The 532,523-nt window shown below is 38.2% G+C and overlaps 2 protein-coding genes and 3 pseudogenes across 3 annotated transcripts; 2 read left to right on the top strand and 3 right to left on the bottom strand.

Moving 5' to 3' along the window:
* Positions 1-34,308: 34,308 nt before the first annotated feature.
* On the top strand, positions 34,309-127,764 carry SAV1 (salvador family WW domain containing protein 1). Its single transcript, XM_036736967.1, has 5 exons — positions 34,309-34,773; positions 43,779-44,222; positions 72,263-72,527; positions 76,739-76,882; positions 127,384-127,764. Exons 1-5 carry the CDS (start codon positions 34,680-34,682, stop codon positions 127,583-127,585), a joined length of 1,149 nt encoding a protein of 382 aa, XP_036592862.1. The 5' UTR covers positions 34,309-34,679; the 3' UTR covers positions 127,586-127,764.
* Positions 127,765-128,163: 399 nt separating this feature from the next.
* Positions 128,164-274,257, bottom strand: ATL1 (atlastin GTPase 1). Of its 2 annotated transcripts, XM_036735793.1 has the most exons (14): positions 273,880-274,125; positions 253,918-254,165; positions 233,078-233,212; positions 232,247-232,351; positions 230,550-230,600; positions 220,037-220,093; positions 203,916-204,008; positions 165,103-165,241; positions 160,502-160,629; positions 156,785-156,841; positions 155,897-155,968; positions 154,633-155,064; positions 147,140-147,154; positions 128,164-130,192 (listed from the first exon to the last, which is right to left on the bottom strand). In XM_036735793.1, the coding sequence occupies exons 1-14, from the start codon at positions 273,911-273,913 to the stop codon at positions 130,082-130,084; spliced, it is 1,677 nt and encodes a 558-aa protein (XP_036591688.1). In that variant the 5' UTR covers positions 273,914-274,125; the 3' UTR covers positions 128,164-130,081. The 2 variants fall into 2 exon arrangements, with proteins under 2 accessions (XP_036591688.1, XP_036591689.1); XM_036735794.1 differs by lacking the exon at positions 147,140-147,154 and having other exon boundaries at positions 273,880-274,257.
* On the bottom strand, positions 166,656-167,464 carry LOC118828381 (annotated as a pseudogene).
* On the top strand, positions 209,933-217,154 carry LOC118828382 (annotated as a pseudogene).
* A 60,507-nt stretch (positions 274,258-334,764) lies between the features above and the next one.
* Positions 334,765-403,017, bottom strand: LOC118829873 (annotated as a pseudogene).
* Positions 403,018-532,523: the final 129,506 nt, after the last annotated feature.

Raw genomic sequence — 532,523 nt, forward strand, 5'->3', positions numbered from 1 at the left:
ACCCAGCTTTCAGTCGGCAAAATTCCGAGATAAACCTAAGAATTTAAACTTAAGATATTTTAAACTTACTTCCTGAGTGACTGTATGTCCTCTTTATAATTTGAAATATATAAAACCTTATTATTGAAATATATAAAACCTTATTATTGAATATATAGACTCTACTAAGCATTTTGATTTCATATTTTTAGGTGATTTAATAATTCTGAAAAATCCTTTGGAATAAAAATCTCAACTTACCTTGAATTTTTAAAAAATAAGCCTCAAGTACAACACATTTGATGTTGAAAATCTATTATTGGAGATGACAGGAGCTACTAAATCTCTGAGATCATTATCAAAGTAGTAATATATAAGTAGGATGTGGGCAAAAAGGGTTAAATACATATATACACATATATAATACATATGTTTTATATATATTATATGCATATATTTTGTAATGGGGGTAAAAAGGTTAGTCTCAAGGCTAAAACTGTAGTACAATCTGCAGTAATATTAGTGCCTGCTATGTGCAGAGAGCTGGGAAGTTCTTTCAAGCCATCCAGGCATTTTAAAAGGTAGATGAAAAAGTATATTCCCACCCATTTCCCTAGATGTAACAGGAAAACCAAACTGCTTTGTGAAGGCACAAACCTAAAGAGTCTGAACTGTACAGATATGAATCCATAAAATAGGTAGGTTTTATATATGTATACATATGGAGAGAGAGGGAGACAGAGACAGAGAAAGACAGAAATAGAGAGAAAACTTAAGGATCATAAAAGAAATATTCAATGTGGAATCTTAAAGTTAGAAAAAGCTTTATAGGTATTTAGTCTACCCTTCAATCCAATGAAGAAATTCTTTCTCTATTACATATGTATCCATATTGTTTGAAAGCTTGAGGTGATAATAGTTCACTCTGTAAGGCAGCCCATTCCATTTATGGATAGATCTTTTTTATTAGAAAAATACTATTTGAGGCAACATCCACCTCTCTTTAATTTTTATCCATTGATGCTGTCTCTTAGAGTAACTCAAAGAAATCTAATCCTTCTTGAACATAACAGCCTTCTAACATTTGACAACATTTATCACATTCCTCAAGTCTTACCTAAACAAAATTTCCTTCTGACTGCTCTCATGATTTCCAGAACCTTCTATATTGGTTTTATTCTAGGATGTTATCACTTGAAAATATAGTTGACTCTGATGAAGGCTGGAAAAGAGATTGAATTTGTGTGGTGCTTACATGATGATTTTCAAGATCAGTCAAGGTCTTTACTATTGAACTAGACACCAAACATTGATTAAAACTAGCTGAACTAAAGGGTGATTACCACTATCTTCTCTTTCTTCTCTATCTTACACAAATAGGTAGCTTTTCTCCTTGCCAAGGCTAACAAATAATCTCATTCCATCCTGTCTTCTCAGCAGATTGCCCTATCACCCCAACAACTCTCCCTTATCTTCAATCTCTCCCAGTGTACTGGATGCTTTCCTATTGCCTACAAACATACCTATGTTTCCTCCATGCTCAAAAACATCATTAGATCCATCCACCACTACTAGGTACCATCCTATATATTTTTTCCCCCTTGGTCTCCTTCTACAGTAGAGTCTCTGCTTCCTTTCCTCTCACTCTCTTCTTAACTCTCTGAAGTCTGGCTTCCAACCTCACTATTCAACTGAAACTGCTCCTCTCCAAAGTTACCAATGATCTCTTAATAACCAAATTTAAAGGCTTTTCTCAATCCTCAATCCATGTTGATCTTTGACACTGTCAGTTGCGCTCTTCTGTCTAAGTTTTTGTGACACTGCTCTCTCCCGATTCTGACTACAACTTCTCAGTATCTTTACTAGACCTTCTTCTTAATCAGCTCCACTAAGCATGAGTGTTTCCCAAGGCTCTATTTTACCACCCTTTCTTCTTCATTTTCTTTTGCTTAGTAATATCAGTTTCCAGGGATTCTAATATCTCCATGCAGATGATTTTTCAGATCTATTTATCCTGCCCTAACCCCTAACTTCTCTACTGACTTCCAGTCTAACATCTCCAACTGTCTACTGGATGCCTTGAAGTGGAAGTCCTGTGGTCATCTTTAACTCAACACATCCAAAACCAAACTTATCTTTCCCCTCAAACCCGCCCCTCTTCATAACTTCCCTATTACTCTGTAGGGTACCACTATTCTTCCAATCACTCAGGGTCACCACATAGATATCACCTAGTCCTGTCATTTCAACCTTTGGGAGAATTCCTATATGTGCCCCCTTCTCTCCTCTGATACCCACAATCACTCTGGTGCAGGTGTCATCACCTCACTACTAGACTACTGTATGACTTACAGTTGGTCTCCCTGCCTCAAGTCTCCCCATTCTATTCCATCCTTCCCTCACATGTCAAATTGATCTTCCTAAAGCACAATTCTGACCATTGCACCACTCCCCCTTTTATTCAGTAATTTCCAGTCATTATTATCTCTAAAATCAAATATAAAATCCTATTTGACTTTTAAATCCCTTTATAACCTGGTCCCTTTGTACTTCCCTTCTTATACCTTATTCCTTCCACATTCTACAATACAGTGACAATGACCTCCTTGCTCTTCCTAACATCCTCAATCTCTCAGTTCTGGGCATTTTCATTGCTTGTTCCCCTTGTCTGGAATTCTATCCCTCCAGCTTCTGGCTTTCTTTAAGTCTCAGCTAAAATCCTGACATCTGCCTTTCCCAGTCTTCATTAATCTTAATGCCATCACTCTGAGGTTATCACCAACAAGCAGAAAACAAAAAGAAAAAATCGTGAAAAGTTATTATGGTGTCAGGGATGTTCAAGACACAAACCCAGAATAGAATGACTCCCAAAACATCTACAGCAAAGCCTCAAAGAGAGACACAGCATGGCACAAAATGAACTAGAGTTCCTAAAAGAAAACAAGAGTTTTATAAAATGTTAAATATTCTTATAAAAGAAGTGAGTGCTAGAAGAAAAAAAATGGAAAAATAAATGAGGGTTATGGATGAAAGTTGGAAAGGGCACAAGAGGTACAAAAATGCCCAAGGAACTCCCTGAAATTAAAATGGACCAAATAGAAGCCAATGAATCAATGAGACAACAAGAAATATTAAAACAAAATTTGAAAAAATAGTAGAAAGTATAAAGTATCTTGTAGAAAAATATTGGCTTGAAAAACAGCCCCAGGGCAAAAAAATATCTAAGAATCTTAAATAAATATTTAAATCCATGACCAAAAAAAGAGAGATTTTAAACATGAAATTTCAAAAACATCTTAAACTTGCCAGACTTTTTAGAACCACGGAGAAAAGGAAAACCAGAAAGAATCCACCAACCATCTCTTGAAAAAAAACCTAAAATAAAACTTCCAGGAACATTATAGACAAATTCCATAGTTTCCAGGCCAAAGAAAAAGTATTGCAAGCATTCAGAAAAAAGAATTCAATTACCAAGAAGTACTACTCAGTCCACACAATTTACCAGCAATGACTATGAAGGAAAATTTAGAATACAGTATTTCAGAAGGCAAAGGAAATGAGTTTACAGCCAAGAATAATTTACCCAACAAGACTGAGTATAATCCTACAATGAAGAAAGTAGATCATTAATGAAATAGAAGACATCAGGCATTTCTGATGAAAAGACCAGAGCTGAAGTTCAAATGTAGGTGCTAAGTGAAATGTTAATAGATAAATAAGAATGAATGATCCTCAATATTGAGCTCTTTTTTCTCTAGATATTTGCAGTAATATTTTCTTTGGCCTGGAAGATTTGTTCATTCTGTCAGTTTGTGGGTTCTGTAGCTCTAGAATTTGTTTAGTCATTTTTCCAGCTATTTGGAGGAGTTTAGGGGAGAGCTCAAGCAAGTTCCTACTTTTACTCTGCCATCTTGGCTCTGCCCCCTCAGACTCAAGCATTCTTTAAGTCAAGGTGGCAAAGATTATTGTTATGCTTTTCAATGGGCAAGAGTTCTTAAGGAACCTGCAACCTAATAGGAATGCTGCGAAAGCTTGTATAAGAAAGCAGGAGATTATGTGGCAGATATGCTAATTAGGTGATAACTTACAACCTTGTCACAGGTGTTATTCACTACTGGAAACCAGGGGAAGGGGTTTCTCAGGGGGTTTATTTTGGTCTGTTAGTCTGTAGCAAGATAGCTTTGAGAGCTGATGTCTATACATTGACCTCTGGATTGAATACAATAACTTTGGGAATCAATACATGATAATTCTTGTGGTTACGAGATAGTGCTGTTTTTACAAGAGAATTTCTTCAGAGCTCAGCTTGTTCTTGTGTTGGGGAAAAATAGTTTGTTTTACTGGACCCACTCATAAGTAATTTTGTGGGAAAGGTAGTTTGTCTTACTGGGGCCCACTCATGAGTTACTGCTAGACATAGCATCCTTGGGGTGGGGAGAAAACTGTTAGAGATAGTGTTTTGAGGCTAGGGAAAAAATGTGATCTTGGAATTGGGGCCCAAGCACAAGCACCCAAGCACACCATCAGAGAATTCCTTTACTCTGTATTGGTTGGTATATATACTCCTATGTATTTTCAGGTATTTTTTTTTTGGCATGTCTGCCTCTTGGTGAAAACGGTAATCTTTTCCCCTTAAACTTAAGTGAAATATGTTACTCCTAATTTGATGTTTAAGATAAGTCAGAATTTATTATGCTATTTGGCACTAAAGCAAATTAGGAAAATGCATAGATCTGAAAAGAGACACTTTGAGTTTCCCAGTATGGGAGAGAAGGGACAAGGCACCACTGGATCTTTTCCAGAGTCGCAGTCACCTTAGCTGGAGGATTCAAGGTTCTCACTTCAAAAAAAGTTTTTAAGGATGGTGAACACAGAAGTAACATTTGCTTGAGTAAAAATTAGAACCATTAAGATCTTTTCACCCTGTCGTCCTGTCCTCTGACTGAGCCAGGGCTGCAATAAAAAGCAACTTAAAAAATTCTTTAGCAGATTCTGTTAACCATAGATAATCTGGTGAAGCAAATAAAACCTTTCTCAAAATAATAATACACTTATGAATGTGAAGGAAAAACAGTTTAAATGACAAAAGATGTATATTTTTTCTATGTACCCCCTCCAATCTAACTATAGACTTCCTCGGGGGGTTAAGATTCTATCTCTCTTCACATTCCAAATTTGGACAGAATTGGAATGAAGGGAGAAAGAAAGCATTTCTTATTTCAACAACCTTAACAAGAAAAAGAAGAGTCACATAACACACTCTCTTCACACAGAAATACATAACACAAAACAGATACAGACAGAAAATGAAAGGATGCAAAAAAAAAAATCAGTCTATAGCCAGACTATATAACTTGCCTAGCCTCTTTGTCTTTTTGTGTTCATTACTCCACCCTGTACTAGCACCATCTGCTGGCGCAGTGGTTTCCAGACTTCTTAACCCACAAACACCAAAGACATGTAGAAGGTCATTGGGAAAACTCTGTTGGACCTGGATGAGAGACAAGTGTGGCCGGGCCCCAGCCCCAGGGTGGCAGAGGTGGTGGGAGCAGTAGCAGTAGCAGTGCAGCAGTGGCTGCATCCAAAGCTCCAGGCCCACAGATGGTGGGGGGATCGAGTGGCTGATCAGAGGGAATTGCAAAGATCTCTGCTGGTGCCGAGGCGAGATTCTCTTACTTTGCCCTGCCTGGATGTGGGTTGCAGTCTTATGTGGCTGTCCTGGGGTGAGGAGGAGAGCTGGTATGGCAGAGCTTGGCTGTGGAGAGGGAATCCTCTCCCAGTTCCAAGGCAGAAAAGAGGTGCTTGAGGTCACTCACAGACCAGAGTACAGGCAGGAGAGGAGTAAATACCTCTACTTAGATCATACCATCTTAGAAGAACTGAGAATTTACAGGTACCTAGAAGTAATCTCTGAAAACAGCTGCCTAAAACCTGAAGCTTGGACAGAGCACTCTCCATTCTGGAAGCAGAGTCCTATCTTGACAAAGAGCTCAAAAGTCAAATAATTGGCTGGGAAAATGAGCAAACAGTGTAAAAAAATTCAGACTATAGAATCTTACTTTAGTTTCACAGAAGATCAAATATACAACCAGAAGAAGACAACAAATCAAAGCTCCTATATTCAGAGCCTCCAAGAAAATATGAATTGGTAGCAGGCCATGGAAGAGCTCAAAAAGATTTTGAAAATCAAGTAAGAGAAGTAGAGGAAAAATTGGGAAGAGAAATGAGAGTGATATAAGAAAATCATGAAAAACAAGTCAACAGCTTGCTAAAGGAGACCCAAAACAATATGGAAGAAAATAACACCTTAAAAAATAGACTAACCCAAATGGCAAAAGAAGGTCCCAAAAGCCAATGAAGGGAAAGAATGCCTTAAAAAGCAGAATTGGCTAAATTGAAAGGAGGTTCAAAAGCTCACTGAAGAAAAATAATTCTTAAACATTAGAATGAAGGGCAGCTAGATGGTGAAGTGAGTAGAGCACTGTCCCTGGAGTCAGGAGGACCTGAGTTCAAATCCAACCTCAGACACTTGACACACTTACTAGCTGTGTGACCTTGGGCAAGTCACTTAACCCCAATTGCCTTGCCTTTCCCACTCCAAAAAAAAATGAGAATGGAGCAAGTGGAAGCTAATGACTTTATGAGAATCAAGAAATTATAAAACAGAACCAAAAGAATGAAAAAATAGAAGACAATGTGAAATATGTCCTTGGAGAAACCACTGACCTGGAAAATAGATCCATGAGAGATAATTTAAAAATTATTGGACTACCTGAAACTCATGATCAAAAAAAAGAGCCTAGATATCATCTTTCAAGAAATTATCAAAGAAAACTGCCCTGATATTCTAGAGCCAGAGGGTAAAAAAGAAATTGAAAGAATCCACCAACTGCCTCTTGAAAAATATCCGAAGAAGAAAACTCCTAGGAATATTACAGCCACATTCTAGAGTTCTCAAGCCAAGGAGAAAATATTGCAAGCAGCCAGAAAGAAACATTCAAGTATTGTGGAAACACAATCAGGATGACACAAGATCTAGCAGCTTCTACATTAGGGATTGAGGGGCTTGGAATATGGACATTCTGGAGTCAAAGGATTAAAACCAAGAATCACCTACCCAGCAAAACTGAGTATAATCCTTCAGGGAAAAAATGTATATTCAATGAAATAGAGGATTTTCAAGCATTCTTGATGAAAAGACCAGAGGTGAATAGAAAATTTGACTTTCAAATACAAGAATCAAAATAAGCAAGAAAGGGTAAAGAGCCAAGAGAAATCATAAAGGACTTATTAAAGTTGAACTGTTTACATTCCTACATGAAAAGATGATATTTGTAACTCATGAGACCTTTCTCAGTATTAGGGTAGCTGGAGGGAATTTCATACATACACACACACATGTACATACAGATACATACATACATATATAGATATATATATACGATATACACACACACACACACATATATATATGTATATATATATATAGAGAGAGAGAGACAGAGACAGAGACAGAGATGGAGAGAGAGAGGAGAGAGAGGAGGCGCACAGGGTAAGTTGAATATGGAGGGATGATATCTTAAAAAAATAAAATTAAGGGGTTGAAAGAGGAATATATTGGGAGAAGAGGAAAGGGAGAGATAGAATGGGTAAACTATCTCACATAAAAGAGGCAAGAAAAAGCTTTTACAGTGGAGGGGAAGAGGAGGGAGGTGAAAGGGAATGAGTGAAACTTACTGTCATCAGATGTGCCTTAAGGCAGGAATAATACATACTCAATTGGGTATCTTACCTTACAGGAAAGTAGGGGGGAAGAGAATAAGGGTGGTGGATAATAGATGGAGGCGGGGCAGATTGGGGGAAGGGTAGTCAGAAGCAAAACACTTGAAAAGGGACAGGGTCAAAGGACAGAATAGAATAAATGGGGGGTGAGATCAGTTGGAGAGAAATATAGTTAGTCTGTCACACACGACTATTATAGAAGTGTTTTTGCATAACTACACATGTACAACCTATATTGAATTGCTTGCCTTCTCAGGGAGGGTGGGTGGGGAGAGAAGAAGGGAGAAAATTTGGAACTCAAAGTTTTAAAAACATGTTAAAAATTGTTTTTACATGCCACTGGGAAATAAGATATTCAGGCAATAGGGTATAAAAATCAATCTTGCTCTCTAAGAAAGTAAGGGGGAAGGAAATGGGAGGAGTGATAGAAGGGAAGGCAGACTGGGGGAAGGGGTAATCAAAATGCCATGCCATCTTGGGGAAGAGGGGAGAGATGGGGAGAAAATTTGGAACTAAAAATTTTGTGGAAATGAAGATTGAAAACTAAAAATAAATTAATGAATTAAAGAATGCTTGAGTCAATGCATTCATTTCAGATGACCCTCTCCTATACTTCAGTCCTTCAGGAGTCCTGAAACCCCACCCTCTCCCCTAAGCTTCCCCTCTCTCCTTGCCCTGTAGTCGGATTTCTTCCCTCAAGCTCCTAGGAAGGCTTACAGGGTCCAGCCTGCAACAGGCTCTGGCAGAATTCCTTTCTAACATGGGATGCCTTGTATTGGGAACACATGCTGGTCATTTTCTCCCTCTCTGGGACATTGATTGAGGTGAGTGGCTTACAGGTGCTTATTGGTTGCCCTTTTTCTCTAAGGCTTACAGGCAAGAGATGGGCAAATCTCCCTCTACGCCCTGGGGATCTGTCCCTAGGTTATCTTAAGCTTGGTCTCCAAGACCTCAAAAAATCAACATCTTACACGGCCTCCATTATGATCTGGAGGGCCAAGCAAAAATGTCTGATTAATGAGGGGGATTTCTGACAAGACTCTCTGAGCTTTTGGATTCTCACTGTCATTGTCTGTATCACTGTCTGCATCTGTTCAGTGTCTGTGTCTCTGTGTGAAATGAATGAATGTCTATGAATGTCTGACACCCTGTAAAGTTTAAAATACAGCCAGCCAGCAAGAGCAGCTTGCAGCCCCTCCAAGGGCGGAAGCTGGATTTTCTTGGAATGCTATTTCTTTTTCTCCCCTTTCCCTCCCTGATTGCAGCAGCATCAGAGGAGTAGGTGGACAGGAGAGAGAAAGAGAGAGAAAAATACTTTACTGTTTAGGTTATATAATGGGTAAAGGCAAGTCAAAGAGGGTAAGAGAAGTATCAGGTCAGAATTAGAAGTAATAAGGTACGTGCAGTTTTAAAGGGGCTTTAATGAAAGTCCACCAGAAGTATGAGTAGATAGAAGGAAAGGCAAGAAAGTTTAAGCATGTAGGAAGAGAGTGCAGAAGAATGGTAGGTTATTTGAGTTACCCTCCCCCACCTGGCAAAACGAGGGGGGAGGCATACCAGCTCTATCAAGGGCCCCCGCTGGCAACAGCCCCTGGGAACCCTGAAGCCCACCCCTCTAGGCAGGCAGATGAACCTCTCCTCTCAAAATCCCCTAGTCCACAACCAGGCCTGCAACTGGGAGAGAGGAGAAAATGGGATGGGCCAGGGCAGTATGCGTTTAGAAGCCAATCACTCTCTGCACTTGGTAATCTCAACTTCTATCAATAATTTATATGTGATGATTTGAAAATGCAATTAATGTCACCTGAATTTACCGTTTGTAAATTGTAGTAAAATTCTCTTGTATTGTGAAAATTGAGTGACCATTGTGAGCCAGAAATGGTGTTAGACAAAGCAATTTTTAATCGGAATTTTGTGAAACTAAAAGATGATGGAAAAGGTGTGTAAAACCAGTTATGTTACTTTATCAGCTCTGCTAACCCTGTCTTATGTTTTAAAACTGCCATTTAGAAAACCAGGTATTTATACCTTTGCCTGTAGTTAGAGAGGTTACAGGTAAAACAATTTGTCTATCACTTATGAAAGTTGTAAGATTGTTAACCAAGTTATTTGGGGTTACGGTTTTAATGCTAAAACCTAAAATTATTGATTCCTATGTGTAGAAAGGAGGGGATTGAGTAAAACCCTTATCCGTATTGGTTTCGCACATTCAGTGCAGTATGGGGGTTGGCAGGCAGGGACACTAGTATTAGCCCCTCCCTGGGGTCCATGTCCATTCTCCTTATTTTGCAAACTTGCCAAGATCCCTGGAAACCATCTGTGTCATTAGACCTGGGAAAAGAATTTGTTGAGGTTGTGGAGTTCCTAAACAATGAACTTGGCTTGCTGAGAAGTTGCAAGTTATGTACTATAGATAAGAAGGATTTCTAACAATTGGCTTTTACATCAGGACAAGTTCAAATTTGAGAAGGAAGGATGTCAAATGGAATCCCTTATGTATGTGAGTCCTGGTAAATTTTTATTGCTTATTGCAACATGAGAATAAAAATAACTATTTCTGGCTCTAAGCTGTGATTAGTGTTTAGGTAAAAAGCTCTGGGACCATAACTAACTTTGTTTGAGTTTGAATTTGGGTATAGTTGTCTGCATTTAATCAATATCTGAGAGAAATGCTACAAGCTACTCAGAAGAAGTGTGATCATGGAATTGGAGTCCAAGTACCCCATCACTCCCATTAGGTACAAGATAACTCAGCTCAACCAAGAGGTAGAATCCTAGATCTCACCCAAGGGGAAACTCCCTGAAGTCTTTAGTTTAACAACCTGGGACAGAGACAGAGTATTAGCTCTCTTATGTCTTCTCAGAAGGAAGGAAGGAAAATACTCCAGCAATCTGAAGTGGGGTTGGCCTCTTTCAATTTGCTTCTAGATGGTGGAAGCCAGAAGCAGTTGAAACGACTTGATGCTTGAGTAGTCCTGAAGAAGATTCAAAGCTTGATGAGTTCTAAAAAGGGAAGCAAAGGCTTTGAAGAGTCCTAAAAGGGGGACTTCCAAGGCTGGAACTCTCTCAACCCTCACCAACTCCATCCCTCCCCCTAAGCAGGTCAAGGCAATCATCTGCACTAATAAGGAGAGTCCCATACCAATGGACTTTGGGAAAGGGGTTACAGGTATTTACACTCAGAATTTTTAAAAAGTTTGTTATACCCCTTTCCTTGGTGCTCTGTCTTTAACAAACCCTGTCTCTGAGTGAAAAAAGGTTTGGTTTGAATTCTTTTGAGGCAGTACCTGCGTTGTTTGCCCTTGAATTTGGGTATTCCCAGCACCAACTGTAACAACAATTGTTTCCCTGTCCCACTCACTACAGCAGATTTTCTTAATCTTTTCATTGCTCCTCAAACCACTCACAGTACCCTTTCCCTAACACTCTCTGGTGAGAACCATGCTTCATATTCACTGAAAAAAATTGAAGGTATTTGCAGAGATCTCCCTTTTCTCCCCTCATCTCACGTTACTCAAATGCCTTCTGCTATTATTTCTTCCTTCCCAGTTACATGCAGAGGTGCTACTTCTCCTTGCCAAGAGAAACACTTCTACCTGCACAAGCGATTGTATTTCACTCCCATCAGATAATGTTCTAGCTTCTATGAAAAGTCTCTCCCATTCCCCCTTAAGTAGCATTCCCTTTATTTATTATCCACAATTTATCCTGTATAAACCTGTTTTATGTAGTTTTCATGCTATTTCCCTGTGAAACTGTGAGCACCTTGAGAGCAAAGACTGTCTTTGAACTTTCTTTGTATCTCCAGTGCTTAGCACTGTGCCTGGCACATAGTAGGTACTTTTGGGGGTAATAATATTTTATTGTTTTCCCCAATTACATGTAAAAACAATTTTTAACATTCATTTAAAAAATTGTTTCCAAATTGCTCCCTCCTTTTTCTTCTCCCTCCCTTAGATAGTAAGCAATTGATATAGGTCATATATGTGTAATCAGGCAAAATACATTTCCACATTAGTAATGTTGTGAAATAAAACACAGATGAAAGAAAGAAAGAAAGAAAGAAAGAAAAGAAAGAAAAGAAAGAAGAAAGAAAGAAAGAAAGAAAAGAAAGAAAAGAAAGAAAGGAAATGGAAAAGATTCTAGGAAATGCTTGACCTATAGAGCAGAGGTTTAGCATGAGTGAAGTGCAAACACCTACAGGCCAACTCTGGAAGCAATGAACATTAAGCCCTGGGGAGCGAGGGTTGGGAGGTAGCCTCAGCCTTAGAAACTTTGTTCTCACACACAGTGTGGGAGGCTGAAGGCTGAGGAGAAAATTGAAGGACCTTCCACTGTTGAGAGACACCAAGCACAGCTGTGCTTATCAGACACATCCTGGGCTGTGATTGTGGGGACAAGGAGCTAGCACACACCTGGTGAGTGCAGTAGCAGAAGGGCAGGTATCCTGCTGGCTGTGGGTATTTTCAGGAGAGCAGAATCCCTGGTTTCACTTCCACTGATAACTGTAGTTTGTAGCCACTGGAGGGACCACAGGCAGTAAGATCATTTATGGGACAGCATGACCAGGGGCTCTAGCTGTGGCTTAGGAATGAAGAGGAGAACCCAAGGTTGAGCCCTAAGGACAGACCTTAGAAAATAACAGTAAGAAGGACCTGAGGCTTGGGGTATCATTCCCCATACCTCGGGACTCGATCTTGATCACACTGATAGATGTAAAAAATAAATAAAACAGCAAAAAAAAAAATAGCAAGTAAAGGAGAAATCCAACCATAGATAGATACTTTGGGGATAGAGAAGATATGGGTCCATATTGAGAGGAAAATAATGGAGCTAAAAAAAAAGCCACTCCATTTTCAATGAGAAACATCAAATGGTCCCAGGCACAAAAAGATTTCTTAGAAAAACTTAAAAAGGACTTTGGAAATCAAATAAGAGAGAGACTGAGGAAAAATTAGAAAAAATAAGAGCAATCCAAGAAATTCAAGAAAGTTATGGAAAGTCAACCAACTTGAAATAGAAATCCAAAAACTTAAGGAAGAAAATAATTCTCTGAAACTAGAATTGAGCAAAGGGAAGCTAATAACATTCTAAGACACACAGAAATAATAAAAACAATCAAAAGGATGAAAAAATAGAAGAGAATATGGAACACCTTATCAGAAAAACAACTGATCTGGAAAACAGATCGAGGAGAAACAATATAAGAATAGTTGAACTGCCTGAAAATTATGATAAAAAAAGAATCTTGATACAATATTACAAAAAATTATTAAGGAAAATTGCCCTGAAGTTCTAGAACAAGAAGTGGAAACAGAAAACCCACCAATGGTAATTGGAAGAGATCCCAGGAGCAAAATTTACAGGAATATCACAATCAAGTTTCAAAGCTCCCAGGTTAAGAACAAAATATTTCAAGCAACAAGAAAAATAAACAATTTAAATATCATGGAGTTACAAAAAGGATTACAGTTGCTATATTTCATAGAGCAAAGAGCTGGGGTTACAACCTGGGGTAACTTACCCAGCAAAGTTATGTATAGTTCTCAATAAAAAGGATACTTAACACATTGAAAGTTGTTCGGATATTTGTGACAAAAACAGCCGAACTTAAGGGAAATGGACATATAATATCCAGGAGAGATATAAAGTAAACATTAAGGACCAACATAAGGGACTTAATAAGATCAGATTGTTATGTCTTATATATGAAAAAAATCATCAGTTCTATTATGACTGCCATTTTACTTGGGTAGTTTGAAAGAAAGACTTTGGCTGAGCTGAGTATGATGGGATAATTCTAAAAAAATTGTGTAAGGGGAGCAATTATCTCATACAAATGAGGCAAAAAAGGAAAAATTGATACAGAAGAAGCTAGTAGGGGGAGGGTGGGTAGGCTGAAATCTTACTCTCATTGGGAATGGTTAAAGAGGAAACAACATATATACCTAGGAGGGCGTAAAGTCTTCTATATTCAGAAAGAAATAAGAGGGCAAGGGGATAGGATGGGGGGGGGGGGAGAGAGGATAAGGGAGGGGATTTTTGGAGGGTTACAGGAATATCACAGGTTAAGAATAGGAAGTCAAGATACCAGGTAGAAGTAAAGCAGAGGAGTGACAAGGGATAGGAATAGGGTGAGAAAGATAGTAAGGAAAATAAGAACGAGGAAAATATACAAGTAATTTTAACTTAGAATGTGAATGGGATTAATTTACCTATAAAAAGGGAATTGATAGCACATTAAAAATTTGAATTCAACAATATGTTGCTTTCAGGAAATGCTATAAAAATGAGAGGTACACACAAACATAAATAAAGGCCAGGAGTAGAATTTATTATATAAAAAAGTGGAGGTGGTAATCATGATTTCAGACAAAGGTAAAATAGATTTAATCAAAAGAGAAAAATAGAGAAACTACACTCTGTGTCAGCCATATTATTCAATATTGTGTTTAGACAATTTAAAGTAACTAGATGGTATAAAATACCTGAGGACTATACCTGCTAAAAGAGACACAGGAACCATACAAATATAAACTTTCTATACAAATAAGTTAGATCTAAATATTTGAAGTAATATTATTTAATATTAATTTTTCATGGGTAGGTAAAGCCAATATGATATAAAAATTATAATTTTACCTATCTATTATGTAATGCAATCCCAATTAAATTACTAAAAATTATTTTACTGAATTAGAAAATATAATAACAAAGTTCATTTGGAAGAAGAAAAAGTCAGGAACTTCAAACCGGGGTGGGGGAAATATGTAATGGAAGAAGATTCAGTAGTATCAGACTTTAAACCATATTATAAGGTGAGAACATTGTTGAAATGTGAAATGGATAATTTTGATTATTGTAAATCAAATGTTCTTGTAAAAATAAAACCTATGCAGCCAAGAATAGAAGAATGAAGAAATTGGAAAAAACACTTTCAGACACAATCTCTGAATAGAATAGGTTTGGGTTGGGATATTGCTGTGGTGTGGGAAATGATGAGCTGGTTGATTTAGAAAAACATGGAATGACTTGGACTTATGAAGAAGATGCTATCTATCTTCAGAGAAACAGATGACAAGTGGAAACAAGCATAGTATGGTCTTACACATATGTGTATGAGTGTATACATATATGTGTACGTTTATAGATATCTATGTATATGTATAATATATGCATATCTGCATACACATATAATACACATATGGGTATATATACATATACATATGCACACATATATCTATACCTACACTTAATTATAGCCTTCTTGGAATGGTGGGGGGACGAGAAGAAAAAAAATAAAAAAAGTATGGAGCAGAGAACATAAGAAAACTACCAAAAAAGCAAGAAAAGCTGTACTACTTTGAAAACAATATGTTATCATATGTTTTCTTGAAATGAAAATTTATTGCTTATATTGAACCCTCTCTCATGTTCTACTGTGTACATGGCATTTTTTTTCTATTTTGTACTTAAGTTTAAAATAAATTTTAAACTTTAAAAAAAAGAAAATAAAGAAAGTGAAAAATAAGCATGCTCCAGTTTGCATTCAGACTCCATCAGTTTGTTCTTTGGAAGTTGATAGCATTTTCTATCAGGAGTCTTTTGGAATTGTTTTGGATCATTGTGTTGCTGGAATAGCTAAGTCATTCACAGTTGATCATTTTACAATATTGCTATTACTATGTACAATGTTCTCCTGGTTCTGCTAATTTCATTTTGCACCAGTTTGTGTAAGTCTAGGTTTTTCTGAAACCATGCTGCTTGTCATTTCTCATAACACAACAGTATCCATTACAATCATATGCTACAACTTGTTTAGCCAGTGGAGCCAAGATGGCGACTGGAAATCAGGGACTGCTTAAGCTCTCCCTCAAATCCCTCCAAACACCTGTAAAAAAATGGCTCTGAACAAACTCTAGAGCTGCAGAACCCAAGAAATAGCAGAGGGAAGCAAGTCTCCACCCCAGGATGGCCTGGATGGTCTCTGGGAATGGTCTATCACACGGTGCTGGGAGTGGAGTGCAGCCCAGCGTGGGCCATGCCAGGACAGACCAGACCAGGAGTCATCCCGGAGTAGGCCTTAGGGCCATGACTCATTGAGCTGTGGCAGTTACCAGACTTCTCAACCCACAAATGCCAAACACCACAGAGCAGGTTAGTGGAAAAACTGCTAGATCAGGTTAGAAAGTGGTCTGGCCCCAAATTTGGGAGTGATGGAGGTGGTGCATGGTGGTAACAGCAGCAGCAGGAAGCTCCTGCAGCTGCTTCCAGGGATCCAGCATCAGCTGGTTCTAGAGGCCCTGGCTCACATGGTGGGAGGAATCAAGCAGCAGACCAGAGAGGGAGTGCAGGACTTGCTTTGCTCTGTTTGTATCTGGGTTGCAATACTGGTTGGTGGTTCCTGGGGGAGGAGGACCACTGCTGTGGCAGAGTTTCTGGTGACAGTGGAGTAGAAGTAGCTCTGTAAACAGCAGCACAGCCCCTAAAGCTTGGGACAAAGCACTCTCTACAAGCAGTCATACCCTGACAAAAAGCCCAAAGGTCAAGTAGTTGGCTGGGAACATGGCCAGGCAGCGAAAAAGGATGCAGACTCAGACTTGGACTCAGATTCTAGAATCTTTTTTTGGTGACAAACAAGATCAAAACATACAGCCAGAAGAAGTCAACAGAGTCAAAGAGCCTACATCAAAAGCCTCCAAGAAAAAATATGAATTGGTCTCAGGCCATCGAAGACCTCAAAAAGGATTTGGAAAAGCAAGTAAGAGAAGTAGAAGAAAAATTGGGAAGAGAAATGAGGAGAAATGCAAGAAAACCATGAAAGCAAGTCAATGACTTGCTAAAGGAGACCCAAAAAAAATACTGAAGAAAATAACACCTTAAAAAATAGACTAACCCACACAGGGGGGCAGAGCCAGGATGGCAGCTGGAAAGCAGGGACTTGCATGAACTCCCCACCAAGTCCCTCTAAAAAACCAATAAAAAATGGCTCTGAACAAATTCTAGAACTGCAGAACCCACAAAATAGCAGAGGGAAGCAGGGCTCCAGCTGAGGACAGCATGGATGGTCGTGGGGTGAGGTCTATCACAGAGCTGGGGGTAGAGGGGAGAGGAGCCCAGCGTGAGCCGCATGGACCAATCAGACCAGGAGCTGGGTGGAACAGGCCCTAGCGCCCGGAATCAGTGAGCTGTGGCAGTTACCAGACTTTTCAACCCACAAACACCAAAGACAACAGAGAAGAACTGCAGAACCCATGAAATAGCTGAGGAAGCAGGGCTCCAAGCCAGGACAGCCTGAATGGTCACTGGGTGAGGTGTATCGGTGCAGGGGAGCTGGGAGCACAGGGAGCTGAGCCCAGTGTGGGTGGGGGCAGGACAACCAGACCGGGAGCTGGGTGGAACAGGCCCTAGTTGCCTGAATCAGTGAGCTGTGGCAGTTACTAGACTTCTCAACCCACAAACACCAAAGACAACAGAGAAGGTTAGTGGGAAAGCTACGGGGACAGAGTGAAAGGGGTTCATGGTTCAGCCACCACCCTGGGGCCAGTGGAGGTGGTGTAGCTACAGAACTACAGATGCAGTTGTTCTGGCCCCAGGCACACCTGGTGGGAGGAATTAAGTAGTGGTCAGAGCAGGTAATGCACCAGCCTGCTTAAGATCTGAGTCAGGTCTGGGTTGGCGGTTTCTGGGGAAGGAGGAGTGCTGGTGTGACAGAGCTGGTTGTATAGAAATAGCTCTGAAAAAAAACAGTGCATCTCCTCAAGTTTGGAACAAAGTACTCTTTACTCTACAACCAGTCATACTCCGATGAAAAAACTCAAGGGTCAAGTAAGTTGACTGGGAACATGGCCAGGTAGCAAAAACTCACCCAGATTCAGTCTCAGACTTTGGAATCGTTTCTTTGGTGACAAAGAAGACCAAAATATGCAGCAAGAAGAAATCAACAAAGTCAAAAGGGCCTACATCAAAAGCCTCCAAGAAAAAAAAATGAACTGGTCTCAGGCCATGGAAGAGCTCAAAAAGGAGTTGGAAAAGCAAGTCAGAGAAGTAGAGGAAAATTGGGAAGAGAAATGAGAAGGATGCGAGAAAACCATGAAAAAAGTCAATGACTTCCTAAAGGAGAACCAAAAATATACTGAAAAAACACTGAAGAAAATAACACCTTAAAAAATAGACTAACTCAAATGGCAAAAGAGCTGCAAAAAGCCAATGAGGAGAAGAATGCCTTGAAAGGCAGAATTATCCAAATGGAAAAGAAGGTCCAAAAGGCGACTGAAGAAAACATCACCTTAAAAATTAGATTGGAGCAAGTGGAAGCTAGTGACTTTATGAGAAATCAAGAGATTATAAAAGAGAACCAAAGGAATGAAAAAGTGGAAGACAATGTGAAATATTTCATTGGAAAAACCACTGACCTGGAAAATAGATCCAGGAGAGATAATTTAAAAATTAATGGACTACCTGAAAGCCATGATCCAAAGAACCTAGATATCATCTTTCAAGAAATTATCAGGAGAACTGCCCTGATATTCTAGAACCAGAGGGTAAAATAGAAATTGAAAGAATCCACTGATCACCTCCTCAAAAAGATCCCAAAAAGAAAACTCCTAGGAATATTGTTGCCAAATCCAGAGCTCCCAGATCAAGGAGAAATACTGCAAGCAGCCAGAAAGAAACAATTGAGTATTATGGAAACCACAATCAGTATAATACAAGATCTAGCAGCTTCTACATTGAGGGATCGAAGGGCTTGGAATATGATATTCAGAGGTCAAAGGAGCTAGGATTAAAACCAAGAATCACCTACCCAGCAAAACTGAGTATCATGCTGCAAGGCAAATATGGATTTTCAATAAAATAGAGGACTTTCAAGCTTTCTCAGTGAAAGACCAGAGCTGAATAGCAAATTTGACTTTCAAACACAAGACTCAAGAGAAGCACGAAAATGTAAACAAGAAAAAGAAATCACAGGGACTTACTAAAGTTGAACTGTTTGGTTTACATTCCTACATGGAAAGATGATGTGTATGATTCATGAGACCTCAGTATTAGGGTAGCTGAAGGGAATATGCATATATATATATATGTATGCATATGTGTGTGTCTGTGTGTCTGTTTCCTCTGTGTCTCTGTCTGTGTCTGTGTCTCTGTATCTGTGTGCGGGTGCACGTATAGGCACGCGCGTGTGTATATATATACACACACACACACATACACACATAGGCACGTGCGTGTATATATAGGTGCGCGCGTATGTGTGTATGTATATATATAGGTGTGCGTGCATATATATATATACATACATATATATATATATATATATAGATAGATAGGTGCGCGCGAATGCATATATATATATAGATAGGTGGGCGCGTGTATGGTGTATATATATATGCGCGCGTGTGTATGTATATATATATAGGTGCACACGTGTGTGTGTAATATATGTGCGCCGCGCGTGTATATACATATACATGTGTGCGCGCGCGTGTGCATATATATAGGTGCACGTGTATATATAGGTGCGTATGTGTGTGTGTATATAGGTGCGCGTGCATATATATGTTCGTATATGTGTGTGTGTGCGCGCACATATATATACATATGTGTGTGTGTGCGTGCGCGTATAATACATATATATGTGTGTGTGCGCGTGTATATACATATATATGTGTGTGTGCGCGTATATATATGTGCAACGCGCGTGTATATATGTGTGCGCGCGTGTATATATATGCGCGTGTGTATGTGTGCGCGCATTGTATATATATATGTGCATGCGTGTGTGTGCGCGCGCGTATGTATATATGTGCGTGCGCGCGTGTGTGTATATATATGTGTGTGTGTGTATATATGTATAGACAGAGGGCACAGGGTGAGTTGAATATGAATATGAATTTAGATATTATCTAAAAAAATAAAATAAAATTAAGGGATGAGAGAGGAATATATGAGAGAGGGAGAAAGGAGAGATAGAATGGGGTAAATTATCTCGCATAAAGTGCAAGAAAAAGCAGTTCTGTAGGAAGGGAAGAGGGGGCAGGTGAGGGGGAATTAGGGAATCTTGCTCTCATTGTATTTGACCTGAGGAGGGAATATCATACACACTCAATGGGTATCTCATCCCACAGGATAGAAGGAGGAAGAAGATAAAAAGGAGGATGATAGAAGGGAGGAGAGCAGATAGGGGAGGAGGTAATCAGAAGCAAAACCTTTTGAAAAGGGACAGGGTCAAGGGAGAAAATTCAATAAAGCGGGATAGGTAGAAAGGAGCAAAATATAGTTAGTCTTTCACAACATGGAGTATGTTGGAAGGGTTTTACATAATGACACCACATGTGCCATATGTTGAATTGCTTGCCTTCTTAGGAGGGTGGGTGGGAAGGGAAGAGGGGAGAGAATTTGGAACTCCAAGTTTAAAAACAGATGTTCAAAAACAACAAAAAGTTTTACATGCAGCTAGGAAATAAGACACACAGGCAATGGGGCAAAGATATTTATCTTGTCCTATAAGAAAGGAAGGGAAAAGGGGATGGGAGGGGAGTGGGGTGACAGAAGGGAGGGCTGACTGGGGGAATGGGGCAACCAGAATATATGCCATCTTGGAGTGGGCAGAAGGGTAGAAATGGGGAGAAAATTTGTAATTCAAACTCTTGTGAAAATCAATGCTGAAAACTAAATATATTAAATAAAATAAATAAATAAATTTAAAAAAAAACAGACTAACCACATACCAAAAGAGCTGCAAAAAAGCCAATGAGGAGAAGAATGCCTTGAAGGGCACAATTAGCCAAATGGAAAAGGAGGTCCAAAAGTCCACTGAAGAAAATACCACCTTAAAAATTAGAATGGAGCAAGTGGAGCTAGTGACTTATGAGAAATAAAGAAATTATAAAACAGAACAAAAGATATGAAAAAGTGGAAGACAATATGAAATACCTCATTGGAACAACCATTGACCTGGAAGATCCAGGAGAGATAATTTAAAATTATTGGACTACCTGAAAGCCATGATCCAAAAAAGAGCCTAGATATCATCTTTCAAGAAATTATCAAGGAGAACTGCCCTGATATTCTAGAACCAGAGGGTAAAACAGAAATTGAAAGAATCCACCAATCGCCTCCTCAAATAGATCCCAAAAAGAAAACTACTAGGAACATTGTTGCCAAATTCCAGAGCTCCCAGATCAAGGAGAAAATACTTGCAAGCAGCCAGAAAGAAACAATTTGAGTATTGTAGAAACACAATCAGAATAATACAAGATCCAGCAGCTTCTACATTAAGGGATCGAAGGGCTTGGAATATGATATTCCAGAGGTCAAAGGAGCTAGGATTAAAACCAAGAATCACCTACCCAACAAAACTTAGTATAATGCTCCAAGGCAAAATATGGATTTTCAATAAAATAGAGGACTTTCTAGCTGTCTCAGTGAAAAGACCAGAGCTGAATAGAAAATTTGACTTTGAAACACAACAGTCAAGGGAAGCATGAAAAATAAATAAGAAAGTGAAATCATAAGATGCTTATGAAAGTGGAAAGAGTTGTTTTTTTTTTACATTCCTACATGGAAAGATTGTTTCAACAATCTGGGCAGCAGCTTCTGTGGGGGTATAAGATTCACCCACAGCCAGCACCCAGAAAGCTGCCAACAGCACAGGTTCTTTTGATCTGCTTAATTAAGGAAAGAAAGGTGAAGGGGTTGACAAGCTTACTTTTAATTCAGCATTCAAATATTATTCAGTTAGTTCAGGGGAAAAAAAACCAGCACCGTGAACTTCAAAACAAAATGCAAACAAATTACAAACATCAACAGACTTTGTCTGATTCAATCCCAACATATAGTTACCAGAGTTCAACAAAGTTTCAACATCCAGGTTTACAACATCCAGGTTCCTTAGCTACAGCTGCCCGGAGTCTCCTCATCAACACCATCTCCAGAACCCCGGCACAAATGGCTCTGTCCTCCCTTCTTATAGGGCTTCAGACATCAAACTTCATCTGAATCACCAGAGCTCAGGCTCTGGTGATGGTTCTTGAGTTGGCCCCTCCCCTTAGGACCCTGGGAGGTTCACATCCACATGGATTAGGTTAACATCTAATGGGGTTTGGGTTTAGCACCTAGTAAAGCTCACTGAGATAAATTGAGTCACTCAAAGAAAACAAAGGCCATTCTAGTTACAAAGATGATGTGTGTAATTCATGAGACCTTTCTCTGTATTAGGGTAGTTGAAGGGAATATACATATAGATAGACAGAGGCAAAAGGCGAGTTGAATATGAAGGAATGATATCTAAAAAGTAAAATCAAATTAATGGATGAGCGAGGAATATATTGAGAGAGGGAGAAAGGGAGAGATAGAATGGGGTAAATTATATCACATAAAAGTGGCAAGAAAAAGCAGTTCTGTGTGGAAGGGAAGTGACTTGAGGAGGGAATACCATACACACTCAGTTGGGTATCTTACCCCACAAGAAGGCAGGGGGATAAAAAAGGGGGTGGTGATAGAAGGGAGGGCAGATAGGGGGAGGAGGTAATCAAAAGCAAACACTTTTGAAAAGGCACAGGGTCAAAGGAGAAAACTGAAGAAAAGGGGACAGGATAGGATGGAGGGAAATATAGTTAGTCTCTCACAACATGAGGATTGTGGAAATGTTTTACATAATGATACATGTGTGGCCTGTGTTGAATTGCTTGCATTCTTACGGAGGGTGGGTGGAGAGGGAAGAGAGGAGAGAATCTGGAACTCAAAGTTTTAAAATCACAGGCTGAAAAGAAAAAGTTATTTTTGCATGAAACTGGTAAACAAGATATATAGGGAATGGGTATAGAAACCTATCCTGCCCTACAAGAAAGTAAGGGGAAAAGGATGGGGGGAGTGGGGTGACAGAAGGGAGGTCTGGGCTGTGGAATGGGGCAATCAGAATATATGCCATCTTGGAGTGGGGGGGAGGGTAGAAATGGGGAGAAAATTTGTTACTCAAAATCTTGTGAAAATCATTGTTGAAAATGGAAATTAGATAATAATAAATAATAAAATAAACAACTTGTTTAGCCATTACCCAATTTTGGGGCATCTCCTCCATTTTCCATTCTGTGCTGTCACAAAAAGAGCTACTAAAAATATTTTTGTGCAAATAGATCCTTTTCTCCTTTTATTCCCCCTAATCTCTTTGGGATATAGACCTAGCAGTGACTTTACTGGACCAAAGGGAATACGCAGTATAGTTGCAAATGGCCCTCCATAATAGCTGGATCAGTTCACAATTCCACCAACAATGCATTAGTGCCCCAATTTTTCACATCTGCTACACCATTTAGCCCTTCCCTTTTCTGTCATATTAGCAAATCGGATAGCCAGTAGTGATATAGAACATTTTTCATATAATTATAGATAGCTTTGATTTTTTCTTCTGAAAACTGCCTGTTCATATCCTTTAACCATTTATCTATTGGGGAATGACATGCATTCTTATTAATTTGACTCATTCTCTATATATTTGAGAAATTAAGCCTTTATCAGAGATACTTGATGTAAAAATGTTTTCCCAGCTTTCGCTTTTCTTCTAATCTTGTTTATGTTAATTTTGTTTGTGCAAAACCTTTTTAATTTAATATAATTCAAATTACCAATTTTATATCTCATAATGCTCTCTATTTTTTATTTGGTCCTAAATTCTTCCCTTATCCATAACCCTGACAGGTAAACTATTCCATGCTCTTCTAATTTCCTTAAGTTATTACTGTTTATGTCTAAATCATGTACTTATTTCGACCTTATCTTGGTATAATGTATTGTTCTATACCTAGTTTCTGCCATCTGTTTTCCAATTGTCTAGCAATTTTTGTCAAATAGTGAGTTCTTGTCCCAAAGGCTTGCATCTTTGAGTTTATCAAATACTAGATCACTATGGTCATTTACTACTGTGTATTGTGTATCTAATCTATTCCACTGATCCACCACTCTTTTGTTTTGATGATTAACATTTTGTAATACAGTTTGTAATCTGGAGTGGCTAGGCTACCTTCCTTTACATTTTCCCCCTCCCCATTAATTCCTTTCTTATTCTTGACTATTTGCTCTTCCAGATGACTTTTGTTATTATTTTTTCTAGCTCTACAAAATACATTTTTATAGTTTGATTGGTATGGCATGGAATAAGTAAATTAATTTATGTAGAATTGTCATTTTTATTATATTGGCTCAGTCTGCCCATTACCAATTGACATTTTTCCAGTTGTTTGGATCTGACTTTATTTGTGTGATTGTCTTTTAAATGGAATTTCTCTATCTCTTGCTGGTAATATAATAGTATTGGTAAATATTATTGGTAAAGTCATAATAATATTGGTAAATATTGGTAATATAATAATAATAATTAAAAACTACTGATGATTTATGTGGGTTTATTTTACATCCTGCAACTTTGCTGAAGTAGTTAACTTTTTCAATTAATTTTTTAGTTGATTCTGTAGGATTTTCTAGAATACCATTATGTCATCTGGAGAGTGATAGTTTTGTTTCCTCATTGCCTAGTCTAACTCCTTCAATTTCTTTTTCTTCTCTTATTGCCATAGCTAACATTTCTAGTAAAATATTGAATAAGAGTGGTGATAATGGGTATCTTTGCCCATTATCACCTGATCTTACTGGGAAGGCTTCTAGCTTGTCCTTAATAGAGGCAATGCTTGATGATAGATACTATTTATCATTTTATGGAAAGCTCCATTTCTTCCTGTGCTCCGTAGTTTTTTGTTTTGTTTTGTTTTGTTTTTCACAGGCAATCAAGATTAAATGACTTGCGCAGACCAGATTTGAACTCAGATAATCCTGACTCCAGAGTTGGTGCTCTATCTACTGTGCCACTTAGCTGCTTCGTCCCTAGTGTTTTTAATAGGAGTGAGTGTTGTATTTTGTCAAAAGCTTTTTCTGCATCTACTGAGATAGTCATATATTTTTGTTGGTTTTGTTATTGATATGGTCAATTATGCTGTTAATTTTTCTAATAATGAACCAGCTTTTCATTCCTGGTATAAATCCCACTGGCTCATAGTGAAACATCCTTCTGATATATTCTTAGTATTTTATTTAAAATTTTTGCATCAATGTTCATTAGGGAAATTGGTCTATAGTTTTCTTTCTCTGTTTTGGCTCTTCCAGGATCACCATATTTATGTTGCAAAAGGAATCTTTTAGGACTCTGCCTATTTTTCCAAATTGTTTATATTGTATTAGAATTAATTGTTCTTAAAATATTTCATAGAATACACTTGTGAATCCAACTGGTCCTGAGAATTTTTTTATTTAATATCTTTAGTTTTCAACATTGACTTCCACAAGATTTTGAGTTACAAATTTTCTCCCCATTTCTATCCTCCTCACTCCAAGATGGCATAAATTCTGACTGCCCCTTTCCCCAGTCTGCCCTCTCTTCTATCAATCCATTCTCTACTCTTATCCCCTTTCCCCTTACCTTCTTGTAGAGCAAGATAGATTTCTATACCCCATTGCCTGTATATCTTATTTCCCAGTAGCATGTAAAAACAACTTTGTTAAGCATTTGTTTTTAGAACTTTGAGTTCCAAATTCTCTCCCTTCTTCCCTCCCCAACCATCCTCCCTGAGAAGGCAAGCAATTCAACATAGGCCACACATGTATCATTATGCAAAACACTTCCACAGTACTCATGTCGTGAAAGACCAACTATATTTCCCTTCATCCTATCTTGTCCCCCTTTATTGAATTTTCTCCCTTGACCCTGTCCCTTTTTAAAAGTGTTTGCTTTTGATTGCCTCTTCTCCCAATATGCCCTCCCTTCCATCATCCTCCCTCTCTTATCCCCTTCTCCCCTGCTTTCCTGTAGGGTAAGACACCCAATTGAGTGTGTATGTTATTCCCTCCTTAAGTCAAATCTGATGAGAGCAAGATTCACTCATTCCCTTTCGCTGGCCCCCTCTTTCCTTCCATTAGAACTGCTTTTCTTGCCACTTTTATGGGAGGTAATTTACCCCGTTCTATCTCCCCCTTTCTCCATTCTCCTAATATATTCCTCTCTCACCCTTCAATTTTATTTTATATTTTTAGATATTATCCCTTCATATTCAACTCACCCTGTGCCCTCTGTCTATATACATATATATATATATATATCTGTATTGGCAAACAAATGGGCTGTTAGCACTTAATTCAACAAAGTGCCCTTGAAAAGTTTGGCCTTTATTTCCTCGAGTGGATTAGGAGTCCTTGACTCAAGGGAAAGCCTAGTTTACATGGGTTTGAGTGACATGTTTGTGACATCAGAGGCTTTTAGACCACATGGGTTTAAGTAGCATTTTTGTGACAATTTTAGGTCATGTGGGTGAGTCGCATGTGTGGACTCACCCTTGACCCTGAAAAAGATATAAAACCAGAGGCTGGCTTTCTCTTTTTCCAGAGCTCTGACCCACAGCAGTAGTGGTGCATGTTACTCTGGGCCTGCTGTTGTTATGAGCTCCCTGGTTGAACTCAGATGTTATTAACTATGAATTGTATTTGGTTGGTCTATCAATGTTTGTAGTTTGTTTGTATTTGCTCTGAACTTCAGGGTGCTGGCTTTTTCCCTTGAACTAAGTGAATGGTATTTGTATGCTGGATTAAAGTAAGATTGTTACCCCTTAACTTTGCTTTCCTTAGTAAAGCAAATCAAAAGAACCTGGGCTTGCAGCATTCTGTGAGCTGGTTGTTGTTGGTTTTTCATCCCCACAGCAGCTGCTAGCTAGCTGGATTGTTGAACCAACATCTACCCTAACATTAAGTAAGGTCTCATGAGTTACAAATATCATCCTTTCATGTAGGAAATGTAATTCAACTTTAGTAAGTTCCTTATCGTTTCTCTTTCCTGTTTCCCTTTTCTTGCTTTTCTTTATTCTTGTTTTTGAAAGTCAAATTTTCTATTCAGCTCTAGTCTTTTCACTGAGAAAGCTTGAAAGTCCTCTATTTTATTGAAAATCCATATTTTGCATTGGAGCATTATACTAAGTTTTGCTGGGTAGGTGATTCTTGGTTTTAATCCTAGCTCCTTTGACCTCTGGAATATCATATTCCAAGCCCTTCAATCCCTTAATGTAGAAGCTGCTAGATCTTGTGTTATCCTGATTGTGTTTCTACAATACTCAAATTCTTTCTGGCTGCTTGCAAGTATTTTCTCCTTGACCTGGGAACTCTAGAATTTGGCTACAATATTCCTGGGAGTTTTCTTTTTGGGATCTTTTTCAAGAGGTGATTGGTGGATTCTTTCAATTTCTATTTTACCCTCTGGTTTTAGAATATCAGGGCAGTTTTCCTTGATAATTTCTTGAAAGATGATGTTTAGGCTCTTTTTTTGATGATGGCTTTCAGGTAGTCCATTAATTTTTAAATTATCTCTCCTGGATCTATTTTCCAGGTCAGTGGTTTTTCCAATGAGATATTTCACATTGTCTTCCACTTTTTCATTCTTTTGGTTCTGTTTATAGTTTCTTGAATTCTCATAAAGTCACTAGCTTCCATTTGCTCCATTCTAATTTTTAAGGTGGTATTTTCTTCAGTGGTCTTTTGGACCTCCTTTTCCATTTGGCTAATTCTGCCTTTCAAGGCATTCTTCTCCTCATTGGCTTTTTGCAGCTCTTTTGCCATTTGGGTTAGTCTATTTTTTAAGTTGTTATTTTCTTCAGTATTTTTGGGGGGTCTCCTTTAGCAAGTCATTGACTTGTTCTTCATGATTTTCTTGTATCACTTCATTTCCCTTCCCAATTTTTCTTCTACTTCTCTTATTTGATTTTCCAAATCCTTTTTGAGCTCTTCCATGGCCTGAGACCAGTTCATGTTTTTCTTGGAGGCTTTTGATATAGGCTCTTTGACTTTCTTGATTTCTCTGGCTATATATTTTGATCTTGTTTATCACCAAAAAAGATTCTATAGTCTGAGTCTGCATCCTTTTTTGCTGCCTGCTTATGGTCCCAGCCAACTACTTGACCCTTGCGATTTTTGTCAGGGTATGACTTCTTTTAGAGTGGAGAGAGCTTTGTCCCAACCATCAGGACCCTTGTACTGCTGTTTCTAGAGCTGCTTCTACTCCACAGTCACCACAAGCTCTTCCACACCAGTGCTTCTCCTACCCCCAAGAACCACTAATCAGGACTGTGACCCAGATCCAAGCAGGGCAAAGAAAGAGAACCCTGCCTCTGTGCCAGCAAAGTGCTCCCTGCACTCCCGCTGTGATCCAACCTTTGATTCCTCCCACTGTGTGGGCTAGGAGCTCTGGAAGCAGCTGCAGGAGCTTCCTGCTGCTGCTGCCTGCCACCCCGGGGCTAAGGCCTGACCAGGAACTTCTCTCACCCAGATCCAGCAGTTTTCTCACTGACCTGCTCTGTTGTCTTTGGTGTCTGTGGGTTGAGAATTCTGGTAACTGCCACAGCTCAGTGATTCATGGCCCTGAGCCCTGTTCCACCTGATCTATTTTGGCCTGGTTTATCCTGGCTGGCCCAGGCTGAGCTGTGCTCCCTCTCCCAGCACGGTGTGATAGACTCCTCCCAGAGACCATCCAGGCTGTCCTGGACTGGGGACCTGCTTCCCTCTGTTATTTTGTGGGTTCTGTAACTCTAGAATTTGTTCAGAGCCATTTTTTACAGGTGTTGGGAGGGATTTGGGGGAGAGCTTAAGTGAGTCCCTGTTTTTCAGTCACTATCTTGTCTCCACCCCCACCTTGAGGATTTTTTCCTAGGGAGTTCATTGATGGCTTGTTTGATTTCTTTTTCTAAGGTGAGGCTATTCAAGTATTTTATTTCCTCTTCTGTTAATCTGGGAAATTTATATTTTTGTAAATCTTCATCCATTTCCTTGAGATTTTCAAATTTATTGGCATATACTTTGGCAAAATAGCATCTAATAATTGCTTTATTTTCCTCTTCATTGATGTAAATTTATCCTTATCATTTTTGACAGTGGTAATTTGGTTTTCTTCATTTTAAAAAAATCAAATTAACCAATGACTTATCTGTTTTATTGTTTTTCTCCCATAAAATAGCTCCTAGTTTTATTTATTAGTTCAATGGTTTTCTTACTTTCAATTTTATTAATTTCTCCTTTGAATTTCAGGATTTCCTATTTGGTGTTTAATTGAGAATTTTTAATTTGATCTTTTGCTAGCTTTTTTATTTGAGTGCCCAATTTATTGATTTGATGTGTCTATGTTTTATTGATTTAAGCATTTAGAGATATAAATTTTCTCTTAATACTGTTTTGGCTGCATCCCATAAATTTTGGTATGTTGTCTCATTATTATCATTTTTTCAATGATTTGTTTTTTGACCCACTCATTTTTTAGAGTTAGGTAATTTAGTTTCCAATTTTTAATCTTTCCATGGTCATGTTGTAAAGAAGAATTAGAACCACTGGGAGGAATCACAAGAAAGAAGAAACATACAAACAAAAAAAGAAAGCAAATAGTATGCTTTGATCTGCATTCAGACTCCATAATTCTTTCTCTGGATGTGGATAGCATTTTCCACCATGAGTCTTGAAGTTGTCTTAGATCCTTGCGTTGCTGAGAAGAGCTAAGTCTATCAAAGTCAGTCACTGAACAATGTTGCTGTTACTGTGTACGCTGTTCTCCTAGCTCTGCTTACTTCACTCAGCATCAGTTCATGTAAGTCTTTCCAGGTTTTTCCAAAGTCTGTCTGCTCATCATTTCTTATGGAACAATAGTATTTCATTACATTCATATACAACAACTTGTTCAGCCATTCCTCAATTGATGGGCATCCCCTTAATTTCCAATTCTTGGCCAGCACCAAAAGAGCTGCGGTAAATATTTTTGTACATGTAGGTCCTTTTCCCAGTTGTATGATCTCTTTGAGATACAGATCTAGAAGTTGTATTATTGACACAAAAGGTATGCACATTTTTATAGCCTTTTGAGCATAGTTCCAAATGGCTCTCCAGAATGGTTGGATCCATTCACAACTCCACCAACAATGCATTAGTGTTCCAATTTCTCACATATTCTTCAACATTTATCATTTTCCTGTTTTGTCATGTTAGCCAATCTGATAGGTGTGATGTGGTAGCTCAGAGTCATTTTGACTTGCATTTCTCTAATCAATAGTGATTTAGAGCATTTTTTCACATGACTATGAATAGCTTTAATTTTTTCATCTGAAAATGCCTGTTCATATCCTTTGACTATTTATCAATTGGGAAATGACCTTTATTCTTATAAATTTGACTCAGTTCTCTACATATTTTAGAAATGAGGCCTTTATCAGAGACACTGGTTTTAAAAATTGTTTCCCAACTTTCTGCTTCCCTTCTAATCTTGGTTGCATTGGCTTTGTTTGTGAAAAAACTTTTCAATTTAACATAATCAAAATTATCCATTTTGTGTTTCATAATGTTCTCTATCTCTTGTTTGGTCATAAATTCTTCCATTCTCCATAAAGCTGACATTCTACCCATCTTTTAGAGGGACTGAATGGTATTAGCCTTGCTGCTGAATTTCTCTCTCCAGTTTTGTTAGCACCCCTACGAACTGGTCATCAATTGCATTCTTACTATTCACATATCTTTTAGGAACCACATCCATAGACATAGGGTCTGACAGGGGGAGGGGAAGGGAGACTGTATAAATCCAATCAAACACATTTTCTTTAGGAACTTCACCCCGTCCTTTGTCATCTTTATGAGGCCTATTGCAAATAGCTCCCCATCTTAGCCACCTAAAAAGGAACAAAGAGCATTCCCTGTCTGGGGTTCTAATAAATTTAGTTGACTCAGTAAAACTAGGTTCTCAGAGAGGTCCCTCAGGCTTCATAGCAGGGAGCACAGAGGATTCCTTGCAGAGAGCATCGCTTACTTCTATGTCCTCAGGAGCATCCAAGGACTTCAGTTTTCCGCTTGAACTTTTCCTGCAACCATCTTGGCTCCTTGGTGGAAAGAAACCCCAATGGCCTGCTCCTTTAGGAGGGAGTTAGCATCTACTTCCCAGAAGCAGTAATTGGATAAGCCTGGAACTTTCTTTCCACTTGTGAGAGTTCTCCAATCTCTGCCCTATATCTGTTCTCATTCTCTAGAGGGTTAGAATAGAATAGCCTCTTGAGATTCAACTCCCTAGGCTAAGTGATAAAGGAGATAGAGGAGAAATCAATGTGTAGTTCAAAAGGGGGGAAGGGAAAGGTTGTTGCAGAAAAGTTGGAGAGAAATGGAGATCTTAATGGGATGGGAGTGGGTGGGAAGCTAGATATATACAAGCTACATACAAAGCAGACATGACGTAACCTTTGATGGGAAGCAACAACTTTCTGCAGGCTCTTGAGGTTTTTTCAGCTGAGTCTTGAAGGATATCAGGGATTCCAATAGATGATATCTTGAATTTTTGTGTATCTGTTCTTCTAAAAGGCCTGGGACATTTTGCATGCTGCTGAATATGTAAGGGGATTTGACTCAGGTTGGTGGAGGGAATGCTTGATGCTGAGGACCTGTACAAGAGATAGAGCTGGGGCCAGAGCCATTTTTGGGAAAATACTTGTGGTTCCAGACAATCCTTGGGCAAGATGCATAGAGGAACTGTAGACACATAGGGGAAACTGACTCACCAATGTGTCTTGATTTCAGGTATGCCTCCCTCCTGTTGTTGTTGTTCAGTCACAGCACTACAGGCCTTTCCATTCTCCTCTATCTCTCAAAGTCTGTCCAAGTTCATATTCAATCATTTCCATGACACTATCTATCCATCTCCTCCTTTGCAGTCTCCTCTTACTCCTTTTGCTTTCAATCTTTTCCATATATGTCCAAAGTATTTAAGCTTCAGCTTCAGCATTTGTCCTTCCAGTAAATAGTCTGAATTAATTTCCTTAGAAATTATTGGGATTGAAAGCAAAAGGAAAACGGGACAACAGTTAATTGATATGTTTTGAGCCATTTCATTACTAAATAGTTCATTCTTTGATATATTCCAATCTGTATAACTTCTTTGATTTTTTTGGTTGTTTGAAATGGTTTTACTTGCTAGTCTCCATTTGTGATGGTATTTTGTTTAACCAGTGTTTGGTGGAAAAGACTTATAAAAACATATTTAAAAACCTTCTTTTGATTTTCTCTAGAAATATTAAGAAACACATATTTTTCTAGTCTCAAAAACCCCTCTCCAGACTTGTACCTGTAGGAAGGTGGGTTAGGTCAATATTAAAAAGGCCTTTCTTCAGGAAACTGGATTAAAAGTGGAAAACAAATTTTGAACAATGGGTACCTCTTATCTTAAGATCATTACCAGAGTAGTGAGTGACTCAATGGAAAGAGAAATAATCTCTTTTCCATTAAGAGAGAAGTATCTTTTGTTATTTAGAAAGGATTATTATTTCAGAAAGGAGATCCTTTCTGATTTTGAGGACACTGGTCCAGAAGGAATTGAGTGGTTCTAGTTGAAGATTGAGTGACTGATGTTCGTGGCCATTGTTCTGGAATGTCATACTAAAATTACTTTAACAGATTATGATTGTTCTTATAGATTCTTATAAATATTACAGAAAATCATCTTGGGGCATAAAGTCCCGAGGCATAGGGAATGAGTCCAATTTGAACATTTCTCTCTCTAACCTGGAAATGCTTATATATAAATTATGTGAAATTGTTTCTGGCAGACTTGTGTCTAAAATACAGGTTATGGTATTAATTTTTTTTCTTTGACAGTGCTATGCTGTTTCAAATGAGGGTTATTCTCACCTTTAAGACTGATCAGGGACCTGGCTTTCCTTCTGAACTACACTTGTACACCTAGATTACTGATATTTGAGAAGGCAGATAGATGTGCTTATAACCTGGAACCAGGCAAGGGAAGAAGCAAGAATCCATTCATGGCCCTTCTCTGCTCTTGAGGTAGAACTCAGTCTCCCTTGGAGAGAGGTAGGCCAGATTTTAGAGAAATCTATCCATACCACCGATGAGTCATGTCCATACAACTATTACATTTTTATATGACAACTATACCACTTAAATTTACTGTGCATATTGATTTTAAGAAGACAGTATATTTTCAACAAAGCTTTGTAAAAAAAAATTTCACTGGTCAGACTGCAGTGTACCACCATCCTCCTAGTCACCCAGGCTCACAATTTAGTTGTTATTCTTGACTGCTTACTCTTTTTCAACCCTTATAAGCAATCAGTTGCTGAGACCTATCAATTCTACCCTTGCAACATATCATATATGTCCCCTTCTCTTCTCTGAGGCTGTCACCACCCTGGTGTAGTCACTTCAATACTGGACTGTTTCGATAATGTTCTGGTTGGTTTCCATGCCATAAGTCTCTCCCTACTAGTTTATTCTCCACTCAGATGTTATATTGATCTTCTATCATGTCATTGTCTACTCAATAAACTTCAGTGGTTTCTTCCTTCTTGCCCTCTACCAGGATCAGAAATATATGTGTGTGTGTGTGTGTATATATATATATATATATATATATATATATAGGCTTTCAAAGCTCTTCATGTGTGTGTGTGTGTGTGTGTGTATATACATATATATATATATATATATATGTTGGCTTTCAAAGCTCTTCATAACTTAAGCTCCTATTTTTCCGGTTTATTTATTCCTTGCTTATCCCAGCCCCTAAATACTCTGATCCAGTGACACTGCCCTTCTAGCTGTTCCTCAAGCAAGAAACTAGATAGCTTGACCATGCATTTTTACTGGCTATCTTCTCATTAGGCAGATAGATGGTACAGTAGATAGGGTGCTCGGCCTGAAATCAGAGAGGACCAGAGTTCATAATCCAGCCTCAGACACACTTTAACCTTGCTTGCCTCAGTTTCGTTATCTGTAAAATGCGCTGGAGAAGGAAATGGCAAACCACTCCAGTATCTTTGCCAAGAAAACTCCAAATGGGATCACCAAGAGTTGGACAAGTCTCAGCTAAAATTCCACTTTATGCAAGGAGCTCTTCCCATTTCTCTTAATGCTATTAACATGTTGTTTATACATAGTTTTTTTGTCCCCCTTTAGACTGTGAGCTCCTTGAAAGCAGGGACTTGCCTATTTTATATGTGTGGCAGTTTTCAAGTTTTTATTCACTATTTTGTTAATTATAATCCTGCGATATATGATTTTGTTCTTCCATATTTTCTTTAAGAATAAACGTTTTCTTTTTCTATTTTCTATTTCATTTGTACGCCAGGAAGGGAATTATTTTTACTTTCGCATATCTATACATATCCCGGGTATAGATTTTAAACTGATTCTCTCTTCTCCTCCCCTCTTTTTAGCCTTTGTTGGGCAGGGGGTGAATTTTTTTTTTCCCTGGGGGTCGAACTTAGAGATCTTGAGAATGTAATCTAATGGAGACTTTTCCCTTCTTCCTATATTCAAGTACCCTTCTTTCCTGCCTTCCTCCCGACTCAGTAAGAACAGCTGACCCTGATCATCCAAACCTATAAAAGCTTTCTCTGTGCTATTCTTTAGCTAGAGGTACTAGAGAACAAGCGGAAGAGGGCACAAGCTGCGTAAAATCCCCCAGAATCCCCTGCAGCCTCCGGGAAAGATTACAGGCTCTGGAGACTGCCGCGATTTCGGTTCCAGGGCACGGGCTGAGCCACAGTAGATCATGGCTCAGGCCTCGTTTGGTGGTAGTTCCCTGGGCAGCCCCGAGGAGCAGGCGAGCTTCCGTAAAGATTCGAACAAGAGTGTGCAGAGTGGCCGACACGCTTAGCACCCCCGTAAAATGCAACAATCTTTACGGAGGGGCCGGGGCGTTAGAGCGGCAGGCGACTGCAGCTCGCGAGAAGCTTTAAGGGCTGTCCGCTGCGGCGCTGAACCCCGGCGCGGCGGAGGCAGCGGCTCAGCGCTCTAGGAAAGTTCGATCGGCTCCTGGGAGGCTTCCGGCGGCCTCAGACTGTTCCGACGAGATGTTGTCGCGAAAGAAAACTAAGAGCGAAGTGTCCAAAGCGGCCGAAGTGCAGGGGAAATACGTAAAGAAGGAGACATCGCCGCTGCTGCGGAGTGAGTCCCTGGCGAGCTGGAGAGGGGGAAGGGGTGCGGTGGTGGCGCGGGGAAGGTCTGCGCCCCCCTCCGTGAAGGGAGGGCCGCGTTCGATTGTCTCTGCGGTCCCTTCTGGGCCTAAAGCCTGGGATTTTATTCTGCTCGCCCTGCGGGGGCAGAACTTGGGAGCTGGCGCTGCAGGGGAGGGTTGAGAACGAACGCTTAGAGCTGTATGCGAACGAAGACTGAGTTGGATTTGGGCGACTTTGCAGCCTGCGACTTAGGGCTGCCAGCGCAGGCGGGAAGGGAATGACCAGATGCAAGAGCTGGTCTCTATCATCACCCTTACCGTACTTTTGGCTAGAAACGAAAAGCCCCGTCATATAACTGAGAGTTACTTGGTCGCTTCCCTGTGCCTCCTTGACTACTTTACTTCTAAGAGCCACTGTTTTTAATCATGTTTATTTTTTGGGTTTCTTTTGCTAGTATTCTCTTTAGAAAAATTAACCAAAAACTTACTGCGTGTAAGAAGAGATAATTAAAATCTTTGCCCTGGGACAGAATATCACGTTACATGTCACCCTGTATCCATGTCTGGCATTGTTTTCACTTAGAATAAAAGACAATGTAATTACATTATAATAATGTAAATTATGATTCTTCAGGGAGTTAGCCATCTAAAAGTTTAAATTTTAAGTGTTTGGAAACCGGTTTCAGCTTTTAGACATCTAGTTAAACAGCAAGCATTTATTAAAGGCCAATTATGTGCTAGAGAAAAATGAAGTGGCACATGCTTTCAAGGAATTTAAGTTCTATAGGGAAAAATATACATAAACATAGATAAGAAAAATTTTTTAGGAAAGGCATCAGTGTATGGAAAGGCATGATAAAAGAGGTGGCACTTGAGCTGACTTTTGAAGGAAGTTAGGGATTCTAAGGCATAGAAGAGAGAGGGAATTCAAAGCATGCGAGGACAGTCAGTGCAAAAGCACAGAGACAAGAGAACGATAGCAAATAGGCCAGTTTGGCTGGATCATAGAATGTGTAAGTAAAAAAATGGAAAAGCATTTATTGAGGGCTCACATACTATGTGGCAGGTACTTTATTAGGTGCTGGGGAAAAAAACTATGAAAGTGAGACATTCAATAAATATTTATTAAGTGCCTGTTTTTGTTGTTATTCAGTTGTAGCAGACTCTTGCGAGCTTATTTGGGGTTTTCTTGGCAAAGGTAGTGAAGTGGTTTGTCATTTCCTTTTCCAGTTAATTTTATAGATGAGGAAATTCAGGCAAACAGGTTTAAGTGACTTGCCCAGGATCACACAATTATTAAATGTCTGATGCCAGATTTGATCTCGGGTTTTCCTGACTGCTGCTATATTCACTTCATCCAGCAGCCCCTATAAAGTGCCTTCAGTGTGCCAGGCATTGTGCTAAGCACTGGGGAATGACAATTTCTGTCCTGAAAGGAGCTCATGGGGGAGACAACATGCAAACAATTATGTACAAGCAAGCTATATGCAGGGGAAGGGAAGGCAAGGGAAAGGGAATAAAAATTTATATAGCATCTACTAAGGGCCAAGCACTGTGCTAAGTTCTTTATATATAAACATTAAGTTTATTTAATTGGGATTGGAAAAGGCTTTTTGCATAAGGTGAAATTTTAGTTGGGACTTGAGGAAGCCATAGAAGTGGTGAAGATGAAGATGAAGAGGAAGTGCATTCCATGCATCATGTATAGCCAGTGAAATGCTGAGAATGGAAAGAGTGTCTTGGTCACAGACAGCAAAGAGGCCGGTGTCACTGGATGAAAAAAAGTTGAGGGTGTAGGGATGGGGAGGTAGATTATAAAGGGCTTTGAACACTAGAGGATTTTATATTTGTTCCTGTAAGTGTTAGCGAGCCACTGGAGTTTGAGTATAGGGGCGATGTGATTGGACCCACGCTTTAGAAAAATCAGTTTGGCAGCTGATTTTCATTCCAGATGGTCTATAGTAGGGAGACTTGTGACAGGCAGACCAACTTGTCAAGGTGAAACTTGTAGGTCTTGGCAACAGATAGGTGGTGAGTTATAGTGAGGATGATACCTACCTGGAGCTTGGGGGACTTGGGAGGATGGTGGTGCCCTCTGCAGTAATAGGGAAGTTAGGAAGGGGGCTCGCGGAGGAAGGGGAGAGACTGAGTTCAATTTTGGACCTGTTGAGTTTAAGATGTCCCTGGGATATGTGTAGTAGGCATTTGGAGATGGAAGATGAACTCAGGTTAGTGTTGGATAAGGAGATTTGAGAATCATTAGCATAAAGATGATAATAGAATTCATAGGAGCTGATGAAATTATTAAGTGAAATAATAGAGAGGCAGAAGAGGTCCCAGATTAGAGCCTTGTGGGATACCTAAGGTTACGGGGCCTGACCTGGCTCAAGATCCATCTAAGAAGACTGAGAAGGAGCAGTCATATAGGTAGGAGGACAACCAGCAGAGAGAAGTATCTTAAATACTTACAAGAGAGTATTGAGGAAAGGAGCATGTCCAACTGTGTCAGAAAATTCAGAGAGGTCCAAAAGTCTGAGAATTGGGACAAGGCCATTGGATTTGACTGTTAGAACATCACTGTTAACTTTGATGAAAGCAATTTTGGTGGAGTAATGAGGTCAGAAGAAGCTGAATTGTCAAGAGTTAAGAAGATAGAGGAAAGGAAGCAGAAGCATCTATTATATATGGCCTTCTCAAGACGTTTGGCCACAAAAGACTAAAGAGATATGGAATGAGAATTAATGGAGATGGAAGGATCAAGTTAGAGTTTTTTGAGGATGAGGAGACATAACGATGTTTTTCCGGCAAGAGGGAAGTAGTTAATAGACAAGGAGAGATTGCATTTAAGTGAGAGAATTGGCACAATAGAGGGGGCATACTGCTGGAGGAGATAGGATGGAATGGGATCACTTATGCAGATATGGGGGTTTGCCTTAGCTAGGAGAAGGGCCACTTCATGTGAGAGGTGAAGGAAGAAATAGTAGCAGTTGGCATCAGAGTATTATAAGATGAGGAGGGGGAGAGAAGAGGCTTGCAACAGCATCTGTTGAGAGTGGGATAGTGAATTAATTAGGAAAGTATAGAGGGATTGCCTAGCAGAAATGAGGACACATGTTATGTAACAAATTTGTAGTGGACTCATTCAAAATAGTTGTGTAATTTTTCTCCTTTGTTCAGCAATTGTGTAATGATACACACTGGGAGTGTGGAGTGATACAAGACTGAAGGTTGGCAGGGCACAACTGGCCTTATGATAAGGGTACAAGACACTTAAGAGATGACATTATAGAATTGAATGGGGAGAGGAAGCTAGTGCAGAAGAGATGGCCTGAAAGTGAACTGAGTAGTTGGAGGCCACAGTGTGGACAGAAAACTGGGTTTGGTAATGGAAGGCAGAGAGAAGGGTAGAAAGCCAATAGAATATAATCAGATAAGGGAATTTCAGAGTTCATAAACTTGGAGGTGGTTCATTTGTGATTGATGGCAAGATAAAGAGTATGACCATTTTTGTGTGTGGCTTAGGTGGGATGGAGGAGTAGGACATGGGACATGAATAGATTGAGAAATTGCCTTGTTAACTATATTTGAGGGAAAGTCAATATATGTGATGAGGTCCCCTAGTATGAGGGCAAGAGTTGAAAGAAAAGCTTGTGAGCCAGGTACTAAACTCACTGAGGAAGGAAGGGGAATATCTTGGAGGACAACAGTTACCAGGATTTTGATTGGGTAGTAGATGTGGATTGCATGGACCTTAAAGGAAGAGAGTTTACTGACTGATAGTAGTAGGGGGAAGAACCTGGAAGTGACAGTGGGGAATAAGGAGTATTCCATTTCCTCTATGAATCTAGGGGAATGCATGAAAGTTTGGCTAGGTCTGGAAAGAGTGACCAGGGAGGGAGCCAGATCTCAATGAGATCCAGAAGATCGGAATGGGAAAGGAAAAGATTTAAGATAAAAGCAAGTTTGTTGCATTACGGAAGGCACAGCGGAATGGATGTTTGGTTGGGACTTTGGGGATGGGGATTGAGGAGAATGGGAATAAAGAATTGGGTTGTTGGGGAAGGGGATTGGGTTTTGTATGATGACCAACAGGAGTTCAGAGTCAATAGGACGTGTAGGATGTTGCCAGATATTTGTTAATCATTAAGTGTAAGATTTAGAGAGATTTTCAAAGTCAGTAGTATGGTGACTTAAGGTGGAGTTGTTTCAGATCTTTGGGCAGTTTCAGAGGAGGGAGCAAGTTCTTGGAGTAGTGATACACCCCTTCTCTAAGGCAGGAGAACAGTAGTAGGAGACAGTCCCAGCCTTCAAGGATCTTACTTTCTAATAAGTGAAAACAATATATATGACAGTACTGGACAGGAAAAGGAATTTTTGGTGTGGGGAATCATAGGAACAGCAAGTATTGACATATTGTTTTCAGAAGCAGAGATAACATTGATTTGATTGATAACTGTTCAAAGCATGAGGTGGAAAGGGGCAGGAGTTGGAGTTGGCTCTCTGGGCACATGGCAAGATATCTTGGTATCTTTGTTGTAGCATGGTATGCAGGCTGCTAGATATAGTGGATTAGTTGAATTTACCAAGCAGAAGAATTTGTATTTTATCCCAGAGGTAATAGGAAATCATTGGAACTTTTTGAAAGAAAAGGTCAGATCTGTCCTTTATGAACATACTTTTGTCATTTGTGTGGAGGATGAATTAGAGTGGGAAGAGACTTGAGTCAGAGACCAATTAGTAGGCTGTTTGATAGTGATGGGTGTTGAGGGCCAGAACTAAGGAGAGAGCCAAGTGAGTAGAGAAGGGATAGTAGGTTTGGGGAGTTAGAATTGATAAAATTTGGCAACTGATGGGAAATTAAAGTTGAAAAGTCGAATGCTTTGTGATAATAATACTATGACTCCTGTGCTGTAACTTATATGAACATTCCCTTAGCATGAATGTTTAATTCTTTTTTCTTTTTTTTTTTTTGAGGGGGGGAAGGTGGGGCAAATGGGGTTAAGTGACTTGCCCAAGGTCACACAGCTAGCAAATGTGTCAGATGTCTGAGGCTGGATTTGAACTCAGGTCCTCCTGACTCCAGGGCTGGTGCTCTACTCACTGCACCACCTAGCTGCCCCTGGATGTTAAATTCTTTTGCTAGATAGATAGATCACATCTAAGTTTATAAAGGCCCCACAGTAACCCTGTGAAGTAGATAGTACAATTATTAATATGATCTCTTATAAATGAGGAAAACCACGATTCAAAGAAGCTTAGTGATTTTTACCCAGCCAATAAATATCTGTGTTATCATTTGAACCCAAGTCTCTTAGCTTAAGATCCATTGCTTTTTCTAATATATTGTACCAGAGAGATTAAAGCCTTCCCCTTGGACATATACTATTGTTTCTAAACAGTTGCCCTCAACAGCAATAATATTCTTATCACAAAGCAGAGAAAAAATACAAAATCATTTTTTATTGGTACTTTACTGCTGAGATATTGATTGATGAAGTAATGACCATTGTAGAATTAAGAGAGTCAAAAAAGCCTACATGGTTTCCACCAGGTATTTGAACAATTCCTAGAAGGTTTTGGGAATTTTTAGTTATGTTTATTTTTTCCCCTACTTCCTTCACCTTATATCTCCTTTTAAATACAACTTATTCACTTAGCAAATTTGAATGAATTTTTGAATGTTAAAATATTTCCATAGAGTACGTTGACTAAAATAAAACAAACTTAACCAGTAGATATTTTTTATAATTGTCCAGATTTTCCATAAGTCTTATTTTATAGGGTCATTGCAGTAAGTGTATCTGATAAAAGGGGGTGTTAGGAGTTTGAGGATTAATGCTTTTGTTGGGATTTGCTTTTAAAACTATTTTGTAGCTTTTCATTTTGTAGCTTTCTTTCAGGCCCCTGGGTTCACGAACCAGTCTAATTTCAATAATAAATTATGGTTTGTTACATAGTAAATGTGCATATTATTTAAGAATATATGAAATAATGAACTGTATCATATAATTAACAAACTACTTATATTGTTATAGTTAGGTTTGATTTTTGATTTACTCCTCCACAGTGGGGAGAGTAGTAAAATTGGGGTCATTGGGAAGAAATTCCATTAGGGAAGATTTTTTAAAAAAAAAGCTTTCCAGTTATTAGAGTTGTCCAATAGTGAAATGGACAGCCACATTAGTAAGTTTCCTAACACTGAAGCCCTTCAAGCAGAGGCTGGCTGATTGCTTGAGAACGTCAGAATAGATACATTTCCTACTCTGTGTAGTTCCTTCTAGTATTTAGTTTCTCTAACTTTATTTTCTGTGATGTTCCCATCATACACAGGCCAGTTTTAAACCAATTATAGCCTATTAATCTGACATTAAACTCCATTATATAAGCTTAATAATTCTAACGAATTCTAAAAGTCACTTTTCCCAAAAGTGAGCATTTTCTTTAAAAATTTTGTTCAGTACAAATGACTTTATGAAAGTCATTATTCTCATTACATTTGTGTCCAACTGTAATTTTCTTTACTTCAGAGCAATGTTTCAGATTCTGTTTTGAACTAGTTTAATTAAAGCTTAATAAGTTTAATATAAGACTGATTTTTCATTTTATAAAGGTACTACAAAACTTTGTGAATCAAACCCACTTTGTATCACCTTTTGTACCACCTGTACTACCTCCGATACATTTGTATTTTTAAAAATCACCTTCATCCCAAGATGGAGGAGAAATAGGTTAGATTGCAGTTGGTATGAAAATGATCAGTGAGGGGTTTTAGTGCATTGTAAACTTGAGTCAGCAATGTAACGTGGTAATTTTTATTTCTATCCCAAGTGCCTAACATTGTTCCTGCCTGGCATGTTAGTTACTTAATAAATGCTTATTGATTGATGGTCATTTTTGTTATGCCCTTTCTAGTCCAAAGGTCATTTTTCATGACAGATGAAGAAACAGAATTAAAATAAAAACTGAGCAGCTTTGATTTTCTCTAAAAAGCTATACTTACTCCATTTACCTAGAGCAGCAATCTTATGTTTATTTTGATCTTCCTATTTTCCCTAATATCTTTTTTTTTTTTTACTGGGTTTCTCTATTTTTCTCAGGCTGGAAGGGAATTATGTACTCACAAGTTTGATCTCACTAGTGGTTGGCAAGGGAGCTTTGATCTACTCTGTTTGTTGTAAACTAAGTTGGTTTACATTGTCCATCCCAATCTTCCTTAGGCACCATGCTTTCCCAGGGCTCGCTATATTGGTACTGTATTTAGTGCAGACACCCTATCACCTTAGTCCACTATAGTTCAGAATTCCAGAGCTCAAGAGATCTACCAGCCTCAGCCTTCCTGTTAGCAGGGATTACAGATGTGTGCCGCCACATCTGCCCACAGTATAACTTTTTAAGAACTCTTTTTGTTATCCTTAACTTTCTTTACTAGCTGAAACTCATTTTTTATTTTAATATTCCTAGCACTGTTAATTTTTATATCGTGTTTTTTACTGATGTCATTTGTTTTTATATTACCCTCATTTATAAATCTATTCCTCTTCACTCTGGTATCTATCTTGTTAGCCTTTTTAATAAAGATTTAAAGTAAAGAGAGTTAAAAAAAAATTCATCAAAACCAACACATCAGCCATGTCTGTATCCTCTACAAATAGGGCAGTTTTAGAGGAGGGAGCACGTTCTTGGAGTATAAGTAGTAGTGATACACCCCTATATATTTTCTCACACTTTTCTAGGGAGAAGTTTGGTTATTTTAAGTATACAGTGTTCCTGATGATCTTTTATCAAATGAGGTAATATTTGAAAAGCTCTTAGTACAGTGCCTGGTACTATGTAAACATTGGCTATTATCATTATTAGCTATTATTTTAAGGTCCTTTTCAGTTATAAATATATAATCTTATAAATCTAATTGTAAACTCTTAGACTTGGGGAAACATAATTAGACAGAAGTTAGAAAACTATCTAGGCATTTTAGTAGGCTACACAGCCAATACGAGTCAGTAGTGTGATAGGAAAGCCTAAGACAGTTTTAGGTTGCATCGAAAGGCATAGTTTCTTGAAATAAGTAGGTGATGGTCTCACTATACTCTGCTCACTTGAGATCACATCTAGTGTATTATGTTAAGTTCTACATTTCTCAGTTTAGGAAGGTCACTATTAAGCTAGGCATTAAAAGTGTCCAGAGAATTGTAGCCAGAATTGTGTATTGGTCGTATTTGGCTTTAAGAACAAGAAAATTAATGAGGGAGGGACATATTACTTGTTTTCAGATATTTGAACATCTGTTATGTGTAAGAAAAATTAAGAGTTGTTCTGTTTGATCCTAGAATGCAGAAGTAGGAGCAATGGATAGAAGTTTAAAATGGGGACTTTTAGGTCTGTTGGTCAGGAAGAATTTCCTCACAGGGCTATTCAAAGGTATAATGGATTGTCTTGGTTCTCCCTCATTGGAGGTCTTCCCCTAAAGGTTGTGTAACCACTTAGTATGTTTTTGCATCTTTGTTTTTTAGTATTTGTTAGTGTGCTTTTTGCTTTTGTTAGGCCAAATTGCTTTTCATTTTTGAGATTCTGTGATTCTTGACCCCAGAGGATATAACTAGGACCAAGGGATGGGTAAGGAAAAATGTTAGTGGTAGGGCAGATTTTATATTGTTACATGGAAAAATTTTCTAACATTAGAATTCTCCAGAACTGGGAATGGGCTGCTTCTGGAGATACTCAGTTCTCAGTCACTGAAACTATTTCAGGCAAAGTTTGGGTGATTATTTGCTAGGAATATTGTAGAGGTATTTCATGCTGTCAGTAGGGAGTGGACTCTGAAGTCATTTCCATTTCTTAGGATTCTAAGATTATGGTTTGACAATATTTCCAAAGTAAAATTAAAAATGTTTTAATATGCTAAAATGATGCATTTACTTTCCTGAATGAATTCAAATAGTCCTTGTCAAAACCTAGTTTTTCATATTTTGAAGTAGTAATTTTGTTGTTATTTCAGATCTTATGCCTTCATTCATCCGTCATGGTCCAACGATTCCAAGACGAACTGATATCTGTCTTCCAGATTCAAGCACTCATGCCTTTTCAGCTACTGGGGATGGAGTAGCTTCCAGAAATCAGAGTTTTCTTAGAACTCCAATTCAGAGGCCACCTCATGAAATCATGAGGAGAGAAAGCAACAGACTATCTGCACCTTCCTACCTTGCAAGGAGTTTAGCGGATGTCCCTCGGGAATATGGTTTTTCTTCTCAGGGTTTTTTAATGGAAGCCAATGCTACTGTTGAAAATGGTGACACTAGTTCCTCTTATTATTATTTGGATAATTTTTTCAATGGTCAGAGGAGGCAGTTGCCTGGAGATCGTGTACATGAAGACTACAGATATGAATACAACAATGATCTCTTCCAAAGAATTCCACACAGTCAGGGGAAGCATGTGTCAGGTGATTCAAAGTACAAATACTGCATGTGTTTTTATTCTGATTTGCCTGACAGTTTTCAGTATGGTAGATACTCTGGTCTGGGCTCACTTGTTAGGAACTTTGGAAACTAATAAACACTCTTTTGGAGATCATCATATTTAATCCTTCATTATTGCTAACCAAGCTTGTAATTAGTCATTCTTCCTTATAAAGAAAAAAAATGAAAGAATCCCAGTTTCATTCATTTTACTGTGATAAAATTTGTGTCACTGCTTCCCAACTTTCTGTCTCATATATACAAATGAAATCCTGGGATCAAGTCTCTAGCTAGATGAGCTAAGTACAGCTTTACTCTATTTCCAGTAGTCAGAGCTTTAGTTTTTCACCCTTTATTCCTTTTCCTAACACTTCTCTGCTATAAATCCTATTGATACTTGATCACTTCTCTCCTTCAACCTTCCCATCCCTGCTCTTAAGACATTGTTTTGGTAATTCAAGGACATTTTATTTTGTTGATGTGGTTACTTCCTTTCCTGACACATATGATCCTAACTCCTCTCCCAGTTAGTAAATGGTTTTCAACAGTTGCTGAAAATTTCATTGCCCTGTGATTAGACTTAGAATAAGCTTTTGAATTCATCGAGGTTAGTCCAATTTTTAGTGCAGTGCCAGTATATAGTAGGTGCTTAATAAATGCTTGTTGACTGTACTTGGACTACAGGCATTTTTTTCCTCATTATTGAAACCTTCCATTTTGGTAGGACATAGCATCACTTTTCTCTGCTGACATGACTTTTAAGAACCCTAAGTCACTTCATGTCATGATGAGGTGTCAGTGTAATTTTAGTGGAACTGCATGTTAAACATAATAATCAATTATTTTCTCCCATGAAGTTTCTCAGTATAATCTTTGAAGCATGGAAATTTTAGTTTTCAGAGACACAAAGATCTAGTATTAGCAGCCTAATAGGAAGACTTGGAGATATTAATGCATTCTGGTCTAGACAATCATAATATTCTGTCATTTAATCTTTTCCTGTACATTTCTGCTTTTAAACTTATTCATCCTCATTTTGACCTCCAATCCTTCTACCCCTCTGTACTTTCCCATGCCATCATTCCTTCTCTAGTTATTTTCTACTCCCTTCCCAATCTTAACCCCTCAGTAAATCAATTGAACTCTATACTATCCTCTGCCCTTGACTCTCTGGCTCCTTTGTCCTGTTCCCGCTCATACCTTGTATAATCTCACTGTCCATTTATTTTACTCATATGCTTTGGAATAGACCTCGTCTTTCAGCTCTGCTCACTTCTCTAATATGAACTGAACCTTAACAGCATTTTTCTAGTTGGTTAGTTGATCTTGTGCTCACTAGAGCTATAGCCCAGAACTTCTGGTCATTTAGGTCCATTCACAACACAGCTATTTGCTAACTTATTCTTTTTGGCTGCAGCGTAGATTTTGTTTGTTTAGTTTTTTTGTTTATTAGAATTCCTATTAAAATTTTATAATACAATTAGAATAAAAAGTTTAATTTTCATTGTTAAGCATAAAAAACCTTTTCCTCAAAACTTAACAGAATTAGAAATTGACAGTTAAAAAATTAATTGCATTCATATTTTTATCAGAACTGAATTAACTCAAACAGACCAGGGAATATGTATTTGGACAACATTTCAGAGAAGGTTCTTGTTTCCCATGTAGATAAATCTATGTATTAGTTGATGAGACTGAATTCTTACTATAAAAAATTTTATCTTCTGAAACACAAATAATCTACAATAATTTTTCCATTTCAGCCTTTTACTTATCAATATTGGAGATACAGAGATTTGGGTGGATTATTATTTAATCTGAAGACTACTTGCTTTCCAACTTTGGAATTTAACTTAAATACCTAAAATCGTAACATGATTTTAAGAAAGTCTTAGAATCATTATAAGAAAATGTCTAACATAATATAAAATCTTTGTCAAGATTACGTAATAAATTTTTATTATAGCCACCCGCACAAACATATACACAACCCCAACATACACAGTTTTTAGAAATAAAATATACTGTGGTCACATTAGGAGAATCCCCTCAGAGATGAATATAGAGATAGTTGTTTAACAGAGTGAAAAATTAAGTTCATCAGGTAGTTAAATAGCTTCTTAAGAAAAATTAACCACTGTACAGTTTCTGCTCCAAGACAGAGTAATGAAATACCTCCCTTATTTTTGGGAAATCAGTTAAGACATAAGTGTTATGTCTATCACATAGGAAAGCAAAATAATTAAGTGGTTCAAGGGAATTTCTGTACTCTGTAATCTGTTATATTGTGAACTTAAGGTATCATCAAGAGTCTCAGAAAAAGGCTCTTATAATACTGAGTGTAAATATTCAAATATCTAATTCCCAACCTCACATTCTTAGTAAAGTACAGTTAGAGAAATTTCACACATAAACACAGTTTTGGTCCCAAATAACTTAATTTTCATGTTTTAATACCTGTTTTAAAGATTTTTTTTTTGAAAAACAATTTTTGTAGTAATAAATCTAATCCCTCATTTTCTGTGACTGACCAAACCATAGAAAAAGATGAAATCAAGAGTCAAAGTCCAAAAAAAATAAAGTCAGTACAGTAGTTCCTTTTTCTCACTTAAGGGGCATATGTCTATATCTGTATAGCTATGCACACACACATGTGTGTGTTTGTATGTATGTAAAGATATCAACTACGTGGTACAGTAGATGGAGTACCAGTCCTGGAATTGGGAAGATTCCTCTTTCCGAGTTTAAATGTGGCCCCAGGCTGTGTTGTACTGTGTGACCCTGGGCAACCCTGTTTGCCTCACTTTTCTCAACTATAAAATGAGTTAGGGAAGTGTAACAGCAACTTAGATTTGAAGCTCTTTCCCACCCATTAATAGGCCATGTGACCTGCTTATATCACAGGAAGGGTAAGTCACATGTGGTGGGAGGAGATTGCTGGGAGGAAAAGGAAATTGTGTCACAGGAAATGCTGAGAGAGCAGTTACGGCAGTTAGGACATTTAGAGCTGATAGAAAGAACAGATCTGTTTTAGCCGTGCTGTAAGTTTTGCTTGTTTTTGTGGGAAGGCCCGAGCGGGGGGCGGGGCGGGTGGATGTTTTTGGAATGGTGAGGCTCCATGCTGTGATATTGTGTATTGCATTCTTTGCTGCTGTGATGGATCGGGCAGATGGCTTATGGGATATGGTCCTCCGGTGTCTGAATTAATGGTTTATTTCTTCTGCCTTCTGTGTGGAGAGTCTTGTATATTTTGTGATGCAGAGCCACATAGACATTTTGACAGTTATCATCTACATTGTTATTATTGCCTTGCGGATACATTTTGCATCATGAACAGGATTGCAAGGTATAAGATCTCTGGAGGCAGAAGGACTTTAGAGGAAGAAATGGTTATCCCAGGATGGGAGGAGGTACCTTATTCCCCCTAGCAAGGGAATGGTCTAAAGGCACTGATTTGTGCGAGGACTGGAAACCAGCCACAGAGGGATGAGACCTTCTCCCCTTACCCCATTCATTCGAGGAGGGAATGATGCATTGCTTTATATGCTTATCTTGTGTTATCCCTGTTATATTGTTGTGTAAAGTTTTGTTGACACCAGTTATCTCAAAACTGCCATTGCGCTATGTAATGGATAAGAAAGATCCTGGGGCTGAATATAATAGCAATTTAGATTTGAAGATCTTTCCCACCCATTAATAAGCCATATGACCTGCTTATGTCACAGGAAGGGTAAGTCACAAGTGGTGGGAGAAGCTTGCTGAGAGGAAAAGGAAATTGTATCGCAGGAAATGCTGAGAGAGCAGTTATGGAGGTTACGACAGTTAGAGCTGATGGAAAGAATAGACCTGTGATAGCTGTGCTGTAAGTTTTGCTTGTTTTTATGGGAAGGCCCCAGCAGAGGGGCGGATGGTTTTGGGAAGGTGAGGCTCCATGCTGTGATATTATGTATTGAATTTTTTGCTGCTGTGATGGATTGGGCAGATGGCTTATGGGATATGGTCCTCTGGTGTCTGAATAAATGGTTTACTTCTTCAGCCTTCTCTGTAGAGAGTCTCGTATATTTTGTGATACGGAACCACGTAGGCATTTTGACAGTTACCATCTATACTGTTATTATTGCCTTGCTGATACAGGAAGGAAGTGGCAAACCACTCCAGTGTCTTTGCCAAGAAAACTCCAAATGGAATCATGACTGAAAAATGACTGAACAACTGTGTGTGTTGTACATGTGCATACACATATATGTACACATGGACTTTAAACATACGTGGCACACATATGCAGGGCATATATACGTGTATACATGTGTGCAGACCATACATATGTATATACATATATGCACACATACTCAAGGTAAACATGAACAAACATTTGCGTTTTTTTCTATAGAAATTACAGACTTTGATATAAATGTTATCTTACTTTTTTGGGGATACTTGCCCGGTACAATGTTATCTGCTGGGCTGTCTTATGTAGTAAGTTTCTGTTTTATTTAATCAAGTACTCAACATTTAACAGTTTGAACAATTGAATAGCAGCTAAGTTCATTTTCACACATGCTGGGAAATATATATGTATTTATTTTTTTCCTTTTGATTAGAGCTTAGATTTGTTTTTTTTTTCCCCAGATTCTGTTAAGAGATTGTTAACTCTTAACTGTGTTAATAGTGTGTTAACAGATCTGTTAAGAAAAATGTAACATTTCTACAGCTCTGCAGGGAGAGGGGGCTGGTCAGTTTTACTATAGGCTCAGATGAAAAGAAAATGGGAATCATTTTAGAAGTGTCTTTGGGCAGCATTAATAACAGGTTGGTTATAAATGGCTATTATTCAAACTAAGATACTAGAAAAAATTCATGTCTCCAAATTTTATTTCTTTTACTATACAGAATTTAACAAGGGGGCGTGTATGTTTGTGTGTGTGTGTGTGTGTGTGTATCTGTGTGTCTGTGTGTGTCTGTGTCTGTGTTCAGTGTGTCTGACTGCGACCCCATCCTCCCACTATTTCTCAAAGTCTGTCCAAGTTCTTGTTTGTTTCCATGACACTGTGTCCATCTCATCATCTGCTAACCCCTTTTCCTTTTGTCTTTGATCTTTCCCAGTATTAGGGGCTTTTCCAGTGATTCCTGTGACCAAAGTATTTAAGCTTCAGCTTCAGTATTTGACCTTCTGGCGAATAGCCTGAATTAATTTCTTTCAAGTATTGATTGATTTGATATCCTTGCTGATCAAGGGACTTTGAAAAGTCTTCCCCAGCATCAAAATTTGAAAGCGTCTGTTTTACTACACTTAGCTTTCCTTATAGTTCTTCTCTCACAGCCATACATTGTTACTGGAAAAAAGCTTTGACCATATGGACTTTTATTGTCAAGGTGATGTCTTTTTTGGTATGTTGTCTAGATTTGCCATAGCTTTCCTTCCAAGAAATAAGTGTGTTAGCAGTGTTTCTTAAGGTCCATTTGACTTCATTCTCTAGAATGTCTGGCTCTAGATCAGTAACAACAGTTAAGGATAAAATGAAACTATTGTGAAGGTAATAGAGTTATTCCATTCTATTTTAAAGCATTTAGTTCATCTTTAATTTATCTTAGGATTTTTAAAACTACATAATTTAGACTTCTGTCTTTTAGAAATTTCCTAAAGTCTGTATCAAGCCTAAGTTTTTTAGAGTCCTGGAACTTAAATACATATTTCAAAAGAGTAATTTTTAAAAGTCAGAAGTACCTTAAACTAGCCACTATTGAGAAAGATCATCCTGCTTGAGTGAGTTCCACTGTCATATACTGGAAAGCCTTTATATGATATTAATACATAAACTAGGCTGGAGTACTTTTTCCTGGGGCTAAATCTTAGAACTTTGTTTACCCATTTTATGTCAGTTAATATGGGCTTATGTAGGGGAAGTCAAAGAAAAGAGGGTAAAATGAGAAAGAAGTTCAGAGGGTTCAGTGCTGAGAAAGGAAAGTGAAAACACTCTCTTAGAGGGGAGTCTTTATAAAATTTTAAAAAATAGGGAAAATAACATTTCCTTCTCATCAGGCTGCAAGGTTCTACCATTTCCCCCTTGCCTTCTAGCAAATGATCATAGCAACTAGAGTCAGTATTAGTTTAAGGATTAGATCTGGTCAGGCTTGTCTTGCTAATAGAAGGGATATTATAGGTGTAACTTTAAAAAAAAGATGATGTTCATTCTCATACGAAGAAGAGTGAATCATTGACAGTCTGTAGTATATAATGTCACTTCTTATAAGGAAAACAATTTACACTTGGGTGTGAAAAAGACTGAAGAATTATGTTCCAAATTCCATTTATTTGTATGAGTGATAAGTAAGAAAATTAGGGAAGAAAGATTCCTCTTACTTTGCTGAGTGAAGAAAACTCAGTTCAGCTGGGGAAGGAACATTCACTGATTCCAGTTAATCTCAATATCAAATAGGTTCTCTTAACCTCTGATAATTAGGCCAATGAAATGCAGTGAAAAGTATTTATTCAAACCAGCCTCTTGGAAAAAACTCACCAAATTTTAATTACTACATGTATGTACAAGTGGATGAATAAGCATGACAGATTCAACAGAATATTGCATCCTAGTTTGTATATAATAAAATGCAAATGCAAAAAGGAACTTTTCGGTAGATGTATTCAAGAAAGCTGTACAGGTACTTGGTTGAATTGGCCAGGTAAATATAAAAAAAGACTGGGAGTGACCTTATTTAGTAGCATTTGACAACTTATTGATGCATTACAGGAAGAGTTGGTAAAAATGTTGTCACAGATAGATACCCAAAATAGATCATAGAATGAAATGTCATCCAACTAATTAATGTATTAAAAAAGTCAGCATCTGTTGTCTTCCTTGTTTTTAGCTCCCACTGCTACAGCTTTTTAGGGTCATGCTTTCCCTTAGTCTGGATGATTACTTTTTAGGGAAGTTGTAGAGGGGATTCCTTATGGCTATCGCTTGAGCTAGATGGCCTCTGAGGTACTTTCATACTAAAATTCTGCAAGAAAATGTCAAATATAGCCCCTATATTTTACAGATAAGGAAATCATTTTAGGAAAAGTGGCAATCTGTGGTTTAATAGGCATTGTGGAATAGTGCAAAGAGTGTTGAATTTGAAGTGAGAGGACCTGGTTTCACTTAATGCCTGTGTGATTTTGGGACAAACTACTTTAATTCCCTTTGGCCTTAGTTTCTTCATCTCTTAACATGAATGGGTTGGACCAGAAGCTAATATCCCTTTCAGCTCTAGATCTATGATCATATGATCTCTGATGTACCAGTTTAGTAATGCTTTCAAAACAGGAAATAAGGTTAGGAAGGTTAGATTGTAATGAAGTCACACTGGATCTTTATGATCATACTTTACTATTTCCTTAATGATCATTCTGAAGTTTTTCCATGGATGAAGTCAAGCCTACTGTCAGATAGCTTCTGCATTCTACTCTTTTTCTTTTTTAATCAAAATTTGGATAGCATTTTCCCTCTTCCAGTTAGTCCTCTGGCATTTCTCCCATCCAGAACCTTGCAGTTTTGGATCCTATATATATGGATATGTGTGTATATCTGTGTATATGTACATATACACGTATATACACATACATATATACATGTGTAATCTCTGTATAATAATAATTATGTACATATTACCTCTGAGAGATTATTAGTGTTAAAAAATTAGGGCATTTGTGTCAGAGCACAGTTTAGGATTATTGAAGGTGATACACAGTTTCCTAAATGCAATACTATCTAATCCTGTTCAATACTGAGCATGTCCTGATAGATTAATTCAGTGGGATGTCTGTCTAAACAAATAGCATTATCTGGGATAGAAGAAACATTCTTTATCAGCCCATATGAATTTAAGACCCCCAGCAGGGTGAATGTAAGGACCAAAAGGTACAGGCAAATGTCCAACTCAAATCAGCCGTCATCAGAGGAGCTGAGGGTAGTGTCTTACAGTACTATGAGAAGTTCTGCTAGTCTTTCCCTGACATTTTGATCATCTGGTCTACTGGTACCCTTTCATTCACTATGTCAATGCTACAGTGTTATGAACTTCATATTGTGATCAGGGTTAAAGCCTCTCTTTTTGAGTAGGAGTCGGCCTGAGACCAAAACATTATGTATCTCACCTTTGACCTCCAGGACGCAGCCTAAGGTTTGAGCCTTAGACATTAAATCCAGAGCATATCCAAAACCCAACCAGAATCTGTGCTATGCTGTGGTACTAAACTCTTCACTTCTAGGACTAAGAGCTCAAGGCACCAATTTTTCCTTTAAGGACCTAGCCCAGGACTGAGTACTCATTATATCATACCTCTTGGTACCAGTACCTTATCGAACAGGGAAGACCATTAACAGCTGGCTCAGGATCTCTCTTTTCCTTAAGCTCTCAGGAGAGAACTGATGTCACCCGTTGCCATTTACAATATTCTTGAGGGTTCAGGAGCTCCAGTTTAAAGATGCTATTTCCCTGTTCATTGGCTACCAGATCCCTACCTCTTATTCTTTGATTCCCAGTGATACAAATTTTTTGGCTTCCTTACGCAAAAACTACCCTTTTCTTTGCTATGACTAACAATTCTATCATCCCCTATCAACTTTGCCCTTCACAAAGTCCTAGTCTGCTTTTCTGTTCCTCTTTCATTGGCCTCTGGAGCTCCAGTTCTGTTGATAACAAATGTTTTTGCTTCTCTTTCCATTTTCTATGAAGATTTGGTTTCTCTGTGAAGGTCTTGCATTCCTTGCTGGTCTTTACAATACTGGATATACTCATTTTGGTAGCATTTTGGTAGGATTTAATGTCAGAAGATCCTGCCTCATGTGGGGTAGGTTAGTTTTTCCTTTAGGAGATATTGAAACTCTCTTTAAGACTTAATTGGCCTCAGAAATTAAGGCTTAAGCTCACTTCTTGGTGGACTAAGTACCAAAGCCAGCACATGAGTCAGAAGCTCTTAAACAGTGTACCTGCATGGCCAACAATTAGGGAAATTGTGCCCAATTGAATAAATGGTGTATCCTTGCAAAGTATCCTTTATCTGCTATGGCTAAATACAACTCCATTTATTAACTGTCAGATGGTATATAAATATGTCATTCCAGTTCTGTACCTGAAACATCAGACCAGCATGAGTCAGGTTTAGCCTTCAACTCGCCTCTTCTCTCATCGCTGGAGTCACTGTTCTAGGATGCTTCCCACTGTTCTTTTAAAAGCCTCCCTCTGTCACCATCATGCTTCTCTCACTTTATTTGAACATTTAACCAGATCCTAGTGGCAGTTATTCATTGGCAACTGATCCTCCTCCTGTTATCAAGGAGTTAAATGCTGTCTTGAAATCTTCCCCTCTACTCCATTCATTGTCATTATACTAAGTCTTTACTATATAGTCATTTCTACTTTAATGTGACATGTATTTCCCAAAGTACCATGCATATAAAAAGCACATGATGTGTTATAGCGGAACTGATGTTTTGTCAGATACTTTAGCCTCTCAGTTCCTATGACTTACCCCTTTATTCCACCTTAGACATGTACAGTACCACAGCCTCTACTGTTTCCTACAAATGTTTCACACACATGCTTTAGAATTGGGAAATTCTGCTATGTGACCATAAACTCTGTGTGCCTATTCTCTCTAAAGGTATTCTTCATCTTTACTGTGATCTCCAGTGTCTCTAACCCTCAGATTCTCCCGAACCATTCTATCTGCTCTGGCTTTACTCTGTCTTGTTAGACTATTTAAGGTCCCAAATCCCATGTGTAGCCCTTTCCTTCTCCTGATCACACTTTGCCAAATCCCAATGCTGGATTAGCCCTACTGTCTTTTTAACTTGTACTCACATATTGCTGAAATGGTGACCAAGAGATTTTAATTTCTTTATTCTTTTTTAGCAGTTTAACATTTTACTAAGTCAGTTCATTCAAATTCTAAATTGCAAATATAATTAAGGACAAGTTTATTCCTTTTTTTTCATTTCCAGTTCCATCATTAAGATAATAAGTAAACAGAAATTATATGTGATTTGTGTTTTTTCTTTTTTGTTGTTTTATGGGAAAAAATGAGAACAATGTGATTAGAGGTAAACGTCATGCAATGTAGGATTATTTCCCACAGTACAGTTACACAATAGGGCTTTCTGGTTTCTTCCATGTGTTAAAGACAATGTACTTCCCACTACTGCCTTCATCAGTTTGGTTTTCATTAAAATAAAACCATAAAATTTCCTAGATTACGCTAAATGCATACAGGCGCTGAAACAGTACATTAACAGCAGTAATGCCAACTTTCAGTGCTAACTTAAAAACAATTTAAGAGATCAAAAAATTATGTTATTTAATTTCATTTTTTTGATTAGCTAATTCTTTTTTTTTATTTAATATATTTAGTTTTCAGCATTGACTTTCACAAGAGTTTGAATTACAAATTTTCTCCCCATTTCTACCCTCCTCCCCACTCCAAGATGGCATATATTCTGGTTGCCCTGTTCCCCAGTCAGCTCTCCCTTCTGTCTCCACACTCCCCTCCCATCCCCTTTTCCCTTCCTTTCTTGTAGGGCAAGATAAATTTCTATGCCCATTGCCTGTGTATCTTATTTTCTAGTTGCATGCAAAAACTTTTTTTTTTTTGTTTTTGAACATCTATTTTTAAAATTTTGAGTTCCAAATTCTTTCTCCTCTTCCCTTCCCACCCACCCTCCCTAAGAAGTCAAGCAATTCAACATGGGCCACATGTGTATCATTATGTATAACCCTTCCACAATACTCATGTTGTGAAAGACTTAACTATATTTTGCTTCTTCCTACCCTATCCCCCTTTATTGAATTTTCTCCCTTGACCCTGTCCCTTTTCAAAAGTGTTTGTTTTTGATTACCTCCACCCCCATCTGCCCTCCCTTCTATCATCCCCCCCTTTTTTATCTTCTTCCTTCTTCGTTCCTGTGGGGTAAGATACCCAACTGAGTATGTATGGTATTCCCTTTTCAGGTCAAATCTGATGACAGCAAGATTCACTCATTCCCCCTCACCGGCCTTCTCTTCTCTTCCTACAGAACTGCTTTTTCTTGCCACTTTTATGCGAGATAATTTACCCCATTCTATCTCTCCCTATCTCCCTCTCTCAATATATTCCTCTCTCATCCCTTAATTTGATTTTATTTCTTTTAGATATCTTCCCTTCATATTCAGCTCACCCTGTGCCACGCTCTCTCTCTCTCTCTCTCTCTCTCTCTCTCTATAGAGACACATGCATACATACATACATACACACTCACATATATATCTATATCTATATATATCTATATATCTATATATGCATATTCCCTTCAGCTACCCTAATACTGAGGTCTCATGAATTATACACATCATCTTTCCATGTAGGAATGTGAACAGAACAGTTCAACTTTAGTAAGTCCCTTGCAATTTCTTTTTCTTGTTCTTTTTCTTGATTACCTTTTCATGCTTCTCTTGATTCTTGTGTTTGAAAGTCAGATTTTCTATTCAGCTCTAGTCTTTTCACTGAGAAACCTTGAAAGTCCTCTATTTTATTGAAAGTCCGTATTTTGCCTTGGAGCATAATACTCAGTTTTGCTGGGTAGGTGATTCTTGGTTTTAATCCTAAGCCTTGCCTAAACTAAGCCTTGACTGCCTCTCTAATCTTTCCTAGTTGATTCTCTACTGTGCTCTCCACAGAAGATGTTCCAAGCCTTCCTTTCTTTCTTTAAGCTTCTTACTCTGCTCTCTACTCTCCTCAACTGAACTTGGCAGCACTGGTGCTTCTGGGTTGCAGCCCCTGGCAGATTTTTGCTCCTGAAGAACTGTGGCCAAATGGGCTGTTGAGGCCTGATTAAATTTTCATAGCCTGAAGCTAGGGTCTAAAGCATTGGAAAAAGGGAAGGGGGAGCATTTCAGTGCAGGAGTGGGTTTTGAGTATGCCTGTATCATGCCCTTGGGTCTGCTAATTCAACCTTTCTGCATGAGAGGTCTGGGGGTACAGTGGGGGTGGAGTAAGGGGATACTGAGTGAACTCAGGGTCAATGAGTGTCAGTTCCTGGGTTTTGATTTTTCTTTTACTCTTCTTTTGAATTCTGGGTCTCCTATACCATGGAATGAGCTGAAGTTTGGCACATAATTTTTGTTTTGGATAGGTTTGAGAGATCACGGGGGTATGGGAGAAAATGTCTGGTCCTCCATCTTACATTGCTCATGTGACTTGGCCACACATTACTTAAAAAAAAAAAACTCTTAGGCTTGTTTGTGTTTCCATCTGAACGTCTGTTCTCTATTGTGTACTTAATATTTCAATGGGCTTCTCTTTTTAGCTTAACTGTTGCTAACTTTTCATCCCCTAACTCCCACTCTCCCTTTGTACCTTGTAACAAATAGCACAGTCAAGCAAAATGGTTCCACACAATGATCCTGGTCAAAAATGTATGTGTCTTTTTATACCTTGAATCCATTAGCAGGTTAATAGGTAAGTTTTATGTTTCATCATAGGTCTCCTGAAGATGTGGTTGATCATTGCTTTAATCAGATTTCTAGTCTTTCAGAGTTGTCTTTCTTTTCAGTGTTGTTTTCCTGGTGTAAATCATTTTCCTGATTCTCACTTCAGTCTTCATCAGTTCGTACTATCCCAAATTGTCTGAAATTTTGGTTTTTTTTAATCATTTCCTACAGTGAAATAATATTCCATCACTATCATATAATACAATTTGTTCATTCATTACTCAATAGATAGGCACTTCCTTAGATTCAATTTTTCCCCCCATGTGATCTCTGCTTTAGGATTAGGAAGTGTGCTTTCCTTGAAGCTGTTCTCTCTCTAGTGTTATCCACCCTCTGATTTCCTCCCCTGGGGGCCCTGCCTTCTTTCTTGGTGAGTTTGATGAACTTATACTATAAACTGTGTGTTCACCTCTCTTTGTCCTTTTCAGATGAATCAGTTTCAGCTGTTACCGGTTCCCTCCAACCACTTCTCCATGTTTGTAAATTATTCTCCTTTTCTACCTCTATGAAAAACAGCAAGTTCTACCCCATTCTTCCTTTCTATTCTAGTATATTGCTTTTAACTTCTCTTCTTTCCCTCATTTTGAAACAGAATCCGTACCCATATTCTCTGTTTTTCTTATTTAAGTTGCTCTCTCTACTGTTTGAAAACATTAAGGGGCACATTTTTTCCCTACTCTTAGTTTTCCCCGGTTGAGTGTCAGGCCTGCGTCATCATACAGATTCTTTCAATTGCTCAAATACATTTACCTTTCTAGGTTTCTCTTCTCTCTTGATATTATATTTCGAAGTTCCTTCTTGGTTCCAATCTTTTTATCAGAAATACTTGAAAGTTCTACATTCCATTAAAGATCCATTTCCCCAGGTTAAGTAAGTTATACTTGTTTGTAAGGCTGTATTGTGGCTTTTTGGAATTCTTATATTCAAAGATTTTCAGGTCTGTGTTGTTTTTTTTTTTTTTTGGAGGGGGGTGTAAGCTGTATGGTCTTCTGTGATTCTGACTGGCATCTCTGAATTTCTTTTCTGGAGACTTAACAGTATTTTTACTTCAACATTGAAGTTCTGGAATTTTGTTATGATGTTCCTGGGACTTTCCTTTTGGGGTTTCTTTTGGGAGGTGATTGATGGATTCTCTCTATCTTCACTTTGCCCTCTAATTTTAAAAAATCTGGGTAATTTTTGTTTATATTTTCTCAGATAAAGGATTTTTTTTTTTTTAGAAGCCATGTTTTTCAAATGGTCCAATCATTCTTAAATTATGTCTCCTTGACCCGTTTTCCAGGTCAATTGTTTGTGATATCAGATATTTTACATTTTCTCCAATTATTTCAATTTTTTGATTTTGTTCCAGTATTTCTTATTGTCTCATGGAGTCACTGATTTCTGTTTGGATTAATCTAGTTTCAGGGAGTCCCATACTTGGATGAAGTTTACTACTTTCCCTTTCAGGTTCCTTATATTTCTTTTAATTCTTTTCTCCTGAGTTTTAAATTTCATGTTATATTATTTCATTTCTTCTAAGTAATTTATTTAGGCCTTATGGAAAATTCATTTTCTTTTTTTTTTTTTTTTGTTTTTCAGTTGCTGTGGAGTTACTCTTTCCATCTGGGGTATATTTTTGGGCATCTCTTGATTTATAAAGTAATTTTATACTGTGCAGCGTCTTTTTTGTTTTATTCATCTGTCCCACTTTAGTTCCTGAATTGGGGCTCTCTTCTTCAGAGCATCCATCTGCCTTCAGGAAGAGCCTGCACGTAGATTTTTTTTTTAACCTTCAAATGTACAGTTGTTTTTTTACCTTCAAATGTACAGTTGTTTTTTCCTTCCTTTCTTCATTGGTGTTATTTTATTCTACTTTACAAAATCCAGAGGAGGCTCAAATTTCCCTTTTGCCACTTACAATTCTTTTTTTTTTCCCATTGAAACTCAATTTCTATTTTTCTAAAGAAACATTTTATTGTTCCTGGTAACCTGGAATTTAGATAGGCATTCCTCAAGTCATTAACTTTTTCTTCTAGAAGGAGAAACAGTTACTTGGCTGTAGCAGAAATGGAAACATCTCATACTGTTTGCAAATCATTGTAGTAATACTTTTTTTCTTAACACTGATAGGGGAGCTCAGCCTTTGTTGAACTACTTGTGAGTGTTTGTAATCTTATTTCTTAACTACATCCTTAAGACTTATAAAAGCTTCCTATCAGCTCTTAACTGTTACAGCCAGACTCTGCTGCCTTTCCTTTATTTCACTAACTCTTTATTTGTTTCATGACTTCTGAATTGAATAAATAATTAATTTTTAGAGATTAATTTTAGATTAAATAAATTTTTGAATTTACTTATATCCCTTTCTTGGTCCTAATAGTACCCATCTCCACTGCTCAGATAGCAGACCTCCTGCAAAGACCCTGTGTTCTGTGCTTCCCTAACCCTCTGTCCTTGAGCATTGGTCTGATGCTAGAACCTGTTCAGGTTCTAGTATAAAGTTGCCTGGGTGCTATACTAGCCATATGTCCTGTTGTGGCTTCCTTCCCTGTGCTCAGTGCTCTTGACTTCTGCCCCACTGGCTTGTTTCTGCTCAGTGTTAGCAGGCTTCCATCATTCTTCTTGTGCAGATCTGGATTATGTGAAGGAATTCATAGTTTTTTCTCTTTGATTTTTTAAAATTTTTTTTACTGTATTTTTTATTTAATATTTTAGTTTTCAACATTGATTTCCACAAGAATTTGAGTTACACATTTTCTGCCCATTTCTACCCTCCCCCCCATTCCAAGATGGCATATATTCTGACTGCCTTATTCCTCAGTCAGCCCTCTCCTCTTTCACCCCACTTCTCCACCCCCCATCCCATTTCCCCTTACTTTCTTGTAGGACAGGATAGATTGCTATGCCCCATTCCCTATATATCTTGTTTCCCAGCTTCATGCAAAAACCAACTTTTCAAAAATTTTTTAAGCTTCTGCTTTTAAAACTTTGAGTTCCAAATTCTCTCCCCTCTTCCCTTCCCACCCACCCTCCCTAAGAAGGCAAGCAATTCAACATAGATCACACATGTATCATTATGTAAACACTTCCACAATGCTTATGTTGTGAAGGCTAACTATATTTCCTTCCATCCTATCCTGGCTCCCTTTATTCAGTTTTCTCCCTTGACCCTGTCCCTTTTCATAGGCATTTGCTTTTGATTACCTCCTCCCCCATCTGCCCTCCCTTCTGTCATCCCCCCCTTTTTTTAATACCCTTCCCTTTACTTTCCTGTAGAATAAGATACCCAATTGACTGTGTATGTTCTTTCTTCCTCGAGTTGGATCCAAGGAGAGTATGATTCACTTATTCCCCCTCACCTGCCCCCTCTTCCCTTTCAACAGAACTGCTTTTTCTTGCCACTTTTATGTGAGATAATTTATCCCATTCTCTCTCTCCCTTTCTCCCTCTCTCAATATATTCCTCTATCACCCCTTAAATTTATTTCATTTTTTTAGATATCATCCCTTCATATTCAACTCATCCTGTGCCCTCTGTCCCTATTCCCTTCAACTCCCCTGATACTGAGAAAGGTCTCCTGAATTACACACATCATCTTTTCATGTAGGAATGTAAACATAACAGTTCCACTTTAGTAAGTCCCTTATGAATTCTCTTTCTTGTTTACCTTTTTATGCTTCTCTTGATTCTTGTATTTGAAAGTCAAATTTTCTATTCAGCTCTGGTCTTTTCATTGAGAAAGCTTGAAAGTCCTCTATTTTATTGAAAGTCCATATTTTGTCTTGGAGCATTATACTCAGTTTTGCTGGGTAGGTGATTCTTGGTTTTAATCCTAGCTCCATTGACCTCCAGAATATCATATTCCAAGCCCTTTGATCCCTTAATGTAGAAGCTGCTGGATCTTGTGTTGTGCTGATTGTGATTCCACAACACTCAAATTGTTTCTTTCTGGCTGCTTGCAAGTATTTTCTCCTTGATTTGGGAGCTCTGGAATTTGGCGACAATATTCCTAGGAGTTTTCTTTTTGGAATCTTTGTCAGGAGGCGATCAGTGGATTCTTTCCATTTCCTTTTTCCCCTCTGGTTCTAGAATATCAGGGTAGTTCTCCTTGGTAATTTCTTGAAAGATGATGTCTAGGCTCTTTTTTTGATCATGATTTTCAGGTAGTCCGGTAATTTTTAAATTATCTCTCCTGGATCTATTTTCCAGGTCAGTGGTTTTTCCAGTGAGATATTTGACATTGTCTTCCATTTTTTCATTCCTTTGGTTCTGTTTTATAATCTCTTGATTTCTCATAAAGTCACTAGGTTCCACTTGCTCCAATCTAATTTTTAAGGTGGTGTTTTCTTCAGTGGTGTTTTGGACCTCCTTTTCCATTTGGCTAATTCTGTCTAATGAAAGGAAGGCCTAATGGAAGAAAGGCTTGGGGATGTTGGTGCCCCCTGCATTAATAATGTTGTTTCAACAATCCGGCTAGCAGCTGCTGTGGGCGTGCAAGACTCACCAACAACCAGCACCCAGAAAGCTGCCAACACAGGTTCTTTGATCTGCTTTACTAAGGAAAGCAACATTAAGGAGTTTACAATCTTACTTTAATCCAGCATACAAATATCATTCACTTAGTTCAGTGGAAAAAGCCAGCACCCTGAACTTCAAGGCAAATACCAACAGAAATTACAAACATTAACAGACAGACCTTGTCTGATTCAAATCACAATACATAGTTACCAGTGCCAACTTCTAGGTTGCAAAGCTGAGGGGCAGTTTGCAGCTTGCCCAGAGTCTCAACACTCCTTCCGTGAGTGTGCCCCAAAAATCAAATGCCAAGCTCTCCTCAATTATATCCAGTTTGGAGCCCTGAGGGCTTTGACCTCACCCAGGCTGCGACTGGGAAAGTTCTCCATCCCCAGGATCACATCATATACAAATCAGTGACTCCCAGTTGTCTCAGTGCTGAGAAGTACTCCAAGACAAAAAGATCCCCTTTATTTGCCCCATTCAAACAAAGGCGAGAATCATTAAAGGCACTTAAGAGAAGAAAAGCAAAAAGTTCCACCTTAATTACTATTAAAAATGTGTATACATTTCTTTGTTGCTGTGATAGATTTTGCTTTCTGGTGTTTGAATAAATGTTTTAGTTTTGCCTTCAATTATGAGAGTCTGTTATATCTTGTGGTTCAAACCTGGCAATTTGCTTGCATATTCATATCAGTTGCTGTGGGTATTGCATTGGCAATATCCAATGTCCAGAAGATAGTGAGGAAAATTTGACACACGTGTGAAGACAGCTAGGTGGCACAGTGGATAGAGTGCCAGATCTGGAATCAGGAAGAAAGAAAACCCCAATGGGTTCATCAAGAATTGAACATGACTGAAAAACAACTGAACAACAAAATATGTGAAAACAGGATTCTCAGGATTCTGTCTTGAGGAGAAGAATACAGAAAATAAAAAAATGGCTCCTGTGTTCTTGACAGCCAGGTCCCATGAATCAGTAACATCCAACCATGTGGCCCTTAACTTCGATCCAAGAGGAGTAAAGGCAGCTGATGAGATGGTGGAGAACTATAGAAACCATATCTCATTGGCTTTCTATTTCAAAATCTGGTGTGATCTTCCAGTTTGAGCAAGGTGAAGAGCCTTGGATACCTGGATACGCAGAGAATTTAAGAGAAGTCCTAAGAAATACCTCTCTAGACTAGAAGAGTTGTTCTGAGATGAAGGAATCAACTTCAAAGTAGAAAATTTCTCAAGTAGCATTACCAGGAATATTAATAGAAAGACCCAGAATTGTCTTTCTGAAGAAAGAGAATAATATACTTGAAGAAAAGGGAGATGTTTTGTGCACTTGTCAATCAAACCTCCCTCAAAAAAATCTGGTAAGAAAAGAGACCCGGATAACAGAATAATAGTAAAGAGGCACTTTTCCGTAATGAATATGGAAAGTATGTTTTTTTGACCATTCAGTCCTGGCTCACTGTCAGAGAACACATTTCTCTTTCATTATAATGAATATGGGAAAACGTTTAGATATAACCTTCACCTTAGGATGTATCTAATTATTCACAAAGGAGAGTCCTTAATGTAGTGAGTGTTACAAAACTGCTTTTGACTTCTTACCCCTTGCACATTGGAAAATTCATAATACAAAGAAGCCAAATAGCTTATATCCAGAGAAAACATCTTAACATCAGAGAACACATATTAGAGAGAAGCCCTATGAACACAATATATGTAGGAAAACTTTTCATTATCAAGTCATTTGTCATTATGTGTCCTTGGCATTATCAAAGAGTAACTCTGGGAATATAATAAAGTTTGAGAAAAATTTACTCAAATTTGTCACTTAGTTAAATTCTCAAGAGCCAAAGTGGGGCAAGATAATCCCATAAAAATTAAATACTGATAACATTATTGTAAACAAATTTATTGCCATTATGAAAAAAGAAATTGATGTTGCACATTCTTAATTTTATTACAGAAAATGCCTGTCAGCTTAAAAATGGATTAAACATTGCTTTATTACTCAAGTTAATATAATTCTAAAATAATGCAGTATCTTTTTTTCTTTTATCAATAAATAATTATTGTGCATCCACAATGTTTAAAAATAAGTATTTTATTTTACACTATGTGGCACAGGTGGGTGTTGTGTTTAGTTTCCAGTTTACTGGACTTGTGATTTATCATTGCATTGGTCAGAATTCTAAAGTCTTCTAAGGCTGTTTTTCTCCATAATTTTGCCATGGAATAAATTGTTGTCTTAGTTCCATTCTATATCAGGTTAGAGGTCATCAGAGTTTTTCCTAAAATTGTCCATTTTGTCACATAAAAATATTTTTGTTGATATCTTGGTGGTTTCAGTTGTTTAAAAAACTGTTTGAAGTGGACACCTAGATGCAGCATTCAATTTTGATTGTTTTATAGTTCTTTTTGTTTATATCATTGTAGTTATTGTAATATAATGGTTTTTACTTAATTTTGTATCAGTTCATGTAAATATTTCTATGCTTCTCTGTATTAATCATATTTGTCATTTCTTACAGCACAGTAATATCCCATTACATTTATGTACCATGATTTGTTTAGGTTTGCATTTTTTTTTTGCTATCACAGAAAGTTTTGCTACAAATATTTTGATGTATATGGTGTCTTTTCTCTTTAATTTTTTTAAAAAATTATTTATTTATTTTAAGTTTTCAACATTCACTTCCATAAGATTTTGAGTTCCAAATCTTCTCCCCATCTCTCCTCTCTGCCATACCCCAAGACAGCATGTAATTTGATATAGGCTCTACATATACATTCATATTGAACCTATTTTCACATTAGTCATGTTGTAAAGAAGAATTGGAACCAATGGTAGAAACCATGAGAAAGAAGAAAAAAAATAGAAAAAGAAAAAAAAGATAACAAAAAGATAGCAAATTATATACTTCAATCTGCATTCAGACTCCATAGTTCTTTTTTTGGATATGGATAGCATTTTCCATCATGAGTCTTTTGAAGTTGTTTTGGATCCTTGCATTGCTAAGAAGAGATAAGTCTATCAAAGTTAGTCATCACACATTGTGGCTGATACTGTGTGTGCAGTGTTCTCCTGGTCCTGCTCACTTCACTTAGCATCAGTTCATGTAAGTCTTTCCAGGTTTTTCTGAAGTCCACCTGTTCATCATTTCTTATAGCACAGTAGTATTCCATTACATTCATATACCACAACTTGTTCAGCCATTCCACAACTGATGGACCTCAATTTCCAATTCTTGGCCACCACAAAAAGAGTTGCTATAAATATTTTTGTACATGTGGGTCCTTTTCCCATTTGTATGATCTCTTTGGGATACAGACCTAGAAGTGGTATTATTGGGTCAAAGGGTATTCACATTTTTATAGCCCTTTGGGCCTCATTCCAAATTGCTCTCCAGAATGGTTGGATCTATTCACAACTCCACCAACAATACATTAGTGTTCCAATTTTCCCACATCTTTTCCAGCATTTATCATTTTCTTGTTTTGTCATGTTAGCCAATCTGACAGGAGAGATGTGGTACCTAAGAGTTGTTTTGATTTGCATTTCTCTAATCAATAGTGATTTAGAACATTTTTTCATATGACTATTGATAGCTTTAACTGAAAACTGCCTGTTCGTATACTTTGACTATTTATCAATTGGGGAATGACTTGTATTCTTATAAATTTGACTAACTTCTCTATATATTTTAGAAATGAGGTCTTTATCAGAGACACTGGTTATAAATATTCCCAGTTTTCTGCTTCTCTCCTAATCTTGGTTGCATTGGCTTTGTTTGTGCAAAAACTTTTCAATTTAATATAATCAAAAATATCCATTTTACATTTCATAATGTTCTCTATCCCTTGTTTGGTAATAAATTCTTCCATTCTCCATAAATCTGACACTAAACTATTCCTTGCTCTTCCAGTTTGCTTATAGTATCAGCCTTTATATATAAATCATATGTCCATTTTGATTTTATTTTGGTATACGGTGTAAGATGTTGGTCTATGCCTAGTTTCTGCCATACTGTTTTCCTGTTGTCCCAGCAGTTTTTGTCAGATAGTGAGCTCTTATCCCAGAAGCTGGAGTCTTTGGGTTTATCAATCAATAGATTACTATAGTCATTGACTGCTGTGTCTTGTGTACCTAACCTGTTCCACTGATCTACTACTCTGTTTCTTAGTCAGTACCAAATAGATCTGGTATGACTAGGCCACTTTCCCTAGCATTTCTTTTCCTTGATATTCTTTTCCCTTGATATTCTGCACTTTTTATTCTTCCAGATGAATTTTATTGTTTTTTTCTAGCTCTATAAAATAATTTTTTGGTATATCGTGCCTTTTTCTTTACCTTATAAGTGTAATCTCTGCGGATTTTAGTCACTTTGTCTATGTAACTCCAAATTGCTTTCTGAAGTGACTGACAGCTCTATCAGCAATGTACCAGTTTAATTAATTTTCTTTCAAGTATTTCAATGCTGTGTTATTTGATATGTATATATTAAATATTGATGTTGCTTTATTATATACGGTACCTTTAAGCATAATGGAATTTCTGTGCTTATCTCTTTTTATTATATTTGTATTTACTGTAGCTTTGTCTAAAATCATTATTGCTCCCTTTGCCTTTTTGAATTTATTGGAAGCATAATAGATTTGGCTTTAGCCGCTCATTTTAAATCTTTGTAAATCTTAATAATAATAATATTTAGCATTTATGTAGCACTTATTAGCTGTCAGGCATGGTGCTAAATACTTACCAAGTGCTTAGCACAGTGCCTAGCACATAGTTACTGCTTAATACATGTTTGCTGATTAATTTGTATTATCTTATTTAATCCTTACAACAAGAATAGGTTCTGTTATCCCCATTTTACAGATGAGGTAGTTGAGATAAATAAAGGTTAAGCATGTGTCATTATAAATAAATAAAGCTAATGTATTTCATTTTATGGTTGAGTTAATCCCATTCACGTCATGGTTATTATTATTCATTATATTTTCCTTGATCCTGTCTTTTGCTTTTTCTTCTCTTCACAAATAAGAAGGTGGTAAGAGAGAGGGAGTTAGCCAAACTCCCTCTCTCTTACCACATTTTATTTATGATCTATAAATGTATAATCTATAATGTATAAATGTATAATCTATAAACCTGTTTCTGCTCTCTAGCTCATCTCTTCCCTTTTCCTGCAACCCAATCCCAGGATTTTACTCTTCCATTCCTTTTAATCCTCCTTTCACCTCTTCACATACATTTGAGTTTGTTTTCCTTCACCTGTCCTGCCCTCACTCTTAAACTCTCACTTTGTTCTAGTCCTTTCCTAATTTCCCTTTTGAGTTCAATGAAATAATGATAGTGATGATGACAATAAAAACTTAGCTTTTATATAGGGCTTATTATGGGCCAAGCATTGTATTAATTTGCAATCATTATGTCTTTTGATTCTCACAACAACCCTGGGAGGTTGATGGTGTTATTTCCTTATTATAGTTGAAGAAGCAGGCATACATGTTAATTGACTTACTCAGGGTCACACAGCTACTAGGAGGCCCTACTCCAGGCCCAGTACTTTATCCACTGCACCACCTTGTTGTCCTCATTGTATTTCATTTTTCTTTACAAATTCAATTTAATTTTCAAATCTAAATTATCTTCCTTATCATCCCCTTGCCCCATCCATAGTGCAAGCAAGAAAAATAGTCTGTTATATATAACAAATTCCCATATTAGACATGTCCAAAAAAAAAAATAAAGGAATGAAAAAAACCATATGTTTTGACCCGTATTTTGAATCTATCAGCTCTCTGGGGTTGATAACATGTTTCATTGTGAGTCTTGGAATTGGTCGTTGTGTTGATCAGAGTTCTTAAATCTTTCAGAATTAGATTTCCTTAGAAATTGCTTTCCAAAATGGCAGAACCAGTTCACAGCTCTGCCAATAAGCATTAAGAACCTTCACATTTTTTCATTGGTTCCCTTGATACTCTTGACCTGTTCCTCCATACAAATTTTGTTATTATTTTTTTCTAGCCTTATAAAGTAATATTTTGATAGTTTGATTGGTTTGGTACTGAATAACTAAATAATTTAAGTAGTATTGTCATTTTTATCATGTTGACTCAGCCTGCCTATGAGCAATTAATATTTTGCCAATTATTTAGATGTGTCTTTGTTTTGTAAAGAACGTTTTATAATTGTGTTAATAAAGCTGTTGTAATTGCCTCAGTAGGTAGACTCCCAAGTAGTTTACCCTGTCTGTAGTTATTATAAATGGAATTTTTTTCTCTTTCTTGCTGGATTTTGTTGATAATGTACAGAAATGCTAATGATTTGTATGAGTTTATTTTATATCCTGCAACTTTACTGAAGTTATTAATTGTTTCACTTAATTTTTTAGTTTATTCTCTAGGGTTCTCTTATGAAATCATCACATTATCAGCAAAAAGTGATGTTTTTATTCCTCTTAGCATCTGCTCATTTCTTCAACTCCTTTTTCTTGTTTTATTGCCAAACCTAGTGTTTTTGGTAAAATATCAAATAGGAACGGTGAGGATGGACATTCTTGCTTCACTCCTAATGTTTCTTGAAGTTTATAGTTTATAAGCCTAAGTCCATTATAGATAATGCTGATTCTTGGTTTCATATACATACTACTCATCTTAAGGAAACCTCCATTTTTCCTTTGTTTTCTTTTTTTTAACAGGAATGGGCATTGTATTTTTCAAAAGCTTTTTCTGCATATGCTGAAATAATCATATGATTTTTATTGTTTTTGTTATTAGTATTGCCATTTGTACTTGTAGTTTTCCTAATATTGAACCATTCCTGCATTCCTGATATAAATCAGTGCCTGTTATAGTGTGTGATCTTTGCGATACAATATAATCTCTTCATTGATATTTTATTAAAATTTTTTGTGTCAGTATTTATTGGTCTATAGTTTTTTTTTTTGTTTTGATTCTCCGTGGTTTGGGTATCATGATCAGATGTGTATCATTGAAATAATTTGGTAGGACGCCTTTATCTATTTTTTCAAACAATTTATGTAGTATTAGAATCAATTGTTCTTTAAATGTTTGATAGAATTCATTTGGAAATACATTTTGTCCTTTTTTTTTTTTTTCCTTTTGGGAGTTCATTTATGGCTTATTCACTTTCTTCTTTTAAGATAGGGTTATTTCCTGTCCTGTTAATCTGGGCAGTTTATATTTTTGTAAACATTCATCCATTTCATTTAGGTTATTATTTTTCCTGGCATTTAGTCTGGCAAAATGACTCCCAATTACTGTTTTTATTTTTCCTTCATGTTTGCAAATTCACCTGTTTCAATTTTGATACTGGTAATTTTCTTTCTTTTTAAAAATTCAAATTAGCTAGTGTCATCTATTTTATTGTTGTTTTTATAAAAATTAGTTTTATTTCTCAAGTGATTTTATTACTTTCACTTTTGTTAATCTCTCTTTTGATTTTTGCAATTTTTATTTTGATGTTATTTGGGGTTTTAAAACTTTTTTGATTTGTTTTATTTTAGTTGCATGCCCAATTCATTGATCAACTCCTCCCTTTTTTTTAATTGATGTAAACATTTAGAGATATAATATTTCACTTAAGTACTATTTTGGCTGCATCCCACAAATTTTGGTAGGTTATTTCATTATGGTTGTTATCTTTAATGAAATTGTTGTTCCTATCTTTGGTTTGTTAGGATTGCTATTTAGTTTCTAATTTGTTTTTAACATATGCTTTAAATATTGTTTTTTGGAAGTAATTTTAATGCATTTTAGCCAGAAAAGATGCATTTAATATTTATGCTTTTATGCATTTATTATTGAGATTTTTTTCCCTTAATACATAGTCAGTTTTTGTGAGTATACCATGAACAGATGTGAAATAAATATAATCTTTTCTAGTTCACCTAGCTGCCCTGACTTGGTTGTTTTGATCAATCAATCATACTGCTTAAACTATTAGAGATTTTCAAAATCAATACATGACATAAAATGTTGGTTTCTTATTGATTGACCATTAGTCATTGAAATGAATACATAATATATAATCAACATCTCAGAAGATTGTATGTACAATCGTCAGTGTTTTTATTTATTCATTTTGGTTTTACTATAAATATTTATTTCACCTCTTTGTTCAAATTCAAGAATAAGTCTAATAAGTTTGCCTGTAAGGTTTATGCCATTTTATTTAAAGTTGAGTTCAGCCACAGCATAAAGTTTGAGAAATGCTCCTAAACATTGTATATTTTTTAGGGAGAGTAACAAATCTTATATACTAACTTAAAAGAAGGATTTGGGGGCAAAGTTTCTAATTCTGGGGCAAACATTTATTTTCCTGTCAACTCACACTGAATTTTTTTTGTCCTTTAAAAATAAGATATAAAATTCTTGTGATCAATTGCCTTCATTTCTAGGACACAGGGTCAGAATTAGGAATGCAAATTTGGGCTGTTGAATAGATAAAAACCAATTAATTGAAAGTAGCACTTTGACCTTATTAGATGACATTATAATCTAACCTTTTAGGAAGTCAGCAAACATTTATTCAGTGCTTCGTATGTTCTAGGCACTGTGGTAAGTACTGGCATACACAGTAGGGGTAAAACAGTGTTTGTCCTCAAGTAGCTTATATTTAAATGGATATAACTGCAAATGGATGATAAACAGCTACAGTAATTTTATATTTATTAAAGTACCATTTAGAATCAGCCATTGGAATAATAGAATTGTAGATTCACGGTTGGATGTGGGACCTTAGAGATCATGGAATCCAGTCCAGTAATTTGTGGTTGTAGAAAGTGAGGTTTAAAAAGTTAAAAAGACTCCTCAAGTGCAGAAGTAAAATGAAAGCATCATAGAAATAAGATTTTAATAGAAATAAAATTGTAATTGTGACTCAGTATATTTAAATAAGACTAAGTTTAACATGTGTGTCTATGTATGAATATATATATATATACACAGACACACATGGACAGTGACTTCAGAATTTTTCTGAGGAAATTAATTGAAATTTAAGTTTAGGAATTAACTACAGCATTGGTTTTTAAAAGTATATGGGGATTCTTGGATGAAAATAATGCAGTTTGAAGTATTGAAGCCTATAATGGTTGCAGTTAGATCTATTTGCTAATATTATTTCATTTCTTCCTTCTTCCTGCTCTACCCTTTCCTTGGCTAAGGGCACAGCAGAGAGGCAGTGTGGGGTAATAGATAGGGAGCTAATTTCAAAGCCAGGGAGACCTGTGTCCAAGTTCTGCCTCTGACATGTGTTGACTGTGTGATCCTGGTAAGATATTTAACTTTTTTGTGTTCTACAGAGTTCTTTAGTATTATAAATTGTGTAACAAGTGCCCAACCTGCACTGGTAGAGGGAAATTCTTTACCTGGAAATTCCCTGTACCAGTGAAGTGAAAAATTCAGTCAGACATCCATTAAAAATTTGTTAAGAACCAACTACATTCCAGACACTTTATTAACTGCTGTGGATACAAAAAAGGGAAAAGACATCTACTCTCAAGGAACTTACTGTCTAATGGGAAAACAGCATGCAAACAGCTATGTACAAACAAGTATAATCAGGATAAATTAGAGATAATTAATGGATGGAACTAGATTTAAGGAGAATCAGGAATGGTTGCCTGTAGAAGGTGAGATTTTTACTTTGAAAAAAAAATTAGTTTGACTTGAAGGAAGCCAGGAAAGCAGAGGCAGAGATGAGGAGGGAGAGCATTTCGGGTATGAGATACAGCCAGTGAAAATGCCTGGGTTTGAGAGGAGATGTTTAAGGGACAGCAAAGAGACCAGTGTCAAAGAACCACAGAATATGTGAGAATGAATAAGCTAAGTAAAATATAAGAAGATAGGAAAAGTGCAGGGTGAGGGGGGATGGCATGCAGGTTATGAAGTTTTTTTGGATACCAAGCAGAGGATTTTATATTTTATCTTAATGATGATAGGAAGTGGCAGGACCTTATAGAATAGGTCAGAACTGTGTTTTAGGAAAATCATTTTGGCAGCTAAGTGGAGGATGGCCTCTGGTTGGAAGAGACTTTTGTAAGGCAGCTGACCAACAGGTTATTAGAGTGAACCAGGTATGATGGGATAAGGTCCTGCAGTAGAGTATCAGAGGAGAGAAGGTGCTATATGCAGGAAATATTATGAAGATAAAATTGATAGGACTCAGTCATAGATTGTATATGGGGCAGGGTGTGAGAAAATGAAGAGTAAAGGATGACACCTGGGTGAGTGGGTGGTGCCTTTGACAACTTTAAAGAAGTTAGGAACTGGAGAACATTTGGTGGGAAGATAAGGAGTTCAGTTTTGAACATGTTGAGATTACAATGCCTATAGGATATCCATTTCTAGATGTGTATAGGCAGTTGGAGATGTGAGACTGGAGGTCAGCAGAAAAGTTAGAGCTGGATAAATAGATCTGAGAATCATCAGCATAGATAAGATAATTGAATCTATAGGAGCTGACTTAGCAGTGTTTATGTTGTTTTGTCTGAGGACTAACCACTAAAATTTTAAATGGTAATATGGAAGCTTGGCCACCAGGTGGTCAACTACTACTGCATTTCATAGGCACAAAAGGCTTGTTATCTATGTTCTTGGAGGATATCTTGGTATCTTGGAGGATAAATCACAGAATTTTGAAGCAATCGAAGATCATATGTGGTATCATTAAATCATGAGTGTTGCAAGAATGATATAAATTTTAAAAAAGTAGACCAATCAATGAATTCTGTGGTAATTTACATCACCACAGAATTTTGTGAAAACCTTAATGGCAATCACTTAGTGATAGTGAACAATCAAGTATAAAATTTTGCATTAAATTTTTCCTTCTTCATACTTTTTATATGATAGAAAAATAGGTATTTTGCAAGGTTTGTGAAAAGTACTTTATACTGAGTGTAATTCTGGCATTTTTTCTCAGGGAAGATTTTTTTTTGTAGAGTACTTCTAAAACCGATGTCATTCTCTCTCTTTTTTTTTTTTTCAGCCATTGGGAAGGTTGTTGCTACATCTTTAGGGAATTTAAACCACAGTTCTGAAGGTGTACCCCTTCCTCCTGGCTGGTCTGTCGACTGGACAATCAGAGGAAGAAAATACTACATAGATCATAACACAAACACAACTCATTGGAGCCATCCTCTTGAGCGAGAGGGACTTCCTCCAGGATGGGAGCGAGTTGAGTCATCAGAATTTGGATATTATGTAGACCATATAAATAAGAGAGCACAGTATAGACATCCATGTGCTCCCAGGTAGAGTATTAGTAATACTCATTATTTTTTCTTTTGTTCAGTGTTTGTGTGTGTTCATTTCTTGTATAGAATAATTGTATGTTATAGTCTTATTTAAATCTGTGGTTTATTTATAAGGAAGTATTTTAAGCTGTCTTAAAACTTTTTGAAGTTTAGACAGTTTGAAATAAGAAGTAGGTAACATTTTAATTTTGACCTTAACTTTATTTATAAGGTAGTATTTAAAAATAAAATGAAGATTTTATTTGAAAAATTACTTGTTAGCTACTTTCAGTGGTCTCAAAACTTGGGATCTGAAATCTTCTGACTGAATCTTACTATGTTAGGCTCTTCTTTGTTAGAAGTGTCTAAAAAATTGACTTAAGGGGGCGGAGCCAAGATGGCGGCTGGTAAGCAGGGACTAGAGTGAGCTCCGTACCCGAGTCCCTCCAAAAACCTATAAAAAATGGCTCTGAACCAATTCTAGAATGGCAGAACCCACAGAACAGCAGAGGGAAGCAGGGCTCCAGCCCAGGACAGCCTGGATGGTCTCTGGGTGAGGTCTATTCCACACGGAGCTCGGAGCTGGGAGCTGGGAGCTGGGAACGGAGTGGAGCAGAGCCCAGCCTGAGCGGCGTGGACCATCCAGACCAGAAGCTGGGCGGAGGGGGCCCTAGCACCCTGATTCAGTGAGCTGCGGCAGTTACCAGACCCCTCGACCCACAAACACCAAAGACTGCGGAGAAGGTTAGTGGGAAAAGCTGCTGGAGTGGAAGGAGTTCGCGGTTCGGCTTCCAGCCCCGGGGGCAGCGGAGGTGGGGCAGCTACAGCTGTTGTTACTTCCGGTTCCAGGCCCACCTGGTGGGAGGAATTAAGTGGCGGATCAGAGCAGGACTGCAACAGCCTGTTGAAGATCTAAGCCCAGTCTGGACTGGGGGTTCTTGGGGAAGGAGTAGTGGGGGTCTGACACAGCTGGCACTTGCCCCCCAAACGTGGAACATAGAACTCGTTAGTCTACAAGCAGTCATACCCCACTGAAAAACTCAAGGGTCAAGTTAGTTGGTTGGGAATATGACCAGGCAGCGAAAACGCGCCCAGATTCAGTCTCAGACTTTGGATTCTTTCTTTGGTGACAAAGAAGACCAAAACATACAGCCTAAAGAAGACAACAAAGTCCAAGAGCCTACACCAAAAGCCTCCAAGAAAAACATGAACTGGCCCCAGGCCATAGAAGAGCTCAAAAAGGATTTGGAAAAGCAAGTTAGAGAAGTAGAGGAAAAATTGGGAAGAGAAATGAGAAGGATGCGAGAAAACCATGAAAAACAAGTCAATGACTTGTTAAGGAGACCCAAAAAAATACTGAAAAATACACTGAAGAAAACAACACCTTAAAAAACAGACTAACTCAAATGGCAAAAGAACTCCAAAAAGCCAATGAGGAGAAGAATGCCTTGAAAGGCAGAATTAGCCAAATGGAAAAGGAGGACCAAAATTTTTGACCACTGAAGAAAATACTACTTTAAAAATTAGATTGGAGCAAGTGGAAGCTAGTGACTTTATGAGAAATCAGGATATTATAAAACAGAACCAAAGGAATGAAAAAATGGAAGACAATGTGAAATATCTCCGTGGAAAAACCACTGACCTGGAAAATAGATCCAGGAGAGGTAATTTAAAAATTATTGGACTACCTGAAAGCCATGATCAAAAAAAGAGCCTAGATACCATCTTTCAAGAAATTATCAAGGAGAACTGTCCTGATATTCTAGAGCCACAGGGCAAAATAGAAATTGAAAGAATCCACAGATTGCTTCCTCAAAAAGAAATCTCCTAGGAATATTGTGGCCAAATTCCAGAGCTCCCAGATCAAGGAGAAAATACTGCAAGCAGCCAGAAAGAAACAATTTGAGTATTGTGGAAACATAATCAGAATAATCCAAGATCTGGCAGCTTCTACATTAAGAGATCGAAGTACTTGGAATATGATATTCTGGAGGTCAGTGGAGCTAGGATTAAAACCAAGAATCACCTACCCAGCAAAACTGAGTATCATGTTCCAAGGCAAAATATGGATTTTCAATAAAACAGAGGACTTTCAAGCTTTCTCAGTGAAAAGACCAGAACTGAATAGAAAATTTGACTTTCAAACACAAGAATCAAGAGAAGCATGAAAAGGTAATCAACAAACGGAAATTGCAAGGGACTTACTAAAGTTGAACTGTTTTGTTTACATTCCTACATGGAAAGATGATGTGTATGATTCATGAGACCTCAGTATTAGGGTAGTTGAAGGGAATATGCATATATGTATATATATGTTTATGTATATATATATATATAAGTGAATGTGTATGTATGTATATGTCTGTGTATATGTATGTATGTGTATGTATGTGTATATATATGTGTGTGTGTTTTTATATGTGTATATATGTATATATATATGTGTACATATATATGTGTGTGTGTACATATATATATATATATATATATATATATATATATATATACATATATATATATGTAAAAGAGAGAGAGCAGACACAGGGTGAGTTGAAGATGAAAGGAAGATATCTAAAAGAAATAAAATGAAATTAAGGGATGAGAGAGCAACATACTGAGAGAGGGAGATAGGGAGAGATAGAATGGGGTGGATTATCTCGCATAAAGGTGGCAAGAGGAAGCAGTTCTGTGGGAGGAGGGGAGAGGGCAGGTGAGGGGGGAATGAGTGAACCTTGGTCTCATCAGATTTGGCCTGAGGGGGAATACCATACATACTCAGTTGGGTATCTTACCCCACAGGAAAGAAGAGGGAGGAAGATATAAAAAAAAAATAAAAGGGGGGGGATGATGGAGGGGAGGGCAGATGGGGGTGGAGGTTATCAAAACAAACACTTTGGAAAGGGGACAGGGTCAAGGGAGAAAATTCAATAAAGCGGGATGGGTTGGGAAGGAGCAAAATGTAGTTAGCCTTTCACAACATGAGTATTGTGGAAGGGTTATATATAATGATACATGTGTGGCCTAGGTTGAATTGCTCGAGTTCTTAGGGAGTGTGGGTGGGAAGGGAAGAGGGAAGAGAATTTGGAACTCAAAGTTTTAAAATCAGATGTTCAAAAACAAAAAAAAGTTTTTGCATGCAACTAAAAAATAAGATACACAGGCAATGGGGCGTAGAAATGTATCTTGCCCTACAAGAAAGGAAGGGAAAAGGGGATGAGAGGGGAGGGGCGTGATAGAGGGGAGGGCTGACTGGGGAACAGGGCAACCAGAATATAAGCCATCTTGGAGTGGGGGGGAGGGTAGAAATGGGGAGAAAATTTGCAATTCAAACTGTTGTGAAAATCAATGCTGAAAACCAAATATGTTAATAAATAATTTAAATTAAAAAAAAATTGACTTAATTGATAACTGTTAACATTAGATTACTATGTGTTATGTAGAATATTATTCCTTGTACTATTAAAATAACTGTTTGAACCTAGATTTTAATAGTCTTACCTTTTTATTTACTTAATTGTAGATATTATGCTGGTTTTTTTTTTTTAAGAAATTGCATGGCGTATTTTTCACCCACTTGTAATATCTATTCATCTCTTTCTCCTATGTGTCTCTCTGTGGGGAAAAGTGGAGATTTTATAATGTTGTGAGGCAGCTCTGTATTTCAGTAGTCATTAATTCTTGCCTGTCTGAAGGGAGCAATTTTTTATTCTCCTAAAAGAAAAAAAAAATACCTGTCCCATGAGTGCTTCTAGTTAAATTCAAACAGGGTGTTAGCTAAATTTAAAATAGAATACTTTTAAAATTCTTTCCACCAAAGGCTTTCACCTTTACAGTTTGGCATTTTAATAAAGTTCTTCCATAAGGCATTTAAGAAAAGTTTTTATATATAAGAATATATGAGCCAAAGAATTTTAGTGCTGAAAGGGACTTTAGGATCATCTATTCCGTCCTTCTTTTATTACAGTTTGAAAAATCTACCAGACTAAATTATTTAAAAATTTTAAAAACACATTTAAGGCAGTTTTATTATGAATATTGGGATTCTGTGATCAATTTTAAGAAGAAATCCACTTTTTCAGTGAGGAAAGGTCAAGAAATTTACACTAGGAACTCACTGAATAGCTTTTTAAAGGCCTTGATAGATAGTTAAAATTGATGTAGTTATTCTTTACAACTTTAAAAATTGATTTAAGGCCCACATAAAGATAAATGTTAATTTCTTTTTATAGTGTACCCCGGTATGATCAGCCTCCTCCTGTAACATATCAACCTCAACAAGCTGAAAGAAGCCAGTCCCTTCTGGTACCTGCAAATCCATATCATTCGGCAGAAATCCCTGACTGGCTTCAGGTTTATGCCCGGGCTCCTATGAAGTAAGTACTTTTATATTTCAGAAAATAAAAACTTTGTCTTTTGATAAGATTAGATTAAATAGCATAGAATATTTGTAGTGATGCAAGTAATAATATTTAATAATATTTGTAATTAAAGGGAATCAGATCATGATGCATAGAGATTTAATCATTGGCACTTTCTCAGTTTAGTGTGGCCCAAGACAATAAACATTGATCTTGGTGATTAACTGAAGCGATACTTAGTTCTGTACTTATTGTTTATTTATTTATTAATTAATATTAAATTCAATTGTTGCCTTTGATTGTTTGAAATCAAACATTTATTGGTTTTATCTTTTTTTCGGAGGGGGGAAGGCAGGGCAATTGGGGTTAAGTGACTTGCCCAAGGTCACACAGCTAGCAAGTGTGTCAAGTGTCTGAAGCCAGATTTGAACTCAGGTCCTCCTGATTCCAGGGCCTGTGCTCTACTCACTGTGCTACCTAGCTGCCCCAAAATCAAACATTTATTAAGTAAATATTATGTGCTAGGCATTATGTTAGGTTCTAGAGATCACCGAAAGCAAAATATCCTCTGCCTTCAAAGAACTTAAAATTTAGTTGGAAAGATGTACTATGTATATACAAAATAGATATGAGATAATTTTGAAAAGATAGTATTGGCAATGAGAGAGATCAGGAAAAGTTTCATATAGGAGATGAAACTGGAGATTCTAAGAGGCAGAGGGAAGGAGAAAGTACATTCTAAGGATGGGAGACATCTATTGCAAAGACAGGAGGTGAAGAGATATGATTGAGACCAATTTAGCTGGAAGATAGAGGGCTTGAGAGAGAGAGTAACAATATGTCAGAAGACCAGAAGTATAGGTCAAAACCTATTTGTGAGGAGTTTTAAAAACCAAACAGAGGAGTTTATGTTTATTGACTAGGTGAATAACATGGTCCTTGAGAACATGAATTTTTTTGGGGGGGCCTTTATTTATATCTTTAGCACTTAGCACAATGTCTGGTACATAGTAGGCACTAATGCTACCTTAATATTACAAAAGATAATCACTGGAATAATCTGATACTGGCTAAGAAATAAGAGTGATGGATCAGTTGAATAGATTAGGTATGCAATACACAGTAAATGATCATAGTAATCTAGTGTTTGAGACAGGATTTTTAAATAATAGGAGAGACATCTTTAGGAGAAACAAAGTAAATTTATTTCACAAACCTTGCAAGATTTGGGCGCACCTCCATAATGGAGGAGGCGAGGTAAAAGGGAATCTGCCTTAATTTATACTCTTAATGAAAAAGATCCCCACCCACCTCTATCCCTTCTCACCATTGGCTGGGAGGTGGGCTTACAGTCTAGGCATGAAAACTACACAGAGGACCAAGGTTGATCCAGTCCATTCAGGTTTTTCCCTATCAGAACTCAACTGCCAGGGTGGCATCTGAAAGTCTAGGAGAAGAAATGGGGTTGGGGGGGGGTGCAGGAGAGACCTTCCTGGAGCAGAGAACAAATAGCTCACAGAAAATTCATTATCTTCTAACATCTGAGAGAGAGGAGGAAGGGCATGCCCATAGTTCTAGGCCCTGACCTTCCAAAATCACAAAGCCAAATCCTAAAACCTCTTCTACTCCATTAGACATACCCTGTGAAGTCTTTACAATTATCCATCCCATACGCTAGTATTTGATAAATCCAAAGATATCAACTTTTAGGGCAACAAATCACTATCTAACAAAAATTACTGGGAAAACTGGTAAGCAGCTTGACAGAAGTAGGCATAGACCAATATCTCATACCGTATTCTGAGATAAGGTCAAAATGGGTACAAGATACAAGTCATAAAGAGTGATACCATAAGCAGATTAGGGGAGCATGGAAAAATGTACCTGTCAGATCTATGGGTAAAGGAAGAGTTTATGACCAAATGAGAGAGAGAGAAAGAGAGAGGGGGAGAGAGAATCCTGGGAAGTATAATAGATAATTTTGATTACATGAAATGAAAAAATTGTTTGTATAAACAAAAGCAATGCAACCAAAATTAGAAGGAAAGTGGAAAATTTATAGCAAATTTCTCTGACAAGGGCCTTTTTATTTCTCAGATATATAGGGAACTGGGTCAAATTTATAAGACTCCCAAGTCATTCTCCAGTTGATAAATGGTCAAAGAATATTAACAGGAAGTTTTCAGGAGAAGAAAGAAAAGCTATCTATAGTCATGGAAAAGTGCTCTGAATCATTCTTTTTTTTTTCTTCATCTCTATTTTAAAAATTTATTTAATATATTTAGTTTTAAGCATTGATTTTCACAAAAGTTTGAGTTACAAATTTTTTCCCCGTTTCTACCCTCCCCCCACTCAAAGATGGCGTATATTCTGGTTGCCTTGTTCCCCAGTCAGCCCTCCCATCTGTCACCCCACTCCCCTCCCATCCCCCTTTCCCTTCTTCTCTTGTAGGGCACGATAAATTTCTATGCCCCATTGACTGTGTATCTTATTTCCTCGTTGCATGAAAAAAATTTTTTTTTTTGTTGTTGTTGTTTTTGAACATCTGTTTTTAAAACTTTGAGTTCCAAATTCTCTCCCCTCTTCCTTCCATACCCACACTCCCTAAGAAGGCAAGCAATTCAACATAGGCCACATGTGTATCATTATGTAAAACCCTTCCACAATACTCATGTTGTGAAAGATTAACTATGTTTTGCTCCTTCCTAATCTATCCCCCTTTATGGAATTTTCTCCCTTGACCCTGTCCTTTTTTCAAAATGTTGGTTTTTTATTACCTCCTCCCCCCATCTGCCCTCCCTTCTATCATCCCCCCTTTTATATCTTCTTCCTCCTTCTTTCCTGTGGGGTAAGATACCCAATTGAGTGTGTATGGTATTCCCTCCTCAGGTCAAATCTGATGGGAGCAAGATTTACTCATTCCCCCTCACCTGCCCCCTCTTCCCTTCCTACAGAACCACTTTTTCTTGCCACTTTTATGCGAGATAATTTACCCCATTCTATCTCTCCTTTTCTCCCTCTCTCAATATATTCCTCTCTTATCCCTTAAATTGATTTAATTTTTTTTTAGATATCATCCCTTCATATTCAACTCACCCTGTGCCCTTTGTGTGTGTGTGTGTGTGTGTGTGTGTGTGTGTGTATACCTACATATATACATACATAGACACACATATGTGTGTGTATATATATATATGTACATATACACACACACACACATATATATGCATATTCCTTTCAGCTACTACGATGTTGAGGTCTCATGAATCATACACATCATCTTTCTATGTAGGAATGTAAACAAAACAGTTCAACTTTAGTAAGTCCCTTATGATTTCTCTTTCTTGTTTACCTTTTCATGCTTCTCTTGATTCTTATGTTTGAAAGTCAAATTTTCTATTCATCTCTGGTCTTTGCACTGAGAAAGCTTGAAAGTCCTCTGTTTTATTGAAAGTCCATATTTTGCCTTGGAGCATGATACTCAGTTTTGCTGGGTAGGTGATTCTTGGTTTTAATCCTAGCTCCATTGACCTCCAGAATATCATATTCCAAGCCCTTTGGTCCCTTAATGTGGAAGCTGCCAGATCCTGTGTTATCCTGATTGCTTTTCCACGATATTCAAATTATTTCTTTCTGACTGCTTGCAGTATTTTCTCCTTGACCTCTGGAATTTGGCGACAATGTTCCTGGGAGTTTTCTTTATGGGATCTGAGGAGGTGATCTGCGGATTTTTTCAATTTCTATTTTACCCTCTGGCTCTAGAATATCAGGGCAGTTCTCCTTGATAATTTCTTGAAAGGTGATATCTAGGCTCTTTTTTGTATCATGGCTTTCAGGTAGTCCAATAATTTTTAAATTATCTCTCCTGGATCTATTTTCTAGGTCAGTGGTTTTTCCAATGAGATATTTGACATTGTCTTCCATTTTTTCATTCCTTTGGTTCTGTTTGATAATATCTTGATTTCTCATAAAGTCACTAGCTTCCACTTGCTCCAGTCTCATTTTTAAGGTAGTATTTTCTTCAGTGATCTTTTGGATCTCCTTTTCCATTTGGCTAATTCTGCCTTTCAAGGCATTTTTCTCCTCATTGGCTTTTTGGAGCTCTTTTGATATTTGAGTTAGCCTATTTTTTAAATTGTTGTTTTCTTCAATATTTTTTTCAGTATTTCTTTGGGTCTCCTTTAGCAAGTCATTGACTTGTTTTTCATGGTTTTCTCACATCATTCTCATTTCTCTTCCCAATTTTTCCTCTACTTCTCTAACTTGCTTTTCCAACTCCTTTTTGAGCTCTTCCATTGCCTGAGACCAGTTCATGTTTTTCTTGGAGGCTTTTGGTGTAGGCTCTTGGACTTTGTTGACTTCCTCAGGGCATATGTTTTGGTCTTCTTTGTCACCAAAGAAGGATTCCAAAGTCTGAGACTGAATCTGGGTGTGTTTTTGCTGCCTGGCCATGTTCCCAGCCAACTTACTTGACCCTTGAGTTTTTCAGCGTGGTATGGCTGCTTGTAGAGCAAAGAGTACTTTGTTCCAAGCTTGAGGGGATGCGCCATTGATTTTAGAGCTATTTCTATACAGCCAGCTCTGCCACCCAAGCACTCCTCCTTCCTCAAGAACCACCAACCCAGACCTGACGCAAATCTTCAGCAGACTCTGCACTCCTGCTCTGATCCGCCACTTAATTCTTCCCACCATGTGGGCCTGGGACCAGAAGTAACTGCAGCTGTGGTTTTGTAGCTGCATCTCCCCCGCTGCCACTGGGGCGGTGGCCGAACCGCGAACTCTGTCCCCCGCAGCTTTTCCCACTAACCTTCTCTGTTGTCTTTGGTGTTTGTGGGTTGAGAAGTCTGGTAACTGCCACAGCTCACTGATTCAGGGTGCTAGGGCCTGTCCTGCCTGGCTCCTGGTCTGGTTGGTCCTGCTGCCTCCCATGCTGAGCTCTGCTCCCCTCCACTCCATGCGCGATACACCTCATCCAGCGATTGTCCAGGCTGTCCTGGGCTGAATCCCTGCTTCCCTCTGCTATTTTGTGGATTCTGCAGTTCTAGAATTTGTTCAGAGCCATTTTTTATAGGTTTTTAGAGGGACGTGGTGGGGAGCTCACGCAAGTCCCTGCTTTCCAGCTGCCATCTTGGCTCCACCCCCCTCTTAATCACTCTTGATTAGAGAAATGCAGATTGACTAACATGACAGTGAAGCAACGGACAAGTTCTAGACAAAATGTGGAAAAATGAGTACACTAATGCACCATTGGTGCAGTTGTGAACTGGTCCAATCATTTTGGAGAACAATTTGCAACTGTGTCCAAAGGGCTACAAAACCATGCATTCCCTCTTACCCAGCAGTAGCAGTTGTAAGTCTATATCCCAAAGAGATAAAAAAAAGGAAAATAACCTATATGTGTAAAAATGTTTACAGCAGCTCTTTTTATGGTGGCAAAGTACTGGAAATTGAGGGGATGCCCATCAGTTGGAGAATGACTGGAAAAGTTGTGGTATATAATTGTTATGAATACTATTGTGCTATAAGTGATGACAAGAAGGATGGTTCAGTAAAACCTGGGAAGACCTATATGAATTTTTGTAAAGTGAAGTGAGCAGAATCAGGAGAACATTATACTTAGTAACAGCAATATTGTAATGATGATCAACTGTGGAAGACTTAGCTACTCTGATCAATACAATAATACAAGACAATTCCAAAGGAATGATGACTCATTCATGATGAAAAATGTTATCCATCTCCCAAGAGAGAGCCAATGTTCACTGCTTTTTTTTTGGGCGACATGGCTAGTATGGAAATTTATTTTGCATGATTTTACATGTAAAATTGATATCATATTGTTTGTCTTCTCAGTGAGTGGGGGTGAGGCTGGAAAGTGGGAGAGAATTTGGAATTGAAAACACTAAAAAATATTAAAAATAAAAAGTGATAAATTTAAAAAATAATTAGCTAGTTGACTGACTAGTAAGACCTAGGCTTTAGAAAAATAATTTTGTCACCTGTGTAGAAGGATGGATTAGAGAGGGGAGAGATCTGAAGCCAGGAAATCAATAAGAAGGTAATTGGAATATTTCAGGTGAGAGGTGATGAAAACCTAAACTAGGGTATTGGCCGTGTGAGTGGAGAAATTTGACAATTAAGTGAGGTGAGGCACAGAAGTTGTAAACCTGAGAGACTAGAAGGATGAAAATACTCTCCACAGAAATTTGTTGGTGTATAAGAGAAGGAATAGAGTGGGTGGCTTATTTCACGCCAGGGTCATTTTTTTTGTTCAGTGTTAGAATGAAATGTGACACTTGTAGCTCATTTCTTTTAAGAGAAAGAACTTAGCAGTAGCAATGAAAAGTTACTCAACTAGGTAGTGAAAGTACTTATTTCAGTAGATTGGACTACTACAATAGCTGGTGGAGAGGTGATGGGTCAAGTTAGGATTTTTTGAAGGATGGGAAAAATATGTGTATGTTTGTAGGTAGAAGGGAAACAGCCAGTAGGCAAAAAGAGATTAAAGATTAGTAGAGAGTGAGGATGATAGAGGAGGCAGTTGACTGGAGAAGATGGAATGTAATGGTGAGATCATGTGTGCCTGTAGAGAAGTTTGCTTTGTCAGGGAGAAGGGCCACATCTTGTATGATGAAGCTGAAGGAAAAGATAGTAGTGGAAAACATCTGAGTCATGGAGATGAAGTAGAAGGAGAGATGAGAGAGCTCACAAGAAAATAGTTTCAATTGTTTTCAGTGAAATGAGGCAAGATTCTTAGTTGAGAGAGTGATAGGAAGAGAAGCCATTTGGGTTTTGAGCCAGGATGTAAAGGTCAGTAAGAGCTGCTATGGTGAATGGGATATTGAATCTGTTAGAGATGTATAAACAGATTGCCTTGCAGTTGAGGTTCTGCAACAATAAATTTGTAATGGACCCAATTCAGCATGTTTTTTTGGTTTTCTCCATCTTCATTCAGTTGCATGTGAATAAAAGGGAAGGCAATGGATGGTCTAAGTAAATCCAAGGCTGAAAATCAGCAGGGCAAGATTAGTGATAGGCTAAGGGGGTAATGGATTCAAGAGAAGAAGAGAATGTAGAGTTGAAATGGTTCACTAGGAGGTCAAGATGTAGTCAGTGCAAGGGGAATGGCCTAGGAAAGAACTGGAGGGTGGGGAGACTGATGAAGAACAGGTTCCAGAGCAGACAGAAAAGCTGAATGACAAAAGATTATGATTGGATAATGGAATTTCATAGATTATGAACATGGAGGTGGTACATTTGTAGGTGATAGCAAGCTCAAGTGTATGACCATCTTTGTGTAGCAAAGATCTGAATGTAGGGAGTAAGTCTTAGGAAATTAGTAAACTGAGGAACAGAGAGATGAGTGTTTGAGTATCTATCTTATATATCTATGTCTACACATTGAAATCTGCTAGTATGAAGGTTAGGATTTGAGAAGAAGAGAAAGACTGTGAGGCAGGAACTGAACTCGATGAAGGAAGAAGTCCTTGAAGTCAGCAGCTATCGGAATTTTGATTGAGTGATAAATATGGATTGAATGAGCATCAAGGGAGGCGAGGTTATGGAATCATGGTGGTAAAAGGAGAATCTAGAATTTGCAGTGAAGATCATGAAATATTCTAACTCCTTCGCTAAGATGAATGAGTCAAGGAATATGAATGATAATGCAAGCAGTATTAGAAATAGTAGCCAGGCTTAACTGTAATCAGGAGAGAGCTGGGTCTCAATGAATGCATAAAGATGGAAGTAATGAAAAAAGGAAAAGCTTATGGTGACATCTTCATATGTTACCTATAGAGTATAAATTACAGAAAGCACAGTGGAAATGTTGGGTAACTTTAAAATGAGAAGTTAGAGGAATTGGGTTGAGGAAATGGGAATAAGCAAATGGGGGGTGGAGCCAAGATGGCAGCTGGAAAGCAGGGACTAGTGTGAGCTCCCCACCAAGTCCCTCCAAAAACCTATAAAAAATGGCTCTGAACCAATTCTAGAACTGCAGAACCCACAAAATAGCAGAGGGAAGCAGAGCTCCAGCCCAGGACAGCCTGGATAGTTGCTGGGTGAGGTACTTCGCGCATGGAGCTGGGAGCGGAGTGGAGCAGAACAGAGCCCAGCGAGCCCAGCGTGGGCCACGCGGACCAACCAGACCAGGAGCTGGGCGGAGTGGGCCCTAGCACCCTGAATCAGTGAGCTGTGGCAGTTGCCGAACTTTTCAACCTACAAACACCAAAGACAACAGAGAAGAACTGCAGAACCCACAAAATAGCAGAGGGAAGCAGCGCTCTAACCCAGGACAGCCTGCATGGTCTCTGGGTAAGGTCTATCCTGCATGGAGCTGTGAGCAGAGTGGAGCGTAGCAGAGCCCGGTGTGGGCCGCGCGGACCAACCAGACCAGGACCCGGGCGGAACAAGCCCTAGTTGCCTGAATCAGTGAGCTGCAGCAGTTACCAGACTTCTCAACCCACAAATACCAAAGACAACAGAGAAGGTTAGTGGGAAAAGCTACTGGGACAGGGTAATAGAGTTCGTGGTTCAGCTACCATCCTGGGGGCAGTAGAGGTGGGGCAGCTACAGAATTACAGCTGCAGTTGTTTCTGGCCCCAGGCCCACCTGGTGGGAGGAATTAAGTGGAGGATCAGAGCAGGAGTGCAGAACCTGCTGAAGATCTAAGTCCAGTCTGGGTTGGGGGTTCTTGGGGAAGGAGGAGTGCTGGTGTGGCAGAGCTGGCTGTAATAGCTGTGAAATCAACAGCACAACCCCCCAAGCTTGGAACATAGAACTCTTTACTCTACAAGTAGTCATACCCCACTGAAAAGCTCAAGGGTCAAATAAGTTGGCTGGGAATATGGCCAGGTAGCGAAAAGGCACCCAGATTCAGTCTCAGACTTTGGAATCTTTCTTTGGTGACAAAGAAGACCAAAACATACAGCCTGAAGAAGTTAACAAAGTCAAAGAGCCTACAACAAAAGCCTCCAAGAAAAACATGAACTGGTCTCAGACCATGGAAGAGCTCAAAAAGGATTTGGAAAAGCAAGTTAGAGAAGTAGAGGAAAAATTGGGAAGAGAAATGAGAAGGATGCAAGAAAACCATGAAAAACAAGTCAATGACTTGCTAAAGGAGAACCAACAATATACTGAAAAATATACTGAAGAAAAAACACCTTAAAAAATAGACTAACTCAAATGGCAAAAAAGCTCCAAAAAGCCAATGAGGAGAAGAATGCCTTGAAAGGCAGAATTAGCCAAATGGAAAAGGAGGTCCAAAAGACCACTGAATGAAATACTACTTTAAAAATTAGATTGGAGCAAGTGGAAGCTAGTGACTTTATGAGAAATCAGGATATTATAAAACAGAACCAAGGGATTGGTGGAAGACAATGTCAAATATCTTATTAGAAAAACCATTGACCTGGACAATAGATCCGGGAGAGATAATTTAAAAATTATTGGACTACCTGAAAGCCATGATCGAAAAAGAGCCTAGATATCATCTTTCAGGAAATTATCAAGGAGAACTGCCCTGACATTCTAGAGCCAGAAGGCAAAATAGAAATTGAAAGAATCCACAGATTGCTTCCTCAAAAAGAAAACTCCTAGGAATTTTGTCACCAAATTCCAGAGCTCCCAGATCAGGGAGAAAATACTGCAAGCAGCCAGAAAGAAACAATTTGAGTATTGTGGAAACATAATCAGAGAAACCCAAGATCTAGCAGCTTCTACATTAAGAGATTGAATGGCTTGGAATGCGATATTCCGGAGGTCAATGGAGCTAGGATTAAAACCAAGAATCACCTACCCAGCAAAACTGAGTATCATGCTCCAAGGCAAAATATGGATTTTCAATAAAATAGAGGACTTTCAAGCTTTCTCAGTGAAAAGACCAGAGCTGAGTAGAAAATTTGACTTTGAAACACAAGAATCAAGAGAAGCATGAAAAGGTAATCAAGAAAAAGAACAAGAAAAAGAAATTGCGAGGGACTTACTAAAGTTGAACTGTTTTGTTTACATTCCTCCACGGAAAGATGATGTGTATGATTCATGAGACCTCAATATTAGGGTAGCTGAAGGGAATATGCATATATATATATATATGTGTGTGTGTGTGTGTGTGCGTGTGTGTATGTATATATATATATATATGTATATATATGGGTGTATGTGTGTATATATGTATGTGTGCATATATATATATATGTGTGTGTATATATATATATATATATATATATAGAGAGAGAGAGAGAGAGAGAGAGAGAGGGCACAGGGTGAGTTGAAGATGAAGGGATGATATCTAAAAGAAATAAAATCAAATTAAGGGATGAGAGAGGAATATATTGAGAGAGGGAGAAAGGGAGAGATAGAATGGGGTGAATTATCTTGCATAAAAGTGGCAAGAAAAAGCAATTCTGTAGGAAGAGAAGAGAAGGCAGGTGAGGGGGAATGAGTGAATCTTGCTCTCATCAGATTTGAGCTGAGGAGGGAATACCATGCACACTCAATTGGGTATCTTACCCCACAGGAAAGGAGGAGGAAGAAGATAAAAAAGGGGGACAGTAGAAGGGTGGGCAGATGGGGGAGGAGGTAATGAAAAACAAACACTTTTGAAAAGGGACAGGGTCAAGGGAGAAAATTCTCTAAATGGGGATAGGTTAGGAAGGAGCAAAATATAGTTATTCTTTCACAACATGAGTATTATGTAAGGGTTATACATAATGATACGCATGTGGCCTATGTTGAATTGCTTGACTTTTTAGGGAGGGTGGGTGGGAAGGGAAGGAGGGTGGATTTGGAACTCAAAGTTTTAAAAACAGGTGTTCAAAAACAAAAAAAAAAAGTTTTTGCATGCAACTAGAAAATAAGATACACAGGCAATGGGGCATAGAAATTTATCTTGCCCGACAAGAAAGGAAGGGAAAAGGGGATGGGAGGGGAGTGGGGTGACAGAAGGGAGCGCTGCCTGGGGAACAGGGCAACCAGAATATATGCCATCTTGGAGTGGGGGGGAGGGTAGAAATGGGGAGAAAATTTGTAATTCAAACTCTTGTGAAAATCAATGCTGAAAACTAAATATATTAAAGAAATTCAAAAGAAAAGGAATAAGGGAATGGTCAGTAAGGAATGGAAAACAGTATGTGTAGTGGTAGCTGAGTGTTCAGAATGACTAAGATGGAGAGGACATTGGCAGAATGCTAGTATGTTAATGTATTTTATCATTGTCTCTAAGCAGCCACATGTGGAGCTTAGTCCAGGCTCATGGTGGAGACTAAGATATGAGGGTCATTTTTACTATCTACATTTTAAAGATATATTATTTGTATAGTCTCATGTATTAAAACAACCCTACATTTGTGGTGTAAATCCAAAATTGTCATAAGATGACAGGTTGTTTTTTAATAGTTTTTTAAAAATATATTGTAGCCTGTTTGCTAATATTTAACATCTTTTATCGAGGCTCATAAGAATGATTTTGGTCTTTATTTTTCTTTCTGTACTTCATCTTTACCTGGTTTAGGTATCAAGCCCATATCTGCATCATAGAGTGAGTTTTGGATGGCTGCCTTCTTTTCCTATTATTGCAAATAGTTCATACAGTATTGGCACTAATTTCTTTGAAACATTCTTTGAATGTTTTATAGAATTCACTTGTATATCCACCTGGTTGTGGAGTTTTTTTTCCTTTGGGAGTTCAGTTATGACACTGAATTTGTTTTTCTAATAGTAAGTTTTTAAGTAGTCTGTTTCTTTTGTTAATCTGAGTATTTTATATTTTCCTAAGTACTCACTTTTTGCTTCAGTTATTGGTTTTGTTAGCATTTATTTGGGCAAAAGAGTTTCTGATAACTTCCATTATTTCCTCTTCAATCGCTGTGTTTAAAATTAGGGTAGTTAGCTATTTACTTTCTTAGTTTTTTCAACTACCTTGGAATTTTATATATTCAATTTTCTTTACTTTCAGTTTTATTAATCTTTTAAAAAATTATCACAATTTCTACTTTCTTTGCTTTGTTGAGGGTTTTTGATATGTTCAAATTTTTAATTTTTTTTTTGGTTCATGCACAATTAATTAATTGGTTCTTTCTTACTTTTAGAGGTTCATGCACAATTAATTGATTGGTTCTTTCTTACTTTTAGAGATATAGATTTCCCTCTCAGAACTGCTTTAGCTGCATCTCATTAAATTTGGTATCTTTTCTCATTATTTTTATTTTCTTTGATGAAATTTTCTATTATTTCTGTAATGTTTCTTCATCCAGCAGGTCTTTAGAATATTATCAATATCTATGTTAAAGTCTTCTGGTATAAGTGCAAAAGTTGAGAAGAAAAGAGCCAGGCTTATTGAAGAAATGAGGAGCCTGTAGATGGTAGTTAAGAAAATTTTGATTGAGTAGTATCTTTGAAGTGAACGAATCTCAAAAGGAGGAAAGCTTACTTTGGTGATGATGGTAGGGGAGTGGGGAGCAAAGAGTAGTCCATCTCTCCCATCTCAACCAGTGAGTTGGAGGGAATAAGGGAAAGTATAGCTGTTGCTAGAAAGGGAAGTTAGGGAGGTTCTGTCATTAGGTAGAGCCAAAAGATGGAAGGATTGAGAAAGAAAAAGATTTACTATGAAAAGAGGTTTGTTGCCTATGGAGCAGGCATCTCAGACAGCAAAGTGTTAAAAGAAGCTTCAGTGTGAGACATTTGCAGGGTTTAGTTCAAGGCAAAGGGAATATGAACTTGGGCAGTGGTGGACGGAGAACACGATTTGAATGATGACAGTTTGAGGTTCAGAATCACTGTCATGAGGAGAATATGGCCAGTTTGTTAATCATTAAATTTGAGTGGGTTTTCATTGTCCATAAGGGTTTGGCCTTTGAGTAGAATTTTCTCAGGGTTTTAGGTAATTCAGGAAGAAGGAAGAAGTGGAATAAATTGAAGGAATGCTGTCACTCCCCTTCCCTCAAGGCAGGAGACTGGGTTGGAGACTTGATGGAATGACTTTTCTCCATTAATGAATGGTGATTTCTCTTCTCCTTGTGAGAGGCAGGAGACCAGGCTTGTTCTGATGGAATGGCATTTTATCCCCTTACCTCAAAGACTAGCGTACCTTTAAACATCTTGAAATTTTCCAGCTTATCTCTTTTTATCATGTCTGCAGTTATAGTTGTTTGTCGTTTGTTCTTGAAGAGGACCAATGACATCACAAGTGTCTTGACTTGCTCGTGAATTGGATTTATATGAGGCATAGCTGTGCAAAGTAATCAGGTGGCTTGCTTTCTTCTCTGGAGTCATTGGATTCCAGTGGCAAGATAAAAGTCAAGATGACTGGTATTGGCCCAGGATGCAGTGGGTAACCTTGACCTTTTTAAATTAGGGTCTTTCCCAGGTCTCAGTTTGTCTGAGGCAATGCCCATGCAATAATTGAGTTTCTGGCTGGAACTGAAAGTAATTGTTATTGCTATTGCACTAAACCATCGAAACCCAAACAGTGAGGGAGGCTAGGGCCGGGGCCTATTAATGTCCATTCAATGAAAGCCAAACTGATTTGGGTTTGTAGGCATAGTCAAGTAGCTCCATTTGAATCACAGTGTGCTTTTTTAAAAGCCTGTCCCCTACCACCTCCCAAGCTATATTTCAAGAAATCATAAATGAAAACTACATAGAACAAAAAGTAAATTGTCCCAGTTTTAAAAAACAAACAAATCTCTTACAAAATGTAAGCAACCAAAAATTATATTCCTTTGGACAGAGCACCAATATGTAATAAGGTTATGATGCCCCAAGAGGAGCGAGGGACCATATATGGTAACGGGGAAGAAGAAGGAGTAAGAGGATGAGGAAGAGGAGAAGGAAGGAAAGATGAAGACAGAGACCACATTTATAATAACTTTGTTGAGGTTTAGGGAACCATATGTTGAGGTTAGACAGGTCCTGTCAAATGAATTCAATCCACACTTTCTTTCAGCCAAAGAAAAACAAAATTTATTAAGGATTTGCCATATTGGGTAGACTCTTAAGGAGCCTTAGCATTTGTGATGCTTGTATTGACAACCGAGCAAGAATGAATTTGAGTACCTTCATGAAGGCTGTGGAGACCGGGGCTTGGGGATGGAGATAGGAAGTTCCACTTCTTGTGAGGGAGAGTGCTGGCTGAACTGGATTAGACTGCAAGGTCAGAGGATCTGTCTGGCAAGGGGAAAGATCAGCTGGCACCTGAGGAGGGGTAGGGGTCAGAGGGGAAAAGAGACTATTGTGGGGGTGGGCCTGAGGCCTAGACCTGAGTAGGGATTACCTGGGTGGGGGGAGGGGCCATGGGAGGAGATGCAAGGTAAGAGACCTGGAAGGTGAACAAGGCAGGAAACGAGGTGAGTTGGGCTAGAGGAATAGGGAAGGGAAACCAGGGAAAAGGGGGTGGCTAAGGATGAGGGTGCATGGGAAACAAGGGGGTTGGGGGAGATTGGGGAGCAGCAGGAGGAGCTAGGGCCAAAGCCCTAGGGGCCATAAGAAGGGGGTCGTCCAAAATGTCCTGTTGACCCCCATTGCCCCTTTGTGGGGCAGCTCTAGCTACGAGCATCTTACAATCTTTTCTGAGGATGGGGTTCGAAGGCCATCATGTGGAAACTTCTAACCACTTTCCTTCCTGGTGACAATATAATTCTAACCATAAGAGAGTTATGTTTTGAAGTCCCCCAAACGGGCCATGCTTCGTGGCCCTGTAGGTGATACTGAGGCCAAACAGTGTTGCAAAAGAACACCAGCTCTTTCTTTTTAAATCATTTATAGAAACTATTTTTTCCCATTTTTGTAAAAGACAACCCAAAGGGGAACTTTTGGGAATTGAAAAGGATTGACCCCTTATAGGCCTGGGGGCTGGAAGTCCCTTCCTCCATAAATGAGGATCTGGGAGTAATCCTCGAAGAACAAACAAAACAAAATAAGACCAAAAAAAAAACCCCACAAAACGGTATCTGAAGTTTTCCCAATTCCCTAGTGTGGAGAATTGAAAGAATTGGGCATACTCTTCTGGATGGGGCATCTGTCCTTGTTCAGAAGGTGTGCCCAGGTCCATGGCCTCCAACGGGAGTGGGGAGAGGATAAGGGAAGAATCCTTGGAGAGGGAGTAGGTTGAGTAATAGGAGAGTAGAAGTAAAGTAGTAAAGAAGTAATAGCAGGTAGAAGTAAAGTAGAGGAGTCAAGAGGGATAGGAAATAAGACATATGCACAAACATAAAATAAAGACCAGGAGTAGAATTTATTAACGAAAAAGGAGCAAGAGTGGTAATCATGATCTCAGACAGTTAAGGCTACAATAGATTCAATCAAAAGAGAAAAATAGGGAAACTACACTTTGTGTCAGTGATATTTATCAATGTTGTTTTGGACTATTTAAAACTACTAGACAGTATAAGGTGGGAATGCTCTGGTGTAGGAAATGACAGGTTGATGGACTTGGAAAAATATGGAAAGCCTTGGACTTATGAAGGAAGAGGTTATCCACCCTCAGAGAAAAAAGGGAAAAATAAATATAGTACTGTCTTATAGATGCATATGAATGTATATGTTTATATATGGCTATGATTATTGATATCTAAGTATATATATATGTGTAAGTGTATGTAGGTACAGGTGTATATGTTTGTGTGTATGTCTGTGTATGTCCATATGTATTTACATGTGCATGTGTGTATGTATGTTTATGTATTATACACACATATACATATATTAAAAATATATATCCATGCTTAATTGTAGCCTTCTGGGGGCATGGGTGAGGAAGGAGGAAAAAGAACAAAGTAAAACACGGTATTTATTATATTGGCTTTCTTGAAATGGAAATTTATTGCTGTATATTTTAAATCCTGTCTCACCTTCTGCTGTGCACATGGCAATGCTTTTTTTCCCCTTTCTTATTTTGTATTATTTTAGTTTTAGTATTTAATTTTGTTTTTTCTTTTCTTATTCTGTTTTTAAGTTTAAAATAAAAAAAATTTGCAATAAAAAAAAGAATTCATCATCATGTGGATAGACTACTGGTGAGGAGCCTCTTTATACTTAGTGAGGGCAGTCCTCAAGAAATCAGACTCGGTCTATTGCTCAGTCTGTTCTCATAGCCTTTTAGGTGTGGTAGAACATGTCATACTTTGCACTCTGCTGGCATAGCCTTAGAGAACTCAGTGCTATTTCCATGGGGGCAGCTGAAAATGTTTCCTTTATGAATTTTGATGTTAAGTTTTTTGGAGCTTTTAAGTTTATTATTCATATGGATTTACTGTTTCTGCTTTCTTTCAGCATGTGTAATTTCCTTGTTTATACTTCTTTTGAATATTTGTTTTTTCTTTGTCAGATAGCAAGATTTTAACTACTTTTAAAATTTATTTGATACATTGTAAACTTTTTTCCATCCCCCCCTCAGTTTTATTTTGTATATATTTTTCTTTTTTAGATGTGTTTCTTTTAAGGTCCATGTTTTGTTTTCTCATCCAGTCTGTTACTCTTTTTCATTTTATTAGATTGTTTAATTGATTCACATTTAAGGTTATGAATGCTAGGTTTTTATTTCCTCCATTTATCTCTAGTATTGACTTTTTTCCAAGTTCTAATTTTTTTCCTCTCTTCTGATGTAAACTATGTACCTTCAGTTACTTTATCATGATCTTTTTAAAAAAGTGTTTCTGTTCCTACTGGCTCTTCCTCTCCCCTCCTCATCCTTTGCCTCTTGTTTATAACCCTTTCCCTTTGCGGTTCTGCTTATTAGTCCTTTTTTCTTTCATGCTTTTATTTGTTCACTTATTATTTCCCTCTTTTTTCCTGTCACTTAAGTAGATTCCTCTATTCTCTTCCTAGAACTAGTTCTTAGTTTTTTAAATATCATTTATTGAATACCTTTGCAGAGACATTTCCTCTTCCTTACACTCTTTGCTATCCAATCTCCTGTGTCTACTCTAGATTCTTATTCTATGGTTCATGGTTCTTATACTTATTTAGTTGCTCTCTATTCTCTACATTCCTCATGGAATCAGAACATCCAGTGTGGCCATTCTGGGTTCTCACTTCTAAGCAGTTTCTGCCACTGCCTTATAGAGCTTATTGTCTAGATTCCCCTTTTCCATTGTGCCTCAATTGAAGAAAAATGTCAGTTCCTGCAGAAACAGAGAGGATACTGTTTCATGGTAGGACACCACCTCCCCACCCCCTTACACCTGTTATTATGCAGCCCACCATTGACCTTTGTATGTCCTCCCCCTATTAACCTTCTTCGCACTAACCTCAAAGCCTCCTCTTTGAATCCATGAGCTTCTCCTCCCTCAGGCTCCATGACTGCCAGTTCCCTACTTCCATGGCAGGATGGTCTTTTCACACACCAGATCTCTCACCAGTTCAAGGTCCCCATCTCTCTTCATAGAACATCCTTCTTCACCCATAGGAGCATTCATCAGTGGAACTGTATTCCACCACCAAAAGAAAGCCACCTTTTCTCTTCCTTTTAAATTCTTTCTCTCCACCTCTTGACCCACTCCTCTGCTGGCTCTTCTGAGAGACCCTTAGAGTTACCTTTCCCTCATTTCTAGTCCTCAGCCTCACCAGGGCATGTCACACCTGTCTTTTCACTCTTCCTCTCCATCCCATAAACATTGATTCACCTGTTGGTAGGGTGCCCCAAGGTTCTGTACCTAATGCCTTGGGCCCACCTCTCCATGATCGCCTCAATCTGACTTCCTCCTTCATCCTTCTCTCCTTGTGTACGTTTAGAAAGAAGTCCATTACTTGTCTCTTTGCTTTCACTTTGTTGCTGTTGCTATCCTTAGCTGCTGCACCACTTAAGCCTTCCTGAATTTCTGTTGTCAGAGGTCTTCCAGAAGCTAATAATCTCTCCAGGTTTGTTTTTTTCCCAAAAATCTTTCAAATACCTCTTTATTATTGAATATCCATCTTTTATCATTTATAGTTAAGCTCAGATTTGCAGGGTAGGTCACCCTTCATTCTGAGCTCTGTTACTCTCCCAAACATATTACATTATCTCTTGTGTTTTCTGTGTATCCTGAATAATCTTGTGGCATTCAATTTTTTTTTCCCGTGTATTTGAAGGTTGTTCCCCTGGTTGCTTGCAAAATTTGTTGTTTCTTAACGGAATTAAAAATTTTAACCATGATGTTAATTGGATTTTGCAGCCTTTCCCCTGGCTTCCTCCCCACCAAGGTGATCTTTCAGTTCCTTCAGTTGACATTTCATTTTCTGTGTTTAGAAGTTTTGGGTAGTTTCCTTGTATTATTCCCATTCTGCCAGTTATTTCTGCGGTGTAGGCCATAAATTCTACCCTCAGAATTCTCATTTCTCTTTTAAATCTCTCAAGAATAGCATATTGTGGTTCCCTGTTCTCAAAATTCACAGGGACCTTTGTCTCATTAACTGCTTTCCTTTGTTTTGCAACATTTATTCATAGATACCCAAACTTGTTTACTAGATATGGAAGCCTTATTTCCTTTTGCTGTTACTGTTTTCCCTATTGTTTTGTCGCTTATGCTTTAGGTCTTTGAGTTTTCTTCCTCCTTGAGATCTCTGATAATTTTTTTTCTTATTTTTTTTTTTTGGAGGGGGGAAGGCAAGGCAATTGGGATTAAGTGACTTGCTGATTTGCCCAAGGTCACACACCTAGTAAGTGTGTCACGTGTCTGAGGCTGGATTTGAACTCAGATCCTCCTGACTCCAGGGCCAGTGCTCTATTCACCATGCCACCTAGCTGCCCCAATTTTTTTTTCTTTCTTATTTTCCCCTTTTGCTCACTTTCTTACTATTTCTCCTTTGATGGACATTTCCCTGAGTGCTGGATCTCAAAGTGTCCCTCAGACTCCTCCCACACTGGGAAATCCATTTTCTGCCCCAAGTAACTTTTGGGGGCCAGAACTGAGCCCAGCTGAATTCTGGGCTTTTCCCCTAAATCTTAGTGGTCTGCCCCTCCCCCTGGTGTCCTGTTTTGTTTCATCTACTGTCATGATGGTGCTATTGCAGCCTGGGGCAGATTCCTGTCGTTTGGAATTTAGATCTCTTAGGCTCTGGGAAGAAGTGGGGTGGGGAAGGGAGCTCAAGGTATCAAACCCCTTTCCCTCTGTTCCTCCATTTTCCTTCAGAGATCTTTTGTAGCTTAAAATGTGATGCCACAGAATGTGGCAGTGTCAGATGAGGCCTCAGAAAATTTCTGCAATTTGAAACTTGATCCCCATGGGACTGGAAAGAGGAAGGGGGGAATTGGGATGCGGGGTTGCATTTTGTTGTAAGCTGGTGGGTCCAGTTGGCTACTGCATCCTTGCTGCTGGCAGCCTGATGGGTGGTGGAAGACAGAGGACTGAGTGAGTGAGAGAAGTGTTAGTTTATGGAGATTTTTTTAACCTTCCTTTGATTTCCTGGTGTCCTAGATGGTGAAAACAGCAGAAAGTGCTTATCTTTAGTGCATTGTTTCTCTTCTGGAGAGGATCAGAAAAAATATTTAAATCTCCATTTTGCTGGGTCATGTGACCCTGAAGTCTTCCTGCTCTAATATTTCTTATTGGCTTATCGACTTCTTACTTTCTGTTTTGTCTATTCTAGTTTTTAGGGAGTTCATTACCTGGGTAAAGTTTACCACTTTTTCTTCTAAGCTATTTTTTTCTACAAATTCTTTCCTCTAGAGCTTTAATTTCATTTTTTATCTCTTGCTTTATTTCTTGTAGTTATTCAGGTTTCAACAATCCGGCTAGCAGCTGCTGTGAGGGTGTAAGGCCAACAACAACCAGCTCACAGAACGCTGCAAGCCCAGGTACTTTTGATCTGCTTTACTTAAGGAAAGCAACATTAAGGGGTTAACAATCTTACTTTTAATCCAGCACACAAATAAAATCCACCCAGTTCAGGGGAAAAAGACAGCACCCTGAATTACAGACCAAATGCGATTTGTAGTTGTTAACTTCTGAGTCTTCAGCCCAGGATCTCATTACAATGTCTGGCCTAGAGTCAAGGGCCACTCTTGCTGTGGCTAAGAGCTCCGAGAGACAACGCTAACTTCTGTGCTTATATATCCTGTTCAGGGCCTCGACCTCACCCAGGCTGGGCACGGAGAAGTTCCCCACCCCCAATATCACGTCAGATACAAATCAATGACTCCCAATTGTCTCAGTGCTGAGAAATACAAAAATATCCCACTCTATCTGCCCCATTCAAACAAAGGCCAGAATCATTAAAGGTCAACAGCAAAAAGTCCCACCTTAATTACTATTACAAATCCTTGTGGAAAATATATTTTTAGCTCCAGTCTCTACTTGCTGTTATTTACTCCTTCTGTTGGAAGATCTCTAGACTTACAGTAAATTTTTTTTATGCTGGTTGATATTTTCTTTGATTTATTTACTCGTCTCCCTAGCTTTCATTCTTGATTTAGGATTTTGTACCCTGTTTGGTCTCCTTGGATGTCTCCCAGGATTAATACCCTCCCTCTTTTTCCTCACCCCAAACGTCAGAATTTTGAAGTTTAGAGCACTAGTTTTTCAGGGGACCATCTAGCATCTTAAAAGAGAATGCATATTAGGAAACTTAGAGCCCCTGGGTCTGAGTTGTCCTGGTCTGATGTGTGCCTCAGCTCCCTAGATTTTCCAAATCTGAGCCCTGCAGCTTTCTGACTTCTCCCTATCCTGGGGTTTTCTGACTTTCCTGGGACTTTCTTGGAGGACCCTCTGCTCTTCTTGCTTCATCAAACAAGAGAACTGTAGTCTCTAAGTGCCTTTGGCCCATCAATGATCACTCACAGGACTACTCTGATTTTTTGACAGCCCCCTTTCCTATTTCCCTTAGCTTCTTGCTAACTCTTGTGTAGTTCCAGTATGAAAGATGTACTTTCTCACTGGATTTTTTTTTGAGGGGGTCAGTGTTTGGCTTTGTGCCAGCTTCAGAGTTTTGGTGGAATAGATGGGATAGCTGAATGATCCATTTTCTGTTTAGGCAGACATCTTGACCAGATGTTCCTAATATCTACTCTTACTCTTGAGTTCACTTCTGCTACTGAGGTCTATTTTCATTAGTCATAGAAGTCACAATTCAGAGCATAAAATTCTTAATTTATAAATTTGATAGAATAAGCTAGTTTTGATCATTTAATTTAACATTTTGAATAAATATAAAATTTATCAGTCACTCTTCCCTTTTTTCCCTATAGGTATATAGGGGTGTGTGTGTGTGTGTGTGTGTGTGTGTGTGTGTGTGTTTGTGTGTGTCTGTACCCATGTATGGTATCCATATCATATATGTATCTAATATATATATAATATATACATATATATATGATACACACACATCTATGTCTATTTATATATACATATGCATATACACACAAGGAGTATATTAATGAGATCAACATTCTCCCTGGTTTACCTGGTGTAAATTGTTACTCTGAGCTAGTGGATATTTTAATATTTTAATCAGTTGATTATTTCATCAGTGTAGCTTCTCCCTACACCCTGGGAAATTTACAGTGCCTTATTTACATACAGTGGTAGCTAATCTTTTTGTGATAATCCTCTATGCACTTAGCCAAGCTGATCCATCCCAGAGCTCATACTCAAAGCCTTTCTAGCTTACTTAGAAGAGCCCTCAAGCACCTAGGGTCACCTTCACGCTGCAGTGAGGCATTGAAGTGGGATTTCACTGGAAGCAACTAGTGAGTATTTGACTAAAATCCCCATTTGCTTCTAGAATTAAGACAAGGAGATATAGATTTCTCTGCAGGGAGAAGAGTAATCACTTTCATTTACACATTTTTCTCTGCCACCAGAGTTTCATTTCCAATTATGAAGGATTCTGAAAAAGAAAGAGTGGAACATACAGTAACGTAGAATTTGTGGGGAGTAATACAAGGTAGGCATTGCTAAAGAACTGAAATCATAGTGGGGAGAGTCGAACACATGGATGTAGGGAAGTATTAATAGTATTGAATAGAGCCCAGAAATTTGGGATGAGATATTCTTCCAGCCCAAGATAACTTAGAAAGTTAGAGAGTTCTGTGACATGAGGATGGAGACTGGCCCAAAGGCCACATGGATGCAACATCAGTGGTGGGATTAGTTGTGGCAACAGAAGCACCAATAACTTCAGGAACTCTCAAGCCAGAGATGGTAAGGGGACATGTCAGATCGTCAGAAGGAGATGACAGGTGACCCCTGTGCTAGCACTAGATGTAGGACCCAATGCTGTTTCGTAGCCTATACCCACTTCTGCATTATAGTTTAAGGGCAGAGAGGAATACTTTCAGCACAAGGGAGTAAGAGCCCTGAGGAACAGTATTGATTGTAATCCCAAAGGATCAGGGTTCTTCCTGTAAGGACTAGAGTAAAAGAAAGTGTGACCACACTTCTCCCCACATCACACCCCCTTAGAAGTACTGAAAATTTCCAAACCCCAGCATATAGCTCTGAAAATAGCGATATGGAAAAAGCCTGAAGCTTTGGACAGTGCCCTACCCCATCCCACACTGGGAACAGAGCCCAACTTTGACATGAAGTTCAGAGTCAAGAAATAGATTGGAAAAATGGACAATCAGCAAGAAAAGAGCCTGACCATAAAAAGCTGCTAGGGTAACAGGGAATATCAAGACACAAACTCAGAAGACAATGATATCAAAAGAGCTACAAGCAAAAACTCAAAGACAAATGTGATTTTTATACAGACCCAACAAGAATTCCTAGAAGAGCTAAAAAATGGCTTCCAAAATTAGATTGAATTCCCCTGAATTGGGGAAAAGAGTAGAGAACTTCACTGATGAAAATAATTCCTTAAAAAGTAGAATTTGCCAAATGGAAAAGAGGTACAAAAATTCACTGAAGAAAATAATTCCTTAAAAATTAGAAATGAGCAACTGGAAGCTAATGATTACTCCATGAGACATCAAAAAACAAAATCAAAAGATGAAAAAATAGAAGAAAATGTGAAATATCTCATCAGAAAAACAACTTACCTGGAAAATAGACTGAGGAGAGATAATTTAAGAATCACAGCCATGATCTAAGAATGAGCCTAGATATCATATTTTAAGAACTTATAAAGGAAGACTGTTCTGATATCCCAGAACCAGAGGACAAAAGAGAAGTTCAAAGAATCCATCAATCACCACCAGAAAGAGATACCTAAATGAAAACTCCCAGGAATATTATAGCCAAGTTCCAGAGCTCCCAGGTCAAAGTCAAAATACTTCAAGCTATCAGAGAAAAACCATTCAAATATCATGGTGCCACAGTCAAGGTAACACAAAATTTAGCAGCTTCCATGTTAAAGGGGAAGAGGGCTTGGAATATGATATTTTGGAAGGCAAAAGGATTACAACCAGGTATAACCTACCCAGCAAAACGAAGTATAATACTTCAAGGGAAAAAGTGTATATTTAAATAGAGAACTTTAAAGCAATCCTGATGAAAAGACCAGAGCTGAATAGAAAATTTTATTTTCAAATATAAGACTCAAGAGAAGCATAAAAAGATAAAACATGAAAAAGAAATCCTAAGGGTTTCAGTAAGGTTAAACTCTTTACATTCCTGTATAGAAAGATGGTACACGTAACTCCTAAGAACTTTATCATTCTTAGGACAATTAGGATTCTACATAGAGGGCTTGGGACTGAGTTGATTATGTTGGGATGGTATAAAGAGAAAGGATAGATGAGAAAGAAGCAATGCCTGGGCAGAAGGGGGAAGGGAGAAGAAGAATGGGGAAAATTATCTCACATAAAAGAGGCATACAAGGAAGAAGTTTTACAGTGGAGAGGGAAACGGTGAAAAGGTGGGAAATGCTTGAACCTCACTCTCATCTAAATTGGTTCAAAGAGGGAATATACATGTATAGATATAGGTACATACACACACACACACACACACACACACTCAGTTGGATAAAGAAATTTGTCTTACCCAGCAAGGAAGTAAGAGGGGAGGGGGTTAAGAGAAAGGGGTGGTGTGATGCTAACTAAAAGAAGAGTAGATTTAAGGAAAGGAGTGGTCAGATGCAAAACAGACTTTAGAGGAGGGACTGGATAAAGAGAGGGATAAATAGAAGGAGATAGGATGAAGGGAAGTGCTTAGGTAGTAGTCAACTGTGAATTCACACATAAAAATAGAAGCAAATAGCAGAATGGATTAGAAATGAAAATCCAACAATATGTTATTTAAAAGAAACAAATTTGAAAAAGAAAGATACACAGTTAAAATAAGGATGCCGCAGAGAGTGGAAAGAGTACACGGGCCAGGTGGGAGAGTATGGCACAATTCTGTTTATTAAACTGAGGGAAAGGGCTTATATATATTTTTAGGCAAGCAGATAAACAAGTTGTCTTGTGAAACATTTTGTTACATTGCGTGACTTCCTTGTGCTTTGTTCCCTTTTGCCGCAAAAATATTGTGTTAGTAGCCCACAGAGGGTATTTAGCACATGTGTGCCAAGGGGCTTTGGAGAGCCCACATCCTGAGTTATCAGCCCACGGACAAGAACAGGCTTCAGTAAAAACCTGACCTGTATTTTATTCCAGAATGAACTTTCTCAGAGCTGGCCCTCTACATCTCCACCGCACAGCCCCCTGCCCCCTGCTTTTTTTTAGATGGAGCTTGAGCTAATGATGAGTCAAGTAATGACTCTTAGAGGACAGGACCCTAAGAGACACAATAGTGTTAGGAAGGCAAGCAAGGAAAGAAAGTGGAATAAAAAGGTCAACAATATTGCTTAACGGGTTGACTTGTTTTAGGAATTGCAATAACTCATTGGTGATGCCTTCAGGATCAATTCCTGGGGCTCTGTTCAGTTAAGTGGCTGATAAATTCTAAATCACTTACATCTTGTGTCGCATTATGATTATGCCATAAGTTTGTAGATGCAAAGAAATAGGGATATGGGAGACAAGCTTGTACATAGTAATCCCCCTCCCCGAATGATGTGTGTACCATATACTGTGATTCACAGTGATGGGACCCATGGTGGCAAGAGTTTTCCATAGATGTGGATAATGTCTGTGTTGATCAGCCACAAGATGACTATAATAGAACCTGTGGTGATTATGATACCCCGACTGTCTGTACCAGACATTAAGTTCAAGGCCACCTGGCCGCTTGGTTGTATTCTACCAGGTGGTGAGCCTAGGCCATGGTGGAAAAGGCTTATATGCCCAGTGAGTATCATTTCCTCCCCGAAATCATCAGTAGGGTGAAAAGAGTAGCGAGGCCTTTGCATCTGCTCCTCCTCCTTGGTCTTCTATTTCTTTTTCTTCTCTCCTTTCTAGACTTCTTTTGTATTTTGAGTGTCATTATTCTGTTGACCAGTGTAGTCACAAGGTCGGATGTTTTTCTCTGGGATCCAGATTGGCTTTTCTGCGTCATCTGGGGAAACACAAGCATACCCTTGCTCCCATGTTAGTAGCCTAGCTGGCCCTTCCCAACATCCTGTTTTTGGGTCTTTCCACATGATTGGTATGTTCTCATCATTCTGGAACCTTTGTTTTTGTCTATTAAAATGTTTTTGTGCTGGCGTTAGGTTTTGGTTATCAGGTGTTAGAAAATTTATAGTATATAGCACTTGATCCAACCTTCTTCTTATCCTTTTTTCCTACCTACCTCCCCCTTTCTTTTGTTTTTTCTAAGAGAATTTTAATGTCCTTGTTACGTCTTTCTACAATGGCCTGTCCTGTTGGGTTGTGTGGGATTCCTGTGATGTGTTTTATCTGGAACGTGGAACAGAAGTCTTTAAATGATTTGCTGGCGTAAGCCTGGCCATTATCTGTCTTTGGAGTTGTGTGGGCACCGGCCACCGCAAAGCAGGCTAAAAGATGATCTATCACATGCGTAGAGGCTTCCCCAGATTGTGCAGTGGCTATGGTATATGAAGAAAAGGTGTCTACTGTAACTTAGATGTATTGAAGCTTACCAAATGGTTGGTGATGAGTGACATCCATTTGCCAAAGTTGTAAAGGCTTAAGGCCTCTAGGGTTGTTTGCAGTATTGGGCGGGGGGGTGGGGAGCGGGAAGGTAGATATGGTGTACATTGTGGGCAAGATTTTACTATATTTCTAGCCTGTTCTCGTGTGATGTGAAATTGTGTAGCATTTTAGAGGATTGATGAAAGCGTGCATGGGATTGTTGGGCTTCTATCATTGAAAAGGAGTGTGTAGTTAGTAGATCTGCTATTGAATTCCCTTCATTCAATGGGCCTGGTGATGTGGTGTGCGAGTAAATGTGAGAACAAAAAATTGGCTGTCTTCTTGTTTGAATAGGATGTTGCAAGTCAAGGAAAAGCTGATTTATAGAGAGATTTTGAGTAAATTTTATTTGGGCAGTCTCAATGTGTTGGACTACATAGACAGCATGTTTGCCAACAGATAACAATGTTAAGTGGTTCAGAAAAGTCCCTTAATGCAGCTATTACAGCATTCAGCTCATTTTGCTGTGTAGAGAAAAATGGTGTAGTAATAATTTGCTTTACATTTGGTGGGGACAAATAGCATGCTCGGTGGTGCTGAGTTGCATCAGTGAATACTGTCCTAGCAAGGAATTTAGGGTAGGACTTAACAATTGTGGGAAATATCCACTGGTAAGGTGTTAAGAATTGGAATACGGGGTGTTTAATTATTGAATCAATGGGACCTTGATACATCATTAGAAAAACTTGCCAGTCAAGGTCATTAGCTAGTAGAAGCTCAACCTGTTCTTTAGTATATGACTGATGAACAGCATGTGGTCTATTCCCTGTCAGCAATGTGACTCTTTTTATACTTTTCTGAAGGAGTTGAGCAACCATTTGAGGGTAAGGAGAAGTGCTTCTTGAGGCTTGAAATGGCAAATAAATCTACTCTGTGATGTCATTTTGTTGGTGTAAAGCCCCAAAAGGAATTTTTGGTGTAGGGAGGATAGTAACTTCTAGCAGGCGCTTGGGATCAATCCTATACATTTGGCACTTTTGGAGAGCCTCCTCAACTTTTGTCAGTTGTTGTGAGGCTTGTGGGGTTAATTGTCGAGAACTGGGGTTTGGATCTCCCCTTAAGATCTTAAATAGTTCTCCCAACTCCTGGGTACTTATTTTTAGGTGAGGACGAACCCAACTTATATCCCCAAGCAACTTTTGAAAATCATTGAGTGTCTTAAACTCTTGTCTACGAATAGAGATTTTTGCAGGTGTTACTGATATGGGACTCAGTGTCTGCCCTAAATATGAATATGGAGGAGGAAGTTGTATTTTGTCTGGGGTGATGACAAGTCCGTAACTTTTTAATTGTGCCTCAGTTTCCTGTAAAATGAGGCTCAAAATCTCTGCCTGTGGATATGAGCACAATATGTCATCCATGTAATGAATGAGATAAGCTTAGGGATATTTCTCTTATAGGTTGTAAAGCTTGTGCAACATATTGTTGACACATGGCAGGACTATTTTTCATCCCTTGTGGCAGGACTTTCCATTGGAATCTCTTGTGAGGCCACTACCTCAGTGTGGTATGCCAGTGTGCCCACTTTTTGGCATCTTTGAATCATCTCAGAGATGGTCATAAGGTCCCCCACCTAGCAGGGCTCTCTTACATTACATTACAATTTTCAACTGCCAGCTTTTGTAACAATATATTGGCAGCTTCAGCGTTCCTTACACTCCTTTGGATGGCTTGTGTGAGTCTATTAAGAAAATCTGGGAATGTTTCTGTTGCCCCCGTAATATCTTAGTGAATGAAGAGTTCCGGTTTGTTTTGCCAGGTATCCTCTGCCAAGCTGCCTTGGCACAGTTCATTATCTGTTCATAGGTGTGTAATTAATATGTGATCTGATCCCTCAGATCAGTGAATCACCCTGTGCCCATAAGTTGTTCAAATGAAATGTTTACATTTGTTCGTTTCTTTCTTTTTGATTGTTCTAGGCACTTTTTGAAAAATTCTGATTTCCAGACTAAGTAATCTCCTCCGTCAAGTGTGGTTTTTACTAGTGTGTACCAGTCTTGGGGGGCACATGGCTTGTCTGGCTATATTTTCTATGATAGCTTGTACACAGGGAATATTGGCTCCATAGCTGAAGACTCCCTGCTTCAGTTCTTTAAGTATTTTTAAATCTATTGTTGTATGCGCCTGAATGACCTGTTGAGCATTTTGAGGATTAGGTCTTTCAGTGACTGGTAAAGCAAGTGTCATTTCTATGGGCACGTCTTCTCCCTGTTCTCGAGCAATCCTAATTGCTTTTTCTACTACAGATTCTTGGGATGTTAACTCTCCTGCCCAGATTTGTGATGTTGACTTATACAAGGGTGGGGGAGCAGATGGAGTGACTTGTTCCTGCTGTAAATAAAGTTTTTTGTGATTTTGCAGTGATGTTCTAGCATATTGGCTGACTGCTCTTCCTCAAATGTTCCTGTGGCTACATCTGCCTTTAAAATTTATGTGGCTAAAGGTAGAGTTCTGGTTTTTGTAGGCAAATTTTTAGTATGTTCCAAATAGAAAAGGCTGTTCCTAGAAAGGCTGCAGGCCCTACTTCTCTGAAATATTCACTCATTTGGTTTCCTACAACCTCCCATTCTTTAAGATCCATTGTTCCTTCTTTTGGGAACCAGAAGCAACACATTTCTACTGTTTTTAGAAATTCCTGTAATTGGGCAGTTGTTATTAAGAGACCTCTCTCTCTTACTAGCCTCTCTAAAGCTTTCATATAGTATTCTCGGTTTCTCTCTCCCAACTGCATCTGCCCCATCTCTCTAATCCCCGTGTAAGCCTGGTGACACCTTAGAATAGGAAAGTGAAAGTAAAGGAGAGGAAAGATTATTGCCCTTACCTTAGTTGACTCTGTTTGCCAACCGGAGCTCCGTTTCTGTCAGGGCCTCTCCATGGGGGACTCACTCTGTCAGAGTCTCTGTCCCCTGGTTTCGTCTGCTTCAGTTTCATCTGCTTTGAGTACGTCTGCCTCAGGTCCGTCTGCTTCAGGTCCCTGTTTGGGCACCACTTGGCACCAGTGGTTGTAGGGCCAAGATACCAAAGGGAAAAAGGATGCCGCAGAGAGTGGAAAGAGTACACGGGCCAGGTATAGCACAGTTCTATTTATTAAACTGAGGGAAAGGGCTTATGTATGTTTTAGGCAAGCAGATAAACAAGTTCTCTTGTGAAACATTTTTTTACATTACGTGACTTCCTCATGCTTTGTTCCCTTTTGCTGCAACAATATTGTGTTAATAGCTCACGCAGGGTATTTAGCACATGTGTGCCAAGGGGCTTTGGAGAGCCCACATCCTGAGTTATCAGCCCAAGGGCAAGAACAGGCTTCAGTAAAAACCTGGCCTGTATTTTATTCCAGAATGGACTTTTTCAGAGCTGGCCCACTACACAAAACTATGGTGTGTAGTGGGGGACCTCAACCTCCCTTTCTCTGAACTTGATAAATCTAACCTCAAAATAAACAAAGAAGTTAAGAAGGCAAATAGAATTTTAGATATGATAGACTTCTGGAGAAAACTGATTGGGGATAGAAAGGAAAATAACTTCTCAGTGGTACATGGCACATAAGCAAAAATTGACCATGCACTAAGGCATAAAAACCTCACAGTCCAGTGCAGAAAGGCTGAAATAGTCAATGCATCCTATTGAGATGATGATGCAATAAAAATTATTTGTAATAAAGGACTATGGAAAGATAAACTAAAAATTCATTGAAAACTAAATAATCTAATCCTAAAGAATGAGTGCGTCAAATAACAAATCATAGAAATAATTAATAACTTCATTGAAGAGAATGACAATAATGAGACAATATACCAAAACTTATGAGATGCAGCAAAAGCAGTTCTTAGGGGGAAGTTTTATATCTCTAAATGCTTACATGAATAAAGTAGAGAAAAAGGAGATCAATGGATTGGGCATGCAACTGAAGAACACATGGAAAATCCCCAATTAAATACTAGATTATAGATACTGAAAACCAAAGGAGAGGTTAATAAAACTGAAATAAAAAAAACTGTTTAATAAATAAAACAAAGAGCTGGTTTTATGAAAAAACCAATAAAATTGATAAACCTTTGGTCAATTTGATTAAAAAAAAAGAAAGAAGAAAACCAAATTACCAGTTTCAAAAATGAAAAGGGTAAATTCACCTCCGATGAAGAGGAAATTAAAACAATAATTAGGAATTATTTTGCCCAATTGTATGGCCCTAAATTTGACAATCTTAGAGAAATGAATGAACATTTACAAAAATATAAATTGCCCAGATTAACTGAGGAAGGAAAATACCTAAATAATCTCATCTCAGAAAAAGGAATTGAGCTAGCCATCAATGAACTCCTTACGAAAAAATCTCCAGTGCCAGATGGATTTACATGTGAATTCTATAAAATATTTAAAGGGCAATTAATTCCCATACTTTATAGACTATTTAGGAAAATAGGCAAAGGAGTCCTACCAAATTCTTTTTATGACACAAATATGGTACTATTACCTAAACCAGGAAGAATCAAAACAGAGAAAGAAAGTTATAGACCAATTTCCCTAATATGCCAAAATTTTAAATAAAATATTAGCAAAGAGATTATAGCAACTTATCATGAGAATAATATACTATGACCAGGTAAGATTTATTCCAGGAATGCAAAGCTGGTTCAATATTAGGAAAACTATCAGCATAATTGATCATATCAATGACAAAACTAGCAGAAACTATATGATTATCCCAATAGATGCAGAAAAAGCTTTTGATGAAATACAACACCTGTTCCTATTAAAAACACTAGAAAGCATAGGAATAAATTGAGTCTTCCTTAAAATCATAAGTTGCATCTACCTAAAACCATCAGCAAGTATTATATGTAATGGGGATAAGCTAGTCGCATTTGAGTAAGATTAGGGGTGAAAAAAAGATGTCCATTATCACCCCTATTATTCACTTTGGTACTAGAAATGTTAGCTTTAGCAATAAGAGAAGAAAAAGAAATTGAAGGAATTAGAATAGGCACAGAAGAAACTACCTTATCACTCTTTGCAGATGATGTGATGATTTACTTAGATAATTCTAGAGATTCAAGTAAAAAACTACTTGAAATAAATAAATTTGGCAAAGTTGCAGTATATAAAATAAACCCACACAGATCCTCAGCATTCCTATATATTACTAACAAAGCCCAACAGCAAGAGATAGAGAAATTCTATTTAAAATCACTGTAGACACTATAAAATATTTGGGAGTCTACCTGTCAAGACAAACCCAGGACCTATAGGAACACAATTACAAAACACTTTTCACACAAATAAAGTCAGATCTAAATAAATGGAAAAACATTAGTTGCCCTTGCTTAGGCCAAATGACAATTTTACCTAAATTAATTCACTTATTCAGTGCCATGCTGTTGCAACAATCTTCTAGCAGCTGCTGTAGGGGTGTAAGACCCCACCAACAACCAGCACACAGAAAGCTGCCAACACAGGTTCTTTTGATCTACTGTACTAAGGAAAGAAATGTTAAGGGGTTCACAATCTTATTTCAATCCAAATATCATTCACTTAGTTCAGCACCTTGAACTTTAGAGCAAATACAAACAAATTACAAACATCAACAAACAGACCTTGTCTGATTCAAATCTCAATGCATAGTTACCAGGGTTTAACAAAGTCCTGACATCTGGGTTTACAAGCTGGAGGGCTCTTAACTACAGTTGCCCAGAGTTTCCACATTAAGACCACTTCAAGAGTGAGAGCCCCAAGCAAATAGCTCTGTTCTCTTTCAAATGTCATCTGAGTGACCAGAACTCAGGCTGCCACTATTGGCTCTGATCTTCGCAACTCCCCTTAGGACACATAGGCTTAGCACCTGTGGGGTTTGGGCCTGGGGCTTTGCATCTAGTAAGGTTCAATCAAAGATAATTAATCTATTATTCTAAAACAGTAAAAAAAGTCCCAACTTAATTGATATTACCCTTGCAGGTTCCATGGCCTAACAAAAATCTAAATTAAATGGCCATGGATCCTGGAACAAATAGAAGCATTATACATTTTGATCCAATCAAGCAGGAAACTAAAACATATCATTCACAACAAAACAAATCCTGTCATTCAGTGTCATACTTGTTTATAATACAGACATGATCCACCCCTAGGTCCCAGCAAGTTAATCTCTCCAATCAATCATTCCCAAAATACTTGTTTACAATTCAAATGTCCACCCCTAGGTCAAAGCAAGGTAATTTTTTCAATCCCTTTAGTTAATACAGACTATCCAGGTAAAGTACTTCTTGAGGGTGGATCCTTTTCCCCACACTCCTGTTGTAACAATTTGGCTAGCAGCTGCTGTGGGGGTGAAAAACCAAAACGAGCTCAACAGCAGGAATCCTGCAAGCCTAGGTTCTTTTGATCTGCTTTGCTAAGGAAAGCAACGTTAAGGGGTTAACAGTCTTACTTTAATCCAGCATACAAATATCATTCACTTAGTTCAGGGGAAAAAGCCAGCACCCTGAACTTCAGAACAAATACAAACAAATTACAAACATCAACAGACAGACCTTGTCTGCTTCAAATCTCAATACATAGTTACCAGTGCCACCTTCCAGGTTGCAAAGCTGGGGGCAGTTTGCAGCTTGCCCAGAGTCTCAACACTCCTTCCATGAGTGTGCCCCAAAAGTCAAACTCCAAGCTGTCCTCAATTATATGCTGTTCAGAGCCAGGCTGGGTGTGGAATAGTTCCCCATCCCCAGTATCATATCCTGTACAAATCAATGACTCCCAATTGTCTCTGTGCTGAGAAATAACCAAGACAAAAAGATCCCACTTTATCTTCCCCATTCAAACAAAGGCCAGAATCATTAAAGGCACTTCAGAGAAGAAAAGCAAAAAGTCCCACCTTAATTACTGTTACAACTGCCCATTACAGGTTTCCTCTTGGAAGCCAAAGTCCCAGCTCAAAGAAAAAGTCCAAACAAATTTCTGTTGTGAGTCTGTTCTCCCCGTGCTGTTCCAGTCCCTGCTTCCAAGTTCTGAGGGGCAGCTGGGCAATAATGCTAACAGGGTGGGGTCCCTGGGGGTCCGAGGCACTTTCCCCACCCCACCATAAACAAATCCGCCCCTCCCTCCTGGGGCCCAAGCAGCCCAAGGGGGAGGCAGCAGAAAGGCACACTTAGCTCCTTGCTGCTGCAAAGTTTCCATCTTGCCCTAGGGCTGAATTCCAAGCTCATGGGTTCCTAGTTGTCTGGCTCCAGCCGGCCTCTCCTGGCTTCTGCTGGAATGGAGATTACGATGTAGGTGATTCTCCACCATTTTGCTCACCTCAAAGTTCTCTGCTCTGGCTTTCCAAACTTCTCATGCAGGCAGTTTTCCTTGCCATCATCTTCTGCTTCTCTCTCCTCACCAGCAATTCCTGCTCTTGTCGATTCTGCAGAACGGTCATTGTCCACTCCTGTTTCAAAAGTTGTCGTACAATATAATCTCAAGGCATTCACTCTTTCAGCACAGTCTTCCAGAGCCAGGCTTATCAGCTCAAGCCCTGGGAAGGAGGAATTATCTCCCAGGGCCCCTGCTCCGGGCCCTGAGGAAACCACTCCCAACACTTCCACCAGCCTGTTTTCCTTCAGGCATTTGTTGTTCCTGGGTCTCCATGGAACGATAGCCACCCCAAGTACAAAGAGCAATCCAAAAACTGGGAAACTTTCAACCACCCCAGTACCCCAAAATGCCATATTTTCCTTTTAATCTGTAGATCCTGCCACGACTATGCCATTTGTTGCAACAGTTCAGCTTGCAGCTGCTGTTTTGGTGAAAAACCACCAGAAGCCCAACAACAAGAGTGCTGCAAGCACAGGTTCTTTTGATCTGCTTTACTAAGGAAAGCAACATTAAGGGGTTAACAGTCTTATTTTCATTTCAACATACAAATATCATTCACTTAGTTCGGGGGAAAAAGCCAGCACCCTGAACTTCAGAGCAAATTCAAACAAATTACAAATGCCAACAGACAGACCTTGTCTGATTCAAATCTCAGTGCATAGTTACCAGGGTTTAACAAAGTCCCAACATCCGGGTTTACAAGCTGGAGGGCTCTTAACTACAGTTGCCCAGAGTTTCCACATCAAGACCCCTTCAAGAGTGAGAGCCCCAAGCAAATATCTCTGTTCTCTCTTTTTATGCACTCTTTAGCCGTCATCAAATGTCATCTGAGTGACCAGAACTCAGGCTCCTACTATTGGCTCTGGTCTTAGCAACTCCCCTTAGAACCCTGAAGGCTTCCCTCCCACATAGGCTTAGCACCTAGTAGATACGGGTTTGGGCCTGGGCTTTGCAAGTAGTAAGGCTCAATCAAAGACACTTAATTAATCTAACATTCTAAAACAGTAAGAAAGTCACAAGTTAATTGATATTACACATGCCTATCAAACAACCAAAAAATTATTTTATAGAGATAGAAAAAATAATATCTAAATTCATCGGGAAGAGTAAAAGGTCCAGAATATCAAGGGAATTAATGAAAACAAATGCTAGGGAAGGTAGCCTAGCTGTATCAGATATCAAACTGTACTATAAAGCAGCAGTCATCAAAACTACCTGGTACTGGCTAAGAAACAGAGTGGTAGGAATAGGTTAGGTACACAAGACATAGAAGTCAATGACTATAGTAATCTATTCTTTGATAAACCCACGGAATCCAGCTTTTGGCCTAAGAATTCACTATTTCACAAAAATTGCTGGGAAAATTGGGAAATGGTATGGCAGAAACTGGGAATAAACCAGTATCTTATACCATATACCAAAATAAAGTCAAAATGGGTTCATGATTTAGAAATAAAGGCTGATATTATAAGCAATTTGAGAGAGCAGGGAATAGTTTACCTATCAGATCTATGGGAAAGGGAAGAATTCATGACCCAGCAAGAGACAGAGAGCATTACAAAATGCAAAATGGATAATTCTGATTATGTTATGCTGAAAAGTGTTTGTATAAACAAAGCCGATGCAACAAAGATTAGGAGGGAAGCAGAAAATTGGGAGAAAATCTTAACAACCAATGACTCTGATAAAGGCCTCATATCTAAAATACACAGGGAACTGAGCCAAATTTATAGGAATAAAAGCCATTCCCCAATTGAGAAATGGTCAAAGGATATGAACAGGCAGTTTTCAGAGGAAGAAATTAAAGATATCTATAGTCATATGAAAAAATGCTCTAAATCACTATTGATTAGAGAAATGCAAATGAAAACAACTCTTAGGTACTACATCTCTCCTGTCAGATTGGCTAACATGACAAAATGGGAAAATGATAAATGCTGAAGAGGATGTGGGAAAATTGGAACAGTAATACATTGCTGGTGGAGTTATGAACAGATCGAGCCATTTTGGAGAGTAATTTGGAACTATGCCCAAAGGGCTGTGAAATTGTGCGTACCCTTTGACACAGCAATAACACTCCTGGGGTTAAATCCCAAAATGATGACACAAGTGGGAAAGGGACCTATATGTACAAAAATATTTATAGCAGCTCTTATTGTGGTGGCAATGAATTGGAAATCAAGGGAATGCCCATCAATTGGGGAAAGCCTGAACAAGTTGTGGTATATGAATGTAATGGAATATTATTGTGCTATAAGAAATGGGGAAGATGCAGACTTCATAATAACCTGGAAAGGACTACATGATATAATACTGAGTGAGAGGAGCAGAACCAGTAGAACATTGTACTCATGTTTCCTTCTGATTTTAGTCTTTTCCTTGTTTTATCTCTCTAGAAATTTATGATTGGGGTTTTATTCTAGATTTTTAGCTAAATTTCTTCCTTAGAGGTTTTAGGGTTCCCCCCCCCCCTTATATTCCTCTATTGCTTATTTTCTAACTCCTCCCCTTTGATATAGTAGATTTACCACTGGGGCTGTACCTCAAAGCTGTCATTTCACCTTGATGAGTTTTTTCTTTTAATTTTCCCTGTTCCCTTTCTTGGTTAGCTTTTGGTGGGATAGAATTGGCTCCAGTTAGGTTCCTGTCTTAATTTCCTTAAAAAATTATTTGCAAATTTATTTTTATAAACTTTTAATATCTTTCCCTTTTACTTCCACTTCCAATTTAACAAAAAGTAAGATAAACCCCTCATAACATACAGATAGGTGTATATACACATATATGTATATGTATGTATAATATGTATGCACACATTTTTGTTATTATTCAGTCATGTCAACTCTTTGTGACCTCAATGGTCCTTCTGTCCTCCATTATCTCCCAAAGTTTATGCTTTTGTTTTCAATCTTTCCCAACATCAGGGATCTTTTCCAGTGAGTCCCGTCTTTTCATTATATGGGTAATGTATTTAAATTTTAGCTTCAGTATTTGTCCTTCCAAAGAATAGTTTGAATTAATTTCTTTCCTTTGTTTCTATATTTGTTTACATTTCTGGTGTGTTATTTTGGTGTTTGCAAAGAAAATCATCTGCCTCATGGGTATCTTTTTCTTTCTAGTTTTTTTTCTTTTTTTATGGGTTTCATTTTCAAAAATTTATTCATTTCTTGGTTACTGTTAAGTTTTGACTGATTTGATCTCCTTGCTGTTCAAAGGATTCTCAAACGTCTTCTCCCGTACCACAATTCAAAAGTGCCAATTCTGTGGTGCTCAGCTTTCCTCATAGTCAACTCTCACAGCCATAGATTACTACTAGAAAAACCATAGCTTTAACTCTGTTTTTTAGTATGCTGTCCAATTTTGCCATAGCTTTCCTTCTAAGGAGCAAGCACCTTTTGATTTCATGGCCACAGTCACTGTCTACAGTATTTTTTGAGCCCAAGAACATAAAATCTGACACTGCTTCCATTTCTCCTCCTTCTGTTTGCCAGGAAGTGATGGGACCAGATGCCATGATCTTAGCTTTTTTTTTTTAATGTTACATTTCATGCCAGGTTTTTATACCCTCTTTTTTCACCCTCAGCATGATTCTTCTTAATTCTTCTTCGCTTTCTGCCATCAGAGTGGTATCATCTGCATATTTGAGATTGCTGATGTTTCTCTCAGCAACCTTAATTTCAGGTTTTGATTTCATTCAATCTGGCACTTTTCATGATGTGCTCTGTACATAAGTTGAATAAATAAGATGACAGCATACAGCCTTGTGCTATTCCTTTCCCAATCTTAAACTAATCAGTTATTCCATGTTCCGTTCTAACTGTTGCCTCTTGACTTGCATACAGATTCCTTCAGAGACAAGTAAGATATACTCTCATCTTTTTGAGGATTTATCACATTTTGTGGTAATCCACACAGTAAAAAGCTTTCATGTAGTTAGTGAAGCAGAAGTAGATGTTTTTTTTTGGAAATCCCATGCTTTCTCCACAATTCAGCAAAATTTTGGCAGCTTGGTCTGTAGTTTCTCTGCCTTTTCAATAGCCAGCCTTCACTTCTGGTAATTCTTGGTTTACGTATTGCTGAGCATAACCTTGCTGGCAAATGAGCATAGCTTTTTTGTAATTCAAACATTCATTGACATTGCCCTTCTTTAGGATGGGATGTAAATACACACACACGCACAAGCATGTGGCTGTGTATGTTTATCTATCTATCTTTAGTGTTATGTACTCAGCATATATAAATACTTATATATATGTATGCATACTGTATATGCATATGTATGCGTGTATGTATATACCAGCAAAATAAATCGGCATATTGGCCATATCAAAATATGTATGTACATATGTATATGTACACACACACACACACACATACATATATGACTTGTTTTGCATTGGAAATCCTACCTCTGGCAGGGGACCATCTCTGGTCATCCTGATCTATATCCTGCCACTGGACCCAGATGGCTCCAGAGGAGAAAGTGAAGCTGGTAACTTTGCATAGCCCTCCCTCACTTAAATCCAATTCGATGGCAAGCCATGGAATCGCTTTTCCCATGCCGTGGTCCTTTTCGAGAATGAAGGACAAACAACAGCAATCACCTCTGGCAAGAGGTAGGTTATGTGTTTTGTCTTTAGTACTTTGGTCTTGTGTCTCATGGCATTAATTAGATTTTGAAAGTGTTATATTTGAAAATTAAGGTAAACAAACTGAGCTTGATTGATTTATTAGTGAGGCAAGCACTGTCCAATAGATTGGGTCAGTGGTCTCTCTCAATGATCCTAAGGTAGAACTCACCCACTTAAATATAGTTTTGAGGAGTACAGAGTTGGGTAGGTGGGAAAGACCAATGGCATTGGATACAGGGTAGACAGTGTCTTGGAGGTGAGAATGATATGATTGGTTACATCAAGAACAGAGGATTAACACTCATGTGAAACTAATAACTACTCCTCTCTATAACAAAAGAATGCTTGATTGATTTATGGGACCGATCTGCATATTGCAGGCCTTGTTAGTGGACCTGAGTTAGCAGACTCCCTGGTGCCTGCAAAGGTTTGTTAGGGACATAAGACTTTCTTTGATGGTGCAAATGATGAGGTTAAAGAAAACTGATGATGGTAGGGAACCATAGGTTTCTAGGGGTGCTCGAGACCCCAAAACACCGACACACTGGGTCCTGCCAAAAGCTTTCTCAGCCAAGGAAAAAGACAAAGTTTGTTAAGGATTTGCCATATTGGGCAGTCTTGCCAGATTCAGTCTGAGCTAGATTGAATCTGAGAGCCTTTGTGGAGGCAAGATGAAACTTATATACACAAAGATTGTAGGAGGGATCTAGGGTGGTCCTGGGGAGGAAGGGTTTAGGGAGGGTCTTGAGGAGGAGTCTAAGGAGGTGCTTGATGGGACTGGGATGAGGTCAGGCTCCAGGAATGGAGAATGGGATTAAGGGTGGGAAGTAGCTGAAGGCATGAATATTGATAGTATCAAGGGTGGGAAGTAGCTGAAGGCATGAATATTGATAGTATCAAGGGTAGGAAGTAGCTGGACAATAAAGGGCAAGGCTAGGTAGAGATTTGGGCCTAATGATAATGTAAGGTTATAGCCTCAAGCCAAGGCTGGATCAAGTGGGAAGATTCAAGTGAATAAGTTTTAAATGGAGAAGTTTTGCCTCCATTTAGGGGCAATTAGCAGCCCAAATCAAAACGACCAGGAGTTGGGGTGAAGAAATAGTATTTATACAGAAAAAAAGCAGGATACAGTGGTTAATTATCTCTTGAAGTTTACATATGTTATTTTGCAGACTCGGCAAGCCTGTGTTATTTCACTTTTTATGACCATGATACAATAAGAGGAACCTCCTGAATAGATTGTAAATACAACATATCAGATAGCTGACAAAGTGTCAACTGAAATTACAACCCAGGATCTCTGTGTCCAACTTGCCATAACTTCCCACAACATGGTATATGCTCAAGATAAGGCAAAAGTCATATAATTCAAGATAATGTCTAGGGTTGAGGCTTTCATCCTTAATGGCCATAGACAGACCAAGAGATGCTCCAGCTTGGTCTGTTGACAAAAGATAGAGACATCTCTGAGCCCACTCAGTGAAACAAAGGAAGACTGTTAGCATCAGGCTTTTCCTCTGGTTAATTAGCTTACATTCCTTAAAACAGTCATGGGGCCCAGAGACACTTGCTGAAAGCCAAACGGCAGGAACTAAGTCTGTTTTTCTTATGCAAACTGGGTTTTTAGTTAGGGGCTGGGGGCAGGGTCTCCCTAGTAATAGCTCCGGTACCACACAAGGAGAGTTCAAGGGGGTTCGCAGAGATTGTATTCCAGATTCAAGGGGGTTCCCAGAGACTATACCCTCACCACAAAGACAGTTCAAGGTTAATGTATCTCTTAGAGCTAGCTTTACAACTTAAAAGATTACAGCAGATGTCTTGGTATTTTCCCGGAAGCTGAACATATGAGGGATAAAGAGTTTTCTTTTAATTAACTACAGCAACAGTCTTGCTAGCAGCTGCTGTAGGGGTGTAAAACCAATAATACCAGCATACAGAAAGGCTGCTAACACAGGTTCTTTGATCTGCTTTTCTAAGGAAAGCAACTTTAAGGTCTTAATAATCTCAGTTTAATCAAACATACATATATCATTCACTTAGTTCTGGGGGAAAAGATCACTCCCCTGAACTTTTAGGCAAATAGAAACAAATTACAAACATCAACAGACCTTGTCTGATTCAAATCACAATTCATAGTTACCAGAGAATCATCAACATCTATCTAGGTTACAAAGCCCGGGGGGCAGTTACGGCTTGCCCAGAGTCTCAACACTTGTTCCATGAGTATGCCCCAAAAGGCAAACACCAACCTTGGATCTTAATATAGCTGTCTCAGGGCCCTGGGGCACTTGATTACCTCAGTGCTGAGAAGACCACAAGCAAAGAACCCATTAAGTACTCAACAGAGAAGCAAATGAATAGGAATAGTATAACATCAAATTCAAAGATCCCAGATTCCGGGGTAAGAACTTACCACTAGACAAAAACTGCTCGAAAGTAGTTTGGAAAAAATTAGGTAAAGACTAACATCTCACACTGTTTATCAAGATAAATTCAAAATGAATATATGACTTAAACATAAAAGATGACATCATAAACAAGTAAATAACATTTCAGGTAATGAACATCATAACTAAACAGGATAGAGAGATTCCACTGTATCTTTATAGAAAATAAAACAGGCAATTTTGGGTATATACAATTAAAATATTTTTACACAAAACTAATGCAGTTGAAATATGAAGTGAAAGTAGCAAATGAGGAAAACTTTTTTTGCAGCAAGTTTCTCTGAAAAAATTCTCATATCCAAGATACATAAAGAACTGATTCAAATGTATAATAAGATCCATCCTAGTAGCCAAAACAATATGAATAGCCATTTTCAAAAGAAATATAAGCTAACAAACATATGAAAGAATATTCCAAATCACTTAAGTGACTATGAGGTTCTACCTCACATTCATCAGAATGACAGAATTGAGAAAAAGAAGAAAATGGCAAAAGATTGTAGGAAAACAGGCATTTCAATAAGTGCTTGGGTGGAGCTGTGAATGAGTCCAACAATTCTGGAAAATAGTATGGAATTATGTTCCAAGAGTCACTGAACTGTATCTATCCTTCAACCCAAAGATACCCAAAAGAGACCAAAGAGAGAAAGGACCCATATGTACAAAATATTAAATAACAGCTATTCTTCTGGGAGTCCAGAAAAGAAACTAAAGGGATCCCTACATATTAGGGAATAATTAAACAAATTGAGGCATATGAATTTTTGTAAAGGAATATTATTATGCATGAGAAATCATGAAATAGACACTTTAGAGGAACCTGGGAAGACCACTTTGAAGTGGTGAAAATTAGGCAGAAACAGGAGAACAACTTGTACAAGGACAAAAACATTATAAAGGAAATTTTTAAGTGCTTTTGAAGAAATTATGTTGATTCTATATCATTTTATAAATTTGTAATCAATCCTGTTCTGTATTAATATCCCACTTTGTATGATTGCTCAAGCCACAATTCTTTGTCTCTTTGCCTATGAAGTTAAGTTTAAAAGTTCAGTTCTCCTGCTAATGACTGTTATATTATATAATTATATTTCCCTCCATCCTATCCTGTCACCCTTTATTCACTTTTCTCCCTTGACCCTGTCCCTTTTCAAAAGTGTTTGCTTTTGATTACCTCCTCCCCCATCTGCTCTCCCTTCCATCATTCCCCCTTTTTTTAATCCCTTCCCCCTACTTTCCTGTGGGGTAAGACACCCAATTGAGTGTGTATTTTATTCCCTCCTCAAGTCAAATACAATGAGAGCAAGATTCACTCATTCCCTTTCACCTCTTCCCTTCCAACAGAACTGCTTTTTCTTGCCACTTTTATGTGAGATAATTTACCCCATTCTATCTCTTCCTTTCTCCCTCTCTCAATATATTCCTCTCCCACCCCTTTATTTTATTTTATTTTTTAGATATCATCTCTTCATATTCAACTCATCCTGTGCCCTCTGTATATGTGTATGTGTATGTGTATGTGTATGTGTGTGTATATATATATATATATGTATATATGTACATATATGCATATTCTCATCAACTATCCTAATGCTGAGAAGTGTCTCATGAATTACACACATCATCTTAACTTTAGTAAGTCCCTTATGTTTTCTCTTTCTTATTTACCTTCCCATGCTTCTCTTGATTCTTATGTTTGAAAGTCAGATTTTCTATTCAGCTCTGGTCTTTTCACTGAGAAAGCTTGAAAGTTCTCTGTTTTATTGAAAATCCGTATTTTGTCTTGGAGCATTATACTCAGTTTTGCTGGGTAGGTGATTCTTGGTTTTAATCCTAGCTCCTTTGACCACCAGAAAATCATATTCCAAGCCCTTTGATCCCTTAATGTAGAAGCTGCTAGATCTTGTGTTATCCTGATTGTGTTTCCACAATACTCAAATTGTTTCTTTCTGGCTGCTTGCAGTATTTTCTCCTTGACCTGGGAGCTCTGGAATTTGGTGACAGTGTTCCTAGGAGTTTTCTTTTTGGGATCTATTTGAGGAGGTGATCTGTGGATTCTTTCAATTTCTATTTTATTCTGGTTCTAGAATATCAGGGCAATTATCCTTGATAATTTCTTGAGAGATGATATCTAGGCTCTTATTTTGATCATGGCTTTCAGGTAGTCCAGTAATTTTTAAATTATCTCTCCTGGAACTATTCTTCCAGGTCAGTGGTTTTTCCAGTGAGATATTTCACATTGTCTTCAATTTTTTCATTCCTTTGGTTCTGTTTTATAATGTCTTGGTTTCTCATAAAGTCACTAGCTTCCGCTTGCTCCAGTCTAATTTATAAGGTGGTATTTTCTTAACTGGTGTTTTGACCTCCATTTCCATTTGGCTAATTCAGCCTTTTAAGGCATTCTTCTCCTCATTGGCTTTTTGGAGCTCTTTTGCCATTTGGGTTAGTCTATTCTTTAAGGTGTTATTTTCTTCAGTATGTTTTTGGGTCTCCTTTAGCAAGTCGTTGGCTTGTTTTTTGTGATTTTCTTGCATCTCTCTCATTTCTCTTCCCAATTTTTCCTCTACTTCTCTTACTTGCTTTTCCAAATTTTTTTTGAGTTCTTCTGTGGCCTGAGACCAATTCGTATTTTTCTTGGAGGCTTTTGATGTAGGCTCTGTGACTTTGTTGACTTCTTCTGGATGTATGTTTTGATCTTCTCTGTCACCAAAAAAAGATTGTAGAGTCTGAGTCTGAGTCCTTTTTTGCTGCCTGGCCATGTTCCCAGCCAACTACTCGACCATTGAGCTTTTTTGTCAGGGTATGAGTACTTGTAGAGTAGAGAGTGTCTTGTCCCAAGCTTTAGGTGCTGTGCTATTGTTTTCAGAGCTTCTTCTATACATCAAGCTCTGCCATAGCAGCACTCTTCCTCCCCCAAGAACTGCCAACCAGGATTGCAACCCAGATCCAAGCAGGGCAAAGCAGGGTCTGCACTCCTACCCTGGTCTGCCACTTAATTCCTCCCACTGGGTGGGCCCAGGGCTGGTAGCAACCGCAGTTGCAGCTCTGGAAGCAGCCAAAGCACTGCACCACCTCCACTCCCCTGCGGCTAGGGCCTACCACGTACTCCTCTCACTCAGTTCCAGCAGTTTTTCCACTAACATGCCCTGTTGTCTTTTGCATTTAAGAAGTCTGGTAACTGCCACACCTCAGTAATTCAGGGCCCTATGGTCTGTTCCACCTGGCTCTTGGTCTGGTCTTTCCTGGCATGGCCCATGCTGGATTCCACCCTGCCCCCAGCACCATGTGATAGACCATTCTCAGGGACCATCCAGGCTGTTCTGGGCTGGAGCCCTGCTTCCTTCTGCTGTTTCGTGGCTTCTGCAGCTCTAGAATTTGTTCAGAGCCATTTTTTACAGGTGTTTGGAGGGACCTGTGGGAGAGCTTAAGGGAGTACCCTGCTTTCCAGATGCCATCTTGGCTCCTGTGCACATTTTTGTAGCCCTTTGGGCATGGTTCCATAGTTTGGCTGCCCCGTTTATGCTTTTATTTCTCCATTTCCCCTTCCATTCCTCAACAAAGTTTTGCTTTTGACCGCCACCTTCCTCAGTTTACCCTCCCTCTTGATTCCTCTCCCTTATCTTACCCTTTTCCACTTGCTACTTCTTCCCTCCCTTCTGACCACCCCCCTCCCTTTTTTCCCCCTTTCCTGTCCTACTGCCTGTAGAACTAGTTAGATTTCTATACTTATCAGGGTATGTTATTCCCTTCTTGAACCAGATCCGATGAGAGTAAAGCTCAAATACTGCTCTTCTCCCTCCCTTCTTTCCCTCTACTATAATGTGTTTTCATGCCTCTTCATTTGATGCAGTTTACCCTTTCCTACTACCTCTTTACTTCTCCCAGAAACCTCCCTTTACATCTCTTAATTATGTTTTTGTCCTTGTATCAGTTATTTTATACAGACACTCACAGTCTATGTGTATCCCTTTCGATTGTCATTATAACTGTACTATTCTCAAAATTGACATATATCTATGTATAACATACATAAAATGATATATTCCTATATAAAAATGTAGATAATTTGCCCTTATTGATTAATAAGGTTTGTGGGGTTTTTTTCCCCATTTACCTTTTTATGTCTCTCTTGAGTTTTGTTTTTGAAGGTCAAATTTTCCATTGAGTTCAGGGGTTTTCATCAGGAAGGTCTGGAATTCCCTTATTTTGTTGAATGTCCATCTCCTTGCCTGAAAAATTATGCTCAATTTTGCTGGGTCGTTGATCCTTGATTGTAGTCCCAGCTCCTTTGCCCTTTGGAATATCATATTCCAATTTCTCCTGTCATTTAATCTATATTAAAAAAAGCTGAAAGATCCTGCGTGTTCCTGACTATAGTTCCATGATATTTGAATTGTTTCTTTTTGGTGGCTTGCAGTAGTTTTTCCTTGACTTTGTAATTCTGAAATTTGGCTATAATATTTCTTGGTGTTTTTAGTTTGGGATCTCTTTCAGGGGATGATCAGTGGATTCTTTCTATGACTATTTTCACCTCTGGTTCTAAGACCTCTGGGCAGTTATGTTTGATAATTTCTTTCCTTGCTGGCTCTTGCATCTGGATTTCTGAGACATCCCTGCACTGGTTTCTGCCTAGTATTGTGCTCTTGTTACAGGCTTGCTGTGAGGATGAACTGAGTTACTATCTGTAAAACTCGACAAATCTTTAAAGTTGTTATTTTCTTTTTTATTACTTGTTCATCTCAGTAGTGAGTAATCATTTGGTAGACGAATAATTCTTAAATTGTCTCTCCTGGATCTGTTTTCCACATCAGTTGTTTTTCCAATCAGATATTTCACGTTTTCTTCTTATTTTTTCATTCTTTACTTTTTTCTTGGACTACTTCTTGATGCCTCATAGACTCATTAGCTTCCACTCGTTCAATTCTAATTTTTAATGAATTGCTGTCTTCATTTTGCTTTTGAGTCTCCTTTTCCAGTTGGTTGATTTTACCTTTCAGGTTGTCATTTTCTCGATTTAGATTCTGAATCTCCTTAGCCTTTTCTCCAATTTTACTTTTTAAATATTTGATCTTATCAGTGGTTTTTTTTCCCATTTTTTCTTTTGTGTCCCTAATTTGGTTTTTAAAATCCTCCTTTAGCTCTTCGAGGATGCTTTTTAGGCTTGAGAACAGTTCACATTCCCTTTTGGGGTATCAGATGTGGGTATAGTATCAATGCTGTCCTCTTCTGAATTGGTATTTTGATCTTCCCTGTCTCTGTAAAAAGAATCAATTTTCCTTGGTTTTTTCATGTTCTTCATGTTGATTAGCTTTTTCCTGGCTTCACAGTGGATTTCTGCTTTTGGGGCTCATGGAGCTCTGTCCCAGGTTTCTTGTTCTAGGAATTGTGAGCGTAGTTACTGGCTTTGTGTGTTATGGCCCCTGGTTTCCTGAGGTATGGGGGAAGGATTGTCTGGCTGCCTGAAGTCTCCTCTTCCCCTGGGGCTCCTCTCCAGGACAGGTGGTCTCAGCCTTTGTGCAGGTGTCTGCTACTTCACCTGGCAATGGAAAGGCACATCTGGGTTTCTGGTGTTGACCCTTGCTGGCTCCACCCTTCTGGGAATCAGAAATTCCCACTGTTTGGCTACTGAAGCCCCACTTCTTTCTCCTGTATTCCAGGGTTTTTCCCGAGGTATTCTCTCTGGGTCAAGGAGGGAGGGATGAGAGCTGGCCATTGTGGCTCCCAGAAGTTCAACAAGGCGAGTTTCAAACCTTTGGGCTGCAAGCTGCAGGAGTGGTTGTCTTGCAGCCGCAGGCACTTTGCTGCTGCCTCCTGTCACTTTGACAGACTCCCATCCTGTGTTGGGAGGCCTGGGGATCTCCACCAGTTTCAGGTGCCCAGCTTTCTCCCAGCCTGGATCACTGGCTGGTTTCTGCAGCTGCTTCCACTTTGGTGTGGTCTGGTACAGTTCAGTGCGCCAGGCCCTCTCCCAGCCTACAGATCTCTCCTGTCCACTTTGTGGACTCTCCTGGCTTGGAAATTTGCCCCACTCAGTCTACTAGTGGCTTCTAACTCTCAAATCTGTTCAGATTCACTTTTTTAGAGGTATCTGACAGAACTTGCGAGAGCTCCGGTAAGATGTTGTGTTCATGTGGCCATCTTGGCTCCGCCCCTTTCCTGTCTTCTAAAATCATGTAAATTATTTTATTATTTTCTTTTAAATTAGTGTTGTCTTATGAATTCTGTTTTTTGAAAAAAATTTATTAATGTCCCCTATATATTTTAGCATTTCTACTTTATTATTTAATTTGGGATTTTCTTATTTGTACACATTTTAAAAAATCTTTTATGCTCAGTTCACTGATTTGTTCTTTTGTTTTGTTGTGATGTTATTTTTTCCCAAAGAACTTGTAAGTTTTGGTATGTTTTTTCATTATTGTCATTTTCTTTGATGAAATTTTCTGTTGTCTCTCGACCCACCATTATTTTATAATTATGTTGTTTAGTCTATAATTACTTTTTAATTTTCTTCAAAGGCCACCTATTGAATATAATTCAATAGCATTTAATTGTTAAATATGTTTAACATTTTTATTTTTCTATATTTTTGGTGATTTCCTTATGTTGTAGTACATGACCAGTTTTTGTAAAGCTTCCATGCATAAGTGAGTATATAAATTTCTTTTATGTCGTGTTCATTAATCACCAGGTACTTAGTGTCTCTTATTATTCTTAAATTCTATGCAAATCCTCAACATCTTTCTTGTTTATTTAGATTTATTTAAGTCTGAAAGAAGTTCATTGAGATCTATTGTTATAGTTTTACTCCATACAAATTGAGATCTATTGTTATAGTTTTACTCCATACAATTTGATTAACTTTTTCAATTTTTCTATTTCTTTTTCTTATTTAGATAATTTACTATTTAGTTATTATCCAGTGTTACTCTTGGTTTGCTATCTATTCCCTGCTTATCACTTTATCTATATTTATATATTTACTGTATATATTTTATATTTAATATTATTTTTATATATTTACAGTATTATAATTTAATATTATGTAATTAATGATATAATTAATATCATATATTACATATTTGCTGTATATATTTAATGTAACTTCTTATGAAATCATCATTGCTACCTTTGGGTTCAAATGAAACATAATCAATTTTGCTGCAGCCTCTTATTCATCCATGTAAATTTTCATGTTTTAATTGTCAACATATGGTTTGATTTTGTATTTTCCAATGCATTTCTGCTCTTCTCTTCCATTTTATGGGTGAGATTATCCCATTCTTTATATAATTATGATTAGTGATTGTGTATTTCCTTCCATCCTGTCTTCTAATTTTTCCCCTCTTTGTTCTCACCTCTTTACAAATATGGAGAACATTAGAGAGGTATTTTGTTCTATAGATTAAATGAGTTATTTCTGCTCTTTTGCATCCCTTCTCCCATTTAATGTATTTCTCTGCCATGATCTTGGGTGTGTGTGTGTGTGTGTGTGTGTGTGTGTGTGTGTGTGTAGGAGCAGGATGTAATTTTGTTCATTCTTCCTTTTCAGGTTCAGATGAAAGTGACGTTCATGGCATACTCTTTCCCCTCTCACACTTTCTGCATGTTTACATACTCTTCATTTTATATGCCTCTATTACATCTTTTGTGTCCAAGTATAAACCCTTTTCTTTCCCATTTCTGTCTCCTCCTGAGACCATAAAAACAGCAAAGCCAACCTTAAGCCCTCTGTCATATTTGGCTTTCTCTATGACCCTTTAATATATTTCTGTAGCTCTAAGGAGATATTTAGTTCTTGTCTCCCTGTTAGCGTTATTAATAGTTCATCCCCACATAGTCCATTCAGATGTGTTTAGCTTTGTTTTCATTAGGAATACTTGGAAATCCTCTACTTCAGCAGAAGTCTATTCTTTTCTCTTATAGAATTATATTAGATTTTGCTGGATGAATTATTCTTGCTTGTGAGACTTTACTATTTGCCTTTTAGAACGTAATCTCATCTCTTCATTATACTTGCTGCCAAGTCTTGTTTAATCTTCACTGTGGCTCTGTCTCATTTCATTTCTTCCGAATATCATGTAATCCTTGTGTCTAGGAAATGTTTTGCCTTCTGAGGCTGTACTTGGATTTGTGAGGTTACTCCCTTCTTCGAGGTTTACCCCATAGGTATCTTTTAGCTATTTCTTTAGAGTATATGGGGAGTGTGTTCATCTCATCAGCCTAGTATCTAGGTTGGGTGGCCTTTGCTTGGGTCAAGTTCTTGTATTCCAAGTGGTGTGGGCAGGCCCTGCTTGTTCCTGAATGTGGTGGCTAAAACTAGGACCCTCCTTCAGAGGGAATTGTTTGACTTTGTTTCCTCCTGTAGTTTAGGACTAGGTTGCCTGGATGCTAAGTTGATGGTAAGCTGTGGTTACCCAGATGCTGCTTAGGACCTTTGTTCTACTGTGTCCAGCTCCTTTTTTTCACCCCTGCTATGAGGTTACTCCCAGCATATGGCTGGGACCACCTCCCTCACTGAACTTCACAGTTGCTTTCTCCCATTTCCCTTGCCATAGAGCTCATCTCCTTGACTTCTCTGGGGCCTTGCTGGCTCTTGCATCTGGATTTCTGAGACATCCCTGCACTGGTTTCTGCCTAGTATTGTGCTCTTGTTACAGGCTTGCTGTGAGGATGAACTGAGTTACTATCTGTAAAACTCGACAAATCTTTAAAGTTGTTATTTTCTTTTTTATTACTTGTTCATCTCAGTAGTGAGTAACTTTTAAAACCATTGTGCTAAGAATACCATTCCTTATGAACTTGAGACTGTCAACTAATTTGTGTAAGTCATCCTTTTACCAACTTATTGTGTAATTTATTATGCCTTAATTTTGTCTTTAAGAAAATACCCTTGCTTTCTTTGACCTTTTATATATATTGATTTGCATGTTCTCTACATATTTGCATATGAACATATTGTTTCCCCTGTTAGAATGTAAGCTTAAGTGTAGGGATTGTTTCATTTTTGTCTTTGTATCCCAATTGTAATGTTAATGGGGGGTGTAAGATCTTCCCCACCCATTAGTTGGCCTCATGTGGAACCCATTAAGGGAAGCTTGCTTGTAGCCCATTAAGGGAAGCTTGCTTGTAGGAAGGCTTGCACACCTTTTGTTAATACGCTAATTAGGCAGTGAGTTAGGTTGTGATGCCTTCTGGCTCTGAGCCTATTAGCTGAAAGAGTATATATTGTGAGAGGTGAGCTTTTGCTTTGGGGGCTTGCTTATGAGAAAGATGTTGTTATTCCCTGGTGGAGACTCTGAATGGCCGCATGTTCAGAGCTCCCAGACTCCTTAGAGGTAAAGGCTCTCTTGATTCAGTGGTGGATGTAAAGCTTTGATTCAGGCAGTAGAGCCCTGTCTGTTGTTCTTTATTTCTCTTTGTATTTTTCTATGTAATTAAAGAAGATCATTGACCCCTTTTAAGTTGTTTTCCTTAGTAAAGCAGATCTAAGAACCTGCACTAGCAGCCATCCTGGGTATGCCAGTGTAGTTGTGTAACTTAGCACAGGGCCATATATAAAGTAGCTGCTTAGTAAATACTTTTGTCCTTGGTGGGGCAATAAAATTAGCTTAAAAATTTCCTTGAAGGAAAAGAATGTTTTGCTTTTGTCATGTCACCAATGGTTAAAACAATGTACCTGGTACATTGCAGGTACTTAATAGTTACTTAAATCCAGTGGTTCCTTTCCTCCTGAATTAACTCCCTTCCTATACCATTGGAGCACAGACATTAAGTGCCTAAGTTTCTATAACCAGTAAGTGTCAGAGGCAGGAGTGAACCCAGGTGTCCCTGGCTCGGAGGCCATGTCACTATCCAACATGCCATACTGCTTTTCTGATATATGTAAATACCAGACCATCTCCTAATGGAAACTAAAGAAAACACGTGTGTCTCTATAACCTAAGTCAAAGTGAAGCAGTACTAAGTGTAGTTATTAACCTTTCTTAAGAACTTAACTTTGTGATTGACATTGTGACCAATATTTCTAGGCTAGTAATTCTTGTGTAATTTTTTTGGTTGAAAAAATGAAATGATTCATGTTATTAAAAAATCCATTGTTATGATTTAATGGATATATGATGATTGTAGTCTATGTTTTTAAAACAGATATGACCATATTCTGAAATGGGAACTCTTCCAGCTTGCTGACCTCGATACATACCAGGGAATGCTAAAGCTGCTCTTCATGAAAGAACTGGAACGTATTGTTAAATTGTATGAAGCATATAGAGAAGCTCTTCTCACAGAGTTAGAAAACCGCAAACAGAGACAGCAATGGTATGCCCAACAACATGGCAAAAATTTTTAAGCTAATTTTTAATGAACATTTGTGAAGTTTTATAATGACTTGAAAATATTTTTACTTTTTTAAAAACTGTTTTGGCTAAGAAAAGCAGCTTTCATTTTGTTGATATTGCACTATTGAATGTAATTCTACATGTATTTGGTTTATAGAATAAAAAACTCCTTTTATTGATTAAAAATAAAGTTAGCTTATTCCTTGAGAGCCAGGTATTGTTTAGTAAACTGCCTTACAAATTTCATAAATGGAGACATATGTAATGAGCAACACTGTCACTACCAGACAACTATTACTAAACACAAAATCATCCTTTGGTAGTCTCTTAGACCGGGGAAGCACCTATGGAAAAGTCAAATCTGACATACATACGTGTGTGTGTGTGTGTGTGTGTGTGTGTGTGTGTGTGTGTGTGTGTATGATGTGTTTGTGTGTATGATACTTTTGTATGGGTATATGCATACTTAGATGTTTATGGCTTTCTTTATGTACTAAACTGAAATGATACAGATAATTCAAATACTATGTAATAGTACAAAACATGTCAAAATGGGGTAGTCACTTATAACTTTCACATAATAAAAACTTAAAGAAAGATTTATTTAAAGACATTTTTAGTTTACTTGCAAAAAACATTCTTTAGCATAAGAGGGACAGGGACTTGAATGAATCTCACAGTACTTAGTGTCCTGAGGCACAAGCCTACTTCAGGGAGACAGTGTACATAGATAGGAAAGAGGATCTGAGTATCAATCTTGTCTTTGCAATTTGTTACCAGTGTGACCTTGGGCAAGACATTTGACTTCTCTGGACTTCCTTTCCACATCTATAAAAAGATGGGCTTGGACTAGATGAATTCTAAGACCCATAACTTTTACTGATCTTAGTACAATGTTGGAGAAACACAATTTAGCTTAATGTAGACCGTGTCGTCTTTTTTGTCAGCATACAATAGACTGATATCCTGACATGTTGCGAGGTTAATTTAAACTGTCAAGCTAAAAATCAGGGATTCAGCAAGAAACCTCTTTTCAAAATGATTTGACATTTTTCCATGTTGTAAGTTTTTTCTTTTTATAAATCTTTTAGGTTATATAACCACTCTTCTAAATTATTTTTCATTGGTTCCATAAGTTGTCTAAATGTTTAGGATCTTGTTTAGTGCAATACTTAAAAGGATTTCATGTTACATCTCCTTACAAATCCTAAGAAGTCAATAAATTTAAAATTTTTGTTTTTTTCAGAGTATGTTTTATCACTTATATTTGCATTAATAATACCATAGAGTAGAGTGTTAGTGAGCCTGTAATATTACTAAAATGTCATTAATGCTTACAGGTTTTTCATTTTATGATAAGCTTCTTAATTATAGTTTTATGGAATTTAAGTTTGTTTGCTGAGGTTCATGTCATTTAATTTACTACTAAAACAATAGCGGAGAGTAGTTGAAATGATCAGAAATATCACTGACAGAGTGAAAATTATAATACTATTGTACTTTTCAACTGTCATCAATGTATAATAGATAGTACATGCTAGATATACAAACCTTAAACCTCTACATAGTGGACAAATTCTCTTTTTCCACTGATATTGTTCTAATTAGGATTAGAGCTTTTTTCCTTTCCTTTTTCTTTAAAGAAATTAGGCAATATTGAAGTATAATTTGGCATCTTTAGATATAGAAGGAAGTGTCTACATTTCTTAAAAGCTCAAAGTATATTTTTAACAAATCCAGTTTTTGTGAAAATATAGTGGTATTTTACAAATTGTGATAACCCTTATCAAACTTTCTTCAAACCTCTCAAGTGCTCTCGTGACTTATAATCAATCTCTCAGGAAAGTGAACTTTAATAATAGTTCAACCTGGTCAAAGAATAAACCTGTAAGAAATACATTTTACATATTCTAAATGGAAAAAAGAATACAGGACAGTGAAACTTTTGAATGTGTATGCAAAATTCTTTTTTGTTCATTTATGACAAAAAGAAGCACTGCTTTAATCATGATAGAGAAAAAACTTTTAGTTATTGACACAGCAAATGAAAAGGTTCTATCAAGTGTACTTAAAATAACTAAGAGTTCATAGTACATATAAGATGATATAGTATGAATCAAGCATTGTATTACCATACTATGCTTATACAAATACTTATATGAATGATTTTTAGTTTATTTCTTCAGAAGCCAAGTTAGCATATAGAAACTTGTAGGAATACCATTACACATTTAAATTAATTATAAGCCAGTAGTATTAGTTAGTAAATTCAAGTGGAACAAATGTATTATATTAATAAATAAGAGAATACATTTTAATATTAACATAACAATATGTCACAGAAAAATTGGGAAACCATGCTTTATTTGCTTATTAAATACTTAAAAAGTAAACAGACAGTTTTCAACCTTTTGTTTTAATCTTAAATACTTTAAAATATGTACATGGATGCATGTAACTGATGATTTAATGGATAGATGTTCATGCACCTATTTTAAAAATGTGGATTACATTTTCTTGCATTTTGATTCTTCAGTAGAGTTTGATTTTGATGCAGGAAAAGCATGATGATACAAATGTCTGTGGGTTGATGCTGCACTGTAGAGTTTATATAAAGCCTGGAAGTACAAAAGAAGAACTTGAAAAGTATAGTTAATATTATTAAATGTTTAAGTAGGCAAACATAATTATATCTCAACATCATTCTTTAGTGTCTTAAACATTCCATTTTGGGGTGTCTTAGTCATCAAGTTATTCCTTATGTCAGGTCAAAATTGTTTTCTTTGTAACTTGTTCCTTTTGCGCCAAGATCAAAAGGAGTTGAATACTTTATCCACATAATAGCCCTATTTGAAGATAGCTATAGTATCTCCTCTGAGTTTTTTTATCATGAGGTTAAATATGAAAAGTTTTTTCAACTGAACCTTAGTTTATTCACCATATATAATAGTTATCCTCACCATAGTCTCCAGCTTATCAATGTTCTTCCCAAAGGATTGAACACACTATTCCAGGACAACATCTGACCAGGATAGGGTACAGCAGGGCTATCACTTCCTTAGTGCTGGATATTGTATCTTTCTTAATTCAGGCTTGTAAGCTCATAAGGTCATATAAGATATATAAAATATATCATATAGGACCATATCAGCATATTATGCTTTCAACTCATATTGAGCTTGAAGTCGACCAAAATGCCCAGAACCTTTTCAAATAAAATTATGTCTATCCAAGCTTCCATGATATTTGTATTTGTGAAGCTGACTTTTTAAACTGATGTTTCTATTTAAATTTCATCTTACTAAATTTGACCCAGTGTTCTAACCTGTCAGGATACTTCAGGATCCTGAGTGTGATACAAAGTATTTGATATCTTGCCTAACTTTACATCATAAGCACATTTGATAAAGAGGTCATCTATGCCTTTAAAAATGTTCCCCAGCACAGAGCCATATAGATAACTTGGATTATTTCTTTAGAGACTGCCTTCCAAGTCAACATTGACTTCTTAGAGGGCTTCATAACAAAAAATGGTTATATAATATTCCTATTTATGAAATTTCTGCTGAACACAGAAGTTAGTAACAGTAATAAATGGTGTTAAAATTTGTATCCTTTCTTGATGACAATGTAGGTAGCTTTATTTATTTAGCAAATGGGCTATCCATCTATTACCACAGTCCTAAGTGGTCAATAGCCATTTATTGGATGCCTGCTGTATGTCAGACACAGTGCTAAGTGCTAGGAATGCAAAAAAAGGCCAAAAAAACTAAACTAAACACAGCAGAAGACAGTTACTACTGAAGGAGAGATCAAGAAAAGCTTTTCATGGAAGGTGGGATTTTAGCTGGGACTTGAAAGAACCGAGGAGATGGAGATGAAGATAGAGAGCATTACAGGTATGGGGATGGCCAGGGAAAATGCCTAGAGTTCCAGGATGGCAGAGTAAAGGCAGAGACTTGCCTGAGCTCTCCCTAATTCCCCTCCAAACAATGGAAAATTAACACTTCAAAATGAATTATGGAGTAGCAGAACCAACAAAAGGATGGGGTGAAACAATTTTCCCACTCAAGACAACTTAGAAGGTCAGCAGGAAAGATCTGTCTCACTCAGGTGAAAGTGGAGGGCATTCCAGAATAGGCCCTTCCCCAGCAAGCCTACAGCAAACCATGGGGGAGACTGAATTAGCAGCAGCAGGTTCTGAAGCTCTCAGCATACATATGGTAAAGGGGTTGTACAGCTGGTCAGGAGGTTACAGGGTGTAACCTTTGCTGGCACTGGATGCAGTACTCTGTTGCATTGTCTATACATGGTTCTGGATTGCAATCCCAAGATGAAGAGGAGTACTAAACAGGGATGCTGGACAGAATTTCATGGTGGAGAAGAGTGCTTGTGGCCACTCACAGCACAGGCTGGGAGAGCAGTGACCACACTGTTTCTTAGATCATACCACCTTGGAAGAGCTGAAAACTTACAAACCACCAGAATTAGCTCTGAAAACAACAGCACAAAAAAAAAAATCTAAAGCTTGGGACACTGTCTCCTCCCTTCTGGGAACAAAGCCCAACTTTAGCATAAAGTTAAAAATCAGGAAATAGGCTGGAAAATGAGCAAACAAACAAAAAAAAAACTTGACCATAGAAAGTTACTGTAGTGACAGGGATGATGAGAACACAAACTCAGAAGAGACATGCAAAGCCTCAAAGAAAAATGTAAATTGGTCTCAGGCCATGGAAGAGGTCAAAAAGAATTTTAAAAATTACATGAGAGGTAGAGGAAAAATTGGGAAAAGATATGAGAGTAATATAAGAAAAGAATCAAAATGCTGAAGAAAATAACACCTTAAAAAACAAAATAAACCAAATGATAAAAGAAGCACAACAATCCACTGAAGAGAACAACTCCTTAAAAAGCAGAATTGGCCAAATGGAAATTCGTGGAAGAAAACAATTCCTTAAAAATTAGAATTGGGCAAATGGAAGCTAGTGACTATATCTCGTTGGAAAAAAAAAAAACAATTGACCTGTAAAATAGATCAAGGAGAGATAATTTAAGGCTTATTGGACTACCTGAAAACCATGATTAAAAAAAAAGAGCCTAGATATCATGTTTTAAGAAATTCTCAAGCAATATTGCATGGATATCCTTGAATTAGAGGGTAAATTAGAACTTGAAAAAAATCCACTGATCTTGAGCTGAAATAGATCTGAAAATGAAAACTTTCTAGCAATATTATAGCCAAATTGCAGAACTCCCAGGTTAAGGAGAAAATATTGCAAACAACCAGAAGGAAACAATTCAAATATCGAACCATAATTAGGATTGCACAAAATATATTACCTTCCAAGTTAATATGGTATTGCAGAGGGCAGAGGAGCTAGGATTTCAACCAAGAATCACTTAGCCTGGCAAAACTGAGTATAATGAAATTGAGGAATTTCAAGCAACCCTAATGAGAAGACCAGAAATGAATAGAAAAACTTGACTTTAAAATACAAGATTCAAGCATAAAGAGGTGAATAGGAAAGAGAAATCATAAGGGATTCAATAAGGTTAAACTGTTAACATTCCTACATGGAAAAATGATACTTTTAACTCTTAAAAATGTTATCATTATTAGGATAGTTAGGAGTATACATAGAAGGCACAGAGTTGACTATGATGGGATGATATAAAAAAAAAATTAAAGGGTGAGAAAGAGATAATCTCCGGGAAAAGGGGAAGAGAGGTAGATAAAAAGAAACATGAGAGCTTTTACAGTGGAGGGAAAAAGAGAGGGATAGGCAGCACTTGAACCTTACTCTCCTCATAATTGGCTTGAAGAGGGAATAATGTACACACCCATTTGGGTATAGAAATCTTTCTTACCCCAGAGGGAAGAAGGAGGGGAGGGCATAAGAGCAGGGGAGAGTGATAGGAAGGAGGATGAATTGTGGGAGGCATTGGTCAGAATCAAAACACTTTTGAAGTGGGGCAGGCTGAAAGAAGAGAAAAAGATAAAGGAAGGGGGAAAAGCAAAATGGGGGAAATATACAGTAATCATAACTGTGAATCTGATTGGGATGAACTCAACCGTAAAACTTTCCCCTCAGAACTAGATAAATCTTGCAAAGAAATAAACAAGAAAGAAGTTAAGGAGATAAAGAGAATTCTTGAAAAGTTAGATATGATTGACCTCTGGAGAAAATGGAATGGGAAGAGAAAGGAATATAACTTTTTCTCAGTGGTACATGGCACCTACAGAAAAACTGACCATGTATTCAAACCTCACAATCAAATGCAGACAAGCAGAAATGTTAAATGCATCTTTTTCAATCATAATGCAATAAAATTACATTCAATAAAAGGCCATGGAAATGTTGATGAAAAATTAATTGGAAACTAATCTACTACTAGAGAATGAGTGGGTCAAAGAACAAATCATAGAAACAATGAATGGGAAGAGAATGACAACAATGAGGCAACATACCAAAATTTATGGGATGCAGCCAAAGCAGTACTTGGGGGATATTTTACATCTCTAAATGCTTACATCAGTAAAATTGAGAAAGAACAGATCAATGAATTGGGTGAGCAACTAAAAAAAAAATTAGAAAGAACAAATTAAGAATCCCCAATTAAACAGCAAATTGGAAATCCTGAAAATCGAAAGATTAATAAAACTTCAAGAAAACCGTTGAACTAATAAGTAAATCAGAAGCTGGTTTTGTGAAAAAAAAAACAATAAAATCAATTAACCTTTGGTTAATTTGGTTTAATAGAACAAGAAAACTGAATTACCTGTGTGAATGAAATGAAGAGAAAAAGGTAAATTCAATACAAATGAGGATGAAATTAAAACAATTATTAGGAGCTGTTTTGCCCAACTGCATGACAGTAAACTTGACAATCTAAGTGAAATGGATAAATATTTGTCAAAGTATAAATTGCCTAGGTTAACAAAAGATTTTCATAGAATACCTAAATAACCCTATCTTGGAAAAAGAAATTGAAGAAACTACCTTAGAAAAGAATTGCAAGGACCAGATGGATGCACAAGTGAATTCTACCAAACATTTAAAGAAAATTGGTTTCAAAACTATATAAACTACTAAATTTCTTTTACAACACAAATATGGTTTTGATGCCTAAACCAGGAAGAGCAAAAGCAGAGAAAGAAAACAACAGACCAGTTTCCTTAATGAATATTGATGCAAAAATTTTAAATAAAATACTAGCAAAGAGATCACAGCAATCTATCACAAAGCTCATATACACTAGGGCCAGGTGGAATTTATACCAGGATTGCAGGGCTGGTTCAGTATTATGAAAACTATTAGCATAATTAACCATATCAATAACAAAACCAACAGAAATCATAGGATTATTTCAATCGATGCAGAAAAAAGATTTTGACAAAATACAACACTCATTCCTATTTAAAAATAATAGAAAGTGTAGGAATGAATGGAAATTGCCTTAAAATGATAAGTAGTTTCTATCTAAAACTATTAGCAAGCATCATCTGTAAAGGAGATAAGCTAGAAGCCTTCCCAGTAAGGTCAGGATGAAGCGAGGATGCCCATTATCACCACTGTTGTTCAATTTTGTGGAAATGCTAGCTATAGCAATAAGAAAAGAAAAAGAAATTGAAGGAATTAGAATAGGTGATGAGGGAACAAAACTGTGATTCTTTGTACATGATAGAATGCTCTACTTAGAGAATTCTAGAAAATCAACTAAAAAGTTGAAATAACAACTTTAGCAAAGTTGTAGTATATAAAATAATGTACATAAATCATCAGCATTTCTATAGATTACTAACAAAGCAGTAAGAGATAAATTCCATTTAAGATAACTGTAGATAATATAAAATACTTGGGAGTCTATATGTGAAGTAACCTCAGGAACTATGTGAACACAATTACAAAACATTTTTCACACAAAGTTAGACCTAAATAATTGGAAAAATATTAATTAGTCATGGGTAAACTGAGGCAATATTATAAACATAACAATTCTACCTAAATTAATTTTCTTATTCAGTGCCATACCAACCAGTCTACCAAAAATTATCTTATAGAGCTAGAAAAAATGACAAATTTATCTGGAAGAATAAAAGGTCAAGAACATCAAGAGAATCATTCAAAAAAATGTGAAGGAAAGTGGATTAGCTGTATCAGATCTCAGATTATTACAAAGCAGTTATCATCAAAACAACTGGAATTGGCTAAGAAATAGAGTGGATCAGTGGAATAGATTAGGTACACAATACACAGCAGTAAATGACTGTAGCAATTTAGCATTTGGCAAACCCAAAGGTCCAGGTTTTTGGGACAAAAACTCCCATATCAACTAGAAATCAGTTTGTCAGAAATGAGGTATGGATCAATAGCTCATCATATACCAAGATAAGGTCAAAATGGGTGCATGATTTAGACATAAAGGATAATACCATAAGCAAATTAGGGGGGCATGGACTAGTTTGACTGTCAGATATATGGATAAGAAGAATTTATGACCAAACAAGGGATAGAGAGCATTATTAGATATAAAAAAACATAGCTTTGATTATGTTAAATTAAAAGGTATTACACATACAAAACCAATGCAGCCAAGATTAAAAAGAAAGCAGAAAACTGGGAGAAAATGTTTACAATAAAAGCCTCATTTAACAAATATATAGAAAACTTAGATTAATAAGAATATATGTCATTTCCCAATTGACAAATAGTCAAGTGATATGAACAGGCAGTTTCCATTTCATATGGAGAAATCAAAGCTGTCTATAATCATATGGAAAAATTGTTCTAAATCACTATTGATTAGAGACATGAAAATTAAAACAACTCTGAGGTACCACCGTCACACCTATCAGAATGGTTAGTGTGACAGAAAGGGAAAATGACAAATGTTGGAGGGGATGTGGAACAATTGGGACAGTAATGCATTGTTGGTGGAGTTGTGGACTGAGCTTATTCATGCTGGAAAGCAATTTGGAACTATGCTCAAAGGACTATAAAACTTTGACCTAGCAATACCACTACTAGGTTTGTATCCCAAAGAGATTAAAAAAATTAGAAAGGAAGGAATGAAGGAAGAAAGAGACAGAAATATTTATAGCAGCTCTTTTTGTAGAGGCAAAGAAATTGAAAATGGAAGAGATGCCCATCAACTGAAGAATGGCTGAATAAGTTGCGGTATATGATTATGATAGAATACTATTGTGACATAAGAAATTATGAACAAAGATGCTTTCAGAAAAACCTGGAAAGACACCAACTGATACAGAGTGAAGCAAGCAGAACTAAGAGAACATTGTACACAATAACAGCTATATTTTATGATGATCAACTGTGAATGACTTAGCTATTGTCAGCAATACGAGACCTAAGATAATTACAAAGGACTCATGATGAAAAAATGCTGTCCATCTCCAGAGAAAGAACTGATGTAGTCTGAATGTAGATTGAAGTATATATTTTTAAAAAGTTTATTTTTCTTTTTTTTTTGTCTCTGTTTTCTTTCACAACCTAATATGGAAATATGTTTTTGCATGTTTGCACATGTATAATATATAGCAAATCACCTGCCTTCTCAATGAAGGGGGAGGGTAGGAAAGGAGGAAGGGAATTTGGAACTCAGCATTTTGAAAAAATGTTTAAAAAATTTACACGTTAAATTAAATTAAGTTTAAATCTAAAAAATTAAATCAAAATTAAATTCCTAGGGTTGGGAGATTGAGTAGTCTTTTGGAGGAACAGCAAGGAGAACTCTATCATAGAATATGTGAATGTCAATTAACATGGAAAAGTTGGATTGGGAAGTTGGGAAACTATCCGAAGATTTTATATTTGATCCCATAGGTTATAGCCTATATAGCCTATATGTTTATGTGTGCATGCATGCATGTGCATGTGTGTGTTTGTGTGTGTGTGAAAGAGAGAGAGACAGAGACAAAGAGATGATCTTACATGCTTTAGGAAGATTAATTTGGCAGCTGAGTGAAGGGTGGAATAAGAGTGGGAAGAGCTTTGAGGCAGGGAGACTAAACATCAAGCTATTATAACAGTCAAGGCATGAGATGATGAGGGCCTGCATCAGAGTAATGGCATTGTCAGAGGAGAGAAATGTTAGGCAGGTAAACTTGGCAACAGGTTGCTTGGGAGAGAGTGAGGAGTCAAGAATGATAATGATAATGATAATTAGGTTGGTGAATCTGGGTGACTAGGAGGACGGTGGGGTCCTATACAAGAATAGGGAAGTTCAGAAGAAGAGAGGGTTTAGAAGGAAAGATAATGAGTTCAATTTTTGACATGTTGAATTTAAGATGTTGTTATGGTAATATAAATCTGAAGATCTTCCCCATCCATCAGTGGGCCCCTGTGACCTGCTTATGTCACAGGAAGCCTAAGTCACATGTAATGGGAGGAGCTTGCTGAAGAATGGAACTAGAAGGGTGGAGCAGGAAATGCTCAGAGCAGTTAGAGCTGAAGGACAGAGTGGATACAGGTGAGCTAGCTGTGCTGTGAGTGTGTTTGTGGGAAGGCCCCAACGGGGGGGGGGAGGCTATAGAATGGAGTGGTTTTCTGCTGTAATAATGTGTATTAATCTCTATGCTACTTTGATGGATTGGACTTACTGGTTTTGGTATTTGGTTCTCTGGTGTCTGAATAAATGTTTTGCTTCTTCTGCCTTCTATATGGAGAGTCTGTTATATGTTGCGATAAAGAACCAAGTCAGCATATATATATAGTGATAGCAACTGCTGTGAATATTGCCTTGGTGACATATTTGGCATCACAAGCAGGATCTAAAGGTATAAAGTCTCTGTTTGGAGGCAGAAGGGCTTCAGAGGAAGAAATGGATATCCCAGGATGGGATGATTTACCTTATTCTTCCCTAGCAAGGGAATGGGCTAAAGGCACCGGACTCTGTGAAAGCTGGGAACAGAGGCTACACAAGGGAGAACCTAGGGATTTGAAAAGAAGTTTGCAAGGAATTAAAGTTAAGCCAGGAGAAAACTGCCAGGAGTGTCTAGGAGAGGCTAGGTTTTACTAATAGCTTAGTGTATTATATATGAAAGCAGAGACAAGCTGTTGAAAGAGAAAATTCAGATGGAAAGGGAGTTGGCTGGTTTGTTACAGCTTTTGAGCTCTTTGTTAGAAGAGCAAAATGGAGGATCTCAGGTGGCAGAAGAACAGGTTACTCTTTGGGAATCTGCTGATTTGAATGAGAATTTTGCTTTTAATTTAGCTAAGAAAAAGTGAAGAGCAAAGAGGTTAAAAGTGCATGCAAGTTTAGTACAGGGTGAGTCTAGTTGCTGTGGTGATGACTGCCAGGAGAGAGTATTGGTAGAAAATGATACAGTGTTAGACCTGGCTCCTCAGACAGATGCACACCCCATATTATGAAGGAAACAAGAGACCCAGAGAGATAATTCAATGCTCTGAGAGGTGCTTGAAGATTTCACACAGTAGGAGGTCACAAATATTTTGAGTCAGTTTACCCAAAGAATGGGAGAATTGTTAATATCTTGGATGAAAATCAGTGATGAAGGGGCTGGAAGAGTATCAGTAGATAGCGTGGATTGCTTGAGATTCATAAGTATTAATCAGAATCCTTTACAGCCAGTTTTTAGGGATTATCATATGCAAGGAGGTAACAGGATGATTACTCTTTTAGCTTTAGCAGCAGAAGGATGCAACAGAGAGTATCCCACTGACTCTATGTGGCCCATTGCAGATAGACCCTGATATTCATTTAGGAACTGTATGAGAAACTTAAAGGAGGAGGTAATGAAGATTCCTATTATGATGGGAAACACAGATGCACACTATGATACTTCCTTGGGAGTCGCTCATAGAAATATAATAGTGAAGATGGCTCCACATGCTTATAAGCACCTAATTCTGACTCTACTAATTGGGGAGATAGGGAACCCTCTTTCAGAGGTGCTGGATAAGATTTCATAGTTAAGTGACTTAGGGAACTGGGGAAAAGATAAATTTCTTCAAGAGAGAAGAGTGAATAGCTACTGAACAGCCAGAAAAGAAATGTTTACTGCTCTATTGAGAGCAGGGGTAGATTTTGGAAGTATAAATGGTATTCCAACTAATGAACTATACAGAATGTCCTGAGATAAGGGGCTTAATAGCAGATGGAATAGAGAAGTAAGAACTGCTCCTACAGATCCTATTGAACCGTATCCAAGTGTGTCATACCTTCAGGGAGATTAGGAAATAGGCTGACCCCCAGCTCAGATTAAAGAAATACACAGATGGGATTACAGACTCCATATTAATCTGACTATATATTGGAAAAATGGATCAAATACTGTTACTAGGGTATTAATAGGTACTGGGGTGGAGGCCTCCCTTACATATGGAAACCCTGATAAGTTTAAACATGGAGCTCCTATTACCATCACAGGACTGGAAGGGGCTGAAATATCAGTCAGACAAGTCAAACTAATGATGAAAATTGGGCATTTACCTAAGAAAGAATATATCATGGTAATTGTACGCAATCCTAAATACATTGGAATAGATATATTGAGAGGTATGACCCTAAATTTACCTGAAGGGAGATAACAATTTGCAGTAAGGAACATAAGAATTAATACAGTTTTAGTAGGAAAAATAAAAATGGACCCAATCATTTTACCTGAAACTTCTGAGGTAATTACTTTAAAGCAATATCGTGTGCCAGGTGGACAAGATGAAATTACCAATACTGTAAAAGAATATGTTGAGGCAGGAGTGTTAGTCCCTATAACCACTTGATGGAATAATCTTGTCTGGCCAGTATATAAATCAGATGGGACGTGGAGAATGACAGTGGATTATAGCCAATTGAATAAGGTGACTCCTCTCTTGTATGCTGCTGTTCCAGATACCATTACCTTAATAGAAAGGATCCAGAAATATAATGGAACTTGGTATGCAGTTATTGATTTAGCCAATGTTTTCTTTATGATTGCAATAGATTCTAAAGAATGGGACTGATTTGCTTTTACTTGGCAAGGCCAACAATATATGTTTACATGCTTGCCGAAAGGTTATCTGCATAGCCCAACTATTTGTTATAGGATTGTGGCTGAACGTTTGAATGAATTAGAGCTACCTGGTGTACAGTTTACCCAGTATGTAGATGATATTATGATACAAGGGAAAGATGTAGAAGTGGAGAAGACTTTGACGTTTTTAATTGAACATATGAAAAACAAGGGGTGGGAAATTAAACTTGCCAAGATTCAAGGTCCAGCTCAAACTGAAATTTTTGGGTATACAATGGAATAAGGGACTATGAGAAATTCTCCCGCAAGCCTGACAAAAAATTCAGGATTTTCCTATCCCTACCAATAAGAAAGAGGTCCAAAAGTTCATAGGACTATTTGGATATTGGAGACATCACATTCCACATTTAGGACAGATTTTGAGATCCTTATATAAAGTTACTAGGAAAAAAATATGGATTTGATTGGGGACTTGAAGAGAGTAAGCTTTGAAGAAGCCAAGGCTGCTATACAATTGGCCCTGGATTTATGGCCTTTGCAAAGTGGCCCAATGGAATTACAAGTGACTGTACAGGATGAATATGCAAATGGGAGTTTATGGCCTTAGAATTTTGGTCTGGGAAACTCCCTTCATCTGTAGTTCAATATACTCCTTTTGAAAAGCAGTTGTTAGTTGCATACTGGGCTTTGGTAGAGACTGAACAACTGACTCTGGGTCATGAAGTAATATTAAGGCCTGGAATCCTGATTATGACCTGGGTAATGATTACCCCAGCTTCTCACAGAATTGGGCATGCACAAGAGGGTAGCATAATTAAATGGAAGTGGTATATTCAAAATAGATCTAAAACAGGTAAAAGTGGATTTTCTGCTCTACACGAATCTATAGCAAACATAGATACCGAGGGAAATGATAAATCCCCTGAACCAAGGCAACAGTTGGTACAGTCCTTGGTAAAATGGAATGAGGGATATGATGGATTAACTGAAGAACAAAAGAAACATGCATGGTTTACTGATGGGACAGCAAAATGTTTGGGCCATAAAACACATTGGAAGGTGATGGCCTATAACCCATGTACTAAGCTGACTTTGGAAAGTACTGGGAGAGGTGGAAGTAGTCAATATGCTGAACTTATAGCAGTACATCAAGCTATCAAAACAGAGAAAGGAGGACAGCGTCACATATTCACTGATTCATGGGCAGTAGTTAATGGGTTAGCTACGTGGATGCCCATGTGGAAAAATCAGAATTGGGAAATTCATGGCAAACAATTATGGGAAGATATATGGGATATGTCTTTGGTTACTAATTTGTCAGTTTTTCCTGTAGATGCTCATGTGGCCCTCAGCATGCCAGAACGTGAGTGTAATGGGCATTCTGATCGACTAGCAAAGATTGCTAGTGAACATATTGTCCCTACTCTGACACCAGTTGATGATCTGGTACTAGCAAAATGGGTCCACCAAATGGCTGGTGATTTAGGGATCCAGGCCACACACACCAGTGGGCACAAGATTGAGGTATTGGTATCTCTCATTCATTGTTAAAACAAGTAGCAGAAGAATGTTATATATGTCAGTTGGAAAAGGAATGAAGTGTTCCTTGGATAGTAACTGGAGAAATAGCAAGGGTAAAAGTCCCAGCCCAGATCTGGCAGATAGATTATACTGAACCACTCACTACCCCCAGATAAAGGAGGCAAATTTATATGTACTTGTGTTGACACCTATTCAGGTGTACTAGTGGCTTGTCCTTATAAGAATGCAACTCAGAAGAACACTTGTAAAGCTTTAGATATCACAAGTCTATATTATGGAACCCCAATGCAGATTTAAAGTAACTATGGGTCACATTTCAAAGGTAATGAAATGAAGAGGTATTGTATATTGAACAATATAGAATGGATATATCATATTCCATATTATTCACAAGCATCTGGATTAATTGAAAGAATGGATGGAATATTGAAAGAACAGTTAAGGAAGCTAAGTTCTAATAATTGGTATCAACATTAGAAGGATAATTTGTTTGCTGCTTTATGTAATTTGAATAATATGCCGTTGGGAGGAAGTACACCTTTAGCCAGAATGATGACCCCAAATCTGCAAATTAGAAAAGAGCAAACATATAAGATCCCAGATATTGAGTATTGGATTGTGAGGGAAGATGTCCCAATGCTGTATCCAGCAACATCTGGTTCAGCAGGATATGATTTATATTGCTTAGAGGACTTTTGATTGGATAGAAAGGGAATAAGAAAAATTTCTACTGAAATATGTATGAGAATCCCTAAGAATCATTTTGGATGGATATTACCTAAATCAGGATTAGCAGCTTGAGAAATACATGTATTGGCTGGAGTAATAGATTCTAATTATCAAGGAAAAATTATTGAGACATTCTAAAATTTGGGTGAACCTATACAGTTTTGTAAAAATGATAGAATAGTTCAAGAGACTATTATTCCTTGTGAAACAATATCTCTTGTGAAGACTGACCCTCCTTCTGAAATAATTGGCAAAGGAACAAGAGGGTTTGGTTCTACTGATAAAATAAAATTGGGAACTAAAGTATGGGTAAAACAGAAGCCATATGAAGTTACAGAGGCTGTGGAAATTATAGCACATGGGAAAGATAATACCATAACTGTTGTTTATTAAAGAGAAATTGATTACCAAATTGTGTCCTTGACTCATGTATTCTACTATGAATGAGGCTATGATAATGAGTTCATGGACTCTAGAAGTCCGGCTGACCTGTATCCTGCTTCTGGTTATTGTCTACTTGTTTCTTTTTGGCTTTTTGTTTCTCAAATCAGTTTGCTAGATTTGTTTCTTGCATGCTTAGTACCCTACACCTGCAGATGCCTGATTGCTTAAGACATCCCCTGATGTCACCCCTGGACCTGACGACTATGATATGTCATGCCTGCACCTTCTGTCAACCAAGCTCCAGATGCCATCTAAAGAACTGACCTCTCAAATGGGACCCTTGATCTCTTGGGACAGGGACAGCTCCACATCCAATTTCAGCAGGAAGAATCTATGGAGGACATTGCCCATTACACCAAGATTTTGAACCACATTCGTTTGAGGGGGCAATGATGATATTGTTTTATGTGCTTCTCTTGTGTTATGCTTGCTATATTGTCATAAAGTTCTGTTGACACCAGTTACCTCATTGACCTATGTAATGAATAAGAAAGATCTTGGGGCCGAATTTAATGGTAATGCAACTTTGAAGATCTTCCCCATCCATTAATAGGCCCATGTGACCTGCTTACATCATAGGAAGCCTAAGTCACATGTGGTGGGAGGAGCTTGCTGAAGGAGTAGAATAGGAAAGGTGGAGCAGGAAATGCTCAGCAGTTAGAGCTGAAGGACAGAGCAGATGCAGGTGAGCTAGCTGTGCTGTGAGTGTGTTTGTGGGAAGGCCCCAATGGGGCGGGGCAGGGAACGCTATGGAATGGAGTGGCTCTCTGCTGTGATAATGTGTATTAACTTTCTATGCTACTTCATGGATTGGACTTACTGGTTTTGGTATTTGGTTCTCTTGTGTCTGAATAAATGTTTTGCTTCTTCTGTCTTCTATATGGAGAGTCTGTTATATTTTGCAATAATGAACCAAGTCAGCATATTCATAGTAATAGCAACTGCTGTGAATATTGCCTTGGTGATACAAATGTCTAATAGGCAATTGGAGATGCTAATCTGGAGGTTGGGGTTGTTTATATAGATTTAAGAATAATCGACATAGAGATAATATTTGAGTCCATGTGAGCTGAGGAAATGACCAAATGAAATGGTATAGAGAGAGAAGCGAGGAGGGCCTAGCACTGAGTTCTGGGGGACAGCCACCATTAATAGGCATGACTTGTATAAAGATCCAGAGAGATGAGATGGAGCAGTTAGAAGGAGATCTAGATCATGAAAGCTTAGACAAAAGGAAGTATCAAGGATTAGAGGGTTATTGAGAGTATGAAAAGGCCAAGGAGAGGTTAAAAAGGAAAAAGCCATTTGGCAATTAAAGAGATCATTAGCAAGGAGTTTTTAGGTAAATGATGAGGTTAGAAGTTACACTGTAGAGTTAAGAGAGTAAGAGGAATGAAAATTAAAATTTAGTAGGGGACCCAGTAAGCACAGCAATAACTGTTGACAGCCTTTTCAGGGAGTGCAGGCACAAAAAGGAAAAGAGATGACAGCAGAATGGATCAAAATGAGGGTTTTTTTTCCTTCAGGATGGGCATGTTTGCAAGCACTAGGGAAGCAGTTAGTAGGGAGGGAGACTTTAATGATGAGAGAGAGTGGGGTTGATGGGGGGGGCAACAATCTATTGGAAAAGATGGGATGGAGTGGAGTTGCTTGTACATATAGAGGAGTTTGCCTTGGCAAGAAGAGCTACCTCCCTTCATGTGAGATAAGGGTAAAGGGTAAGAAAGTAGTAGAAGGCACCTTAGAGATGTGAAATGAGGAGAGGAGAAGGGATACTCTTAGTGAATGATCTCATTTTTTTGAGTGAAATATGAGACAAGGTTGTCAGCTGAGAGCACAGGCAGTGGTGGAGAAAGCCATGGGAGGTTTGAGAAGGTATAGATGATAGATAGAAGGCAATCTGCTAGAAAAAATGGGATGTAACAGGACCATTCATATGTATGTAGAAGGGTGAGCCTTGGCAAGAAAGGGCAACTTTTTTTTCATGTGAAATAATGGTGAATGAAGAGATGGTGGCAGAAGTTATCCAGCTGATATGAATATAGGGAGGGAAAAAGAAAGAGCCATCAGCAAATGGTCTCAATCTCATGGAAAAGAATGGATGTTCATGTGTGCCTTGGTAATGAAAAAGACCAATTCTTCATGTGACAAAAGCAAAAGTGATGATGGGGGAAGGCATCTGAGTTACATGAGTAAGAAGAGGGAGTGAAGTCTCAATTTTTTTTTAAAGAAATGTGTCAAGGTTCTCAGTTAAAAGGACTGGAGATGGGAGAACTTTGGGAAATTTGAGAAGAGGTTGAATATGTTTGGAAAAAATGTTGGAATGAGTGAGATAATGGATTGATTAGGGATGTGTAAAAGGAATGGAATTAGTGAAGGCCAATTTGAGATTACATCACATAAATTTGTAGTGAATTCAGTCAGCAGAGTTTGTTTGGTTATCCTTGTCTCTCCCCTCTTTCTTTTTAAATTGATACTTTTTAAAAAAACACAACCATCATCTCCTTTGTTTGTAACAAAATTAGTTGAGTAAAACAATGCTGTAGTGACTACATCAGAAAATATTTTGAACATTGTGTTCTTATAGCATTTTTTTCTTAGAAAAGTTATGTATTTAGCAAATTGGTCCTTTTATTTAATCTGAATTTTAATGTCTTTTAATTCATTTAATCATTTAGCAAACATTTATTAAATACTTTCTATGTGCTTATCATCTATTAAGCTCTGGGGATATAAATTCCAATAGAGGATACAACCTGAAAATAACTACGTACATACTTTCTCTTCTTCCCTCTACCTCTTGGAACAACTAGTTTGATTCAGGGCTCACTTCAAATGACTCTTCACAAAGAAGACTTTATTGATCCTCCTAGTCTTTCATATTCTTCATGAAATTATTTTCCTCTTTACTTTGTATACATTTTGTATTTCCTTACTTTTATATATGCTTTTTGCCTCAGAATAATATAAGCTCTTTTAGATATTCCTTGTTTTTTGTCTTTGTTCAGTGGAGAGTACAGTGCCTAACAGAGCAGGAATTTAATAAATGCTTATTGAATGGGTTTGCCTACATTAAGACTTCTTTATTGATGTATTATAGATTTTAAATTAGAGTTAGTATCAGTGCTAACTAAGGCAAAAACAATTCAGACATGGAACACTTAAAACTAAGATAAGAACAATGAGCCTCTAAGCCAATGTAATCATGGACCAACATGACTTTCTAAAATGAATAATCCTAGAGAAATCCACTTTTCTCTAGGTTAAATATTAAGTCCAAAATTGGAGTTCAAATTCTCTCCTCAGAAGTGTGACTCCTTCATATGTAGAAAGGTAAAATTAAATTTATGAAAACCTGATTAATAAATCAGAGGTGTTTACAAATGATTTATATTCTATATCTCCTTTTAGGTTAATTTTTCCTCCAATATTAGTTAAACTTCAGGGGTTCATAATTATGCTCACTTTGCTTTGCAATATAGGTGAAGACCGTGCACCAGAAAATCTTAAGAATTCTGAAAATATTAAGTGCTGAAAAACAAAACAGATATCCACAGAAACATTATAAAGTATTGGGAACTTGATTTTCAGACTAGGTTTCTGCTCAAAAGTAATTTAAAGGATAAGTCAAATATTATGTGAATGCCATGTAAAAAACCATTCACAATTAAGTGTTGGACAATACAAACTCTTCAAAGACTACTTCATTCTACGTTCAGGAGGGGAAAACTGTCTTTTTAAAAATGTGAAAGCATTTTTTCTCCAAGATGTACTTTAGTTACTGTGTAGTTGCAGAGAAAATACTGTTACATATATTTAATAAAAATAAGTTTTTAATAGAAAATTTACTTACCTCATTTGTGCTTCCCTGTGGTAAAGGCCGTTGAAAAGGGGAAAAAAAATATCTATGTATACATTTTGCTTCATTTATAACTGATATTTATACTTTATATAGAAGACTGGAAAAGGGGAAAAAAGCCAAGATTTTGCCATATTGATTTCATAATTTATCAACATAATTTGAAGAATTCAGTAATGCATAATCTATAGATTGCAGAATCTGAGAACTTTGGGGTTCACATGCAAAAAAATAAGAAGATTGTTAGAATTATTGCTGCCTTATAGTATCTATATTCTCTCAAAGGTATTGCAAATTAGTAAGTTCCTAATAAAATCTTGAAATATAAAATCTTTCTTAATTATTTCTATATCTATTGTAACTTGACATGAAGTTTTGTCCTGATGTGAATCAGTTATTCAGTAATACCCAGTCAAACTGTAGAGGCATTGAGTATATTTATTTTCCTCAAAAAATTCTCAACTCCAGTGTCATTTAACTTACTCTGATTATCTGAGTAAACAAGTGAAAAAAATACCTAGAATAACAAAATAGATCAAATTAATAAACTTTATTAATGACATTTTAAGAGAATGAACTAAGTATGAAGAGTTGAAAACTTCATTGGAGTCCTGTGATTCCCTGTGTAACTTTGTCAAGTTAATATTTTCTAAGCCCTCTCATATCTCTGTGTGTTTGGAAATAAAATGCTTTGCAATAGTGGTGTATAATAGCAAATGATAGCACAGCACAGTTAGGTGATAACTTGGACATATGTAGCACTGTTGCCAATGCATTTGATTCAAATTTAGCTAAAGAGAATCCAGTTTGTAAGTTTTTCATAGGATTTTAACTATTTTGTAAATCTTTAGTGACTGCAACACAACCTGACTTTGCCTGATTCTGTGGGAGGATTGTATTATTTAGCTCCTATCCATTTATCCCCAGAATATCTTGTAAGTCAATAACATTTAAGTAGAGCCTTAGTTTTTTAGTATATGTCTCCATAGTCTAAGTTATTGAGTATGGGGGAATAGCCTTCATCTGGCATCTCATGATAAATCTTTTTGAGCTGCTTGCCCCTTTATTTTTCTGGTGCAATTAAGGTAACTATTGCTAAATCTTATCAACATTTACCTTTTTGGTTTGTTCCCATGAATACATGCAAAATGATTATCATTTTGTTTTTCAGATGGGCTTTTTCAGAAATCTGCATTATTTATTTATTCTTTTAGTCTTTACAAATAATTTCTTTATTCATTATTGGTGAAATTTTCCAGTAATCATTCAAATATAAGAATTTGGTTACTACCTGGTGATTTCTTGAGGACATTTTCCTTATACAGAGTTTGTATGAGACATACTTATTTTCATTGATTTGGAAAAATTGTTCCCATCTGTAAAATCCTGTTTATTTTTGTGTTAAATTAATCCAGTTAAACTTGTAGAGCAAATATATGAGAATTACTGGATATAAACTTGGTAATTACAGCAAAATGAAAGGAAGAAACAGTTGTTTCGACTTTATTTTTCACATATTGTATCTCTAAAAAATACAACAAAATAGAAAAAGTTTGAAATGTTTTTAAGAAATTGCATAAGTTTCTGATTTTCTCATAAACACCTAAGAATATTTTTTAAAGGCTGTGCTTTCATTTAAATAAAAATGTGCATATCTTCCCTTCCTAATATTTACTCACTCTAGTACCAGGTACTCTAAATGTGAGATACTTGTTCAGTGACCAAAAAGTATATATACTGCTGAAGGAACTGACCTAGTACCAGTCTTGATGTTCTCATTATAAATAAAGAGGACAAAAGGAATTTGCAACTAAATGTAGCACTTCTAACCTGGTTCAGTTTCTGAGAACCTAGACTACTTTCCTACCTCTGCCCCAGTTTCCCTCTTATTCTGGAGGTACCATAACATGCTCACTTCCAACTTCTTTTAGATTCTGACTCTACAGACTTTATCCACCCTGTCCCTTGGGCTTCTCATCCCATTGAAATCCTCCCCTCTCACACAGAAACAGATTTTCAGTTCCCTTTTAGAATATATGCTCCTTGAGGGCAGGAGCTAGCTTTCTTTTTTGCTTATATTTATATTGACAGTGCTTGGCATGCAGTAAATACTTAGTAAAGACTCCATCTAATCTAAATACAGGGTGTTTCTAAAGTGTGGACACATAGGAAATCTCATTAACATCTCATTAACCATTTCTCCAGACCTTAGCCCCCTTGGCTTCTTTTTCCGGGGTATGCTAAAGGAGAAGGTGTACTCAATGAAAATCACAGATGCAACACACTTGATTGAACTCATGAAGAGTGAATGTGCTAAAGTTGATGGCAATATGGAGTTATTGCATTAAGTTCATGTGAATCTTGCAAAGCGCCTCAACCTTTGCATCACAAATGATGGAAATCATATTGAAGATGTTATTTGTTAATATTCAAATTACATAAAATGTTGAACATTTCATTCATTTCATTTCCTGAAAATATGCATTTTTGCCTATGTGTCCACACATAGGCAAACATAGGAACACCCTGTAGAAGGATGGCTCACAGGTTCTCCTTAGAGACCTTAAAAAAAAGTGCTGCTGGAATTGGTTTTAAAGTGGGTCTAAGGACAATATGAAACAAATTCATGAGACATGTAATTTCATGTTGCAGTCTTTATAAGCATTTGCAAGAAGTACTATAAAAAGAATTATAATTTCTATAGCAACATTTGTTGAAAAGGGAGAAATTCTATACAGATATTCTAAAATAAATCTAAAAGTTAATCAAATCACTCAGTAACTTCAAAGAAGAGAAATGAAAGGGGGAAGTGAAAATTATATTGAAAAAACATGATTTAGGAGTAAGAAACAAGAATGGTATGGTAAAGGCTCGTAGATTGCAGAAACTTTAAATCTATCCTAGGATCACAGGCTAAAAGCTAGAAGGGCTCTTGGAGTCAGTAAAAAAAAACCAAAACATTTATTAAGCACTTACTTTGTTCTAGGAACTATGCTAAGCATTGAGGAAACAACAAAGGGCAAAAGACAGGCCCTGCCCTTGAACTCACAATCTAATGGGGCATGGGGAAGAACTGTATATGTATATAATTGTAGAAGCAAGCTATAAGGATAAATTGGAAATGATCAAGAGAGGGAAGATAACTAGAATCAAGAGGGATTGGGAAAGAGAAGGGTTTTAGCTGGGTTGTGTGGTTTTTGTGCTTTGTTGTTCGTTCTCAAAGAGGACCATGACATCAAGAAGATGATGACATTGCAATTGAATTGGATTTAAGTGAGAGAGGGCTGTGCAGTCACCAGCCTCACTTTCTCTTCCAGAGCCATCTGGGTCCAGTGACCAGATATAGATCAGGATGATTGGAGATGGCTCAGGATGCAGTGGGAGACCTTGGCCTTTTTAAGCTAAGGTCTTTCTGAGTTCTCACTGTGAGTGAGCCAATGCCCATTCAGTGAATAGGCCTGTTTAAGAAGTGAGTCAAAGGATGGCGCCTTTAATTAAAAAAAGTCAAACTGGGAGGGAAAGATCCTCTGGGTTGTTGGCCGAAAGAGAATCAATTACTATTTACATTCACTCAGAGTCAAGAGGGCCCAAAAAGTAACCATTAAGTAGCGCTTGGGGAGGAACCTATTGTCCAGTCAATAAGAACCAGAGTGAATTGGGCTTAAGGCATGGTCTTTAAGAATCTAGCCAGTAAACCCCAAGATAACTAGGTCAGTTTCAGCCATCAAAATTTACCTTCCTTTGGGTAGAACACCCTCAGGTAAGGGCATGATACCCCATGTAGGGAGAGGAGAGGAGAGGAGACTTGAAGGGCTTGAAGGAAGGCAGGAGGTGGAGATGAGGAAGGAGAGCATTTCCTGTAAGAGGGACAGCCAATAAAAATGCCCTGAGTCAGGAGAAAGGGAATGCTTTATTTGAGGAAGAATAAGGAGGTCAGCTATTTCTCCAAGACTATGAGTTACGGGACCAAAGAATAAATAGAACATTAAAGTTATTGAACATCTTTAAAAGGAAGAGCCATCATGGCTTCATCAAGGACATGTTATGCCAGAGTTAGCATATTTCCTTTGTTGAATAAGTTACTAAGCTAATAGGGAATGCTATGGATACACTTTACTTAATTTTAGCAAACCCTTTGAAAAAGTATCTGTATTGGTAATTAAGGTGGGACTTTTTTTTTACTGTTTTAGAATGCTAAATTAATTGTCTTTGATTAAGTCTTACTAGGTGCAAAGCTCCAGGCACACACCCTTTTCCTAACTAGGTGTAAAGCCCCAGGTTCGCACCCTTTTGCTGATTAGATGTGAACCCTTTGAGCCCTGAACAGAGTAGCATTTTGTCTGGGGCTCTCACTCATTGGAAGAGTGTTGGTGTGGAGACTCTGGGTAGCTGTTAAGAGCCCTTCGGCTTTGAAGAAACTCAGATGTTTTGTTTGGGGGCTCCCACTTGCTGGAAGAGTGGCGCTTGACTCTGGGCAAGCTGTTGTAACTGCCCCCTGGCTTAGCTAACACAGATGTTGGTTTGTATTTGGTCTGTTTATAATGTACCTTTATTATTTGTATTTGCTCTGAAGTTCAGGTTGCTGGTTTTTCCTCCTGAACTAAGTGAACGATATTTGTATGTTGGATTAAAGTGAGATTGTTAATCCCTTAATGTTACTTTCCTTAGTAAAGCACATCAAAACAACATGTGCTGGCAGCTTGCCTTTCTTGTCTTGTTGGGTCTTACACCCCAACAACTGCTGCTAGCCAAATTGGTGTTACAGTATATTATCCTATTTTTTGGAGAAGATAGAGAAAAGCAGAGTATTGTGATTCATAACTGGCTGCATGACTACACTAAAAAAGTAGTTACTAATGGTTTGTTATTGTTGTTAAGGCCTCCAACAGTCTGCCTGTGGTCTGTGCTTGGTCCTTTGTTGTTGTTGCTGCTGGTTTTTTAAAACACTTTTTATAAGTGACTTAGAGAAAGACACAGATATCATATTCATCATGTTTTCTGATGACACAACCTGTAAGGGATAGCTAATACACTAGATCACAGAGGAAGGATTCAAAAAAATCTTGATGGCTAGAATTTAATAAGATGAATTTTAATAGAGATAGATGTAAAGTTCTACACTTGGGTTCAAAAAATCTTCACAATACAAGATGGAAGAGGCATGGTTAGGCAGCAGTTTCCCTGAAAAAGATCTATGGAATTTAGTCTACTGTAAGCTCTATGAGTTATCAGTATAGTATAGCAGCTAAAAAAGGAAATGTATTCATGAGCCACTTTGAAAGACTTCCAGAAATAAGGTATTGTGTTCAGTTCTAGTTGTCATGTTAGTATTGGCATTAATAAGCTGAAGAGTATCAAAAGGGGGTATCCATGATGGTGAAGTGCCTTTACCATGTCATATAATGAGCTGTTGAAAAAATTAGGCATGTTTAATTTAAAGAAGACTCAGGGGAAACATGAAAGCCATCTTCAAGTATTTGAAAAGCTTTCATATGTAATTATCAGACTTATTCTTTTTAATCCCAGATGACAGAACCAGGAGGAAGGATTGGAAGTTATGGAGTCAAAACTTCTTAAAAATTAGAAAATCTACACTGTTCAAAAATGTAATGGACTGCCTCAGGAGTTAGGGAGTTCCCCCTCATTGGACGTCTTTAAGCAGATAACCACTTGTTGGGTATATTATAGTAGAGGTTCTTATTTGCATATGAGCTGAATTAGATAGCTACTTAGGCCCCTTCTAGCTATAAAATTTTGTGGCTTTGTTAGAAATAATTCAGAAATGTATCCTTGCTAAAGGCATTGACACTGTCAAGGAGGATGTGCTGTGTCAAATCCAAATGGAAGAATGATTCACTGTAAATGCTGAGGTGTTCCAGATGCTCCTATGTGTAGATTTTATTGATATTGTTAAGCCCCAGAACACTGAAGAATCCAAAAGAATTTAGCCTATTTTCCCCCAAAATATAATCTCAAAGGAAAAAACTATTTTGTTTTTGTAAATCTTTAGCACCTGACAGCGCCTTTCATATACATAGTGTTTAATAAATACCTATTGGATGAATAAATTGATATCCACAAGGGAAAAAATGTGGATGAATAATAACTATTGTCCAGATTATGATATGCAATTAGATAGAGAATTCACAGAGCTGGTCCTGCAGAACATGTTTCTTGGACATACATATTGTAAAGAAAGAATTATGAAGGAGAAATAATGTAAAGGATATTATCAAAGGAATCCATAATCAAAAAAAGAAGATGAACTAATCAAATGATGGACAACCCACATGGTATCCTCAGGGCAACAAGTGAATTTAAGAAAGGCCTCTGAACAAAAATGGTTGAACATGAATAAGAGATACATAGGATGAGTGTGGTCTTGATTTTTGGAGGAAAGAGCAACATCAATAAGATCACCAATCAATTGGAGTACTATTTAACAGTACAGACTATAAATATGAAATCCCTCATTCTTTCTATAAAGTGTTGTTTGCATCACTATATGATTAATAGTACTTAAATCTGAATCAAGAAGACATGGATTCAAGTCTTGCTTCTGACTGGCTATGTGAGCCAAGTCACTTAACCTTGCAGTGCCCCAGCTATTTCTCCAAGATTATGAGTTACCTAACTGTTGGCTACTCCTTACGCTAATAAAATCACAGCTCCTGCTCCCTCTCCTCTTCCATCCCCCACTCCCACCCCAAAGAAAAGATCAGCAACACAATAATATGAAATTGATTTCAGTGTATTAGAATGTGGTGTTTATGGTACCAAACTAACCTTCACAGTCTCTTCTAGTTATAAAGGTCTGTGATTCTAAAAGTCAGGAGGCTAGGGTACTAGCCCTGGTTCTGTAACTAGTTTTATAACAGGTACATCTCTTAACTTCTCTAGGCATCACAAAATGAGGTTTTACTATATTGATTCCTAAAGTCGTTCTACCTCTAAAATTCTGAGTCAATATTACTCTAAAAAGCTGTAGGGAGGAACAGGGGATCATCATGTCATGAATGGACCAATAAGACAAAGACTCAAGTAAGTAGTGTGGTCCAGCATAGTGTGGTAAGTGACAACTTTATGCTTTGGTTTCCTCATCTACAAAGTGGATCCATCTGTCTCATTGAATTATCCCACAGTATTATAGATTTGAACCAAACCTATGATTTCTTTCGTGTGGGGAACTTATGGTGGGAAACTTTCTCCACCAATACACATTTATTACTCATTTGTAACTTGTAGCCTTAAAGAGTTGTCTGAAGCAATGAAAGATTAACTAACATCCATGAATCAGGGGTAAGACTTGAACCTAGGTCTTCCTGATGCTAAGGCTGGCCCTCTATTTACTGTGCCACATTTCTTGCCTCTCTTATAAGGACATAAACAAGTAAAAGCATAATGCATGCTCAAATATTTTTGGAAACAAATGGGATCAAAATGAGAAAACAAATTTTTAAGCAATAATGTAAGTTAAATGATCCTACCTGGTCCCACAAGGCAGCAGCCACCTGGTCTATTACTGCTCCCAATTCTCGGTATTCCCCAGAATATCGGATGTATGCCCAGGTACAGAGAGTGATAAGGGTCAGTCCCATGATCATGTTGCAAAGGCTGGCTATAATATCCAAACCAATGAATCCAGTCACACCAGCAATGACATAGGTGATGAAAATGACCACAAACAATGTGGCTGGGGTGCGTGCTGCATGGAAGATGTTCTTGCTGTCATTATGTTTGATATATTGTATGTATAGCTCATCTATTTCACTCTCCAGTTGTTGCAAGTAACGGCGGCTAAATTCCTCTCCACCCATCTTTTTGACCCCACGGAACAGCTTAATTGATTCCTCCTTGAGCTCGAGGTGTTTGTTCTGCAAGTCAGTGGGTGCTAGAAATGGTTTGTCACCCCCACAAATCTACAAAAGGTAGAAAAACATTGGAATTTTAAAAAATCCAGGACAGAAACACGTACACCAAACAATATAACTATTCACAATTAACCACTGTTTTGTATACAAGTTGGCTTATAGTTTTCATTTTTCACAGGCAGGGTAGTCTGAGGAAAACTAAGCTCTGAAATATTTGGATTTTAACCAAAACTCTTACCATTGAAAATAAAGAGACCTTAAACTCTCTATCCCTCACATAACTAATATGTTATCTGTCATACACAAAGAATAAATATTGAAAAATAATTATGGGATAAGTAAGGCATGACATTTTAAAACTGTTTTTCCAACAGTGGTGCTAGATCTACCCTGATCCACGTGCATGTTTTCACACAGTTTCCTCCTAGCTTTCTCTACCAAGGAAGATTATTTTCTTCTGTGGCTTACTTGGAGGTCTAGAGATGGATGGCTGAATGAAACATGGTAAAAGTTGGCTAGAGTTGCCTTCCATTTTCTATCAATGCACAATGTGCTTAGCACAGTGCATAGCATATAATATGTACTTAGTAAATGTTTATTGACCATTGACTAAAAGAATAAGAAGGAATAGCTGAGGGGCAGCTAGGTGGCGCAGAGAATAGGGCACCGGCTCTGGAATCAGGAGGACCTGAGTTCAAATCCAGCCTCAGACATCCGACACATTTACTAGCTGTGTGACCTTGGACAAGTCACTTAACCCCAAATTGCCTTGCCTTCCCCCTTCCAAAAAAAAAAACAACAAAAAAAGAAAGAATAGCTGAGAGGAATGCTTATTTGCTATATTCTAAATGTGTTTGAAGCATTGCAATTTTATGCTTACCTCTTCCATTCTTTTGTTATATGTATCCTTGGCAGTTGCAACGGCTGCTAAATTGTTAGCTTCAGCTGTGGCCTTTGGACAAAATACAAAGTTGTAAAATTTATTTCATATTTATCATATGTTCTATATGATAAACTTATCTACAGGAAAATAAACTTAATATTTTTTTCTGCAAGACATTTAGTATTGGGAATTAAGGTGGGACTTTATTACTGTTTTAGAATGCTAAATTAATTAAGTGTCTTTGGTTGAGTCTAACTAGGTGCTAAACCAATGTGGACATGAAGCCCCCAGGGCCCTAAGGGGAGTTGCTAAGACCAGAGCCAATAGTATGTGCCTAAGTTCTGGTCAATCAGACAACATTTGATGATGTCTAAAGACTGTATAAAAAGAGAGAACAGAGCTATTTGCTTGAGGCTATCACTCCTGGAGGAGTGTTGGTGCGGGACTCTGGGCAACCCCTCTAAGAGCCTCTTGGCTCACCCAGATGTTGATGGTTTCTTGGTAACTATGAATTGTATTGTCTGTTTATAATATATGTAATATATTATATGTAATTGTCTGTTTATAATATATGTTTGTAATTTGTTTGTATTTGCTCTGAAGTTCAGGGTGCTGGCTTTTTCCCCTGAACTAAGTGAATGATATTTGTATGTTGGATTGAAATAAGATTATTAACCCCTTAACACTACTTTTCTTAGTAAAGCAGATCAAAAGAACCTGTGCTGACAGTGTTCTTGTTGGGCTTGTGTTGGTCTTTCACCCCCACAGCAGCTGCTAGCCGAATTGTTGCAGCATATTTTTATCAGCTATTTCTGACCATAATATTAACCAGCAATGATTCCAGTCCTGAATATTGTTTGCAACACCTGACAACTGAATAATTACCTGCAACATTGATTTGGGATGGGGTAATTCTTCTCCTTGATAGATCTTTATATATGCCTGTGAAATGACACAAAAATGCATATTTAAATAAATTTCATGAAATACTCCCATCTATTACTATTATAAATTATGTTTGTAAGGACTTTTCAACTTTTTTATTTTGCAGAATCACAGAATATTGGAGTTGGAAGGGGCTTCAGCTGCAATCTTATCTAACTCATACTCTCAAGAGAATGTCCATTACCACATACCCAGCAGGAAGTCAACTAGCCAACTAGGGGGGAATCCACTACCTTTTGAGGTGGCAACATTACAATTTTGAGTAGCTTTAATTGTGTGATAATGTATGGGATATCAGGCCTTTACTATATTTACCTCTTTGTAACTTCCACCCCAGTGTTCTTAATTCTGCCCTGAGGGACCCAGAATGTCTTTCAATTGTCTGAAGACAATTATCATATGTCACTTCCCCCCACTCAAGTCTTCTATTCTCCAGTATAAATATCTTCATTTCTTTCATATAGTCCTCATGACCTGGACTCAAGGCCCTTTACTATTTGGTTATCCTTCTCTTGAATGCTTTCTAAGTTTCTTAAAAGGTGACATCTAGAACTAGGCAAAATACTCCTGATATAGTCTGACCAACAGAAAGATAGAGGGAGTATCATTTTCTTATTTCTGTAAACTATGCCCTTTTTAGTGAAGTGCAAGATGACTTTAGGATTTTTGGTTGTCATATCATGAAACTGACTCATACTAAGTTTATAGTATTTTTCATACAGACTACTAACTAACCATACTGCTCTCGTTTTGAACTTGTGAAATAATTTTTTAAGGAATGTATAAGACTTTACATAGATCCATATCAAATTTCATCTTCTTATATTTGTCCCAAAATTCTAGCCCTTCAAGATCTTTTTGGATCCTGTTTATTTGATAAGTATGCCATCTTTGCCTTTATGAGTTGCCTTTGCCCTAAATGTGTACCTCTTAGTCTAATAGTATAGTTTGTATTTGACCACTCTTCCCAATGATAGTGTTGTTGTAGGCCAAGTTTTGTTGTTATTGTCATTCATGTCTGTCTGTTTGTGACCCCATTTAGGGTTTTCTTTGCCATTTCTTTCTCCAGCTCATTTTACAGATGAAAAACTGAGGCAAACTTATGACTTGCCCAGGGTCACACAGCTAGTAACTGAGGTCAGATTTCAATATAGAAAGATGAGTCTTCCTGACTTCCAGTCAGGCATTCTATCCACAGAATCACCTAGCTACCCTGTAGGCAAAGAAACCAATGGAAATGGAAAGGTTTAAGTTAATCTCCACACATTCACAACTGTTGTGAGCCAAGACTAACTTTTCCAAGTGAAATGATTTTGTGGCCCAACTGTGGGCCTTTGGACAAGAATATAAAAAGTCTTAGGACTTTGGCCGAGAAACCCCTGAGATTCCAGGGAAACTCCTTGCTAACTGTTCTTAATTTCTTGCTTTTCTTTTCCTGGACTGCTTTTTATACTATGGCGATGCAGTGGATAGAGTACTATGGCCTGGAGTCAGAAAAATCAGAGTACAAATTTGACCTCAGACACTTACTAGCTATATAATCCTGGGCAAGTTGCTTAACTTCTGCCAGCATAAAACTGGAGGAGGAAATAACCCATTCCAGTATCTTTGCCAAGAAAACCCCATGGACAGTTGGTCACAGACAGACACAAGTGAATGATTTAACAACAACAAGGAATTACTGTGAATGAGGAAAAAGATATCAAATATATTACTGAATACAAACTTCTTTATAGAAAAAAAAAGTTTGAGCCTCTAAGCAGCATGACAGTGAATAGAGAGTTGACCTAAGAGCCAAAAAGACCTAGGTTAAATTCTGCCTTTGAAACATATTGGTTGTATGAAACTGGGCAAGTCACTTAATTAATGTTGCAGGGACTCTCCAAGTTTCAAGACAATTGCAGAGCTGTGTTGGTAGAGGAATCCCTTATATCAATGACATCACACATCTAGACTATCCTTTTTCATCTCCTCTCTCCCCCCAAAGTCTAGAGATATGTCCGAAAATATAATATAATATAGAATGTATGAGAATTGTTTGATATATTTCTATTTTACTTCTGCCAGCTGTTAGAGTAAATTTTATCCTTCATTCCACCTCAATTATCCCCTCTAGGCAAACACCACTGGAATGTTTTCTTCTGTAAGAGTTGATAGTATAACACGTCCTTTTTTGGCAGGGGGGGCGGGGATTGTGGGAAAGGGAAGTGACTCTGATATCTAATTTACTGAATGAGGGTCATAGGGCCTAAAACTAGAAGATTGTGCATTGGAAAGAATGCTGGATTTGGAATTAGAGGATCTGAGTTTGAATACCAGTTCTATTATTTATTAGCTATATGATTGTAATATTAAGTTGGGACATTTTTTTTTACTGTTTTTGAATGCTAAATTAATTGTCTTTGATTGAGACTTACTAGGTGCAAAGCCCCAGACCCAAACCCCTAATTACTAGGTGCTAAGCCAATGTGGGCATGAAGCCCTCAGGGTCCTAAGGGGAGTTGCTAAGACCAGAGCCAATAGTAGGTGCCTAAGTTCTGGTTGCTCAGATGACATTTGATGACTTCTGAAGACTGTATAAAAAGAGAGAACAGAGCTATTTGCTTGAGGCTTTCACTCCTGGAGGAGCTGTTGGTGCAGGACTCTGGGCAGCTCCTCTAAGAGCCTCCTGGCTTATCAACCCAGATGTTGATGGTTTCTTGGTAACTATGAATTGTGATCTGGTCTGTTTATATCGTGTATGTTTATAACTTGTTTGTATTTGCTTTGAAGTTCAGGCTGCTGACTTTTTCTCCTGAACTAAGTGAATTTATATGTATATGTTGGATTAAAGATTGTTAACCACTTAATGTTACTTTCCTTAGTAAAGCAGATCAAAAGAACCTGTGCTGACAGTGTTCTGGTTGTTGGGCTTGTGTTGGTCTTTCACCCCCACAACAGCTGCTAGCCAAATTGTTGCAACAGTGATCTTGAGCAAGTCACTTTTCCTTTTTTGTGCCTCAATTTCCTGATCTTTAAAATGAAGGGTCTGAAATAGGTGAGTGCTAAGGACCCAATTAACTTTTTTAAAATTAATTTTCTTAATCCAATCCCCTCATTTTGCAAATGGAAATAATCAAGCCTGCAGAGAACAGAGATTTGATTCAAGTAATATTTCTAGCTTTTGTATAAGAAACAGCAGGGTAAGAAAGAAGAACTTGAGCTAAATAAGGAGAGGGAAATTGTGAAGTTGATTTTTGAGAGTTTGAGATATATGAAGATCAGAGATTGAATTTGGGAAAGAGAATTTTGGGATAAATTCAGAAAAATGTTAAAGATGACAACCTCCAGGTATATATTCATCTTTCAGTTTCTGTAAAAGAAAATTAAAGGAAAAGGAGCAGGAATACTTAACAAATACTTTTTAATTCATTTATTATTTTTCTTAATAAAAAAGAATAAGAAAATAACACTAGGAATATTTTTTAAAATGTAATTTCACAAAGAAGGCTTCCAACAGGAGTCTGCTCTCTTTTTCCTCCACCCTAACCCACTCCCCAAGATTCTCTCTTAATCTCTATAACTAACACAACTCTTGATTCTTCACATTATGAAAAAAATTTGTCAATGCATCAACTGTAAGGAAATACAAATTCTTTGAAATTGAGGAACAAATACCTTGAAGTATTCCACTAGACCTCGGCAGGTGATTTTATTTCCATTGATTTCTTTAACATCTAGGTTCTCAGGGCTAAGTAGCCAAGGGATCAAAATTTTCAGGTTCTTAATGAATTCATCATCTATTTCTATAAGTAAAAACAAATTCATCATTATTTAAACAATCTCCATCTAGCTTTATACTCTCTAAATAGCATTGTTACCACTTTTTTCCCCCCTCTCAATTCTTTCCCTCAAGTAAAGCAGCTCTAATAGAATAAGTTAAACAGCTCTAATAGAATGCCCTTCCTCAAGGGCAGTTATTTTTGTCTTTGTATTTTCAGAATCTCTTTGTACTGGTAGGTGACTAATGAATATTCATTGAATTGAATTGAAAATCCCAGCTCCTACATGAAGTTCTTTCCAGACTGACTAGAGAAGAATCATCAATTCTAGTCTAGGATCTGAATTTTTCACAACTTTGTCCCTTATACTTGCTTATCATACAATTACCTTTAACTCACATATTATAGAAATGCATTATTGTCCACTTATATGACAACAACTTCTATTTTAAAATAATTTTTTGGATTATGTTTATCCTTGTGGTACCAATCTCACAATAATACTTTGGAATTCAGTAACCCATCTTTCTTGAAATTGGTAATATTAATGTGTATTTGCTACATCACCACTTTGATCAGTTTTCTATGGAAGGTTTTCTAAAAAAATTAACTTTTATGTTAGTAAATTATAATTTATTATCCTTTTCATGAGGTAAGAAAAAGTATGATTTTAATATTTCAATGTAGCCTCATTCATGAATATGAAGAGATTCTTCTTTTAAATAGTTAATAGTGAATAAGCATACAATTAAGCATACTTTACTATAAAGCTGGTGTTTCAACTGAAAGTGATTTTCTCCTTGCCTTTATAGTCCTTCTCTTGAAAATATTCTGTTCACCAATTCATGAATCTATCATATTGAAATGATGTAAGTTCACAAGCTCATAAAAGGACCCATTTGACTAACTTATTCTGTTCTAACTTGCTTTTTTTTTAATTCATGAAAGGCATGAGTGATTCTAGTTAATACTTTAAACATTAAAAATTTTAAATCCCTTTAAAATGAAAGGAAATCCTATGAAGATAATTTAATTATCTCTACTTCTTTGATCAATTGAAACCTTAGTCCTGGAAGCTCTCTGTTTAAAAGTATTTCAGTACAAACCTATTGAAGTTATTACATAAATGCTCAGTATCAGAATGTCTACTCTTACATTAGAGTTTTTGCATTTTATAGGTGGTAGTGAAAATCATAGGATGTTGTTATTGAAAATAAAATATATTCCCAACAACTATTTTTTTCCTGTCACATGTAAAGTGATTATTTAAAATACTTACACCCTTTGACCCAGAGATCCTAGGGCAAGGGATATATGACTATAGGAGGCCAAACACAGAAATTCAGACCCTTTATGCACCAAAAATATATGTACTCATGTGTGTATATGTATAGGTGTGTGTGTGTGTGTGTGTGTGTGTGTTCTTGTCCATGTGCCTGTGTATGGTGGCAAAAAACTTGAAGCAAATACCCATCAATTGGGGAATGACTAAAAAAAGTGTGATTCATGAAAATGTGGTTTGGGGAATATTTCTACAGTGTCAGAAACAGTTTTATCCATCAGGAAAACACATGGGTGCTGGGAACTCCAAAATGCAAGGAAATAGGGCACAGGTCTGCCCCAAAAGAATTCGACCACTCAAGCCTTCTCTCTGAGTAGTGAGTTTATTAAGACACCAGTTAGGTGGGCAAGATTCCTAGTAAACCTGTGATATTTGTGACACCAATACAAGCAGGCCAGATTTTAAGAATCCACCCATTTGGTGAGGATAAGATGGATATTTTTATATAGAAAGACTGTGAGAGGATCTGGATGGGGTCTAGGACTGGCAAGTAGCCTGAGTGGTCCCTAGGTAACAGAGAAAGGGTCTAGATGGGATTAAGGAGTGGCAAGTAGTCTGGAGTGGGTCAAGTGCAGGCAGTTAAAAGGATTATTGACTGGTATGAGCCACTGCCTCAGATGAATGTCAGAGATCAGGGTTGAGGAACTTTGGGGTCCAGGTCCCAAAGACATGGTTTTTTCCTTTTAGGGGTTCAGCACAAATCTCATCCCCATCATTATAAGTGCAACAATACAAAAGGAAAAAACAAAAAACCGAAACTGAATGCCACATAATTCTAATGACCTAGCTTGATCTCAGAGAAGATTTGAGAAAATGCACCCACCTCCCTTATTTGCAAGGACAAGAGATTATGTATGTGGAATATTACATATAATGTCAGACATGGTTGATATGTTGATTGGTTTTGTTGAACTGCTTTTAAAAAATCTTACAAGAGTAGGGGAGGGATATGGATGTATTCAGAAATGAAGGTAATGTAAAAACAAAACATACCAATAAAATAAGATTTTTTAATAATTAAAATAGAGAGGTAATAGAGTTTAAGAATTGACTAGCATCCTGGGATTTGTAGTTCATAGGGAACATTTTGATCTTTGAGCTTAGAGTTTGGTCAAACCTGGGAGTTTTGAAAAATGGACACAGTCTGCAATAGAGAGATTAAAAAAAAGGACAACATAGCATGCAGAGAAGTATTCTGCCTGCCACAAGAGTGTGGGAAACTAGTGGAACAGACTAGAAGAGATCAATACATGTCTTGAGTGTTAGTGAATAAAGGAGGACAATGGCAGAGACTTTGAGAAGCTGACAAAAAGTCTACTTGTGAGAGTATGGAAAAACAATGGCATAGCGAATGGAAACAAAGAAGTTGGACTGATGATGTCAGTTGCCATCACCATGTAAAAATTAAGAACTGAGAGCTTTGAAAGGTTTTTACTCCTCAGTTCCTGTCTTAACAGAAGTCTCCATATGATGTTACTACTCTTTATTTAAACTATTTCTTTATTCTGCTTTTTTTGTTTTGCTTTTTCTGTATTTTGCTTCCTATAGACATTCATGATCAATCATAAATGCTTGTATTACATACCTATATAATTATTTCATACCTGTAAAAGGTTTTCTAATCCAGCTTCTAGGGGAAACTAAATTTTGTCCTAGTGATCAGACTTCAATCCTTGTCTGGTGAGCTTACGAGCTATGTGATTTTCGTTTCATAACCTGTATTTTAAAATTCTATAATATAGAAGAGGAAGGGATTCACCTGGGCAATGGGGACATGTTTACCCCTGAATTCATTGTTATAGCTACACGCACACACACACACACACACACACACACGTGCACATACACACAGAGCCATATATGTGGCTTTTTCTTCAGTTTTAGGGCCTTCACTCAAAACTCCAGTCCCTAATGTGGAAGAGAAGGAGATGGGGAGTAGAGGGAAGTTTATACCCTTAGGGTTAACCAGTGCCTCAGGAATAAAGTGAGAGTCAGCTACTTTTGATCCAGAGTGATACCTGGCAGTTATAAAGGGGTGGCACTAATAATGAAGAAGCCTAACTTCTATCAAAGTTAATATGTGATATATGTGAAAAAAAAGTCTATGAGCACAGGGAAAAAATAGTGGTTAGACCTGCTCTAGGGACTCTGGTATTTTAGTGGTTTTTTAGAAATTATTTTTAGAGCCATTGTCCTGAAATGCTCATTGCCACAGAACAACACTGAATTCCATGTAGCACAATGTAAACAGGCCATAGCAATAAGGAAACAAATACATGAATGGAATAAATGGTTTAGTTTAAATTTTGGAGTTCGAGGCAAAAAATTTAAGAAAGGGTTCTTTTATTGGCACAGTGGCTAAAGCCCCAGGAAGACAAGGAGTTCAAATCAGGCCCCAGACGCTATTACCTGTGTGACTGTAGGCAAGTCACTTAACCCCTATTTGCCTTAGTTTTTTCATCTGTAAAGAGGGGATGATAATAATAGCACCTACTTCCTAGGGTTATTGTGAAGATAATGTAAGACAATATATATAAAGTGCATAGTGAGTAACACATAGTAAATACCGCATAAGTGTTAGCTGTTATTATTATTATTATTTTATCCTTTGTCAACTGCAACATAAACAGATGTTTTAATTGGTTACTAGGATATAGTATAGATTTTTTTCTTTGTAGATTTACGAATCTTAAATTTAGACCACAATTTTATAATGTCTCTATCAAAGAATAGCTCTTTTGGAGATGCTACCTAAGAAAAATCTTCCTTTAATTCAGTTCTCAATAATTTAGTTTTTTGGTATTTGTTTCAAGAAGTAATAATTAGCCAATTTATATAACATTCCTTTGACGAGTATCAATGTTCCCTTAATGAGTTTGGATGCAAAACACAGATTAGCTGTATGCAGGTATGATTCATTCTTGCATCCCTGGTGGCCATCCAACTTCAACAAAACTTGGTAGCAGTACATAATAAATAAAGACTCTAGCAATGGGTCATAGATTCATAGATATTCTAGTCTCTTACCATTTCCCTCAAAAAAACCTAACTCCAATGGAAGTAATCAGCAGTGAAACTAATTGGGTTGCCTAGTAGATAGAAATTACAAAGAAATTCAAATTTACATCTGTAAACATGTTCATATTACTACAGACCTTTGAGTTTTCCATTGAAATTTGGATTTGTGGCAACTTTTAGGCCAGGGTGAGGTAGTAGAAAACAGGATATGTTGGTGAAACAGGAATGGATATGCTTTCGTACGTTCTGAAGTTCTTCATGCTGGTTCCCTGAGACCTGAAAAAAACCATCTTGACATTTAACTCAGGGTGTAAATGCAGGACACACTATTAAATTTAATTTGCATTACTAACATTTTCTGCATAATTTTATTAATTCTAGACAGTTAACAGAACAATAACTCAAATCCTGATCTGCAACCTTTGCAGGTTTCCAAGGTATAAATAAATCCTCACATTGAAAATTTAAAGTAGGCTCCTATGAACTAATTTTAGTTGGTGCCAGCACATCCCTTGCATTTAACAGTGCCTTTTGCATCTATTCACATAAGTCTTCCCAGGTTTTCTAAAACCATCCTGCTTTTCATTTCTTATAATGTAATAGTATTCCATCACAATTATACACTATGGAGGCTTTAGTTGTTAAAATCAACTCCATAAGAATTTGCTGATGTCTTGCGCTTGGAACTTGGTAGTTTGATATGGCACTGAATTTAGGTAGAATTATAATTTTTAATTATATTGGCTCAGCCTACCCATGAGCAATTAACACTTCTTCAACTGTTTATATCTGTCCTGTCTTTATTTGTGTGAAAAGCATTTTGTAATTGTGTTCATATAGTCCCTGGGTTAGTCCTGGCTGGTAGACTCCCAAGTATATTATCTGGAGTTATTTTCTTTTTCTTTTTTTTTTGAGGGAGGAAGGCAGGGCAATTGGGCTTCAGTGACTTCCCCAAGGTCACACAGCTAGTTAGTATGTCAAGAGTCTGAGGCCAGATTTGAACTCAGGTCCTCCTGACTCCAGGGTCAGTGCTCTACTCACTGCCACCTAGCTGCCCCTGCAGTTATTTTCAATGGGATTTCTCTTTCTATCTCTTCCTGCTGGGTTTTGTTGGTAATATATGGAAATATGAATGGTTTGTGTGGGTTTATTTAATATCCTGAAACTTTTTTAAAGTTGTTAATTTTCATTTTTTTAGCTGATTCTCTGTGATTAACTAAATATACCATCATATCATCTGCAAAGAATGTTTTGTTTCCTTATTGTCTATTTTTATTTCTTCAATTTCTTTTACTTGTCTTATTGCTATAACTAGTTTTCCTAATATAATTTTGAATAATAGTGGTGATAATGGATATTTTTGCTTCATCCTTGATCTTATTGGGAAGGTTTCTAGTTTATCACTATTACAGATAATTTTTGCTCTTGTCTTTAGATTGCTACTACTTTACATTTTTAGGAAAGCTCTACTTATTCCTATGTTTTCTAGTGTTTTAAAATAAGAATTGGTTTTGTATTTTGTCCAAAGTTTTTTTTTATCTATTGATATAATCATATGATTTTTTCTTATTAATATGGTCAATTATGTTCATAGTTTTCTTAGTATTGAACCAGCTCTGCTTCATAGTGTATTACCTTTGCGACATATTGCTGTAATCCCCTTACCAGTATCTCATTTAAATTTTTTGCATCAATATTCATTAAGGAACTGCTCAGTGTCATAGAAGGCATAGAAACAAATCATGGTGATTGAAGCGAGGCTGTCCTTGACTCGCTTAATGCTCTCCTGCAGGACATCCAGAGCAGCCTCATTCTGCAAAATAGATGTGGGCATCTCTGCCGGCTCCAGGCCAGTGCTCTCACTTCATGAGGAGCTGCCACTGGCATATAGCTGGTAGTCTGTTCTCTTGGCAGGCTGCACATCAAGATGAATATGTAAGGTGAGAACTTTGCAGAGGCACTGTTGTTGTCACTTTGGAGGTAGTGGATAAGGTAATTGTAGCTGTCCTCTTGGAGGCGGACTACATACTTGTTATTCAGGAATGCCTGGAGTTTGAAATTGGACAGGATGTCTTGAATGGTCAGGGTAGTCTGTAGCTGCTCAATGACATCCTTCTGGCTGGCATTCTGCAAAAACATTCCATGGAAGCAACTGTGCTCTTCAGGCCATTCTGGACCATGTTAAGATGGAGGTAGACAAAGAGAGGATATAGGAGAGGCATCACTTCATGGCTGTGCTGGGAATCAGAATCAGTGAGAAAATTCCATAATCCTACACACTGTACTTCATATTGCTGAGGCTCAGCCTGGGAGGGGGGCTGCAGACACTATGTTAGCATAACCAGCCTCTGACTGGACTGTGAGATTAGCTGCCATCTCTTCAGGAGTCTGAGACAGCCGCAATCCTTGTTTTAGGGGGCCTTCTGAATCTACATATTAGTGTCATTTGAGGTAGCAGGACACTGCCATCTGAATCTGTTCTGTGCATACTGGCTTCATGACTGGACATCCCAGGCAGCTCCAGCTCCTCCTGCAGCCGCAGCCACCCAGAACCTGCCGCCTCTGCCTCCTTCACCTCTGCAACACGTTCCCACTCAGACTACTGATTCAGCTTGGCCCCTGGCTCCTGGTCCCCACCGCTGCCACTGTGGCTCGAGGTGACTGCTCCATGACTGACTGACACAGAGCAGGCCAGCGGGGCTGGGCCGCTCAGACCCTCTTGAGTTAGTCTATTTTTTTAAGGTGTTACTTTCTTCAGTATTTTTTGGGGGGTCTTCATAAGCAAGTCATTGACTTGTTTTTCATGGTTTTCTCACACCACTCTCATTTCTCTTCCCAATTTATCCTCTACTTCTCTAACTTGCTTTTCCAAATCCTTTTTGAGCTTTTCCGTGGCCTGAGATCAGTTCATCTTTTTCTTGGAGGCTTTTGATGTGGGCTCTTTGACTTTGTTGACTTCTGGCTCTATGTTTCGGTCTTCTTTGTCACCAAAGAAAGATTCTAAAGCCTGAGTCTGAATCTGAGTCCATTTTTGTTGCCTGGCCATGTTCCCAGCCAACTACTTGACCCTTGAGTTTTTCATCGGGGTATGACTGTTTGTAGAGTAGAGAGTACTTTGTCCCAAGCTTGAGGTGTTGCACTGTTGTTTTCAGAGCTATTTCTACACAGCAAGCTCTGCCACACTAGTGCTCCTCCTCCCCCAAGAACCACCAACCTGGACTGTGACTCAGATCTTAAACAGGCTCTGCACTCCCACTCTGATCTGCCACTTAATTCCTCCCACCAGGTGGGCCTGGGGCTGGAAGCAATTGCAGCTGTAGTTCTGTCCTCAGAGCTGCACCTCCTCTTCTGTGCCTGGGGCAGTGGCTGAACAGGGAACTCTTTTCACTCTGTCCCCTGCAGTTTTTCCCACTAACCTTCTCTGTTGTCTTTGGTGTTTGTGGGTTGAGAAGTCTGGTAACTGCCACAGCTCACTGATTCAAGGCATTAGGGCCTGTACTGCCCTGCTCCAGGTCTGGTTGGTCCAGGTGCAGCCCACGCTGGGTTCTGCTCCACTCTGCTCCCAGCTCTGGCTGATAGACCTTACCCAGTGACCATCCTGGCTTTTCTGGGCTGGAGCCCTGCTTCCCTCTGCTATTCTGTGGGTTCTGCAATTCTAGAATTTGTTCAAAGCCATTTTTTATCGGTGTTTGGAGGGACCTGAGGGAGAGCCCTAGGCACGTCCCTGCTTTCCAGCCACCATCTTGGCTCCACCTCCCTCTCTCTTTTATTAATGTATGCATTTAGTGACATAAAATTTCCCTTAAATTCTGCTTTGGCTTTAATCCACAAATTTAATATGTTTTCTTGTTGTCTTTATCTTTAATGAAATTATTGATTGTTTCTATGATTTCTTCTTTGACCCAGAGATTATTTAGGATTAGTTTCCAATTAATTTGTAATCTACCATAGTCATTTATTGAATATAATTTTTACTGCATTATGGTTTAAAAAGGTGCATTGATATTTCTGCTTTTATGCATTTGTATGAGGTTTCTATGCCTAATACAATTTTTGTGAAGGTGCCATGTACACCTGAGAAAAAAGGTATACTCCTATCTATTTCCATTCAGTTTCCTCGAGGTCTATCATCTCTAACTTTTCTTAAATTCTCTTCATCTCCTAAAGTTCTTTCCTTATTTAGTTTTTGGTTAAGTTTATCTAGTTTCAGAGAGGTAAAAATTGAGGTTCCCCACTAATAAAGTTTTACTATATTTTTCTTCCTGTAATTCATTAAATTTTTCCTTTAAGAATTCAAATGCTATGCCATTTGGAACATACATGTTTAATGCTGATGTTACTTCATTGTCTATAGTATATTTTTACCAACATATAGGTTCTCTGCTTATGTCTTTTAATTAGTTTTATTTTTGCTTTTGCTTTGTCTGAGATAATGAGTTTTACTCCAGCCTTTTTTACTTCAGCTGAAGCATAACAGATTCTATCTCAGCCCTTTACTTTTAACCCTCTGTATCTTTTCTGTTTCAAGTCATGTTTTTTTTTTTGAAATAACATATTGTTGGATTCTGGTTTCTAATCCATTCTGCTATTCACTTTCATTATATGGGTGAATTCAGCCCATTCACATTCACAGTTATGATTACTAATTATGTATTTCCCTCCATCCTATTTGCTTCTGTTTATCTTTCTCTCTCTCTTTTTACCATGTCTCTCCTCACAACTTCTGATTACTATCTCCCTTAATCTGCCTCCTTTTTGTCAAACCCCCCACCCTTCCATTCTCTTATGACCTTCCTTATTGGGTAAGATAGATTTCCCTATCCTACTGAGTGTGTGTGTGTGTGTGTGTGTGTGTGTGTGTGTGTGTGTCTGTGGTATTCTTCCTTTTCTGAACCATCTCATATAAGAGTGATCTTCAAGCATTGCCCACCTCCACCATTTTTCCTCCATGGTAAAAGCCTTGTGTCTCTTTTGTTCCCCCATTTTTGCTCTCCCCCCTTATTCCAGCGCATCCCTCTTTTTCCCCATCCATTTTATTGGAGATCATCCCAATGTAATTAACTTATTCCTTTGCCCTCTGTCTATGCAGAATCCTTGTAACTGCTGAAATAATGATTAAGTTTTTATGAGTTACATGCATTATCTTCCTCTGGAATGTAAGAAGTTTAATGTTATTGAGTCCTTTATAATTTCTTTTTCATGTTTATCTGTGTTTTCTCTCACAACATGACTAATATAGATATTTGTTTTGCATAACTGCACATGTCTAAGCTATATCAAGTTGCTTTCTTTCTCAATGGTTTTTTACTTTTACTTTTGTTAATCTGTCCTTTGATTTTCAAATTTCTTGTATTTGAAAATAAAATTTTCTATTGCTCTCTGGTCTTTTCTTCAGGAATTCTCGAAAATTGTCTATTTCATTAAATATCTATTTTTTTTCTCCTGGAGGATTATACTCAATTTTGCTGGGTGATTATACTTGTTTGTAATCCTAGCTCCTTTGCATTCCGGAAGATCATATTTCAAGCCTCCTTTGATGTGGTAACTGCTGCATCTTGTGTGATTCTTTTGGACTGCTTGCAATATCCTCTCCTTTATCTGGGAGCTCTGGAATTTGGCTATAATATTCCTAGAAGTTTTCTTTTGGGGATTGCTTTCAGGAGGTTATTCATGGATTCTTTCTATTTTACCCTCTGGTTCTAGGACATCAGGGCAGTGTTCCTTTATAATTTCTTGAAATATAATGAGCCTAGAAGAGCCTAGATACAGCTTTCAGGTAATCCAATGATGCTTAAATTATCTGTCCTCAACATATTTTCCATGAGGTATTTCACAGTCTTCTATTTTTCATTTTTTGATTTTGTTTTATTATTTCTTGATGTTTGTGGAGTTATTAGCTTCCACTTTGCCAATTTTAGTTTTTGAGAAATTATTTCCTTCAGTGAGCTTTTCTAACTCTTTTTCCATTTGGCCAATTTTTCTTTTTAAGTAATTATTTTCATCAGCAAAGTTTTGCATTTCTTTTAACATTTGGCCAGTTCTGTTTTTTAAGGTTTTATTTTAAGGTTTTATTTTCTTCAGCATTTTTATGCCTCTTTTAATTATCATTTCGTAATTTTCTTGCCTCTCATTTATTTTCACATTTTTTTTCTCTACCACACTTATTCAGATTTTTTGTTTGGTGAGGCAAGCAGGGTGAAGTGACTTGCCCAGAGTCACACAGCTAGCAAGTGTAAAGTGTCTGGGGCTGGATTTGAAATGAAGTCCTCTTGACTCCAGGGTTGGTGGTCTATACACTGCACCATCTAGCTGCCCCTCTTATTTTATTTTTAAAATAATTTTTGCTCTTCTAGGAATTCAATTGGGCTTATATCCAATTTTCACTTTTCTTTGAGGCTTTGTTTGTAGCTATTTTCACATTGTTTTCTTCTTCTGAGTTTGTGTTTTGATCTTCCTTGTCACTATAGTAGCTTTTTATAGTAGTTTTTGTTTTGCTGTTTACTCATTTTTCCAGTCCTTCTTTTTTTTCACTTTGAAGTTTATGTTTAAGTTGGGCTCTAGTCACCTGGACAGTAAAGGGTGGCACTGTCTGAAACTTCAGGGCTTTTTTTCTTTCTGTTTTTAGAGCTAGTTCTTGGGTTTTGGAAGTTTTTGGTGCTTCCAATGTAGTGTGATCTGGGAAGAGGTATAACCATTCCTCTCCTGGTCAGAACTCTGATCCTTACCTAAGAAGGGCTCCTGATTCCTTGCAGCCAAAATGCTTTTGCTCCTCAGGGTCCCTGTTTCCTTGTGACTGAAAGCATTCTTCCCCACCCTGAAACTGTGATCAGGAGGTGAGTATGAGCAATGGAGTTGCCAAACAGCACCCTGTCCTGTGCCCAGTGATAGCACAGGGTTGCCCTATAATCTTTTTCTGAGCAGTTGTCTAATTCCTTTACTGTCTTAGGATTAAGAGCTCTTGAAGCTGCTGCTTCTGTTGTTGCCTAAGTCTCCCTGCTTATGTTGCCAGAATGAACATGTTAGGCCAGCCCTCACTCCAGCACCACATACCTCTTCTTACCCCCTCAGTTGTCTTTGACTGGAAAAACAACTCACCCTGATCTTTTGTTGGATTGGCTACTCCAGAAATCAATATAATGCATTATTTTAAAGTTGTTAGGAGGAGAATGTTGGGAGAACTCAGCTGTAATGCTTCCTTTACTCTGCCATTTTGGCCCTGCCCTGGAAGTCATTACTTCATTGAATTTGAAGGAGAACATGTTTTTTCATAGTAATATTAATGTACATTTACAATTTTTTCTTTCTTAATTGTCCTTCTTCCAGTTTCATCCTTTAGTGAAAGTAATGTCCTACCTTAGCTCACTCGTTTACTAAGCATTTACTAAGTGCTTATTATATGCCAGACATTATGCAAGGATACAAAATGCTATAGCTCCTTCTATAGATCCATCAGGAAAAGAAGATTAAAAAGCTCATTAAAAAGTTGAATCAAGAGAGAGGATTCTGGGAAGATGGTGGAGTATGTCAGAAAATTTCAAGCTCTCAAGATTTCCCCCCACACCCCACAAAAGAGTTGAAATAGCACCTTAGGGTGAACAAAGTAGGATGGAGACAAAGAAGAATAGGGGCACAACCAGGATCTTCCAGGGACAGTCTGAGAAGATGTGAAGAAAAACCCCAGGACTGGGTTTGGTTCCAGCAAGGAGTAAACACCTCCAGGCTAGGTTCCATTTTAACAACAAGCTGCAAGCCCTGGGGTTAGTTGGTTTGAGAGGCTGCCTCAGCCCCAGCCACTGGAACTTTTTACTCCAAGATAGTGAGGGTAACCATGCGTTTGAGCCCAGGAAGATTTAAGTATTATCTTGAATGAAAAGAAATGGACATTTGACAAACCCTCAGACTTTCAAGTCTTTGTTAAAAAAAAATCCTCGATAGAAGATTCGACATATAAGAACTAAGAGACACATAAGGTACATACCAAAGACTGATTATAAGGGATTCATAAGAACAGACTGCTTACCTTTTATATAACATAAAATGGAAAATCTATGTCTAACATTCTTATTAACAATTGTCGAGCTTATAAGACAGAAACAGCTAAAAAGAGTAACTATTTTATACAAGACAGGTGCAAGAAGAAGAAAGGGTACAGAGGATTTAGATGGGGGAGGAGGGCTGGTAGTTCTGGTGACCTACTTTCATCAGGAATGGGTTTAAGAGGGAACAATACCTATATATTTAGAAGAGTATAACAGTCTTCTAAATTTAGAAGAAATAAAATGGTAGGAGTTTAGTGAGGGGAGAGAAGCCAAGGGAGGGATTAGGACAAGGGAGGGATTTTTAGAGGGGAGAATGAGGGAATAGGTAAAGGGAGTTTAGATTAATGGGAATGGGGGGATAGGGGAGGGATCCTTGGAGGAGGGAAGGCAAGTAATAGGAGGGCAGGGTGGTTGGTGGAGGAGGGGGGTAGGCAAGTAATAGGAAGGTGATGTAGTGGGTAGAAGTAACTAGAGGAGGCAGGAAGGAGAGGAAACAAAAATATGTACAAACATAAAAAAACAAAGATCAGGAATAGATTATGTTTGGGAAAGTATATGTCTGTATACACATGTATATATGTATAAGTGTATGTATATATCTGTATGTGTATGTATATATTAAGAAATATCTAAATTATATTGTAGCCTTCTGGGGGTGGGGAGAGGGGAAAAAGAACAAAGTTAAAAAGTGCACAGCAGAGAACAAAAGAAAACACAAGAAAGCAAAGAAAAGATGTACAATTCTCAACACAAGGTGTATTATTTATCATACAGGCTTTCTTGAAATGAAAATTTAGTGTTACATATTTTGAATCCTCTCTTATGTTCTGCTATGCACATGACATGTTTTTTTTCTTTCTTATTTTATATTTAAGTTTCAATATTTAAGTTTCTTTTCTTAATTTTGTATTTGTGTTCTGGTAAAATAAAATTTAAAAAGAAAGTTGAATCAAGGCTATATTCTATCAAAATATCCTTTCTCTGTTTGCAATAGTTTTCCCCTGCTATAGCAATATAAACCTCTATTTATTTCCTGGTAAATATTTTAGCGTCTTATTTCATTCCAATCTCAAATCTAAAGTACCAAGGGGTTGGCCTGAGTTAGGCCTTTCCTTTGAACAACTGGAGGTAGTCATGTAGGATTGATTTAGAATGATCTTGTTGAAATATGGAAGGGATGGTGCAGGGGAAGGTGAGCCCTTGTTAATTACTGTGCTTCTGATGGTGCCTCTAGTGATGATGGCCACTTGATAGTTTCCCCCATCACCCTAGTGAAATAAAAGTGTAAATTCTCTGTGACCATTAAGCAACTAAAGACCAATGTAAAGTATATGGCATTACAAGTTCCAACAGAATAGATACAGGGTTTCATCCCAGTAGACAAGGGAATTGGAGTGGACACAGCAATATGGGGCCTTACGGGCATTGCCTGAACTTTAGCAGTAGTAGCAGTTTTTTGTGCCCCAATGGTAGTAAAACAGAGGTGTGGGGCAATATACTAAAGTGCTGTCTTTCCATTTCCTCCTCATTCAGGCTAAGTTAGCTTTTCTTTAAAAGGCATTGAAATTGTACATGACACTTGGTTCAGTGACCTAAGGCTTGGGGCACTGATATAGTTTCTTAGTTGCTTCAGTATGTAAAGAACCAAGACATGAAAAGCTCCAGTTCCTTCCTTAGGCTTCTGACCATAAACCAGCAGTATGACTAACACCAGGCACAATAAAGCTACACTCAACTGAATCAACTTTTTATTTTCTTTCCCTACTTTGAATGTCATTGTCCAGCTATTACTATGTAAATCTTTTGTTAACTGCCAATTATGTTTTAAAACAGATTCTTCTTACTATTTGGGAAAATTGGCAAAGGAGGATCCCTACCAAATTCTTTTCATGATACAAATATGGTACTGATACTTAAACTGGGAAGAGCCAAAGCAGAGAAAGAAAATTAGACCAATTTCCCTAATAAATATAGATGCAAAAATTTTAGATAAAATACTAGCAAAAAGATTACAGCAACTTATCACAAGAATAATACACTTTGATCAGGTAGGATTTACATCACGAATGTAAAGCTGGTTCAATATTCAGCAAACTATCAGCATAATTTCTCATACCAACAACAAAACTAACAGGAACCATATGATTATCTCAAGAGATGCAGAAAAAGCTTTTGACAAAATACAACACCCATTCCTATTTAAAAAAAAACACTAGAGAACATAGGAATAAATGGAGCCTTCCTTAAAATGATAAGTAGCATCTACTTAAAACCATCAGCAAGCATTAAGTGTAATGGGGATAAACTAGATACATTTCTAATAAGATCAAGGGTAAACCAGGGATATTCATTATCACCCCTGTTATTTGGTACGGTACTAGAAATGTTAGCTTTAGCAATAAGAGAAGAAAAAGAAATTGAAGGAATTAGAATAGGCAAAGAAAAAACTAAGTTATCACTCTTTGCAGATGATATGAGAGAATCCTAGAGAATCAAGTAAAAAACTACTTTAAATAATAAATAACTCTAGCAAAGTTTCAGGATATAAAATAAACCTACATAAATCCTCAGCATTTCTATATATTACTAACAAAGCCCAACAGCAAGAGATAGAAAGAGAAATTCCATTTAAAGTTACTGTGGACACTATAAAATATTTGGGAGTCTACCTGCCAAAACAAATCCAGAAACTATATGAACACAAGCACAAAACACTTTTCACACAAATAAAGTCAGATCTAAATAATTGGAAAAACCCAGTTGCTCCTTGGTAGGCCGAGCTAATATAATAAAAATGACAATTTTAGCTAAATGAATTCACTTATTCAGTGCCATACCAATCAAACAACCAAAAATTGTTTTATAGAGATAGAAAAAATAATATCAAAATTCATCTGGAAGAACAAAAGGTCCAGAATATCAAGGGAATTAATGAAAAGAAATGCTACTATGGAAGGTGGCCTAGGTCTTAAATTGTATTATAAAGCAGCAATCATCAAAACTACTTGGTACTGGCTAAGAAACAGAGGGGTAGGTCAGTGGAATAGGTTAGGTACACAAAGACCCAGTAGTCAATGACTATAGCAATCTACTGTTTGACAAACCCAAAGACCCCAGCTTCTGGGATAAGAGCTCACTATTTGACAAAAACTGCTGGGAAAACTGGAAAATAGTATAGCAGAAACTGAGCTTAGACCAATGCCTGACACTGTATACCAAAAGAAAGTCCAAATGGGTATATGATTTAGATAAAAAGGCTGATACTATAAACAAATTAAGGGAGCAAAGAGTAGTTTATCTGTCAGATTTATGGAGAATGAAGGAATTTATGACCAAACAAGGGATAGAGAACATTATGAAATGCTGAATCAAAAATTTTGTTTACATTAAAATGAAACATTTTTGCACAAAGCCAATGCAACCAAGATTAGGAGGGAAGCAGAAAACTGGGAAAGAATTTTTACAATATTTTTATATAATTTTTTACATATATATATATATATATGAGGGCACAGGGTGAGTTGAATATTAAGGGATGATATCTAAAAAAATAAAATCTAATTAAGGGATAAGAGAGGAATATATTGAGAGAGAGAGAGAAAGGGAGAGATAGAATGGGGTAAATTATCTCCCATAAAAGTGGCAAGAAAAAGCAGTTCTGTAGGAAGGGAAGAGGGGGCAGTTGAGGAAGAATGAGTGAATCTTGCTCTCATCAGATTTGACCTGAGGAGGGAATACCATACACACTCAATTGAGTATCTTACCCCACAGGAAAGAAGGAGGAAAAAGATAAAAAAGGGAGGATGATAGAAGGGAGGGCAGATAGGGGGAGGAGGTAATGAAAAACAAACACTTTTGAAAAGGGACAGGGTTAAGGGAGAAAATTCAGTAAAGGGGGATAGGTTAGGAAGGAGCAAAATGTAGTTAGTCTTTCACAACAGGAGTATTGTGGAAGGGTTTTACATAATGATACGGGTGGGGAGGGAAGAGGGGAGAGAATTTGGAACTCCAAGTTTTAAAAACAGACATTCAAAAACAACAAAAAAAATGTTTTTGCATGCAACTAGGAAGTAAGATACCCAGGCAATGGGGTATGGAAATTTATCTTGCCCTACAAGAGAAGAAGGGAAAAGGGGATGGGAGGGGAGTGGGGTGACAGAAGGGAGGGCTGACTGGGGAATGGGGCAACCAGAATATATGCCATCTTGGAGTCGGGGAGGGTAGAAATGGGGAGAAAATTTGTAATTCAAACTCTTGTGAAAATCAATGCTGAAAATTAAGTATATTAAATAAATTAAATAGAAATAAATAAATAAATCAAAATGCATGGAAATGAATGTTAAAAACTAAAAATAAATAAATTAACTAATAAAAATAGATTCTTCTTGATTTTGTTTGCTTTCATATTGTCTATATTTCCCCCTGTATCCTTCTTGCCTAGAAAGTCATCCCTTAAAACAACTTTCTTTTTTGAAAATAAAGAAGGGCAGCTAGATGGTGCAGTGGATAGAGCACTAGCCTTGGAATCAGGAGTACCTGAGTTCAAATTTGGCCTTGGACTAGCTGAGTCACTCTGGGCAAGTCACTTAACCCTGAATGACTCAAAAAAAAAAAAGAAAGAAAAATTAATTCAGTAAAAGCATTTTTAAAAATCTGACATTATATAAATGTTTGACACCCTCAGACCTGAAATATATTAAGCAGCAGAGAGAAGTATTTTCTCATATTTGAGACCAAGGTTGGTAATGGGGGATGTAGGGTGTTCCATTTACATCAGAGGTTCTTAACCTTGTTTGTGTCATGGATCCATTGGTAACCAGGTGAAGCCTATGGACCCTTTCTCAGAATAACATTTTTAAATGCTTAAAATAAAATATATAGAATTACAAATGAAATCAATTATTTTAAAATAAAGATAGAATTTTCCCAATTTAAGTTTACAGATCCCCTCAAATCTATCCACCAACCCATTTGGTAGCAGCAATATCCTAACCCTTCTCCCCATGTGAATTTGGCCATTTTCTCCTTGAAAGGTATTAAAATATTCCAAAGTACCACAAGGAGCTAGAGCTCTAAGATGTTTCACTGGTGGATTACAAGGGGACCTTAATCTTTTAAAAACAATTATCTATTGAGTATATTGTTTTTCTCTAATTACATATGAAAACAATTTTTAATATTTGTTTCTTAAAATTTTGAATTCCAAATTCTCTCTCCCCCTCCCTTTCCCTTCATTGAAAAAACAAAAAAATTTGACATAGGTTATAAAGGTGAAGTCATGAAAAACATATTTCCATATTAATCATGTTGTAAAAGAGAGCAGAGACCCCTGCCCCCCAAAAAGAAAGTTTTAAAAAATATGCTTCAGTATGCATTTATACTCCATCAGTTCCTTTCTCTGGGGATTGGTAGCATTTATTTTATCGTAAGTCCTTCAGAATTGTCTTGAATCTTTGAGCTGAGAATAGCTAAGCCATTCAAAGTTGATGATTGTACAATATTGCTGTTACTGTATACAGTGTTCTCCAGATTCTGCTCATTTCACTTTGCATCAGTTCATTTAAGTCTTTCCAAGTTTTTCTAAGAGTATCCTGCTCCTCATTTCTTATAGCACAATAGTATTTCACTACATTCATATACAACTTGCTCAGCCATTCCCCAACTGATGGGTATCCCCTCAATTTCCAAATTCTTTCTCTTTTTAAAATTTTATCTCTTTGGGATACAGACCTAGTAGTAGTATTGCTGGGTCAAAGGATATGCACAATTTTATAACCTTTTGGATCTAGTTCCAAATTGCTCTCCAGAATAGTTGAATCAGTTCACAACTCTATCAACATTGCTTTAGTGTCTCAATTTTCCCACATCCCTCTAACATTTGTCATTTTCCTTTTTCTGTCATATTAGCCAATCTGGTGTGAAGTGGTACCTCAGAGTTGTTTTATTTTGCATTTCTCTAATCAATAGTGATTTAGAGTGTTTTTTTAATATGACTATAGATAGCTTTGATTACATCATCTGAAAACTGCCTGTTCAAATCCTTTAACTATTTACCAACTAGTGAAAGGCTCTTATTTTTATAAATTTGACTCAGTTACCAATACGTTTGAGAAATGACGCCTTTATCAGAGATAATTGTAAAATTTTTTCACAGTCATGATTACTAATGTATTTCCCTCTATCCAATTTTCCCCCTGTCTATTCTACTCTTTTTACTCTGATCATTCTCAAAAATGGTTTACTTCTGACTATTGCTTCCCCCAATCCACCTTCCCTTCCCCCCACCCCCTTCTCTTATTCCTTTCCACTCCTACCTCCTTGTAGGATAAGATAGATTTCTAAGATAAGAAATTCTATCTAACTAGGATTCCTAACTAAGTGCGGATGTTATTCCCTCTTTGAACTAGTTCTGATGAGAGTAAGATTCAAACACCATTCCCTCCCCCATCTTCCACTCTACTGTAAAAGCTGTTTCCGTGCCTCTTTTATGTGAGATAATTTATCCCATTTGACCTCTTCCTTTGCCCTTCTCCCAGTGCATTTCTCTTTATCACCCCATACTTCTTTTTTTTTAGATTTATCCCATCATATTCAATTCACACTGATGTTCTCTGTCTATGTACATTCCTTCTAACTGCTCTAGTAATGAAGATGTTCTTAGGAATTACAAGTATCAACTTTCCATGTAGGAATGTAAACAGTTTAATCTTATTGCATCCCTTATGATTTCTTTTTCCTGTTTACCTTTTTATTTTTTTAAACTTTAATTTAAAAAAAATTAATTTATAGGATAAAGAAGCATTTCCATAACAGAGTATAGTAAAAAAAGATGATTGCACATCAAACTGCAAATGTATTATGTACAACTTGTCATTCCTTTTAAATATATAATAAAGTTATTATGTAAGCTTCTTTTCTGAGGGAGGATTCTGGGAAGATGGCAGAGTAGGTCAGAAAATTCCAAGCTCTCAAGATTTTCCCCCACAAAAGAGATAAAATAGCACCTCAGGATGAACACAGAGTGGGCAAAAATAAATAAGAGAAGGGGCAGAACAGGGGTATTCCTGAGACAATCTGAGAAGATCTGAAAAAAAATCCCAGGATGAGGTTTGGTCCCTGTGAAGAGTAAACACCTCTAGCCTAGGATCACTTAAACAATAAGCAGCAAGCCCTGGGTTAGATGGGGCTGCTTCAGCCCCAGCCACAGGAACTTTTAGCCCTTCTTACCCCTACCTCCACCCCGACCCCACAGTGAGGGGAGGTGGGCATGTGAGCCAGGGAACATAGAGGGAACCTCTGCTGACAACGAACTCCAGACCCAGCTGTACTGTGGAGATGGGGTGAAAAGCAACTGATGGGGTGCTTGGGAGCTTGTGCTTGGACCCTAATTCTAACATTTCTCCTTAGCCTCTGCTTGGGTGCCTGTGCCTGGATCCCAGTTCCAAAACCACATCCAGTTCTAAAATCACATCTCTCCCTAGCCTCAAAATACTGTCTCAGACAGTTCAAGGTCAGCATGCCTTAGCAAAACACTTATCTCTCCTCCTGATACTGTGGCCAGCTGCACCTATAGAATTTATTGGATTCCCTGTGTACATGCTAATTGGCTGTGCACTGGGCCATAATGACATTTACTACTTACTGACCTTACTAATAGGTATCCTAAACACAGTCAAATATATACTCCCTTACATTCATCTTGTCTAACAAGACATCTAATGAGAACCACCTGGATATTCCCAGTCAGCCCTGACCATTAGTTGATTTAGTGACACTTCATAGTCAAAACCACACCTCCAGGTCACTCCCTCCTTGGGCTATTTCCCAGTGAATTCTGGGTAAGGTAACTGCACCGTAGATACAAAAAGTGCATGTTCCTTTAAGAACTGACCACCCCTTAACCACTCCCTAATCCCACCTCAAAACACCTAATTGACATGTTTCACCGCCAAATCTCGTATATAAACTTTTCCTGCATCCCTGTAAGGTTGCAGGTTCCCTAAGAACTCTTGACTGCTGTAAAACATAATAAATCTTTGCCACCTTGACTTAAAGAATGCTTGAGATCATCAATTCATTCCAGATGGCCCTGACCTTCTCCAATACTCAAGTCCTTGAGGGGCACTCCCCCTCAATGACCCTGTCTGGGAACTCTAGTCTTGGGGTTCCTGGACCTCTTCTCCTCCAACCTCCAACAGAACCAGCCCAGTTAGTGCAGAAGCAGTGGGGTGGGGACAACACTGTGGACACCTACAGGAGGCTGAAGATCTTGTTTTTTGTTCCAGGCCAGAGGGGAGAACTGAAGGAGGATCTGAGGCCAGAGGCACCATCCCCCATACCCCAGAATTTGAGGTGATTATAAAACTAAGCTGCTACAGATTTAAAAAAAAATTCAAAGGAGAAAGAATCCAACCCTAGAAAGTTACTATGGGAATAGAGAAGATCAAAGTTCATCTTCAGAGGAAGATACTGAAGCAAAGAAATCCTCTTCTACCCCGAAGAGCAATGCCAAATGGTCACCTGCTCAAAAAGAATTCATAGAAGAACTTAAAAAAGACTTTAAAAATCAAAGAGAAAGATTGAGGAAAAACTAAAAAAAAATCCAAGAAAAACAAGAAGCTTATGAAAAGAAAGTCAACCAATTAGAAAAGTAGATCCATAATCTTAAGGAAACAAATGGCTCCTTGAAAATCAGAATTGGTCAAGGGGAAGCCAGCCAGAAATAATAAAACAAAATCTAAAGAATGAAAAAATAGAAAAGAACATGTAACATCTCATAGGAAAAACAACTGATCTGGAGAACAGATCAAGAAGAGAAAACATAAAAATAATCAGGCTACCTGAAAGCTATGTTAAAAAAAAACCAGAATCTTGATCTAATAGTACAAGAAATAATTAAAGAAAATTGTTCTGAAGCTGTAGAACAAGGGGAAAATACAAATAGAAAAAAAATCACCTGCTCACCAACAAAGATCACCAGCTGAAAGGTATCCTATGAGGAAAACCCATAGGAATATTATAGTCAAATTCCAAAACTCCCAGCTCAAGGAAAAAATATTTTGAGCAACAAGGAAAAAAACAATTCAAATATGGTGGTGCCACAGTTAGAGTCACACAAGATCTAACAGCTACAATACTACAAGGCCTCAGGTCTTGGAACAGTATATATTGAAATGCAAAAGAACTGGGGTTCTGGCCAAAAATATCATACCCTGCAAAAAGCTAGGCATAATCCTGAATGAAAAAAATGGATATTTAATGAACTGTCAGACTTTCAGGACTTTATTAATAAAAAAAACCTGACCTTAATAGAGGATTTGACATACACGACCCATGAGAAATATAAGGTTCAGAGTAAAGACTAATTACAAGGGACTCAGTAAGGACAGACTGCAAGTACGTAAAATGTAAAAAAAAAAAAAGTATGTTTAAGATTGTTATTAGTAATTGGGTACTTCATAAGAAAGATTGGGGTAGACCTGAGTATGATATGACTTTAAAAAGTAAAACCATTTAGGAACAGCTTAAAAGAGTAATTATTTTTATACAAAAGAGGTGTGAGAGGAAGAACTGACACAGAGGAATTAGATGGGGGAGGAGGGCTGTTAGTTCTGGCAACCTACTTTCATGGGAATGGGTTCAAGAGGGAACAGTGCACATATATCTAGAAGAGTATAAAAGTCTGCTAAATTGAGAAAGAAACAAAATGCTAAGAGGATAGAGAGGGGGAGAGGATAAGGGAGGGATCTCTAGATGGGAGGGAGAGGGAATAGTTTAAATGGTGGGTATAGAAGGGTGTTTAGATTAATGGGAATGGGAGGATAATGGGAATGGGAGGGATCTTTGGACAAGGGTGGGAGTTTGGGGAGGGGTGGGGAGGTAAGTTAATTAACAGGAAGGCAAGGTAGTGGGTAGAAGTTAAGTAGAGGAGTCAGGAAGGATAGGAAATAAGAGATATGCACAAACATAAAAACAAAGATCAGGAGAAGATTTTGTTAGGGAATATATATATATATATATATATATATATATATATATATATATATATATGTGTGTGTGTGTGTGTGTGTGTGTGTGTGTATACAATATATCTATAAATCGATGGATGTATATGTGTATGTATATATCACTATATAAATATATTTACACTTAATTGTAGCCTTTGTGGGGCAGGGAGAGGATGGGGGAAAAGAACAAAGTAAACAGTGCACAGTAGAGAACAAAAGAAAACTTTTACAAGGAAGCAAAGAAAAAAGGGACAGCTCTCAATACAACATGTCATATTTATTATGTAGGCTTTCTTGAAGTTGAAATTTATTGCTATATATTTTTAATCGTGCTTTTTTCTTATTTTGTATTTAAGCTTCAATATTTAAGTTTATAATATTAAAAAACTTTTAAAAGCTTAAAAAGGCAAATTGCTTTTTTTCCTTTTTTTCTTCCCTCCATGTTCCCTCTCTCTGCCCTATAGATGACTACCATTAGACACAAATCTGTATACATATGTGAAATCATTCTATACCTACTCCTATTTATCAGTTCTTTTTCTGGATGCAGATACCTAATTTGGATATTTATGATAGTCAAAATGACTTAATCACTCAAAGTTGTTTTTAAAACAATATTGCTGTTATTGTATACAATGTTTTTTTTCATTCTCTGCACATTTCATTTTTCATTATTAAAGTTTATCCATGTTTTTCTAAGATTATTGAGCTTATCATTTCTTATAGCATAGTAATATTCCATCACAATCATGTACCACAACTTGTTCAGTCATTCCCCAACTGATAGGATCCCCACAATTTCTAGTTCTTTGCCACCACAAAGAGAGCTGCTATAAATATTTTAGAATGTATAGATTCTTTTCCTTTTTCCCTAATCATCATTAGAAATACACCTAGTAGTGGTATTGCTGGTTCAAAGGCTATAGGCAGTTTAATAACTCTTTGGGCATAATTCCAGATTGCTCTCCAAAGTGGTTGGATCAGTTTGCAATCCCACCAACAGTGAATTAGTGTCCCAATTTTTTCCATATACCCTGCAACATTTGTTGCTTTCCCCTTCAATAATTTTAGCCAATCTGATAGGTGATATTTTTCATGTTCTTCTAATTTTCTTGTAATATCTCTCTTTATATCTAGTTCTTGTCATGTACCTATTTTGACCTTATGTTGTTAAGTTGACATTGGTCTATGCCCAGTTTCTGCCATACTGCTTTTTTGTTTTCCCAACAATTTTTTTTTTACCAAATAATGAATTCTTATCCCAAAATCGTATCTTCACTCTTGTCAAATATAAGGTTACTATATTTATTTTCTGCCATAAATTGTTTGTCTACTCTGTTGCATTTATCTACCTTTCTATTTTTTAACCAGTACCAGATAGTTTTGATAATTTATGCCATATAGTTTAAAAACTGGTACTGCTATACTACTATTCCTTTATATGTTTTTCATTAGTTCCTATGACATTCTTGACTTTTTGTTTTTCCAAATGAATTTTGTTATTGTTTTTTTCAAACTCAGTAAAATAATTTTTTTGTAATTTAATTGTGTAATTTTAATTTAACATACAAATTAGTTTAGGCAAAATTGTCATTTTTACTCTCAAACAATAATTCTCCAATTATTTAAATCTGATTTTATTTGTGAATGGGACAGATGAGAGATGGTAGGTGAAGACTTGGCAGAAAGGAAGAAATATAAATGACTATGTATTTCTTCCCTTCCCAAAGTGAATTTGTGGAGGCCAAGGGATTATAGATGGGATGTTGGGATCTGTGTGAAATGTAGGAGCCAAATTACTACCAGTCTCCTTCCTGCAGCCTCCTCAGAATTAGCATGATAGCTTAAGGGAGGGGTTGCCGTGATTTGCATTTGACAAGGATGGAGGAATTGGCCCCTTTTTCTTTTCTCTCTCTTCACATCTCCCCCTAGACTTTTGGACGCCACTTGAGGGGGCCATGAATGGACCAGATCCACCTGGTTTTCCTAGTTCTCTGTCTAGTTCTTTTTGTGCCTAGACTGTAAGCCCATCTACCAGCCAATGGTGAGAAGGGATAGAGGTGGGTGGGAATCTTTTCATTAAGACTATAAATTAAGGCAGGTTCCCTTTTACCTCGCCTCCTCCATTATGGAGGTGTGCCCAAATCTTGCAAGGTTTGTGAAATAAATTTGCTTTGCTCCTCCTAAGGATGTCTCTCCTATTATTTAAAAATTCTGTCCCATACATTTGTATGAAGAGGTTTTATTTGGAGAGGATTTTGGGAAGATGGTGGAGTAGGTCAGAAAATTCCAAGGTCTCAAGATTTTCCCCCAATAAAGAGTTAAAATAGCACCTTAGGGAGAACAAAGGGTGAGTGGAGACAAAGAAGAATAGAGGTACAAACAGGATCTACCTTGGACAGTTTGAGAAGATGTGAAGAAAAATCCCAGAATCAGGTTTTGTCCCTGTGAGGAGTAAACACCTCCAGGCTAGGTTCCATTCTAACAACTAGCCGGCAAGCCTCTTAAACTATGAGCTCCATGCCCTGGGGTTAGTTGGTTTGAGAGGCTGCCTCCGCCCCAGCTAATGGAACTTTTCACCCCTGATGGTGAGGGGAGTCATGCATTTGAGCCCAGGAAGACTGAAGGAACCTCTGCTGATGAGGAACGCCAGACTCAGCTGTGCTGTGAAGAGAGGTGGAGGCAAGAAGGAATCAGCACATGCCAGATGACTGTAGAAGCAGTGGGGCAGAAAGACCCTGTGGGCCCTTACAGGAGGTTGGAGGTTTGGCTTTCATTCCAGGCTACAGGAGAGAACTGAAGATCTGGAACAAGAGGCACCATTTCCCATACCCCAGGGCTAGAGGTGATCACAAAAATCAAGTTATTACCACCAAAAAAAATTGCACAGTCAAAGGAGAAACAATCCAACCACAGAAATATTACAGGAATAGAGATGACTCAGAGTTCATCTTAAGAGGAGGATATTGAAGTAAAGAAACCCCCAAAGAGCAACATCAAATGGTCACTTGCCCAAAGAGAATTTATAGAAGATCTTGAAAAAGACTTTAAAAATCAAATGACAGAGATGGAGGAAGAACTTAAAAAATAATAATCCAAGGAAAACAAGAAGGTTATGAAAGTCAACCAGTTAGAAAAGGAGATGCAGAATCTCAAGGAGGAAAATGACACCTTGAAAATCAGAACTGGGCAAAATGAAGCCAGTGAAATTATAAGAGATCAAGGAATAATTAAACAAAACATGAATAATGAAAAAATAGAAGAGAAAGTGAAACATCTTACAAGAAAAAGAACAGATTTGGAGAATAGATCAAGAAGAGAAAATAGAAAAATAATTGGAGTAACTGAAAGTTATGATCAAAAAAGGAATCTAGATGCAATAATACAAGAAATAATTAAAGAAAATTGTCCTGAAGCATTAGAACAAGATAGGGAAGTAGAAATAGAAAAAATCCATTGAACACCATTTAAAAGAGATCCTATGAGGAAAACTCATAACAATATCATAGTCAAATTCCAATATTAAAAGCATCAAGATTAAAACAATTTAAATATGATGGTGCCATAATTAGAATTACACAAGACCTAGCAGTAGGGACACTAAAGGACCACAGGTCTTGGAACACAATATATCTAAGAGCAAAAGACCTGAAGCTCCAGCCAAAAATATCATACCCTTCAAATTTAAGTATTATCTTGAATGAAAAGAAATGGACATTTGACAAACCCTCAGACTTTCAAGACTTTGTTAAAAAATCCTCGATGGAAGATTTGACATACAAGAACCAAGAGAGACATAAGGTATATACCAAAGATTGACTATAAGGGATTCATAAGGACAGACTGTTTACCTTTCATATAACATAAAATGTAAAATGTATGTCTAAGATTCTTATTAACAATTGTCGAGCTCATAGGAAAGAGGGGAATAAAACTGACTATGATATGAATTTAAAAAGTAAAAACATTTAGAAACAGCTAAAAAGAGTGACTATTTTATACAAAAGATGTGCAAGAGGAAGAAAGGATACAGAGGATTTAGATGGGGGAGGAAGGATAGTATTTCTGGCAACCTACTTCATCAGGAATGGGTTTAAGAGGCAACAATACATATATATTTAGAAGAGTATAAAGAATGTATTTTTAGAAGAGTACAAAAGCATAAAAGTCTTCTAAATTTAGAAGAAATGAAATGGTAGGGGTATAGTGAAGGGGGAAAGGACAAGTGAAGGATTTTTAGAGGGGAGAATAGGTAAAGGGTGTTTAAATTAATGGGAGTGGGAGGATAGGGGAGGAGGGGGGAAGGCAAGTAAGAGGAGGGCAATGTAGCAGGTAGAAGTAAAGTAGAGGAGGCAGGAAGGATTGGAAACAAGAGATATGTACAAACATAAAAACAAAGATCAGGAGTAGAGTATGTCTGGGAAAGTATATGTCTATATAAGCATATATATATGGAGCAATATATCATACCCATATATTTATATGTGTATATATATCTATATATATATCTATATCTATATCTAGAAACATATCTAAACTATATTGTAGCCTTCTGAGCGGGAAGGGGGAGGGAAAAAAGAGCAAAGTTAAAAAGTGCACAGCAGAGAACAAAAGAAAGCACAAGGAAGCAAAGAAAAGATGTACAATTCTCAACACAAGGTGTATTATTTATCACACAGGCTTTCTTGAAATGAAAATTTAGTGTTACATATTTTGAATCCTCTCTTATGTTCTGCTGTGCACATGACATGCTTTTTTTCTTTCTTACTTTGTATTTAAGTTTCAATATTTAAGTTTATGACATGTTTTTGTTTTTTTTCTCTATTCTGTATTTGTGTTCTGGTAAAATAAAAAATAAAGAAGTTGGTTTTTTTTTTTAAATAAATTTGTTTGTGTAGTTCCTGGGTTTGTTTTTGGCAGGTGTACTCCCAGTATTTTATATTGTCTACAGTTATTTTAAATGAGGTATCTCTCACTATCTCTTCTTGCTGGGTTTTGTTTGCTATATATGATATATAATGCATATATGTATATCTGTCTATCTCTATATATGTATATATCCTGATGATTTATGTGAATTTACTTTATAACCTGCTTCTTTGCTAAAATTCTTTCAACTAACTTCTTAGTTGAGTCTTTGAGATTTTCCAAATATATCATCATAGCATCTACAAAAACATTTTGAAAAAAGTTTTATTATATCTTTCCCTATTCTCATTCATTCTATTTCTTTTCTTCTCTTATTGCTATTGCTAGAATTTTCAATACAATATTAAACAGTATTGGTGACAGTGGGCACCCTTGTTTCACACCTGATCTTACTGGAAAGGCTTCTAGCTTATCATTACAAATAATGCTTGGTGATGGTTTAAAATACATGCTTTTTTAAAAAAAATCAATTTGAGGGAAAATACATTTATACATATACTTTCAAGTGTTTTTAACATAAATGTCTCATACTTTATAAAAATCTTTTTCTGCATGTATTAATATAACTATATGATTTAAAAAATTTAATATCAATATACTCAATTATGTTAATAGTTTTCCTTATGTTAAACCATCCCTGCATTCATAGTATAAATCCCACTTCTTTGTAACATATCGTAATATTTTAGCTAGTATTTTATTTAGGATCTTTGCATCCATATTCATTAATGGAATTGGTCTATAACTTTCTTTCTCTCTTTTTACTCTTAATCGTTTAGGTATCAGTTTAACTTTTCCTGTTTACCTTTTTATAATTTTCTTGAATCTTGAAACTCAAATTTTCTATTCAGCTCCGGTCTTTTCATCAGGAATGCTTGAAAGTCCTCTATTTCATTGAATATTCATTTTTTCCTCTGAAAATACTCAGTTTTGCTAGGTGGGTAATGCTTGATTATAATTCTAGCACCTTTGTCCTCCAGAATGTCACTTCCTGAACCCTCTAATCCTTTAATGTAGAAATTGCTAAATCTTGTGTTATCCTGACTGTGGCTTCATGATATTTGAATTGGTTCTTCCTGGCTGCTTGCAGTGTTTCCTTTTTGACCTGGGAGCTCTAGAATCTGGGTATAAAATTCCTAGGAGTTTTCATTTTGGGATCTCTTTAAAATAAGTGGTGAATTCTTTCATTTTCTGTCTTGCTGATGTGTTCTAGGATATCAGGGCATTCTTCCTTGATAATTTCTTGAAAGATGATGATGTCTAGATTCCTTTTTTGATCATGGTTTTAGATAGTTCAATAATTCTTAAATGATCTCTCCGTGATTGATTTTCTGGGGCAGTTGTTTTTCCAATGAGATAGTTATACTTTCCCCCCTATTTTTCATTCTTTTGATTTTGTTTTATTATTTCTTGATGTCTTATAAAAGTCATTAGCTTTCATTTGCTTAATTCTAATTTTTAAGGAATGATTTTCTTCAATGAGTTCCTTTTCAATGTAGCCATTTTTACTTTTTAAGGAGTTCTTTTCTTCAATAGATTTTTGTACCTCTTTTTCCATTTCGCTAACTCTTTTTAAAGAGTTCTCCTCTTCAGTGAATTTTTGTTCAACTTTTTCTATTTGGCTTTTAAGGAATTCTTCTTTTCAGTATTTTTCAGGATTTTCTTTTCAGGATTTTTGTGCCTCTCTTACTATCTGACCTATTCCGTTTTTTTTTCTCTTATTCTTTTTAATTTAATTTAAATTTATTTATTTAACATATGTGGTTTTCAGCATTGATTTTCACAACAGTTTGAATTGCAAATTTTCTCCCCATTTCTACCCTCCCACCCACTCCAAGATGGCATATATTCTGGTTGCCCTGTTCCCCAGTCAGCTCTCCCCTCTATCACCTCCCTCCCCTCTCATCCCCCTTTCCCTTCCTTTCTTGTAGGGAAAGATAAATTTCTACGCCCCATTGCCTGTGTATCTTATTTTTTAGTTGCATGCAAAAACTTTAATTTTTGAACATCTGATTTTAAACCTTTGAGTTCCAAATTCTCTCCCCTCTTCCCTTCCCACCCACCCTCCCTAAGAAGTTGAGCAATTCAACCTAGGCCACACATGTATCATTATGTATAACCCTTCCACAATACTCATGTTGTGAATAGCTAACTACATTTTGCTCCTTCCCAACCCATCCCGCTTTATTGAATTTTCTCCCTTGACCCTGTCCCCTTTCCAAACTGTTTGTTTTGATTACCTCCACCCCCATCTGCCCTCCCCTCCTTCATCCTCCCCTTTTATTTTTTTTTTATATCTTCCTCCCTCTTCTGTCCTGTGGGGTAAGATACCCAACTGAGTATGTATGGTATTCCCCCTCAGGCCAAATCTGATGAGAGCAAGGTTCACTCATTCCCCCCTCACCTGCCCTCTCCCCTCCTCCCACAGAACTGCTTCCTCTTGCCACCTTTATGCGAGATAATCTACCCCATTCTATCTCTCCCTATCTGCCTCTCTCAGTATGTTGCTCTCTCATCCCTTAATTTCATTTTATTTCTTTTAGATATCTTCCTTTCATCTTCAACTCACCCTGTATCTGCTCTCTCTCTTTTACATATATATACATATATATATATACACATATATAAACACACACACACATATATATATACATACACATACATACATATACACATAGATATATACATACATACACATTCACTTATATATATACATAAACATATATGTATATATATATGCATATTCCCTTCAACTACCCTAATACTGAGGTCTCATGAATCATACATGTCATCTTTCCATGTAGGAATGTAAACAAAACAGTTCAACTTTAGTAAGTCCCTTGCAATTCCATTTCTTGATTACCTTTTCATGATTCTCTTGATTCTTGTGTTTGAAAGTCAAATTTTCTATTCAGTTCTGGTCTTTTCACTGAGAAAGCTTGAAAGTCCTCTGTTTTATTGAAAGTCCATATTTTGCCTTGGAACATGATACTCAGTTTTGCTGGGTAGGTGATTCTAGGTTTTAATCCTACCTCCATTGACCTCCGGAATATCGCATTCCAAGCCCTTCGATCTCTTAATGTAGAAGCTGCCAGATCTTGGGTTATTCTGATTGTGTTTCCACAATACTCAAATTGTTTCTTTCTGGCTGCTTGCAATATTTTCTCCTTGATCTGGGAGCTCTGGAATTTGGCGACAATATTCCTAGGAGATTTCTTTTTGGGATCTATTTGAGGAGGCGATCGATGGATTCTTTCAATTTCTATTTTGCCCTGTGGCTCTAGAATATCAGGGCAGTTCTCCTTGATAATTTCTTGAAAGATGGTATCTAGGCTCTTTTTTTGATCATGGCTTTCAGGTAGTCCAATAATTTTTAAATTATCTCTCCTGGATCTATTTTCCAGGTCAGTGGTTTTTCCAAGGAGATATTTCACATTGTCTTCCACTTTTTCATTCCTTTGGTTCTGTTTTATAATATCCTGATTTCTCATAAAGTCACTAGCTTCCACTTGCTCCAATCTAATTTTTAAAGTAGTATTTTCTTCAGTGGTCTTTTGGACCTCCTTTTCCATTGGCTAATTCTGCCTTTCAAGGCATTCTTCTCCTCATTGGCTTTTTGGAGCTCTTTTGCCATTTGAGTTAGTCTGTTTTTTAAGGTGTTGTTTTCTTCAGTGTATTTTTCAGTATTTTTTTAGGTCTCCTTTAGCAAGTCATTGACTTGTTTTTCATGGTTTTCTCGCATCCTTCTCATTTCTCTTCCCAATTTTTCCTCTACTTCTCTAACTTGCTTTTCCAAATCTTTTTTGAGCTCTTCCATGGCCTGAGACCAGTTCATGTTTTTCTTGGAGTCTTTTGTTGTAGGCTCTATGACTTTGTTGTCTTCTTTAGGCTGTATGTTTTGGTCTTCTTTGTCACCAAAGAAAGAATCCAAAGTCTGAGACTGAATCTGGGTGCGTTTTCGCTGCCTGGCCATATTCCCAACCAACTAATTTGACCCTTGAGTTTTTCAGTGGGGTATGACTGCTTGTAGACTTACGAATTCTATGTTCCACGTTTGGGAGGGAGGTGCCAGCTCTGTCAGACCCGCACTACTTCTTCCCCAAGAACCCCCAGCCTGGGCTGGGCTTAGATCTTCAGCAGGCTGTTGCAGTCCTGCTCTGATCCGCCACTTAATTCCTCCCACCAGGTGGGCCTGGGGCCAGAAGCAGCAGCAACTGTAGCTGCCCCACCTCCACTACCCCTGGGGCTGGAAGCCAAACCGTGAACTCCTTCCACTCCCACAGCTTTTCCCACTAACCTTCTCTGCAGTCTTTGGTGTTTGTGGGTCGAGGGGTCTGGTAACTGCCGTAGCTCACATATTCAGGGCACTAGGGGCCCCATCCGCCCGACTCCAAGTTTGGTTGTTCCACGCCGCTCAGGCTGGGCTCTGCTCCACTCCGTTCCCAGCTCCCAGCTCCCAACTCCCAGCTCCGTGTGGAATAGACCTCACCCAGAGACCATCCAGGCTGTCCTGGGCTGGAGCCCTGCTTCCCTCTGCTGTTCTGTGGGTTCTGCCATTCTAGAATTGGTTCAGTGCCATTTTTTATAGGTTTTTGGAGGGACTCGGTAGAGAGCTCACTCTAGTCCCTGCTTACCAGCTGCCATCTTGATCGCAACTCTATTCCATTTTTATAGGTCTTATTTTCTTCAGTATTTTTTTGTGCCTCCTTTACCAAGTTGTTGACTCTTTTTTCATGATTTTATTGAATCACTCTCATTTCTTTTGCTATTTGTCTTCTCTACCTCTCCTGATTTTTGAAATTCTTTTTGAGCTCTTTCAAGAATTCTTTTCGGGTCTGAGATCAATTCACAATTTTTCTTGAAGGCTTTGGATGTAGTAGTTTTGAGTTTATTGTCTTCCTCTGAGTTTGTCTTTTGATGTTCCCTGCCAGCATAGTAAACTTTCTATGGTCAAGATCTTTTTTTTTTGTTTGCTCATTTTTCCACCCTATTTCTATTTTCAGAGCTATCACCTTATAGCTGTTTTCAGAGCTAGTTCTGGGGGCCTGTAAGCCTTCAATTCTTCCAAGGTGGTACAATCTAAGGAGAAATGTGTTTCCTTCTCTCCTGGCTTGTGCTCTGATCTGTGAGTGGCCACACATCTCTTTTGTGCCCTGGAAATGTGACCAGGGTCCTCACTCTTTTGCAGCTATAAGCTCTGGTATGTTAGTGTTCTTCTTTGTCCTGATACTGTGATCCAGATTTGAGTGTGGGCAATGCAACAGAATCCTCTGCCCAGTGCCAGCAAAAGGACCCCTTTAATCTCCTTCTTACCCCATTACCATCTGTGGGCTGAGAGAGTTGCTCCTAAGGCCTGCTCCTGGTTTGCTGGGGTACAGCCTGTGCTGATGCAGCTTGCTGTCCATTCTCACTCCCGTGCAATAAAACTTTCCTGTCAAATTTTAGTCTTGGGCTGGGAAATTTTTTCACTCCATCCTTTTGTGGATTTTACTACTCCAAAATTTGTTTTGAGGTGTTATTTAATGCTGTCTGGAGGAGAATTTGGGAGAGCTCAGAAAAATCCTTACCTTTTCTTTGTCATCCTGGCACCACCCACTGGCACCACTTTAACTTATTAATATATATCCTTGCTGAGTATTCTTCTCCTGACATTGCTAAGTCCTTTTGTTAATTATGAAATGACATATAAGTATTTCATTTTCTTTCAATATCAAATTTAAACCACCACAGTCCTGAACTGAACCATATCCAATCCAGAACACCTCTAAAGAAATACTTAGATCCCATTTAAGAGCCTTGAATTTACATTTTTGTAGTCATTGTGCATATAATTTTCCTGCCTTTGCATCAGTCCATGTAAGTTTTCCATGTTCTTTGTTTCTTACAACACAAAAATGTTCCATTACATTTATGTATCACAATGTAGCTACTCCTCAGCTCCTAAGCATCTATTTACTTTGCTTCCAGTTCTTGACTAACACAAAAATGCTACTATGAATACTTTTAAGTATATGGACAATTTACTTTGGTCAAAGACTTCCTTGGGTTACAATCCCAGAAATGCAATCTTCAATTTCAAAAGTATAAACTTTTTCTTTTGCTTTGTTGGCATAATTCCAAATTGCTTTCCACAATGACTGGATTAAATTACAGTTCCACCGGGGGCAGAGGCAAGATGGTGGCTGGAAAGCTGGGACTAGCATGAGCTCCCCACCGAGTCCCTCCAAAAACCTATAAAAATGGCTCTGAACCAATTCTAGAACTGCAGAACCCACAAAATAGCAGAGGGAAGCAGGGCTCCAGCCCAGGACAGCGTGGATGGTCTCTGGGTGAGGTCTATCCCGCATGGAGTTGGGAGCAGAGGGGAGCCAAGGGGAGCCGAGCCCAGCATGGACGGCATGGACCAACCAGACCAGGAGCCGGGCGGAACGTGCCCTAGCACCCTGAATCAGTGAGCTGCAGGAGTTAACAGATTTCTCAACCCACAAACACCAAAGACAACAGAGAAAGTTAGTGGGAAAAGCTGCAGCAGTGGAAGGAGTTCCTGGTTCAGCTACCACCCTGGGGGCAGCAGAGGTGGGGCAGGTACAGAACTACAGGTGCAGTTGCTTCTGGCCCCAGGCCCACCTGGTGGGAGGAATTAAGTGGCAGATCAGAGCAGGAGTGACGAACCTGCTGAAGATCTAAGTCCAGTCCAGGTTGAGGGTTCTTGGGGAAGGAGGAGTGCTGGTGTGGCAGAGCTGGCGCATCCCCCCCAAGCATGGAACTTAGTTCTCTTAACTCTATGAGCAGTCATACCCCACTGAAAAACTCAAGGGTCAAGTTAGTTGGGTGGGAACATGGCTAGGCAGCGAAAACTCACCCAGATTCAGTCTCAGACCTTGGAATCTTTCTTTGGTGACAAAGAAGACTAAAACATACAGCCAGAAGAAGTCAACAAAGTCAAAAAGCCTACAACAAAAGCCTCCAAGAAAAACATGAACTGGTCTTAGGCCATGGAAGAGCTCAAAAAGGATTTGGAAAAGCAAGTTAGAGAAGTAGAGGAAAAATTGGGAAGAGAAATGTGAAGGATGTGAGAAAACCATGAAAAACAAGTCAATGACTTGCTAAAGGAGAACCAAAAATATACTGAAAAATATACTGAAGAAAACAACACCTTAAAAAATAGACTAACTCAAATGGCAAAAGAGCTCCAAAAAGCCAATGAGGAGAAGAATGCCTTGAAAGGCAGAATTACCCAAATGTAAAAGGAGGTCCAAAAGGCCACTGAAGAAAATACTACCTTAAAAATGAGATTGGAGCAAGTGGAAGCTAGTGACTTCATGAGAAATCAAGATATTATAAAACAGAACCAAAGGAATGAAAAAATGGAAGACAATGTGAAATATCTCATTGGAAAAACCACTGACTTGGACAATAGATCCAGGAGAGATAATTTAAAAATTATTGGACTACCTCAAAGCCATGATCAAAAAAAGAGCCTAGATGTCATCTTTCAAGAAATTATCAAGGAGAACTGCCCTGATATTCTAGAGCCACAGGGCAAAGTAGAAATTGAAAGAATCCATCGATCGCCTCCTTAAATAGATCCCAAAAGAAATCTCCTAGGAATATTGTCGCCAAATTCCAGAGCTCCCAGATCAAGGAGAAAATATTGCAAGCAGCCAGAAAGAAAGAATTTGAGTATTGTGGAAACATAATCAGAATAACCCATGATCTAGCAGCTTCTACATTAAGAGATCGAAAGGCTTGGAATACGATATTCCAGAGATCAATGGAGGTAGGATTAAAACCAAGAGTCACCTACCCAGCAAAACTGAGTATCATGTTCCAAGGCAAAATATTGATTTTCAATAAAATAGAGGACTTTCAAGCTTTCTCAGTGAAAAGACCAGAGCCGAATAGAAAAGTTGACTTTCCAACACAAGAATCAAGAGAAGCATGAAAAAGTAATGAAGAAAAAGAACAAGAAAAAGAAATTGCAAGGCACTTACTAAAGTTGAACTGCTTTGTTTACATTCCTACATGGAAAGATAATGTGTATGATTCATGAGACCTCAGTATTAGGGCAGCTGAAGGGAATATGTATATATACATATATATATATATATATATGTATATGTGAGTGTGTATGTATGTGTATGTGTATATGTATATGTATATGTGTATATATATATATATATATATATATATATATATATATATATATATATATATATGAAGATAGAGAGAGAGAGTGGGCATAGGGTGAGTTGAAGATGAAGGGAAGATATCTAAAATAAATAAAATAAAATTAATGGATGAGAGAGGAATATATTGAGAGAGGGAGATAGGGAGAGATAGAATGGGTTAAATTATCTCACATACAAGTGGCAAGAAAAAGCACTTCAGTAGGAAGAGAAGAGAAGTCAGGTGAGGGGGAATGAGTGAATCTTGCTCTCATCAGATTTGACCTGAGGAGGGAATACCATATATACTCAATTGGCTGTCTTACCCCACAGGAAAAAAGGAGAAAGAAGATAAAAAGGGGGGGATGATGGAAGGGAGGGCAGATGGGGGTGGAGGTAATCAAAAACAAACACTTTCGAAAGGCGACAGGGTCAAAGGAGGAAATTCAATGAAGGGGGATAGGTTAGGAAGGAGCAAAATATAGTGAGTCTTTCACAACATGAGTATTGTGGAAGGGTTATACGTAATGATACGCATGTGGCCTATGTTGAATTGCTTGACTTCTTAGGGAGGGTGGTTGGGAAGGGAAGAGGGGAGAGAATTTGGAACTCAAAGTTTTAAAAACAGATGTTCAAAAACAACAAAAAAAGTTTTTCCATGCAACTAGAAAATAAGATACACAGGCAATGGGGTGTAGAAATTTATCTTGCCCTACAAGAAAGGAAAGGAAAAGGGGATGGGAGGGGAGTGAGGTGACAGAAGGGAGGGCTGACTGGGGAACAGGGCAACCAGAATATACGGTATCTTGGAGTGAGGGTGAGGGTAGAAATGGTGAGAAAATTTTTAATTCAAACTCTTGTGAAAATCAATGCTGAAAACTAAACATATTAAAGAAAAAAAAAAGAAAAAAAATTACAATTCCACCAACAATGGATTAATACACCTATATTTACAAAACAACTTTAACATTAAATATTCCAATTTTTATGATTTTTGCCAATTTGCTGAGTGTGAAGTGGAACCTCAGAGTTGTTTTGACTTGCATTTGTATTTTTAATTACATGCATTCTTTCACATGGTGGCTAATAATTTGCAATTCTATGGAGAATTATTTGTTCATATCCTTTAACCACTTCTCCTCTGGAGGATGGCTTTTGGTCTTAGATATTTCTGTTAGTTGTCTACATATCTTGAATTCCCAACCAAGGGGTGGGGAACCTGTGGCCTTGCAGCCACATGTAGCTCTCTAGGTCCTCAAGTACTGTCCTTTGACTGAATCCAAACTTCACAGAACCAATAGTTTGGATTCAGTCAAAGGGCAGCACTTGAGTACCTAGAGGGCCACATGTGGCCTTGAGGTTGTAGGTTCCCCACTCATGATTAATCCTTTACAGAGATACTTGATTTAAGTCTTTCCCCCAGTGACTGCTTCCCTTTTTATCTCATATACATTAGTTTTGTTTGAGGAAAAAATTTTTAGTTCCACATAATCAAAATTATCTATATTTTGTAATTGCCTTTCTCCATTGTTTTCTTAAGAATTCATCACTACCTATAGCTGTGAAAGGCTTATCGTTTGCTTTTCTTCTAAATTTTTTATGGCATAATTGTTAATATTCAAGTAATGTATCTATTTTGAATTTATTGCTGAACGTGATTGTAAGATCTAAGCTTAATTTCTGGTAGACTGCTTTATAGTTTTCCCAATAATTAATTGCTAGTTTTTCCATAAGAAAACCACAAAGGAAATCAATTGTATTGAAATATAGTTGTCAAAATATATATTAAAACAATTTCATGGATTGCAGATTAAGAACCCTTGATTTAAAGGCTCTTTTCCAACAAGATTATTATAAAACTGGATTTTAATATAATTGACTTCCTTTCTAGTACTATGCATTTTATGCATTAAAAATTATTCTGAGAAGATGTTTATAGGCTTCATTAATTCACGATGCAAAAAAATAAGGTTTAAGCCAATACTTTAAGCCATATTCTACACTAAGCCCCAAAAGGTGCTTAAGTCAGTATATAACAAAATGTAAATGTCATATCATTGAAAACTCATAAGACAAAGGATGAAGATGTTTTTCATATTTATGGCAAGGGGTAGAATTTTTAACTAAACAATTTATATAGATGTTCATAAAAGATAAAAGGAACAATTGTGATTACACAAAACTCAAAAGTTTCTACACAATCAAAACCAGTACAGTTAGAATCAGGCATATGGAGTACATTTATTAAGCACTTACTATCTGCCTGACACTGTGTCAAGCCCTGGAGGATACAAATCCAAGCAAACCAGACAATCTCTGCCCATAAGAGCTTACATTCTAATGGGGAATACATAAAGGAGAATTAGAAAGTGGAAGAGAGAGGAACAAGTATTTTGGAAAATTTCTACACATCAAATTTCTCTGATAGAGGTCTAATATCCAAGTATATAAAGAATCAATACAAATTGTTAAGAAAAAGGGTTACCTCAATGATTAGTCAGTTAGTCAAGAACAAGCATTCATTGAGTGCTTATTATATGTATGCCAGGCACCTTGCTAAGTACTGAGGATATAAAGAAATTTGAAAACATGGTCCCAGGCCTCAAGAAACTTTCATTCTAATGGGAGAGACAACATGCTAAACATTGTACATATAGCATATATACAGTGTAAATGGAAGGTCATCTTAGCTGGAATACATTAGGGGAAGAGGAAGAAGGGCGGAGGAGAAAGGTCTCCTTAAGAAGGTGGAATATAAGGTGCATCTAGAAGGAAATCCAGGAAGCCAGGAGATGGAGGTGAGAAGGGAGAGCAACTTAGGCAGGGGGCAACTTGTGAAAAAGTGCAAAATAAGGAGGTCCTGGAATGCTCTTCCTCCTTTGCTCCGACTACTGATCCCCTGACCTTCTTCAAGTCTCAACTAAAGTCCCACATTCTACAGCCTTCTCTAACTCTTCTTGATTCTAGTGCCTCCCTTGTTAATTATTTCATATTTATTCTATTTTATATATACATATATGTATATATAATCTATCTCTTTATATGTGTATATAGTGTTACATATATATATATACACATACATACACATACATAGATATCTATATCTTGTTTTATATATATTTTTTTGCATGTTGTCTCCCCCATTAGACTTTAAGCTTCTTAAAACAAGGACTGTCTTTTGCCTCTCTTTTTTTGTATCCCAACCATTAGCACAGTGCCTGGAATATAGTAGGCAATAAATGTTTGTTGATTGATTGATTATAGGAGGATAGGTACACTAGTGCACTGTTGCTGGAACTGTGACTTGGTTCTGGAAAACAATTTGTAACTATAAGATCCACTAAACTAGGAATTTAGTAATCTAAAATTTTAAGTTTCTTTCCAATTCTCTACTCAGCTGTCAAATTCATCTTTCTGAATCTTAGGTATGACCATGTCACTCTTTTATTCAATAAACTTCAGTGGCTCCATATTACCTATCTTTTTTGTTTAGCTTTTAAATCTCTTCATAAATTTGTCCCTTCTTACTTTTCCACTCATCTTACATATTAATATCCATGTATTCTGTGATCTAAGAACACTAGCTTTGTTTGCTCTTCTGCACACAAGTCTCTATCTCCTGAGTGCATTTTCAATTCTCTCCGTCCTCATATCTGTTTCCTGGCTTTCCTGGCTTCCTTCCTTTCCCAGCTAAAATCCTAATACTAGTAGTCATATACCCTAAGAAAGTCAGAGATGGAGTATAAAAAATACAGGAATATCCATAGCTTCACTTTTTGTTGTGGCAAGGAACTGAAACAAAACAGATGCCCATTAGTTGGGGAATGGCTGAACAAATTATGATATATAAATATAATAGAATTTTATTGCTCAATAAGAAATGAAGAATGACAGATTGAAAGAAATATAGAAGGACTTATATGAAGTGATACAGAGTGTAGTTAGCACAACCAAGAGAAGAATTTATGCGATGACCAAATGCTATGAGGTAGAAAACATTGAAAGACTTCAGAACTTTGACATTAAAAGACCAATGATGAAATGTTTTCTCTACCTCTTGGATGCAAGGTGGTCTAGATCCACACATATATTCTTAGATATACCCAGTATCTTGATTTGTTTTTATTTACTATAAATACTTGTTATTCAGGAGAGTTTCTGCTTGGGCAGAGAGGGGAGATAGGTTGGTGGGTAGTGACATATATAAAAATATATGAAAAAGGAAGCATTTAAAAATTAATTTGTAATTTTTTTTAAAAGAAGAGAGTCTTTTATGCAGCATTCCCATTTAAAAAAAATCTTTATACTATTGTTCTATCATTGTTTCAATTAAGAATTTAAGCAGCCAATGTATGTGGAATTAGGAAGACCTGAGTTCAAATTTGGCCTCAAACACTTCCTAGTTATGTGGCTTTGGGCAAGTCACTTAACTTCTGTTTGCCTCAGATTCCTCAATTGTAAAGTGAGGATAATAATAGCACCTATCCCCTGGGGTTGTGAGGATCAAATGAGGTAATACTCATAAAGTGCTTAGCACAGTTCTTGGAACATAGTATATATAAGCTATTATTATTAAGAATTGAAAATGAATATTACACAGAGAGCAATGGATAGTAAATGTGAGTAGGTTGAAATATAAAATAAATGAGGAACTTCAAAGAAAAACAGAGTAAAAGATTGCATCAGAGAAATTTATAATAGAAAAGGAATATGGGCTAGTTATGTAGAAATGATTGAGAGGTGGACAGTCTACTTCCTCTCCTAGTATGCTCAAAATATCAAGAGAAAGGCATACAGAACATTGATTATACTCCCCTGTAGCAAACTTATGGAAAAACATGAAAAAGAGTTGAAAAGGATGGTCATGGATGGGTGTTGATCTGCACTGTTGGAGGGGACATCCAAATGAATGAAATCACAGACTCATCTGAGTATTTAAGAGTACTCAAAGTAAAGTATATGTGAGTTCTGTGTCTAAAGAAATGAAAGAGGGACAAGGCAGGGAGTCAGCCCAGAGCAGGCCTTAGAGCCAAGAGTCATTGAGCTGTGGCAACTACGAGATTCCTCAATCCATAAACGCCAAAGACCATGGAGCAGGTTAGTGGGAAAACTGCTAGATCAGGTTAAGGGAGGTGGTGCGTGGTGGTGACAACAGCAGCAGGAAGCTCCTGTGGCTGCTTCCAGAGCTCCAGCATTAGCTGCTTCTGGAGTCCCTGGCTCACATGGTGGGATGAATCAAGTGGCAGACCAGAGCGGGAATGCGGAGCTTGCTCTGCCCTGCCTGGATCTGGGTCACAAACCTGGTTGGCAGTTCTTGGGGGAGGAGGAGTGCTGCTGTGGCACAGCTTGTGGTGACAGTGGAGTAGAAGCAGCTCTGAAAACAGCAGCACAACCCCTAAAGCTTGGGACAAAGCACTCTGTACTCTACAAGTACTCATACCCTGACAAAATGCTCAAAGGTCAAGTAGTTGGCTGGGAACATGACCAGGCAGCAAAAAAGGATGCAGACTCAGACTCAGACTCAGACTCTAGAATTTTTTTTGGTGACAAAGAAGATCAAAACATACAGCCAGAAGAAGTCAACAAAGTCCAAGAGCCTACAACAAAAGCCTCCAGGAAAAATGTGAATTGGTCTCAGGCCACGAAAGAGCTCAAAAAGGATTTGGAAAAGCAAATAAGAGAAGTAGAGGAAAAATTGGGAAGAGAAATGAGAGTGATGTGAGAAAACCATGAAAAACAAGTCAATGACTTACTAAAGGAGATCCAAAAAATATTGAAGAAAATAACAGCTTAAAAAATAGACTAACTCAAATGGCAAAAGAGCTCCAAAAAGCCAATGAGGAGAAGAATGCCTTGAAAGGCAGAATTAGCAAAATGGAAAAGGAGGCCCAAAACACCACTGAAGAAAATACCACCTAAAAATTAGATTGGAGCAAGTAGAAGCTAGTGACTTTATGAGAAATCAAGATATTATAAAACAGAACCAAAGGAATGAAAAAATGGAAGGCAATGTCAAATATCTCATTGGAAAAACCACTGACCAGGACAATAGATCCAGGAGAGATAATTTAAAAAATATTGGACTACCTGAAAGCCATGATCAAAAAAAGAGCCTAGATATCATCTTTCAAGAAATTATCAAGGAGAACTGCCCTGATATTCTAGAGCCAGAGGGTAAAATAGAAATTGAAAGAATCTACTGATCACCTCCTCAAAAAAGAAAACTCCTAGGAATATTGTTGCCAAATTCCAGAGTTTCCAGGTCAGGAAGGAAATAGTGCAAGCAGCCAGAAAGAAACAACTTGAATGGAAACATAATCAAAATAACACAAGATCTAGCAGCTTCTACGTTAAGGGATCAAAGGGCTTGGAATACGATATTCCAGAGGTCAAAGGAGCTAGGATTAAAACCAAGAATCACCTACCCAGCAAAGATGAGTATCATGCTCCAAGACAAAATATGGATTTTTCAATAAAATAGAGGACTTTCAAGCTTTCTCAATGAAAAGACCAGAGCTGAATAGATAATTTGACTTTCCAACACAAGAATCAAGAGAAGCATGAAAAGGTAAACAAGAAAGAGAAATCATAAGGGACTTACTAAAGTTGAACTATTTTGTTCACATTACTACATGGAAAGATGATGTGTATAATTCATGAGACCTTTCTCAGTATTACGGTAGTTGAAGGGAATATACATATATGTAGACATAGGGCATAGGGTGTATTGAATATGAAGGGATGATATCTACAAAAATAAAATCAAATTAAGGGATGAGAGAGGAATATATTGAGACAGGGAGAAAGGGAGAGATAGAATGGGGTAAATTATCTCACATAAAAGTGGCAAGAAAAAGCAGTTCTATAGGAAGGGAAGAAGGGGCAGGTGAGGGGGAATGAGTGAATCTTTCTCTCATTGGATTTGAGTTGAGGAGGGAATAACATACAAACTCAATTGGGTATCTTACCCCACAGGAAAGTAGGGGGAAGTGGATAAAAGAGGGGGGATGATAGAAGGGAGGGCAGATGGGGGAGGAAGTAATCAAAAACAAACACTTTTGAAAAGAGACAGGGTCAAGGGAGAAAATTGAATAAAGGGGGACAGGATAGGACAGAGGGAAATATAGTTAGTCTTTCACAACATGAGTATTGTGAAAGTATTTTACATAATGATACATGTGTGGCCTATGTTGAATTGCTTGCCTTCTGAGGGAAGGTGGGTGGGAAGGGAAGAGGGGAGAGAATTTGGACCTCGAAGTTTTAAAATCAGATGCTCAAAAGAAAAAGTTGTTTTTGCATGCAACTGAGAAATAAGATATAGGGAATGGGTCATAGAAATCTATCCTGCCCTACAAGAAAGTAAGGGGAAAGGGGTTTGGCAGGGAATGGGGTGACAGAAGGGAGGGCTGACTGGGGAATGGGGCAATCAGAATTTGTGCCATCTTGGAGTGGGGGGAGGGTAGAAATGGGGAGAAAATTTGTAACTCAAAATCTTGTGGAAATCAATGCTGAAAATTAAAATATTAAATAAATAAAGAAAGAGAAATGAAAGGGGCTAAGTGGAATATCTACAACAAAAAAGTGACTAAACACTGAGTGTAAATTAGCCCTGAAAACAATACACAAGGACATGAAAGTATTTTGAAAAATAAAAAGAAATATATATATGTATATACACCTATATATACATAGGCACATATATGGTTTTATTGTATTATGTTAATATTAAATAAAGGACTATATCAAAGTTATAATGCTAGCTTAACAATCATTGACAAAGTTTGATGCAAATAGGCATCTAACAAACCTTAAGTCGTTTTTCCAAAAATTTGGCACCACCATCAGCTCCATAGGAAAATTCATATGGGAAACTCCAGTCTCGGACAAGGAATATTAAGGACTGAAATGAGACAAAAAGGAATAAGATTAAATTAATCAAGGAACTTTGAGATTTTTTTCTTTTCCTTTTATATTAATTCTGAAAGGCAAATAAGTGGCATTGTCTTTGAGTGTGTGTCTTAAGTATGGCATTTTAAAAAAAAAATACATGAATTTTTTGCCTAGTTCTGTTCACTTCATTCTCCATCAGTTCATACAAGTCCTTCCAGGTTCCTCTGCAACTGTCTCTTTCAGATTTCTTATGGGATGATAATAATACATTATATTTATATACCACAATTTATTCATTCATTCCACAATTAATGGGTATCCTCTCAGTTTCTAGTACTTTACTATAGAATAGAGAGCTGCTACAAATATTTTTTATCCATGTGTCTTTTTTCTTAGATAACTAGGATATAGACTTTGTAGTGGGGCTACTAAGGGAGAGTTCCAAATTGATTTCCTGAATGACAGGACGAATTTACAACTCCACTAGCATTTTCCTTGATTTTCATCTTTTCCTATCTGACTAGCATGAGGTAGAAAAACCTCAGAGTAGTTTTAATTTGCTTTCTCTGGTTATTAGTGATTTAGAGCATTTTTTCCATATATTGGATTTCTTCTTTGAAAAGTTCTTGCTCATATACTTTGACCATTCATTAGAGGAAGTTAGATAATGCAGTGGATAGAGCATTGGGCCTGGAATCAGGAAAACCTGAGTTCAAATGTGACCCCCTGAAAACTTACTAACTTTGTAATCCTGAGCAAGTCACTTAACCCCTTTCCACTTTAGTTTCCTCAGCTGTAAAACAGGGACAATAATAATGCCTGCTTCCCAGAGTTGTTGTGAGGATCACATGAAGTAGTATTTGTAAAGTGCTTAGCACAGTACCTGGCATATATTAGGTGCTTAATAAATACTTATTTCCTTCCTTACTAATTGGGAAATGTCTCTTACTCTTAAAATTATAAATCAGTTCCTTATCTATCTTAGAAATGAGACCTTTTGTGCAAAAAAGATTTATGCAATAGAAACCATCCATTTTATTTGCTGTAATCTCTATCCCTTGTTTGGTTTAAAAATTTATTCAAGTCTGTAGATCTGAAAGTTGTTTTTTTCCTTAATCCTTTAATTTGTTTATGATATAACCTTTTATATCCAAGTCATATATATCTATTTTGAGCTTATTTTGGCATATCATGTTATGTATTGGTTTATATCTAATTTCCGTATGGGATGTAGGTTGTGTTCAGGGAAAACTGGTACTTCTGGTGTGAGGGCTGCTGTGGCTTTTTCAAGGCTGCTTTGCACCTTTGGTGTCACCCAGTTCTCACATGTGTCTCCAAAACCTGTAGCATGTGCAGTGGTCACATCCAGGTAAACTGTTTTGGCAGATGGACTAAACCAGGTTGAGGGTAACCAAGGGCTTTCAAACCTTTTGGTCAGATAGAGGATGTCTACCCCAAGCATGTGAAGACTTCCCCTGGTAGAATGGGTAGATGAGAACAATTTGCTCGAAGAGCCACAAAGGCTTCTGAAGCAGGCACTGTCGAGCACTTAGAGCTTGGTTAGACATCTAAGAAACAAGATCATCCTGAGCTATCACCAGTCATCTTGATTTTGTCTTGCCAATGGGCTTTGATTACCCTGGAAGAGAGTGTGAGGATTAAGACCTTGGACAACTGTGCTTCACTTAAATCCAATTTATATGCAAATTAAAAGACATTGCCCATACCATTTTACCATTTTAACCTATCTCAAAGCCCTGAGATGACAGGCAGGTGATGAAGCAGCAGGTATAGATACACTGGGAGCTATAGTCACAGTCGGTACACACAGGAGCCCAGACCATAGAGTTGTCTTCTTACTGGAAGCAGCAGTGGGATTTGGCACCAGCTAGGTGGTTGAGCAGCCTTTTAAGAACCGTACTGCTCACCTCCTGCTATAAGAAAGGGATCAGAAAAGGTGCCCTAAAAATTGTCTACTTTACCTAACCCTGGACAGCTTACTGTGGCAAGCAGGAATTCTTCTCTGTGGTTGAAACACACAAAAAATGTACAAAAACTTCTGCAAAGATGATTCCACTCATAATCAGTGCATGATATGTGTGCGTGCTTATGGACAACATGAAATCCAATAAACCTGAAAGATAAACAGCTCTTGCTGTGAGAGAACTCAGCAGGCATCACACTCAAATAACAGCCCTGAGTGAAACAAAGGTGGCAAATAATGACTAGCTTACTGAAGTCTAAGATGGATACGTGTTTTCTGGAGTGTCTGCAGTGATAGGGAGTTCCATGAAGCTGGCATAGGTTTTGCAATTAAAACTAATCTAGTCAACAAGCTTGTATGCCTACCAAAAGTAATGAATGACAGGCTCATGACAATATGATTGCCATGTATAGGAAAGCTCCATGCCACCATCATCAGTGCCTATGCTCCCATCATGACAAACCCTGATGAAGTAAAAGAAAAATTTTATGAAGACCTAGAGACCCTCATCATCAGTGTGATTGAAAGAGGACAAGCTTATAATGCTAGGAGCAGAACAGAGGTCTATATACAACATTTGTTGATCTGACCAACACTTTGATACTGTCAGTCATGAGGGCTTGTGGAAGATCATGGCAAAATTTGGTTGCCCAGAGAAGTTGATCAGTATTGTATGTCAATTTCATGATGGCATGCTTGCCTGGGTGCTGGATAATGAATGATGCTCTTGCATTTTCCCCATCACCAATGGAGTGAAACAAAGCTGTGTGCTTGCTTGCATGCTTTTTAGCATGATGTTTTCAGCAATGTTGTCAGAGGCCTTCGATGAGAATGAAAACAGAATCCAGGTCAGCTACCACACTGATGATAAATTATTTAATTTAATTATTTAACTTGAAAAGACAAAGACAAAAGAAAGACAAGGAAAGGAAGAAGAGTTGGTGCATGAAATTTTGTTCATAGATGCAACTCAATGCAACCTTTCAAACTGAGATGCAACAAAATAGAGTTAAACTCTCTGCGGCTTGTGCTAATTTTGGCCTAACAAGAAAACATAGGTTCTCCACCAGCCAGCACCACACCATTCACATGTGGCAGCATTGACTACGGTAAATCAAGAAATTTTGAATACTATGTTCACCTTGGCAGCATACTTTCCAGGGATGTACACATAGATGATGAGGTTGATGCACACATTACTGGAGCTAGTTCAGTGACTGGGGGTCTCAAAAGGAAAGTGTGGGAAAGAAGAGGTATTTTATAGTATACCAGCACCATGCCAAGAAACTGAATTTGAATTGTCTGAGGAAAATTCCAAAGATCACTTGGCAAGATAAGGTACCAGACACTCGAGGTCCTTTCTTAAGCTAAACTGCCAAGCATTCAAACTCTACTGTGGAGAGTACAACTCTGATGGGCTGGCCACATTGTTCAAATGCCAAATGTATGTTTGCTTAAAAAACTATTTATTTTATGGAGAACTCACTCAAGGAAGGCACTCACAGGTGGTCAGAAGAAGCAATACAAGGACACTCTCAAAGTTTCCCTGAAGACCTTTGGAATGTATTGCATGACATAAGAGATACTGGCTTCCCTGCATTGTGCATGCACATCAAAGAAGGCAGTCTGTGAGTGAATCAGAATTGCAGTAGTTCAAAAGAAATTCAGATTTAGAGCCATTTCCACTCTAAATGTTCATATGGACTATTTGTGCTCTACCAAGGAAGAGCCTTCCAAGCTCATATTGGTCTCGTCAGCTACAGTTGGACACATTTTACCTTGTCTCCAACATAGTGATGTGATTTTGGTCCTCTTTGGGAAGAAAGAACAACAACTAACCAAACAATTTCTGTCACAGTATGTTCTAGTTTCCCCAGCAGTTTTTATCAAATGATGAGCTTTTATTTGAATAGCTGAAGTTATTGAGTTTAGAGAACACCAGGATACCAGATTAAATTTCTTCTGTATGTTGTATACCTCATATATTCTGTTCATTGATCTCTTATTTTTAAAATTAATACTAAATAGTTTTGATGATTATCCTTTTTAGTTTAGTTTGAAATTTGGTATTGCTGGGTATCCACCCTTGCCACTTTTATTTATTATTTCCCTTGAGATTTTTGACCTTTTGTTCCTACAAATGATTTTTTAAAAATATATTTTCCAGTTCTAGAAAGTAATCTTTGACTTCTTTTATTGATATGGTATTGAATAAACAAATTAATTTGGGTAGCATTGTCATTTTTATTATATTGGTTTTGCTTAATCATGTATAATTAATATTTCTCCAATTAAAGAAAGACAACTGTCTTTTATTTTGTAAAGAGTGGTTTATGCTTGAATTCATATAGTTTCTGTGGGTGTCTTGATAGGTATGTTCACAAATATTTTATTCGTTCTCTAGTTATCTAGTTATCTTTAGCTATTCCTGATGAGTTTTATTGGTAACATACAGAAATAATGATGATTTATTTGTATTTATTTTCTATTCTGCAACTCTGCTGAAGCAATTGTTTCAATCAATTTTTAGTTTACCCTCTAGTGATTTCTATGTAAACAATCATATCATCTGCAAAAAGAGATAATTTTATTTCTTCCTTGTATGTGCTTATTCTTTCAATATTTTCCTTGAAATTTTTTCCCTGAAATTCCTTGAAATTTCTATTTTCCTTTTTTTCCTGATAGCTATCATTTCTAGCACTACCAAATAATACTAGTGATACCCCTGATTTTATAGGAATGGTCTTTAGTTTTTCCCCATTACATCTAATATTGGCTCTTGGCTTTAGGTAGATAGTTTTTGTCATATTAAGGAAAGTTCCATTTATTCCTTTATTTTCTAGTTTTTTTTTTAAAAAAACATGAATAGATGTATTTTGTTGAAAAATTTTCTACATCTGTCACTATGATTCTATTTTTGTTGTTATTTATATGTTCTATTATGTTTTTAATTTTCACAATATTAAACCAACCTTGCATTCCTGATATAAATCCAACCTTGTCATAGTTTATGATCACGTTATGTTACTATAGCCTCTTTGCCAATATTTTCTTTAAAGTTTTTGTGCTGACATTCATTTGGGGTATTGGTCTATACTAGGAGTCCTCTATTTCATTAAACATCCATTTTCCCCCAGTAGGATTATACTCAGTTTTGCTAGGTAAATTTTCTTGACTGTAAGCTTATTTTTTTTTCTTTATCATTCTAAGTTGTTCTCTTCTTTATCATTATAGCTGCCAAAGCTGATATCCTGATGAGATCTCCCAGATACTAGAAAATATTTATTCCTGGTGACCTCTAGTAATTTTTTTTTGACTTGGAAGCTCTAGATTTGGATTATGACATTTCTCCAAGTTTTCATTTGGGAGACAATCCAATTTTTCTTAAATTATTGCTCCACATCCCTGTTCAGTATGCTGACTAACTTTAAATTCATTTGGGGGAGTTTATGGTGATGACCCTGGTACAACTCTTCCCTCATAATGGGATGGGTCCTATGTTTACCTGAACTTTGCTACCTGCCTACATTGGCTTCTCATCATCTTTTGTGTAGTTCTAGTTCTAGATGGAAGTAATTCTATTTTTTTCATTTTTTCATTGTAATGGGGAAGGGAGATTGACATATGCACAAAGCCTTGCTGATACCACTCCCCATGGGGAAATGGTTAGGAAGCCTGCTTCTGAGAAAGTAGTGATGAAAGATAGTAGAAGTACTTTGGAGACTATGGAGCATGTGTAGACATTATGTAAACTGGTTCTAGTCTTCTCTTTGCAGAACTGGAACTGGAGTTGTCTTCAAAAGATTGTAGTTGGCCTTCCCCTGAGGCCAATATGTGACCCTGTGAAAATGACCTCAGTCCTTTACTTCAACATTGTTTTTTTAATTTTAGGTGAATGAGATTCATCTACAGGCTCCAACTTTGTGAATTTAAAAGTTCTGGAGAGAGACATGGGGGAATCTTGGGATTTGGGAGTTGAGTCCATGCTGTTTTTTGTAGTCAGTCTAGCTGTTGCTCTGACAAGTAAATGCATCTCCTGTAGAATATTTACTGGAGGATATGGACAGGAGTTGCAAAAGATGAAAAGAATGAAGACATTTCATTCAGTATGCACTGCTGGAGGGAGTACTAAAAAAAGATTCATCAAAGTATCATCTTCACATTCTTTTTGTTTTTCAGCCCAAGTAAACATATGACAATCAGTAATTTTCTCAGTGGAGTTGTATATTCCTGTTTCACATTAATTGGAGCCACTCTTAAGAGATTTTTCACTAAAATCCTAGAGTGGTGAGATTCAAGGTACTTTAGAGCTACTTTAAAAAAATGAATGTTTTCATATTTAGAAATGTTGTTTGAAATAGAGATTGTGAGAAAGAGGGTCTAGATTGACTTCTGAAACTCTAGGAATTTTGCATTTTTAATAACTATGATATTAAAATATACATTGCTTCTTCCTTTTTGCATCATGTCATTTGATATTTTGCATCATTTATCCCCTTCAAATCAATTTGATATTATTTTGAGTCCTACAAGTATCCCATTGATACTTTGACTGATATAGAATTAAAATTGTGAATTAATTTTAGCATTATTGTCATTTTTATTATATTGACATATCCCAGCCATGTGTACCAAAATATTCCTCTAGATATTTAAGTTTTCCTCTATTTCTTTTAAAAACATAATTAATTAATTTTTAGTTATCAACATTCACTTCCATAAGCTTTTGAGTTTTAAATTTTCTCTGCCTCCCCTTCTTCCCCCTCCTGAAGATGACATGTAATCTGATATAGGCTCTACATATACATTCTTATTAAACATATTTTCACATTAGTCATGTTGTATAGAAGAATTATAACAAATGGGAGAAACCATGAGAAAGAAAAAAACAAAACAAAACAAAAAGAGAGCTAGAGCAAATAGAATGGTTTGATCTGCATTCAGAATCCATAGCCCTTTCTCTGGATGTGGATAGCATTTTCCATCATGAGTATTTTGTAGTTGTCTTTGATCCTTGCATTGCTGAGAAGTCTATCAAAGTTAGTCATCATACAATGTGCCTGTTTCTGTGTACAATGTTCTCTTGGTTCTGCTTGCTTCACTCAGCATCAGTTCATGTAAGTCTTTCCAGGTTTGTCTGAAGTCTACCTGAAAAGTCTACCTGCTCATCATTTCTTATAGCACAATAGTATTCCATTACATTCATATACCACAACTTGTTCAGCCATTCCGCAATTGATGGGCATCCCCTCAACTTCCAATGTTGGCCACCACAAAAAGGGCTGCTATAAATACTTTTTTACATGTGGGTCCTTTTCCTGTTTTCATGATCTCTTTGGACACAGCCCTAGAAGTGGTATTGGTGGCTCAAAGGGTATGCATGTTTTTATAGTCCTTTGCGCATAGTTCCAAATTGCTCTCCAGAATGGTTGGATCAGTTTGCAACTCCCTCAACAATGCATCAGTGTTCCAATTTCCCCACATCTTCTTCAACATTTATAATTTTCCTCTTTTGTCATGTTAGCCAATCTGATAAGTATGATGTGGTACCTAAGTGTTGTTTTGGTTTGTATTTCTCTAATCAATAGTGATTTAGAGCATTTTTTCGTGTGATTATAGATAGCTTTAATTTCTTCATCTGAAAACTGATTGTTCACATCCTTTGATGGGAGGGTGAGGGAATAGGTTAAATGCATGGTATGGAAGGGTGTTTAGATTAATGGGAATGGGAGGATAAGGAGGGATCCTTGGAGGGATCCTAGGTTAAATCATAGGAGGGCAAGGTAGTGGGTAGAGGCATTAGGAGGGATAGGAAATAAGAGATATGCACAAACAAAAACATAGATCAGGAGTAGGATTTGTTAAGGAAAGTAAATGTCTATATATGCATGTATATATGTATGTATGTGTATATATGTATATGTGGATCTATATCTATACATAAATATAGCCATGCTTAATTGTAGGCTTCAGGGTGATGGGGGTGCAGGGAGAGAATAAAGTAAAAAGTGCACAACAGACAACAAAAGAAAACTAACAAAGAAGCAAAGATGGACAGCTCTCAACACAACTGAAATGGAAATTTATTTCGGTCTGTTTAAAATCCTTTCTTACGTTCTGCTGTAAACATGAAATACTTTTTTCTTTTCTTATTTTGTATTTAAGTTTTAATATTTAATTTTATAATATGTTCTTTTTCTTTTCTTATTGTGTATTTAAGTTTCAGTAAAGAAAAACATATTTCTGTTTTATATAGCATCTTGCAAAAGTGAAACTTACATTAAAAATTCAATTATTCTAATTGAAGCCAATGTTCCTTCTAATTATTTTTGATTTAATGAACACTTGAGCATACTACATGAGTAGACTGAGTATGCATGAACAGTGTTTAGTGTAGTAATCAACATAATTTACATTAAGGTTAAAAAAAGATTAAGAAACTCCTATCTGATCATATTCTCCACATCCCAGTGATTCTGAAACCCTATAGTTCATCACATAAACCTCATGCCCCATCCCCAACTACCTGATTCCTATTCTAATCCTTTCAAACTCCACACACTACCTCCCCAACGCCAACCAAATGCCCAATCCCTTCCACTATGCCCTCTGCAATACCTGCTCCCTAGACAACAAACTTGCTTTTGTCTTATGTTTTTTCCCTTTCCCACTCCTTCCATCTTCTTGCTGTCATTGAGACCTGGCTCCCTCCTGATGACAGAGCCTCCCTGGACACACTTTTCAGCACTGGCTATACTTTTGTTCCTCACAACTCAGCAATGGAGGAGAAGAAGTTAGAATACTTATTGATCCCCATTGCTACTTCCAGGTTCTTTGCTATTACCAATCAACAAATCATTCAATAAACATTTATTCAGTGCCTACTACATGCCAGGAACATCTCTCCAGCATTGGAGTTGCAAAAAGAGGCAAAAGACAATTCCTGACCTGAAGGAGCTCACAATCTAAAGGGTGAAGCAATATGCAAATAAAGAGGTAAAAAAAGGTATAACCAGGATAAGTATTAAATAATTAAGGAAGGAAAAACACAAGATATAAGGGGAAAAGAGTTTTCTATAGAAGATGAGATTCATGGAAATGGTAGGCAGAGTTGATGAGGAAAAACATTCCAGGCATGGAGGAACAGCCAGAGAAAGCTCCCAGAGCTGAGAGAGGCATGCTTTGGTCACAGAACTGCCAGGAGGCCAGTGTCACTGAATTGAATAGTATATGGAATAGAGAAAGGTTTAAGAAGTGTCAGATAAGAGAAGAGGGCATATTCAAGAGATGTTGCAATGGTGAAATCAAGGGGTGTTGGTAGCTGATTGCATATGAGGGGTGAAAGATATGAGGACTTGAGAATGATTCTTAGGTTGCAAATTTGAGGGAGGAGAAGGATGGTGTTGCTCTCTACAGTAATAGGGAAGGGAAGAAGTGGGAAGGTCTAGGGGGAAAGATAATGAGCTCATTTGGGGGCATGTTTAGTTTAAGATGTCAATTAATATTTTTAGTTTAATAGTTGTATTCATATAGTTCCTGGGTATGTCTTGGCAAGTAGTCTCCCAAGTATTTTATATTTTCTATAATTATTTTAAATAAAATTTTTCTATCTCTTCCTGCTGGACTTTGAATGGTGATATATAGAAATGCTGATGATTTATGTAGGTTTATTTTGTTTCTTGCCAGTTTGCTAAAGTTGTTAATAATTTTAAGTAGATTTTTTAGTTGATTTTCTAGGATTTTCTAAGTATAACATCGTATCATCTGCAAAGAATGATAGTTTTGTTTCTTCATTGCCTATTCTAATTCTTTTAATTTCTTTTTCTTCTCTTACAGCTAACATTTCTAGTATAATATTATTTAATATTGCAGTAATTGTAGTAATAATAATAATTACAATAACAATAATAATAAAGCTGATAATAGACATCCATGTTTCACTCCTGATTTTATTGGGAAGGTTTCTAGCCTATCCCCATTACAGGTAATGCTTGCTGATGGTTTTAGATAAATATTACTTATCATTTTAAGGTCTGATTCATTTATTCCTATGCTCTCTAGTGTTTTTAATGGGAATGGGTGCCATATTTTGCCAAAGACTTTTTCTGCATTTATTGAGATAATCATATGATTTCTCTTGGTTTTGTTATTTATATGGTCAATTATGCCAATAGTTTTCCTAATATTGGACCAGCCCTGCATTCCTAGTATAAATCTCATCTGGTCATAGTATATGATCTTTGTGATATATTGCTGTAATGTCTTTGCTAATATTTTATTTAAATTTTTTGCATCTATATTCATTAGGGAAATTGGTCTATAATTTTCTTTCTGTTTCAGCTTTTACTTGTTTGGGTAGTAGCATCATATTGATGTCATAAAAGAAATTTGAGATCCTCGTAGGCCTCCTGCCTGCATAGACAGGCAGGAGAGGAGGGCCCACAAGGTCCTAGGCTCCCATGTGCTCCTGGTGGGGGAGTAGCCATTTGCAGCAAATCTTGCGCTGCTGCTGCTGCTGCATGGGGGAGGGGGTGGATGTTGGTTTCTCTTTGTGTAATTACACAATGGAAGTTGTGAAAGGGCTGTACCTTGCTTACAGGAAGTGGAGTGGAGGGGCATAAGCAAAAGGATTTTTTCCCCTTGGATCTTTATGGTTCTTATCATTCTGCAAAAGTAGGGCTGCTTGGAAATGAATCTGTATTGCTTTGATAAGAATTTAATGTCTCCTAATAAACATTTGAGCATCTCCTACATAGCAAAACTGCCATGGAAAAGGCTGGTATGAATTTTTGTTTTGGACAGGCAAAGGCTGCATTTTTTCCCCTGAATGCAAAATTCAAAATGGGGCATCAGGCATTAATTTCATCCATACTTAAGAAGGCAGACAAAGTGGAGAAGCATTTGTTGAACTTGAATCAGAAGATGAAGTCAAATTGGCACTGAAAAAAGACAGAGAGGGGGCGGAGCCAAGATGGCAGCTGCAAAGCAGAGACATGCCTGAGCTCCCTACCAGGTCCCTCCAAAAACCTATAAAAAATGGCTCTGAACAAATTTTAGAACGGAGGAACCCACAAAATAGCACAGGGAGGCAGGGCTCCAGCCCAGGACAACCTGAATGGTCACTGTGTGAGGTCTATCTCGTGGAGCTGGGAGTGGAGAGGAGTGGAGGGGAGCAGAGCTCAGCGTGGGTGGTGGCATGACCAACTAGACCAGGAGCCAGGCAGAACAAGCCCTAGCACCCTGAATCAGTGAGCTGTGGCAGTTACCAGACTTCTCAACCCACAAACATCAAAGACAACAGAGAAGGTTAGTGGGAAAAGCTGCGGGGAGTGAAAGTTTGCAGTTCAGCCACTGCCCCAGGGGCAGCGGGGGAGGTGCAGCTACAAAACTACAGCTGCAGTAGCTTCTGGCCCCAGGCCCACCTGGTGGGAGGAATTAAGTGGAGGATCAGAGCAGGAGTGCAGAGCCTACTGAAGATCTAAGTCCAGTCTGGGTTGGGGGTTCTTGGGGAAGGAGGAGTGCTGGTGTGGCAGAGCTGGCTGTATAGAAATAGCTCTGAAAACAACAGCGCATCCCCTCAAGCTTGGAACAAAGTACTCTGCTCTACAAGCAGTCATAACCCCACAAAAAACTCAAGGGTCAAGCAAGTTGGCTGAGAACATGGCCAGGCAGCAAAAACACACTCATATTCAGTCTCAGACTTTGGAATCTTTCTTTGGTAACAAAGAAGACCAACACATACAGCCAGAAGAAGTCAACAAAGTCAAAAAGTCTACATCAAAAGCCTCCAAGAAAAACATGAACTGGTCTCAGACCATGGAAGAGCTCAAAAAGGATTTGGAAAAGCAAGTTAGAGAAGTAGAGGAAAAATTGGGTAGAGAAATGAGAATGATGCGAGAAAACCATGAAAAACAGATCAATGACTTGCTAAAGGAGAACCAAAAAGACATAGAAACTATGGAACACAGATATGTTGAAGTATTCAAGTTGAACAATGTTGAAATGGATTGGGTGTTGAAGCATACTGGTCCAAATAGTCTGATGGCTTTTTGCACCTTAGAGGACTGCATTTGTCTATAGCAAGGGAGAAATTGTTCAGTGTTTCTCAGGGTTGGAAATAGTGCCAAATGGGATAACATTGTCAGTGGACTTCCAGGGGAGGAGTATGGGGGAGGCCTTCATGTAGTTTGCTTCACAGAAAATAGCTGGAAAAGCTCTAAAGAAACACAAGGAAAGAATAGGGCACAGGTACATTGAGATCTTCAAGAGCAGACAGGCAGAAGTTCATACTCATTATGATCCTCCTAGAAAATTAATGGCTATACAGGGGCCAGGTCCTTGTGACAGGCCTGGGTCTGGCAGAGGCTATAACAGCATTTGTAGAAGAGCTGGGTTTGAAAGAATGAGGCAAGGTGCCTACAGTCGAGGCTAAGGAGGCTATGATGACTAACAATGGATATGATGATGGGTATGGCTTTGGGTCAGATAGATTTAGAAAAGACCTTAATTACTATTTTTCAGGAATATGTGATCATAGATATGGAGATGGTGGATCCACTTTCCAGACCATTGTGTGCACATGAGAGAATTACCTTATAGAGCTTCTAAAAATGTTATTTACAATTTTTCTCACCCCTCAACCCTCTTTGAGTACACATTGAAATTGGACCTGGTGGCAAAGTGACTGGAGAGGCAGATGTTGAATTTGCTACTCATGAAGATGTGGCAGCTATGTCAAAAGACAAAGCAAATATGCAGTATAGATACATAGACATAGAATTCTATAGCAGGAGCAAGTGGTGGTGCTTATGGTAGCCAAATGATGGGAGGCATGGTCTTGTCAAACCAGTCCAGTTATGGTGGTCTACCTAGCCAGCAGCTAAGTAGGGGTTATAGAGGAGGCTACGGTGGTCAAAGCAGCACGAGCAGATATGATCAAGTTTTAGAGGAAAACTCCAGTGATTTTCAATCAAACATTGCATAGGGAGCCAAGGAGTGATGAACAGAAGCTACTACAGTAGCAGAAACTGTATATCTATGGAAGTTAACAGAATAGGACGGATGTCTGGCATGGGTAATGTAATCCTGATCCCTGACTCTTGGTCAACTTTTTTTAAAGGAAAAAAACAAACAAAAACAAAGTTTGACAAGTTTTGCAATACAAGGTTGTGATTTATACCTATTATAAGTGAAATCAGGATTGTTTCAAAAACTTTCAGGTTCAGTATTTTTGAACACAGAAAAACATTCATCCAGGATATAATAACCAAGCTGAGGAAAGATTATAAATGTTAAACAATTTCAGCTTTTCTCAAGGTAGTTATGTTGTAGGAATATACTTAAGCAGTAAGCACATTTAGGTTAAAGCAGTTTCAATTATGTTAAATGTTGCTCTTGTGCTACATTATATGGAACACTGAGATGCATGTTGAGAGACATGCTTTTTCGTGAAACAAGTATAGGAGCTGTGTCTGTGATTCAAAAGTGAAACATTTGGCATGCTTGTTCTAATTTAGTTTACTATCCTGTATGGCATGTACTTTTGAGCTTTTTTTTTAAGTTAATGGGGACAATTTTGAGATGCAATACAGATACTTTAGAATTTGGTCTTGGTGTTTGTATTAAATCCTGAGGCCTTGATTTAAAAAAAAATTGGTAGGACTCCTTCTTTGCCTAGGTTTTCAAATAGTTCACACAGTATTGGGATTAAGTGTTCTTTAAATGTTTCATAGAATTTTCTTGTGAATCCATCTGGTCCTCAGGAATTTTTCTTAGGAAGTTCATTTTTGATAGCTTATTCAATTTCTTTTTGTAAGATTAGGTTATTTAAGTATTTTATTTCTTCTGTTAATTTGGGTATTTTTTTTTTTAGATATTCATCCATTTTATTTAGATTCTCAAATTTATTGGCATATAATTGGACAAATAGCTTCTAACAATTGTTTTAGTTTCTTCTTCATGTGGTGGTGAATTTACCCTTTTCATTTTTTGATACTAGTAACTTGGCTTTCTTTTTTCCTTTTTTTGATCAAATTAACCAAAAGTTTATTTTATTATTTTCCCCCATAAAACCAGCTTCTAGTTTTATTTATTAGTTCAATGGCTTTCTTACTTTCAATTTTATTAATCTCTCCTTTGAATTTCAGGATTTCCAATTTGGTGTTTAACTGGAATTTTTAATTTGTTCTTTTTCTAGTTTTTTAGTTCATTGATCTTCTTTTTCTCTATTTTCCTGATCTAAGTGATTAGAGATACAAAATTTCCCCTTTTGGCTGCACCAATTTGCTTAATAAATGACAGTCTCTTGAAATGTTTTAATTTCTTTTCTGGTAACTGATATTTCTCACTAGTTGACAGACTACTTGATTTTAATTATAGCTGGTTGAGTTTAGATGGCAGAGTGAATCATGGAATGACATTTTCTGTTAAGGTCAGAAGTTATCTTTGGACTTGGAAAGATTTCTCCTTACTGTGAGCTCTGTCAAAGATCTCTGGTCACTATCTTCTCTTTCCTTGGTTTTATTTCCCATTTGCATGGGGTGGATAATTGTGAAGACTCCACAGGGTATGTCTAATGGAGAGGTTTTGAGATTTGGCCTTGTAATTTTGGGAAGGCATGCCCTTCCCTCTCTCTCTCAGATGTTAGAAGATAATGAACTTCCTGTGAGCTATTTGTTCTCTGCTCTGGGAAGGGTCTCTCCTTCCCCCATCCCATTTCTCCTCCTAGACTTTCAGACGCCACCCTGGCAGTTGAGTTCTGATAAGGAAAAACCTGAATGAACCGGATCAATCTTGGTCCTCTGTGTAGGTTTCGAGCCTAGACTGTAAGCCCACCTCCCAGCCAATGGTGAGAAGGGATAGAGGTGGGTGGGAATCTTTTTCATTAAGACTATAAATTAAGGCAGGTCCCCTTTTACCTCACCTCCTCCTTTATGGAGGTGTGCCCGAATCTTGCAAGGTTTGTAGAATAAACTTACTTTGTTTCTCTTAAAGATGTCTCTCCTATTATTTAAAAATTCTGTCCCATACACATTTATTAATTGCTTCTCATATAAAATAATAATGATGAGTAATAATAGCTAACATTTTTATATAGCTTTAAGATTTGCAAAGTGCTTTACAAATATTATCTCTTTTGATCCTCATTTTGGGAGGTAGGTTGTTGCGAGTCCCCGACCTTGCAACCAACTCAGGGATCCCTCCAAGACCCAGGCCTTTGCCTAGCAAAGGGCCTGATCTCGAGGACAATGTATGGGGTGGGAGCCGAAAGGTGGTGAATGACTCCGAATTTTATTTCAGCAAGCAGCATTTTTATATCTTTGGTGACATAGGTACATTCTTTGGTTATGTGGGTGAAAGAACAGGTAAAATCAAGACACCTAGGTACTAGGACCGCCCCGACTCCGCCTACTCTCTTCCCCTTCTCTTCCCAAGCTAACCCAAAGCTCCCTTCAGTCAGGCAGTCCAGGCAAAGAACCGGAAGTTCCATGTGCTCTGGCAAGCCCAGACAGAGAGCTGAAAGTTCCATGTGCTCAAGCAGGTCCAGGCAAAGACCTGGAATTGCTATAGAGGCAACAAAGGCCAGACACCTCCTCCTGGCTCCACCCATAACTCAGAGCCCTGAGTTTATCTCAGCAGGCCCCTGGGCCTGGAGGTCCTAGGAGGGCAGGGCTTAGCTCTAACTCGGCCCATAACAGTAGGTGTTCTCATCATCCCCATTTTATATATGACCCATCTGAGGCAAACAAGGTTAAATGACTCACCTAGGGTCACACAGCTAGCAAATGTCTAAGGCCAGATTTGAACTCAGACCTACATCCTGACTCTGACTCTATTTACTGCACTACCTAAGGGATCAGGAAAATAAATCAAGGACAGTAAAAAGTGGAAAGGAACTAGAGACAAGCAAAATCAAGAATTAATAGTTTCAATATTAATTCTGTAATAGTATTTATATTAATTATGAGGCAAATCATAGATAGATTACACAGGGCCCTTCTATTTCATATACTTGATATACCAAGGAAATAATGCAGTTTTATATGCAGACTAACCTGAAATGGCTTTAGAAATGTTTCTTCCATGGCCAGTCTGCCATACTCAGTGAAAAGCTATGGAGGAGAAAAAGCAAAATAAAATACAGGTATACTTTAATATGTACCATGTTCTATTTTTATAGTCTTCTCTCCTACCCAGTTTTGTTTTAAAACACTAACCTCCAATTTATAGATATAATACATATACATGTTACATGATTATCATAATCATTATGTATCTATATTTTATACACACACACATATATATATATATTTATACATATATATACACACATGTATTCAATGTCCTTACCTTTTGACCCAGAAACTCCATTATTGGGCATATATGGCAAGGAAACCATTAATAAAAGATCTCCATATATACCAGAATATTTATAGCAGAACTTTTTGTGAAAGAAAAGAATTGAAAAAGAAGTAGATGTCTATCTGTTGGGAAAGGGCGAAATAAATTGTGATACATGAATGCAATGGAAGATTACTGTACTGTAAGAAATGATGAATATGATGAATACAGATAATCATAGAAAGATCTAAATAAACTAATGAAAACAATGCATACAATGATAACGTCAATGTAAATGGAAAGAACTACACACATACACACACACACATACATTAACGTAGCAAAACTATAAAGATCAAACATGACTCAGATGAGGAAATATGAAAGGGCACCTCCAACCCACTCCTTTGTGGAGGTAGGAGGTTTGCACATTGCACATGTTTTCTGATTTTTTCCATGTGTTGACTGATGATACAAATTTTTCTTCTTTTCTTTTCTTTTTTTTGTCTTTAAAAATGTTGTTTGTTATAGGGATAGCCCTCTGGGAGGGAGCGAGAGATACAATAGGGAAAACTCTGATGATATAAAAAAGACCAATAAGACCTTATTTTAAAACTATATGCATGTATTCATAATGTCATGTATATATAATTTTATTATTTACATTTTTTATTGTGATCCAGACAAGCATTAAGAAAGTAGTACTTTTGTATAATGAACAGAAAGAAGGAAAAATTGAAACTCAATTATGTACAGTTTAGTTTTTAAAGTATATATTAAATTAAACAAAATGTTTTCATCACTATCTATATTAAATTAAACAAGATATTTCAACACTGTCTGTCCCCTTTTGAACTTATCTTCTCTTCAGTGCTTTTCACATTTTTCCTTTATGTCTTTTCTTTCCTTTTCCTTTTTTATTTTTGAATTAATATAATTACTTTCCAAATCACAACAGAAAAATCTTGCCACATAAAAAAAGCATAGTAAAAAAATGTTATAATAGTTGTGACTAGAAATGTATATATTTTCTTGTATGTATATTCTGTCACCTCATCACCAAGAGATGGAAAGCATATACCATCATCAGCATTCTGATGGTATGATTAGTTATTAGTCAGAGTTCTTAAATATTTCCAAGCTCTTTTGCTTATGGGGATAAATTGTGTAAATAATTCTGATTCTGCTCACTTTGCTGTATTAGTTCATACCTTTTTTCTGAGATTCTCTGAATCCATGACTTTCATAATATTTAGGGCATAATAATATTACATTACTTTCATATACCATATTTTGTTCAGCCATTCTGCAATTGATGGGCTCCAGTTCTCTAGTGCTATAACAAAAAGTGCTACTATAAATATTTTTGTAAATGTATGTTCTTTTCCTCTTTTTTGATTTCTATGGGGTATAATCCATGTTTGAAATGCTCTCTCCTCAATTACTCCTACTGACTTTCCTAGGTTCCTGTAAATTCCAAATAAATCCCATCTTTTACAAGAAGCCTTACCAAGCCCTTTTAATTCTAGTGCCTTCCCTCTTTTAATTTTGTTGTATTTATGCTGTATATAACTTCCTTTGCAGATATTTGTTTGCATGCTGTCTACTCCATTAGATTTTAAGTTCTTTGAGAGCAGATGCTGTCTTTCACTTCTTTTTTGTATCTCCAGTGCTTAGCACAGTGCCTAGCACATAGTAGATACTTAATACATGTTTACTGATTGATTGGTAGCGGTATCTTTGGATCTAAGAGATATCCATAGATAATTATTAAATCCATATCCATAGATAATTATTAAATTTGGGAGTATAATTTCAAATTCCTTTCCAGAGTGGTTAGACCAATTCACAGCTTCATCCATAGCGCATTGTTGTGCTCTATCTGTAACATTCCCTCCAGTAATCATCATTTCCTATTTTTGTTATCTTTGCTTATTTGGTGGGTGTGAGGTGGAACCCAAGAGCTGTTGCAATTTGCATTTCTCTTAACATTATTGACTTATGAGCATTTTCTTTCATATTAGGTGTCCTGGAGTCTTATCCTGACATCCTTGTCCCTGGATTTTGAGCTTTTGATCTTTGATATTTCTATGGTTTCTCAGGACAGAGTTAGTGATCTCATAGTCTCAGGGCCTAGGTTATTCCAGGCTGAGCCCTGCAACATTGAGCTGATCTGGTCAGCACCACGCTGCTGTGGTCATGGCCTACTGACATTCCCTGGCATTAATAAGAAAACCCTGGGGTTTTCTGACCATCCTGGGTCTTTCTTAGAGGAGAGTTCTGCTCTCGTTGCCTTTTGTAGCCTTGCAGGCTACACAAGTCCCTGCCTGTCTTTGTTCCCCTGGGAGGCTATCCTGTGCTGGTACTGGCTTTGTTGAGGGGGAGAAAGAGGGTGGTAGTATTTGTGCAGTACTGGGAAAGAAGGAGTCAATTATTGTTATTTATCATTGGATTTCTTGATCATTATTTAGTCTGGTGCAAATTTCAGGCTTTGCTGAAGTAGGTCATATAAGAGCTGAGTGGGTCATGTGAGAACTGAGTGGCTTCCCTCCTTCATTCTGTGTGTTCATCTTGGCTTGTCTTAACTCTTGACCTTTAACCTTGAGAATGCTGACCTTTTTTCCCCCTCCAAATGTATTTTGAAATAATTTTGCCTACTTCTATTTATTTGGCAGTTTGATTGGCATGTAATTGATTGATCTATAAATTTATTTCAGTAGTATATTGATTTTTGTTAACCCAGACCAACTCAGTGAACAATTATTTAGGTCTTCCTTTATCTCTGTAAAGCAGTGCTTTATAGTTATATTCATAAAATTCCTTTCTGTCCTAGATTGTTTATATATTCTAAAGTAATTTTGTTCTGAAGTAATTTTTCTGCAAGGTTTTTTTGGGAATGTACAAAAAAGGCTGATGATTTTCATACATTTATTTTATATCCTACTACTTTGTTTTGAGAACTCTAGAGATTTAAAAATAACTGATTTAAATAATTAATAACTTCAGTAAACCAATGGACATTTTTGCTTTAACCTTGATCTTACTTGAAAAGACTGCTAGCATTTCTCCGTTACGGATGATAGTTGTTCATGATTTTAGATACTTTTTACCATATTAAGAAAGGTGCATTTAGTCTTATGTTCAATTTTTTTTAAAAAAACAAAAAGGCATATTTCATCAAAAATTTGTTCCATCATGTTGATATAATTGTATAATTTTTCTTGCTTTACTTTTTAGCCTAGTCTGCTATATTTGTGGTTTTCAAAATACTGAATGAACCTTATTGATGGTATTGATGGTATAAATCCAACCTGGTCATAGTATATGTTCATTTCAATATATTATAGCCTCTTTGTTATTGTTTTTTCAATATTATTACCTTAACATTCAGAATATTGGGCTACAGTTTTATTTCTCTGATGTCCCTCTTTTAGATAGCAGGAGCATATTTTTCCTCCTAAAAAGAGTTTGATAGGGTGCCAAATTTCCATAATTTCAAAATGATTATCTAAATTTGGCATTAATTGTTCTTTGTTCTATATAATTCACTTATATATTCATATGGTGCTGGGATTTTTTTATGTGGAAAATTGCTTGTTCAATATATTTTTCTGAGAGCAAGTTATTTAAATGATCTATTTGCTATTTTGATAATCTTGCTATTTTGTAAATCTATTTAATTTCATTTTTATATTCCATTTTATTTAAAATTTATTTCAATGATAATATATCTTTTCTAAAATTCTATTAAGCTTCTTAACTTATTTTAAATTTTTCTTTTTGTTAGTTTATCTAAGTCTAAAAAAGGTAAGTTAAGTCCTCAACTATTACAGTTCTGATGTCTGTTTCCTTCTGTAATTAGATTAACTTTTCCTTGAAGTACTTAGATGTTACGTATTTCTGCATATATATTATGTATTGATCCTATTTCACTAACTATGGTGCCTTTAAACATAAACATAAACTGCTCATTTCTTTTAATCAGGTCTATTTTTCACTATTGCCTTGTCTGAACTCATGATCATCATTCCTGCTTTTTTGAATTTGCCGAAGGAAGAATAATAAGTTCTTCTCTTCTTTGTGTGTTTCAGGTAAGTGAAGACTATGAGATGACTGCTACCCCACTACTACCTTCATGTTTATATATTTTTCATTATATGCTCTTCAATTATGGGATATATGTTTCCTTTCTCCTATTCATCTTCTTTATGTATTTATTTCCCTACCATTTTATTTTTATCTTTTAAAACTAAGAAAACTGAAAAAAATCAAATTCATTCTCTGTATTTATATGTTTAAGTCCATCTGTGACCCTCTAAGGTAGCCTCTAAGGTACTACTCAGCTAGATCTCCCTCTGTCAGAAGTTAAAAATTTTATCATTGTGTAGCCCCCTCCAATTGCTCAAATGTGTTTACCTTTCTCAGCTTTTCTTGACTGCTATGTTTGCATTTCAGGGTTTCTCCTTAGCTGAGATATTTTCATCAGGAATACTTGAAATTCTTCTATCCTACTAAAAGTTGAATTTTTTTCCTCTGTAGAATTATACTTAATTTTGTGGGGGTAAATTACTCTTGGTTATAAGCCTTTATCTTTTGGAATTTGAAATATCATATTCCAAGATTTTTCTCTCCTTTATAGTATTACTTACCAGGTCTTTTTCAAGCCTGACTGGTTCCTTGGTAGTTTAACTGTTTCTCTCTGGCTATTTATAGAATTTTTTAAATTTGACTTGGAAGCGCTTGAATTTGGCTGTGATATTTCTGGGTGTTTTTTTTTTTCAGAAAGTCATTAGTGAATAATTTCTATTTTTACTTTGTTTTCTTGTTCTAATAGATTTGGGCAAATTTCCTTTATGATTTCTTTTTGCTTGGTCATCATCTCTTAGCCTGATTTCCAGGTTTTTCTTCTATTTTTTCAATCTTTTAATTTTGTTCTAAATTTAAGGTTTTCTCATGGAGTCAATGAGTTATATTTGATACATTCAGGGGATCCAATACTTAATTAAGATTTTACACCTTCTTTTCTAAGCTTTTTATTCTTATTCTGGGATTCCCCTGAGCCCCCACCTCACAATGAGCACTGATTACAACTATAATTTCATTTTTGCTTTGTTTTTCCAGCCATTCTTGTAGTCCTTTTGGCTAAGCATCTGTGACATTACTCCTACTGGCTGTAGAGTAACTTTTTTTTATCTGAAATTACCTCTTGGGCTTTTCTAGATCCGTGGCATATATTCATTACGTTTGGTGTGTCATGCCCCCATCCCCGCTTATTCATGTTTTCTCTGGCAATAGTTTCTTATTTTAGTCCTGGATGACTTCAAATCTATCCTATCAAATCTATTGTTTCTTTTCTTGGTGTGAACATTCTCTGAGCTCCACTGGATTCTACTCTTTTTGTTTGGTTCTTGACTCTATGGCAGAACTTGTTTCCATTACTTTTTAGTTTTCTTTTGTTCAGTGCATGGGAAGAAAACTCCTCTAAAACCTTCAAGTCACCATTTAAAAAATTCATGATAGGAGGAATCTGAAGGATTTAGGGCTGCCCCAAGGCATCATTGATATTTTAGGGGATGGTTAGTACATATTTTAAGGGACATTTAGTTTTTAAACTTACAATTTATATACTTGGAACTTATGTTAATTTTTTGAGTAAAGGAGGAGAGGGAAAGTCATTTAAAGGAAATTTAAAAATCAATCAATAGATAAGCACCTATCTATGCCAAACATTGGGCTAGAATCTGAGGATACAAATACAACATATGAAATAATCCTACTCTGAGGAAATTTACATTCTATCTAACAGTTCACATAGGTTAATCTAAGGACCAGTAATCAATGATATATGTAAAGGTGGTATATTCAATGATTTTGAGGGGCATGGTCATCAGGAGTGTACAAAAGTCAAGGAAGTAGTGGCATTAGGGGTAGAGAACCCATTCTACCCAGTTTCAATTGTCCATTTACATTCTGAGGAACCCAGAAATTTTACCGAATTTGTTCCACTACCAGGGTCCTGAGGCTTACAGGAACACTCCTTAGGAATAATTCCTCAGTTGTAACTCTGCTGTTTAGGCTAGCGGGACTAGTTGGACAGGCTCCCCTAAAATGTACAGGCATCACCTTATACCCTAGAGCAGTAGTCTCCAAACTTTTCTGATCCCACAAAATTGTGCCTGTACTCTAATATGAGTATAATTACTAACTCATCAATTATATATAGCTCCATATTATGACGTAGATGCTACAGCAGAATTCACTAACTATGGATATTTTAAAACTAGGATTCTTGGGAAAGTCTATGCAGAGGTTTCTGGGAATGCTTTATGGAGATTCCTGGGATAAACACACTGGAAGAGGAGAAACTGGATTGAAAACTGGAGAGCCTAGAGTTCATCTCTCATTTTTGCACCATCTGTACTTTCTAGAATTAAGCAATTAAGGTCTCTGTGTTAAGGAGCTCATATAGGAGCAACATATGTAAATGTATATAAATATTTTATATATATATATATATATATATATAAAATATAAATATAAACAGACAAAAATACTACAGCACTTCAATGATTTACCAATTTATCAATCAACAAACATTTATTAAATCCTAACTATGCAAAGCACTGGAGATTTGGGGGAAAATGGCAAAAACAGTCCCTGCCTTTCAGGATCTTGCATTGAATTGGGGGAGAACACCTGTCCACAAATAGGTAGACAGAAGATACAGAGTGAGAGGAATGATGACTGAAAAGATTCGGAAAGGCCTCCTGAAAAAGGTGATGTTTGAAATTTGCTTTGGAAAATACCTTTTTACATTAAAAATGTTATTTACATTAATTTCTAATGGGTTTATTATTAGTATTTCATGTTAAATAATTATTTTAAATTTTTATGAGTCTTAATTTTTGGTGTGATAAGTATCAATAGCTATAACCTACATAAACAAAAATTCTTTGAGGTTAAATTTTTAAGGGGCTCAGAGACTAAAAAGTTCAAAAACCAACTTTAGTGATTCAACCTGACAATGCTGGTGGGAGGTGGGAGAGTAGCCCCAGAGACATAAGAATGTGCTCTAGGCTAAGCCTGACAGTCCAGTCTCCTAGTAGTTTAGGTTTTATATTGGAACAAAATGAGATTCATTTCAGTAGCTAACCAATGGAACAAGATGCCCTTCCCAGGATAAGCTCATTATTTTGAAACTCACTACACCAGGGCTAACTCAAGCCTCCCTCAGTCTCAGTGGGGAAAAAGTGTGAAGGAAGGTAGCCTAGCTATACGAGATCTCAAACTGTATTATAAAGTAGTGATTGTCAAAACAATGTGGTACTGGCTAAGTAATAGTGGAATAGATTAGATACATAATACACTACTATGTAAATGACCATAGTAATTTAGTTTTTGATAAACCCATACATCCAAGCTTTTGGGACAAAAACTCATAATTTCACAAAAATTTCTGGGAAAATTGGAAAAGAGTATGGCAGAAACTAGGTATAGACCAACATCTCACACCATATACCAAGATAAAGTCAAAATGGGTACATGATTTAGACATAAAGGGTGATACCAGAAGCAAATTAGGAGAGCATGATTAGTTTACCTGTCAGATCTATGGAGAAGGGAAGACTTTACAAGCAAATAAGTGATAGAGAGCATTACAAGATATAAAATGGATAATTTTGATAATATAAAATTAAAGTTTTTTTTGCACAAACAAAACCAATGCAAGCAAAATTAAAAGGAAAGAAGAAATTGGGAAAAAATTTTACATGAATTATCTCTGATAAAGGCCTAAATTCTCAAATATATAGAGAACTGAGTCAAATTTATAAGAATGCAAGGCATTCCCCAATTGATAAAAGGTTAAAGGATATGAACAGGCAGTTTTCAGATGAAGAAATCAAAGCCATGTATAGTCATATAAAAATGGTTTAAATCACCATTGATTAAGACATGCAAATTAAAACAACTCTGAGATTCCCACTCACACTCATCAAATTGGCTAATATGATAGAAAAGGAAAATGATAAATTTTGGAAGGGATGTGGGAAATCTGGGACACTAATGCATTGTTGGAGTTATGAACTGATCCAAGTATTCTAGAGAGCAATTTGGAACTATTCCCAAAGGGTTATCAAAGTGCGTATACCCACCCTGCTACTAGCTCTGTATTCCAGAGATTGTTTTTAAAAAGGGAAAAGGACCCACATGCACAGAAATATTCATAGTAGTTCTTTTTGTGGTAGTTTAGAAATGAAACTGAGGAGATTCCCATCAACTGGGGAATGACTGAACAAGTTGTCATATATGAACATAATGGAATATTGTTGTGCTACAAGAAATAATGAACAGGATAATTTCAGATAAACTTGGGAAGACTTACATGAACTGATACAGAGTGAAGTGAGCAAAACCAGTAGAACAACATGCACAGTAACAGCAATATTGTATGATGATAAACTGTGAATGACTTAGCTATTCTCAGCAATACAATGATTCAAGACAATCCTGAAGGATTCGTGATGAAAAATGCTATCCACCTCCAGAGAAATAATGTTGCCTGGATATAGACCAAAGTTTACTCTTTTTTCCTTCCTTCCTTTCTTTCTTCCTTCCTTCCTTCCTTCCTTCTTTCCTTCCTTCCTTCCTTCCTTCCTTCCTTTCTTCCTTCCTTCCTTTCTTCTTTCCTCCCTCCCTCTCCCTGTCTCTCCCTCTCTCTCCCCTTCCTTTCTTCATTTTCCAGTTTTCTTGCCCAAAATAATGTTTTACATGATTTGCACGTATATAACCTATATCAGATTGCTTACCATCTCAGGGAAGGGGAAGGAGGAAGGGAGGGATAGGATCTGGAACTCAAAACTTAAAAAAGAACAAAAAATGTTAAAAATTGTTTTCACATGTATAGGGAAAAAGTAAAACATTATTTAAAAAAATCATCCCCTAGACTAGATGAAACCCTGTTAGACATGTTTTCAAACTCCTATAATTGTAATAATTTTATTTCAAAGTCTAATATAGCATGTATTTGAAAAATGGTTTAGTAGAAAGTTAACTTCCAAAAAACATTCATAAGCACTCAGTTCAGGATGTGTTTTTCGCAGTTCAACTTGTAGTTCATGCTAGGAATAAGGGCATGACAGAGTAGAAAAAGGAACCATAGTGTAGTTAAGAGACTCCTAGGGGTAGAGTCCAAATCCTGTTATTTAGTAGCTATGTGATTTTTGGTAAATTGCTTAACTTCTATGTAGCATAGGAAATGCCTCTCGGGCTTATTTTACAAAATCATAGATGTGTTGTAATCTGTGTTTAGTGAAAGGAGTTTCCATAGTAGGAATTCCCTATGCTGATGAATTCATAGATTCATTTTGTTAATCATAAAATGTTTTAATTCAAATCTTGTGAACATATTAAGCTACCGAAATTATCTCAAATTCAAATGAAATCTCTCTGTAACGAAACCCTCTGTATTGGTTCCCTCAAACTTTTGTCAAATAACACTATAAAGAAAGAAACAAATAAATAAAGGTTTATATTTACATACTTATTTGCATATGCATATATACTTACTACCACTCTCTCCATACATGCATATACACACATAAAGATACTATTTATATTATTCATTATATAAATAATCATTAAATCTCAATTAGAATGATATTTTCTACTAAGTATAAGGTGGAAAAAAATGTGATTGGGAATAGCACTCCAGGGAACATAGCAATATAGTGTGATACAAGCTAGAACTCATCTGCTTACATGAATGAACAATAAAGACTTTAGAAGGACTTGTTTTTAATACGCCCCCCCCCATTGCCCTGTTCCATAAAATCCTATTCCAAATCATAACATTTTGCTCTACCTCATATTTAATAGAAAACTTCATTTTAATCAAAACACAATAATCTTTAGCATTTTCAGAATTGTGGCCAGTACTGCCATTGGAACAAGTCATTTAGTGTTGGAGCATTAATTAGCTTAGACAAAGCTAATATTCAATAACCTCATTTTTCTTGGACTTATTGAAGAAATAGATTGTCTTTGTTAGAATCATTATCATAACACTGAGGAATAACTGCCCACTGCCAGAATAAGAAATATGGAAAGACTATTCTGGTAGGTTTTAACTAAGACAGAGAATGACCTGGGAAAATACAGCTTTGTAATATGTTTCAACTTGGAGAGCTCATAGAACTGGATATGCCAAAAAGAACTCAAACATTTTACCTGTAAGTGCTGAAGGTCGTCTTCCTGGACATTCTGAGATAAGTTGTATACCTTAATTAAGAATAAAATTTAAAAGAGAATATAACTAGGTGTTTTCTTGAATATTTATTTTGTATTTTCTGTTTGTTTACATAATAATATAACTCAAAATTGTCACAGATCATTGATTTTTAAAAAAATGTGTCAAGCTATGACGTGTGAAGTTAACTTCTATATAATGATTGATAAAAACATTTCCACATCCATAGTACCACTCATTCTGAGATGAGTTAATAAAATGCTTTTGTTAACCCAACTTAACCCAACCCAAATTAACGTGCAATCTACTAAGCACAAAAGGATTCTAAAAGTAAGTTTTTTTTAAACATGCTCTGAATTGTCATCTATATTTAAAGTTTTCTTTTAAAAAAATCCTATGTTGACTTCACTTATTGCCTGAGTATATGTATGTGCATACCAAAACACCACCACTAACCTCATTGAGAGTTCTATTGGTTTTTGAATACCATGTAAATTGTATTCACCCGAATATATACTTCAGACTCTAATCTGAAGCCATGGAACATCTGTATAAACCTCATAAACTTCAAACAATAGTTTATGATAATTACAGGCATGGATACAGAGAGACCATCACTTAAAAAGAAGAGATAGCTTTCAGGAATAGCAGAGAAAGAGGCCTACTATGGGCTTAAGAGAGAGCTAGGTTTGCAAAATGAGAGTTGGGTTACAGAGAAAACGGCACAAAAAGAGAAAAAAGCCATTAGGGTCCATCATCACAGGAATTGTAAGTTTTGGCTACATGTATTCCCTACACATGGGTCTCATTATCACTGTACTCTAGGCGTGGGCTCACTATTCCCACAGATGCTTTGTGTATTTGTTGGAAAGTGTTTCCTTGGGTTTAGAAGAGGAAATGTCTTTTTAGCTCCTATTCTTACTATATCATCTTAGTAAATTCTGTTGCTTTGACCTAATTGTGTCTTTGGCAGGATTGTTGAGGGAGAGCAGCCTGTGGGACTCATGAACTATAATTTTGGGACTAGTTAGCCAGGGGAACCAGCCAATGGGAATGCAACTTGGGGTACCCACAGAAAATAGGACACGGGGCCCAGAGTCAGGAAGGATTGTTTAAATGTGGCCCCAGACACTGACTAGTTATGTGACCCTGGGCAAGTACCTGTCTGCCTCAGTTTCATCTGTAAAACAGATATAATAGGATCTAACTCCCAAGGCTGTTGTGAGTATAAAGTGAAATTATATTTGCAAAGCACTTTCTATAACTTTAAAGACTATACGAATGCTAGCTATTATTCTAAAACCTGTGTAAGTCGCTGCTACCTTGTAGGAAGGTGGCTCAGAGCTGGGTGCAACAATTGCATATGCTATTTCATTGAATATGATTAAGTCTGGACCTAAGCAGAAAAAATACCTTGCACTGAAAACACAGGCATCTTTTTTTGAGAAGAGAATATAAACTGTTTTAACTTTGCAATATGAAGTAGATTGCAAAACAAAAAAAGTTTCTGTGTCTCATGAAAGGTACAGATTGGTTGGTAAACTAACCAATTTAGTAAAATGAACCAGTATTATAAAAATTATAGCCATTTAGCCTTTCACAATGATATGTATTTTGAAATCTTTTGTGTTTAATAATTTAAAGAAATACAATATAATAAATTTACTTCCTTAGTTACCTGTATTGAGCTGATCATAGTGCTAAGGGCAAATACTGTGGCTGAATCCCTTAGAGTTGATTGACTATCAAATGTCCCCTGAGTGTCCATTAATAATACTGCAACCTGCAACCACAAAAGTATAGCACATTTTAAAAATTACTTGTAGAATACTACGGGGGGGGGCAGTATAGTATAGCAGAAAGAGTCTTGGATTTGGAGTTGAAGGATGTATTTTGGAATCCTGACTTTTCTTAGTGTAGCTAAATCTCAGTTTTCTCATCTATAAAACGAGGATACTCAACAACTTTCCTAGCTCAGCATGGGGTAGTAGGTAGAGAGCTGGATTTAGGAAAAGAAAGACCTGGGTCCAAGTTCTACTTCTATCACATAATTCATTTATAAGACCCTGGGAATCTCACTTAAATTCTCAGGGTTCTAAAACTGATGGTTGCAGAAAGGATATTGCCTTGCATTGGTAGGGTTTTTTCATCTAGAAATGCCCTATATCATTGAAATCATTGGTCTGATCTCTATCCCAGCCAAGGTTATAGTGCTACATCTTTCAGAAGGTAAAGTTATTTGCCTAGCTGTTAATTGCTCATTAATAATACTCAACTTATCATAGACACTTAATAAAGCACAGTAGGGTCCATCAGTCAACCTATTGACTATAATCCATGTTGATTATAACTTAGATGATAATAGATCAACAATCCCTTAGGATTTTATATAGGAGCCACCCATTATAGAACTAGGCTATCTATAAATTCATGACAAAAAAGTGGTAATTGTTACAACTAAATTACCACTTACTTGTTACAACTTAGTATCAAAAAGTCAGTTTCATACCTTTTTGCCATCGGGTTTGTTAATTAGGAAGACTTCACTCCATATCTGAATTCCTGTGGTCTCTCGTTCTGATCCACCCCTCCAAGAAAAACCAGTCAGTGGTTCATCGTAATCTCCAACCCAATCAATAGATACCTATGAAGTAACAAAGCCAAATGAGTTAGAAGTAGGCACTTCTTGAAAATTTCTGTGTAGACAAAATTCTAGTGCTCATCACTACTCTATATCACTTCCCTCCTGGAAACAATATATATGTATATACAGGCATGTATACATGTGTACATAAATTTATATGCACACATATACACACAATGTTTACTGCAGTGTGGAAAACACTTTGATTCAGAAAAAGGTTTTAGGTAGGAGACCATATTAAACATGTCCTCAAATCTAAAAATTCCTTCTAAACTTAAAAGTATAGTGAACTTTACTAATTTTGTCTAAGGTGCTATGAATGAATAAAAAGATGAATTGTTATTTTTAAGATATTTAGTTTTAATACCTCCACAATAACTCCACCCTTATATCCTCCTTGTTATTCGGTTGTATCTGACTCTTCACGACCTCATGGATGGGTTTTCTTGGCAAGAATACTAGAGTAGTTTGCCATTCCTTCCCTAGTTTTATGCAGGCAAGGGTTAAGTGACTTGTCCAGGGTCACACAGGTAGTAAGACAGCTAGTAAGGTCACACAGCATCCAGGATCACACAGCTAGTAAGACAATTCTGGTCTTCCTGACCTTAGACCCACTGCTCTTACCCACTGTGCTACCTAGCTGTCTCAGCTGCACTTATGTCCTACTACTCCCCAATACTAACTTCCACTCCAGTCAGGTAAGTCTACTCACTTTCCAATATATTATGCTATTCCTATTCTTTGTGCCTTTACTCAAACTCTTCTTCCCAATCTGGAATGCCATCATATATTCTTCTTCTTTTTCTTATAGAGATACTATTCATTCTTCAAACCCTAGCTCCTGAAGTCATCTCTGACTGTTTCAGTATTCACTGAATTTTTTTTTATAAATTTCTTTATTTATTTTTAGTTTACCACGCACGGTTCTACATAGTTTTGAGTTCCAGTTTTTCTCCCCTCCCTCCCCTCTCCCTCCCCAAGACGGCATGAAGTCTCATATAACTGTCATGTATAACTTCGCATTGAATTAATTTATGCACTAGTCAAGTCATGGAGAAGAATTTTGACCAATGGAATGAATCATGAGAAAGAAGAAACAGAACCAAAAAAAAAAAAGAAAAACCCCAAAAACAAAAACAAAAGAGAAGCAGAAAAGGCGAGCATGTAGTGTGCCTCAGTCTGTATTCAAACTTCGCAGTTCTTTGTCTCGATGAAGATAGCATTCTCCATCGTGAGTCCCCTGGAGTTGTCCTTGCCCCTTAGGTTGCTGAGAAAAGCACAGTTTGTCAGGGTTGGTCCTCACGGAATCCATATATCTGTGGCTGTGCACAACGTTCTCCTGGCTCTGCTCCGCTCACTCAGCATTATGTCGTGTAGGTTTTTCCAGGTTGTTATGAAGTCTGCATCATCCCCATTTCTTATGGCACAATAGTATTCCATTACCTTCATGTACCACAGTTTGTTCAGCAATTCCCCAATTGATGGGCATCCCTTTGATTTCCAATTCTTGGCTACCACAAAGAGAGCTGCTATGAATATTCTTGTACATATGGGTCCTTTTCCCGCTTGCGTGATTTCTTTGGGATACAACCCTAGAAGTGGTATTGCTGGGTCAAAGGGTATGAACATTTCTATAGCCCTTTGGGCATAGTTCCAAACCGCCCTCCAAAATGGCTGGATCAGCTCACAACTCCACCAGCAATGCAACAATGTTCCAATTTCCCCACATCCTTTCCAGCATTTATCATTCTCCTGATTTGTTATTTTAGCCAATCTGACAGGAGAGATGTGGTATCTAAGAGTTGTTTTGATTTGCATTTCTCTAATCAGCAGCGATCCAGAGCATTTTTCCATATGCCTGTAGATAGCTTTAATTTCTTCCTCTGAAAACTGCCTGTTCATATCCTTTGACCATTTCTCAATTGGGGAATGGCTTGTATTCCTATATATTTGGCTCAGCTCCCTGTATATTTTAGAGATGAGGCCTTTATCAGAGATACTAGTTGCAAAGATTTTCTCCCAATTTTCTGCTTCCCTCCTAATTCTTGTTGCATTGGCTTTTTTTGTACAAAAACATTTCAATTTGACATAATCAAAATTATCCATTTTGCATTTTGTAATGCTCTATATCTCTTGTTGGGTCATGAATTCTTTACTTTTCCACAAATCTGATAAGTAAACTATTCCTTGCTTTCCCAAATTACATAGAGTATCAACTTTTACTCCTAAATCATGAACCCATTTTGACTTTATTTTGGTATATGGTGTAAGATATTGGTCTATGCCCAGTTTTTGCTCTACCATTTTCCAATTTTCCCAACAGTTTTTGTGAAATAGTGAATTATTAGCCCAGAAACTGGCCTCTTTGAGTTTATCAAAGAGTAGATTGCTAAATTTGTTGATTTCACCTATTTGTGTACCTATCCTATTCCACTGATCCACACCCCTGTTTCTTAACCAGTACCAGGCAGTTTTGATGACTGCTGCTGTGTAGTACAGTTTAATATCTGGTGTGGCTAAGCCACCATCTCTAGCATGTCTTTTCATTGATATCCTAGATACTCTAGACCTCTTGTTTTTCTAAATGAATTTTGTTATTATTTTGTCCAGCTCAGTAAAATAATTTTTTGGTAGTTCGATTGGTATGGCACTGAATAGATAGATTAATTTAGGTAGAATTGTCATTTTTATTATATTAGCTCGGCCTAACCATGAGCAACTGATATTTCTCCATTTATTTAGATCTGATTTTATTCGCGTGAAAAGTGTTTCATAGTTATGTTCATATAGGCCCTGGGTTTGTCTTGGCAAATAGACTCCCAAATATTTTATAGTGCCTTCAGTAACTTTGAATGGAATTTCTCTTTCTATCTCTTGCTGTTGGGCTTTGTCAGTAATGTATAGGACTGCTGAGGATTTATGTGGGTTTATTTTATATCCTGCAACTTTGCTAAAGTTGTTTATTATTTCAAGTAGTTTTTTACTTGATTCTCTAGGATTCTCTAGATAAATCATCATATCATCTGCAAAAAGTGATAATTTAGTTTCTTCTTTTCCTATTCTAATTCCTTCAATTTCTTTTTCTTCTCTTATTGCTGCAGCTAACGTTTCTAGTACCAAATTGAATCATAGGGGTGATAATGGACATCCTTGTTTCACCCCTGATCTTATTGGGAATGCATCTAGTTTATCCCCATTACAAATAATGCTTGTTGATGGTTTTAGGTAGATGCTATTTATAATTTTGAGGAAGGTTCCCCTTATTCCTATGCTTTCTAGTGTTTTTAATAGGAATGGGTGTTGTACTTTGTCAAAGGCTTTTTCTGCGTCTATTGAGATGATCATATGGTTTCTGCTAGTTTTGTTGTTGATATGGTCAATTATGCTAATAGTTTTCCTAATATTGAACCAGCCTTGCATTCCTGGAATAAATCCTACCTGGTCATAGTGTATTATTCTCGTAATGAGTTGCTGCAATCTTTTTGTTAATATTTTATTTAAAATTTTTGCATCAATATTCATTAGAGAAATTGGTCTATAATTTTCTTTCTCTGTTTTAACTCTACCTGGTTTGGGTATTAGTACCATATTTGTGTCATAAAAAGAATTTGGTAGGACTCCTTCTTCACCTATTTTCCCAAATAGTCTACAAAGTATTGGAATTAGTTGTTCTTTAAATGTTTGATAGAATTCACATGTAAAACCATCTGGCCCTGGAGACTTTTTCCTAGGGAGTTCGTTGATGGCCTGCTCAATTTCTTTTTCTGATATGGGGTCATTAAGAAATTTCACTTCCTTCTCTGTTAGTCTGGGCAGTTTATGTTTTTGTAGATATTCATCCATATCTCTAAGGTTGTCAAATTTATGGGCATACAGTTGGGCAAAATAATTCCTAATTATTGTTTTGATTTCCTCTTCATTAGAGGTGACTTCACCCTTTTCATTTTTTATACTGGTAATTTGATTTTCTTCTTTCTTTTTTTTAATCAAATTGGCCAAAGGTTTGTCAATTTTATTGTTTTTTTCATAAAACCAGCTCTTTGTTTTATTTATTAATTCAATAGTTTTCTTGGTTTCAATTTTATTAATCTCTCCTTTGATTTTCATTATTTCTAATTTGGTATTTAATTAGGGGTTTTCAATTTGCTCTTTTTCTAGCTTTTTCAGCTGTATGCCCAGATCATTGATCTCCTCTTTCCCTATTTTATTCATGTAGGCATTTAGAGATATAAAACTCCCCCTAAGAACTGCTTTTGCTGCGTCCCATAAGTTTTGGTATGTTGTTTCATTATTGTCATTCTCTTGAATGAAATTATTAATTGTTTCTCTGATTTGTTCTTTGGCCCACTCACTCTTTAGAATTAAATTATTTAGTTTCCAATTAGTTTTTAGCTTATTTTGCCATGGTACTTTATTAAAAATGATTCTTATTGCATCATGATCTGAAAAGGATGCATTGACTACTTCTGCTTTTCTGCACTGGATTGTGAGGTTTTTATGCCCTAGTACATGGTCAATTTTTGAGTATGTGCCATGTACTTTTGAGAAGAAAGTATATTCCTTTTTATCCCCATTCAGTTTTCTCCAGAGGTCTATCATATGTGCCTTTTCTAAAATTCTGTTTACCTCCTTAACTTTTTTCTTATTTATTTTGAGGTTAGATTTATCAAGTTCAGAAAGGGGGAGGTTGAGGTCTCCCAATATTATAGTTTTGCTGTCTATTTCTTCCTGTAACTCCCTTAACCTCTCCTCTAAGAAATTGTATGCCTTACCACTTGGTGCATATATGTTAAGCAATGATATTGCTTCATTGTTTATGGTGCCTTTTAGCAGGATATAATGTCCTTCCTTATCTCTTTTAATTAGATCTATTTTTACTTTTGCTTTGTCTGAGATTAGGATTGCTACACCTGCTTTTTTTACTTTAGCTGAGGCACAATATATTTTACTCCAGCCTTTTACCTTAACCTTATGTGTATCCCCCTGTTTCAGATGCGTTTCTTGTGAACAGCATATTGTAGGATTATGGTTTTTAATCCATTCTGCTATCTGCTTCTGTTTTGTGAGAATGTTCATCCCCCGCACGTTCAGGGTTATGATTTCTATCTGTGTCTTTTTCTCCATCCTAATTCCCCCTGTTTATGCTTTTATTTCTCCCTTTCCCCTTCTCCTCCTCAACAAAGTTTTGCTTTTGACCGCCTCTTTCCTCAGTTAACCCTTTCTCTTTATTCCCCTCCCTTATCTAACCGTTACCCACTTGCTACTTCTCCTCTTCCTTCTGCCCTCCCCCCTCCCTTTCCCCCCCTTTCCCTCCCACTTCCCGTAGGACAAGTTAGATTTCTAAACTTATCAGAGTATGTTATTCCCTTCTTGAACTAGATCAGATGACAGTAAAGCTCAAATACTGCTCTTCTCCCTCCCTTCTTTCCCTCTACTATAATATGTTTTTTTGCCACTTCCTTTGGTGTAATTTACCCTTTTCTACTACCTCCTTACCACTTCCCTCATAGCCCTCCCTTTATATCTCTTATTTATATTTTATATCTTTACATCGGTTAATTTATACAGGCATTCACAACCTATGTATATCCCTTTCATTTGTCATAATAGTTGTACCATTCACAAGAATGACTTATATATGTGTGTGTGTATATATATATATATATATATATATATATATATATACATAAAAAACAAAGATAAGATGATATAATCCCACTTAAAGATGTAAACAACCTAAGCTTATTGGTTAATGAGGTTTGTGGGGTTTTTCCCCCTGGTTATCTTTTTATGTCTCTCTTGAGTTTTGTATTTGGAGATCAAATTTTCCATTGAGTTCTGGCCTTTTCATCAGGAAGGTCTGGAATTCCCTTATTTCATTGAATGTCCATCGCCTTGCCTGGAAAATTATGCTTAGTTTTGCTGGGTAGTTGATCCTTGGTTGTAGTCCCAGCTCCTTTGCCCTTCGGAATATCATATTCCAATTTCTCCTGTCTTTTAATGTGGAAGCTGAGAGATTCTGCGTGATCCTGACTGTAGTTCCACGATATTTGAATTGCTTCTTTTTGGCTGCTTGCAGTATTTTCTCCTTGAGTTTATACTCTGAAATTTGGCTATAATATTTCTTGGTGTTTTCAGTTTGGGATCTCTTTCAGGGGGTGATCGGTGAATTCTTTCAATGACTATTTTGCCCTCTGGTTCTAGGACCTCTGGGCAGTTGTCTTTGATAATTTCTTCGAAGATACTGTCAAGGCTCCTTTTTTCATCGTGGATTTCTGGTAGACCAATAACTCTCAAATTGTCTCTCCTGGATCTATTTTCCAGGTCAGTTGTTTTGCCAATCAGATATTTCACATTTTTTTCTATTTTTTCATTCTTTACGTTTTGTTTTATTACTTCTTGATGCCTCATAGATTCATTAGCTTCCACTTGCTCAAGTCTAATTTTAAATGAGTTAGTGTTTACATTTTGCTTTTGAGCCTCCATTTTCAATTGGTTGATTTCACCTCTCAGGGTGTCATTTTCTCTCTTTAGATTCTGTATCTCCGTAGCCATTTCACCAATCTTATTCTTTAGGGACTTTTCCATTTTTTCCATGTTTTCTTTTACCTCCCTAATTTGGTTTTTAAAATCCTCCTTTAGCTCTTCCAGCAGTGCTTTTTGGGCTGGAGACCAGTTCATATTAGCTTTTGAGGTATCTGATGTATCTGCCGTGTCAATGCTGTCCTCCTCTATATCGATATTTTGATCCTGCCTGTCTCCATAAAAAGAATCTATTGTCCTCGGTTTTTTTGTATTCTTCTTCATGTTTGTTGTTTTCCCTTTTCCTGGCGTTACAACGAATTTCTATCTTTGGGCTCTCTGTCCCAGCTTTCTTATTCTGGGGGTTGTGAGTCTAGAATTAAAACCTTCAGTTTCCTGAGGTGTGGGGGAGGGGTCTGGCTCCCTGGCGTCTCACTCCCTGTGGGTGCTCTCCAGCACTTGCTTTTCAGCAATGGTCTCAGCTGTTTGTTGTTTGAGCTGATGTCTGGCACTTCCCCTGGGGGAGCAAGGTTACGTCTGGGCTCCTGGCGTTGACCCCTGCTTCTAGTATTTGTCCTGTGAGGCCCCACTACTCTCTCCTCTGTTTCAGTTCTCTTTTTTTTTTCCCCCGAGGAATTCTCTGGGTGAGGGGGGGAGGGATTAGAGCTGTTTACCTGGCCATTGAGTCTTCCGGAAGTTCAAGAAGCCGAGTTCCTGGGTTTTGCAAGCGTCAGGAGTGGGTGTTTTCACGGCTGGTGGCGTTGCGCTGCCTCTCGTCGCTCCCACAGACTGCCGTCCTGTGTTGGGAGTCCTGGGGATCTCTGCCGGTTTCGGGCGCCCAGCTTTCTCCCAGCTCGTCTCCCACGTGGATTTCCCGGCCAGCCGCTTCCGCCTTGGTCTGGAGCCGCTCCGCACCGAGCACTCTCCGAGCCTGCAGGTTCGTTCCTCAGGCCTTTCAGACTCTCCTGGCTCGGAAATTTGCCCCACGCCAACTGCTCGCGGTTTCTGACTCTCTCAAATCTGCTCAAATTCACTTTTTTATAGGAATCTGACAGATCTTGTGAGAGAGCTCCGGTAAGATGCTGCCTTCATGCGGCCATCTTGGCTCCGCCCCCTCTCACTGAATTTTTTTATTTCACTGAGCAAATATTTTTCACTTCATTGAATATATATCTATAATTAATACCACACAGTTTAGTTAATTCTAAAATATCTTTCTTTTCCCTCCTTCCTTCCTTCCTTTTCTTTTTTTCTCTCTCTCTTTGTCTCTCTCTTCCTTTATCTTTCTCTTCCTTCCTTTCTTCTTCCCTTTCTTTCCTTCTCTCTCTCTCTGGACATGACTAGTGCAGGAATTTGTTTTGCATGAATACACTTATACACAATTACAGTTGGGAGGGGAAAGAAAAAAGAACAGGTCTAACATAATTTCCTTTTTTGACAGGATTACTAAACTAGCAGGTGAAGGGAATGTTGTGGATAAAGTTTATTTTTTAACAAAGCATTTAATAAAGTATCTCATATTATTCTCCATACTGTGGAGAGATACAGATTAGATGTAATTAGATGGACTCAGATGATTCAGATTTGATGGCTCAATATTAGCATAGCATAGGGTCTCTGGGAGAAGAGTCTAGGGATTTGCTGTTTAACATTTTAACCTATGATTTGGAAAAAGACATAGATCTCATCAAATTTTCAGATGACACAAAGTTAAATGAAATAGCTAACATACTGGATCCAGAAGGATCTTGATAGGCTGGAGCTTTGGGATGGATCTAATAAGAAAAAATTTATTAGGAATAAATGTAGTTTTCTTTTAAGATTCCTTGAAATGTGATGTCTAAGCTCTTTTTTTGATCATGAAATTCAGATAGTCCAATGGTTCTTATTTTTTTCTCCTCGATCTCTTTTCTGGGTCAGTTGTTTTTGCTATGAAATATGTTACATTTTCTTCTACTATTTCAGTCTTTTGACTTCCTTTTAAGTATTTCTTGTTGTGTAATGAAATTGTTGGCTCCTATTTGGTCCATTCTAATTTTCATGGAGTTTGTAGCTTGGGCTTGTTCCAACCTGCTAATTCCCTTTATAATTCTTTCTTCTGTAGCTCTCATTTCTCTTCCAAGTTTTTCCTCAAGTATTTTCATTCCATTTACATTCCATTCATTCCATTCCAAAAACATTTAAAAACTCTTATTTCATCTCTTCCAGGAATTCTAGTTGAGTTTGTGCCCAAGTTGTTTTTCTCTGAGGCTTTTCTTGTAGATGTTTTGAAGTCATTCTCCTGCATTTGAGTCTTGAACATCTCTGCTCCATAATTCTTCCAGCCTACTTTCTGATTTTGGACTTGATGTTAGGGCTGAGCTCTGTGGCAATTTGGAAGGAAGTGTTGGTTCTTTCTTGGAGTATTAGTGTTGCATTTTTCCAGCATCTCTGGAACACGCTGGGAATTTACAAGCTTTCAGTGCCCCCAAAGTGGTGCGATACAGGGCAAAGTCTGATCGCTGCTTCCCCCTCATTTGAGTTCTGCAAGTTTCTGACCTGAGTTTGGGTATGAGCAACAGTAGACTGTTGCAGGACTTCACCCCTGTCAACCAGCTCTAAAACTTCAACAGTTCAGAGCAGCAGAATTGTAGGCTACTCGTTGGTCTGGGATTTCTGCCCTCTGCAGGCTGGACTAGATACTGGAAGTGAGACTCTGTTTTGCATCTGAGATCTGAGCCACACCAATTACTCCTACTGCTGCTGGCTCCTTTCTCCATACACAGAGCAGGGCCTCTGTACTAGGGCATGTCCTTCTCACTCCAACTTGCACTATGACCTGAAACTGGGTAGGGGGAGAAAAAGCTGCCAATTCACATCTATCACCACAGCAGTAGGTGTTTGGTGGTGCCTCTTCCAGTCTAGGGTCTCCTTTTGTTTGGATGCATAACTTCTCTCTCAATGCCAGAGTACTCCCTGATCTTGTCCCCAGTGTCTGCAAACCTCTCTGTCCATCTCCCTATGTTCAGCTGGATTTGTTCTGATGCTTTTTCTAGATCTGTTTGGAAAAGTTTGTGGATGGTTGCTTACAGCACTGCTTCCTTTCATTCTGCCATTTTGCTCCCCTCCCCAACATTAGACATTAATTATTTTAAAGACATTTATTAACTATGTGACCTTGGGCAATTCACTCAACCTTCCTAGGCCCCAGTTTCTGCATCTGGAAAATAAGAAGAGTAGTGTGACACACTGACCTACTTAGAGTAGGACTAGAACTAGTTTACCCACCCTTATTGGCAAATTTGTTCTCTTGAGGCTGATCACACAAGAATTCTGGGTTCAGTGCCAGTTGTTCTCAGACTTTCTTTGTTTCTTTGTTTCTTTCTTTCTCTCTCTCTTTATTTCTTCCTTCTGTCCTTTTTTTCCTTACTCCCCTCCTTTTTTCTCTTCCTATATATGTCCCCTAACCCTCCTATGACTATTAAAATAAATTGGACATCTGATATGCAACTGTATGCTGGTGGCAGTTGAGCCATGTCACATACTGGGAAGGGTTCCTATATCAGATATTTGTGTTACCTTGTCTTGTCTTGTTCTGATATCTGCATAGTAGATTGAGAAACCCTAACAAACATCTGTCTTAACGTCTGTCTACATCCATTTACATAGGATGATCCCCAGGTTAATGAGGGAAGCTTGACAATAAACTGTTGACTAGGGTTGTGTGTTTGTGGGCAGAACTTGTACTCCAACAGTAGAGAAGTAATTTTTCTCCTCTTTCTCTATGAGCTTCTCAGAAAAACCTTTGTCTTGTGGGCAGTTTTCATATTTATTTGTCATATTTAGTGTTATTTGTAGATTCTGATACCTTGGAGCTTTCTAACGGAAAAATGCAGAGCCCACAAAGACTGCTGTAAAAAACAACAACAGAAACAACAACATAGAAATAGTAGGGAAGATTAATTTAATTTCATATTTAAAACAGTTCTCTTAGCTTTCAGTAACCTGATGCTAAACTCTCCTTCCCAGTAAGCAGGGACTTGGTCCCATTTTAGAAGGAGATAAGGTTTTAGAATGGAAAAAAGCACCCCCCAAAATAAACTTTAAGATAACTTTCTTTATTTCATCCCTGACCAGATTGGGTTACAGAGACAAAGAAATACAAGCAAAGAAAGGAAATCTTATTCCTAGTTTGTAGAAATTTGTGGCATTATAAATAATTAGGGACTAGTTTGTAACTGAAATGGTAATATCTTTGCTGTAAATTTTCAAAATATGCTCTGAAGAATTTTTTTAAATGCTGAAATATTTTAAGAAGGCTATGAGAATGTGAGACTGACACATAAATCTTTTGGACTGAAAGCAATGAGCTCTATAATTGGAGGTGCCGGCAGGTAATGACCCTGAGAAAAGTAAGATTTTAAATGATACCATTTATGACTGTTAATCCAGATTTGATTTGATTGAGTTTGTGCTAAAACAAAATTATAATGTGGTTTCATTTAAAGTGAAATAATTGTGATATTTGTCCCTTTAGGGTAGATCAGGTATTAATACAAAATACAATTGATATTTAGTATTAAGGCAATATGTTTAGAAAGTGCATGAATAAGAACTGAAAGTGTAATTGATTATACTGTTTTTTCAATGCAATTAATATAAAATGCCAAATCAATAGATGGATGAGGTGATTTTTTTATATAAGATGATCTGGAAGGACATTCAATCAAATTGATGTTGACCAGCAATAAGTTTTGTACTAGATTTTTTAAACTCATGATATTGTTTATGTTACTGTTAGGCTTCTAATTTTTCTTCTATTGTGATTTTAAGGAAATCATTGTATAAAAAATACTGTTAATTTGAAAAATTATACCCAGAAGGTGATACAATTATATCATTTGAAAATTAACTCCTCTTTTGATAGATTGTTGTTGTCATGGTTGAAACAAACTATCAAGTATTTAATTGGGTAGATTTTGCTTAAAAATAACAATAATAATTACTTTCTGTTTGGGAAAGTACCACAGACCTTGTATATATCTGTGAAGTTATTTGGCGACTTGCCAGATTTTCAGTCCCCTGAATCTTTAGCCTTGGTAAAGTCATAAAAATCTTAATAACTCTGTAAGAAAAGTTGCTGAAAGAATGTTGTGAAGTTCTAAAGTAAGTGGTTAATGAAAAATGAGTATTTCCCAGAGCCGAAATAAAGGGGCTAACAAATTTCCTTATGAAAATTATGAAAGTACATGTAGAATCATATGTATTAAAGTTACAACTTTAAGGTAACTTAGTATTTTCAAGATATTAGGAGAGATCCTGTTTTCCAGAGCTAAGGCCCAATAAACAGGATTTGCCCTGAGCTTGGCGTAACAACAATCCTTTGCACTCACCCTCTGGATGATGTCAGCCCCAGCAAAATCCCAGAATTGTTTATGAATCAAATTTTTCACATTGTTGCTGTAGCCCTCATTGTCAGGGCTACAGCTCACTGCATAGCCATAGGTATAAGTATTGAGATCTCCCCACACTAAAATGCTCCCCAAGGGGTGGGGCTCCAGCACATGTGTCCTTGCTTGTAAGACATTTCCCTCACTTTGAAATCAAACTTCTGTTTAATTATTGACTCTCCTTTCTCTAGCCTGCTTTGTTTGGCTCTGGCCACCCACAGGTTAGAAGTTGGTTCCATACAGTTGACATTAATTGGTATCAGAAGTGTGATTGAACATGGAACCAGGTCATTGGGCTCTCTGGTACCAGTGAGGATGGACTAGGTGCCACTACCCCCTCATCTGGTGAGTCCTCTGCCCTTGTCCCTAAGCCAATCCTCTGAGCTCCCACTTAGGTTGAGCTTGCTGTTCTTTGTGAGGAAAACTCCAGGGCCCTCCAGTGACCTGATTCATCTTGGATCCCTCTGGTAAGGACAGAGTTTCTTAACTGCACACTCTTGTTAATTGGCCTCTCTGCATGCCTCTGTAAAATTGCAACTGTGTGCCTCAGCCAAACTGGTTCTATTTGTATCTGTCTTGTCATTTTATCTATGTCTGTGTCTATGTAAAATGTAAAATGTTGGTGTTGTGTTTGTGTTGTGAGCTAGATTCAGTTACCTTGAAAGATTTTAAAATGCAGCCAGATAGAAAATTTTCTAAGGGGGGCAGCTAGGTGGTGCAGTGAGTAGAGCACAGGCCCTGGAGTCAGGAGGACCTGAGTTCAAACATGGCCTCAGACACTTGACACACTTACTAGCTGTGTGACTTTGGGCAAGTCACTTAACCCCAATTGCCCTGCCTTCCTTCCTCCAAAAAAAAAAAAAGAAAATCTTCCAAGGGCTGTAGCCAGAGAGTTTAGAACACTGGGAAAGATTAATGAACTTTCATACTTGAAGCAATTGTCCCAATAAGCAGAACTTACTCCCGCTTTAGACTTTCCATGGAAGATTAGGTTATAAGAAAAGAGGAGGAAAAAACCCTGCAAGACAGTTTTTCCCCTTTAATTCCAGTTTTGGCTATGTTGGAATTACAGAAATAAAGTCATATAATCAAAGTTTGTAAAACTGCTAAAAACATCTTAGCAGATTCTGGAGGTTTGGAGATGAATCATTAAGGAGTTTGAAGATTTATCATTTTTAAGACTGCAAGGGAGAACTCCTGGGATCTGAGGTAATTCCAGGAGCTCACTCCTTTCTGAAACATCTCAGTAACTTTTGGGGTACCACTCTGTAGAATTTGTTTTAAGAAATATAAGGATTAAATTTTATAAAAGTTAAAAATAAATGGCAAGATTAATAGCTTTGTTGTTTTAGAGCAGTGAAGAAAGGTATCTAGTATGGAAGTAATCCAGAGTGAAGAAAGAAAAAAAAAGTAAATGGTTTGCACCTTATAAGCAACCTCTTGGTAAAGCTTCCTTGACATTTCTGACCATGAAAAGAGAAAATATTGTTTAAACCAGAGATCCCCTGTGGCTACTCCCAGTAAAGAGGCCCTCTTTCTCATCCCAGATCAGATTCTCAAATACAGGTGTTGAAAAAAATGCTGGCATTGCTCAGGGCCCACCCGGTGGTGGGGGCAGCATTATAGTGGGGCCCCCTACTGGCATTAGCCCCGTGCCCCTGGGTATTTTGCAGCCTGTTCCTCTAGGCAAGCCTGGGGGCATTACCCAGGTGCAGTACATCCTGCCCACCCAGCCCCAGCAGTGCCTGGCCCCAAAGCTGTAGCTGTTGGTGGGTCAGGCCCTATGGCCAGCATCCACTTTGCCCTGCCATCAGGAACTACTACAAATGGGAAGGTCCTGGTACCAGCCACCCTAGCCCCCAGGATTCTGATTCTGCAGCCAGTACCCTCTGCTGTTCTCTCGAAGTCCAGTCAGTGTTTCTAGTGCAGGCTCAGCCCTCAGTAGGCCCTGCTTAGTTGCTGCCTGGGAAGGTTCTGGGGCTCCTAGCAGCTCCTGATGTGGAAGTACATGGTGGCAGGGGAGCAAGCCAGCCTCTGCCTCTGGTGAGCCCACCTTTCTCTGTTCTGGTTATAATCTTATCTCTGTTAAAGTTATCTTGTCTCTGTTTTCACTAGTTTCCTGATCTGTAAAGCACAAAATAATAATGGTACCCACTGCTCAGGGTTGTTGTGAGATCAAAATGATATACTGATCATAAAGTGCTTAACAAAGTGCCTGGCATATGCTAAGCACTATATTATTTCTTTATTTGTTATTATTTCTTTAATTGAATATAATTGTTCCATATTTGATAACTCTAAAGTGGTTTTAAAATGCCAAAGGTAATAAGACCAATGAGATAATTTGGAAATGCAATTGATGTCATCTGAAGTTTTGTTTCAGGTTTTAAATAGATGATGTTGTTTGCATTATTATTGTATTTCTCAATTCTCTTATATTGTGAAATTTGAGAGACCATTGTAACAGAAGTGCTGTAAGACAAAACAACTTTTTAATGAATTGGGCTTTTAAAAGGATGTGATTAAAAAAGGTAAAAAAAGAAATTGAAAACTGTCAAATAGTTAATGAAGTATATTTTGTTATAAAGCAGATAATAATATATAATAGTGAATTTTCATTTGAAATTCTTGGTATTATGAAAGTGTACAGGGTAGTTTAAAGATGTAGCTTCAATATATTAGTGTTGAAGTCAATGATCAGGTATTTGCTGTATGTCTGAAGCCCCAGAATATGGTTAGTTTTAATTTATAAATTTAAAGTAAAATATTAATGAAATGTTAACTCTTAGCAAAGCATTAGGAAAGCTATTGAAGCCTAAGTAGTGGTTAGTGAAATTTTGGTATTTTAAGTAAAAGTTCCTGGGACTGTAATTTATTATTGTTTTGAGATTTTATTACCAGTATATTTGTCTGAATTGCCATGAATTCAATAGTTAAAAATGGCATGCACTACAGTCTGGGGAACTAATAAAAATGGATGTCTTTGCCTGGGGAAAGTTTTGGATCCTCCTGACTCTGTTTCCCCATTGTGCTATTTCCTTGCTGAAAAAGAAATTTCCCCATCTGGTTAATCCTGAGCCTTGCTTTTAACACCCTGTGGCTACATAACTGGCTGTCAGATATGACTCATGCCTAGAATCAAAGAGAGTTAAGGGAGTTTTCCCCTTTGTTATGATATATGACACTGTTATAACTATGTCCTTCTTTTTCCTTTTATAGCAAACTTCTATAATCAAGAAGTTTTGTATGTACAATACTATATCTATTAAATAATAGATTGATATTGGAACATCTCTGAGTTACAATAATAGGATGCAAGTTAACCTATATTTGTTGTGAAACAAATATAGGGATGATATTTTTCTAAGGAGGAAATGATTAAACAAAGTAATAAGACAAAGATGTAATGGGAAAGTTTTCTAATTAAATGGAATAGTAAATTTTGAGTAAAGCAATGGGATTAGACTGTTTTCTCTAAATTATATGCATATATATAGTTGCCTTCCAAATTTATCTCTCATGAAAATTCAGGCTTTGAGTATATTTTAGTAATCAGTTCTCACAATTGGATCAATAATTTATTAATTAAGGATTTTACACATACATTGTATTGATAATGGTAAAGAAAGCGAAATTATTTCCCCATATTTAAAGTGACTGTCTGATAATTTTAAAAGTCAGAAGAACAGGCCATAAATGAGTTTCTTAAGAAAAAAAGCACCAGGATCAGACAGATTTACAAGTCAATTCTATTAAGCATTCAAAGATCAATTAATTCCAACATTAACAGGCAAAGAAAGGATCCTACCAAACTCCTTTTATGAAGTAAATATAATATTGATACCTAAAACTAGGAAAAGTAAAAACAGAGAAAAAAATTGCAGACTAATTTCATTAATGAATATACATGCAAAAATCCTAAATAAAATATGAGCTAAAAGACTACAACAATATATTACAAAGTTTATACTTTATGACCAAATGGGATTTATACCAGGAATCAGGGATAGCTCAACAATAAGGAAAACTATTAGCATAGTTGATTATATCAATAATAAAAGAAAAAACATGATTATATCAATAAATGCTGAAAAATCTTTTGATAAAGTATGGCACTCATTTCTACTGAAAGAAATTTGAAAATATAGGTATCAATGAGTTTTTCCTTAAATTGATTAAAAGCATGTTTGCCTAAAACCATTAGCAAGCATTATTTGTAATGGGGATGAATTAGAAGCCTTCCTACTAAGATCAGGTGTGAAACAAGGATGCCCACTGTGACCAATATTATTTAATATTGTATTGGAAATCCTAGCAGTAGCAATAAGAAAAAGAGAAGGAATCAAAATAGGGAATGAGGTAATAAAGCTATCTCTTTTTGCAGACAATATAATGATATACTTGGAAAATCCAAAAGACAACTAAAAAGTTAGTTGAAATAATGAAAATTTTAGATAAATCATAAGCAAAACCTTAGGAGAAGAGATAGTAAGAGATACCCCATTTAAAATAGCTCTAGCACGGGTGGGGAACCTGAGGCCTTGAGGCCACCTATGGTCCTCTAGGTCTTCCAGTGTGGCCCTCTGACTGAATCCAAACTTCATAGAACAAATCAGTTTGGATTCAGTCAGGGCCACACTGGAAGACCTAGAGGGCCCTATGTGGCCTTGAGGCTGCAGGTTTCCCATCCCTCCAAGATAGTATAAAATACCTGGAAGTACATTTGCCAAAAGAAACCCAGGAACTATAGGAAATTAAGATAATTAGAGAAGTATAAGTTATTCATTGGTGGGCAGGGCCAATATAATAAAAATGAAGAACAAAAAGTCAAGAGTGTCAAAAAAAACTATTAAAAATGTTAAAGGAAGAAGGTTTAGCAGTATCTGATCTTAAACTATATTATAAGGCAGTGATTATCAAAACTATTTGATGCTAGCTAAGAAATAGAAATGTAGCTCATAAATTAAAGAAAAGATTCTTATATCAGGCACAGGATTTATGTAAGGATAGAAATAGCAAATGGTATCTAAACTGAAATTCTCTGAAGTTTCAAAATTGAAGAATCAAATTTAAATGATATTACTAGCAGAATTATTTAGGAATCTCTAGATTTGGAATCAGAGAAGCAGAGCTCCTTTTAGCACTGTCCTGAGAATAAGCATATTGTCCAAGGAAAGATCTCTAGGGACAAGATAACTAAATGAGACATCTGGGACTCAAAATGTGCTGGTTAAATGGATATTGAGAATGAGTTACTAGGATACAAGAAGACTTGATGTTAATTAATATTGATGATAACTATTGTATTGCTTTGGTCTTTTGTTTTAAGATGTTTATGTTTAAGTTTTCTTGGTTATTTTGGTGACATGTAAATCTCCCTTCTCAAAACCAGTACATTGTCAGCCCTCTAAGTAGTTTGATATATACCTGACTTAATGTAATTATGCAATTATGGCACTTGTGAGAAAACTTTATTGCATTGTTTGAACCTCGCCCTGCCTGGCTCGGAAACTGGACCATCCCTACATGTTATTTAGAGACTCAACTAAGAATCTGTTACGCTGACCAGAAACCCACATTCAAAGATTGGTGCATGGAGTTTTCTCCAAGGGCACCTACCAGGTTCTTCTGACTTCTTCCACAGCTGTCAAACTTGTGGGTGTGGACTCCTGAATCATATGAAGCAAGCCCCTGTTCCTGAGTGGACAGCAGAAACTCCAGGGACCTCAAGGTTCATCTGGTACAGACCCAGAAGCGGCTCACAGCAAGATGAGACAGCTATCCTAAGATTCTGGATGAGAGCTGAGTTTATTGTTTTAGTTTGTTTTTCCCTATTGCCTGATTTAAGTGTGAGTTGGCATTTTCTCCTTCTACATTCCTAGCCCCCTTCTCTTTGCTGCTTGCAAGCAAACAATGGCTAGCCCTGATACCTGGGACACACTTCCCTAATAGGTCCCCTCAAGGAACTAACCCTCTGTGCAATATCTTTTCCTGGCTCAACTGGTCTCTTGTGGCCTCTTGGCTTATACCTCCCTCTCCTTTATTGGCCAGAAGGATAGAGGTTGTTTCAGACCCTCTCCCTTTGGCCAAAAAAGGGAAATGTCAGGATATTAGGAGACACCCCGTTTTCCAGAGCTAAGGCCCAGCAAGCCTGAGCTTGGCATAAAAACAATCCTTTGTGCTCACTCTCTGGATGATCTCAGCCACAGCAAAATCCCGGAATTGTTTATAAATCAAACTTGTCACATTGTTGCTGTTACCCCTCATTGTCAGGGCTATGGCTCATTGTGTATAACCATAGGTATAGGTATTGAGATCTCCCCACACTAAAGCGCCCCTCCCTCCCCACTGTGGCGGCACTCTGGCATGTGTGTCCTTGTTTACAAGCTTCTCCCCTCATTTCAAAATTAAACTTCTGTTTGATTCCTGCCTCCTCTGTCTCTAGCCTGCTTTGTTTGGCTCTGGTCAATCACAGGTTAGAGGCCAGTTCTGTCTGGTTAACAGTAATCACAGTTCCCTAATTTAAAGATTTTATTTTTGATGAAGAAGTTAATGAAGGGGTTGTAATGCTTTCAGATTTGAATATCTGTCAGCTTGAAGGCTTCAGTGGATAGCTGTTTTCCTGGGTTTTCAGTGAACTATCATGTATTCAATGTGTGTGTAATCATAGAATTCTATTATTCTTAATTTCTGATTGATTTCTGCTCCAGGATAGATTTACAATAGAAAGGATAAATAAAATAAGGCCTTGTATGTGTTTATTGTTTACTGTCATTCAAACAACATGAGAAAAAAATCTCTCAGGACTATAATTTGATATTATTTTGAGTTTTGACTTCAGGTAAGATTGTCTCAATTGTCATTAAACCAGTCATTAACCTTTTAAGGGAAATGCCATGTGGTGCTCAAAGGGAATGCAATCTGAGAACTGCTACAGGATGCCTCTGCCTGGGAAAATTGAGAAGACAACCTTTCAAATGAGATGGTAGAAGCCGCTTTCCCTATTATGTTATTTCCTTTCTGAACAGCAAATTTTCTTACTTGATTAGTTGAATCTGGCTATGGTACTCTGTGAATAATGTATATATAATTGACTGTTCCAAAATAAAGGAATGACCATGACCATTACTCGGAATCAAATAGAGCAAAGGAAGCTCTAGATCCTGTTATGCTTATGTCAGGTCAGTCTGTGCCCTTGAAGAGACAGTGTTGATTTTATAACCATGTTGCCCCTTCCCTTAAACTGTAAAAGCTTTTATATTTGATGAATCTTGTTGTTGCAATACTCTGAGTTACTATAATGGGATGCAAATATAAAGATCTTATTGTTTTTAATTTTGTCATTTTGAATCTGTGATCACTAATAATTATAGATTCATGCATAAGATTAGATCCTTAAATTATCTCATTCTTTCTGTACAATATGAGGATAATACATGTTCTGAAAGCAGGAATAGGACAAAAATATTATGTGATAGTGGAATAGTAAACTTCACTTTGAGAAAAGCAACAACTATTGAGTTGTTTTCTCTAACAAGTAGAATATATCTACACACATAAATATATATATACATACATATGTGGCATATATCTACATGGATATGTATATGTATATGCGTACATATGTGTGTATTTCTATTCAGAAGAATGACCAAAGGACAAATTAACTCCATAAGGTTTAAACTGGTTTTCACCATATGAACTAGTTACTGGAAAACCAAATTTAAGAGGAACATCCCTCCAGAGTGAAATTCGGCCTAATCCAGAATTTCCAAGGGAAAATGTTTCCAAAGATCAGATGGGAAAACTAAGACCCAAGATGAAATAAGATTTGATTAAATGTAGTCTAGATAGTATGCCTATAAAGTTTGCTTAATTATGTTTGTTTCATTAGGGGATGCATGATATTATGATTCTGTTTAAGTTTATTCAACTTTTATGACATTGAAGGAAGCATGAGATTGTGAATCTGTCTTTATTTTTTTGTATTTGTGGTCATATGTGTTCTTTCAATGACAGGGAAATCTCCCTGTATTATGTAGTACACTTGTTTCCTGGTGAGAGCCTAAGTCCCCTGACTTATAGCCCCTTATGCTTATTCAATTTGATCCCTCTGACTGTGAAATGTTGGGAAAAATTTGCCACCAATCTGGTCCCTACCACTCCTTAAAGGAATTCTATCAAACTCTAGATAAAATGAATAGTAAAGAGGATGCCTCTACTCACTTGGGTTATTTTAAAGAACTTCCTTTGAAACCTTAGTCTAGCACTCTACTTCCGTAACTGTGCTTCTTCTGGTATAGGAATGTTGGGCTTAAATACCTAATAGGAGAAAACTGTGAGAAATGTTTTATTACATTGTTTGAACCTATCCCTGCATGGCTGAAAGTTCTGACTTGTTTCTCAGTGATCGGACTTGTTTAATGTTTAATTCAGGACTCCAGGTTATGTTGATCTCAAAAAACCTTTCCAAGGGAGCTAGATCCCAAGATTGATATAAGGAGTTTTCTCAAGCAATCTCTGTGTTGGCTGATCAGAGATTTCCTTGTTCCTTTGTTAGGAAGAGACCAGGAAGTTTGGAGTGAGTGACAGCTTGTTTGGCTCTACTCCTTACCCAGTGACTTAACAAATTTCTTTCTAATTTTTTTTCAGTTCTGAATTTGTTCTCTGCCAACTGGTACAATGTTCATTCAAAAGTTTTCATTTATAGAAGTACAAGAACAAGAAAATGTTTTAAGGAACTTCATATCATACCTGGTTGTACATATATCTCAACATGAAGTCCATGAGAAATGATTTTCCTTTTCTAAATGCTCCAGCCACAGAAACAGCAACAACTTCTTTATCCCTGACAGCTTCTGACAGAAGGATACGATTAAGTGCAATTTCATCCAATTCGAAGGAGTGATCATCTTTCATGATGAGAACCTGAACTGGCCCTGCCTTTTTCAAGGCATCCTCTTCTTCTGAGCTCCACTCATATGCTTTTTCTGTGAACCCACCTGTTAAAGAGAAAAAGCAACAGGGTTCAGATGAATGTGTTGATCTTCCAGAGCATATGTTTCTATTTGATAACTCCCAAGCTCTGTACACTGTAAACATTGAGTGCCTCCATTTAGACAACAGTGAGTTCGATCACATATATTACCTCTAGTCCTCAACATGGCCTATCTGCTCTTTCTGATCACTACATTGATTATATAGCAAGTAAACTCAGGTTTCAATTGAACATTAAAGCAAGGCCTAAAATGAGGTATTCTAGTCTCTGTTCAAAGAAGGCATAGAAAAATCAAAGTGAAAGACTTACAAATATGAAAAAAAGTTCAGAGGTTCAGGTCTAAGAAAAAGTGAACAAGATCTTTCATCAGTTGCTGGATGCTGACTTTCTACTCAGATGTTAGCTTGACTCAAGGATCTTCCTTAAAGCCTAAAATGGGAACTTATTATGCTCTCTTCTTTAGCCAGCCCTCCAGACTCTTCTGGTTGCTTTTCTTTAGGGTCATACTGAATTCCTTAATCACCTTAACCCTTACAGCACTCCATGAATCAGCCCTTATCATTCATCCTCCAAGGGTCAGCCCCTTGACTATTCTCCAGTCTTCTCATTTGTTTTCCTGATTCCTGACAAGTGCCCAAAATTTACTTTTTAGGACTGTCCGATGAAAGCTTATTTAACTTGTATTGTCTAACATAGAGGCATTAATAATTAAAAAAGAGTGAGGGTTAGTTGGGGATTTGGGTAGGGGGAGGAGAGGAAGAAGATGAGGTACTATTGAGGAAATAAAGGGCCACAAAATAAAAGTATAGATTCCCATTTCCAGGGACTTTTCATCCCTTGAGAATGAGAGCCAAAGAGCACTACCAAAGTCTTCCCTGCAACAACAACCTCCCATTGGATATCTACATTCCATATGACTTTTGTTCCCAATGGTTCATTTCACTTCTTTTGGCAAATGGACCTAGAGAGTAACCCTGGAGGAAGGACACAGATTAATTCCCTTTTACCTGCTCACCTTCTGATTATTCCCACTAAAATTTGCCCCAATAAGCAGGACCAAATACTTCCACTATGAGTAGCAATAGATGTGGTCTACCTATAAAAAACTTGTGCTCTCCCTGACCACAAAAAGCCTTCCTAAAAACTCTTTGGAAATGAATTTATACATAAAAGGTACCCTCGAAATGGAGCATATCCAGGAGAAAGTATATAGTAAAGATTTTTCGAAAAGGAGTTACAGGAAATGAAACTCAAATACTTTTAAGGCGTTAGCACTATTCACGTAATGGGAGAAATGAGAACAGTGACATCCCTAGGGTATAGCAGTAATTGGGTCAAGGTATTTGTTGCCCTGAAATTGGTGATCAGTATTGAGGAGAACTATGTTGCTGGAAGTATGTAGTAATTCAGAAAAGCAGCTGGTAGAAGTAAAGGAATTTTGGGTGCTAAAAATGAATGATAAAATGAAAATCAACATTCCCAAAAATACCAATAGGAAAATGTCATTGAAAAAGTCACATGCTTAATGTTCTAAGGGTATTCAGAATCCTAAGTAGTTGTTGCTACTATTTATAGATAGAGTACAACAGAAAGGAAAAAGACACTACAGGAGATCTGATGTGTCTTCATGGAATTAGCCATCAGGGAACACTGCTGCACATGATGACCCAAGGAGAGAAGCACTATCTGTTCTATGATCTTAAAAAATTAAAAATTGGTATTACTTAAATTATAATTAGTGTAGTTGGATCAAGTAAACATAGTTTGGGTTCATTCTGGCTACACAATTCTGAGGGTATTGAGGGATCAGTTCTCAAAATATCTGATAAGAGAAAATACCAAATGGTTGGAAAAAACAAAAGATGTTATTACTACCTAAAAAGAAGAATTAAAAGGATATCAATAACTACCTAGTGATATCTATTTTTTCACTCCAACAAATTTTTATGAGAATAATTTTTGAATATATCTAACTGTTATGTTTCTCATAGTTTCTATGAGAAAGGGAACTACGAGAAAGGAACAGGTATGTGTTCACAAACGATGACCATATGGTAGTCACACAATTTTTTGTAGTCACACAATTGACTGACAAGTACAGAGAATGACTGTATTCCAATGTGCTTATTTTCTGAATACTATAAAAAAGCATTTAATATGTTAGAACAAAATTCAGCTTTAAAGTCTCTCCTCTGAGATTCCTTGACAAATTTAACAAAGTTAACTTTATTTAGTTCATGATTCTTTGATTACTAATATTAATTGAGGCATAAAATAAAAACATCTTTGCTTGCTTGCCAACGGTGTCTTTACTATCATGGAGGATTTCTGGCTTAGAGTCCAAATGGGAGAGGGATTCCTTATCAATGGTGGGTTCTTCCAGATTCTCCTTCTTGTGGATGACATTCTGGTTACACAAAGCTCCAGAAAATTGCATGACTAAATGATATCCATAATTTCTAAAAAGAGACACTGTCCATGTGGAAAAATCCAAGTGAATGATTGAAAAATGGATGGAATGAATGATGGAAAAATCCAATTGAATGAACCTATTGCTCATAACATTATATGCAGTTTGATGGACTTGAGTAGATTCATTAGTATATGCATATTGGACAGACACAGGGACGGACCTTGATCTGGTTCTAGAATTAAATAGGAGGGAGTAGTAAGCTATATTGGATTGCACTTGGAAATTATGTAGTATTCTTAATGAACCCAAGCTTCTTCAAATAAAATCTCATCTTTTTAACACTAACGTTCTTCTGGTAATGTTATATTGCTGCAAATCATGTAATGTCACAATGGACATTTGCAAGGTGAGTGTAAATAGGTAGCAGCAAACATAATGAAAACAATTATTACCCATATGAAGTGGAGATGATGACCTCTTTTGCTGTTTTACTCTAGTTAAAGAAATGATTATTTTATTTTGTGTTTAAGTCAAGTACAAAATAAAAAATAAAATACTTTTAAAAAGACTACGACTTGAAAGAAGCTGGGCTATGCATACTATTATGAGGATTAAATTGGGGCTGTAAGAGTGAGCAATAATAAATGGTTGCTTAACCAAACAAATAAATGAATAAGTAAATAAAATTTTAAAGGGATTATCAGAGGAGAGCAGGTCTCCAGTCCCAGTTCAGTGGAGCATTGCTCAACCTAATACAACCAAATACACTTGACTGAATCAGAGTTTTCTAGGAATGGCCTTCACAGCAGACAGTGGTGTGAGACAGAAAGGCAGAGGCAGTGGGGCCATAAGGTCTATATCTCAAAGAGATCAGAAAAATATGAAAATATTTATAACAGCTCTTTTTGTGGTTGGCAAAAAAATTAGAAATTCGAGATATTGTCATCAATTGGGGAATGGCTGACCAAATTGAGATATATAATTGTGATACTGTGCTATAACAAATGATGAGCAGGATAGTTTCATAAAAACCTAGGAAGCCTTATATTACTGGATATAGAGTGAAGTAAGCGGAACCAGGAGAACATTGTATACAATAAGAGAAATATTCTAGTGATGATCAACCGTGAGTGACTGTAATGTTAATGGAATAGGAAGATCTTCCCTGTCCATTAATAGGCTAATGTAATCACAAGTATTCAATCATGATATTTTGCTGCTTTGAACTCAAGCTCACAGCTGTGTCATGTGGAGCCCATTGGGGGAGGATCTTGCTTAAAGGGAAAGTTTGCTTATGAGGAAGTTTGCTTGCTTGAAGGCTTTCACACCTTTTGGTAATTAAGTAGTGAAGCAGGAGGGTTGTGATGCTTTCTGGATGTGTATACATACATACATATATATATGTATATATAACTTCAGAATATATATATTCTGAAGTTAGCATTTTGCTTCAAGGCTCACTCATTGGAAGAATGTTCTTGTGATTTGGCCAGACCAGACTCTGGGTAACTGTTAAGGAGTCCCTCCAGCTTTGAAAACCCAGATGTTGGTTCCCCTCTCTCTGGTAACTATGTATGTATTGCTTTGGTCAGACAGTTAAAAGCCCTGTCTATTGACCTGTGCTAATTTCTCAAATGATTAGAAGCTCTGTCTGTTGATCTGTGCTATTTTCTCTGCTTGTATCATCTCTGTATTTTCTCTGACATTTAGGATGTTGACCTTTTCCCCCTGAACTAGTGAATGATACATATATTTAATAAAAGTATGATTGTTGACCCCTTGAAAGCTATTTTCTTTTAAAAGCAGACCAAAGAATCTGTGCTAGCAGGCCATTCTGGGTATGCTAGGGTGCTTGCTGTTGCAGTGACTTGACTATTCTGACCAATGCAATAATTCAAGACAATTCCAAAGGACTTATGATGAAAAATGCTATCTATTCCCAGAGAAAGATCTGATGGACTCTGAGTGCAGATTGAAGCCAACTGTTTTTTCACTTTATTTTTCTTGTGTTTTTTTTCCAACTTGGCTAATATGAAATGTTTTTCATGATTTCACATAATTGATATCAAATTTCTTGCCTTCTCAATGGGTAGGAGAGGGAATACTGAAAGGAAGAGAAAAGATTGGAGGAAAGAAAATAATTTAAAATAACAGGGATTGGGGACTATAGAGAAGAAAAAGCAAGAGATGGCAGGATGGAGAGAAATAAACAATTAACTATTATAACTGAACTCAACCCAATAAGACAGAAGAAAGTTAGAAGAATAGATTAGGAAGCAAAATCCAATAATAGAAAAAACACACTTGAAACATAAAGATTCACACAGAGTTAAAATAAGAGATTGGAGCAAAATATATTCTTTAACTGAACACAAAAAGCAGAAGTAGCAATTATGATTTCTGGCAAAGCAACAGCAAAAACAGCCAACTAACAGAGATTAAGAGTGAAACTACATTTGCTGAAAGGTAATGTAGACAATTAATTGATTTCAATGTTTAACATATGCACCTGAAGGCATAGCTTCCAAAGACTTAAAGGAAAAATTGAAAGAATTACAAAGAGAAATAGACATTAAAACTATAATCATGAGGAATCCAATTTAACCTTATCAACTACAGATAATTATTACCAAAAATAAACAAAAAGAACTTAAGGTCCTGAAGATAATTTTATTTTTTTGTTTTAAATAATGCTTTATTTTGTCCATAATTATGTAAAACCAATTTTCAACATTCATTTAAACAATTTTGAGTTCCAAATTTTTGTCTTCCCTCCCTCCTTCCTCCTTGGGATGGTAAGCAATTTGATATAGGTTATATATGTGCAATCATGCAAAACATATTTCCATATTAGTCATCTAGTCAAGACATAGTTAAAAAACCATAAAAATAGAGAAAGTGAAAAATAGTATGCTATGATCCACCCCAGACTTCATTAGTTCTTTATCTTTCATCATGAGGTCCTTGGAAATGTCTTGGATCGATCACTATATTGCTGAAGATAGTCAAGTCATTGACAGTTGTTTATTGTACAAGATTGCTATTACTGTGTACAATGTTCTCCTGGTTCTGTTCACTTCACTTTGCATCAGTTCATGTAAGTCTTTCCAGATTTTATTTTGGAAAGCATCCTGCTTGGCTTTTTTTCCTAGCACTAAGGTATTCCATTAAAATCATATACCACAACTTGGTCAGCCATTCCTCAATTGATAGACATTCCCTCCATTTCCAATTCTTTGCTACCACAAAAAGAGCTGCTATGAATAGTTTTGTACAAATATGTCCTTTTCCCCTTTAAAAAATCTCTTTGGGATACAGACCTATTGGTGGGTCAAAGGGTATGTGCAGTTTTATAGCCCTTTGGGCATAATTCCAAATTGCTCTTCAGAATGGTTGGATCCTCCAACTCCACCTACGGTGCATTAGTTTCCCAATTTCCCACTTACCCTCCAATATTTATCATTTTGCTTTGTGGGCATATTAGCCAATCTGATAGGTGTTAAGTGGTATCTCAGAACTGTTTTAATTTGCATTTCTCTAATCAATAGGGATGTAGAGCATTTGTCATATGACTATAGATAGCTTTGGGTTCTTCAGCAGAGAATTGCCTTTTGGTATCCTTTGATTATTTATTAATTGGGAAATGATTTGTATTCTTATAAATTTGATTCAGTTTTCTATATAGCTGAGACAATGAGGCCTTTATTAGAGATACTTGCCATAAGATTTTTCCTAGTTTCTGCTTTCCTTCTATCTCAGTTGCATTTGTTTTGTTTGTGCAAAAACTTTTTATTAACATAACTAAAATTGTCCATTTTACATCTCATAATGCTCTCCATCTTTTGTTTGGTTATAAATTCTTCCATTCTCCACAAATCTGATAGGTAAACTATTCCATGCTTCCCCAATTTGTGGTATCATCCTTTATGCCTAAATCATGTACCCATTTGATTTTATCCTGATATAAAGTGTGGGGCTATATACCTAGTTTCTGTCATACTGTTTTTCAGTTTCCCAGCAATTTTTGACGAAAGTTTTATTAAGGTAATTTGTCCCCTGAAGTTTAAATTCAGTCAAAAGACTGCACTTGAGGACCTAGAGGACCACATATGTCCTTGAGGCCACAGATTCACCACCCTGGGTTAGGAGAAACAGTTTCAATTGGCTAAGTTGCCAGATCTGTGGGTACCTTCAAAAAGCATTAGCAAACAAAACTTTAGCCATTAGCTACTTGGCTACTCTCTCCCTTGGATTGATTCCTTTGCTGATGGCCTTGGTCAAAAGGCAATACTGTAAAGGTAAAAGCCTTGGGTCTTCTCCTGAGACATACATGTGGCCTTGGTCCATGGCCTCTGTGTTTGTTCTTTTCCATTTTAGGTAAAGGGATTGGAGACTCTGATCTTACAAGTTTTGAAAGGTTAGGAAAACCTTCAATATTCTGTTATCCCAGCAACTGGGGTTTGCAGCCAGCCCAGCATCAATGCCCCATGGAGCAAGAGGTGACCTTTGGGAGTGACTTTTAGGACTCATCTCAGCAGTAGCTTAGATGAAGACTCACCTGACAGTCATACTGCATCTGGTATGAACTTGATAGGACCAATGCTATATGGGAACTGAGCTAAGTTTGAATCCATTCTTTTTAGAGACTGAAGTGGGAAGGGGAGAGTATTCTCCTGTAAAAACAATGTTGCTTACAGCTGCTGTGGAGGTGTAAGGCCAACAACACCAGAAGGGCTGCCAGCACAGGTTCTTTGATCTGCTTTTCTAAGTAAAGCAACTTTGAGGGGTTAACAATCTCACTTTAATCAAACATACATATATCATTCACTTAGTTCAGGAGGGAAGCCAGCACCCTGAACTTGAGAGCAAATACAAAAAGAAATTATAAACAGAGACAATATAAACGTAGCAAACACACACAGTTATCAACAGGCCTCTAGCTGTCTAACCAAAGAATTATATAGTTATCAGAGAGACAAGCACCAACATCTGGTTTTTCAAAGCCGGGGGCTCCAGTGGCTAACCAGAGTCTCATCTGTTCAAATCACAGGATACTCTTCCAGTAAGTGAGAGCCCCAAAGCAAAATGCTAACCTTTGAGTATATATACCCTTCTTAGGGCCCAAAGGCTTCACACTTAATCAGCAAAAGGATGTGGGCCTGGAGCTTCACACCTAGTTAGTGAAAGGGTGTGGGCCTTCCTACAAACAAAGGCAAGACTCAATCAAAGGCACTTGATTGTCTTAGTGCTGAGAAGCACTCCAAAACAAAAGACAACAAAAGGCCCACTTTGCTTCCCTCACATCTCCCAAGGTATTAATAGGAAATGTTTATACTTTTGTTTTTGCTATATATTTGAAGTAACATCCCTTTGTAAGGGCAAGTCACTTAACCCAATTTGCTTCAGTTTCTTTATCTATAAAATGAGCTAGAGAGGACATGGTAAACTACTCCAGTATCTTTGCCAAGAAAACCTCAAATGGGGCCACAAAGAGTGAGTCTCAACTAACCAACTAAACAACAACAATCTCTTTGTAAAAATTAATTATTGTTAAGTGGCTAAACGGAACTGGGGCACTAGTCAATTGAACCAAATAGTGGAGGGCTAGGGTGCAACACTGATAAAGCTCAAGTGATGGAATTAAAGTCAATCCAAAACCTTTCAAGTAGAGTGAGCCAGAATATGCCCAAAAAACTAAAAAAAATACAGAAAATATTTGGCAGTATTATTGCAAAAATATACTCAACGTTTACAAGAATAGAACTAATAACTACTTTATAGTAATAAAGACAAATAATCATAGGGATATAAATTAAGGTTGGGCTCTACCAATATAACAAAAATGATAATGCAACTTAAATTAATTTACAAATTTAGCATCATATCAATTAAACTACTACATACAGTACAAACTATTTCATAGAACTAGACAAAATAATAACACAATTTATTTGGGGAAACAAAAGTAAAAAATTTCAAGGGAAATAATGAAATAGAATAAAAGAGAAGGCAGAGACAGAGGAACAAGAGACCAAATTGCCAACATTTGCTGAATTATGTCGAAAGCAAGGGAGTTCCAGGAAAACATCTACTTCAGCTTCATCGACTACACTAAAACCTTTGACTGTGTGGATCACAACAAAATGTGACAAGTGTTTAAAGAGATGGAAGTACCAGATCATTTTACTTGTCTTCTGAGGAACCTGCATGTGGGTTACGAATCAATAGTTGGAACTGAACATGGAACAACTCATTGGTTTGACTGGAAAAGGAGAGAGACTGCATATCTTCACCTTATTTATTTAACTTATTGTTAAGTTAAGAGTGCATTATGTGAAATGCCAGGCCAGATGAATCAAAAGCAGGAATCAAGGTTGCCAGAAGAAACATCAACAATCTCAGATATTCAGACAATGCCATGCTAATGGCAGAGAGTGAAGAGGACTTAAGAAGCCTCTTGATGAAGGTGAAAGAGGAAAGTGTAACAGCTAGCTTGACACTTAATGTAAAACAAAACAAAACGCTAAGATCATGGCAACTGATGCCATTGCTCCCTGGCAAATAGAGGTAGAAGAAATGGAAGCAGTGTCCGATTTTATATTCTTGGGCTCAAAGATCACTGCAGATGATGACTACAGCCATGAAGTTAAAAGGTACTTGCTCCTTGAAGCGAAAGCTATGGAAAATCTGTGCAGCATACTAAAAAGCAGAGGCATTACCTTGCTAATAAAAGTCCATATAGTCAAAGTTATGGTTTTCCAGTAGCAATGTATGGCTGTGGAGAGGTGGGCTATGAGGAAAGCTGAGTGCAGCAGAACTGACACTTTCAAATTGTGGTGCTGGAGAAGACTTGAGAGCCCCTTGGAAAGTAAGGAGAGCAAATCAATCAATACTTAAATAAATTAATTCAACTGCAAAGTCAAATACTGAAGCTGAAACTTAAATACTTTGGCCACATAATGAGAAGACAGGACTCATTGGAAATGACCCTAATGTTGAGAAAGATTGAAGGCAAAAGGAACAGGGGTTGTCAGATGATGAAATGGATAGACAGTGTCATGGAAACAGTAACATGAACTTGGACAGACTTAGAAAAATAATGGAGGATAGAAGGGCCTGTTGTGCCCATGGGGTTATGAACAGTTGAACACAACTGAATGATTAAACAACAACAAACAAATGGTGATATATGAATATAATAGAATATTATCGTACTGCAATAAATGATGAATATGATGGATTTAGATAGATGGGAAGACTTATGAATTATGCATCATGAAGTAAGCAGAACCAAGAGAACAATTTATATGGATTACACAATAATAATGTGAGTGAAAATAACTTTGAAAGACTTCACAACATCAATCAAAGTAATGATCAATTATTACTTCAAAAGACCGATAAAGAAACATACCTCCTACCTCTTAGCAGAGAGGTGATGAACTGAAAGTGCAATATACATGAATTCTCAGTCAAGGCCAGTGGATTATGTTTCGCTTGACCATGCACATAAATATATGTGTAAATATATAACACATACTATAGATACATACACGCATCCATTACACACACATATACACATGCACACACATGTGCATGTGCACGCGCGCACACACACACACACACACATATATATACATATATATATTTATATATACAAGTTAAGGAAGGGCTACCAGGGGGTGGGGTGGGAGTTGTAGTCATAGAGTTACCAGAAAAAAAACCAACAAAACACAGTTACCCCAAAACAAAGGCATTTACTAAGATGATGTAGTAAGAACAGCAACTACAAAACACTCCCCACATAACTCTGGTCACAAATACAAATAGCATCAGTGAGTAGAGGGGACATATACTAGTATACTAGTAGTGAGGCACACAAAAGGCTAAGATAACTCATTCCTCCACTATTGCAGGGCTCCAATGTCTTTCTTCTTCTTGTAGTGTACTTATACTGTTCCCCTTTCAGGAAACTGGGGAAGTCTCTTTGCTAGACTTATTGGACCTACTCCTCACTGCAACTCCACTCCTAACTATGGGATAATTCCCCCTTGGTTCTCTTCTTACCATCAGGGGTCATATTTTTTCATAGATCTCTTGCATCAGCTGACTATGCAGCTAGTAAACTTGCTCTTTATATTCTACCAGTGTATGGATAATCTTCATTCACCCAATGGCAAGATGCTCAAATATTCCATCAAGATGCTGTCATATTTTGGAAAGTGATAACAAGTAAAATTTCTTCTTTGAACCTCATTTATTAATATCTTGTTGTCTTTGTTGCCACCTATTTTCTATGATTTCATCACATGGGCAATTGATTAAGGGGTGTTCTGTTCAATTCCCACAAATATAAATTGTGTTCCTATCTTGTTAAATTATAAATATATGCACATATAGTTCTTTTAAACTTTTAAAAATATTTCTTTTGAAAAAACAAATTATAACAGTACAGTTTTTATACAATCATCTTTCTTATTCTTTTTATATTGAACTGTTAATGATTATTAATTTCACAAAATGAAAACTGTAATTGCCTTATATCTACCTCTTCTCATAAACACCATGATAGGAACACGATTTATAAGTGGAAGGGACTTTAAAGGACATCTAGTCTAAGTCTCACTTTATACGTAATGGGGAGAGGAGTTGGATTGTAATACACTCCATAGAGCATTCTCAGAGACATTGCCCTTGGCAATGTCAAAGGAAACATGTGGCTCAACACTGTGATCAGTGCTTTAATGTAATGCAGAAAACATTTGTCCCTTGTTTCTTCCCATCATAAACCATGGAAATGGTAGCAAGACAGGGTGCTATAGCAATTAAAAAGGAAAAGATACCTTTCTGTCTTCCTTCCTTCTTTCCTTCCTTCCTTCCTTCCTCCCTCCCTCCTTCTTCCCTTCTTTCCTTCCTTCCTTCCTTCCTTCCTCCCTCTCTCTCTCTCTCTCTCCTCTCTCTCTCTCTCTCTCTCTCTCTCTCTCTCTTTCTTCTTCATTCCTTCCTTTCTTCCCCTTCTTTCTCTTTGACTCTCTGGAATGGGTAGCAAGTTCTTCCTTCATGTATTTCCTGTGAGAAGATGGAGAGGGACAGCAATATAGCAATACTGCTTATTTGTCTTTGTTAATATTGCTCCTTGTTAATATAAGACTCCTTGTTAAACATTTTTTGTATGTGTAGGAAATAAACAACTGTCCTATATCTGATTTATGTTGTACAAGGTGTACCTTTCTGTTCCTCAGTTTTGGGGGTGTTTTTAGTTATGAGCCAAACTTTTATTTGTGATTCTCTCTAGAGTGCCTATGTGTGGGTATAAAGACATAGAGAGTTCCTAGTGATTCTTATTGTTGTATATAGATTAAGAAATCAAGCCTAGAGAGAATAGCTCATTTGCCCAAAGTCATCCAGCTAATAAGTGACATGGACTAGCTAAAAACTCAGGTTTCTTGGTTCCAAATCTTTCCACTATCTCAACTTGTATCATCTTGATTTAGGTCTCTAGAAAATCCTGTTTTTACCACCATGCTCTATAGAGAGGCAGTGGAAAGGAATAGAAAGCACAAAAGACAGGAGACCAGAATTCTAATCCCAATTCTAAGCAACGTGACTTTACACAAGTTGTTTAAGTTTATAATATTTCCTTTTTTCAGAGATTGAGGTGAGTTGAGGGAGTGGGGTGGACATGGATGAAGTGTAGGTGCTTCTAACTATGTAATTGCTCTTAATGATTTCTTAGAAAGAGATGGACTTCCTTGCGGAATAAGAAAGTTGACCTTGGGATTTAGGAGCTGCCACTGCACGATGCACATGCACAGGCCCTTTACTTCTGTTCGAAGCTCTCTAAATTTGTTTTCTCAGTTGTAAAATAAAACTAATGCCTATCTTGACCCTGCCCATCTCACCAGTTTGTTGTGTTGCTCACATGAGATAATATATATGAGTTCTGATAATGTGAAGTTTTGTCATTATCTTCCTAAATTACACTGAAATCAAACTTTAAATTCTGCATTTTGAACATTCTGTTCTGTTTCTGTCTTCTGTCTGTCTCAGCTTCTTGGGAGAAGGGAGTCTGTCCCTTTCCTTGCTTTTTAGACTACTTGTACCCCATCTTTCTTTTTTTCTGATATAAAGTTTGAGCAAAATGAAGATCAGTAGTCTTCTCTTCCAGATATGGATCCTAGATCTGGAGAAGTGATTCACTCTATATTCTTGTCCACTTGGTTCAGGTTCAAAACTCTACCAATATCTAACGCTACTCAAGATATATTGGTATAATAAAATATCAATAACTATTCAGTACTACTTAGGATATGAAAAATTATCAGTGGCAGGTACAAGGTAAGAAGTCAAAGTAATAAAAACATTTACACAGTGTTTGATAAATTCTAAGAACATCAATTACTGAGCAAGTAACTCTGAATTTGTCAACAAACTGCTAGGAAAATTGGAAAGCAGTTTGAACAGAAGTTTAGACTGGCAACTTATAACAGATGCCATAGTAAACTCCAAATTGATATGTGACCACATCTAAAGATAGCAAGAATGGAAGGTGGCACATTTCATAACTGTGGCCGGAGGGAAGAATTCTTAATCAAAGAGGGAACATACAAAACAGACAATTTATATTATATTAATTATTATGTATTATTTTATATGTATCATGTATATATATATATTATAGAAGCTTTTTTGTACAAACAAAATCAAAGCAGATAGAAGGGAAACTATAGGGAAGGATCAGTTCTTACTGATAAAAATATATAGCCAAGAGCCATTCTCCAATAGATAAGTGGTCAAAGGACATGAATTGTTTTCAAATTAAGAATTGTAGGCATATCAATTAGTGTATAAAACATGCTTCAAATAATTAATAAGAAAATTCAGTACTAAATTTACTCTACAGCTTTACCTCAAACCTTGCAAAGAGGCAACATTGACAAAAGAAGTGGAATAATTCATTTTTGGATGTGCAGCGAGAAGTCAGGGACATAGGTGTACTATGGATGGAGTTCTGGATAGGTCCAACAGATCTGTCAAAACTGTTCTTACCCTTGGATCCAGTGATTCCAATTCTAGGCCCAAAAGAGAGCTCAAAGATAGAAATAAAGGTCTAATAAATACCAAAATAGCAGCACTTGTTGTGGTAGCAAAACTGGAAACAAAGTAGGTGCCCAAAGACTGGGGTATGATTGAAAAATTATGGAATGCTTTTATGACATAAGAAATGAAAGAGATGAAGAATCCAGAGAAACATGAAACTTGTATGAACAAAATGAAATAAGCAGAACAATATACATAACAATAAGAAGTCTCAAATCTACCTCAAATTTCTATTCATTCTAATCCATTTTCCACACAACTGCCAAAAGTATATTCCTAAAACACAGATATAATGATGTCACTCATCTTATTACTTCTAGGATCAAATACAAAATTCTGTATTTAAAGTCCTTTGCAACCAACTGCCAACCTACCTTTACAGGCTTACTACATATTACTAGCCTTCATGAACTCTATGGTCTAATCATACTGTCCTTGTGTTTACAGACACCTGATACCCTACCTTTCCTTCCTTTGCACAAGTTGTTACCCATGCCTGAAATGCATTTTCTCCTTTTCTCTAGTTCTTACAAACCATCAAAGATCAACTTAAGTGCAATTTTCTACATGAAATCTTTCCTCATCCTTTAGCTATGAGTACCTTTCTGTACAAAGCATTAAACATCAAATTACCTTCTATTTGTTTGGTGTATATATACATATATATGTATATATATACACACACACACACACACACACACACACACACACATATACACACAAATATATAGCGTATACTTCTATATATACATTCTGTCTTTCTTGAGAGAATGTAAGCTCCTCAAGGAGTTTTATTTTGTGTCCATATCCCTAGTGATGATTAGCATAGTACCTGGCACATTTATTGAATGAATGTTGATTGAAAATATTAAAATAATACTAAAACAAAGTTGAACTCTGAGTAAATGAAAACTCAAAATTAATCCTGCAAAAGAGATGATGAAACAGGCATATCTCATCATAGGACAAATGTGGAGGACTATGAAAGTAGAATGTTGCATATGGTTACCGCATCTCATTATACTGACTGTTTTTGATTAAGTATTTTTCTTTGTTACAAGGGAAAGTGCAATTTGAGGGTAGGGACATATATGAGAGTATGATGTAAAAAACAAAAGACATCAATATTTTAAATTTGAAATAACCTCCAACTATGGGGGATAAATATTTCCAGAAAGTTTCATAGCAAAATTCCACAATTATTCCGTGTCTACAGCAGTTACTGTGGAATAATCATTCTAATGGAGTTTTAGGAATATGTTCATGCACACACATTCACACACAGACACTAGAGACAGTATGATAGTAAGAGAGCTGGTCTTAGTGTCAGAAACTCTTGATTCAGATCCTGTCTCTGACACAAACTGTCTTTGATAACCTCTCTGTGACCCAGACAAATGTCTAAAAACAGTTGCTGACCCCACTGGTAAGAGAATGTATGTATGTATGTATGTATGTATGTATGTATGTATGTATGTATGTATATAGATATATGTATACACACACATACACATGGATATACCTATATGTATAATACATATATGTGTGTTAGTGTGTATATACATTATATGTATATATGTATACATATGTATATACATATATATGTATATATATATATGTATATACATATGTATACATATGTATATACATATATATGTATATACATATGTATATATATACATATGTATATACATATATATGTATATACATATGTATACACACAAATGAATTCATATTGTACATACATGGGCACATTTATGTTTTTAAGAATATATGCCTGCCCTTGAATAATTCTTTAAAGAAAGTAAGACTGTATTACTTAAGGAATCTGTAATAGAAGGTGACATGCTCAGAAAAATGCTCTGGGGAATTGCAAAGGAAAAAAGGCTAGTCTGCTGTAATAGTAATTAAGGGGGACTTTTTGCTGTTGACCTTCAATAATTCTGGCCTTTGTTTGAACGGGGCAGATAAAGTGGGATGTTTTTGTATTTCTCGGCACTGAGACAATTGGGAGCCATTGATTTGTACCTGATGTGATATTGGGGGTGGGGAGCTTCTCCATGCCCAGCTGGATGAGGTCAGGCCCCTCCGGCCCTGAACAGGATATAGAAGTGCAAAAGGTTAGTATTCTTGCTCAGAGCTCTGAGCCACAGCAGGAGTGGAGTGTGACTCTGGGCCAGCTGTTCTAATGAGCTCCCCAGCTGTACACCCAGATGTTGATAACTACTAATTGTATTTGGTCTGTAATTCAGGGTGCTGGCTTTTCCCCATGAACTAGGTGGATGTTATTTGTACGCTGGATTAAAGTAAGATTGTTAACCCCTTAACGTTGCTTTCCTTAAGTAAAGCAGATCAAAAGGACCTGTGTTGGCAGCTTTCTGGGTGCTGGTTGTTGGTGGATCTTACACCCCCACAGAAGCTGCTAGCTGGATTGTTGAAACATCTGCCCACTGGCAGAATCATTTAGCAGAACATGGGCATCAAGAACATCTGTCACACAAGAAGAATCATATGTTACACAAGACCTTTTGGTTATGTATTGCAAAGAAACACATTGGCCAAGGAAATGAACATTTAAGGAACATTCAAAGTCTTTTGTAGAAGTAAATAAAATTTGGTTTAATTTCAACGGACATTTATTAAGCACCTCCAAGTGCTAGGCAGCATAGAATGGAATTGGAAGCAGCTAGGTAGTTGAGTAGATAGAGATCTGGGCCTGGAGACAGGAAGACCTGAATTCAATACAGCTTCAGAAACTTATGCGACCATGGACAATTCATATAACTTCTATTTGTCTCCATTTCCTCAACTGTACAATGGAGATAATAATACCTACCTCCTAGGGTTGTTGTGAAGATTAAATAAGACAATATTTGTAAAGTACCTGGCTAGCTATTATTATTAACAGTATTAGGGTTAGTGTAGATTTAGTATATTATTAGTTAACAATTATTAATTATTGGTTAATATTTATTATTTAGTTATTAGTAATTGTTGTTTATCTGTTTTTCAGTCATGTCTGACTCCTGGTGATTCCTTTTGGAGTTTTCTTGGCAAAGATACTGTAGTATTTTGCCATTTGAAATCCTTCTCCAGCTAATTTTACAGCTGAGGAAACTGAGGCAAACAGGGTTAAGTGCCTTGCCCAGCATCACACAGCTTGTAAGTGTCTGAGGCCAAATGTGGGTCTTCCTGACTCCAGGCCTGGGGCTCTGTCTACTATTAGTTATGAGGCAGCTAGGTGACTCAGTGGATGGAGCACTGGAGAAGGAAATGGCAAACCACTCCAGTATCTTTGCCAAAAAAAATCCCATAAGTAGTATTAGTGCATTGTTATAGTCTATAGGGTCACAAAGAGTTGGACACAAGTTAACAATTGAATAACCACAAGCTATTAGTTAGAAAATTGTTTAGTACAGAAACTGGCATTGGAGCCAGGGAGACCTGTGTTCTAGTTTTGCTTGTGAAATATATTAACCTCCTAGTGCCACAGCAACTCTCTAAGACTATAAGTTGCAGAAAAGGTGCTGACTTGCATTGGTAGAGGGAGGTTTCTAAATTAAGAAATTCCCCATGCCAGTGCAATCACAGGTCTATCCCTACCTTTATCCCTAGTATCAGACACTGAGGATACAAAACTGAGATTTTACAATTTGTAGAAAGATATAACAATAGGCACAGATAAGTAAATACTAAATAATTTGAGGAGTAAGAGACAGCAATAAAAATGGAATAATTATGAAAGATGCAGAGCCTGAATGTAGCCATGAAGGAAGTTTAGGATTCAAGAGGCAGAGGTGAGGAGGAAGTACATTGTAAGAATGAAGAGCACCTTATGTGCTCACCTTATGGCAATAAGGACTAGATAGTAATTATGAAATCAGTCTAGAAAGATGGGCTGGGAGCAGTTTGTGAAGGGTTCTAAGTGACAGGCTGAGGAATTTGTATTTTATCCTAAAGTCAATAAGGGAGCCATTGAAGATTTTTGAGCATGTCAGTGACACAGTCAGAGCTGCCGATATAGGAAGATGACTTTGGTAGCTGTATGGAAGATGAGAGATGAGAGTCGGGAGAGTCTGGAAATATGGGAGACATGAAGGCCTGAACTAGGATGGCTGTGTGAGTTGTAAGCAAGGAACAGATACAAGAGATGTTGAGATAGACTGATGGATCAGGGAATGAGGGAGAGGGAAGAGTTAAGGATGACTTCAAGGATGAAAAATTAGGTGACTGGAAGGACGGTGATGCTCAATTGAAAGACGAAAATTTGAATGAGATGGATTTTTTTCAAAGATGATGAGTTCTTTTTGAACATATTGACTTTGAGGTGCTTTTATAACATCCAGGTGGAGATGTCTAATAAGAACCTGGGAACCTGGGTCCCACTCAGGAAAGAAATTATTGCTAGATATAAAGATGTAAGTCATCTAAATGGAAATGATGATTGAACTTATGTTAGGCAATAAGACCACAAAGAAAAACAACTTGAGAGCTGAGCCTGAGGGAACACTTGTTACTAGAAGGCTCAAAATGGGTGATGATCCAGCTGGGCAAATAGATAACCAGGAAAGATCAGTGTCCTGGAAGCAAAGGAGAATAGTATATCCATAGTTATTCTTAAATTGCAGACAGGTCAACTGTATGAATATTGAGAAAAAGCCACTAGATTTTTAGCAGTTGAGAAAGATGTTTAGTTATTACTGCAACAACAGAACTCCATAAGAATAAGATTAGTTATTTTAGGTCCAAATGTTTTTATATTATATTCTTGAGCTCCCTCATAACATATTTACTTTCAGTACATTCCGTTGAGATCTGCCCCAATTTATGCCTTGCCATGAGGAAAATCAGAAGCACAGGACAAATGAGGCATCTACCTATCTATCTACCTATCTATCTATCTGTCTATCCACACACACACACACACACACACACACACACACATCTATATAAAACATACATATCAAAAAAGTACCTGTAATAACCACATAAAATTAAACTTAGATCCCCTAGGTCAGAAAGATGAAATTTCCCTAACTAAAAATAAAATCATATCAGATAGTCCAAAACCACACTCTCCCTTGTTGTCATAGTGACATAAGAAGGCTGCAGTGTTTTCACTGCAGCTGTCTTAACTAGGTTGTTCAAAGAAAAGGTAGGAACCCTTGTCAGGAACAAAACTGTATCATCCGGTTCCGGAGCATCAAGCGGGTGGGGCTTGGATTGCTTTCACATCACTGCACTGGCTCTGTTGGCCTGTGAGAGTACCGCCACGTCTACAGAAGGAGCCCACTAAGCTTCTCACTGTCTCCCCCACCCCTCCCAGCCAGACTCTGAATCACGAGATCAGTATCCTGCAGTGGAAAATCGCGAAACAAAGCAGCCTAAAACGGATGTCAGACCAGTGGGGGAAAGAGGGGTAGGAGCGAAAAAAAGATGCATTTCTACAGCTCTGCGCTACACTTTCCTTTCTAAAAGCTCTCCTCCCCCAATGAAAGCATTCTCGAATAGATGAGATTGCCTAAAATTTAGCAACGCGCTCTCTCCTAGATAGGATCGAGTCTATGACAGATCGCAAGCTCTACGTGGGAGAAAGAACGGCTCTCTACTTTGCCGCTCCAGTCAGGAGCTCAGTAATCTTGTTCCTTTCTCCGTTCCTTTCTCCTCCCCCTTTCCTCCCCTACCTCAAATTCTTCCCCCCTCCCCACACCCTAATCCACGCACCCCAGGAGGTAGGGTCCAGAGGACGCAGGCTGCTCACCCAAGGTTCTCGTCCCAAAGTGGTCTGCACTCTTGCTGCAATATTCTATCACCTCCTCTTGCTCAGTGACACCATTACCGCCCCACTCCCTCAGTCTCCATTGATTTTTTTTTTAGTCCATCCCGCGCACATCTCGTAAGACCTCCGGGGAAAAGCTGTTCAAAATGCTGAGGCTGCATTGGGAAGGGGAGGAAGAACGTAGGCTTAGACCTAGACGCAGCAGCAGCTTATACTAGGCCCATGCCCAAATGGAGTGAGAACCGGGAGACGGATTTACCTCAGCCATAATTCATACACTTAAAAGGAGAGCACCAGACACTCTTAACTGCTTTGGCCCAGCCCTGCAATACAACAGCTGGAGCCAGTCCAGGATTTTCTTCCCTCCCCATTTTAGAAGCGCTGGTTAGAAATATCAACTTCTGCGTCCAGGAAGAAAGTACCTACCCCAGCTGTTTCTATCCCTGCGACTCTTGGCCATAACGATACACCTAGTAGTGATGCTGCTGCTGCCGCCGCTGCTGGTCTTCTAGCAACTCTGTCTGTGCCCTGGACTGCAGGTTGCAGCTTCGGGAGGCACCGTTGGTTGGGTGCAGTTCTTTGCGTCTGAAGATGTTGCAACGCACTAGTAGGGAGGGGTTGAGAGGAAATGGGAGGAGATGGAAAGGGATGGAAATGGAGCTTGGCATCAGTGACTGGAGTTCTCACAAGCACCAGTGTGAGGCTCTCCTATGCTAATTCACATCATATGAGTGAATGTAGAGTCATTAGAATATTCATTATCAGTGAAACACAGGAGTACACAACACACCCGAGTGTGATTTCCACTATCCATGTCACACACTGCTTGAGCAATGACCCATAGAACTGGCACACTCTCTTCACAGACTCACACAATGCCAGTAAAACCCATTATACTAGATGCTAAAAGAAATACAAATACCTGTTTCGCAAGTACCCAAATATAGAAAACTAAGCAATGTGCTCACAGTTCAAATATTGTAAGTTTATCCATGAAGCTAAATTCCTTTGTTACTAATCCTTTTCTTGGTCCTCAGTTTACACTCATATGTGCTTGTCTTCCCTAAGAAACTGAACTGTATTTAAAGAGGTCAAAGATAAAAGAAAGTTTGAAAAACACATACGTCCTTACTAATTCAACATTTAATGACTAAAAATGTTGTAAAAATCCCTTTCTAGATGTGTAGTGGCCTTCTCTGAAATAAAATAATACTATAATAATATTGGCCTGAGATGAGAAGAAATTGAAACTCCAATTATGTCTTAGAGATCGGAATACACACACACACACACACATACACACACACACACACACACCCCTTTGGTTTTGGTTGCCTGGAGAAGTTCATCAGTGTTGTATGTCAGGTTCATTATGGCATGCTTGCATGGGCTCTGGATAGTGGATGATGCTTTTGCACTTTCCCAGTCACCAATGGAATGAAACAGGACTGTGTGCTTGCTCCCATGTTTTTAATAAGATGTTTTCAGCAATGTTGTCAGATGCCTTTAATGAGGACAAAAAAACAGCACCAAGGTCAACTACCAAACTGACAGTAAATTATTTAACTTGAAGTTTTTGTTTGTGAATGATCTCAATACAGCTGCTGAGGCTGAGATGCAACAGAGTATGGATAGATTCTCTGCTGCTTGTGTGAATTTTGGCCTGACAATTAAAAACAAGAAAACAGAGGTTCTCTATCAGCCAGCACCACACTATCCATATGCGGAACCATGAGTTATAGCAGATGGAGAAATTTTGAATGTTGTGGATCAGTTCAATTACTTGGCAGTGTACTTTCCAGGGATATACCTGTAGATGATGAGGCACACATTGCCAGAGCTAGCTCAGTGTTTGGGAGTTTCAGAAGGAAAGTATGGGAGAGAAGAGGTCTTAGACTGCCTAGCAAGCTGAAGGTCTACATAGCTGTCGTGCTGACCTCATTTTTGCATGCCTATGAACCTGGGCACGAGCGCCAGGTCAGGAAAATGAATTACTTCCATTTGAATTGTCTTAGAAAGATTCTGAAGATCACCTGGCAAGACAAGGTACTAGACACTGAGATACTTTCTTGAGCTAAACTGCCAAGCATTCATATCTACTGCAGAGAGCACAACTCAGATGGGCTGTCCACATTGTTTCAAATGTCAAATGTATATTTGCTTAAAAGACTATTTTTATGGAGAACTCACACAAGGAAAGTGCTCACGTGGAGGTCAGAAGAAGCAATATGAAGACACTTTCAAGGTTTCTCTGAAGAACTTTGGTACTGATTTGAGAAATGGGAGACACTGGCATAGGACCATCCAACATGGTGTGACTGCGTCAAAGAAGGCTCTATGCTCTACGATCAAAGCGGAGTTGCTCAAATGAAATGTGAGATGTGAAGATTTAGAGCCATTTCCACTCTAAATGTTCCCATGGACTATTTGTGCCTGAGCTGGGGCAGAGCCTTTCAAGCTCATATTGGTCTGATCAGTCACAGTTAGACCACATTGTACCTTGACCCCGACATGGTGATGTCATTTTGGTCCTCCTCAAGAACAAAGAACAACAACCAACCAAACTATATAGCTTTGGACATTCTTTCCCCACTCAGGGATAGAAATCAGGACTGCAGCTTGAGTCTAAAATTATCCCCCTGGAATACAGTTTGTAAAAGGCCTTGTTTTTCAGTCATTCCGTTGTGCCTGACTCTTGATGATCCAGGGATCGTGCCAGGTCCTTCCGTCCTACACTATTCTCAAAATCTGTCCAAGCTTGTGTTCATTATTTCTGCAATAGTATCTATCCACCTCATCCTCTGCCATCCCCTTTTATCTTCAATCTTCCCAACGTCAGGGTCTTTTCCAGTGAGTCCTGTCTTCTCATTACATGAACAAAGTATTTAAGCTTCAGCTTAGTATTTGACCTTCCAGTGAATAAATTTAAAGGAGCAGATAGATATAGTTCTAGCTTGGTATCTTCCTTTTCTCTGCAGAGGCCAGAGTGGAGAACCTCTGGCCCTAACCTTCTTTCCCTCTGGGAAGGAATCAAAGTATTTTTGGAGAAGGAGGGGAGGGAAACTTTAGAGATATCTATCTTGCTAAACATAAACTAACCTACATGGGCAAAGCAGGGTATCCATGTACTTCATATATTTAAATTGCATTTTTATTATATAAGCATAAATGTATTTTAGTATATAAAGAGGCATTGAGGTGTTTAATATTTTGCCCCACTTCACTTAGATTAAGTAATACTATAAATTGGAGGGCGCATTTTAATTGTTCATTCTTGAACGTCTTGTTCTTGTTCACTTCTTGTTCCTAGGACAAGAAGTCCATTAGGGTTGACTCAGAGATTTGGGCATACCTTCTGGGGCCTGTATAAAATCACAGGGCTATTGGAATTAGAGGCGCCCTCAGAAAATGCAGAGAACAGTGTCCTAGTTGGAATGAGAGATTAAAATGCCATCAGAGAAAGGGGAGGAGGTGTTGACCTTTGGGGATCATCCCCACTTCCTTAGCTAGAGGAGGACTGAACGTGTGGCTTAATGTCAGTACATTGTTTGTTCAGGTTTGATATTGGGATAAAGTGAGGCACTCAGAAATCATAGAAAGTTAACAAATGGAGGCTTACTTTGCCCTAAGATACCAAGATTTTGCAGAAAGGATATGACACTTTTCTTCAATAGACACAACCTCCTCTTGTCTATATAGAAATGTGTTTGAACAGCAGGAACATAGTGACTCTTGTAATCTTTAGACATCTACTACTTAAGACACTCTGGGACTACACAATTCCATATGAACGGGACTTTCCAAATGCCCTTATGTGACTAGAAGGTAAGGTAGGAGTCAGTCCCAGAGATAGCTTTGTTGCCTTTTAGAGGAAAACTAATGCTTCTTTCATGGAAAGGAGGGAGGAAGGAAGGGGATGGGGTGAAAACTCTACCCCCATTGTATCACTATCCAAAGGATTTTATAAAATGACTTTCCACCGTTTAAATGTCTTCAGGTTTTTATAGACAATCTTCCTGGCATAGGAGGGGAAAAATAAAAAGGAAAGCAATCACAACAACAAACCCTAAAAACACCATAAAGAAAAATGGAAAAAATGTGTAGAGCAAAAGTTAGTAATCTTAGTTTCTCACCCCCTTCCCTAGTTCCTTCCTTGAGAAAGATTGAGTCTAAGTCTCAATGATCTCATTGATGTAGTCAACAATGCCACCTATTGTAGTTCACCATGTGTCTCCTAATTCAGGGTAGTGATGATAAGCCAACGAGTAAATTAGCTGATGAGCTGGAGCAGGACCAGGAATACCAGGAAAGTAGCAATGATGATGACATTTCTGACACAGTTAACAATTCTTCATGCAGCAGGGTCATCTGTAGTAAAGTAGCTAAGAGGTCATAAGCTTCTTGCATGCAACCTATCCTGGGATCTAAGTTGACACTGAGATTCTCCAAATACTGCCATTTTCTCAGTATTCTCTGCTCACTCACCAAAACCTCCTGCTCCTTGAAAGCAATATAAAGAGAAAGATACAAAATCCTTGCCCCTTAAAAACTTGCATAGAGGAGCCCTTTTTCTACTCTCTTATCCCAATGTTGTTAGAGAATCAGAATTACCACTAATTTACCTCAGGGATCCACCCTCTCCCAAATAAATATATACCCATCATAGCTATATAGTAATAGTTTCACCTTCCGCATCGCTGTTAGGAAGTACTCCCAACAATACCATTCCAGCATTCCATCCCAGAGGAAAGAAGCCTTCTAATTGAGAAACATCTGAGCTACTTCTCAAGGGTATACAGAACCCTCTGAGGATGCAAGAATCTTGAGGCCAAGGCAACTCTCAACTGGGAAAGGAAAAAGGAAGGGGCAGAGAGAATCAGCCAGATCTTTGTCTAAAACAATTCTTTTTTTACCTGCTTTCATCCTGTATACATGATCTCAGAAACCATTGGACCATTTCCCCTTCCTAGTGTCGAATTGATTTGTCACAGACATGGTTGGAAATGGTTGGAAAACTGACCTAGGCAATCAAGTCCATTTTGATTGAGCTGCAGATTGGCAGAAATAAACCACTTGTCTTATGAAGGGAGAATGTAAGTTTGCTAGCTGGGGATAAGTTGAGGACTGCTTGGATTAGGTGGATGCTCTGACTGGTACAAGAGGCCCAGATGGGCAGGAATAGTCCTTGTTAGGGGAATCATACATTCTCATGGACATGTTATCAGCACCACAATGGCAATTGACCCACACTATAATCTCTGCTATTTTGTAACAGCTCCAGCCTAATTGTTTACCATATGATGTCTCTGATGAGTGCTGACATGCCCCACAAACAATTGCACACAATGGGATGCATTGGCAAACATTCCTCAACCACCCAACCTCCAAAATTTCCTCAGCCTTTGCCACCAAAGCCTCCTCAACTCCTCTACTGCCTTCTTGGCCACTGAAACTTCCACAACCACCACTGCCCCCTCAGTGCCCAAAACCACTGGGCTTGGCCCAGTCTAGAGTTACTCTGTTTCCATCAGTCTCCCTGTCTTCCATGGCCTATTTTGCAGCTTTTTTTCCTTCTGAGTTGAAGTCCACAAAACCAAATCCTTTTGATGGACCCTATCTCCCTGTCTGTAACTATCTTGTCCATCATAGAGTCATGAAGTGAATTCTTTCAATGTTTCTTCTGTCATATCTTTGAACAGACCTTTGATGAATGATGTTTTACAGGACTGGCTCCTTGGGGCTGCATTAAGTGTCTTCTGTCCCTTCATCCTAGCCAAATGGCTCTGCTTTCAATTTCTATATTGTTATAAAAATCAAAACTTCTTTTGCATCTTCCATGGAGGCAAATTCAATGAATGCGTACCTTTTAGGTTGGCCTTGGTTGTTCTGGGACAAGTTGATGGATGTTGTCTTCTCAAACACTCCTTGTGGACTTCAGTGGTGCTGTAGGCAAGGTTATACAGCACCAGTGTCTTTGAGTCTGCCAGCTTGCTACTGTTCTCATTCCAGTAATTACTCTTCTCCCCTCTTGAGTTCTCTTGTCCTTGAATTTTCTTCTCTGTGTGGTCCAGCGTGTGTGCCCGGCAATCAATCTTAATTCCCTGTTTCTCTTCCAAGGCCTTTTCTCTTCTAAGGCCTTGTACATGTCTGCTTCTGTCTTAAATTCAATGTAGGCAATTTCTTTGGGTATCTCATCCTTGGCACAGGACCAGTCTGACCTGAATAATGTCTTCAAACACTTCCTTGAGCGGATTCTTGAGAAAGAGTGTTCTTGCATCTCAATCTTTCTTGTGTCTTTTGCTTTTCCTAGCTTCGTTTCAGGGTCAAGCATGTTGGACCCACTGAGCTCCAGAGCCTTTTTCATATCTTCAGCTGATTTGATTTTCACATAGCCAAACTTCCCTGGTGGTGCCATAAGGATGCCTTTTTTTGCAAATAAGTCTGCAATACCAGTTTTTAGCTCAGAAGTAATTTAAGTTTAGGTTGCCAGAGAAGAGATTGAAATTTGTAGATGCTTCAGCTTCCAATTTCTTTTTCTTGGCTTTGGGTGCTTTCTGTTGCCCTTTTCCTTTTTCTTCTTTCCTGCTGCTTCTTTGACAGGCATTTCATCCTCTTTCTTCTCCTCATCTTCATCTTCCTCCTCCTCCTCAGATTCCTTGACTTTCTCAGCTTTACCAGGAGCAGCTTTCACAGAAGCAGTCTTCCTTTGGAAGGTGTAGTATCTATAGATTCTTCTTCAGAATCATCATTATCTTCTTCATCCTCATCATTATCCTCTTTCTCTATTTTGTTTTTAAGTAGGAATGGGTGTTTTACTAAGCAGAGGATGACATAGCCATATCTATGCTTGAGGGAAAAAAATTACCTTGGCAGCTGAGTGGAAAATGGATTTTCAGTAGGGGAACATTTGAAGTCAGAAGAATTAGGAGGGGAAGAGAATAAGCATTTATTAAGCCTAGTTGTTGTTGTTGTATTATGTCTGTTATGTTCAACTCTTTCTGACCCGATTTGGGGTTTCCTTGACAGAGATATTGGAGTGATTTGCCATAACCTTCTCCAGCTTATTTACAGATGAGGAACTGAGGCAAATAGGGTTAAGTGACTTGCCCAGGGTCACACAGCTAATAGTGTCTGAGGCTGTATTTGAATTCAGGTCTTCCTGACCTTGTGTTCTATCCACTATGCCATCTAAATGTCCAGTATGGGCTTGCACTATGCTAAGTGCTTCCACAATATCTCATTTGATCATCACAAGAAACCCTATAACTATTATTATCCCTATTTTTCAGTTAAGGAAACTGAGGCATGAAGAAGTTAACTGACTTGCTTAGGGTCACATGGATGTTAAGTCTAAGGCTGGATTTGAATTTGTCTTCTTGACCCCCAGGTCTAGCACTCTATCTGCCTCTACTAGCTAGTAGGCTTATCAATTTTATTAGTTTCACTGACCACTTTCTAGTTTTATTTATTCATGCATTTTTTGCTTTCAATTGTGTTAGTCTTTTCTTCATCAAATTTTTCATTTTATTGTTTAATTTTTATAGCATTTTAGTTGATTTGTTTTTCCTCTGTTTATTGAAAGTGTTTAAAGACACAAATGTTTCCCTATGGATTTTTTGGCTGAATTCCAAAAATTTTGATATGTTTTCTCCCTGTTATTTTCTTGATGAAGTTATATATTTTTTCTATGATTTGATCTTTGACCTACCAGTTTCTTTAGTACTAAATTGTTTCATGTGATAGGAGCAATATTCTAGCCTTTTTTCCCATGCAAATGATTTTCCTTAAAAGACATCCCTTGAGACTTGATTGCTCAAGGGACTAAAATTTCAGATTGTTGATGTCAATTCCTCATCACCTGATTGCAAAGGAGTAACAGAGAATTGAGGAGGTTTGGCTGATGGATCACAGTGGGTAGCTCAGGCAAGGAGCTTTGCTCGACTGAATCAACTTGAGGTGTCTTCTTTGCCTACCTTTGTTTAACATCCTTCTGTTATGGCTAATTAGTCATTTTGCTAATTATTAAATGACTTCTGAGTCTCATTTTGAGTGAACAAAGTGAATATGTTATGTCCTTAAGAATCACATCTTGAAGATAAGGCTGGTAAACTTCGTTTCAGGCCCTCCAACTTTTTTTTTTTGGGGCGGGAAAGACAACAAATATTTATTAAGTTCCTACTATGTGTCAGGTACTGTGCTAAGTACTTTCTTTTTTTAATTTAAATTTATTTATTTAACATATTTGGTTTTCAGCATTGTTTTTCACAACAGTTTGAATTACAAATTTTCTCCCCATTTCTACATCCCCCCCCTCCAAGATGGCTTATATTCTGGTTGCCCTGTTCCCCAGGCAGCCCTCCCCTCCATTACCCCCCTCCCCTCTCATCCCCTTTCCCCTTCCTTTCTTGTAGGGCAAGATAAATTTCTACGCCCATTGCCTGTGTATCTTATTTTTTAGTTGCATGCAAAACTTTTTTTTTGAACATCTGATTTTAAAACTTTGAGTTCCAAATTCTCTCCCCTCTTCCTTCCCACCCACCCTCCCTAAGAAGTCAAGCAATTCAACCTAGACCACACATGTATCATTATGTATAACCCTTCACAATACTCATGTTGTGAAAGGCTAACTACATTTTGCTCCTTCCAACCCATCCCGCTTTATTGGAATTTTCTCCCTTGAACCTGTCCCCTTTCCAAAGTGTTTGTTTTGATTACCTCCACCCCCATCTGCCCTCCCCTCCATCATCACCCCCCCCCTTTTTAATTTTTTTTTTATCTTCCTCCCTCTTCTTTCCTGTGGGGTAAGATACCCAAATGAGTATGTATGGTATCCCCTCCTCAGGCCAAATCTGATGAGAGCAAGGTTCACTCATTTCCCCCTCACCTGCCCTCTCCCCTCCTCCCATAGAACTGCTTCCTCTTGCCACCTTTATGTGAGATAATCCACCCCATTCTATCTCTCCCTATCTCCCTCTCTCAGTATGTTGCTCTCTCATCCCTCAATTTAATTTTATTTCTTTTAGATATCTTCCCTTCATCTTCAACTCACCCTGTGTCTGCTCTCTCTCTTTTACATATATATACATATATATATACACACATACACATACATACATATACATATAGATAGATACATACATACACATTCACTTTTATATATATATACATAAACATATATATATATATATATATATATGCATATTCCCTTCAACTACCTACTGAGGTGTCATGAATCATACACGTCATCTTTCATGTAGGAATGTAAACAAAACAGTTCAACTTTAGTAAGTCCCTTGCAATTTCTGTTTCTTGATTACCTTTTCATGCTTCTCTTGATTCTTTTGTTTGTAAGTTAAATTTTCTATTCAGTTCTGGTCTTTTCACTGAGAAAGCTTGAAAGTCCTCTATTTTATTGAAAATCCATATTTTGCCTTGGAGCATGATACTCAGTTTTGCTGGGTAGGTGATTCTAGGTTTTAATCCTAGCTCCATCGACCTCCGGAATATCGCATTCCAAGCCCTCGATCTCTTAATGTAGAAGCTGCCAGATCCTGGCTTATTCTGATTGGGTTTCCACAATACTCAAATGTTTCTTTCTGGCCACTTGCAGTATTTTCTCCTTGATCTGGGAGCTCTGGAATTTGCAACAGTATTCCTAGGAGTTTTCTTTTTGGGATCTTTTTCAGGAGGTGATCTGTGGATTCTTTCATTTCTATTTTGCCCTGTGGCTCTAGAATATCAGGGCAGTTCTCCTTGATAATTTCTTGAAAGATGATATCTAGGCTCTTTTTTTGATCATGGCTTTCAGGTAGTCCAATTATTTTTAAATTCTCTCTCCTGGATCTATTCTCCAGGTCAGTGGTTTTTCCAAGGAGATATTTCACATTGTCTTCCACTTTTTCATTCCTTTGGTTTCTGTTTTATAATATCCTGATTTCTCATAAAGTCACTAGCTTCCACTTGCTCCAATCTAATTTTTAAAGTAGTATTTTCTTCAGTGGTCTTTTGGACCTCCTTTTCCATTTGGCTAATTCTGCCTTTCAAGGCATTCTTCTCCTCATTGGCTTTTTGGAGCTCTTTTGCCATTCGAGTTAGTCTGTTTTTTAAGGTGTTGTTTTCTTCAGTGTATTTTTCAGTATTTTTTTGGGTCTCCTTTAGCAAGTCATTGACTTGTTTTTCATGGTTTTCTCGCATCCTTCTCATTTCTCTTCCCAATTTTTCCTCTACTTCTCTAACTTGCTTTTCCAAATCCTTTTTGAGTTCTTCTATGGCCTGGGGCCAGTTCATGTTTTTCTTGGAGGCTTTTGTTGTAGGCTCTATGACTTTGTTGTCTTCTTTAGGCTATATGTTTTTGGTCTTCTTTGTCACCAAAGAAAGAATCCAAAGTCTGAGACTGAATCTGGGCACGTTTTCGCTGCCTGGCCATATTCCCAACCAACTAACTTGACCCTTGAGTTTTTCAGTGGGGTATGACTGCTTGTAGACTAACGAGTTCTATGTTCCACGTTGGGGGGGAGGTGCCAGCTCTGTCAGACCCGCACTACTCCTTCCCCAAGAACCCCCAGCCTGGGCTGGGCTTAGATCTTCAGCAGGCTGTTGCACTCCTGCTCTGATCTGCCACTTAATCCTCCCACCAGGTGGGCCTGGAGCCGGAAGTGACAACAGCTGTAGCTGCCCCACTTCCGCTGCCCCCGGGGCTGGAAGCCGAACCTTGAACTCCTTCCACTCCTGCAGCTTTCCCACTAACCTTCTCTGCAGTCTTTGGTGTTTGTGGGTCGAGGGGTCTGGTAACTGCCGCAGCTCACATATTCAGGGCGGCTAGGGCCCCTCTGCCCGGCTTCTGGTCTGGATCGTCCACGCTGCTCAGGCTGGGCTCTGCTCCACTCCGTTCCCAACTCCCAGCTCCGTGTGGAATAGACCTCACCCAGAGACCATCCAGGCTGTCCTGGGCTGGAGCCCTGCTTCCCTCTGCTGTTCTGTGGGTTCTGCCATTCTAGAATTGGTTCAGAGCCATTTTTATAGGTTTTTGGAGGGACTCGGGTACGGAGCTCACTCTAGTCTGTGCTTACCAGCCCATGTAAAAACAATTTTTAACATGTTTTTAAAACTTTTGAGTTCCAAATTTTCTCCCTTCTTCCCTCTCCATGCACCCTCATTGAAAAAGCAAACAATTCAATATAGGTTATATGTGTGTAGTTACACAAAACACTTCCATAACAGTCTTGTTGTGAAAGACTAACCATATTTCCCTCCATACTATCCTGCACCCCTCCCATTTATTCTATTTTCTCCTTTGACACTGTCCCTTTTCAAAAGTGTTTGCTTCTGACTACTGCCTCCCACAATCTGTTCTCCCTGCTATCACCCCCTTCTTATCCTGTTCCCCTCTACTTTCCTGTAAGGTAAGATACTCAATTGAGTGTGTATGCTATTTCTTCCTTAAGCCAAATTTGATGACAGCAAGGTTCACTCATTCCCTTTCACCTCCCCGCCTCTTCCCTTCCGTATAAAAACTTTTTCTTGCCTCTTTTATGTGAGATAATTTACCCATTCTATCTCTGCCTTTCTCCTCTCCCAATATATTCCTCTCTCACCCCTTAATTTTTATTTTTTAGATATTATCACTTCATGTTCAACTCACCCTGTCCTCTCTGTCTATATACATATACATGCATATTCCCTTCAACTACCCTAATACTGAGAAAGGTCTCATGAGTTACAAATATCATCTTTCCATGTAGGAATGTAAATAGTTCAACTTTAAAAAGTGCCTTATGATTTCTCTTTCCTGTTTACCTTTCATGTTTCTCTTGATTCTTGTATTTCAAAACAAATTTTCTATTTAGCTCTGGTCTTTTCTTTATCAAGAATGCTTGAAAGCCCTCTATTTCATGAAAGTCATTTTTCCCCAGTTTTGCTGGGTAGATGATTCTTGGTTTTAATCCTAGGTCTTTATTTTTTGGAGGGGGAAGGCAGGGCAATTGGGGTTAAGTGACTTGCCCAAAGTCACACAGCTAGTAAATGTGTCAAGTGTTTGAGGCCAAATTTGAATTCAGGTCCTCCTGAGTCCAGGGCCAGTGCTCCACCCACTGCACCACCTAGCTGCCCCAATCCTAGCTCTTTTGCCTCCAGAATATCATATTTCAAGCCCTTCAATCCCTTAACGAAGAAGCTGCTAGATCTTGTGTTATCTTGATTGTGTTTCCACAATACTCGATTTGTTTCTTTCTAGATGCTTGCAAGGAAACCTTCCATATAAGCCTATTCCCTAAAGTTAAAAGAAAAGAATGGGATTAGCTCATTGCTTGCATAGTTTCTTTGGATACCATGCATTGCTATAGCTAGAAAATTGGGGCATTCTTCTTCTGGTGGTAAAGTTAAGACTTTTCTCTTTTCAGCAATTTGCAAAGTGGATTTGTTTGGTCCACCTTTGACTTCAATGGTATAAAAGGTAAATCTGGGGATCAAACCTAAAGGAAGCTCAAGAAATAGCTGATAAGGTATTAGATAAGGAGAAAGTATGTAGACAAAGCTCTATCCTGAGGAGCTACAAGCTGTTGAAGATTTCTGTTGAGTTCCATTGAAGGAAACCTTTCATATAATCCTATGGACCAAGGCTAAATTATAAGAGTGGGGTTGCCTCATAACTTGCTTGATTTCCTTGAATTCAGTGCATTGCTATAGCTAGAGACTGTGGAGCTTTCTGCTTTTGGTGGTTAAGAACTTTTCTCTTTTGGCAAATTTGCAAAGTGTATTTGTTTGGTCAATCTTTGCCATTCAGTGGGATAAAACATAATTATGGTGATCAATCCCACAGAAAGCTCGACAAACACAAGATAATGCACTGGATGATGAGAAAGTAAATAAATAACACTTAATCCTGAGCAGCCTCCAGGTATTGTATATTTCTGTTGAATTCCATTTAAGGAAACCTTTCATATAATCCTATCTAACAAGGTAGAATATTATTGATGGGATTTTGCTCATAACTTAATTGGTTTCCTTAGATTCAATGCACTACATAGCTAGAGACTCTGGAGCTTTCTGCATTTGGTGGAAGTTAAAACTTTTCTCTTTCAAAGAATTTGCAAAGTGGACTTCTTTGGTACACCATAGATTCGATGGGATAAAATGTATGCATGGTGATAATCCTCAGAAAGCATAGATAATGCATTAGATGAAGAGATAGTAGGCAGACTAAAGTTGTATCCTGAGCATTTACCAGTATTGAAGATTTCTGTTGAGTTCCATTGAAGGAACATTCCATGTAAATCTATTCACCAAGGTTAAATGAAAAGGATGGTGTTCACTTATAAGTCGCTTGGATTTCTAGGATTCAATGCATTGCTATAGCTAGAAACTCTGGAGCTTTCTGCTCTTTGTGGTGAAGTCAAGGCTTTTCTATTTCAGCAATTTGCAAAGTGCATTTGTTTGGTCCCGTTGACTTCATTGGGATAAAACTTGAATCTGGAGATAAGTCCTACAGGGAGCTCAAGAAATGTGAAATTAGGACATTAAATCAGAGATGTCAGTAGAGAAAGCTGTATCCTGAACAGGTACAAGCTGTTAAAGATTTCTGTTGAGTTTCATTGAAGGAAACCTTTTATATATTCCTATTGACCAAAGAAAAATGAAAAGGATGGAATTTGCTTATTGCTTACTTAGTTACCATGAATTCAATGCATTGGTATAGCTAGAAAGTCTGAAGCTGTCTCCATTTGGTGGGAAGTTCAGAGTTTTCTCTTTTGGGAAATTTGCAGTTGATCAGTTTGATCCACTACTGACTTCAATGGGATAAAACATAAATCTGAGGATAAATCCTACAGAAAGCTCAAGAAGGTAGATATAATGCTTTAGATGAAGAGAAAATTGGTAGAAGAAATGAAAAGGATGGAAATTGCTCATAACTTGCTTGGCTTCTGGGATTCAAAGCACTGCTATAGCTAGAGACTATGGAGCTTTCTGCACCTGGTGGTTAAGGTAAGACTTTTATCTTTCTGGAAATTTGGAAAGTAGATTTGTTTGGTCCACCATTGACTTTAATGGGATATAATGCAAATAAGAGGAATAAATCCTACAGAAAGTTCAAGAAACACAAGATAATGCATTGGATAACTGACATGTACACAGCAGAATATAAGTGGTAAAGCAAAAAATTTCTGTTTCAGGAAGACGTATACATTAATCGCTAAACACAATTTTCAAACCTGCCAGGCTTTTCTTTTTTTTTCCTTTATACTGAAATATTTTTAATAAACGAATTCGCGGACCCCAGGTTAAGAATCCTTGCTTTAACACCAGAGTACAATTCAGGCTCTGATGCTTACCATCTATGTGACTTGGGATAAGTCACTTCATCTGGCTGGGCTTCAGATTCCTCATCTATACATGAGGGGATCAGAACTCTGAGGTTCATTCCCATAAATATATCATGCTAGAATATTGTGAACTTTTGTGAAAGTCAGATTTGAATGAATGTTAAGTGACAACTTGTCTATGTACTTGCCCTCTTTTTTTCATTTTCTTTTTTTAACGTTTATTTTTTTATTTAATATATTTAGTTTTCAGCATTGATTTTCACAAGAGTTTGAATTACAAATTTTCTCCTCATTTCTACCCTCTCCCCCACTCCAAGATGGCGTATATCCTGGTTGCCCTGTTCCCCAGTCAGCTCTCCCTTCTGTCACACCACTCCCCTCCCATCCCCTTCTCCCTTCCTTTCTTGTAGGGCAAGATAAATTTCTACCCCCCCCCCCCCATTGCCTGTGTATCTTATTTTCTAGTTGCATGCAAGAACTTTTTTTTGTTTTTGAACATCTGTTTTTAAAACTTTGAGTTCCAAATTCTCTCCCCTCTTCCCTTCCCACCCACCCTCCCTAAGAAGTCAAGCAATTCAACATAGGCCACATGTGTATCATTATGTATAACCCTTCCACAATACTCATGTTGTGAAAGACTAACTATATTTTGCTCCTTCCTAATCTATCCCCCTTTATTGAATTTTCTCCCTTGACCGTGTCCCCTTTTGAAAGTGTTTGTTTTTGATTACATCCACCCCCATCTGCCCTCCCTTCTATCATCCCCCCCTTTTTTATCTTCTTCCTTCTTCTTTCCTGTGGGGTAAGATACCCAATTGAGTAGGCATGGTATTCCCTCCTCAGGTCAAATTTGATGAGAGCAAGATTCACTCATTCCCCCCTCACCTGCCTTCTCTTCTCTTCCTACAGAACTGCTTTTTGTTGCCACTTTTATGCGAGATAACTTACCCCATTCTATCTCTCCCTATCTCTCTCTCAGTATATTCCTCTCTCATCCCTTAATTTGATTTTATTTCCTTTAGATATCTTCCCCTCATCTTCAACTCACCCTGTACCCTCTCTCTCTATCTCTCTCTCTATATATATATACACACACAATACATTTATACATACATACGCATTCACATATATATATACATAAACATATATATATATATATGCATATTACCTTCAGCTACATTAATATTGAGGTCTCATGAATCATACACATCATCTTTCCATGTAGGAATGTAAACAAAACAGTTCAACTTTAGTAAGTCCCTTGCAATTTCTTTTTCTTGTTCTTTTTCTTGATTACATTTTCATGCTTCTCTTGATTCTTGTGTTTGAAAGTCAAATTTTCTATTCAGTTCTGGTCTTTTCACTGAGAAAGCTTGAAATTCCTCTATTTTATTGAAAATCCATGTTTTGCTTTGGAGCATGATACTCAGTTTTGCTGGGCAGGTGATTCTTGGTTTTAATCCTAGCTCCATTGACCTCCGGAATATCGCATTCCAAGCCATTCAATCTCTTAATGTAGAAGCTGCCAGATCTTGGGTTATTCTGATTGTGTTTCCACAATACTCAAATTGTTTCTTTCTGGTTGCTTGCAATATTTTCTCCTTGATCTGGGAGCTCTGGAATTTGGCAACAATATTCCTAGGAGATTTCTTTTTGGGATCCATTTGAGGAGGCGATCAATGGATTCTTTCAATTTCTATTTTGCCCTGTGGCTCTAGAATATCAGGGCAGTTCTCCTTGATAATTTCTTGAAAGATGATATCGAGGCTCTTTTCAGGTAGTCCAATAATTTTTAAATTATCTCTCCTGGATCTATTTTCCAGGTCAGTGCTTTTTCCAATGAGATATTTCACATTGTCTTCCACTTTTTCATTCCTTTGGTTCTGTTTTATAATATCTTGATTTCTCATAATGTCACTAGCTTCCACTTGCTCCAATCTAATTTTTAAAGTAGTATTTTCTTCAGTGGTCTTTTGGACCTCCTTTTCCATTTGGCTAATTCTGCCTTTCAAGGCATTCTTCTCCTCATTGGCTTTTTGGAGCTCTTTTGCCATTTGAGTTAGTCTATTTTTTAAGGTGTTGTTTTCTTCAGTATATTTTTCAGTATATTTTTGGTTCTCCTTTAGCAAGTCATTGACTTGTTTTTCATGGTTTTCTCACATCCTTCTCATTTCTCTTCCCAATTTTTCCTCTACTTTTCCAACTTGCTTTTCCAAATCTTTTTTGAGCTCTTTCATGGCCTGAGACCAGTTCATATTTTTCTTGGAGGCTTTTGTTGTAGGCTCTTTGACTTTGTTAACTTCTTCTGTCTGTATGTTTTGGTCTTCTTTGTCACCAAAGAAAGAATCCAAAGTCTGAGACTGAATCTGGGTGTGTTTTCACTGCCTGGCCATATTCCCAGCCAACTAACTTGACCCTTGAGCTTTTCAGTGGGGTATGACTGCTTGTAGACTAAAGAGTTCTATGTTCCACATTTGGGGGCAATGTGCCAGCTCTGCCACACCAGCACTCCTCCTTCCCCAAGAACCCCCAGTCCAGACTGGGCTTAGATCTTCAGCAGGCTGTTGCACTCCTGCTCTGATCCGCCACTTAATTCTTCCCACCAGGTGGGCCTGGGGCCGGAAGCAACTGCAGTTGTACTTCTGTAGCTGCCCCACCTCCGCTGCCCCCGGGTCAGTAGCCGAACCCCCGAACTCCTTCCACTCCTGCAGCTTTTCCCACTAACCTTCTCTGTTGTTTTTGGTGTTTGTGGGTTGAGAAGTCTGGCAACTGCTGCAGCGCACTGATTCAGTGTGCTAGGGAATGATCTGCCCGGCTCCTGGTCTGGTTGGTCCGTGCCGCTCACGCTGGGCTCGGCTGTGCTCTGCTCCCCTCTGCTCCCAGCTCTGTGCAGGATAGACCTCACCCAGAGACCATCCAGGCTGTCCTGCGCTGGAGCCCTGCTTCCCTCTGCTGTTTTGTGGCTTCTGCAGTTCTAGAATTGGTTCAGAGCCATTTTTTATAGGCTTTTGGAGGGACTCGGTGGGGAGCTCACGCTTGTCCCTGCTTTCCAGTCGCCATCTTCACTTGCCTTCTATTTCCAAGGCTTCAAATGATCCTCATATAACTGGACCCAAGGTCCGTCACCACCTTGATTTCTGTGCTTTGGATCCGGCCAGGCTTTTCTTTACCACCTTGTAGGTTTTCTTTTGTTCTCTGCTATACGCTTTTTACTTTATTTCTCCCCCTTCCTTCCCCACTGCCTACACCTAAAATTGATCTCCAACACAAACATCAGTATACGTAGGTATCTCTAAATCTACATGCATATACACAGATCCATTCAAACACATACATATAAAATTACTCTGCTTGTTGCCACTTGTCCTCTGTTTCTGTGAAGGTGGACAGCATCTTCTTTCATCGGTCCAAATCTTTCCATGTTTCTCTAAATCAAGCAGCTTGTAATTTGCTTCACCACAGCAGTATTCCAACCTAATTATAGTCTATCTGAGAGATTTTCTAGGAAAGTTTGTCCTCTAAGGATAGGGGAAAGCAAGCCTGTGAATATGGCTAGACTACTTCTTTTCTGACCCTTCCCCAACTCTCCACTGAACTGTCCACCCTGAACCAGGTGGGAGGGAAATTCTCTCCCTCAATCCCTTTCCCACCTGATTGAGAAAGCAAGCAATTTCACATAGGTTATACACATACATACAAAAATAAAGTACAGAAAAAAAATCTTTGGCTTCACCAGTTCTTTCTTTCTTTCTTTCTTTCTTTCTTTCTTTCTTTCTTTCTTTCTTTCTTTCTTTCTTTCTTTCTTTCTTTCTTTCTTCCTATAGTTAATTTGTTTTTAGTTTTTAACATTCACTTCCATAAGATTTTGAGTTTTCAACATTCTTACCCACGTACTCCTCCCCCCTTCCTAAGAAGGTGTACAATCTGATGTAGGCTCTACTTATACATACATATTAAACATATTTTCACATTAGTCATTATGCAAAGAAGAATTAGAACTAATGGGAGGAAGCATGAGAAAGAAGAAACAAAACAACAAAAGAAACGGAGAGCAAATACTATGCTTCCATCTGCATTCAGAATCCAAAGTTCTTTCTCTGGGTGTGGATCAGATTTTGGATCACGAGTCTTTTGGAATTGTCTTAGATCTTTGCATTGCTGACAAGAGCTAAGTCAAGGTCACTCATCAAACATGTGGCTGTTACTGTGTACAGTGTTCTCCTGGTTTTGCTCATTTCACTCAACCTAAGTTCTCCACCAGTTCTTTCTCTGGAGATGAACAACACCTTTCATCAAAAATCCTACAGCATTGTCTTGGATCATTGTGTTGCTGAGAATAGCTAAGTCATTCACAGTAGATCATAAAACAATATTTCTGTCACTGTATATAATGTTCTCCTGTTTCTGTTCATTTCACTTTGCATCAGTTTGTCTCAGTCTTTTCAGGTTTTTCTGAAAGCATCTTATTTATCGTTTTTATAGCACAGTAGTATTCCATCACCATGAAATATACCACAACTTGTTCAGCTATTCTCAAAATTAATGCACATCCCCTCAATTTCAAATTCTTTGCCACAAAAAGAGCTGCTATAAATTTTTACATATAAACCCTTTTTATTTTTGTTAATTATTTTATTCATTTGGTTTTTCTTTTCATTTCTTTGTATTTATTTTATATCTTATTTATTCATTTATTTATTCAGTGATTCTTTCTTTCTTTCTTTATACCTATTGCTTGGCCAAAGGGCTTGCATGGTTTTATAACTCTTTGACCATAGGTCCAAACTGCTCTCCAGAATGACTGAATCAATATACACCTTCACCAGTACTGGATTAGTATTTTAATTTTCTCACATCCCCTGAAATATTTGTAATTTTCCTGTTCTGTTATATTAGCCAGTCTAATACCTGTCTGGTGGTAGCTCAGAGTTGTTTGAATTTGCATTTCTCTAATCAATAGTGATTACTTTGAAAACTGCTTGTTCATATCCTTTAACCATTTATCAACTGAGGAATGGCTCCTATTTCAATGAATTTCACTCTTTTCTATATTTAGAAATGATATCTTTTATCAGAAAAACTTACTTAAAAAGTCTCCCACACACAGAGTAATGATTGATAACTATGTATTTCCCTCTGTCCTATTTTCCCCTTAAATACCCTTCTCTCTCTCTCTCCCTCTCTCCTTTCACCCCATTCATTCTCAAAAGTGTTTTATTTCTGACTTTTACCTCCCCCATCAGCCTTCCCTTCTATCAGCACCAGCCATCTTCTCTTATGCCCTTCCTCTCCTACTTTCAGTGTGGTAAGATTGATTTCTATGCCCAACTGAACACAGATATTATTCCCTCTTTGAGCTAATTCCGATGAGAATAAGTTTCATGTGCATTCCCATACCCTTCTTCCACCTTCCCCTCCATTGTAAAATCACTTCTGGGCTTCTTTTATATCAGATGATTTACCTGATTCTATCTTTCCCTTTCCCCTCCTCTCAGTGCACTCTTCTTTCTCATCCCTTAGTTTTATTTTTTGAGATGGTTGTCCCACCACATTCAACTAACACCTGTGCTTTGTATGTATAGTCCATCTAACTTCCTAACTTCCCTAATATTAAGGAAGTTTTTAGCAGTTAGAAGCATCATCTTCCCATGTAGGAAGGTAAATAGTTTACCTTATTAAATCCCTTGTGATTTCCATTCCTTGTTTACCTCTTTATCTGAAACTCAAATTTTGCATTGAGCTCTGGCCTTTTCATCAAGAATGCTTGAAAGTACCCTATTTCATTGAATCCCTGTTTTTTTCATTCTGAGGGATTACACTCAGTTTCGCTGGGTAAGTGATTTTTGATTGGACTCCTACCTCCTTTGCCCTACAGAATATCATATGATAAGCCTTTTAATATACTAATGTTTGATGTACAAACTACTAAATCTCATGTTATCCTGACTGTGGGTCCACTATATTTTGTTTCTTTCAGATGGCTTGCAGTATTTTCTCCTTGACATAGAAGCTCTGGAATTTGACTATAATGTTTCTGGGAGTTCTCATTTTCAGATCTCTTTTAAGAGTTGATCGATGAATTCTTTCCATTTCTGTTTTACCCTGTGATTCTGGAATATCAGGGCAATTTTCCTTGAAAATTTCTTGAAAGATGATATCTAAGCTCTTTTTGATCACGGCATTTCATGTAGTCAAATAATTTTAAAATTATCACTCCTGGATCTATTTTCCAAGTCAGTTCACATTTTCTTCTTTTTTTTCATTCTTTTGATTTTGTTTTGCAGGTGCTTGATGTCTCATAAAGACATTAGCTTCCACTTATCCAACTCTAATTTTATGGAGTTATTTTCTTCAGTGAGGTTTTGTACCTCCTTTCCATTTGGACAATTCTACTTATCAAGGCAGTCTTCTCTTCATTGGATTTTTGGACACCTTTTATGATTTGGCCTATTCTGCTTTTTAAGGTATTATTCTCTTCAGTACTTTTTGTGCCTCCTTTAACAAGCAGTTGATTCTTTTTTTATGATTTTCTTGCATCATTCTCATTTGTCTCCCAAATTTTTCCTCTGCCTCTCTAACTTGCCTTTTAAAATCTTTTTAGAACTCTTCTATGGTCTGGAGTTAATTGACATCTCTCTTTGAGGCTTTGGATGTAAGAATATTGACTTTAGTGTCTTCTTCTGAGTTTGTATTTTCATATTCCCAGTCACCACAGTGACTTTCTGTAGTCAAGATCTTTTCTGCTGTTTGCTCATTTTCCAGCCTCTTTTTTGACTTTTAACTCTATGCTCTGCTTTCAAGGTGGGGAGGGGACTGCCCCAAACTACAGGGATTTTTGTGCAGCTGTTCTCAGAGATAATTCTGGGGACCTGTAACTTTTCAGTTCTTCCTGGGTGGTATAATCGAAGGAGAGGTGTGTTTACTACTCTCTTGTAGTGTGCACTAGGCTATGAGAGAACACTAGCACTCTTTTCCACCCTAGACCAGGGTTGCCACTCCCCTGACACCGCAAGCTCTGGTGTGCTAGTGTTCCTCCTTGCTGTGGAACTAATACCCAGGACTGTGACTCAGGTCCAAGCATGATCAGTTCAACAAAGTCCTATACAAAGTGACAGCAAAAGGGACCATGTAATCTCATTCTGACTAACTATTTGACCCCTTCACCACCTACGGTTTGAGAGATCTGGAAACTGCCACTGCTGCAACTGATACAGTTAACCTCAAGGCCTGCTGCTGGTTTGCTGGGGTGAGGCCTTCACTGGACTGTCTTCCACTCTCACCCTAATGCAGCAGACCTTTCTGCAAACTGTCTAAGTTGGCTTAAACTGGAAAATTGTTTTACTCTGTCCTTTTCTATGTTCTGCTGCTTTAGAATTTGTTTTAGTTATTATTTATAGGCATTTGGAGGGGTTTGGGGGAGAGTTCAGATAAGTACCTGCTTTTCTCCACCAACTTGGCTCTGCCTTCCAAGAAAAATAACTCTTAAAGACTTAAAGGATTCAGATCAAAGCAATAATGAACCACATCTCCAATGAAGCATGTTACCCACCTCCAGGAAGAAAAGCTAGGTAGTGCAATGGATATAGCACTTGGCTTGGAGACCCTTCTTCCCGAGTTCAAATCTGGTAGCAGACACAGACTACCTGTGTGACCCTAGGCAAGTCACTTAATATTATTTCCCTAGGGGTTCCTCATTTCCTGAAATGAGCTGGAGAAGGAAATGGCAAAACCGCTCCATTATTTCTGCCAAGAAAACCCCAAATGGGGTCACAAAGAGTCAGACACGATTGAAATGACTGGACAAAAACCAATGAATTCAACATGTAGAAAGAGAGTTACACTTTAGACATGATTACCGTGTGGATTTATTTGCTTCTCAAAAACTTTTTCCCCCTCTTTTTTTAACATTAAGGATACTAGGGTTTGGGGAGGATTGTAATATTGATGAAAAAAGAGAGTCACTGAATAGACATCTTTAATTTCTTCCTCTGAAAATTGCCTGTTCATATCCTTTGACCATTTATCAATTGGGGAATGACTTGTATTCTTATAAATTTGACTCATTTCTCTGTATGTTTTAGAAATGAGGCCTTTATCAGAGACACTGGTTGTGAAAATGCTTTCCCAGTTTTCTGCTTCCCTCCTAATCTTGATTGCATTGGCTTTGTTTGCACAAAACTTTTGAATTTAATGTAATCAAGATTATCCATTTTGCATTTCATAATGTTGTCTACCTCTTTTTTGATCATAAATTCTTCCATTCTCCATAAATCTCACAGGTAAACTATTCCTTGTTCTCCCAGATTCCTCATAGTATCAGGCTTTAGAGCTAAATCTTGAACCCATTTTGACTTTATTTTGATATACAGTGTAAGATATTGGTCTATACCCAGTTTCTGGCATGCTACTTTGCAGTTTTCCCAGCAGTTTTGTGGAATAGTGAGTTCTTATCCCAGAAGCAGACATCTTTGGGTTTATAAAACAGTAGATTACAAGTCACTGACTACTGTGTCTTATGACCATAACCTATTGCACTGATCCACCACTTTATTTCTTAGCCAGTATCAAGTAGTTTTGATGATTGCTGCTGCATAATACAATTTAAATACAAATAATGCAATTTAAAGTCCCCTTTTCTTTTTATTAATTCAGGGAAAATCTTTATGGAGAAAGCAGGTCTTGAAAAGGGCTTTAAATGCAGATAGGATCTTGATCAGGGAGGGGGAAAGGAATGGCATCAAGAAAAAGCATGAACTAAGCACAGAGTCAGGAATGAACACAGTATGATGGTGAGAGTAAAAAGAAATAGGCTTCACTTGCATGGAAGGGATACTGGGGAGTAAGATAAACTTGGATAGTACAATGAGACTAGATTATGCAGGACATGAAATCCAGACAAAAGATTTAAGATCTGATATGGTAAGAAATAGAGAATTAGCCTATATACATAAAAATATAAGGTATTTGAAAGCTTTAATAGGTTAAAACTTCACTAAGACTTTTGGAAAACCTAATAGAATATTTAGGGTCATAGAATTTTGGGAAATTAGAGTTCATGGACTCCAAATCTATCTTATTATAAATGTGGAAACTGAGGCTCAGAAGAAGTTCAATGATTTACCCAGGGTCACACACCTACTGGGAACAGAACTTTGGTCTCCTGACTACCAAGAACTTTCTGCCAAAGTGCCAAGAGACTGAAATGTTATTGAGTTGTGTTCAACTCTTTGTGACCCCATTTGGGTTCGTTTGCGGTTTTTTGGTAGAGATATTGGAGAGATTTGCCTTCCTGCTCTAGGTCATTTTACAAATGAGGAAACTGAGGCAAATAGGTTTAAGTGACTTCCCACAACTGGGAAGCGTCAGAAGCTAAATTGCAAATCATGAAGATGAGTCTTCTTGACCCCAGATCTAGCAAGAGTCATCTAGTTGCCAAGAACAGGGTGTTTTCTTGTTTATTCATTCAGTCTTGCCTGATTCTTTGTGACCCCATGGACTTGTAGATTGAGTTTTCATGGTAAAGATAGTGGAGTGGTTTGCCATTTTTTTCTATAGCGTGTCCCCATGTGAAGAAATGAGACAAATAAGGGTTAAGTGACTTGCCTAGGGTCACACAACCAGTAAGTGTCTGTGATTGCATTTGAAATCTCTAAGCCTCTCTCCTGAAACACAAAGAAACATTTTCCTATGATGATTTTTTTAGAAAAAAAAATTTGTCTTTTGTTTTTCTACATCACAATGATTTCTCGATATGGGCGCTTACATTGCATCAACTTTAAAATAATAAGAAAAAAAGTTAAAGTCAACTGCCGTAGTGTCCAGATCTGAAAGGATTATTATCAACAATCCACTCCCAAATTACCCTACCTCTCTACCAAGGGGAAAGAGGTATGCTTCATCAGCTGTTCTCTTGGACCCAGATTGTAGCTGATCTTAGTTCAACTATCTTTTATTATTATTATTTGTTCCTTTATGATAGTCACTGCTAGTGTTCTGGTTCTACTTTGTTTGCTCTGCATCCATTCCTACTACTCTTTACGAATTTTTCTGAGTTCTTTTTTGCTTTTTTATGTCACAACAGCATTCTGTTATGTTCACACGCCACTATTTGTTTAGCCATTCCCTCAGATAAGGGCACCCACTTTGTCTTCTAATGTTGATTTTGAAAACCCATGTCTAATCAATCCATGAACTGAAATAGTGGATCACCAGACAAAATGCAGACAAAATTTCTCCCATGGACTACTAAACAAGGTCCTGGAATCAAATCAAACTTAGTTACTAACTATTTATTAATCTGATAAATTGAGTGGAATGATTAGAGAAGTCTAAAACAATCTGACTGATTACCATACAGACCATTCATTCTTCCACAATGACAGGGCATATAAAATGAACTTAGGGCATGTTATATCAACAATTCATTTACTCTTTTTCTCTGTTTGATTCCTGTTAACAATATGAAGGCCTAAAGTTTCATGTGAAGAAAGCAGGGTTCTATTACTGATGCAGTCCTCACGTTCAGTGAACGATGACAGAAGCCATATGCATGGTACATATAGATAAATACCCATTATACGTGACACGTATGTATCAGTATAATATCCACCAAGCAGCAAGTACTCTGGAGAGAGCCACTCTGAAACCAGAAAATGCTTCAATGCCATTGTCAAACCTACCATTGGAGTAAGAAAACAGTGAGGACAACCATGGACCATCTTGACAGTAGAGATTGTAAATAGCTACAAAGTTCTGAAACCTTCCAACTAACAAGAAAGAAATGATGAAAACATTGTTAGACTTTCATTGCCCCACTTCCATGAATACGGTTCTGTAGCTGTTTTGAAAATCAGAGTGCACTATCACTTTATGTGTCCCAAAAGGTAAACATAATTACCAGAAAGTATGAAAGAGAGACTTTGGATGTGCTGGTCAGATAGCTACTAGGGCCAGGAGTCAAGGAATTTGAGTCAAATCCTGCTTCTATAAACTATAATCTGTATGACTCGGGTCAAGTCACTTAACCCCTTTGTGCCAAAGTTTCCTCATCTCTAAATGGGGATAATAATTGTTTTTACTCCCCAGGGTGTTGTGAGGAAGGGCTTTGCAAACCGTATCGTTGTTATTACTGTTATTACCTGGGTTCTAGACCAGGCGTGGGGAACCTGCGGCCACATGTGGTCGCTAGGTCCTGCAGTGCAATCTTTTGACTGGGTCCAAGTTTTACAGAGCAAATCCTTTTCTTAAGGGAATTTTTTTTTCTGTGTAAGTTGGATTCAGTCAAAGGGGGCCACAACTGAGGATCTAGAGGGCCACAAGTTGCCTCGAGGCTGCAGACTGACCCCACCCTTGTCTAGAGAAACATGGATAGCTAGATGGATTAGTAAAAGAGACCTGAGTTTAAATTTGGTCTTAGATACTTAGTTAATGATCACGGGCAAGTCCCTTAACTGCTCTTTCCTCAATTTCCTCAAGTTTGAAATGGGAGAACTAGAAAAGAATATGGCAAACTGCTTTCAGTATTTTTGCCTGGAAAACCGCACAGGGGTCACAAAGGGTTGGATATGACTGAATGATTCAACCACAACAACAAATACAAACATGATGAGTAATGTTTAGCATGACAGGGAGAAAAAAGTACTGGATGGGTAGTCAGAAGACATAGGCTTCTGCTGATTTCACCAATTCCAAAATGAATTATATATTATGTACCTACTATGGATAAAGTTCTGGGATAGGCCCTTGGGGTATGTACTGGGGATCCTTGAAGAATTGGCTTTTGTTTCCTTTGATTAATTCAGTTGTATTTCATTGAGTCTTACTAGGTGCTAAGCCCCAAGCCCAAACCCCTATTAGGTACTAAACCTATATGGGTGCGAATTGGTAACTGAGGTGGGGCCCCAGGTGGGGCTAACTAAAGGAGGCCTGATTAGATCTTTGCTCCCAAGTTTGCCTCAACTCCTAATACTAGGTGCTAAGCCCATGTGGGCATGAAGGTGCTAACTCCAGAGCCAATCATAGGACCCTAAGTTTTGGTCCCTCAGATGATGTTTGACGACGTCTGAAACTGTATAAAAAAGGAAGATAGAACCATTTGCTCAGGGGCTCTCACTCTTGGTGGGGTGCTGATGTGGAGACTCTGGGAAGCTATAGTTAAGAGCCCTCCAACTTGCCCCGACATCCAGACTTGGTTTCCTGGTAACTATGAATTGTATTTGGTCTGTTTGTAATTTGTCTGTATTTTCTCTGAAGTTCAGGGTGCTGGCTTTTTGCCCCTGAACTAAGTGAGTGATATTTTATGCTGGATTAAAATAAACTTGTTAACCCCTTAACGTTGCTTTCCTAGTAAAGCAGATCAAAAGAGCCTGTGCTTTGCAGCATGCTGATAGCGTGCTTGTGTTGGACTGGTGTTGGTCTTTCACCTGCACAACAGCTGCTAGCCAGATTGTTGAAACAGGGTACAAAGAGAAAAATGAAAAAGAATGCTAGCAACAAAGAATTGAAATTCTATTAGGGGATATAATATGCATGCTGTAAAATAAAAAAATAGTTTGAGGAAAGAGAGAACATTACCAAGGGGGAGGAGAGGAGCAGAATCAGTATCCTAGGAGATGTTTCTAAAAATACTGTTTTTTAATAATGAAAATAGCACAAAATAAAAGGTATATTTCTTCATACTTGCATTTTCATTATTCATCAGAACTTATCCCTAATATTCATAGCAATAGAAACTTGCCTTAAACTTTGGTTGAATTATTACCCCCATTCCTGCCAGCTTTTCATGGACATTATCTCTGTTTAGTTGTTCTTTGTATTTATCTTCAGCCCACAAAGAACTGGGGGTGCAAGATTCTTCAAAATACTTAATGATTCCCTACTGAGGACCCCTGGGAGGTACAAACAAGTAAGACAGAACAGAAACAAAGAATAGCACATAGGCTGGTGCATAGATTCCCTTTCACAGGTAATGAAACCAAATGATTAGGAGGGAGGTAAGCATAAGTTGAACCAGAGAACAAAATATGAGGAAGCTGGAAAAATTTCCAGTTCCTTCCATGTTCTATCTCCATGATTTTGATTCATTCAACATTCAACTAATATTCCCTGTCTGTCCAGAGCTTGCTAGAATCCAATGGAGAATAAAAAAATAATAAAAGCACTCCTGGGCTTTAAGGGACTTAAAATGAACTGGAGATATTAGATGAAAGATATAAACAATTAAACAATAATATTATCTATAGAATTATGCAATAACAAAAATAAGAGCTGACATTTATACGATTCTTTAAAATTTCAAAAACACTTTAAAATTAATATCTTATTCTACCTTCACAACAACATAGGGATATAGGCATTAATATTATCCCCATTTTATACATGAGGAAACTGATGCAGATGAAGGTCACATGACTTGTGAAGATCACATAGCTGGTAAGTGTCTAAAGCAGAATTTCAACTGCAGTCTTCTGACCTCAAGCCCAGCACTATATCCACTACACCACCTACTTGCTTATAGCCACATAAATTATGTATAGAGTACAAACAATATACATAAATGCTAAGGGAACATTAACAAAAGAAACATTCAACATAGAGTATGGTTAGGAATGATTATTTCTTGAATGAAGGAAATCTTGATCTCAAAAGAAATAACAGACAAAAACTGGCAAATTTCTGCAGTGGAGTGGTGGGAATTCTAAGAATAGAAGATTGATTACAGGCACAATGGAATGTGATGATTTTTAAATCAAGAGACATTTTTTAAAACATGAATATTCTTCCTATGACACAATATGACTGCAAGTCATGGAATCCAAAGTCCTCCAATAATTAAAATTGCATGTTGGGAATGAAAACACTGCAACATATTCTGAATCAAAAGGGGCACTAGAGATGTGGCCTGAAGGATGTCATTAGAGAGACACATGTCTAGAAAAAGTTGAGACCATCATGTAGTGAGATTAAGGGATACCCAGTCAAGAATTCAAGAGGAAGACCTCAAGACCAGTGAATAGACACTGTATTGAGGATTTAAAGCAGGATATGGATAACAGACACACAGTTTGGGTTGAGATCTGCAGTGCCGACAGAACTTCACAGATCAGATATCTTTCAGAGTAATACATATATTGAAGAATTATTCAAATTAAAAGATAAATAAAAAATAAAGTAACTCTGGATTATCTTTTACACTATTTTCCCATCCCTATATTCTCTTCTGCCACCACAAACAAAGACACAGAAAACTAAGGGTTAATTATATTTGAACTATAACATGGGATAATTTTACAAAAATCAAGATACATGGATAGTAAAATCATCATGAATACTTGAGCATCCCCTGCAGAAATACCATTATAAAGTAATTTGGTCACTTAAAAATTTAAGTGTAAATTTATAATACCTGTCAATATACTGCATGGTGGCCACAGCATTTTAAGTGTTTGTGATAGATGAAGAGATGGTAATCACTGATACTAAAACAAGACAGCAGAGTGGATAAACACTGGGCTTGGAATCAGGAAAACTCATCTTCCAGAGTTCAAATACAGCCTCAGGTATTACTAGCTTTGTGACCCTAGGCAAGTCATTGACACTTCTCCAAGGCCTCAATTTCCTGCACTGTAAAATGGAGATGATAATTGCTTGTACCTCTCAGGGTGGTTGTAAAGATCAAATGAGCTAACATTTCTCAAGTGCTTAGCATAGTACCTAGAGCACATAGTATGCACTACATATAAATGCTGGCTATGACAATGATGATGTGTATGGGGTGATGAGAATGTTTGTATGTTTATTTTTGTTATAAATTCTAATTAGTATTCCTTTATAAAAGTTTGAAAAACAGGGGATTGAAATCTAAGGTAAATGAATTGAATGAAATAGATTTATATGAACTACAATATATATTAGGATATCTAAAGAACCTGTGGATATGCTTGCTGTTAGGAATATTCATGCCCTACTGCCATGTTCCAGACTCCACCTCTAATATGGTACTCTGTAATGGAAAGCAACTTGGGACTTTTTGTTGTCTTTTGTTTTGGAGTGCTTCTCAGCACTAAGGCAATCAAGTGCCTTTGAGTCTTACCTTTGTTTCAATCAAGAGTCTTTGATTGAATGAAGAGTCTTCAATGACCTGCTTAAGTCACAAGTAAGCCTAAGCCATGTGAGTTTCAGTCACATGGTTGAGATGCCTTCTGACCTTGAAGAACTGTATATATACTCTGAGGTCAGCATTTTCCTTTGGGGTTCACTCATGGAAGAATGTTCCTATGATTTCACCAGAGATTCTAGGGTACCCATTAAGTAGCCCTCCAGCTTTTAAAATCCAGATGTTGGTGCTTCTCTCTCTGGTAACTGTTGCTATATATTGCTATGGATGGTCAGTTAGAAGCCCTGTCTGCTGATTTGTGTTATTTGCTCTGATTATATAATTTCTGCTCCTAATTTCTGTTTGTGTTTTCTCTTAAAGTTCAGGGTGCTGATTTTTTTCCCTGGAACTCAGTGAATGATATATGTATGTATGTTTAATTAAAGTGAGACTGTAAACCCCTTAAAGTTGCTTTCCTTAGAAAAGTTGAGCAAAGAATCTAGTCTAGAAGCCCTCCTGTGTGCTGGTGTTGTTGGCCTTACACATCCCCAGCAGCTGCAAACAGTATTGTTGTTACATACACCAAATCTTGCCTCAGTCTTGAGATTCTGACTGATGGAAGTTCACCACATCTAGCAATGCAATCAGCCCAAAAAGAAAGAGTTTAAGTATCAAGGAACCAGAGTCAGGATCACATAAGACTTGGCAGCTACAATAATAAGGGACAAGAAATCTTGGGTTACACTATTCCAAAAGGTAAAAAATAAAGACTTACAACTAAGAAGAACTTAGCCCTACAAAAAGAGTATAATCTCACTGGTAAAAAGTACACCTTTAAGATTTATAAGCATTCCTGATGAAAGATCAGAGCTGAGTAGAAACTCTGAATTTAAACACAAGAATTAAGGGGAACTGAGGTAAAAACATTTTACTAATATGAATAATAATGAAGCACTTATATTCTAATAAGGAGAAAAGAAATTAATTTTCCTTCAGACTCCTAAAGTCTTTAGGAATATTAGAAAAAATACAGAGGGCCTAGAATGGTTTTATTTTTGCTCTGATGTTCCAAAGAGAAGAAAGAAAAGGAAAGGGAAAGTAATATGCCAGAGAAGAAAGGAGGAGGAAGAAGCAGAATTTCCTATTTCTCATAACTGGAGTGGGTAAGAGAAAGAGTATACTAACATTAAAAAAGGAATAATAGGAGTAGACATCACATGAAATTAACTCTCCTTTAAATTGGACAAAACACGGTAGAACAAAACACATATACACACACAAAAAAATACTGTATTAATAGTTTACACTTGTAAGGAAAGCAGAAAGTGGCAAGGATAGGGAGAGCCAGGGAGGGAACAGTCACAAGAAAACACAACTTGAACTTCAGAGGGTGGATCATGAAGAGAGAGAGAGAGAGAGAGAGAGAGAGAGAGAGAGAGAGAGAGAGAGAGAGAGAGGCAGAGACAGATGATGCACACTTAAAAGCAGAATGTAATCCTAAAGAATTAATCAGTCACAGGAAAAAAATCATAGAAACAATTGATAATTTCATCAATGGAGAAAATGAAACAACATATGAAATTTGAGGGATGCATACAAAGTAAAGTTAGGGGAAAATCTGTGTAGCTAAAAACTCATCTTTGAAGAAGAGAGAAAATAAATCAGTCATGCTACTGAAAAATGCTAGAAAAATAATGACAACAAAACATCAAAATTGAAATTCTAGAAAATCAAGGAAGAGATTTTTTTAAAGAATTCTTTTTTTTTAGTTTACAACACACAGTTCTACATAATTTTGAGTTCCAGATTTTCTTCCCTCCCTCCCCCACTCCCTCCCCAAGACAGCATGGAATCCCATATAACTTCCACGTATAACTTCGCATTGAATTAATTTACACACTATACAAGTTGTAGAGAAGAATTATGAATGAATCATGAGAAAGAAGAAACAGAACAAAAAAAACACCCCAAAAACAAAAACAAAAGAGAAAAAAAGGGGGGGGGGGAAAGGCGAGCATGAAGTGTGCCTCAATCTGCATTCATACTTCATAGTTCTTTCTCTGGATGTAGATAGCATTCTCCGTCGTGAGTCCTTTGGAGTTGTCTTTGCACATTGTGTTGCTGAGAAGAGCAAAGTCTGTCAGGGTTAGTCCTCACAGGTTAGTCCTCACAGAATCCATATATCTGTGGTTGTGTATAATGTTCTCCTGGCTCTGCTCCGCTCACTCAGCATTATGTTGTGTAGGTTTTTCCAGGTTGTTATGAAGTCCATATCATCCCCATTTCTTATAGCATAATAGTATTCCATTACCTTCATATACCACAGCTTGTTCAGCCATTCCCCAATTGATGGGCATCCCTTTGACTTCCAATTCTTAGCTACCACAAAAAGAGCTGCTATAAATATTTTTGTACATATGGGTCCTTTTCCCACTTGTGTGATTTCTTTGGGATAGTATTCTTGGGATAGTATTCTTTGGGATGGTATTCTTGGGTCAAAGGGCATGAAAATTTTTATAGCCTTTTGGGCATAGTTCCAAATTGCTCTCCAAAATGGCTGGATCAGCTCACAACTCCGCCAGCAATGTAACAATGTTCCAATTTTCCCACATCCTCTCCAGCATTTATCATTTTCCTGTTTTGTTATTTTAGCCAATCTGACAGGAGAGATGTGGTATCTGAGAGTTGTTTTGATTTGCATTTCTCTAATCAGTAGTGATTTCAAGCATTTTTTCATATGCCTATAGATATCTTTAATTTCTTTCTCTGAAAACTACCTGTTCATATCCTTTGACCATTTCTCAATTGGGGAATGACTTGTATTCCTATATATTTGGCTCAGTTCCCTGTATATTTTAGAAATGAGGCCTTTATCAGTGATGCTAGTTGTAAAGATTTTCTCCCAATTTTCTGCTTCCCTCCTAATCTTTGTTGCATTGACTTTTTTGTACAAAAACATTTCAATTTAGGTGGAGCCAAGATGGCCACATGAAAACAATGTCTTACGGGAGCTCTCTCACAAGTTCTGTGATATTCCTGTAAAAAAGTGAATTTGAGCATATTTGAGAGAGTTAGAAACTGCAAGCAGTCTAAGTGGGACAAATTTTCAAGCCAGGAGAGTCTGAAAGGCCTAAGGAATGAATCTGTAGGCTTGGAGAGTGCTCGGCGTGCGGAGCTGCTCCAGACAGCACCAAAGCAGAAGAGGCCAGGAAAACCCACGTGGGAGACAGGCTGGGAGAAAGCTGGGCTCCCAAAACTGGCAGAGATCCCCAGGTCTCCCAACACAGGACAACAGTCTGTGGAAGCGAGGAGAGGCAGCAAAGCCACTGGCCATGAGACATCAACTCTTGACGCTTGCAGCCCAAAGGTATGAAATGTGGATTCTTGAACTTCTGGGAGACATAATGGCCAGGTAAATGGCTCTAAACCCTTCCCCCCTCCCAGAGAATTCCTTGGAAAAAAGAATGCTGGAATAGAGGAGATAGAAGTCGTAGAAGGTTCCTGAGTCCCAGAGCGGCAGAGCCAGCAGGGGTCAACACCAGGAGCCCAGACATACTCTTGCTCCCCCAGTGGAAGTGCCAGACACCAGCTCAAACAACAAAGAGCTGAGACCATTGGTGAAGAGCAACAGTGCTGGAGAGCAACCTTAGGGAAAGAGACAACAGGGAGCCAGACCCCTCTCCCACACCTCAGGAAAGTGAACGCTATAATTCACAAAGTTAAGGAGGTGAACAGAAAAATGCAGGTATGATAGACCTCTGGAGAAACCTAAATGGGGATAAAAAGGAATATACTTTCTTCTCAAAAGTACATGGCACATACTCAAAAATTGACCATGTACTAGGGCATAAAAACCTCACAATCTGGTGCAGAAAGGCAGAAGTAGTCAAAGCATACTTTTCAGATCATGATGCAATAAGAATTATTTGTAACAAAGAACAGTGGAAAAATAAGCTAAAAATTAATTGGAACCTAAATAATCTAATTCTAAAGAATGAGTGGGCCAAAGAAAAAATCAGAGAAACAATTAATAACTTCATTCCAGAGAATGACAATAATGAGACAACATACTAAAACTTATGGGATGCAGCAAAAACAGTTCTTAGGGGAAGTTTTATATCTCTAAATGCTTACGTGAGTAAAATAGGGAAAAAGGAGATCAATGATTTGGGCATACAGTTGAAAAAGCTAGAAAAAGAACAAATTGAAAATCCTCAATTAAATACCAAATTAGAAATACTGAAAATCAAAGGAGAGATTAATAAAACTGAAATCAAGAAAACTATTGAATTAATAAATAAAACAAAGAGCTGGTTTTATGAAAAAACCAATAAAATTGATAAACCTTTGGTCAATTTGATTAAAAAAAAGAAAGAAGAAAATCAAATTACCAGTATCAAAAATGAAAAGGGTGAGGTCACCTCTAATGAAGAGGAAATCAAAACAATAATTAGGAATTATTTTGCCCAATTGTACGCCCATAAATTTGACAACCTTAGAGATATGGATGAATATCTACAAAAACATAAACTTCCCAGGTTAACAGAAAAGGAAGTAAAATTTCTAAATAACCTCAGCTCAGAAAAAGAAATTGAGCATGCCATCAATGAACTCCCTAGGAAAAAATCTCCTGGGCTAGATGGTTTTACATGTGAATTCTATCAAACATTTAAAGAACAATTAATTCCTATACTTTGCAGACTATTTGGGAAAATAGGTGAAGAAGGAGTCCTCCCAAATTCTTTTTATGACACAAATATAGTACTAATACCCAAACCAGGTAGAGTCAAAACAGAGAAAGAAAATTATAGACCAATTTCCCTAATGAATATTGATGCAGAAATTTTAAATAAAATATTAGCAAAAAGATTGCAGCAACTTACCACCAGAATAATACACTACGACCAGGTAGGATTCATTCCAGGAATGCAAGGCTGGTTCAACATTAGGAAAACGATTAGCATAATTGACCATATCAACAACAAAACTAGCAGAAACCATATGATCCTCTCAATAGATGCAGAAAAAACCTTTGACAAAATACAACAACCATTCCTATTAAAAACACTAGAAAGCATAGGAATAAATGGAACCTTCCTTAAAATTATAAATTGCATCTATCTAAAACCATCAACAAGCATTATTTGTAATTGGGATAAGCTAGATGCATTCCCAATAAGATCAGGGGTGAAATAAGGAAGTCCACTATCACCCCTACTATTCAATTTGGTACTAGAAAGGTTAGCTATAGCAATAAGAGAAGAAAAAGAAATTGAAGGAATTAGAATAGGAAAAGAAGAAGCTAAAGCATCACTTTTTTTTTACTTTTTAAATTTTTTTTTATTTTTAGTTTACAACACACGGTTCTACATAATTTTGAGATCCAGATTTTCTCCCCTCCCTCGGCCTCCCTCCCCAAGACGGCATGGAATCTCATATAACTAACATGTATAACTTCACATTGAATTAATTTATACACTAGTCAAGTTATGGAGAAGAATTATGACCAATGGAGAGAATCATGAGAAAGAAGAGACAGAACCAAAAAAAAACTCCAAAAACGAAAACAAAAGAGAAGAAAAAAGGCGAGCATGAAGTGCGCCTCAATCTGTATTCAAACTTCACAATTCTTTCTCTGAATGAAGATAGCATTCTCCATCGTAGGTCCCCTGGATTTGTCCTTGCCCCTTAGGTTGCTGAGAAGAGGGCAGTATGTCAGGGTTGGTCCTCACGGAATCCATATATCTGTGGCTGTGCACAACGTTCTCCTGGCTCTGCTCCGCTCACTCAGCATTATGTCGTGTAGGTTTTTCCAGGTTGTTACGAAGTCCGTATCATCCCCATTTCTTATGGCACAATAGTATTCCATCACCTTCATATACCACAGCTTGTTCAGCCATTCCCCAATTGATGGGCATCCCTTTGATTTCCATTTCTTGGCTACCACAAAAAGAGCTGCTATAAATATTTTTGTACATATGGGTCCTTTTCCCGCTTGTGTGATTTCTTTGGGATACAACCCTAGAAGTGGTATTGCTGGGTCAAAGGGTATGAACATTTCTATAGCCCTTTGGGCATAGTTCCAAACTGCTCTCCAAAATGGCTGGATCAGCTCACAACTCCACCAGCAATGTAACAATGTTCCAATTTTCCCACATCCTCTCCAGCATTTGTCATCCTCCTGTTTTGTTATTTTAGCCAATCTGACAGGAGAGATGTGGTATCTGAGAGTTGTTTTGATTTGCATTTCTCTAATCAGTAGTGATCCAGAGCATTTTTTCATATGCCTATAGATAGCTTTAATTTCTTCCTCTGAAAACTGCCTGTTCATATCCTTTGACCATTTCTCAATTGGGGAATGACTTGTATTCCTATATATTTGGCTCAGTTCCCTGTATATTTTAGAAATGAGGCCTTTATCAGAGAAACTAGTTGCAAAGATTTTCTCCCTATTTTCTGCTTCCCTTCTAATTCTTGTTGCATTGGCTTTTTTTGTACAAAACCTTTCAATTTAACACAATCAAAATTATCTATTTTGCATTTTGTAATGCTCTCTATCTCTTGTTGGGTCATGAATTCTTTACTTTTCCATAAATCTGATAAGTAAACTATTCCTTGCTTTCCCAAATTACTTATAGTATCAGCCTTTACTCCTAAATCATGAACCCATTTTGACTTTATTTTGGTATATGGTATAAGATATTGCTCTACACCCAGTTTTTGCACTACCATTTTCCAATTTTCCCAACAGTTTTTGTGAAATAGTGAATTATTAGCTGAGAAGCTGGCCTCTTTGGGTTTATCAAAGAGTATATTGGTAAACTCGTTGATTTCTCCTACTTGTGTACCTATCCTATTCCACTGATCCACACCCCTATTTCTTAACCAGTACCAGGCAGTTTTGATGACTGCTGCTCTATAGTACAGTTTAATATCTGGTATGGCAAGGCCACCTTCTCTAGCATTTCTTTTCATTAATACCCTAGATATTCTAGACCTCTTGTTTTTCCAGATGAATTTTGTCATTATTTTGTCCAGCTCAGTAAAATAATTTTTTGGTAGTTCGATTGGTATGCACTGAATAGATAGATTAATTTAGGTAAAATTGTCATTTTTATTATATTAGCTCATCCTAACCATGAGCAACTGATATTTTTCCATTTATTTAGATCTGATTTTATTCGCGTGAAAAGTGTGTCATAGTTATGTTCATATAGGCCCTGGGTTTGTCTTGGCAAATAGACTCTCAAATATTTTATAGTGTCTATAGTAACTTTGAATGGAATTTCTCTTTCTATCACTTGCTGTTGGGCTTTGTCAGTAATGTATAGGATTGCTGAGGATTTATGTGGGTTTATTTTATATCCTGCAACTTTGCTAAAGTTGTTTATTATTTTAAGTAGTTTTTTACTTGATTCTCTAGGGTTCTCTAAATAAATCATCATGTCATCTGCAAAAAGTGATAATTTATTTTCTTCTTTTCCTATTCTAATTCCTGCAATTTCTTTTTCTCCTCTTATTGCTACAGCTAAAGTTTCCAGTACCAAATTGAATAATAGCGGTGATAATGGACATCCTTGTTTCACCCCTGATCTTATTATCTAGCTTATCCTGGTTACAGATAATGCTTGTTGATGGTTTCAGGTAGATACTATTTATAATTTTAAGGAAGGTTCCACTTATTTCTATGTAAAACATCACTTTTTGCAGATGATATGATGATTTATTTAGAGAATCCTAGAGAATCAAGTAGAAAACTACCTGAAATAATAAACAACTTTAGCAATGTTGCAGGATATAAACTAAACCCACATAAATCCTCACCATTCCTATACATTACTAACAAAGCCCAACAGCAAGAGATAGAAAGAGAAATTCCATTCAAAGTTACCGTAGACACTATAAAATATTTGGGAGTCTATCTGCCCAGACAAACCCAGGGCCTATATGGACATAATTATGAAACACTTTTCATGCGAATAAAATCAGATCTAAATAAATGGAAAAATATCAGTTGCTCATGGTTAGGATGAGCTAATATAATAAAAATGACAATTTTACCTAAATTAATCTATCTATTCAGTGCCATACCAATAGAACTACCAAAAAATTATTTTACAGAGCTGGACAAAATAATAACAAGATTCATCTGGAAGAACAAGAGGTCCAGAATATCTAAGGTATTGATGAAATGAAATGCTAGAGAAGGTGGCTTAGCCATACCAGATATTAAACTGTACTATAGAGCAGCAATCATCAAAACTACCTGGTACTGGCAGAGAAACAGAGCTGAGGATCAGTGGAATAGGATAGGAACACAAGATGGAGAAGTCAACCAGTTTAGCAATGTACTCTCTGATAAACCCAAAGAGGCCAACTTCTGGGCTAATAATTCACTATTTCACAAAAACTGTTGGGAAAATTGGAAAATGGTAGGGCAGAAACTGGGTGTAGAGCAATATCTTACACCATATACCGAAATAAAGTCAAAATGGGTTCATGATTTAGGAGTAAAGGCTGATACTATAAGTAATTTGGGAAAGCAAGGAATAGTTTACTTATCAGATTTATGGAAAAGTAAAGAATTCATGACCCAACAAGAGATAGAGAGCATTACAAAATGCAAAATGGATAATTTTGATTATGTCAAATTGAAATGTTTTTGTACAAAAAAATCCAATGCAACAAGAATTAGGAGGGAAGCAGAAAATTGGGAGAAAATCTTTGCAACTAGTATCTCTGATAAAGGCCTCATTTCTAAAATATACAGGGAGCTGAGCCAAATATATAGGAATACAAGCCATTCCCCAATTGAGAAATGGTCAAAGGATATGAACAGGCAGTTTTCAGAGGAAGAAATTAAAGCTATCTACAGGCATATGAAAAAATGCTCTGGATCACTACTGATTAGAGAAATGCAAATCAAAACAACTCTTAGATACCACATCTCTCCTGTCAGATTGGCTAAAATAACAAAACAGGAAAATGATAAATGCTGGAAAGGATGTGGGGAAATTGGAACATTGTTACATTGCTGGTGGAGTTGTGAGCTGATCCAGCCATTTTGGAGAGCAGTTTGGAACTATGCCCAAAGGGCTATAGAAATGTTCATACCCTTTGACCCAGCAATACCACTTCTAGGGTTGTATCCCAAAGAAATCACACAAGCAGGAAAAGGACCCATATGTACAAAAATATTTATAGCAGCTCTTTTTGTGGTAGCCAAGAATTGGAAATCAAAGGGATGCCCATCAATTGGGGAATGGCTGAACAAGCTGTGGTATATGAAGGTGATGGAATACTATTGTGCCATAAGAAATGGGGATGATGCAGACTTCATAACAACCTGGAAAAACCTACACGACATAATGCTGAGTGAGCGGAGCAGAGCCAGGAGAACGTTGTGCACAGCCACAGATATATGGATTCCGTGAGGACCAACCCTGACATACTGCCCTCTTCTCAGCAACCTAAGGGGCAAGGACAACTCCAGGGGACTCACGATGGAGAATGCTATCTTCATCCAGAGAAAGAACTGTGAAGTTTGAATACAGATCGAGGCGCACTACATGATCGCCTTTTTTTTGCTTCTCTTTTGTTTTTTTGGGTTGGTTTTTTTTTTTGGTTCTGTTTCTTCTTTCTCATGATTCATTCCATTGGTCATAATTCTTCTCCACAACTTGACTAGTGCATAAATCAATTCAATGCGAAGTTATACATGACAGTTATATGAGATTCCATGCCATCTTGGGGAGAGAGGGTGGAGGGAGGGGAGAAAATCTGGAACTCAAAACTATGTAGAACCGTGTGTGGTAAACTAAAAATAAATAAAGAAATTAAGAAAAAAAATTAAAAAATGGATAATTTTGATTATGTTAAATTGAAATGTTTTTGTACAAAAAAGCCAATGCAACAAAAATTAGGAGGGAAGCAGAAAATTGGGAGAAAATCTTTGCAACTAGTATCTCTGATAAAGGCCTCATTTCTAAAATATACAGGTAACCGAGCCAAATATATAGGATTACAAGTCATTCCCCAATTGAGAAATGGTTAAAGGATATGAACAGGCAGTTTTCAGAGAACGAAATTAAAGCTATCTATAGGCATATGAAAAATGCTCTGGATCACTACTGATTAGAGAAATGCAAATCAAAACAACTCTTGGATACCACATCTCTCCTGTCAGATTGGCTAAAATAACAAAACAGGAAAATGATAAATGCTGGAGAGGATGTGGGAAAATTGTTACATTGCTGGTGGAGTTGTAAGCTGATGCAGCCATTTTGGAGAGCCATTTGGAACTATGCCCAAAAGGCTATAAAAATGTTCATGCCCTTTGACCCAAGAATACTATTTCTAGGGTTGTATCCCAAAGAAATTACAAAAGTGGGAAAAGAACCCATATGTACAAAAATATTTATAGCAGCCCTTTTTGTGGTAGCTAAGAATTGGAAGTCAAAGGGATGCCCATCAATTGGGGAATGGCTGAACAAGCTGTGGTATATGAAGGCAATGGAATACTATTGTGCCATAAGAAATGGGGATGATATGGACCTCATAACAACCTGGAAAAACCTACACAACATAATGCTGAGTGAGCGGAGCAGAGCCAGGAGAACATTATACACAACCACAGATATATGGATTCTGTGAGGACTAACCTGTGAGGACCAACCCTGACAGACTTCGCTCCTCTCAGCAACACAAGGTGCACAGACTACTCAAAAGGACGCATGACGGAGAACGTGATCTACATCTAGAGAAAGAACTATGAAGTATGAATTCAGATTGAGGCACACTTCATGTTAGCCCTTTTTTCCCCTCTTTTTTTTTCCTTTTCTCTATTTTGTTTTTGGGTTGTTTTTTTTTTTTGGTTTCTTCTTTCACATGATTCATTTCATGGATCACAGATCTTCTCCATAACTTGATTAGTGTGTAAATTAATTCAATGTAAAGCTATACATGGAAGCTATATGGGATTCCATGTTGTCTTGGGGAGGGAGGGAAGAAAATCTGGAACTCAAAATTATGTAGAACCGAGTGTTGTAAACTAAAAATAAAAATGTATTAAAAAAAGGAAAAATCTAGAAAAAGAACAAATTGAAAATCCCCAATTAAATACCAAATTAGAAATACTGAAAATCAAAGGAGAGATTAAGAAAACTGAAACCAAGAAAACTAGTGAATTAATAAATAAAGCAAAGAGCTGGTTTTATGAAAAAATCAATAAAATTGATAAACCTTTGGTCAATTTGATTAAAAAAAAAGAAAGAAGAAAATCAAATTACCAGTATCAAAAATGAAAATGGTGAGTTCACCTCTAATGAAGAGGAAATCAAAACAATAATTAGGAATTATCTTGCCTAATTGTATGCCCATAAATTTGACAACCTTAGAGATATGGATGAATATCTACAAAAACATAAACTGCCCAGGTTAACAGAAAAGGAAGTAAAATTTCTAAATAACACCATCTCAGAAAAAGAAATTGAGCATGCCATCAATGAACTACCTAGGAAAAAATCTCCAGGGCCAGATGGTTTTACATGTGAATTCTATCAAACATTTAAAGAACAATTAACCAGGTAGAGTCAAAACAGAGAAAGAAAACTATAGACCAATTTCCCTAATGAATATTGATGCAAAAATTTTAAATAAAATATTAGCAAAAAGATTGCAGCAAGTTGCCACCAGAATAATACACTATGACCAGGTAGGATTCATTCCAGGAATGCAAGGCTGGTTCAACACTAGGAAAACGATTAGCATAATTGACCATATCAGCAATAAAACTAGCAGAAACCATATGATCATGTCAATAGACACAGAAAAAGCCTTTGACAAAATGCAACACCCATTCCTATTAAAAACACTAGAAAGCATAGTAATAAATGGAGCCTTCCTTAAAATTATAAATAGCATCTATCTAAAACCATCAACAAGCATTATTTGTAATGGGGATAAGCTAGATGCAGTACCAATAAGATCAAGGGTGACACAAGGATGTCCGTTATCACACATACTATTTAATTTGGTAGTAGAAACGTTAGCTGTAGCAATAAGAGAAGAAAAAGAAATGGAAGGAATTAGAATAGGAAAAGAAGAAGCTAAAGCATCACTTTTTGCAGATTATATGATGATTTATTTAGAGAATCCTAGAGAATCAAGTAAAAAACTACCTGAAATAATAAACTTTAGCAATGTTGCAGGATATAAACTAAACCCACATAAATCCTCACCATTCCTATACATTACTAACAAAGCCCAACAGCAAGAGATAGAGAAATTCCATTCAAAGTTACCGTAGACACTATAAAATATTTGGGAGTCTATCTGCCCAGACAAACCCAGGGCCTATATGGACATAATTATGAAACACTTTTCATGCGAATAAAGTCAGATCTAAATAAATGGAAAAAATATCAGTTGCTCATGGTTAGGATGAGCTAATATAATAAAAATGACAATTTTACCTAAATTAATCTATCTATTCAGTGCTATACCAATTGAACTACCAAAAAAATTATTTTACAGAGCTGGACAAAATAATAACAAGATTCATCTGGAAGAACAAGAGGTCCAGAATATCTAGGGTATTAATGAAAAGAAATGCTAGAGAAAGTGGCCTAACCATACCAGATATTAAACTGTACTATAGAGCAGCAGTCATCAAAACTACCTGGTACTGGCAGAGAAACAGAGCTGTGGATCAGTGGAATAGGATAGGAACGCAAGATGGAGAAGTCAATGACTATAGCAATATACTCTCTGATAAACCCAAAGAGGCCAGCTTCTGGGCTGAGAATTCACTCTTTCAGAAAAACTGCTGGGAAAAGTGGAAAATGGCAGGGCAGAAACTGAAGAGTCTAGAGAGAGCCATTCAAGTCGAAAGGTCACCAAACTGAAGTACAGTTGGATTATGGCATAAGCAGAGGGGAACAAAGTGGAAGAAGACAAGAAAATGGGAAGGGCAAGGTTGCGAGGGGTTTAAAATAAAATAGAGGATTTTACATATGATACTGAAGGTGACAGAAAACCAAGGGAGTTTATTGATGTGGAAGCACTAGGAGTCAGAGGATAAGAAATTCTGTGTATCTGTACAGATGTATGCATACACATTGAAAGACACACACATACATGGGTATACATATGTATACAAAATATATAAATTATTTAACTCTACATACACATATATCATAATCCCACAGTATCATATATTATAGTAAATAATATATAAAATTTTATGGTTATTCCCCAAAGCTCTAACTATTCCAACAACTTTGAGGCATTCTTCATCACTCTCAAATATGGAAAGTATCCAGGATTTCCTAGGAAATGACACTTCTATATTTTTAGTTATTTCAGATATACCTAAACCAAGTTTGCTGTGAGGACTAAGTTCCTAATAGAATATGGCAGACATGGTTGAAGCCACTGGAGGAAGAAGCCTAAAAGGACAGGGGGAAGGTTATTTTTAGAAATAAAAACCTGTTTTGTAAATTTGAAGTGAATGTCATGGTCTGTAAAGTCTGCAGGCTGTAACTAATTAAAAAATAGAAAAGAGTAACCTCCTGAATTATAAATCAACATATGATTATGATTGGACTAGATTCATTCATGATTAGGAGTCCACAGTAATTGTGAATCAAAGGCCAATTATTGTAGAAAGTTAATCATACCACAACAATATTTAAGCATAAGACCTTCTCTGTTGTCTTTGGTGTTTGTGGGTTGAGAAGTCTGGTAACTGCCATGGCTCACTGATTCAGGGCACTAGGGCCTGCTCCGCCTGGCTCCTGGTCTGGTTGGTCCTGCCGCTGCCCATGCTGGGCTCCGCTCCCCTCCACTCCCAGCTCCGTGTGTGATAGACCTCACCCAGTGACCATCCGGGCTGTCCTGGGCTGGAGCCCTGTTTCCCTCTGCTATTTTGTGGGTTCTATAGTTCTAGAGTTTGTTCAGAGCCGTTTTTATAGTTTTTTGGAGGGACCTGGTGGGGAGCTCATGCAAGTCCCTGCTTTCTAGCTGCCATCTTGGCTTCACCCCCCCAGGCTATTTTAAAATGTAATGCATCTATTATATTAGTATAATGAAGCTGTCATCAAATAAATCATGAGAATATTGCTGTGTGGCTTGACATGTCTAGCCTCTTTTTCCTATATTCTTCTCCAAAGATGACTTTAATTCTTGCCAAGGATGGAAGCAATAGGTTGGGGCCAAAAGGTTTGCAACTTGAAATAATGTTGAAATGGGAAGATCTTTCCTGGCCATTAATAGGCCTATGTGACCTGCTTTGAGCTGGGGTCCAACTGAATGCTGTGATGGAGCCTGAGTCACATGGAGCCCATGGGGAAGGAGCTGGCTGAAGGGGTGGAGAAGGAACTGGCTAAGAAGGAAGTGGGAAAGTGAGGCAGAGCTGAGGCAAAGCAACTGGGTAGAGTGAGAGAGGGAGGAATTTTGCCTGGAGGAGATTCTTTGTGCAGAGACATAAAGAAGAGAAGGCTTGAGGATGTCGGTACTCCCTGGATTGCTGATATGTGTAAGTTTCTTTGTTACCATGGTGGGTTTCTTTTTCTGTTATCTGAATAAATAGCTTGGTTTCATCTTAGAGGAATGGAGTATGTGATATTTTGTAATTCAGCCCTGGAAATACATCTACATATTCATAGTAGCTGCTGTGGGTATCACATTGAGGCTATATTTGGTATCATGAAGAGGATCACAAAATATAAAATCTCTATTTCGAAACAGAAAACTCTAGGGAAGGAAATGGGTATCTAAGGATGGGAGGATTTGCCTTATTTCTCCCTGGAGGAAAAAAGGGCTAAAAGCACAGGATTTTGTGAAAACTGGAAACTGAGAGTACAGAAAGGAGAATTCAGAGATTTAGAAACATGTTTTCAAGGAAGACCAATAGAACCAGGAAAAGGTCAAGCGTGTGTAGAAGAGTGTGGGGCTTGTTAACAAGTTACTGAATTATATATAAAAGCATAGACAAATTGCTGCGGCAAAAGGTTCAGGTGGAAAAGGAGTTAGCTGATTTGCATGAGAAGCTTTCTATACTACAATGTCCAAACTTTACTTTAGAAGAGCAAGCTAGAAAGTAGCAAGTGGTAGAAGAAAAGGCAGCTGTGAGTGTAGTTCAGGCAAAAGACAAGAAAAGTTAACAGGAGGAAGGTGCATGCAATCTTTGCATGTGTGGAACATGATAGGGACCCAGACATAGGAGAAGAAGATGAAGTAAATTCAGATGAGACAGCTTCTAGAAAAATGTGGACCCTTTTGCAATACTGTTAAGGAAACAGGAGAACCAGGGGAGGGACACAAAGTGTCTAAGGAACTAACTAAGGATTTTGCTCAGCAGGAGGTCAGATAAATCAATTCACTCAAAAAATGAGAGAAACGTTAGTATTTTGGATGGTAAGATTCAGTGTCCAAGGGACCAGGAGTATGGATAGACAAGATAATATTGTTTCAAATTCATAGGTGTTAGAATACCTTTGTACAACAACCTTTTAAGGATTACCTTATTCAAAGACATACCAAGGGACTAATTTGTTAGATTTAGCTGCCAAGGGAGGCAATAAACAGTATCCCACTGCCTCTTGCTGATCTAGTAGAGATAGACCCTGGTGTTGGCTTAGGGACTGTATGAGAAAGTTAAAGGAAGAGGTAATAAAACTGCAATAATGGTGTGAAATCCTAACACTTATCATAGCACTCCCTTAACAGTTCCTCATATAAATATAATAATGAACACTGCTCCTCTTGCTTATAAACACATAATTCTTTTTTTAAAATTTTTTTGTGTTTATTTTATTTTATTTTTTATTAATTTAAATTTATTTATTTAACATATTTAGTTTTCAGCATTGATTTTCACAATAGTTTGAATTACAAATTTTCTCCCCATTTCTACCCTCCCCCCCACTCCAAGATGGCATATATTATGGTTGCCCTGTTCCCCAGTCAGCCCTCCACTCCATCACCCCCCTCCCCTCTCATCCCCTTTTCCCTTCCTTTCTTGTAGAGCAAGATAAATTTCTACGCCCCATTGCCTGTGTATCTTATTTTTTAGTTGCATGCAAAAACTTTTTTTTTTTTGTTTTTGAACGTCTGATTTTAAACCTTTGAGTTCCAAATTCTCTCCCCTCTTCCCTTCCCACCCACCCTCCCTAAGAAGTCGAGCAATTCAACCTAGGCCACATGTGTATCATTATGTATAACCCTTCCACAATACTCATGTTGTGAAAGACTAACTACATTTTGCTCCTTCCCAACCCATCCTGCTCTATTGAATTTTCTCCCTTGACCCTGTCCCCTTTCCAAAGTGTTTGTTTTTGATTACCTCTGCCCCCATCTGCCCTCCCCTCCATCATCCCCCCCTTTTATTTTATTTTTTTTAATCTTTCTCCCTCTTCTTTCCTGTGGGGTAAGATACCCAAATGAGTATGTATGGTATTCCCTCCTCAGGCCAAATCTGATGAGAGCAAGGTTCACTCATTCCCCCCTCACCTGCCCTCTCCCCTCCTCCCACAGAACTGCTTCCTCTTGCCACCTTTATGCGAGATAATCCACCCCATTCTATCTCTCCCTCTCTCCCTCTCTCAGTATGTTGCTCTCTCATCCCTTAATTTTATTTTATTTCTTTTAGATATCTTCCCTTCATCTTCAACTCACCCTGTGTCACACATATATATACACATAGATATATACATACATACACATTCACTTATATATATACATAAACATATATATATATGCATATTCCCTTCAGCTACCCTAATACTGAGGTCTCATGAATCATACACGTCATCTTTCCATGTAGGAATGTCAACAAAACAGTTCAACTTTAGTAAGTGCCTTGCAATTTCTGTTTCTTGATTACCTTTTCATGCTTCTCTTGATTCTTATGTTTGAAAGTCAAATTTTGTATTCAGTTCTGGTCTTTTCACTGAGAAAGCTTGAAAGTCCTCTATTTTATTGAAAATCCATATTTTGCCTTGGAGCATGATACTCAGTTTTGCTGGGTAGGTGATTCTAGGTTTTAATCCTAGCTCCATTGACCTCCGGAATATCGCATTCCAAGCCCTTCGATCTCTTAATGTAGAAGCTGCCAGATCCTGGCTTATTCTGATTGGGTTTCCACAATACTCAAATTGTTTCTTTCTGGCTGCTTGCCCTATTTTCTCCTTGATCTGGGAGCTCTGGAATTTGGCGACAATATTCCTAGGAGATTTCTTTTTGGGATCTATTTGAGGAGGCGGTCGATGGATTCTTTCAATTTCTATTTTGCCCCGTGGCTCTAGAATATCAGGGCAGTTCTCCTTGATAATTTCTTGAAAGATGATATCTAGGCTCTTTTTTTGATCATGGCTTTCAGGTAGTCCAATAATTTTTAAATTATCTCTCCTGGATCTATTTTCCAGGTCAGTGGTTTTTCCAATGAGATATTTTACATTTCATTCCTTTGGTTCTGCTTTATAATATCCTGATTTCTCATAAAGTCACTAGCTTCCACTTGCTCCAATCTAATTTTTAAAGTAGTATTTTCTTCAGTGGTCTTTTGGACCTCCTTTTCCATTGGCTAATTCTGCCTTTCAAGGCATTCTTCTCCTCATTGGCTTTTTGGAGCTCTTTTGCCATTTGAGTTAATCTATTTTTTAAGGTGTTGTTTTCTTCAGTGTATTTTTCAGTATTTTTTTGGGTCTCCTTTAGCAAGTCATTGACTTGTTTTTCATGGTTTTCTCGCATCCTTCTCATTTCTCTTCCCAATTTTTCCTCTACTTCTCTAACTTGCTTTTCCAAATCGTTTTTGAGCTCTTCCATGGCCTGGGACCAGTTCATGTTTTTCTTGGAGGCTTTTGGTGTAGGCTCTTGCACTTTATTGACTTCTTTAGGCTGTATGTTTTGGTCTTCTTTGTCAGCAAAGAAAGAATGCAAAGTCTGAGACTGAATCTGGGTGTCCTTTCACTGCCTGGCCATATTCCCAACCAACTAACTTGACCCTTGAGTTTTTCAGTGGGGTATGACTGCTTGTAGAGTAACGAGTTCTATGTTCCATGTTTGGGGGGGGGGAGGTGCCAGCTCTGTCAGACCCGCACTGCTCCTTCCCCAAGAACCCCCAACCCGAACTGGGCTTAGATCTTCGGCAGGCTGTGCACCCCTGCTCTGATCCGCCGCTTAATTCCTCCCACCAGGTGGGCCTGGAGCCGGAAGTAACAACAGCTGTAGCTGCCCCACCTCCCCTGCCCCCGGGGCTGGAAGCCGAACCGCGAACTCCTTCCACTCCCGCAGCTTTTCCCACTAACCTTCTCAGCAGTCTTTGGTGTTTGTGCGTTGAGAAGTCTCGTAACTGCCGCAGCTCACATATTCAGGGCGCTAGGGCCCCCTCTGCCCGGCTTCTGGTCTGGATGGTCCACACCGCTCAGGCTGGGCTCTGCTCCACTCCGTTCCCAGCTCCCAGCTCCGAGCTCCGTGCGGGATAGACCTCACCCAGAGACCATCCAGGCTGTCCTGGGCTGGAGCCCTGCTTCCCTCTGCTGTTCTGTGGGTTCTGCCGTTCTAGAATTGGTTCAGAGCCATTTTTTATAGGTTTTTGGAGGGGCTCGGCAGGGAGCTCAAGCTGGTCCCTGCTTTCCAGCCGCCATCTTGGCTCCGCCCCCCTAAACACATAATTCTGACACTACTAATTGGGGAAACAAGGCACCCTCCTACAGAGGTTGTGGATAAGATTTCACATTTAGGTGACTTAGGGGAATAGGGAAAAGATAAATTTCCTTGAGACAGCAGCGCAAATAACCAACAGATTCAATGGCAGAATAGATTAACAAGAAAAGAATTGCTTACTGCTTTATTAAGAGCAGGGATAGATTTGGAAAAATAGGTAGTATTTCAACTAATGAACTATATAAGAATTTAGCAACAATTTGGCTAGCAGCAGCTGTGGTGGGGTGTAAGACCCAACAAGACCAGCAACAAGAACTGCCAGCACAGGTTCTTTGATCTGTTTTACTAGGGAAAGTAACTTTAGGGTTAATAATCTTACTTTAATCCAACATACAAACACAACTCTCTTAGTTCAGGAGGAAAAGTCAGCACCCTGAACTTCAGAGCAAATGCAAACAAATTACAAACATACATTAGAAACAGACCAAATCACAATTCATACCTACCAGGAAAGCATCAACATCTGGGGTGACAAGCCAGGAGGCTCCTAGAGCAGCTGCCCAGAGTCTCTTCCAAGAGAGGCCCAAGCAAACCACTTTGTTCTCTCTTTTTATACAGTCTTTAGATATCATCAAACATCATCTGAGCGACCAGAACTTAGGCACTTACTATGGGCTCTGGTCTTAGCAACTCCCCTTAGGGCCCTGGGGGCTTCCCACCTCTCTCAAACTAGAGAACTAGTTTGCTAACCAGCCTGGGGTTTTGCACCTAGTAAGACTCAATCAAAGACACTTAATTAATTTAGCATTCTAAAACAAAAAAAGTCCCATCTTAATTACCAATACAAAGATGTACCTAGAAAAGGGATTTAATATTAGATGGAAGAGAGAAGTAAGAATCACCCCTACAGATCCTCCTGAATCAGTGCATACAAGTTTGTCACACCATAAGGGGAAATAGGAAATTGTACAAGCCGCTACTCCCACCAGGAAAATCTAAAGATATTGGCTTTCTGCTAAAGGTTTAAGCCCTCATCAGGGACTATGTAGATACACAAATTACACCCCTTACACCTGTGCTCCATCATTGTTACTGTTTATTCCCCTTTTGTATAAAGAGAGGCTAGGAGCTGCTAAACTTTATTATGTAGTTAATGTTAACAACACCAAATATTAACAATGCCAAAAGACAAGTGGGAGGAGTAAGTATGAATAAAAATTCAGAGACAGACTCAACAGCTAGGTAAGGGACTTAGTGACTTGCCCCTAGAATTTATGAAAATTTTGATATCACGCTACAAAAGTATTTCCTAGCAAGCTCAAGTATAATTAAAGAGAGATTAACAAATTAAAGTGACTCATATCCCTATATAGCAAAGAATAAATTTTGCAAGGTAACCAGAATCTAAGAAAAGGGGTCCTTGATACCCTAAAAAATGAAAGTGCCTCCTCATGTGGTTATTTCACTCTGAGAATCTATGGACAAAGATTTCATAGGATGAGGGACTCCACTCAGTCATCAACATCCTCCACAAAAACAAGTTATTCCATGACGGGCAAACAGGCAAAGAAAATGAAGAGACCATTCTCAAGAGATGAAATCTAATTTAATAAACAAATATAGAGGGGGAAATGATCTATATAATTAATAATGAAAGAAATACAAATTAAAACTCTGAGGTTCTACTTTACACCAACTAGATTGCCAGAGATGATAATAAAGGAAATGAGAATTACTGGAGCAGCTATGGAAAGACTGGCATGAGAATATATCGCATCTTAAGATCATAAATTGAGATAACCATTCTGGAAAGAAATTATGAACTATAGCCAGAAAGTAATTAACCTGTGGATACTTATCAATAACATTAATAGGCCTATGTCCTACCCCAAAAAAGACTAAAGAAAAATGGGAAGGAATCATAAGGACGAAACTATTTATAGTTGCCTGTATTATGGCAAATAACTGGAAACAAAATGGGTGTTCAGTAACTATAGAATGGCTGAAAAAATTGTGTCTGTAGAAAGTAAGGTAATATTATGGGGCAATTAGGTGGTGCAGTGAGTACAGCACCCGCCCTGGAGATAGGAGGATTCTGAGTTCAAATCTGCCCTCAGACATTTGAAACACTTACTAGCTGTGTGACCTTGGGCAAGTCACTTAACCACAATTACCCTGCTTTCCACCTTCCAAAGAAAAGGTAATATACCATATTACCGATAAACCATAAGAAATAACAAAAAAGAAGGGTTCAAAGAAAGCTGTCAAGACCTAAGTAAACTGATAAAAGAGTTGACTGAGAAGACACAGAATAATTTGCATAATGAAGAAACTTTGCAAAAAATAATTGAGACAATTAAGAACCAGGACCAATACCAAGACTGATCATGACTGGAGAAGATTGAGATTAGTTGTGCTTCATTTCTCTCGGCAGAAAAGTGATAGACTAGAGGTGCAGAATGAGACATATATTTTCATGCACAACCAATAAATGAAATTATTTTATCTGGATATTTGTTACAAAGAAAGCCTTTTTTGAGGAAAGAATAATGCCAAGTAAGAATGTAATACTGACAGTGACAGAGAAGAGGCAATTAAATTTCATATGTGCTTAAAAAGAAGGAAATTGTATATAATAAAGATTCTTGTTGCCATATATAGGACTCCTTTTTCCTTTTCTTTCTATAAGGAAAAATTCATGTTAGTTTATCTTTATCAATTTCATAATAATAAAAAGAAAGTTTATTTTTTAAAAGATCTATAATTTCATTGGTTTGAGTATTTTCCCCACCCTCCCCAATGCCGACCAACTGTTGAGTGCAAGTGCTCCCTACTTAATGGTCAATAAAGTGAGTAAAGGGGTCAATAAAGTCAGCATGTAGTAGCCAACTTTCTGGTGATGAATGCCTACAAAATTAATCTGGTCATCAGAGGGCAGACACATATTTGATCACAGGACTTGTACTGTAAGCCTTTCCACTTTAGTAGAATCAGTCAAAGCTTGTGTTCTACCAGCACAGCATTGGCATTCCTTCAAATATTCTGTGATATCAAAGTAGAACTTTGTAGGAGGCTGCAAGAACTGATATATGCACATTTTAGTTGAGTGTGCTTCAATGTTCTGGGCACCAAATTACTTGTCTTTCTCTTTGCCTGAAATCGGGCCAATTTAACTGACCCTTCTGATCAAAACTTAAACTGATGAATACTGGAAGCCATTTCCTAGTGTCTTCACATGAGTCAAAGAAAGAAAATGATTAACTAACTTGTAGATATTTGAAGGATGGGAAAGAGCCATCCTGTGAGTAAAGCCTTGAAGAGCTGCAGATTGTATCTATTGGAAACACAGGGGATTTCCATGTCTGAAATCACTAGAATTGCTTGCTATTTGTTCCTTGACCACTAGATAAAAACAGAATTGATTTAAACCACTGATTTGATACTTCTCACAATACACCAACTATACTATTGCCTATGATTGTTCACTTCCCCAAGTGATGGCAATGTAGATAGGGGTAGCATGTAAGCAGTCAGCAGTCAAGAACCTAAGAAAACAAATATATTTTACTATCATGCTTTATGTAATTTCCTCAGCTTATTCCTTCATGTTCTGCCTGTCCACAAATATCTTCATTCCTTTCCATCATTTTCTTTTGTTTTCTATTTTGTTAATTTGACCTTTGGAGTTCAGTTTTCATTTCTCCAAACTCTCATGGCATGACATTTGTATTTGCCTTCTTTTCCTTTCCGTTACCATTCTGTTCACAGGTCAATATTATTTTAGCTATCTTTCCCCCTTATCCTTTAAGTTTCCTGGTAATTGTGTAGTTCTATGATTTATATTTTCATTTCTTCTTTCAGGTTTCCTCATCACCCTTATCAGATATGCCACATTACAGAGGTATTATGTTATAATTCTCCATCTAGCATTATCTAGTTCTAGGTCCCTGAAGAAAAATAAGCCACATGAATGAGTTGTTTAGTGGCATTTCTTTTCTTCCCAATTCATTTCTCCTTTATTGGCAATTGTTTTTTTGCCTTGAGAAAACAGCTGGTGGCTTTATGGACTCTGCTTAACATCTACTGAATATCTATTAACATCTTGAAGCCAAGCTAAGGCCTTTTCCGAAACACCTATGCCTCTCCTTTGTCAAGTCCCCCACACTTGTATAGTATCTGTAGGGTTTAACTCCCAACTCCCTTTTCATCATGCTTTCATTTCAATATTTATATCACGTTGACTGAATTGGCATTTATTTCCATTCCTGACTTCATCAGCTCTACTGCTGTTGACTCTGTCATTACTTTCTATAATTTCCCCACTGTCTGCGACAAATACATCTCACTGCCTGTTTGTCTACTGGATTCATATCTAAATCTCTCCTTTGTTGTATATATTCTTTTACAACACTTCAGGATGTATTTATGTTCTTGCTACCTGCCCATCCAGACAAACCACTCCTTTGAAAACTGTTATATGGATGAAGCTTCAAGTAAAATTTAATTAGCAGGCTGCTAATTCATTCCATTAACAGATCACTAGGCAAGGAGTCATGTTGCTTATTTTTCAGGGTATAGATAACTTTGATCTCTAGCAAATGATTAATGAGACAAAACTGAAGGAAGTGGGGAAGGGTAGGAACTAAATTTAATTTTAGGAGTAATATATGGAAAAGAATATCAGAGAAAAGAAAAGAAATGAAACAAGGAAAGAGTGAAGGAAGGTTAAAAAAGCAAATTAGAGGAAAAAAAGGAAATATGGAAAAAGGAGAAACAGAGCAGAAGAAAAACAGCTGAAAAAGAGAAAGAAGGAGTATGTAAGGGGACACCCAGCTGTTTGTTCATTTGGGAAAGGAAGCACGAAGGAAAAGATCCAGGAATAAGTGAAAACAGATGAAAAAAGTTTTCAAAAATGTTTCATCTATTAAAAACAATTCTCTGCTATTAAAATATATTTTTATATATGATTTCTTATAGCATATCTTTCTCTTTGGAAACAAAAAGATGTTTCTCCTAGTCTGCTTAGATTTAGTGACTATATTCAGAGTCCCCAAAGATTTGTATTTTGTCACACCACCCAACTTTTGGAAATTAACAGAGAGACTCTCTAATGATGAAGCAAATTCATGCTATGTAAGCTGGTCATACAAATAGACCGGTTGTGATTATAACACTCATTTTAATAACATTTAAATAATTTTCACAAAACACTGTATGTCAAGAACTTTGAAACCAATTATAATATCCAGTCAGAAAGCATGTATATTTCCTTACCCTTCTTTTGGATCATGTTCAGCCATTTTCTCAGGCTATCCATAGGATCACAGAGTTAGCATTGGAAGGGACCTAAGAGGATATCTAGTCCAAACTCTTCATTGAAACTGAAGCCCAAAGATTTTGAATGGTTTGCCAAATATCACAAAGGTTGCAGAACTGGGATTCCAACCCACAATTTCTGACTCCAAATCAAGCATTCAATCTTCCTTTTTCTACAGGACTTAGACAATAATAAGTTTGACTAACTGTTGAGCTAGCTCAGAGAATAATGACTCAAAGGAAAAACATTAAGTCTGCAGCTTGGCTCTCTTGAGAAATTTGAAAAGTTCCTGTGTCACCAGGTGTCTGTTCCACATGTTAAATTGGATGCCCCAATTATATCTAGAATTCAACATGTCCAAATGATAACTCATTTCATGCTTTGCCATCCCCTTTACCAGTCTTTTCTTATTTCTATTTTGGCACTAGTAATTGAGGAGATTCAGGAAAAGTTTCTCCTGTAGAAGATGATGAGTCAAGGAAAATGCCAGCCTGGGAGATTAGAAAAATGGTGGTTCCCAAACTAGAAATAGTTTGAAATGTCCAACAGGCAGCTGGGTACACAGCAGTGGCATAAAAATGGGAGGCTGGAGCTAGGTATATAGATCTGTGAGTCACTGGCATGGAGATGACAATTAAATCCATAGGAACTGAAGAAGTCACCTTGAGAAAAAGTGCAGAGAGAAAAAAATAGCCCCATGATAAGGATGATGAGTCGGCAAAGGTGACTAAGAAGGAATGATAAGACTCGTATAAGGAGAACCAAAAGAGAGCAAAGTCATTAAAAATAAAACAGAAAAGAGACAGTATCCAGAAGAATAGGTAGCCAACACTGCCAAATTCATCAGAGAGGACAAGAAGAATGGGGACTTTGGAAAGAGCATTAATTTGGCTATTAAGCACTCATTGAGAACTTTGGAGAAAACAGTTTCAATTGAATGAAGGAGAGTAGAGGAGGCTGAGTCAATGAGTGTAGATAGCTTTTTCTAGGAAATTGGTGAGAGAGATTGGATAATTGTTTTAGGAAATAGTATGGCCTTGGGAAGGTTTTTTTTAAGAATAGAGAAGACTTGGACATGTTTGAAGGCATCAGGGAAGGATCAGTATCTTAAAGGAAGTTGGAAACTAGAGAGAGATGACTAAGAAAAAATCTATTGGAGAAAAAGGGAAGGATGCTATCATTTGCATGTACAATAACTGGTCTTGGCCAAGAGAAGGTCCATCTAATTATCAGAAGATAGAAGACAGGAAGAATGGTGGTTGATATTAAGGGTTCTTAAGACGAAGGTGAATGGGCTCAATTTTTTCAGTCAAATAATATGCAAGGTCCTCAGCTGAAGGGTAAGGGTGAAGGAGTTTAGGAGACTTGGAAGGAGAAGAATGAATTTGGAACATCTTCTGTGGAGAATGGGATAGACAAATAATTATAGAAGAGCAAAAATATCTTCATTTCTCTAAGTATTAGCTTTGGTGTAATGTGGTCTGAGAAACCAGAAGAAGTACATGAACATAACAGCAAACCTAACTCAGTTTCATTTCAGGGCTAATTCATATGTAGAGTCTGATCCACAATAATTAATATGCCAAAAGAAGACAAGCTTTTAATTCTGGGTAAAACTAACTCCAGAGTAGGCACAGACTATCAGACAAGGCAAGGAGTCCTTGGGAGGAACAGAATTGGAAACAGCAACAGCAATAGTCATTCACTACTGAAGACTTGTGTGTCTCATGATCTTTTCATCTCCAACACTTCCATTTACCTATATACAATAAAACTCCATGGATGCATCCTTGCAGCACAAATTGGCATTCAATAGTCTCAGAGATTGTAAGCAGAACAGAAAGACAAGATGTGAGAGTGAAGAAGGCAACATGTGGCACAGAGTGCTGGACTCATCATTGATATCTTCTCCAAACTAAATATTCTCATTCAACAAAGCAGGGGCCCCAAGGCAAGGTGACTACCAGAAGACAGTATCAACACTAGAGCACTTCTCTGAGTGGAGCAGTTCCTTACTAACTTGGGGGGAAGGCTGAGCCAACACACAGTTGGCAACAGTGGAGCAGAGAAAGAATAGGCACCTTTCAGAGATTTGGTGCATCTGGGCCAAACACGCAAAAACACTAAGATTGGTTTGAAGAAATTGATGGGGAAATCGAGAAGCTTTGATTTTAAAAAATGAGAACTCCACAATGAGAACTCCATAATTCATCCACCTCAACGAAGGCAATGATCAACAGCATCAAAAGAAGGAATAAGCGAAACTTAGATGCTGGATTCTTGGCTCAGTAAGAAGCTAGATGAAATTCAGTTTTACACTGATAGTAAAACTCCACAGGGCTTTTATGATGTCCTGAAGGCTATTTATGGGCCAAAGACCTTTCCTGCATCTCAACTACTCAGTGCCCACGGAGCCACATTACTTAAAGATAAGCACATGATTCTAGAGAGAAGTTCATTCCCATTGTATACCACTTCCACAATGGCACACTTATATGGGTTCTAGATAACAAATGATGCTCTTGAGGTTTCCCAGGCTTCCCAGGCACCAAGGTAATGAAATAGTGTTGTGTGCTTGTTCCCAAGCTTTTTGGCAATGATGCTTTCAGAAGCCTTGAACAAGGATGAAAATGGCATCAAGGTCTGCTACTGCGCTGACATTAAATTATTTAAAATTGAAAAGACTACAAGATAAGACTAAAGAGGAAGGAGAGCTGATGTACAACTTTTCGTTCAAAGATAATACTGCTTAACACCCACCATCAGGGCGCCTCATTCCCAGTGCTTGGCACCACTGTTTAGCTCCCAGCATCAGGGCTCCTCTTTCCCACTGCTTAGCCCTACCACCCTTGCTCCCCATCCCCCCTGCTTGGCCTCACCATACCTCCACCACGTTCCCATTGCTTGTCTACCACTATCAGGCCTCTTCATTACCACTGCTTAGCCCCAACTATCAGGGCTCCTTGTTTACACTGCTTGGCCACACCAGCAGGTACCCTCATTCCCTGTGCTTGGTCCCACTGTTTAACACCCACCATCGAAGCTCTTCATTCCCCGTGCTTAGCCTATAACATCAGGGCTCCGCATTCCCACTACTGGCCCCACCATCAAGCCTCCTAGTTCCCACTGCTTGGCCCCAATCCTTAGCCGCCATCATCAGGGTTTCTCTATCCCACTGCTTAGCCTCTACAATCAGGGGTCCTCATTCCCTCTGCTTGCACCTACCATGAGACCCCCTGCTTCCCACTTCTTTGCTGGCACCATCAGGGCTCCTCATCCCCATGGCTTGGTAGCCACTAACAGACCTGCTTATTCCCTCTGCTTGACCCATTGCTTAGCCATAACCATCACAGCTCCTTGTTTCCACTGCTTGGCCCCACCTACGGGCTTGCTCTTTCCCACTGCATGGCCCCTACCTTCAGGCCTCCTAGTTCCCACTGTTGGCCCCACTGCCTAGCTCCCACCATCTGTCTCCTCAATCCCACTGTATGGTGCCACCATGCGGCCTCCTCATTCCCACTGCTTAAAAAACTGCTTAGCAACTACCATTGTGGCTCCTCTTACCCATAGCTTAGCCCCACAACACAGGCTCCTCATTTCCACTGCTTGACTTCACCATAGGCCACCTTGTTCCCACTGTTTAGACCCCATCATCAGTCTCCTCAGTCACACTGTATGGCCCCTACTATGAGGCCTCCTCATTCCCACAGCTAAACCCAACTACTTAGCACCCACCATCGTGGCTCTTCTTTCCTGCTGCTTAGCCCCACAACCGGGGCTCCTCATTCCCACTGCTTGGCATCACCATGAGGCCACCTCGTTCACACTGATTTGCCGCCACCATCTGGGGTCCACATTCCCACTGCTTGGCCCTACCATGGAGCCTACAATTTCCCACTGGTTACCTTCCACCCTCAGGATTCCTGGTTTGAACTGCTTGGTGCCCAATACTTCAGGCTTCCTCTTTCCTACTGCTTGTCTCCCTCCATCAGGTATCCTTATTTTCACTCCTCACCACCACTATTTGGCTCTGACCATCAGGCTTCATCATTCCCCTGCTTGGGACCACCATGTGGCACCCAACATCAGAGCTCTTCATTCACATTGCTTGATCCCCATTATCAGGCTTCTTTGTTCCCATTGCTTGGCCCCAATTCTTAGCCCCAACCCTCATGGCTCCTTTTTTCCACTGCTTGCACCCCACCTTAGGCTTCAACTTTCCCACTGCTTCTCCTTTCCTTCAGGCCTCCTCGTTCTCACTGCTTGGCCCCACTGCTGAGCACCCAACATTATGGCTCCTTGTTCACCCTGCTTAGCCCCAACCATCAGGGCTCCTTGTTTCCACCACTTGGCTCCACCATGAGGCTTCCTTGTTCCCACTGCTAGGCCCCCACAATCCAGCCTCTGCTTTCCCACTGCTTAGCCCCTGAAATCAGGCCTCCTAGTTCCCACAGCTTGGCCCTACTACTTGGGCCTCAACATCACTCTCCTCAGTTCCACTGTCTGGTCCCACTATGCGGCCTTCTCATTCCCACCGCTTAACACAACTGCTTAGTACCCACCACCATGGTTCCTCTTTCCCCCTGCATAGCCCCACAGCCCGGGCTCCTCATTCCCCCTCTTAGCCTCACCATGGGGCCATCTCGTTCCCACTGCTTAGCCCCCTCCTTCAGAGCCTCTCATTCTGACTGTTTGGCCCCACCATGGAGCCTCCAATTTCCCACAGTTTCCTCTGTCCCACTGCTTGATCCCACCATCAGGCCTCCTTGTTCCCACTGCTTGGCACCACTATTTGGCCCCTACCATCAGGTCTCCATGTTTCCCCTGCTTAGGCCCACTACATGGCACCCACCATCAGGGCTCCTCATTGCCACTGGTTATCTTGCACAATCAGGGCTCCTTGATTCCACTTCTTGGCCTACTCTGTCAGGCCTCCTCATTCTCCCTGTTTGCCCCCACTGCTGAGTACCCAACATCAGGACTCCTTATTTACACTACTTGGACCACACCCTCAGGGCTCCTCATTCCCACTGCTCAACCAGCCCCTTCAGGACTCCTCATTCCCAGTGCTTGATCTCCACTGCTGAGCACCCAATCTCAGTGTGCCTTTGTTTACACTCCTGGGACCCCACCATCAGGGCTCCTCATTTCCACTGCTTGGCTCCACTACTTAGCTCTCACCCCAGCTATCCTAGTTTCCACAGCTTGGGCCCATCATCATGCCTCCACTGCTTAACACCCACCATCAGGCCTCATCGTTCCCTGTGGTTAGCCCTACTCATTAGCCCCCCAACATCAAGGCTCCTCTTTCCCACTGCTTAGTCCCACCACCCCTGCTCCCCATTCCCCCTGCTTGGCCTCACTATGGGGCCACCTCGTTCCCACTGCTTGTCCACCATGATCAGAGCTCTTCATTACCACTGCTTAGCTCCAACTATCAGGGCTTCTTCTTTACACTGCTTGGACCCACCATCAGGCATCCTCATTCCATATGCTTGGCCTCCCTGTTTAACACCCACCATCAGGGCTCCTCCTTCCCTCTGTTTAGCCCCACTCCCCCCACCATCGGTGTTCCACTTTCCGACTGCTTACCCCCCACAATCAGGGCTCCTCATTCCCACTGCTTGACCCCACCATGGGGCCTCCTTCTTCCCTCTGCTTAGCCCCACCCCCAGGCTTCTCAATCCCCTGCTTGGCCTCATCACATGGCCACCTTGTTCTGACTGCTTAGCTCCCAACTTCAGGGCTCCACATTCCTACTGTTTGGCCCCACCATGGAGCCTCCAGGTTCCCAATGCTTCCTCTGTCCCACTGCTTATCCCCCACCATCAAGCCTCCTTGTTCCCACTGCTTGGCTCCACTATTTGGCACCTACTGTCAAGGCTCCTCATTCTCAATGTTTTGCCCCTACTTCAGGTCTCCTCATTCCCACTGCTTGGCCCCCCTGCTGAGCACATTACATCAGGACTTCTTGTTCACCCTGCTGAAACCCAAACATCAGGGTTCATTGTTTCCACACTTGGCTCCACCATGAGGCTTCCTTGTTCCCAATGCTAGGCCCACACCATCCAGGCTCCTCCTTCCCACTGCTTCACCCCCACAATCAGGCCTCCTACTTCCCACTGTTGGCACCCCTGCTTAGTGCCACCATCAGTCTCCTCAATCCCACTGTATGGCCCCACTATGCGGTCTCCTCATTCCCACTGCTAAACCCAACTGATTAGCACCCACAATCGTGGCTCCTATTTACCTCTCCTTAGCCTGATCACCCCTGCTCCCCATTCCCCCTGCTTGGACTCACCATGAGGCCACTACGTTCGCACTGCTTGTCCACCACGATCAGGGCTCCTCATTACCCCTGCTTAGCCCCAACTGTCAGGGCTTCTTCTTTACAGTGATTGGCCCCACCATCAAGCATCCTCATTCCGTATGCTTGGCCCCCCTGTTTAACACCCACCATCAGGGCTCTTCCTTCCCTCTGCTTAGCCCCACTTCTTAGCACCCACCATCAGTGTTCCACTTTCTGACTGCTTGCCCCCCACAATCAGGACTCTTCATTCCCACTGCTTGCCCCAACCATGGGGCCTCCTTCTTCCCTCTGCTTAGCCCCACCCCCAGGCTCATCATTCCCCCTGCTTGGCCTCATCACGTGGCCACCTCATTCCCACTGCTTAGCCTGCAACTTCAGGGCTCCTCATTCCTACTCTTTGGCCCCACCATGGAGCCTCCAACTTCCCAATCCTTCCTCTGTCCCCTGCTTATCCCCCAACATCAAGCCTCCTTATTCCCACTGCTTGGCCCCAACCATCAGGACTTCTTTTTACACTGCTTGGCCCCATCATCAGGCATCCTCATTCCTTATGCTTGACCCCACTGCTTAACACCCACCATCAGGGCTCCTCATTCCCAGTGCTTGGCCGCACCATCGGGCCTCCTCCTTCCCTCTGCTTAGGCCCACTCCTTAGCCCTCACCATCAGGGTTCCTCTTTCCCACTGCTTCCTCCCCCCACAATCAGGGCTCCTCATTCCCGCTGCTTGTCCCCCAATATCAGGGCTCCTTGTTTCCACTGCTTGGTCCCATTGCTTAGCCCCAACCATCATGGGCTCCTTCTTTCCACTGCTTGGCCACCACCTTCAGGCTTGTTTTGTCCCACTGCTTGGCACCCACCATCCGGGCTCCTCTTTCTCACTCATTTACTCCCAACATCAGGGTTCCTCTTTTCCACTGCTTAGCCCCACCCCCCTTGCTCCTCATTCCCCCTGCTTGGCCTCATCATCAGTACACCTCGTTCCCACTGCTTGTCCACTACGATCAGTGCTACTCATTACCACTGCTTACTCCCCAAAATCAGGGCTCCTTCTTTACACTACTTGCCCCCACCATGGTTCCTCCTGTGTCCCTCTGCTTAGCCCCACCACCCAGGCTCCTCATTCCCCCTGCTTAGCTTCACCATGGGGCCACCTCATTCATACTGTTTAGATCCCACCTTCAGGGCTCCTCATTCCTACTGTTTGGCCGCACCGTGAAGTCTCCAAGTTCCCACTGCTTCCTCTGTCCCACTGCTTGTACCCCATCATCAGGCCTCCTTGTTCCCTCTGCGTGGCACCACTATTTGGCCCCCACCATCAGGTCTCCATGTTCCCACTGATTGGCCCCATTATTTGGTGCCCACTATCAGGGCTCCTCATTGCCACTGCTTACTCTGCACCATCAGGGCTCCTCAATTACACTTCTTGGACCCCTCCATCGGGCCCCTTCATACCCCCTGTTTGCCCCCACTGCTGAGCACCCAACCTCAGGGCTTCTTGTTTACACTGCTTGAACCCCACCCTCAGGGTTCCTCATTCCCACTGATTACCCCACAAATTCAAGACTCTTCATTCACAGTGCTTGTCCCACTGTTTAGCCCCCACAATCAAGGCTCTTCATTCTCACTGCTTGGCTCAATCATGGGGCCTCCTGCTCCCTCTGCGTAGCTGGTCTCCATGTTCCCACTGCTTGGCCCCACCATGGAGGCTTCAATTTCCCACTGCTTACCCTCCACCCTCAGGTCTCCTGGTTTCCGATACTAGACGCCCAAAACTTCAAGCTTCCTATTTCCTACTACTTGTCTCACACCATCAGGCCTCCTATTTCCCCCTGCTTGACCCCACTCCTTAGCCCCCATCATCAGGGCTCCTCATTCCCACAGCTTGGACCCACTATGGGACCTCCTGCTTCCCACTTCTTTGCTGCCACCATCAGGCCTCCTTGTTCCAAATATTTGGCCCCCACTGCTTCTTTGTTCCCACAGCTTGCCCCCAATGCTTAGCCCCAGCCTCATGGCTTCTTGTTTACACTGCTTGGCCCCTACCTTCAGTCCTCCTCTTTCCCACTGCTTAGCCCTACAACCTGGTCTCTTCATTCCCACTGCTTGGCCTCAACATGGGGTCACCTCGATCCCAATGATTTGCCACCACCATCAGGGCAACTTGTTCCCACTGCTTGGCCACCACTTCAGGGCTCCTTAGTACCACTGCATGTCTCCTTGTTCCCACTGCTGGGCCCACTTTTTAGCTCCAACCATCAGGACTCCTTGTTTACACTGCTTGGCCCCACCATCAGGCATGATCAGTCCCTAAGCTTGGCCTACTTTGACCATTTATCAATTGGAGAATGGCTCTTAGTTTTACAAATTTGACTCAGTTCCCTATATATTTGAGAAATGAAGCCTTTGTCAGAGAAATCTGTGCTTAAAAAATTTGACATTACCTCATTGTCTATGGCATCTTTTAGCAAAAAAAAATGTAGTTTCCCTGTTTATCTCTTTTAATTAGTTCTATTTTTGCTCTGTGTGACATCATGTTTGCTACTCCTGCCTCTTTTACTTCAGCTGAAGCATAATAGATTCTGCTCCAGCTTTTTATTTTAACTCTGTAGGTGTCTTCTGTTGCAAGTGTGTCTCTCTTACACAACATATGGTTGGATTCTGGCTTCCAATCCATTCTGCTATCCACTTCCATTTTATGAGTGAACTCATCCAATTCATATTCACAGTTATAATTAGTGTGTATTTCCCTCTATCCCATTTTCTTCTGTTTGTCCTTCTCTCTCTCTTTTTGTCCTGTTCCTCCTCAAAAGTCTGTTTTGCTTCTGACCACTGTTTCCTTTAATCTGCCTTCTCTTTTGTCATTCCCTCCCACCCCACTCCCTTCTACTCCTATTTCCCTATTGGGTAAGAAAGATTTCTGTACACAACTGAGTGTGTGTGTGTGTATGTATGTATATACATATAGTGTATGTATATAGAATATATACACACATACATATATATGTATGCATATATATGTATATACATATACATATAGGTGTATGTGTATGTATATATATTCTTCCTTATTTGAATCAATTCTAATGAGAGTGAGGTTCAAACGTTGTCCACCTCCCCATTTCCCCCTTCACTATAAAAGCTCTTCCTATAATACCTTTTTATGTGAGAAATATTCCCCATTCTACCTGTCCCTTTCCCCCTTCTCCTAGTGCATCCCTCTTTCTCATCCCTACATTTTGGGGGGAGATTATCCCAATATAATCAACTCACACCCATGCTCTCTGTCTATGTAGACTTCTAACTGCCCTAATGATGATAAAGTTCTTAGGAGTTATGTGTATTGTCTTCCCACATAGGAATAAAAATAGGTTAACTTAATTGAGACTCATACTTTTCCATGCTTACCTTTTTATGCTCATCTTGAGTCTTCTGTTTTAATGTCAAATTTTCTATTGAACTCTGGTCTTTTCATCAGGAATGGTTGGAAGGCCTCTATTTCATTAAATATCTATTTTTCCCCTAAAGGAGTATACTCAATTTTGCTGGATAGGTTATTCTTTGTAGTAATCCTAGCTCCTTTGCCTTCCAGAATAGCGTATTCTAAGCCCTCCATTCCTTTAGTGGGGAAGCTGCTAAATCTTGAATGATCTTGTCTTTGGCTCCACAATATTTGAATTGTTTCTTTCTTACTAGTTCGTATGTTCTCTTCGATTTGGGAGCTATGGAATTTGCTATAATATTCATGAGAGTTATCATTTTGGGATCTCTTTCAGTCAGTGATTGGTGGATTCTTTCAATTTCTACTTTACCTTCTGGATCTAAGATATATCAGGGTAGTTTTCCTTTATTATGAAGGAAATTCTTGAAATATGATGTCTAGGCTTTTTTTTTTAATTGTGACTTTCAGGTAGTCTAATAATTCTTAAATTATCTCGCTTGACCTGTTTTCCAGGTCAGTTGCTTTTCCAGTGACGCATTTCACATGTTATTCTATTTTTTTTCATTCCTTCGATTTTGTTTTATTGTTTCTTGAAGTCTCATGGAGTCATTTGTTCCACTTGACCAATTCTAATTTTTAATGGATTACTTTCTTCAATGAGCTTTTGTACCTCTTTTTTCCATTTGGCCAATTCTGCTATTAAAGAAATTCTCTTCTTCAGTGAATTTTTATGCCTCTTTTGCCATTAGGCAAATTCTGTTTTTTTAAGGTACTCTTTTTTTTTCTTTAATTAATTAATTTATTTTTAGTTTACCACACACGGTTCTACATAGTTTTGAGTTCCAGATTTTCTCCCCTCCCTCCCCAAGATGGCCTGGAATCTCATATAACTAGCATGTATAACTTCGCATTGAATTAATTTATACACTAGTCAAATTGTGGAGAAGAATTATGACCAATGAAATGACTCATGAGAAAGAAGAAACGGAACCAAAAAAAACCCAAAACAAACCAAAAAAAAAACCCAAAAACAAAAACAAAAGAGAAGCAAAAAAAGTGAGCATGTAGTGCGCCTCAATCTGTATTCAAACTTCATAGTTCTTTCTCTGGATGAAGATAGCATTCTCCATCATGAGTCCCCTGGGGTTGTCCTTGCACCTTACGTTGCTGAGAAGAGTGAAGTATGTCAGGGTCAGTCCTCACGGAATCCATATATCTGTGGTTGTGAACAAGGTTCTCCTGGCTCTGCTCTGCTCACTCAGCATTATGTCGTGTAGGTTTTTCCAGGTTGTTATGAAGTCTGCATCATCCCCATTTCTTATGGCACAATAGTATTCCATCACCTTCATATACCACAGCTTCTTCAGAAATTCCCCAATTGATGGGCATCCCTTGATTTCCAATTCTTGGCTACCACAAAGAGAGCCGCTATAAATATTTTTGTACATATGGGTCCCTTTCCCTCTTGTGTGATTTGTTTGGGATACAACCCCAGAAGTGGTATTGCTGGGTCAAAGGGTATGAACATTTCTATAGCCCTTTGGGCATAGTTCCAAACTGCTCTCCAAAATGGCTGGATCAGCTCACAACTCCACCAGCAATGTAACAATGTTCCAATTTCCCCACATCCTTTCCAGCATTTATCATTTTCCTGTTTTGTTATTTTAGCCAATCTGACAGGAGAGATGTGGTATCTAAGAGTTGTTTTGATTTGAATTTCTCTAATCAGTAGTGATCAAGAGCATTTTTTCATATACCTATAGATAGCTTTAATTTCTTCCTCTGAAAACTGCCTGTTCATATCCTTTGACCATTTCTCAATTGGGGAATGGCTTGTATTCCTATATATTTGGCTCAGCTCCCTGTATATTTTAGAAATGAGGCCTTTATCAGAGATACTAGTTGCAAAGATTTTCTCCCAATTTTCTGCTTCCCTCCTAATTCTTGTTGCATTGGATTTTTTTGTACAAAAACATTTCAATTTGACATAATCAAAATTATCCATTTTGCATTTTGTAATGCTCTCTATCTCTTGTTGGGTCATGAATTCTTTACTTTTCCATAAATCTGATAAGTAAACTATTCCTTGCTTTCCCAAATTACTTATAGTATCAGCCTTTACTCCTAAATCATGAACCCATTTTGACTTTATTTTGGTATATGGTGTAAGATATTGGTCTATGCCCAGTTTTTGCCCTACCATTTTCCAATTTTCCCAACAGTTTTTGTGAAATAGTGAATTATTAGCTGAGAAGCTGGCCTCTTTGGGTTTATCAAAGAGTAGATTGCTAAACTTGTTGATTTCTCCTTCTTGTGTACCTATCCTATTCCACTGATCCACACCCCTATTTCTTAACCAGTACCAGGCAGTTTTGATGACTGCTGCTCTGTAGTACAGTTTAATATCTGGTATGGCTAAGCCACCTTCTCTAGTATGTCTTTTCATTAATACCCTAGATATTCTAGACCTCTTGTTTTTCCAGATGAATTTTGTTATTATTTTGTCCAGCTCAGTAAAATAATTTTTTGGTAGTTCGATTGGTATGGCACTAAATAGATAGATTAATTTAGGCAAAATTGTCATTTTTATTATATTAGCTCGGCCTACCCATGAGCAACTGATATTTTTCCATTTATTTAGATCTGATTTTATTCGCGTGAAAAGTGTGTCATAGTTATGTTCATATAGGCCCTGGGTTTGTCTTGGCAAATAGACTCCCAAATATTTTATAGTGCCTACAGTAACTTTGAATGGAATTTCTCTTTCTATTGCTTGCTGTTGGGCTTTGTCAGTAATGTATAGGACTGCTGAGGATTTATGTGGGTTTATTTTATATCCTGCAACTTTGCTAAAGTTGTTTATTATTTCAAGTAGTTTTTCACTTGATTCTCCAGGATTCTCTAAATAAATCATCATATCATCTGCAAAAAGTGATAATTTAGTTTCTTCTTTTCCTATTCTAATTCCCTCAATTTCTTTTTCTTCTCTTATTGCTACAGCTAATGTTTCTGGAACCAAATTGAATAATAGGGGTGATAATAGACACCCTTGTTTCACCCCTGATCTTATTGGGAATGCATCTAGTTTATCCCCATTACAAATAATGCTTGTCGATGGTTTTAGGTAGATGCTATGTATAATTTTAAGGAAGGTTTCATTTATTCCTATGCCTTCTAGTGTTTTTAATAGGAATGGGTGTTGTACTTTGTCAAAGGCTTTTTCTGCGTCTATTGAGATGATCATATGGTTTCTGCTAGTTTTGTTGTTGATATGGTCAATTATGCTAATAGTTTTCCTAATATTGAACCAGTCTTGCATTCCTGGAATAAATCCTACCTGGTCATAGTGTATTATTCTCGTGATGAGTTCCTACAATCTTTTTGCTGATATTTTATTTAAAATTTTTGCATCAACATTCATTAGGGAAATTGGTCTATAATTTTCTTTCTCTGTTTTGACTCTACCTGGTTTGGGTATTAGTACCATATTTGTGTCATAAAAAGAATTTGGTAGGACTCCTTCTTCACCTATTTTCCCAAATAGTCTACAAAGTATTGGAATTAGTTGTTCTTTAAATGTTTGATAGAATTCACATGTAAAACCATCTGTCCCTGGAGATTTTTTCCTAGGGAGTTCATTGATGGCATGCTCAATTTCTTTTTCTGATATGGGGTTATTAAGAAATTTCACTTCCTTCTCTGTTAGCCTGGGCTAACAGTTTATGTTTTTGTAGATATTCATCCATATCTCTAAGGTTGTCAAATTTATGGGCATAGAGTTGGGCAAAATAGTTCCTAATTATTGTTTTGATTTCCTGTTCATTAGAGGTGACCTCACCCTTTTCATTTTTGATACTGGTAATTTGATTTTCTTCTTTCTTTTTTTAAATCAAATTGGCCAAAAGTTTATCAATTTTATTGGTTTTTTCATAAAACCAGCTCTTTGTTTTATTTATTAATTCAATAGTTTTCTTGGTTTCAATTTTATTAATCTCTCCTTTGATTTTCATTATTTCTAATTTGGTATTTAATTGGGGGTTTTCAATTTGCTCTTTTTCTAGCTTTTTCAGCTGTATGCCCAGATCATTGATCTCCTTTTTCCCTATTTTATTCATGTAGGCATTTAGGGATATAAAACTTCCCCTAAGAACTGCTTTTGCTGCATCCCATAAGTTTTGGTATGATATTTCATTATTGTCATTCTCTTGAATGAAGTTATTAATTGTTTCTCTGATTTGTTCTTTGGCCCACTCATTTTTTAGAATTAAGTTATTTAGTTTCCAATTAGTTTTTAGCTTATTTTGCCATGGTACTTTATTGAAAATGATTCTTATTGCATCATGATCTGAAAAGGATGCATTGACTACTTCTGCTTTTCTGCACTGGATTGTGAGGTTTTTATGCCCTAGTACATGGTCAATTTTTGAGTATGTGCCATGTACTTTTGAGAAGAAAGTATATTCCTTTTTATCCCCATTCAGTTTTCTCCAGAGATCTATCATATGTGCCCTTTCTAAAATTCTGTTTACCTCCTTCACTTTTTTCTTATTTATTTTGAGGTTAGATTTATCAAGTTCAGAAAGGGGAAGGTTGAGGTCTCCCAATATTATAGTTTTGCTGTCTATTTCTTCCTGTAACTCCCTTAACCTCTCCTCTAAGAATGTGTAAGCCTTACCACTTGGTGCATATATGTTAAGCAATGATATTGCTTCATTGTTTACGGTGCCTTTTAGCAGGATATAATGTCCTTCCTTATCTCTTTTAATTAAATATATCTTTACTTTTGCTTTGTCTGAGATTAGGATTGCTACACCTGCTTTTTTTACTTTAGCTGAGGCACAATATATTTTACTCCAGCCTTTTACCTTTACCCTATGTGTATCCCCCTGTTTCAGATGCGTTTCTTGTAAACAGCATATTGTAGGATTATGGTTTTTAATCCATTCTGCTATCTGCTTCTGTTTTGTGAGAATGTTCATCCCCCGCACGTTCAGGGTTATGATTTCTATCTGTGTCTTTTTCTCCATCCTAATTCCCCCTGTTTATGCTTTTATTTCTCCCTTACCCCTTCTCCTCAACAAAGTTTTGCTTTTGACTGCTGCCTTCCTCAGATAACCCTCCCTCTTTATTCCCCTCCCTTATCTTACTGTTTCCCACTTGCTATTTCTCCTCACCCTTCTGACCACCCCCTCCCTTTTTTCCCGCTTCCCCTCCTACTTCCTGTAGGACAAGTTAGATTTCTAAACTTATCAGGGTATGTTATTCCCTTCTTGAACTAGATCAGATGACAGTAAAGCTCAAATACTGCTCTTCTCCCTCCCTTCTTTCCCTCTACTATAATATGTTTTTGTGCCACTTCATTCGGTGTAAATTTACCCTTTTCTACTACCTCCTTACTGCTTCTCTCATAGCCCTCCCTTTATATCTCTTACTTTTATTTTGTATCTTTACATAAGTTAATTTAAACAGGCAATCACAACCTATGTATATCCCTTTCAATTGACATAATACCTGTACCATTCTCAAGACTGACTTATATATGTATATGTATATAAAACATACATAAGATGATATAATCCCACATAAAGATGTAAACAACCTGCCCTTATTGGTTAATAAGGTTTGTGGGGTTTTTCCCCCTGGTTACCTTTTTATGTCTCTCTTGAGTTTTGCATTTGGAGATCAAATTTTCCATTGAGTTCTGGCCTTTTCATCAGGAAGGTCTGGAATTCCCTTATTTCATTGAATGTCCATCGCCTTGCCTGGAAAATTATGCTTAGTTTTGCTGGGTAGTTGATCCTTGGTTGTAGTCCCAGCTCCTTTGCCCTTCGGAATATCATATTCCAATTTCTCCTGTCTTTTAATGTGGAAGCTGAGAGATCCTGCGTGATCCTGACTGTAGTTCCACGATATTTGAATTGCTTCTTTTTGGCTGCTTGCAGTATTTTCTCCTTGAGTTTATAGCTCTGAAATTTGGCTATAATATTTCTTGGTGTTTTCAGTTTGGGATCTCTTTCAGGGGGTGATCGGTGAATTCTTTCAATGACTATTTTGCCCTCTGGTTCTAGGACCTCTGGGCAGTTGTCTTTGATAATTTCTTCGAAGATACTGTCAAGGCTCTTTTTTTCATCGTGGATTTCCGGTAGACCACATGACTCTTAAATTGTCTCTCCTGGATCTATTTTCCAGGTCAGTTGTTTTGCCAATCAGATATTTCACATTTTTTTTCTATTTTTTCATTCTTTATGTTTTGTTTTACTACTTCTTGGTGCCTCATAGATTCATTAGCTTCCACTTGCTCAAGTCTAATTTTTAATGAGTTAGTGTTTTCATTTTGCTTTTGAGTCTCCTTTTCCAATTGGTTGATTTTACGTCTCAGGGTGTCATTTTCTCTCTCTAGATTCTGAATCTCCGTAGCCATTTCACCAATCTTTTTTTCCATATTTTCTTTTAGCTCCCTAATTTGGTTTTTAAAATCCTCCTTTAGTTCTTCCAGCAGTGCTTTTTGGGCTGGAGACCAGTTTATGTTACCTTTTGAGGTATCCAATGTATCTACAGTATCAATGCTGTCCTCTTCTATGTTAGTATTTTGATCCTGCCTGTCTCCATAAAGGGAATCTATTGTCCTCGGTTTTTTTGTTTTCTTGTTCATGTTGGATTGCCTTTTCTTGCCTTTACAACGAATTTCTACCTTTAGGCCTCAGGGCTTTCTGTCCCAGCTTTCTTATTCTGGGGGTTGTGAGTCTAGAATTTTAGCCTTCAGTTTCCTGAGGTGTGGGGGAGGTGTCTGGCTCTCTGGCTTCTCACTCCCTATGGGTGCTCTCTAGCACTTGCTTTTCAGCAATGGTCTCAGCTGTTTGTTGTTTGAGCTGATGTCTGGCACTTCCCCTGGGGGAGCAAGGTTACGTCTGGGCTCCTGGTGTTGACCCCTGCCGACTCTGCCCCTCTGGGACTGATGAACTTCTACTATTTGACCACTGAAGCCCCACTACTTTCTACTCAGTTCCAGCTTTCTCTATTTTTTTTTCCCGAGGAATTCTCTGGGTGAGGGGGGCAGGGATTAGAGCCCTTTATCTGGCCATTGTGTGTCCCGGAAGTTCAAGAAACCGCGTTTAATACATTTGGGCTGCAAGCCTCAGGATTCGGTATTTCACGGCAGGTGGTGTTGGGCTGCCTCTCATCACTTCCACAGACTGCCGTCCTGTGTTGGGAGGCCTGGGGATCTCCGCCGGTTTCGGGCGCCCAGCTTTCTCCCAGCCCGTCTCCCACGTGGATTTCCCAGCCAGCTGCTTCCGCCTTGGTCTGGAGCAGCTCCGCACCAAGCCCTCTCCGAGCCTACAGATTCGTGCCTCCGGCTTTTCAGACTCTCCTGGCTCAGAAATTTGCCCCACGCAGACTGCTCGCGGTTTTTGACTCTCTCAAATCTGCTCAAATTCACTTTTTTATAGGAATCTGACAGACCTTGTGAGAGAGCTCCGGTAAGACGCTGCCTTCATGCAGCCATCTTGGCTCCACCCCCTTTTAAGGTACTCTTACCATCAGTATTTTTTATTCCTCTTTTACCAAGCTGTTAAATCCTCTTTTGATAATTTTCTTGCATTACTCTCATTTATTTTCTCAATTTCTCCTGTACCATTCATGTCTTTCTTTAATGCTTCAAGGAAATTTTGCTAGTCTTGGGTCCAATTAATATTATTTTTTTTCTTTGAGGCTGTGCTTATCCTGTTTTCACATTGTCATCTTTCTCTTAGTTTATGTCTTGGTCTTCCCCACCACTGTAGTAGCTTTTTATGGTCAAATTCTTTGTTGTTGTTTGCTCATTTTTTGAGCCTCTTTTTTCACTTTGAACTTTATGTTAAGGTTGGGCTCTGCTTACCTTGGAGTGGGGAGGCACTGGTCCAACCTTCATGCTGCTGTTTTCAGAGCTAGTTGTAGGGATCTGTAAGTTTTAGGTGCTTTTCCAAAATGTTGTTGTCATTATTCTTTGACATTGTATCAGCAAGGCAATAAACACAACATAGATGCTAATTGTCAAAATGCCTATGTGGTTCTGTATCGCACAATATATGAGACTCTCCACATAGAAGATAGAAGCAGTAAAACATTTATTCAGACACCAGATGACCAGATCCCATAATTCATTGGCCCAAACCATCACAGCAGCAAAGAATTCAATATACAATATCACAGCATGGAGCCTCGCCATCCTACAACCTTCTACCTCCTCCTGGGGCCTTGCCACCAACAAGCAAAACTTACAGCACTGTTTCAACAATTCAGCTAGCAGCTGCTGTGGGGGTGAAAAACCAACATGAGCCCAACAACAAGAATGCTGCAAGCCCAGGTTATTTTGATTGGCTTTACTAAGGAAATCAATGTTAAGGGGTTAACAATCTCAATTTTAATCCAACATACAGATATCATTCACTTAGTTCAGGGGAAAAAGCCAGCACCCTGAACTTGAGAGCAAATACAAACAAATTACAAACATCAACAGACAGATCTTGTCTGATATAAATCTCAATGCATAGCTATCAGAGTTTAACAAAGTCCAAATGTCCAGGTTTACAAGCTGAAGGGCTCTTAACTACAGCTGCCCAGAGTCTCCACATCAGCACGCCACCAAGAGTGAGATCCCTAAGCAAATAGCTCTGTCTTCCCCTTTATGTACTGTTTAGCCATCATCAAATGTCATCTGAGCAACCAGAACTTAAGCTCTTACTATTGGCTCTGGCCTTAGCAACTCCCCTTAGGACCCCGAGGTCTTCCCACCCACATGGGCTTAGCACCTAGTAAGCTAGGGGTTTGGGGCCTACTTGGGAGTGAAGATATAATCAGACTTCCCTTCATTGTCCCACCTTAGTTAGCAATGGAAGCACAGCTATCACAGGTCAGCTCTCTTTCCCTCAGCTCTAACTGTAATAACTGCTCTCTTAGCATTTCTTGTGATGCAACTTCCTTTTCCTCTCAGCAAAATCCTACCACCACCTGTGACTTAGGCTTCTGGTGATATAAGCAGGTCACATGGCCTATTAATGGGTGGGAAAGATCTTCAAATCTAAATTGCCATTATATTTGGCCCCAAGATCTTTCTTATTCATTATGTAGGGCAATGGGAGTTTTGAGATAACTGGTGTCAACAGAACTTTACATAATAATTTAACAGGGATAACACAAGATAAACATATAAAGCAATGTCATCATTCCCCCCCCCCCCCTGCCCTTGAACGAATGGAGCTCAAAATCTTGGGGAAAGGGGTGAAGGTCTCATCCTCCATAGCTACTTCCTGCCAAAATTGGATGTAGAGCTGTCCCTGCCCCAAGAAGCCAAGAGTCCCATTCGAGAGGTCAGTTCTTTAGCGAGCTGGCATCTGGAATTCAGCTGATGCCAGGTCCAGTGATGACACATCACAATCATGGACAAGTTCAGGGATGACACATCACAGTGGTAGACAGATCCAGAAGTGACATCCAAACACATCAGAGGGTGATATCTGGCTTAAGCCATCAGGCATCTGCAAGTGGATGGTACTAAGCTTGCAGGAAACAAATCTCAAACAAATTTAACAGACGAAAGCCAAAAAGAAACAAGGAAACAATCATAGCCTCATTCACAGTAGAATACATGAGTCAAGGGTACAATTTGGAAATCATCTTCTCCTGAATAAACAACAGTTACAGTATCATCTATGTGCTATGATTTCTACAGCCTTTGGAACCTCTTCTGGCTTCTACTTTAGCTCCCAATTTTATTCTATCACTCAAACCAAACCCTTCCTTTCCTCTGATAATTATTTTGGAAGGAGGGTCAGTTTTCACAAGGGGTATTGTTTCACATGGAATAATGATCAATTGAACTATTCTTTCATTTTACAAAACCAAATTCTGGAATGTTGCAATAATTTCTCCTTGACAACTAGAATCAATCACTCCAGCCAATACATGTATTCCCTGAGCTGCTAATCCTTATTTAGGTAATATTCATCCAAGATGATTCTTAGGGATTCTCATGCATATCCCAGTAGAGATTTTTCTTCTCTCTTTTCTATCCAACCAAAAGTTCTCTAAACAATGTAAATCATATCCTGCTGAACCAGGTATTCCTGGAAACGATGGTGGGACATCTTCCCTCACAGTTCAATACTCAATATTTTGGATCTTATATGTTTGCTGTTTATTTGGCTAGGAGACAGAGGGAGCCAAGGAGGTCAAGAGTGCATTTAAGTTCAGCACAGTTCGAGTCTAGCAGCCAGTCTCATTACCATGGTGATAGGGAGAGAGAGAGAGAGAGAGAGAGAGAGAGAGAGAGAGAGAGAGAGAGAGAGAGAGAGTCTAGAAAGGATGATACAATATCAGAAGCTGAGGCATGAAATGTTACTTTGTGTGATGATGCTATGGAGCCAGAGAATGATACAGTATCAGACCAGGCTCCTCAAATAGCAGTATGCCCCATACAGTGAAGGAGGCAAGAAACCCAAGATAATACGGTGTTCAGAGAGATGCTGGAGGATTTCACACAGCAGGAAATCACAGATATCTTGAGTAGGTTCATCCAAAGAATGGGAGAATTGTTAATATCTTGGATGGTGCGAATTGGTGATGAAGGGGCCACAGGAGTATCTGTAGATACTGTGGATTGTATGAGATTCATAAGTATTAGTCAGAATCTTTTTGTACAGCAAGATTTAGGGATTATCATTTGCAAGGTGGTAACCAAACAACCAATCTGTTAGCTTTACTGTAGCAGGTTGTAATAAAAACCCTAGATAAAATTATTAAAGTTGAAGTTGAACTGTTTACATTCCTACATGGAAAGATGATATATATATATAACTCAAGAGACCTGCATCAGCATTAGGGTAGTTAGAGGGAATACAGATATAGATATATAGACAGATAGATATAGATATAGATGTGTGTATGTGTGTGTATGTATGTATATATGTATATGTATGTGTGTGTGTGTGTGTGTGTGTGTGTGTGTGTGTGTGATATAGTTGGATGAAGTAAGAAGCTGCCAGTTGTCACTGGATCACACACCTTCTTTCGGAGATGCTGAAAGGCTTCTCTCATGCAGTTGTGCCTCATGTAGAAGCTGATGATGGCCAGGTTGGTGCTGTACTGATGAAAGTAGAAGAGGCACTCCTGGTAGTAGGTATTGTGCATGGACTTCCCCTCTGAAATCACTTCTAGAGAGAGGCTCCTAGTTCTAAGAGTATCTTCTAGTTCCTTCAGAGTGGCAAAATAACCATCATCCTGCTATGAGGGAGAGGAAGAAAGAGCAGGAAAAACATTCTTTTTAATAAATAATATTTACTAAGAACTTACTGTGCGGTGGTAACTAGGAGAGATACAAAGTTTAGATGGAACTTGGACTTTGTCCTTAGGAATTTATAGTTTAATAGAAGAATAAGACACATACATAATTAAACATGAGATGAGAGAGAGAGTTGAAAATCAAGGTGACTCCTGTATCTATGATATCACAATGATGTTTCCTTTTTTGAACTGCTTGCTGTTCTCTTACCACTGACAAGATAGGCTATACTGTAGACTCCAGGTACTCAATTACATCCTGGACCAGCCTTGAGCCGTGAGTTAGCTGATTGAGATCAAGGGGTGACTTGAGACATTGATTGAACTTCTCACGTGATGCCATCAGGTTCCCAGCTTTGAGGCAGGCCATACCCCAGGCATGCCATGCATCAGTGAAATCCAGTCCAGTTTTTGTGGACACCTGGAAGCAAAAATTATTTATCTGAGGTGCAGGTAGCCAAGAAAGCCAAAGCAACTCCACTGTGTCTACAGTTCCTCTATCTTGCTCCTGATCCTCCTCCCCTCACCCTATCCCCATATACAGCCATACCACTAAAATGGTAAAGACAGTCCTGTCTTTTAGTGTGGGGTTACAAGATATAGTTAACCTGAAGAAGAGCCATTCTTATTGCTAGTCCAGCAATAGGTCCTATCCAATCCTAAGGCACCCCACACCCAACTCGCCTCCTACCTAAATTGAAGCAATATAAACTTTGTCCTTTTGTTCCTTTGGGGAGCATCTGCCTGTGTGGCTGGGACTCCTTTGCTGGCAAACTCAATAAACCCTTCTCGGTTCCTAAATTGGTGGTACTTCCTTTGGTTCTAATTTGCTGAGGCACCAACAATTTTACCCACAGTACATGGTGGTGGGCTACAGGATTCCTAGACAGACTAGTGGAATTCCAGGGGTGACAACTCGGGAATGACTTGGGCTGCTCTGCTTCAGATAGACATTATGGGTTGGTGATGAGAATCTGGTAAGTATTTGCAGTTAGGTGGGTGAGGATTGGCCATAGTGCCCTAATCCACAAATGGCAACACCCCTCACCCTCCTCCTTTCTGATTAAACTAGTGGTTTGGTTTGGTTCTCAGTTAGAAAATGGATTCTCTGGATTAACTGGAAAAGATTTCACCTGAAAGTGCTTCTGTTTTGTCTTTGTTTCAATATGAGTGTTTGTATTTAATGTCAAGTACGTTGTTATCAGTGTCTGTGTTTTGTGTCTTGGTAAAATCCAACTGACTCCTTCCATTGCTCTAATCAGCCAAAGGAAAAAGGATGTAAAAAATGAAAACTTTTCTGTGGGACTTCCTAAGCCTTTAAATGAAAGTCTCTGCATTTCTAACTCAGGTCAAATTGGTGAGGCAGATGAGACAATACAGATAAGAGAGAAGAGAATCTTTTCCCAGTCTGCAGAAATTTATGGCATTGTAAACTAATTAGAGACTAAATTTGTGACTGAAATGTAAGTTCTGTGCTGTGAATTTCCAAATTGTGGTATGAATATTTTTTATAAATGCTGAAATATCTAGGTGAGTTTTGGGGTACTACTCTGCAGAATTTAAGGAAAAATAAAAATAAAACTCTGTGAAAGTAACATGGAAATAATACCTAGACCATTTATCAGTCTTTCTCTGGAGAGTGAGATTTATTGTCTCAGTGCAAGGAAGGAAGGTTATTTTACTGATTAGAGAGAAAGGGGAAAAAAACGGGAAGCTAATTTGAAAGTGAAGTTTCAAAGTGAAGAAAAAAACTAGTTTGCCATTTAAATTTATATGGTACTTAAGAAGCACCCATTATTAAATATTTTTTGACCATGAAAAGAGAAAAACTTGTTTAAATCAGGAAGCAACTTAAAAGTGAGTAAAATTTAATTTGGGAAAACATTTTGTGTTACAACTGTATTTTATGCTGTGAAGGATATAAGGGAAGGTAATTATATAGGTAAACCAGAATTAAAGTCATCTAAAAGAAATTGGAACACACTATGCACTCTTAAAAACCCAGAAAGGTAATACTATTGCAATTAATTGGCATTGTGTAATAAAAACTTATGCCAAAAACTTGGAGAAATCCAATGGAATAAAGATAAGTTCTACAGATCGTCTGGGACATGACTGGGAAATAAATATTAGAGGAATTAAGCAAAATTATGTAAGAGAAATGTTAGATCAGAATATGAAAGAAATGAGAAAGGGGCAGTTTTGAAGGGCTGTAATCAAAGTCCACTGGAAGGATATAAAAAGAAAGGAAGGTAGGAAGTTTAAGCAACTAGAGATGAGAAAAAAATGTACAAAAAATTAAAGAAAGCTGGAATCTGCACTGTGAATGGAGGGCTTGAAAGAAAAAGGTTTGTAGTTTTGGAAAGAGAGGTTTGAGGGAGGTTTTGATTTCCTTGAAATAAGGACATGAGAAACTGTGTAGTTATTCTTTAGGATATGGAAAATTTAGTAGCAAGTAACCATATGAAATTACTTGAAGATAGTATACCAAAATTCTGTCCTTGAAGGACCACTGTAAAGGTATACTTTAGTTGTTATATGAGAACTATAAGATCCTCATGAACCCTAGCAGAGGGGGCTGAGAATACAAGACTGTCACTTTAAGTCTTTGGAACTAGACTAACTGAATGTAGTGGGCCCTAGGAAGTGCTAGTAGTAAAATGGTCATTGGGAAAATTGAGATTCTGTATACCATTGGTAACTATGGATGCAGATGTGACTTAATTTATTCTGGTCTCATTTTAAATGGGATGTTTTCTCCTGTTATGATAATTGCAATCTTTGACTCTTTAAAAGTAAAATAGACCTCAATGGAACAGATACTTAATATTTGCAGTTAAAACAATATGTTTTGAAAGTACAAGTTTTGTTAAAGGTGTAATTGGATCAAAATTACTCTATAGTGGTCTTGAATGTAATCAGCATAGAATGCCCAAAGTGATAAAACAAAGTGACTTTCTATATAAGGTAATTTGGAAATATATTCAACTGAATAGATATCATCTGATTGGTAATACGCTTTGTTTCATGTTTTAAATGCACAATAGTGTGGATTTTGTTACTGCATTTCTAAATTTTCTTAGACTGTGAAATTTGGGAAACCGTTGTATAAGAAATGCTGTTAAGAGAATGATGCAATTGTATCATTGGAAACTCTAATTCCTTTTGATCTGAAAACTGTGAAATTATTAAGTTACTAGAGGTTATTGTCATAATGTCAAAACCTACCAAGTTTTTAATTGGGAATATTTTTAAAAGGAAGAATAATAATTATTTGCTTTGCGGGAAAAGGAAAAAAAGAAAACAACCTTGTAAAATCTCCTTATCTGTAAACTTGCCAGGTTTCTTGGGATCATCTGCTTGGACAAGGTCCTGAAATCTTATCAGCCCTGTGAAGGAACTTGCTAATATTTTGAAATTCTAAAATAAGGAACTGACTTTCTGAGAAAATGGTACTTCCATCACATCCACCACTTCCATTTATAAGCTTGCTCATAGTATAGAAGTGACTTATGTGATAATTTGTGACTATGGGAATCATGAAATTATACCTGAAATATATATGTATCTGTGTATGTATGTATGTGTATACACACACACCTATATATGTTACATCTTAAGCCAACTTAGTTTTAACAAACTCCAGTCTTAAAGATTTATTTTTGCCTGACAGATTAATAATATACAATACCTTAACAGATGGAGATCTGATAGTCTAGGCTCTAGAGATTTGTAATAAATAGTCTGTATTTTCTGGGTTTTGAGTGAACTATTTGCTATCTATGTGGAATTCCAGAATGTGATTATTTTCTTAATTTCCAATGATACATTTTTGTACCCAGATGAGTTTAAAATCAAAAAGAAAAAAAAGGATGTTGAATGATTTTTTTAAAGGCCTGGTAAATCCTTTATTGTTAACTGTTATTGCAACAACATGAGAAATAATAAGTATCTAGTCCTAGGCTATGATCAATGAAGTTTACTATTTGAAGTAAAATCTTTTGGGACTGTAATTTGATATTGTTCCAAGTTCCGAATTTAGATATAAAGGTGTGGATTATCATGAAGTCATTCCAGGGAAATTCCACAAGCTGCTCAAAGGGAGGGTGATCTGAGAACTGAGATAGCTGGATATCTGTGTCTGAGAAAGTTAAGGGAACAACTTTGACTAGGCAAAGGTAGGATGCTCTTGACTCAATTTCCTCATTGTGTTATTTCCTTTTTGAACAGGAATGTTTTCCACCTGGTTAGTCCTGAGCTTGGCTATGATACTTTGTGAATAATATAGAACTTTGCTGTGTAATTGGCTGTTCCAAAAAGTTAAAAAGTCTTACCTGAAATCAAGTGGAACTAAGGATGCATTATCCTGTTATATCTATGTTAAGTCATTCTGTTCCCTTAAGCTTGAGGCTGTTACAACCAGGCCCCTGCTTCTTCCTTTCATAGGAAATCTCTCTAACCATAGCAGGTAAAACTATATTTTTTTATATCATGAATCTTGTTGCAGTACCTTAGTACCTTTGAAGTGCTATAATGTGATACAAAGTCCTTATTGTGTAGCCTACTTGCTTGTTCTTCTTGTAGCTCTATTGTTTCTAAGGTTATCTCTATAAGGTCTGGTTTTCTCCACGCGAAAGGGCAATTTGATTAGATTTTGTAAATTACGTCAAGTCTTATCACTAGCAGGCATTAGAAGCATTGCCAAGAGAATTTCTATAAGTGACCTGGTGGTCAGAGTTATCTCCACAAACCATCCAGATACTTAAAGATCATGGACACTGCCAAAGGACTTGACACCCTTAAAATTTCAATGATATTGGATTTCGTTATTTATCCTATTATAATTTTGCTTGTTTTTATTAGTTTTCTGTATGTTACCCATTCTGTAAGCTGCTTATCTGAACTAATATCAACTTGGGAATTGTTAAAAAAAAAAGCAAGACTATTTAGTCCCAAAGGGGACACTAGGTCGCCAAGAAAGCTAAAGTAACTCCATTTTGTCTGTAGATGTATCTTGTCCCTGACCCTGTCCTATCCTGTCTGTGACCTTCCTTACTACTGAAACAGCAATGAGAGGCCTAGTAGGGTGGGGTTACAAGAGATAGCTAACCTGAAGAACAGTCTTTTCTGTTACTAGCCCAGCAATAGTCCTGTCCAATCCTAAGGTACCCTATACCCAATTCACCTCCTGCCTAAATTGAAACCTATATAAGCTTTGATGTTTTGCTCCTTTGGGGAATCTTTAATCATATGGGTGAAGCTCCCTTGCTGGTGAACTCAATAAATCCTCATTGGTTCCTAAATTTATGGCATTGGTTTTGGGTTGTGATTTTGGTTCTGGTTTGTTGTGACACTGACGATTTCACCCATAGATAAGTCTAAACTAAAAAATATATTCCACCACTCTAACTTGGCCATTGGCTCTGCTCAGGATACTTCCCTACTCCCATGAAACGCTGACAGGAGTGATTTTTGAGACTAGCAAAACGCAATTCATTCTCACGAGTTAGATGCAGTTTGTGTTCCTCTCTTACCTGAACACCCAGCTGATAGTATTCAGCTTTCAAAAGTTGGTTCCTTAGTCTTGTTACTGCATCTGGCTGTAGGAGCTGATCCAGAGATGGTACAGGTTGATAGACAGCAGCAACTAAAATATTCAGTACATCCACCTTGCTGATGTAGCTATTAGGAAGAAAGGGGCATGGAAATGAATCTACACAGAATTCCCCCTAGAGTAATTGTTGCTTGAACTCCTGCTTTCATTTTCTGCTATAGTCACTAGGAGTATGAAGCAAAGCCTTTGCAGCAGGTAGTCTCAGGTTTTCCTTTTTAGGTCAGTCTGTCATCTAGCATTTATTAAGCATCTACTATGCCAGGCACTACGCTAAGCACTAGGGATACAGAAAAAAGCAAAAGACAGTCTCTTCCCTCAAGAAACTCACAGTCTAAAGGGTGAGACAACCTGAAAACAGCTCTGTGCAAACAAGATATATATAGGGTAAGGTGAAGATCATCTTAGAGGGAAGGTACTAACATTAAGGAGGACTGGGAAAGGCTTCATGTAGAAGGTGTGGTCTGTGTGCTCTGTGTTGGCCAGTTTGTTCAGTGATGCCGTCACTTGAATCATTATCAGTTTAGATTCTATTTCACACTAGTACCCAGATGAAAACACCATTGATTTCCTAGTTGTTCTTTTCAGAGTCTCCCTACCACTTTATTTAGATTCTCACCTCCCTGCCTGGCTCAACCGAAGTTCTTTCATGGGCCCCTAGGTTTGGTTGCCTTGACTAGTTGCAGGCATATATTCAAGCCTACGAGTTTTCGCTTGGGCCCCATCCCTGACAGACAGCAATTGTTTCGACTTGGTAAGAAAGCAGAGAGCCCAAAGGTCAATCCTGCTCTGTCTGATACTGCTGGATTGTCCTTTCTGATCAATTCTGTCAGTGGAGTCCTTGACTCCTGATTCTAGGTGAGTGAACCTGGCAGTAGATTATAGCCTGTATTAGTATATGATCTTATTTGCTCATTGATTTCCCTAGAAGAGGATTCTGAGCTACTATGAGGCTGTACTGTAATACTTTTGCCTGGACAAGAGGGGCTATAAATGAGCACAAAGTATATGAGCACATAATCACCAGTCCTTCACATATTTTTATTAAATGAGAAAAAGGTTGTTATGGTTTATTCTAGAGAAGCAATAGCTATCTCTTCAAAAATTCATAGTATTTTCACACCAGAATGGATCTTAAAAGATTACCTTGTCCAACCCCCTTATTTAAAAGATGAGGAAACTGAGGCCCAAATGACTTGCCCAAGATCATAAAGTAAGTTGAAAGTACTAAATCAGTGGTGAGCATCTTATCTGAAGAAAGACATTCTCTACTTTCCATCCTGGACCACATTTCAACTATGTACAGTTACTGGTAGATGGTTTTAAGTCTCCATGTATCTCTAGTACTGAATCCACAACCCAGTGCTCTGGGCCAAGTATGTAGAGCTGTAAAATTAGTTTCTGGTTTGCTTTTAGTTTGTGTATGGGAATTCTAACAATTGCTGATGTTTATAAAGTAACTGAAAGTTTGCAAAGCCCTTTATATAGCTCCCTTGATCCTCATAATAACTATGTGAGGTAGGTGCCACAGATGTTATTACCTCCATTTTACAGATGAGTAAACTGAGGCACAGGGAGGTCAAATGACTTGCCCATGGTCACTTGGCTGGTCAGCCAAGTGGAACTTGAACTCAGGTTTCTCCTAAATACAAGAGCAGCACTCTTTCTATCACACCACACTGCCTTTGTAATTTAAGGTACAGAGCAGGTTTACTGTCTGTGACAAAAGTAGGTCTAGAGCTTGACACATTTGATGCCGGCACTCCATCCACAAAATGACATAATTCATTGTTTACCATACCTACCTATAAGACTCTAATGTCACTTGGTCTTAGCTTTCAGGAAAAGACCAGATTTAGTGAATTTTCCTTGGCACTAGAAAGCATTAAATACTAAATGCTGATCAAACTCCAAAATCAAGGTTTGTATTTTCTTCTGATTCTAGTCTCAATGATACTGATTTTTTTTCCCCAGGAACTCAGTATGGGAATATAGATACTGATATTAAAACAGAATAAAGTGAAATCATATAGGATTTAGCAATTAACTCATACACATGAATCAGAGTGGGCTGAATTCCTGTCCAACCCTATCTTCTTGAAGACGGGGGCGTTTGGATAATTGGGAGTGGAAGATATAGAAGGAAACCCTCCTAACCTACAGGACAAGGCTACCTGTCACACAGTGCTAAGTCTTGGCTCTGACCAGCTTTAACAAACATCATCTTGGCACTGAAGAGCAGCTGCTTCATGATATCTGTGAGTAGTCCAGCATCCACCTCGGGGTTGATCAGGCCCCAAGACAGTAGGCAGCAGTGATCAATCAACTGATGGCTGCACACAATGCTGTCATGGTGCAAGTTCAGTCTGGCAATGCACAAGGAGACACTGGGGGTCTAGCCAGTTAAAAAGGAAGAGAGCAGTGTCCAACAGAAACATTTTTCAAGTACTCCCAGGAGAGAGGACTTATTTCCATATTACAAATGGGCCAAGTGAAATAGAGGAGAAGGACCTTGGGAAAAAATCCTCTTGTAAAGCAACAGTGGATTGAAAATAAATCTAGGGGATCCAAGGGCCACTGTGTAAAACTCTCTGTAGTTGATCTTAGGTTCTACTCTAGGGCACTGGTGGCTGCATGGCCAGTGGTCTCACACACCTGTTCATAGTAAAACTCATTCTGGACTAGATTATCTTCTTCCTCATTCAGATCTAGAAGCCACTGCAGCTGAGCTGCTTTGGGGACTCACACCACAGCCAAGTATGGGGGGCTCTCACTTGAGGGGCTGTCTGAGGCTGAGGATAGAAATGCCATTCATTCATTCTTCAATTAGGGCACCCTAGAAGTCAATGGTGGTCAGTCCTGAAAGTAGGTAATAGTGCAGACATTTGATTATGGTAACGGCCTCCTTCTCTTTCCCTTAGGGAGAACTCTGAAGGGAGTAGCATCTCTTGAAAGACAGATATACCTGGAGAAAGATCTACAATGTAGAACACAGAACTGTGATGCTTCATAGACAGTAGTAAATAATAAGGAATTCAGTTCTCTGCATCTGCTCAGAATGAAAGATGCATAAATATTTATTCCCCCACAGCTTTGATTTGTGGGAACTTAAGAGTGGAGCTTAAAATTGTACAACCTCAAATAGGAATTTGGGTAGGCTTTTAGTTCATCTGTTCTGTGTACTACAGAACTAAGAAGGGGTTCGCTTTCCAGGTAAAGGTGGCAGTAATTAAACATTCTAGGAATGACCTGCTGAGTTAAGAAACAGATGCACATGGAGAGGGCTTTGGCATTAAATAAATGACTGAAAGCAGTAGTTGGGGTCTTAATTGCAATAAGCTCTAACATACAGGGAACATGAGATGAAAAACCAATAAAAGAATATCAGAGTATCTTTCAGGCTCACCTTCTTAATGTCCTATACTCTCCTCTGGCAAATTGGAAATAGAAACAGAAAAATAAATTGCCCATCATGTCTCATAGTTCAAAGGATCATAGGATTACAGATCTCAAGCTAGGAGGTACCTCAGAGGCCATCTAGTCCAACTCTCATTTTATAGATGAGAAAACTGAGGCCTAGGGAAGTTGGCTTGCCCAACATCATACAGATAATAAATATTAGACACAGGATTTGAACCTATGATCTGCCTCTAGACTCAGAGCTTTTTCCCATCTATGTATTGTCTCTCTGACTGTTGAAGGGAATTAGGCACCTATTTCAACACAGAACTAAAACCAGAGATGTGGACTTAATCAATGCTACTATGAATATAGAACTCTGGAGGTTCTTATGGCTTTTTGAAGTATGAGGGCAAATGGAAAATTTATTAGGAATGTGTGCCTCCATGTTTGATGATCTAAAAATTATGGGTTACTAGACATGGTTGTTGCCACAGGTAAGGTTACAACAATTCAAAAAGCTAATGTTTGCATATAAATAAGGTTTAAAAATGACTTTCATATATTATCTAATTGGATTTTACATGGTAAGTAATGCCCAACTGGGTGTTTTAACAACCCAGCTAGCAGCTTCGATGGGGGCATAAGATCCCTCCCCGGCAGCCGGCACCCACGGGGCTGCCAGGACCCAGGGGGCTGCCGGGACCCAGGAGGCTGCCGGGAAAGCACAGGTTCTTTTTATTTGCTTAAACAAGGAAAGCACGGTGAAGGGGTTGACCAGCTTACTTTAATCCAGCATTCAGTTAGCATACAGACAACAATCATTTAGTTCAGGGGAAAATGCCAGCATTCAGTTAGCATTCAGTTAGTTCAGTGGAGCATACAGACAAGCATCAAGAGACAGACCAAATACAGATTCATTGACTTACTTCAGGGGAAAAAACCAGCACCCTGAGGTTCAAAACATTCATTTAGTTCGGGGGGAAAAACAAACCAGCACCCCGAACCTCAAAAACAAAATACAAACAAATTACAAATATCAACAGACAGGCCCAATACAATTCATAGTTACCAACATCTGGGCTCGGCCCGAGAGCAAGGGCTGGCCCAGAGTCACGCTTGCTTGCCGCTGCTTCCCACACCAACCGGAAGAGGAAAGAGAGCTTCAAGCTCTCCTCTCCCCTCTTGTAGAGTTTCTGACATCATCAAGTACCGCCTGAATGACCAGGGCCGATTGGTTCTTGACTTGGTCCCTCCCCCTAGCGTAGACGTTAACACCTCCCCTCAGCCAGCCCCATCACTCATCACACAGGAAGTTTTCTGCTTCCTGACATGCTCTCTGGGCTTGCTGCCCCAGAAGAGCAAGCCACAGCATCCAGAGGCTCAATGAGGTAAGCTGAGTCATTCAAAGAAAACAAAGGCCATTCTGATTACACTGGGATAGGAAACATTTAATTCAATTTAACAAACTTTAGTTAAGCATCCATGAGCTAGGAGGTATGGTCCATGAAGCAGAGACTGCTTCAAGTGGATAAGGAGTTAGTTGCTTCACTAAGTGCAGACACTAAACAGACTCTTGCAGTCAGAATGATGAAATAAATCCCTGCCACTGAGGAATCCATGACAGGAACCCTGAACACATATTTCTTCTCATCTTGGCTGGAAAGAATTAGCCCTACCCACAGATAGCTTGTCCTGCTATGAGTCCACCAACACCTCATTCCAGAAGTCACTAAATGTTTGTCTGAGGAGTGCTGATGTCAGAGAAGCAGGCTTTTGGGGACCTGAAGGCTTAGGGGAACGAGCAGAGTCCTTGCTGCCGTAACCTCTATTCACTGTTTCTTGTACTGGCTGTAGCACTGGTCACACACCCGAGCTGGGTTCTCTTTGCCACCCTCTACAACCATTTTCTTAGTGGAGCAAGAGCCGTGCATCAGCCTGCTGTAGCGATGGCAGTGACGACGGCGGTTAAACTAAGAAATAGAGAGGAGGGGAAAGGAAAGGGAAGATGTGTAGATTAATAAATGTTTTTCTCAATAAATTAATAAATGGTTCTATCAATGGAGTCCCATTCCCTACCTTCTTTTCTCCAGTTTTTTTATATTATGTACTCAGAGGACATGGTAGTCTTGGTGCTAAAGCAAATACATGCAATCTGACATCCCTGCCCTAGAGGAGCCTCTCTTTCAGCTGAAGGGAGAAACTTCAAAGTTCATTAAAGATTCTGCAACGTTGGGCTGATCATGAAAACTAGTTCTACCTTCTGGTGGGCACAACACAGTGGGAAAGAAGAGATACCCACACATCTTTTTAATAATGGCTTGCAATTAAACAATCAATGAGCACTTATTAAGTGCTACTACTATGTGCCAGGCACTGTGCCAAGCAGATCAATAAAACCAATCAAATAACCTATATTTCTCAATAATAATACTTTATTAAAGCACTTTTACCTGTCTATCACCTTGTTTCATCCCTATGGCCAAAGGGTGAGGTAGATAAGTTTTATAATCCCCATTTTTACAGACAAGAAAGTGCTTGTTAGTGACATACCTGGGACTAGAACATAGGTTCCTTCATTCTGAGCTGAGGCTGCCTCTCACTTAGTAAGAAATGAAACAGGCAGCTGCTTACCATGGTGAAATGTTCACTTCTACACATCACACAGGTGATTTTCATCTCATCTGGTACCCACTCCCGCCTAGCTGGCAGTTTTTCAGGGGGCACAAATTCCAAGGGATCACTCTGTGGGAAGCTTCTCCCTTCTCCTTTAAGCTTGGAGATCATGCAAAGGAGACTCCAAAAGGTCAGATGAAAAGTGAGAATTAGAGTTAGAGCTTGAATAGAGCTAAGTGGGCCAGGCCATATCAATATGTCATTAGCCTAGAACTTCTAATTTGGCTGTATTGGCTATCTTTTTTTTGAGACAAATATCATGTATTATATGCTAAGAAATGTCATAGTCATTGCTTTGTGGCATGCAAGCAACTTTTTTGGTCCCATTCAGAGCAAAGTTTTCTGGGTACTACAGAGGAAAAATAATCTAAGATTCTTAAGACCAGCTCAAAGAAGAAAAACTGGAAATCTTCTAAGTACACTGTACCTCTGAATATTGTAACCTTGCTAAGGTCCAATGTGGTAAAGTTTTTGAGTGCTTCTTGACAAAAGCCAGGCCACAAAAGAGAGATCTGAGGTCAGAAGAGCAAGGCAGAGGTTCCTGTTTCTGTTTTCTACAATATACATATACAATTAGAATGACTCAGGTGTACTCTGACTGGCAGTCTAGGAAACCAAGTTAGGCTTGGAATTTCCTCTGGGCTACCATCTCAATGATACTCACCTCTTGATAAAATTGAGAAATCATCTTTGGACAGGGCTTGATTGGAAAATTCTATTCCTTCAGAGTTTTGAGGCATAAAAGATAGTTCATAAGGGGTTTTCTCTTATAAAGGGGATTAAATCCTGTTATTTGGATTTGTAACCCTGATTAGGCAAACGGCTGCGATTTAGAGACACTGTTTTTATTCCTGGAAGGCTTTATATTACAGTGGCCAGGTAAAAGCTTGAGAAGAGAATACTAGCTTACTTTTAAGGAATAGGAGTTTAGGATATTTTCCTGATCTTATCTGTTATCTTTATAGAAAAGAAAATGATCGTTCTTGTTTTACAAATGAGAAACCTGAGGTATAAACAACAAATTGTACCAGGTCTGAAAGTCAGTGAGTGACAGAGTCAAGAATTTAGGATTCCTGGTTATAATGGTATCAGAACATTAGAGTAAGTAATCTGCTCAAGGTCACATGATTACCAAGTGGTAGAGCCAGGTCCAGATAACAAGAATTCACATTTACAAAAGAGTCCTTTACAAATTTCAAAATGTTTTTGGAGACCGTCATTTGTTCCATAGTTACTGATTATGTAAAGCATGTTTATTTATCTTCACTTTTTACAGAGGAAAAACTGAGGCTTAGAGGGCTTAAGGGATTTACCTGAGGCCACGTGCTGAATAAGAATTGGGACTAGATAATAATAGCAGCTCATATTTATGTTGCTTCTTGAGGTTTACAAAGTACTTTCCCCATAAAAATCCTGTGAGGCAATAGAGGATTATCCTTATATTTCAGATGAGGAAACTGGTACTTGGAGAGATGTTACAGTCCCACAGTTAGGAAGCATCCGAACTGGGGCTAAAACAAAAATCTTTTGATTCTCAACCCAGTGTTCAGATGTCTGTACATGAAGACAACTAGTATAGAAAAACAGAGGTGCAATGTTGTGATGAAAACACCTTGGGGCTCTCCACAAGTGTTTGCTGCCTTTATCAGCCACATACACTGAGATATTTATTGAGTACTTGAGAAGTGGTATGAAACTCAAACAGAAATGGATCCCTGTGGCTGTGTATTGACTTAGAAAACCACAAACTAACATTTATATTTTGCTTATTTTGTTGAACACATGCTCATTACATTTTAATCTGCTTGCACTAATTGTGATACTTCTATACTTGAAGATGCTGTTTTGGGCACCACAGGGGTTATGAAGAAGGATAAAACATGGCCCCTCTCCTTAAGGTGTTGATGATGTAGTTGAGAAGTTGCTGGACAAAGCATAAACACACTTAAAAAGATGACAATGTAAGGACACATCTAAGGGCTAAATGAGTGTTATAGGAACCTAAAGGAAAGAGAACTGTGGGCCAGGAAGGTTACTTTAAAATCTAATGGTTAAAGAACTGATAAATAGAAGTATGCATAGAATAATTACATATATATGAATATATACAGCTACATGTGCCTAACGGTACCCATCTCTAGGGTGGGAGGGGGAGAGGGAAGAAAAAAAAAAGAAACTTACATGATAATTTTGTTGTATATTTGAAAGTAATAGCAAGTTGTGTATAACAGATTTGCAGTTTCATATGCAATCATCTTTTTTTTTTACTCTACTATGTTATGGAAATGCTTCTTTTATCCCATAAATTAAAAATAAATGAAAGAACCATAAAAAAGAAAAAAATAAAATGTTTGCATTAATCTTAATATTTATGGCCATTAAAAAAATCTAATGGAGGAAGACTGGACTTTAAGACCAACCTTGAAAAACAGGTAGGATTCAGGAATATACAATAGGTGGAGGGGGAAAAGGCATTATAGACAGGATAATTAAAAACCCAGTGGCTGGAACAGAGGGTTTTTGCAGAGAATGGTGGGATTTAAGTTTGGAAAGATAGGAGCAATGGACTAAAGGGACTTTAGAGATCATAGCCTAACCTCTTAGTTTTACAGATGAAGAAATTAAGTGATTGAAGCCAGAATGTAGAAGACCTTAAACTGGTAACAAAGTTCAGAGTTGAACCAAAAGGCCATGGGAAACTTTGGAAGATTTTTAAATAAGTAAATGACATGGGAATGACATAACAATGACATTTAAATAATATCTGAGGAAACTCATCAGATAATCTCTTCTATGTAGACCCCAAGAAGGTGGCTGTTTATGGAGGCTCCCACCCTTCTGGATTCCTAGTAATGGATGGAGAAGAGTTCAGCTTCCTCTCCAAAGATATCTTTTTACCTTAGTTCAATAAATTAGGGAAACAGATGAAGATGAATTTAGTCTCTATGGCTCACTTAATGCTTCCACTGAGCTTGAAAAATCTGGATAGTGAGAAATGGCTCCCAAAGCATTCACTCAATCCACAACAAGGTCATAAATTACCATCTCTGGTATACAAAGGTAGATCAAACCCAGAAAGAGGAGCTTGAAAGAATGATTTTCAGAATGTCAGATGCAGAGGTATTTTTAGAAAGAGGCAAAAAAAGGGAATATGAAGATAGCGTCAGAGGAAAAAAAACAAAAAAGCAGGGAAAATTTCAGAAATTTTTCTTACCAGGAAAAGTAGCAGCAGACAATTCAAGTGATGTTGACCTAGACAAAGTCTCAGACTCTGACACCTGATTAAAACTGTCTTGGAGGTGAATTACAGAATTTAAGAAGGAAAAATTAAAAACAAATCAGGTAAATTATGGACAACATGCGGTTAAAAGCATGGCTCAAAATAATGTAATGCTGTTCACTGCAATGGGAAAAATTAACTCAAAGCCAGTTCAGTTTGGGTGATGAACATTTCACTGCTTTCTTGAGAATATAGAGAGAGTTAAAAGCCCCTATAACCCAAGAGCATATAGGTTCCTTCCTTCTGCTTTGGTACCTGAGCACAGAAAGAGCTGAACCTTTAGCTAGAGGACAAAAGTGAACACTGAACACTAAACCAAGTCTCAAAATGCCCAAAGGAGGTGTCAAGACTTTGAAAGGATGCTTACACCTGGAGAGTAAACCCAGATTGCTTCAAGTACTGGCTTCACTTTACTGCAGCACTCCAAGAGGCCGATTGTATTTCAGTAATGAATTGTAGTGTAATGGAGTGATTCCAGAAATGATAGAACTTAAGGAATGACTGTTCATATGCCAGAAGCAGACATGTCATTTCAGACACACTGGTACCCCAGCATGCTCTTGTAACCAGGGGCTGCAAATCCAGGGTTTTTCTTGCACAATAATTACCCTCCTATGACCTTTAGCAACTCAGGGAAACAAAGGGGAGGGGAATTAGAAGTGCAGCACGGCTATACTGGTCCTCTGCCATCCCAAGACCAGAGTGTGCTATTGACAATCACCTACCTGATCGCTTTTCTTTCAATGAATATGGGAAATCGAGTGCTTTCCCTGCAGATCTGGAAAGTAGTGCGTCAATGTCTTCCATGGTAAAGCCAATTTCTTGCCCAGTCAGCAGGTTGTGTAGGGTTTGCACAACCACAGTAGCCCAGTCCACTTTCATGTTCATCAGCAGCTGCTCCAACATGAGTAAGGGACTGGAAGACAGGTTGAAGTAGCTGGCCCGGTGCATATCAGGCAAAGTCAGCAGAACCTGTATGGGAGTTTCATCACAGGAAGGATGGTAATATGGGAACTTTAGGGTGACACTGAAGGCATGTGGAGTGCAATCTAACCCATAAGAACAATCAATTGGTTTCTCTTGGGAGAAGAAAGCCCCAATTCTGATCTAGACAAATGGAGGCATTAGGGTGCATAAAGTCATACAGAAAACCATGGTCTCTGAGATGGAAACAAGACAGTCTTTTTAGGCCTCTTCCAAGTCTGACATGTAACACTTGGAGGTCTGTATTTGTCTGAATCATCATGTATTCCATAATTATGACTTTCAGTATGCAGGGGAAACTATTATACATATCAAATGTCATTTTTTGGTTTTAGTTGCATTGTGATGTCTACATTTGCATCACAGAAACTGCCCGCCAAAGTCTGAAACTCCTTCATCCAAGGCAATCAAGTAGTTTTTCCCAGTGGCCAGAGGCATCTAGAGAAGGAAGGCAGGTCTAGATGGAGTGGCCTAGTAAGGGCCACAGGAAGTGAAGGGAGGGTTTACAAAGAGCATGAGTGTTCCAGGGCAGGGAGGACAATCCCAGGGTAAGTACCTGGGAGCAGAAGGCTTGATGCCTAAATGGCAGGATATCGCAAAGACTGTTTATGAGTTCTGGATAGGGCTGGCCCTGCTGGAAGTATTCCCTTTACAGGGCTGCAGTTTTTCTTATGTGTATAAACTTTATACAATGCTCTACTTACCTTGGACCCCACGTATAGAGCTTGGATCTCATAGTGTCAGTTCCCTGTAGAAGTGAGTGGTGAGGTAGTTGGCTAAAAAGTGAGAGGCAGCCAGGCTGGGATGCTGATCAAGGGAATGTTCTGTGACATCAAGGTGCATGGTGGTGTCAGAGATTCTCTGAAGGATCTATAAGGAAGATGGGTAGAAGAGGAAGGTGAACCCTGAGACCAACCACAACTACCTAGGCCAAGCCCTCCCAGGGACCTGAATGCTGAGCCCAGCTGGCCGGCTGTACCTTATAGATATAGAGAAAGCTAGCTGGGCAACGGCCTCTCAATGTGTCTATGTAACATGTTCTTAATTTCCACACAAAGCAATGAACTGTGGCTGCTGATCCACTACAGCTGCAACCCCCTTTCCCCCCAGTATTTGGTCTGGACTTGTGATTCCCTGCCCATGCCAATGGTGGTGGTGGTGGTGGGGTTAAACTCCTGGTGAGGAAATTCCCTTCACTGAGGCAGATCAACAGCTCAGCTGTAACTTCTGATGATCTGAGAGTTGCCAGGGGGCACTGAGAGTGAAGTGATTTGCCCATGTTTGTTCAGCCAGAATGTTTCTTAGGAAAGACTTAAACCCAGGTCTCTTGACTCAGCCATCTGTCCAGTGTGCCTTAGCAGAGTTAATTTTTTTCTTTTTTTTTAGTTAATTAATTAATTTTTATTTTTAGTTTACAACATTCAGTTCCTCAAGTTTTTGAGCTTCTAATTTTCTTCCCCTCCCTCTCCTCCCCCCTCCCACCGAAGAAAGCATGAAGTCCAATATAGGCTCTTCCTATACCTTCACACTAAACATATTTTCACAATAGTCAAGTTACAAAGAAGAACTACAACCAATGAAATGAACCATGAGAAAGAAGAAATAAAACTGAAACAAAAGCAAAACAAAAAAAAGAGAGCTAATAGTTGGCTTCAATCTGCATTCAGATTCAGTAATTCTTTATCTGGATGTGAATCACTTTTTCCATCATGAGTCTTTTTCTTTTGGAGGGGGAAAGGCAAGGCAATGGGGGTTAAGTGACTTGCCCAAGGTCACATAGCTAGTGTGTCAAGTGTCTGAGGCTAGATTTGAACTCAGGTCCTCCTGACTCTAGGGCCAGTGTTCTACTCACTGTGCCACCTAACTGCCCCTACATCATGAGTCTTTTGGAGCTGTCTTAGAACCTTGCATTGCTGAGAAGAGCCAAGTCTATCAAAGTTAGTCATCACAGATACCGTGTGTCTGTAATCATGTATGATGTTCTCCTGGTTCTGCTATCCTCACACAGAATCAGATCATAATTCTTCCCAGGTTTTTATGAAGTCTGCTCCTCATTTCCTACAGCACAATAGTATTCCATTACATTCATATACCACAACTTGTTTAGCCATTCCCCAATTATTGGCGGCTATCCCCTTGATTTCTAATTCTTCTGCCACCGCAAAAAAGCTGCTATAAATATTTTTGAACATATGGGTCCTTTTCCCACTTGTATGATTTCTTTGAGATACAGCCCTAGAAGTGGTATTGCTGGGTCATAGGGTATGCACATTTTTAGAGCCCTTTGTGCAAAGTCCCAAATTGCTCTCCAGAATGGTTGGATCAGTTCACAACTCCACCAACAATGTATTGGTGTTCCATTTTTTTCCACATCCTCTCCAGCATTTATGATTTTCCTGTTTTGTCATGTTAGCCAACATGACAAGTGAGATGTGGTAGATAAGAGTTATTTTGATTTGCATTTCTCTAATCAATAGTAATTTAGATCATTTTTTTCATACAACTATAGATATCTTTAATTTCTTCCTCTGAAAATTGCTGTTCATATCCTTTGACCGTTTATCAACTAGGGAATGACTTGTATTCTGAAAATTAAACTCTGTTGTCTATATATTTTAGAAATGAGGCCTTTATCAGAAACGTTGGTTGTAAAAATTCTTTCCTAATTTTCTGCTTCCCTCCTAATCATGCTTGCATTGCCTTTGTTTGTACAAAACCTTTTCAATTTAATGTAATCAAAATTATTAATTTTGCATTTCATAATGCTATCTCTTGTTTGGTCATAAATTCTTCCTTTCTATATAAATCTGACAGGTAAATGATTCCTTGCTCTCCCAGATGGCTTATAGTACCAGCCTTTATGTATCAAAATCATGAACTCATTTTGACTTTATTTTGGTATACAGTGTGAGATATTGGTCTTCTGCCATACTATTTTCCAGCTGTCCTAGAGGTTTTTGTCAAATAGTTAGTTTTTACCCTAGAAGCTGGAATCTTGGTTATCAAACAGCAGATTACTACAGTCACTGACTACTGTGTCTTGTATACCTAACCTGTTCCACTGATCCACCACTCTATTTCTTAGCCAGTACCAAGTAGTTTTAATGACTGCTGCTTTATAATACAGTTTAAGATCTGGTATAGCTAGGCCACCTTCCCTAGCATTTCTTTTCATTAATTCCCTTGATATTCTGGGACCATTTGTTCTTCCAGATGAATTTGGTTATTATTTTTCCTACCTCTATAAAATAATTTTTGGTAGTTTAATTGGTATGGAACTAAACAAGTGTAATATTAATCAAGTTGGGAATTTTTTTTACTGTTTTAGAATGCTAAATTAATTAAATGTCTTTGATTGAACCTTACTAGGTGCAAAGGCCCAGGCCCAAACCCCTAACTACTAGGTGCTAAGCCTATGTGGGCTTACGTGGGAGCCCTCAGGGTTCTATAGGGAGTCGCTAAGATCAGAGACAATAGTATGCGCCTAAGTGCTGGTCACTCAGATGACATCTGATGATGTCCAAAGACTGTATAAAAAGAGAGAAAAGAGATATTTGCTTGAGGCTCTCACTCCTAAAGGGGTGTTGATGGGGGACTCTGGGCAGCCATTCTAAAAGCCTCCTGGCTTGTCAACCTACATGTTGATAGTTTCTTGGTAAGTATGAATTGTATTTGGTCTGTTTATAACGTATGTTTGTAACTTCTCTGCATTGGCTCTGAAGTTCAGGGTGCTGGCTTTTCCCCCTGAACTAAATGAATATTTGTATGTTGGACTGAAATAAGATTGTTAACCCCCTAGCGTTACTTTCCTTAATAAAGCAGATCAAAAGAATCTGTGCTGGCAGCATTCTTGTTGTTTGGCTTGTGTTGGTCTTTCACTCCCATGACAGCTGCAAGCTGAATTGTTGTTAACAACAGGTAAATTAATTTAGGTAAAACTGTCATTTTTATTATATTACCTTGGCCCAGCCACGAGAAACTGATGTTTTTCCAGTGATTTAGATCTGACTTTCTCTGTGTGAAAAGTGTTTTGTAATTGTATTCTTATAGTTCCTGGGTTCTCCCAAATATTTTATAGTGTCTACAGTAATTTTAAATGGAATTTTTCTTTCTGTCTCTTGCTGCTGGGTTCTTAGTGGAGTTTAAAGTGAAACTTGATGTCAGATTTGGCTTACTCCTTTTCAACCAAATGGGCATGAATTTACCTGGAGGGCTTTTTCATGATCTCCACTCTCTAGAAGGTAGAGGAGATATTTTTGGTTCAAGCTGATTAAATGTTCTCTTGGAATAGGATAGAGGCTTCCCCACTCCTCACATAGCTTGTATTCCTGGTGTGGAAAGAGGAAATGAAACACATGTGCTTTTAATCCAATAAAGCTTTATCACGCACCTAACTCTTGCCTGGAGTTTCCACCATACACTTGGCCTGGGTCTAGGGCAGCTCTAAGAAGACTTAGTGAGTGGTAAAGGGGCAGTTACTATAGGACTAATCAGGATTGGAGTTGTATGAAGCTAGCATGGTGGTGCCTGTCTGTTGTCCCCATAGCTGGTGGATTGCTTGAGCTCAGGAGTTTTGAGCTGCAGTCAGGATAAAGGCAATTAATTGGGTGCCTGCACTAAATCTGGCACTAATATGATGAGCCATAGGGAACAGGAGGCCACCAGGCTGCTGAAGGATAGGCAATCCAGTTTAGGTTGGGAAAAAAAAGCAGGTTAAAGCTTTTGTACTACACAGCATGGTGGCCACTGTACTTCCATCCTGAGCAAGACAGGGAGACCCCATATACAAAAATAAAAAAAAAAACTCAATGAAATAAAAAAATTCATTAAAAAACAAAATATAAGGAATTGGATGCATATCATCAAAATACTTTCCCATTTATTTAAAATCTCATTTTATCCTTGCAACTTTTATAGGACAGGAGGTGCTATCAGTATCTCACAGAAGCAGAAACAGAGGTGAACAAAGGCTGAGACTTGACCATAGCCTTATATGCAGTGATAAAGCTAGGTTTAGAACTCAAACTTCCTAGTGCAATACTCTCTTTAATCATGAGAACAGTGGCACTCAGTGCAAAGTTTGTCTCCAGCTAGTATGCTAGCTGGCTTCCCAGAAAGATGAGAGAAAAGAAGGGGCTCTTTATTTGTGAGCAGCTAGGTGGCACAGTGGATAGAGTGGTGGGCCTGAAGTCTGAAAGATTCACTCATCTAACTGAGTTCAAATCTGGCCTCACACACTTCCTAGCTGTGGGACCCTGGCCAAGTCACTTACCCCTGTTTGCCTCAGCTCCTCAGCTGTAAAACTGGAAAAAAGCTGGAAAAGGTGATGGCAAATCATAATAGTATCTTTGCTAAGAAAACCCCAAAGGAGATCTTGAACAGTCAGACTTACTAAAACAACTGAATAACAAGGAACACCTACTACAGCTTGAGAGTAGCCTCAGGCTATTGCTTGGAGGAGAAGTCACCTGGTTACAGGCCAAACCAAGCAGATATGTGGGGAAAATGCCAGTTAGAGTTGTGAGACAAGCTCTGACCCTCCCTTGCCATCTGAGCTCATTTAGACTCTATGAGCCTTAGTTTCCTCATCTGCAAAATAGGGATTACAGCACCTCCTCACAGGGCTGCACTGAGGACAAAAGGAGACCATGCAATTTATAAACCCTAACATTCACAGTCTAGCTATTCTCATTAGCCATGATATCTTCTAAAGACCTAGATAAGATCAAGGCCGGGGAAGGAAGGCCCTTCAGTCAGATTTACTCTCCCTTTATTTACCATGAGAGAAGTTCACTGGTTCTCACCTCATCTCTGCTCCAAGGGCAAACTGACAAAGCTCAAATAAAGGAGTAAAATGAATGGGTCACTGGGTCCTGGGTCCTCACTATTACTAGGTTTTTTTTTGGTAGTTGGTAGATGGATTGAAGCTAATGATCAAGGAGATCTTTTGCTTCACCTGAGAGCTCCCCAGACCGAGGAAGATGGAGACCCACACTACTCAAACTGACTGAAGAGGGACAGCTTTCTGAGATTGGGAAGAGAGGGGGGATAGTTTGGGAAGATTGAACCTTTGCCTCTAGAATCAGGTCCATGACCACTGGTGGGTTGTCAGCACAACACCTCTTCAATGTCTGCCAGTCAGACCACATTGGAGTGGACTGCAAATCCAGAATCTAAGGGAAGATAAGGAAAAACACTAAAAAACACATGGCAGGATTTTGATCCATACGTAAGTCCCTTGACACTTCTGGAAATGAGCTATGAAGAGATCCAGAAACATTTGCCAGCAAAAAGGAGGAGGAATCAGATAGCAAACAGATTGAAAAGTAAAAGCTTTGAAAGATCTGAGAGGACAGTAGATTCAGACTCCTACCTTCTCACCTTCCCTATTTTGGAAGAGGAAAAAGAAAGTAGAAGCTTGGGCATAGGGAGAATGGAGGAGAAAAAGAGGGTGTGTAATTCACTGGTTGTGAGAACTCCTGGAGGCCATGGTTCCATCTGAGAATTATTATTATTTACAAGCCCCTTAGTTTCAGGGTTGAATTTAGGTCCTTGCTGGCAAGAAAGTGGAGAGAAGGGAGAAAAGTCTTTCTGAGCCGACATCTTGAGTTCTCCAAGCAGAATTCTGGACTCCATTTTCATTCCAATTAAGGATTTTCCTAAGAGCCCTGTAATCCCATAGATAGGATAAAATGTCATAATAACCTTTTTTTACATGTTATTTACATGCATTCTTTAAAAATTGGCTTTCAGGTGCTTTTCAATCTTGAATATAACATATATCCAAGAGCCACATTTTCTTAAAAATGTCATAATCCAGAGCCAAGATGGCAGCTGGAAAGCAGGGACTTGCATGAACTCCCCACCAGGTCCTTCCAAAAACCTATTAAAAATGACTCTGAACAAATTCTAGAACTGCAGAACCCACAAAATAGCAGAGGGAAGCAGGGATCCAGTCCAGGACAGCCTGGATGATTGCTGGATGAGGTCTATTGCTCACAGAGTGGAGGGGAGCAGAGCTCAGCATGGGAGGCAGCAGGACCAACCAGACCAGGAGCCAGGCAGAACAGGCACCCTGAATCAGTGAGCTGTGGCAGTTACCAGACTTCTCAACCCACAAACACCAAAGACAACAGAGAAGATGAGTGGGAAAAGATTCAGGGGACAGAGTTCGTGGTTTGGCCACTGCCCCAGGGGAAGCGGGGGAGGTGCAGCTACAGAACTATAGCTGCAGTTACTTCTGGCCCCAAGTCCACCTGGTGGGATGAATTAAGTGGTGGATCAGAGCAGAAGTGAAGAGCCTGATGAAGATTTGCATCAGGTCCGGGTTAGTGGTTCTTGAGGAAGGAGGAGTGCTGGGGTGGCAGAGCTGGCTGTATAGAAATAGCTGTGAAAACAATGGTGCATCCCCTCAAGCTTGGAACAAAGTACTCTTTGCTCTACAAGCAGTCATACCCTGACAAAAAACTCAAGGGTCAAGTAAGTTGGCTGGCAACATGGCCAGGCAGCAAAAACACACCCAGATTCAGTCTCAGACTTTGGAATATTTCTTTGGTGACAAAGAAGACCAAAACATATGGCCTGAAGAAGTCAACAAAGTGCAAGAGCCTACACCAAAAGCCTCCAAGAAAAACATGAACTGGTCTCAGGCCATGGAAGAACTCAAAAAGGGGTTGGAAAAGCAAGTTAGAGAAGTAGAGGAAAAATTGGGATGAAAAATGAGAATGATGCAAGAAAACCATGAAAAACAAGTCAATGACTTGCTAAAGGAGCCCCCAAAAAATACTGAAAAAAATATTGAAGAAAACAACACTTTAAAAAATACACTAACTTAAATGGCAAAAGAGGTCCAAAATGCCAATGAGGAGAAGAATGCCTTGAAAGGCAGAATTACCCAAATGGAAAAGGAGGTCCGAAAGACCACTGAAGAACATACTACCTTAAAAATTAGATTGGAGCAAGTGGAAGCTAGTGACTTTATGAGAAATCAAGATATTATCAAACAGAACCAAAGGAATGAAAAAATGGAAGACAATGTCAAATATCTCATTGGAAAAAGCACTGACCTAGAAAATAGATCCAGGAGAGATAATTTAAAAATTATTGGACTACCTGAAAGCCATGATCAAAAAAAGAGTCTAGACATCATCTTTCAAGAAATTATCAAGGAGAATTGCCCTGATATTCTAGAGCCAAAAGGTAAAATAGAAACTGAAAGAATCCACAGATCACCTCCTCAAATAGATCCCAAAAAGAAAACTCCTAGGAACATTGTCGCCAAATTCCAGAGCTCCCAGGTCAAGGAGAAAATACTGCAAGCAGCCAGAAAGAAACAATTTGAATATTGTGGAAAAACAAACAGGATAACACAGGATCTGGCAGCTTCCACATTAAGGGACTGAAGGGCTTGGAATATGATATTCTGGAGTTCAATGGAGCTAGGATTAAAACCAAGAATCACCTACCCAGCAAAACTGAGTATCATGCTCCAAGGCAAAATATGGATTTTCAATAAAATAGAGGACTTTCAAGCTTTCTCAATGAAAAGACCAGAGCTGAATAGAAAATTTGCCTTTCAAACATAAGAATCAAGAGAAGCATGAAAAGATAAACAAGAAAGAGAAATTATAAGGAACTTACTAAAGTTGAACTGTTTTGTTTACATTCCTACATGGAAAGATGATGTGTATGATTCATGAGACCTCATAGTAGCTGAAAGGAATATGCATATATATGTATACATATATATACATATGTGTGTGTCTATGTATGTATATATGTAAGTATACACACACACACGCACACACACACAAAGGGCACAAGGTGAGTTGAATATGAAGGGATGATATCTAAAAAAAATAAAATCAATTTAAGGGATAAGAGAGGAATATATTGAGAGAGGGAGAAAGGGAGAGATAGAATGGAGTAAATTATCTCGCATAAAACTGGCAAGAAAAAGTCGTTCTCTAGGAAGGGAAGAGGGGGCAGGTGAGGGGGAATGAGTAAATCTTACTCTCATCATATTTGACCTGAGGAGGGAATACCATACACACTCAAGTGGGTATCTTACCCCACAGGAAAGATGGTGGAAGAAGATAAAAAATGGGGGGATGATAGAAGGGAGGGCAGATGGGGGGAGGAGGTAATCAAAAACAAACACTTTCGAAAAAGGACAGGGTCAAGGGAGAAAATTCAATAAAGGGGGAGAGGTTAGGAAGGAGCAAAACATAGTTAATCTTTCACAACATGAGTATTGTGGAAGGGTTTTACATAATGATATGCATGTAGCCTATATTGAATTGCTTGCCTTCTTGGGGAGGGTGGGTGGGGAGGGAAGAGGGGAGAAAATTTGGAACTCAAAGTTTTAAAAACAAACGTTCAAAAACAACAACAACAAAAAAAAAGTTTTCCCATGCAACTAGGAAATAAGATACACAGGCAATGGGGCATAGAAATTTATCTTGCTCTACAAGAGAAGAAGGAAAAGGGGGATGGGAGAGGAATGGAGTGACAGATGGGAGGGCTGACTAGGGAACAGGGCAACCAGAATATACGCCATCTTGGAGTGGGGGGAGGGTAGAAATGGGGAAAAATTTGTAGTTCAAACTTTTGTGAAAATCAATGCTGAAAACTAAATATATTAAATAAATTAAAAAAATAAAAATAAAAAATGTCATAATCCTTTGAAACTGGATTTTGAAATTAAGCTAAAACAATTTTAATAAGCATATAATCTTCTCTGCACATAATATAAATGGAACCTAAATGTTCTCTATCTTTGTTTGATGCATACTTAAGCATGAAATTGTAGTTATAAGTGATCCTTGCATAAATAAAACAAACACAAAGTATGAAGAGCTTAACAGATAGCAAAGGCAAATCTGCCCCAAAGTCCTTACCATCCTCACTTAAATAGTCAACTCATAGATAGGTTAAACAATCTATTAACTTTGTGATTGATGGTGGTTTTACCTTCTGGTAAACTTGGAGCTCCTTCAGCTTTTTACGCAGCTCTGATAGTAATCCTTCTGGGACAGCTGGTTCAGAAATGCAAAAGGCCAAAATTTCTAGGCAAGGTTCCAGGGGCCACCTCTCCACAGACCAAAGGGCCATTTGGCTTCTCAGAATTGCATCCTTTACAGAAAACAGGTATTGCCAGCCATCTTTATCTAGGAGGAAAACAGGAATCCCTGCAGTCAGGGAGCAGAGTGCTGAAGAAAGTTAACTCTCTACTCATCCTCAGATGGCATGATCTTGAGGCCCTTTACCATCCTAGCAGCCAACCTCTGAACACCTGCCACATGATCAGTGTGCATTCCGAAGCATGACACATAAAACAGAATCTACTCAAGATGTGATCCAACCAAAGCAGAGGACAGAAGGATGATTACACTCTGAGCTTTGGACCCTGTGCCCTCCTTAATGAAGTCTAAATCTACACTAACATTCTTGGCTGCCCAGTGATCCTGATGACTCCTAGTGAGGCTGAAGTTCACTAAAATCTTCAGATCTTTTCCAAATGGATCATTTCTCCCCTCATCTTATGCTTATGAAATAAACCTGTTTTGAGTCCAAGTATGAAACTACAACTATCTCTACTACATACCACCCTTTCAGATTCAGTCACACGTTCTGGCCTGGAGTGGGGAACCTGCAACCTCAAGGCCACATGTAGCCTTCTAGATCCTTGAGTGTGGCCTTTTGAATGAGTCCAAGTTTTACAGAACAAATCCTTTTATTAAGGGGATTTGTTCTGGGAAGTTTGGATTCAGGCAAAAGGCTGCACTTGAGGGCCTAGAGGGCCACATGTGGCCTTGAGGCCTCAGGATCCCCACCTCTGCTCTGGCCAGTCAAGATCTTTTTGGATTTTGCTCTTTCACCCCACATATTAGCTATTCCTTCCAGCTTTGGGTCATCCACAAATTTGATATAAAAAACTATCTGTGGCCTCTGATTGGAAGGGATGGAAGGTGGAGTAAACAGCTCCCCAAACCTTCATTTAAAGAGAGGTCCCAGCCTGGTTCATCAGCTCTGCTCTCCCTGGGCTAGACTCCACCAAGTCCCTTTGTCAGGTAGGTTCCCCCTCCCACCCACTCCTGCTTTTCAGCATCATTTTGTGTGATGTCTTCATTTTTAAACTGTAGGCTATGTGAGGACAGGGAATATTCTCAAAAATATATATGTACACACATACACACACACACACACACACACACATATTTGTCTCCCCAGCACTTAGCACAGTGCTTGGAACATAGTAGGCACTTAACAAATGTTTATTGACTGACTGATAAAAACATTAAACAGTATAGGACCAACCATAGATTTTGTGCTCCACTGGAGACCTCTCCTTAGTAGATGACATCAAAACATTAATACCTACTGTTTTAACCTTGCCATTCAATCAGTTCAGAATTTATCAATTCATATTATGACCTAGGCCACATCCCTCCACCTCAGCAACAAGAACAGTATGAGAGATTTTATCAAATGCTTTGTTAATATCTTGAGAGGTTAGAATAATCGAATGAATTTAGTGAAAGTAAGTTTGTAAGAGAGATAAATGTAGTATCTACACTGTTTCAAATATCAACTTTGCAAATAGAGGATAGCAATTAAAAATACCCATTAAAAAAAGGCCTGGGTATTTTAGTGGTCTGCAAAGTCAATGAGGTAACAGGATGATGAAGTAGATGAAATAGCTTAAAGTTATATCTTAGACTGCATTAGAAGAAGGCCACAGTCAGGTCGCATTTTGCTATTACTGGAGGAAATTGTGAGTATTTTGTTCAGTTCTGAGCATCACATTTTGGAAGTACACTGACAAGATAGAGAGCATCCAGATAACAGTGATCAGGGTGTAGAGGGGAGAGGACTGTGAGACCATGACATACAATGATCAACTGTAGGAACTGAAGATGTTTAGCTTGAGGAGAAGACCTAGGGGGACATAATAGCTGTCTTTCAACTATCTGAAGAGTTGTCATTCAGCAGAAGGCAAAAATTAACTGAGCTAATATTTGTAAAAAGTTCCTGGCACACAATGGTGCTATATAAAAGCTTATTGTCTTCCCCTTTTTTCTAGACTTCTTCTTGTCCCCACAGGGCAAAAACAGGAACAAGGGACAGAAGGAAAAAACTGACAAATGGGAGGTGAAATTTGCCTCAAACCTGGGCTGTCCAAAAGTGGAATGGGTTCCCCTTGACTAGAGTTCTTCATGCAAAGGCAAAGAATGACTACTTATTGGGGACAGTGTAAAATGAGTGATGCCTGTGCGGGTAAGCACAGGTCAGGTTAGACGATCACTGGGATCTCTCTCAATGCTGGACTTCTATGAGTCTTAGGCCTCTGTTCTAAACAACCAATCTGCCACTCCTCTCTAATTCCCAGCTTTGTTTTTTTTCCCTACTTGAGCTCTTGTTCCTTCTTTTCTATCTGCCATCTGTAGGAGGTAAAGGTGTGGCTTACCTGGAAGCTCCAGTGTCTGGACAATCTGCTCTCACTGCTGGCAGAGGGTGGCTTGGTTCGACACATAGTCCTCTACCAGGCTTGGGAAGCACATCTGAAGGAGCTCTTTAACACTGTACCGAGTGTGACTGCCTGTTTTTTCTTCTGTATTGTCTACGGAAAGCAAATGAGAGTCAGGTGGAAGAGACAGCCTAATGGCAAATGCCTAATGCATCAGTCCTAGAAAGAGAGGAGGAAAACCAACTGACCACGTTTAGTTTGTCCTGCTGGCACAAAAGGGTAGTTGAGAAGTTTGCCAATTTGCTGAAGAACTGGAAAGCCTCTAATGCCATCAGAGTTCAGGAGAACATATTCAAGCTTTCGACCTGGGAACAGATGAAGGCGAGGGAACATGGTGAAGTTTGGTGCTTCTAGAAATTAAACTTTCAATGCTATATCCTTGTTACATTTACTTTTTGATTTTCTCTCCTCCAGGTGAGATGAGGCTATCCATTATTGCCTCTTTCTTTGCTGTGGGACCTCAACTGCTGGTAGCTATAAAAACCCTCCCCATGTGGCCCACAATGACAACAATCCTGGTTTTGTGCCTACAGCCCGGCAATGACAGGCAGCAGTAGACCTGGAAACCTTCCGCGTTCTTCCGAATTGTTGCCACTAGTTACTGTGGTACTGCCATCAGAAGTAATCCTGAGGGGTTTGTTGGGCTTGAATATAAATCCTTATGCTGGTATGTCTCATTTCTTCTGTATTCCTATCATCATACCCAGCACACTTCTAGGGATGTAACAGATGCTCAACAAATGACTGACAGATACAAGAGTATTGTTGCTAAAAACTGCGGCAGCCTAGGAGGGTGGCTGGTGGGGAGAACTATCTATTTAATATGGTAGTAATAGTGCTAAAATGAACAATTCTCAACAGAACAAAATGAAATGAAAACCAAACGGTATTTTAACCAAAAGGCCAAAAATGATTCTGTAGACAAGAAGGGACTGTTTTGCTTCTAGGGAGCAGCTGTTCACTTCACAACTCATTTCCATTCCCCTGACTCTGCATCTCTGAGGGTGAACAACTTATTTTCAGGAGTCAGGGTTCTAACAACATGTGGAACATATTGATGAAATGGGTTTGGTTGGATTCGGGCTTAGTTTAGTTGCCTTCTATCCTCAAGCTCCCTAATCCTTCATTAGTCCACCTTGGAGCATCATTCTCTCTCAATTTCCTTTCCTTCCAACCTTCAAGTTCAAAACCTTTTCATTAATAGAAATCTAATTGCCGCGTTCCCCCTAGGCCTCTTCCTGGGCCGAGGGTCGCGGGCAGTCCTCCCCGGGGGACCTCTTCTGCTCCTACACCGAGCCTTCGGTCGTCACCGGCCGGCCTGGCCTCCACCCAGACCGGAATTCACCAGACAGAACGCCAGAGGATCTCGCTCACGGTCTTTATTGGTACATCTTCCACGGCGACTGCTCGACTCTGCTCACTTCCCCTATCCCCGTACATTATATAACCTATTGCAGCCAATCCAGTGGCGAGAGCTATAACATTGCCTTATATGGACGGGCTTCATCCTAAGCCGGCACCGCCCAGCGATATACCCGGAAAAGCGTTATACCCGGAAAGCTGTAGTCCCTGCCCCACCCTCCACCCAGCCCTAAGCGGCGTCCCACCCCCACCCAAATCCCAACATCTAATAAAATTTAAGGCAATGTCTTTTCTCTTGAAAAAAAACTTTCTTTTCACAAAATCTCTCCTAAATTAGGAAGGATTCTACAAAAGTGATTAAGAACTCTACTTGTTTAGAATCACATAAATGAATGTGTTTATTTAGACATTAGGTTTTTCAAGGCCATTCATAACTATACAATTAGTTTGGACTACAGAGATTAAGAAGTAGCAAGAAGAGGACTGAGGGGCAATTCTTTTTCCCTCTTGCTTTCAGAGAATCCCATTTTTCTCGCTATAGAACAGAGGAGAGGAAATTTATCTCACTAGAAGCCAAAGGGACAAAGTACGAAGCATCCTCACCTTGGTTCTCGAGGCTGCTGTGCAGACATCACTCAGCTGTTTCCAGAAGCTGCTTGCAAGTTTTCTATAGTTGGCACTGGGTGCAGGCTAGGTCAAATGCAGCCTTAGCTGGGGGGCTGAGGTCTTCCAGAATGTCCCTCAAGGGAGCAGTGGGTTCCATTTGCATGCTGCTTATCCAGAAGTCCTCCTGAAGGATGGGGATGGGGTCTCTAGAGATGCTAAGTAGTTTGTCAGTCACATCAGAAATAGAGTAAAATATCATACCTACAAAAGGAGCAGTAAAATAAAAAATATAGGACACTGAAATGAGCATCATTAACCAATTACCACTTGGTAAGCACCTACTATGGGCAAGGCAACATGATAGGGATACAAAGACAAAAAAGGAACAGCCCTTGTCTTTAAACAGCTTACATTCTACTGCAGAGAAACAACATGTACAGATATAAGAAACATACAGATATTAAGTATAAGGTAGTTTTCTTCTCTGAGGGAAAGGCACTAAGAGTTGGGGAGGGGGAGACAAAGAAGGTAGGAGATTGTGCTTGAGGTGAACCTAGAAAGGAGCTGGGGATTCTAAAATGCAGAGGTGAGAAGGGAGAGCACTCCAGGCACGAGGACATACTCCCACCATAATAAAACGCAGCTATACAAAGGCAAGGAGACAACTGTAGAAATATTGTGTGGGAGGAACAGCAAGGAGGACATTGTGTGAAGGAGAGAACTGTGGACTAAGGCTGCTAAGGTATGTTAACATCAGGTTGTGAAGTCAAGGGTAAGAGGTCCCTTCTTTCCCAGAAAGCAAGTGACAGGGTCAGACCTGTGGCTTAGAGCTAAGGCTCTTGTGGCTGGGGGAGGGGGTGGCAGCCAGGGGTCAGGGGCAGACTTGAGGCAGGCCGACCAATGAGGAGGCTACTGCAACAGTTCAGGTCAGATGCATCAAACACCTTGCAGTCAGCAACACTCCTGAATGCAGCCCAACCAAATGGGAAATATTTAACAAAATAAATTAAGGTAAAATAGGACACAGATGTTACTGTATGGCTTTCTAACTCAATGTGTGGACCTCACGTAGGGTTTAATTTCTACCAATTTAGTTGCCTCATTCTACCAATGGTATAGGGAGAGATAATAAGGGCCTGAACTAGAGTGGTGGCCATATTTTTGTGTGGGAGATATGTGACGATTACACTGTTATCGTTACTGTTGTTAACAAAGTTATTACCAAACTGACAGGGCATTCTTTGCAGGTTAGTAGATAAACACATCTCGTCCATCGGTGTGAAGAAAAAGTAAGGGAGTTATAGTTAAGGAGTATAGTTAAGGGAGACCAAGGGAGACCAAGAGAAATCCTTAAAAGAGGTCAAGAAGAGCTATATTTCCATATGGGATCTAAAAAAGAAATCAATCAGCCGACAAACACATTAGGAGTGTATCATGAGCCAGGAACTGGGCTAAGCTCTGGGGGATACAAAGAAAAGCACAGACTGCTAAAACAGACCCTGCCCTCAGAGAGGGGGAGGCACCATATAAATAAATAGGCACACACATGATACACAGAGCAGGAAGGTAATTTCAGAGGTAATGGCCATGTTGGTAGGCAACAGGGAAAGAACCATTGGATCGGAAGAAATTAAAGATTATTGAGAGAGTGAGGAAGATGTTGTAGGCATACTGGAGAAGGCCAGAGGGATGTATATACAGGGGTTGGCCGATGAAAGGAGAAGGGCAACACCTCCTTGTCAAGTCAAATAAAGATACTTTTTGAATCTGGGACTGTACTTCTACTAGACCAAACACTGCTATGTGTAAGTAGGTATAGAAAAAGAGGTGTGTGAAGAGATAGGGGAACAAAGCACCTGTTCAAGAAGCAGTTAAAAGATGGTCTTTTTTGCATTGGAGCCTAAGTTGGAGTAGACAGCTCACTTTCAGTGGGTGGCACCAGTATTTCATAATACTCTCTTCTCTAACAGCTAAACAAAATGATGTTCTTTATAAAGCGTGAACAACTACGTTGGGAAGGAAGCAAAACACTCAGGCATATACAGAAGTACTGGGACTTACGCCAACAAAATGGAGAAGGAAGATAAAAGGGTTTCTCTTTCAAGTTTAGACACAGGAAATAAGCTTAAGGGAGTGTCTAAACTGGTAGGTATTTGAAATATATTGTAGGGGAAATGGAAAAGATCTATATTTCATAGTTTTCCTCTTCCCCAAGAAAGATACTATTCTTGGGCAGGAGTTCTTAATCTAGGGGTCCATGAATTTGTTTAATATTTTGATAACTATATTTCAACATAATTGGTTTCTTTTATAATGCTACATATCTTATTTATGCATTTAAAAACATTCTTATCCTTCACAACATGACAAATGTGGAAATATATTTACATGATTGCATATGTATAACCTGTATCATATTGCTGGGCCTTCTTGGGGAGGGGCTATGGGAGGGAGAAAAAAATTTGGAACTCAAAATTTTATACACAGTGAATGATAAAAACTATCTTTATATGTAATTGGAAAAAATAAAATGCTATTAAAAAATTCTCCTGAGAAGAGGTCCATAAGCTTCATTAGGCTGCCAAAGTGGTTCATGTTCTTGAGGTTTTTTTTTCTCACTACCAGTAGCAGGAAACATTTGCTACTTCACCTCCCCTAAACAGAAAAAGGATATCCTCACCTGCTGCAGCAGTACTGCCAATGGCCTGCAGGGCTGATCAACCACTGCTGGTTCATAGAACAGTGGTACTGCCCCCAACTGAGATCGTGTTTTCAATCTTGTGCTCTACTTGGGCCAACTCTTGGATCACTTCTTGGTAGTGCTCCATAAACATGAGCTTACCACAGCTGGGAGAGGACTTTAGGTCAAACATGGACACCACCTGTCACAGGGGAATAAGAGGATGGATTATTTCTATGGATGCACTCAGCAAATTCATAAATTTGTATGGAATTTTGATCAATTGTCATGACAATCATCTGACAGATCAGGTCCTTGAGGTCTGGGCAGCCCTGGATGTAAGAGCAGATCAGAGAGTGTTGCTGCAGCTCAGCATCATGGAGGACTCAGAAGAAATGGGCTTGAGTCCTGTCTGATCCTTACCACCTGTTTGACACTAACTTTGGGACCATAGGCAAGTCATTTAAGTTTGAATGAGCTTCAGTTTCTTTATGTGCAAAATGGAGATAAAAATATTTCCACTAATTCACATCGATGCCTTCTTATTAAGAAAGGTGCGACACAAAAGGGAGCTGTTATGATTGGCATGCAAAGGGAAGGAAGGGTAGCTGAAACATATTCAAGGGGAAAGGGACATGGGACTTCCCATGGTGGTGGGGAGGCTATTTGGATTAGGATTATTGTTAATGTCATTAGAGGTAGGATACAAAAACAAGAATATAAAGGAGCATAAAGATGGCTCCTACCATCTGGGATTTTTCCCAGTGGTATTACTATTAGATGGATAGTTGGCAATGCTTTATAGCCCGTGAACAACTAAACTGCTGTCTAAACTGAAGGAAGTAAAATGCTCACCCACATGCTAAAGATAAGAAGACAACACTGCATGTCATTATAGAAGCTACAACTCAACCTGTTTAAACAAGAGGCTGACTTTGGAAAATAAGTAGACAAAAGTAAAAAGATCGATTCTGACTATATCATTTTAGTTGTCATGGCACACTGGACAGAGGACCAACCTCAGAGTCAGGAACAGTGGAAGTAAGTTCAACTTCTACACAATTTTTGTAACAAAAATGCTAAAAAGAACCTTGAAACTGTAGCAGCCAGAAAACTCAATTTCCTTTCAAAATAGGTAGACGGCAGCCCAGAACAGCAATTTAGAGTATAAGCTCATTTACAGTAGTATCACCCCCAAAACCAACAAAGTAGGGGAAAACACGAGTCTGCCAAGAGCTTGATATAAGAGCCAACTAAATCCCATCATTATGTGAGCCATCTGGTCAGAAAAACTGAAGGACAAAACCAAACAAACTCAAATTGGAACAGATCTCTTAACTTTCCTGTCATGATTTATTCACAATGTTAAGAGAATTACCACATTCGTATACTAGGTGACATATTTGCATTTGTATCTGTATATTAGATGGTGACCTAATGTGCTAGGTGTGGGACTTAGGAAAATAAATTCAGCAACAGTGGCTGGACCCGTCTTTGTACCTACAGTAGTACTTGGCAGATAGTGCACTCTTGTTAATTGTCTTCTAATAAATAATTTTGATTTTTGCCTGGTACCAGAATAGGAGAAGGAAATGCACAAGACAAGCTTTGCACAGATGATTTTCTATAGAACACATTTTAAAAGTAATGCAAGTGACAGAGAATGTAAAGATATTTGTTGATTTTAAAAAGTATTTGATTTGGTGGGAAAAAATCATCCTTAAAAGCTCTCTGCAAACAAGGTATCTCCCATATAGGTTAAATTTATACAGAACTCCACAAACATGACTCCAGAGCTCCCGTTGCTCTATGACTTTCTGAATACTGACACAAAGAGGGATAAAAATCAGGGAGATACAAGATACCCTCTGGTTTTCACCAGTATCATAGTAGAATGTCTTATGCTGAGTCTAAACTGAATTCCAAAGGAATGCTAAGGTTCTTCCTCCTTCTCCTCTGACTCCATACTCAATAAATGATCTTTTCATGTTAGTTTGTTTTTTCAAACCAGCTCTCCTACTAAGTAACAGATGTGCCCTTTGGCTGACACAATAATCTTGCATTTGTACATTTCTTTATAGTTCTCATAGCATTTTCAATAGCACCAAGATAAGCGATCTGTGTCAGCCTTTGCAACCTAGAACCTAGTACCGAGAAGGACCTGAGGGAATCATTTAGTCCAGGGGTCAGAAAACTCTCTAGCCAACAGCCTGTGAGCCAAATGGTTTATACATTTTAAATAAAATTTTATTATATTTAAATTATTTTTACATTTTTAAATAAAGTTTTATTTTAATAAATATAAAAAAATTAACGTAAAAACTATTCTTAACTCTGGACCTTACAATAAACAGGTGTTGCTCCTGGGCAGTAGTTTCCTGACTTCTGATGTGGTCTCATTTTAGGCTCAGAAAAACAGAGTTGACCCATGTGGTAGTAGTAATAAATAGTAGAAGCTGGATTTAAATCTGTTTCCTCTGACTCCAAATCCTGTGAACCTTCCATCATATCCTTTGTGCCCTGAAAACCTCAGCCTTTGCATGCAATTTGACATCACAAAAAACCTGCATGGTATTAGACATATGCCCCTCATTGCATACTCTGTGTGCTGTGGCCTAGGAGGCTACCTGCCTTACATAGTTCTGGTCAAGCTCTGGCCTTCCCGTATATGTGACCATATGATCCTCAGGATGATTCATGAGTTAGGTGGGTTAAAAACCATGTCACCTCTGTAGAAAGGAGGCTCTAAAATACTTTTCAAAGATCACAAGAGCAAATAGAGGTATTCTCATTCTTGGGCCAGTGCTCCATCACATGCCTGCAGAAATACTCTGGTCACTTGAAAATCATAGTCCTCTTTGCTTCAAAACACAAATAAAACAAAATTGTATTTTGGTAGATGAGGTTTTTTGTGACCTGAATCCATTGGGGGAGGGGTCTGATCACCCCTTGAAATAGTTTAAGAAGGCTGTAAAGCCTGGAATTTAAACTGTGGCATGCCACCTTTCAAAGGAGCAGTCACTTTTTTAGTACTGAACTGAAACAGCCATTCAGGCATTTTGTTTGCCCAAAGAAACAGCCTAAATCAAAGCTGTTGCCACTGAGGGGTGGGGGCAGTGAGTTTCTCTCTTTCACCTGATGTGCTTCCACAAATTTCTCTGGGAGAATACAAGATGCAAGAAGTGACTCGGGCTGAGACAGTATCATAGGGATAAGTAGGTTTTGCGGTTGGGGTTGTAGCTGGACCTCTAGCTCACTGCGCCCAGACACAGTACTCAGATTCTCTCTATAAGGAATACAGGATAGGGGGAAAATAAGGGGAGCACATGATTTGCACTGCAAAGTCTTCAAATCACTTTCATCAGAGTATCCCATGGAGAAACCTGGAGATAGTGCCTGACCTCTCCTCTGGAGGAAGTACTATCTCCACATTTAGATTAATTTAGCCAGTGACAGGCACTGAGAAACCTCTGTTTATCTTGACTGAAAGTGAGCAGGCTTGACAGGGAAGCCTCTGAAAGGCTTTCTATAGAGCTAGTCCTCACTTTTCCCTCTAACTCTGACTGGAACATGGTAAGCATTATCTCATAGTTCTCAAGCCAATATTCACACGGAGTCAGGCTGTGGGACCCCAGTTCTTTCACCACAATGAAGGAATACTCTCTCCCAGGAGAAAGGTGGGGAACAGGACCCGCCCGATCAATACCTGAGGTGCTCGTGCTTAGTTCACTACTTGTACTTTCTAGTAATAGGCTGGAGACTCTGTCCCAGCCATCTAAAGGCATTAGAAAGAAGGGAAAAAAATCTACCATCAATTTCTTGTAGCATAGGAAATGTCAAGTCCTCTCATTAATAGGAACTTGTGAAGTCTGAGAGTGGAATGCATCCATACAGCAGGCAATTGCTGCCACAAATACACACACACACACACATATACATACACACATACATGCATACACACGTAAAAGCGAGCATCCATACAGCAATACTGGCTTTAGAAAGTATCAGAGAGAAAGAACCCCAGAGGCAGCTGGTCCAACCAGTCCCCTCTACAACAGGAGCCTTACTCCCTCTTTCAGGCAATAGATGATATCACATGTATTAGAGAAAATTACAAGACTCCATCAAGCACAGACGTGAATGCATCAGGCTATGTAAGACAAGCTTCTTTGCATCACTTTCCATGACCTGCTTCTTTCTAGATAAGATGCCCTGTGGCTACTGGGTCATTATCTGACAGGCTTGATCAGTGCTTACCCCTGTCCTAGACAAGGGGTCCAGACTGCCTTCTAGCTCCTCTTTCATCCACTAGTGAGCATGGCATGCTTTTTCCAATATGCCATCCTTTATACATCTAGAACGGATATAATCCAAGTCCTGCGTGCAGAACCCATGGAGCCCATCAGCTTCATGGATCCACACTCTCTTTGCCTAGTCTGTGAGCCACACCGATTTCTCAGACATTATTTTATGCCATTTGCCACAAACAGAATGGTCTTTCCTTTCTTTTTCACTCATCTAATACATCTTTGAAGACCCAGTTCAAGTCCTATCTTGTCCAAGAAGCCATCCCTTAATATGTTAGTCTATGCTAACAGTAAACTTTTTTATCTCTAATGGTTGTTATTTTAACTGCTCCCCCCCCCCGCCCCAGGCACTCACAGTAGTAATTAAAGTAGCTTGCTTTACAGATAGCACTCTTTTATACAGCACTCCAAGATTTGCAAAGTGTTACCTCTATAGGTCCTCACAACTCTGGGAGGCAGGTGCTACTGTTATAACCATTTTCTAGATAAGGAAACTGAGGCAAGGGTTAAGTGACTTGGCCAGGGTCACATAGCTAGTAATGTCTGAGGTTGGATTTGAACTCAGGACTTACTGATTTCAGGCCTGGTACTCTACCCACCATACCACTGAATTTAGCACTTGTTTTCTAATTTTTTCAGCATATTACTTCTGTCTCCCTAACTGGAATATAAACTTTTTGAGGGTAGAGATTATGTGCTCTTCCTCTCCCTCTCCTGTTTCTCTCAAAGTTTCCAGCTTGATGATAGGCATAGGTGATTGACTTCAGACACAAATAGCAGCACACAAGTTGCTCAATGTATGGGAAAGAGTTTCTGAGCTCACCTGACTTACTCCTTCTTGCCCGGTGAGCCTGGTGGAGAGTAGAGTGGTGTGTGGCAAGGGTGCGGCATTTCTGGGAGTCTGTCAGCTGCTCCTCTGATTTCAGCCACAGGTCCAGCCACAGGTCCACCACAGGTCATACAAATAAGTACTCAGGCTACCCCCTCCTTGGGATAGTAGGTAGAGAAAGCCTTGTAAAAAGTGGAACAATGTTCAAGTTTTATAATACAGGCTATAATGGCATCTGGCTCTCTGAAAATTACTGTGGGATTCTGAAACCATTTCTTAGTTTTCTCCCTTTTCGTCCTACCTTTCAAGCATAATCCCTTCTCTTACCTGTGTTCTGGTTGCTGTTTACCACCTTACATCTCCACTGTGCCTCAGAGAGAACTTTGGAGAACTGGTGCAGTCGACTCTGCAACCCATCCCTGCTTCCTGAGCAGCTCTGGCTCTCTACCAGTTTCGGGTCCTTGGAGGGCTCATGGTTGTTGATTTCCTCTCGTTGCTCTTGGAGAAGCTTGAGAAAAGCCTCCATTGCTAATTCATCAGCCCAAACCCCACTGCTACCACTACTATGTTTGAGGTCCAGAAAGCCTTGTTCTTGATCCTTGCCTCTTGCCTCTGCAATCAGACAGCTTACAGAGGTGCGAGGAAGACCTCTGAGCACCTCAAGGGCAGTCCCTTCTGACTTCCTCTCAGGCTTGGGTATATGCTGGGGGTTTTCAGAGGGAGAACATCCTAGATCTGGAGGACTTTTCCCATCAAGGTCATCATCTTCAGCATGGTCCTCAGGCAGGGCAGGCTCTTGGTGAAGGTCACTAGAGGTGATGAGGAGCAAAGAGAAAATATTTTCCAGAAGTTCTAGCCACAGGTAATTGGGAATACTGCATAGGTAATGTTGACACTTGGCCAGGTATGTTGAGAAGAGATTTGAGGCACCTAAGGAGATGAAGGGTGCCAGAGAAAGAAAAAAAAAAACAAGTTCACATACACACTCATAGATGCCTCCAAGCCAAAAGCAAAAAATAAAAATCATCTGCTAGCCTCACAAACATTTTCTTATCTAGGGCCACTATCTTCTAAGCCAAGAAACTATGGCAGTGGTCACAAGACTAGTAAGACGTACTGCATGATACATTCCACAGGGCTTCAGGACCTTAGCAGAAACCAGAGAGACTGCTGAAGCCTGGCATTGGCCAGTGAGCTACGCCAGGGTCTTCATGCTTCTTGATGGGGAATAACAACCTTCTCTAGCACCTTATTTCTAGGTTGTGTCCATCTGGGCCATCTGCCTGCTGTTCAACATGTATTTCTCCTCCCTTCCCAGCCACTCTCTTGCTCTGAGTACAATAATTAAATCAACACTACCACTGCATTCTGAAAAGCTATGTCACGTAAATCACTCTGTGGCTCAATTCAATATCCCAGGAAGTTCCCAGACTAAAACTCCCTTCCTCGGTAACTACTCTTATATGTATGTTATCTGTCCTTTCCCCTCCACTTCCCACCACTACATTAGGTAATTTGAGGGCAAGGACTGTCTTTTCCCAGTGCTTAATACAGTGGCTTGAATATTTTAGTACATGTTAAGTACGCAGCAGATACTTAATAAGTGTTTTTTCTTTCTTTCACAGGACACAGATAAACCTCCCACACTTATGTTCAGTATGTGCTTTCAGCTAGGGCACTGAAACCTCAATAAGGTGGGTCTTGTACTATCTTACTATCCCTTCTCTCTTATAAATGCTCTATTTCTGATTTACTGGAATGAAGGTAGCATTTGTCTTCTTAATTAATCCTCTTCTACATCCCCCCCCCAAAAGAGTAAACCACAGTTTATCTTAGGTTCCCTGAATACTGAAAGAGCTATTCACCAGGCAAGAGGATTTTTCTCACAAATAACCTTGATCACACATAGTTTAGAGTGGTGGTGATATAATATTGGAAACGACCTCTAACTAAGTTGTGTACTTTACAGACAAGGTACACTGAAGACACAGAGACTTCAAGGTGTCCTGATAAAAGCAAAGAAAAGGAAGTCAGGAAGTCTGACTCCATTAGATATTATATTAGTTCTTTTTTTTCTTCATATTTTGGCTTTCCCTTTACAACACTGAAAATAGTATTTGATAACAATGAAACAATTCTTCTGAGTAATAAAACCTTTAAATTTAAAACTGTAGTGAAAGTGATTATCAGTACAAAGAATATATATGTCGGATTTTTACTACTAAGTCCATGCACAAGATGGAGCCCAATTACTCCACCTAGGGAAGAAGACTCCTTCGTGGGCTCCTGGTTAGTGGCCAGGTTCTCAGAGGGTCATTCTTTGCAGACCTGGCACTGAGAGCATTGATGAGAATTCACATAGAGGGCATAGATGGCATACTTCATGGCACAGAATCCCTGCAAGAGTGTCAGGTTCTGACATTGGTACAGATTGTTGGGGATTGAGAAATCAGCTGAATATAAAATAAAAAGAAGAAAAGAAAGAAGTAAAACTCCTGAGGGTCAATTCTTTCACATTCCCACTGGCTGTGAGCACAACATGAAGAGAAGGGGAAATTTTGAGTCATTTAGATGTGTCTTCTCTCCATACCATTTCTTATTTCTACTAGTTCCTCTTGTCTTTGTCTTTTATGCCATCTGAATTCAACATTACGATTCTTTTATTTCCTTCTTTCATTTACTCCTACCCATAGAATCATAAAGTCTATGTTCTGTCTACCTCCCAAACCTGACAATCCTTAAAAATCCTTTCCCAGACTCACTTATTCTAAGACATCCACCCTCACCCGTTACAGAATTCCTGAAGATGAATAGACTAGAATCCACATCATCCTATACCTCTGATATAGGTATGGTAACATCATCTATCTTTTCTTTTCTAAAGTATATGTCTATGCCCTCTCACATTAATAGTACTCAGAATGAAATCAACTGAAAAGGTTTTATGTTTTCATACAGGAGAACCAGATAATTCTAATTTGTTCAAAGATTTGGGATGGTGGTGGTAAAGCGGTCTTGTATCATATTTGCAATTGCTCAAGATCACTACATTAACTTCCCAGTGCCCTTTTCTCAGTCCTTATCCTCTTTGACAATGTACAGAATTCAAAATGAAGCTTCTAATTTTATTCAATTGGGGAATATATATATATATATATATATATATATATATATAGAGAGAGAGAGAGAGAGAGAGAGAGAGAGAGAGTTTCAGGTTACAGGATGCTCAATTGTAACCTAAATTGCCTCAGAAAGGCCAGAGATCTTGTATTTGTGATTCTGTTCCAGAGATTCCCAACAGCTTAGAGTTCCTAGGAAAGGTGAGGAAACCCCACCTTCCTGGTGTGAGTGACTCACTGTTGTTCCCTCAAATTCAAGGACACTCTAGGGGACCACAGCCAGGCTGCCCATTTTGAGAAGTCATGGCAATAAGCCTAGACAGACCTTCAGTTCACAGGAGATGGACATGATCTGGACCACCTCCACTTCAACGTACACTGATTGTGCTGTGGGTCCTTGATGCGCATTTTCTGCAGTAGCTTGAAAACATCTTCCTCCCTAAGAGCAGGAAGGTTTCTGAGGTGATTAAGGGAGTAGAGCACTGAATGGCTGTCTCCACCATACAAGTGATGTAGGATCTCTCTCTCTCTGGTATAGGAAGGCTGCAAAGAGAAGACTGAGGGAATGGGGGTTTGTTTCATAGTTCTGTCAGGGGAGAGCCTGACTTCATTTCCTCCTTTATCTTTCTGCTTCACTCCTCAGACCACAGATCTCACCTCTGTTAGCACTGAAAAAGGAGCCAGATCTAGGATGGAAATTTTCAGTACCCACTATCAACGAGACTCCTGGAGATCCTGAAGGACAAGCCCTTTACTAGTAAGCCTTCTAATGTCTGCTGACAGAAACTCCCCTGGAATACTTTTGGCAAGTGCCAGGACAGTGACCAAACAGAGAGACTGCCATTCTCCTCTATGGCCCCTCCACTTCTGGAAATTCTGATGAGGTGGGAAGGAGGTGAGCCTAGAACCACAGGTGAGCTGAGGTCAGGGAAACATGAGGCAAGATGCTCCTTATGTCAATCTCCTACAGCCAGAGAAGAACTAGCAACTATATGTTCATGTTGAAGAAGGGTAGAAGAGTTGATGGGCAGCATCATCAAAAAAGATTCACTATCCCTATTACAGGATGGAGAAGTGACCAAGAGAAGGCATCACCTATCCTCACCTGTTTTGCTGCAGACACCACTCTAGGACCTCGACATGTGCTGACAAACCATCATAGGCATCTCTGAAGAGCTTGTCACACTCTTGATTCTGCTTTCAAATAGAAAAAAAAGGAGAGATGTTGACTCAGACACCTGGGGCTACTAGAAACTAGGACTACCCATATTAAGCCTAACCCTGAAATGTATAGTTCTGGACATCTATCATCACTAGAGAAATCCAAGGCTTCAGAACGGAAGATTTACCTCCGTTCTGTGGAGGGTCTGGAGCAGCCACTTGGCCGACTCCAAGCTCTGACAATGAGTCCAACCCAGAAGCACAAATAGTTGACTGAGAGGCCTGAATTCTCTATCCAGCAAGCAACTCAGATCTGAAAAGTCTTCTTCCTTCAATAGCATCAGTGCTGTCATCTGCAGGCCAAGAAGAGCATTATGACAAACTCATAAAACAATCTAAATGAACTTGGTTTGGATTGTAAAGGTGATAGCTTCTTAGTGCAGGGCTTCTTGGCAATTACAAAGCTGGAGAGCAGATTGAGTGGGGCTAATTTCCAGGTTCTACCAAAGGGAACTACAGCCTACAGGTGAAAGTTTTACTTCTCCATGAACGTTCTGAATCTCATGAACCTATCTGAAGAACAGAAAAAAATGGCATCAGGCCTACTGGACTGTACTGTGATCCTCCTCTTTCTAGAGTAATCTCTAGACTTTGTTAACATCCACATCCAGGGAAAGAACTATGGAGTCTAAATGCAGAGCAAAGCAGACTATTTTCTTTTATGTTTTGTTTCTTTTCTATGTCATTGTTCCTCCCATTCATTCTAATTCTTCTATACAACATGGCTAATGTGAAAATATGTTTAATAGGCATATATATGTAGAGCCTGTATCAGATTGCATGCTGTCTTGGGGAGGGGGGAAAAGTTTAAAACTTGTGGAAGTGAATGGTGAAAACTAAAAATAAATAAATTAACTTAAAAATATTTGTTGGATGGGATTATTTATCACAGTCAATCATATTTGTAATGCCTAGCCTTTGTCATAAGTGTGTATGCAAGGCAACAATAAGTTTTGGCTGAATGAACAAAATCTGATGATTAATGATGCTAGCTCTCTGGTTTCCTTCTTATCCCTGGGAGAAGAGAGAAGCATCTGAGCTGAATAAGGAGCAAGACACTGTGTGTAGGAGAGGTTTGTGCCTGAGGAGCAATTTGGGATAAATTGAGGAAAATTTGAAGATGAACATACTCTTGATCCCAGCTTCTGTGAGAGAATGTTGAAAGAAAATGAACAAGGTCAAGGAGGATGAATGAGGATAAAATTATAAAGACTTGAAGAGAGACTCAGGAGAAGGAAAAGATGAAGGAAGTTGCAAGGCTGAGTAAGAAAGACAGATGGAACAAACTAAATAATAAAACAAATTGGTAGAGTGGATTGGTTGGTAGGATAAGTTGGCGAAATGGGGAATTGGTGTAATGGAGAAGGGAAGAGTACAGGGTTATGGAATAGTTGATACTAAAGAAAGGAAGCTTATTAAGAAGTAATAAAACACTAAAAAGTCAAGTCCTTAGGGGTACAGTATAAATACCCCAAAGTAGTGAAAGAACCCCACAAGCCTAAAAAAATCACAAGTGGTATGGGGAATGGAAGAGAATTCTGCAGTGACTTGCACTAATTGTGCAAATGTTTGCATTTCTGTCACAGTCAATTGACAGATGTGCTCCAAGTATAGAATGGTCTTCCTTCTTGAAGAATAGATCAAAGGACCTGGGAAATGCCTCTCTATATTCAAGGCCATTAATGTCATTTAAGTGTTCTTAAAAGAAATTAAAGCAGAGCTTCAGTGGGGAAAAAATGGGGGATTTGAGCTAGAGAAGGGGAGACTAGACCCTAGTCAAGAAGATGGAAGATGAATGAGTACTACAGATTATAGGAAGAAAAGGAAAAAGGGAGCTGTAGATTTACAGCTAAATAACAGATTTAAGGCTCTTCCTGAAGAGAAGGAAGTTCCAAAGAGGAGGCAACTGCTTGTCCTCCAAGGAATCACAGCAGAACCACTGAAGCCATCAGGGGAGAAATCCCCCAACAAGAATCAGAGGAAGAAATGAAGAGTAGGACAGTGACTGATGATTCCCTGCGTAGGGACACTGAGGCAGTTATTTGTTCACATGCTAACAATAATAGAGAAGTCTCTTGTATTACAGTGGCATATATTTAAGATTTATCAAAATGGAAGTCTATAATGCAATTCTAGTGTTTCACATAGGCACAAATAATATTACCAGAAGGCACCTTTAAAGTATTGTAAAAGATTATGAGGTTTTGAACAAGAAACTAAAGATAATATAGGCACAGATTGTTTTTTTCTCACTTTTGTTTACTGATGGCAAACAGTACAAAAGAAAAAGCAATTTGGGAAGTAAACAGTTGGCTAAAATAGTGGTGTCTGAGAATGGGATTTGTACCATGACTGTACCATGACTTAAATCCAATGATTAGAGACACCTACCTGGGGATGGACTAAACTTAATAAAAGCAGGTAAGAATGAATGGTTAGTTGGGCATATGCAAACATAATCAAAAGGACTTTGAAAAAGGATGGGAAAGGGAAGAAATTGCCTAGCTTTAGGTGATTTTCTAAGCTAGATACTATGGATAGCTAGAATGAAGAAAGAATAGCAGATGAGACGCTCAGAAATCACAGGAGATAAAATCCAAGAAAGGAGCCAATAGTAAACTCAATGGCCTCAACTACCTATAAATACTCAAAATTTAAGCAAGAAGCAAGAAGAACTAGTTGTCCTAACATAAGGTAGCAAATTTGACCTGAAGCATCACTGAGGTTGATGGGATAAAATCCAATATTGGAATATGGCCCAAGATGGGTGTACCTTATTTACAAGAAACAGGACGGGTAAAGGGGAAGAAGAATGGAGTAGAAAAGCAGTGTATATTAATAAGTTATTATCATGTGAGGAAATCCAGGAATGTGAATAAATAAGAATAGTGGAAAACATTTGGACAAAGATCAATGGAAGAAGAAATACAAGCAATTTTGTATGCCCCAGACCACCTAAACAGAAAGAAATAGATGAGTTCAGGAAACAGATCATAGACCTTGCATGGAGAAGTGATCTAGATATCTTTTGGATATCTGCCCAAAGGAGAACAGCTCATAACATCCTGATTTGCATTAATAATAATTTTTTCCTTAAAAAATTAGAACTAACAAGAGGAAATTCTATATCGGATCTAATTCTCACTAACTGGGAAGAGCTGGTTGCTGGGGTGAAAATGGTGGGATCTTTGGAGGAAGTAACTACTCCTTCTTAGAGGTTGTGATTGAAGAGGAGAAAAGTTGAGTGTAGTTTGACAGGTACCCTAGGTTTCAGGAAGTGTAGGGGAAGGAAAAGTAGGACTCCATTCTACAAGGAAAGTTAGCCCAAGAAGAATGAAAAATTCTGAAGACCAAGGGAAATGATCCCAACGAAGAAGAAAAGTGGAATTGTCTGAAGAGTAAGCTGCAGCTGCACAAGGAACTGACCACCCAACTTATATTTTTTAAAAGATAGAAATTGAAGATTGAAGCACATGCAGGCGAAAGAAGATGAATGAAAGAGTGGCACAGTCCTATAAAAATAGTGTCAGGAATACTAAAGTCCAGAATAGGCTGAGGTTGATAAAGGGATCTATGGACACTAAAAAGGGAGTTCAAGAAGAGGCAGGATTGCTACTGGTGGTGGAGTGAGCATAACTGGCTGTCCAGAATAACCTGTGGACTGGAAATGACAGGACAATAGCTGACAGAGAGCTGATATAGGGAGCCAATATTCAAAGTAAGTAAATAAGATGATAATAAGAGAACCCTCAGTCATCTTTGATTGATTGAAGTCACCTAGTCCAGATAAACTGCATCCTTTGATGCTTAAAGAATGGATAAATTTAAGAGGCAAGCAAGCCACTGTCAGTAACAGCCGAAAAGCCATGCAAATTAGGAGATGTAATTCAAATGTGGACAAAAAAGGGAAGAGAATAAAGTCTAAAAGTATAGGCCAGTAAGTCTGAATTCTTGGGAAAATTCTAGAATGGATCATTTTAAAAACCAGTCAGCGAATATATAGAAAAATAGAGATTACAAAGAGAAATCATGACTTCATCAAGCAATAAGTCATGCTAGACCAGGGGTGGGGAACCTGAGGCCTTGAGGCCTCATACATGGCCTTCTAAATCCTGGTCCTTTTAACTGAGTCCAAGTTTTACAGAACAAATCCTTTTATTGTTCTGTCAGGCCTGGATTCAGTCAAAGAGTTGCACTTGAAGACCTAGAGGACCATATATGGCCCTAAGGCCACAAATTCCCACCCCTGTGCTAGATTAACCTTACTTTCTCCCTCCCCCCATAGGATTACTAAATTTGTGGGTGAGAGGAATGCCTAAACATAGTTTGAATAGATTTTTTAACAAAACATTTGATAAAGTAGTTCAAACTATTCCTGTGGAAAAGATGGAGAAATGTGGACATAACTACTTAAATGGACAAATTCATAGGAGTCATTCCATTAACAGTTCAATTTCATTATGGCAGGACATCTCCAGGGCCAGAGTGCCCTAGGGATCTATGTTGTTTAACATTTTTATCAATGACTTGGATAAAGGCCCAGAGGGCATGCTCATCAAATTTAATGACACAAAGCTAGAAGATATGGTAGCTAACAAGCATCCTTCTTAGGACTCACCAGCAGAGTCATAACTAAGCTCTGGTGGACACCCAAGGACAGCCGTCTCGGATTGTTGCTCAAGTACTACTTGAAGAAGCTTCTGTTCGATAGCAGTCCTAGAGCAAGAGCATCGGATTGAATCTAATTAGATGAAATTTCATACTAGCGGAGTACTTATACTTGGGTTCAAAAAACCAACTTTAAAAGTACATATAGGAGAACATAGAGAGCAGTTTGTCTCAAAGAGGTCTGGGGGCTTTTTTGGACTTCAAACTCAATCAATACCAGTCAGCAGTGTGGGGTGGCCTGGGGCTACCTCATGAGAGGCATTTTCTTCTAGGAATAAGGAAGTGAGAACCTTCTGTACTCAGTCTTTGCACTATCTGGACTGCTAAGTTCAGCTCTGGAATGTTAGGCTGGTATCTAGAGAACAACCAAAGTTCTTGTGTCTATGTCACAAAGGAGAAGGAATTCCAGGCATGTTTGGCCTGGAGAAGACAAAACTCTGGGGACACATGTGACGACTGTCTTCAGGTATCTGAAGGGTTACCACATACATAGGAGGGATGAGAATTGTTCTATTCAGCTGTAGAGGGCAGACACAAGAAGTGGATGGGAAGACACGAATTCAGGCTTGATATCTTGGCAGACTCTCTAATGACTAGAGCTGTCTAAAAGGGGAACAGCTGAACTGTGAGGTGATGAATTTTTCCCTCAGTGGAAGTCTTCAGGCAGAGTCTGGATACCAGAGACGATAAAAAGGGGGATTCGTTGGGCATGGGTTGGACCAACAGTGCCAAATTCTGTGATCCTCTATGAATTATAGAGTAACCTGACTTGCCCATACCAGGATCTGCTCCAGGAGGTGTTTGTGGCTATTCAAACAGTAAAAATGGGCCATCTTTCATGCCTGGGTTGTATTAGGATTGGAGAACAGAGTTAGCATTGCCTTCTCAGGATCCAGATGTTCAGATGGAACTAGAAATCAACAATACAGCAGGAGTTACACTGAGGAAAAACTAGGATCTCAGTTCCTATGATCAACTCCATTTTTAAATAACTGATGCTAGAGATTATAACTTCACAACTTTCAATAGCTTTCTCATTCTCTATTTGTTCTGAAAAAAAACCCTTCTATCTTATTGCTAATAACTTATCATGTTGCTTTGGCAAAATAATACCCAAGACTCCCTAATCCCCATTACTACCTAGTTTTTCTTACCAGATTTCCTAGTCTACATGGAGGGTATGGATCCAAAAGAAGTTAGCATACCAGAATTTAGCAAGGGGAAGACTTGGATCCCTGGATGCAGACAGGGTGGAGAAGAGAAAAAACTTACCTTTTCCCAACGTTCTAGAGCCCAATGGCTTTTCCTTCACCTGTTCTGTGTAGATATTGCCACATACAGCAACCAGGCTCCAGCTATCTCTCCTTATCATGCACCCCAAGAGTTGCTCCTCTTGCAGGAGACTACCTTCAGTTTCACAAGCTCTAAGGAGCTCCTCACACAGGAGACGCCATTCAACCCAAAGTGGTTCTGCAGGGCAGCGTAGTATACGCAGAGTCCCATAGATGGCATCAGCAACCCCAGAGGGGATAGGGCTGGGGCCCTTTAGAGACTTCAGTGCTTTCTGATTAAAGTCAATCAATGGTTTCTGCAGAGGTCAGCCACAGGCTCCTATGCCATTGTCCTCTCCAAGCAAGAGATCCAGCAGGGCCTGTGCCTGTGGGGGTGCCTGCCACAGGAGGTCCCAGAGGGTGGAAACAACTTTTGTGCTGAGCTGGCGTGCCCAATTCTCCCCCTTCCTAATGCTGTCAGTCAAAGGCCCTATATTATCATGTGGTATGGCCTCATACAGCTCCCGTGGGAAGAGTAGTTGGTCAGAAATGCCTAAAAAGCTATCACTTTTGTGCTTTCTTATCTTTCCTTCATGACCAATATAGAATTTGTTACCAAAACCTGTTCTCCTTCAAAATGGAGTCATCCCTTCCTCTCTATTCGCATAGTCATCAGGGCCTCATCACTTCATTATGCCAACAACCTCCTAGCTGCCTTAACTGCTTCTAGTCTTTCCCCAACCCAACATACCCTACATATTTGAGACAAGAACTGGCCCTGTGATTTCATTACTATAGGATCCTTCCTTTCTATAAACCAACAGCACTTAAAATTAGCATCATATCATTTAGCACCTAATTGCTCCAGTTACATTGTCTTTTCTCTCCAAGAAGACTTAGTGCCTTGGGCATAGTTACCATGTTTTCTATTTTTCTTCTATGTTTCATAATTTAGTATAGTACAAAGTACACGGTAGGTCAGTAATAGCTTTTTTAGACTCAGGACTCATGGGACCGTGGTGCCCCTACTTGTATAGTGTGACAACCCATTTCCCTTTCTCTTCTAACAACCAGTCTAACCAATCTATAAGCAGTAGAGAAAGTAGGTAAAATAGGCAGCTATAAGCTCTGAAAGGATACCTAGAATACTTTGACAGTTATGTCTCAACTTCCAATAGAACTGAAGGTCCTTGAAGGGCAGAGAATGTTTCCTTCTTGTTTTAGCATTCCCAGGGCCTGCCAAGGTACCCTGCATGCATCAGGTGATTAATAAATGTTTGCTAAATTAAAGGAAACCTAGACTGGCATGGGAGGGTAAAGAATACTGTGTAAGCCACTATCTTGAAAGGCAGCCTCTCCTAGAAGCACATTAGCAAGGGGAACAACTTTAATAACTTAGAATAACCTGGGGACAGAAACATGCAATACAAGCTTTCTTCCTAGTCTTTTCCCCAGAGAGGCTTACCTTAGGGGATGTCTTCTGGAATGTTATTTTGTAGATCTTCTGATAGCAAAAGAAATCTGTCCTTCTCTGTAAAGTAGACAGGGGAAATTTCTGGAAGAATTGGAAAGAAGAACCACAGAGGCTAAAGTCCAAGTTGAGGGCAAACAAATTATAAGCACATATCTCACCTGGACTAGCCTATGACTTGAAGTTGTCCTGAAATAAAGTACACTTAATGCAGTGAAATCAGCAAGATCAGAACTGCAGGCACACCAATTACAATGATATTAAGAAAAAAATGGGAAAAGAAAGGAAAACAAGGCTAAAAGTGACAGAACTGTGGACAGACCGGGAAGGAGACAAATGACAAAAGCAACTTGTGTGCTTATTTGTTAATTATTTAAGTTCTGTATATTCCAAAAGTCAACTAAATTCTACATACCACATGACCCAATAATGCCACTACTTGGCCTATACCTTGAAAATACCAAAGACAAAGACCCATGTGGCACAAAAATATTTATATCATAACTTTTTGTGATACTATAGCTGCAGCACAAAACTTGAAAATAAAGAGAAACCTATTATCTCATGTGGAACATTTTATACCATTTTATATCATTTTTGTAATTTCAATAAGACTCAGAGCCTGAACTGATTAACCAGAAGAAAAGCCTGATCCTAACAGTCTCTTTGTTCTCTGAGTAAACTCAGAGAATATCTTTTCTCTGTCAACAAGGCCAGATCTGGCTGACCTAAGAACATTCTTTCCTCTATTAACCATTAAAGGATGAGACCCTAATTCTGAGAGAGACTACCTCTCTTAATGTTCTATGGGTATATACTTTAACTAACCTTTGTCAATACTCTTGTCTTTACAAACCTATTCCATTAAGGAAAATTCTCTTCTTGTATCATAGTTAAACATATATGGGGATCAAAGAAGTGAGGTAACACAGACTTCTGAGTCTGCTAAAAATAATGTATATAAGTCTTCTCTTTCCTTTGTTCAGGCAGTCAGATTCAGGTCCGACTCCACGCATGCATGTATCCGCTAAGTTTGAAGGGAATGAATGAGTGAATAAATAAATGTATAAGTAATATGAATTTTTCTATCACCTAGCCTGTTGTTTCCTTCAACCGAATTTTCAGGTTTAACACTTAAAAATAGCTAAACAGGTTGTGGCAGGGCAGATGGGCATAGCCAGATCTCATGGTAACTCAGCAGAGGTCCAGTAAAGTTAGACCATCCCCATACCACAAAGGTGAGGCCCAATACAACTGTGAATTCTCTGCCTGGACTCTTCGCCTATGGTTAATAAATACCCACTTCCCCCTTACTCTCTCAGTCCCAGTGATACTGAATTCCTGTCTGAAAGAAAATTATACCACCCCCTCTCCCTCTGTCTTTATCTCAAAGCCCCTTGACATCCTCCCCCCATTCTCTCCTCCTTCATCCCAATCTCTTCTTGCCCTTGTCAAGGCTTTCCCCGCTATGTGTACTCCTGATAGAAAGCAGAGATTGTTTTGTCTTTATATTAATATCCCCAGAACCTAGCATAGTGCCTGGTATGTAGTAGATACTAAACAAATGTTTGTTGATTAACTCATCTCACCCCCTAATGTCTTCTCCATCATACCGTGCTATCATTCCTTCTCTTTCTCTAATATTCTTTCTCTATCTGCTACTCATTCCTTCCTTGCTGCTTTCAAACATACCTATCAAACATCCCATCCTTTCTCATCTATACCTCCTGGCTTCCTCAAAGTCCTAACTAAAATTTCACCTTCAACAGGAAGCCTTTTTAAGCCCTTCTTAATTCTAGTGCCTTCCCTCTTTTGTTTTTATTTATCCTGTGCATAGCATGTTTGTATGTATTTGTTTGCTTGTTGTCTCCCTTATTAGAGTATGAGCTCATTGAGGGGGAGGACTGTCTTTTGCCCCTTTTTGTATCCCCAGCATTAGCACAGTGCCTGGTACATGGTAGGTCCTTAATAAATGGTTATGAATTTCCTGGATTCCTGTAGTAGCTTCCTATTTGGTCTCCCTGCCTTTAGTCTCTCCCCTCTTCAGTCCACTCTCCACATAGCTGTCAAAATGGTCTTCCTCAAGTGCTGACATTGTTACCCTTCTCCTCAAACTCTAGCAGCTTTGTGTTTTTTCCAGGCTCAAATATAAACTCCTTTGTTTGGCATGTAAAGTCCTTTATAATCTGACCCCAACCGACATTTCCTGCCCTTCTAGGAACACTGCAGCCCTTCCAGATTGGCCTTCTTAATGTTCTTCCTATATAACCCTGCATCTCTCATGTTGGCACTGGATATCTCCCATGCCTGGAATGGTTTTCCCTCCTCTTCACCTTCATTTTGGAGAGTACCTAGTTTCCTTCAGGGCTTAAGTGAAGTGCTACTGTCTATATGAAGACTTTTTGAATGTCCCTAGAAACTGTTGGTTCCCCCACAAAACTATATTATATCTATCCATGTATGTACATGTGGTCTCTCCCAGGCAGACGGTAAGGCACATGGAGGGGCAAAAAAGTTTTGACTTTAGTCAGTGTATACTTAGATCCCAGCACAGTGCCTGGCATAGAGAGATGCATAATAAATGTTTGTTAATTGAGTCACAACAAAAGGGCAGCCAATCTTATGCCCAAGTCCCCACATTATTTCTAACTTAAGCAGATGAGACAAAAGGCCATAGTAATCAGCTTTAAACATTTTAGATGGCTCCTTTTATGCTGGAATTTCTGTGCTGATCATGATGAGAAGTGGATATGTGAATTATTCTCTAAGAATACAGAAGGCTTAAGGAAGTGCTGTATCCTCATTTTTCAGTATTCTAGAATGGGTGATTTTATATTAAGTTGTGAGAGGCAATGTGAAATAGCATCAGAATCATCTGAGTTCGAGTTCTAAATCTGACATACTAGCTCTATAGCCCCAGCTAAGTTCCTTCATTTCTCAGTACCTCAGGAAATTCTCTAAATATACAAGTTATCAAGAAGTTATTAAGGTCTTCCACCTTGGCAGAAGTTCCTCACTACCTACTGTCTCCATCAGTGAAACCAGAAGTCGTTAGAAAAATAAAAAAAGAGTCTTATCTTCTCATTTCACAATTACATTTAACCTAGAGGCATAGTTCCTAAGCCTTTAAGTTTCACAACCTTTTCCAGTTCAAAAATTAATCTCCTTATTCCCATGGACCAATATGAACAAATCTGTGGTCTGAAGTGGGCCCATCGACCAATAAAAACAATGCTATATATCAAAAACCCTGATGACATCTATTATAACTCTTTTAAATAAAAAACAAGATGAAGTGAATCCCAACCTAAAGTAGGAAGCACCTGCCAACATGAGGATGGATGATGGATTTACCTACTTTACATTCAAAATACATAATCCTATTTCTTGTTGCTGTAAAATATATCATTTAAAACTTAATACTGAACATGACTAAAACCTATTCTACTTGGTTAGCAATTAAAGTATTCAGTCACTGTCAAAACATCCACCAAAATTCTTTTTATATTCATTTTCATTTACTTAGCTTACTTGATTGTAGTTAATGCATAGCCTTTCTTCTAGTTTAAAGTTTTTCTATTTGCATTATTTCATAAGGGTTTTTTCCAGATTTATTTGGCTTTAAAATTCTGATCTTAATGCCAAGTAAGTTGACCATTTGCATATGCAAAGAACAAAAAATAGTACATGAAGCTGTAAGTTTCTATTATGACCAACTCACTTTAATTTTTAAGTATATAATTAATTCAACATATTTTCAAAACTGTCTTGCTTATCTGTTTCCCACTGAAATTTTATTCTCTCCTAAGCATCTTTTAAAAATGCTACAAGGACCTTCTTTTTTACTTTTCTTTTTCTTTCATTCTGGTAACCCCATCACTATCCTCCCTTTGGCATCACTCCACCCCTCCCCCACGAAAGGGAAAAAAAAAACTTTAATCAGATATGTATAGTCAAGCAAACCAAATCTCCACATTGGACACATCTGAAAATGAACATTTGATTCTGCCCTAGGTTTTTCATCTCTCTGTCAGGAGGTAGGTAGAATGTCATCACTGGTCATTTGGAATCTTGGTTTTTGTCACTGCACCAGTCAGAGTTCTTAATCTTAATGATTTTCAAATTGTTTTTCTTTATGATGTTGTTACTATATAAATTATTCTCTAAATTCTGTTCACTTCACCCTGTATTAGCTGTTTCAAGTCTTCCCAGATATGTCTGAAACCATCCCTTTCATTATTCTTTATGGTGCAATAATATTCCATTACATTCATTACCACAATTTGTTCACCTGTTCCCCGAACGAATATTTTTGAACATGTGGGTTCCTTTCCTCTTTCTCTGATGTCTTTGGAGTATAGGCTTAAATAGGAGTTATCACTGAATAAAAGGATATATGCACAGTTTAAGTCATATTTGGGGAATGATTCTAAATTGCTTTCCAGAATGGATGAACCAATTTACAACTCTACCTATAATGCACAGTGTGCCTGTATTCTTGGCAATCCCTTCAACAGTAGTTATTTTTCTTTTTTGTCAACTTTGCCAATCTGAAAGGTACAAGGTGGAACTTCAGAGTTGTTTTCATTTGCATTTTTATTATAAATTGGGAGCATTTTTTCACAAGGATTTTGATAGCTTGAATTTATTTCTTTGAGAATTGCCTGCTCATATCCTTTCACCATTTTTCTATTGGGGAATGACTCTTAAATATTTGAATGAGTTTCTTATACATATTGGATATTAGATCTTGGCCAGAAAAATTTGTTGCAAAGCAATTTCTTTCTATCCTTTGTACTTGTCAGTCTCAATGACATAAAATTTAAATATTTGTTGAATAAATGGTATTGCATCTCATTAATTTAATACAAATTATTTAATCACCTTTCTATTTTTCGACAGCTAGGTTACTTGAAGTTTATTACAGCTACATTTCGAACTTCTATGATAAACTTGGAATAGGTAATTTTTTTTCTTTTTTTTTAAATTTCAGTACCTCCAGGTTCCAAAAATGAACTTGTTTGGTCAAAGGGGATGATTATTGCTGTAGTTTTGACTGCATACTGCTCAAGTATGGCCTTTTCCTCCATAGCCCTATCAATACTAACACAGCCTTTCATTATTTTCACAAGTGTAATGGGTGTCAAGTGGTACTTCAAAGTTATTTTAATACACATCTCTTTGATTATTAGAGAAATTGAAGGTTTTTGAAGTGATTATTAACAAGTTTTTTTTTCTTCTGAAAATAATCTTATTGTTATCCCTTGGTCATTTACTCACTGTGGAATGAAAGTTACCATAGGAGTTATGAACAGCTCCCTAGATATTTAAAATGTCAAGTTTTTTTTTTATAATTAAGATTTTTTATTTTCAGTTTACAACACTCAGTTCCACATAACTTTGAGTTCCAGATTTTCTTCCCCCCCCCCATCCCCAAGATGGCATGGAATCTGATATATCTTTTACATATAACTTCACATTGAACTTATTTATACAATAGTCAAGTTGTAAAGAGGAATTATGACCAATGGAATGAATCATGAGAAAGAAGAAACAAAACAAAACAAAAAACCCAAACCCAAAGACCAAAACAAAAGAGAAAAAAAAAGGGAAAAAAAGGCAAGCATAAAGTGTGCCTCAATCTCCTTTCAGACTCCATAAAATGTCGTTTTTCATCCATCCCATTTGCTATAAATATTTCCCCTAATATATTATTTTTCATTATTTAATGTAGTCAAGCATATATATTTGTCCCTAATAATCCCTTCTATTTGTGGCATGAAAAAAATTTGCCCTCTTTTTACAAATGAGATAACTATTTCAGTTTTTCAAACTTTTTATATGGGCAATTTGTAATTTTTACTATATTAATTTAACCTATCTTATTAATACCAAATGCCCCTTCAATTATTTAGGTCCTCCTCTATTTTGGTCACTCTAGTTTTATAGCCCTTATACAGGGATCTTAAGAATTCTAGGTAGGTCAGTTCCTACATATATGATGGGCTTCCTTTCATCATAAATGAGATTTCTGTTTTATACCTTCTTGATCTTTATAACTAGTGAATAAGAATACAGATGATATTGGTAGATTGATTTTATGTCCTGCAAATCTGCTAAACTTATGTATTGTTTCCATTAATATTTTTGATGAGATAATTCCTTATATTGGTATGATTAATTTGTGTATCAAGGTCTTTTGAGGAGGGAGTAAAGTGAGAAAGGACTATGATAGTTGAAGGAAGAGAATTCAGCTTGTATAGCTGCTGGGGTCTGTAAGAAATGATTAAGTTACCCAGACAGCATATTCTTAGTTGAAAGGAACAGGTTAGGGCTTCCATTTAGAATTCTAAAGCCAAGCTGACTAACATTTATTTTATTCATTATTTGACCATCATTATCCACAGATTCACAAACAGATTTCATATTCATATTTTTCTTCAACAGTCAAGAAATTATTTACTTTTTCTAAAACACAGATGCCAACCATCTTGAGTACAAGACCCACCCTGGAAATAATATCTAGAAAAGTCACAACAAAATGAAAGGGAGAAAAGCAAAAATGGAACAAAGAAAAGGAGAAGGAGGTTACACACTAATCTGAAAATCAAAAAGGCAACTTTTAGCAGAAGTTAGGAAGTTTAGAAAAGGAACCACAGCAAGCAGTCTAAAAGCAAGACATTTTTGTCTGGTTTTGAAGCACCTTGAGAAGGAAAGTCAGATGTTAATCCTGCAGGTTCCATGTGGGTTTTAGGGTAAGTTTAATCAGCTCCCAAAGGACTCATCACATCTTTAAAGTTGTTTTAAAAAACAGAGTTACTGTGGTTTTAAGGGGCAAAACTATTTACTTTAATCCTGTAAAAAACAAGACAAAAGCTATGCTCAGCCTGTGCAGTGAAAATGAAGGAAAAGGACCAGGCAGGGTGACTGGGAATAACAAAATCCCCAGAGTGCAGGAAAACTCCTGATCCAGTTGAGCAAGCATTCATAAAGCAAGCAAATGAGAGGGGAAAGTTCACTTGACTCAAGAAATTCAATGTTTAAGACAGAAAGATCCCTAATTGGGAATAATAAACTTTTCCTCTTCTGAAACTGTTAAACATTTTATTTCAAACTCCTTCCATAAGTCTAAAAAAACCCTAAAATCACTGCTCACACAGGCACTCTGCTTCTTGCGCCTCCCTTTTCTTGCTTGATTTTGGTCATTATATTGTACATTAGTACCTTTCCCAAGAAGATGGCAAAGAATAAGAGGTCAATTTAAGTTGGCCCTCTTCATTTCTTTTTGGTATCTCTGCTGAAAAGATTTGGTCTCTGGTGACAATAAAAACAGAATAAAAAGCAATTTGGAATGAAGAAAGGAATAGTCTGATGAGGAGACTTGGTACATAAATGCAGGCTCACAAAAAAACTTTTTATGTATACAGTAATTTAAATAAAAGCTAACAGACACTAATCAATATTGCCTCAGAGTAATGCTAAGAAATGTTTTGACTGATTTAGTATGTAAACTTTCTCTAAAGGGAAGAAAAAATGTTCTAATAATTAAATTTTTAAAAACCCTATTTGTATCCTTAATAGGATTAATATTCTTTTAATTATGTATGTGCCTGTGCATGCATGCATGTGTATGTATGTGCCTGTGTGTGTGCATGTGTGTGTGAGTGAAGTTGCATCCAAGCCATATGTATTACAATGAGGTTTAAAAAAATATTTCTGGATTTCAATATTTACATATTGGCTCATTACTGAAGAGGTTTAAAGAAAAATGATGATTGTTAGGGGAACCATAGGTTTCTAGGGGTGCTCAAGACCCCAAAATACCTACACGCCGGGTCCTGCTGAAAGAATTTGACTCAAGCCTTCTCAGCCAAGGGAAAAGACAAGGTTTATTAAGGATTCACCATAATGGGTTGTTTTAGAAATCCCACCCTTTGTGACACCTGTTTTCACAAGTGGGCCAGATTGAGTCTGAGCTGAGCTAGATTGAATCTGAGCTGAACTAGATTGAATCTGAGCTGAACTAGATTGAATCTGAGTGCCTTCATGGAGGCAAGACAGAAATTATATACACAAAGGCTGTAGGAGGGATTGAGGGGTAGTCTGGGGTGACTAGAGGAGGGCTTTAGGGAGGGTCCTGAGGAGGAGTCTAAGGAGGACAAGATGAGGTCAGAGTCCAGGAACCAAGAGAATGGAATTAAGGATGGGAAGTAGCTGAAGGCATGGATACTGATAGTATTGAGGGCGGGAAGTAGCCGGAAGATGACAAAGGGTGAGGCTAGGTAGAGATTTGGGCATAATGATAATGTAAGGCTTGTGGCCTTAGGGAAAGGCCAGATCTAGTTGGAAGATTCAAGGACAATTCAAGGGGGCTCCCAGAGACTGTATTCCAGATTCAAGGGGGTTCCTAGAGACTGTGCCCTCATCACTACCATATATAATCAACAACTGATTGTAGTTTGTGAGAAACGTGGTTTTGCGGATCACTGGACTTCCCCAAATTGTGAGAACACGCAGCTTTGGGGAATCATTGGACTTCCTAGGCAGGACCAAAGTCCTGAGGAAGAGCCCTGTGATAATCCCTAGGGAAGGCTGTACAGACCACAGGACTCCCAGAGGAAGACCAAGTGGTAGCCACCCCTTAATCTGTGGGGATCAGAGGGACTATTCACAATAATTGTTCACATTTTGGCTTATCACATTGTTGACTCTTAACCTTACAACATATTTTCACAAATGTAGGGTAGATTCTTTCACAAATGTGTACAACATCTATAGGAAGAATGCAGATACATAGGGAATGTGTATAGGGGTGCACACACAGGAGTGTCTAGGACAAGTATATGGAAGGACAATATGATGCTGCAATGACACAAGTCTCTAACTATGTCATCTTTTCCTCTTGGTGAGCCCCCTCCTGATATTCTCATAGTCAGTTACTTCCTGATTGGATGCATAGCCTCTGCTGGGCTCTGCTCTGCCTTCGTCTCTTCTAGCTACTGCTTTTCTTCCCCCACTTTCCAAAGAACTAAAGTAACTTAAAGAGCATGAGATGAAGAGGTAGATTTAGCTTCTGCTCTATCACTGGTTAGGTGGGTGATCTTGCATGAGTCATTCAACCCCTTTGGCTTTAGCATCTGTATCTGTAAACTGAGGGAGTTGACCCTTAAGGTCAATTTTGACATTCTGTGACTATGACTTAATTCTAGATTATCTCACCTAAAAGATAATCTCTATGTGAAGAACAGTTCCAAACAGTGGATAAATATGACCTCAGGCTACATTCTACGGCTCGGCTCTCATGAAACCTAGAATTGCAGCCAATTTACCTTTCTAATATTATTTTCATTTAAACTAATCATGGTATTCATTTGCATTCCCTGGGCAGACCTACGGCAACAGTACTAAAAGAATGTATAAAGGCTATTACTGGTCCTCAACAGCAGTACCTTGTAGTCATTGTCTCACATGCCAGTGCCAAGCTGTGGTCCCAAATGGAGGAGGGAAACCACCTGACGGAGCCAGATAAAGGAAGAATTTTAGTTTCAGCTGAAATAGAAGAATCAGTGTCCTGGATCTGTCAAATGAAGGGGCTGAACTAGATTAGTTGATCTCTGAGGTGCCTTCCAGCCCTAACCCTCTGGTATTCTGGAGAGGTCCAGCTGGATAAGGCAAACCTCATGTCAGGGAATATGATACATTTGAAGGGGGTGGAGGGTGGAGATAATTAGTGGGAGAAGAATCTCTTGAGTCACTGAATGAGTGCTCCTTTTAAACAAAGCTGTAGGTGGAAGTGTGGAAAACTTCATTTTGCAGAGGGAAGGTAACATGAGTTAGTGGCTGAGGACTGGGGGTGGGGAGGGTTGTACTTAAGAGGCTGCAGCTCTAGAAGGAATACTGGACTTGTGATAAGAAGACCTGGGTTCAAAGTCAGGCTTGAACCCCTTGCCAGCTCTGTGGCCAATACAGTAGATAGGTGCCTACTGCTTCAGTGCCAAGGTTGAATATTCCTGGAACATAACAAGTACTATATAAATTTTAGTTATTACTATCATCATCATCACCATCACTCCCACTTGGGCCAAACTTCAAATCGTCATTGTATAGGGGAGCTACTCTGACCAGTGGTCTAGTTCACAAAACCCAGAAAGTAATCTCAAGATGTTGAGGAGGTGTTAAAGTATGATTAAAGATGCACCACCTATCCCCCAATCCCTTTAGAAACTACATGTAAACACTTTTCTCTGATTAAGTTAGAAGGAAACAATCTGATTGGCTGAGCACACAAACTTTCTATACCTTTATGTGGTCAGAATTTAATTACTTAATATTCCTTTGAGTTTCTATGGCTCTTGGAGCTTTTTTTAAATGAAGTTTATGTTGTCATCCTATTGAAAATAATAATTCCTAAAACAAAAAGGAATTAGAGATTTCTTCAGTAGGATTTGAAAATAAAACACATTTATTAAGGATGTTATGCTATGTACAAGGCATTCCGCTTTTGTACTGGGTGTACAGGGGCAAAAATGACATGGTCCTTGCCCTCAGAGCTTACACTCTAATAATAATAGCTAGCAATTATATGAAACTTTAAGTTTGCAAAGCATTTTACAAATACTCTCTCATTTTATCCTCATATCCACCCTGGGTGGTAGATGCTGTTATTTACCCCTAATTTATGGATAAGGAAACTGAGGCATGTAGAGGTTAAGTGACTTGTCCAGGGTGACAGAGCTAGTAAATGTCTGAGTTGAGATTCCACCTGAGGTCTTCCCCATTCCTGGTCCAGTGTTCTATCCAGTACTATGACAGGTCTTTTAAAAATAATAATGGCTAACATTTACACGGTGTTTGCTATGTGCCAGGTATTGTGCTAAGTATTTTACAATGGTTATTTCATTTGATCCTCACAACAACCCTTGGCAGGTAGGTGCTATTAGCATCTCCATTTTACAGGTGAGGAACCTGAAGCAAAAAGGGGTTGTGACTTACCCAGGGTCACAGAACTAATCAGTGTCTGAAATGGGATTCCACTTCATATCTTCTTTACTCCTGATCCAGCATTCTCTCTGGTACTGGAACAGGTCCTTTTTCAAAAATTCTTTTAAAACATTCATCGTTTTGTTTGTTTGTTTAAATGTTGAGTTTCAAATTCTATACCTCCCTCCCTCCCCTCTTTCCTCCTTGGTATAGTAAGCAATATGTTATAAATCATACATGTGCAATCATGTAAAATATTTCTGTGTCAGTTGTTTTGTACAAGAAGACTCAAACAAAAAAAGAGAAGAAAGAAAAAAAGAAAGGAAGGAAGGAAGGAAGAAAGAAAGAAAAAAGGAAGGAAGGAAAAAATAGTATGCTTCAGTCTGTATTCAGACAACATCATTTCTCTCAATGGAGGAGGATAGCATATTTTATTACAAGTCCTTTGGAATTGTCTTGGACTGTATTGCCGAGAGTAGCTAAATCATTCACAATTCTTTACCTTATAATATTGCTATTACTTGTGTAAAACGTTCTCCTGGTTCTGCTCACTTCACTTTGCATCAGTTCATGTAAGTCTTTCCAGGTTTTTCTGAAATCATTCTGCTTGTCATTTCTTATAAGACAAAAATATTCCATTCCCATCATTCAGCGTATCCCGTGGAACAGGTCCTTTAAAAATAATAGCTAATACCTACATAGTGCTTACTGTGTGCCAGGCACTATGCTAAGCATTTTATAATGGCTGTTTCATCTGATCCTCATAACAACCCCCAGCAGGTATGTGCTATAAATATTCCCATTTTACAGGTGAGGAGACTGAAGCCAGTGACTTGCCCAGGGTCACAGAGCTGCCTTCATGGAGGCAAGACAGAGATTATATACACAAAGGCTGTAGGAGGGATTGAGGGGTAGTCTGGGGTGACTAGAGGAGGGCTTAGGGAGGGTCCTGAGGAGGAGTCTAAGGAGGACAAGATGAGGTCAGAGTCCAGGAACCATGAGAATGGAATTAAGGATGGGAAGTAGCTGAAGGCATGGATACTGATAGTATCAAGGGTGGGAAGTATCTGGACAGTAAAGGGTGAGGCTAGGTAGAGATTTGGGCCTAATGATAATGTAAGGCTTATGGCCTTAGGGAAAGGCCAGATCTAGTTGGAAGATTCAAGGACAATTCAAGGGGGCTCCCAGAGACTGTATTCCAGATTCAAGGGGGTTCCCAGAGACTGTGCCCTCATCACTACCATTGGGTTGAGGTGGTCACTCAGGCAGCACCAATAATCAGGGAATCACTAACTAAAGTGATTCTAGTAAGATGGAGGATCATCGAGCCTTACAATCTGCCCTGCTGCTAAGCCCTAGGAACCTGTGGGCTTTGCTATCTACCACAGAACTAAATTTATTCCTATAAATGTAATCTTCCCCAATGAGAAATGTGAATTCTGTGAGCAGGGGACAACCTTGATTTTGTATCTGTATTCCCAATGCTTAGCACAGCTCTTAGCATGTAGCAACCATTTAATAGATGTTCTTTTTCATTTTCATTCTTTCATTTATCCTATGATTGAAAGAAACAACAACCTGGTGAATTTTGCTATTAGGAAGTCAGAGGTGACCTTGGAATAGCAGTTTCAGAAGTGTTCTGGAGGTAAAAGTTCAATTGATCGAGGCTGAGGATAGAATACATGGTGACAAAGTGAAGGCACCTGGCATCAACAATTTTTTTCAAGAAGTTTAGCAGCAAAGGAGAGGAGAGTGATGTAACAGATGGGGCAGAGTGGTCAAAAGAACAATTCTTTAGAATTGAAGAAACTCAAGTATGTTTGTTGGCAGACAGGAAGGAACCAGTAGGGAGAAAACTGAAGATACATAAAACAGAGGGAATGACTGCAGAAGTGAGGTCCTAGAAAAGGCAGGAGCAGGAGGCAATGGGATGGAGTAGGAGGATTAACAATCTCCTCTTCTGAGGTCAAAGGAAAGGAAGAGATGGTAGGTGATGATGCTGATTAGTTCTGAGGAATGAAGGAGGGCTGAGTGACAAGAAGATGGCTTGGATCTTCTTGGCAAAGGCTAAACCTTTCTCTCTTTTGCTGAAGAAAGCATTCAGCTGCACCCCACAAGTTATAATATGTTGTCTCCTTATTGTTGTTAAACCTGAAAATTTGGTTGAAGGAAACAACAGAGCTAGGTGATAGAAAAATCCATGTTGTTTATTATTTTCCCTTAAAGCATAGCTAGGCTAGCTTAAGAGCTAGCTTAAGAGCTTAAGAGCTTAAGCTCTGGCTGTCTGAAAAAAGGAATGAGAAAACTTATATATGTTATTTTAGCAGACCCAGCAAGCCTGTGTTACCTCATTTTTTATGACCCCCATGTATGTTTAACCATGATACAAGACAAGGATTTTCCTTAATGGAATAGGGTTGTAAAGAATGTTGACAAAGGTCAGTTAATATTCTCCCTTGGAGTTAGGGTCTCATCCTTTAAGGGCTAACAGGGGTAAGAATGTCCTTAGGTCAGTCTAATCTGGCCGTGTTGACAGTGGTAAGGGTATTTCCTGAGCAAACTCTAGAGAGAACAAAGAAGCCCAGGTCCTGGATCTTCTTCCAGTTACTCATTAATTCAGGCTCTGGGTCTTGTTGAAATTAAAAATGATATAAAATAGTATAACATTTTCCACATTTCCTCCTTTTGGTCAAAGGCAAACTGAAAGTTTCACCTGAAGACCAATTAAGGTATGGAAAAACCTCTATCTTCCTCAGGGGTGAAGTTCTAAAAATCCTTATCTAGGTGGATTCAGGTTTTTTTCTTTCTTTCTGTGGTTGGACTTCCCCAGAGATGGACAGTAATTGTAAACTAATTGTAAACATGAAGAGGGAATAAGTTTCAAGGGGCATCAGGGTTGGGAGCATAATGGGGAAACTAGAGCAGCTAAGTAAAATAAGCTAAAGACACCAAAGGTACGGGTAAACAGTCTTGGGAATGCAAAGGACTCAGAAAGGGAAAGAGCAGTTCTTCGTTCAGGTTCTGGTCTGGGCTCTTGGGAAGGTTGCCTGCGTCTGATGCTGTCCCCTTCAGGCTCCTTTGAAACCGGAGGGCAAGGTCTCCTATGGGCTCAGATGTCCTCTCGGAAGCAGGGTCAATCCTCAGATGTGACAGAAGGATCAAGGAGTCCATATACACACGTTGGCAGCTGTAGAAGTAGTCAGACCTGACAGGAGCTCCCAGAACACATATGATTTGAAAATTGAGAGAAAAACAGCACAACATAGGTCCCAGCCATGCAGGGCTAAGTTCAAACAGCGCAATAAATGGTTCAGTATCCCAGCCACACAAGGCTGAGTTTAAACAATTACAATAAAGTTTTTCTCAAAATTCACAAAACTGCACAATTACAATAAGTCAGGTACAGACCAAATCACTTAGATGGCTCACAATAGACTGGTATTGAGAGGCGGGGAAATCTGCATGTCACATATTTTACATTTACACATTAGATAACCAAGAAAACTTAAACATGAACCATACAAAGTAATGCAATCATTATTAGCAATGTTGACTATCATTAAATTCCTTGTATTCCAGTAGCGCAGTACGTATAACATCATAAGCTTTTAGTCATGCCATGTCTCTTTGATGGCATTTACAAAATAATCCACAAACCATTCTTAACAAAGCTTAAAATGTTTCTGATTTAATTCCAGCACTTAATTGCACAATTTGTATACAAAGTAACTTTAAATCACAGTTACATATTCCTAAATCCATCTAAAGCAGCACTTTTAAATCCCAGATGCCTGATTGTAGTTATCTAGTCCCTAGATAGTAAAAGAGAATTCTGCTTCTCTGGTTCAGATCTAGAAATTCTCAGACAATTCTAACTTAATATAACTTAGTACAATCACTTAAATTTGGCTGTCTTTTTTTTAACTTCAGAGTATTTCAGTTCATATATTATCTGCTGTTTCTAACCTTACCTAAATTTTGTACCTGGTATAAGAATTCTTTAAAATATGAAGGTCCAGAAGATGGCGGCTGGTAAGCAGGGAATAGCGTGAGCTCCCTACCGAGACCCTCCAAAAACTTATAAAAAATGGCTCTGAACCAATTCTAGAAGGGCAGAACCCACAAAACAGCAGAGGGAAGCAGGGCTCCAGCCCAGGACAGCCTGGTTGGTCTCTGGGCGAGGTCTATCCCACACGGAGCTCGGAGCTGGGAGCTGGCAGCTGGGAACGGAGTGGAGCAGAGCCCAGCCTGAGCGGCGTGGACCATCCAGACCAAAAGCCAGGTGGAGGGGGCCCTAGCGCCCTGATTCAGTGAGCTGCGGCAGTTACGAGACTTCTCAACCCACAAATACCAAAGACTGCGGAGAAGGTTAGTGGGAAAAGCTGCGGGAGTAGAAGGAGTTCGCGATTCGGCTTCCAGCCCCGGGGGCAGCGGAGGTGGGGCAGCTACAGCTGTTGTTACTTCCGGCTCCAGGCCCACCTGGTGGGAGGAATTAAGTGGTGGATCAGAGCAGGGGTGCACAGCCTGCCAAAGATCTAAGCCCAGTTCGGGTTGGGGGTTGGGGAAAGAGCAGTGCTGGTGTGGCAGAGCTGGCACCTCCCCCCCAAATGTGGAACATAGAACTCTTTAGTCTACAAGCAGTCATACCCCACTGAAAAACTCAAGGGTCAAGTTAGTTGGCTGGGAATATGGCCAGGCAGCGAAAACGCACGCAGATTCAGTCTCAGACTTTGCATTCTTTCTTTGCTGACAAAGAAGACCAAAACATACAGACAGAAGAAATTAATAAAGTCAAAGAGCCTACAACAGAAACCTCCAAGAAAAACAGGAACTGGTCCCAGGCCATGGAAGAGCTCAAAAAGGAGTTGGAAAAGCAAGTTAGAGAAATAGAGGAAAAATTGGGAAGAGAAATGAGAAGGATGCGAGAAAACCATGAAAAACAAGTGAATGACTTGCTAAAGGAGACCCAAAAAAATACTGAAAAATACACTGAAGAAAACAACACCTTAAAAAACAGACTAACTCAAATGGCAAAAGAGCTCCAAAAAGCTCTTGAATGAAGAATGCCTTGAAAGGCAGAATTAGCCAAATGGAAAAGGAGGTCCAAAAGACCACTGAAGAAAATACTACTTTAAAAATTAGATTGGAGCAAGTGGAAGCTAGTGACTTTATGAGAAATCAGGATATTATAAACAGAACCAAAGGAATGAAAAAATGAAGACAATGCGAAATATCTCATTGGAAAAACCACTGACCTGGAAAATAGATCTAGGAGAGAGAATTTAAAAATTATTGGACTACCTGAAAGCCATGATCAAAAAAAGAGCCTAGATACCATCTTTCAAGAAATTATGAAGGAGAACTGCCCTGATATTCTAGAGCCACAGGGCAAAATAGAAATTGAAAGAATCCATCGATCACCTCCTCAAATAGATCCCAAAAAGAAATCTCCTAGGAATATTGTCGCCAAATTCCAGAGCTCCCAGATCAAGGAGAAAATACTGCAAGCAGCCAGAAAGAAACAATTTGAGTATTGTGGAAACCCAATCAGAATAACCCAAGATCTGGCAGCTTCTACATTAAGAGATCGAAGGGCTTGGAATGCGATATTCCGGAGGTCAATGGAGCTAGGATTAAAACCTAGAATCACCTACCCAGCAAAACTGAGTATCATGTTCCAAGGCAAAATATGGATTTTCAATAAAATAGAGGACTTCAAGCTTTCTCAGTGAAAAGACCAGAACTGAATAGAAAATTTGACTTTCAAACACAAAAATCAAGAGAAGCATGAAAAGGTAATCAAGAAATGGAAATTGCAAGGGACTTACTAAAGTTGAACTGTTTTGTTTACATTCCTACATGGAAAGATGATGTGTATGATTCATGAGACCTCAGTATTAGAGTAGTTGAAGGGAATATGCATATATATATGTTTATGTATATATATAAGTGAATGTGTATGTTTGTATGTATCTATGTGTATATGTATATATATATATATGTATATATATATATATATATATATATATATATATATATGTAAAAGAGAGAGAGCAGACACAGGGTGAGTTGAAGATGAAGTGAAGATATCTAAAAGAAATAAAATGAAATTAAGGGATGAGAGAGCAACATACTGAGAGAGGGAGATAGGGAGAATGGCGTGGATTATCTCGCATAAAGGTGGCAAGAGGAAGCAGTTCTGTGGGAGGAGGGGAGAGGGCAGGTGGGGGGGGGGGAATGAGTGAACCTTGCTCTCATCAGATTTGGCCTGAGGAGGGAATACCATACATACTCAGTTGGGTTTCTTACCCCACAGGAAGGAAGAGGGAGGAAGATTAAAAAAAAATAAAAGGGGGGGATGATGGAGGGGAAGGCAGATAGGGGTGGAGGTAATCAAAACAAACACTTTGGAAAGGGGACAGGGTCAAGGGAGAAAATTCAATAAAGTGGGATGGGTTGGGAAGGAGCAAAATGTAGTTAGCCTTTCACAACATGAGTATTGTGGAAGGGTTATACATAATGATACACGCGTGGCCTAGGTTGAAGTGCTCGACTTCTTAGGGAGGGTGGGTGGGAAGGGAAGAGGGGAGAGAATTTGGAACTCAAAGTTTTAAAAACAGATGTTCAAAAACAAACCAAAAAAGTTTTTGCATGCAACTAAAAAATAAGATACACAGGCAATGGGGTGTAGAAATTTATCTTGCCCTACAAGAAAGGAAGGGAAAAGGGGATGAGAGGGGAGGGGGGTGATAGAGGGGAGGGCTGACTGGGGAACAGGGCAACCAGAATATATGCCATCTTGGAGTGGGGGGGAGGGTAGAAATGGGGAGAAAATTTGTAATTCAAACTGTTGTGAAAATCAATGCTGAAAACCAAATATGTTAAATAAATAAATTTAAATTAAAAAAATATGAAGGTCCAACCATAAATTGAACTCATCTTCCTTTTAAAATCATCAGACAGACACCTTAATAAAGGAGATATAATTTCACTTGTACTACAATCTTACACAATTGTTTTGTGCAAAAATCCTAATTTAAGGTCTTATTACCAAACACACTTATTAGCTTGAATTTCCAGGACTGATAATTTTTGGAGCCAATCATACACATCTGTATATAATTCTTAGGGGAATCAATCTGATCCTATGGCTTTTCCTCAAAATTTGCTATCCCTTTTTTTTATTAGACATCTATCACATTACATCTTTGCCTTATTACTTTGTCTAATAATTTCCTCCTTTTGGAGGATGTTATCTCTGTATTATTTTAATTTTTATTTGGCCATGAACATAGGTTAAAATTGTAAGCTATTCATGCCTGCATCCTATTATAATAACTCAGAAATATTCCAATATTCATCTATTACCTAATAGATTTAGCATTGTGCTTACAAAACTTCTTGATAATATAAATTTGCTCTGAAAGAAAAGAGGGACAATGTCATATATCTTAACAGAAGGAAAGAACTTCCTTATCTCTGTTTGATTCCAGGCATGAGTCATATCTGATAGCCAATCATATAGCCATTAGATGCTGAAAGCAGGGCTTAGGAGTAATCAGGTGGGGATTTTCCTTTTCAGAAAGGAAATAGCAGAATTGGGAGTCAGGAAGGTCCTACCTAGGCTGTGTCCAAGGTCATCTTCAAAACTTTTTCCCAGGTGCAGATATCCACCTTTAAAGTTCTCAGCCTGTAATTCCTGCCATTCCACTACTGGCTTCATGTGACCTATTCCTGTAATCAGAGCTTAAAACAATATTAAATTGTAGTCCCATAAAATCTTAAATAGCAAATACATATCCTTCAGATAGGACTGTCCCAAATTTCATTGAGCTAATAATTATCAAATCAAGTTACATAACCTTTCTGTCTTCTAAAATACTTTCTCACACTCTTTCTCAACTTACTTAAACCATCTGAAATAGTATTCTCTTGGGACTGTAGAGGCTTAGCTAACTCCCATTTACCCCCAAACTTTCTTATCTGCCTTTCGTATTTCCAATCAAACCTTTATTTACCTTTCCAAATCTTTCAAACTCATTATTCAGTCTTCCTTTACGTTTCAACCATAAGACAAAATAGCTCGTAAGTTAATACTTTTTACTGACATAACTGTCTATACTGGAATCCATTCGAGCTTAAACAAAGCGAAGAGATTAATGACCAACCTCACAGATTGATGGGTTTGTGTTCCCTGTTTACTCATTCTGGAGGAAAGGGACATTTCAGGAATTAAGTCTTATACACATTGATAAGTTTTAACTTTTGCTCAGAATCATAAAAACATTTTTCAAAACATTTCTAGAATTATTTCCCTTCCTTAAAAACAGTTTAAAATTTATCCTGATGTTAAAAGGAATACTCACTAAACTTTCCTGAAGAAAATTATTTAGAAGGTTTTTAAATGATAGACATCTCCTTCTTTCTCCTTAAAGCAAATTAACCCTTAAACACTGGAATTCATTAACTAAGTTGGTGGAAAATGTCCTCATTCTCAAGTACTTTGCAGAATTCCTAGATATTACAAAGTTCCTTAGTCAAAAAGGTGTTGTAATGGGGAGGACATTTAATTTCTATAATTACATACCCAATTAATTAGCCTTATCACAATAACAAAGTTTACCAGGACTTTAAAAACTTACTTCATAGGAATTCCTCTGCACAGAAATTTGTACAAGATTGATAAGAATTCATGACTAGATGGTTTCAAAAGTCTTCATTTCAGTTAATAACCTCAATTTCTTAATTAGGTATAATTCTTAATCTAACAACATCTAGATTAAAGAGGAACTATTTTAATCACTAGTGGCAACATTTTAATTTCTAAGGCCCAATACTCTTAGCATTGTAAAAGATTACCACATTTTTCAATATTGCTGATACATCTGTTCATCAAATTACACAATTTAGAAATGTAACAATGCCCTAAACATAATTATGCATTATAAAACTTGAAACAACCCATTTATCAATTTAGGTGAACACATTCCTAGATCTCCATACACAGAGAATCTTTCATCTCATCATTTGAAACTATAACTTTAAACCACCAGATATATTCTCATAATAGAAAACTTTTTCACATGGAAAGTCTATTCTCATGGTTAAATATCAGTATTATTAACTATTTCTTGTTATAACCAAATATAATAGCTCCAAATTGTCAAATTTTATCACATCCCTTTAAAACCCAATTCACATATATCAAAATCAGATGAAAATGGCTATAATATAATTTCTTGCCACACAATGGTCTTCTCAAATTTCACAATCTAAGAGAATTTTAGAGATACAATGCAATTTTAGAAATAAAGAAACAATAATTTTCAGATGACATCAATTGCATTTCCAGATTATCACATATAGAAATTATTCAACTTATTACTTTTGGTATTTAAAAACCATTTCAAATGAACAATTACATTAATTTAAAGAGAGGTAATAATAATGTTGTGTCTAACATATGCCAGACTTTATGTTAAGCATTTTACAATCATTATCATTTTGATACATCATTATTATTTTCACTTTACAAATCAGGAAACAGGTCAAACAGAGACTAAAATACAGTTTTGCAATTGGAACAAAGAAGTGTGAAGTTACCTAGAGCAGAAGCTAGCATCCCAGTGGTGACAATTCTGGGAGGCAGAAAGTCCAAATCCATCTACCTCACCCTTCCCCCACAACTGCAGAAGTTACTGAGCCTAGGGCAGTTTGCAGCTGCTGGGTACAGAGTGGGCAGAATGCATAGGACCTGAGTAACATTTCCAAACTTTGCCAAAAAGAATGTGCTTGTACAAAGGTATGCAGGGAGCACAGGACTGTCATGATACTGTCAGTCTGTGAATTTCTGTCCTTCTCCTCTGCCAGGTGGGAAGGGTGATTTAAGTTTTCCCTACAGTTCTCCTGCATTCTCTTCTCCTTATCTGATCTGGGATGAAAGGAGTTTGTTTTAGCTGCTCTAACTTTTACTGCAGCTCTGGCTCGGTCAGAGACAAGACAACAATGGTGAAAGATCTCAATGATTGTAACTCAAGTAAACTTAACCTTTTGCTCACTTCTTAAAAACCTCTTTGCACTTAAATCTAAAGGAAAAAATTCCCTCTTAACTCTGGGGAGGGAGTTGGGAATGATACGTGATCAGTATTGGGAGGTGTTTCAGCAAGAGAGTGCTCCTGGAGAGATTTTACAGTCTCAGGAGTCATCTCCCAAAATCCAATTAACCAGTTTCCAAACTTTTAATGAATAATCAATCCCAGATTATGCTAAAATGCTTTAGCTCTATTTTTTTTCTGGAAGTCCAGTTGGCCAGGCCAGACATTACCAAAAAAAAAAAAAAGAATCTCTGTTTCCCTAACTGCAGCCTTAGAATTCTCTGGCTACCTGCGTTTCAGATTTTACACTGTATAGACATAGAGCACATGATCTCACACAATTAACAGAACAAATACAGACTGAGGTCAGAGTTTAAACAACAGAGAATTAGAAGCTTTCATGAGTTAGCTATTAGCACCCTATGGTCTTTGGGGAAGCCTTGGTGTTCCTGATTTTTCTGACTCTCCATATCCTATACCTTAGGAAGGGGGAAAGGGGAGATGGAGGAGGACTAGAGCAGGTAAGGGAAGGCTAGGAATAAGGATAAAATACATTTATCCTCCCATAATCAGAGTCTTTAAGGGAACGAAGCAGGAATAGGGCAGAAGGCAAAAACAGAGCCCTTCAGGGAAAGGGGGAAAGTGGGAGGGAAGGAAGAGAGAAGGCAACGGTAGCAGAACAGAGTTACCTCCCTCCAGATCAGAGCCTTTCCTGGGAGGCAGAGGTGGGGGGTAACAGCAAAATGCAGTTTTTCTTCCCAGGATCAGGGCCTCCAAGGGAAGGAAGGGAGGGAGGGGGTGAGGAATAGAGTGGAGGGAGTGGAGGAATGGTTGGACTTCTAATTCTAGTTTTTGACTGATCCATAGCTAATTTTCTAAATCAATCAGTGTTTCCAGGGGATCTTTGTGCGTTTGACCACAGATCTGTGTTTTACCACAGATTTGATCCCTGCCCCCAGAGCTAGCTTAAGGGAATTTTGGACTTTAACCAATTTGTGGGAGTCCTTTTGGAAGCTGGGAAGAGAGACAACTTACAAGGCCAAAATTCCAGGAACAATTAATCCTATTGTGCCCAAAGTGTTGGCAAGGTTGGGCTGCATTGTCCCGTTTCCATCATTTCCATCCGAAAGTCATGGCACCATAACTGTTAAACCTGAAAATTTGGTTGAAGGAAACAACAGAGCTAGGTGATAGAAAAATCCATGTTGTTTATTATTTTCCCTTAAAGCATAGCTAGGCTAGCTTACTTGTACATACAAGGTGTCAGAGCTTAAGCTCTGGCTGTCTGAAAAAGGAATGAGAAAACTTATATATGTTATTTTAGCAGACCCAGCAAGCCTGTGTTACCTCGTTTTTATGACCCCCATGTATGTTTAACCATGATACAAGAAGAGGATTTTCCTTAATGGAATAGGGTTGTAAAGAATGTTGACAGAGGTCAGTTAATATTCTCCCTTGGAGTTAGGGTCTCATCCTTTAAGGGCTAACAGGGGTAAGAATGTCTTTAGGTCAGTCTAATCTGGCCTTGTTGACAGTGATAAGGGTATTTCCTGAGCAAACTCTAGAGAGAACAAAGAAGCCCAGGTCCTGGATCTTCTTCCAGTTACTCATTAATTCAGGCTTTGGGTCTGGTTGAAATTAAAAATGATATAAAATAGTATAATATTTTCCACATTGTCATTAGGTCAAATCCATCTGCTGTGAGAGAGTAGTGTATGATTTAGTGTATGATTTTGTCCTTGAGGAAAGGTGAAAAGCTTTGTTAACAGTCACTGAGTAGAATGAGCTTGTAAGTCAATAATAGAATAGAAGGAATTGAAAGTTATGGTGAATTGTGTGAAGAGGTTATTAGACAGGTACTTCACCATGTATACCAGAGTCTTCAGGGATGATGACAAAGGATGGCACACAAAAGATGAACCATCAACTTTAGCAAAATAACTGAAGAAGTTAGCAATGACCTTGTTGTTAAGTTATATCCCACTCTTTGTGACCCCGTTTAGGGTTTTCTTGGCAAAGACACAAATATACCAGAATGCTTTGACATTTCCTTTTCCAGCTCATTTTACAGATGAGGAAACTGAGGCAAATGGAGTTAAGTGACTTTCCCAGGGTCACACAGCTACTAAGTATCTGAAGCCAGATTTGAACTCAGGAAAATGTCTCCCTGACTCTAAGCCTGACACTTCCCAAGGTGCCACCTAGCAAAGACCTAGAGATCAGTAAAGGACAGCAATAAGAGTGAGTATGGGCAGGTATAGATGGACTGCATAGGCTTCTAAAGGGAAAAAGAGAGGGAACATAGGGAGAGAAAATACCCTGAGGCAATGAGGAACAAAGAATGTGGCCTCCAAAGGGATATGATTTCAAAGAACACAGTGATTTAGGGACAGTCCAGGCTGAATTTAAGGGAGAAGGGGGAGAAGTGTTAATTTAAAATTTTGAGAAAGTAGGGGAGTTTGTTGAGAATGGTGAGGTCTAAGCTGTGTTTGAATGGGAAGTCAAGAAACTAAGATGAGCAAGTTAGTAGGATGGATAGATAAGGGAAGAATTTAGGATAAAGAAGACTTGAATCTGTAGGTACTTAGGAAGGAACCATTAGAGGTGGTTTGCTATAGAAATCTCTACAAGAAATTAAGTTTGCTAAGTAGAGCTGTGGTAAATAAAGTGCTTGGAGCACCTATTAAATTCAAGCTATTCTGGTTACTCTATAGGTATAGGAGTACTGAACTAATGGCCTTTTAATCTTCCCTTTCATCTGCAACCCCCCCAAACTTAGTCTAAAGTAACATGCAAATTTCTTAAGGAGAGGAACTGTCTTTGTATTCCTAGCACCTAGCCCAGTGTTTCCAACCATGAGAAGGTATTGCCTGTTGAACTGAAATTAATTTTTGCTTCCTCAATCATGTATTTATTTTGAGGTATATATTATTCTTCAGCTCATTTTCCTCCTTTTCTTTCTTCTTTGCATAAAAAGAAAAAGATATGGGAATCTGGCTTTTTTTTCTTTTGGTAGCTGGCAACCCAAATCCAACAGCCACAGCCTAGAACAAAAAGTGTAAGGAAAGCACTTATCTAAAACTCGAGAAAGAAAGGAGTCTATTAAGTTTTGCCTCTCTACTGAGCTGACGTACAAAAGGTGGAATATAAAAAACAAAAGATTGAATAATATATCCAGCATTTTTAGCAACAGCTGTTATTAGCAGGAACAATATTATGAATACAAGATGGAATTGTCTTTCATTATTTTGCTTAAGCTGCAACAAAATCTTCACCCACATATGGATACACGATTTGTATTTGTGAAGGAATGAAAGAAAATAACAGTCTAGAGATGTTGTATCTATCACCTCTTAAAGAGACTAGTTGTAAAGAAGACAAAGATTGTCTCAGGGGTACTTCCCTGGACAGGATCTGTACCAAGTTTTATATGATGTCATAAGCTATTGCTTATAAATTAGTAAATACCTGATAAAAAGAGAGTCTTGGTGTAATACAAGGAAAATTAGGAACCCCTGAGAAACCCCTAGATGATGACAAGCACCCCCAGAAAGAATGGACTCAGATATTTTTGGCATTTAGCAAACCCCCTGGGACTCCGTGACTCCTCCAAGGAATGTCAATAGATAGGACCATCCCACTGAGAGATAACTTGACAGATCCTTCCTGAGAGATATCCCTGGGACTCCCTTGACTCCACCAAGGAATGTAAATGAGATTATCCCACTAGTACGATAACCTGACTGAATCTTTTGATCAGCCAGGACCTTTGTTCCTGTTTCCCACCCCCCCACTCTGTACCTCCATTTCCTACATAAGCCAAGCCATCACCCCACCACATTTGCCATTGATTTGTGGTGCCGTACCCCAATGGCCACCGGCTAATAAATTCTCCACTTAAAACTTATACTCTGTGGTGTGTCTCGCTCGCTTCTGGTACAACATTGGAAAGAATTTGGACTTATGATTTTTCAGTGATGTAAGGCAGGCAGCAGATCTCAAACTTTTTTGTCTTGGTACTTCTTTATACTCTTAAAAATTATTGAGGACTCCCTAAGAAGTTTTTGTTCATGTAGTTTATATCTACCTATTGAGGTTTAGGGGTGCTCAGGACCCCAGAATACCTACATGTTGGGTCCTGTCCAAATGAATTCAACCCAAGCCTTCTTTCAGCCAAAGTAAAACAAAGTTTATTAAAGATTCACCCTATGTAGACTCTTAAGGAGCCTGAGCATAGGTATCAGTAATGCCAGCTGGGCACACTGAATCTGGGGTAGATTGAATCTGAGCACCTTCATGGAGGTAAGATGATCTTCTATACAGAAAGACTGTGGGAGGGATCCAGGATGGCCAAGAAGTCTGGGGTGATGGCAGGAGGGGTCTAAAGAGGATGTTGATCAGACTGGGGCAACTAGAGATCAGACTCCAGGAGCCAAGACAATGGCATTAAGAGTGGGAAGTAACTGAAGGCTACCTGCAGATAACAGGCTAGGCTAGTTTATTGAGGGTAATTTATTTGGATTTAGATATTTGAATAGAATCAAGGGTGGGAAGAGGCAATCAGAGGTAACAGACAAGGGAGGGCTAGGGTAGGTTAAGGGTCAAAAAGAGTTGGCTTACTGATAATGCAAAGCTTATGGCCTCAGGCTAACCCAGATCAACTGAGAAGATTGGAGGAGAGTTCCAGGGGGTTCCCAGAGCTTATACTCCATCACATAATGTCTCAGTAATACTATGAAAATAGTTTTAACTTTGTGGAGCCCCCTGTTGCCAAGGACTATCCATTTTACTTTGGAAATATCTCTTTTATATGCCCTCTTTTCTCCACTGCCAGTATCTTGCTACCGGTGCTCGATGCCTCACTCTTACACTTCTGTCATAGTCCTCTGGTTGGTCTCTTTGACACAAGTATCTCCCAACTCTAGTCTATCTTCTACTATACTGTCACAGTGGTCTTTGTAAAACATAGATCTGACCATGTTACCCCTGCAGGATCAAATATAAAATCCTGTTTGGCATCCAAAGCCCTTTATAAGTTGGCCTCCACTTACACATTTACATCTTCTTATACCTTACACACTTCTCCCTCCCTCTACATGCTCTGTGATCCAGTGACACTGGCCTCCTTGCTGTCCTTATACACAACTTTCCACCACCTGACTGGGCATTTTTACTGGCTGTCTCCTGTGCCTGGCTTCTCTGACTTCCCTCAAGACACAGCTAAAAATCTCACTTTCTACAGGAAGCCTTTTCCTATCTCCCTCAATTCTCCTACCTTCCTTCGGTTGATTATTTCAAATTTATCCTGAATATAGTATAGCTTTTTTGCACATAAGTGTTTGTGTGCTATCACCACCATTTTATTGTAAGTGCTTTAAGGACAAGATTATCTTTAACCTCAAGATGTATCCCTAGCACTTAGCACACAGTGCCTGGAACATAATAGGCACTTAATAAATATTTGCTGATTGATCTAAAAAGGTCTAGAAGACTCCAAGTGGTCCTTGGACCATACTTTGAGAACCATTAATAGGAATTCCAACTACCAATGCAGGTGAGCATCTTCTCTGCAACTTAAGAATGTAAGAGACTTTGCCTAGACCACTGAGAAATTAAGTCATGTCAAATTAATAAGCATTTATTAGATTCCTACTATATGCTAGGCATTGTGCTAAGTACCACAGAAACAAAGAAAGGCAAAAACTGATTCTGTCTTTAAGGAGCTCACAATATAATGGAGAAAGCAACGTTCCACTAACTAAATACAAACACGATCTGTGCAAAAATTGGATAATCTAAGGAGTAAGGCACTAGTGCTCGTAGGAAGGAAGACCAGGAAAAGCTTCTTGCACTAGGTGGGATTTGAGGTGAGAACCTGAGAGGGTCCAGGAGGTGAAAATGAGGAAGGAAAGAATTCCAGGCATGAGGCACATTTAGTGAAATGCAGAGAGTCAGGAGATGGGGTGTCTTGTGTAAAAAAGAGGAAGGAGGCTAGTTACACAGATCAAAAAGTGCTTGGAGGGGAAAAAGATGTAGGAAAACTGGAAAGCTAGGAAAAGGTTCTTTAAAAGTAAAACTGGATTTTGTATTTGATCCTGGAGATGACAAGGAGCCACTAGAATTTTCAGTATAAGGGTCTGATACGGCCAGACCTACACTTTAGGGAGATCACTTTGACAGCTGAGTGAAAGGAAGGACTGGAGTGAAAACATTTGACTTGAAGTAGAGAGACCAACTAGCAGTCCAGGCATGAAGGCCAATACTATGGTGGAAGCAGTGTCAGAGGAGAAAGAGTTTTATGTGACAGATGTTATGAGGGTAGAAATGACAGCACCTGATCATTGGTGGGGGGGGAGCTGGTAAGAGTGAGAAGTTGAAGATGACACCAAGGTTTTTGAGCCTAGATGACTTGGGAGGATGGTGGTTGCCTTGACAACAATAATAAAGTTAAGAAGAGGGGAGAGTTTTCTGAGAAAGATATTAAGTTCAGTTTTGGATATTTAATTTAAAATGTCTATGTAACATATAGTTTGAGATGTCCAAGTTAAGTGACTTGCCCAGGGGCACACAGGCAGCGTGTATTGGAGGCAGAACTAGAACTCAGGTGTTTCTGGGTTCCAAGTTAGATCTCTATTCACTATTAAAGGAAACTTCTCCTCTAGTTACTGAATGTGGTAAAATATCTAAACAAAACCAGAAATTTCACTCTACTAAATTATCTTAAAATTAATTGGCACCTATATGCAAAGACTGACACACTAAGTTTGAACGGGCAGTGTTGGTGATGGAACACTTAGAGTAGTTACCTCATCAGGCTTGGACAAGCCACCAGAGCCTGCATGATCTTTTCCACCTTCTTGGGGATATCCCCATGTCCTCCGTGTAGTTGAGGGTCACACACCTGTGCCAGTTCCCATTCTCCATGTTTCAGGCACTCACAAAAAATACAAAGAGCTGCTCCACCGAGGCAGCTTCCTCTTTTCCAAATGGATGCATTTTCTCAGCACAGAGTGCAAGGGATAGAGGAAAGTGAGCTATACTGAACAAATTGCTCTCACTCTTTCCATTCTTGGAGCACCTCCTAGAAATGGAAAAACAAACAGGGAGAGTCAGAAAAGCAACAGAAGGAATTGGACTTAGATTAATGAGCACTTGCTAGTTCCACCAATGAAAGGTAGCATTTGAAAACAAGGTTCTCAAATATAATTTCCCTCCCTTACCCTTGGAGGTATTTAACTGAACAAACAAGGGCCTAATGTGTACATGGCATCATGTTGCCTGCTAGGGAAACAATGAATAAAGAACCTTAGGTCTACTGAAGGATAACCACATATGCACAAATTAAAATTAAAATTAAAAACACTGTAATTGATGGGAGTCAGGCGAACTAAAGATTAGAGCGGTGGGACTGCAGGAAGGCTGCACAGAGAAGGCAGCACTGGAGACTGGCTAAACCAAACCGTGTTTGGCGGTGTTTGCTGATTTTGGAGGTGTAAAAGCGCACACAGAAGATTTAACTGTACACTCCCAAGAACCAGTCAAGAGTTGGTATCAAACCCTGCACTCTGAAGTCCAGCTCTGTTTTCAGCCCCAGAAGGAGACAGCACCCCAATTCTCCTTCCCTTGTCTCCTCTCCTGCCACACCTCCTACCCCTACTATGATTCCTTGATCTTCTTTCCCTACCCAAAAAACTTACATTTTCTTAACCTCGAATTCATGAGTTTTTTTTCAATTGATAGCTTGCGATATAATTGTCACTTTTTATAATTCTATATTTTGTTCCATGCGTTCAAAATATTTTAAGGGATCCATTGATTTCATCAGAATGCCAAAAGGTTCATGACCCCTACTCCCAAAGTGAAGAACCTCTGACCTAAAATCTGCATTTATGTTCTTTATGGCCAACTTTCCCTGACCTTTTCTTTCGCCCACATTGCATGCTTCTTCATCAAACCTTCTTTAACAACTTTTTATGTATATTTCCTCTTCTAATCAGAATAATCTTTGATTCTATATTTTTCAATCTAACTCTTGAACAGTACTTTGAAAAGAAAAAATGTTTTGTCTTGATACAACAGACACTTCCCAAAAAACACCCAAACAGTTCTATTAACCATCCTTAAAAGAAAGGCCTGAGATGCAAAGAGGCAGCTTTTTTCAAGAAACACTGGAAACAAGGCTGCCCATGCTTCCTACTCCTCCCTTCATTATTTAACATAGTTTTAGGAATGCTAACAATACCAACAAGACAAAAGAAATCAAAGACATATAAAAAGGCAAAGAGGAGACAAAACTACCTCTGTTTCTAGATAACATGATGGTTTGCCTAGAAAATCCTAAAGGAGTCAGCAAAGAAACTAATTGAAAAGAGCTTCAGCAAAACTGCAGGCTATAAAATAAACCAAAAAAAACCCCAATAACATTTATAAATAATAATAATCCAATATGAGAAACAAAAATAGAAAGGTGAAGTCCAACACAAAATAAATACAAAATGCATAAAATATTGGAGAGTCAATTTTCCAAAAGTCCACTCAATGTTTGCACATTTGTATGCACAAACACACACACACACTAACTTATAAAATGTTCCATAAGGAAAATGATGGACAATTTATACAGCAGGAGGAATATTCAGGGTTCATGAATAAGCGGAATAATAAAAATGACCACATTACCAAAGTTAATTTACACATTTAGGGCTAATTTATAGATTTCATAAAGTAAAAAAGAGATACTTTATAGAGAGATAAAATAATTACAAAATTAATCTGTAGGAAAAAAAGATCTAAAATATTAAAGGAATAATTTAAAACATAAGAATGACTGAGGGTGAGGGCAGTTTCAGACCTCAAATTATGTCATAAAGCAACAATTACCAAAACATCTGGCAATGGGTTAAAAAATAGAAGAAAAGTATATGTCACTTGCTCTGTAGAACAGGCCAGAAAAGGAAGAATCAAAATAAATCAAACTCAATAACCCAGTATTCAATAAAGCTGAGAATAAGTTACCTAGGAAAGAACTCCCTATTTAATATGAACTCCTTGAAAACTGGAAAGCAGTCTGGCAGAAATTAGTCTTATACTCACATCTTACACCATATTCCACAATAAATTCAAACTGGACATATGACCTGAATGTTAAAGATCATGCCATAAAAAAATTAGAAGAGAAGCAGATCATGTATATTTTACAGCAATGAGTAAGAGATGAATTCTTAACCTATGTTAAACCTGAAAGTTTGGTTGAAGAAAGCAAACAAGCTAGGTGATAGAAAAATCCGTGTTGTTTATTATTTTCCCTTAAGCATAGCTAAGCTAACTTACTTGCACATACAAGGAGTCAGAGCATAAGCTCTGGCTGTCTGAACAAAGGAATGAGAAAACTTATATACATTATTTTTAGCAGACTCAGCAAGGCTGTGTTACCTCACTTTTATGATCTCCATGTATGTTTAACCATGACACAAGAAGAGAAGTTCCCTTAATGGAATGGATTTGTAAAGACAGGAGTATTGACAAAGGTCAGTTAAAGTATATACCTGTTATACCAAGAGTGAGTGAGACACACCACAGAGTATAAGTTCTAAATGGAGAATTTATTAGCCGGCGGCCATTTGGGGTTCAACCCAAATGAAAATGACCAAGAGTTTGGGGTGGAGAAGTCAAATTTATACAATAGATGAAGGAGCAGTTGTTAATTATCTCTTGAAACTTGCATATGTTATTTTAGCAGACTTGGTAAGCCTCTTCCACTTTTGTGATCATGATACATGAAGAGGAACCTCCTAAACAGACTGCAAGTACAGCATATCATACAGCTGACAAAGTGTCAACTGAATTACAACCCAGGATCTCTCTGTTCAATTTGCCATTTACATCCCACAACATAAGATAAGAATAAGGAATTCAAGAGAATGTCTGGGGCTGAGGCCTTCATCCTTCAAGGCCATAGGCAGACCAAGGGACTCTCCAGCTGGGTTTGTTGGCACAAGATAGAGACGTCTCTCAGACTGCTCAGGAAAGAAACGGAGATTGCTGAGCATCAGGCCCTTCCCTTGGCCATACTCCATACTCCCAGAACCGTCATGGGGGGGGGGTGGGGGTGTGGGTGGGGCAAGGACACCCACTGAATGCCAAATGGCAGGAACTAAGTCTGTTTTTCTTATGCAAACTGGGTTTTTTTTTTAGTTAGGGGCTGGGGCAGGGTTTTTAGCAATAGCTGGCAGCTCAGGTATCACATACCCATAGAATATTAAGAGAGGTAGTCTCTCTCAGGATTAGGGTCTCATCCTTTAATGGCTAACAAGGGAAAGAATGTTTTTAGGTCAGCTGGATCTGGCCTTGTTGACAGAGAAAAGATATTCTCTGAGCAAACTTTAGAGAACAAAGAAGCCCAGGTCCTGGCTCTTCAAGTGGGTCATTAATTCAGGCTCTGGGTCTTATTGAAATTACAAAAATGATATAAAATGGTATAAAATGTTCCACACCTAACAAAAGGGTAGAGATAAAATAAATGAGTTTGATTACATGAAATTGAAAAACTTTTGTATAATAAAATTACCCCATCTAGGATAAGAAGAAAAAGTCACCTGGGGAAAATCTTTGCATCAAATATTCTGATAAATGTTGATATAAAGATATACAGACAACCAAAAGAAATATATAAGACTAGAAGCCTCTAAACAGAACAACGGTCAAAATCACTTAAGAGAAATGCATATCAAAACATAGTCAATGTTGGAGAGATTTTGGAAAGACAGATACTCTAATGCTTTGTTGGTGGAGCTATGAATGGGCCCCACAATCTTGGAAAGTAATATTGAGTTATACGTAAAATAAAATGTCCTTACCTTTTGACCCAAAGATTCTACTGCTAGCAAATGTCCTAGGGAGGTCAATGATAAAAAGAAAGGTTCCATATGTAACAAAATATTTATAACAGCCAGCTTTTTGTGCCATGAAAGAACTAGAAATAAAGTGGATGACTATTAATTGGGAAATATTGTTATCTCTGTGCAGATGATATACAGTGCTTGACACATAACAGCTGCTTAATAAATGTTTATTGGCCGAGTTTTATGTATAATGGAAATACAAAATAATTAAATAAATAAAACAATTTAAAAGAACAGTAAAATCTAGATGACATCTAGATGTCAGTCCTTTTGGAAAGAAAGGGAGGGAGAGGAAGGACAAAGTAAAACCTGCCTTTTCCTCAATTTTTTTCATTGTTCTTCAGTGTCTAAAACTATCATATCTGAAAAATTCAGTGTGAATTCTTTGTTTCCCAAGGTAGAGGCATAGCTTTGGAGTTAGTTTCCCACACAGCACATAGTCTCTTTTCAATTCCTAAAGAGGTTCCCAAAGAGGGCAATACTACCCTCAGGGGGTCGCTAGAACAATGTGGGTAGGGTGTAGCAGGAAAGGCAGCTTTGGGTGCAATTGCGGGGTATTGAATAATAATAAAGAGGCAGTGGAAGTGTAAGGCAAGAACCTAAGAAAATTTTGAAAAACCACACAGGTTTCATCTGTTGTGTAACTGAGTTAAAGTCATAATGATTACATTATTTTCCAAATAGACACATAAAATGTAAGTCATAACCCAACAGTGGTCAAGTATGCCCAGAGATCTTAAGAAGCAACTGTTGGCAGGTGAATGTGTTGCATATTGTCAGGAAGTCCAGCATGCATGGGCAGGAATCTGTGTGTGACTAGATTTATTTACAATATGATACTATATTGTTACATGACACAATATTGCATCGTTAAAATTTCAATACAGGAAACCCTTCACAAATTTACAATAAATTGTGAAATTTAAGGTGCATCTTTTTAAAAAAACGTACTTTTTTTTGTAATGATGCAAACTGTAAAATAAAAGTTGTTAAAGGGTTAAAGAAATTAGATTTCCATGGGAGTGATGAGTAGTTTTTTTAAGGGTGCAGCATAGCAAATAAGGTTGGGAACCTCTGCCTTACATGCTAGGGGTCTTGCTTATCCTCACCACTGTTGTTGTTGCTCAGCTAATTAACTTCCTTTGCAAGGGTGAAGGATGCTGCCATCACTGCTGCCACCACTCAGCTCATCTCCAAACTTAAACTCAATCTCATGTCTAGCCACCTCAGCTCACAGCCTTTCCTCAAAGTTCTGCTGTTCTTTGGCATATAGGTGGAACAAAGCCTCTTGAATTTCCACATCATACATTTCTCCAAGGCTTTCAGACGTTCCTACTACAACCAAGAAATAGAAATTTGTTCCTCCTCACTCAGGTCTCTGCTTTTTCCTATCCATCATCCAAATTCATTTTGCCATTTAAAGCTCTTTAAAACCTGCCCCCTTCCTACCTTTCCAGTGTTAGTTGTTATTTCCCTCAACTTATTCAATATTCTAATCATACTGGCCTACTTGTTTGTCTTCAGACATGCATCTGTGTCTCCTGTCTTTTCCTTTGCAATTGCTATCCCCCGTGCCTGAAATGCACCTCATCTCCTCACCAGATTTAACCTCCAACTGTTGGAAATGCTGGTTTCCTTTAGGACCCAACTCAATTGTCACCTTCTACATGAAGTCTCTGATGGGCCAGTGACTAGGGCTCTTACCCTCCCCACCACTATTGTGCATGTATTTTGAATAATTTCCCATATGCTTATATATATATAGACAATATCTCCCTTATTTGAATGTAAGATCCTGGAGGGCAGGGGCTAATTTGTTTTATATTCATTTTTTTCCAGTCACTAATTTATAAATTATGGTTAAGTGATTTTTAAAAAATTCTTTCTCCATGAGCTTAGTCCCGAATCTGGATTCTTATCCGTTACTGGTGGCACAGTGGATAGAGCACTGAGCTTGGAATCAGGAAGATTCATCTTCATGAATTCAAATTCAGCCTCAGATACTGCTAGTGGGACCTTGGACAAGTCACTTTACTCTGTTTACCTCAGTTTCCTTATTTGTAAAAAAACTTGAATGGGATGGATAATTGTGAAGACTTCACAGGGTATGTCTAATGGAATAGGAGAGGTTTTGGGATTTGGCTTTGTGATTTTGGAAGGTCAGGGCCTAGAACTGTGGGCATGCCCTTCCCCCTCTCTCTCAGATGTTAGAAGATAATGAACTTCCTATGAGCTATTTGTTCTCTGCTCCAGGAAGGTCTCTTCTCCCCCTCACCCCCATTTCTTCTCCTAGACTTTAAGATGCCACCCTGGCAGTTGAGTTCTGATAAGGAAAAACCTGAATGGACCAGATCAACCTTGGTCCTCTGTGTAGTTTTCACACCTAGACTGTAAGCCCACTTTTCAGCCAATGGCGAGAAGGGATAGAGGTGGGTGGGAATCTTTTCATTAAAGAGTATAAGTAAGGCAGGTTCCCTTTTACCTCCCCTCCTCCATTATGGAGATGTGTCCAAATCTTGCAAGGTTTGTAAAATAAATTTACTTTGTTTCTCCTAAGGATGTCTCTCCTATTATTTAAAAATCCTGTCCCATACAGATTGGAAGTCCCACCGAGAATTGCACTTTCCACGTAGGCAGGCACCAGGCTTAGGGCTTAGCCAGGGAGCAAGGGAGACTTCTCCAACTAGCTGAGCGCCTGAGGGCAGGCCTGGTCTCACCGGAGAGTCACAAACTCAGAGGAGAGGAACTCGGAAAAGCAAAGTAAAAAGGGGGAAATTTGAGTGCACTATTCGCTGAGTGGAAATCAGCTGGCCTTGAAATTTCAGTCGTGAGCAGTCATACGCCGTGTGACCCAGGTTAAGTCCTCAGTGTCCCCTGTCCGTGTGACCCAAGAGTGTCGACTGACAGATTTAAGGACTCTGAGAAGACACTGGGAGACTGAGCTAAGATTGCGAGGTCTTAGAGAAAAAACTAAGCCACCTGGCCCTGGAGTGCCAGAGGATTGGAATTTGTGGGGTTTCTAACCCAGAGACAAGGACGACCTGTCTCGTGTAAATTGGTTGCAAATCTCAGCGCTTGGACAGCCCTGATGTGCTGTACCAAAGTAGAAAGAAATGGCCGTATAGAAAGAGCTCTTAAAATATTTGGGGAAAATGGGTTTCCACTGGTAATGTTGGAAGTGGGTCTGAATTTGAATTCAAAATTGTTTATGTGAAATGTCTGTCTAACTAATGTTTTGTCCTGTATTTTTTGTTCTATGTTCAGGTAAAATGTTTAACTCTAGGAGACTGAAATGGGCTCCTTTGGTATGAAATTGTTAGATAAGGAATCAGAGCTGAAGCTGCCAGCTGGGAGGGCTGGGGGCTCTGAATTAAGGGTTGTTTAGATTCTAAACGGAAAAAAAAATCTGCGTATTTTGTATTGAGTTAGCCTATCTAACATCAGGCAAGTGTTTAAACTGTAGAGGAGAAGTAAAGGGGCCTGTATGAAAAATTGGATGACCACTTTAAAGAGGTTCAGTGGTCTGCTTAGGATGTGATTAAAAATTGTTGGTCATTTTAACCTTAAGTTTTAAGGTAAAAAGAAGCAGCTGGTAAAAGGAAAAGCAGGTGAGTATGTAATTATTATTTACTTGAAATGTTTAAGGTAGTTTGGGTCAAGATTAGGAAAGAAAGATTGAAATTAGAGATACAGAGGGTAAAAGAGAAAAAAAAGTTTCAGTAAAGATTGGGAAAGAAAGGGAGAGAGAAGCTGGAAATAGGGATTTAGATGGGAGTAGAACTGGAGCTGAGTCCTTGTGGCTCTGGGTCCATGTGCTCTTGGCCACTCCCTCCCCCCCACTCTACCTTAGAAGACTGGGTGTGTCAATCAGGAGCTGAAGCTAAAAGAAACTTGTAACCTGATTGGGAAATAGGGCTGATTAGTTAGTGATGAAAGGTTTTATTGAATCTCTGGGTATTACTATAAGAAAGATTTTGATTTGTATAATTACCTAAGCTTTGCCCACATAAGGTATTACTGAATTTTGTTTTCACAGAGATTATATAAAATCATGATTTGAAGCCATATACCATGGCTAGGGATCGGAATTAAGCTAGCCCCCTGAAAATTAGCATATCTAATTTGCTCCTTTGTTCTTAGAAAGGCTTCCAGGCCCAAACAGAATACACCTAGGGAAAAGCTGTTAGCAACTGAGAGGGGATTTTTCCCCTCCACGTTATCTGAGAAAGCAGGATGAAGGGGAAACTGAGAAAAATATTTAGCTTGGTATAAAGAATGAGTGGGGGAGTTGCAAACCCATGTGCTCTTAAAGACCACTCCCTCTTATCTTTCTTAAGAGTCCAAAAGGTTTTTTTTTTGAAGAGAAATGCCTGCACCCCTTCCCCCTCAAAATCCTTTTAGGCATGTTTGTTAATTGCCAGTATGCATAAGATGAAGCTTGGAGAAAGTGGGGTGCAAATAAAGTTTTTCTTTGCTTTTATAAGTTCATGTCATGGCCAGGCAAGTATTCCTGATGCTTGGGCCAAGGTAGTGTTGGGCCTTAGAAATTAAAAGGAACTAGACAGAGACCTAGGAAAAAACAGTTCATGATTTCCTCAAGTGGCGTCCAAAAGTCCTAGGGGGAGACACGAAAAGAGAGAGGAGGAAGGGGCCATTCTTTCATCCTTGTTGAATGCAAATCAGGGTGATCCTTCCCTTGATTATCATGCAAATTCTGAGGATGCTGCAGGAAGGAGATTGATAGCAATTTGGCCCTCACATTTCACACAGATCCCAATATCTTATCTATAATCCTTAGCCTTTACAAATTCATATGGGAAGGGAAGAAATACATAGTGTTTTATGTGTTTCTTCTTTTCTGCTAAGTCTTCACCTACCATCTCTCATCTGTCCCATTCAAGAGGAATTCCTATGAAAAAGTTTTAAAAGTCCTGGTAAAACTTTGTTATTGTAATAACCTAATTTAATTGGGTATGTAATGTATAGAAATTAAGTGTTATCCCCATTACAACATCTTTTTGACTAAAGAATTTTGTGATATCTAGAAATTCTGTAATAACAAAGAATTCAGTTGTTATAATACTTTGAAAAATATAGGAGTGTGATTTTCAAGCCTGTATCATCTAAAGATGTATTTATGTTAATCTGGAGGTTTGGTGGACTAATTTGTGAATGAACCCAAATGTTTAAAGGTTATGTTGCTTTAAGAAGGAGACTCATCTCATTTTAGAGCTGTCCAAATAATTTTCTTCGTGAAAGTTTAGTGACAATCCCTGTTTATACCAGGATAAATTTTAAACTGTTTAAAGAAGGGAAAATACTTTTGAAAAATGCTCTGTAAACTCTTTTTGTATGATTTTCAGAAGGCCTGCTGAATTTCCACCTGTAAGCTAATTGGTTGCAGTTTTCTGTGAGTTTTCCAAGTTCTGGGTGAGATGATATGATGCTTTTTGTGGCAGATCTCTGTAATCATAAATAGCCAGTAGTGAAAAAAAAGGGAAGGTATCTGCCAGAATCTGTTACCATTGTGAAAGAAGTTGGTGTTATGAGAAAAAATAGAAAATTGGATAATGCAAATATGTGAAATCTTGTTTAATCAAATGACTGGTACATTGGTATTCTTGTATAGCCAAATGAAGATAATATGGCTTCTAAGTATTGATGGGAATAATTTGGGAAAAAGAGAAAAGAAGTTTATGAGACAATATTGTTTACAAATGTAGGGTTGAATCATTATCCCATAGACTAAGGCTGGGATTTTAAAGTTATACTGTATCTATGTGAGATAGACTCCCTAGATGTTTAAAGTGATATAAGAGCAATTAGGTATTAATACAAATAGCGTAACTATCACTGGAACCAAATCAGAGACATCTTCAGTTTAGAAAACAGAATTTCAATGTAAGTCTCTTTAGGAGAGAAGTTGTAGAATATTATGGAAAAGGTTAAATGTGGATTTGAATTCATTCCATCGTCTAAAACATAAGATAAAGTTATGTGGTTCAATTCTTTCAGATCAGGCATAATTAGAGAAGAATAGGGAAAATAGAGGAGAAACTGATGCAAATGTGTTAGAGCAGTAATTTATGATCTTAAGGGGAAGATTTTATGAACAAGGGAGGAAATGCTTGCAAGCTATTTAGAGCTAGCTTTAAGGATGTTCCTTAGGCAATAGTCACTGATAGTTGGAACTTGCCATTCAAAGACTTAATGGGACTGTTAACTGACTGTTTTCTGAGTCGAACTCCAGGTGTGAGTATGAAGGAAGGCTGACCCAAAATGCCAGCAGCCCTGTGAGAGGGCAAGCATGAGCTGCAGGTATGATTTCTTGGCAGAGTTGAGAGGGCAACTGTTCAGCCTGCGCTGAGGTGGGACCCTTTGACCTGATGCCTTAATTGAAACCTGGCAGACTAAGCCTGACTCAGTGCAGCTTGTAGTTTGACACAGCCTCTGCCTGGAGTTGACAGGAAGCTGGGGAAATATGGTCCCCTTACTCTAAGTCCCTACTCTCTTGGTGGCAAATTTCTATAATCAGAAGGTTTTGTAAGTACAGTGAAAAATCTATTAATATTGATTATGGAACATCTTAGATTGCTATAGGACTGGGAGCAGTGTTTTTGTATAGGCATAAGTTAGATTTTTCTAGGCAATGGTATGCAGACGATTAGGTCAAGGGCTTGTGAGAATATTATTTTGCTGTTTGGTTAATATCAAGCTTGTCTAAAGCTTTGTTACAATTAGTAATGTTAAAAGAAGAGTGGCTTGTGTATTATCCTGTAAATGCCATCAAAGAAACATGGCATGACTAAAGTTTATGACATTGTATGTACTGTGATTATTTAATGTGTTTATGTATGTGCTGAAGCCTGTTAATTCCTTAAGTGAGGTATCATCCTCCTGGTGAGGAAATTAATGATGAGTAATGAAAAGTATAAGAACTTGGGTTCTGATGTGAATTTCTTAAACAGAACAATTGGTCAAGGTTCCAATTTTGAATTTGTAAAATGATCAGGGTTATAAGGATTAGAAATGGTAACTTAAAATTGTGCTAAGATTACTCTTGTAGGAGAATGGACAGAAAGCTGGTTCCTTCAAGAAGAGAAGAAGAAGAAGCCTCTGTGCTGGAGATGACTGGAACAGATACCAAGAACTAGAAGATTTCCTTAACAATGTCCTCTACCAGACAGCTGCATACAAAAAGAACTTTTTGAATCTTAAAGAGACTATTACATTTTTGTTTCTTTTTGAGTCTATGTATCTATATTCACAAAGGGGACTGTCCCCTTTGATTTGTCAATGCGTGGATCAATCCTTTCCATGTTTACTTACAAGGGGATAGTTAAAGGAAAAAATTCGGATGTACCTATAGTGGTGAGGTGTCTGCAAAAAACAAAAAGGGGGAGTCATTGAGTGGAATACTGATTGAGTGGAATATTGAAGTAGCAGAACAATTATTGATTATTGATAGTTTCAAAAATTTATTGGTATTTCAAAACATCTACCCATTTCCTAATGTATTCTTGACTATTTTCCATACAATACCTTATGTTCTTTGTTTGGTCATAATAAGTTTTGTCTACCTTGTGTCCTTAGGATAATTAATGCTATGTTTAAGCCTTATTTCATAATCAGAACATTACAGCAGAAATTACCCAGTTGGGGGGTGGAACCAAGATGGTGGCTGGTAAGCAGGGACTAGCGTGAGCTCCGTACCGAGTCCCTCCAAAAACCTATAAAAAATGGCTCTGAACCAATTCTAGAACTGCAGAACCCACAAAACAGCAGAGGGAAGCAGGGCTCCAGCCCAGGACAGCCTGGATGGTCTCTGCGTGAGGTCTAACCCACACGGAGCTGGGAGCTGGGAGCTGGGAGCTGGGAACGGAGTGGAGCAGAGCTCAGCCTGAGCGGCGTGGACCAACAAGACCAGCACTGGGCAGAGCATGCCCTAGCGCCCTGAATCAGTGAGTTGTGGCAGTTACCAGACCTCTCAACCCACAAACACCAAAGACTTGCGGAGAAGGTTAGTGGGAAAAGCTGCAGGAGTAGAAGGAGTTCGTGGGTTCGGCTTCCAACCCCGGGGGCAGCAGAGGTGGGGCAGCTACAGCTGTTGTTACTTCCTGCTCCAGGCCCACCTGGTGGGAGGAATTAAGTGGCAAATCAGAGCGGAGTGCACAGCCTGCTGAAGATCTAAGCCCAGTTCGGGTTGGGGGTTCTCGGGGAAGGAGCAGTGCTGGTGTGGCAGAGCCGGCACCTCCCACCCAAACGTGGAACATAGAACTCTCTAGTCTACAGCAGTCACATCCCACTGAAAAACTCAAAGGTCAAGTTAGTTGGCTGGGAATATGGCCAGGCAGCGAAAACGCATCCAGATTCAGTCTCAGACTTTGCATTCTTTCTTGCTGACAGACATACTCAAATGGCAAAAAAGACATCCAAAAGCCAATGAGGAGAAGAATGCCTTGAAAGGCAGAATTAGCCAAATGGATAAGGAAGTGCAAAAGACCACTGAAGAAAATACAACTTTAAAATTAGATTGGAGCAAGTGGAAGCTAGTGAATTTAATGAGAATCAAGATATGATAAAACAGAATCAAAGGAATGAAAAAATGGAAGACAATGTGAAATATCTCCTTGGAAAAACCACTGACCTGAAAATAGATCCAGAGAGAGAATTTGAAAAATTATTGGACTACCTGAAAAAGCCATGATCAAAAAAAGAGCCTAGATATCAGCTTGCAAGAAATTATCAGGGAGAACTGCCCTGATATTCTAGAGCCACAGGCAAATAGAAATTGAAAGAATCATCGACCAGCCTCCTCAAATAGATCCCAAAAAGAAATCTCCTAGGAATATTGTCGCCAAATTCCAGAGCTCCCAGATGAGGAGAAAATACTGCAAGCAGCCAGAAAAAACAATTTGAGTATTGTGGAACCCCAATCAGAATAACCAAGATCTGGCAGCCTCTGCATTAAGAGATCAAAGGGCTTGGAATACGATATTCTAGAGGTCAATGGAGCTAGGATTAAAACCTAGAATCGCCTACCCAGCAAAACTGAGTATCAATGTTCCAAGGCAAAATATGGATTTTCAATAAAATAGAGGACTTTCAAGCTTTCTCAGTGAAAGACCAGAACTGAATAGAAAATTTGACTTTCAAACACAAGAATCAAGAGAAGCATGAAAAGGTAATCAAGAAAAAGAACGAGAAAAAGAAATTGTAAGGGACTTACTAAAGGTGAACTGTTTTGTTGACATTCCCACATGGAAAGATGACAAGTATGATTCATGAGACCTCAGTATTAAGGTAGCTGAGGGAATATGCATATGTATATGTTTATGTATATATATGGGTGAATGTGTATGTATGTATATCTATGTGTATATATAATATCTATGTGTAATATATATATATGTGCATATATATATATATATATAATATATAATATATATTATATAGAGAGAGAGAGAGAGAGAGAGAGAGGGGACACAGGGTGAGTTGAAGATGAAGGGAAGATATCTAAAGAAATAAAATCAAATTAAGGGATGAGAGAGGAACATACTGAGAGAGGGAGATAAGGAGAGATAGAATGAGATGGATATCTCCCATAAAGGCGGCAAGAGGAAGCAGTTCTGTGGGAGGAGGGGAGAGGGCGGATGAGGGGGGAATGAGTGAACATTGCTCTCATCAGATTTGGCCTAAGGAGGGAATACCATACATACCCAATTGGGAATCTTACCCCACAGGAAAAAAGAGGGAAGAAGATAAAATAAATGAGGGGGGGGATGATGGACAGGAGGGCAGATGGGGGTGGAGGTAGTCCAAAACAAACACTTTCGAAAGGGGATAGGGTCAAGGGAAGAAAATTCAATAAAGGGAGATGGGTTGGAGAAGGAGCAAATATAGTTAGTCTTTCACAACATGAGTATTGTGGAAGGGTTATACATAATGATACACATGTGGCCTATGTTGAATTGCTTGAATTCTTAGGGCAGGGTGGGGTGGGAAGGGAAGAGGCGAGAGAATTTGGAACTCAAAGTTTTAAAAACAGATGTTCAAAAACAAACAAAAATGTGTTTGCATGCAACTAGAAAATAAGATACACAGGCAATGGGGAATAGAAATTTATCTTGCCCTACAAGAAAGGAAGGGGAAAGGGGATGGGAGGGGAGTGGGTGACAGAGAGGAGCGCTGACTGGGGAACAAGGCAACCAGAATATACACCATCTTGGAGTGTGGGGAGGGTAGAAATGGGGAGAAAATTTGTAATTCAAACTCTTGTGAAAATCAATGCTGAAAACTAAATATGTTAAATAAATAATAAAAAAAAAGAATTACCCAGTTGTTGCAATTGGCCACTGAGGAAGAAAAAGCAGCACACGAGAACGCACAACCTGACAGTGTTATAGACGACTTTCTGAGTCATATTAAGACCTTTTTATTCCCCAATTGACTTACTCATGTTTTAGAGACTGTGACCATTGTGGGAGGCCTTGCCCTTTTTGCTATGTTTTTGCACTCCTTTAGCGCAAAAAACAAAAAGGGGGAGTGGTTACGGGGGAGTTAGAGCGTACCCCTGCCTTCCTCAGACCTCCACACCCAGGGCCTGCTGAGGTAAACTCAGGACTCTGTGATATGGGTGGAGCCAGGAGGAGGGGTGTCTCCTTGTTGCCTCCCCTCCATAGCAATTCCAGGTCTTGTCCAGACCTGCTTGACCACATGGCACTTTTGGACTCTTTGTCTGGACTTGCCAGAACACATGGAACTTCCGGTCGTTGTCTGGACTGCCTGACCGCAGGGAGCTTTGGGTTACAATACTTATGATCGTAATGGAAGACTTTATGAATAAGGGAGGAATGCATGCAAGATATTTAGATCTAGCTTAAGGATGTACTCAAGCAATGTGAGATTATATTCATATTCATTGGAACTTGCCATTCAAAGACTTAATGAGACTGTTAACTGACTGTTTTTCTGAGCCTAACTCCAGTTGTGAGTATCCAGGAAGGCTGATCCAAGATGCTAGCAGCCCTGTGGGAGGGCCGGTATGAGCTGCAGGTATGATTTCTTGCAAAGTTGAGGGGCAATGTTCAGCATGTGCTGAGGTGAGACCCTCTTAACTTGATCCTCTTAACTGAAGCCTGGCAGACTAGGCTTGGCTCAATTCAGCTTGCAGTTTGACATAACTTCTGCCTGGAGTTGATAGGAAGCTGGGGAAATATGGTCCCCTTACTCTAAGTCCCTACTCTCTTGGTGGCAAATTTCTATAATCAGAAGGTTTTGTAAGTATAGTGAAAATCTATTAAATAATTGATTATGGAACATTCTTAGATTACTATAGGACTGGGAGGGTGTTTTTGTATAGGTATGTATATAAGTTATGTTTTTTCTCTGTAATAGTATGGAGACAATTAGGTCAAGGGCTTGTGAGAATATTGTTTTGCTATTTGGTTAATAACAGCTTGTCTAGGGTTTTGTAAATTAATAATAGTAAAAGAAGAATGGCTGTGTATTATTCTGTAAATGCCATCAAAGAAACATGGCATGACAAAGTTTATGATATTGTATGTACTATGAGAAAAATTGGTTATTTAATGTGTTTATGTATGTACTGGAGCCTGTTAATTCCTTAAGTAGATATCATCCTCCTGGTGAGGAAATTATAATGAGTGAATGTAAAATATAAGAAACTGGGTTCTGATGTGAATTTCTTTAACAGAACAATTGGTCAAGGTTCCAATTTTGAATTCGTAAATGACCCGGTTAGAAGGATTAGAAATGGTAACTTAAAATTGTGCTAAGGTGACTTTTGTAGGAGAATGGACAGAAAGCTGGTTCCTATAAGAAGACAGGAGGAAGGTGCTGAGATGCTGCGCTGAAGCAAATGCCAAGGACCAGAAGACTTTTGGTGCTCCCTGCCAGACAGCTATACAGGAAAAGACGTTTTGAATCTTAAAGGGACAATTGCATCATGGTTTTCCTTTGGGTCTCTGTGTCTGTATTTACAAAGGGGACTGCCCCCTTTGATTTGTCAATGCCTCGGAGGTTTTGAGGAATGGAGATTTCGAGGAATGGAAACCTTAGAAAAGGGTATGGGGACACAAGCATGATGGGAAGATACGTTGATGGACAATTTATATCAGCAATGATGTGTGTAGCCTTTTCCTTCCCCTGGCTATTGCTATACTCATTTTATAGTTGAGAACCTTATGCCAGCATGGGCTAAGTGACCTGACCAAGATGGTTTGGGGCCAGATTTAGACTGAGGTTTCCTAAGGTTAAGCCCAGTAGAATAATCATAATGGGAACCAACTTGAGAGCTTTACCTCTTTTCTGTCCCTATTCTGTTAAATTTAGACAGTTCAAGTCCACCAAAGAGATAATTCTATTATTTTAAATTCAGCTTTGTTTTCACTGGTGTATGTGGAAAACTTTGAATAAATTGCACTGTTTTTCTTCCACGAATTTTATGGTGTATTTCTAGTTATTTTCTGAACCCACCTCCACCCTCTTCTCGCCTTTTCCATGGGAAGGCCACATCTCTCCGTGCCCCAGGTCAATCAGGACTGCTGTGGACTCGATTGGTTGGCTCTCTCTCCTCTCTCCTCCCCTTTTCCCATTAAAGTGGTTTCTGGACCTTTCTCTTCCAGTTGGGGTCCATCGGGCTTGGACATGGAACCTTACAGAAGAGGCTAGATCCTGGTAGGTGCGATGCGCAGCCCGAAGGTAACAGTGCTTTGCATTCAGAAGTGGGGTTTGTAGACTACTTGGGGCCCAGTTTTTTCTTTCCTTTTTTAACCACCTCGCAGGAGTGTGCTTGTGAGTGGAATCCAGAGATGGCTTTTTGTGCCCCCCTCCACAACCAGTGGCTGTTCGTTTTCCCTGGGGTATAGGCAAAGCTTCCCTGCCTAGACTGCATCTCCTCAATGTATAGGAAGGACCCTTACTCTAATCTAATGGGTTTGTGACTGATAAGTTTCTATGGTCGTTGGGGACTGGGACATTGAGGCATTTGTTTAAGGCATTTAAGCCTTAATTAATTAACAAGGCATTGGAGCTTTAGCGCCCAGGACCCTAGTGCACTACGCAGCATATGATAGTCTTTTAATAAATTCTTTCTTGTGGAAAGGGCGCTATAGCATAGGTGGCATCATAACTTTAGCAGAAGGGCTTTTAACCTGTAGTCCATGAAAAATTGTTTTTAGGGAAAGTTTTTTTCGTAAGAAATTCAATACAATCTATTTTCTTTATAATCCTGTGCATTTGGTTTTATTCATTATAAACACTATCCATTGTGACCAATCAGTGATCTAGAATTCCAAAGACTATTGTTAAATCTGAAAATTTGGTTGAAGGAGACAACAGAGCTAGGTGATAGAAAAACCCATGTTGTTTATTATTTCCCTTAAAGCTAGCTTTAAGAGTATTTCCTGAGCAAACTTCTAGAGAGACAAAGAAGCTCAGGTCCTGGATCTTCATCCAGTTACTCATTAATTCAGGCTCTGGTCTAGTTGAAATTAAAAATGATATAAATAGTATAATATTTTTCACATTCCTCCTTTTGGTCAAAGGCAAACTGGAAGGTTCACCTGAAGACCAATTAAGGTATGGAAAAACCTCTATCTTTCTCAGGGGTGGAGTTCTAAAATCCTTATCTAGGTGGATTTGGTTTTTTTTTTTTTTCCTTTCTTTCTGTGGTGGACATCCCCAGGGATGGACAGTAATTGTAAACTAATTGTAACAAGCAGGGGGAGCAAGTTGCAAGGGTATCAGTAGGGAGCATAATGGGGAAACTAGAGCACCTAAGTAAAATAAGCTAAAGACACCAAAGGTACAGGTAAATAGTCTTGGGAATGCAAGAAAGGCTCTGGTCTGGGCTCTTGGGAGGTTGCCTGCATCTGGTGCTGTCCTCTTCAGGCTCTTTGAAACTGGTGGGCAAGGTGTCCTGTAGGCTCAGATATCCACTGGGAGCAAGGGCAATCCTCAGATGTGATAGAAGGATCAGGAGTCCATATCCACAAGTTGGGAGCTGTAGAAGTAGTCAGATCTGACAGGAGCTCCTAGAACACACATGATTTGATAATTGAGAGTAAAACAGCACAACATAGTCCCAGCCATGCAGGCTAAGTTCAAACAAATACAATAAATGGTTCAGGTATCCCAGCCACACCAGGGCTGAGTTTAAATAATTACAATCAAGTTTTTCTCATAATCACAATACTACACAATTACAGTAAGTCAGGTACAACCAAACCACTTAGATGGCTCACAATAGACTGGTATTGAGAGGGGGAAATTTACAGTCACATGTTTACATTACACATTAGATAACCAAGAAAACTTAAACATGGACCATACAAAGTAATGCAGTCATTATCACACAGTACATGCAGAATCATCAACTTTTAGTCATGCCATGTCTCTTTGATGGCCTTTACAAAATAATCCACAAACCATTCTTAACAAAACTTAAAGTGTTTCTGATTTAATTCCAGCACTTAATTGCACATTTGTATACAAAGTAGCTTTAAATCCCAGTTACATATTTCAAATGTCCATTTAAAGTGGCACTTTTTTCTTTAAATTCCAGGTGCCTGATTGTAGTTATCTGGTCCCTAGATAGTAAAAGAGAGTTCTGCTTCTCTGTTCAGATCTAGAAATCTCAGACAATTCTTACTTAATATAACTTAGTACAATCACTTATATTTGGCTCTCCTTTTTTTTTAACTTCAGAGTATTTCAGTTCATATATCATCTACTGTTTCTAACCTTACCTAAATTTTGTATCTGGTATAAGAATTCTTTAAAATATGAAGGTCCAGCATAAATTGAATTCATCTTCCTTTTAAAATTATCAGACAGACACCTTAATAAAGAAGATATAATTTCACTTGTACTACTATCTTATACAACTTTGAGCAAAAATCCACATTTAAGATCTTATGACCAAAACACACTTATTAGATTGAATTTCCATGACTGATAATTTTTGGAGCCTATCTAACACATTTGTATATAATTCTTAGAGGAATCAATCTGATCCTATTGCCTTGTCCTCAAAATTTGCTGTCCCTTTTTTTTTATTAGACATTTATCACATTACATCATTGCCTTGTTACTTTGTCTAATCATTTTCCTCCTTTTGGAGGATGTATCTCTGTATTATTTTAATCTTTATTTGGTCACGAACATAGGTTAAATTGTAAGCTATTCATTCCTGCATCCCATTATAATAACTCAGAGATATTCCAATATTCATCTATTACCTAATAGATTTAGCATTGTGCTTACAAAACTTCTTGATAATATAATTTGCTCTGAAAGAAAAGAGGGACAATGTCATATATCTTAACAGAAGGAAAGAACTTCCTTATCTCTGTTTGATTCCAGGCATGAGTCATATCAGATAGCCAATCACATAGCCATTAGATGCTGAAAGCAGGGCTTAGGAGTAATCAGGTGGGGATTTTCCCTTTTCGAAGGAAATAGCAGAATTGGGAAATAGAGTCAGGAAGATCCTACCTAGGCTGTGTCCAAGGTCATCTTCAAACTTTTCCCAGGCACAGACATCCACCTTTAAAATTCTCAGCCTGGTAATGCCTGCCATTCTACTACTGGCTTCATGTGACCTATTCCTGTAATCAGAGCTTAAAAACACTATTAAAATTGTTAGTCCCATAAAATCTTAAAAAGCAAATAAATATCCTCAGCTAGGACTGTCCCAAATTTTATTGAGCTAATTATTATCAATCAAGCTATGTATCTTTTCCATCTTCTAAATACTTTCTCACACTCTTTCTCAGCATACTTAAACCATTGAAACTAGTATTCCTTGGGACCGTAGAGGCTTAGCTAACTCCCATTTGTTCCCAAACCTTCTTATCTGCCTTTCGTATTTCCAATCGAACTTTTATTTACCTTTCCAAATCTCTCAAACCCATTATTCGTCTTCCTTTACATTTCAACCATAAGACAAGATAACTCATAGGTTAGTGTTTTTACTGACATACTGTCTGTACTGGAATCCATTCCAGAAAATATTTCCAAAACATTTCTAGAATTATTTCCCTTCCTAAAAACAGTTTAAAATTTATCCTGATGCTAAAATGAATACTCCCTAAACTTTCCCTGAAGACAATTATTTACAAGGTTTTAAAGTGATAAACATCTCCTTCTTTTCCTTACAGCAAATTAACCCTTAAACACTGGAATTCATTAACTAAGTTGGTGGAAAATGTCCTCATTCTCAATACTGCACAGAATTCCTAGATATTACAAAGTTCCTTAGTCAAAAATGTGTTGTAATGGGGAGGACACTTAGTTTCTATAAATTACACACCTAATTAAATTAACCTTATCACAATAACAAAGTTTACCAGGACTTTAAAAACTTACTTCATAGAAATTCCTCTACACAGAAAACCACACAAGATTGATAAGAATTCATAACTAGATGGTTTCAAAAGTCCTTTTTTCAGTTAACAATCTCAATTTCTTAATTAGGCACAGTTCTTAACCTATACATCTAGATTATAAGAGGAATTATTTTAATCACTAGTGGTAACATTTTAATTTCTAAGGCCCAATATTCTTAGCATTGTAAAGATTACCACATTTTTTCAATACTGCTGATACATCTGTTTGCCAAATTACACAATTTAGAAATGTAACAATGCCCTAAACATAATTATGCATTTAAAACTTGGAACAACTCATTTATCAATTTAGGTAAACACATTTCTAAACCGCCATGCACAGAGAATCTTTCTTCTCATTATTTTAAACTACAACTTTAAACCACCAGATATATTCTCATAATAAAAACTTTTTCACTTAGAACATCTATTCTCATGGTTAAATATCAGTATTATCAATTATTCTTGTTATAACCAAATATAATAGCTCCAAATTATCAAATGTTATCACATCCTTTTAAAAACTCAATTCACATATATCCAAATCAGACTAAATTGCTATAATATCATTCTTACCAAACAATGGTTTTCTTAAATTTCACAGTCTAAGAGAATTTTAGAAACACAATGCAATTTTAGAAATACAGAAACAATTTCAGATGACATCAATTGCATTTTCCAGATTACCACGTACAGAAATTATTCAGCTTATTACTTTTGGTACTTAAAAACCACTTCAAAAGTTAACAATTGCATTACATCAGAGGGAGATAATAATAATGTTGTATCTAACATATGCCAGACTTTATGTTAAGCATTTACAATCATTACCATTTTGATCCCATAACAACCATCATTATTATTTTTGCTTTACAAATCAGGAAACAGGTGAAACAGAGATTAAAATACAGTTTTGCAATTGGAACAAGAAGTGTGAAGTTACCTAGAGCAGAAGCTGGTATCCCAGTGGTGACAATTCTGGGAGGCAGAAAGTCCAAATCCATCTACCTCACCCTTCCCCCACAACTGCAGAAGTTACTGAGCCTAGGGCAGTTTGCAGCTACTAGGGACAGTGGGCAGAATGCATAGGACCTGGGTGACATTCCAAGCTTTGCCAAAATGATGGACTACAAAGGTACCCAGGGGCACAGGACGGTCAGGATACTGTCAGTCTGTGAATTTCTGTCCTTCTCCTCCTTTTGCCAGGTGGGGAAAGATGATTTAAGTTTTCCCTAAGTTCTCCTGCATTCTCTCCTAATCTGATTTGGAGGAAGGATTTGTTTAGCTGCTCTTTTACTGCAGCCCTGTCTCAGTCAGAGACAGGACAACAATGGCGAAAAGATCTCAATGATTTAACTCAAGTAAACTTCACCTAAGTGATCAGCATTGGGAGGGGTGTTTTAGCACCAGTGAGAGTTCCTGGAGTGATCTATAGTTGGAGTTTCTCTCCCAAATCCAACCAATCATATTCCAAACTTTTAATGAATAATCATCCCAGAATCTGGTAAAATGTTCCAGCTCTATTATTTTTCTTCAAGTCAAGTTGGCCAGACCAGACATTGAAAAAGAAAAAAGAGTCTCTGTTTCCCTAACTGCAGCCTTAGAATTCTCTGGCTACCTGCGTTTCAGATTTTACCGGGTATAGACATTTCACAGCACACATTCTCACACAGACAATTAACAGAACAAATACAGACTGAGTTCAGAGTTTAAACAACAGAGAATTAGAAGCTTTCATGAGTTAGCTATTAGCACTCCTATGGTCTTTGCAGAAGCCTTGGTGTTCCTGATTTTCTGACTCTCCATATCCTATCCCTTAGGAGGGGGAAAGGGGAGATGGAGGAGGACTAGGGCAGGTAAGGGAAGGCTAAGAGTAAGGATAAAATGCATTTATCCTCCCCAAAATCAGAGCCTTTAAGGGAAGGAAGCAGGAATAGGGCAGAAGGCCAAAAACAGAGCCCTTAAGGGAAGGGGGAATAAAGGGGGGGAAGGAAGAGAGAAGGCAATGGTAGCAGAACAGAGTTACCTCCCTCCAGATCAGAGCCTTTACTGGGAGGCAGAGGGGGAGGGGGTAACAGCAAAATGCAGTTTTTCTCCCCAGGATCAGGGCCTCCAAGGGAAGGAAGGGAGGGAGGGGGTGAGGAATAGAGTGGAGGGAGTGGAGGAATGGTTGGACTTCTAATTCTAGTTTTTGACTGATCCATAGCTAATTTTCTATAGCACTCAGTGTTTCCAGGGATCTATATGCGTTTGACCACAGATTTGATCCTGCCCCCAGAGCTAGCTTAAAGGGAATTTTGGACTTCAACCATTTTGTGGAGTCCTTTTTGGAAGTTGGGAAGAGAGACAACTTACCCCCACCTTGTCAAGGCCAAAATTCCAGGAAAAATTAATCCTATCGCACCCAAAGCATTGGCAAGGTTGGGCTGCATTGTCCCGTTTCCATCATTTCCATCCGAAAGTCACGGCACCATAACTGTTAAACCTCAAAATTTGATTGAAGGAAAGAACAGTTCTAGGTGATAGAAAAATCCATGTTGTTTATTATTTCCCTTAAAGCATAGCTAAGCTAGCTTACTTGTGCGTACAAGGAGTCAGAGCATAAGCTCTGGCTGTCTGAACAAAGGAATGAGAAAACTTATATATGTTATTTTAGCAGGCCTAGCAAGTTTGTATTACCTCACGTTTATGACCCCCGTGTATGTTTAACCACGATACAAGAAGAGGATTTTCCTTAATGGAATAGGGTTGTAAAGAATGTTGACAGAGGTCAGTTAATATTAAGCGAGGTAGTCTCTCTTGGGGTTAGGGTCTCATCCTTTAATGGCTAACAGGGGTAAGAATTTCCTTAGGTCAGTCTAATCTGGCCTTGTTGACAGCGGTAAGGGTATTTCCTGAGCAAACTTTCAGAGAGAACAAAGAAGCCCAGGACCTGGATCTTCATCAAGTTACTCATTAATTCAGGCTCTGGGTCTAGTTGAAACTAAAATGATATAAAAGACGTGGGAGATGGGCTGGGTGAAAGCTGGGCACCCGAAACTGGTGGAGATCCCCAGGACTCCCAACACAGGACGGCAGTCTGTGGAAGCAACGAGAGGCAGCGCAACACCACTGGCCGTGAAATATCGTCTCCAGAAGTTTGCAGCCCACACGTATGAACCGCGGCTTCTTGAACTTCCAGGAGCCTTAATGGCCAGGTAAACAGCTCTAATCCCTCCCCTCCCCACCCAGAGAATCCCTCGGAAAAAAAAAGAATGCTGGAACTGAGCAGAAAGTAGTGGGGCTTCAGTGGTCAAATAGCAGAAGTTCATTAGTCCCATAGGGGCAGAGTCGGCAGGGGTCAACGCCAGGAGCCCAGACGTAACCTTGCTCCCCCAGGGGAAGTGCCAGACATCAGCTTAAACAACAAACAGCTGAGACCATTGCTGAAAAGCAAGTGCTGGAGAGCACCTACAGGGAGTGAGTCGCCAGGGAGCCAGACCCCTCCCCCACACCTCAGGAAACTGAAGGTTATAATTCTAGACTCACAACCCCCAGAATAAGAAAGCTGGGACAGAAAACCCTGAGGCCCGCAGATAGAAAGTCGTTGTAAAGACAGCAAAAGGCAAACCAACATGAAGAAGAACACAAAAAAACCGAGGACAATAGATTCTTTTTATGGAGACAGGCAGGATCAAAATACAAATGTCCAAGAGGAAAATAATGATACTGTAGATACATCAGATACCTCAAAAGGTAATATGAATTGGTCTCCAGCCCAAAAAGCCCTGCTGGAAGAGCTAAAGGAGGATTTTAAAAACCAAATTAGGGAGCTAAAAGAAAATATGGAAAAAATGGAAAAAAAAAATTCACTGATGAAATCAAGTCCCTAAAGAATAAGATTGGCAAAAAGGATATGGAGATTCAGAATCTAGAGAGAGAAAAGGACAGCCTGAGAGGCAAAATCAACCAATTGGAAAAGGAGAATCAAAGCAAAATGTAAACACTAACTCATTAAAAATTAGACTTGAGCAAGTGGAAGCTAATGAATCTATGAGGCACCAAGAAGTAATAACACAAAATGTAAAGAATGAAAAAATAGAAAAAAATGTGAAATATCTGATTGGCAAAACAACTGACCTGGAAAATAGATCCAGGAGAGACAATTTGAGAGTTATTGGTCTACCGGAAATCCACGATGAAAAAAAGAGCCTTGACAGTATCTTCGAAGAAATTATCAAAGACGACTGCCCAGAGGTCCTAGAACCAGAGGGCAAAATAGTCATTGAAAGAATTCACCGATCACCCTCTGAAAGAGATCCCAAACTGAAAACACCAAGAAATATTATAGCCAAATTTCAGAGCTATAAACTCAAGGAGAAAATACTGCAAGCAGCCAAAAGAAGCAATTCAAATATCGTGGAACTACAGTCAGGATCACGCAGGATCTCTCAGCTTCCACATTAAAAGACAGGAGAAATTGGAATATGATATTCCGAAGGGCAAAGGAGCTGGGACTACAACCAAGGATCAACTACCCAGCAAAACTAAGCATAATTTTCCAGGCAAGGCGATGGACATTCAATGAAATAAGGGAATTCCAGACCTTCCTGATGAAAAGGCCAGAACTCAATGGAAAATTTGATCTCCAAATACAAAACTCAAGAGAGACATAAAAAGGTAACCAGGGGGAAAACCCCACAAACCTTATTAACCAATAAGGGCAGGATGTTTACATCTGTATGTGGGATTATATCATCTTATGTATGTTTTATATATATATATATATATATATATATGCATATATAAGTCATTCTTGTGAATGGTACAGCTATTATGACAAATGAAAGGAATGTACATAGGTTGTGAATGCCTGTATAAATTAACTGATGTAAGATATAAAATATAAGTAAGAGATATAAAGGGAGGGCTATGAGGGAAGCGGTAAGGAGGTAGTAGAAAAAGGTAAATTACACCAAATGAAGAGGCACAAAAACATATTATAGTAGAGGAAAAGAAGGGAGGGAAAAGAGCAGTATTTCAGCTTACTGTCATCTGATCTAGTTCAAGAAGGGAATAACATACTCTGATAAGTTTAGAAATCTAACTCATCCTAGGGGAAGTGGGAGGCAAGGGGGGAAAAAAGGGAGGGGGGGTGGTCAGAAGGGAGAGGAGAAGTAGCAAGTGGGTAACGGTAAGATAAGGGAGGGGAACAAAGAGGGAGGTTAACTGAGGAAAGCGGCGGTCAAAAGCAAAACTTTGTTGAGGAGGAGAAGGGGAAAGGGATAAATAAAAGCATAAACAGGGGGAATTAGGATGGAGAAAAAGACGCAGACAGAAATCATAACCCTGAACGTGCGGGGGATGAACATTCTCACAAAACAGAAGCAGATAGCAGAATGGATTAAAAACCATAATCCTACAATGTGCTGTTTACAAGAAACGCATTTGAAACAGGGATACACATAGGGTAAAGGTAAAAGGCTGGAGTAAAATATATTGTTGCCTCAGCTAAAAGTAAAAAAAGCAGGTGTAGCAATCCTAATCTCAGACAAAGCAAAAGTAAAGATAGATTTAATTAAAAGAGATAAGGAAGGACATTATATCCTGCTAAAAGGCACCTTGAACAATGAAGAAATTTCATTGCTTAACATATATGCACCAAGTGGTAAGGCACACAAATTCTTAGAGGAGAGGTTAAGGGAGTTACAGGAAGAAATAGACAGCAAAACTATAATATTGGGAGACCTCAACCTTCCCCTTTCTGAACTTGATAAATCTAACCTCAAAATAAATAAGAAAAAAGTTAAGGAAGTAAACAGAATTTTAGAAAAGGCACATATGACAGACCTCTGGAGAAAACTGAATGGAGATAAAAAGGAATATACTTCTTCTCAAATGTACATGGCAACATACTCAAAAATTGACCATGTACTAGGGCATAAAAACCTCACAATCCAGTGCAGAAAAGCAGAAGTAGTCAATGCATCCTTTTCAGATCATGTTGCAATAAGAATCATTTTCAATAAAGTACCATGGCAAAATAAGCTAAAAACTAATTGGAAACTAAATAATTTAATTCTAAAGAATGAGTGGGCCAAAGAACAAATCAGAGAAACAATTAATAATTTCATTCAAGCGAATGACAATAATGAAACAACATACCAAAACTTATGGGATGCAGCAAAAGCAGTTCTTAGGGGAAGTTTTATATCTCTAAAGGCCTACATGAATAAAATAGGGAAAGAGGAAATCAATGATCTGGGCATACAGCTGAAAAAGCTAGAAAAAGAGCAAATTGAAAACCCCCAATTAAATACCAAATTAGAAATACTGAAAATCAAAGGAGAGATTAATAAAATTGAAACCAAGAAAACTATTGAATTAATAAATAAAACAAAGAGCTGGTTTTATGAAAAAACCAATAAAATTGATAAATCTTGGCCAATTTGATTAAAAAAAGAAAGAAGAAAATCAAATTACCAGTATCAAAAATGAAAAGGGTGAGGCCACCTCTAATGAAGAGGAAATCAAAACAATAATTAGGAATTATTTGCCCAACTCTATGCCCATAAATTTGACAACCTTAGAGATATGGATGAATATCTACAAAAACATAAACTGCCAAGGCTAACAGAGAAGGAAGTGAAATTTCTTAATAACCCCATATCAGAAAAAGAAATTGAGCAAGCCATCAATGAACTCCCTAGGAAAAAATCTCCAGGGCCACACAATTTTACATGTGAATTCTATCAAACATTTGAAGAACAACTAATTCCAATACTTTGTAGACTATTTGGGAAAATAGGTGAAGAAGGAGTCCTACCAAATTCTTTTTATGACACAAATATGGTACTAATACCCAAACCAGGTAGAGTTAAAACAGAGAAAGAAAATTATAGACCAATTTCTCTAATGAATATTGATGCAAAAATTTTAAATAAAATATTAGCAAAAAGATTGCAGCAACTCATTACGAGAATAATACACTATGACCAGGTAGGATTTATTCCAGGAATGCAAGGCTGGTTCAATATTAGGAAAACTAGCATAATTGACCATATCAACAACAAAACTAGCAGAAACCATATGATCATCTCAATAGACGCAGAAAAAGCCTTTGACAAAGTACAACACCCATTCCTATTAAAAACACTAGAAAGCATAGGAATAAGTGGAACCTTCCTGAAAATTATAAATAGCATCTACCTAAACCATCGACAAGCATTATTTGTAATGGGGATAAACTAGATGCATTCCCAATAAGATCAGGGGTGAAACAAGGATGTCCATTATCACCCCTATTATTCAATTTGGTACTAGAAACGTTAGCTGTAGCAATAAGAGAAGAAAAAGAAATTGAAGGAATTAGAATAAGAAAAGAAGAAACTAAATTATCACTTTTTGCAGATGATATGATGATTATTCTAGAGAATCCTAGAGAATCAAGTAAAAAACTACTTGAAATAATAAACAAGTTTAGCAAAGTTGCACGATATAAAATAAACCCACATAAATCTTCAGCATTCCTATACATTACTGACAAAGCCCAACAGCAAGAGATAGAAAGAGAAATTCCATTCAAGTTACTGAAGGCACTATAAAATATTTGGGAGTCTATTTGCCAAGACAAACCCAGGGCCTATATGAACATAACTATGACACACTTTTCACGCGAATAAAATCAGATCTAAATAAATGGAGAAATATCAGTTGCTCATGGGTAGGCCAAGCTAATATAATAAAAATGACAATTTTACCTAAATTAATCTATCTATTTAGTGCCATACCAATCGAACTACCAAAAAACTTTTTTACTGAGCTGGATAAAATAATAACAAAATTCATTTGGAAAAACAAGAGGTCTAGAGTATCTAGGATATTAATGAAAAGACATGCTAGAGAAGGTGGCTTAGCCACACCAGATATTAAACTGTACTACACAGCAGCAGTCATCAAAACTGCCTGGTACTGGTTAAGAAACAGGGGTGTGGATCAGTGGAATAGGATAGGTACACAAGTAGGAGAAATGAACAAGTTTAGCAATCTACTCTTTGATAACCCAAAGAGACCAGCTTCTGGGATAATAATTCACTATTTCACAAAAACTGTTGGGAAAATTGGAAAATGGTAGGGCAAAAACTGGGCATAGACCAATATCTTACACCATATACCAAATAAAGTCAAAATGGGTTCATGATTTAGGAGTAAAAACTGATACTATAAGTAATTTGGGAAAGCAAGGAATAGTTTACTTATCAGATTTATGGAAAAGTAAAGAATTCATGACCCAACAAGATATAGAGAGCATTACAAAATGCAAAATGGATAATTTTGATTATGTCAAATTGAAATGTTTTTGTACAAAAAAAGCCAATGCAACAAGAATTAGGAGGGAAGCAGAAAATTGGGAGAAAATCTTTGCAACTAGTATCTCTGATAAAGGCCTCATTTCTAAAATATACAGGGAGCTGAGCCAAATATATAGGAATACAAGCCATTCCCCAATTGAGAAATGGTCAAAGGATATGAATAGGTAGTTTTCAGAGGAGGAAATTAAAGCTATCTATAGGCATATGAAAAAATTGCTCTGGATCACTACTGATTAGAGAAATGCAAATCAAAACAACTCTTAGATACCACATCTCTCCTGTCAGATTGGCTAAAATAACAAACAGGAAAATGATAAATGCTGGAAAGGATGTGGGGAAAGTGGAACATTGTTGCATTGCTGGTGGAGTTGTGAGCTGATCCAGCCATTTTGGAGAGCAGTTTGGAACTATGCCCAAAGGGTTGTAGATATGTTTGTACCCTTTGACCCAGCAATACCACTTCTAGGGTTGTATCCCAAAGAAATCACACAAGCGGGAAAAGGACCCATATGTACAAGGATATTTATAGCAGCTCTTTTTGTGGTAGCCAAGAATTGGAAATCAAAGGGATGCCCATCAATTGGGGAATGGCTGAAGAAGCTGTGGTATATGAAGGTGATGGAATACTATTGTGCCATAAGAAATGGGGATGATGCAGACTTCGTAACAACCTGGAAAAACCTACATGACATAATGCTGAGTGAGCGGAGCAGAGCCAGGAGAACGTTGTGCACAGCCACAGATATATGGATCCCGTGAGGACCAACCCTGACATACTTCACTCTTCTCAGCAACCTAAGGTGCAAGGACAACTCCAGGGGACTCAAGATGGAGAATGCTATCTTCATCCAGAGAAAGAACTGTGAAATTTGAATACGGATCGAGGCGCACTACATGCTCGCCTTTTTTGCTTCTCTTTTGTTTTTGTTTTTGGGTTTTTTTTTTTTTGATTCTGATTCTTCTTTCTCATGATTCATTCCATTGGTCAAAATTCTTCTCCACAACTTGACTAGTGCATAAATTAATTCAATGCGAAGTTATACATGACAGTTATATGAGATTCCATGCTGTCTTGGGGAGGGAAGGGGGAGGGAGGGGAGAAAATCTGGAACTCAAAACTATGTAGAACAATGTGTGGCAAACTAAAAATAAACAAAGAAATTAAATAAAAAAATGATATAAAATAGTATAATATTTTTCAAACTATGTGTAATGAAAAATGCTAGCCACCCTTAGAGAGAGAACAAATGAACTTTGAGGGCAGATTGAAGCATATTTCCCTCCCTGCCTACCTTTTTTGCTTTCTCAGCATGGATAACGTGGAAATATATTTTGTGTAACTAAACATATATAATTGGTATTGTATTCCTTGCTTTCTCAATGGGTTGGGGAGGAGGAGGGGAGGGAGAAAAAAAATAGTTTCAGTGGGATCAGTTTCTCAAAAAAAGGCCCTGCCTGCACTATAATTTACAGGCAAGGTGCAGTATTGAGGTAGGCCTATTATATTTTTAAAAGCACAGCCAACCAATTTTAAAATGCCTAGACATTACTAGAAATAAAATTAAAACTTAAAAAAATTGACTCTAAGCTGTTGTAGTATATATTTTAGGTTCTTATTCAGTGAAAGAGAAGAATTATTGCTTTTGATATTTTCACATCTCAGTGAGGTTCACTGCATTAGCCAGGCAGTATCAAAATCTCAGTTCATTATATGTGTTTGCCTTCCATTGTCAAGCTAGAAGATTCTGGTGTAAACATCAAAAATGAAAAAAAAATGTTAATTGTAATGTGAGTTGCTATTTGATAGAGCCATCTATCTAGCTCATTACCGTTTCTATGGCTAAAGCTAACAAAGACAAGTGGAGTAATCAAGATTTGATAATTCAGAGCTTGTTGCCTTATTGTGTGTTTGGGAGATCTGTTTGTGCTTTTGGAGTGTGCTGATACCTATTAATGACTTATTTAGAAAGCCTTGCCTCAAGGCCGGTTACACAGCCTTGTTAAAAGCAAGTCCTAGAATAATTATGGTGGCAACCTCCTGCAGGGCTTACCTCTTCTGTCCCTATCTAGTTACTTTAAGTAGGTTGAAGTCCATTAAAAGAGAATTGTTATTTTAAATTTAGCTTTGTTAAACCATATGTTGAAAAGCTTGATTGAATTGCACTGTTTTTCTTGAATAATTTTATGGTCTATTTCCCGGTATTTTATTCCAGATTGTATTATTTGTTTTATGCTTTGTTAAGGTCATTCTATTTTTGTTTTCCTACAGTTGGTTGGATGGCCAACAAGAAATTAACTCGAGTAGGCTTGCCGCAGGATCTCTGTGACCGACTGAGTAGACATCAGATTGTTACTTGTCAGGTAAAAATTTTTTAATTTTTTAAAATGAAAAAATTATATTTAATAAGCTAATTTTTAAAACAAACATAACATACAATGTTTGGTTTTTATAAAAAAGATATATTAGGTGATAACTGACTTTCAAAAAAATCCCTGTAGTATAATTTTAAATTTAAGAGCATTTTGGCATTGAAAAATTCCTCTGGAATTCATTTTTTTAGCAAAACATTTTGTGAAAAGAAATAATCTTCAAATTCGTGTCTGAGACACATTTTCTCATTCCTGTTCACTGCTTCCCATCCAAATTTTCCATTTCTACTGATGTCCCCATTATCTATTCAGTTAAGAAAGAAATTCAGTCATCCTCACTTCTTACCTCTCCCTCACCTCTGTATCCAATCCGTACAAAGTTTATCTCTTCTGTCCATTTCTTTCTCTCCATTCACCCTAGTACATTCACTCATGACTGCTTTTCTGGACCATAGCATAGTTTCAAATAGTATTCCAGCCTTTATTCTTATGCAGCTGGAAAAAAAAATCTTTTTAATGTGTAAGTATGAGTATGTGAAATCTCCTGCACAAAATCTTCCAGAAGCTGCTTATTGCCACTTCCTTGTTGCTTAGTCATTTCGGATTCTTCAGGACCCTATTTGGGGTTTTCTCAGTAAAGATATTGCAGTGGTTTGCCAGTTCCATCACCAGCTCATTTCACAGATAAGGAAACTAAGGCAAGCAGCAGAATTAAGTTACTTGCCCCGAGTCACATAGCTAGCAATTAGGATTTGAACTCATGACAATGAGTCTTCCTGATTCCAAGTCCAGTTCTGTACCCACCGTGCCGACTACCTGCTCCTTACTCCCGCTAGGCAGGATAAAATAAACTGCCTAAGCCTGGCATTGGGCAACTAGGTGGCACCGTGGATAAAGTCCCTGGTTTCAAGTCAGGAAGGCTCTTCTTCACGAGTTCAAATCCAGCCTCAGAAACTTAGTAGCTGTGTGATCCTGGGCAAGGCACTTAACCCAGTTTTGCCTCAGCTTACTTATGTGTAAAAAGAGCCAGAGGAGGGAAAGGCAAACCCCTCCAATATCTTTGTCAAGGAATACCAGATGGGATCAATGAAGAGTCAGACATGACTGAAAAAAACAACTGAACAAAAAGAAAGCATCATCGAAGAGTGTTTACAGGACAAGACTGAAACACTCAAGAACTCTTCTAGTTCCAGGCCCCTGTCACTGTGTTTCACAGAACTTTACCCAAAGCTCTCTCTGCCCAGACTGATTGGACTACCAGCTGTTTTCAGAAGTCGATTTCTACCGGTAGCCTTCCTGCTTTTGTAGAAAGTCTCTCCCTACACTTCCAGAAATGCCTGGAATGCTTTTGCTCCTCATTTCTGAATTGTTCTTAATTGAATTATTCTTAATTCAACTCACTTGGCACTTATGCCGTGTGGCCTTTCCCATTCCTTTGACTAAGACTGCTTTTCCTCTGCTCAGATTTCCCAAGAGCTCTTTGGTTCTTTTCTAGGTCTCCATCATTTTCTAGGTCTCCACCTTCTATATTTACCTATGTGTATTGTATTCCTCTTTGTAGAATGTTAGCTCCATTAGGTCAGAGTCTGTATTTTTAAATCTTGCATGTCTTAGAGCTTAACAAATATTTGTGCAATTGAATTGGCTTTGAGGAATCCTATCATACATCAGGATTCCAGTATAGTTTTATTGATTTATGAGAATTTGCTTGTTTGCACAAGACATGTGCAAAGCATCAGATTATGACTAATTATTTTTGAAAGCAGTTTTTGGGATGATGAGCATCTGAGTGAATTTGGGTTCAGAAATGTGTGGTGAGAGCTTTGGATGTCATATGGCTTGGCAATAATAACCATCTAAATTAAGACTGAAAAAATGATTTTTATTGCCAAAGTAGATTTTCAGTACATGGCATACTTTTGTTTTTTATATTGAAGATATATATCTTCAAGCCTTCTATTAAATATCCATTTATATTTATGTTCACATCTTCTACAGAAATCCCTATAGAAAGATCAAGGTTTAAAAATCTGTTTTAGTACAAATTAGAAAAATAATCACTGACTATGAATATTTCTATATTACAAAGAAAGCCAGGAAGATACGATTGTATGCAAAACTGTGAATCTGATACAAATAGAGCTTGTTTGTTTAAAAGTACATAATAAATTTAAACTTGTCTATCTCTTGAACATCTGTTCTGTACATTTTTTAGTGTTTTTCATTGCTCTTTTATTTCTCGTTCTTTTGCTTCTCTAGTCTATTTCCCACATATACATCACTCATGCTCCTCCATAAATTCTGCCATTATAACAAAATTATGTGTTTAGTTGTCTCAGTTGTATTAACACTTTCTGACCCCTTGTGGGGTTGCTTGGAAAAGATCTTGGAGTGGTTTGCCATTTTCCTCAGTTCATTCTAAAGACAAGAAAACTGAGACCACCAGGGTTAAATGACTTGCTCAGGGTTATACAGGTTATACAGCTAGGGTCTGAGGCCAGATTTGAACTTGGAAAGATGAGTCTTCCTGACTTCACAACCAACATTTTTATTATATTAGCTCATCCTAACCATGAGGAACTGATATTTTTTCCATTTATTTAGATCTGACTTTATTCACATGAAAAGTGTTCCATAAGTATGTTCATATAGGCCCTGGGTTTGTCTTGGCAGATAGACTCCCAAATATTTTATAGTGTCCATGGTAACTTTGAATGGAATTTCTCTTTCTATCTCTTGTTGTTGGGCTTTGTTAGTAATGTATAGGAATGGTGAGGATTTATGTGGTTTATTTTATATCCTGCAACTTTGCTAAAGTTGTTTATTATTTCAAGTAGTTTTTTACTTGATTCTCTAGGATTCTCTAAGTAAATCATCATATCATCTGCAAAAGTGATGCTTTAGCTTCTTCTTTGTCCTATTCTAATTCCTTCCATTTCTTTTTCTTCTCTTATTGCTACAGCTAACATTTCTAGTACCAAATTGAATAGTAGGGGTGATAATGGACATCCTTGTTTCACCCCTGATCTTATTGGGAATGGGCTCTAGCTTATCCCCATAACAAATAATGCTTGTTGATGGTTTAGGTAGATGCTATTTATAATTTTAAGGAAGGCTCCATTTATTCCTATGCCTTCTAGTGTTTTTAACAGGATGGGTGTTGTATTTTGTCAAAGGCTTTTTGTGCATCTATTGAGATGATCATATGGTTTCTGCAAGTTTTGTTGTTGATATGGTCAGTTATGCCAATAGTTTTTCTAATATTGAACCAGTCTTGCATTCCTGGAATGAATCCTACCTGATCATAGTGTATTATTCTGGTGGTAAGTTACTGCAATCTTTTTGCTAATATTTTATTTAAAATTTTTGCATCAACATGCATTAGGGAAATTGGTCTATAATTTTCTTTCTCTGTTTTAACTCTACCTGGTTTTGGGTATTAGTACCATATTTGTGTCATAGAAAGAATTTGGTAGGACTCCTTCTTCACCCATTTTCCCAAATAGTCGGCAAAGTATAGGAATTAGTTGTTCTTCAAATGTTTGATAGAATTCACATGTAAAATTGTGTGGCCCTGGAGATTTTTTCCTAGGGAGTTCATTGATGGCTTGCTCAATTTCTTTTTCTGAGATGGGGTTATTTAGAAATTTTACTTCTTTTCTGTTAACCTGGGAAATTTATGTTTTTGTAGATATTCATTCATATCTCTAAGGTTGTCAATTTATGGGCATACAATTGGGCAAAATAATTCCTAATTATTGTTTTGATTTCCTCTTCATTAGAGGTGAATTCACCCTTTTCATTTTTGATACTGGTAATTTGATTTTCTTCTTTCTTTTTTAAATCAAATTGACCAAAGGTTTATCAATTTTATTGTTTTTTTCATAAAACCAGCTCTTTGTTTTATTTATTAATTCAATAGTTTTCTTGGTTTCAATTTTATTAATCTCTCCTTTGATTTTCAGTATTTCTAATTTGGTATTTAATTGGGGATTTTCAATTTGCTCTTTTTCTAGCTTTTTTCAGCTGTATGCCCAGATCATTGATCTCCTTTTTCCCTATTTTATTCATATAAGCATTGAGGGATATAAAACTTCCCCTAAGAACTGCTTTTGCTGCATCCCATAAGTTTTGGTAGTTTTGGTAAAAGTCCCTTTTACTTACAATGTTATTGTATAAATAGTTCTGGTTTCTGCCGTATTAACTATATAAATTACTGCAATGATTTCCAGGTTTCTCCTGAATTAAGTGTCTTTCATTATTTTTCATAGTGTCATAATGTTCCATTGCATTTAGAGACCATCATTTGTTCAGCAATTCCTCAAATTATAGGCATCTGTTTAGTTTTTACATCTTTTGAAAGCACAAAGTACTATAAATATATAAAGTGCTATAAATATCTTCAGAGATGTTCTTTCCTCATCTTTTTTATCTCTTTGGAATATATGCCTAGTACAGGTATTGTTGGATGAAAGTATGTTTAATGTTTAATGACTACTGAAGAAGAGTTCCAAATTGGTTTCCACATGGGCTCCAGCAAATTTTTTGTTTTGCTGTCTTTGTTAACCAATTAGATATAAAATAACCTCAGAGTTATTTTAATTTGCAATTCTCTTTAATGATTTGAAATGTTTTTTTTTATAATATGGTTTTTGATAGTTTAGATTTCAATTGTGAACTGCTTTTTAATATCCTTGGACCATCCAACTATTGGGAAATGGCTCATTACTATATATTTGTAAGAGTTCCCTATGAAGCTTCAATATCAAACCTTTATCAGAAAAAGTTTGCTCCCCAATTTTTTTTCCAATTACCTAGTTTCCTTCTAATTCTTTAAATGCATTAGATGGCCAAAAGACAAGAATCAGGCTTTTTTTTGTTATATCAGAAGATTGTTCAAAAAGTTAATACTGCTGTGAAGGATAAATCTGGACTGTTATTTTGTCAGTCAACATAGAATGTTATAGGCACACTCAAAGTCAGATGCTTTCCATAAAATTCCAACCTCCATTGTAATAATTCATGTTGATTTTAACTGTTTCTTTGCATATTTTTTATAGGATTTCTTATGCCTTTCCCCATTGGAGCTCATGAAAATGACTGGCCAGAATTACCAAGGTGTCCATGAACTCTTCTCTACACAGTTATCAGAGCATGTGCTCCTCAAATGCAGACTGTAAGCTTTCTTTACATTTTGGTGGCACATTAGCAGTAGAGTTAACATTTTTGTAAGCCATTTTATGAAGTAATGATTAATGAAGACTTGTGATCATGTAGCTTTGGTCCACAGATTTGTTATTTTAGTAGTTGCTATGCTGTTTATTTTATTTACTATAAGATATCTCGCTTCTAATTATATTTTAATAACTTGCACACAACAATGATGTAGAAATGCTTTATAAAATGATTACCATTTAAGAGGTATTAGCCCTCTTCATTTTTACCTTGAAAATCCAATATGCAAAGCCTTGTTTTCATGTTAAACAATGGGAATATCGCAATTTGATCCTCATTTCAATTTATTTTTTAAAAGAACCAATTGCTCAGTGTTACAGTATGATATGGTGGAATCACATGGCATTTTTAGCCAGCTTCTTTTTGTATTGCACTTGTGGTTCTAAAAATACCTTTTGTGAAATACTCATTTTACATCATTGATGCTCTCCTCTAATATATCCAGCAAATTATTTTCTTTTAGTAGTTGTAAATAAAGTTTTATTTTTTTATTTTACATTATATGGAAGTCTGAGATTCTGCTTTTTAATTAGAATTAAATCTCTTTAATTCTAAAATGTTTCCTGTCCTGATGAAATAGTAACCCAAATTACCTACCTAAAGTTATACTGATTTTACAGATTTTTTTTTAATTTATCAGGTAAACTGGCCTTTAAAAATTCATTCCCTAGGGGCAGCTAGGTGACTCAGTGAGTAGAGCACTGGCCCTGGAGTCAGGAGAACCTGAGTTCAAATCTAGCCTGAGACACTTGACACAATTACTAGCTCTGTGACCTTGGGCAAGTCTCTTAACCCCAACTGCCCTTTTTTAAAAAAGCAAAAAAAATTCACTCCCATTCTTGAATAAAATTTTTATGAAGTCCCAGGAATCTTAGTATAAGTTTAAGGTACAGTGTTTTTTAGAACTTTTTTTGACTTTTGAGCCATCATGTTTTTTTTTACAGCAGATCAAGTTGGATTATATTTTTGAATTCTCTTTCCCATTTCTGTAGCTCTCTGAAAAGATGTGGAAAGTTGAAGGATGAGCTGGAAGAGACAGCCAGGGTTATTTAGAAAAAGCAGGCAGGACTCTCACCTGCGTCCTTTGTCTAAATCCTCCTCACCTTATTTCATGTAGCATTTTTCGTGAATACAAAGACTAAATATTCTTAGAAATTAAGCTATCTTTTATATATGTTGAAATGGTCATGAAAATTCTTTTCTGAGCAAATCTGAACACTGATTTTCATGGAAAATCCTCAAAGTAATTGAACTATGGATTGAAAGATGAACCTGACCAATTTTATCTCAAACAAAATTTTGAGTTAAGAAGAGTGCACAAAAGTTAGTTCAGCATTGTTGATTAAGCATTTACAGCCAGTTTTCAGTTACATTTTTTTCAGAAAATTCTGGGACTGCATAACTATGATCTGGAAGCCTCAGTACATCTTCCCCATAGCCTTGTACTTCTTTCTATTCCAGACCCCTCTTATCTCTTCATATTTTGTATTTCTGGGTTATTTTGACCAGTTAGTGAAGAATCAGATGGAGGATTTCAAAGAGCAATAGGAAAGAATTTTTCCCCAATTTACATCTCACTGTCTTGTGAAGTAAATTTGTTTCTTTCTGTCCTATTACTGGCAATAATGAATGAAATGCTTCATTTTTGACCAGTTAGCTGATTTTATGTGCTGGAAAATTCTTCTCCCTCCAGTTCCATGGTAACTGAGGATAGGAATAGACATACTAGTGAAAAACCATGTTTCATAAGTGTTGCCTTAAGAGACTATCAGGTGAGACTCTTGTCATCCTAACAAAGGCAGACTCCCCAGGGTCATAATACTGCAGTTGGAAGTCATACCTGAATTCAAGGCCTGTTCCTCGAGTTATTGTGTAATCTGTAAAATGGGAATTATTATTGTAAATTAGATAAGCCCTGTCATCTACTGAGATGAAAGGGAAGGGAAAAAGACAAAGCATTTATGTAGCACCTACTATGTGCTGAACTGCTTTTGAAAAAACAATAAACTTTATCATTTGATCTTCACAACAACCATATGAGGTAGGTATTATCCCCATTTTACACATGAGGAAACTGAGGTAAGCAAAGGTTAAGTGACACAGCTACAAAGTGTGTGAGGTTGTGTATGAACTTTCTGACTCTGGGCCCAGCACTCTGTCCATTATGGCTCCAGCTACTTAATGTGGCAGGTGAAGAGTAATATGGCAGCTTTGTGAGCTTTTAGAGCAGAGTGTTGTAGTTTAACTTGTTATATGGTTTTAAAAAATCCAATGTTATTTAATTTTCAGCTCTGAATTTTTTCGATTTATTTACATCTCTGCCCCAGCAAGAAAACAAGAAAAATGAAACCGGTCATTAACATGTATAAGCAAGCAAAACAAATTCCCACCAATGTCCAAATAAGACAAAAAAATTCCATTAGCTGTAATCTTCCTTGTCTGGAGGTGGATAGCATTTCTTCGTGAGGCCTCTGTAATTGTGCTTCTTGGTGATTAGATTGCCTAAGTCAAAGTTTATAGTCGTTACAGTGTTGTATTATAAATTGTCCTGCTGGGGCAGAGCCAAGATGGTGGCTGGTAAGCAGGGAATAGTCTGAGCTCCTTACGGAGACCCTACAAAAACTTATAAAAAATGGCTCTGAACCAATTCTAGAACGGCAGAACCCACAAAACAGCAGAGGGAAGCAGGGCCCCAGCCCAGGACAGCCTGGGTGGTCTCTGGGTGAGGTCTATCCCACACGGAGCTCGGAGCTCGGAGCTGGGAGCTGGGAACGGAGTGGAGCAGAGCCCAGCCTGAGCGGCGTGGACCATCCAGACCAGAAGCCGGGCGGAGGGGGCCCTAGCGCCCTGATTCAGTGAGCTGCGGCAGTTACGAGACTTCTCAACCCACAAACACCAAAGACTGCTGAGAAGGTTAGTGGGAAAAAGCTGCGGGAGTGGAAGGAGTTCGGGGTTCGGCTTCCAGCCCCGGGGGCAGCGGAGGTGGGGCAGCTACAGCTGTTGTTACTTCCTGCTCCAGGCCCACCTGGTGGGAGGAATTAAGCGGCGGATCAGAGCAGGGGTGCACAGCCTGCCGAAGATCTAAGCCCAGTTCAGGTTGGGGGTCCTTGGGGAAGGAGTAGTGTGGGTCTGACAGAGCTGGCACCTCCCCCCCAAACGAGGAACATAGAACTCGTTAGTCTATAAGCAGTCATACCCCACTGAAAAACTCAAGGGTTAAGTTAGTTGGCTGGGAATATGGCCAGGCAGTGAAAACGCACCGAGATTCAGTCTCAGACTTTGCATTCTTTCTTTGCTGACAAAGAAGACCAAAACATACAGACAGAAGAAATTAATAAAGTCAAAGAGCCTACAACAGAAACCTCCAAGAAAAACAGGAACTGGTCCCAGGCCATGGAAGAGCTCAAAAAGGAGTTGGAAAAGCAAGTTAGAGAAGTAGAGGAAAAACTGGGAAGAGAAATGAGAAGGATGCGAGAAAACCATGAAAAACAAGTGAATGACTTGCTAAAGGAGACCCAAAAAAATACTGAAAAATACACTGAAGAAAACAACACCTTAAAAAATAGACTAACTCAAATGGCAAAAGAGCTCCAAAAAGCCAATGAGGAGAAGAATGCCTTGAAAGGCAGAATTAGCCAAATGGAAAAGGAGGCCCAAAAGACCACTGAAGAAAATACTACTTTAAAAATTAGATTGGAGCAAGTGGAAGCTAGTGACTTTATGAGAAATCAGGATATTATAAAACAGAACCAAAGGAATGAAAAAATGGAAGACAATGTGAAATATCTTCTTGGAAAAACCACTGACCTGGAAAATAGATCCAGGAGAGAGAATTTAAAAATTATTGGACTACCTGAAAGCCATGATCAAAAAAAGAGCCTAGATATCATCTTTCAAGAAATTATCAAGGAGAACTGCCCTGATATTCTAGAGCCGCAGGGCAAAATAGAAATTGAAAGAATCCATCGATCACCTCCTCAAATAGATCCCAAAAAGAAATCTCCTAGGAATATTGTCACCAAATTCCAGAGCTCCCAGATCAAGGAGAAAATACTGCAAGCAGCCAGAAAGAAACAATTTGAGTATTGTGGAAACCCAATCAGAATAACCCAAGATCTGGCAGCTTCTACATTAAGAGATCGAAGGGCTTGGAATGCGATATTCCGGAGGTCAATGGAGCTAGGATTAAAACCTCGAATCACCTACCCAGGAAAACTGAGTATCATGTTCCAAGGCAAAATATGGATTTTCAATAAAATAGAGGACTTTCAAGCTTTCTCAGTGAAAAGACCAGAACTGAATAGAAAATTTGACTTTCAAACACAAGAATCAAGAGAAGCATGAAAAGGTAATCAAGAAAAGGAAATTGCAAAGGACTTACTAAAGTTGAACTGTTTTGTTTACATTCCTACATGGAAAGATGATGTGTACGATTCATGAGACCTCAGTATTAGGGTAGTTGAAGGGAATATGCATATATATATGTTTATGTATATATATATAAGTGAATGTGTATGTATGTATGTATCTATGTGTATATGTATGCATGTGTATGTATGTATATATATATGTGTGTGTATTTTTATGTATATATATACATATATATGTAAAAGAGAGAGAGCAGACACAGGGTGAGTTGAAGATGAAGGGAAGATATCTAAAAGAAAATGAAATGAAGGGACTAGAGAGCAACATACTGAGAGAGGGAGATAGGGAGAGATAGAATGGGGTAGATTATCTCACATAAAGGCAGCAAGAGGAAGCAGTTCTGTGGGAGGAGGGGAGAGGGCAGGTGAGGGGGGAATGAGTGAACCTTGCTCTCATCAGATTTGGCCTGAGGAGGGAATACCATACATACTCAGTTGGGTATCTTACCCCACAGGAAAGAAGAGGGAGGAAGGTGAAAAAAAAATAAAATAAAATAAAAGGGAGGGCATGATGGAGGGGAGGGCAGATGGGGGTGGAGGTAATCAAAACAAACACTTTGGAAAGGGGACAGGGTCAAGGGAGAAAATTCAATAAAGCGGGATGGGTTGGGAAGGAGCAAAATGTAGTTAGCCTTTCACAACATGAGTATCGTGGAAGGGTTATACATAATGATACATGCGTGGCCTAGGTTGAAGTGCTCGACTTGTTAGTGAGGGTGGGTGGGAAGGGAAGAAGGGAGAGAATTGGAACTCAAAGTTTTAAAACAGATGTTTAAAAGCAAAAAAAAGTTTTTACATGCAACTAAAAATAAGATACACAGGCAATGGGGCATAGAAATTTATCTTGCCCTACAAAAAAAGGAAGGGAAAAGGGGATGAGAGGGGAGGGGGGTGATAGAGGGGAGGGCTGAATGGGGAACAGGGCAACCAGAATATAAGCCATCTTGGAGTGGGGGGGAGGGTAGAAATGGGGAGAAAATTGTAATTCAAACTGTTGTGAAAATCAATGCTGAAAACCAAACATGTTAAATAAATAAATTTAAACTTTGTGGAAAAAAACAAAAAAAACAAAAAAAAAACAAATAAATTGTCCTGCTTCTGCTCATTTACTTTTGCATATCATTTTTATGGTACAAGTTTGTTTCTTCTACCACACAGTAATAGTTGAATGTTAGCAAGAGCAAATGGTAAATAGTATGATGGTTTCAGGGAAGCTTTTGATTTTGTAGTCAAACAGCCCCTTGTGCAAACAAAAAAATCAGGTTTTTTTTATAGGAAAAGGCATTTTTCCAAATTTTTTTCAAGAAACTGTATATGTTTAAAAAGTGGATGTCTTTTTTTATCCTTGAACAAAACTTTAACATCCCACCAATCAGAAGGTAACCTTAGAATAATTTTTCCCCAAAGTCTTAATATTATGTGCTATGGAAACCTCACAAAATAAGAAAGGCATAAGTGCCCTAGCTTCACTGAAAAGTAGGGGGAAAATTTTATTTGTGATGTATAATGTAGGGGCATTCAGACTTAGCCTCTTACAAAAACAATGATGTAGAATAATTTGCTTTAATTTGTTTGAGGGCCAAAATGAAAGTCTGGAGCAAATGATACAGGTTTAGATAAATCAGTTGAATATGAGCTCTCTTTCTTCATTATTTTTGTTATTTAGGCTTATGGAATGAAATTATACAAGTCTGACCTTTCTTTCAGCTTTCTTAGTAACAACCCTTACCAGCTTAGATGAAGCCCTACATGGACATGTGCTTTGAGCCTCACTCACAGAGGTAAGGGAAAGATTTTTTTCTCTTTACTTTGTAGTAGATAGTCAATCTGAAAACATTAATTACACGGATAAAGCCAAGATAGAAATGGGTTAGTAAAATCCGATATTTCACAAGAATTTGTTTTATCTCCAGAGTACTTTGAGGAGAGGATTCATCTTCCCATTTTTTTAAAACCCCCCTATGCAGTTTACCTTTTGGTTGGTGCTCTAAATCCCATAACTCACATCTCCTCTGGGACATTTTTGCTTAGTCAATCACTCTTTAATCCCTCCTTCATTTGGCTCCCTCCCCTCTACCTAAAAATATCCTAAGGTTGTTTCTATCCTAAGGAAAAAAAAACCTGAGACAAGGAGGAGGGTCATCTCATCATCTGATAACAAAGGAATATAAACAGGAGTATTCCAGTTGTTGAGAGGGGGGCAAGATGGAAACTTTACTGGTAGTTCCTAATACTAAAGTTTGTGAGCAGATGTCTTTATTTGTGCTATAGAAATCAATTGCCTTATAATTTTGCATGCCTGATGTCTCTTAGCTGACTACTTAACTGGATACTTTATTAAGAATTTTGAGATCATCTTAACACAAACTCCTTTCATTTGTACCTTTGTCTTTTCTCTCTCCTGGATGTGATTTTTGTCAATGGAAATGACACTAAAGAACACATTACCATCTACTTTGCTGTTGAACATTAAGTTCCACTGGGTCTTTGTATTCAAATTTTAGCTGTAACCTTTTTGGGAACACTCTTTTATAGTAGGATCTTCTAAGTGCTTGAATTGTAGTGCTTTTTTAATTTGTATCCAAAGTTTTCAGTGTAGTGCTTTATTTATACCAGAGGTGTCACTCATGGCCAACTAGGCTACATGTGGCTTGCAAAACTTCTGAGTGTGACCCAAACCAGATTGAAATTAATTGGGAATATTGTAGTAAGATAAAAATACAATAGAACATAGATAATGTAAATTCACTGTTTTGTAAATCAATATGAGGGGCAGCTATGTGGGACAGCAGATAGAGCACTGATCTTGGAGTTTGGAAGACTTAGGTTCTTATCTGGCCTCTGTAAAAAGAGCTGGAGAAAGAAATGGTGAATCACTCCAGTAGCTCTGCCAAGAAAACAGCAAATGGGTCATAAAGACTCAGACACAAAGCGATCTGGTTACATTTGAGTTTTGACACTGAATTTTTGCACAAATGCTTTTTCATTCATTCCTTTCCTTCTGCTGAGAAGGCAGATTAGCTTTTCTCTTTTCAAGGCTAATGCTTTCCCTTGTGCTCCAATGCTGTGTGCCTTTACATATTTTTAGTGAGCTTGCCACTGTTTCTCTCTTAACTTTAGATTTTCTCCATTGGCTGTGTCCTTCTGTGAAGTCTATAAATAATAGCCAACATTTACATAGTGCTTTAATTTTTCAAAGTGCTTACATATATTAGCTGATTAGATCTTCATGTCATCAACAAAAAATATATAGCATTCACCATGTGGCAGGCACAGTTCTAAATGCTTTTCATTTATCATTTTTTTCTTATAATAACCCTAGGAAGAAGGTGCTGTTGCTATACCTGTTCTGCAGACCGAGTCCCTTAGAATCTAGGTGGCTTGCCTAGGAATGTATAGCTATTGAGAAGTCTGAAGTAGAATTCAAAAGGAGGTCTTTATCCCTTTAAATCTAGTGCCATATTGTCTCAGTCTTATACTAAATCCAACCAAAAACCCAAAGACCTCTCTTCCTGTTAACCTCATTTGACCATCGGACAGTCATTCAGTTACTCTCCTATTTGAGTGTCAGTTTTCTAGGAAGGGATAGACTACATTTGCTAACTTGAATGCATTAGTACTCACAGTCTTTAGCTCCCTGAACTGTAGTATAGCTTCTTTGGCTTTTCCTTTACAGAACTCATACTCTTCTCACACCTTATCATTTGACACTGTTAGGCCATTGCTCTTAATTTTCCAGTTATTGTTTTCTCTTTCATTTTCCTTGACATGACTTCCTTATTTTGTCTATTTCTACCTCTCAGATTCTTCTTGTTTTGTTTTTCTATTTCTTTTTTACTTTTCCCATTCTTTTTTGTTGAACTTAACCACTTTCAGGACTTCACTTACTGTGACCACTCCAAGTCATCTGTCCCCTACTACTATCTTGATGACAACAAATTGAAGAATGTAAACTATTCTCATCCTCGACCTCCTGTTACTTTCTCCTGATCTTCCTCAACTGAATCTTACATGAGGAAATATTTTTGCTCTTGTCACTTCTAGGCACTTTACTGCCATAATTCAGCATTTTCTTTTAAGAAATTGATTTTTTAAAAAAGCTTTCATCCCATACAGATTATGGAGTTTTCTACCTGCCCCAAGGTAATTTTCTTTCTCTAGGAGTTCAGCACCTGGCTCATTGTCTTTCTCTTTCCTAACTTCTTCCCATGCCCTTATTTTATTGTATTTCAGCATTCAGGTTGGTTCTTCCTTAAATAACCCAGCCTCCTGGTTCCTGAGGTTCAGTTCCATTGTCTCCTCTTTTCCACCTCAAACACATATAGGGTTGATCTCACTGTGGAGTTCACCTTTAACCATAAATATGCCACTTCCTGGATATCAAACTCTAAATGGACCCTAACCTCTTCTTATTCTATCTCTACCTTATTCCATCCTGTTTCCTTTTCTTTATTGAAATAACTTACTAAACCCATTCTAAACACATTCAGACAGCTGAACAAAGTGACTCCTCCCTTGTATGCTGCTGTTCCAGACACACTTACTTTAATAGAGAGAAGACAAAAACATGAAGGGACTTGGTATGCAGTTATTGATTTGGCCAATGCCTTCTTTACGATCCCAATAGACCCCAAGCAATGGAACCAGTTTGCTTTTACTTGGCAAGGCCAACAGTATACATTTACACGCCTGCTGCAAGGATATATTCATAGCCCAACTATTTGCCACAGGATTGTAACTGAGCATTTGGATGAATTAAAGTTACCTGGTGTACAGCTTACACATTACATAGATGATGTCATGATACGGGGAAAGAATATAAAAGAAGTGGATGAGAGTTTAGCATTATTAATTGACTATATGAAAAGCAAAAGATGGGAAATCAACCCCGCAAAGGTTCAAGGGCCAGCTCAAACTGTAAAATTCTGGAGATACAGTAGAATAGAGGACTGCGAGAAATTCTCCCACAAGCTCGACAAAAATCCAGGATTTTCCCACCTCTACTAATAAGAAAGAGGCCCAAAAGTTCATAGGGCTATTTGGTTATTGGAGACACCACATCCCACATTTGGGACAAATTTTAAAACCCTTGTATAAAGTCACCAGAAAGAAATAGGAATTCGATTGGGGACTTGAACAAAGTAGAGCTTTTGAGGAAGCAAAGGCTGCTATACAATTAGTTCTGGACTTATGGCCTATGCAAAATGGGCCAGTGGAGTTACAAGTGACTGTACAAGATGACTATGCGAATTGGAGTCTGTGGCAAAAACAATAGAGCCGAAGTGTACCTTTAGGCTTTTGGTCAAGGAAACTGCCCTCATCTGGAGTGCAATATACACCTTTCGAGAAGCAGCATATTGGGCTTTAGTAGAAACTGAGCAACTAACTCTGGGTCATGAAGTGGTATTAAGGCCTGGAATTCCAATTATGACTCGGATAATGAGTACCCCAGCTTCTCACAGAATTGGACATGCGCAAGAAGCAAGCATAATCAAATGGAAGTGGTATATTCAGAATAGGTCCAGAGCAGGCAAAAGTGGAGTTTCTGCTTTACATGAATCTGTGGCAAACTTGACACTGAGAGGAATGAAAAACCCCTTGAATCTAAGCAACAGATGGTACCATCCTTAGTGAAATGGAATAATGGATATGATGAACTAAATGAAGAACAGAAGAAACATGCTTGATTTACTGACGGGACAGCAAAATATTTGGGACAGAAGAGACATTGGAAAGCAGTAGCCTGTAACCCCTGTACTAGGCGAACTCTGGAAAGTTCTGGGATAGGTGGAAGTAGCCAATATGCTGAACTGATGGCAGTGCATCAGGCCATCAGAATGGAGAAAGGAGGATAGTGTCATATATTACTGACTCATGGGTGGTAGCTAATTGATTAGCTACATGGATGCCTATATGGAGGAATCAGAATTGGAGATTCATGGCAAACAAGTTTGGGGTAAAGAGTTATGGGAAAATATATGGGATATGTCTTTGGTTACGGATTTGGCCGTTTTTTCATGTTGATGCTCATGTGACCCTGACCACACCAGAATGTGAGTACAATGCACACGTGGATTGACTAGCAAAGACTGCTACTGAATGTATTGTACCTACTCCGACTCCAACTGATGACCCAGCCTTAGCAAGATGAGTCCACCAGACCGCTAGCCATTTAGGGTCCAGGCCACCCATGATGGGCACAGGATTGAGGTATCAGTATCTCTCATGCGTTGTTAAAACAAATAACAGAGGAGTGTTGTATATGCCAATTAGAAAACAACGAACTCTTTCTAGGATTGTAACTGGAGAAATAGAAAGGGGAAAGTTCCATCCCAAATTTGGCAGATAGATTATATTGGCCCACTACCCCAGGATAAGGATGTAAATATGTATGTATGTGTGTTGACACCTATTCAGGTGTACTAGTGGCTTGTCCTTATAAGGATGCAACTCAGAAAAACAACTGTAAAACCCTAGATATTGTAAGTTTATATCATGGAACCCCAATGCAGATTCAAAGTGACAATGGGTCACATTTCAAAGGCAAAGAAGTGAAAAGATATTGTGTGTTGAATAATATAGAATGGATATATCATATTCCTTATTACCCACAAGCATCTGGGCTAATTGAAGGAATGAATGGATTGTTGAAAGAACAGCTGAGAAAATTAAGCTCTAATAATTCATATCGACATTGGAAGGATAATTTGTCTATTGCCTTACATAATTTGAATAATAGGCCCTTAGGGGGGAGTACACCTCTAGCCAGAATGATGACCCCAAATTTGCAGATTAGAGAACAGCAAACACATGAGATCCAAAATATTGAATTTTGGACTGTGAGGGAAGATGTCCCACTACCACGTCCAGGAACACCTGGTTTGGCAGGATATGATTTACATTGAATAGAGAATTTTAGGTTGAATAGGAGAGAGATAAGAAAAACCCCTACTGGAGTATGTATGAGAATCCCCAAGAATCATTTTGGACAGATATTACCTAAACCAGGATTAGAATCTCAAGGAGTACATGTATTGGCTGGAGTGATAGATTCTCATTATCAAAAAGAAATTGTTGTGACACTCCAACATTTTGGTGAAAAACCTGTACAATTTTGTAGAAGTGTAGATAGTTCAAGTGATTATTATCCTCTGTGAAAAAATACCCTTTGTGAAAACTGACCCTCCTCCCCAAATAGCTACTAAAGGGGCAAAAGGGTCTTGCTCCATTGATAGAATAAAGTTGGGAGCTAAGGTATGGGTAAAACGGAAGCTAGATGATATTCCAAAGGCTGCAGAAGTCATAGCCCATGGGAAGGACAACAGTGTAACAGTTGTCTATGCAGGGGAAGATAATTACCAAATTGTACCCCTGAACCATGTATTTTACCGTGAATAAGGCTATAATAATAGATTCATGGACTCCTCAGGTATGGCTGATGCTGATAAATGCCACAAGCCACTCAGAGGGAAGGTGATCTTGTGTGATTAATGGATGAAAGCTTGTATCTGGAGGAAAAAGCCTTGAGGACAATCCTAGTCTCCATCTAGGATGGGATCCTCTTGGTTTAGTTTTCCCATTGTGTTCCCTTATACATCTGGGGAAAGGCTGGGAGGACAATCTTAGTCTCTATCTAGGATGGGATCCTCTTGGTGTTCCTTTTGAAAGGAAACATTTCTCACCTGAGTTTGGCTCTGATATTGGATCTTTGCATAACTGGAATCTAAACCAAGCTGGAGATGATTTTATTTGAAGGATAATAGCCCATACTTGCCTACTCTTTTTGTTCTTTGTTTTGGTTAACCTTGTTGCTAGTTCTGTCTCCTTTAGGCTTAAGCACGCTGCACTTTCAGGTGACTGCCTAAGCACGTAGCATTCTTGGAATTCCTGCCAGCTCGCTAAAGAACTGACCTCTGGAATGGGACTCTTGGGGCAGGGACAGCTCTGCATCCAATTTCAGTGAGAAGAAGCTATGGAAAATGAGACCTTCAGATTTTGAGCCCCAATCGTTCAAGTGCGGGTGAATGATGATACTGTTCTCTGTACTTATTTTGTATTATCCTTGCTTTATTGTTTTCTTGTTATGATATTATTGATCCTATTTAATGGATACAAAGATCTAGGGGTGGACATTTGAATTATTAACAAGTATTTTGGGGATGATTGATTGAAGAGATTATCTTGCTGGGACCTAGGGGTGGGTCACATTTGAATTGTAAACCAATATTTGGGAATGTCACTGAATGATATGTTTTGCTTAATTGTGAATAATAAGTTTTAGTTTCCTTCGTGATTGGATCATAATGTGTGTTCTAGGACACATGATTGATTAGATTATGTATCGCAGAACAAGGGGTGGAATGTGTTGGTAATCAAAATGGGCTCCTTAGCACTTAGTTCAACAAGTGCCCTTGAAGAGTTTGGCCTTTGTTTCCTTTGATTAATTCAGTGTCTTTGATTGAGTCTTACTAGGTGCTAAGCCCCAGGCCCAAACCCCTATTAGGTGTAAAACTTTAGTGGGTGTGGATTGGCAACTAAGGTGGGTCCCAAGATGGGGCTGGCTAAGGGGAGGTGTTAACTCCAGAGCCATGCCCTATTGGGTGTTAACCTAATCTGTGTGGATGTGAACCTCCCAGTGTCCTAAGGGGAGGGGCCAACTCAAGAACCAATCACCAGAGCCTGGGCTCTGGTCATTCAGACAATGCTTGATGATGTCAAAAACTCTATAAGAGGAGAGAAGACAGCTTGAAGGTCCTTTTTCTGTTGGAGTCAGAGACAGCTGCAGCTGAAGATAAAGCCTCAAAGCAGGAGCTGCCAGTAGCAGAGCCGACCTGCATGTGGACCGAGGAGTGCTGAGCGAGGACTTCAGGCCAGTGGGTAATCTTCTTACCATAGAGGGGAAGCATGTATGTGATTTTGCTTTATACCATCATGCTTCTCTGTGGCCTCCTGGTTACTCTTGTGAGGCGGACTTATTGGGCCTGGAAGCTTTTGATCAAAATATCAAAATGGGGATGCTGGTTTGTGGGTCTGTTACTTTGGAGCTTGAATAAATGCTTTAATTCTTTTGCCTTCTACTTAGAGAATTTCTGATATATCCTGCGATTCCGAACCATTCAGACATATATATGATTCTCTTTGAAATCATAAATTCTGCCTTCCTAATACAGCAATGTAGCAGTTTCACAGAAAAAGACACTAAGACGGATTTACTCTGGGTTTCTTCTTGTTGATTTATAACTTCTCACTTAGTGTCTTCCTTATTGGGCAACTTTATGCTCTTCCTTAATTTCTCCACTTAAAGCACTTATTCTGCCTTGGCTAGTTATATTTTATAAAAAATCATTTGAATCTGATGAGTTTTGAATACGAGATCTAAAATTTCACCTTTGGAAGGTTTTATATATATATGGTTTTTATGCATATAGATATATTGTCATATCAGTACAAGTTTTTTTTCTTTTATATCAGGGATAAAAAAGGTGCCTCTCAATTGATAAATGCTCTTTGATTTATTTTTCTTGTAACACACATGTTCTGGTTTTGTTAACCATATAGTTTGTGGTAAGTTGTCATCATTTCCATGCCCTCCCCAACCCCTTGCTTACCCTGATCCTAGCAACTATCAGTGTGACATAAGAGTGGTTGGAGAGAATCCAAGATGTAACACTTTACACATGTTATTCTAAAGGAATTCAACTGGGAGGCTTTTTAAACTAACAAGGTACAGCTTGGCCTTCTTGCCTGAGGTTTAGTAGCTTTAATTTTGTGCTTTGCTTTTTTCCTGAATTTTTTTGGACTTCAGAGGAGTTAGTGTTTTAAAGATAGACTCTAGGTATCCAGATGTGAGCATGAATAACTTGCCATGATGAATGACTGAATATTACTTAAAAGAAGAAAGTGAACTTATTTTATTATGTTTTGTTTTGACATCATCTATATTTCTCATTCTCCCTATTCCCACCAAAACACCATTACATTATATGCATTGCTCTACACTGATGTCCCACTTCTGCAAAGGAATTTGGAGTGGAAGCATTTTTGAAAGTAAGTTTTGAAGGTGGGAATACTTAGTTTAAGATTTCTGTTTGTCTTTTTCCAACTATTACCATGCAGATATCATATTTTCTTCAGAAGTGTTATCCTGGCACATTGGCAAGTCCATATCTGACTTTTTGTAAAATGTACTGCAGTTTAGTTCCCCTGTCTTAAGTATTTGACTTACCTACTGAGACTTAAAGGTTCTAGCAGTTAGGGTTTCACATAGTAATCAAGCACTATACCTTATTATAACTTGCAAGGGAAATGACTGCAGTGGATGCAGTTTTAGTTTAGTTAGACTAAAGACAATTGTTTTCTTATCTGGGGAATAATCTTCTGTCCTCTTAAAGAGTTTACTGGTCCTGCTTTTTGCTTCTGTGATGATGTGTAAGAGCTCTGTATAAGTAGATTCTTTTCTACTTTTTCCTCTAACTTTCTATATTTCCTAGGCTTACTGATTCAAATTCAATTTGACTATAATCCTAATAGTATTTTAAGTTACGTTCTGTATGTAATTAAATACTGCACTAGTTTTGAGTTTCCAGGAAGCAAATGACTTTAAGACAATTCTAGCCCTGGCAAGTACTCTCTGTTGAGCTGCCATTGTTTTTGAAAATAGAAACAGAATCAAAATTTGAAATTTTGTGGTTTGGGTGTTAGTACACTGTGGAAGGAAGATTCTATGCTCTGCTTTAGGGAGAAGCCTGCCTGAGATGAATTAAGTTTCAATTCTGAGCATCTTGGCTAAGAGAGATCATCCTAAGGGGCAGAAATCCAGTTTATAGTTTAAAATGATCAAGAACAAAGACAAATTACATAATCAAGATAAAACTGAGGGATAAAGCCCAAACAATAGTTTTGATTTACTAAACAGGACAATAATCACTTAACTTTGGGGACACACTGGAGAATCAGGTTCTTAAAACTATTCATTTCCTCCTGAATCATTTCTTCTTTCAGCCCTAGGGAAGGTGAACCAAAGTAATTATTCTATAAAGAGACTTAATCAAAATCTTCTTCCTTCTCTTAGTCTGATCATTTACCCTAATTTGCACACCCCATGGAAAAAGGGAGTTCTGACTCTTAATTTTGGATAATCACACTAAAATCACCTATGAGTGGAATAGAATTCCTCTCTGGACTTTTGTCTTTGAAAAGGCTTAGGCAATAATATTAAGAGAATTTCACACCATGAAACTGATTAAATTACTGATGATATTTTCCACTTTGATATTTTCCACTTCGATGGGACAAAAGATGTTAGACTGAAGAATCATTTTCTAATATTTAGAGGGAACCAAAGCAGAAAACACTCTAGTAGGCTTTCATTGCATGTCACTAACATCAAATGTTAAAAATTAAGTTCTCTATGTGCTAAAACAATTACATTCATTAAACTGATTTAAAAAAGAAATATGTGTCATAATTAGGGTTAGGAAAAAAAGGAAGAGAATTTGAAAAAGTATCTGTCTTGTAATGTCGAGTACTTGATTTTTAATGTGAAAAATCTCAAGCCTCTTATGACCAGAGTTTATATCAATTCCATTCCTGAATAATATAAATTACAGCTTTTAAATAAAATTGAAAATTAAAAAGTATAGTTTGTGTCCTTGACTATAGCTTGTTAAAGATAATTTTGGTTTCTTTACGTGATATCATGGTACAGTGATCTTTTCCCCTAAGAATTTTAAAGCAATATTAACTCAACAATTCTCAGAAGGCCCATGGGACACACGCTGGATTTCTTGTAATTGAAAGATGGTGGTTTCATAAGTAATGACTAAAGTCTTGCCAACTTCCCTTAATCATTGATATAACATGCACAGAATTCACCTTGGAGACCTGCTTCACAATCTTCTCCAGATTGTGATTCATTAGGAGAAATTCAGGACTCTGCCAGAACTAAAACAAAACATATCCCCTTTTCTCAGATTAAACCCTTACCAGTGCTGACTTTTTTTTTGATGGGGAAGGCAGTGCAATTGGGATTTAAGTGACTTCAACAAGGTCACACAGCTAGTAAGTGTCTGAGGCCTGTTTGAACTCTCACTCCTGACTCCAGGGCTGGTGCTCTACTCACTGTCCCACCTAGCAGTCCCTGCCCTTCGGTTACAGTTAGAGCCAAGCCCGCAGGGCTCCTCGGACCTCCACGCCCAGGGGCCTGCTGAGATAAACTCAGGGCGCTGAGATATGGGTGGAGCCAGGAGGAGGGGTCTCGCCTTTGTTGCCTCCCTAGCAATTCCAGGTCTTTGCCCGGACCTGCTTGAGCACATGGAACTTCCGGCTCTCTGTCTGGGCTTGCCAGAGCACATGGAACTTCCGGTTCTTTGCCTGGACTGCCTGCCCGCAGGGAGCTTCGGGTTAGCGTGGGAAAAGAAGGGGAGAAGAGTAGGCAGAGTCGGGGTGGTCCTAGTACTCAGGTGTCTTGATCTTACCTGTTCTTTCACCCATGTAACCAAAGAATGTACCTACGTCACTAAAGATATAAAAATGCTGCTTGCTGAAATAATAAACAGAGTCATTCACCACCTTTCGGCTCCTGCCCCATACATTGTCCGTGAGATCAGGCCCTTTGCTAGGCAAAGGCCTGGGTCTTGGGGGGGATCCTCGAGTTGGTTGCGAGGCCGGGGACTCGCAACACCCTTCCTTTCACAAAGAAAAACTTTTTTTGTTTCTTGCCATCTTTTCTAGTATTGGTTATATTAACAAATCTAGACCCCTAGTGATACCTCACTCTGCTACACTTTATTTGGGATCTGAACTCAACTCCATTTCAATGTGTTGAAGAGAAAGGCAGACATCACTTGCACCTTTCCAAATGGCACTTGTCTTTTTCTCAGGATTGACTGATGAGTCAGTTTTTAGTGGTTCTTTTTCGTAGCTTGACTCCAGTGGCTGGAGCTGTCTTCCTTCCTTATTTACAGACAACATACTCCTCAGTGATGAATGTAGCAGAACCTTTGCTAGCTACTGGCTAATTGCCTTGTAATTATATCAGTTTTGATGACAAGATTTCTAAATACCTTATAAAGAAGTGAACAGTGTGGGAACAACATTTGTACTTTGAAGACTTTTAGTGCCTTGCTGTTTCTGTTGTTTGCCCTTTCTGTAGGTTTATCACTTGGCTTGGGAAGAAATCACTGGATCAGGGGTGCTCTGATACAGCGTACCTCGTTTTGTCCCTCCAACTGAGTCATTTTTATAAAGGTGATGTTATGTTTCATTTTTACTTTTTCTATTTAAAAAACCTTTTTGAACATGCAATTCTAAGGGTTTTGTAATGATTTTGTTAATTTTTAAGTTTTGATTGCATTCTTAACTTGCTTATGGGAATCATCTGTGAACCTCTTATTAAACTTCACTATAAACTCCTTAAAGTCAATAAAGGTGTTACTCATCTAGTGCCTCATTTCTGAACACAGGTAGGGGTTTGTATATATTACTCTTTCCAAACATATTAATTATCTTATTTGTTAAATTTGATAACCTTTTCTTAATTCTTATGGCTCCTCTTAATTCTTAAGTTTCTTGACATCTGTAACACTTGACCTGGCTGTCTATCCTCTCCTGAATACTTAATTTCCATTTTTTGTGATATTGCTCTCCTGTCTTATTTTCTCCTGCCTTACTCTGCCTCTTTGGTTTCCTTTGGATCACCCTCTGTATTAAGCACCCAAAGTGGATATACCTTAGTGTGCCAAGGATCATTGGCTCTCATCATTCTCTTCATGCTTCCTTTTGGTGATTTAAACAGCTCTTAAGGTTCATTGCTCATTTCTATGCAGATGATTCTATAAGGTATGATTCTTGCTCTGATCTCCCAAGTGAACTCTGGAATTTCAAACTAGTATATTATGTAGGCATCTTCAATGCAATATGCCTAAAACATAAATCATTGTTTACTCCCCCCACTACCCCCAGGCCTTTTAGTAAGTTTATTATTTCTGTTGACCATAGCAACAGTCTTTTAGTTCAAATAGATCTCCATAATATCTTTTACATATTATATTCAGGTTCTCATCTCCTTTCACTTGGAATGTAAAACTTTTGGTCCACTTACAGCAAGTCTTCCTTCTCCTGTACATCCTCTACAAAGCTGCCAATGTAACATTCCTAAAGAACAAAACCACATCTCTCCCCTTTGGATAAATTCCAGTGATTTCATTGTTACAACTGTGGTGAAATATCTCTTCTGTTTGGCATTTAAAGCCATTACTGCCCACCTTTCCAGGCTTATTATTACTTCTCTTTATGTACTGGTCCAGAGAAATCCACTTTCCTGGTGTTCCTCTCATGTATCTCTCTTATCTCCCATCATCTTCTTTCTGCATGGGCCATTCCTCATGCCTGCTCCACTTACCATTTACGTTTACTGGTGTGTTTGATTCTCTTTTTACTTTCTTTCCTTTGCATGGGGTGGCCCCTCCTCACCCCACAACTCATGGAATCATTAGTTTCTTCAAAGTACAGGTGAGGTTACACTCCCTACATGAGGTCTTTCCTCATTCCTCTACCTCCTAGTCCTTCCCTCCTGAAAGTACCCTGTAGTATTTATTCTCTATTAATTACATATGTATATACATGTTGCCTCTGTTGATAAGGTTTTTTCCTTTGTATCCTCATTGTCTGGCACATAGTAGGAACTTAATTAATGCTTGTTAATTGATTAATTTGGGGAGAGCTAAGTAAATGTTTGTAATGACTTCTGGCATGAAGGAAAAGACATGGACAAGTCCATATTTCCTTACTCTAATAAAGCTCTCTGTGCACTAGAAGGAACAGTGATAAAGAAAAATAATGAGAAATGACTCTAAGCACCATTTGAATCTAGGACTTTGTATGAAGAATAATAAAGACCTGTGGTGACTCTGAGCTGACAAAAGGTAGATCAGGTGGAGGAAAAGCCAGGCCAGTGTCCAAATAACTGAGAGTGTGCTTTGAAGGCAAAGTCCTTGTTATCTTATAGGACTCATGTGAGTAGGATCACAGCAGCAAATGGGGAGCCAGCTCCATGTTTGCGTCTGTATAAATAAAGGAGATAAGTTCAGGGCTGAGGCTAAAAGTCACCAGGAAACTGAGCCAAAAAGTAAAGATGCTTGGAGAAGACAGTCTTAATTTCAAACACGATGAGGAAGATGAAGCAGAACCTGTGTGCCCATTCAAGATTTTGAAGTCCCAGTCTAAAATTGAGATGAATAAGAATAAGAAAACACTGATTATGAAGAAACACTATGAATTGAGGAAAAATCCCAAAGGTTAAAACAGTTAAATTAGAAGTCCAAGTAAAATCTGAGGAAACAATGGCCTTACCCATAGGAACAAATACCTGGAAAAATTTGAGGCAAGAAGAGAAAACGTAATTCTAAATAGAATGATAACTACAGAAGAAAGAATGAGAAGGAAAATTAATACTTTAGAGCACATTCTACCCATTACCCAACTAATGGACTCCCTGAAAACTAGAATGGCCAAACAAATTCTTACATATTATATGATTGTAAGAAATATCAGTACAAAATCAGAAGATTGAAAAAAAGACTTATTAAATACAGTTGACCTGGAATACAGGTCAAGGAGAGACAAACTTTTAGGAATCACTGGACTCAAAGACACACAAACACAAAAAGATTCATTAGTACCTGAAGGCAAAATCAAAATAGAAATAATCCAGTGATCATGTTGTGAAAGAAGCTCCAAAATGAAATCCTCTGCAATGTCATAGCTCAAATCCAGTGTTTCTAGGCCCAAGGGAAAATAGAAGCACTTAGAAAGAAAAATAGCAAGGAATAACAGCTAGAATAAGAGAGCTAATATTATACTACAAAGGAGAGAAAAATCTTACAATATTTTTTGCCAAAGGTTAAAGCTTTACATACAAGGATAGTTTATACTGTCACACTGAATATAATTGATAGGCTAAACAATGGAACCTCAGTGGAATAGAAGACTTTCAAGTATTCCTATTCAAATGGCTAGAGTTGAATAAATTTAAGCTTCTCTGGTTGCACATACCTTTAAACTCTTTAGGAATTTTTTTTAATTAAATTTATTTATTTAACATATTTGGTTTTCAGCATTGATTTTCACAATAGTTTGAATTACAAATTTTCTCCCCATTTCTACCCTCCCCCCCACTCCAAGATGGCATATATTCTGATGCCCTGTTCCCAGCAGCCCTCCCCTCTATCACCCCCTTCCCTCTCATCCCCTTTTCCCTTCCTTTCTTGTAGGGCAAGATAAATTTCTACACCCCATGCCTTTGTATCTTATTTTTTAGTTGCATGCAAAACTTTTTTTTTGTTTTTGAACATATGTTTTTAAAACTTTGAGTTCCAAATTCTCTCCCTCTTCCCTTCCCACCCACCCTCCCTAACAAGTCTAGCACTTCAACCTAGGCCACGCATGTATCATTATGTATAACCCTTCCACAATACTCATGTTGTGAAAGGCTAACTACATTTTGCTCCTTCCCAAACCATCCCGCTTTATTGAATTTTCTCCCTTGACCCTGTCCCCTTTCCAAGTGTTTGTTTTGATTACCTCCACCCCCATCTGCCCTCCCCTCCATCATCCCCCCCTTTTATTTTTTTTTTATCTTCCTCCCTCTTCTTTCCTGTGGGGTAAGATACCCAACTGAGTATGTATGGTATTCCCTCCTCAGGCCAAATCTGATAAGAGCAAGGTTCACTCATTCCCCCCTCACCTGCCCTCTCCCCTCCTCCCACAGAACTGCTTCCTCTTGCCACCTTTATGCGAGATAATCCACCCCATTCTATCTCTCCCTATCTCCCTCTCTCAGTATGTTGCTCTCTCATCCCTTAATTTCATTTTATTTCTTTTAGATATCTTCCCTTCATCTTCAACTCACCCTGTGTCTGCTCTCTCTCTTTTACATATATATATATATACACACACACACACATATATATATATATATAAAACATACATATATATATATACACATACATACACATGCATACATATGCACATAGATACATACATACACATTCACTTATATATATACATAAACATATATATATATATATATGCATATTCCCTTCAACTACCCTAATACTGAGGTCTCATGAATCATACACATCATCTTTCCATGTAGGAATGTAAACAAAACAGTTCAACTGTAGTAAGTCCCTTGCAATTTCCTTTTCTTGATTACCTTTTCATGCTTCTCTTGATTCTTGTGTTTGAAAGTCAAATTTTCTATTCAGTTCTGGTCTTTTCACTGAGAAAGCTTGAAAGTCCTCTATTTTATTGAAACTCCATATTTTGCCTTGGAACATGATACTCAGTTTTGCTGGGTAGGTGATTCTAGGTTTTAATCCTAGCTCCAATGACCTCCGGAATATTGTATTCCAAGCCCTTCGATCTCTTAATGTAGAAGCTGCCAGATCTTGGGTTATTCTGATTGGGTTTCCACAATACTCAAATTGTTTCTTTCTGGCTGCTTGCAGTATTTTCTCCTTGATCTGGGAGCTCTGGAATTTGGCGACAATATTCCTAGGAGTTTTCTTTTTGGGATCTATTTGAGGAGGCGATCGACGAATTCTTTCAATTTCTATTTTGCCCTGTGGCTCTAGAATATCAGGGCAGTTCTCCTTGATAATTTCTTGAAAGCTGGTATCTAGACTCTTTTTTTGATCATGGCTTTCAGGTAGTCCAATAATTTTTAAATTATCTCACCTGGATCTATTTTCCAGGTCAGTGGTTTTTCCAAGAAGATATTTCACATTGTCTTCCATTTTTTCATTCCTTTGGTTCTGTTTTATAATATCCTGATTTCTCATAATGTCACTAGCTTCCACTTGCTCCAATCTAATTTTTAAAGTAGTATTTTCTTCAGTGGTCTTTTGGACCTCCTTTTCCATTTGGCTAATTCTGCCTTTCAAGGCATTCTTCATTCAAGAGCTTTTTGGAGCTCTTTTGCCATTTGAGTTAGTCTGTTTTTTTAAGGTGTTGTTTTCTTCAGTGTATTTTTCAGTATTTTTGGGGTCTCCTTTAGCAAGTCATTGACTTGTTTTTCATGGTTTTCTCGCATCCTTCTCATTTCTCTCCCAATTTTTCCTCTATTTCTCTAACTTGCTTTTCCAACTCCTTTTTGAGCTCTTCCATGGCCTGGGACCAGTTCCTGTTTTTCTTGGAGGTTTCTGTTGTAGGCTCTTTGACTTTATTAATTTCTTCTGTCTGTATGTTTTGGTCTTCTTTGTCAGCAAAGAAAGAATGCAAAGTCTGAGACTGAAACTGGGTGCATTTTCGCTGCCTGGCCATATTTCCAACCAACTAACTTGACCCTTGAGTTTTTCAGTGGGGTATGACTGCTTGTAGACTAACGAGTTCTATGTTCCTCGTTTGGGGGGGAGGTGCCAGCTCTGTCAGACCCGCACTACTCCTTCCCCAAGAATCCCCAGTCCAGACTGGGCTTAGATCTTCAGCAGGCTGTTGCACTCCTGCTCGGATCCGCCACTTAATTCCTCCCACCAGGTGGGCCTGGAGCCGTAAGTAACAACAACTGTAGCTGCCCCACCTCCGATGCTCCCGGGGCTGGAAGCCGAACCCCGAACTCCACTAACCTTCTCTGCAGTCTTTGGTGTTTGTGGGTTGAGAAGTCTCCTAACTGCCGCAGCTCACTGAATCAGGGCGCTAGGGCCCCCTCCGCCCGGCTTCTGGTCTGGATGGTCCACGCCGCTCAGGCCGGGCTCTGCTCCACTCTGTTCCCAGCTCCCAGCTCCGTGTGGGATAGACCTCACCAGAGACCACCAGGCTGTCCTGGGCTGGGGCCCTGCTTCCCTCTGCTGTTTTGTGGGTTCTGCCATTCTAGAATTGGTTCAGAGTCATTTTTTATAAGTTTTTGGAGGGTCTCCGTAGGGAGCTCACACTATTCCCTGCTTACCAGCCGCCATCTTGGCTCCACCCCTTCCTCTTTAGGAATTTTTGTCACAATACATATGAAAAATTCTTTCTTTGGAACCTGTAACTTAATATCCTATAAGATAATTTAATAGGATAATTTAAATAGAAGAGCATTTTAAAGTTGGTTTCCTTCCATTTTTATTTATACAAATAAAATTTCCTTCAGGTCACAGGTCCTTCAGGTTGTGGCAAAACCCAGTTTTGTATGATAATGAATGTTTTTGGCCTCATTGCCACTGGCATGGAAGATTAGAAGAGGCTGTTATATGTATCGACACAGAGTCAGCATTTAACGTGGAATTTTCATCTTAATCCAGGATATTTTCATTGTATATGTTCTGTTTTTTATATTAGGCATGTCACAGTTCATATTCACCAATAAAATAGCAAGCTGAACATAGATACTAATTCCCTTAGCTTTCAGTCTTAAAATAGCAGAATCACACTGTCTCTACTTTGGTGTGAGAATTTCTCCACTACTACCCTATTTCCTATTACTCTGTTGCCCACTAAGCTGGGCTTGCAAAAAGGCAACTATAATTGCGGAAACTGAGAGGACATGACAGCACAGTGAAAAGGGAAATTGAAAAAGAGGAGTGAGAAGGACCAAAAGGAAACTATTGTTGTTTTCATTAAAATGCTACAGAGTTAGTTTCTGGATCATAGCCAAATGTTATTAGGTGGTAAATAAAGTATTGTGCTTTTGCACTTAGTAGATGTGCTATGCTGTAAATACTGATTTTCAAAATAAGTGGTTTATTACATTTGAGCCAGCAAAAGAATCTTGATTACAATGAGAATAAGCTGGGTCATAAAAATAACCTTACTCTGATTTTCCTTTGGCTGGAGCCATGCAAGAAACGATCTCAGGAAGTCAGTTCATACTTTGAAGGGAAACTGATATTTTCTTCACTTGTCATTGCACCCTCCTTTGTGAAATTTTATTTACTCTCTAATAGTTCTATATTTCAGATGTACCCCAGTGGATCTTGTTTCTCTATGTTCAGTGTTTTCACAATAGAACTTATTATTTTCTACTAAAACTTACTTTTCTACTGAATTTTTCTGTTTCTAAGAATGGTAACAGCAATTAACTGGCACTAGAACCTTAAATCATATTTAGAACCTTATATCATAGTCAATTCCTTCCTTATTTTCACCTCACATACTCAGTTGCCACATCTTGCTAACTCTATTTGTCATTCATCCCCTCCTCTCTACATTATTGGATAGTCTCCTTAATTAAGACTAGGATCATTTTTTACCTGTAGTATTGTGATAGAATATTAATAAATTCTCCTGCTTCTGATCTCCTTACATTCTAATCCATACTTGACACAGCTACCAAAGGACGGGGCTCTCACCATGTACCTGATGGGGTGCTTGTGCTTGGACCCTAATTCTAACACCCTCTGTTTGGGTGCCTGTGCCTGTGGCAGAATTCCAATTCCAGAACACATTTAGTTCCCAAAACATATTCTTTCCCGGGCAGTCTCTCTCTAGTTAAAGGGCAGTGTGCCCCAAAATTATCTCTGCTTCTTCCTCAATAAGCAGCTATGCCCAATTATAGATTGATTCAAGATGCTGATAACTGACCATACACTGAGTCTAACATGTATCCTAGACATAGTCAAATGTATACTCCCTTACAATTAATCTTGTCTAACAAGACACGTGATGGAATCCACTTGGATACTCCCAGTCAGCTGGGAAATTTTGGTGACTTAGTGATATTTCACAGGCAAAACCACACTCCCAGGCAAAACCACAACCCCGGGTACCTCTCCTGTGGGCTATTTCCCAGTGAACTCTGGGTAAGATACCTGCACAGTAGATACAAAAAGTACATGTTCTTTTAATAACTGACCACTCCTAAACCACTCCCTAATCCCACCCCAACACACCTAATTGACAGGTTTCATCCCTAAATCTTGTACTTAAACTTTCTCTGTAGCCATGTATGGTTGCAGGTTCCCTTAGAACTCTTGTCCACTTTATTTACGTAAAGCGTAATAGATCTTTGCTTCCTTGACTTAAAGAATGCTTGGGCCCGCGAGTTCATTCCAGGTGGCCTTGGTTTAGGATTTCTACATCCCTGGGTTCATTTCTCCTTTGGTTTGGAATTTCTACATTCCTGGGTTCATTTCTCTCTCAACATACCTAGGCTGCTCAAAAAACTGTAGTGGCACCCAATACCTCTAGAATCAAATATAAGATTCTTTGTGAGGCATTTCAAGCCGTTTAGAACTGGGTCCAATCCTGCCATCCCAGGCTTACTAATTTGGAAACCAACTTAGATACCCCTTTAATCCCTTTTCTGTCTTTTAAGGTACTCAGTGACAAACTAATATTTAAACAGTTTTTTGGTCTTAAGTCCTTGACCTCACTATAGTAAAAGGTCTAATCAGTTTTCCCTCAAAGAGTACTGAGAGCTATTCTGTTCTAGAGTCAATTTTGATCCATTCTTAAAGATTTTAAATACTTTAATTTTTATATAATTTTTGTTTTTAAATTTGTTCTGTATCCTTTTCCTTTTCTATTCTTTTTTTTTAATTTTTATTTTTAGTTTGCAACACACGGTTCTACATAATTTTGAGTTCCAGATTTTCTTCCCTCCCTCCCTACCTCCCTTCCCAAGATGGCACGGAATCTCATATAACTTCCATGTATAACTTGGCATTGAATTAATATACACACCAGTCTAGTCAAGTTGTGGAGAAGAACTATGACCAATGGAATGAATCATGAGGAAGAAGAAACAGAACCAAAAAAAAAAAAAACACAACCCAGCAACAAATACAAAAGAGAGAAAAAAGGGGGGGAGAAAAAGGCGAGCATGAAGTGTGCCTCTATCTGCATTCATACTTCATAGTTCTTTCTCTGGATGTAGATAGCACTCTCAATTGTGAGTCCTTTGGAGCTGTCTCTGCATATTGTGTTGCTGAGAAGAGCAAAGTCTGTCAGGGTTAGTCATCACAAAATCCATATATCTGTGGTTGTGTATAATGTTCTCCTGGCTCTGCTCTGCTAACTCAGCTTTATGTCGTGTAGGTTTTTCCAGGTTGTTATGAAGTCCATATCACCTTTTCTATTCTTCAAGCCACCCTTTATAATTTTTTTAAAAAGAAGGGAAAACAATTAGCAAAACCAATGAATAAACTGAAAAAAATGTAAAATACATAGTTTTCAGTGTCTATGAGCCTCCTACCCCTTCAGACAAGTGGGGAGAGGAATGAACTCATCTTTTCTTGGTTCTTGGCAATTTTCCAACATTTGGTTTTGATTTTTTTTTTAATTTGTGTTTTTTTCCTTGACTCTGCTTGCTTCACTTTGCACTAATTCCTGTAAGCCCTCCCATGTTTCTCTTTAACACATTCATTGTTTCTTTATAGCACATTAATAATTTTCACATAACATATAATTTGTTTAGCCATTACTCTCATCCTATATGTATTTTGTTTGTGTGGATGCATTTCAATTTCATGCACTCAAAATTATCTGAATTGTCTTTTGTTGTTGCCTTTGTTCCTTGTTTTGCTAAGGATACATCTCTTATGAAAAGTGATATCTCTATCAAAAGTACATGATCTACTTCAATTGTCTTATTTTTAATAGTATGAATTATATTAAGGTCATATATCCATTTAAATTTGCTGTATTTAAGATGTTCATCTAAGATGAACATCTTAAGATGTTCATCTAAGATGTTCATCTAAGACTAACTTCTATCAGATTACTTTGGTTTTCCCAGCAACTCTTACTTTTATTAAATCTCTTTGTCCTTTTTTTTCCACTCCCAGAGAAGTATTCCTTAGAATGAATACTGGGTTTATTTCTTGATCTCCCTTGTCTAGGCAATTTCACTCATCTACTCTTTTTAGCCAATTCAAAATGGTTTTTATGAATCTTCTTTAGTATCGTGAGGGTCTGAAAGTGTTATTCTCCTTCATTACAACCTTTTCCACTTGTTTCCCTTGATATTCTAGAGTTTTTAATCCTTCAGATAAATGTTTATAGTTAATTTTATTAACTTTGATAGTGTAATCACTTTGGTGTTGGTGTGGCTCAGCCATGAACACTGATTAACCTCTATTCATGTTTCAGTTATTCATTTCTTCAAGGAGTACTTTTTGATAGATGGATACCTTCCCATCCCAGATAATTCGTAGTTGTTTTGAATGAGGGCATGAGTTTTGTGGGTTTATTTTGTATAGCTTGCAACTTTACAGAAGCTACACTCTCAATTAGTATCTTTTAAAATTTTTTAGAGTAAACCTATATCATCAGCAAATAGGGATAGTTTTATTTCTTTTTTTTTTTTACTGTCTTTACACTTGTATTTTTTCCTTTTTCTTGCTACTACTAGCATTTCCAGAATTATATCAAATAATGGGAGAAAATAAGCATTCTTGTTTTAGTCCAGTATTTACTGGGAAACTTAATCTATATGATACTTGCTGTTGGTTTTAGATAATTTTTATGATATCGAAAGATCACTTTATTTATACTTTGCAGTATTTTTAGCATAATTGAGTATTGTACTTTGTCAAAGGTCTTTCTGTTCAGATAGTTATGTGGTTTCATATATTTTTATTTTTATTGTGGTAACAGTACATGGTCCAGCCATCCCGGCATCCCTGATAAAAATCAAACTTGGTCATACTGATTGACTTCATGGACAGATTTCTATACTTTTACAGTAAGTATTTAAAACTTTTTAAATCATCATTCATTAATGACAGCAGTCATTAGGTTTTTACTTTATTCTTGTTATTAGGAGTACCTTCCTTTTTAGAAAAACATTTGGTAGAGTATTTTCATTGCTCAATTTTGAGAATAATTTGTTTGCTTAGTGTTTCTGCTAATTGTTTTAAAAACTTTGTCAGTTCTCCTGTAACTCCATTGGGGCAATTAGTTTTTTGGTCCCCATTGGTAATAAATTCCTTTATAGGTAATTGTGTATTCTTGTTGTACATTATGTAATTTAAGGTGTCTATTTGATCTTTCTTTTAGTTTATGTATTTTATATTTTTGCATGTATTCCTCTATTTCTTCCCAACTTTATTATCATATAATTGTGCAGTGAGGCAGCTAGGTTGTGTGATAGAGTGCTGGACTTGTAGTCATGATTTCCCTGAGTTCAAATATGGACCCAGAAATTTTTGTGCTCTGACTCTGGGCAGATCACTTAATTCCATTTTCCTCAGTTTTCCTATCTGTAAAATGAGCTTCTGAAGTAACTGCCAAATCCCTTTTCAGGATCTTTGCTGAGAAAACACTAAATGGGTAACAGAGACAAAACTAAACCTCAAAACATTGTGCAATAGGTTAATAGTTTTTGTAAAAAATGCCCTGTAGTATGGAAAAATACAAATGTTCCTTAAAGAGTTTCATTTAGAAGATTCCATCAGTCCTTTAGCTCTATTTTCTTCAAGATTTCATTTACTTGTGTATTTACCTTTGGTTTCTCCTTTTTTTGTTGTTGAATACGAGAGAGACATTAAAGTCTTCTATGATTGCATTCTTATTTATGTCTTGTAATTCAGTTATTCCCTTATTAACTTGCATTGGCATTTGTCATGAGTTTAATATTAACATTTTTTCTGTTTCCTTTCAACCTAATGTAATTTTCTTGTTTAATCTCTACATTGTGAATTTTTGTTTCTGATTTGCAACAGTGCAATTCCTTTTTTGAGTTCACCTGATGCATGCATAGTCAGTTTAGTTCCAGCCTCCATTTTTATTATTTTTATGTATAAATACATATACTTGTATATATATGTGTGTATATATGCATATATGTCTTTATTTTTTAGGTTTGTTTCTTATGAGCTAGAGATTATGGCCAATCCATTACTCTTATTTTGTTTTAATCCATTCACACTTAAAGGTATTAGATTTTTTTTGTTCTTTTATGTCACACTGAAGTACTTGAACATCATTTTAATCTTCTGACATATTAGAAAAGAAACATCCACAATTCTGTTAGTCAGCAAAGAACAACTCACCTCTATAATAATACATTTGTGCTGCTTTTTCTTTTTGTCAGAAATAGGTGATAGTCAATGGTTCAACATAAATAGGCTGGGAGAGGAAAGGGCAAATGCCCAGAGTTGGCTCCTTTAAAAATGAAGGAAGATGTACCATTAAAATGGGGGTGGGATCTATTGTGGTCCTTTTTTTCCTTTTTGTCTAATGCTCTTTATTGGGATATCCAGAGAGCCAATGAGTAAAAATGATTTTTTTTGAGTAGAAATCTTTAAACAGGAAAGGAAAGCACTGGATTAGATAGCCTTTTTTTAAAAAAAAATTGGAATGGGGTGATTAAGAAAAAACAAACAAACCTAGCTAGACTATCACCCTCAGAAGCAGGAAAGACTGGATATAAAACCTGTCTATGACACATATTAGTTGTGTCACCTGGCAAGCTACTTTGCTCCATAGTACCACAGGAAAATTTCTTTAAGATAGGAAATTGCAGAACACTTGTCCATCCCAAGGAAAATAGGGATGATGGAGGATGAGTACAGGTTTCTTCTCTGGGAATTCTCTATACTGATGATCTCATGCAATTAAAAAAAGAAAAGAAAATTATGAATTAAAATTAGTCTGCTGAAGTAACTTTAAAAAATGTTGTCCAGTAGATGTCAGTGTCTTCACATGTTATATCTGCTTCTACAGGTTTTCATTTTGATTACTTGTCCTAACCAAAAAAGAGCTCTGTGATTAAACATTATCATAATAATTCTGATCAATATGAGGCCTATGGAACTTTGGGTTTATATTTGTTTGAAAAGGGTTTTTGTGAGGGGCAGGATTTTTTCACTTTTAAAAGGAAAGAAGAAACCATTGAGATAAATGGAAAATCTTGGGTGCATATATATGGCCGAATAACTGATTGGATGGAGCAATTTAGCCTTTTGTAACTGTGAACAGACAGGTGATGCCCTTACATTAACCACCATAACTTCCACAAGTTATGGAAAAGAAAACCAAAATCATGTATAAAATTTTTTCACTATTCAGACTGTTGGGTAAAATTCAGGCAAGGGCTGAGAGTTATTTCCCATCTGTTACTCTATACCTGTTGCAAAATAGCTGAGGTTTATTTCTGTTACTATCAGTCTGCCATTCACTCTACAAAAACATGTTTTTTGTAGTCTTTTGCCCTATCTGTTCCCCACACCAACTCCTTCCAAATCAGTTTATTTTAAATACCACAGTAATTGATCTATCACCAAAGCTCTTCTTAACTTTATTAGTCTACTTGCTTTAATCGCATTTATATGTTTCTCCATGTATTTCAGAATTTTCCACTTAAGTTTTTTTCAATAGTATCCTTTTCTCTCATCCATTTACTCCATTTCTATCTTAAATTTCATTTTCTTTTCCTCTCCTAAGCACTTCTCTTGAATCTTCCCCTGGATACTCCGAAGGCGCTGTCCCGTGCTAGTTTGGGTCTGACCACAGATGAAACAAGATCTTAGTGGCTACTTTTAGCAGTTAGCAAAATGAGGTTTACTTACCTATAGCATAGAATTAATGAAGATACAGGTACCTGTGGCTCTCTTCTACGGGACTAACATTTAAGGAGGAGCTTTTCTTGTGTGCACTTCCAGATCATTTGGGTTTATTTCCCACTTCCTTGCCAACTGCTTTTCTACCTTTGAGTAACCTGTCAACCATCATCAAAACCTCCACTTAAGGAGGTCAGGTACTCTCTATACTGCTAACACTCAGTAACTGTACTTTCTAGGATCATTATACTCAATCCAAATTTATCACCAAGATCAAAATCATAGTAACTATTATCTAGCAACCCTCCTGGCACTTTGCTTCCTTAATAACTGTAGTGTTTCCCTTCAGAGAAGTGTTTCCCCTACTCCCCATCCTCAGACCTGTTTATCCATCCCTAGCTTGTTTACTGATTTACAGTCTTATACCATGAAATTGGACACTTCCAAAAAGATGTGCCATACATAGGCATTTCAAACCCAACAAGTCCAAATCAGCTCACTGTCTTTGCTCCCCAACCCTCCTTACAAACTTCATTATTACTGTTAAATGTACCTCCACACTCTTATTATATTCTTTCAACCTCAATGTCATCCTCTTTTCCTCACTTATTCAGTCCACTTATTCAGTGTTATATTAAGTCTTTTTGTTGCTTTTCCAAGATCTCTCAAATATATCTACTTTCTACTAATGGAGTCGACATCCTGGTATTGGTTCTCATCATCACACGCTTGCAGAATTGGAATAGTCTTCTGCAATTGCTTTTGCTATCTCAAGTATATCTCCACTTCATTTAGTCATTCACTCAGTTGCCTCCTTTTTCTTCTTAAGGTACGGGTATGACCATGTCAAACCCTTACCTCCCACCCACTCACTTAAGTCCAGTGACTTTCTGTCTCTTCTAGGACTAAGTATAAAAAGCCTTTGTTTTTTGAAAACCTTCAAAGTGCAGCTTTTTCCTGTCTTCCAATGATTCTTACATCTTACCTCTCCAATACAGTGACACTACTCCAGACTCTGTTAATATAATATAACATCTGTTATATGCAGGCATTGTGCTAATTGCTGGAGAAAGACAAAAAAAGTGGAAAAGGAAAAAGTCATGCAGCAGACTAAATGTTAGATTCCCATGATAATTCTGAGCCAAAAATGACTGAATCACACCATCAAAAATATAATATGTTTCAGAATGGTTTTGGCCTTGAACTGAAGATGAAAACTAGGACATCACATTTGTAATGATTTCTGTTATTTTGCTGTGTGACCTTAATGAACTTAACCTGCTTTTTCTACATATGAGAAACTTGAGACATCAGGTTTAATGGTCATTTTTTGACATTTTATTCTATGTAAATAGTATTTTATTGTTTTCCATTACATGAAAAAGATACTTTTATACATACATTTTTATAAGATTGTGCTTTTTATTAGATTATGCATTCCAAAGTTTTCTCCTTCCATTCCCTCCCCCCTTCTCAAGACAGCAATGGGTTTAAAATATTTAAATTTAAAGGATAACCTGAAAGTTTTTGTTACACTTTGGTGTCCCTGAGAGAAAAATTCTGTGAAGGTAGAAAGTCATCATTTTTTTTTGTTCTGAGTGAGAGTTTATGATGAATATCATGGAAGATACTGTCACCAGTTTGTACTATATATCAAAGAAATGAAGGCAGTCCAAATGTGCAAACCCAATATGATGTATGTGTTTACACATGTCTGCGTGTATTTCCACATGTGTGTCTGTGTGTGAATATCTGTGTCTGTATGCTCACACCATATTTTTGACTTGGTGTTAATACTTAAAACAAGCAAGCCCTGTTGAGACATAGAAGAATACATTTTGTGTCTCTACTTGTTACAGTCTGGGAGATTTATTAGGAGATGTGGAAGGAAATGTTAAGATTATAGGGAGACTGTTAAGTAGCAGAAAAGGAAACAACCTAATATTTACTATTCAAAAAAGGGCAAATATCCTGATGAAATCAAAGATTCAGAAAGCCAATGGCACAGGTGTGTGTGTGTGTGTGTGTGTGTGTGTGTGTGTGTGTGTGTGTGTACAATTAAGCACAGAAGCACAAGTGAGGAGTGTTTGTATCTCTACCCCTGTTATTTTTGGCCTGATTACTGCCTTGAAGGTTTTGAGTAAGCCTGTCTTTTTTGTCTTCCTCTCTGATACAATATGATGGACTTTGATTGGAAATAAATGAGAAAGTACTAATGGGTTGTTGTCAAATGCACAAAATAGCAAAAAAAAAAAATTAACATGCCATACTAATTCAGACCTGTTGACCAAAGTTCAGAAGATATTGCTGTTTGTGTTGATATTTACTAATAGGATCTTTCATCATCATTTGGTTCACTTGTCAACATTTTCTGTGTTGATTTTCTTTTTTTTCCCCCTTTTTACTCATACCTAGTTTTGAGTAAGTGACACTAACTAGAACTAGACATACAAGATGATATAAAGCTATGTAAGCGATTTGGTGAGCTATGTAAGTAAGTGATAGGCACATCCTGTTATATTTGTGTCATACCTGTCATAACAATGCATAGGTTGGTCTTCATAAGGAATTGCTATTTTATTTAAAAACCCTTTGTCCAATGTTTTGCAAAATTTAAAGGAAGAAAAACGTGCCTGACTTTCTTCCTTACCTTATAAAGATAGGAAAAGGATTTATGCATTTTTATCTATGAACTGATTGGTCTGTATTAGTTGTATAATCAATAGTGAAATTATTTAATATTTTTCATAAAATATTGCTATAATTATGTACAATGTTATCCTGGTTCTGTTCACTTTATATTGATCAGTTTATATAAAACTTTCCGGTACAGACCCACTTATCAGTGGAAATATAACATCTACCTTGTGACAGAATGAGTTATCTCCAAAAAGTAAATTTTTCTGATTGTTGTATCTTATACTTTTAAGCACCAAAACTTTAAAAAATAGGTAATAGAATCTGTTAAAAGTGTATTCCCTTTCCCTACATTTTAGAAGACAATATGCCTAACCCAATTTCATGTTCAATTGTTGTATCAGTGTCATTCTGTATATCACTTCTGATTCTCTTATTGAATGAGTGATACAGAAGATATGAGAGGCATGGATATTTTCTTGCCCCTACATTAAAATGTCTCTGATTTTTGCATTTCCGCTCCCCCCCCCCCAGAAATGATAACTGTGTTTTAGATCAAAAGTATTAGCTCAAATTTGTATAATGCTGTTTTAAATGTCCACAAATAAAATTTTTAGCAACTCTCAAACTTGGCCACATCAAGGTTTTATGAGGTTAATCATTCCTGGTCCATCTCTTCAGAGCTGAGATTGGTCCCAGCTCTTCCACACTACAGTCTCACCTATATTGCCATTATATATTCCTCAGTGACATGATTTCCCTCCGGGTCATGTGACTGTAGCCAGAATGGACTTTGTTTTCTTTGAATGACTCAGCTCGCCTCGTTGAGCTTCCCTGGACGCTGGGGCTTGCTCTTCCGGGGCAGGACCAGAGCTTCCTGTGTGATGAGTTGTGGCGCTGGCTGAGGGGAGGTGTGTTAACGTGGCCTACGCTGGGGGAGGGGCCAAGTCAAGAACCAATTGGCCCTGGTCGTTCAGGCAGCGCTTGATGATGTCAAAAACTCTATAAGAGGGGAGAGGACAGCTTGAAGATCCTCCTTTCCTTTTCCAGTTGGAGCCAGAGACACCTACAGCCGAAGCTGAGCTGCCAGTAGCAGAGCTGACTAGAGGCTAGTGGGTAATCTTCTTACCATAGAGGGGAAGCATGTATACGATTTTGCCTTATACCATCTCGCTTCTCTGTGCAAGGGATGTCCTGAACCCTAGTAGCGTTTTCTGTCTCAGCCCCTAACACTGTCTCATTTTCCCCCCACTCGCTTCCCCTGCCACCATGGCAAGGACAAAGCAGGCAGTCAGGCTTGGTCTGGGCTGAGTTGGGATGCACTCTTGGCTTATTTGGCCTCCTATTGCTCCTAGCCACATTAATAGAAAAGTTCTCATCTGAGTCAGTGGGTTCTTGAGCAGCAATTTGTTCTCCTGCTATCTGAGATTCCCCTTCTTGCTGTGAGGTAGGAGTGCCCCCATCTCTTTCATTTAATCTCAATCTTTCATATACTAGCTGGTAGGCTGATAACACTATCCAGCTTTGCCTAGATAGTGATGCCCCTGACTGAATCCCAACCTCTTGCAAACACCTTTCCAAATCCTTAGGATCTCCTCTCTGTAGCCTTGGTTCCCAGTTTTCACAGGGTCCGGCTTTTTTAGCCAATTCCTTTGCTAAGGAGGAATAAAATGGATCCTCCCACCCTGGGATATTCATCTCTTCCTCTGAAGTTCTTCTGCTTCTGAACAGAGATCTTATATCTAGCGATCCCATCCACCTCATCGCCAAATATATTAGGAAGGCAGAATTTATGATTTCAAAGAGAATCTCATATGTGCCTAAAAGGTCCGGAACCGCAGGATATAAGGAATTCTCTAGGCAGAAGGCAGGAGAACTAAAGCATGTATTTACACTCCACAATAACAAGCCCACAAACCAGCGTCCCCATTTTGATATTTTCATCAAAAGCTTCCAGGCCCAATAAGTCTGCCTTATAAGGGTAACCGGAAGGCCACAGAGAAGTGAGATGGTATAAGGCAAAATCGTATACATGCTTCCCCTCTACAGTAAGAAGATTACCCACTAGCCTCTAGTCAGCTCTGCTACCGGCAGCTCAGCTTCGGCTGTAGGTGTCTCTGGCTCCAACCGGAAAAGGAAAGGAGGATCTTCAAGCTGTCCTCTCCCCTCTTATAGAGTTTTTGACATCATCAAGCGCTGCCTGAACGACCAGGGCCGATTGGTTCTTGACTTGGCCCCTCCCCCAGCGTAGACCACGTTAACACACCTCCCCTCAGCCAGCACCACGACTCATCACACAGGAAGCTCTGGTCCTGCCCCGGAAGAGCAAGCCCCAGCGTCCAGGAAGCTCAACGAGGCGAGCTGAGTCATTCAAAGAAAACAAAGTCCATTCTGGCTACAGTGACTAATGTACAAATAATGAGGCTTTCATTTTATGGGAGATGTGTCAGGTATTATGCATGAAGCTATTCCTTGCCCCTACTTTTGAGTACAGATACAGGTGAAACTCGTTTTTCTCCCTTTCTGAGAATTGTTCCTTTCTTTCCGTGTATTACTCTTTCCCAATAACATGACTCCCAGAGATTTCTTTCTGTGGAGGACAAACTTATATACAAAAGCTTTATAGTTCACAAAATACTTTCTGCCTCTGCTATCTTTTAACTTCATGATAGATGGGTAATTCTCAATGTTTGATTTTTTTTTTTTGTGCTTGTGCCCTACTTCTGTACTTTTAATCTGTTGTAAATCAAGGAGAAAGGAGACAAGGTTGGTTAAATCATTGAGCTTAATTTTTAAAGTAGTCTCTTAGTTTTAGGTTTTGAGATGCCTCATTTCCATTCAGTCTTTTTGATGACATGGTAGTTGGTATTGCTGATTGAGGCTGCTGTCAATCAGACTCTTCAATAGGGACTTGAAATGTAAATGATTTAACATGCAACTTGTAACATAGACTCAAAAATTAATCTGGAAGGTTTTCTAACTTTACTGTGACAAACAAAATGTTTCTTTTGAGTTATTTGAAAAGTTGAAATTACCCTTGCTTTCTCTAGTATTACTTTAAAAAATATTAGACTATTTTTAAGACACTAAACGGGGACGCTGTCCCCAATTTTTTTTTCATTTAATTCAAATATATTTTGTCACTGCTGTATGGTTTGGAGGCTTCTATAGTATATTTGTATAATAGCTAGTTATTTAGACAAATCCCCCATTGCAGATATTGAACCTGAGGGCCAGGGATGAAAGGAATAGTTGTAGTTGTAGATCATGCAGGTACTATGCATATCAGAGAGGAGGAAAATTTGTCATGCCATAATGGATAGAGAGCTGATCTCAGAGTAATGTAGAACTAGTCAGAAATTATGCTTCTGTTACATATTGGCTATTTAAACCTGGATAAGTCCAGTTCACAAACTTAAACTGTTAAGAATATTGAGAGCTCTCTTTAAGATCACAGATGGTAGGATCAGGGGTGATTTCTAGCCAGGATGGAGTTCGGTGAGGTCTACACATCTCAATAGTTTTAACTGAGTGATACTTAAATTTCTTTCCTTTTGGAGATGGTCCATCAACGTGGAGACATGCCTGAACTGTTCCCTTCCCTTAAGGCACAAGAAAAATAGATTTCTATCATTTTACGCCTATTTTTGTTCTTTGTATTTTGGCAGTATGTCCCATAATAAAATTGTTTGATTTCACTTAAACACGCCTTATGGCTGATTTTGAAAGTCACCAAAATACTATGCTCCTGCCTGCTTATCTTGGGTATCTAAGCCTGTTCTGTATTTCCTAGATACCTCATAGTCAACATATCCAAATCGATATTCAGCATTCTTACCTCCAAACCCTTCCCTCTTCCTAAGTTATATAAGTTATTGAAGGTCCCACCAATAGTGAGGAAAAATGGGACCTTTTAATGACATTGAATCTAAGGCTACGTGTGTGATGGCTGTTGTGGTCGTGATGACCAATGGTATACAACAGGGAAGTCCAACCTTAGGTTTTTATTAAACAGTCTATTGTTTCATAGAAAATGTATTTTTATCTGGCATTCTAGGTAGAGTTCTGCCTAACTTCCGCTTTTTTAAAAATTTATTTAATATATTTAGTTTTCAGCATTGATTTTCACAAAAGTTTGAATTACAAATTTTTTCCCCATTTCTACCCTCCCCCCACTCCAAGATGGCGTATATTCTGGTTGCCCCATTCCCCAGTCAGCCCTCCCATCCATCACCCCACTCTCCTCCCATCCCCCTTTCCCTTCTTCTCTTGTAGGGCAAGATAAATTTCTATGCCCCATTGCCTGTGTATCTTATTTCCTAGTTGCATGAAAAAAAATTTTTTGTTGTTGTTTTTGAACGTCTGTTTTTAAAACTCCGAGTTCCAAATTCTCTCCTCTCTTCCCTCCCCACCCACCCTCCGTAAGAATGCAAGCCATTCAACATAGGCCACATGTGAATCACTATGTAAAACCCTTCCACAATACTCATGTTGTGAAAGATAAACTGTTTTGCTCCTTCCTAACCTATCCCCCTTTATTGAATTTTCTCCCTTGACCCTGTCCCTTTTTGAAAGTGTTTGTTTTTGATTACCTCCTCCTCCCATCTGCCCTCCCTTCTATCATCCCCCCTTTTTTATCTTCTTCCTCCTTCTTTCCTGTGGGGTAAAATACCCACTTGAGGGTGTATGGTATTCCCTCCTCAGGTCAGATCTGATGAGAGCAAGATTTACTCATTCCCCCTCACCTGCCCCCTCTTCCCTTCCTACAGAATCACTTTTTCTTGCCACTTTTATGTGAGATAATTTACCCCATTCTATCTCTCCCTTTCTCCCTCTCTCAATCGGTGGATTCTTTCAATTTCTATTTTACCCTCTGGCTCTAGGATATCAGGGCAATTCTCCTTGATAATTTCTTGAAAGATGATATCTAGGCTCTTGTTTTGATCATGGCTTTCAGGTAGTCCAATAATTTTTAAATTATCTCTCCTGGATCTAATTTCTAGGTCAGTGCTTTTTCCAATGAGATATTTGACATTGTCTTCCATTTTGTCATTCCTTTGGTTCTGTTTTATAATATCTTGATTTCTCTTAAAGTCACTAGCTTCCACTTGCTCCGATCTAATTTTTAAGGTAGTATTTTCTTCAGTGGTCTTTTGGACCTCCTTTTCCATTTGGCTAATTCTGCTTTTCAAGGCATTCTTCTCCTCATTGGCTTTTTGGAGCTCTTTTGCCATTTGAGTTAGTCTATTTTTTAAAGTGTTGTTTTCTTCAATATTTTTTGAGTATTTTTTTGGGTCTCCTTTAGCAAGTCATTGACTTGTTTTTCATGGTTTTCTTGCATCATTCTCATTTTTCATCCCAATTTTTCCTCTACTTCTCTAACTTGCTTTTCCAACTCCTTTTTGAGCTCTTCCATGGCCTGAGACCAGTTCATGTTTTTCTTGGAGGCTTTTGGTGTAGGCTCTTTGACTTTGTTGACTTCTTCAGGCCATGCGTTTTGGTCTTCTTTGTCACCAAAGAAAGATTCCAAAGTCTGAGACTGAATCTGGTTGTGTTTTTACTGCCTGGTCATGTTCCCAGCCCACTTATGTGACCCTTGAGTTTTTGTCAGGGTATGACTGCTTGTAGAGCAAAGAGTACTTTGTTCCAAGCTTGAGGGGATGCACCGTTGATTTCAGAGCTATTTTTATACAGCCGGCTCTGCCACCCCAGCACTCCTCCTTCCTCAAGAACCAACCCGGACCTGACACAAACCTTCAGCAGGCTCTCCACTCCTGCTCTGATCGGCCACTCAATTCCTCCCAGCACGTGGACCTGGGGCTGGAAGTAACTGCAGCTATAGTTCTGTAGCTGCATCTCCCCCGCTGCCCCTGGGTCAGTGGCCAAACCACGAACTGTGTCCCCTGCAGCTTTTCCCACTCACCTTCTCTGTTGTCTTTGGTGTTTGTGGGTTAAGAAGTCTGGTAACTGCCACAGCTCACTGATTCAGGGTGCTAGGGCCTGTTCTGCCTGGCTCCTGGTCTGGTTGGTCCTTCTGCCTCCCATGCTGATCTGTGCTCCCCTCCACTTCATGTGCGGTAGACCCCATCCAACGACCATCCAGGCTTTCCTGGGCTGGGTCTCTGCTATTTTGTGGGTTCTGCAGTTCTAGAATTTGTTCAGAGCCATTTTTATAGGTTTTTGGAGGGATGTGGTGGGGGGCTCACACAAGTCCCTGCTTTCCAGCTGCCATCTTGGCTCCACCCCCCCACTTCTGCTTTCTTTAGGAAAGTATTTATGTATATTTCTGTGTTTGTAGGTAGGCCACAAATCACATGTGGTAGCATGTTGAACAGCCCTGTTATACAATATAAGAGATAATTATCCAAATTGACACTGCAAGAGCAAAGAAAAATTAAAATTGATCTTGTAATAGCAATGGTATTGATAGTTATTTTGTAATTCTTTATCAAGTGTGCCTAGTTTATACCACAGTCATAAATTCTGTTTGATTAGTACAGAAAACATTGTACATTTAGGCTTAGTCTTCATAGTTTACTGTTTATGCAGTCTGGCTTGTTGCATATAGCTCTAAAAAAAAGGAGTTAATTGTAATGGGGAAAGATAGCTCATCAAGATCAAGGTGAAAGCTTTGGCAAATAGAAAAATCATTACAGATTTTTAATGGTCATCATAAAAAAGCATCTGGTCTACAGTTTCAAATTTTTTTCCCCTTATTTAAACTTAGCAGCAACTTTTGTGTCAGTTGTTAATAGTGTATAATCTTCTAAACGATCTTGAGCTTTTCCAATATTTTAGTCAATTTTTTAATTAATATTCTTACACCCATTGGTCTGTAATTTAATGTCTTTTCCTATTTTTGTAAATCAATTTTTCAATATTTCATAGAATTCACTTTAAAATCCATTTGGTCCTGAAGTTTTTTCCTCTGAGAGTTCACTGTGGCTTGTGTGGTCTCATGTTTTTGGTAAAAATAAATCTGTTACTGTGTTGGTAAGAAAAATAGGCTCCTTAGCACTTAGTTCAACAAGTGCTCTTGAAGAGTTTGGCTTTTGTTTGCTTTGATTAATTCAATGTATTTCATTGAGTCATGTGTGACTCACCCCAGACGCTGAAAAAGATATAAAAACCAGGGGTTGGCTGTCTGTTCCGGGGAGCTCTTTGCCACAGCAGTGGTGGTGCATGACTCTGGGCCAGCCCTTGTTCTGAGCTCCTGGGCTGAACCTAGATGTTGGTAACTATGAATTGTATTGGGTCTGTCTGTTGATATTTATAATTTGTTTGTATTTTGTTCTGAAGTTCAGGGTGCTGGATTTTTCCCCTGAACTAAGTGAATGCCGTCTGTATGCTGGATTAAAGTAAACTTGTCAACCCCTTCACCTTGCTTTCCTTAGTTAAGCAGATCAAAAGAACCTGTGCTTTTGGCAGCTTTCTGGGTGCTGGCTGTGGGTGCTAGCCGGATTGTTGAAACAGTTACTAATTTTTATTGTCATGGGTGTGTAAAATACTTTCTGATAATTTTGCTTTCCAGTGTTGTGAATTCCTTTTTGATGTAATTTTGTTATAGTCTCTTTTCTTGATCAGACTAGCTGTTCAATAGTAATAAAAAACCTAGCTTTAGGTATACTTTTTACATTCATTTTTTTGTTAAACTCTATTAAAAAATTTCAGAATATGTGATTTACTGGCATGTACATGTTTAATGATGAAAAGTTAATTTAAAATTTGCCCTAACTACTCCTTTGACTTTATCTTAAAATCTTTTAGGTTGTCTCGTTGTAATTTCATTTCAGAAATTAGTGATGGTATTTTGTGATTTATCTGTGATATATTTTTCCAGATCCTGTTATATGAAAGTCCATTGAATCTTCAATGGTTTCTTCAAATGCACATTGAATATTACTTTGATTTCCTTGCAATAGTTAAAGAATGTACTTAATATTTCCACTTTTACTAGTTTGTTAATGAGGTTATTAGCACCCCATTACATGATCACTGTTGTTTTTGTTCCAATTCAGTAATTGCCAGAGATCAATCTCATCCAACAGTTGTAAAATTCACTTTACTACCTTGAATTTTTTCATTTATATTTTTGATAGAATTGTCTAGTTCTGAAAGGGACACGTTCTTGTTGCATGAATAATAGTTTATCCATATTTTCCATTGTATTTTTCACTTAAGTACTTGCATGCTATGCCATTTAGTGCCTATGTTATCACACACTGATATAATTTATTTTTCCTCTGTCATCTTTAAGTATAATGTAGTTTTCCTGCTTTTCTTTTTAAATCATGTTTATTTTTATTGTGCCCCTGTACGAGATTGATTGCTATTTATGTCTAAAAATTTGTCAGAAACAAAATTTTGACACAGTGTCTAATTTAGACTCTCCATGAATACTACTATTAAGTGTTTTTTGTAAACAACGTTGTGGTAGTCTATTTTCTTGTCTGTTCTTTACCTCTTTTCCTTTTTTGGGGTAAATCTGTTCCATTTCTTTTCATGGTGATGATTGTTAATTTTGTATTTTCTTCCAACATATCATCTTTAAGTTATAACTTGTAATTTGTTATTGATATCATCTGTTCTCATGTCATTACCTCTCTACCTTGGTCTCATCTAGACTCTGATCACTGGTACTCATTTCTTGCTAATATGCAGTTTTTTATTCTCCCTCTGAAGTTAACTTTTGTTACACCTGTATCTCTTCTCTCTAGTACTATTCTGCCTCTTAAACAACATATCCTAGTAGAGTTTAAAGTATTTCAGCACCAACATTTTTGTGCATATATGTTTCTATCAAAGATTCATTTGTTTCAGATGAAAGTACATTTCACATGATTCCTGCTTCCTCTAACACAACTTTTATGTTTCTATGTTCTTCTTTCTTGCAGCACAATCCAATTAAAATATTACTTTACCCATAAGCTATATAAATATTCATCTGTTTCATTAAGATCATCAATTTATCCATTGGTCAAAATTCTTCTCCACGACTTGACTAGTGCATAAATTAATTCAATGCGAAGTTATACATGACAGTTATATGAGATTCCATGCCGTCTGGGGAGGGAGGGGGGAGGGAGGGGAGAAAAACTGGAACTCAAAACCATGTAGAACCGTGTGTGGTAAACTAAAAATAAATAAAGAAATTAAAAAAAGATCATCAATTTACTCAGTTTCATTGGCATATAGTTGGGCAAAATTACTTTTTTATTTATTTTCTTGGTTGTGCATTCATCCTATTAGCCAATGGGTAATCTAATTTGTGTCATTTCTTATTGGACCTACCCATTCTTTAGGATAAGATTATTTACCTTAAAAATGATTTTAAATCTGTGCTTTAGAGGACTTTTTATTAAATATTTAAAGAGTAAAATTATGGTACATAAAGGTTTAATTGAATGTTTCTAATTTTCACTACTGGTTGTTTTGTCCATTACATGTAAAACAAATTCTAGTTGTTATTTTTAAAATTATTTCCAAACTGGTTTTTCTCTCTCTGCCTTCCTTCCCTAACTACTTGAGAAGAAAGCAATTTGATATAGGTTATACATGTACAAAAGATTTCCTTATTGTATTGTGGAGCTAAGTACAATCTCTTCCCCCCCCCCCACAAAAAAAACCAAAAGGAAACAAAAACATAAACCATACAAAAGGAAAAAAATATACTTTTATCTCTATTCAGAGTCCATCGGTTCTTTTTTAGGAGATGGATAGTATTTTTCATAAGTCCTTTGGATAATTCTGGTATCTTTGTTTTACTGTGAATAACTTAGTCTTTTATAATTGATCATCCTACAATATTGGTGTTACTGCATCTCATGTTGCCTTTGTTTTTCTTGCTTCATTCTGGATCAGTTAATGTAAGTCTTTTCAAGTTTTTCTGAATGCATTTTGTTAATTTCTTGTGGCGTAAAAAATATCATGATAGTATGCCATCACAATTTTATGCCACAACTTTGTTAACCCCTGCACTAATTATGCATCCCCTGAATTACAAATTCTTTGCCACCAGAAGAACTCCTACAAATATTTTTCTACACATAAGTCTTTTTCATTTTTCTTGGATCTCGCAGAGTTACAAACCTAGTAATGATTTTGCTGCATCAAAGGTTGTGCACAGCTTTATATTACTTTTACATTGTTTCCACATTATCCTTCAGAATGGTTATACTAGTTTTGTTTTAATTTATATTTTTCTTATCAGTACTCATTTTTACCATATTTCATACTACTGCAGGTAGCTTTGATTTCTTAAAGTTACCAGATCTCATCATTTGACCATTTATCAATTTGGGAGTGAATTGTGTTTTTATAAATTTTTACTTAATTTATGTACTTGAAAAAGGAAACACACCTCCCCCCCCCCATTTTCTGCTTTCTTTCTAACATTTGCTGCATTGGTTTTGTGTGTGAAAAAACTTTTTAAATTTAATGTAATCTTTTTACATCCCATAATCTTCTCTATTTCAGATTTAGCCATAAATTCTTTACTTCTTCATCGATTTTTGCAGGTAAACTATTCCATGCCCAACTACTTTGCTGATGGTATTTCCCTTTATGTCTAAATCACACCTGTTTTGACCTTCTCTTAGAATATGATGTGAAATGTTGGTCTATAAATCTAGTTTTTGCCACACTGCTTTCAGGTTTTTCCAGCAGTTTTTGTCAAGTCGTGAGCTGTTGTCCTAAAAGTTTGGTTATTTTGGTTTATCAAACAGTAGGTTGCTATTGTCATTACCTATTGCATATTGTATCCTCAGCCTATCCACCACTCTCAAACCAGTACTAGAATCTTTTGGTGATTACTCCTTTATAATTTAGTCTAAGATCTGGTGTGGGGTTCTGAGTTTCCTATGTACTACTAAATGATCAATGTTGTGCCCATGTGCAGCCGAGAAATAGGTATACTACTTTCTGTTCTCTCTCATTCAGTATTTTCTGAAGTTCTTTCATGTCTATCTTTTCTAAAATTCTATTCATTTCCTTAACTTTCCAGTTTATTTTATCCTCTAGTGTAATTTTATTATTCTACAGTTAATGTAGATTTTTCTTCCAAAATTTGGCTGCTATGACTTTTGTTGCTGATATGCTCAAAACTGATTGTACTTTATAGGTTATGGTACTTTTTAAAAAAATTTATTTATTTAAAATATTTAGTTTTCAGCATTGGTTTTCACAAGAGTTTGAATTACAAATTTTCTCCCCATTTCTACCCTCCCCCCCACTCCAAGATGGCATATATTCTGGTTGCCCTGTTCCCCAGTCAGCCCACCCTTCTGGCACCCCACTCCCATCCCCTCCGCTTTTCCCGTCCTTTCTTGTAGGGCAAGATAAATTTCTATGCCCCATTGCCTGTGTATCTTATTTTCTAGTTGCATGCAAAAACTTTTTTTTTGGAACGTCTGTTTTTAAAACTTTGAGTTCCAAATTCTACCCCCACCTTCCTCCCCCCTACCCTCCCTAAGAAGTCAAGCAATTCAACACAGGCCACATGTGTATCATTGTGTATAACCCTTCCACAATACTCATGTTGTGAAAGACTCACTGTATTTTGCTCCTTCCCAACCCATCCCCCTTTATTGAATTTTCTCCCTTGACCCTGTCCCCTTTCAAAAGTGTTTGTTTTTGATTACCTCCACCCTCATCTGCCATCCCCTCCATCATCCCCCCCACTTTTTTATCTTCTTCCCTCTTCTTTCCTGTGTGGAAAGATACCCAATTGAGTATGTATGATATTCCTTCCTCAGGCCAAATCTGATGAGAGCAAGATTCACTCATTCCCCCCTCACCTGCCCTCTCCCCTCCTCCCCCAGAACTGCTTCCTCTTCCCACCTTTATGCGAGATAATCCACCCCATTCTATCTCTCCCTATCTCCCTCTCTCAATATATTCCTCTCTCATCCCTTAATTTGATTTTATTTCTTTTAGATATCTTCCCTTCATCTTCAGCTCACCCTGTGCCCTCTCTCTCTCTCTCTGTCTCTCTCTCTCTCTCTCTCTCTCTCTCTCTCTCTTTATATATATATATATATATATATATATATGTATGTATGTATATATACACATACATATATACATACATACACACTCACATATACATATATATATGTATATATATGCATATTCCCTTCAGCTACCTTAATACTGAGGTCTCATGTATCATACACATCATCTTTCCATGTAGGAATGTAAACAAAACAGTTCAACTTTAGTAAGTCCCTTGCAATTTCTTTTTCTTGTTCTTTTTCTTGATTACCTTTTCAAGCTTCTCTTGATTCTTGTGTTTGAAAGTCAAATTTTCTATTCAGCTCTGGTCTTTTCACTGAGAAAGCTTGAAAGTCCTCTATTTTATTGAAAATCCATATTTTGCCTTGGAGCATGATACTCAGTTTTACTGGGTAAGTAATTCTAGGTTTTAATCCTAGCTCCATTGACCTCTGGAATATTGTATTCCAAGCCCTTCGATCTCTTAATGTAGAAGCTACCAGATCTTGGGTTATTCTGATTGGGTTTCCACAATACTCAAATTGTTTCTTTCTGGCTGCTTGCAGTATTTTCTCCTTGATCTGGGAGCTCTGGAATTTGGCGACAATATTCCTAGGAGATTTCTTTTTGGGATCTATTTGAGGAGGCAATCGATGGATTCTTTCAATTTCTATTTTGCTCTGTGGCTCTAGAATATCAGGGCAGTTCTCCTTGATAATTTCTTGAAAGATGATATCTAGGCTCTTTTTTTGATCATGGCTTTCAGGTAGTCCAATAATTTTTAAATTATCTCACCTGGATCTATTTTCCAGGTCAGTGGTTTTTCCAATGAGATATTTCACATTGTCTTCCATTTTTTCATTCCTTTGGTTCTGTTTTATAATCTCTTCATTTCTCATAAACTCACTAGTTTCCACTTGCTCCAATATAATTTTTAAAATAGCATTTTCAGTATCTGTATTATCAGTAGTCCGTTGGACCTCCTTTTCCATTTGGCTAATTCTGCCTTTCAGGGCATTCTTCTCCTCATTGGCTTTTTAGAGCTCTTTTAACATTTGAGTTAGTCTATTTTTTAAAGTGTTGTATTCTTCAGTGTATTTTTCAGTATTTTTTTGGGTCTCCTTTAGCAAGTTATTGACATGTTTTTCATAGTTTTCTCACATCCTTCTCATTTCTCTTCCCAATTTTTCCTCAACTTCTCTAACTTGCTTTTCCAAATCCTTTTTGAGCTCTTCCATGGCCTGGGACCAGTTCATGTTTTTCTTGAAGGCTTCTGTTGTAGGCGCTTTGACTTTGTTAACTTCGTCTGTCTGTATGTTTTGGTCTTCTTTGTCACCAAAGAAAGAATGCAAAGTCTGAGATTGAAACTGGGTGCATTTTCACTGCCTGGCCATATTCCCAACCAACTAACTTGACCCTTGAGTTTTTCAGCAGTGTATGACTGCTTGTAGACTAGAGAGTTCTATGTTCCACGTTTGGGGTGGTGGAGGTGCCAGCTCTGCCACACCAGCACTACTCCTTCCCCAAGAACCCCCAACCCGGATTGGGCTTAAATCTTCAGCAGGCTGTGCACTACTGCTCTGATCTGCCACTTAATTCCTCCCACCAGGTGGGCCTGGGGCTGGAAGCAACTGCAGCTGTAGCTGCCCCACCTCCGCTGCCCCCGGGGCCGGTAGCCAAATCGTGAACTCTTTCCACTCCCGCAGCTTTTCCCACTTACCTTCTCCACTGTCTTTGGTATTTGTGGGTTGAGAAGTCTGGTAACTGCTGCAGCTCGCTGATTCAGGGTGCTAGGGCCTGCTCCGCCCAGCTCCTGGTGTGGTTCATCCACGCAGCTCACACTGGGCTGTGCTCCACTCCATTCCCAGCTCCCAGCTCCCAATTCCCAGCTCTGTGTGAGATAGACCTCACCCAGAGACCATTCAGGCTGTCCTGGGCCGGAGCCCTGCTTCCCTCTGCTGTTTTTGTGGGTTCTGCAGTTCTAGAATTGGTTCAGAGCCATTTTTTGTGAGTTTTTGGAGGGACTCAGGAGGGAGCTCACGCTAGTCTCTGGTTTCCTGCCACCATCTTGGCTCCACCCCCTATTGTACTTTTTTTAAAAGCCAAATGCCTGATTATCCTTGATTTGCTTCTCTGAAGTATACATGAAATTCCTCAATCTTATTGAGTGTCAAATTTTTTTCCCCTCATGGATTATTCTTAGTTTTTCTGTGCAGGTGATTGTTGGTTTTAATACTAGCTCCTTTCACCCTAGAATATCATAATCCAAGTCCTCATACTTCAGTGTAAAAGCTTCTGAATCTTGTGTTATCCTAATTATTGTTCTACTATACTAGAATTTTTTCTTTTGAGCTGCTTAGAAGAATCTTTTCTTTTTTCCCTAAGAATTCTGGAATTTGGCTATAACATTCCTGGGAGTTTTGGGGATGTATTTTTAGGAGCTGAGTCATGGATTCTTTCCACTTCCATTCAATACTCTACTTCTCATATCAGGCAGTTTACCTTGATCATATCTTTAAAGATGATTTCTAGGTTCTTTCTTTGATCATGGCTTTCAGTTAATCCAATAATTTTAAAATTCTCTGTGCCAGATCTATTTTCAAGGTCAGTTGTTTTTCCAATGAGTTATTTCACATTGCCTTCTATTTGTTCATTCTTTTGGTTCTGTTTTTTAATTTCTAGATTTCTCCTAGTTATGAGTTTCCATTTCCTGCATCAGTTCCCCTCATGTTTAATGACATTCGCTATGGAGATAACTAGTTTTTTAAAGAAGTTTTTTGCAGACTCCCCCATTTCATTGTTATAAGAAACTCGCATTGAAAAAAATTCCCTGTGTAGATGCAGATTTGTTTTTGGTCTGCAAGTTATAGATTTGGAGAATTGTATGGGTACTAATAGGTTAAACCACATGTTTAGCATCACAGTTAGTGTCTTATCACAGGTGGGACTTGCTGCCGTATATTCATTTAAAACTGTCTCATAGGTGTTTGAAAAGTGTAAGTATGTATGGGCACATACACACAGACACAAAGGCTGTAAACCCACACACCCTAACTTCTATTTTTAAGTCCATACCTTTGTTTCCTAGATATTTGGGTAATTCTACCTTGTCATCCCATAGTCATCTGAAACCTGCATGTCCAAAGACAATTCATTTTATATCCCTCCAAACAATCTAAATCCCTTGATCTCACAATTTCTCTAAAGGGTATCAGCATTCTTCCACTCACCCAGGTTTATAATCATCAGACCATAGGGTTGTAGAAGTGAGTTCTCTAGGGTCACTCCATGACCTTTCCATGGAGACCAAGCTGGCCTCCTTATGCTTCTCTTCCTTTCCTTTTGCACTCATGGTCTCTTTCTGTCAGTGCCCTCCCTCCTCGTCTATACTTAGAATCCATGAAATTTCTCAGAGCCTATTTTGGGTCACCTGCTAGAGATTGTTTTCATTCCCACAGGTTAGTAGAGCTCTCTTTCTTGAGAAATTATTTTGTGCTTATTTACATGTGAACATGCTGTATTTTGTGGTAAAATGTAAGCAAACTCAACGTGGGACCTGCTACATTTTTTCTTTGTATCCATAGTTCATAATGAATATTTTTGAATTGAAGTTGAGTTCAATTAGAAGCTTTTAAATTACCATTACGCTTCCTATATTCTGCTTGATAACTTCAATTATAAAAGAGACTGGATTTGGAGTCAGTGAAGTTCAAATCCTGTCTCAGACACTTTGTAGCTGTATGATTATAGGCAGAATCGATAAATTTCCCTAAAGGTCTTTGTTCACCTGTAAAATGCATACTAATTATCTCATAGGGTCGATGATAGGATCAAAGGAGGTAACATGAAAAGTGTTTTTCAAAATTTAAAATGCTATATAAATGCTAGTTTTTATTGCTATTACTAAGCACATGTAAGACAGTGAATCTAGGTGTAACTATAGTTTTGCTATGTCTTCAATGAGTTTACTAGAAATGAATACTTAAGATTTGTGTGACTTATGTTCCAGTGTAAAGAAATAAAGTATGGTTCAGTGTCAATACCAAAAAATTTCCTCTGCTAACTTCTGCTCATCTGTGGACAGGAAAGGACAAGTATTCAATGTATTTGATGTAGGCATAAAAGATGATGATTAGTGGATGAATGCTTAAATTAGTCCCTCTTCTACCTTTGAGAAATTAATCTTTTGTCATCAGTTTGGTCTTAGAAGATGAATCTGCAGGGAGAATAGTAATCACTAGATAGAGGATTTTCATCAGAAAAGTGGAATAGAAATGACCGAAGATGTCAATCTAATATGTTCCCTATGTGAATAAGACTTAATAGTTAAGCAGTGCTCTTGAGGTCCATTAAAAGGACCAAGCCATAATTATGGGAGTTGTGGGAAAAGGAACACTAAGAATGAAGTAAAGGCAAAAAAAAAACAAGTGGTATGTCATTCAGGTTAGGGAATCGTATATAATAATCAGTTATGATACTCATAATTTCTCAGGGTTCTATGGACTCTGATACAGATTGCTTACCATTGATGTAAAGAGGAAAAGGAACAGAAATTTCAAATGTGTCCTTTAGTCCCCCATTTTTGTAGGTTTGTTTAATAGCTTTATACCATAAATTTCATAAACTTGAGAAATAATGTATTTCCCAATTGCCCTAAATTTTTTAAAGATTCATTTTTAAAAACTTGAGTGCTATGTTCTCTGCAACTCTCCCACTCTATCCATTGAGAGTGCAAAAAAAATACAGTACCTCTTACACATACAAAGTCATTTAAAACTTTTCCACATTAGGCATGGTGTAAAAGGAAACAAACAAAATAAAACAAAAATAATTTAATAAGACATCCTCTGCCCTCAACGAGCTTACCTTCTAAATTAGATAACATAGTACAAACAAGCTGGGGCTAGGGAATGTTCAAATGTATAAATAGGGATGGAAAAGGGTATGATAAAGTCTAGAGTGTGGCCTGGTGAGAAATGAAGACATAGCTGGCCTTAAATTGAGGTTCTTAAAATAGCTATACAATCAGAATATGTTGCTATCCAAAATGGTTATTCCTGGGCAGAAATGATCCTCCAGGATGAAGAGGAATAGGATAGAATAGAACAATGATAGAGAAGTCAAGAGTTCAAACAATGAGAAAAGAAAGATTATTCAATGATAATAACTGCAAAGCATTCTACTTTATACATAGACATTTCTTCTTTACTTAAAAATAGTTATGAATAACATTCATCTTTATAGTTCTTTGCCATCCCTGCTTCAGCACACCATTGTGAAAATGATTACTGGCATATAATAAAAATTGCATTTAGTGTTTATGTCACATTTGTGGATTTTTCCTTTAGGAATATAGGAATTTTTTTCTTGACAATCAAATTTGTTTTTCTGTGATATTTTGAAATGTGTCCTTAATTTGTGTCTTTTCCTGGATTGTTCTTTTGAATTTGTTCTTATTAAGTTTTTGGTATAATCAATATTTCTAAAATTTATGCATTTAAAAATATATATGGAAACATTTCTGGTTTAATTTCATTATGGGTTTTTGAAGTTTGTCATTTTCTTTTTTAAAACCTATAATCCCTAGCTTGTCATTTTGTCTTATTTTGTTAGCTGTAGTGTTTTAGTCATGTTATTTGTATACTTTTAGTCTTGCTGCTTTCAATTTTCTCCATTTTTTCTATCATATTTATCCTCTTCACCTTTTGGTTTATTTTTCTATATTTGCATTATTCCAAATTTGTTTGTCACCAGTCCTGTATCGAAAATCACAAGGATGCTATGACTCCCTTCAAGGCGTTGATACTCTTCTCTTTTTTGTCAGACTCCAAGGTTTGTGTGACAGGTTTTTTTACCCATAGAAGAGGAAGGTCGCCAGTTGGGGATATTGCTACAGAGAAACTTGTAAGTGACTGTCCCGCAGCGGTGGAACCAACTGTACCTGTGATGGCGTGACTATATGATGAAGTAATTAACACATGGGGCTAAGCGAGTCATATAGTCAAGCTATAGACTGATTTTAATGGAGTTACCGACAGTATTTTATACAGGTTAATTGCTGAGTCATCCTGACTTCAAAGAAAAGTACAATAAAGCATTAAGTTTTTTGTCTCCTTGTATCTGGGAACGAGATGCCAGTCTCCTACAGGCTAACAAATTGAAACATTTCTACTCTTTCCAATGTAGATAAACATACTGAAACATTTCAGTTCTTTCCCATGTGGATAATCAGCTGTGAAGGTGGGTTTTCTTTGCCACATCTTTTTATCCTGCACCTGGCCTTGCCATGAATAGATCCATTTTCAATTGACCCTGTCTTGCAGAGGTCTAAGAGGCCTAAACAGGACATAGCTGGCTCCCCATAAGTGACTGTTTTTATGAGGCTTTTAACTGTCCATTCTTCTGAGCTTCTAATGTTCTCTTTGGAACTACATTATTTTAGTCTCTCTGTAAGGCTCCTAGGGAAGATCTTGCACCATCCTACTGAGAGGAAGGTTTTCCAGAAGCCCTGGCACTTGATTTTTCTCTCCTAACTGGTTTGCATCTTCTCAGGTTATTTGAGCAAATTTTCGTCATCACTGCCTTTATTGGTATCCTTCTTTAGGATTCCTTGTCTCACAGGCTGCACAATCCTCTGAATCCATTTCATTTTCCCTTTACCTTGTGGCTAGTCAGATTGACAATCTTATGATTGTCTGGTATTGGGTTTCCTCCATAATTCTGCTGCAGCGTTCACTGCAAATGTCACCTCAGGAATTCTCAGAGTCAGATTGTAATAGTTGTGGAGAATTGAAAGTAGGTGCATCTCCCTGGGAAAAATGTAAAGGGATAAACAGCAAAAGCACTGTGCCCTAAAATACAGTAGCTCGAGTATTATCCCTGGAAGCAAGGAGAGGATGACTGGATGAGGAGGATTGTACTGAATAATAGGCCATTGAGGTTGTCAGTTACATTTTTCTAAGGATTACCTTGTGGTAGATTCTTTCACTTTCTTTCCCTGATAACTTTCCTGAATTTTGGGGTCTTTTAAAATTTTTTTGAATCATGGGAGCTGATTCTGTAAACCCATCCAGCCTAGATATTTTTATAAATTAAGAATTTTTAATTTTTAGTTTACAACAATCTGTTCTGCATGATTTCGAGTTCCAGATTTTCCCCTCAACCCCAAGAAAGCATGGAATCTGATATATCTTCTACATAAACCTTTTCATTAAACTTATTTACACAATAGTAAAGTTGCAAAGAAGAATTATGAGAAATGGAATGAATCATGAGAGAGAAGAAGCAAAACCAAAAAAAAGGAGAGCAAATAGTTTGCCTCAATCTTCATTCAGACTCCATAGTCCTTTCTCTGGACATAGATAGCTCTCTCCATCAAGAGTCCTTTGGAGTACTCTTTGAACCTTGTATTGCTCACTCTTCATTATATCATGTAGTTTTTTCCAGGTTTTTACGAAGTCCACGGAACTACAGTCAGGATAACGCAAGATCTTTCAGCTTCTACATTAAATGACAAGAGAAATTGGAATATGAAATTCTAAAAGACAAAGGAGCTTGGACGACAACCAAGGATCAACTACCCAGCAAAATTGAGCATAATTTTCCAGGTAAGGAGATGGACACCCAATGAAATAAGGGAATTCCCAAACTTCTTGATACAAAGGCCAGAGCTCAGTGGAACATTTAATCTTCACATACACAATCTAAAGGAGACATAAAAAGGTAAACAAGGGGAAAAAACCTGTTAAACAATAAGGGAAATAATTTACATCTATAAATATGAATGTATTTTATATAGGTTTTATCTATGTCAATCGTCCGAATAGTACAGTTATTGTGACAATTGACAGGGGAAAGAAAAGGAAGGGGATGTTTTAAGGGGGGATAAGAGAAAGGTAAAAAAGGTAGGATACAAGGGAGGGGAATAAAGAAAGACATAAACTGAAGAATGTGAATGTTAAGAGCAAAACTCTGGCCTGAGTTTTAATTATGGTTTTACCACCACTTGGTGGCTGGCTTTGGGCAAATTACTTTTACCTTCCTGTGTCTTTAATTGTTTTTGTTTTTAAATAGAGTTGATATGGTATCTTATCATTTACCACCAATAGCTCCAGGATAATTTGCAGTAATCTTTCTAAAATTTTCCTCTAATTGCAACTAGTTAAGATAGCTAAGAAACTCACAGCTTCATCAATGGAGGTATTAAAAAATAGCTGAAATACAATGTAGCAGAAATTGTGACATCATGGGTTTTTTTTAAATTGAATGCCTAATAGCATAGTAATGGACTATAAATTCCACATCTATTTTCTAGGTCCCTACTACAGGAATATGAAGATAGCAAAAATATGATGACTTTAAAGAAATTAGATTAAAGGACCAGTATGTTTTGTTTTAGGTCTTTAGAAAGCATATATTAAATAACACTTTTTGCCCTGGTCCTCTAACTTGTTACCATCCAATACGTAGATATCTCATAAGCAAGCATGTAAATAGTTGTAATAGAATATAGACCTACTTCAATAAATAACACTTATAAAATTTTCCTTAATCTATTATTATTAAGTAGTCATGAAAATCTCATGTCATTAACTACAAATGGGATAGGGAGTGTTGTAATGTGGATTTCACTTCATTCAATGAGTAAAAATTTATTACAAAAAATTTATTACTACTGTATGCTAAGCACTACGCAGACAAAAAGGTAAAAGACACTTATTAGAATTATATACAAAGGTAGGTATTTACAGGATAAATTGGGAGTAATAAAAAGAGGAAAATCACTGGAATTAAGAATGTTTAGGGAAGTCCTCTTTTAAAAGGTGGGGTTTTAGCTGTGACTTAAAGGAAGCCACTGAAGTCCGTATTTGGAGCAGAAGAGGGAAGAGTACTCCAGCAATGGGAGACAATCAGAAAATACCTAGAGCTGAGAAATGGAGTATCTTATTCAATGAGGTTGTTTTAGATTTAAAAAAAAATTATTGAAATGTATGATTTAATTAAGATAGGAAGCTTCTATTGGGGAACCCCCTCTACCAATGCACTTCAGAGCTTTCTCTGCAATTTAAAATGTTACCAGGGGCACTACCAAAGGTTCACCTATCCATTGTTAGGATATGAGAGGCTTCCTACCCATATCTGCTGTTAACAAGGATGGCTTCTTAACTGATATACTATGCTACCTTTTCCCTTTGTGTTGTGAAATTAATTTCATGACATCCTGAATCTTCAGGGATTTTCCACCTAATATGTTTCCCTTAAAACTCATTAAGCAAAACAGGCATTAGAAAAGTACTGGAGAAGAGAAATGGGTCAGATATCTCCCTTCTTCAGAATTACTGTGGTTTTGGTTGTAATGGATTATAGATGTTTTAGCAAAACTTTTTTTGTGCAGCATTACTTAGGGTGTGCTCATTCCATGTCAGCATGAAGATCCACAATTTTCCATATTTTAGGTTTCTTTTTGCTTTAGCAATTAACAGTTTATTGGCCAATCATTTCTGTTTCTGTTTCTTGGATAAGTTTTGTGATGCTGGAAAACAGCTGTGTGAACTCATTCTTAGCCACACCTTCAACATTTGCATTTTGTTTCATGGAAATGATCTTAATTTAATAGAAAGCTAATCTTCATTAAATGTCAGTGATTAGTAAGAAAGTTAACAAATTGGGTAATCCTCAAAATCAGAATGAGAAAAATAAATAATGTGTAAGCCTTTTGGTCTTTCCTGGACATGACCCATACCCTCAGAATTATTTGGAGACTTATAAATTTACCCCAGTATTCTAGATAGCAGCTGGTAATACTGACTGTAGCTTCTTCATGCTTTCAGGTAACATGTTGTCTATTAATTCTATATCCATGGGAAATCTTGGGTACTTGTAATATACTGTCATTAAATAGGAAAAAAATGGTGAGAACAGGTTGTTTTTAAAAACACCAAACTTTAAGTATCTGAAATTCATGTGTGCTTTGTGTTCATTATGCATAGAATACTTGATTATAATATATAAATCATGCCTCCTTGAACACAATATTTGTTTAGGCAAAGAAACAAGGCATCTTCTACTGCTTGCTGGACATTAACATCTGGATGTCCCATTACCACAAAAAACATCTAAAACTGAATTCATTATTTTTTCATCATACTTGTTTCTTTTAAGGGCATCACCATTTGTGAAATCACCAACATAAAACTAAGTCATTTCTCATACATCACTATATCTAACTCTTTGCCAGGTTTTGTTGGTTCTACTTACTCAACCTCCCTGACAGCGATCCCTTTTTACATAAGCAGTGCAACCACCCAGGTAAGGCCAATATTCCCTTTATTTATATTTTTAGCTCCTCCACTGTCCTGTTCATTTTGTGTATTTGTTACCAGATTAATATTAATAAACTGCTGTGGCACTCCCTATCTGCTCAAGACAATACGAACTCACTCTTGTTTGTAACTTTACATCACTCCCTTTCATTCCATTATTGCTTCGTGCAAAGAGGTTTATATACTGGCTTTTTTCTACATAGCATTATGTTGTTTAGATGAGCATTAGGATATACTTGAAAGAAGCTCGTTCGTTTTGGAGTTCAGAGCAATTTATTAAAATTTTACCGTTGATAGAGCTTAAGCATATCACTAGTCCTTACTTTATTTTTATTTATAAAATGAGGGAGCTAGATTAGATAGCCTTTGAGGTCCCTTTCAACTTTACATTTGTGATCTTAGAGTCTTCTCCATGTGCTTTTATAAAATTTATTCCTGGAATTCTTGCCTTTCTCCCTTTCATTTCTTTGTATCTACCGAAAAGAAAAACAGGAATTCCTTGGATACATAGCCTTAGGAACTGCCTCTCTCCCATCAGTTTTATGCATTTTGTATATATCCTGTGTTTACTTATTTGAGAGCATGCATTATTCTCCAGATAAAATCTAAGTTCTTTGTGGGAAGCAATTCTCATTGTTTTTAAAATGCCCACTAATTAGTTTATTTCTGTACACATGATGGTTAATAAGTATTTACTGATTCACTCCTAATAGAACTTTATATGTACCCAGCAGACTATCTGAAATGAAAAGTAAATTTTAGGCACTTGGAAACATCAATTGACTATTTCCAAAATACAATCTTATAATTTCTTCAAAAGATTTACTTAGTAGACAAGTTGAGACAAAAAAAAATTGGTAGAATGATAATTTTCTTTCCCTCCCTTTCACTACTTCAACAAATTAAAAGTTAGGTTAGACATTTTTTCACATGACTGATGTCAATGGTTTCCCTGACCCCTATGGTTATTTGCACTTGCTCCAGAACAAAACTGATAGGTCAAAGGGATTCTGTCTGGACTAGCATATTAGACATTGAAGTATGCATTAGCTTTGTGGTGTTAAAAATTGTATTTGTGCAGGGTTTAGTTGAGGAATTTGAAATCCATGCAGCGTTCCTCCTCTTGCTATGCAGATTCAGAATTTAGGGTTGTCAGCAGGAACAAAGAAAAAAAAATGCTGTTTCCTATTTCATCAATGTGCCACATTGCAGTAACAATCCCTGAAAATAGACCATATTTTCTGGGAAAAGGGCATGACAGAGACCTTTTTTCACTCTCAGCCCTCCTCTCCACTTCAAGTTTCCCTCTTACAAACTGGTCATGTGCTTGTCTAAGTCTAGGTTATGAACAATGCAAGGTATTTTAAGTTATGCATTGTGCACGTGATGAAGTATTTAATTAGGTTTGGGAGATGAGTTCAGTCACATACTTCTTGTGGTTATCTTGGAATCCACAAGTGTGACGGTAGCAGTACTTGGGGCATTTTCTCCATATGTACATTCTCACTGGCCTTTCACGACTTCGGAATTCTTTGTGGAGGTAGTATCAAAAGAATAATACTAAAAATATCACTGAGTTAGGATGACATTTGAATAAAAACCCTTGGGAGTAGGCTCCTTACTCACAGTAGAGTTTGAGGTAATGAAACTCTCCCAGGTTCTCTGTTGGTTTGAATGGAATATTAGGGTTATAAGTGATTTTACTGAAGAACTGGCAGGCCCTTTCAAGTAAAGACAAAAATGAGACAGATTTTATTTCATCTTAGATTCTTTGACTTGATGCCCTTATTTTTCATAGATTGTAATGGGATGATGTGAATCTTTTTCCCAGCCATATTCTCCTCTGACCTTAAACTCCTAGGACTTTTAAGGCTCTAGATGTCTTTACATCTGAGACCTAATAGGCGTATTTACCCTCCTGCCACTTTCTTCTCCCATTTTGATTAAAATTGGGAATTTGCATAGAGAACCAAGTCTGAATAATATAATAACTTTACCTATGGTGCTCATATTAGGTAGTAGTGCTTGTATAAGACTCTTGTATTGTAGAGTATAGCATTCTGCAGTCAACCTTGTTAAAATACTTTGTGTTTAAAAAAATACATTTTTTTATGGTTTGGAACCCTTTGGAAGAGAATGCCAGGGCCATTGCTGATGCTATGAGACAAAGTTTACATATGGCCCCTGTTCCTCTTTGGCCCTGGCCTTGTTTTCTTTGATTTCCACATGTTACCTTTATGTATTGGATTAGAGCTCACTGAGAAAAGGAAAGGAAAGCCTTAAACAGATTTACACTTGAATAAGAGAAAGAATGATTACCCTTGCTCAGAGTGTGGAACCAGTTTGGAGAAAGAGCTGTTTGCCAAAATCTGCAGTAGAAAAGGGATAAGACCTAATAAAATAAAATAGTAGGACCTGCTAATTATAATTAACTTGGAAATTTAAAAACTTTTGATAAGGTCTCGCATAAGACATGATTAAGCAGTTTGGCTGGAATGGTAAAGTGAACAGGGAAGTAACATGAAATAAACATGAAAAATGTTACTATCTCCCACAAGGTCCCTCCCACTAAGTGCAGAACTGTGGAATTTGTCTCTTATCACAGATACCATAAAAGAACCTTTTAAAGGTTTTCAATTCAGCGAGTGACATCATTAGATAGTTAGGTAATAGGGATTTATATATAGTGGATTTAAATTTGAAGGCGAAAGCTTCAAATCACTACTTGGCTTTTTACCACCCATATTTTCTTGTGCAAGGCAATTCAACCAACAGTTGTCTCATCTCAGAATAGGGTGCTGTACTTTTGAGGTCCTTTTTTGATCTAAATTGTGATTTGTGGTTTAGAATGTAAATTGTTTCATTTTGTGGAATATACATTTGAGAGTGGAGAAACTGGGATTGTGGACACCAATTGGGAGGATACTGCAGAAATATGTACAAGGGCCTTTGTGGGTCTTGACAGTGGGAAAGGTGGGCATGCAAGGAAGCAAGTGGTAGAATGGATACAGGTTGGCAGCTCATTGAATACTGGGAGGAGAGAAAGGTTCATCAACTCTGAGTTTATATACTTCAGTGACTGAAAATGTGGTGGTTTCAATACATGGAGGAAAATTTTGTGACTGGTCTTATACAGAAAGAAAATGAATTCCACCTTGCATATATTGATTATGAGAAGCCAGTGGGACATTCCCATAGAGATGTATAATAGTTCTGAGTTAGGATTGTTCTTAAGGAGAAATAACAATTGATATTTATATAGTGCTTTGTAATACATTTTATGTATTTAAGGCCTTTTAATAATTTTTGGCTATTACTGATGTGGAAAGTGACATTGAGAGACTTTTGCATTTTGTCACAAACCTAGGTCAGAGGAAGGATTTGAATATGTACCTTAGTGCAAGTTAAGCATTCTATTATTTGTGGCATTGTGTGGGATTAGGGTTGAACATATAGATTGACATCTTTATATGAAGATAATTAAACCCATTGGAGCTGATGGTATTACTGTGTTATGCCCCTGCTCCACGGCTGTGTTATTTCTAGAATAAAAATATTTGCTGTTTATTTGGCATTTAAATCATTTTTCAATTTATCATATTCACTTTTTATGTACTCTACACTCTAGCCAAACTAGCCTGTTCCCCATACTTGATATTAATTCTTAAATCTTAAGAAACAAAGCATTTGGGTTGTTCGGAATAACATGTTCAGAGTCTTAACTCTGCCTCTTAGAATGCCCAAGTCCTTGGCTTTCTAGTGCTATCTTCAATACTCTAGAATAGTGTCAAACTCAAAAATGGGTCACCAATAAACTCTCTGGAAGGATTTCTGTGGGACACATGACTTAGAAAACCACATTAAAAATTTATATTTTAAAATTTTATTTGGACTTTGGTAAATATTTCCTTATTATATTTTAATCTTGTTCTAGGAGGCTTTCCTGATTTCCCCCCAAAGTTAATGCCTTTCTTTTTTTAAGTATTTAGTTTTATTCTGATTTTACTCTTTGTATTAATTATTCTTGGCAAGCTCATTATTTTGGTCTGTTTCCTGAGCTTAGTATTGTGCCTGGTAAATAGGCATTTGATTGATGATGAATTGAGCTGAGGGTTCAACTAGAGAGGAATTTCTGGATGGAGCCTTATGGGCCATACATGTATAGTGTGCGGAATATAAATAACATCCAGAAAAGGAGACTGAGAAGAAGTTATCAGTGAAGTAGGTTACTAAAGAAAGAGAAATATCATTGGAGCCAAGAATAGAGAAAAGAGAATATGAATGAGAATTAATGTCCAGGAAGAGATTAGATAGTTTATGGTATCAGAAGCCACAAAAATAAAAAAGTAGTATATGAACTTAGAAAAGTCTATTAGATATAAGAAATTATAATTTGGAATGATAAGCCAATCGAAGGAAGTCAGATTGCAATTAGTTAACTGAGAGGGAGATAAGAAATGAAGGCAATAAACATATGTGATTTTTTTCTATGATTTTGCCCCTGACAAGTAAAAGAAAATTAGGATGATTAATTGAGTGGATGACTGGGTCATGGATGGTCAAGGATGGTTTAAGAATTGAGAAGAATTGGGCACATGTAGACAGAGTTGGAAATATGAGAACAGATGATAGCAGACAAGACAAGGACTCAAAGGGGTATATATTTTCTAGTGAGATTATCTTTACTGCTTCTTATAACAATATATTTTATCTCATCTCCTTTCTCTTTTCTCTCCTGTCCCATTCTACAAGGTCCTGTTAACACTCCATGAAACCTTAGCTGATTATTATAGTTTATCTTGGCCTCTTCAATTAGAGGACGTTGTCATTTAAAGTTGGGAAGGTTGTAAAGCTACTAGTCCATTCATTGGAGAGAGACCTCAGCATATATCTGCTGCAGTCCCTCATTTTAAAAATAATTGGGTGGGGCTGAGAAGGGGTTAAATGATTTATCTGGCCTTACAAAACCACTAAGTATCTGATGTGGGATCTGAAACCAGTGTTCCTGACCACTCCAATTCCAGTTTCTTAATCGCTATGCCTTGCTGTTTCTCATTTTTGCAGATGAGGAAAAATAGTCCAAAGAATTTTGAAACTTGGATCATACATTTGGGGAAACACAAACTTAGTATTATTTCCACTGTATCTTTATCTAATCTCTGTTGTTGTGTACTACATTTTCCTGTAGAATATATGCAAATGAAACCACCATTTAGCACTTGTATGGTATACAAAGTCTGAATCCTCAAGAATGTGTCTTATTCTCATGGTAGCTAGATAGCTCAGTGGATAGACCGCTACACCTGGAGTCAGAGCGCAATTGAAATCAGAGTCAGAGCGTAAATTGAAATGTGACCTCAGACACTTAATATATCTTTAGAAGTGGGTACTTGTCTTTAGTTTCATCCACTAAAATAGGGATGATATTAATCATATTTAAATAGCAGTGTTGTTGTTAGGATCAAATCTTTTTAAAGTGCTTACCAATTTATGGAATGTTTCACCTTCCCTAGTTCTGGGAGAAAAAATGGAAGACTTCCATTCACACCCCATCTACCTATTTTACCTTGGGAAAGTCAGACAACTTGGATTGGCCTAGTTGTTCATTTGTGAACTGAAATCGTTGAACTATGATGGGCCATAGGTCTTTTTGATTCTCTAGGTCTGTGATCCTATAATTTCTTGCACTTATTTGTATGGGGAATGGTTTTCCATTGTCCTTCAATTAATAAATTAATATATTTGTATCTATCTTGAATTTAATATTTGATAGTCATAAACCGTATTCTGATTTATTTGAAATTGTTTGTCATATTTTGTTTTCTATTTCTGCTTTGTTGGTAACAATGAGTAAAGAGTAATAGTTTTAGGAAGTGTTCAGATTGCATTCAAATAACTTAGAAGTAGACATAACAAGAGATTGTTAATTTTGGTAAACACCATTTTTGCTACTTGTTTGGATGAAGAAAGCTGAAAATATCAGACTCGAAGAAAATGAAAGAGTTTTTTAAATATCTATGGGACTGTTGGCTTAAGTTTCCTCATCCATAACATAAAGTTATTGGTGATGATCTTTAAGACTTCTTTCAGGATTAGATTTTGGATCCTGGTAAGTTTTGCTGTTGCTCTGTTTGGCCAGGGTTATTTTAAAAGTTTTTGTGTCATGGACCCCTAATCTGATGAATTCTATGAAATCTTTCTCAAAATAATAACATACATAGTAAGGTGAAGAAAAGCAGTTTGAATTACAAAAGATATATATATATATATATATATATATATATATATATATATATATATTATTTATCCCCCTCTATATATTCTTTATCCCCCTCCAATCTATCTGTAGACTACTTGTAGGATTAAGAATTCCAGCTCAATGGGAAAACTTTTGTGATTTCCCTAGCTTATAGTTGTTAATTTCCATCATTATCTTGCATTTACTGTCTGTACCCACATCGGAATGTAAGTTACTGGAGGGCCGGAAACATTCTTAATTTTTTTTTGGTCTCCCTCCCTGCTTGCATCCTTGTTGTATAGTGACATATGGGAAAATACCACTATACTTTCAAAACGTAGTTTTGGAAAACTTCAGTTTCTGTCAGTAGTAATATACACGTAATCTTTTTTGGAAAAGATGTTTAGTTTCATGTGTTTTGATTAAGAATCACCAAGAAACTGGTATGAATAGAAAACAAGAAAAGAACTTTTTTTAAAAAATCTGGAATGTAGTCTACAATGCATTGTAAATATGATTTCCTTAATTTTGGAAATAAGAATTTTAAGTAATTATCCTATATTCTTCTGGTATTTTCTGGTATAAGCAAATAAAAATGATAGCTGTCAAACATGCGGCCTACATCACTCCCACATTCGACCAGAACTACATCAAAATGTAATTGTGAAATATTTAATGACATGAAAGCATATAAACATCAATGGAGTTATTAAATAGTTTTCTTAATATACACCTATAGAGACCCTTGTGTACAATTTGGTGACCCTCGTCCATATTTGAGTTTGAAAATAGTGGCTTAGAGGTTTCAAAATAGAGAAATAAAAGCAGGGAATGGGAGCCAATCTGAACATACTTTATATGAAATACCGTTAGTATATTCCTGAGAAACAAGAATAGTTCTAAGAATAGCAATTATCTCAGTAAAAATAAATTTCTAGCATGTTGGCTTTGTTACTTAGAAAGTTTTAAAAAGTGATTCAGCTATCAATATACAGTAGGGAGTTGGCTCCTTTCAAAATACTGACTCATTTACTAGATGCTTTTTCTTTGCATTCCTGTATTTTATTATTTCTTGGTCCCTTTATTTTGATGTTTTTTCCCTAAAGTCTCAATGTAAATTAAACTGTTATGACACAGAATTATAATAGACATTGAAGCACTATGTTCAATATTAACAAGCAATTTTTTTTTCTTTTTCTTAGTGTATTTCTGCATTTGATAATATTTCTTCTTCTGTAAAGGTCTTTAAATAAAGCAAATTTGAACTGTTATATTTTATGTGTCCTCCTTTTACCATGCAGGTCTATAGTTTGCCTTTAGAATCACCTTATTAACATTGGTAAATATGTTTCTCTTTCCTCATTCAGTGGTGCATGGAACTAATAAGCACCTGTCATATTCTGTTGTTACATAAAGAAATATGAGATGATAGCTGCTCCGTAGGAACTAATAATTTATTGTTGCATTTTTGGTTATATATTTATTTTATTCCATTAAATTGTTTCAAATGCCATTTTTAAAAAGGAAATTGGGGATTTTTGGCTTTTGATGAGCAGATAGGAATTTCTTCTTGGAATAGTATATTTCATCCCCACTGCCTAAATTTCACACGAGTCCAAAAATTCAGTTCAACCTTTTCATCATGAAATTGTTCCATGGTATAATTCATTTTTCTCACTTAATAGTATTTTATTTTTCTGATACACATAAAGATAGTTTTGCACATTGGCTTTTATAAGATTTTGTGTTCCAATTTTTTTTCTCTCTCCCTTCCACAAAAGAATAATCTGATATAGCCTACACATGTATAATCATATTAAACATTTCCATATTAGTCATGTTGTGACAGAAGAATTAGAAGAAAAGGGTAAACTATTTTAGAAAAAAGGTGAAAATAGTATTTTTCTTTCTGATTTTGACTGTCATGCTGCGTAAAAGGAATGTGCATTGTTAATGTTTCTTAAAGCTGACTTGTGTTTCTGTTTACAAGTCTATAATACTAATGATATCGTGACTCAAGTAAAGAGTATAAGGAGAATGGTTGCAGGTGAGGCTGCTATAAGTAAGACTTCCATCTTCCTGGGCTAGATAAGTTTTATTGTTGCCTTCCATTGATATAGCAATAAATAGGAGAAACATTACTTTGTGATTATGGGTGAATGTAAAAACCATTACCAGGACTGCAAGATAGGAAGTGATTGTATTTAATTCAATTCAGTGAAACTCCACTGTAATCACGACTAGCTGGTAGCTGCTCTGCATCCAGCTTTTTCAACCTACTATCACTGCAGGTAATGCATTAGCTTGTGGTTCCTGAGTTTTATATGGATTTCTTTTCAGATAGACCTTTTATCCCATTCAAGTCAAAGGGGCATGAAACAACTCAACTTTGCCAATTCCCTGACAGGGAAACCACTGAACTTCCCAACCCAATGAAGAAGCCTCCCGATATTATCCAAGTCGCAATGCAGTCAGCGCCAGTAAACCAAGTAAATAAATAGCAAACACCATATGGAACAGACAGCCCTTCTCCCACAGGAGAAAATGAACTCCACTGTAATCACGACTAGCTGGTAGCTGCTCTGCATACAGCATTGGCAACCTACTATCACTGCAGGTAATGCATTAGCTTGTGGTTCCTGAGTTTTGTGTTTGATTTATTTTCAGATAGACTTTTTCTCCCATTCAAGTCAAGGGGGCATGAAACAACTCAACTTTGCCAATTCCCTGACAGGGAATCCATTGAACTTCCCAACCCAATGAAAAAGCCCCCCCCCCATACTATCCAAGTCTGCAAAAGGTCCACTCTTCAATATGACATTTGCTCTGTACTTGCACAATTGACTCGGAAATAATGTGTTGCTATGTCTAGGGGACATGGATCTTTATGTATTTTGCGGTGAAGTACAGAATTATCTCTTTCCGGAAATTTGCAAAGTGGACTTGTTTAGTCCCCCATTAACTTCAGTGGGGTTAAAGGGGTATCTGGAGATAAATCCAAGAGAAAGTTCAGAAAACACAACTTAATGCATTAAAGAGAAAGCAAGGAGAGAAAGCTGTCTGCAGACCTGCTTTAAAGTACCATGGAATACTGCCGAGTTCCTTTGCAATGGACTTGCCATTCTGTCCCACGGGAAAAGGCACATTGTTAAATATGTCATTTTGTCTGTATTTACTTAATTGACTCGAAATAACGGTATTGCTATCTGTAGGGGATATTGAGCTTTCTGCATGTGGCGGTGAAGTTCATAGTTACCTCTTTCAGGGAATTTGCAAAGTAGATTGGTTTCGTACCCCATTGACCTCAATGGGGTGAAAGGGATATCTGCAGATATATTTCTCTTCAAGAGAAAGTTGAGGAAATAAAACTTAACGCATTAGATGAAGAGAAATGAAGGAGAGAAAGATGCCTGCAGAGAGCTTTAAAATACGGCGGAATCCTGAGCAGTTCCTTTGGAATGAACTTGTGATTCTATCCTATGAGAAAAGGCACATAGTTCGTTCAATATATGTATGGCATTTGCTCCGCTGTACTTGCTTAGTTGACTCGAAATAACGGTATTACTATGGGTAGTGGGTAAAGAGCTTTCTGCACTTGGTGGTGAAGTTCAGACTTACAACGTTCAGAGAATTTGCAAAGAGGATTTCTTTCGTCCCACATCGACTTCAATGGGGTGAAAGGGATACCTGCAGACAAATGCAATACAAAGTTCAGCAAACAAAACGAAATGCACTCAATGAAGAGAAAGCAAGGAGAGAAAGCGGCCTGCTGAGCAACTTGAAAGTACGATGGAATACTGCCGAGTACCGTGGCAATGAAGTTGCCATTCTATCCTATGGGAAAAGTCACATTTTTGCTGAACCTTCTCTTGGATTTCTCTGCAGATATCCCTTTAGCCTCATTGACGTCAACGGGGGACGACACAAATGCACTTTACAAGTTCACTGAAGAGATCAAGCTCAACCTCATCGCCAAAGGCAGAAAGTTCCCTCTCCCCTGCAAAGAGCAATACCGTGATTAGGAGTCAGCTGAGAAAGATCGGGGCAAATGGCACATTTGCCCAATGGGTCTTTCACCATAGGCTAGAATGGCAGCAAGTTCATTGCGCAGGAACTCGGACGTATTCCAAGCTACTTAAAAGCTGTGTGGCAGGCCGCTTTCTCTCCTTGCTTTCTCTTCAGCTAACGAATTAACTTTCGCTTGCTGCTCTTTCTCCTGGAGTTCTCTGCACATTCAACCTTTCGCCCCATTGAAGACAATGGGGGACGACGAATCTGCACTGTGCCACTTGAATGCAAGAGATCCAGCTTAAGAGCATGGCCAAATGCATCAAGGTCCCTGTCCCCTGCAAGGAGCAATACGGTGATTCGGGGTCCGCTGAGAAAGTGGGGGGCAAATGGCACATTTGCCCAATGGGTCTTTTCCCAAAGGCTAGAACGGCAGCAAGAGAATCGCGCAGGAACTCGGCCGTATTCCAAGCTACTTGAAAGCTGTGTTGCCGGCCGCTTTCTCTCCTTGCTTTCTCTTCAGCTAACGCATTAGCTTTCGCTTGCTGCTCTTTCTCTTGGAGTTGTCTGCACATTCAACCTTTCGCCCATTGAAGTCAATGGGGCACGACGAATCTGCACTTTGCAACTTGACTGCAAGAGATCCAGCTGAACAGCATGGCCAAATGCATCAAGGTCACTGTCCCTGCAGGGTGCAATACCGTGATTCGGAGTCCGCCGAGAAAGTTGGGGGCGAATGGCACATTTGCCCAATGGTCTTTCCCATAGGCCTAGAACGGCAGCAAGTGAATCGCGCAGGAACTCGGCCGTATTCCAAGCTACTTGAAAGCTGTGTTGCCGGCCGCTTTCTCTCCTTGCTTTCTCTTCAGCTAACGCATTAGCTTTCGCTTGCTGCTCTTTCTCTTGGAGTTGTCTGCACATTCAACCTTTCGCCCCATTGAAGTCAATGGGGCACGACGAATCTGCACTTTGCAACTTGACTGAAAGAGATCCAGCTGAACAGCATGGCCAAAGCATCAAGGTCACTGTCCCCTGCAGGGTGCAATACCGTGATTCGGAGTCCGCCGAGAAAGTTGGGGGCGAATGGCACATTTGCCCAATGGGTCTTTTCCCATAGGCTAGAACGGCAGCAAGTGAATCGCGCAGGAACTCGGCCGTATTCCAAGCTACTTGAAAGCTGTGTTGCCGGCCGCTTTCTCTCCTTGCTTCTCTTCAGCTAACGCATTAGCTTTCGCTTGCTGCTCTTTCTCTTGGAGTTGTCTGCACATTCAACCTTTCGCCCCATTGAAGTCAATGGGGCACGACGAATCTGCACTTTGCAACTTGACTGCAAGAGATCCAGCTGAACAGCATGGCCAAATGCATCAAGGTCACTGTCCCCTGCAGGGTGCAATACCGTGATTCGGAGTCCGCCGAGAAAGTTGGGGGCGAATGGCACATTCGCCCAATGGGTCTTTTCCCATAGGCTAGAACGGCAGCAAGTGAATCGCGCAGGAACTCGGCCGTATTCCAAGCTACTTGAAAGCTGTGTTGCCGGCCGCTTTCTCTCCTTGCTTTCTCTTCAGCTAACGCATTAGCTTTCGCTTGCTGCTCTTTCTCTTGGAGTTGTCTGCACATTCAACCTTTCGCCCCATTGAAGTCAATGGGGCACGACGAATCTGCACTTTGCAACTTGACTGCAAGAGATCCAGCTGAACAGCATGGCCAAATGCATCAAGGTCACTGTCCCCTGCAGGGTGCAATACCGTGATTCGGAGTCCGCCGAGAAAGTTGGGGGCGAATGGCACATTTGCCCAATGGGTCTTTTCCCATAGGCTAGAACGGCAGCAAGTGAATCGCGCAGGAACTCGGCCGTATTCCAAGCTACTTGAAAGCTGTGTTGCCGGCCGCTTTCTCTCCTTGCTTTCTCTTCAGCTAACGCATTAGCTTTCGCTTGCTGCTCTTTCTCTTGGAGTTGTCTGCACATTCAACCTTTCGCCCCATTGAAGTCAATGGGGCACGACGAATCTGCACTTTGCAACTTGACTGCAAGAGATCCAGCTGAACAGCATGGCCAAATGCATCAAGGTCACTGTCCCCTGCAGGGTGCAATACCGTGATTCGGAGTCCGCCGAGAAAGTTGGGGGCGAATGGCACATTCGCCCAATGGGTCTTTTCCCATAGGCTAGAACGGCAGCAAGTGAATCGCGCAGGAACTCGGCCGTATTCCAAGCTACTTGAAAGCTGTGTTGCCGGCCGCTTTCTCTCCTTGCTTTCTCTTCAGCTAACGCATTAGCTTTCGCTTGCTGCTCTTTCTCTTGGAGTTGTCTGCACATTCAACCTTTCGCCCCATTGAAGTCAATGGGGCACGACGAATCTGCACTTTGCAACTTGACTGCAAGAGATCCAGCTGAACAGCATGGCCAAATGCATCAAGGTCACTGTCCCCTGCAGGGTGCAATACCGTGATTCGGAGTCCGCCGAGAAAGTTGGGGGCGAATGGCACATTTGCCCAATGGGTCTTTTACCATAGGCTAGAACGGCAGCAAGTGAATCGCGCAGGAACTCGGCCGTATTCCAAGCTACTTGAAAGCTGTGTTGCCGGCCGCTTTCTCTCCTTGCTTTCTCTTCAGCTAACGCATTAGCTTTCGCTTGCTGCTCTTTCTCTTGGAGTTGTCTGCACATTCAACCTTTCGCCCCATTGAAGTCAATGGGGCACGACGAATCTGCACTTTGCAACTTGACTGCAAGAGATCCAGCTGAACAGCATGGCCAAATGCATCAAGGTCACTGTCCCCTGCAGGGTGCAATACCGTGATTCGGAGTCCGCCGAGAAAGTTGGGGGCGAATGGCACATTTGCCCAATGGGTCTTTTCCCATAGGCTAGAACGGCAGCAAGTGAATCGCGCAGGAACTCGGCCGTATTCCAAGCTACTTGAAAGCTGTGTTGCCGGCCGCTTTCTCTCCTTGCTTTCTCTTCAGCTAACGCATTAGCTTTCGCTTGCTGCTCTTTCTCTTGGAGTTGTCTGCACATTCAACCTTTCGCCCCATTGAAGTCAATGGGGCACGACGAATCTGCACTTTGCAACTTGACTGCAAGAGATCCAGCTGAACAGCATGGCCAAATGCATCAAGGTCACTGTCCCCTGCAGGGTGCAATACCGTGATTCGGAGTCCGCCGAGAAAGTTGGGGGCGAATGGCACATTCGCCCAATGGGTCTTTTCCCATAGGCTAGAACGGCAGCAAGTGAATCGCGCAGGAACTCGGCCGTATTCCAAGCTACTTGAAAGCTGTGTTGCCGGCCGCTTTCTCTCCTTGCTTTCTCTTCAGCTAACGCATTAGCTTTCGCTTGCTGCTCTTTCTCTTGGAGTTGTCTGCACATTCAACCTTTCGCCCCATTGAAGTCAATGGGGCACGACGAATCTGCACTTTGCAACTTGACTGCAAGAGATCCAGCTGAACAGCATGGCCAAATGCATCAAGGTCACTGTCCCCTGCAGGGTGCAATACCGTGATTCGGAGTCCGCCGAGAAAGTTGGGGGCGAATGGCACATTCGCCCAATGGGTCTTTTCCCATAGGCTAGAACGGCAGCAAGTGAATCGCGCAGGAACTCGGCCGTATTCCAAGCTACTTGAAAGCTGTGTTGCCGGCCGCTTTCTCTCCTTGCTTTCTCTTCAGCTAACGCATTAGCTTTCGCTTGCTGCTCTTTCTCTTGGAGTTGTCTGCACATTCAACCTTTCGCCCCATTGAAGTCAATGGGGCACGACGAATCTGCACTTTGCAACTTGACTGCAAGAGATCCAGCTGAACAGCATGGCCAAATGCATCAAGGTCACTGTCCCCTGCAGGGTGCAATACCGTGATTCGGAGTCCGCCGAGAAAGTTGGGGGCGAATGGCACATTCGCCCAATGGGTCTTTTCCCATAGGCTAGAACGGCAGCAAGTGAATCGCGCAGGAACTCGGCCGTATTCCAAGCTACTTGAAAGCTGTGTTGCCGGCCGCTTTCTCTCCTTGCTTTCTCTTCAGCTAACGCATTAGCTTTCGCTTGCTGCTCTTTCTCTTGGAGTTGTCTGCACATTCAACCTTTCGCCCCATTGAAGTCAATGGGGCACGACGAATCTGCACTTTGCAACTTGACTGCAAGAGATCCAGCTGAACAGCATCT

Source organism: Trichosurus vulpecula, chromosome 8 (genome assembly GCF_011100635.1).
Source record: "Trichosurus vulpecula isolate mTriVul1 chromosome 8, mTriVul1.pri, whole genome shotgun sequence".
Taxonomy (NCBI): Eukaryota; Metazoa; Chordata; class Mammalia; order Diprotodontia; family Phalangeridae; genus Trichosurus; species Trichosurus vulpecula.

Excerpts from the sequence above, each read along its gene's own strand:
- SAV1 (XM_036736967.1), top strand. The coding sequence starts at position 34,680 with ATGTTGTCGCGAAAGAAAACTAAGAGCGAAGTGTCCAAAGCGGCCGAA. Across the intron at positions 34,774-43,778 it reads GACATCGCCGCTGCTGCGGA|ATCTTATGCCTTCATTCATC; the intron begins GTGAGTCCCTGG and ends TTGTTATTTCAG. Across the intron at positions 76,883-127,383 it reads TATGCCCGGGCTCCTATGAA|ATATGACCATATTCTGAAAT; the intron begins GTAAGTACTTTT and ends TTTTTAAAACAG.
- ATL1 (XM_036735793.1), bottom strand. The coding sequence starts at position 273,913 with ATGGCCAAGAGTCGCAGGGATAGAAACAGCTGGG. Across the intron at positions 230,601-232,246 it reads CTATGATCAGCTCAATACAG|GTATACAACTTATCTCAGAA; the intron begins GTAACTAAGGAA and ends TTCTTAATTAAG. Across the intron at positions 155,969-156,784 it reads ATCCCAAATCAATGTTGCAG|GCCACAGCTGAAGCTAACAA; the intron begins GTAATTATTCAG and ends TTTTGTCCAAAG.